Consider the following 472487-nt stretch of genomic DNA (forward strand, 5'->3'; position numbering starts at 1 on the left):
GAACACATTTCAAAGAAGCGAGCTCAGCCAGGAAGCTTTTTAAAAAATAATAAACGCAACCCCAATTTCTACCCGAATCCAGTTCTAAGCTTCTCTCGTCCCCCAGGGATGGAGCGACCTCCCTCATATACCACCAGGAAAACCTTCCCATCAGGGCACAGAGTGGGGCTTCCACGAGGTGGTTTTCTGCAGGGGCCCAGCCCCATTCCCTCCTCATAGGAAGCACTTTGCTGGCTGTGATGTGGACCGGGGACCGTTCCATCCTGGTGGATGAATCCACCTGGGAGTAGCCACTGGGTGTCTAGAAAGGAGACACCCTGACACAGAGCAGGCCCTGGACCCCTTCATGCACCCCTTTGAGAATCTGGTAGAAACTGGGGGTGTTCATCACTGGAAAGGGGGCCCCAGCGTGAGTCACGGCTTCAGGCCCCACAGCCAGGAAGCAGCAGGGAAAGCACAGGGGTGAGGCTGGGTCCCAGCCCTGGCAGGGCAGCCGTGACCAATCTGTGCTGCTCCGGGCTGTTGGCATGTGAGGCACTGGTGTCCCCTCTCCGGGTCCTCCCTCCCTGGGCGTCTGTGTGCCCTCTGACTGCCCGTGCCTGGCTCCTGCCCGGGCAGGGCCTGAGCTGCAGTTCCTGCTGGGGACAGGGCATCTGTGCTCACCGTGTGGCTGGGACTGCTCCCAGGAGGGCTGGCTGGTGGATTCTTGGGCTCCGGGGCTGGGCTGGGCAGAGCTGCTCTGGGTCCTGGTCCAGGAGGCATGGGCCCTGGGCTCTCCCTGCTTTATATGGCCCGCAGTGTGCTTGCTGCTGTGCTGACTGCCTGCTGCGGATTCCTGACCCTGGGATTCCATTGGGGACGCCGGTGGTGAAGGGGGCAGTGCTGACTGCATTGATTAAAAAAAAACCTAACACAGGATGTGGTCTGATGAGAGGGCAGGCGGGCTGCCCTTTGGAGGAGAGCAGACAGCATCATTAACTGCAAATTGCGGGCACAGACCCTTGAGTCCCTTGGTGGGGGTTCCAAGCCCACCCTTCATCACCCTAAGGGTCCTGTCTTTGTTGGGTCGGCCCCTCACTCTCCGGAGAGGACATGGGGTGGGTGGACGTCTACCCCCAACACACCTGCCCAGCTAGCAGGATGGCTCCCATGGGCAGGAAAGTCACAGAAACCCATGAGGCCCGTGTTTCAGAGGCACAGGACTGTGCGACTAAGCCAGGTGCACCTCCCCGGCAGGTGGAGCCCTCGGCGGCATGTTCTCCAGGAACCAACCAAGGGGGCACCGCAGATGCCCCGGACAGCAGTGGAGCATTTGCCTGTGGCCCCCAGCCCCTCCTGCCCCATGCCCTGGGCAGCCCCGACTGTCGCTGAGGGTCACCTCTGGGAGGCCAGCGGGAGGACCCAGCCTCTGCTCCTTGCCTGGCAGAGATTCTCCCTCCACTGAAAGCAGGCAGGTGGGTGATGAGGCGGCCCCACCCCACCACTGTCGGAAACAGCACACAGGACCTCCCCCAGTCCAGGGGCCCTCACCCAGCTGACCTACCCCTGCATCTGGGGTGCTGGGGGGTCAGAAGTCATGGGAATAGAGAGCCTGTGGACACTTCCCCAGTGACCTGAGGAAGGCGTTGGAATCTCAACCCCCACTTCAGGGCTGAGCGCCCAGGTTCGAGCGGAGAGTCTGTGGATTGAAGCTGGTGACTGAGCTGTGCTGGCCAGAACCGGCTTCCATCCCCCAGGCCGGGGCTGCCTCCGATGGCCTGAGGTGCCCCTATCCTCTGTGTGTGTGTGTGTTCGTGCACCCACATATGTGCACACGTGTGTATGTGTATGTGTGTGCTCGTGAGACGGGGTGTGGTGTCCTTCTGTCTCCCTGGTTAGTGCTGGTTGATTCAGACAGCAAGTGCCGGTTATCCATGGGGTGCCTCCCAGGGTGGGTCCCTACCATGCTGTGAGTCTGAACCGGATGCCTGCCCTCTGGGTGCCTCAGTGCCCTGTGGTGTAAAATGAGGTTCAGGTTCCCAAGCTGTGCTTTGCAGAATTCCTCAGGAATGGCCATGGAAGTTGGGGAGGGTAACGTGGGGTCTAACCCCGCAGGCATCCCTCTGTCCCACAGGCACCCCTCTCCCCTACAGGCCACCCCTCTGTCCTACAGGCACCCCTCTGTCCCAAAGGCCACCGCTCTCCCCCACACAGGTACCCCTCTGCCCCACAGGTACCCCTCTACCCTGCAGACACCCCTCTTCCCCTCAGGCACCCCTGTACCCCACACGCACCACTCTACCTCGCACGCGCCCCTCTGCCCCTCAGGCCAAGCCCCACTTTCCTGTGTGTGACATGTTGGGCTCCCAGAAAAGGTTCTGCTTTGAAACCACCAGGGCCCAGAGTCCTCTTTCAGGACTGAGGTCTGTGGCTCTGAGTGGTGGCCACAGAACGTCCTGCATGTGAGGGGCGGGTCTGGGGTGGGAGCAATGCTGGGGGTGAGGATGAGGGTCCCCACATGGCCCACATGTTCCCCAGCCTCAGGTCCCCGCCTGCCCCCATCAGACCGGGGTGCCTGGAGCCCAGTCAGGTGTTGGATTTGGCACCAAACCTGCCGACTCCAGGGGCTTGCCTGGTCCCCTCCACCCCTGGAACTCCCGGACTGAAAAAGTGCTTTCAGATGCCCTTCCTGGGCCCCTGGAAGCATCTGGGTTCCCTCACCTCTTGTGCAGCTGGGGGATGACAACTGTGCCACTGTTTCTGCCACCACAGCCCAGGTGGGCAGGTTTGGGGCTGCCTGGGAGCACAGGGTGGCCGGGGCTAGAGCAGTCCAAGAGTGGCAGTACCCATCAGGGCGGCTTCCAGTGCTGGAGGCTTTTCATGCTGTCGGGTAATGCAGGGAGGCGAGGTGCCAGGGTGGTGGGGCTGGTGCTGCAGGAAGCCACTCTGGGAGTGGAGTCAGTGGGCCACCCCCAAAGCCTGTGGGGTTCCCTGGGAAACTGTCCAGACAGATCCAGGCCAGGTCCCTGCACGGCCAAGCTGACCAGCAGCGCCTGCCCAGGATTCTCAAAAGTGAGGAGGCTGGGACTGGGGTGACAGTGCCTGGTTGTGCTAAGCTCAGGCCCTGGCTCAGCTCACCGACCCCTCCCTTCCAGCCCCCTTTAGCCACATGTCACTCCCAAACTGGGTTCCACACCAGACTCAGCCACAGCCAACCTCCACCTCACTGAGCTTCCGATTCCCCGCCTGGCTGGGGATGACCGCAGTGCCTGTGTGGTGGGGTGGGGTTATCGGGGTGGCATGGTGCCCTCTCAGGCGGTGTCCACTGCTGCTGGGGAGGGCACAGGGTGGTGGCCCCCAACTAAGCCCGGGTTCCCGGGGCTGTTGGCAACTGCCACTCCATTTCTGCCGGCTGAACCCCTCCTGCCCTGGGGAGCCGCTTCCCACGCTGCTGGGCACCATTTCTTGCGTAAATGCATGGATCCTTGTCTGAGGACCTCTGTGACTGAGTCCTTGAACCTTTCCAGGAGCTGCCTCAGGCTGGTCTGGTGGTTGCGGGAAAGGAGTTGAGTTGGGCACACCTGCACCTGGGGTTCGTGTGGCCTGTGGGAGGCAGGTGGCCATGATCTGTGACTTCTGAGGCCTGGCTCAGGAGTCCCATCCCCAGAGTCTCCACCTCTGCCCCTCCCACCTCTGCCCCTCCCACCTCTGTCCCCCCACCTCTGCCCCTCCCTACTCTGCCTCCTCCTCTGTCCCCACCTCTGCCCCACCTCTGCCCCTCCCACCTCTGCCCCTCCCTCCTCTGCCCCCACCTCTACCCCCCACTCTGCCCTCCCACCTCTGCCCCCCTACCTCTGCCCTCCCTCCTCTGGCACCCCACCTCTGCCCCCTCAAGCTGTCAGAGCAGCGGGCACTATGCTGGCTGAGTGAGAGTCCGTGGTGGAGGGAAGAGAGGGATTCGTGTTCTGTGAACCCCAACTTGGAAACCTCTGGCTGCACAGGGGGGTGTGAGATTCCCCGGCTGCCTGCCCCCGACAGGTGTCGGACGGAGGCCGAGCACAGGGCATCACCACTGCTGCTCTTTCTACTGGCCCCATGCAGTACCTCCAACACAGGCACTCAATAAATATTGGATTTTATTAAATAAACTCCGGGGATTGTTTTATCCGTAAGCCTCAAATTGGTTTTATGAATAAATAGCCACTGGGGACTGTTCGTTCTTAATAAAGTGTCTCAGTTCCTTGGAACTCTAGGCCCAGCCACAGGAGGGACCCACGGGATAGTTTATCACCCCGGGGACGCGGGAGGGATGCACCGATGGACCAGGCCCCAGGCTCATCCTCCAGAGCCCAGGCCCCAGGAGGACCAACCCCACTGGGCACAGCTTGTGCAGGAGGCAGGCCCTGCGTCCGCCTGACCAGGCCCAGGCTGTCTTTGCAAAGCCCAGAACTGGCCCAGTCAGAGGGTCTTGAGCAGCCCCGGTGAGTCCAAAGCTATCTGGGAAATGCCTTTTGGCTGCTCTAATAAAAATGGTGGCTGGGTGCGGTGGCTCATGCCTGCAATCCCAGCAGTTTGGGAGGCCGAGGCGGGAGGGTGGCTTGAACCCAGGAGTTCAAAACCAGCCTGGGCAACATAGCAAGAGCCCGTCTCTACAAAAAGTAGAAAAAAAATTGCTGGGTGTGGTAGTGCGCACCTGTAGTCTCACCTATTCAGGAGGCTGAGGTGGGAGGACCGCTTGAGCCCAGGAGTTTGCCGTGATTGTGCCACTGCTCTCCAGCCTGGGTGACAGAACAAGATCGTCTCTAAAAATAATGATGGGGGGAGTTCAGGGGAGACAGAGCAAGAGGCAGTCCTGGAACACGTGGGTATCTGATCCACTCAAGCTCTGACATGAGGCGTGGAGTTGGGCTGGAGGCAGAGACCGGAGCTGGGTCACCACGAGACTTTATTAAAGACAGAACGCACAGACACCAAGCACCCACAGCCTCTCCTAGCAACGCTCCCGTACCAGGCTTCTTCCACCAGTCACTGTGCTGGCCCTCTGAGCTCCCTCTGCAGCCCTGTCCAGCGCTGTGTGGCCCGAGACACACACCTGCCAGCGCATAGGGGGCCAACGTGGCCAGCCTTGGGCCAGAGCTCCCCCATATTCCCCACAAATCACACCGAGGCCTGACCTCAGCCCTCTGGGTTTGCCAAGTCCTGCCGGCTGCTTGGGCCACACAGTTTGGGGACACCCTTTTCTCTGAAAGCAGATGAAGAAATGGAGGCCCTGGGGAAGCCCGGTCTGCTGAGGTCAAAGCTTAGTGTCCTGTCTCCTTGTTGCGGGTTCTGTGTGTCCTCTGCTGGGTCCTCCTGCTGGTGCATTGCCCCTGAAGTCACAGGACAGGGGTCTGCCACTGGCCACGGGCCTTCTTCATGTCCCCTGTCCCCCCATCTCACACAAATGGTACCTCCCCCTCTTCCTTCCCCTCCCTGGACTCAGCGTCCTCATGGTTTGAGATGGTTCAACAATCCTCCAGATCTCTGCCTGGTCAGACCCGCCCCTGGGTGACAGGGCCTCCAGAGTCCCTGGCTCCCATCTTCCAGGGCTCTGGCCCCAGCCAAGCCAGCCAGAGGCCTGTGTGGATGAGGATAGGTGGCAGGAAGGGTAAGGGGGACCAGGGCGCTGGTGGTACAGCTTTTCTGCCAAAGACAAACATTATAAAACCGATTTACATGCAGTTGCAGGGGAAAGCCGTTTGAGAACGGCTCGTAGCTCTGTTCCTATCTCCGGCTGAATGTGCTGAGGCCACCAGCATGGAAACCAAGGGTCCTTCCATCCTCTGGACCCTGGTGCTCAGGCAGTCAGCTGGATGGCCTTTGGTGTAACTCTGAGATGTGTGCAAAGTTTAGAGGAATGGAGGAAGGCCATTGCTGATCCACAGAACTTGCCTGTGCACGTGGAGAGGCAACGGCGCAGGTGCACCGCCTCCAAGTCCCAGTGTGGCAATGCAGAGACCCCTCCCACTCAGCTTACTCCCCTCAAATGAAGAAGCAGGAGGCGGCTCAGTCAGGCGGCATTGTGGGATGGAGGGCCACAAGCACCCGCCCTCAAATTGGGCCCCAAGGGACAGGGTTTGGGGCCCATGGGTCCCAGGCAACCCTGTGCACACGCCAGCCCTTGGCCTGGTCAGTCAGCCCACAGGTCTCCAGCTGTCCCTCGCCCAGGGCTCTCCTAGCATCCCCGTCCTCCAGTCTCAGATGACAGCCATTTGCACTGGTATCAGACTGCAGGCTCTGCAGGGCTAGGGTGAGAGGCTGTGGCCCAGAGCAGGTGCGCAGGGACCGTTTTTCCCCAGTGCCAGTCTTTGAAGGTGCCCCTGGGGAGGGTGGGGCCAGTGCACTGGCTTGGGCCCTCCCCACCATGTCAAGCTCTGTGCCCATTCAGCTGGTGCTTGGTGGGGCCGTGTGCCCTCTCCTGGTCTGGGATGGGGGCTGGTGCTCTAGGGCAGTAACAGGGCTCTAGAAGGGACAGGCATCTCCAGTGCAGCCGGCCGCTGAGGACAGATGCTGCCTGGACCTGGACCACAGGCTCCCAAAGGCCCCCTCCACTTGCCCCCAGCCCCTTGCCAGGCTCCAGCCATGATGCATCTGTTCCGTAGCCAAGCCCTGGGACGAGGGCCCTGGTGCCTCCTGCTGTACCCACACATCTGTGAGTCCATTAACTTCACACTCACCAGGAGTTTGTTTGATGACACATCAGAAAGCGCTTGGCACTTTCTAAGCAGCCGCTGGCATGAGGAGGCTGGTAGCTCCCGCCTGGGGCCTGTCGGTGGGGGCTCCTGGGATGAGAACTTGAGTTCCACCCGGCCTCTGCAATGTGACAGGGTGCCCTGGGAACCCAGGTGGTCTGGGTGGGCTCCCTTGGCTTCTAGAGGGTGGGAAGAGGAGCTGAGGGGGGATTGCCCTTTGAATCTCATGTGGTCATTTTACCCACATCTTGCCCCTCGTGGCCCTGCACCTGGGCTGCTCCATCCACCAGCCCAGCCACACTGGGCTGCCACCGCCTGATTCTTGGCTGTATCTGCATCCAGCTGAGGACTGAGAGGGCAGGGACCAGGTCCTGTCCAGCAGGCAGGGCAGTCCAGAGCCACGGCAGAGGGAAGCGCTGCAGACATCTGTGCATGTGGGTGACCTGGTGGCGCTGGAACAGACGCCAGGTCTCACGGCCTCTCCCACCGCCCCCCTAGTGGTGCCGAGTCAAATTGATTGTTTTTTAAGCACAAACTTTCGTGGGAGGGGAAGGGAGAACGGAACCCCACACTACCCAGGCACCTGCCATCAGGTGTCCTTTGGAGGAAGCCACCTCCCCTCCTGCCTGAGGAGGGGCTGCTGGGCAGCTCCCCCAGGCTGACTCCAGCCCTCTCAGAGGCCCCACATCGGGGTGCCTTGGAAAAACCGCCCTGCACCTGGGCCTGACGCAATAATGCACGCGGGTCCAGGGCTGCTGAGCAGAAAGCCGAGGACCCGGCTCCAGCCCTGCCCTTGCAGCTGCTGGTCCTGAGAGCCTGCGGGTCTCACCTCTGCGTGTGTGCACACAAGGAGCGGGGATGACGGCGTGCTGGGTGTTGGGAAGATTCAACAAGAAAGTGTCCAGGTGGTGCCTCGTCTGGTGCCCCAGTCCCCTCGACCCCATTTGCCCAGTGATGTGGTCCCTGCCCCTTGACCACTCGCTGGGCCTGGCCTGGGTCCAGATGGCCACAGTCACTGGCAGGAGTTGGCCTCCTCATGGAGATAGTGGCTTCAGGGAGGGGGTCGCGCCCCCATGGCCCTCCCAGGAGGCCTCAGGACCCTGGAGTCCCTGGGAAATTGGTGGTGGGGGTGGTACAAGCCTCATCCCCGCCCTGCCTAGGCCTCAGCCCAGAAAACCAAGAGCTTCCCATTAGCACAGCCCAGCCCCACGGTGCAGGGCCCCACCCACCTTCCAGAGGCAGGAGAAATGGGATGGGTGGGTGGGAGATAGGTTGGGCCTCATTTGAGACAGAGAGCAGGTGGGTACAGCAGGTAAGGGGACTGGAGACCCCAGGCCTGCCGGGGCACAGGGTGGGTGGCCTCCAGGGAACTGGTCTCAGCCTTAGAGCGTGGGTCCCCAAAGGCAGCAGCTCCCCTTCCTGGCCTCAGGGTAGGATGGGGCCACCCAGCCCACAGCCAGGCCGAGGCCCTGGGGGAAGAGGTGGGTTATCTGGGCACTAGGGAAATGGGGGTGAGGGTTGGCACTGGAAGGGCTGGAGGACACTGGCCTCAGACCTGACCTCAGAGCGACCTGACGTTCCACACAATCCACTAAGAGGGCTCCGGAGGTGCTGTCTGCCCCCTGCTCTCTGTCCCCATAATGCCAGGTGTTTGGGTGGGCAGAGCAGAGGGTTGCCTGGGGCAAACTTCACCATCCTGGCCAGGGGACGGCAAACAGCACGGGAGCCACAGTGGGGGCGGGCAGGAGTTGGGGTCAAGTTTGCCAGCCCCCATCAACAGAGGCAAGAGATCAGTTAGCTGCCAAATGGAGCGGGTGGGGACGGTGAGAAGGTGATGTGTGACTTCACCAGCCCCGGGGGCTTCGTGTCAGGGATGGCCCAGCCCCTCCCTGCTGGAGTGGGTCTGCCAGGCACAGGTGGGTGGAGAACATTCACGAAGGAGTGAGGTGGGGTCAGCGATGGGGCGATGGGGCGATGGGGACCAGCAGGGCCAAGGACAAGGTGCACCGGTCTAGCGGTCCTCCCGGACCGGCCGGATCTTCATCTCGGAGAACTTGAGTGAGTACTGCCAGCCGGTCCAGGAGGACCACTCCACGCCGTCGGCATAGGAGGTGTGGGCACCACGCAGGTACTGCCCGTTGAGGTTGGACGTGTGGCAGTTGCGGTACCACCAGGCGCCTCGGTAGAAGGCAGCGCAATTGTTCTCTGAGTGGTCGCTGTCACGGTCCTTGGTGGTGAACCTCATGCCGCTGTGCTTCAGGAGGGAGTCGCCTGTGCAGGGGTGCACACAGGTGTGGGCACGGGGGGCACGGGTACGCCCACTGGTGTTGCATGTGTGAGCAGACACCAAGACACTGCACGCGAACCTGGACGTGAGTGCATACACGTACGCACGTGCTCTCACACATACACACTGGTGTGCACGCGTGCACGCACACCTGCCCCTCCACACCCACCCCTCCACACCCGGTGTGTCCATGCAGGTCACACGCACACAGTCCCTCCTCGGGCGTGCCTGGGGCTGCCCCTGGGTCTAGGCGGTCTCTATCCCTCCCCCGGCTTTTCCACATTCCCTCTCCTGCCTCCTCCTCCTCGGCCTGAGAGGGGACACCCAGCCCAGGGGGTCCAGCCACCACACTTTAGAGACCCAGCAGGCCCGAACCCCGGGTCTCCTGATTCCCGGCTCTGAGCTCAGTCTCTTCATCTGCAAAATGGGAAAACAGTCCAGGCTCTGTTGGTTTTGCCTTGCAGGGGTGAGGACCAAGTAGGACTTGGAGGTGGAGGCCAGTAGCCTCGACCCTGACCCCAGAGGGCCGAAGGGCATAATTAACATTATTATGAAAAAACGAACGGTAGCTTCACAGCAGCTCATTTTGTATGACGCAACGGAATCAGCCGATGAAGACAGGGATTGAGGAATCCTTGGTAAGGAAGAAAATTTTCCCTTTTCTGTCTTGTTCACTCTTTCAATTTGAAAAATTTATTACTTAAAAAAAAATTTTAGATTGGTTTCAGGCCTCTGATTGTGATGTGGGGTTGGTCGTTTATCAATATTTGTTATTTTTCTTTTTTTTTTTTTTTTTTTGAGACGGAGTCTGGCTCATGTCTTTCCTGAGCTGAGTGCAGTGGCCGATCTCAGCTCACTGCAGCTCCTCGGGCCTCCGGCTTACACTATTCCCTGCTCAGCCTCCGGAGTAGCTGGGACTGCATGCCACACCGGGCCTGGCTAGATTTTTTTTTTGTATTTTTTAGTAGAGACGGGGTTTCACCGTGTTCGCCAGGATGGTCTCGATCTCCTGACCTCGTGATCCACCCGTCTCGGCCTCCCAAAGTGCTGGGATTACAGGCTTGAGCCACCGCGCCCGGCCAATATTTGTTATTTTTCAAAAACCTGATTACTTTCAAAGGGGGCAAATCCATGAGCCTTGATCATTTTGGAGGGCAGGACCTCCTCTATCCTCCATCCTCCCAGGCCACGCCCTTCCCCATCCCTGCCGCAGCTGGAGCCTCACCTGCAGTGCCGGAATAGTCAGCCACGGTGAGCGGGTACCCGTCTTCCTCAGGGTCCACGGAGAACAAGCCCACGCCAAAGCTCCCGTAGCGGGCATAGGCCGTGCCATTGTCAAAGTCCTCCAGGTCCACGTGCAGCTCGTAGGCAGTCTGTGTGGTCAGGGCGTGGATCCTCTTGAGGCCTGAAGTTGGGGAGAAAATGGTGGGAGAAGCTGAGGGGCGTAGGAAGCGAATCCCCAGGGAGAAATGATAAATGATAGCTGAGCTCATGCAGTTGAGGACAGAAAGGGACAGCCACCAAGTGCGTGCAGTCTGCCCTGGGCTACTTCCTTCTTCCTGTCGGCCTGTGTTGGGCCAGTCACTGAGGACCGACAGATTTCATGTTTGGTTTTCTCTGTTCCCTGTAAGTGGAGCTGTGATGCTTTTCAAACGTTGGGACTCTGAGCTGGCGGGAGGACTGCAGGAGGCGGGAGGAGGTGGGGGTGACAGCACCCTTACCCAGACTCCAGCCAGAGCCAGACAGGATCTGGTGTTCACATTTTCTAAACCAGGCCTCTGGGCCTTTGCACATGCTGTTCCCTCTGCCAGGGATGCTTGTCCCTACTCCTCCTCACTTGGTTACCTTCTGTTCATTTCTGGAAGGCTGCCTGACCTCCCGTCAGCGTTGAGGACCTCCTCTGCCCCTGTGGGTGCTTATCTTTCAGGGTTCCGGCTGCCTACCTTGTCAGTTTCCCCGCCAGTGCGGAAGCGCCATGAGAGTGGCATGTCCAACCTGACCACTGCTGACCACAGTGCCTGGGCTGGGGCCCGGCACAATGGTGCTCACCCAGCACTGACTTAATGAATGGGAGGCAGGAGGCAGCACCCTCATCCCTCTAGGCCGGCTCTGTGCCCCCATTCCACTCTCTCCCTCCTGCTGTCCCCGCCCCACCTCAGCTCTGCCCTGCCCATGCCCGGGGTCTCATGCCAGGCCTCCCTCACCATAAACACATGTGCTCAGACACCCAAGGTGCTTCACTGCCGGTGTGATTACTTTGGATTAAGAGGGCATTTAATGAAATGATTTACAAGTGGGTAGCAGCGAGTGGTATTCCGTCCGCTTCTCCCTCCTGCCTGCCTCTCCCCGTCTCCACACCTCCCGGGGTCAGTGTGTGCCGGCTGGAGGTTGCACGGATCCTCCCTGATCCCGCCCGGACAAGAAGGCTTTGGTCCCAGTCACCAGGTCCAGGAACCAGGAGCAGCTGCTGTGGGAGGAGTCACAGCAAAGCTGACCGCCCAACCCACCTTCCTCCCCAAGGACCTGCCAGAGCACGGGCTTCGAGAGCCTGGGGTCTCACCCGGTGTCCCCCCTCCCTGACTCTCCTGCTGCTGAGTCTCAGGGCGCCGCTCTCCCTCTCTGGGCCCCGGCTCAGCTAGCACAGGGCTGACGTGAGGGGCCAGGAGAGCATCATCCACGAAAGGGCAGGTGGGAGGTAATCATGACAACAGACGCCACCTGGACGGGACTCACGAGGGCCCAGCACCGTTCTCAGCCCTTCGTGCAGATGAGTGAATCCAGTGGAATTAGAGTGAGTCCGATTTAATTACAGAATCCCTGGGCAGCTTTTCTGGCAGGGCTGGCCCACTGCACACATTATCCAGGTGCTGACTGCTGCTTCCCAAGGCCCCGGGGAAGGAGTGCGTATGACTCCCTATTTTACAGGGGAGGAAAATGAGGCCCAGGGAGGTTAAGGAGCTGGCCCAGGTCACACAGCTGGTGAGTGGCACTGCTGGGATTCGAACCCAGGCAGAAGGGCCCCGACTCCCTGCTGCTATTCAGACCTTACCCAGAACAAATCAGACGATGCAGGAATAGGGAGAGAGGGAGACCGCCCCTGCCGGGGATGCTGGAAGATTCCTTTTCCCACCACGAAATGGCCACTGGGGCCCAAAGGCCTCCATCAGCCACTCCTCTGGATTGAGTGACGCTTCATGAGCGGTGTCCTGGGGGCTGCTGTGCAGGACGCCCGAGGGAGGGGTATGTGGGGACCTGGGGCCTGGGCTCCTCTCCGTCCTTCCTCCAGTCCACGCCACCTCCTCCCTCCCTCGCCTCCCTGCCTGCCTGCCTCCCTGCCTCCTGCCCTCCCTCCCTCCCTGCCTCCCTGCCTCCTGCCCTCCCTGCCTCCCTGCCTCCTGCCCCTGCCTCCCCTGCCTCCTGCCCCCTGCCTCCTCCTCCCTCCTTCTTCCACCCCTCCCTCCTTCACTTCCCTCCCTCCTTCACTTGCCTCCCTCCCTCCCTGCCTCCCTCCCTCCCCGCCTCAGCCTTTGCTTCTCTCCAGCTCTCCCCTCAGCCTCCCCCTCTTCCAACCCCAGCCACAGTGCTGCTGTTCTTCCCAGACTCCCTGGGCCCCTGATCCAACTCCTTCACCAGCTCCCAGCCTCCAAATCTCAGAGTACACGGCCAAACGACAGAAACCAGTAAGACCCTAAACCTCACATGGCCACCCCAGTGGATTCCGGCTGGACTAAAGCTCTTAACCTAAAACAACACTAGAAAAACAAAAGACAAGGCGGGCACAGTGGCTCACGCCTGTAATTCCAGCACTTTGGGAGGCCGAGATGGGCAGATCACGAGGTCAGGAGTTTGAGACCAGCCTGGCCAATATAGTGAAACCCTGTCTTTACTAAAAATACAAAAATTAGCCGGGCATGGAGGTGGGCGCCTGTAATCCCAGCTACTCGGGAGGCTGAGGCAGGAGAATAGCTTAAACCTGGGAGGTGAAGGTTGCAGTGAGCCGAGATCATGCCACTGCACTCCAGCCTGAACTATAGAGCAAGACTCCGTCTCAAAAAAAAAAAAGGAGAAGAAAAACAGAAGAAAAAATAGAGGAGACTTAAAATAAAACTAGGAAGAGAAGGAAAGGACAGCAGGGGCTAAAACCCAGAAAAGATACGAAGAAAAGGGTGGCAGAACTGAGTGCATAAACATCTTAAATTCCTAGGAAATAAGTAATAACATGACCCCAAAAAAGAAAAAGAAAAAGCTGAAAGACAAATGGCCAGAAGTTAATACCTATCATGTGTATTGGACAAATGATCGATAACCTTAATATATAAAGAGCTCCCATGACTCAATAGGAAAAGACAAAGCACTCAATGAGAGGGGATGGGGAGGGTGGTGCGGCAGAGGAGGGACCGGCGCTGTTGACATTCCTGTCAGGGCTCGTCTGCAGGATGCTGGAATCAGGACCTGCTTAAATGCTTCCTCCCGCACCATCTGCGGCTGCTGATAGATTTCAATTAAGATACCATGAGCACGGGCATCACCACTGCTCTGGGGGTGGGTGGGTGGTGGCGAGGGCATGGCTCAGCCCTGCCGCCTTGTCCTTTTCTTTACCCCCAGCTTGGGGAGCCTGAGGCAGGGTCTCCCCATCTCCCCTCCTTCCATCCACCAGGTTCAGGGGATGAGGCGAGCTTGGTTGGGCACCAGTGTGTGGACCCTGCTGGGGCTCCCCCCACCCCAACCCACGCATGCTTGTGACAAGAGACCTCCCCTTCCTGGGCCTCAATTTCCTCATCTCTAAAAGGAGGGGACGACAGCAGGGCCCCCAACTAGGTAGGTGTGAGGTTCTGGGGACGATGCATGGGAAGCGTGTAGCTGGGCGCTCAGTGGGTCGGGGCTCAGCACGGGGTGTGGGCATGAAGTCCACGCGGGGTGTGAGCTTCCCTGTTGCCGGCACCCCCTAGGGACCAGGGCACGGCAGGTCAGAGAGGGCCCTGCCCTCGTGGGCCCGGGTGAGGAGGGGGCATCGGTGGCAGATCTTGCCCAGGGGCCTCCATGCACACAGAGGGGTGGCCCCGCCTCGCCACCCCAACCCTGCCTTTGGGGCCATCACCCCAAAGGTGTCACTGAACGTCCTTACAGGCCTGGAGCCCCCCTGACCCCAGCTGGTGCCCAGACCTGCGCTCTCAGCCCCTCAGGTGGTGCTTCCCGCCAGCCATGCCAGCCCACACCCTTCTCACCCTCTCCTTCCTGCCCAAGCCTCCCCCCACCAGCTCTGACCCCGCACAGGGGAGTTTCTCAGACGTCCACACCCTTCTCACCCTCTCCCTTCCCCGCCAGCTCTGCCCCGCACTGGGGAACTCCCCGGATGTCCTCACCCTTCTCACCCTCTCCCTCCCACCCAAGGTTGTGGAACCTCCACAGCTTGTGGAACTCCCTGGATGTCCGCACGCACCCTGGGGGGCTTAAGTGCAGGAGGACACTGTGGGGCATTCGAGGCCGCCCAGATGACACTCAGGGCACGCGTCCCCCAGCACCTGTGAGTTTCAGGTATATTCAACACCTGCAAGGGAGTGACAGCTCCCGGGGGGCACAGGGTTTCCTTCTGGAGTGAAGAAAACATTCTGGACCCAGTGATGATGGATGTAATATTCGGAATATACTAAAAGCCATGGGGTCATACGCTTCCACACGGGGAATTTTGTTGTATGTAAATTATATCTCAAGAACAACCAGAAAAACCCACCTCACGTCAAGCCACAGTCACCTCCCAAATATATAGGTAGACCTGAAAGTTGTGATTCTTTTACGATATTGTTAAGATAAATATTTTCTTTAGGTAAATGAGGTTTTGTTTAGAATATTTTGTTTAGATAGTGAAATGTTAAGGACTTTCAAAAATTTTAAAATACTGAGTGAATTTTTTTTTTCTTTTTTTTTTTTTTTTTGAGACGGAGTCTCACTCTGTCGCCCAGGCTGGAGTGCAGTGGCGTGATCTCGGCTCACTGCAAGCTCCGCCTCCGGGTTCATGCCATTCTCCTGCCTCAGCCTCCCGAGTAGCTGGGACTACAGGCGCCCGCCACCTCGCCCGGCTAGTTTTTTGTATTTTTAGTGGAGACGGGGTTTCACCGGGTTAGCCAGGATGGTCTTGATCTCCTGACCTCGTGATCCGCCCACCTCGGCCTCCCAAAATGCTGGGATTACAGGTGTGAGCCACCGCGCCCGGCAATACTGAGTGAATTGAAAGGTAAATAATAATATTGACAGAACCTTCTGAGCCCCTACTTTGTGCCAGGCAGGGACTGTGTCCCAGTGGCGGGAAGGCGTGCGGTTGCCTGCAAGCGCAAACAGGAGCCCTGGCTGGGAGCACCACTGGCTGCTCCTGGGAGTTCCATGCCTGGTGTCCCTGGCACCCGTGGGCAGGGCGGTGCCGGGTCCTCCTCTGTCCTCCCGCTGCCTGGGATGCTGCTGCCCACCTGCCCAAGCTTGCTTGATTCGGGACGGCGAGCAGGTCCCAGGGCGAACGCGGCAGGAACCAGCCTCCAAGGGCGTGTGGGACCCTCAGCCTTTATGAGCACTCGGAGCCCACCCACGCCAATCACTTCCGTTGGCAATGTCTGGCCTGGTTCCTTCTGAATGCCTGTCACCTTCACGCACGACACCTGTGAGCTGGCTCAGGTGTGCCGGGAAACCCAGTCCAAACCCATTCAGGAGCGGCTGGGACCCAACTGTGTCCGGAAGGCATGGGGAGGAGGCCCACCTGGGCCGGGAGGCGGGCGGGGTGCTCACCTAGCCAGTGCTCCCCGGTGAGCCTGCCAAAGCCATCTCGGTACGCGTCCCAGCCCCGGAAGAAGTTCACGGAGCCGTCCTCCCGGCGCTGAAACACCTGCAAAGGGAAGATGGGGATGGGGCGCTGGCACCGACCATCCTAGGACTCACAGCTGGGCCCACCCCGCCCAGAGACTCCTCTCACCCTGCTCCCAATCTGCCCTCTCGGGAGGGCAGAGGCCTGGCTGCCCACTTACCCCCAACAGCCCCCGGCCTGGGGCCTGGAAAATAGCAGGGGCTCCAGAGCCTCGTGGTGGCTCGAGGTGGGACTGACCAAATGCCCACAGGCCCCCAAAATGGCTCCTCAGGGAGGCCGAGATGGGCAGATCACGAGGTCAGGAGTTCGAGACCAGCCTGGCCAATATGATGAAACCCAGTTTCTACTAAAAATACAAACATTAGCCAGGCGTGGTGGCGCATGCCTGTAATCCCAGCTGCTCAGGAGGCTACTCCAGGCTGGGCATTGTGGCTCACACCTGGAATCCCACACTTTGGGAGACTGAGGCAGGAGCATTGCTTGAGCCCAGGAGTTCGAGACAACATAGTGAGACCCCGTCTCTACACAAAATTTTAAAAAAATTAGCCAGGTGTGGTGGTGGGCGCCTGTAATCCTAGCTACTTGAGAGGCTGAGGCAGGAGGATCCCTTGAGCCCGGGAGGTTGAGGCTGCAGTGAACTGTGATCATGCCACTGTACTCCAGCCTGGGCTCTCTCAAAAAAAAAAAAGAAAAAAAAAGGTAGGGGGGAGTGGCAGGCCAGGCACGGTGACTCACATCTGCAATCCCAGCACTTTGGGAGGCCAAGGCGGGTGGATCATCTAAGGTCAGGAGTTCGAGACCAGCCTGTTTAACATGGTGAAACCCTGTCTCTACCAAAAATACAAAAATTAGCCAGGCTTGGTGGCACGCGCCTGTAATCCCAGCTACTCAGGAGGCTGAGGCAGGAGAATTGCTTGAGCTCAGGGGGCAGAGGTGACAATGAGCTGAGATCATGCCACTGCACTCCAGCCTGGGTGACAGAGCAAAACTCTGTCTCAAAAAAAAAAAAAAAAAAAGAATCTCGGTGGGGTGGAGGAAAGTCAGCTTTGGGGCCCACCTCCAGCACTTTGCTCTGGGCCTCAGCTTCCCCAATGGTCAAATAAAGTGGGGAGGGGGCAGGGTCCTAATATCTTTTTCCAGGTCAAAACAAAACTGAACAGTGTTTGTTTGTTTGTTTTTTCTGAGGCGGAGTCTCGTTCTGTCGCCCAGGCTGGAGTGCAGTGGCGCGATCTCGGCTCACTGCAAGCTCCGCCTCCCGGGTTCACGCCATTCTCCTGCCTCAGCCTCTTGAGTAGCTGGGACTACAGGCGCCCGCCACCTCGCCCGACTAGTTTTTTTGTATTTTTAGTAGAGACGGGGTTTCACCGTGTTAGCCAGGATGGTCTGGATCTCCTGACCTCGTGATCCACCTGCCTCGGCCTCCCAAAGTGCTGGGATTACAGGCGTGAGCCACCGTGCCCAGCCTATCCTCCAGTTTTTGAGAACCAAGAGCACCCCCCACACACCCCAGGCTTGGCCTCCAGAGCCCCATCCCTCAATAAGCTCCCCTCCCCCAAAACAAGCCTGGGCGGGGGTCGGGGGGCTGGGAAACCGGAGTCCAAGTGGCTGCTCAGGGGAGGACAAGGAGCCCACAGCTGGCGGGGTGTGACTTGGGTACCAACGAGTGCCCAGGCTGCCTCTGTTCTTCATTTTAATAACATTCTTGATTTGGGAGTCAGGAATCCCATCGGTTAAATTGCTTTGAAATAATACCACGCTGGTCCCGGCCAGAGCTGCCTGGAGTATTTACAGGATCCGCTGACAATCCATCCCGGCTGGCCTCCCCAGCCCTCCCAGCCCTCTTTCTGTTTAACAAGCCTTTTCCTGCTTATTCTCCAAGGCAGCTACCGCGGCCCGGCCGGCCTCCATCTGTGTCAGTCTGATGTGTTAGAGATCTGGCTGCGGCACCGGCGAGCTGCCAGTTTCATTACTAAGCAGCCTGATTTCAGTTGCTCGGAACTGCCTGGGTGCCCAGTCTGACCCGAGGCGTCTGCTGTGTGAGCGTTTGCTGATGCTCTGAGCCCTCAGGGACGTGTCCGTCACGGTGTTTGGGCAGCTCTGACGTCAGGGAGCTGGAGGGAGATGACACCTCCTTTTTTGTGCTTTGCTGCCTCAAACCTGGCCCAGCTCTGAAATCTGAAAGTCCTCAGGAGTGACCGGCTCGGGGCGGAAGGAAATTCGATCAGGCTCGGGGAGATCTGAGGAGCAGTGGAGAGCCGTATTGATGGCTGCATATTGGGACCCTGAGCACGCACCTTTTCAAAGGCCTAATCCTGGCAGAAGCTCAGGCTCTCCCCCGAGAAGGCAACGGGCAGCGGGAGCCTGTTTCTGAAGGAGGAGGGGAGCTAGAGGGACCAGCAGGCCCGAAGCCCCCTGGGATGCCTGGCTGGCATTGGCCGTTGGCTGGGCCTCTGCCCTAGGGATTGGGGACCTGGGCATACTCAGTGCTCAGTTCCATAAAGGCAGGGGTTGTGTATCTGGGTTCCAGGGCCCCAGCTTTGCCTTAGAGTGCCCCAGCACCCACCTCTGTAAAGCAGAGATCATAGCCACATCTTCCTCCCAGGCTACGACCATCCACCGAGAATAAGCTCAGGCCTGGCACATAGCAGGTGTTCAGCAAGTGCCAGCTGGATGGAGAGCAACAGCACCAAGGCCCAGGCCTGGGCGAGGGCTCCTGATTCCACTGCGCCTCTCCCGGCCTCCAGCCTCCACTCTCCCCCAGCCCTCCCGAGGGGTCTGTCCCAGCCTCTCATTCACACAGATGTTCTACTGAGCATCTCCTGCCAGGCACCAGCTGCAGAAGCCAAGTCAGTGGGTACAAGGTCACGGTTCTGCCCCTCAGGGACCTTAGGGCAAAGGAACACAGGAGATACCGTGCTCGGGGGACCCCAACCCGGTGAGAGGCAGGACAGACATGGAGGATGGGGAGACAGCAGGTCTGGCCAGCAGGGTGGCCCTGGAGGAGGGGCAGGGTCCTGGGCCCTGTGTCTGCCTGCTGGGCGGGGCAGGAAATGCAGGGAAGTAGGCCACAGTAGGGGTGGTGGGGAGACCCCAGCAGCCTGTGGGCATGCCCAACCAGGGGCGGGTGGGCTGATGTACAGGTGCCCGGCTGTGCCTCTTCTAACAGGTTCAGAGGGACCATCCAGAATGACAGCAAGAAGCCCCGGTAGCCCAGACGACAGCCTCCGAGAGGATCCCCCAGGCTCTGCCTCCACCACTCACTCCCACCCGGGGATGCCTGGAACCAGTGCTGCCACGTACGGAACTCGCCAGACCCCAGCCCTGCCCTGACTTTTCAGCATGCGGCGGGAGGGGCTGTTCCCGCCCCTGTGTCCTGGCTGACGGGATGATGGGCAGTCGAGACTCAGCGTGGGGACTGCATGCTCTCTGCATGCCCATGTCCCTCCCCAAGCCCAGGCGCCCCACCCTTACAGGGCCGAAGCTCGGACACCGGCCAGAGGCCAGGCAGCTGTGAGCAGCAGAAAGCAGGATCCGACTACATCTTGTGCCTTTAATCCCATGACTGTCTGGACCTACCCTCGCTGCCGGCGCCCGACACTGTGTCCACACTCACGCATGGTGGCGGGTCCACTGACCAGGGTGGCTGCAGCCTTGAGTGTGCCCCCCTATCCAGGCCTCTGGTGCCAAGAGCTGGTCCCTGCACCCACAGTCCTCGGCCCCCTCTTTCCCACTGCCCTCCCAGTCTGGGTGCCAATTACAGTGACCCCACCATCCCCCCGGGGCTCCTCCTTGGTGCCAATCAATTGGGGTGAGCACACCTGGCCCCCTGCCTTTGCCTCTGCCCAAGAAAGGACACTAAAATCACACATGGCTGGCACTCTTGTCCATGTAGCCCAAATCAACACTCACTTAGAAACGGCAGCAATTGGCCGGGAGCGGTGGCTCACACCTGTAATCCCAGCACTTTGGGAGGCCGAGGCTGGCAGATCACCTGAGGCCAGGAGTTCGAGACCAGCCTGGTCAACATGGTAAAACCCCGTCTCTATTGAAAATACAAAAATTAGCAAGGCATGGTGGTGGGCGCCTGTAATCCCAGCTACTTAGAAGGCTGAGGTGGGAGAATTGCTTGAACCCGGGAGGCAGAGGTTGCAGTGAGCCGAGATCCTGCCACTGCACTCTAACCTGGGTGATGAGAGAGAGACTCTGTCTCAAAAAAGTAAAAAAAATTAACTGCAGCAACTGTCGGCCAACGTGGGCACTTTGCCGTGTGCAGTGACGGACTGCGGACTCCCTCTTGAGGCACCAAGACATATCCGTGGTCTGGCCTTGGAGAAGTGACCTGAAGACTGACTATGTCCCAGGGAGATGCAGCCGACGTCACCACACTGGCACACGCATTCAGACTCCAGACTTAGCTTAATGCAGAAGGGCATGCACTGATATTTTCTTTTTTCTTTTCTTTTTTTCCTTTTTTTTTTGACACAGAGTCTCACTCTGTCGCCCAGGCTGGGGTGCAGTGGCACGATCTCGGCTCACTGCAACCACTGCCTCCCAGGTTCAAGCAATTCTCCGCCTCAGCCTCCCGAGCAGCTGGGATTACAGGCGCCTGCCACCACGCCTGGCTAATTTTTTTGTATTTTTAGTACAGACGGGGTTTCACCATCTTGGCCAGGATGGTCTGGAACTCCTGACCTCGTGATCCACCTCCCTCAGCCTCCCAAAGTGCTGGGATTATAGGTGTAAGCCACCACGCCTGGCCTTAGTGCACTGATATTTTCTATCGTGTAGTACTCCACTCTATTTGACTGGAAAAATAATGTTGATCAAACCGATTCAGTTGATTTTGCCAGTGGCCCACGGAGTACTGCCGCGGTTTGGGAACCGCTGACAACCTTTGCCGTGGGCTGTCCTGATTTCTTGGTTCAAATTCCGAGTGACCACCTGTGCCGGGCCCTGTGCTAGGATCTCAGGCTTGGAAACCTGCCCCCACCTCGAGCCAATGACAGCCCAACGTGGCCTGAGTAGTGCAAGTGCCAAGCACAGCCCAGATCACCAGGTGGGTTCTCCAGGCTTCCCCCGTGTGGGGGAATGTTTAGTCTGACTCTGAGCCCACGGTGAACTGCAGCTGTGACTTCGTATTTCTGGCAAACAGCTTCAGCGACGCTGGACCTTGGCGACACCAGACGCCTGCATGTGGCCAAGCACAGAGGGCTTTAATTACAGAACGAGGACCAGCGGGATGGGAGGACAGAGGGAGGAAGTGAGGAAAGGATCCAGGCGTCCACTTCCCCTTCTTTCTGCCCCACCCACCAAACATGAATCCCCACTCGGCAAAAAGGGATGGGGAGTCTGGGCACGGTGGCCCACGCCTGTAATCCCAGCACTTTGGGAGGCTGAGGCGGGCAGATCACTTGAGGTCAGGAGTTCGAGACCAGTCTGGCTAACATGGCGAAACCCCAACTCTACTGAAAATACAAAAATTAGCTGGGTGTGGTGGCGGGGTAAGACTGTCATCCCAGCTACTCGGGAGGCTGAGGCAGGAGAATCGCTTGAACCCGGGAGGCGGACGTTGCAGTGAGCCGAGATCGCACCACTGCACTCCAGCCTGGGCGACAGAGTGAGACCCTGTCTTGAAACAAAACAAAACAAAATGGAGGCGGGGAGCAAAAGGCAGGGAAACAAAAATTACTGATTCGTTTTCAGGCCAAAATATGAATTGGTCCAGCTCCGGGGGCATCTTTCTTGTGTCCTGGCTGGAAAACGATTGAGTAGAAACACTCACTGTGGCCGCGGCCTCTTGGGCAGATGCCACGAGTGGGAAGACAGACAGACAGTGTTTTCTTGGTGCGGATTCTCAGAAGCCCGCCGCCCAGCGCATCTTGGAAGTGCCACTTAGAGGGGCTCTGCCAAGGGAGAGCTGGGCCCACATGGTCCTGCAGATGGTGTTGGGCGGGTTCAAAGGAAGGAGTGACAGCTCTGGACGCAGAGGAAGGAAGACAGCAGCAGCCACCGACGGCCCTGTGTTGTCAGACGGGGCCCGGGGACCGAAGGAGGCAGAGAGGCCTCTGGGCTGCTGCAGCCTCACACTCCACAGGTTGCATCCCGCCCAGGGCTGCCTCTGCAAACAGACCCTGACCAACCAGCTACTGCTCTGCCACCATGCCCAGAACATGCAGCTGGCGTCCTGAGCACTGAGCTGGGCTCTGTGGTCACCCCAGCACCCAGCCAGTGCCTTAGAGGATGAGCACGGCCTGGCCCTCCTGCCACAGCCCTGGAGGGAGGGCTGGTGCCCCCATTAAGCAGATGAGAAGACTGAGGCTTGGAGGAGTGGGCAACCTGGGTGTGCAGGACTGAGATGGCCAGAGGAGTGGGGATGACAGTGAACGCTCACTCCCAGGGAGCTCCCTGGGCTGGCACCCAGGAGACCTGAGTCCTACCCAGACTCCAGCCAACAGGATACGTGGCTTCTCCCCTGCAGAGTAAGGGCTCCTGCACAGCACCCCATGTGTGCTTGGGCTCACAGGGATGACCTTGGCCCTCAAAGCTCACAGCCCCATGAGAGACAGACGCACAAGCCAGCAGCCACAGGGCGAGCAGCTCCCACCCTGGTACGTTCCTCCAAACCCCAGGCCTCAGTTTCCTCATCTGTAAAGCTGGGATTATAAACGCCTCAACCCACAAAGTTTTGATGAGAATTAAATGTGCTGGTGCACAGCATTCAACAGAGCTTGCTGGGAACCCTGAGAAGGAGTGAGTCCCTCTCCTGGGGCAGTTGGAGGTAGTTATCTGGGAGGGCTCCCTGGAGGAGGAGATGCCTGGCTGAACAGCACATTAAGCAGGGCCTTGCCAGCTGGTCAGAGGAGCTGAAACCCAAGGAATGGGGGATGGGTGGGCCCAAACCCTATGAGATTGGGAGAGAGGGTCTCCGATGCCTTAGAACGGCCCCCTGGAAGCAGCAACTGCAGCTTTTCCTAGACCGTGATGAAACTGCTGCAGAAACCAGTTACAGACAGGACTGCGTTGGTTGTGGAGCTGTGGCCTCCACCAGCCTCCCCAGCTTTCTGATCAGGTGATTCTCGGAGGGGTGCAGAGGGGTCCTGGCAGAGGAGGATTCATGTTTTTAAAGCACAAAGAACTTGGATGTGTGCACTACGGCAGCCCTTCACAGGCAGCCCTGGGGCGGCTCTGCTGCATTCCCAGAGTCTGGCTTTTCCTTCACTCCTTTCTGGACACCTCTGGGCAGTGCCCGCAGGGAGGCCTCTGGGCTCAGTCCGGAACAAGGCAGAGCTGAGTTCAAATCCTGGCTCTGCCTCTCACAGGCCACATGACCTCGGACAGGTCGCGGAACCTTTCCAAGCCTGTTTCTCTCTGCCGAAGCCCCCGCAGGGCCAGTGGGGAAGACGCAACAAAGTCAATGCCTAAATGGATGGCACACAGTAGGTCTAACCGACATCACCACCCTCCCTTCAGAGCCAGCTGCTGAGCCCAGAAGGAAATCGGACCCACTCCTTGTTTTTGACTGAAAATGGTACCCCCGGGCTTGGCGCCCTGCCGTCATTCCCAGGCTTGGCAGTCGGTGCCTGCCGGCTCTTGGCACAGCACTGCCAAGCTGCTGTTTCTTGGGTGCTGAGCCACATCGGACGCGGGGCTGGGCCCTGCACGTGCATTGTCCTATTTCTGTTAAAAGTTTGAAAAATCCAAACTGCTCCTAACAGAGGCATGCTTTCTCTGCACGATGAACCAAGGAAACGCGAAGGTGTTGTCACCAATCACCAGTCACCTCGCCATTATGAGGTGTGTGTGCTCTGAGGACCCATTCCCCAGGGCAGGGCGTGGGCCAGGCAGCAGTGTGGGGACACTGTGGCCCATCAATGTCACAGCAGATCCCCTGCCCCCACTGCCTCTGGGACAAGGAGAGCTGGCCACAGCTGCAGCCCAAGTAGGAAGGAGCTAACATCTCATCTACTGGACCCCGAGGTCCTGCTGCTCAGCCTCCCCGGCACAGGGGTCCAGGCTGGCACCTGGGGAGGCCCCGGGAGCTTTTCATCCCTCCCCGAGCCTGAGCCTGCTGCTGGGCTCCTTTGATGTTCTCCATGTGAGGGCAGGATTTTCCTCCCTGCCTGGAGAGCTCAGGTGGGGGGAAGTGGGGGCTCCGTTCCAGGGGAACCAATTACAGGCAGATGTGTACTGGCTGACCTCGCACACAGGAAGCACCTGGCAGAGTACAGGGCCGCACAGAATAGGGTTTGGGCCACTTGACATTGTGGTGTTGGGAGACTGGATCGGAGCAGGCGGGTATAGGGTCCCATCGTGGCCACTCCAAGTCCCTGCTGAAGGACATGTTGATCTGGACCCAGTGTGTGTGACCCGGCCAGTGACTATGCAATGATGAGGGCTTGGCAATCAGGCCTAGGGGGCAGCGCTGCCCCCGGCAGATTGCGGTGGGGACAAGACTGTGCAGCAGGACAGGGAGCCTGGGTGGGGGCGGGGAGTCCAGGCGCCGAGACCCTCCTTCCGCCCACCCGCAGCAGGTTCTGGGCACAGCCACCCCGTTCCCCAGGCCCTGCAAGGCAGGCAAGGGGGTCACCCCACTGGACAGATGGGCAAGGGCCCTCCAAGAAGGGATGTGACCCTCGCATCTCACACAGCCAGGGGCGCTGGGGGTGGGGGGTGTGGGCTGGCAATGGCTGGCTTCATCCCACTCGGCACCTTCTGAATAAGAAAAACCGGTCTTTCTTTTTACAACTCTGCCTCCCCTTGATTATAAGATGCTACAAGGCAGAGCCAGATCCTGTGTTCACAGGGAACCTCCGGGGCTCAGCGCTGACTCCCTCCCAGCCCCTCTCCCCGCCCACTCCTCACAGGTGGGTGAGCAGCCTGTGAAGGGTTCTGACTTCGCCCACATCTGCAGAGCAGCTCTACACTGTACCCATTTTACAGATGAGAAAAGCAAGACTTACAGAGATAAGACTATGCAGCCAAAGGGTGCCAACAGCCATCATCTGGCAAGCATTTAGAGAGTGCCGAGGGTGTGCGGGTGTGGTGCCCACCCTAAGCTAACGTGGCCACAGGAGGGTGTGGTCCCTGCCCCTGGGACTCCTGTCACGGAAGGGCCGGACCTGTGATGGGAGTGATGATGGGGTCTGAGGATCACCTGCATGACCCAGCCCCTGCCGCCTCCCCTGCCTTGTCGTGGACCCAAACCTCCTTAAACCAGACAGGCCAGTAGCACTGAACTACCATGGCCCCCAGACAAGCCACGCCGTCTCCCTGCCTCTCACTCCTCCCATCCCCCAGACTGGAATAGGGGTCTCTCCTCTGAACCCCGGGGCTCCCCATTCCTGGCACAAGTCGGCTTCCTCGTCCTTCTGTCCGCCAGGCCGGGAGCCTGCTGACCTGTCTAGTCACTGCTGACCTCCCTGGCCCTGGCTTGCTTTGGGCGGTCAGTGTTTGAACACAAGAATAAGTGTGTGCCACTGCGGGAGGCCTGGAGGCTGCTGGGTGACCTTGGGCACATCCCTGGCCTTCTCTGAGGCTGCCCTGCCTGCCTCCAGGGATTGAAGGGCGCTGGCATGATGCTGGGGGAGGGGGCAGGAGTGTATGAACTGTAAAGTGGCCCTGGGGACAGGGCTGCTGAGTTCCACCCTCGACACGCAGGTCTCTCCAGGAAGCAGGCTCTGGTGAGCGTGTCCAGCCCCAGGGTCTCGGGACACAGCTCCAGGTGCCCTGTCCTCCAGGAAGGATCAGGTGGCGTTGGCGCTCAAGGCCTGGCAGTTTGGACAGGGAGTCTAATGAGGATGGATGGTATCCGGGGCTGGAGAGGCGGCAGCCAGCTCCTTCCCAAACAAAAATTGAGTTTCTGAGAGATTCCGTGTGGCAGGGGGGTGATCCTGACAGATGTCGAGAGGTTCCTGGGAAAAGATTGCTTCTGATGGAGGCCCAAATGGATATTAACGCTCACTGGCCACGCAAGCACTTCTCAGATGAGAACGGCCTCTCTCCCAGAGACCCCGGAACCAGGTGTCTGAGCGCCAGGGCTGGGGGGGAGTTCCCCATCGACTCCCCTCTCATCGCCCCTGAAGCTGAGGCCGTCGGAATGACCCGCCTCCCAGCCCAAATCCTGATTGACTTCCCGGGAGACTGGCTTCACGTCCACCGGAGTGGAGGACGCATGGCCCGCTCCGGCATCCTGACCTTTCATTAAGCCTGTCCTGACCCTGAACTCTGATTTCTGGGTTCGGCTGGTGCCTTCTCACTGTTCCGCCCGCCAAGGGGTTCCCTGAAGCAAATGCCATAACTCAGACGTTCTCAGCGTTAGGAAAACAAAAGAGCTTTTATCCCCCAGAGCAGCTCCAGTCCATTTAAAAGCTCTCCTCTGGAGCTTGCAGACAGGTTTAGAGATGTGTCTGTCTTTGGGGTCTTGGGGGGATTCTCGTCTGTTCTCACGCTGGCTCCTAATACAGCAGGCTCTTCCCGGCTGGTGGACTCGCCCCTCCACCGCCCGCCTGTGCGGGCCTCCCCGCATCCTGCCTCTGCTGAGGACGGCTGACCCCTTTCAACACTGACCCAGGCTGCCTATACCCTGCCTCCCCGCAAAACTCCCCGCCAAGAGGCTTCCCTCTCTCCTGTTTCTCGGTCACTTGTTTTGTCTGATGTTAAGTCCCTTCCCTGGATGTTTGCGGGCCTAGACATCAATACACCAAAAATAGTCAACACCAAGATCCCAGGCGAGATGTGTCCTGCACTCAGCGGCAATAGCCCTGGGGCAGTGGGGTTCTCACCGGGCCACCCCCTGGCCTGGTCTGGGGTCTCTGTTCCTGGCTGAGCAGCCCTGACTGGCATCTCTGGCCTCCCAGTCTCTCTCCAGCACACTCCTTCTCAGCCGAGCCCCCCACTTTCTTGTGCTTGCAGTTAAGAACTCTAAGGATACAGGCAGGCATCCCCATTTCACAGCCGAGGAAATGGGGGCTCAGAGAACCGAGGTAAGTTGCCCCAGGTCACACAGCAGGACTCAGAGCCATGCCTGGGGCGATCTGTGGATGACGGAGCCAGAGCACGGAACCTCTGGGCTCCCCGCCTCTCTGACATCTGCTGTCAGGGCCCCATCAGAGACCTGAGGACTGAACGCTCATAGCACCTCCTCCCTGTCCCTCTCGCCACTGCCCAAGGATGCACATCGCCAAGTCACCCCTCGTGAAGCACAGCCTCCAGCCCGTCTTCCTCTCTTCCACACCCCCAGTAGCTCCCGAGTGTGTCCCAACCCTGCAGCCTGGGGCCGGACCACTCCAGCCTCATCTCCTCATGCACCACGAATCTCCCGGGCCCTGCTCCCCAGATGTGCCGTGGGAGCTGCATTAGGTTGCCCCCTCCTCCTGGAATACCTTCTCCTTCATGCCCGCACTCAGGAATCCTCCCCGCTGTAATGGCTCATGAGAAATGCCCCCTTCTCCACGAAGCTTTACCTTCATCTCTACTATAGTGATTTCTTCCACCCCCAGTTCCCCCCGGCCTGTAAATTCCTCGGGAGGACTGGGACAGGGGCTTCCCCATCTCTCTGCTTCCCCAGAACCCAGTATACAGTAGGCGCTCAAAAATATCTGTCCAACTGAAATGAAATGTGAAGCGGACAAGCCTTTAAGAGCCAGTCCTCCTAGTCCCGCTTTCCACTGTCACTAGGTGTCCCAACCACAGCCAACTGGGGAAGGCCGGGCAGCATTCAGGGTGGCACGCAGACCTCCAGGGACAGCAGTGCAGGTTGTTCACTGCTCGAGAGCACCCAGTCAGTGGGCAGGGCTCACGTCTGTTCTCCTCCAAGCCCGGCATCCCAGTATGCACACAGGAAGAACTATGCGTCGTTTCAATGTGCACACAATCACTCAGCGGCCAGTGCTGGCCCTGCTAACGCCCAACCCCAAGCCTGAGCCTCAGGAGGGGGTCAGAAGTCCACCAGTGGGAGAAGGGGGCCGTGAGCTCAGCTCCCGCCACCAGGGGTCTCCAGCTCTAGGATGGGGTCAGCAAACCACCACCCACAGGACACTTCCTGCCGGCTGCCTGCTTGTATACAGCAAGGAAGCTAAGAAGGGTCTGAATTTTTAAGATGGCTTTAATTTATTTTTATTTTTTAGCTTTTTTTGAGATGGAGTCTTGCCCTGTCGCCCAAGGCTGGAGTGCAATGGCTCAGTCTCAGCTCACCGCAACCTCCGCAACCTCCGCCTCCCGGGTTCAAACGATTCTCCTGCCTTAGCCTCCTGAGTAGTGGGTTTACAGGCATGAGCCACCACACCTGGCTAATTTTTGTATTTTTAGTAGAGACAGGGTTTCACCATATTGGCCAGGCTGGTCTCAAACTCCTGACCTCCGATGATCCACCCACCTCAGCCTCCCAAAGTGCTGGGATTACAGGCGTGAGCCACAAAGCGCTGCCTTAACATGGTTTTTTAAAAATCAAAAGAAAAAAGTTTAAATATCCACTGAATAACATGTAAGGAAGAATATGAAAATTTTATAACATTTACATTTCAGTGTCTACAAGCATCACTGGAACGAAGCCACGCCTGCGCCTTTTGGTTTGCTCTGTGGCTGTTTTCCCTACCAAGGACAGAGGGAAGTCGTTTTACTACGGAGATCAGAGCTCCCCGCCGTCCTCTGTAGGACTGTGTGGACAGCAGGCCTCCGAGCCTCCCTATCTGGCCCTTTGCAGACAAAGCTTGCCAACCCAGTTCTGGAAGGGGCTTCCCAGAGGCCCCGCTGGAGCTGCCCTGGGGTCTTCAAACCAGGGCGTCTGCCCCATTCTCCCAGCACCTCGTGTGGTCCCGCCCCTGCCCTGTGACTGGCAGTTGGGACATCTCGCTCCTGTTTCCCACCCAAGCAGGAACCAGGAGGCGCAGGAATCAGACAGCGCCTGTCAGCCTGTAGCCGCGGGGGGTCTCTGCTCCTAGCAGCCACACTCCTCCTTTCTCTTCTGCACATGCGCCGTGTATTGGGTAGTTCAAAAAGTCAGGCGCCTGCACACAACAGCCCTGGAACCCACGTTAGCAACAGGTAGGAACCTCCTAGGCCCAAACCCCAACTTGCCTAGAAACCCCCACTGGAAGAGCCACGGCTGAGGATCTCAGGGAGCCCAAGGTGGCTCCTGCCTGATGTTCATTCCAGAGTGGGTCCCCCAGGGTCAGCTCACGGAGTCCCCCGTTCCCCTCTTCTGTAGGGGTGGGGTCAGGCCAGGCCAAAGGGCACCGGGACGGGGCCAGTCCACAGGTCCACGGTGGAGGGCTGGGTGGGAGGCTGCTCAGAACGCCCAGGTTCACGTACACAGCCTCGCGGTCCCCGGTGCCTGTCCTGCCGCCCGCCCGGCCTGGGACACTCACCGTCCAGCCGCCGCCGTCCGTGCGCATGTCACAGTACACCTGGAAGCCAGCCGGGTAGTGCGTGGGAAAGACAGAGTAGACGCCATCGTCCTGCTGTCCGCTTAGGAGGACGTCCAGACAGTCCCGGGGCCGGGAGCCTGAGGCAGGCAAGGCCGTCAGGGTGGCTGCGGCCCCCAGCGCGTTCCTGCCCAGCCCCCTCGCCCACACTGTGTGTCCGTCGATAACGCATGTGGGGGTCCCATGGGGTTGAGAGAGCACCGGCCTTGGAGTCCGACCTTGGCTCTGCCACTCCCTGCTGAGGCCGGGTGAGAGGATCACCCTCTCTGGGCCTTACTTTCCTCATCTGGAGAATGGACCAAGAGGGCTTAAGCACAGGCCACATGGAAGCAGGGTCGGGCCCTGGAAGTCTCATGGCTGGGAACCCTCACCCCAGCTTCCCCACTCCCTACAGCTGGGACCCAAGTCACCGGAGAAAGGCAGCCCCTTCCCCACTCACCAGTGGCACAGCCCCGGGGCCGGGCTCCCCGGGCAGGCGCTCTCTGAAGGTCGGCCTTGGCGCGGGGCTGGCCCAGCCCCCGGTCCCTCTGTAGGGCATCCAGGACGTCGCCGACGGAGTTCACCAGGTGGGCCATGTGGCCCTGGCTCTCAGAGAGAAGCTGCGGACACAGGGGGTGAGCCGAGGGGGCAGGGTCTCTGTTGGGGGTTGGGTGGAGCACACAGCAGGTCACTGGCCAGAGTGGGCCCTCTCCTGAGGCAGAGGTGGGCTCCTGGCTCAATGGTAGCCCCCGCCCTGCCCTGCCCCTGGGTCCCTGTCCAAGGTGGTCTGAGGGGCCAGCGGGTTATGATGGAGCCTGTGCTCTGGGGCCTCGAGGGCTGGGAGGGCCGGGGAGCAGGCAGGAGGCGAAGGAAGCTCCAGCAGGCACCTGCCACCCCTGCTGCCCCAGGCTGTCTTCTTCAGCCATCTCTGCGTGCTCAGCTCAGGGAAGAGTAAACTGGAGGAGGCCATGCCGTGCGGGGAGACAGCGCCCAGCGTTGGGCAAATCCAGCTTCAGCCCAGCGCGTCCACTTGCCAGTTATAGGACTGGAGGTGAGTGTCCTCACCACGCCTCCTCTCCCCTGGCCTGGCCGAACTGTTATGGGGACCAGTGACAACACGTGGGAGGTGCCCAGCACAGCGGCAAGGACCGGCCGGGTACTCAGCACACCAAGTTCCCACAGCACCTTCCAGGCTACCAGACATCCCCACCCCTGCCTCTTCCGATCCCGAGCAAGGCTGCTGAGGCAGGAGTGATGGATCTGGACTTGACAGAGGAGTGATGGATCTGGACCCCCTGAGGCTGGGGGGGCCACAGGGCTTCTGGACCAACAGGTCTTCCCCATCCCACCCCCACTCCCCATGCAAACACCGCTCTGAGTTTCTGTGGCTCTCTCATGTCCATGAGCTCACTGGGTCCCCCACCATGCCGCAAAGAGAGAGGACTTAAGGTTGTCATCTCTTGTGACAAATGGAGAAACTGAGGCCCCGAAAGAGAGATCCCTGAGAGTGAAGGATGGCACTGGGGGCAGGGACCAGGACTCAGGCCACTTCCCCAGGGCGGGCTGGCAGGAAAGGGGCCCGGGGCTGTGTTCTCGTGTAGGAGACCAGGGTCAGGATGGGGACGGGGTGGTGGTTTGGACCCAGGTTCTGGTGTTGACTGTCTTGTGTTTTCACTCCAATCCCTCCCCCATTCACTAGCTGCGTGACCCGGGAACAGTGTCTGAATCTCTCCATGTCTCCACTGCCTTGTAACCCAGGATGATGAGCCCTGTTTCTCTGAGTGGGGGGATTCAGGAGAGCCTGGGCTGGGGAGCTCAGCCGTTGTTCTCCATCCTTCACTCCCGCCCCCCCCTCCATCACAGCCCTGGGGTTGGATTTGGCAAGCGCGGTGCTGTCCCCCAGCACCTCCGCCTGTGTTGGCTGCCTGAAGGGTCTGAGGTCTGTTGCCCCCACCCTGGGCTGCAGGAGGCTGCAGGACCACGTGGAGGGTGAGGGGGTGGCGAGCAAGCTACAGCTGGCCAGCCAGCGAGCGTGGAGTCGGCCAGATCTTTACACACCGAACCTGTCACTTGTCAGATAATAGCCCATTCGCGGAAGGAAAATAGAAATATACAGTGCCGGCAGTTTACAAAATATGATTCTCGGCTCATCCAGAGGCAGGGGCCCTGCAAAGCTTTTAGTTTCCTTGTCAGTTTCCCCTCGGCTGAGCAGGTGATTCAGTGAGGGATGAGGTGGGGGGAGAGAGGAGCAGAGATGAGCAGGCAGAGCGTTTGGGTGTCACAGCAGCGTCCTGTAGACGAGCTCATGCCCCACAGAGGGACAGAGGGAGCACCCCCAAACCAGGGCGGGAGGGAAGACGGCAGGTGGGGGCTGCCCTGCGATGTGTGTGCGGCAAAGATCACTTGGTTAAATCACACCGGTGCTGCCCATTTATCTGAGTCAACACAGCCACAACACACTCAGAAAACTCAGGCACGGCCTCCTCCCTCTTGCTAACGGGCAGGGAAGACCTCCGTTTAAACCAGCAGATGATTAAAGTTGAAAATGTACATATAAACATGCCCCGAATTAATGGCGAAGTGAGTCTCGCCGAGCTGCACAGGCACATCAGGGGAAGGCTGGGCAGCGCTTAGAGGTAGTGGCATCAAAGCTGCTGTCTCCAGCACTGCTTAGCTGTGTGAGCGAGTTTGCACAGGCACCTGCCACTCAGAGCCTCAGTCTGCCTCTCCATAAGATGGGATAACAAGGCCGGGCGCGGTGACTCAGGTCTGTAATCCTACCACTTTGGGAGGCCAAGTCGGGTGGATCACCTAAGGTGAGGAGTTTGAGACCAGCCTGGCCAACGTGATGAAACTCTGTCTCTACTAAAAATACAAAAAAAATTAGCTGGGTGTGGTGGTGCGTGCCTATAGTCCCAGCTACTCAGGAGGCAGAGGCAGGAGAATTGCTTGAACCCGGGAGACAGAGGTTGCAGTGAGCCGAGATCGAACCACTGCACTCCAGCTGGGTGACAGAGCGATACAACCATGTCTCAAAAAAATAAATAAATGAATTAAAATAAAATAAAATGGGATAACAAATGTACCAACCTCCTGGGGTTATTGGGCTGCAAAGTGCCATCAACACAGAGCCCAGCACGTGGTGTAGACCTATCATTCCTATCAGAAAAGGGATTTTCGGCCCAACACAGTAATATCAGCACGTGGGGAGGCCAAAGTGGGTGGATTGCTTGAGGCCAGGAGTTTGAGACCAGCCTGAGCACCACAGCAAGACCTCTCTACAAAAACATTTTTTTAAAATCAAAAAAAATTAGCTAGACATGGTGGTGCACACTGGTAGTGCCTGCTACTTAGAAGGCTGAGGTGGGAGGATTGCTTGAGCCCAGGAGGTGGAGATTGTAATAAGCCGTGATCGCGCCACTGCTCTCTGGCATGGGTGACAGAGTAAGACCGCCTCAGAGAAAAAAAAAAAAAAAAGAAAAGAAAAGAAAAAAAGAAAAAATAAAAGGGAGTTTTCAATAGTAGCATGGTGGTTCCCTATAGGTTTAAATTTCAGCTCACAAACAATTTCTACTATAGTAATAAGGAGATGTTGATGGTACAGACGGTGACAGAGCCAACAAAGCCCTGTAGCCAGGCCCTCCAATATCCCCTCAGCATAGACTGTGTTATGCACCTTTCATGGGTCAGAAGAACCAGCCCAGAGAGGGGCTGCAACCTGCCCAGCATCCCACAGCTGGCACAGATGGGGTCTAGACTGGATCTAAGCTCTGTGGACTCAGACCCTCTGGGCAGAACGGCTCAGCTCAGCCATGACCAGCAGGCCTCAGGGACTACACATGAGAATCACCCCCGTCCAGGGGGCTGCAGGGGGTTGGGGATGAGGCCCAGGAACTTGCCTTTTCCTTTTTTTGAGACAGAGTCTCGCTCGGTTGCCCAGGCTGGAGTGCAGCGGCGTGACCTTGACTCACTGCAACCTCTGCCTTCCGGGTTTGAGCGATTTTCCTGCCTCAGCCTCCTGAGTAGCTGGGATTACAGGCGCCCGCCCGGCTAATTTTTGTATTTTTAGTCGAGACGGGGTTTCATCATGTTGGCCAGGCTGGTTTTGAACTCCTGACTCCAAGTGATCTGCCCGCCTCAGCTTCCCAAAGTGCTGGGATTATGGCATGAGTCACTGCACCCGGCCAGGAAGTTGCCTTGTAACAAACACCTCTGGCGATTCCAACCCAAGGTGCCTGCGGGCACAGCTTCGAGAAACTCACGTCTGATCAACTGAGGGTCTGGGAAGCTTGGAAGGGAGGAGTTAAGAGCACGGCTCGCTGCCTCTGAATGAAACATAAAGACACACTGTCTCTTGAATCATCCAGTCTGTGGGGAATGAGTCAAATCAAACATTTTTGGGGGAGTAAATATGTCAGGTGAGCCGGCGCTCCTGGGCCCAGAAAGGCTGTTAGTCTTGCGGGAACACTCTGTACCTCTGTGCAGGCTATTGGGAGGGCAGGACTCTGGGGTCCCTCCTTCTAAATTCCCCACCCCAGCTCTAAGGGCACGCCTTCATGAACTGGGCCTGAGCTGACCAGGGGCTGAGCGATTTGGAGTGAGGTAGGGGTCCCAGGTCAGCCAGAAAGTCAGGAGGTACTCCTAGCCCCCAGCCCTGCTGATGAGGCCTGGGGAAGTTGCAGCCGGGGGCGGGCGGCAGCCGGAAGGCAGTCTAAACATCCCTCTACCCCGGGAAGGGGAAGCCACCTTCCCATCAGTCACCCAGACAGGGTGGGATGAGGACTGTAATTTCTCCAGCTGCAGCCTTCAGAGACAGGGAAGGGGCCCATTGCTCATGAGCGCTGAGTGACCAAATGCCTGGTTCTCCCAGTGGCTGCTGGGAGGTGGGGCGGAAGGGGCTGGGGCGCCCAAGGGGGCAGGGGCTTGGCTCCTAGCCTCCAGGGATCTGAGTCACCGGGAGGATGTGGCACAGGGCCAGGGGCTGGGCAGGGCTCCAAGGGGGCTGGATTCCAGGTCTGACCCGGCCACGGCACCCAGGAAAAAAATCACCACCCCTTTCTGGGCCACCATTTTCTGTCCTGGAAAAGGGTGGAGGCAGAAGAGATGATCCCACGTCCCTCATCCTATGAAGGAGGAACTTCTTGTGGGTGGTGCTTCCAGTGTGGTCTCAGAGCCGAAGTCGGAAAGTCTTCACCCAGATCTGCCTGGAGCTGGCTGGAGCCTGGCTTGGCTGGGGGCAGGGGTGGGGAGGGTGGAGGTGGTTTGGGACAGGCTAGGGGTCTGGCTGGGTTGCCTGGACTGGTATCTCTGTCCCTGGGAAGCTGCGGGCATTGCATGGTAGTGAACTGGGAGGATCGTGGAGAAATGGGGTGCAGCTCTCTCTGATGAGGTGGCACTGACCAGTCACGTGATCTTTAGCAAGTCACATCCCCTCTCTAAGCCTCGATTTGCTGCTGATGGGGGCGCGATGCCCTGCCTCGCCTGCCTCTTGGAGCACTGGGGAAGCCCTCGAGCCCTGGATTTGACTGAGTGCCAAACGCCGTGGGGTGCTGTACAATTACCCAGGGTCACCGGGAAAGAAACTGGGTTTGAATCCTGGCTTCCAGTAGCTGTGCAGCCCTGGATGAGTGACTGCACCTCCCTGAGTTTCATGGGCTTGTCTGTAGATGGGAACAGCAGTAGCCCCTTGTCTGGGGCACTTGGGGATTAAGTGAGGCTGTGGACATCAGGCGCCTGGCACGTTGGCAGCACCAACCCCTTGCCTCTAGCAAGACCCCAAGACGCAGACCCCAGCCCTACCTGGATGAGGCGGCCCTGCTCACTCTGCAGGGCGCTGAGGCCCTGGCCCAGCGTGCCATGCCCCTTCCGCAGCCCCATGCACTCCGTCTGCAGCTCTGAGGCTCGGGTCAGCAGCCGCGGCAGCTGGTCGGCCAGCGTGTCCAGCAGCTCCTGCTCCTGGTCGCCCACCAGCCGTGGCTGGGCCTGGTGCTCGGTCAGCGCCTCCAGCACCGAGGCCTGGGCGCTCTCCAGGCGTGCGAAGCTGTCGGCGAGGTCAGGGCAGCGTGGGTCGATGAGGATGCTGAGGCGGGAGCTGTCTGCCCTCTCCACAGTGACCAGGGCGCTGTTGGCACCGGCAGCCCCAGTGCTGACGACAGGTGGGGGCGCCGTGCCTGGCGTGTGGGTGTGGTTCAGGAACAGCACGGCACCGGTGACAGCCACAGCCAGCAGCACAGCCAGGGCCAGCAGCATGGTGCACAGCATGTAACCACAGCTAGGCCGCTGCAGGCCCGCCCAGGACACACAAACATAGACAGACAAACAAACAGGAGAGAGAAGGGGCCAGCATTAGAGGCATACCTGGGGTCAGAGAAGCCCCTTCTTGGGGGCTGGGCGAGGGTGTGGCACAGAGAGACTGAGATGAGACAGGCACTGAGAGACAGTCCAAGGGGAGACAGAGAGACAGGGACACGCACAGATGCAGTGAGAGGGACACAGCGAGCGCCTCAGGGAGAAAGTGGAGAGAGACAGGGCCCCAGAGGGGAGGTGGAGACGTAGGGAGAGACAGGGAGATGCAGGGAGACACAAGGAGGCACAGGGAGACGCAGGGAGATGCAGGGAGACACAGGGAGATGCAGGGAGACACAGGGAGACACAGGGAGATGCAGGGAGATGGAGATGGAGAGGATGGGAAATAGAAACCGAGGCAGAAAGACACACAGACACAAGCAGAATGCCAAGCCTTCCTTCTCGCCGCCCCTGCCGCCTGCCCCCCACCCCCCATGCCCTGCATGGTGACAGCCCAAGGACCCATGGTCACCTGTGTGTGCGGCCGTGTGGCCCCCGTGGAGCCCATACCACCCAGTAAGGGCTGGAGGTGGAGATCCCACCTCTGCAGCCAGACGGGTCAGGGCTCAGGCCTCCAAGCTGCATTTCCCACAGTGTGACCTTGGGCGAGGGGCCTCACCTCTCTGAGCCTCAGTTTCCTCGCCTGTAAAATAGAGCGATACAGAGACACCCACCTCTCTATACACGGGTCAGAGACAGATGTGATGCAACAGCAGCGATGCTAGAGATGGTCTCGTGCTGTCTCTGGAACGAGTGCCCTGGGGTAGTGGGCACCCATCACGGAAGGTCCCTTCCAACAGCGGCAGCCACATCCCGTGTTCTGTCTCACTGTCCTCCAGTCCCCAGGGCACATGGGGGCTCCCAGGCACCTCCTCCCCGTACCCCACCCCGTCCTCTCTCCTTCCTCTACCTCTTTACAGAGCAGGCCCCTGGCAGGGCAAATGCCAACCTGCTGGGCCAGGTAGCCCTAAGGCTACCCTGGAGAAGAGGCCTGCTGCCTTCCAAGGAGGAGGGGCGCTGAGGCAACAAGTGGCTGTCACTCCAGAACAAGCCATATCTCAAAACCGGGGACGGGGCCGGGCGCGGTGGCTCACGCCTGTAAGGCCAACACTTGGGAGGCCGAGGCGGGCAGGTCACGAGGTCAGGAGATCGAGACCGTCCTGGCCAACAAGGTGAAACCCCGTCTCTACTAAAAATACAAAAATTAGCTGGGCGTGGTGGCACATGCCTGTAGTCCCAGCTACTCAGGAGGCTGAGGCACGAGAATCCCTTGAACCTGAGAGGTGGAGGTTACAGTGAGCTGAGATCGTGCCACTGAACTCCAGCCTGGAGACAGAGCTAGACTCCGTCTCAAAAACAAACAAACAAACAAACAAAATGGGAACGAAGGGCAGGCGCGATTAAAAAAAAAAAAAAAAATTGTGTTGGCCAGAAGCCAGGGCCGAGGAACAGCTTGTGGTGAACGGAGGTGCCAGAGTGTAGCTGCATACGCTCTCGGAGGCCCAGATTCACTGGGCAGACTTGCTCACAGCCCCTGAGCATTACACACAAGGGAAAATTGAGGCCCAGAGAGGGCAAGGGGCTCTCCCAGAGTCACACAGCAAACAAAAGCAGAACTGGGTTTAGGCCCCAAGCCTCCTGCCTTCCTCCCCAGGCCAGGCCCCTCCTATGATTGAATTTCCTCAACTCTCAGACACATTTTCCCCACATTTTCAACTTTCTGAATTTGAGACTTGTCTTTAAATGACTTCGTATATTAAAGCGCTTGGAGCCGTGCCTGGCACGTTGTGCTCGCGCAATAAATATTAGTGGCTTTTATTATCCCATGATCAATGTGCACACAGCATCTGGAGGACGTTTTTTTTCCACCCAAAGTGTTATTTCTGTGTGTCGTCAATGCTGGGATGCACCTTCTCTTTTTTTTCACGTTTTAGCATCTCCAACATGGGGGGACGTCTTACAATTGTAATGGACAGTTTGCTTGCTTTCTTAGTGATACACTGTACAGAGATAGATGCCTCTTACATCATTGTATCTTACTACCTAGAAGATGAGGCAGAGGAAATAATCATTTTTGTAAATTCAAATTCTACAAGGACCTGCCAAATGACCTACTTGGCACCCAAAGAGGACAGGGTGGAGGGGACATGCGCCTGGACATGCAGATCCCCAGCAAAGAGATCTGCTTTGTTTTCAGGATGTGGAAGAGAGTTCCTTGGCCTGTCGCTGTTGTCATGCGGCTGCCAGGACTCAGTGCTCCACGCCTGCCCGGGCCCCTTGGGAGCTACGTCCATTCCAGGCTCCACGCATCAAGACAATTTACTCCAGCCAGACCTGAATGCACAGTTTTCCTGCACCAGCTCTGCACAAACTGCTCCCTTGGCTAGCCAGGAGCATCTGCTTCCCCTCCTCCTCTTCCACTGGCCTAATATATTCTCTTCTTTCAGGGCTCAGCTAGCTGTCACTTCCTCCAGGAAGCCTTCCTTGACTGTTTCCCCTCCACTCCCCCCAGCTTGGAGGGGCTCTTCCTCTGTGCTCCCCCCGTGAGGGTGCTTACAAGACAGATTGTTGTGGCCTTCAACTTCATTCACTCAATCATTCATTCAATCATCTATTCCACATTCACTAGATCTCCCCATGACCAGGCTCTGGGCCAATCCTGAGGAGGTATCAGGGCACCAGTCAGCTCCAGCTCCTGCTCTTGGGGAGTTCCTGTTCTATGGACTTGGATTACTGGGATTCTTTTTTTGGAGACGGAGTCTTGCTCTGTCACTCGGGCTGGAGGGCAGTGGCGCGATATCAGCTCACTGCAAGCTCCACCTCCTGGGTTCATGCCATTCTCCTGCCTCAGCCTCCCGAGTAGCTGGGAATACAGGTGCCTGCCACCGCGCCCGGCTAATTTTTTGCATTTTTAGTAGAGACGGGGTTTCACCGTGTTAGCCAGGATGGTCTCGATCTCCTGACCTCGTGATCCACCAACCTCGGCCTCCCAAAGTGCTGGGATTACAGGCTTGAGCCACCGCGCCTGGCGGGATTCTTTTTTTAAGAGACAAGGACTCACTCTGTCACCCAGGTTGCAGTGCAAGGGCACAATCCTAGCTCACTGCAGCCTCAAATTCCTTGGCTCAAGCAACCTTCCCGTCTCAGCCTCTTGAGTAGCTGGGACTATGCACCATCATGCCTGGCTAATTTTTTTTTTTTTTTTTTTTAATTTTTGTAGCGATAGGGACTCCTTACTTTGCCCAGGCTGGCCTCAAACACCTGGGCTCAAGCAATCCTCACACCTTGGCCTCCCAAAGTGCTGAGATTACAGGCGCGAGCTACCATGCCTGGTGCATAGACCGTGATTCTTGACTTTGTCTAACTCTTTCGGGGTGTCTTGTGAAAGCTGTGGACACAGCTTCTGAGGATTCAGGGACTAGTGAATCCCAAGTTCAGGAAACTTGGGAGCCCCTCCACAGGTAGGGACCTGCTCAACACCTGGCACAGAGCAGCCCCGATGGCCGCTGCTGAATGGACAGGCAGATGGACAGGAGGGAGCTGGCATGGGGAAGGGGTGAAGGCATTCCTGAGATCTACTTGACTTGGCAGGGCTGCCTCTGACCCTGTGCCCATCTCTGATAGCCTGGCACAGAATGGGCAAGCCTCAGGCCATCCCCAGCCCCCAGCAGGTCAGCAGCTTACAGACAGGTGGGCGCTGCACCATCACTGCCATTCCTTGGGCGTGGACCATGTTCCCATCACTGAATTCTCCAAGTAACCCCATGCAGTTGAGGCTATGGTTGAATTGACGACGCAGATTGGAAAACTGAGGCTCAGAGAACAAGACCCTCATCCAAAGTCACGTGGGGGAGGTGCACTGGAGCCACCACCCGGACGCAGGACTGGGGCACTCCGGAACTGCCTCTGTGCCAGGGCCGCTAACTGGGCTGTTCTATGATTTCCTTCCTCTGCCTAAAGTATGGCTGGGTTTGATAGACAAAGCTCTGTGTCAGCAGCTAAGTCCCTGTCATGCACGCTTCTGGAGTCCGTTGGGAGACACCTTGCCCCGAGCAGCTCAGGGCCGCATCACCAGACTGTGTAGCATTAAGGTCCGCTGGCTGGCGAGGCTGGGGCTGGCATGGCAGAGAGGTCAGCCGTCTCCCCTCTGCGACTCCCACACCCCTGCCCTATCTTGCACCCTCCTCCCACTCAAGCCCCTCCCTGGTGGGAAGGCAGAGGGCACCAAAATGGGGAGGGGCTCGAGGAAGCAGCAGGGGGTCCCCTGGAGGCAGGGAACAGCACAGCTTGGAGATGAAACAGGGCACTCAGCAGAGGAGAATTAGTCTTCAGAGATCACCTTAAAGATGAAGTACTGTTCGCTTTTATGGGCTGCCGTTTACGTGCCTTGCGAAGAAATCTGCCCGAGATAATAAGGGGGGGGGTTCTGGGCGCTGAGCAGCCCAACTGGTGTGCCTGAGGCTGGAACTGATTCATCCGTCCTGGCATGGCCAAGTGGGGTGCACTCCCTGGGGGCCGCGGAATGGGGAGAGCCCCCAGCTCCCAAGACAGGGCATCCCGGGCAGGTGGGCAGGAGAGAGACCAGGTCCTAAGCCGGGAGCCCCGGGTTCAAAGCCCACTTCTGCCACTGACCACTTGCATGAGCTTCCAGCTGGAGGGACTCAGCTTGGTTCCTCGAGTGACCCCCAGTGCCCACCCAGGGTTTATGGTTGCCTAAGAAGCCTTGGCCAAAAGGAGGATAAGGCTCGTGCCAGGAGGGCGGCAGGCAGCCCCCAGGGGTGCCTCAGTTATAGGGTGACCTCTGTCCAGGCTACCTTCTCTGAGGCCCCAGCCTTGGGGGTTCTGAGGAAGCGGGGTGGGGGGGAGCTGAGGAGGAAGGGATTTGATGCCAAGGCGCTCTGCTAAGCTGGCACACCTCCTTTCCTCCTCACCTCCTAAGGGAGCTGGCTGGCAGGAGTCCCCGGGGGAGACTGGGACCACACTCCACAGATGAAAGTAAGAAGAACGTCTCCCTCCAGGGGAGACCAGGCCAGGTTAGACCCAGGTAAGCGCCCCTCCTGCCACCCACCCCCATCTCCTAAGAGCACCCAGCCCAAGGCAGGCAGCTGTTGTGCATGACAAAAACACATCCTGGGTCTTTGCACTGGGAGATGGAAAGTTGGAGGTGGCGGGGTCCTGTACGCTCTGGATCCAGTAGAGGCTTGCACAGAGCCTGAGCGGGGGGGGGGTTATGGGCTCCATGGGTTGACAGGACTGGGCCTTGCCTCAGGCCAGAGCCTTGGGGAAATTCCTCCTGTCCCCCAGGAGCCCACGCCGCTCCCGGCTGGCATATGGCTGGGCACACGGCTCCCAGTAAGGGCTGAACTCTGAGCCCCTGGCCCTGGCAGAGGGAGGGTCCCGGAGACACCCCTGGGGTGAAGGGCTGGTGGTTCTGCTCACCATTCTGGGGTCCCAAAGACTTAGGAAGGGGGTCTGCAGGCTTGTTCTGTGAGATCTGAGCGGGAACCACCATCCCGCTGGTGGCCTTTCAGAAGAACCCTGCCAGGGCCATCTGGAGCCTCAGGCCACAGGGAGGGGCACAGGAGGGGCTGAAGGTGTCCAAGGGGATAAGAGCGCCCCACAGAGCTCCCAGCCTCTGCCCCTCCTGGAGGATCCAAGCCCTCCAGCTGTCTCACTCCCTGGGAGCATTTGCTCTGAACCATGGATAGGGGTTCTCCAGATGTTTCCTATAAGGGTCTTGCCTGCCATCCCCCCAACATACAGCTCTGGCCTCCCAGAGGGCCCACCGGGGCCTCAAGCCCACTGAGGCCCAAACCAGCGTCTCTCTACCCCAAACCTGAGCCCTCCTATTTCTCACTCAGGGATGGCACCAACCCCACCTGCTGCCCCCACAAAGCTGGCACCTCCCCAGGCCTCCCTCCCTCACTTAACGTCTGGTCAGTCACCTGCTCCCATCCATTCTGCCTCCTCAGCCACACCACACCCCAGCTAAACAGTGAGCTCAGCAGGAGGGGCTCGGGAAACCCCAAGCCTAGCACAGTGACCTCAACCCAAACCCCAAGGGACAAGAAGAGGCATAGATCTTCTTTCTAGCACCCATGATGGTTTGTAATCGCCTCTGACCTGTGAGCTTGTGCCCCCCAAGAGACTCTAAGCTGCCTGAGGCACAGACCGTATCCACCAGACTATACCTCCTAGCATGAGGTGGGGCCTCCCTCAATAGTCACTGAGTAAATTTAATGCAGTAGGGATTTAGGTTAGATATCAGGAAGAACTTCCCCAAGAGATTTTCTTTCTTTCTTTCTGAAATGTTCTTAGAAATTTTGAAAGCGTCAAGAGATCTTGCCTGGGGTGGGTTGGAAGTTGACCTCCCTGTAGGGTGGCTTGGGAAAAACAAGCCCCTCTGACCAGCAGAGATGGTTGCAGGGTGACTTCCTGCCCCGCGCTCCAAGACCAGAAGAATCATTGCTATTTCTAGAGCCTTTCATCTGACAAACTCCAAACTCCTGGCAAATATCGTTTCACTCTGCCCCAAGGGTGTGAGAGGCTCTTCATTCTGCAGGGAGAGGGAGGGCGCGCTAACAAAGTCCAATCTGCAGGGAGAGGGAGGGCGCGCTAACAAAGTCCAATCTGCAGGGAGAGGGAGGATGCGCTAACAAAGTCCGAGCTGGCAACTCATCCAAGGTCGCCCGGCAAAGAGGAGCTGAGGCTGGATAGGGCTGGGATAGAGGGGGCCCACAGCGTCCCCAGAAATGGCTACATTTGGACAATGATCCTTCAGGACTTCTGGACCTGGGCTATACCCACTCACAGCAGGTGCTTTTGGTGCCCTGAGAACCACACAGCCTGGACACTGGAGCCCCAACTTGGGCTGAGTGGGCTGAACCAAGAAAGGGCGGCCAGCCTCTCTTCCCTCCATCCTCCCACAGAGGCCCTTGTCTGCTGTCCAAGAAGACCCAGGTTCGAGTCCCCGCTCCAGCTCTTAGTCTCAGTTTCCTCAGTCTCATCATCCCTGCCACCAAGCTCCTAGGGTGCCGGTGACTAAGAAACGAGAGGTGTGGCCTGTGACCTACTGGTGCTTGGAGTGCAGCATCGGCATTATGCTCCCAGAGGAAAATCCCCCGTTAAAGAATCTCGGCCAGGTCCCTCTGGTAGGAGCCAGATGTTCAGACGGCGTTTCCTGGTGGGCAGAGAGGAGACCGGGACAGAGCCAGCCTGTGGAGGGGACAGGCTGCTGCGAGAGGCATCCTCCTCATGAGCATACAGTGCTTTACAGTTTGCAAAACACACCAGTATTTCACGTGGCCCCCATAACAGCCCTTGTGAAATGAGGAGGAAGTGAAGATTGCTGTTCCCACTTTACAGATGGTGAAGCCCAGGCCCAGAGAGGGGGAGTAACTTACCCAGAGCCACACAGCATGTCAGCGGGTGAGATGAACCTGGCCGCAAAGGAGGAGAGAAGGCTGGCCCAAGGGGGGGCAGGCCCAAGGGAACCAGGGCAGCCAGCGCTCTCTCTTTCTTCTGACAGTGGCCACAGGAAGGGCCTTGCCTCTTGTCTGAAGCTTCAAACAAGCCCAGAGCCGGCACAGGGAACAGGCTGTCTACATGCTGGGTCACCAAAGGGGTGGGGAGGGGAGGCGGGGGTGCTTGCTATTGGCCCAGGCTCCAGGAGCCACAGCCTTCAAGCTGCCTCCAGTGCCAAGGGGCAGACAGCTGGGCTGTGTGGCCTGGTGGCAGCTGAAAGCTGTGTCCTCAGGGAGCAGCAGAGGAAGGCAGGGCCCGGTCCAGAGGCCTTGAAGCCACATTTCAAACACATTCCCCAGAAGGCACCTCCCCTTGAGACAGACCAGTGCCTGCTGGCTGTCTCCTGAGGCTCTTCCTGGCCGAAGCTTCGTGCAGTTCGATTCAGCAATCCTCCTCAATGCCTGACCTGAGCTGCCCGGAAGGAATGGAGCCTGGGCCCGGGCAGAGAACCAGAGATGGGCTCCAGAGGAGGGTGTGTGCAAAGGGATCTCCTGATGCAGGAGGGGCCCAGGACAAGGCAGCTGAGTGGCACAAGCTACAACACTACTAGAACTTAGAGATACAGCCACAGGGCATCAGGGAAGGCTTCCTGGAGGAGGTAGCAGCATTTGAGTTAGGTTTTGAGTATATGTAGGGTGTCGCTGAGTGAAGGGGTGTGTGTGTGTGTGTGTGTGTGTGTGTGTGTGTGTGTGTAAGCCTGGGGAAGCAAACAAGATGACACAGAAAAGATCTGGAAATGGGGCAGCGTGGTGTGGGGCCCAGGGTTGGCAAATAACAAACAGTCACTGCCTGTAAGGGACCAATGGGAAGGCACAGTGCGCCAGGCTGGAAATGGCCTTGGAGGACAGGTCTAGAAGTTAAGACAGTTCTTGCTAAGGGGGAGAAGTCAGATCTCAGCAGAAGGGAACTTGTTATTTGGGGGGATGGTTAGGTGTAGACCTGACCTTTAGAGACGCCCGACTGCCCATGAGAAGCAGTGGGATAGGTGTGTAGTTAGACCAGGGTTTGAATCTCCACTCTCTTGCCAACGTGCCGTGTGACTTGGGCATGTTCCCAACCTCTCTGATCCCTGGTCTGTGATGTGGGGACGCACTGGCCCCCAGCCTGCTTGGAGAAGTGAGGTAATGCCGATGAACGGGAAGGGGCTTTGCAAACCGTAGAGGGCTGGGCCCTTGTGCCACAGCAGTGTCACACCAGGAAGAATGAGCAGGTTGCAGTTCCTGAGGGGAAGGGACCACCAAGGGCTGCCCGTGCCACCCCCTCCTGCAGCTGCAAGCACGAACTGTTCCTTCCCCAATGACATCTGTCTGGGAGAAATTTAAAATTTAAAATGGGCAGCCCTACTCTTTCCTCTCCTTGGTGAGCGAGCTGCCTCCTCATTTCGCCTGCCTGCCCCAGTCCCTTGGCAGCCCAGCCCCGGGCAGCCCTGGGGCTCCCCTCCGCCTCGGCTTCCGGACTCCAGCCTCCTTGCTGGCCAGCCCGGGTGCTCTGCCCTCACCCGCTTCCACCGCACAGCCCAGGGCACCCTCCAAGCCCCACCTCCACTGCCCCTGAAGAGGCAGCAGGAAGGGAGGAATGAACCAGCCCTGGAGCACACAGACAAGGGTTCAAATCCCAGCAGAGCTTCGTGGCCTCAGGCAGGAGCCAACCGTCTGGGAGCCCTGCTTTCCTTGTCTTAAAGTCAGAAAATCAAAACACCCAGCGTTCCTGCAGGAGATGAATCTTTATTGATCCCCTACTGTATGCAGGGCCCTGGCTAAAGAGGGAAGGATGCAGAGGAGATTCAGGGGGTCAGGTTCGGGACCAGGTGCCTGACACTGGGTGGCGCCCAGAGTGGAGATTTTGTGGGTGGCTAAGATGCCCATTGGAGAGGCGAGGAAACGGAGACTCAGCAAGGGGACTGATTTGTCTGTGGACACACAGCGAACTGTAAGTCCCCGACTCCCTCTGCACCCCCGTGCACCAGGGGGTCGCTGGGGGTGCGGGGACAGAGGGTACCCGGCCCGAAGCGCGCGTGGTTCCTGCAGGGGTGCTGCCCCCATTGAACCTCGAGTTCAAGCCTCGGCTAGGGGAGGAGGAGAGGAGGGTCCCCATCCCGACCCGTGCCTCCGGAGCCTCGAAGGGGTGTGCTCCAAACTCCAGCCCCCGCACTGGGTGCCCGCCCCGCCGGCCTGAGCAGCCACCGCCTGGCCAGCCGCCCAGGCCCAGTGTCCCAGCGCCCGCGCGTACCTGCGGCTTGTCGCGCGGCCGGTCCTCAAGTTGGGCAGCGCCGCCCATGGTCTTCCACCGGTCGTTGACCATCTTCCGGCAGGACTGGCGGGGGCGCCGGGCGCGACGCGCCGCTGCGGAGCGCAAAGGCAGCGGGGTGGGCGCGGGCGCGGGCGCGGGCGCGGGGCGCACTCTGTCCACCGGGTCCCCGCCTCTGTGCCCCGCGCCGGGGCGGCCCGGGAGCGGGCAGGCGTGTGCGGATGAGCGCGCCGCTGTGTGCGGGCGGGAGCGGGAGCGGGAGCGGGAGCGCGAGAGCCGCCAGCCCAACGCCCGCTGCTCGCGCTACGCGCCGTCCCCGCTCACGGCTCCCGCGCCTCCCTGGCGCGCTCCTCTCCCTCCTCCCTCGTCCCTCCTCCCTCCTTCTCAATCTCCGCGTCTTTTCTGGTCTCGGACTCTCTTTGCTTTATATTGCTCCCCTTGGCCTCCCCCGACACACTCACACACACGCGCGCGCTCACACCCGCGGACTTGGATAGTGAACTCCGCCTCCGAAAAGGCCAAGAGAAAGGAGGCCGAACTGGCCCCCAGACACCGCGGCCGGCCGAAGGGCAGCAAACAGCCGCGGGCGGCCCTGCTCCTGCTGGCTCCCAGAGGGGCCTGACAGCCCCCCGGCGGCGTCTCTGCTCAAACTTCCTCCCGGGCCGGACTCGCACAACTCACCGTGCGCGGGGCGGGCCCCAAGGGCGCCCCTGCAGGCCGGTTCGGCGTCTCGGGGGAGTGGCGCGGCGCTCCTCCTGGCTCCCTCCTGGCTCAAGGAGCAGAGCTCGCCCCAAGACCCTGGCTGCACCTGGGGCAGGTTCGGTGGAGGTGCGCCCCTGCGGGCCCCCGAGGTCTCGGTCCTGGTTCTGGGGCAAGTGCACCCAGCTGTGGGGTCTCCAGCCCCCGGGGAACTCCCTGCTCCCGACCCCGACGCGTGAGCCTGGTCCTGGGGGCGTCCCAGTCTGCTTCCGCAGACGCGTGCCCTCGCGCCGGCGGTCGGAGAGCCCACCCGACGCCCCCTGGCCCGCGCGGCCCGTGGGCGAAATGGGGGTCCCCGCCACTGCTACAGTCGACTGCTCTGTGGTCGCGAGTACCAGCCGCTCCGCGCTTGGCCCGCGCGCCCGGCGGATCCCGCGCTCCCCGGCGCGCCCCGCGCGGTCCCAGCCACTGCCTCCTCCTCCGCCGGGAGGGGATTTGTGCCGGGAGGGGGCTTCTTAGTTGCCCCTTCCCACCAGCAGCACTTTTAAAAGCATTTAATCCGCCCGGAGCGGCTTTCGGAGGTAATTGACAAAGTCCTTAATCTGCGCGGCGAAGGAGCTGCTATTGTGGCTTCCGACCGGGAGGCGCCCACACTGCCCGACGCCGCGCTCCCCTCCCGCGGAGCCCGCCGGCCGCCCCTCCTCCGCCCCTTTCTGCGGCCCCATATTTTTCTGCTCCCCCAGCTCCAGACAGACACCCCCGTTCCCCGCCCCCGCTTCTCCCCAAAGCTGTTTTCCGGCTCCCGGGGCGCCTTGGCCGCCGCGCTGTTCCCTGGCACCGTCTCCGTCTCTCCCCCACTGGCTGCCAGTCTGTCGCCCCATCTTCGTCCCTCTCCCGATCCCTCTACGCGTCCGGCACCGGCAGGGCAGACTGGCTGCGGGTGGGGGCCGCGTCCAGCCTGGGCTGGGGCACTCCCTGGGCCCCGTGCCATCCGAGGAGACTGTCACCCGCCAGGCGCTGGATTCACAAGCCACCAGCTGTTTGTCCCCAGCCACCTTTTCCTTCCAGGACGACCGCTGGCCTCACCTGCGGCCGGATCCCGGCTTCCCGGACTGAGGCGGCCCGGGAGTTGGAGAGGATCCCACAGCAATGGCTGGGAGTCAGGAGACCCAGGTTCCAATTCTGGCCTCTGGCTCTTTCTCGCCCCTGGGCCTTTCCTATGAATTAAGAGGGTCAGCAGGTGACCTAGAGGGCCCTCAGACTTGGGAAGAAGGTTGTGGTAGAGGGCACAGGGCCCTGGCTGTGTGGCTGAGGGCAAGCAACATACCTCTCCTAGCCTCAGTTTCCCCTTGTAAGCCAAAGGGTTAACTGCACACGCTTCGGAAGGGCTCTGCCACAGTGCATCACAGCACCTGAGCAGAGCAAGGCTCAGGTGTTCCTGCTGTGACCTTGGGCAGATTCCACGTCATCCCCAAGCCTCGGTTTCCTCGTAAACGAGGACTTGCCTATCGGTGGGGAGTGGCGAGGTTTGCAGACACCTGTGCAGTTACAGGCACAAAGCAGGCAGGTGGCAGAAACGCCAGGCTCTGACTCCACAGTCTGGGGAGAGGATGTAAACTTCAGACGCATTTGTGCACAGATAAAAGATCACCCTGGGGGTGGAGCGGGGGTGGGGGGGGGCTGAACTGAGAACCCAAGGGAGGGGTGCTAAGAGCCAACGGAGGAGGTCTTGGGGGTGTGCTCCGAGCAGTCAGGGAAGCGTCCTGGGATGGAGGGGTGTGAGCCCACCCCCAAGGCCCATGAAGGCAGCATCCAGACGTCTGGGTACTGAGGGAAAGGCGTTTCCAATGGCGGGGCCACAGAAGGGAAGGCAGAGCTCGGGGAGTGCCCCGGGGGTACCTGGGCAGGTGCAAACCGGAGGACGGGAGGACGCTCCGGAGGATCTCCTTCCAGGCCTGCAGAAGCGCTGTTGGACAGGTGAGCGGGGCCACCTAGCGGCTCCTCCTGGGAGTGTTGGAGGAGGTTGGAGGTTGAATCATCTCACCTGCTCAGCCACAAGTTCCTCAACTTTCCAGCCTGCGGATGTGCCTTACATGTGTGTCTTTGGGAGCGGGTCTCACTCTGTCACCCCCTCTGTGCTGACACCTCTGCTTAACACCCCAGGAGAAGGGTCAGCCGTGATGCAGGACTGTCATGAGCCTGCAGGCATCTGCTCAGCGCTTTACGGGCTGCACTCAGCGGACATACTTAGGGCATCGTTCTGGGAGAAGGGAGGGCCACCCCCATTCCCTGGAGCCTCCGAATTGGTGGAGAGGAATAAAATGGAAGTGGATCCCAGAAGCCTGTGCTGAGCCACAGCCAAGATCTGTGCGACAGAAAGGGCAGCCGACCCCACAGAGCAGACAGGCCCTCTACCCTCAAATTTCCCTTTGACAAGGCTGATGGCCACAGAGCCCTGGGGGCGAGCTTGGCTGTGCTCAGCAGATGGGACAGGACAGAATCAGGGCTTTCCAGCCGGCCCAAGACTGAGCATTCCTTGTCAGGGACGAGCCAGCACCTCAGGGTGCTGGAACCCAGGACCGGGAGGCTGCATGGGGTTAGACTTGAGGTTGTCTGGTACACTTGTTCACTCTCTGCGCATCCCCTCACCTTCCTCTCTCTGCCTCACCAATTCTGCCTGTTCCTACGTTGCCTTTCCAAGGTCACCTGGATATGATGGCCCCACCAATGGGCAACTCCTATCTAGGACTGAACTAGGTATATCAATCATAGGTGGCAGATGGTCAGAGACAGCTGTCCTTGGTCAGGTACCAACCAATCAGACCTTGGTCAGGTTCAATATGGGGGCATGGCTGTTGGGGGCCTAATGCAGGACCCCTCCCTTAGCAGGGAGTGGGTGCAGGGCAGGCAGTATGGCGACATGGGAGGGGTGGAAACAAGAGGCCAAGGGGAGACAAGGAACAGCAGCCAGGGAAATAGGGGGACAACATTCAGGGTGCCAGCCGTGACCAACAGCCCCCTGTTGGCAGCACCCTTACGCTCAGCCCTGTGCTGGGCACCTTATATCCTCCCAACTGCCCTAAGTGGGCACTATTGTCCCCATTTTGTGGATGAGGAAACTGATTCAGAAAGGTAAATTACATGACCTGGGTAATTGTGTAATTAACAAGATGATACCATCAATATGGGGCCAGGCATAGTGGCTCACACCTGTAATTCCAGCACTTTGGGAGAGCAAGGCCAGTAGATCACCTGAGATCAGGAGTTCGAGACCAGCTTGGCCAACAGGGTGATACCCCATCTCTACTAAAAATACAAAATTAGCCAGGCATGGTGGCACACTCCTGTAATCCCAGCTACTCTAGAGACTGAGGCAGGAGAATCGCTTAGAACCTGTGAGGCGGAGGCTGCAGGGAGCCGAGATTGTGCCACTGCACTCCAGCCTTGGTGACAGAGCAAGACTGTTTCAAAAAAAAAAAAAAATCAATATGGAATTACCATTTGCCAAACATTTTCCATGTGCTGGATACATCAATACCATTAGCAATACCATCTTATTTCAAGCAATCCCCACCCAAGACCTCTAAGTGTTATTAATAGCCTCATTTTCTAGATGAGGCAATAGAAGCTCAGAGAGGTTAAGTAACTCGATCAAGACCACTCAGCCATTAGTGGGGCAGATTTTTTTTTTTTTTTTTTTTGAGACAGAGTCTCTATCGGTTGCCAGGTTGGAGTGCAGTGGTGAGATCTCGGCTTGTTGGCTCACTGCAACCTCCTGGGTTCAAGCGATTCTCCTGCCTCAGCCTCCCTAGTAGCTAGGACTACATGTGCCCACCACTACACCCAGCTAATTTTTGTGTTTTTAGTAGAGACAGGGTTTCACCATGTTTGCCAGGATGATCTCGATCTCTTGACCTCCTGATTTGCCCACCTCGGCATCCCAAAGTGCTGGGATTACAGGCGTTAGCCACTGCGGCTGGCTGGTGGGGCAGAATTTGAACTGTAGTCTGTGCACTTCCAGAGACCATCTCTCTTTCTTCAATACGTCGGTGCCTCTTGGTCTGCCAGAGCTGGGCCTGAGTTACCCGGTGAGCGCGCTGAGCCAGCATTCAGCAGGGCTTAGCGGACGTGGGCAGAATAGCCAATGTGCTTGTCTCTCTGGGCCTGGGGGACTGACTGGCCAGAAGGTCGGGACCTCTGGTCCCCATCCACTCAGCCTCTGCCCTGCACTGCCAAGGGCACTCAGCTCTCACCATAAAGCTGTTTCAACTTAACTCTGACAGTCATATTTATCATTAAAAATAAATGTATCTTGGCTTCCTATGGCGTGGAAATCTACTGTGTGGTGATTCAATGGGCTTGTCACCCCTCACAGTTAGGCACGGGGAGCTGAACGACTGGATGGTCTCCAACGCCAGCTCCTCATTTTCTACGGCTGGAGCCAGAAATGTACAGTGGGCTGACATTTAATTTAGAATCCAACATACCTTGACATAAACCCATAATACAAAGGCGGAGGTGGGGGTGGGGGCTGCCAAGCCTGGTGGGGGGTGGGGGGAGTCCAAGTGACAGGCCGAATTTCTTTCTTTCTATTTTGCTTTGTCAACATTGAGTGGTGATGACAGACTAGAGGCCGTGATCAAAGGCGAGAATTAGCACGGAGAGAATGTGAGTGTGAGTGTGTGTGTGTGAATGTGTGTGTGTGAGTGTGTGTGTTTGTGCGTGTGAGTGTATGAGTGTGTGTGAATGTGTGCGTGCGTGAATGTGTGTGCGTGTTTGTGTGTGTGAATGTGTGTGCATGTTTGTGTGAATAGGTGTGTGTGGTTGTGTGTGTGTGAATGTGTGTGCATGTTTGTGTGCATGCGTGTGTGTGAATGTGTGTGCGTGTTTGTGTGTGTGAGTGTGTTTGTGTATGAGTGTGTGTGACCACGTGTGCATGTTTGTGTGTGTGTGAATGTGTGTGCGTGTGAGTGTGTTTGTGTGAGTGTGTGTGCATGTGTGTTTGTTTGTGAGTGTGTGTGTGAATGTGTATGTGTGAGTGTGTGTGAGTGTGTTTGTGTGTGTGAGTGTGTGTGTGCAGCCTTTGTGTCAATTCGTGGGTGCATGGGTGGTGGGTCTGTGCCCTGAGCCCACTGGAATGCTGTGTGTGGCATCTTGTGTCTGAGGCTGGACTGTCAAGGCTGAGGCTAGAACCCAGGAACAGGACAATGTGGTCACTCCAGGTGAGGACAGCACCTGCCAGTTCTGTCTTTGTGTCCCTAGCCCTTCCCACAGGTCTTCTAACACAGTCAGTGCTCAATAAATGCAGAGCAGAAAGGGGAAACGTGATTTGAAAAGCTGGATGCAGAGTTCCTCTTAGGGAAAAAACTGGCTTTATTTTTTTTCTTTTTTTCAGCAGAACGTCCTGATGGACTATTTCGGTGTGAAAAGCAGAGGCTCGAGGCTGACCTGGGAGGAGAAGCTGCAGGAAACCCAGCAAGAAATGCCCAGGTTGGGGGGTGGAGGGGAGACAGCACGAGGTAGGGGCAGAACCCCCAGGCAGTTGGGGTTCCCGGGAGGGCCCACAGTGCTGGGAACCACAGCACTGACGCCATACACACCAGGGGATGTTTGCTCTTGCATGGAAAGTGATTTTCAGTGTCATGCTGCAGAATCCCATTCATTTTCCTCCAATCCTTGGTATAAAGTCCACCCTGCTCAATAGTCTTGTGTTGGTGATGGTTTGGGGAAATGAAAAGAGTGGGCCCTGCCTCACACCAAAGTCCAGGAAGGGAAGAGGGAGCTGTCCAGCACAGGTGGGGAGGGGAGAAGAGGGGTCCTATCGGGACCCAGAATTCAGACCGAGCAGGAAATCCAACCAGGGGTTGAGGAGGGAGTACCTGAGCTTGTATCACTTCAATCTGCATTTTAGAGACACATTCTAACCTCACAGATGCAGAATTTGGGGACCCCTGGGCAGCTAACACTTGGGATGCAAATGTTTCTTGTTGAATGAGAGGAACTGGGTGTGGTAAATGAAATTCTTGCATGGAAGTCTGAATACAACCGGTGGCTGCATCCCGACCAAACAACAAGAGGCCAAACTTTCAAAAATGCTGTGTCTTCTTCTCATCCTTCTGTTAGATTCTGTCTACCAGAATTCCACCATCTGAAGTCCCTGGGGTGCAAATCCTGTTAGTTGTTAATTCCTCCAGCTCTCATGTATGATGGCTTGTTGTGTCACGTGTTTTGCAATTTTGCATTGCGAGTTCCATCTTTGTCAGAGCTTTATCCGTGGGAATCAGTGTGTCTAGGCCGGGAGTCCGTCTCTCCCTGGCACCGGAAGACACTCCAAACCTCGGACTGCTTGAAGTTTAGTTCCTGTCTTGCATGTAGAATAAATTCAGATCCAAAATATTCATGAGGACAGGCCGGTGCTTATTAATTTATGGGGGAAATTTTTTCCTTATCATCTTCCTAGTTTCCTTGTCATCTTCCTTTTTCCCCTGCAGAGAGAATTTTCCTACTCTGCCAGTTCATTCAGGGTGTGGCCCTGGCTTTAGTTTGGGTCTGGCTCCCTGCCTCCTTGGGGCCCAAGGCCTGTGTCCTGGGCCATGACACCCAAGGCCATGGTGCCCATAACTGGTGATGCCTTTGGTCTCCATGGCTTCAGCCCCAGCTGCTCTGGGTTTCCTGCTGCTCCTATTTGGCTGTGCCTTGAAAAGGATCCAAGTTATTGTATCCAAGTTTTTGTTTGGGTGTCTGGTCTGCATATTGTTGGAAGCAAAAGTCTCTTCTTCTCGAACGCCTATTTTTATTTTCTTTCTTAAATTTTAAAGTCAAATTTACATCTATTAAGATGGACTCATCTTAAGGGTACCATTGGGGGAGTTTTGACCACCATGCCAATCAAGACACAAAACATGGCCAGGCGTGGTGACTCACACCTGGATTCCCAGTGCTTTGGGAAGCCCAGGCGAGAGGATGGCTTGAGCTCAGGAGTTTGAGACCAGCCTGGGCAACATGGTAAGAATCCATCTCTACAAGAAACAGAAAAAATTAGCTGGGAGTGGTGACGTGTGCCTGTGATTCCAGCTACTGGGAAGACTGGTCCCTTGAGCCCAGGAGCTTGAGGCTGCCGCAAGCCATGATCGTGCCACTGCCCTGCCCTCCAGCCTGGATGACAGAGCAAGACCCTGCTTAAAAAAAAAAAAAAAAGATGGCCGGGTGTGGTGGCTTATGCCTATAATCCCAGCACTTTGGGAGGCCGAGGCGGGTGGATCACGAGGTCGGGACTTCAAGACCAGCCTGACCAATATGGTGAAACCCCGTCTCTACTAAAATACAAACATTAACCGGGCGCGGTGGCAGGTGCCTGTAATCCCAGCTACTCAGGAGGCTGAGGCAGGAGAATCGCTTGAACCTGGGCAGCAGAGGTTGCAGTAAGCCGAGATTGTGCCCTTGCACTCCAGCCTGGTTGACAGAGTGAGACTCTGTCTCAAAACAAACAAAAAAGACAGAGAACATTTCTGTCACCCTAGAAAGTTTCCATGCCCCTTTCCAGTAGCTTCCCCTGCAACCACCGTTCTGATTTCTGTCAGCTTATTTTTGCCTTTTCTGACTTTATGTAAATGGAGACCTGCAGGGCATACTCTTTTGGGTCTGGCTTCCTTCACTCCACTTCCCAGGTGAGCTGTGGGTGCATCCATGTTGTGCGTACATTGGCAGCTCACTCCTTTTTATTACCGTGTATTTCATCATACGGTTCTGCCACAATCTGCTTAACCATTTTCCTGTTGGTGGGCATTTGACCTGCTTCCAGTTGGAGCTGTTGAGAACAGTGTTGCTGTGGACATTTGTGCACTTGTCCCTGGTACACATTCTTTGGTCATATACCCAGGAGTGGAATTGCTGGGTCATAGGGTGGGACTGTGTTTAACTTTATCAGACACTACAAAATTGCTTTACGATGTGGCTGTCCTGTTTGATACCCCCACTAGGAACACTTGGGGTTCCAGGTCCCCGGTTTTCTTCCAGCGTCCCTTTGAGTGTCACAGTGAGAGATGGTGGCTGTGGTGTGTGTGCCAGGTGCCCTTGTCACTCACTTGCTCAATTCATTCCTTCAGTCAGTCATTCCACAAACATCCACCCAGCACCTCCTCTGCAGCCTCACCCACTCTGCCTTGTCCTAATTCAGTTTGGGATCTTGGGATGGGGGGACCGCCTGTCCCTGGGTGCAGCTCTGCCCTGGTAGGTATCCCCGTTTGGCACCACTTCTGCCAGAGGGTGTGTCTTAAAGCCGTGGTGGGGAGGGAAGGGCAGATCAGTTGTCATCTGTGCCTCCGAGGATGTTGGCATCTGAGTCAAACCTCAGAAATCTGCCAGTGGTACGGAAGGGCTGCCAATCTCAGTTCTGTTTCCCAGTCACCCCTCCCACCTGCATCGCTGCAAGTACCCAGCACCCTCTAACATCAGCAACCAAACAGCCGTGCCCTTATAAAAAAAAACGGACAAATTGCTTTCCGACATGGCTGTACTGCTTGACACTCCTACTAGCAGAATTATACATTCAAACCCCCAAATCTTCAACTGGCCCGTGGTTATCAATTTGCAGGAGAAATCGTCCCCTGGCATCTTCCTTTCCCCCAGGTAGAGTTTCTCCCCGTCTGCCCATTCCCTGGGGGCATGGCCCTGGGTTTAAGTTGGCTTCCCAGAGCCCAAGGCTTTGTGGTTGGGGTTCCGGGTGCTGCACTTCTCATACTCTGGGCCCCACTTTGACGCCCCTGCCTGGAGAAGGAGGTGAAGCTGCGTAGAGAGAACCTTGGTTAGAGCCCCACCTGTATTGCTCCTTGATGGGGAGCTCCCTGCCTGAGCCTCGGGGGGATTCACAGGGCCTGGTGTTCCTGAGCGGTGCCCCCAACGGAACCCAGGTTTCCTTGCAGGCCTACCCAAAAGCTCCCCCGACCACCCGTGTGCCCTGGGAGACTCTCGTTCTCTCGCCTCTACCCCTACCTCCCACATCCCATCCACCAGCAGGTTCTTTCAACAAATATTTATTGAGTACTACCATGTATAGTTTAATTCTAACGAACAAATAAGACACATTCAATGGTGATAAGAAAACAAAACCGCTGGAAGATTGCAGGTGGGGAGAAAGGGGCAAGCCATGAGCTGACGGACAATTTTGCACGCTCATTCTAGCTGCTGTGTCGAGGATGGACTCTGAGGGGCTCTGGGGTGGTGGGGACCAGTAAGGAGGTCATATAGAATGGCTGGGGAGGAGGCTGTGAGGAGGTGGTTTTTGAAGGACCACATGGGAGGTGCTGAGGGAGTGGCAGGTGTAAAGGCCTCAGGCAGGAACGAGGCTGGTGTGTGTTAAGATGTGAAAAGAAGCCTTGTGTTTAGAGCAGTGACAGGTGGGAGGAGAAATGAGACTGAAGAGAGAATGAGCGATGGAAGGTACACACCGGTGATGAGTTTGGATAGCACGCGGTTGCAATAGAAAACCACTGAAGGGTCAGGCATGGTGGCTTACACCTGTAATCCCAGCACTGTGGGAGGCCGACGCAGGTGGATCACCTGAGGTCAGGAGCTCGAGACAAGCCTGACCAATATGGTGAAACCCGTCTCTACTAAAAATACAAAAATTAGCCAAGTTTAGTGGGCACCTGTAATTCCAGCTACCTGGGAGGCTGAGACAGCAGAATTGCTTGAACCAGGGAGGTGGAGGTTGCAGTGAGCCAAGATGGCACCATTGCACTCCAGCCTGGGCAATGGAGTGAGACTCTATCTTAAAAAAAAAAAAAAGAAAAAGAGAGAAACATTGGAAGATTGCAGGTGGGGAGAAAGGGGCGTGCCATGAGCTGACAGACAATTCTGCACGCTCATTCTAGCTGCTGTGTCGAGGATGGGCTCTGAGGGGCTCTGGGGTGGTGGGGACCAGTGAGGAGGTCAGGCCAGCTGTCCTGGCAGGAGATGAAGGTAATTCAGACTGGGGCATTGGCAGTAGAGTCAGTGAGACATGGACAGACGTGGACGTGGGACAAGTTTTGGAGATGGCACCAGGAGGCCTGACTGATGGAGTAGATAAGGAGTAAGGTAGCGGGACGGAGCCGAAAGCCAGGGCCCATGACACAGGTGGATGGTGGGGCCACTCACTGAGATGGGGAGACCTGGAGGAGAAACGGGCTGTGATCAGGAGTTTTATTCTGGCTGTGTTACGTTTCAGCTGCCTATTAGACCTCCAGGAAGAGCATGGAGTGGGCGTCAAATATACAAGTCCAGAGTCCAGAGAGATCCAGGCTGGAGTCATCAACTCTCAGAGGCTTGAGGTGGGTGATGGCTCTGGAGAGTCATTGACTCTAGAAGGGGTTGCAGGTGGGTGATGGGCTGCAGGTGGGTGATGGGTTCTGGGGAGTCATTGACTCTAGAAGAGGCTGCAGGTGGACGATGGGTTCTAGGGAGTCATTGACTCTAAAAGGGGCTGCAGGTGGGTGATGGGTTCTAGGGAGTCATTGACTATAGAAGAGGCTGCAGGTGGACGATGGGTTCTGGGGAGTCATTGACTCTAAAAGGGGCTGCAGTTGGGCGATGGGTTCTAGCGAGTCATTGACTCTAGAAGGGGCTGCAGGTGAGTGATGGCTCTTGGGGTGATGGAACCCTTGCTCCTAAGTCCTCCCTCACTGTTAGAGAATTACATGTCCACACCCTTTGCCTGCTGCATCCACTGTGTCTCCTACCCCGTCAACCTTGGACTTGGCTGTATGACTTACCTTGGCCTTAAGAGGCACACTCTGTAGTTCCCTCATGGCCATGAGAACATTTCTTGGTCCCAGAAGGCTGACAGACATGTGGCACAGGCCTGAACCTGGCAGATCTATGAGCCAGGAAAATAAATGCTGTTTCTGTAAGCCACTGAATATTGGGAGTGGTTGTTACACAGAATAGCACAGACAAAACTGACTGATACACAAGCAGAGGCAAGGTCCTGTCTTCCCTCCCAGGGCAGTGACAGGAGGAAATAAGATCGTGCACCCCAGGGCTTGGCCAGCACACAGCAGCTGTTCAGCAAAGATTCATTTGTTTTACTACCATGCAGTTCACTGTGGGCCTAAAGCAGAGACACTCCTTATGTGTTTTCTTCATGGTAGCTCCTGCCACATGCCATCTGTATTTCTTTTAAATTTCACATTTGTATTCCAATTATAAAAATCACCTATTATCACTGTACCCAGAGATAAGCCTGGTTACTATTTTGGGGTGCTTCCTTCTAGTCTCTGTTTTCTTTTCTTCTTCTTCTTTCTTCTTTTTGAGACAGGGTCTCACTCTGTTGCCCAGGCTGTAGAGCAGTGGCACCATCATGGCTCATGGCAGCCTCTACCTCCTGTGCTCAAGTGATCCTCTGATTCTCCTGCCTCAGCCTCCTAAGTAGCTAGGACTACAGGTGCACACCACCATGTAGCTAGGACTACAGGTGCACACCAGCTAATTTATTTCATTTTTTGTAGAGACTGGGTTTTGCTATGTTGCCCAGGCTGGTCTGGGCAACTCCTGGGCTCCAGATATCCTTGCACCTTGGCCTCCCAAAGTGCTGGGATTATAGGTGTGAGCCACTTCGCCCAGCTTCTCTTTTCTTTTTTCTTTTTCTTTCTTTTTTTTTTTTTTGAGACGGAGTCTTGCTCTGTTGCCCAGGCTGGACTGCAGTGGCACAATCTTGGCTCACTGCAAGCTCCGTCTCCCGGGTTCATGCCATTCTCCTGCCTCAGCCTCCCATGTAGCTGGGACTACAGGCGCCCACCACCGCACCCGACTAATTTTTTGTATTTTTAGTAGAGATGGGGTTTCACCGTGTTAGCCAGGATGGTCTCGATCTCCTGACCTCGTGATCCGCCCGTCTCGGCCTCCCAAAGTGCTGGGATTACAGGCGTGAGCCACCGCGCCCGGCCTTCAGCTTCTCTTTTCTTAGTAATTGCCAGAGACTTGTAAATATTGGGCCAGCAGGACCAGCAACTTCTTGAGAATCTATTTGTCTGTACTGATGTGCAACGTGGACGGAGAGAAGGATCTTCATGATGTTTCTGTGGCAGGCACTTGGGGTTGGGATGGGAAAACAATAGCAGTGTTTATTCAACATTCACCATGTACCAATGCAGCTCGCACCATTAGATCTCCATCCACTTGCCACTCAGTGCTCAATCTTCCAGAACATGCCAAGACCTGCCATTGCACCTTCCCCCCACGAGTACAGCCTTCAGCCGATGGCAGATGGAAGTTGGAAGAGTCAGAGGATAAATACCCTAGCTCCCTCGCCCTTTGGAAGGGCATGTTCTACATGTTTCCCAGAGTTCCCCTGGGCTCTCCAGCCCCAGTGCCCCGTGCTTCATCTAACACACAGCACACACAGTTACGGATGCCTTCCTCTCCCCATCTCCCTCTCCACTCGCCTTCTAGCACTTCCTGGGTCACCTCCAAAGAAGCCACTGCTATTTACATCTCTGCTTTGGCAAAAGCCACCATAAGGCAACCGAGTGCTATGTATGTTGGCTTGATGTGTCCCTCCCATTTCCTCTCACAACCATTCAGCAAATCCTCCTTTAACCTCTGTTCTTGCAGCACCTACTGCTGCTATGTGACAATGACCGAGGCAGGGGTGAGTGTGCCCCACTGACCCTGTCTTGCCCAGACTAAGGTTATACGATAGATCCCACGTGATTGTGAAACTTTCCCTCACATTCTTCAAAATCCGAAAACTCAAGCCAGGTGTAGTGACTTACACCTGTAATCCCAACACTTTGGGAGGCTGAGGCAGGAGGATTGCTTGAGCCCAAGAGTTCAAGACCAGCCTGGGCAACATAATGAGATCCCATCTCTACAAAAAAATTTAAAAGTAAGCCAGGCATGCTGATGCATGCCTGTAGTCTCAGCTACTTGGGAGGCTGAGGTAGGAGGATCCCTTGAGTCTAGGAATTCAAGGTGGTTGTAAGCTATGATTGCACCCCAAAACAAAACAAAACAAATTCAAAACTTCAAGCTGGGCAAGGTGGCTCACACCTGTAATCTCAACACTTTGGGAAACCAAGGTAGGATCATTGCTTGAGCCCAGGTGCTTGAGACCAACCTGGACAACATAACAAGACCCCGTCTCTACAAAAAGTTTTTAAAAAAATAGCCAGGTGTAGTTGTGCGTGCCTGTGGCCCCAGCTACTCAGGAGGCTGAGGTGGGAGGATTGCCTGAGCCCAGAAGGTCAAGGCTGCAGTAAGCCATGATCACACCACTGCACTCCAACTTGGATGACAGAGTGAGAACCTGTCTTAAACAATAAAAATTAAAACATCATAAAGAAATAAATAAAACTCCCAAACTCACCTTTAAACATAAGCCTGTTTGACAGTGATATTAGCTAATATGTAGGATGTTCTTTGTACCAGCAGCTGAGCTGGGTGTGCAACAGGTGCCAACTCATCCAATCCTGACAGTGACTCTTTATCCCTGTACACAGGTGAGGAAACTGAGCACAGAGTGGCCACACGGTTGAAGACTTAAAGATCTATACCCAGGTCATCTAACTCCAGAGTGGGTGGGAGAGGTGCATTGGTGTTTGTAAACCTCCCTTATTTCTGAACACTTATTTCTACTTTCTAGTTGTCGTAAACAGTGCATAGCGAACAGCCTTGCCCTCAATTGCAGTTTGCCTTGCTAATTACTTCCTTAGGGTGGATTCCCAGGAAGAGAATTACAGGGTCAAAGAGCAGGACTGTCTTTAAGACTCTCCATCCCCGGTGCCCAGCTCTGGCCTTGCTTTCCAATCTCCCATCTTCTTTCCCACACTGTCTTAACTCAATAGGAAGCGTACAGCCTTGGCCTCCCTCCGCCCTGCCCACATCTGCCTGTCTCTGCACCTGAGGACGTGGGGGTGACCTCCATCCCAGAACCCTGTGTCCTGTTCGGTGTCCCAGCAGGGAGAGTCTTCATGTGCAGGTGCCCCTGGCACACTGTAGGGGCTTGGTTGTGATTGAAGGAATGAATCAATGAATGAATGAGATCCCTGGCCTGCTTGGTTCCACTTTCCATTGCAAAGCAACAACCTGTGATGCAGCCTCCTCACTCCGGAGTCCAGAGGGCAGCCCTGAAGCTGAGAGGGGGGCTCCCCACTGCAGGCTTCAGAAGCGGGGAAGGGACGCAGACCCCAACCGCTCAGTCTGTACCCAAAGCCCATTTGATCCTGATGAAAGCTTCTCTTGCTGAAACAAGTGTGCCAGCCAGGACACCTTTGCTTAAGCCAGGCTCCCTGCCTGGAAGCCTCCCAGCTTGGATTTTCTAGACTGAACAGGAAGGAGAACAAAAATACTGTGTTGGATATCCATTGCTACAGAACAAATTACCCCAAAATGGAGCAGCTCAAAACATGCAAGGCTCAGGAATTCAGGAGCAGCTTAGTGGTTGGGTCCTATTCAGGATCCCTCAATAAGTTGCATTCATTATGTCGGCTGGGGCTGCATCATCTGATGGTTTGACTGGGGCTGGAGGATCTACTTCCAAGATGACACTGTCACATGGCTCTTTGGCTGGTGGCCTCGATTTCCTGCCCCGTAGACTTCACCATAGGGTGGCTTGAGTGTCCTCACAACATGGCAACTTTGGTTTTTTTTTTGTTTTTTGTTTGTTTGTTTGTTTGTTTTTTGAGATGGAGTCTTCCTCTGTCACCCAGGCTGGAGTGCAGTGGCGCAATCTCGGCTCACTGCAAGCTCTGCCTCCTGGGTTCACACCATTCTCCTGCTTCAGTCTCACATGTAGCTGGGACTACAGGTAGGTGCCCATCACCACGCCCGGCTAACTTTTTGTATTTTTAGTAGAGACTGGGTTTCACCGCGTTAGCCAGGATGGTCTTGATCTCCTGACCTCATGATCCGCCCACCTCAACCTCCCAAAGTGCTGGGATTACAGGTGTGAGCCACTGCACCCGGCCGGCAACTTGGTTTTAAGGACACTCAGCTTCACAGATTGCCAACCAGAGCAGGCAATCCGAGAGAGAGAGCAAGATGGAAGCCACAATCTTCATAACCTACTCTCGAAAGTCACACTCCATTATTTCCACCACATTCTGTTGATTAGAAGTGAGTCTCTACATACCATCCACACTCAAGAGCAGGGGAACTAGGCTTATCCTAAGAGAAGAGTGGGTAGTTTTTTGTTTGTTTGTTTGTTTGAAACTGAGTCTCACTCTGTCATCCAGGTTGGAGTGCAGTGGCACTATCTCAGCTCACTAAAGCCTCCAACCCCTGGATTGAAGCGATTCTCCTGCCTCAGCCTCCTGAGTAGCTGGGATTACAGGTGTGCACCACCACGCCCATCTAATGTTTGTATTTTTAGTAGAGACAGGTTTCGCCACATTGGCCAGGCTGGTCTCAAACTCCTGACTTCAACTGATCTGCCTGCCTTGGCCTCCCAAAGTGCTGGAATTACAGGTGTGAGCCACTGCACCCAGCCAGAATGGCTAGTTTTTAAAACCATCACAATTGCCTGCCAGGGGTACAAAGAGGACTCAGGGGGATGGGTCTGACAAGTGCTGAGCCCAGTGCTGGGCACCTGCAGGCACTCAGTAAGTGGTGGACACTGTTGTTTATGATTATCCAGCACCTAGAACCCAGTCTACCCCAAATAGCACCATCAACATATCTTCCTGAATCCTGCCTACCTCATTTCAGCCTTTGCTCTCAGGCAGCCAGGGGGTCCCCATTTTCAACAAGAAAAAGCCCAAACCATTTTTCTTGGCAGTCAACCCCACTCCATCCAAACCAATCCCTCCTTTCTTTGCTGAATGTTTCCCCTGTGCCACTCACTTCCTTCTCATCACCACACCCTTAGCCAGGCTATCACCCACCAAGAATCCTGCCCCATTTTGGGCCTCTGCCTTCATTTGAAGCCCCTCAGCCCCTGTGCCTCAGTATTTTCCTTCATCTCTAGATTCTTGCAGCACTACAGCCATTTACACAGCCATCACATTCCAGGCCTCTTCTGTCACTCACTGGTTCACCTCTGTCATCTTGTCTCCTGCCCAAGACTGCATCTCCTCTTGTCCCTTCTCAGATAGGCCTGTGCTTGAGCAGAGGGCTGAATGAGAAAGAAACCCAGCCTGTCCTCAAGAAGCTGACAATATGTCCCTTAAAGACTGGGCTCAGTACCTCTGGGAGTCCCAATGTAGAGGAGAGCTCTCAGTGAGTGTGCAGAAAATCTTGTCAGAAGTTACTGTCCCTGGGCAGGGCTAATACCACCAGTATCACCATTATCATCATCATCACCACTATCATCATCACCACCATCACCATCATTACCACCATCATCACCATCATCAGCACCACCACTATTACCATCATTTTCCCTACCATCCTCATCACCACCATCATCATCATCACCATCACCATCATCACCATCGTTATCCCCACTATCCTCATCACCATCATCACTACCATCATCACCATCACCATCATCACTGTCACCACCACTATCATCATCATCACCATCATTATCCCCACCTTCCTCATCACCATCATCACTACCATCATCACCATCACCATCATCACCATTACCACCATTATCACCACCATCATCAACACCACCATCATCAACACCACCATCATCAGTACTACCACCACCATCAGTGGCACTACTTTTGGGGGCAAAAGCAGCTTCTGAAACCATACCCCAAAGCAGGCTCCACTCCCTTGCAATCAGGAAGGGCCGTTGGAGGTCCTGGCCTTCACCTGTGAGAACTGCCTTACGCATGCTGATTTCCACCCCCATGGTATCAGAGGACCCCTTGCCCTGACACTACAATCCTTGTCCCCTTGTGTAGCCACCCCAGGTTCCAGCGCCAACTGTCCTGTCTACCGGAACATAACACCATGAGGTCCCCAGCTCCTGACTCTCCCCTAGGGGCTTGCCATGCCCCGCTGGCCTGAGCTTTGGGATGTCAGAAGCCCCCGTGGAGTCCACTGCTAAGACAAGCCCACCCTGCCAGCCTTCCCACCTCTCATAGCTGACCCTGCTGGGTTCTATGTTACCAACTCCCCTACCCCAGCACCACTCTGTGCTCTGCAGTGAGCATAGCTGACTGTCACTCCCCTCAAGGGTGCCCAGGCAGTAGCAAGGTGTGAGGACTGTGGGGGCATAAGAGTTGTCTCAGGGTTGTGCAGAGGAAGCCAGGGCCCCCCTAAATACCTCCAGCTCATCGCACCAGTTCCATTATGCCTGGAGTCCCGTGTCTGAGCCCTCAGCTCAGAGCAGACAACCATGCTAATCCTGTCCCGGGCTGGTGGCCACCCCCACTGAGGAGGGGGAGCGAGCTGCCCAGAAAGCTGGTGTGGAGTGCCCGTTAGCTGTGGATGGCATCGTGGTGCCACCGGGAGATTATCCACACACAGCTAGTCCCCAGCGGCTGACCCCAGTGCCCCAAAAGAGGGCAGCTAGCTATTAAGGAGATTCATGGGCAGGGGTGAGGCGAGGAGGAAGGCTAATCAAGCTGTCCTGATTGTAATTGTCCGAAGGTGCTGGCCTCTCTCGTAAACATGCCGACTGCAGGTCCCGCTTCTGCGTCTCAGCAGGACTTCTCCCTGCTGGGACCGTGCTGGGTAATGTTCTTTCAACATAACTCTATTTAAATTCACATTTCCATCATCCCCCAGAGGAACCGAGAGAGAGCTGAGCTGCGTGGTATAAGCCGGGAAAGGATTAGATGGGGTGGGTGGTATTTTTTTTTCCTTTTATTTTCCCTTAGTGATGGAGATGGGGTTGTGGGGGGTGGGCCATTCTAGAATCCTGCAGTATTGGAACTGGAAGAGCTGTTACAAACCATCCAGCTCAACCCTCTGGATGTCCAGATGGGAAACTGAGGCCCCAGGGGCCCTCGGGATGCCTGGCAGAGCCCCCTTCCCGGATTCCTTCCCCCAAGGAGACCCTGGGGCGGATGTCAAGGAAAGGCCTGGAGGTTGGGGGGACCCTATGGGGTCTTGGAGGCCTGGAAACCGGACTGTGTTCCTGCGTTAGTTGGCAGGTAGCACAACCTTCCTCCAAGTCAAAGTGCCGGGCCAGCTGAGGCCCCCCAGAGCCTCAGCCCCCTCCCTGCTGCTCTGCCAAGCCCCTGCCATGAGTCTGAGTCACGTTTCTCCAGAGCCACATGTTCTCTGTAGGAAGCCCCTGGGGGCTGGCAAAGGCCCTGGCTTCTCAGGAGAGGAGGGGGCAGGTGAGCGGGTCAGTGGGATTGCATGGCCAAAAGTGTGGCTTCCGGCCCTCCGGAGCCTGGGTGGAGGGTGGGGTGAGGGGCTGCAGCATAGACTGCAGCTGAGACCCAGGGAAGCAGGGCCCCTGTCGCCAGGGGCTGGGCCCGGAGGGTGGGGAAGCCTAGGGCAGCAGACGGGAGGCAGCAGACGCGAGGAAGCAGCTGCTCTGGGTATGGAACTCCTAGCCTTTTGAGTGCCAGAAATGTTCAAATAAGCATCTGGTTTTGTTTTTTGAAATTTCTCGCATTATCAGCCGTTTGGGTGCTGTGGAGGGGGCTGAAGCCTGGCCTAGATTTTCCACCCCCACCAGCAGGCCTTGCCACCATGGTGACAGTGGGGTGGGAGTGGGGTCACCTCTTCTTCTGAGCAGCCAGGCAAAGCCCTATGGGGCCAGGTCCCGGTGGAACAGCCACGGCTCAGCCCCTTGCCGGCATGAGCTCAGGAAGCTGCATCCCCACCGCGGGCTGTCACCTAGATTGGTAGGAGGGGGGTTTTTTGTGGTCTCCAACTGGACCCTAACTGGATCCAACTGGATCTCCAACTGGAGCCTCTCCTCTAGGATGAGGGGCATTCCATCCTGGGCAGGGGTAGCCTCTTCCATGGATGCGAAGGCTCTGGGCTGTCACACCATGTCCAGCATGAGTCTTTCCTGCACTCCATGTACCCAAATTTTCTCATGTGCAGGTCCTGTAGTGAGCCCTGATCATGGTTCAGAGAGGTTGAGATATTCACCTAAGCTTGCACAGCCTGGAGATGTCCTTAGTACTATCTCATGGTGCCCACTGGGTCCAGTCTGCTGCTCTGATGGCCCCATGGAGGTGAGTGGACAGTACCTGGGCTGAGCGTCAGGTGTCCTGGGTTCTTAGCCAGTCACCCCCTCAACCGCTCTCTGTGACCTCCATCAAGTCACATCCCCTCTCCAGCCTTAGTTTCCCTGTCTCCTAAGAAGGCCTATCCCTCAGAGCCCTTGCAGAGGTCAAAGAAGACAATGACTTGAAGTTATTTTGCAGAGGGCTTAGTGAGGAGTCACAGACTCAGATGCTGACAGGGCAGGCGGGTGCAAGGCAGCCCAGGGGAATGGGAAGGACAGAGGCAGGAGGCACTGAGTTTCTTTGGCTGGCCTGCCACTTTGTGTCCCTGCAGAAAGGGCCAGATACAAGAGGTTAGAACAGTGCAGTGTAGGCAGGCAGACGTGAGTTCTTGTCCCAGCCTTGCCACTTACTCACTGACCTTGGGCAAGTGACTTGAACTCTCTGAATCTTGGTTTCTTCATCTGCAAATGGTCAAATCTCCTTAGGTGGTCACAAAAGTGCAATGAGATTAGGCACATCAACTCCACAATACAGGTATGGCACCTGCAGTGGCTCAATAAATGTTGGCTGCTGTTGTTATTATAATCACCACTATCATCACCACCACTACCACAAGCACCAGCACCAGCACCACCACCACCACCACCACCACCATCACATCCACACTCATCACCATCACCATCACCACCTCAAACACCACCATCACCACCTCCAACACCACCATCACCATCACCACATCCACCACCATCACCATCACCATCTCCACCACCATCACATTCACCATCACCATCACCACATCCACCACCATCATCACTATCACCACCTCCACCACCACCATAACCACCATCACCACCACCACCATCACCAGCACCAGCACCTCCAACACCATCACCACCACCACCTCCACCACATCAACATTACAATATCCACCACCATCACCACCTCCACCACCACCACCTCCACCACCATCACTATCATGACCTCCACCACCACCACATCACCACCTCCACCTCCACCACCTCCACCACCATCAACATCACAACATCTACCACCATCACCATCACCACCCACCACAACCACCACCACCACCACCACCACCTCCACCATCACCACCCACCATCACCCACCATCCCACCACCACCACCACCTCCACCACACCACCACCCCACCACCACCCACCTCCACCACCATCACCACCTCCACCACCATCACCACCCCACCACCACCATCACCACCTCCACCACCATCACCACCACCACCACCATCACCACCTCCACCACCATCACCACCACCATCACCACCTCCACCACCATCACCACCACTACCACAAGCACCAGCACCAGCACCACCACCACCACCACCACCACCATCACATTCACCATCACCATCACCATCACCACCTCAAACACCACCATCACCACCTCCAACACCACCACCACCATCACCACAACCACCACCACCACCACCCCCCTACCATCATCACCACTATCCCACCACTACTGTCACCACCACCATCACCGCCATCACCATCACCTCCACCACCTCCATCACCGTCACCACCTCAACCATCATCACCATCACCATCACTACCCTCACTACCACCATCACCACCATCACCACCCATCACCATCATCACCATTATACCATCACTACCACCATCACTATCACCACCACTCCCACTCACATCAGCACTGTGACTACCATCTCAGCAGCACCAGCATGACCACCATCACCTTCACTAGCACACTTCCCACTACTTTTACCCAAAGGCCTTCCTTCCCCCTCTTGCACCCTGACCCCATTCTCCCCTAGACCCTCAGGGGCTTCTCAGGGCCTGGGCTGAATCTGAGTGGGGCCTTGAGCCATACAAGGAGTGAAAACTCCCCAGCTGCACACAGGGCCCAGCGTCCATCAGTTTCTTGATGACCAGGTTCCAAAGCCATCTGGCTCGGGCGCACCTTTTGCGGCCTGCTCACAAAACACATGCCTATTTTAGGCCCAGATTTGCCTCTGGCATCCCCTACCTGCCACTCTGCCAGCCCCCTGCACCCTGGAATCCCCATAAATTATTGATGTCAGAAGTGCGAGGCTCACAAGGAGCTGGACGGAATAAACTGGTCAGCTCCAGCCCCAAAGGTGCCCATGGGGTCTCAGGCAGACAGGGGCCACGTGGGAGGATCCAAGGGAAAGGGGGTGGGACTGGGCACTGTTGGATAGGGTTTGGCCAGGAACTCAGGAATCCTGCCCTAGAGCCTGGACACCCCAACCTTTGAGGTCCCAGAGGGAGATTGGTTCTAGGGATGATGACAGCGAATGGAAAGTGAAGTAGAATTTGACTCTGTCCAACTCTGGAATTTTTCATGTAGAGTTTCATCTAACCTGGAACAACTCAGGTCTACACTGCCCAGACCAAGATGGCCTGTGAGGGAGCTCGTCCGACTCCCTAGGTGCCCACCAGGAAAGTGAAGTCAGTTCTCACCAGAGGCCCCAAGAGAACCAGGGCCATGCAGTGTTGGCTTTGCCCTCCTGCCTGGGGCCAGTATCTGGACAGCCCACCCAGGTTTTGATGGGAGGAAAGGGGGGGCTCTCAAACCTGGAAAAGGAAGAGTGGGAGAGCTGTGCTCATCTCCTCCAGCAGGTCCATGCACAGTGATCGCCCTTCATCGAGGCGGCCCCATCCAGGACCTGGGATCGGTTCACACCCTCTGAGCAGCTTCCTCCGCGCCCCTGATGAGGACAGTGGAGGTGAGGGTCTTTCAACTCCTCCCTGCAGAAGCCAGCAACTGGGACCTTGCCCAGGAACTTTCTTTCAGCTCACATGACTGCTGGGAAGGACTCACGCCGAGCTGAGGAGCAGGTGAGGCCAGGATGGGCTCTGCCACCCACACGTATGGTGCCTGTCACTTGCCCATCCCGCTAGATACTGAATGGAAATCTCCTACCCCTAGAATCGTTAAACCACCGAGGTTCAGCACCAGAGAATCTCGAATCGTGAAATCACAAGCCTCCCAAGATGTTTGGGAGAATGTTTTTGTCAAAAAAGAGAGAGATAACAAATGGCAAAGGAATTAGAAAATGTTTCCCAAATGTGAGGATGGCTGATTCCTTTGTGCCGCCTTGGAGGATGGGTGCGGGGTGCCTGGTAGGGGTGGGAACTGAAGGGGGTTGGAGAGGCATCACAAAGCTGCCAGGACACCTGCTTCTTCTTGAGCAAGAACCCAGAGACGTGACTAGCTACTCCAGATGTCACCAACCCCCTCCACCTTCTCATGCTAACTTCCATCCTCGCTGCTAGGTCCCCACAAGCCTGGGGCTTGGCTGGGACCAAGAAGAACACCCTTAGTCCCCACCCCCAGCCCAGCTACACTTTCCCCATCTGTCAAATGAGGTGTCTGGATTCGACTGTGATTAGAATACTCTGTTCAAATGTGATTTCATACAGAACCACCCCCGTCCCGAGGGTTGGGAGGTGGTTATTGAAGGGCCCAGGGCACCCTGCTGGCCTCCCATTCCTCCTCTGCCCCCGCTGCCTTCAGCCCCCACACAGTCGCTCCACAGAACCTGAGACTGCAGAGCACGTCTTCAAATCCCTGGCCTGGATGGATGCTCGGTGGATTAACATTCCAAACTTCTGCACGTGGGAGAGGTCTCCATCCTCACACAACGGATTGACACTGACCTGTCCCAACTGTGCCCAGGCTCCCAGCCAGCCTCGCCGGCGACTCTGACTGGGCCCAGGACAGCTGAGCCAGGGTCCCCAGACATCAAGGCAGGGTGGAGGGGATGCAACTAGAGTAAGGGGGTGTGTCTCTTGAAGGAAGGGGCTCTTCCGAGAGTGGACCTTGGGACACATGGGGCTCCATAGTGCTGCTTTGGGGTCCAGGGACCAGGACCTGACCCAATACAGGTCCTCAATCAAGGGCAACTGGACAACTGGCACCACGTGGGGGTGGCCAATCTCATGTGTCCCTGCTTGAACCTAGGATGCTGGGTGGTGCAGGGAGTCCTGAGGCAGAAGGGGGACTGCATTGGGCACTGGGAGTGTCAGTGGGCTTGTATCTGGGTTGGGACAGGGGTGAGTGGGAGGGATTTGGTCTCCTTTCAGAGAGAACCAGGAACCCACTGACAGGTTTTTAATGGGAGCCTCCCATGTGATCAGATGGCACTTGGAAGTTCACTCTGATCCTTAAGGGAGATGGATCGAGGGGTCGGCTGGGGCTGCACAGAGGCCAGGAGAGGTGATGTGGCTTGGAACAGGGTCAGGAGAAGGATGACAAAGTCAGCAGGGCCTGAGGGCCTAGAAACATGTTTAGGAGAGGCAGGCTTCAAGGAGAGCCCCTCAGGGAGTCTCTGGTCTGGGCCTTTTGACAATGGGATGCTATTCACCTCAGCAGGGAAGCTTGGGTGAGGACCAGGCATTTGGGGTAGATCTGAAGCTCCATATTGGACGTATTGAGCTGTGGGGGAGCCCTTGAAACACCCTGTGGGGGAAGTCAAGGAGGAAGTGAGACACCCAGAAGTGAGATACAGTACGGCTGGGGCTACAGGCAAAGGCTGTGCTGCAGGGACAGGTTGTGCTGCAGGGACAGGTTGTGATGCAGGTACAAGCTACAGGGACAGGCTGTCCTGTATAGGGACAAGTTGTGCAGCAGGGACAGGCTACAGGGACAGGCTATGCTGCAGTAGAGGCTATAGGTACAGGTTAAAGTGAACAAGAAAGTAGGGGTCAGGCTGAAGGGACAGGCCAGGCTGGAAGGAAGGAACAGGTTAGGAATAGCAGGAAATAAGGGGTCAGGAAGGAAGTGGTCAGATCAGGATATAGGGACAGGCTATGCTGTAGGGACAGGTTGTGCTGTAGGGACAGGTTGTGCTGTAAGAACAGGTTGTGCTGTAGAGTCAGGTTGTGCCGTAGGAACAGGTTGTGCTGTAGGAACAGGTTGTGCTATAGGAACAGGCTGTGCTGTAGGGTCAGATTGTGATATAGGGACAGGCTATGCCGTAGGGACAGGTTGTGCTGTAGGGACAGAAGAAGCAAGGAACAGGCTGTGCTGTAGGGTCAGATTGTGATATAGGGACAGGCTGTGCTGTAGGGACTGGTTGTGCTGTAGGGACTGGTTGTGCTGTAGGGACTGGTTGTGCTGTAGGAACTGGTTGTGTTGTAGAAAAAGGTTGTGCTGTAGGATCAGGTTGTGCTATAGGGAAAGCCTAAAGGGATGCGCTGTGCATAGTCTCTACATAACAGGTAACTGAGGATGAACGGGTTGGTGCTGAGACCAGGACGAGGCATGGGGCTGAGTCTTGGGGACCTGTCACTTGAGAATTCCAGGTCACCGCCATCCTTTGCCAGGCCAAGATGAAGCGTGAGAGGAAAAGCTTCCTCTGCTTTGTGGCCTGTGAAGACATCAATAAGGGCTGGTGGGCTCCTTGTGAGAAACCCTTGGAGACCCCAGAAATATCAGGGGTGAGCTGAGAGTAGGCTGTGGCCCTAAGGTCATGTCAGTGTGGGTGGGGGAGCAGTGAAACAATGGCCGCGTGGTTCCTGTGACTGTGTCAGAGCTCACAGCCAGCAGGCCTGGACCTCTGGACTCAGGCGTGTCCACGGCAGCCCTTCCAAGATACCCTGATTCAAAGAATGCAGGATCTCTGAGTCTCAGACAGTTATTTTGAAGTCAATGACAGGGACCCATCTTATCCCATCTCTGTACACCCCCACACCTGGGATATCCCCAGCTGACCTGCCACTCCAGCTGTGGTTCCTGACATAGGTTGGGGAACAGACAGACTGAGGGAGGAGGGGGCGGGCCTCCCACTCTGTCCCACGGAGGCTTCCTGGAATAGGGCCGGCAGCCTGAGTCGTATCCCTGCAACTCACGTGGCCCTTCAGACATTCTCATAATATTAATAATGTAAGGGCAGCTCCCTCGGAGACCACAGGCCCGCACTTGGCTCTGGCAAGAGCTTGGAATGCCAAGTTTTCCTAGGGATGCCACCAGACAGGTGAGGGAGCACCGGCTGCGGTGGGCAGGGCGGCTTTCGCGGCAGTCTGGGATGTCTTTAAGGATGCTTTGTTAAACCCCATTAAATATGCATCAGCCCCCATTAAACTTTAATGTCCCACTTTTAGGTGTCACATTTTTCCCCTCCTCCTGGGATGGGAGCCACAGAGAGTTGACGTCTGGCACTTGGGGACCTAGGCAGGGGCAGGACTGTGAGCAGCCTGGCAGTGTGCCCCCGGCCAGCACCCAGGCCTAGGGCGAGGCCCGTGGAAGATTGTGCCCCTGCGGTGTTCGGTGTCTCGTGCCCCAAACCTCACCACTCCCAGCCCCCAGGCTGGAGGGCTCTGCCATGAGAGTCGGAAAACTGTCAAGAGCCAGACAGTAAATGTTTTAGACTCTGCATGTGCGTCTTTGATTTCTTTTTACAACCCTTTAAAAATGCGAACGCCATTCTTAGCTCACTCTATTAAAGAAAAGACAAACGATTCAATGGTACTTGTGAAGACAGGGTTAGGAAAACTTTATTCAGAATCATCAAGGACCATGGCCAGGGAGTCTAAGGCTTGGGGGATTGGGCTCAACTCCAAACACAGCCTGGACAAGGGGAGATTAATAGCCGAGGAGCAGGATGGGGGGGTCAGCGAGTAAAAAATCCCCAAGAGGAAACATTAGGGGAAAGGGGGATTCTGCAGAAACCAACCCAACAGGATTCTTGCTGACAGGCCAGGGGGATCAGTTCGCCTGGGGGATGGTGGAGGATGAGGAACCTGATCAGATATCCAGTTTAGGGGTTTTGACTACACTGACTTCGCAGGGTTCTTGGCTAAAACCAGATTTTACAAGGAAGTGCACAGATGGGCCCAGGCCGGGCACGGTGGCTCACACCTGTAATCCCAACACTTTGGGAAGTTGAGGCAGGTGGATCACCTGAGGTCAGGAATTCATAGACCAGCCTGGCCAACATGGTGAAACCCCATCTCTACTGAAAATACAAAAAATAACTGGGCATGGTGGTGAGCGCCTGTAGCCCCAGCTACTCAGGAGGCTGAGGCAGGAGAATCGCTTGAGTCTAGGAGGCGGAGGTTGCAGTGAGCCGAGATTGCATCACTGCACTCCAGCCTAGGCAACAGAGCAAGACTCCATAACACTTTCAGAGTTACCATTTGATCCAGCAATTCCGCTCCCAGGTATATGCCCAAGAGAATGAAACCTGACATCCACACATGGTCCAGTATACACACATCTCATTTTATTGTGTGATTTTTACAAGTCGAAGGTTTGTGGCAACTCTGTGTCAAGCGTGTCTGTCGGTGCCATTTTCCCAACAGCCTGTGCTCACTTCATGTCTCTACGTTGCGTTCTGGTAATTCGTGCAATATTTCAAACACTTTAAAGTTTTTATTTATTGTTTTTTATTTTATTTTGTTAGAGACCATCTTGTTTTCTCACCAGTGATGGAGTGCAGTCACGCAGTCATAGCTCACTGTAGCCTCAAGTTCCTGGGCTCATGGGATCCTCCCTCTTCAACCCTTTCAGCAGCTAGGAAGACAGGTACGCACCACCATGACCTGTTCATTTTCTTATCTTTACTTTTGTAGAGATGGGGGGTGTGTGGGCCCACTATGTTTCCCAGGCTGGTCTTGAACTCCTGGCCTCAAGAGATCTTCCTGCCTCAGGCTTCCAAAGTGCTGGGGTTACAGGTGTCACCTGGCCCATCAGACTTTTTCATTCTTATTATATCTGCTATGGCGACCTGTGATCAGTGGTCTTTGATGTTACTACTGTAACATCAGTAGTAATAATTACAGTAAACAATTGTGTAGCGGCGGCACTAACTGCACCCGTATATGTCAGCAAATTTAAATGATAAATGCTGTTTGTGTGGGTCCCACTCCACCAACCAGCCCTCCTGATCTTTCTCTCTCTCCTCGGGCCTCCCTATTCCTTAAGATACAATAATATTGAAATTAGCCTGATTAATAACCCTATAATGGCCTCTAAGAGTTCAAGTGACGGCCAGGCACAGTGGCTCATGCCTGTAATCCCAGCACTTTGGGAGGCTGAGGCGGGCAGATCACCTGAGGTCGGGAGTTCAAGACCAGCCTGACCAACATGGAAGAAACCCCATCTCTACTAAAAAATACAAAATTAGCCAGGCGTGGTGGTGCATCCCTGTAATCCCAGCCACTTGGGAGGCCAAGGCAGGAGAATCTCTTGAACCTGGGAGACAGAGGTTGCAGTGAGCTGAGATCGCGCCACTGCACTCCAGCCTGGGCCACAAGAGCAAAACTCCATCTCGGAAAAAAAAAAAAAAAAAAAGAATTCAAGTGAAAGGAAAGGTCCCAGGTCTCTTTCTTTAAATCTAAAGCTAGGCTTGATTAAGCTGAATGAGGAAGGCATGTCAAAAGTCAAGACAGGCCTGAAGCAAGGCCTCTTGGGCCACACAGCCCAGTTGTGAATGCAAAGGAAAAATTCTTGAAGGAAATCGAAAGTGCTACTCCAGGGAACACACAAATCAAAAGAAAAGCGAAACAGCCTTATTGCTGATATGGAGAAAGTTTTAGTGGTCCGGACAGCAGATCAAATCAGCCATAACATCTTAAGTCAAAACCTAATCTAAAGCAAGACCCTAACGCTCTTCAATTCTGTGAAGGCTGAGACAGGTGAGGAAGCTGCAGGAGAAAAGTTGGAAGCTAGTAGAGGTTGGGTGATGAGGTTTAAGGAAAGAAGCTCTCTTCATAACACAAAAATGCAAGGAGAAGCTGCAGCAAATTGTTTAGAAAGATCTCGCTAAGATCATTGATGAAGGTGGCTGCACTAAACGCTAGGTTTTCAATGTAGGTGAAACGGCCCTCTGTTGGAAGATGTCATCTAGGACTTTCATAGCTAGACAGAAGTCAATGCCTGGCAAAGCTTCAAAGGACAGGCTGACTCTCGTTAGGTGATAATGTAGCTGGTGACTGTAAGTTGAAGACAATGCTCATTGATCATTGCAAAAATCCTGGTGCTCTTAAGACTTATGCCAAGTCAACTTGGTCTGTGCTCTATAAATAGAAACCAAAGGCCAGGCGTGGTGGCTCATGCCTGTAACCCCAGCATTTTGGGAGGCTGAAATGGGTGGATTACGAGGTCAGGAGATAGAGACCATCCTGGCTAACATGGTGAAACCCCTACTCTAGTAAAAATTAAAAAAAAAAAAAAAAAAAATTATCCAGGCATGGTGGTGGGCACCTGTAGTTCTAGCTACTCGGGAGGCTGAGGCAGGAGAATGGCGTGAAACCCAGGAGGTGGAGCTTGCAGTGAGCTGAGATCTGGCCACTGCACTCCAGCCTGGGCAACAGAGCAAGACTCCATCTCAAAAAAAAAAATAAAAAAATAGAAAACGAAGCCTGAATGACAGCAAATCTGTGTATAGCATGGTTTACTGGACATTCTAAGCCCACCATTGAGACCCAACACTCAGAAAAGAATATTCCTTTTTAAAATCTTACTGCTCATTGACCCTGGACCTGGTCACCCCAGAGCTCTGATGGAGAGGTACAAGGAGGTTGATGTTGTTTCCATGCCTGCTAACCCAACATCCATTCTGCAGCCCATGGATCAAAGGGTAATTTCTACTTTCAAGTCATCTTATTTAAGAATATATTTCATAAGGCTACAGCTGCCATAGACAGTGATTCCTCTGATGGATCTGGTCAGAGTAAATTGAAAACCTGGGAATATTCACCACTGTAGACACCATTAAGAACCTTCGTGATTCATGGGAGGAGGCCAAAATATCAACATTCACAGGAGTATGTAAGAAGTTGATTCCAACTCTCACGGATGACTTCGCGAAGTTCAAGACTTCGGTGGAGCAGCTGGGCGTGGTGGCTCGCACCTGTAATCCCAGCACTTTGGGAGGCTGAGGCAGGCACATCACTTGAGGCCAGGAGCTCAAGACCAGTCTGGCCAACATGGTGAAACTCCATCTCTACTCAAAATACAAAAAATTAGCCAGGGGTGGCGGCACACGCCTGTAATCCCAGCTACTTGGGAGGCTGAGGCACAAGAATTGCTTGAACCTTCGGAGGCAGAGGTTGCAGTGAGCCAAGATGGCGCCACTGCCCTCCAGGCTGAGCAACAGAGAGAGACTATCTCAAAAAAAAAAAAAAAAAAAGGAAAAAAAAAACAAAACAAACAAAAAACCTCGGCCGGGCACGGTGGCTCAAGCCTGTAATCCCAGCACTTTGGGAGGCCGAGGCGGGCGGATCACCTGAGGGCGGGAGTTTGAGACCAGCCTGACTAACATGAAAAAAAAGCATCTCTACTAAAAATACAAAATTAGCCGGGCGTGGTGACGCATGCCTGTAATCCCAGCTACTTGGGAGGCTGAGGCAGGAGAATCGCTTGAACCCGAGAGGTGGGGGTTGCGGTGACCTGAGATGGTGCCATTGCACTCTAGCCTGGGCAACAAGAGCAAAACTCTGTCTCGAACAAACAAACAAACAAACAAACAAACAAAAAACCCCAAAGACTTCAGTGGAGGAAGTCACTGCACATGTAGCAGAAATAGCAAGAGAACTAGAATTAGATGTGGCGTCTGAAGATAGGGCTGAATTGCTTCAATCTCATGATCAAACTTGAACGTGAGGAGTTGCTTTTTATAGATGAGCAAAGACAGTTGTTTTTTGAGATGGAATCTAGGCCTGGTGAAGATGCTGTGAGCATTGTTGAAATGACAACAAAGGATTTAGAATACTTCATAAATTTAATTGATAAAGCAGCAGTGGGGTTTAGAAGGATTGACTCCAATTTTGAAAGACGTTCTACTGTGGATAAAATGCTATCAAAACAGCATCAGGCCGGGCGCGGTGGCTCACGCCTGTAATCCCAGCACTTTGGGAGGCCAAGGCAGGTGGATCACGAGGTCAGGAGATCGAGACCATCCTGGCTAACATGGTGAAACCCTGTCTTTACTAAAAATACAAAAAAAAAATTAGCCGAGCATGGTGGCGGGCGCCTGTAGTCCCAGCTACCTGGGAGGCTGAGGCAGGAGAATGGCATAAACCCGGGGGGCAGAGCTTGTAGTGAGCCAAGATGGCGCCACTGCACTCCAGCCTGGGCGACAGAGCAAGACTCCGTCTCAAAAAAAAAAAAAAAAACCAGCATCAGATGCTACAGAGAAGTCTTTGGTGAAAGTAAGACTCAATCGATGTGGCAAACTTCACTGTTGTCTGATTTCAAGACATTTTCACAGCCACTCCAGCTTTTCAGTAGCCACCACCCTGGTCAGTCAGCAGTCACCGACATCAGGGCCAGACTTCCTGCCAGAAAACGGATGGCGACTTGGTGAAAGTTCAGATGATCGTTAGCACTTTTTAGCAATAAAATATTTTTAATTAGGGTATGTACATTTTTTTTTTTTTTTTTGAGACAGAGTCTCGCTCTGTCGCCCAGGCTGGAGTGCAGTGGCCGGATCTCTGCTCACTGCAACCTCCGTCTCCCAGGTTCAAGTGATTTTCCTGTCTCGGCCTCCTGAGTAGCTGAGACTACAGGCACCCGCCACCACGCCCAGCTAATTTTTTTTTTGTATTTTTAGTAAAGACAGGGTTTCACCGTGTTAGCCAGGATGGTCTCGATCTCCTGACCTCGTGATCCGCCCACCTTGGCCTCCCAAAGTGCTGGGATTACAGGCTTGAGCCACTGCGCCTGGCCGGTATATACATTTTTTAGACATGATGCTATTACATGCTTAGTAGATTACAGTGTCATGTAAGCTTGACTTTTGTTTTGTTTTGTTTTTAGAGAGTCTTGCTCTGTCACCCAGGCTGGAGTGTCATGGCGCAATCTCGGCTCACTGCAACCTCCATCTCCTGGGTTCAAGTGATTCTCCTCCGTCAGCCTCCCGAGTAGCTGGGATTACAGGTATGCACCACCATGCCCAGCTAATTTTTGTATTTTTAGTAGAGACGGGGTTTCACCACGTTGGCCAGGCTGATCTCTAACTCCTGACCTCGTGATCCGCCCATCTCAGCCTCCCACTGTGCTGGAATTATAGGTGTGAGACACTGCGCCCCGCCAAGCTTAACTTCTATATACACTAGAAACCAAAAAACTTGTGTAACTCCCTTTATTGTGATATTTGCTTCATTGCAGTGGTCTGTAATGAAACCTGTAATATATGCAAGCTATGCCTGTACACAAATGATAATAGCCGCATTGTTCTCAATCACCAAAACATAGGAACAGCCCAGATGTCCATCAGTGGATGAACGAATAAAGAACATGTGGGTCTATCCATGCAATGGAATATTATTCAGCAATAAAAAGGAATGAAGTACTGGCACCTACTACAACATGGAGGAACCTCAAAGTCATGTTTGATGAAAGAAGCCAGACACAGGCCAGGTGCGATGGCTCATGCCTGTAATCCTGGCACTTTAGGAGGCCGAGGTGGGCAGATCAAGAGGTCAGAAGTTCAAGACCAGCCTGGCCAACATAGTGAAACCCAGTCTGTACTAAAAATACAAAAAATTAACCAGGCATGGTGGCTAATGGTGGTGGCAGGTGCCTGTAATTCCAGCTACTCTAGAGGCTGAAGCAGGAGAATCGCTTGAACCTGGGAGGTAGAGGTTGCAGTGAGCCGAGATCCGGCCACTGCACTCCAGCCTGGGCGACAGAGCGAGACTCCGTCTCAAAAAAAAAAAAAAGGTAACTTATACATTGTATATATTTTGTCATAATAATAGTCAAATACTTTAGATATAAAATACTACATATAATATAAAATATTAATTTATAAAATAGGCCGGGCGCGGTGGCTCAAGCCTGTAATCCCAGCACGTTGGGAGGCCAAGATGGGCGGATCACGAGGTCAGGAGATCGAGACCATCCTGGCTAACACGTTGAAACCCCGTCTCTACTAAAAAATACAAAAAACTAGCTGGGCGTGGTGGCGGGCGCCTGTGGTCCCAGCTACTCGGGAGGCTGAGGCAGGAGAATGGCGTGAACCCGGGAGGCAGAGCTTGCAGTGAGCTGAGATCCGGCCATCGCACTCCAGCCTGGGTGACAGAGCCAGACTCCGTCTCACAAAAAAAAAAAAAAAAAAAAAAAAAAATTATAAAATAAAATAAAAAGGCACTGCACCCAGGCTCCTGGAGTCAGGATCTGTCGTGAGACGCTGAGGATTCTGGGTTCTGACCTCTTCCCTGGTGCTTCTTATGTGCAGCCAGCATGGGACACGGTCAAACTGAGCGGCGGCCCCCGAGAGAGCCTAGGTGAGGAAGGGTCAGTTCTAAAGACGGAGCTCCTGGGGTCTGAGCTGGGACAGGGAGGGGGCGCTTTATTTTAAAACCTTCTCTTCTATCTAGCCTTTAAAAGGCTCTTCCAGCCGGGTGCAGTGGCTCACGCCTATAATCCCAGCACTTGGGGAGGCCAAGGCAGGCGGATCACTGGAGGTCAGGAGTTCAAGACCAGCCTGGCCAACACGGTGAAACCCCGTCTCTACTAAAAATACAAAAATTAGCTGGGCGTGGTGGTACGTGCCTGTAATCCCAGCTACTCGGGAGGCTGAGGCAGGAGCATCTGCACTCCAGCCTGGGAAACAGAGCGAGACTGAGGCAATGAGCGCAGATTGTGCCACCGCACTCTAGCCTGGGTGACAGAGCAAGACTCCCTCTCAAAAAAATAAAATAGGCTGTGCACGGTGGCTCACGCCTATAATCCCAGCACGTTGGGAGGCCGAGGTGGGCGGATCACGGGTCAGGAGATCGAGACCATCCTGGCTAACACGGTGAAACCCCGTCTCTACTAAAAATACAGAAAGTTAGCCGAGTGTGGTGGTGGGCACCTGTAATCCCAGCTACTCGGGAGGCTGAGGCAGGAGAATGGCCTGATCCCGTCTCAAAAAAAAGAGGCTCTTCTTCTTGGAGGGGAGGGGAGGATGGAAAAGGATCTTGCACGTGCCTGGCCACAGTGAGCACCTAGTAACTGCTGCCTGGTGATGGCGGGAAGAATGACCAGCCGGGTTACGGTCCAGGCAGGATCCGATCTGCCTGGGCATGGCGGGGTGGGGTGGGGCACCCCGAGCCTCCGGGCCCAGCCCTGGCCACTCGAGTTGAGGCGCCTCAGCTCAGGAAGCTCACGCGTTGCAGAGGCTGTGCGTGGTTTTTGAGCTTGGAGAAAGAGGCCTGAGGCCCGGCAGTCTGTGGGTGGGAGAACTCAGGACAGGCCTATGAAGAACCGTGGAGGGAACAAGAGACACCTACATTTTAACATTGTGTTTATTTTGTTTCTTTTTTTTTTTTTTTTATGTTTTAGAGACAGGCTGTCGCTCTGTCACCCAGGCTGGAGTGCAGTGGCTCACTGTAGCCTCCGCCTCCCAGGCTCAAGCAATTCTCCGACCTCAACCTCCTGAGTAGCTGGGACTACAGGCATGCACTGCCACGCTAGCTAATTTTTTTTTTTTGTAGAGATGGGGTTTCGCCATGTTGCCCAGACTTGTCTTGAACTCCTGGCCTCAAGTGATCCACCCGCCTCGGCCTCCCAAAGCGTGATCCCCTCATGCTGGGATTACAGGCATGAACCACTGTGCCCGGCTAAAATTTTGTCTATTAATAATCTACTGTAGCCAGACACTGTACTGAAGACAAAGAGAATTTGTACTGGAGACAAAGAGAATCAGAGTCCTGCCCTACACAGAAACAGAGACACACACAGAGACAGAGACACACACAGAGACAGAGACACACAGGGAGACAGAGACACACACAGAGACACACACCACAGGGAGAAAGAGAGCCCGGGCCCTGCCTCCCGACTACAGAAACAGAGACGTGCAGAGACACACACTGAGACAGAGAGAGGTGGTCATACATGTTCCAAAAGGAAGGGCAAGGAGAGAGAGAGGAAGGAAGGAAGGGAGGAAGGGCAGGAAAGGGGAAAAGAAAGGAAGGAGGGAGGGAGGAAGAAAGGAGGAGGGGAGGGAGGGAGGAGGAGGAGAGAGGAAGCAGGAAGGGAAGGAGGAGGGAGGAAGGAATGAAGAAGGGAAGAAGGGAGGAGGGAGGGAGGGAAAGCCTTTCTGCCGCTGGTGGCAGGCATTTTCCATTCTTAACAAAGCACCCGCCTGCTTTCGACTTTAAGAGGCATAGACTTGAGTGATAGAAATGTGTGTTCAAAGCCGTAAAAGCTAAAAAGGCCTGCACTCAAACCCCGTCTCTGTGAGGGGCCAGTATAGGAGCCCAGCCTGTGTTCTCATCTGGAAGTGGGAATTCTCGAAGCTTAACTCACTGACGGTTATTGGGTCACAGGATGGACCTGGTGCACGAGAAGTTTCCGGAAAGGACAGCTGCAGCCTGTGTGCCCCTCATCCTCCTAAGGGGCGAGAGGACCAAGGCCGGGACCCCAGTGAGCTAGGGGAGGGGCCAGTGCCACAGCAGCTTCTCCGGCTTCCCAAGGAGGCTCAGACCCTCAGGCCCTCCCAGGCCCCTCCGCCGCTGCCCCACTGGTTCACAACGAGAGACGTCCCCTCCTCCGCTGGTTCACGGACTTTCTCATTGTCTGGGAGGCCCCAGTGTCTCCACCTCTCTCCGTCTCAGTGTGTGTCTCTGCACATCTCTATTTCTGTAGTCGGGAGGCAGGGCCGGGGCTCTCTTTCTCCTCGTGGTGTGTGTCTCTCTGTGTGTCTCTGTCTCTGTGTGTGTCTCTGTTTCTGTGTAGGGCAGGGCTCTGATTCTCTTTGTCTCCATGGTGTGTGTCTCTACATATGTCTCTGGGGTCTGTGTCTGTCCGTGTGTCTCTGTCTCTGTGGTCTGTGTCTTTCCATGTGTCTCTGTCTCTGTGGTCTGTGTCTTTCCATGTGTCTCTGTTGTGAAACTCTGTATTTATCTGTCTCTGTGTCTACTTCTGTTTCTCTCCTTCCGTCTTTCTCTGTATGTCTCCCTATGCCTCTCTGCCCCCTCTGTCTCTGTGCTGTCTCTCTGTCTCTCTGTCTCTGTGCTGTGTCTCTGCCCCCTCTGTGTCTGTGCTGTGTCTCTGTGACTTTTTCTCTGTCTCTGCTGTGTCTCTGCCCCCCATCTCTGTTCTGTGTCTCTGCCCCCTCTATCTCTGTGCTGTGTCTCTGTGTCTCTGTCCCTCTGTCTCTGTGTCTCTGTCCCTCTGTCTCTCTGCTGTGTCTCTGTGTCTCTGTCCCTCTGTCTCTGTGTCTCTGTCCGTCTCTCTGCTGTGTCTCTGTGTCTCTGTCCCTGTATCTCTCTGCTGTGTCTCTGTCCCTCTGTCTCTCTGCTGTGTCTCTGTGTCTCTGTCCCTGTATCTCTCTGCTGTGTCTCTGTGTCTCTGTCAGTCTCTGCTGTTATCTCTGTATTGCTCCAGGTCTCTGATCTCTCCCTCTCTCCCTCCCTTCAGTGGAATCGATCTCCGGGCTTATTAAGCCCCATTCTTTCTCAGAACATTTGCCTTTGAAATCTCAGCAGATGGGCTGGGGCCTTGGCTGACACCTCAGGCTGCCCTGGCCACGCAGCCCACCGAGGGCCCAACCAGAGGGGGCTGCCCAGTTATGCCCACTTCCCGTTTGTGAGATGCCAGCCCTGCCTTCTCTGAGGTCTCTGCTGGCCTGTGGGACAGCGACCAGCAGTAAGCGGGTCCTGCCTTTGCAGTAGGAGGAGGCGGTGTGGGGGAACGGTCGCCGAGGGTCACTGAGCCCACCCTTGGCAGCCAGGACCCTGCGTGCTCTTTACCCAGGCCTGAACTCGCTTGTGGCTGTGCTGTGTGGAAGGGATGAACCTGGTTCTGTGGGCACCAGGAGGTTAACTAACGCAGTCGGGCACCAGGGCTGTGGAGGCAAACACAGGGCGACGGGGGGTGCCTTCCTCTGCAGGTGCAGCCGTCTACCTATAGGTGAGCTCTGCTCCCTGCCACCCGCAGCCCGGCCCCAGACTCCCAAATACCCTCTGCTGTTTAAATGACCCTCCAGCAGGCCTGGGAGGCTGGGGCGTAACGGTAGCCATCATTGTCTGTTTGGGTGGCCCCTGAGCTACTCCAAGTGTCCAGCTCCACCTTCTAGAGCCGAGGACAGGTGGTGGGCTCACCAGGGCTGGGTGTGGACCCTGCCACCTCCCGGGTGGGACAGGAGGCCCAGAGCAGAATGCCTCCCTCCCTTGATCCACGTCCACCTCCACCTGCAAGCAAAGCCCAGACTCCGTCCTGGTGGCTGCCGGTTCCCACCCCACCAGCCGGTGCCACACTCCGCTGCCCCCCTGGGTACCAGCCACCCTGGCCTTCTTCAGCTCACTGAACACAAACGCCCTGCCTCTGTGTTTCCTCCCGGACTTTGCACAAGCTGCTTCCTCTGTCTGGAACACCCCGCTCTGGCCTGTGTCGCAGTTCACCCCGGCTCATCCTCAGGGCCAGTCTTCCCTGACTGCTGGTCACCTGCCGCACCTGTCACAGGTGCCTCTCAGTACACGGCCTGTACCTCCCATCACAGCTCACGGCACAATACTGTCCACTTGCTGGTCTGCCCCTGTGGGCAGTGGTGGCTGGAGTTGCATCTGCATGCTGCCTGCTAGTGTTCCCCCTCCCCTGCCTCTGACTGGCCCTGAGTGGACACCCGTTGATGAAGGGGTGAAAATGCCCCCAAAGCTCATCATAGGGGGTTCCGGGGGATCCGCCGAGGGAGCTGCAGGTCTTTTCTGAGCCATGCAGTCATCTACGGCATCACGGTTGATCTCATGGTCATCCCTGCCCAGCTCGGTTCCCGGAGGAGGCAGTAAGTGGGGCCACAGAGGACAGACCTGACTCCCAGTGTCTCTAGGAGCCTCTCCCAGCCAGGTGGGAGGCACACAGAACTCCCCAGGGGCCGGGGGAATGAGACCAATGTGACACCCATCCAGGCCATGGACCCTGCAGTTCCGGCTGCTCCCCACACCCTCCCAATCACTCTCATTCCTCTCCAACCTCAGGGACTTCCGCTCATCCGTAGCTAATGACGGAAAGAGGGCCACAGGCTTAGAAACACAGCGAGGAGTTCAATAGAAAAATGAGCACCAGGCCAGGCGCGGTGGCTCGTGCCTGTAATCCCAGCACTTTGGGAGACCGAGGCGGATGGATCACCTGAGGCCAGAAGTTCAAGACCAGACTGGCCAACATGGTGAAACCTCGTCTCTACTAAAAATACAAAAATTAGCCAGGCGTGGTGGTGGGCGCCTGTAATCCCAGCTACTCGGGAGGCTGAGGCAGGAGAATCGCTTGAACCCGGGAGGTTGCAGTGAGCCGAGATTGCGCCACTGCACTCCAGCCTGGGTGACAGAGCGAGACTCCGCCTCAAAAAAAAAAAAAGGACAATAACAAGATCATGTCTTTTGCAGCAACATCGATGGAGCTTGTGGCCATTATCCTAAGCAAACCAAGTGCAGGGACAGAAAACTAAATACTGTGTATTCTCGCTTGTAAGTGTGAGCTAAGCAACAAGAATACATGGACATAAGGAGGGAATAACACACACTGGGCCTACTCGAGGGTGGGGATTGGGAGGAGGGAAAGGATTACAAAATGCCTGTTGCGTACTATGCTTATTACCAGGGTGACCAAACTATCTGTACACCAAGTCCCCGTGACTCGCAGTTTATCCATATAACAAACCTGCACGTGTACTCTTGAACCTAAAATAAAAGTTTAAAAAAAAAAGCTAACTATTTATGTATTTATTTATTTTGAGACGGACTCTCACTCTGTCCCCCAGGCTGCAGTGCACTGGCACGATCTCGGCTCACTGCAACCTCCACCTCCCGGGTTCAAGTGAGTCTCCTGCCTCAGCCTCCTGAGTAACTGGGACTACAGGTGTGTGCCACCACACCTGGCTAATTTTTGTATTTTTAGTAGAGACGGGGTTTTGCCATGTTGGCCAGGCTGATCTCAAACTCCTGACCTCAGGGGATCTTCCTGCCTTGGCCTCTCTAAGTGCTGGCATTACAGGTGTGAGCCACTGCGCCTGGCCTAATTTAATTTTATAGTGACCAATGGCCCGTGACACAGCCCTTAGGAAATCCTGAGAACATGTGCCCTCTAACTCATTTTTTAACACCTTGAATCTCTGGGTCAGCAGTCCCTGCCTGGGGCGTGCAGGTCCAGAGGGCAGAGCTGGGAGGCCAAGGTCATGACTGAAGACTCTGGACATGGACTCTGAATCCTTATGGCAGCTCTTGGAGGTGGGCATCATTTTATGCCCCCATTCTACAGAGGAGAAAACAGAGGCTTCCACCAAGATGTCCAGTGATTCTCCAAGGTCACACAGCTAGCAGGAGGGACTGGAACGGGGTCTCTCTGGCTCCAAAGCTCACGGTCTTTCTTTTTTTTTTTTTGAGACGGAGTCTGGCTCTGTCACCCAGGCTGGAGTGCAGTGGCGCGATTTCGGCTCACTGCAAGCTCTGCTTCTCGGGTTCACGCCATTCTCCTGCCTCAGCCTCCTGAGTAGCTGGGACTACAGGCACCCGCCACCGTGCCCGGCTAATTTTTTGTATTTTTAGTAGAGACGGGGTTTCACTGTGGTCTCGATCTCCTGACCTCGTGATCCGCCCGCCTCGGCCTCCCAAAGTGCTGGGATTACAGGCGTGAGCCACCGCGCCCGGCCGCTCACGGTCTTTCTGATGGGTGACACCGCACCAGCGTGGGGCCCAAGCTCCAGGACTTGAAACCTGACTCTTGGAAAGGAATGAGTGACTCTGGGTATGAACCTCAGAGAGCACAGACCCTAAGCACAGGGGTCTCAGTCGCAGCCAGGCCTGTGAGCGGGACGGACAGTGAATTCACACACGGTGCCGCCCTCTGAAGGACAGTGGCTTATCCATGAGAGATCGTCGCCTGGGTGCAGTCCTCAGAGGGGTGGCTGGGTCTGTGTCCTGGACAGAGGAATTCAAATACATTTTCCCTGACTCATGGCCACTCATGGTGTCAAGCAATGCAAAGCCTTCATTTACTGACTCATTCGTTCTGTGAATACAGTTGTCCCTGGATATCGATGTGGGATTGGTTCCAGGATCCCTGCAGATACCAAAATCCACAGATACTCTAGCCTCTTCTGCAAAACAGTGTAGCATTTGCATATAACCTACACACATCCTCCCGTGTACTTTAAATCATCTCTAGATTACTTATAATATCTAATGCAATGTAAGTGCTATGTAAATAGTTGTTACATTGTATTGTTTAGGGAATAATGACAAGAAAAAAAGTCTGTACCTATTCAGTACAGGTGCAAACATTCTTTTTTTAAAATATTTTCAATCCAAGGTTAGTTGAATCCACAGATGCAGAATCCATGGATGTGAGGGGCCGACTGTATTCACTGAAGACCTCCTTTGGGCCAGGCGCTGGGCGAGACCCCTGGGATACAAAGTAATAAGGCAAATCCCCTGGCATGAGGCTGCTGTCCTAGTGGGAGAGATCGGCCTTGAACAAGGAAGTACAGCAAACTTAACACACCAGGGCTGGGGCTGGTCAGGGGCTGCAGCATCTGGGGCGGGTGTGAGGGAAGGCGGGTTTCACATGCACACAGACACGCATGTGCGTGCACATACACACACAGAGTTTGTGGCTGGAGCCTCGCTGCAGTAGCCTCTTAGGTGTCTGAGATGAGGCCTGAAGCGGGGCAGGTAGGAATGAACCAGGCTAACATTGCAGGGAAGAGTATTCCAGGCAGCAGAAACAGCCTCACAAGGCCTGCAACAGGATGAGCGTGGTGTCTGAGGGACTGAAAGAGCCAGTGTGGCCGGAGCATCTGGCCCAAAATGAAGAGTGATGTGAGTGAGGTGGAGAGGCCGGCAGCAGCCAGAGCAGGCGGGCCTGGCGAGCCATGCCAGGGCTCTTCCACCAGGGTGCTTCAGAGCCAGCAACAGGCGTTGGACAGGAGACGACGTGAGCCGATGCACATTTGGGAAAGACGGCCCGGCTCCTGGATGGACAGTGGATTTGCAGGGAGTAGCGGAGGGAGGAGGAGTCCTGGGACAGACCAGGGCAGCCACCCCAAGGCCAGGAGGTGTGAGGCTGAGCACACGGGAGACAGCAGAGAGCTCTGGGAGAGGCCTGGGTGTCGCCTGAGGGGACATGTTGATAGATTGACCTTTTGAAAAAGCCAGCCGGCCCCAGGGGTGGAAGGAAGCTGGTGCAAGGAGGTGGTGAAGGGGCTGGGTCCGACTCTGGTAGCCTGAGCAAGGTGAAGAGACTGGCTCTGCGTCCCGGCTGCCCCATTTCTAAGCAGCATGACCTTAGAAAGGTCGCTTTGTGCATCTGGCCCTGACTGTGTGCTTATCTGTTACACGCTCAATTGGCATAAGAGGCTGGGTAACAACCCCAGAATCTCAGGGTCTGGAAAGTGCCACAGTATGTTCCTTGCTCACATAGTACACCCCTCCCCCACGGGCTCTGGAAGGCTGACAGGAGCCGGGCCACGTGGAGGGTGAGCCAGAGGTTCCCACACTTTTTTTGTTTTTTCTTTGAGACAGAGTCTCACTCTATCACCCAGGCTGGAGTGCAGTGGTGCCATCTCGGCTCAATACAACCTCTGCCTCCCAGGTTAAAGCAATTCTCCTGCCTCAGCCTCCCGAGTAGCTGGGACTACAGGCAGGTGCTACCACGCCTGGCTAATTTTTCATATTTTTAGTAGAGATCGGGTTTCACCGTGTTAGCCAGGAGGGTCTGTATCTCCTGATCTTGTGATCTGCCCACCTCAGCCTCCCAAAGTGCTGGGATTACAGGCATGAGCCACTGCGCCCAGCCAATTGGTTCCCACACTTGAACACAGCCCACATCCCTCCCTGTCTGGATTCCTTGGCTGGAGGGAGCCACAGGGCCACGCCTTACTCCAAGGGGGCCAGGCAGTGAGAGCCTCCGGACACGGGTTCAGTAACGTCCACTTCACAGGGTGCTGTGCAGAGTGCGGTCAGTGAGGTGCTGCAGGAAGGGTTAACTGTGCAGAGTTGATGCTCAGTACAGGGCAGAAAGGATGATCCCAGGAGGGCATTGCTGGACCCGCCTCCCCTTCCTGGGCATCTCCCCAAAGGTAAGTGTGATCCCCAAACCTCCGTCACCTGCCAGACCCATGGGCCAATAAGAATTAGTCACAGAGGCCGGGCGCAGTGGCTCACGCCTGTAATCTCAGCACTTTGGGAGGCTGAGGTGGGTGGGTCATGAGGTCAGGAGATCGAGACTGTCCTGGCTAACAAGATGAAACCCCATCTCTACTAAAAATACAAAAAAATTAGCCAGGTGTTGTGGCCGGCGCCTGTAGTTCCAGCTACTCAGGAGGCTGAGGCAGGAGAATGATGTGAACCCTGGAGGTGGAGCTTGCAGTGAGGCCCAGATCACACCACTGCACTCCAGCCTGGGCAACAAAGCGAGACTCCGTCTCAAAAAAAAAAAAAAAAAAAAGAATCAGTCACAGAATGGTTTTGTTTTATTTTATTTTATTATTTATTTTGTTTTGTTTTGTTTTTTGAGACGGAGTCTCACTCTGTCCCCCAGGCTGGAGTGCAGTGGCGCGATCTCCACTCACTGCAACCTCCGTCTCCCGGGTTCAAGCGATCCTCATGCCTCAGCCTCCCGAGAAGCTGGGATTACAGGCGTGCGCCACCATGCCCAGCTAATTTTTGTATTTTTAGTAGAGATGAGGTTTCACCATATTGGCCGGGCTGGTCTTGAACTCCTGACCTCAAGTGATCCGCCCGCTTCAGCCTCCAAAATTGCTGGGATTACAGGCTTGAGCCACTGTGCCTGGCCAGAATTGTTTTATTTAAATCAACTCACTTTTTGTTTGTTTGTTTGTTGTGTCACTGAAAAAGAAGGGCCCCAGTTCAGGAGTGTCTAACTGTTCCTCTGCACGCAGAGTTTGCACAGCCAAGTGTGTATATATCTAAGGCTGCCCCCAAGTTACTCCAGCCCAGAGTCCCACTGCTTAAATAATACATGAGACACGCTGCCTATATTTTCCATGGCGAGGCCGTGGATTAGAGCATGATACGATGCATGGTATAATAAAAGCAGACGATCTATGCTGGTGTCCTTTCAGCACCTAGAACACGGCTCTTTACTTCCAAGCAGAGAGCAGGGATCAGAGAGGAAGGGCAGGCTATGAGTGAGGACAGACAGTTGGCTCTGGTGGGGCAGCCTGGGGCAGTGGAAAACGTCCCAAGTGGGCAGAGCTAGGTTTGAACCCTGGCCCTGCCACTTGCGAGGTGTGTGACTTGCAAGTCAACTACGGGGAGGACCTTTGGTGTCCCCACCAGGTCCCCCTTGAGTCCCCTCTGCGAGCACTGCCTCCGTTCCACCAGCGTCGCAAGGCATTGCTTTGCAGCCATTGACTGGTGCCGGGTGCAAAAGCCCAGCTCCTGGCCTTGGGATGGGGCAAAGCTGAGGGTACACTCTATGCTCCAGTGCACCTCGTGGGAGCAGGCTGAGCCCAGCCCTCTCTTAAACCCACCCCGTTGCTGTCTCCCTCTTCCCTTTCCTGCCTCCCTCACTCCTTACCAGCTTCTCCTTCGAGCTCTTCCTTCATAAAATCACTTGCCCTGAAATCCTAGACTAGGGTCTCCTCCTGGAAATACCCCTCTAAATAGCAAGGGACTTCGCCTCTGTGCGCCTCACTTATTTCATCTGTGAAATGGATATAACATTCCCTCCAGCATGCAGTTGGCACAAAGGGCCTTAGCATAGGGCTGTGCACATAGCAACTGCCTAAGAAATGAATCTCTTCTGATTCATATGCAACACACAGGAACCTTGTCATGGTGCTGCTGAGGAATGAAGCATTGACCCTGGGCGGTCGGGGGTGCCTGGGGAGCCCTGCACAGTGGTAAGGAGGAAGCAGTTTCAGAAAACATATGTAGCCCCCCCCCACCAGTTCCGTCCACCTGCTCCTCATCAGAGACAGTCTCATCCTTAGCTCTTGGTCTGCAGCACAGCACCCTCGACGGTCAAGCTGGGTTGGCGCTTTGGGGGATAGTCAGTTACGAGACCAGGTTTGGCCTCTCACATCGTCACTTCTTTGAGACGTGATCTAGGTATGTGGGGCCTGGGTTAGAGCAAGTGGATGTTTGACTGCAAAGTCATGTCTGTTATGGGGGGGTGGGTGTGCAGATAGGGGGTCTCTTCACAGAGAAGGTAGAGCTGATAGGCTGGTCAGAGCAAAGAATGTTGAGCGGAGGCAACCTGGACCCTCCTGCCCACCCTGGGCCACCCACCTCTCCGGCCACATCCTTAAAAGAGAAGCAACTTGAATGAATAATGGATCAATGGCGGACGTGCTCTTGCCTGAGAGCGGGCAGGGCGAGCTTCTCTTCTGTATCCTTTCGAGTCCAAGGGAGATAATTTTGCAATTCTGTGAACCACTTAAAAAAATAAAAGGAAAGAGAGAAAAAAAGAGGCAGCTGCTCTGCCCTCCCGGCCACTGCCCACAGTTCTTTGGGTGAAGGTCTTGGTTAAGCTGTGGCTAGGCCTCCCCACCCCAGGCACGGTCCATCCATTTGGATGGGGGCATCTGCTAGAGCTAAGGGCTTTGCAGCAGCACCTCATGTAACCAGTCCAGGAGGTTGCAATTATCTTCCCATTACTGATGAGGGAAAGGAAGTGACCGCCCGGCAAGCAGAAGAGATTCACCGCCTTCCCTGGCTGAGCTCTAACCATCAAGCCATCAGGCCCACCTCGCAGGAGCCTCTCCTGCTTCCTCTCAGGGCCACAGATCCACTGGGTCCTTGCAGGAGCTGTCCCTGGCCTGGGATGGGGTTTGCAACCTTAGGACTTTCCCCATGGGGTACAGGTGTGGGGAAGGCCCCTTCCCCTGCTGCACCCCAGGGGCCTGGCTTCCCCAGCACCCCCTATCTCGCTCAGCCACATCTCAAACCTGGGATTGAGGTTTCCTGCAGAAAAGAATCCTCAAAGCTGCCTTTGGTCCTTATTAAGTCAGCAACCCCCCCATGGAAGGAGGGTGCTGGGCAAGTTCCCTGCTCCTCTCCCGCCCTCTCCTCGCCGCACCTTTCATCACAGGGAAGAATCCCAGGAGGGCCAGCGTCAGCTCAGCCTGAGTTACCAAGACAACGGCCTCTGCCCACTTGCCATGCGGCTTCCCCACCTCCCTGCGGCCCCCGCCCTCCACTCAGGGCCAGCGAGGCCCAGGCAGGTGCCTCCACCACAGGGCTGTCAGCCTGGGTTGCAGGCTGTGGCTTTCATCTGTGAGACTCTGCCTTTGAAGCGGATTGCATTCTCTCAGGTTCCGGGTGGTGAGATAATTCAGGGGGGAGTGACGAGGAGACGGAATTAAATCCTCTCCACTGTGAAACAAGTTCCGTCCCACTGCCTCCTCCTGCCGCCTGGTCCGATCAAGCCCATCGTGGGGGGCCAGGGCCCTGGGGAAGGACAGCACGGGGGCCAAGACCAGGAGGTTGAGGAATGAGACCAGCCGGGTACAAAGCCCAACTCCACTGTTCTTTTTTTTTTTTTTTTTTTTTTTTTTGACGGAGTCTTGCTCTGTCGCCCAGGCTGGAGTGCGGTGGCCGGATCTCAGCTCACTGCAAGCTCCGCCTCCCGGGTTTACGCCATTCTCCTGCCTCAGCCTCCCAAGTAGCTGGGACTACAGGCGCCCGCCACCTCGCCCGGCTAGTTTTTTATATTTTTTAGTAGAGACGGGGTTTCACTATGTTAGCGAAGATGGTCTTGATCTCCTGATCTCGTGAACCGCCCGTCTCGGCCTCCCAAAGTGCTGGGATTACAGGCTTGAGCCACCGTGCCAGACCCAACTCCACTGTTCTTAAGCTGTGTGATTTTGGGCAGGTTACTGGATCTCTTGGAGCCCTGGTACTGAATGAATGCTGATTACTATCTCATGGGGTTGTTGCGATGGTGAAATCAGAGTGTGTGTGGGGCCAGGCATGGTGGCTCACGCCTGTAATCCCAGCACTTTGGGAGGCCAAGGTGGGTGGATCACCTGAGGTCAGGAGCTGGAGACCAACCTGGCCGATACGTTGAAACACCATCCCTACTAAAAATATAAAATATTAGCCAGGTGTGGTGGCAGGTGCCTGTAATCCCAGCTACTCGTGAGAGTGAGGCAGGAGAATCGCCTGAACCCGGGAGGCAGAGGTTGCAGTGAGTCGAGGTCGCGTCACTGCACTCCAGCCTGGGCAACAAGAGCAAGACTTCATCTCAAAAAAAAAAAAAAAAAAAAAAAGAGCGTGTGGACAGCCTGGAGGCTGGCACCTAGGAAACACTCAGTAAATGAACTGCCTGCCCTGGCCCCAGCCTCCTTTGGGTGGAGCCCAGGAGAACACCACCGCAGAGAAGGGGACTGACATTTATGTGGAGCTCCCTGGGCACCAGGCCCCGCTCAGTGCTCACACCTGCGCTGCCCAGGAGGGCGCGTGAAGGCCGTCTCCATGGCTGGTTCATTTCATGGGTGATGCTAGAGGGAGGAGCAACTTGCCCACATTGCTGAGTAGGTAAGGCCAGGCGGCCGCCTCCTCTCCCAGGCCTGTGTGATCCTGAAGCCCAGGCTGTTCCGCATAGCCGGCCTTCTTGGAGACTGCGCTCGGTTTCTGCGGCAGCTGGATGAAGAGCCTGCAGTTGGCAAAAACAGGAAGACGGGGGCATCCCTGTGGCCCCTCAGCCCTCGGAGCAGCTCCTGCTTCCCAGGGCCACCCTCTGCTCTGAGCCTCTTCCTGGGCAGTAGTTGTGTTTTCCTACCCCCTGTCCTTGGGGTGACCTCAGAACTGTCACAAAAGCCCTGGGAGAGACGCAGAATCCAATCACCTGTCATTAGGTGTCCACTATAGCGTCTGCCCTAATGGAGAGGAGGAATATGAAAAGAGATCACAGCAGAATGAGGCAGTAAACCGATTAGCTGAATCCAATCAAATTCGGAAGTCCCCGGGTGGGGGGGGCTTCAGACTGGCGTGAGCAGACAGAGAATGAGGGGCTGAGGACACATCTGGCTGGCCAGGAGCCCTGTGGTGCTCCATGTCCCATTAGGCAGTGGGTAGGAGTGTAGGCAAGTCAGGCCACGCTGGCCGAAGACATTCTACCAGCTGAGAAGGCAGCCCCCAAATCACCAGGTGTGGCAAAGTCCCTTCCACACACAGTAGCTAGCATCTTTTAGCCCCAAAAGGTTTAGAATTAAGTATAGATGTGTTTAAGAGAATCAAAACAATAATAATAGTATTTTTGTCTCAAAAGTTTTCCTGACTTTACAGGCTGAACGCGGTGGCTCACACCTGTAATCCCAACACTTTGGGAGGCCGAGGCAGGCGAATCACTTGAGGCCGGGAGTTCGAGACTAGCCTGGCCAACACGGTGAAACCTTGTCTCTACTAAAAATACGAAAATTAGCTGGGCCTGGTGGCACGCACCTATAATCCCAGCTACTGGGGAGGCTGAGGCAGGAGAATTGTTTCAATCCCAGAGGCAGAGGTTGCAGAGAGCCAAGATGGCACCACTGCACTCTAGCCTGGGTGACACAGCGAGACTCTGTCTCAAAAAAAAAGAAAAAAAAAAAAAAGTTCAGGTGTGGTGACTTACGCCTGTAATCCCAGCACTTTAGGAGGCCGAGGCAGGTGGATCATGAGGTCAGGAGATCGAGACCATCCTGGCTAACAAGGTGAAACCCCGTCTCTACTAAAAATTAGCCAGGCATGGTGGCGGGCACCTGTAGTCCCAGCTACTTGGGAGGCTGAGGCAGGAGAATGGCATGAACCCGAGAGGCAGAGCTGGCAGTGAGCCAAGATCGCACCACTGCACTCCAAACTGGGCAACAGAGCGAGACTCCATCTCAAAAAAAAAAAAACAAAGAAAGAAAAAGTCCTCCTAACTTTACAAATGCTGAAACCACCCACCACTCACGCTGCGTGGTTCCAGCATTTGTAAAGTTAGGAAAACTTTTGCCGATTAAACGACGAGGTCAGCCTCGTGATTCTGACTTAAAATGTGAAACTGAGAGCGTGGCTTAGACTTGAGACTTGAAGCTGCGCTCTGAGAAAGTTTGGAAATAGTGCTGGAATCCACCACATCTGTAATTCAGTGTGTTAGACGCACAAAAGATGTGCTTCAATCTGTAGCGAGGCTGGTTTCTCAGTCGGGCCATGGAAGTACTCAAAAAGGAAACTGAATCGATTAAGTTTATTTATGCAGTTCAAAATGTTTCAAGGAGCTCGATGAATTGGTTTTGTAAATGGGACCAAGCAGTAACGAAATGGTCCTTAGAAGGGATTGTTCTGATGTGCTGGATTTTAAATAGAATAGTAACATGTGTAAAGTGAACTTAAAAGCTTAAGAAAGAAGAACATTTTTGAATGCGTAACATTCATGAAGCAAATGTTAATGTTTAAAATCAAAGTCATTGTCTGAGGAATCTTTTCTGTGCACAAGAGCCACCCCAGAGAACAGCAAACCACTGACAAAGATACGTCCCTGTCCCCATTCAAAACTTGTTCCTCCTGTGTTCCGCACCTGCTGTATCCCTTCCCAAGAGGTGAGCTTTCAAGGTGACAGGCTCGGCTGCTGTCACAGCCACAGGTTTACGGTTCGCGGGCTAACGTCTGGTTTCAACAGGACACACTTGCGTCTCTAATGAAGTGGCTGCTCAAAAGCCTTTAGTTAACCCTCCCATTCAAGGGAGGAAGGATTGATTGAGCCCTGACAATATCCAGGAGGAGGTATTTAAGGCACCAACGAAGATAACAGGAGCTAACAGTGCTACGGTGTTCATCATTTGCCAGGACCAGTGATGAAGCTTCATAGATATTAACTCATATAATTGCTGTAACAACCCATTTCACCAATGAGAAAACTGAGATGCAAGCTGATGAGTGGGGGCCCCAAAGACTTGGCCCCAGAGACTCTGGCTGCAGAGCCTAAGCTCTTCCTCAGGCTCCTGTCCTTCAGGATCTTGCTGCATCCTCCCACCACCCCTGTTAATTAGACAATGTTGCCCTATTCTGCACATCAGTTAACTGAGGCTCAGGGAATCTGGAACCTCACCCAAGGTCACACAGTCGCATGGGACAGAGATCCAGCAGCTTCTGGCCCTTCCAACGTCTGTGCAGCTCAAATCCAATGGGGGATGGACTTCATTATTGTTGAGACAGGGTCTCACTCTATCGCCCGGGCTGGAGTGCAGTGATGTGATTACGGCTGACTGCAACCTTGATCCCCTGGGCTCAGTGGATCCTCCCGCCTCAGTCTCTTGAGTAGCTGGAACTACAGGCATGCACCACCATGCCCAGCTAATTTTTATTGTATTTTTTTGTAGAGACAGGGGTTTGCCATGTTGCCCAGGCTGGTCTTGAATTCCTGAGCTCAAACAATCTGCCCGTCTTGGCCTCCCAAAGTGTTGGGATTATAAGCATGAGGCATCTTGCCTGGCCGGGCCATGGCCTTTCAACAGATAGTACTGAATGGTTTTTAATTATAGTCATGCCAGTGTTTTGCAGGCCAAGGGCAGGAGCTTGGAGTATGCAGCGAGAAGACCTGGCCTGGTCTAGGGACAGGAGGGGCACACCTGACAGATCTCAGCTGTGGCCAGGTGCGAGTGCACCTGGTGAGGAGGGGCCAAGGGCAGAGCCTGCTCACTGAGGAACAGCCTCTGTGAAAGCCGAGGCAGGAGGGCACTGGAGGGGTGCCCAGCGGGTGCCGGGGAGAGAGGTGGGGTGGGGCAGGCTGCAGAGAGGACAGGAGCCAGATGGGACACTTTGAAGGTGCATCCTATTTATTTATTTTGAGATGGGGTCTTGCTCTGTCACCCAGGCTAGAACACTGTGGTGTGATTCTCCTGCCTCAGCCTTCTGAGTAGCTGGGACTTGTAGGCATGTGCCACCACACTCGGCTATTTAAAAAAGTATTTTGTAGAGACAGGGTCCCACTAGGTTGCCCAGGCTGGTCTCAAACTCCTGGGCTCCTGCCTCAGTGTCCCAAAGTGCTGGATTACAGGCGTGACCCACCGCACCCGGCTCCATCCTAACTTTGGACATTCTCCTAAGAACAGCTGGAGGTGATGGCAGGGTTTTGAGCATGAAAGGAATGAGGTTAGCCACATGTTTTTAAGCCATCTGTCCCAGGAGGGCAGCAGGATGAGGCAGGGGAGTGAGCAGCCACGGGCGCCCAGACGAGCAGCTGGAGTCAGGACTGACCTGGTGGCACAGAGCCCAGCAAGGAGTGCTCATGGAGAGTTGTTTAGAAGACAGTGCGGATAGGGCTTGGCCGCGGTGGGGTGGGGAGGGACTGGGAAAGAAGAGATCCCTCGGGGCCAAGCTGGGTCATGGGTGTGGTGTGTGGCTGCCTCTCCGCATAGACCCCTGGCCTGCCACACCAGGGCCCAGACCCAAGGGCCTTTCCCTGGCCCAGGATGAGGCACGGTGGGCTGTGCTGTCGGACTGAGAAGTGTCACTGCAGGGGCCGCAGCATACTGGCCTCTGTGGAACCCCCCCCAGCCTGGCCCGAGGTGCCCTCGCAGCGACCTGAACCGCTTAACTCCTCCCAGAGGAGTCCGGGTAATTCGGTCTCTGTGTTTACTCCTGCAGTGAACGCCTCTGAATCTTTCATCTTGACTGCTGACTGTATCAAAATTCCCGTGGTAATTGGATCAGGTGCAGTATTTTCCATGAGGATATTAAATCAGGCCTTCTGCCCGCGTCCAGAACGATCCGTTTCAGAATATAAAGACGCAGGAGATGGCATTACCCAAGGTATTTTTCCTCCTTTAAACTTTCCCCCCCATCTTAATCATGGCAGCTCTTTATTTGTTACCAAATAAATTGGGTCGTCCTCCCCTCCCCCAGTTTGTAGCTAAAGGAAAGATTCTTGTGCGCGGAAGCGGGAGACTATGGGGATGTGAGCGAGGCAGCCAGGTGGGGCATCTGGGGCTGGATGGCAGCGCCCAGAGTCATCCAGGAGGGTTCCACCTCCAGGGGACCGGTGGGTCTAGGCAGGGTCCTCAACAGGGGGGAAGAGATCAGCCAGACACTGCCCTCATTCTCCCGATCAGACCCAGGAACGGCCACTTGGGGAGGGGGTTTGGGCACCCAGCCTTGGTGGGAGCCCCTCGTCAGCCAGCCTTGCCCCACAGCCGGCCTCAAGATGGGACATTTTAACTGTCCTTAAAACACCACAGGAGAGAAGCTCATGGACATGGCAAGACTCTGGGTGGGGAGGGAGTTGGAAAGAAGCTCAGAGACATTTAGTTGTTTAAAAAAGATGGGCGAGGGAGAATCTTAAGGTCAGTTGGGAGGCTGATGAGGCCATGGCCGAATGGCTCTGTCATTTGGAAGGGTGGGGTGGCAGTTGCACAACCATGTGAAAGAACCAAATGCCACCAAATTGTTCACTTTCAGACGGGTAATTTTGTTATGTGCATTTCATTTCCATTTTTAAAAAGCAGCTCTTGTCAAAATGCTGTGTTACCCACCAACGACTTACTTCCATCGTTCAGCCAATATTGATCGATATTGATCGAGCCTGAGTTCTGTGCCAGGCACGGGCCTAGGTCCCCAGGATGTAACGGTGAACATAGCAAAGATCCCTGCTCTCGGGGAGCTGACATCAGAGAGGAGGAGGGGGAGACAGGCAATGATAAGTGGGGTGAAAAGTGCTGGGCAGAAAAAAGAAGTAGGGAAGGAGGTGGGTAGTGAGAAGGCAACATGGAGCAGAGCCCAGGGGAGAGGAACAGAGGCAGGAAGGGGAGGGATGGCATGGAGGCGAGTATAGGGGAGCAGAGAAGGAGGGGGAGAGCCTTGGAGGGTCTTGAGCAGCAGGGAGGGCAAGAGGGTCTCTCTGGTTGCTGGGGCAGGATGGATTTCAGGGGGCAGAGACTATCACAGGGACTCCACTGGGCAGCCAGTGCAGTTATGGAGGTGGAAACGCAAATTAAAACCACAAAGAGACCCCAGTACACAGCTGCCAAAGTGGCTAAAATTAAAGACAGATAACACTAAGTGTTGATGTCCACACAGAGCAACTGGAATGCTCCCATGTTGCTGTGGGCTATAAAACGTCCTGGCCACATTGAAGAAGAAGAACATGGCAGTTTCTCATAAAGTTAAACATACATCTTCCCTATGACCCAACAATCCCACTCCTGGACCCATACCCGAGAGAAGTGAGTGCTTATATTCACAAAATGACTCACACCAAAACATTCATAGCAGCTTTGTTCATAATAGCCCCAAATTAGAAACGACCCAAATGTCTACCCACAGAGGGATGGATGCACAAACTATGGTCAGTTCACAGAATGAAATACTATACAGCAGTGGAAAAGAACCAACCCCTGACACTTGTAATGACGTGGATGGATCTCACCTACTTTAATGATGAACACACAAGAGAATAAGACACAAAAGAGTCCCTATTATAGGATTCCATTGGTCTGAAGTTCTAGAAGTTGCTGACTGTGCTCTGGTGATGGAAGACAGAGGTGATCTTGATGGCAGTGGGCAGAAGGATAAGGGAATTTCTGGGAGTGACGAATGTTCTTTGCGTTGATCTGTGGTCTCATGTGTGCATACATGTGTAAAAATTCATTGAGCTACATAGTTGTAATGCATGCATTTCACTGAATGTAAATTACACATACCCCCACTCCGCCAACACACACACACAAAGTGGCAATGGAGAGAGGATGGTGGCTCCAACCAGGTTGTAGTATGGTTGGCGGGCAGGAGGGAAACAGAGGGCCTGGAGAAACTGTGTTCCCTCCCTGGGCTCACTACATCCAGGCCTGGGCCACCTGGAATGCCGGCCACCTCCTGCCCTTCCTGTGGTCCCTCCCTTTGCGTGGGGCAGCCGGGGTGGGCAGATGTCCCTTCATGGGGACAGGTGGCCTGGGGAAGTGGTTATTGACTTCAGGGACCTGGCTTGTTTGTCTAGCGGGGGAGGGGCTGGCGGCGAGCATCACAGGACCAGATTCCTGATTATAACTTCATAACGGGCACTGGTGATTCGGGAGGTGCTGATATTTATGGAATAAATACAGTGCGATTTATGGCCGTATCTCCCTCTGATGTCCCATCTGATATGCAATTCAATTTCTTTTATTGTTTTTGGGCTTTTGCCATGGAGGAGAATGCATAAATAAATAAATATGTGGGCAAACGGCAGCCGGCAGGCCAGGCCGGGGCTGCCAGCCCGCCGTCTCCAGTCCCATATTAGGCCCATCGATCACACGTTATGAAGCTGGAGCCTGTCCCCCGGCTGGGATGAGCAGCAGACGTGCCGGTCACTCCGTGTTATTTAGGGACCTCCGTTGGCGGGCTGCCCTGCCTGCCCTCTGTGTGCCACTGGGCCATGGTATCCCTACTCAGGACCCAAGCTGGTGCAGCTCTGCCACTCGCTTGCAGGAATCCCGGAGGATTCTGCTCAGGGCCCAGGAGGGCATGTCCCAGCCCTTCTGTGGGCTGAGAGCACTGAGGACTCCCCCCTGCCTGCCTCTGCCATGGGAACTCCACGCCTCACAGGGCGAGGCTGCCTGGCTCTCCCATAGGCGCCTTCCTGCTTCCATGCCCGCCGGCCATGCCAGAAGTTCCGTTTTGGAGTCAAATCACATCTTCAAAAACCAAGCACCAGCATCTCTGAGCCCTGGGACCCTCGGTAAGTCCCCCCATCCCTGCACCTCGCTTCTTCATTTGAGCACAGGATAGCAGCCTCTGTCCCCGGGCTGCCTGGAGGACGGCCGGAGGCCCTGCATGCGTGGGCACTGGCCAGGCACCCACTGCACGGAGTGGGATGGGAACAGCGCTTGCCGTGCCAGGTGCTGGAGATGCGCGAACTGGCAGACAGCATCCCGGTCCTTCGCGGGGCCCCGCCCTCAGAGTCACAGAGCGGCTCAGTGGCTGAGCCTGAGGTCATCAGTGATCCCCAGGACTGTCCCCTGCTGGGGACCAGACCCCAGCCTGTGGGAGAACTCAGCTGGAGAGCCCACAGCCTCTCCTTGGTCCCCATCTCAGGTGGGCCCCTGGGCTCCGAGATTCAAGTGGGCTGCCGAGTCCTTGGGCCATGCTCTTGGGCCAGCCGCTAGTCTGGAGCCCCCCACTTCCTGCCGAGTCCCTCCCTGTGGTCTGGGGCCAGCCGCTAGCCTGGAGCCCCCCACTTCCAGATGCTCCCATCCTGTGTCTCCCCGATCCCAGAGCATCCTGGGCCATGCTGGGACCTATCTACAACAAGCTCACAGCTCCGCTCCTGCACAGCTCCAGGGACCACCACAGGCCTCGCTCCACCACCAGTCCCAGCCGCCTTCCTCCTCTGACTGTGCTGAGGGCTCCTGCGCCAGGCCTGTCCCTCTCAGGGCCCCATAGGTCCTGCCTCACACACACAGATACATCCCACAGACACACACCACGTGCACGCACACATACGCACCCATACCACACGCACACACACGCCACCAACCTGCACACATGTACACACACACAAAGACACACCAACACACAGATACCCTTCCCACATCCTCCCCTCACAGATCCCAATGGAAACCCGATAGCTCCCAGCACATCCTTAAGACACGTGTGTGCATGAAAATCAATTTGCAAAGAATATCCCCATTGCAGAGACGGGGGTGGGGACTGACAATAAACTATGGAGAAGGCAGATCTCTGTGGAGGCCTGAAGGGGAAGACAAGGGGGTGCAGCGGGGAGGGTGCTCCGAGCAGAGGGAGCAATGTGTGCATGAAAGCTCTGCAGCCCTCACAGAGCTCCCCAGGCAGGGGGAGTCCTAGCTTGACACTGAGGCTGTGGACTGTCCTAAATGGGGTTTGTCCTGGAAACTGGGAGAAGTGGGGAAGGACAGGGCCAGGAGGCTGCTAAGAGAGTCGGAGAACTGGGTTTCAATCCTTCCTGACCCTCTCAGGATCAGCGACGTTGGGCAAAGCCCTCTGCTTCCGTAAGCCTCAGTGTTCTCATCTGCAGCCTGGGGGCAATGCCCCTCCCTAATAAGATCATCTTGGGGATGAATCTGGATGGATTGTACGGCAGGTGGTGGGGACGGAGCCTGGCCCAATGGTGGTGAGCAGGAGGAGTCACCTCTCTGAGTCTGACACAGCGGGGGGTGCCCCCTAACCCCACCTGCTCCGAGTGGCCCCCATTATCACCCCGTCCCGCAGAGGGCAGGGGGTGACACTGAATCCATCTTCTTGTCCTCCAGGGGCCTCCAGCAGGCCGTGTCTCCTGAGCAGGCATAGACTTGGCAGCCTTACAGTTTTATTTTCTGAGCCCCCTCGCCTGGCCTTCGCGTCGGCCCCAGCAGGCGGCATAAATTTCCCGCGGCCTATGCAGGGCCCCATTTGCGCATCGCCAGGAATGCTAATCGGCTCCTGGCGGTCCCAGGCGGAGAATCCCGCCTTTCCCTGACATTTGTAAAGTTCACGTTTTCAAAATAAAGCCACGTGAAGGGCGAGGCACCCGTAGATCACTTCCCCGTCACCGGCCTGCCGGCTCCTTCCCTGCCCTTGGCCTTCACTCTCCTGCTTAAAAGCCATCAGTCCTGGGAGAACAGCCCCCACCGAGCTTCGCTGGCCAGTTCCTTTCTCCCAGCCTTCTGCCTATTTCTGCCCTCCCTCCCTCCTGTCACACACTCACTCATTCACTTATTCTTTCATTTTGCACGATTTATTGAGCACGTAGTGCACACCCTTCCTGAGTGTGTGTCAAGGACACAGCAGGAAGCCCCAGGATTCTTGTCCCCAGGAGCTGACAGTCAAGTGGGAAAGGGACATGAGACACTCGCTTAATGACAAGTGTGAGAAGCGCCACAAAGTGGGAGGCAGGGGAGGTGTCACAGGGTTGGGGCACCAGGGACTGCTTCCCTGAGGAAGTGGCATCACCCCAGGCCTAAAGGAGGAGCAGGAGTCAGCCCCCACCCCACCCTGGCGAGAAGAGGCAGAAGGGCATTTCAGGACCCACGGGTGCAAAGTCCTGGGATGGAGGGGCCAGGAATGCCTGAGGGTCTGGAGGAGGCTGGTGAGTTCTGGAGTCTTAGGAGCTTCGGCTCAAGAGATCTCCTTTACCCAAGGGGAATAGGGGCCCTGCAGGGTCGTGCCAGGCCCCTGGTGCAGACTGAGGTCCTGCTCAGGTGAGGCTCAGTGTACGTGGCGCTCAGATGGCCAGGCCCTAGGGCAGCCAGAGCTATGCGTGTGCCTCCCGTCCCTGGATGGGTTCTGCTGACTTTTAATCGGGTTATAACTGGGTTCTGGTGACTTATAACTGGGTTCGGGTGACTTATAATTGCTGTTTCCTTGTCCTCAGCAGAAAGAGCTCAGAAACGAAATTACTGTTTAAGGACAGCCTCCCTGCAGTGAGAACTGCTGGCAAAGACCAGTGTCTTCTTCCTAAAGTCGCATAGCGGCAAGCAAGGCCGAGCTCACGGTCTGGAGGGGAGACAGGCCACAAACCGACAAGCAAAAACATGCCGAGCAGGTGCAGTAAGGGCTAGGGGGGGAAACCCACAGAGTGGCAGGGGGGCGCTGGGGAAGGTCAGCAGGAGGGTCTGGGACGGCCTCTCTGTAAAGGGACATTGGGACAGATTGGGATGCAGAAGAAAGGATGGGAAGAGCGTTCCAGGCATGAGGAGTAGCAAGTACAAAGGTCCCCGAGATGGGAACGGGCTCTGTGTGATCAGGACGGAGGCCCGTGTGGCTGCAGCCAGCCCAGTGGGCGAGGGGAGAGAGTGGCAGGTGTGGTCAGTGAAACTGGAACTGGGTAGGGGGCAATCAAGCAGTGCCTCCTGTAGGGACAGCAGGGCCCGCACAGCTGGGGCAGAGGCCGCTGGAGAACCCAGGAAGGAAAGGCTCTCATTTTAAGCAGTACTCATTCATCACTGACTCCCGCTTCATTGATTCACCATCATTCATTCACTCTCACTCATTCATTCCTTTTCTGTCCGTTCTTCCATCCACTTCCCATTCATTCATCCCCGTTGCCTTTTGTGAGCATCCACTCTGCCGCCTGCCCGGGGGGGAGTCAGACCCACTCCCGCCTGCCCTCAAAGGGCTCCTCATCTGTGGTGGGGTCAGAGACACAAGAAAGCCCACTGTAGGGGCCTGAGGTGTTTAATCCACCCCTGGGGTGGGTTCCTGGATGCCTGGCTGGGCCCATCTGTGGGTGACACGTGGCACCGCGAGCTGTGGGCCCGTATCTGGGCAGTGGGCAGGGGGTGCTGTGTCAGTGTGGACCTGGCTGCCGGCATTTTATCAGGAAGTACCAGGCCCAACGGGAGCTGCTGGGAACCCTGGGTCCCCAGAGGAAGTAGCAGTGGGGGCCAGCTGGGGCCAGAGGCTGGGGCTGGAGCCTCTCACCGGTGGGGCGGACAGCCTGGACCCCTGGGAGCGGCCTGGGAAAGGGAAGCCACTCTAGGCAGGCCTCAGAGGACATCCTTTGCTTCCCTTTATCATACAGATGGGAACGCTGAGGCCCAGAGAGGGGAAGGGACCCGCCCAAAGACACACAGCATGGGAGGGGCCGAGCCAGGAGAAGAGTCTGACCTCCTGGGTTCCTCTGGGCACACACCTTCAGCACTGGCAACGGGCTTCCCCGTCTCCCCCAGGCCTGCTCCCGGACCAGGGACCCTGTCCCAGCACAGCACGCCCACCCAGGGCCCACCCAGAGACCCAGAGCCAGCCTCAGCTTTGCTCACCCCTCCCCCAGCCCAACTGGTGATTCTCTGTCCCCAGTGCCTTTCGGCACAGACACCCCCATGCCCAGGGGACACAGTTTGCTTCCCAGGTCCTGCAGACCCCAGCTCCTCCCTGCTCCTGTTTAGGCTACCACCTCGTTCTCCTCAGGTCCCCGCAGCAGCCGCCAAACCATTTCTGCTTCCATACCACCCCCAGCGGGCCAATCTCCCTGCACATCCCAAGAGAAAATCCCCCCACGGCTCCCCGTGGTCCCCCGGTGAAATCTGGGCTCTCCAGCAGGATGTCCCAGGCCCTTCTTGGTTCCCCTCTTCCACCCTCCCCACTCCTCAAATGCCCATCCTCCCACCCCCACCCCCGGCTTTTGAGCCTTTCACATGCTGCTGTCTGCCTGGGATGCTCTTCCCCAACCCCTTTTCCTGGATACTCCACTCTCCCCAGGTCTCAGCTGAGACCCCACCTCCTCCAGGAAGCCCTCCCTGATCTCTCCAGACTGGGTGAGGCACCAGCTCTCCATTCTCACTGCCTGGTGCTTACAGCCTTGTGTTGTTATTAACAGCTTCTTCTCTGGATCCCTAAAGTGCAGGGACAGTTTCATCATTATTCATCACTCTGTCCCCTGTGCCCAGCCCAGGGCCCAGAGTGTGGGCTGAGTAAACATCTGTCCAGTAGATAAATGAATGAATGAATGAATGAATGAATGGACAGACAGCCACATTTATCTCCTTTGTAGCCCAGCCTGTGGCCCCTGCACCACCCAGAAGGGGACATCCTTTATTCTTCTGAACCCCCTGAACTTGAAGGGCTGCCCAGGGCTGACTCATGCAGGCCCAGACCCACCTCAGGCTGAACACAGCAGGGAGGTTGAGACCGTTGCTAGACTGAGTAGTGACATGCCCTGAGGCCAGCCATGTCCCTTGGCCTGTCTAAATCTGTTAACTCTCTAGGAGGAGATGCTCCGTGAGGGTGACAGCTGAGGGGCCCGCTGTCAGCTCCCATCAGCTCCCTCTCCATCCTGCCTCCCATCTCATCTGGCAGGTCTCCACTGAGCTGTCACCTCCTCCAAGAAGCCTCCCTGATTGCTCACCCCCTCATGGAGTTCATCCCAGCCCTGTGTCTATTTCCTTTGCGGCTCTTACCATGATCAGTCACTATCTAATTCATCAGGTTGCTTCCTGGGTCACTGTCTGTCTTCCCGGTTCTCTGGGGAGCACCATGAGATGACAATCTATCCCCTGTACCTCAGCAACCATCCCAGGGAGGGCATGGAACAAATGTCTCCTAAAGGAAGGAAGGAAGGAATGGATGGATGAAGGAGTGAATGGAGAGCAAAGTGGAAAGGCACACAGGCTCCAGGGCCAGGCACACTGGGGTGTGTACGCGGCTCTCTGTTGCTGACGAGCAGAGTGGTCCTGGGCAAGGAGCTGTCTTGCTGGGCCTCAGTTTCCCCGTCTGCAATATACGGAGAATAACAGTAACTACTTGTGCAGGTAGTGCACTCAGCCCAGGTCTGGCTCCCAGGAGGCCTCCCAGGGTGTGACCTTGTCCTTGCTCAGAGGGGCAGGGCCGTGCCCATGGGGATATTGCAATACAGACAGATGGGCACGGGCCTGGCAGTGGGATCCTGGGGGCTGATGTCGCCAGTTGCTAACTTCTCTCTTCCATAGTTGTCCACAAGCCCTTGGCAGACCTCCCAGTTTTTAATTCCTGCCCTTGAAGCCTGGCTGCAGAGCGAGTGATGTCTCCCCACTGAACAGAAGGGAAGACCGAGACCCAGGCATGCGGACAGAGGGCACAGGCTTAACAGAGCTTCGGAGCCAGACCGGGCATCCTGGGAACCATCTAGACCAACGCTCTTGCTGTCCACACTGGGAACTGAGGCACCCTAGAAAGGCAGAGCCCCACCCAAGATACCACAGTGAGTCTGAGCTCCAAAGCTGCGGGGTGGGGGCAGGGAGAGCTGCCTTTCCCCCGTGCGCTGTGCCCCCAACGCTGGGCTCCAACGAGGCTGCAGAGCTGTCAAGAGAGATCAGCAGGGCCCTGGCCGATCTCCCCAGATTTAATTAACAGGCCTTTCATCTCTGTCCTGAAGGAATCAGCTCTCTTCTGTCTTCTTAATTAACGTTCATTAAGCAAATCAGAACAACAGGGTTTTTCTCCCTTCTTTCTTCTCCCGGAAGGTTTTAACCCTTAGTAGGTGGGCTTCAGGGAGGGGAACCTGCTACCTTTGCTGGTAGCCCAAGCAGAATGCCAGGCCTCTGCAGGAGCCCCCTAGGTCCCCAACGCAGGCACATTCCTCATCAGACACATACACACACACACTAGACACACATGCGTATTGGATACACACACACTCACATATCAGACACATGGGACACACACACACGTGCACGCACACGCATCAGCTCCTCCTACCACACCACCATCAGCCTGGTGACCTGGTCTCCACTCCCATCTTCCAAAAGGAAACAGGCCTGGGCGTCTGCTGCCCAGGAGCCTTCACTGCTTCCCTGCTATGGCTAGGACAATGGGCAGACCCTCACCAAGCCCTGCCGGCTTCATGTCTGTCCCCCTCCCAGGCCCCCTCGTCCGCCTTGTTCCTCTCACTCGCTTCCCACCTCCCCACGGGGCACTTGCAGTTCCTTCCTCAGTTGTGCCCTCCCCACGTCTCCTCCGGAGACCCTCTCCAATGCCACTCCTCTCCTTCCCGAATCAGCTCTCTCTGCCGGTGCTAAGGACAGCTCCCTGAACCCCTGAAGGAAATATTCAGGGGTCCCTGCTCCCGGAGCAATCCCAGACAGAGGCACACCCACCAGTGGGTCAAGGCCAGTGTGACCCAGGTCCCACTTACCGACCCTAGGAACTGGTACCAGCAGGGGACCTCACATGACATGGTAGGAGGTACTTAGGTGGCACCAGGGCTCCACTGCAGGGAGGGATGCAGGGGCTGCCACCAGGTGTCAGGGAGAGGGGCTGGAAGTTGAGGATCTGGGGAGGGGCCCCAAAGCTCCAGGCTGCAGGGAAACTGAGGCCATGTGACCTGTGGCTTCTGTGGGTTTCTGGTCATGTGTGTAAAGAGGGGGCCCCTGGCTTCAGGGGACAGATGTCTTGCCAGGGTGGGGGGCCCAACCAGAAGGTGCCACTCAGAATCTTCCCCTGATGGAGAGCTGGCAGCCCTCACCCAAAGACTGGCTTCCTCAGTTCTGGCTCCTTCCCAGCCCCTTCCGGCAGTGCAGGTGTTTATTGTCCCCTTGTTGCCCAGATTTGGGGGGTTATTCTGAGACTTTTTTGTGGGTGCCCAAGGGAGTATACTTCGCTTCCTGAATTCCATGGACCCCAGTCCCTCCCCGAACCCTATCCTAGGAGGAGCCGACCACAGGGATAGGAGAGACCTGGTCACATCCTGCCTCGAATGTGTCCCCAACAAACTGCTTCTCTTCCCTGGGCCTCAGTTTCCCCTTTTGTACAGCCTGTGCCCTGGATCCAACCATCTTTATAGGCTCAGATCTTATCGGATCCCAAGCCACAGGGAAGCGGGGACCTTTAGCCACCCCGCCCACAGTGCCATCCCTTCTACTCTCGCTGTCTGAACACAGCAGTCAGTCTGAGAGGCCGATGCCCACCCGCCGCCCCATGGAGGCTGAGGGGTCTCAGCATGGGGGCCCGGGGAGCGTGCTCATGCCACTCACCCAGAAAGCGGCCTTGGGAAGGAGCTTTGTCCGATGGAGCTCCGTGCCCCCCATGGCGCTGGTCAGCTCCCCTGCCCTGTGCAGCAACGGCCCGGAGTGTCCTGGGCCACCAGGGGCCGGAGAGGGGCCCGTCCCCGTATTGTGGCCAACATCGCCACCTGGTGGTTGGTTCCGGGTGAACTTGAGCAGCTGGACGGTGAGAGCTGGGAGGAGAAGCTGGGAATGCAGGAGGCACGGGTGGGGGGGGTGGGGGCGTGCTGGGAGACCTCCGCAAATGAGGTCACCAGCCCAGGCAGGACGGTCCCCTCAAGGGCTGCTGCTAGGGCTGGGCGAGGTCGGTGAACGCCCAGTTGATGCCTCTTGAAGGAGCCCTCATCTCTAGCCCAACCCCTAAAGGATCAGTCTTTACTGGCCACGGGGGTCTCATTCATTCCAGAAATGCTCCTGAACACTGCTCAGTGCAGGCCACGGGGACACCAGGCAGGGATATATGTGGTCCTTGCCCCCCAGGGGCTCACAACCTCCAGCCCCCGCAGACCCTCACAGGACAAGCTGCCACTGCCAAGAGGCCCACATCCTCTGGCCTCTGTGCGCTGCTCCAGCCTCACCCCACAGGACCAGCTCCCTACTCAACACTGCAAACACACGCTGCCGACCTCACCTACTTGTGCACGCCTCTGGACCTTTGTGTGTGCTGCTGCCTGGGATGCCCTTTCCTCTACTTATCCTTTACAGCTCAGCCTAAATGCTGCCTTTTCCGGGAAGCGTCCTCCAACTCCAGGCAGAACCAGCCACCCCACCCTCCTTGCACCCATTCCAGGCACTGTTTTGTTGCATGTGTCAGCTTGTGCGTCCAGATATATGCATATCACACCTCTGCCTCATTGATGGTGAGCCCAGGAGGGCGGGGGTTCAACAGTGGGCAACAGTACATTTGCTGAGGGACAAATGACCACAACTCAGTCTTCAACAGGTTCAAACGAGACTTGGAATGTCATTTGGCTATTCCCTTCTTTTCTTTTCTTTTTTTTTTTTTTTTTTTTTGAGACGGAGTCTTGCTCTGTCGCCCGGGCTGGAGTGCAGTGGCTGGATCTCAGCTCACTGCAAGCTCCGCCTCCCGGGTTTACGCCATTCTCCTGCCTCAGCCTCCCAAGTAGCTGGGACTACAGGCGCCCACCACCTCGCCCGGCTAGTTTTTTTTTTTGTACTTTTTAGTAGAGACGGGGTTTCACCGCGTTAGCCAGGATGGTCTCAATCTCCTGACCTCGTGATCCGCCCGTCTCGGCCTCCCAAAGTGCTGGGATTACAGGCTTGAGCCACCGTGCCCGGCCCCCTTCTTTTCTTTAATTAGAAAAGAAAGACTGACTGACTGATTTTTCTCTTTCTTTGCTTTCTTTCTTCCTTCCTTCCCTCCTCTCTCCCTCCCTCCTTCCTTTCTTCTTCTTTTCTTTTATTTCCTTCCTTCCTTCCTTTTTTCTTTTCTTCTCTTTTTCTTCCTTTTTTTGAGACAGGATCTCACTCTGTTGCCCAGACTGGAGTGCAGTGGCACAATCACAGCTCGCTGGAGCCTCCACCTTCCAGGCTCAAGTGATCCTCCCACCTCAGCCTCCTGAGTAGCTAGGCCTACAGGTGTGCACCACCATGCCTGGCTAATTTTTGTATTTTTTGTAGAGATAGGGTTCCGCTATGTTGCCCAGGCTGATCTTGAACTCCTGGGCTCAAGCAATCCACCAGCCTCGGCTTCCCAGTGTCGAGATTACAAGTGTGAGCCACCACTCCTGCCCATCAGGCTATTTTTTAATGAACTATTTTCCTCTCTGACCAGACCATGGGCTCATAGAGAGCCGGATCTTGTGGGAATTATAGCAATAACAATTTATGGAGCACTCACTCCATGTTGAGCTCTGAGCCAAGCACTCACCAAGTGCTTGTGTATTTCCAGCAGAAAGGATTGAACACAGGTCACTAAGTGCTCAGGAGATGGTTGGGAGGACTAGAGGGACTGACACCTGGGACACTGCAGAACTGACCCACCAGGGAAGCTGCCACCAACCACCTCTGAGGCTACCACCGCTGTTGGCTCTGAGAACCCACAGCTGTGCCTGCAATCCAGGGGCTGGGAATAAGAGTCAGGAAGCCACTGCTCCTGCTACCGCCACCACACAGAGACCTCTCAGCACACGCAGGGCTGGAGAATGGGAAGCAGGTCAGGCTGAAAACCTCCCTTCTCTGGGACCTCACTTGCACCAGAAAACTCTACTAGAAGGGCGGAAGTTGGCCTCTGCCCACTTCCACCTTCTAATTCTCAAGTAAAGACACCCTGCTGGGCCGGGCGCGGTGGCTCAAACCTGTAATCCCAGCACTTTGGGAGGCCAAGACGGGCGGATCACGAGGTCAGGGAGACGGAGACCATCCTGGCTAATGGTGAAACCCCAGTCTCTACTAAAAAATATAAAACTAGCCGCAGGTGGCGGTGCTTCATCCAGTTGGAGGGCTGAGGCAGGAGAATGGCACAACAGAGGTGAAAGCAGTGAGCTGAGATCCAGCCACTGCGCTCCAGCCTGGGCGACAGAGCTTGAGACCTCGGCTCAAAAAAAAAAAAAAAAAAGACACCCTACTAGGGCAGCACCTATTCTCTCTCTCTCTCTTTTTTTTTTTTAATGAGACAGAGTTTTGCTCTTGTTGCCCAGGTTGGAGTGCAGTGGCTCGATCTCAGCTTACCGCGACCTCTGCTTCCCGGGTTCATGTGATTCTCCTGCCTCAGCCTCCCGAGTAGCTGGAATTACAGGCATGCACCATCATGCCTGGCTAATTGTGTATTTTTAGTACAGATGGGGTTTCTCCATGTTGGTCAGGCTGGTCTCAAACTCCCGACCTCAGGTGATCCGCCTGCCTCAGCCTCCCAAAGTGCTGGGATTGCAGGCATGAGCCACTGCGCCTGGCCTGGCAGGACCTATTCTACATGTGGGACCCTAGTGGCAAAAGCAGCTGGGAAGAGTAGCTCTTAAGGTGGCAACCTGGGCATATCAGGGAAGCATCCAAGAAGGAGGGGGGACCAAGGCTTCATTACCCTCCACAGCCACACAGGTGGTGGAGATAGAATCTGAGTCCAGGTCTGTCCCTGAACACCGTGTGGCCAATGGCTTCTGTGTCACACAGATTGAATTGAGAAGATGACCAGTTAATTCGTCCAAGCAGAGTCCTTGATTGAGAATTGGGGTGGCAGGGGCGGGGTCTGCTTTGCCGTGGAGCCTGGCAGGAAGGATGCTGGCTTCCTTGTCCCCATCACCTCCCCCTACATCATGGTCCTGAGCTCTGGAGGGTCCAGAACAAAGCTGGCCCCGTCCCACAGGTCCATCTACATGTTCCTGCCGCCAATCTTGCTACATGGGATGCTAAACCACTTGCCACTGTCCACGAGTTCCTGTGCATCTTTCCCAGGTGTACAAACACTGCCCATTGGAACCACTGTTCCCAGGGTCACCCTAGAGGTGGCTGGAAGGGCAGTGGCAGTCCATTTTGGTCCCACAACTGCACATTGAGCTGACTTACCTGGGAGCCAGGCTGGGATTTTTTCTTCCTCCACCAGCTGGTCGTAGGGAACACCTTCCTCCCAGGCTATAGGTATGAGCCAAGAAGGAAGCATCAGAGATGGGGGCAACACGGGGGTCTGTGCCACCAGTTCCTGAACTCCCTCACACTAGGGACGACCCGTCCCTGACCCTGGACCTACTGTTTCCATTTCATGAAGGCCGGATGTTGGATCTGCATCCTTGACTTCATGGGTCTAACTGCATCCAGTTCCTGATAGCAGTACCCACCATGTGGTCTGTTGATTTCCTTTGATCATCACTCAGCCTCTATAAGAGCCCGGTCGCAGACCAGGATCTGCCTTTTGAGTGGCGTAGAGCTCTCTGCGGGGCTGGCATGCCTTGCTCCAGAACCCTGGGGCTCACGATAGTTATGGTTCTTTCCCAGCACAGATTCCACCAGCACCACCGGGCCCGCTGGCACACATGCCTAAGAGGCAGGGCTGTTTGTGTATGGCCTGGAGCTGCTGCCCAGCCCTTTCCTACTCTGGGCACATGTGCAGCAAGTAGCCTCAACTGTTCCCTGATAAGTGGGTCCGAGAAGTGTTCCTACATGCAGAATATGCTGCTTCTAGGACCTAAAGAGGCCCACCAAGCATTGTGCATCTCGGTGATGGAGACAGTGTGACTTTTACTTTGGAGGGTGCGATGGTTCATTTTATGTGTTCACCTGACAGGCCACGGCACCCAGATATTTGGCCAAACATGATGCACGATGTTTCTGTGGAGGTATTTGTTAGATCAGATTAATGTCTAAATCAGAACACTTGGAGAGAAGCAGAGGCATAAAGTGGGTGGGCCTCCTCTAATCAGTTGAAGACTTAGTAGAAAAAGACTGAGCTCCCTGAGGAAAAGGGACTTCCGCCAGCAGACGGCACAGGAACTTCAGCTCTTTCCCGGACCTCCAGCCTGCTGGCCTATCCTGCAGATTTGGGACTTGTTGACTTCTACAATCATGTGAGCCAATTCCTTAAAATAAATTTCTCTCAATGTATTGATTTCTTTTTACTTATTTATTTTTTTGAGACAGAGAGTCTGGCTCTGTCACCCAGGCTGGAGTGCAGTGCCACAATATAGGCTCAATACAACCTCCGCCTCCTAGCTTCAAGCGATTCTCCTGCCTCAGCCTCCCTAGTAGCTGGGATTACAGGTGCGTTCCACCACGCCTGACTAATTTTTGTATGTTTAGTACAGACAGGGTTTCACCATGTTGGCCAGGCTGGTCTCGAACTCCTGACCTCAAGTGATCTGCCTGCTTCGGCCTCCCAAAGTGCTGGGATTACAGGCGTGAGCCACCATGCCTGGCCCTCTCTCAATTCGTTTTAAGTTATTTATTAATCCCTCTCTCACATATATGTATGTGTGTGTACATATTCTCTCTCTCTCTCTCCACATATATATATGCAGCCGTGCATCATTTGATGACAGGGATACATTCGGAGAAATGTGTCAGCAGGTGATTCTGCCATTGTGTGAACATCAGAGAACATACTTACACAAACCTAGCCTACTGCATACCTAGGCTACATGGTGTAGTCTATTGTTACTAGGCTACAAACCTCTACAGAATGTCACTATACTGAATACTGCAGGCAATTTTAGCACAATGGTAAGTATTTGTGCCTCTAAATATAGAAAAGGTACAGTAAAAATATGTGGGCTGGGCATGGTAGCTCACACCTATAATCCCAGCACTTTGGGAGGCCCAAGTGATTGGATCACTTGAGGTCAGGAGTTTGAGACCAGCCTGGCCAACACAGTGAAACCCTGTCTCTACCAAAAATACAAAATTTAGCTGGGAGTGATGGCGCCTTTAGTCCCAGCTACTCGGGAGGCTAAGGTGGGAGAATCACTTGAACCTGGGAGGCAGAGGTTGCAGTGAGCCGAGATCGTGCCACTGCACTCCAACCTGGGCAACAGAGCGAGACTCTATCTAAAAAAAAATGTATATGCTATAAAAGATTAAAAATGGTATACCCATATAGGACACTTACCATAAATGGAGATTGAAGGACTGGAAATTGCTCTGGGGAGTCAGTGAGTGAGTGGTGAATCAATGTGAAGGCCTAGGATGTTACTGTACACTACTGTAGACTTTATGAACACTGTACACTTAGGCTATATTAAATTTATTTAAAAATATAAAGTATTCATGCTACAATGTTATGATGGCTATGACATCACTGGACAATAGGAAATTTTCAGCTCCATTATAATCTTATGTGGTCCATCATTGAACAAAACATCATTATGTAGCATATGACTATATATATAAAGTTAGCACTATTAGCCAATCCCTGAAAACTTTTTTGGGGGATAATCCTGCTGCATCCTTAGCAGGCCCAGAACTTCCCCAGTCAGGCCATGCTGAACTTTTCCCTAGTTGCTGGACCTCTGGCCAAGAGGGGAGGTGGGCAAGGACCATCTTATAGGAGATGGCAAGGATGACCTTACAGGCATCTGCCTCATTTGAGGCTCCTGCAAACTCTTCAAGCAGTGGTGGGGTGGTGGGCACTATCTTCTAGAAAAGGGGAGTGGATCCCTTCTTCAGGCCCAGAGTGTTAAGGGAATCTGGAGATTCAAGGTTCTCAGTGAATCTGTCCAGATACCCACCCTAAGTCTCAAGGCCCCACTCCTTCCCTATCTGGACCCTGCCTGTGATTTAGGATGCTTTCCAGGGATGGGAAATCCTCTGGAGTTCAGCGCAACTTACAATCAGATCCTGGGCCTGGTTTTCAGCTGTGTCTACCCCGTGTGGTTGGTTTGTTTGTTTTTTGAGATGGAGTCTCACTCTGTCACCCAGGCGGGAGTACAGTGGCACAATCTTGGCTCAGGGCAGCCTCTGCCTCCCGGGTTCAAGTGATTCTTGTGCCTCAGCCTCTGGAGTAGCTGGAACTATAGGTGCATACTACCACACCTGGCTATTTATTGTGTTTTTAGTAGAGACAGGAATACATATGTTGGCCAGGCTGGTCTTGAACTCCTGATCTCAAGTGATCCACCTGCCTGCCTGGGCATCCCGAAGTGCTGAGATTACAGGCATGAGCCACCACGCTCAGCCAGGTCTTTTTTTCTTTTTTAATTGTTGACAACAAGGGCCTCTGGCTTTCTAAATTTGTTTTGGATTGGTCCAAGATCACCCTGACCTGGTCGTTTTCCCTCCTGAAGGCATCAGTGACGTTCAGCAAGGGCCACCCAATCCCACAGTCTCTATAATCACTATTCCCTAGTCTCAAGCACCAGAGATTGGATGAACCATTGTCTCCTTCCACCTGTACCTTGGTCAAGTTCGCTGTAGGTGAAAGTCTTATTGCTTGCACTGTTACTGCATGCTGGGAGCTACCAATACTCCACCTAGCTCTAGTGATACCAGCCGGTGTTAATAAAAGCAAAGTAGAGGTCCCTCTTCAAAGAGACTTTCCTTCCCATCTAATTAAGAATAAATGGTTGGCCTACGTGGCTCCGGCTTCCTGTAATCCCAGCACTTTGGGAGGCCGAGCGGGTGGATCACGAGGGCCGAGATCTAGACTATCCTGGCTGGGAAACCTCGGCTCTACTAAAAATACAAAAACTAGCCGGGCGCAGGAAATGCCTGTAGTCTCAGCTACTCAGAGGCTGAGGCGGGAGAACATGCGGAACCTGGGAGGCGGAGCTTGCAGTGAACTGAGATCACGCCACGCACTCCAGCCTGGGAGTACAGACCCGGCTCCCAAAAAAAAAGAATAAATGGTAAACTCTTAGGTGCCAAAATTTATTCAAAGACTCCGGTGCTAACATTCTAACATCTGCTAGGCCGCATTAAAAATCCCACCTGGCCGGGCGCGGGTGGCTCACGCTCTCTGTAATCCCAGCACTTTGGGAGGTCGAGGGCGGATCACGAGGTCACAGGAAAGAGACCATCTCGGACTAAAGACGTGAAACCCCCGGGCTCTACTAAAAATACAACAATTAGCTGGGCGCAGGCTAATGCCTGTAGTCCCAGCTACTCGGGAGGCTGAGGAGAGCCTGGTCGGAACCTGGGAGGCGGAGCTTGCAGTGAGTGGGAGATCCCGTCACAGACTCCACCCTGGGAGACAGATGAGACTCCGCCTCAAAAAAAAAAAAAAAAAAGTTCTAAGTTGCTAGCCAATCAGGACAAATACAGAATGTGAAGAACCGTTCCAGCCAATGGAAACTGGACTCAGCAGTCAAGTAGACGTGTCAGGTTATAAATGACCCTGTCTCCTATGTTCAGTGTACTCTAGTGGCAAAACTGCTGGCTAGCGTACCCTTTCTGCAGAACGTAAAAATAGCCTTGCTGAAGAAGTTACAGTTATGTTCAGGTGCTATTTCTCTACAGCACCGAGGAACAAGCATTTCTAACATTATCATGGACACATTATGACTTTCCTGGACATTGGGCAGTTTTGCCTTAGCGGGCTCCTTTATTTATTAAAAAATATTAAAAATTCTATTTTACCGAGAGGAGAAGGTTATAGAGTTATTGTTTAAGGGGACAGAGTTTCAATTTTGCACGATAAAAAGTTTTGGAGGCCGTGTGCAGTGGCTCACGTCTGTAATCTCAGCACTTTGGGAGCCTGAGGCAGTCGGATAACTTGAGGTCAGGAGTTCGAGACCAGCCTGGCCAACATAGTGAAACCCCGTTTCTAAAATACAAAAATTAGTTGAGCATGGTGGCGGGTGCCTGTAATTCCAGCTACTAGGGAGGCTGAGGCAGGAGAATTGCTTGAACCTGGGAGGCGGAGGTTGCAGTGAGCCAAGATGGCACCACTGCACTGTAGCCTAGGTGATAGAGCAAGACTCCATCTCAGGAAAAAAAAAAAAGGTCTGGAGATGGATGGTGGTGATGGTTGCACAACAAGGCGAATGTACTTAATATTATTTAACTGTAACTTAAAACTGGTTAAGATAGTACATTTTATTAATATGTTATATGTATTTTACCACAATTATAATTTTTTTTTTTGAGACAGGGCCTCCCTCTGTCACCCAGGCTGGAGTGCAGTGGTGTGATCTCGGCTCACTGCAACCTTCGCCCCCTGGGCTCAAGCAATCCTCCCACCTCAGCCTCCCAAGTAGCTGGGACCACAGGCGTCTGCCACCATGCCCGGGTAATTTTTTGTATTTTTAGTAGAGACGAGGTCTCACCATGTTGCCCAGCCTGGCCTCAAACTCCTGAGCTCCAGCGATCCACCCGCCTTAACCTCCCAATGTGCTGGGATTATAGATGTGAGCCACTATGCCTGGCACTAACATTTTTAAAAATTATATTTAACAACTGTATTGATCTAAAGATGGGTATAGTTAATGTCATATGTTAAAACATGTTCTTCAGCCTAAAAGTTCATTTTTTTTCTTCTGACTTTAAAGAAATTAGAACAACTTTTGAGGGTTCCTAGAATTCCTGTGGGCCGCCACATTTCCTGTGCCTGATAGATGAATTAGCTTTGGATGGGCGCACAGCCCAGCTCAGGGTAGCTGGGTGGACCACCAAGAGTCTGCTGCAATCATGTTCTTGACCATAAGAGAAAGCTTTAATGAAGAAGCTTCCATAACACCATCAAAAAACAATCTGGTATTATGTTAAATTGATGTTTTAACTCGGGGAGAATTTGTATATGTAAACAGTTGGAAATCCGTGAATATAGATGCTGGTCTCTTCAGGTTTTCTGTCTCAGTAGCGTTTTATAATTTGGTTCATTTATGTCTTGCACATTTCATACTACATTTATTATTAGGTATTCTACCATTTTCTACATTATTGCTGGCATCAGCTTTTTTTTTTTTTTTTTTTTAACAGGGTCTTGCTCTATTGCATAGGCTGGAGTGCATTTGCATGACCTCGGCTCACTGCAACCTCTGCCTCGGATTCAAGCGATTCTTGTGTCTCAGCCTTCCAAATAGCTGCGATTACAGGTGTGCCACCATGCCTGGCTAATTTTTGTTTTTTTAGTACAGACAGGGTTTCACCATGTTGCCCAGGCTGGTCTCGAACTCCTGACCTCAGGTGATCCGCCTGCCTCAGCCTCCCAAAGTGCTGGGATTACAGGCGTGAGTCACCACGCCCAGCCAGAAAATGCCTATTGCTGGCATTAGTTTTCGTACTCTATCCTGTAGTCAGCCATCTTACGGAGTTCTTATTAATTTTAATAGTCTTAGTAGAATCTTTTAGATTTTCTAGATGTATGTTCAGGTAAATAGAAGATATAAATATTTATATCTTTTAAGTTTTTGGCTTATTGCATTAGCTAGAACTTCCAAAATGACCTTAGGTACCAGTGGTGATATCATATACTAACTCTACTTAGATATGAGTTATGGTTCTGAAATCTCTAACTTATTACATGGGTCTATTCTGTAGCCCTTTCCAGAGCCATATTGTTTTAATCATGTGTAAATAACTGGTGGTGAACCAGCCCATTACAGTTCATCTTGCTTCCAAAAATTTTCTTTCTTTCTTTTTTTTTTTTTTGAGATGGAGTTTCTCTTGTTGCCTAGGCTGGAGTGCCTCTGCTCCCCAGGTTCAAACAATTCTCCCGCCTCAGCCTCCTGAGTAGCTGGGATTACAGGCACGCACCACCACGCCCAGCTAATTTTTGTATTTTTAGTAGAGACGGGGTTTCACCATGTTGGCCAGGCTGGTCTCAAACTCCTGACCTCAGGTGATCTACCTCCCTCGGCTTCCCAACGTGCTGCGATTACAGGCGTGAGCCACCACCTGGGCCAGGAAATTTATTTTTATTTTTTTATTTTCCTTAGAGTTTGTCTGGGAATGGCTGCCCTTTTTTTTCGAGACAGGGTCTGGCTCTGTTGTCCAGGCTGGAGTGCAATGGCACTAGTACAGCCCACTGCAGCCTGACCTCCCGGGCTCAAGGGATCCTTCCACCTCAGCTTCCCAGGTAGCTGGGACTACAGGCTTGTGCCATGACGCCGGGCTAATTTTTGTATTTTTTTGTAGAGATGGGGTCTCACTGTTTTGCCCAGGTTGGTCTCGAACTGCTGGCCTCAAGTTATCCTCCCGCCTCCACCTCCCAAAGTGCTAGGATTACAGGCGTGAGCCACCGCGCACGGCCTGGCTGCTAAATTTTATCGAATGACTTCTCTCCTTCGATTTACTAATGTTAATAAATGGAGAGTAAAGGGGGCATTTATGGGGTTGGGGGCAGAAGACAAGGAAGGCCTCTCCGAGGTGACATTTGTGATAAGACCAGGTACCCTTGTCACAAATATCAGGTTAGAATCTCTTTGCTGTGAAAGCAGAGCGCAGCCGGCAGCAGGAGTGCTTTTCAGGGTTAAGGGCAACAGGAGCCGCGCGGAGCCATCTCACAACCCTGTCCAGAGCGCACTTCATTGCTAGGAGGAGAAGCGCAAACGTTAGCGATCAGGTAGAGATCCTCGTGTCCCCTTTTATCTCAGGACTTCCAAGGCACTGGTGAGCAGTCTCTACTTAATGAGCAGCCATTGAAGCCTCCCAATGGCGATAATGAGCCTGCATCTGTACCTACCCCACTCCACAGACGAGGAAACTGAGGCTCAAAGAAGCCCGGGTCGCCCCTGGGGCGGACTCCCGAGCCGCGCACTGCCGAGCACGTCCAGCAGGTGGGGGTGGGCGCCCGGGGACGGCGCGGTCCCGGGTATTTTTAGTGGGGTGGGGCCGCCGCCGCCCGCCCCTCCCTCCAGCCTCCCCGCCCCGCCGGGGAAGGCGGGTCCTGGCGGCCAGCGCGCGGTCCGCGCCCACCCGAGCCGCGCCCACCCGAGGCGAGAGGGGCCGGCAGAGCGCGCGGCGTCGGTGCCCTTGACCATGGCGGCGGCTGCGCTCCTGCTAGGGCTGGCGCTGCTGGCACCTCGGGCGGCCGGCGCGGGCATGGGCGCGTGCTACGACGGCGCGGGGCGCCCGCAGCGCTGCCTGCCCGTGTTCGAGAACGCGGCGTTCGGCCGGCTCGCCCAGGCCTCGCACACGTGCGGCAGCCCACCTGAGGATTTCTGCCCCCACGTGGGCGCCGCGGGCGCGGGGGCGCAGTGCCAGCGCTGCGACGCAGCCGACCCCCAGCGCCACCACAATGCCTCCTACCTCACCGACTTCCACAGCCAGGACGAGAGCACCTGGTGGCAGAGCCCGTCCATGGCCTTCGGCGTGCAGTACCCCACCTCGGTCAACATCACCCTCCGTCTGGGTAAGTGCGGGCTGGGGGCACCGCCACCGCACCCCCTGTCCCCACTCCACTGGGGGTCTGAGGCCAAGGCCTGAGCTGCTGTGCGCCCAGGTTGGGCTGCAGGACCCAGATATGGTGTTGGATTATGGGCGGCTCAGAAATAGGAATTAGGCTGGGTGAGGTGGCTCAGTCCTGAAATCCCAGCACTTTGGGAGGCCGAGTTGGGAGGGTCGCTTGAGCCCAGGAGTTCAAGATCAGCCTGGGCAACGTAGTGAGATCCCATCTTTACAAAAAATAAAGAAAAATAGGCCGGGCGCGATGGCTCACATCTGTAATCCCAGCACTTTGGGAGGCCGAGATGGGTGGATAACCTGAGGTCAGGAGTTCCAGACCAGCCTGGCCAACATGGTGAAAACTCTACTAAAGTCTCTACTAAAAATAGAAAAATTGGCCGGGCGTGGTGGTACTTGCCTGTAGTTCCAGCTACTCAGGAGGCTGGGGCAGGAGAATTGCTTGAACCCGGAAGGCGGAGGTTGCAGTGAGCCGAGATCACACCACCTTAGTCCAGCCTGGGCCACAGAGCTAGACGATGTCCAAAAAAAAAAAAAAAAAAAAAAAATAGCTGGGCGTGATGGTGCACAGCTATGGTCCCAGCTACTCAGGAGGCTGAGGCAGGAGGATCACTTAAGACTGGGAGGTTGAGGCTGCAGTGAGCTATGACAGTGCCACTGCACTACAGCCTGGGCTACAGAGTGAGACCCTATCTCTTAATAAAAAGAAAGAATGAACAAAAGAAGAAAAAAACCAGGACCTGTACCCCTAGATAGCCAGAAGGCTAGACTGAGGGGTGCCCCGTGGGGCGGGAGGGGCAGGGAGTCCCTTGCAGAGCTGTGGTTCTAGGTTGTGATTATAATCCCCTGTAATGGTTTTCCATCCTAGGCCGGAACTGTTGGGGAGGTGACACACCAAGGACTGAGTTGGTCACCCTCTAGGGCAGGGGCTCTTGATCTTGGGGCTTCCGGTCAACTTCAGTTACTCAATGGACCCCTGAAGCTGCCTGCAGTCATTGGGTGGGTTCTGGAAGATAGAAGTTGTGTCATTCATCCCTGCACAGGCAAAGTTTAACCCTCTGGGCAAGGAGGACTAAGTCTCTTCGTGCTGCTGGGTAGCTGCGCCCGGTGGCGTGGCCTCTCCACCCTGCTCATGACTTGCCGAGGTGCAGGAGCCCTTAGATCTCCAGGAATCACAATCTGGAGTCTGAACCCAGCCCTGGTTCTCAGCCCCTGCCCCCACTGCAGGGAGCTGGAATGCTCTCTCCTCCCTCCAAGTTCAGCCCAGTTCCCATGTCCTCTGTGGCCGGGTATGCGCTCAGTGTCTTTCCTGTTGCAGCCTCCACTGCCCTTTCAGGAGGGGCTGGTATCACTAGTTAGACTCCCTTATCTTCCAGGTCAGTCTCCCAAAGCTTTGAAAACTCAAATTATTTTTGTAACTCATTTTGGCTGCTAAACCTGACCTGAGGCTGTTTATAAGCTATGTTTATCCTGGTGAGAATGAATATTCATTCGCTTTGCTACTGAAATCTCATCTGAGTACAGCCGGCAGCCCCAGACCCCACTGCGGGTATTAGCACGATATATGGTATAAGGCCTGCATCATCTTTCTAAAAGCTGAAAAATTCTCAATTCCCAAACACATCTGGAGCCTAGGAGTTTGGATTAGGGATGATGGGACTGTCTCCCATGTTTCAGATGAGAAAATTGAGGTTCAGAGAGGTTGTTGTGCACAAAGGCACACAGCTGCTAAGTGACCATCTGAGCGTGGACATCTGAGGACATCAGAGGTCAGAGCATAAACTCCTTGATGTGAGTTCTGCCACCATCAACTGAGTCAGCTCCACCTCAGCCTGGTGACAGTGTCCTGGGGAGGGCTGGGAAGTGACAGTGGAGTGGGGGGGGACCGTGAGCCCCCTTTGCAGAGCACACAGGTACTAGCTGCCACCCCAGAAGCTCCCTTCTTGGAGTGCATCACCTTCTCTCGGCCTGTCTGGATCCCTAGGTGGGGCTTCTGGACGGGACAAGGGGGAGGGGACAGGAAGCCAGTGGGGAGGGGGGAGTCTGGGGAAGCTGTCTGAATGGAGCTGGCAGGACCCCAAGGCCACAGGGGAAGGAATCTGGAACAGGGTGGGGAGTTGCGGGGGAGACACAGCGCTGCATGGCAAAGGGTATCACATGTGTCCTGGGAACCCAGGGGCCAAGGAAAGGGCTCAGCCCAGGCACAAACAAGGTGGGAGGAAGTTGGGAGAAATGGCCAAGGTTTTGGATTTGGGGCAGTTCCTGTTTACTGAGCCTGGTGTGCCAGGCCCTGGGCTGAGCCATGTGCCGTCATTGAACTCTGCCTAGAACTTTAGAAGCAGGGTGGTTCTGATCCTTCTGAAAGCAAGGAACCTGAGAGCTTCCACACTGTGAATGAAGAGAGCGAAGACACACACACACTCTCACACACACACAGTCACACACACACGCTCACACACACTCACACACACATTCACACACACTCACACACACACAGTCACACACGCTCATACACACTCACACACATTCACACACACACTCACTCATACACTCACACACACACACACTCTCTCTCCCTGCTGTGTCTTACCCCGGTGAGCATTCTTTCTGTTTTGTTACCAAAAAACCAGGCATATAGGAGAGAGTCCACAAGTATGAGTGACAGGGTCACCACCTCTGTCCTGTTTTCTGGGGCCAGCTCAGCATTCTCTTTTGCCTGCTCTGGGAGGCAGAATAGGGTAGAAATCACGAAAGGGGGCTTTGGACTTAGGCCCAGCAGAGCCACTCACTGGGCAAGCAGCATCCCCTCTCTCAGCCTCAGTTTCCTCACCTGTACCTTGCGGATAAGAGTCACCACCTCCTGAGCAGCTGTTCGGGTTCATGAGCCCGGGTCGGAGCTGTGGCAGTCCTTGTGTGTGACCAGCGGGGCTGCTGAGACGGCTCAGGGCTGAGGCTCCCCTGCGGGTGGGCTCCCCTGCAGGGATTGAGAAATGCTCATCCCGGCCACCCTGCCTCCTCAAAGACGTCCTGACCCTGGGCTCTGTTTACGCACAAGGGGCGCCGGGGGCTCAGTGCAGCCCCAGATTTGGCCTCTTTTTGGTTTTCTGTGACTTAGGTTTGCTCCAGGCTAAGCCATGGCTTGCATAATAGCGGGGGAAGGAGAGGCTTGGGATTGTCAGTGTCCCCTGTGGAGGCCGTCTGACAACCTCTCCTCCTGGTCTTTAGGCCACCTCTGCTGGCTCTGTCCCCCACTGCTCCCTCTCCTTGAAGGCTCATGGGAGGGGAGAGTGGGCGGCCAGCTCTGGCCCGGGGTCTCCTAGAGGGAATGGGGTGAGGGGCAGGGAAGGAGATGGAGGTCGCTGTGTTCCCAGCCCCCCGTGGCTCTCGGACATCTGTTCCCGATCCTCCCGTCATCTCTGAGCTGAGCCTTCGTGTCTGGGATGAAAGGCAGCAGTGGGGTCTGGCAGCCCCAGCCTGCCACCAAGGCCCAGGGAGGCCACTGGGCTGGGGCCTGGGAGTCAGTGGGGGTGTGAGGGGAGTGGACAGTGACAGGGGTACAGACTGTTCCTGGGCTCTCACCATGTGCCAAGGACTCGCCCAGGCAGCATTCCACACCGGCGTGCTTTGTTCTTTTTTTTTTTTTTTTTTTTTTGAGACGGAGTCTCGCTCTGTCGCCCAGGCTGGAGTGCAGTGGCCGGATCTCAGCTCACTGCAAGCTCCGCCTCCCGGGTTCACGCCATTCTCCGACCTCAGCCTCCCGAGTAGCTGGGACTACAGGCGCCCGCCACCTCGCCCGGCTAGTTTTTTGTATTTCTTAATAGAGACAGGGTTTCACCGTGTTAGCCAGGATGGTCTCGATCTCCTGACCTCGTGATCCGCCCGTCTCGGCCTCCCAAAGTGCTGGGATTACAGGCTTGAGCCACCGCGCCCGGCCGCTTTGTTCTTTTACAGACAGCAAAACTGAGGCGCTGAGGGTGAGATCACACACCCTTAGGATCACACAAGTCAACAAATGGTGGCCCCTGGGACCGTCCCCCTAACTGCTGCACTTGGGAATGAAGAGGGTCCGGGCTAGGCTGGTCCACATGCTTCAAGCCTCGGTCCTGGGAGGAGCAGTGCGGGCTATGGCTTTCAGTGGGCCGGGGGAGTCTCCTGCCCGCTTGCACTTAGATCGCTGAGAATCTCCTGGAATCACAGAAAGACCTGAGTCCCCAAGCAGATGAGTTCTCCCCTCCCGCCCCTGCAGGTTCTAGATGCCCCTGCGTGGAGCTGATTTCTTCTTGCTTTCATTTAGCTGTTTGCTTGGTGGTCACCCAGCCTTGGCTCCCTGGCCACAGGATGCAGCTGTGAACAGGGCTATGTGCGGCCCCTGTCCTGGGGGGCTCGGGGACCGCCAGAAGGCAGCCTGTAGTGAGCAATGCTGCGAACGAGGATGTACGCTCTGAGAACAGGCACTGGGGCGCATGAGCCTCATCAATAGGGTCAGGCAGGGTCTCACTGAGACCTGAAGGATGGTAGGAGCTGACAAAAGAGGAAAGGATGTTCCAGACCGAGGGAGCAGCACCAAGAGGCAGAGGCAGCTCTGTGTGTTCTGTGACAGGCCGGGCCTGGATGGCCTGAGTGCAGACACCAAGAAGACGCTGCGGTCTGGCCAGCCACAGCGAGGAGCTGGGCCTCGGGGGACTGGACATTAGGGACACCCTGCGGCCCCTGAGGGGCCCTGGAGCCAGCTGGGTCTCCTGAGCTTTGGCTCCGTTCTTTCTTCCTGTCAAGTGGGTGGCTGCGTTTGCCTTGGCCTGGGCCAGTGCTGGGGGCCGAGTCCTCCCTCCTGCTCCCTGGGGGTTCTGGCTGGAACGCTGAGCCCCGAGCAGGGCAGGGGGTCAAGGAAGCGGCTGCTTAGCCTCCATCCACCCACAGAACTGCCCCCCAGACCCCTGGGCCCAGCTGGCCTTGGCCCCCTCCGTCTCTCTGGGCCTCCCAGGACTAATGCAGGAGATGCAGGGGTAGGAAGTCACAAAGCCCAGGATGGGTGTAGGCAGCCTCCCATGGCCTCCGCGTCATGCCTGTCCACTTCCCACACTGCCCTCCAGCAAGGCCTTGGCCGGGCCGAGGCACTGTCTCTCCTCCAGCGCTTTACATGTGCTGTGGCTTCTGCCCAGCACACTTCTCCTCCCACCTTCAGCCTAACTCACGTCTTGTTCATCCACAAAACCATTGCATGTCTGCCGATCCCTGTGCTGAGCCCTGGGGATGCCTGTCTGCCCCACTCAGCTTAGCGGTGCCTCCTCTGGAAAGCCCCTCGCCCCTCCAAGTTTGGGCAGAGGGCCTGCCCGTGCATCCTTGCAGCCCCTAATCCTCCTTCCACCAGAGTCTGGATTACACTGCGTGAGGGCTTGGTTTGTTTATGTCCATCCCTATCTCTGAGCTGCCAGAGGGAATGCCTGTTTTCACACCTGTACCCTAGCGCCCAGCCTGCATTTGCCTACTGCGCAGGGTGCTGGGTAAAGGTTGGTCAGGCGAATGAATGGAAGAGCAGCTCAAATTTCACTGAGGCTGGGTGAGACTCACACCTGTAATCCCAGCACTTTGGGAGGCAGAGACGGGAAGATCCCTTGAACCAGAAGTTCAGGGTCAGCCTGGGCAACAAAGTGAGACCCTGTCTTTACAAAACTAAAAATAGAAATGAAAAAATTAGCCGGGCATGGGGGCAAGTGCCTGTAGTCCCAGCTGCTTGGAAGGCTGAGGTGGGAGGATCACTGGAGCCTACGAGTTTGAGGCTGCAGTGAGCTGTGATCACACCACTTCACTCCAGCCTGGGCAACAGAGCGAGACCCTGTCTCAGAAAAAAGAAAAATGTAGTTGAACAAATGCTTCATGCCTGAGACTGTTCCAAGTGCTTCCAAGGCATTTGCTCATGTAGCCCTGTTATTGTTATGCCTATTTTGCAAATGGGGAAACTGAGGCACTACATTGCAGTCACTTGCCCAGTGAACCTGAGGGAGTTCAGGTATTTTGCCCAAGGCCACAGAGGCAGGAATTGGTGGGGCTGGGCTGTGAACCCCAGGGTTGCAAGATGGCACTGTGTTTCCTTGCTGAGAGCGAGGGAGTGAGGAATTCATGGAGGAAGGACCCCCCAGCCTTGCAGGTGCCTCCCATACTCCTAAGCCACGGCGTTCATGGCAGTGCTGCCATCCTCCCGGCCCAGCCCTGCCCTGCCCTGCCCTGCCCTCCCTTGCCCAGGCTCCGGCTGCTTGGTCTACCTCCCTTCCCTGCGGCCCCTTGTCCCAGGCAAGCCCTCCCAGCAGCTGTGCCCTTGCCCACCTCATGCCCTGGCTTTGCTTATTTAAATCATCGTCGACATCCACCTGAGCCCTTGACTGGGTAATTTGAGCAGCCTCCTCAACACCGACCACTCTGGATGTCATGCAAGCGCTCCCATGAGCAAAGGCTATGCAAGGGCACCTGTGTGCATAGAGGCATTTTCTTTTCTTTTTTATTTGTTTGAGACAGAGTCTTGCTCCACTGCTCAGGCTGGAGTGCAATGGTGCAATCTCGGCTCATTGCAACCTCCACCTCCCAGGTTCAAGCAATTCTCCGGCCTCAGCCTCCTGAGTAGCTGGGATTACAGGTTCCCGCCACCACACCTGGCTAATTTTTTTGTATTTTTAGTGGTGATGGGGTTTCATCATGTTGGCCAGACTGGTCTCGAACTCCTGACCTCAGGTGATCTGCCCGCCTCAGCCTCCCAAAGTGCTGGGATTACAGGCATGAGCCATGGCGTCTGGCCCATAACAGCATTTCCACAGTAGCCAAAGCCGAGGCAGCCTAAGTGTCCACCAAGGGGTGAATGATGAGCAAGAGCAAATGTGGTCCATCCATCCAGTAGAATATTACTCAGCCCTGAAGAGGAAGGAGATTCTCACACAGCCACAGTACAGATGAACCTTGAGGACAGTATGCTAAGGGAAAGAAGCCAGTCAAAATAGAACAAATACCGCAGGGTTCCACTGATATGAGAGGCACCCTGGGATAGTCAGATCCACAGAGACAGAAGGTAGAATGCTGGTTGCCAGGGGCTGGGGGAGGGGCAGTGGAGAGTGTTTCATGGGGACAGCGTTTCAATTTGGGAAGATGAAAGCGTTCTGGAGATGGATGGTGGTGAAGGTTGCACAACAATGTGAGCTGTGCAAATGGTTAAGATGGTAAGTGTCATGTTGTGCGTATTTCACCACAATAAAAGAAGGTTTGGAGAGAAGTACATGTTGGCCCTGTGGGAAGGCAGCTTGGTGACATGGATGAAGACCCACAAGAATATTCCTGGTCTTTGGCAAAGGAATCCTACTTCTGGGAATTAAAATAAGGGAAGGGTCCTAATGCATGAAAACGTTCATCGAGGCGTTCTTTATAGTAGGGAAAAATTGGAACCATAAGGGAATAGTTAAGTAAATTGTAGGACATAAATTCACATGGTGATTGGAGCCATTCAGTGCAACAGCTGACAAAGGGTTTGTAATACACAGGGAGCGCTTAAGTCAAAATGTTGAATGGAGAAAAAGACACAAGTTGGTACATGTGGAATCATCAGATTTATATTTTAAAATCCCTAAAGAGTAGGCAAAAAAGAAAGACATCAAACTGGTAAAAGCGTGTTTGTCCTCAGGACTTGCAGCGACTTTTCTTCCATTTTTCGTGTTTCTACATTTTCCCAATATTCTCTCATGAAGCTTGTTCTAATTTAAAAACTGGAGAGAACACATTGCTACAGTTTTTTTTTTTTTTTTTTAAAGCACCCGCATCGCTATGTTTTGTTTTAAGATGTTTTTCAAAGTTCTGGTGCAGCACAGCTTGGCATCGTAAGTCCCAACCCCTTAAAAGAAAGCGTGCAGAGCAAACAGAGTCCGGATCTGGGGGCGGCCTGGTGTCTGTGTCCGTTTGGAGCAGAGGTTTCGCGTCTTGGAACCAGGTGGGCGACTGGCCCAGATGTGCATTCGCTAAAGGATGCTGTGCGCGGGCTGCTATGGGTCGCCGGTGCAGACTCCTTGGTAAACATCTAGCAGCCAGACACGTCTCGGGAGGGGACCTTGGAGCCACTTAAAAGGTAGCTGGCAGCTAGAAGCGTGATCGGAAAAAGGCAGTCACTGGGACTTCATGCAAAGGAGCAGCCTCACGCCATAGGAAACATCCCGGCTTTTCCGTCCTTGCCAAACCAGGAGGTGAGAGAAGACACAGCAATATCACAGAGACACAGACGGGACTTTTTGTTACGAGAGTTAATTAGAGGCTGGGCATGGTGGCTCACGCCTGTAATCCCAGCACTTTGGGAGGCTGAGGCTGGTGGATCACTTGAGGTCAGGAGTTCGACACCAGCCTAGCCAACATGGTGAAACCCCGTCTCTACTAAAAAAAAAAAAAAAAGAAAAAAAATTAACCAAGCATTGTGGTGGGCGCCTATAATCCCAGCTGCTTGGGAGGCTGAGGCAGCAGAATCGCTTGAACCAGAGGCAGAGGTTGCAGTGAGTCGAGATCAGACCACTGCACTGCAGCCTGGGTGATAGTAAGACTCTATTTCAAAAAAAAAAAAAAAGACTGGGTGTGGTGGTTCAACCTGTAATCCCAGCACTTTGGGAGGCTGAGGTGGGCGGATCACCTGAGGTCAAGAGTTCAAGACCAGCCTGGTCAACATGGCAAAACCCCGTCTCTACTAAAAATACAAAAATTAGTCAGGCATGGTGGTGTGCGCCTGTAATCCCAGCTACCCAGGAGGCTGAGGCAGGAGAACCGCTGGAACCTGGGATGCAGAGGCTGCAGTGAGCTGAGATCGCACCGTTGCACTCCAGCCTGGGCAACAAAGCAAGACTCCATCTCAAAAACTAACTAACTAACTAACTAAATAAATAAATAAAAGCAGCTTAATCCCTCCTTTGTGATGAAAAGGTTTCTTCCAAAGGCAACCAAAAGGCTGGGAAAGGAGTGGCCCCAAGATTTTTTTTTTTTTTTTCCTGGAGTCGGAGTCTCACTCTGTAGCCCAAGCTGGAGTGAAGTGGCACGATCTCGGCTCACTGCAACCTCTGCCTCCTACGTTCAAGCGATTCTCGTGCTTCAGCCTCCCGTGTAGCTGGTACTACAGGTGCGTGCCACCATGCCCGGCTAATTTTTTGTATTTTAGTAGAAACGAGGTTTCACCACGTTGCCCAGGGTGGTCTCGAACTCCGGAGCTCAGGTGATCCGCCCGCCTCGGTCTCCCAAAGTGCCGGGATTACAGATGTGAGTCACCATGCCCGGCCCCCAAGATCTTTTAAACAGCGACAAGAATTAAAACCTGCAGCCCTGGCTGGGCGCGGTGGCTCACGCCTGTAATCCCAGCACTTTGGGAGGCCGAGGCAGGTGGATCACGAGGTCAGGAGTTCAACACCAGCCTGGCCAAGATGGTGAAACTCCGTCTCTACTAAAAATACAAAAAGTAGCCGGGCGTGGTGGCACGTGCCTGTAATCCCTGCTACTCAGGAGGCTGAGGCAGAGAATTGCTTGACCCCGGGAGGCGGAGGTTGCAGTGAGCTGAGATCATGCCATTGCACTCCAGCCTGGGCAACAGAGCGAGACTCCATCTCAAAAAAGAAAAAAAAAAAAAAAAACCTGCAGCCCTAGCCCAGCCCCTCACAAGCTCCAGGGGCTAATGAGGCTTCTGAGTGATTGAGACAGCTGTGTTCCTATCAGGAAAGCCAAGCCAAGGTGTCATCCTCAACTGTTAGCTGGTGGTGACACTGCTCTGGAGCACTTGGCTTCCGTCACCTCCAGGCCGCCCGATACGCTATTCTCTGTGCCTAGAATTCTGTTCCTTCTGCTCTCCTCACCTGTCTGGCTCCCATGCACCCCTGCTTATCCCACCAGCTTACTAGACCACATGCCCCAAACTCACCACCTCCTCCCTCTCCATGCTCCTGCCAGCCTGAACTACAGGCTTCACCATGAGGTGGCCACAGCTCTGCCAACATCCTGCCTGGTGAGGAATGCACCTTCTCCTCACCATCCCTGGCTAGTGGCTGCTCATCTTTGAAACCATAGGTTCAAGTGCCTTGTTGGTGCTCCCACAGCCTCCCTGGGCTACTTTGGCCTGTTCTATAAAGACCTGTCTGTCTCGGCTGGGCACGGCGGCTCACGCCTCTGATCCCAGCACTTTGGGAGGCTGAGGCAGGCAGATCACTTGAGGTCAGGAGTTCGAGACCAGCCTGGCCAACATGATGAAATCCCATCGCTACAAAAATACAAAAATTAGCCAGGCTTGGTGGTGCATGCTTGTAATCGCCGTACTCAGGAGGCTGAGGCAGGAGAATGGCTTGAACTCAGGGGACGGAGGTTGCAGTGAGCCAAGATTGTGCCACTGTACTCCAGCCTAGACAACAGAGTGAGACTCTGTCTCAAAACAAACAACAATAACAAAAACAAGACCTGCCTCTCTCTCCCCACCTGTCACCTCCCCTTGGGGCAGGTGCCATGAATCCTTATTGCTGAGCATGGCACCTGGCACACAAGAGGTGCCCAATAAATGCTTGCCAGATGAATGAGTAGATTCGAGGCAGGATTTGTACCTTCAAGGAGGAGTTTATAATCCAGTGAGAGAGTGGAGACAGCAGGTAGTCCTGACAGTATGGGACACTGTCCCAAGTGTGCCTGGGAGTCATGATCCCTGGATGAGTCTGTGTTTAAAACAATAGCCAGCATTTAGTAGGCACCTGCTGTGTGCCAGGTGCTTTGCCAAGTGCTTTACACGCACTGTATGGCTGAGATCCCCAAACACTTCATTTACTAATGAGGAGTCAGGCTCAGGGAGGAGAAGGACTTCCTCAGTGTCCTGCCCAAAGTCACTGCTCAAAACCAGGGCGCCCTCCTACTCAGGATTCCATGGGACCCCAGAGGGAAGGGACTGCCTAGGAAGGGGGTGAAGGGGGTTCTGGTGCCCATGGAGACATGGAGGTCCCACCCGCCCCCGTCCCAGTCTTCACCTGCTGGCTGAGCCAGCAGCTGGGCACAGCAGAGTATCCCCCACCAGCCGCCCCGCACCGCCCAAGCCAAACAGCAGGAGCGCCAAGTTGCATCCTCTCCAGCCAGCTGGAACATAAAGCCCATCAAGAATGACACCAGGACAGTCATAAAAATCAAGCCGGCCCACATCCGGCACTGACCAAGCAGAATGAGCTCAGTATGAAGAGGCTTATTTTGGGAAAATGGAAACAAAACAAAGCCCTTTAATTAGAGCCATCTGGGGAATAGTGGCCTGGGGAGTGGGGCGGGAAGGGCTAGGGTGGAAAGTTGAGCTGGGAATGCATGGGTGAGGCTGCCCTGCCCACCTCAAGCATTAGAACCAGGCGGGTGAGCTGCTCCCAGCCTACAGGAGAGTCACACACACAGCAGGGTCCCTGAGCCCCATCTGGCCACCCACTGTTCCTGTTCTTCCTCTCCCAGGCGAACTCTTGGCAATTCAGGGTGTGGTGACTCCCTGTGAGGAGCTGGGGACTCCCCATGGCCATGACACCAGATACCACAAGACCCTGGCTGAACCAGGGCTAGGCTCCATCACAGCCCTCCCATCTTGGCACTAAGTCTAAGCCCCAAATATGAATCAAGATTGCCAAGTCTGAAAAAACAAAAAGATTGCCAAGTGCTCTTCTAACCTGGGGAGACCAAACAATTTTCCTTGGATTGGTTGTTGCCTAGGGCTTTGTGTTAAGAAGGATTCCGAGGTACAGTCTGAGCCGAAACATGACTGAGACATGACTACACGTTTGCAAAGAGAGGTGGCAGGGCATTCCAGACCATTGCAATAAGTCAGGGAATAGACGAGGGGCTGAGAGAATGACAGAGAGGAGGGCAAACACAAGGAATATTCCAGTGAATGAGCTAGTGATCTGGAGAATACTGAGGTCACTCGCTGAGGATGGAGGTGATTCACCAGCTTCTTGTTTTGGTGCATAGAGAGACTAGGGGAGGAAGGAGGATGCCTTTATTTTTTTTCCCCCAAATACATATAACACAAACGTGGAGTCTGGCTTTTGATTCTTTTGGGTATATCCCCAGAAGTGGGAGTACTGGATCCTATGGCAAAAAAAAAAAAAAAAAAAAAAAAACCTATTCTTTTTTTTTTTTTTTTTTTTTTTGAGACAGAGTCTCGCTCTGTCGCCCAGGCTGGAGTGCAGTGGCCGCATCTCAGCTCACTGCAAGCTCCGCCTCCCAGGTTTACGCCATTCTCCTGCCTCAGCCTCCCGAGTAGCTGGGACTAAGGCGCCCGCCACCTCGCCCAGCTAGTTTTTTGTATTTTTTAGTAGAGACGGGGTTTCACCGTGTTAGCCAGGATGGTCTCGATCTCCTGACCTCGTGATCCGCCCGTCTCGGCCTCCCAAAGTGCTGGGATTACAGGCTTGAGCCACCGCGCCCGGCCCATTGTAGGTTCTTGTTTGGAGTGACACAGGCTCTTCACTGCTTACAAGGCTATTCTTGAGTTGCAAAAATTCTCTCTCCATGCTTTTTCCTGTATTCCTCTATTCGATCTCGGCTGCCACAGAAAGCAGAAAGCAGTCAGAGAGAAAGCACAGGGACGCTCTTTTTGCATCTGTAGTGGAAACCTTAGCAGACAGTAACTGCTCTGGGGCTGTCAAATAGATGCATTGTTTTTAGTTTTTTCAGGAACCACCAGTTTTCCATAGCGGCTGCACCATTTCACATTCCCACCCACAGTGCACAAGGGTTCCAATGTCTCCATATCCTTGCCAACACTTGTTATTTTCTGGTTTTTTTTTTTTTTTTTATAATAGCCACCCTAATGGATGTGAGGTCCAATTATACATATATATATACATATATATAACTGTATAGGGAAAAACTCCTCAAAATGTGTTTTTCCTCTGCTCTCAGACCACAAGCATCGTCAACCCAGAAGACTTCTGTGACCAAATGCGTGGGGTTTTCCCCCACGCAACAAGCAGCGGTACCAGCTGGGTGTCCTCTAATTCAGTTCCAACACAATCTAGTCAGAGATAACATCAGATCCCACAGGTTGAGAGCTCAGTCCCCAAGGCTGTCTTCCGCCACACACACCGGTCGCAAGTCAAGGCCTCAGAAACTTCTGACAGACTAGCTTCAAGTTCCCATGACCCCTTCTTTGGGTTCCATCGGTTTGCTGGAGCAGCTCGCAGAACTCAGGGTAACAGATGGACCGGTTTATTTTAAAGACTATTGCAAAGGACGCAGATGGAGAGATGAGCAGGGTGAGGAACGGTGAAGGGGCGGGAGCTTCCATGCCCTCCCTGGGTGTCACCCTCCAGAAACCTCCCAGTGTTCAGCCATCCAGAAGCTCCCTGAATCCTGTCCTCGGCTTTTTATGGACGCTTCATGCATCAGCATTGCTTCCCCTGCGTATAGGGTGGGACCCTCTCTTGGAGGGTCTTAAGACCCACAGTCAGAAAGGTAGGGGAGCTAGGCAGAGGCCTGCCCCTGAGGCTCAACACACCCAACATTCAAACAAAAGACCATAAGGAGGGCTGTGGGAATCATAAGCCAGGAGCTGTGGATGAAAACACACACACACACACACACACACACATACATATATTTTTTTTGTATAGAGACAGGGTCTCACTATGTTGCCCAGGCTGGTTTCAAACCCCTGGGCTCAAGTGATCCTCCCCGCCCTCGGCCTCCTAAAGTGCTAGGATTACAGGCGTGAGCCACCACACCCAGCCCAACAACTGATATCTATCATAACACCACAGTTAACATATATCGTATATATAACAGCTTTAGGAGCTATAATTCCCATACCATATAATATACCCATCTAAACTATGCAATCCAGTGGTGTTTAATATATACACAGAGTTGTGCAGCCCTCACCGCAATCACCTTTAGAATATCTTTATTTATTTACTTATTTTGAGACAGGGTCTCACTCTGTTGCGCAGGCTGGAGTGCAGTGGCACGATCACGGCTCACTGCAGCCTCTACCTCCTGAGCACAAGCCATCCTCCCACCTCAGCCTCTCAAGTAGCTGGGATATGCAAGCCACCACACCCAGCTAATTTTTAAATTTGTTCTTATTTATTTATTTTTTGTAGGCCGGGTGTGGTGGCTCACGCCTGTAATCCCAGCACTTTGGGAGGCTGAGGCGGGCGGATCACAAGGTCAGGAGATCGAGACCATCCTGGCTAACATGGTGAAACCCCGTCTCTACTAAAAATACAAAAAATTAGCCAGACGAGGTGGCGGGCACCTGTAGTCCCAGCTACTTGGGAGGCTGAGGCAGGAGAATGGCGTGAACCTGGGAGGCGGAGCTTGCAGTAAGCCGAGACGGCGCCACTGCACTCCAGCCTGGGCGACAGAGCGAGACTTCCATCGCAAAAATAAATAAATAAATAGAGACAGGATCTTGCTATGTTACCCAGGCTGGTCTTAAACTCCTGGGCTCAAGTGATCCTCCAGCCCCAGCCTCCCAAAGTGCTGGGATGACAGGTGTGAGCCACTAAGCCCGGCTTGGAACACCTTTATTACCCTGTACCTATTAGCAGTCACTTTCTGTTTCCCCCCATCCCCATCCTGAACCCCTATCCTGTGACAACCACCTGTCTTCTTCCTATCTCTGTAGATTTGCCTATTCTGGACATTTATGTGGAATCCCATAAGATGTGGTCTTTGGTGATTAGCTTCTGCTACTTAGTGTAACGTTCTCGTGGTTCCTTCTTGTGGTTGCTTGTGTCAGCACTTCATTTCTTCTTGTAGCCCCATCATATTCCATCATATGATATACCACGTTTTATTGATTCATTCATCAGTTGGTGGGTATTGGAGTTGTTCCCACTCTTTGACTGTTACAAAGAAAGCTGCTGTGAACATCCATATGTACGTTTTGTGTGGATGTATGTTATGTGTTTTCATTTCTCTTGAGTATATGCTGAGGAGTGGAATTGCTGGGTCCTTTGATAACCCCGTGTCTAACATTTTGAGGAACTACTGGGCTGTTTTCCAAAGTGGCTGCCCCATTTTACATTCCCGTCAGTGGCGTATGAGGGTTCCAATGCCCCCACTTCCTCACCAACACTTGTTATTATCTCTGTCGACGCTAGCCAGCCTAGTGGGTGTGAAAGGGATCTCATTATGGTTTTGACTTGCATTTCCCCGCTGGCCAATGATGTGGAGCATTTTTTTCTTGTGTTTCTGGGCCATTCATATATCCACTTTGGAGAAATGTCTATTCAAAACCTTTGCCGTTTTTGTTGTTTTCTTTTTTGAGATAGAGTCTCACTGGGTTGCCCAGGTTAGAGTGCCAGGTTCTCACTTGGTTGCCCAGGTTGGAGTGCAGTGGTGTGATCATGGCTCACTGCAGCCTCAACCGCTTGGGTTCAATCAGTCCTCCCACCTCAGCCTCCCAAATAGCCTGGAGGCACAGGCCACCACGCTCGACTCATTTTTTATATTTTTTGTAGAAGTGGGGTTTCACCATGTTACCCTGGCTGGTTGCGAACTCCTGGGCTCAAGCAATCTACTTCCCCTTTGCCCGTTTTTAATTGGGTTGTCTTTTTGAGTGGTAAGTATTCTTTACATATTCTGGGTAAGTCCCTTATCAGATATATGATTTGCAACTATTTTCTCCCACTGTGTGGGTTGCCTTTTCATTTTCTCAGTGGTATTCTTTGAAGGACAGAAGTTTTGGTTTTGATTAAGTCCAGCTTATGTATTTTTTCTTTTGTTACCTATGCTTTTGGTGTCATTTCTAAGAAGGCTCTTCTAGCGCAAAGTCCCAAATATTTACTCCTGTTTTCTTCTAAGAAGGAAGTTTTAGCCTTTTTTGTTTGTTTGTTTTGAGACAGAGTCTCGCTCTGTCGCCCAGGCTGGAGTGCAGTGGTCAGATCTCAGCTCACTGCAAGCTCCGCCTCCCGGGTTTATGCCATTCTCCTGCCTCAGCCTCCTGAGTAGCTGGGACTACAGGCGCCTGCCACCACGCCTGGCTGGTTTTTTAGTAGAGACGGGGTTTCACTGTGTTAGCCAGGATGGTCTCGATCTCCTGACCTCGTGATCTGCCCATCTCGGCCTCCCAAAGTGCTGGGATTACAGGCTTGAGCCACCGTGCCCGGCCTTTTTTTTTTTTTTTTAAAGACAGAGTCTTGCTCTGTTGCCCAGGCTGGAGTGCAATGGCGCGATCTCAGCTCACTGCAACCTCCACCTCCTGGGTTCAAGCAATTCTCCTGCCTCAGCCTCTGAAGTAGCTGGGATTACAGGCGTCCGCCACCATGCCTGGCTAATTCTTGTATTTTTAGTAGAGATGGGGTTTCACCACGTTGGTCAGGCTGGTCTCGAACTCCTGACCTCAGGTGATCCACCCGCCTCGGCCTCCCAAAGTGCTGGGATCACAGACATGAGCCACCGCACCCAGCCTTTTAGCTCTTACCTAGAGTGAAGATGTTTTGGCAGAGGACTAGGGTGGCTTGTCCTTGACACCTAAGGAAGATGGTGATGGCAGTGGGCAGCCTCCTGGGGGTCTCTGGGACCAGGGATGGAAGGATCAGAGAATAGAAAGCCGGCCATGGGGAGGGGACTGGGTGAGTTCTGTGCTGCTCTGGGGAGTGAGAGGCTACTGCCAATGATAGAGATGCAGGAGGGACTCCCTGCATGGGCCATTCTTCCCTTCATTCATTCATTCCTGCACCAGTACTCAGTGAATGCCTGCCAGGTGTCAGGCACCTTGCTAGGTGCTGGGGTGGCAGAGATTACCAAAGAGACACCTGGTGCTGACGATGAGGAGCTCTGTCCAGGGTGGGGAGCCACCGCTGAGCAGGTAACTCTGCAGGAGGCTAGATGTAGGGTCACATTGTAGGAGGTCCCCTCCCCTGTCTTGGGGGGATGTCAGAGGTGTGGATTAGGGCTTAAGGTTGAGTTGGGCTTCTGCGAGGAGGGGGTACCTGGATGGAGTCCTTAACGTAGGAGGGTAGGGGGAGATGGTGGCATTTCAGGCAGTGGGGAAATTGCCTTTTAAATTCAGACTGTACTTCCTTCTCATTATTGAAATCATACCCACTCTCAGCGTAGACGCCAGATACTTCCCAGCTCGAACTGTGGAAGGCGGCAGTTCTCCCGCGCCCGCACCCCAGCCTCCCTCTCCGCCTGACTGTCTGAGCCGTTTCTGTTCCCTGATGCATCCTTATCTCCCAGCCCTGTGCCTGCACTGCTGCGTCGGGGTTTTTCTCTCTTTAGGCATTGCCCGTTGACATCCCATGAGGGAAGAGGAGGAATTGGGAACCCCCTTCCCTCTACCACAGCCACCCTTCCTACCCCAGGGTAGCTGAGTCATTGTGATGCAGTCAGATCCGCTGTTGAGGACGCTTCCAGGGTGGAACGCAGGGCAGGCAGGGGCCTAAAGCCTGCAGATCCCCCAACTGGATGTCGGGGGCATGTGGGGGAGTGGGGCTAAAGCCCAGGGAAGGGAGAGGCCGCTGGAAGCTGGGGGTTCAGGGAGCAAGCAGAGGGGCTCAGGAGGAGGCCAAGGCAGGCAAGGGAGAGGAGAGCAGGTGGAGGCCCCAGGACAGGGGACTTTCGAGGTGACGAGCATAATCAGAGGCCCAGGAAAGGAGGCGTGATCAGGGGCCCCTGGCTGTGGCCACGGGGGGCTGTGAGTGAGGTGACTTTGCAAGTACAGTGTCTTCTGTGGAGTGGCCCAGAGAAGCTGGATTGTAGTAGGTTGGAGGTTGAGTTGGGAGATGAGGCCGTGGGGCAGTGGATTTACACCTGTCTTGGGAAATTTGGAAGATAGAAACTTGGAGCAATAAGAGGTCCAGGGAGGATTTCGTGAGGATTAGGAGATCTGTAGTCATTGCAAGGGAATGAGGCCGAAGGCACAGTGCGAGGATCGGCTTTGGTGGGGTACAGTAAAAGAAATAACTTTCTAACAGTAGAGCGGGCTTTCTTAGAATGTGGCAATATCCCATTGCTGGAGATATTTGAGCAAAAAGAGATGGCTGCCTATCAGGGGTGTTGCAACGGAGATTCCTGTGCAAGGTGGCAAGTTGACCCGGAAGAGGAAAAGCAAATACTTGGGAAGCATGCGGGCATTGTCCTTCCCAGTGCCCCAACAGGCATCACGAATGGAGGGGGGCATGCCCTGTCCCGAGCTCTAGACAGCTTCCAACGATCCATCCACGCTAGTGCATGCAGTACAGCCATCTGCCCTCCCTGGACCAGGATTCCATTCCTCCCACCCCTTCCATAAAACGAGCCCTGTCTTCCTGGCTGCAGGGAAGGCTTACGAGATCACGTATGTGAGGCTGAAGTTCCACACCAGTCGCCCTGAGAGCTTCGCCATCTACAAGCGCAGTCGCGCGGACGGCCCGTGGGAGCCCTACCAGTTCTACAGCGCCTCCTGTCAGAAGACTTACGGCCGGCCCGAGGGCCAGTACCTGCGCCCTGGCGAGGATGAGCGCGTGGCCTTCTGCACCTCCGAGTTCAGCGACATCTCCCCGCTGAGTGGGGGCAATGTGGCCTTCTCCACCCTGGAGGGCCGGCCCAGCGCCTACAACTTCGAGGAGAGCCCTGGGCTGCAGGTCAGAGAGGAGTGGGGCTTGGGGCGTCAGGACGGGGTTGGGATTGGGTCATGGCAATAGGAGGGTCTGATGTGCCAGGACACACAGGGTGGGGGACCTGCAAAACCCCATGTTTATTTTGTTGTTTTTTTTTTTCTGAGTCTTGCTCTGTCGCCCAGGCTGGGGTGCAGTGGCGCAATCTCTGTTCACTGAAACCTCCGCCTCCTGGGTTCAAGCTATTCTGCCTCAGCTTCTCAAGTAACTGAGATTACAGGTGCCTGCCACGACGCCTGGCTGATTCTTTTTTGTATTTTTAGTAGAGACGGGGGTTTCGCCATGTTGGCCAGGCTGGTCTTGAACTCCTGACATTAAGTGATCCACCCGCTTCGGCCTCCCAAAGTGTTGGGATTACAGGCGTGAGCCACTGTGCCCGGCTGACCAGCAGCACTTTCTGTGATGATGGAAAGCACCTCTAGCTGCACTGTCCCATGTGGTGTCGCCAGCCACCATGAGATGTGGCCAGCGCAGCTGAGGAACTGGATTTTATATTTTATTTAATTTTAATACATTTTAACTTAGATAGCCACATGTGACCCGTGGCTGCCACATTGGAGAGACCGCTGCGGGGTGGCGGGAAGGCACACACTGTGACCAGTGTGGTGCTTGGCATGTAGGGTGTACCCACCCATGCTCTGGAGATATGCGTGCATGACAGCTCCCCGTCCTTGTCCTCATGGTAGAGAGGACGGCAGGCCTGTGGCCATGTCGGTCCGTTCAGGGCCCTCCAGTTCAGCCCACATAGGTCCACCCAGGTGTGTGAACCTGCCGGTATCGGCACCCATCTGTGTCCACGTTACTGTGTGTCCATAGCTGTTCATCTACACATAAGTGTGTTGGGCGGCTCTCCAGTCCACCGGTCCCCAACCCCTGACTGCAGACTGGTACTGGTCCGAGGCCTGTTAGGAACTGAGTCACAGCAGGAGGTGAGCGGCGGGCAGGTGAGCATTCCAGCCTGAGCTCCGCCTCCTGTCAGATCAGCTGCCTGTGGCATCGGATTCTCCCAGGAGCAACTGGGTTGCATGTCCTCATGAGAATCTAATGCCTGATGGTCTGAGATGGAACAGTTTCATCCCAAACCACCGCCTACCCCGTTGGTGGAAAAAATTGTCTTCCACGAAACCTGTTCCTGGTGCCAAAAAGGTTGGAGACTGCTGCTCTAGTCCATTTCCCCGGGTTCGGACCCAAGACGTGTCTGAACCCGGGGAACCTGCCCTCTCCTCCCCTCCAGACTTTCAGAGCATCTCCTTTGCCCATCTGGGATAACAAGGGAACCGGGGTTAGGATCCTGCTTCCAGAGGGGACACTGAGACCCAAAAAGAAGTTGCATCCTGCCAGCAATGTGCAGCACGAGAACACGTGGAGCCGGCTGTGTCGGGGTCCCCAGGACCACCCTTGGGTTTAGTGATTCACTATAAGGACTCACGGAACTCAGAAAAGCTGTGAGGCTCAGAGCTGCAATTTTTTGCAATGAAAGGCTACCGGCTAACATCAACCAGGGGAGAGGCGCACGGCCAGGTGACAGGGGGGACTAGGCTCTGAGCGTCCAGCTATCCTCCCAATGCAGTGGAGTCACACGCACAGCACATATTTCCCCAGAGCCACATATGGCCGTGTGCACAGAGTACTGCCAACCTTGAAGGCCAGAGTTTTATTTTTAATTTTTTTTTTTTTTTTTTGAGACAGAGTCTTGCTCTATTGCCCAGGCTGGAGTGCAGTGGCTGGATCTCAGCTCACTGCAAGCTCTGCCTCCTGGGTTCACTCCATTCTCCTGCCTCAGCCTCCTGAGTAGCTGGGACTATAGGCGCCCGCCACCACGCCCGGCTAGTTTTTGTATTTTTTTTTTTCAGTAGAGACGGGGTTTCACCGTGTTAGCCAGGATGGTCTCCATCTCCTGACCTCGTGATCTGCCCGTCTTGGCCTCCCAAAGTGCTGGGATTACAGGCTTCAGCCACCGTGCCTGGCCAATTTTTTTTTTTCTTAGACAGAGACCTCGTCTCACTATGCTGCCCAGGGTGGTCTCGAACTCCTGGGCTCAAGCGATCCTCCCACCTCAGCCGCCCAAAGTGCTAGGCTTAAAGGTGTGAGCCACCACACCTGGCCTGAAGTCCAGTGTTTTTACTGGAGGTTGGCAGTGTAGACACAGCTGACCGCCTGTGTGGCTGACCTGTCTCCAGCCCCTCCAGAGGTGACGCCGATTCTGTGTGGCCTAAGGTCCCTACCGCAAATCAATTTATCGGCATAGACTGTGTAGTGTGGCCAAGGGAAGTCACTCTTACCAGGTGGGACATCCAAGGATATGGAGGTGACTCCCTTGGGTCCAGGGCAAAGGGCTAGGCCCCTCTTCAGGCAAGCCAAATCCTTTATCACACAGAACCACATCTGCAGACCTCCAGGCCCTGCTTATCCCACTAAAAATGTACACATGTCACCATGATTTTGTTTACAAATTACAATTTCTTCTCCATGGGCTCCAAAGCTCTGTGGGTTAGAAAACATCAGCTGAGATCAGATGAAGACAGGCAGGGAGGGCCGGCCCCTGCTCCCACCTGCGTCTGTGCAGCCACCACCCCGGGGACATCCTTGGCCGTTGGAGGTTTTCTGTCTCGTTGCCTCGTGTGTTCTGGACACTGTCCCTGATGGAGAGATGATCTTTTGAGAAATGCCTCCCCTGCTGCTTCTGGATAGAAACCAAGAGCAGAGGCCGGGCGCGGTGGCTCAAGCCTGTAATCCCAGCACTTTGGGAGGCCGAGACGGGCGGATCACGAGGTCAGGAGATCAAGACCATCCTGGCTAACACGGTGAAACTCCGTCTCTACTAAAAAATACAAAAAACTAGCCGGGCGAGGTGGCGGGCGCCTGTAGTCCCAGCTACTTGGGAGGCTGAGGCAGGAGAATGGTGTAAACCTGGGAGGCGGAGCTTGCAGTGAGCTGAGATCCGGCCACTGCACTCCAGCCTGGGCGACAGATTGAGACTCCATCTCAAAAAAAAAAAAAAAAAAAGAGCAGAGCAGGACAAACAGAGGCAAGTCTACCTTGCTGTTTCCTCCTGATGCTCCCCTGGACACATTTAGGGGGCAGGTGCTTTCTCAGAGGACACAGAGCTTGGAAGGATGTGGCTGCTGGATCCTGGGCCCTTCTGACCCCCATGGAGCGGCCTAGGACTTTGGAGGAGAAGGCTGACCTGGCTGTTGCAGAGTAAGACCGCCAGAGTTGAGTGGCCGCCTGAGCACCCCTTGGACATACAGCCCAAGTTGTCCACCTCCTGCTTCTCCTTAATACCACGGCCTGGGTCCTGGGATCCATCCAGAATCAACTCCAGCACCCACTCGTAGCTTAAGCTGGAGTTCCAGTGCCTGGGTTCAGTGGGGCTTGCCCTAAAATGACTTTTTATTTTTTGAGACAGTTTCACTCTGTTGCCCAGGCTAGAGTGCAGTGGCATGATCTTGGCTCCCTGCAACCTGTGCTTCCCAGGTTCAAGCAATTTCTCTTACCTCAGCCTCCCAAGTAGCTGGGACTGCAGGTGTGCGCCACCACACTGGCTAATTTTTGTATTTTTAGTAGAGACGCGGTTTTGCCGTGTTGCCCCAGCTGGTCTTGAACTCCTGGTCTCAAGGGGTCTGCCCGCCTCGGCTTCCCAAAGTGCTGAGATTACAAGTATGTGTCATCGTGCCGGGCCCTAAAATGACCTTTAAGGCACCAAGACATGCCCCCTGCAATTAAGGCTAAGGCTTCTCTCTCCCAGTGTCCATCCTATGTCCCAGAGATTTTGACCCCACTCCTTTACTGCCATTGTCCTTGCGGACTGATGGATTGGATCACAGGCCAGGAAGCAGAGGCAGGAGACCTTGGGCAGGTCATTGCTGTCTCTGGGCCCCACTGGCATGATAAGGGCATTGGGGTAGACACAGCTGGGGCAGACCAGCCTAGTGGTTAAAGCTGGGACCCTGGGATCAGGTAGACCAGAATCCCGGCTCTGCCATGCATGGGCCGTGCAACTTGGAACAGAACAGTTACCCTCTCTGAGCCTCAGTCTCCTCATCTCTAAATGGGGTTAATAACAATACCTACTCCAGGGTTACTGTGAGGCCCGAGCGCTAACCACACAATATGCATCAGTAGCCGCCGCACCTCCTAGCTCTGACATCCAGTTGGTTCGAGTTCTCCAGGTGGCGCTTTTTTCTGGAGAAGGAAGCGTCGCGGTGCCTTCAGCTCTGGACTGCCCGACTTCCCCACCCCAGGCCTTAGCTCCTTGTCCAGCAGCATCAGAACTTGGGCACTTGTTAGAAATGCAAGCTCCCCGGCTCCACCACTGACCTCTGAATCAGAAGCTGCACTTTAACCAGATCCCTGAATGCACGCTGACCTTTGGGAAGTGCATCTTGGGGTGATCTGGGCCTGCGAACTCAAACACAAGCTTAGCTTGGTGCAGAGGCTGCCACTTTAGTGTTTGGGTGCTAGACCCCTCTTCCCGGCCGAGGCATCCTCCGGCAGAGTCCCCGGGTGCCTGGCACTGGCAGTAGCTCCGGTTGCCGAGCTCTGGGGGCGCAGGAGGGGCTGCAGGCCTGAGTCACGCTGGGGCAAAAAGACGACCTGCCAGGAGCTCATTTTCTGTACTGATGGGCCTGATTGCTAAAGCAGGGGCTCCTGGGCGGAATCAAAACGCTGATTAATATTCAGCTGGAGCCGCTGCTGATGGTAACAGCAGGCAAATGAAAATGTCAGTCTTCACGTGGGTTTTCCCCGACTCTGTTTCCTCCACGCTCTTCCATGGGGAAGCTGCTCATTCAGGAATCAGCAGGTACTTCTCGAGCACCTGCTAGGTCCAGGCAGAGCCCAGGGCTGGGGAAGCAGCGAGAACAAGGGGCCACAAGTCCCTGCTCTCGTGGAAGAGATGTCAGCTGGGGCAGGTGACCTGTCCACAAGAGCCTGACCCTCAGCATGTGAGAAGCCAAGAAACCCAGGGCCTGCTGCACGCCAGGCCCCACTGAGCAGGGGAGAAGGTTGCGGGGGCACACCGTCCCCCAGCTGTATCCCTGGAATGGGGTGCAGGAGCCCCTGGGAAAAGCCAGGTGACCTGCACAGCGGGGTCTTCAGTGGGCTGCTTCGACCCCTGTCCCCGCCAAACCTCAGCTGCTTCCTGAGCATGGGCCCGACCTCACAGCCAGCGCTGACACTGGCTACCCTCCTCCGGACACCTTTGTAGGGGAAGTGCTATTTTTGTTCCATTTCACAGATGGGAAAATGAAGGCTCTAAGACATTGAAGTTACACCAGTCGGTGGCCTAGCACCCAGGTTGGGGTGACCCCCAAAGCACAGCCTCCTTATTTCTGCAGCATTCTCAGAACTGGCCTGAGCTTGACCTGTCCCTGTGTCCCAGGAGCCCCTGGGGCAGCCAGCTGGACCTGCAAGCAGAGTGATGGGGGTAAATACTAAATACTTGGGAACCTGCTGATGGCGCCCTCTCCCCTCTGCCCCAGGAGTGGGTCACCAGCACCGAACTCCTCATCTCTCTAGACCGGCTCAACACATTTGGGGATGACATCTTCAAGGACCCCAAGGTGCTCCAGTCCTACTACTATGCCGTGTCCGACTTCTCTGTGGGCGGCAGGTAGGCGGGAGAAGGGAGGCAGGGTTCCAGGACCCAGACCCGAGAGCAGAAGGCGGCTGCTGTGTGGGGGCACAGAAGTCAGGTGTGCCCCAGGGGAGAGGGAGGGAGCACCTACCGTTCAAGGTCTTGGGGGCCCCCACCCAGCCCACCTCCTGCCGGGTCCCCTGCATCAGCTGATTTGCCATGTGCCAGACACACTGGGTCTTGGTGCCCATTGTCCCCTCAGCCTGGAGGTTCCTCCCTCCCTCCCTTCTTTCCTCCCTCCCTCCCTCCCTCTCTTCCTCCCTCCCTCCCTCTCTTCCTCCCTCCCTTCTTCCCTCCCTTCCTTCCTTCTCTCACTCTCTTTCTTTCTGAAGGAGTTTTGCTCTTGTTGCCCAGGCTGGAGGGCAGTAGCGCAGTCTCAGCTCACTGCAATCTCCACCTCCCAGGTTCAAGCAATTCTCCTGCCTCAGCCTCCGGAGTAGCTGGGATTACAGGCATGCACCACCACGCCCAGCTAATTTTATAGTTTTAGTAGAGACTGGGTTTCTCCATGATGGTCAGGCTGGTCTTGAATTCCCATCCTCAGGTGATCTGCCTGCCTCGGCCTCCCAAAGGGCTGGGATTACAGGCATGAGCCACAGCCCCCTTCCCCTTTCTAGTATGGGAATGTTACTGGCTCCTCTCTGGCCCCTGGTCCTGGTCCTGGTCCTGGTCCTACACACCCTTAGCACCCGTCAGTGTCCTGGGCAGTTTGTCTCTACTCCAACATCTGTCCCCTCCAGGAAGCAGGGGCTGCCCAGGAGGAAGAGGCCCATCTCTCACCTCAAGTCCCAGGGCCTGTCTTGCACATGGCCACCTGGCAGTGGGTGCCCAGGGAGGGCTGTGGGACAAGGGAGGCACAAACGTCTTCTGTGTCAATGTTTCTCAGGTTTCTTTGAAAGGAGAGAGGAAAACAGGTGCCTTCCTGCCCCAGTCACATGGGGACGGCAGACACTGATCAGATTGCTCCCCAGTGAACACATCAGCCCGCGCCAGGATGACAAGGAAGGGGAGGAAAGGGAGAGCATGTGCCTGGGCTCAGGGAGGACAGGAGCTGGCGCTGCAGACGGGACCCAGGAGTGGGAAGGCTGGGGTTGAGGACCAGGGGACGGCCAGTGTGGCGGGGTGGAGGGTAGACAGGCAGACGTGGAGAGGTTGGCAGAGTGTCGAGGCCTGGGCGGGTTTAGCCTCACCCGGCAGTCAAGAGGAAGCTGTGGAAGGATTTGGTCAGGGTAGTAACAGTCAGATTTTTAAAACACCCCCAAACCCCTGACAGCCAAGTAAGGCGGATAAGAGGAGAGAGGAACTCGAATGTCAGGAATCAGGGTGGGAGGTGGCAGCTTGGACCAGAGGGCTGGGGTGGGGGGAGCATGGGTCTGAACGCGATTGAGGACGGAAACACAGCTCCGTGTGTGAACCATGGGCTGTGGGAGTGGGGAGCAGGGATGACACCAGACTCTGGGCCTCCACGGTTCAGAGGCACTTGGGTGGCATTAGAGAGATGGAGAAGGGGGCAGCATGAGGCTCAAATGCCTGCTTTGGGTGTGTGAGCTCCAGGGAAGGCCAGGGCTCGTCACTGAGAGCCCCTACGGCCATGAGGATCCCCCTGCTCCAACCTGCCCCCTTATGTGAGTCAGCGGGAGGAGCTCCCCAGGGAAGGCGGCCGTGAGCTCCAGTGCCTGCTGTCAGGGGACTTTGGGCCAGAGGACATCCAGGTTCCAGCTGCCAGAGCCAGACCACCCTCAGACCGCAGCTGACTGGGGCAGGATGCTCACGGCAGGGGACAGGTGGCCCCAACAACCTGTGTTCACAGTGGAGCCCGTGGGGTCTCAGTCTCCTTTCCTGGGTCAGAGGGTGGGTTGCAGCATCCCCTCCAAGGCAGGGGCAGTCCCTTGTCACTTCCCTGGTGACCACTGTCCCAGGATTGCCTGGCGCCTGCTTCACCCCAAGAAACCCTGGGGTGCTGCCTGCCTAACCTGGACCCTGAGTGGAAGCCGTGCCGCGTGCCCTACCACACACTGTGTCCCCTACCACACACTGTGTCCCCATATCAGCTAAAGCACCTGGAGTCCCAACAGCAGTTGGCGATTGGTCAACACCTGCTGAGGGTAGAGCATGGAATGTGGCTTAGGGGAGCCACCGAGTGACCACAGAGGAGTGTCTGGGAGCTCGGGGTCCACGTAGAGTCGGCGAGGACGGGCTTCAGGTCCAGCTCAGCCACTTAGCATCTGTCAGTTCCAAGGCCTGAGCCTGATGCCTCCTGTGTGAAATGGGGACACTAATGTCCCTCCCACCTCCGGTGAGGCTCCAGGGAGAAGCTATTGCCTTGGCCAGGGGCAGAAGCCATGGCCTCTGAACAGCTCGGGACAGGGACAGCGGTCGGGACAGGGACAATCACTCACAGAGTCTGTCTCTGCAAAGCATGCCGCGGGCTCCCAGGGCACCCCTGTTCCTGCCTGATTCCACCCATCTCTTGACCCTGTGTGTGGAATGGGGACACGGGCCGGGGCTGCTCTCAAAGATGCTGTATTCGCCCATTCTTGACTGCTGTAAACACCTGAGATGGCTATTTATTTATTTATTTATTTATTTTTGAGATAGAGTTTCACTCTTGTTGCCCAGGCTGGAGTGCAATGGCACGATCTCGGCTCACTGCAACCTCTGCCTCCCGGGTTCAAGCGATTCTCCTGCCTCAGCCTCCAGAGTAGCTGGGGTTATAGGCATGCGCTGCCACACCTGGCTAATTTTGTATTTTTAGCAGAGACTGGGTTTCTCCATGTTGGTCAGGCTGGTCTGGAACTCCTGACCTCAGGTGATTCGCCCGCCTTGCCCTCCCAAAGTGCTGGGATTACAGGTATGAGCCACCACGGGCGGCTGACGGTAATTTATTAAAAGAGATTTAATTGGCTCACAGTTCCACAGGCTGTACAGGAAACATGGTGCTGGCATCTGCTTGGCTTCTGGAGAGGCCTCAGGAAACTTACAACTTAAAATCATGGTGGAAGGTGAAGAAGGAGCAGGCCCATCACATGGCCAGAGCAGGAGCAAGAGAGGGAGCAGGGGACAGGGTGGGGCGGAGGGGCGGGAGCCACACACTGCTAAACAACCAGATCTCAGGAGAACTCACTCACTTTACAATGCTGAGCGGGGAGGGTGCTGAACCATTCAGGAGAATTCCAACCTCATGATCCGATCACCTCCCACCCAGGCCCCACCTCCAACACTGGGGATTATAGTTTGACATGAGATTTGGTGGGGACACAGATCCAAACCATATCAGACATAGACTTACAGGGGATTTGGAGGGACTCGGGGGCTGTCCCTGTTTGGGGTACCCTCTTTCCTGCCCTTTGGGACACCGTTAAGGGATAGCTGCTGGAGGCGGTCCCCTCAGCTCCCCACACCTGTGCTGCTCTGACTGCTGGCCCACTCTCCACTCGGGAGACTAAGGTGACTTCTTCCTGGGTCCCTCTCAGCCCCCAGGTGGGGCTCCTGCCAGGTGGAAGCTTTCTGTGGCGGGCACTTGCTAGCTGGTGGCTTTGGGCAGCTTCTCCGTGCCTCACTTTGCCCATCCATTATATGGGGGCGGTAACAGGCTGGTGAAGATGGAATGGGTTTGTTCCAGAGCTCACCAACACAGTCAGTTCTCTGTTACTGCTGCCCCCAGGGCACGTAGTAGGTGTTCAGTGAGGGCCAAGATTGAGGGTGGAGTCTGGCTCACACCTGCAAACAGGGGCTACCTGGTGACTAACCCCTTATTTGCCCTGCTGGCACCTGCGGGTCCCCTTCCTCCTCCCTGTCTTTTCCCAGGTGCAAGTGCAACGGGCATGCCAGCGAGTGTGGCCCCGACGCGGCGGGCCAGTTGGCCTGCCGGTGCCAGCACAACACCGCCGGCACGGACTGTGAGCGCTGCCTGCCCTTCTTCCAGGACCGTCCGTGGGCCCGGGGCACCGCTGAGGCCACCCACGAGTGTCTGCGTGAGTGTCACGGGGCATCAGGGACCTGAGGCTGGTGTTGCAGGTGGGGAAACGAACTCCCCCGAAACCTCACAGTGGTGGCTCCTCCTGGGTACGCCTGGGGGGCAGCTCGGGGTCTCTCTGCTGCTGCAGAGATGAGGACGAGCGGAAGGGGAGCCTGGGGAGGGGGTGTGTTTAAGCCTCGGTCTGTCCTCCACTAAGTAGCTCAATCTTGGCCCTCACTGAACACCTACTATGTGCCCTGGGGGCAGCAGTAACAGAGAACTGACTGTGCTGGTGAGCTCTGGAACAAACCCATGCACAGGCGCCTGTGGTGGGAGGGCCGGAAGGTCCCTGACTTACTTCTTTGTGTTAACCGCTCCCACCCCAGCTGTTAATCAGAACCAGGCTACCCCACAAGCAAGGGGGTGCTGACGGCCCACCCAGACTCTTCCACGGGCCCCCAGGCAGCCCTTTGGTGTCCCAGCCCCCATGCGATGTGGCTTTGACCACCTAACCTCAGAGAAGTGCTGGAGAGAGGATGATGCCATCATGTCTTCTCCAGGGACACAGGCCAAGAGCAGGGACCCCCTGACTTCCCTTCTGGCTACGGCGCCGGCTGCAAGACCCACCCTGTGCCCAGACAGCCTGGTCTCCTCCAGGCTTTCCATGCACAGCCACTGTTGCTGGGTGCTGGATCCCAGCTGGTGCTGGTGCTGCTGGCAGGAGACACATCTTCATTCACAGGCCCGCCAGGCTCGCTGGGTGGGCAGCTTGGCCTCTGGGCCCCACTGTCCTCTTGGGCCTGGGCCACTGGTGACCATAACCGGGGCTGGGCCGGGGGGGTGGGGGGCTTGTTCTGAGGGTGGGGCGCTGTCTGCAGGAGCTGCCCTTGCTGGCCTACCTCCACCAGGGAGTCCTGGGGCCAAGGAAGCTGTGCTGGCTGGCTTCCACCGTCCCAGCCTGCTGCTGTCTCCGCGGTGGGGACACAGAGGCCAGACTGCTTCTACCATGTCCTCAGCCGTGTGGTCACATCTGTGTCTCTCAGTCAGCAGCCTGGGAGCCAGGGTTTCATGCTTGACCCTTCATCCCCACCCTCACCCGCAGCTGAGACAGCCCCGAGCCCTGAATTCTGGCCCATCCGCATCGCTCCAGTCTGTCTAACTTCTGTCCATTGCAGCCGATGCCTTGGGCCTGGGACTGCCTCCTCTCCCTGCACACCTAAAGTTTCCTCTTCCCTGCTCTTCATGCCCCCAACCCTCCCCTGCCTGCAGCTAAGGCTCTTTTCTTTCTTTCTTTCTTTTTTCTGAGACGGAGTCTTGCTCTGTCGCCCAGGCTGGACTGCAGTGGCCAGATCTCAGCTCACTGGAAGCTCCGCCTCCCGGGTTTACGCCATTCTCCTGCCTCAGCCTCCCGAGTAGCTGGGACTACAGGCGCCCACCACCTTGCCCGGCTAGTTTTTTGTATTTTTTAGTAGAGACGGGGTTTCACCATGTTAGCCAGGATGGTCTCGATCTCCTGACTTTGTGATCCGCCCATCTCGGCCTCCCAAAGTGCTGGGATTACAGGCTTGAGCCACCACGCCCAGCCATGGCTCTTTTCTTGAAACAAGGCCTCACTCTGTCACCCAGGCTGGAGTGCAGTGGCACAGTCATAGCTCACTGCAGCCTCGAATTCCTGGGTGTGTGTTCCTCCCACCTCAGCCTACAGAGTAGCTGAGACTACAGGCACATATCACCATGCCAAGCAATGTTTTGTAGAGATAGGCTCTCACTGTTGCCCAGGCTGGTCTTTAAACTCCTGGGCTCAAGCAGTCCTCCTACCTTACCTCCCAAAGTGCTGGGATCACAGGCGTGAGCCATGGCACTGGGCCAGGGCTTTCTAAAGGACAAATTTAATAACATCCATCCCCTGCTTAAACCTTCCCATGGCTCCCCCTTTGCTCCCAGCTAACGTCCACTGACCACGGCAGCCCAGCTTCCCTGGAGCAAGCTCTGCTAGCCTCTGACTTCACAACTGCCTCTGCACTGCAGGCCCCCACTGCACAACGTCCCCACTTCCCTGCCATCACACGACATGCTGCCTGCAGCCAGCCTCATGGCACACCCGCACCAGACCATGCTTCTATCTCTGGACGTGGGGTATCCCCTGGGCTTTTGCCCCGTGTCTGTGATGCCCTTCCCGCTTCCTCTTCCTCTGCCTGGCCTATTCCTCACTGCTCAGCCTTCAGATTCAGCGCGGCTGTGACTTCTTTTTTTGTTTTTTTTGAGACGGAGTCTCGCTCTGTCGCCCAGGCTGGAGTGCAGTGGTGCGATCTTGGCTCACTGCAAGCTCCGCCTCCCGGGTTCATGCCATTCTCCTGCCTCAGCCTCCCGAGTAGCTGGGACTACAGGCGCCCGCCACCACGCCCGGCTAATTTTGTGTTTTTTTGGATTTTTAGTAGAGACGGGGTTTCACCGTGTTAGCCAGGATGGTCTCAATCTCCTGACCTCATGATCTGCCCACCTCTGCCTCCCAAAGTGCTGGGATTATAGGCGTGAGCCACCGTGCCTGGCCACGGCTGTGACTTCTTCTGGGAAGCCTTGTCCCACCACCCCAGCACAGCCGCAGGGGCCCCTTCTTTCGGCTCCCAAAGCCCCTCGCCTCTCCTGTCCCAGCCCTGCACCTGCAGGGGGTTTGCTTGCTTGCTTGCCGTCTGGCCTGTGGGCAGCATGAGGGCGGCAGGTGTACGTGGCTCCGCACCTTTCATGGATGCACCCCTGAGCTCACTCTGGGAGCCGAGACAGAGCCAGTCCCGCACACAGACTTTTAAACATGATTTAATGGGGAAATGAAAGGTGACTTGTGCTTTCTGTACCCCTGAGTGACCTCACACAATAGTGAGATTCACACTGTTGTTATGGCTTGGAGGACCTACAGGAGATTTTGGAGTGAGCCATGCTGCCACTCCAGAAGGCAGCCAGCCTCTGATCAGTGCCCGTCTATCTGGGTGTCTATCCTGATTGCCTGGGAGGGTCCTCTTTCTGCCCGTTGTTTCGGTGTATTTACTAACGGTGTCCCCTTTGCTCTTAAGAGTGTCCTGTTTTGGAAAATAAGCAGTGTCTAACCTTGATCAAGCTGGGCCTGAACTCCATTCTGGACCATGCTCTTGCCCTTCTCTTTGCACTGCCTGCTCATGTAGCACAGGGAGGCTGACTGGCACAGATGCCCCCTCCTACCACATCACGGGGGACTCACACACCTTTCCCCGCTCCTGCCCACAGCCTGCAACTGCAGTGGCCGCTCCGAGGAATGCACATTCGATCGGGAGCTCTTCCGCAGCACAGGCCACGGCGGGCGCTGTCACCACTGCCGTGACCACACAGCTGGGCCACACTGTGAGCGCTGTCAGGAGAATTTCTATCACTGGGATCCGCGGATGCCATGCCAGCCCTGTGACTGCCATTCGGCAGGTGAGTGGGCTCCACATCCCCAGCCTCCAATCCCCGCCCCTCCTGGCCTTCACTGCCCTGTGCCCTTCCTCTCCCAGGCTCTCTGCACCTCCAGTGCGATGACACAGGCACCTGCGCCTGCAAGCCCACTGTGACTGGCTGGAAGTGTGATCGCTGTCTGCCCGGGTTCCACTCGCTCAGCGAGGGAGGCTGCAGGTGAGAGCAAGGGACGGCCTAGTATGGACACATTGCACGGAATGACAAGAAGCAGGAGGGACAGGTTGTCAGTAGTGCCTCCCCTCCCCATCCCTTCCTGTCTGCAGCTACCTCACCTTAATCCCGGTGAGGACTGGGGAGGCCAAGAGACAAAAACAGACCATAATGAGACCAGGCTGAGCCCTGTGGCAGCTCAGCGGATCTTGCGGGTGGAGGGCAGGCTTCCTGCAGGAGGCGCTGCATAATTGCAGGGAGAGGGGAAGGACAGGTGTTTGAGGCGGGGCGGGGGGCATGGGAGACCTCCGGAGGAGCTGTGGATCGGTGGGAAGCAGGAGTGGGTGAGGAGGAGGCTGAGTGGAGGCTGCAGCAGGAACGCCTGGGCAGCCTGCATAGGGATTTGACTGTGGAGAAGGAGAGCAGGGCAGATTCCAGAGCCCAGTGCAAGGAGTTGCTGACAGGACATGGCGACCAGGGGGTCGAAGAGGAAGAAGGGGTGAAGACTGACCCTCGGGGTTCTCTGGGCCTCTGGATAGCAGGGCGTGCAGTGTGGGGAGTGGGGTGGGAGAGGCTGAGCGTCATCTGGGTACACTGAGTCTGGTACCCAGTGGGACAGCTGAGGGCAAAGAGGGGCAGGGGCTCCTGGAGTCTGGACCTTACCCCAACACATTTGCCATCACTTGATTGAGAAAGTATACAGTGATCAAAAAACAAACAAAACAAAAAAGCTATGATAAATTTAGAAGCACTTTTTTTTTTGAGACAGATTCTTGCTTTGTCGACCAGGCTGGAATGCAACAGTGCCATCTTGGCTCACCGCAACCTCTGCCTCCCCGGTTCGAGCAATTCTCTGCCTCAGCCTTCTGAGTAGCTGGGATTACAAGCGTGCACCACCATGCCCAGTATCTCTATTTTTTTATTTTTTTAAGGTGGAGCTTGCTCTGTCACCCAGGCTGGAGTGCAGTGGCGTGATCTCTACTCACTGCAACCTCCGCCTCCCAGACTCAAGTGATCCTTCTGTCTCAGCCTCCTGAGTAGCTGAGACTACAAATGTGCACCACCACACCCGGCTAAGTTTTGTATTTTTTGCTAGAGATGGGGTTTCGCCATGTTGCCCAGGCTGGTCTTGAGCTCCTGGGCTCAGGTAATCCACCCCCCTTGGCCTCCCAAAGTGCTGATGATAGACGTGAGCCACCGCACCCGGCCCAGAAGCACTTTTAAGTGAACTTGCTTTGGTTAATAACAGGCATCCTTGCATATTTGAAAGGCAGTAGAAACACGTTGGGGATATCTAGGAGATCTCCGATTCCTCGTAAAATATTTGGTGGTTCTGGGCATAAAATGACCATGAGATGGGGCCTGGCTGTTTCCCTGGGGTCTTTCTGACCTCTGGACCTTTGCACATGCCACACCTCCTACCCCTGCCCCCTCTCCCCAGCCTGTGGCTCACAGCCTCCTGCTGATTCTTCAGGTCTCAACTGAGGGGCCCCTCTCTCTGGACGCCTTCCCTCCCACCTGCCCCTCGCCTGCACCCCCAGGCTGAGTCAGAGGCCCTGCAGTGCGGGCATAGCCTCTCTTACATCTCCTATAACACATATCGTGGTACAGGGTCTGTGTGATCTGTCTGTCTACACTGGACTGTGGGATTCACTAGGGAGGAACCATGTCTTGTTAGATGAGTGGATGGATGGAGGGAGGGATGGAAAGATGCATGGATGGGTGAATGAATGGGTGGATAGGTGGCTGCTGGACAGAAAGATGGAAGGATGAATAAGTGGATGGAGGAGTGAGGGGATAGATAGAAAGATTCATGGAGGCCGGGCACAGTGGCTCACTCCTGTAATCCTGGCACTTTGGGAGGCTGAGGCAGGTGGATCACCTGAGGTCACAAGTTCAAGACCAGTCTAGCCAACATCGTGAAACCCTGTCTGTACTAAAAATACAAAAATTAGCTGGGCATGGTGGTGCATGACTGTAATTCTAGCTACTCGGGAGGCTGAGACAGGAGAATCACTTGAACCCAGGAGGCAGAGGTTGCAGTGAGCTGAGATCGTGACACTGCACTCTAGCCTGAGTGGCAAAGTATAACTCTGTCTCAAAAAAAAAAAAAAAAAAAAAAGAAAGAAAGAAAAGAAAAGAAGAGAAAAGAAAAGAGATTGGTTCATGGATGACGAGTGAGTGTGTGGATGAAGTTGGAAGGGTCCTGGATGGTGTGTGCTCGTGGGCAGATGGACCAGTGTACCAGTGATGGATGGGTCACTTCCTTGGCAAGATGGGAACAGTAAAGCCAGGTAAGGCTCCTGCATCAGCCTCACTCCTGATGTTGGGAGCAGGGAATGCTCCCTTCCCAGGATGAGCTGTTCCCACTCTGAAGTTGCTCATTGCCCGTTTTCCCCTTGTCCTGTCTCTTTGGCAGACCCTGCACCTGCAATCCCGCTGGCAGCCTGGACACCTGTGACCCCCGCAGTGGGCGCTGCCCCTGCAAAGAGAATGTGGAAGGCAACCTATGTGACAGGTGTGTGAGCTAATCCAGCAGTAAGCTTGCTGGAAGTGACCTGGGGGCTCACTGATGAGGTACCAAAGCTGTGGAATGCGGGGAGGAGCAAGGGGCACAGTCTTCATGGACTTGGGTGACGTTGTCACCCTGTGCCCTTCCTGGAGCACCATGTATCTGTCATACAGGAAGTTACTCAAAAGCTTTATGGCACTGTTTATGCTTTGATCCAACACCACTGATTATTCATAAGCTGAGAAAATACATGTCTTAGCTTAGAATCCTGAAAAGAAAGAGCTGGAAGAATAGGAGAGACCATCTAATCCAGGGATAGCAAATACATGGTGCTCGTACTACCACGTGCTGTGGCAGACATCACTAATGGAGCACTATCACAGCCCTCCCCTTTCACACTCACTGCAGACATAGCTAATGGAGCACTATCACAACCCGCCCTTTTCACACCCACAGCAAAACATTACTCATGGAGTATTATCAACCCTCCCCTTTCACATCCATGACTGACACCACTAATGGAGCACTATCACAATCCTTTCACACCCACAGCAGACATCACTAATGGAGCCCTGTCACAGCCCTCCCTTTTCACACTCATGGTAGACATTACTTATGCAGCACTGTCAATACACCCCTTTCACACCCACAGCAGACATCACTAATGTTATACCCATGGTAAAGATCACTAAAGGAGCACTACCACAGTCTTCCCCTTTCTTACCCACAGCAGATATCACTAATGGAGCACTATCAAAACCCTCCCTTTTCACACTCATGGCAGACATCACTCATGGAGCATTGTCAACGTACCCCTTTCACACCCACAGCAGACATCACTAATGGTATAACCATGACAAACATCACTAAGGGAGAACTATCACAACCTCCCCCTTTCATACCCACAGCAGGCATCACTAATGGAGCATTATCAACCCTTGCCTTTCACAGCCACGGCAGACATCACTAATGGAGCCCTATCAACCTTTCCCTTTCATAGCCATTGCAGACATCACTAATGGAGCACTACTACAACCCTTCTTTTTCACTACCACAGCAGACATCACTCATCACACACAGACATCACACATCCCTTTCACACCCACAGCAGACACCACTAATGGCATACCCACGGCAGACATCGCTAAGGGAGCACAGTCACAACCCTCCCCTTTCATACCCACAGCAGACATCACTAATGGAGCACTATCAACCCTCCCCTTTCACCACGGCAGACATCACTAATGGCATACCCACAGCAGACATCACTAAGGGAACACTATCACAACCCTCCCCTTTCACACCCACAACAGACATCACTAATGGGGCACAACAGTCTTGGCCATGAGCCCTACTACAACCTCAGGATCCTTCTTAACACCCTGCTTCAGGAAGCCCCTACCCATTGAGCTGGATTTTGAGCCTGTCTGCCATCTTTGCAGTCTGATCATGGTACAAATGGGGCTTCTGAAGCTCTGCAAGTCAAAGGGGCTCTCCCAATGCCACGAAGTTCATAAACTTCCTCTTTCAAGTGTTCAAGAGGCCTTCGAGCTCCAGCAGTGCAGCCAGCAGACAAACATGGGTTTAGCTCCTTGGGTACACACTATCTCTCTTCTTCCTGGCTTTGTGTCTGACATTCCCCAGAGCTGCTTGGAGAAGTGGCTGATTCTGGGACTGGGGCTGGAAAAAGACAAGATAAGTCCAAGGCGTCTTATAGTGCCAGGAAGCAAGGAAGCTAAAAACAGAGACAGACACAAACAAAACAACCCAAACCAGAATGCAGGCCCATGTCAAAAGGACACAGGAGCCGACATGAAAGAGCTCTCAGGGCTGAAACAATTTGAGCAACAAAATAAACAACGATAGTATTGGATTATAACCCAGAGAATAAAGTCAAATCCACAAATCCATCCTGATGTAAATAGACGATTGAATACATAAATAGATGGGGATGAAGGGACAAACTTTCCTTGCAGAAGAATTCCAAGTGATGAATGTCGAAATGAAGGAACTAGAGAACCACTGTTCAAACCTCACAGCGGTAATTGCTACAGGCAAGAGCTGCTGATGAATGCTGACATTGGTGGGCAGAACTTTAAGGAAAGGGGGGATATTTGCATAGCCTCAAAATGTCTTAATTACTGGGGTAGCTTGAACATCTGTCCATGGGTTCTTTGATACTCTTCCCTCCGGGAAGTCTAGCTTAATCCCCCTCTTTTTGAGACTGGGCTGCATTTAGTGACTTGCTGCTTTTTTTTGTTTTTGTTTTTTTTGAGATGGAGTTTCGTTCTTTCGCCCAGGCTGGAGTGAAGTGGTGTGATCTCGGCTCACCGCAACCTCTGTCTCCTGGGTTCAAGTGATTCTCCTGCCTCAGTCTCCCGAGTAGCTGGGATTATAGGCGCCCACCACCATGCCTGGCTAATTTTTGTGTTTTTAGTAGAGATGGCGTTTCACCATGTTGGCCAGGCTGGTCTCGAACTCCTGACCTCAGGTGATCCACCCGCCTCAGCCTCCCAAAGTACGTGAGCCAGCTGGGCACAGTGCCTCATGCCTGTAATCCCAGCACTTTGGGAGGCCGAGGTGGGTGGGTCACAAGGTCAGGAGTTCAAGACCAGCCTGGCCAACATAGTGAAACCCTGTCTCTACTAAAAATACAAAAATTAGCCGGGCGTGGTGACGTACACCTGTAGTCCCAGGTACTCAGGAGTCTGAGACAGGAGAATCACTTGAACCCGGGAGACAAAGGTTGCTGGAATCACGCCACTGCACTCTAGCTTGAGCAACAGAGCGAGACTTTGTCTCAAAAAATATAAAAATAGGCCGGGCGCGGTGGCTCAGGCCTGTAATCCCAGCACTTTGGGAGGCCGAGACGGGCGGATCACGAGGTCAGGAGATCGAGACCATCCTGGCTAACACGGGGAAACCCCGTCTCTACTGAAAAATACAAAAAACTAGCCGGGCGTGGTGGCGGGCGCCTGTAGTCACAGCTACTCAGGAGGCTGAGGCAGGAGAATGGCATAAACCCGGGAGGCAGAGCTTGCAGTGAGCTGAGATCCGGCCACTGCACTCCAGCCTGGGCGGCAGAGCGAGACTCTGTCTCAAAAAAAAAAAAAAAAAAAAAAATATATATATATATATATATAAATTAAAAATAAAATAAAAATAATAAATAATTTTTTTTAAAGTGCGTGAGCCACCGCGCCCGGCCTATTCACTGACTTGCTTCTAATGATTGGACCATGGTGATTGCACAGTGGAGAAGACTGGCAGAGAGCACCCTCAGCAGGTGATAAAAGTCAGCATCGCTTGGATGTCATGTGGGTTTCCTGTGCTCCCACGTGATGTGACAAGAAGGGCACTTCACCTCTGTGTATTTCTTTCCCAAGCCTATAACCCTGGTCTAATCATGAGAAACATCAGGTATTCTAAAAATACCTGATCAGTGCTTTTCAAAGAGTGTCAAGATAGTGGCGGATATGGAAAGACCGAGAAGCGGTGATAGGTTGGAGGAGAACAAGGAACTAAATGCAACACCATGTCCCAGATGGGATCCTGCAGCAGAAACCAGACATTAGAGGAAAAAGTGGAGAAATCCTCATAAAGTCGCTGGGTGTGGTGGCTCAAGCCTGTAATCCCAGCGCTTTGGGAGACTGAGGAGGGCGGATCGCCTGAAGTCAGTTCGAGACCAGCCTGGCCAATAGGGTGAAACCCCGTTTCTACTAAAAATACAAAAATTAGCCGGGCATGGTGGCAGGCGCCTGCAATCCCAGCTACCCGGGAGGCTGAGGCAGGAGAATCTCTTGAACCTGGGAGGCTGAGGCTGTGGTGAGCCAAGATCGCACCATTGCACTCCAGCCTGGGCCACAGAACAAGACTCTGTCTCAAAAAAAAAAAAGAAAAAAAATCCAAATAAAGTCTGGAGTTTAGTTAACTTAGTTTTGACAAATGTATTGTGGTAATGTCAGATGTCAGCATCAGGGGAGGCTGCCTGAAGCAGGTATGGGAACAATCTGTAATGTTCTTGCTATTCTTCTAGAATTCTGAAAAAAAATTGTTTTTAAGTTTCTGCAGTGATTCTAGACTCTCATTGGTCCAGGTGGGATACCCTGGCCCCGCCCCTTCCCGTCTGATTCACGTGACCCTGGTGAGCATGTCCTGCCTCCATTGCAGATGTCGCCCCGGGACTTTTAACCTGCAGCCCCACAATCCGGTCGGCTGCAGCAGCTGTTTCTGCTATGGCCACTCCAAGGTGTGTGCGGCCACTGCCCAGTTCCAAGTGCATCACATCCTCACCGATTTCCACCAGGGTAAGAGGTGCCCCCTGCAGACGTCTCCCAAGGGTCTGCTCCCAGCCTAGCGGCAGGTGGTCCTGCCCTGGGGAGATCTTGCACTGGTGGATCTCCCATTGAGGAGAGGAGCCACAGGCCTGCACAGCCTAGGTGGGATCGGGGGTGAGATGATGGCTTCCCAATGCCCACCTGCGACCCCCAGCTCCCTCCCCAGTCTCTGACTCTTCTCTTTATACTCGGTGGGGTTGAGGCCCGGCTACGTGACGCTTTTTGGATCCTGTAGGGGAATTTCCACTCACCCCGTTGAGACTGGCCTCCCTTGGTATATCTAAACACTGGGTATATCTAAACACTGCGGATTCAGGCTCAGTCTCCTGGCCTCCACTTATTGAGCACCTGCTGTATGCCAGGCACTGCGCTGAGCACCTCACATGCAAGGATTCTCATTCCCCTTTTAATGATGAAGTAACTGAGACCCACAAAAGGTAGGCACTTGCCTGAGGCCACGTAACAGTTGTGAGCACTGGGTTTATCAGCTCCTGAGTTTTGCTCCTTTTTTTTTTTTTTGGACGCAGGGTCTTGCTCTGTCACCAAGGCTGAAGTGCAGTGGTGCCATCACGCACAGCTCACTGCAGCCACCACCTCCCTGGGCTCCCGTGATCCTCCCACTTCAGCCTCCTGAGTAGCTGGGACCACATGTGTGCACCACCATGCCCGGCTCATTTTTGTATTTTTTTGTACAGACGGAGTCTTACCATGTTGCCCAGGCTGGTCGAGAACTCCTGAGCTCAGGTGATCCGCCCACTTCGGCTTCCCAAAGTGGGATTATGAGTGTTGGCGCCCAGCTGTGTTTTGCCCTTAACTACTATGGCAGCCGCTACCATGGTCCCTGACTCCACGTGGTACAGCCGCATCTTTAAAGAGGAAAGCAGCAGAGCTCGGAGCTCTGCATTAAACCAGAGGCTGCGTGGGCCCCAGCTATGTCCCACAGAGCGCCCCGCACCTTCTGCCTGTCCCCAGAAAAGAGCGAGGCATTAGCTGGAAAAGAACCTCAGGGCCGACGCTGGGGCGCCCCAGACATGAGGACCGCGCGCCCTCTGCTGGACGCCGTGCAGAAAGGACGGAGAGATGCGCGGACCGGGTCAGCGTGTCTGGGTCCTGGGTCCGGGGGTCTAGGGTGTTAGCGTTGGGCAGGACTCATTTTCTAGACCCTGTGAATGGTGTCATGATCTGTTTTCACCTTGGGCCAGGCACTGGGTGTGGCTGGCCCTTCAGGGGTATCCTCTCATTTTGTCTCACAGTTGCCCTTGGGCAGCAGTTCTCAAACTTTTTGGTCTCTGGATTCCTTCTTTTTTTTTTTTTTTTTTTTTTTTTGTACAGATGGAGTCTCACCGTGTTGCCCAGGCTGGAGTGCAATGGCGCGATCTCAGCTCACTGCAACCTCCGCCTCCCAGGTTCAAGTGATTTTCCTGTCTCAGCCTTCTGAGTAGCTGGGACTGCAGGCGCCCACCACCATGCCCAGCTTATTTTTGTATTTTTAGTACAGATCTGGGGTTTCACCATGTTGGTCAGACTGGTCTTGAACTCTTGACCTCAAGTGATCCACCCTCCTCAGCCTTCCAGAGTGCTGGGATTACAGGTGTGAGCCACCGCACCCGGCCTCTGGATCCCTTTATGCTCGTGAAAATTATTGAGGACCCCAAAGTGCTTTTGTTTAATGTGGGTGGTTTACATGGATATTTGCTGTCTTAGAAATGAAAACTGTGGCCGGACACAGTGGCTCATGCCTGTGATCCCGGCACTCTGGGAGGCCGAGGGGGGTGGAACACCTGAGGTCAAGAGTTTGAGACTAGCCTGGCCAACATGACAAAACCTCATCTCTGCTAAAAATACAAAAATTAGCCAGACATGGTAGCCAGCTCCTGTAATCCCAGCTACTCAGGAGCCTGAGGCAGGAGAATTGCTTGAACCTGGGAGGTGGAGGTTGCAGTGAGCCGAGATCATGCCACTGTACTCCAGCCTGAGTGATAGGGTAAGACTCTGTCTCAAAAAAAAAAAAAGAAAGAAAGAAAGAAAGAAAAGAAAAAAAGAAAACTGAGTGGTTTTTAAATTTTTATTATTTATTTATTTATTTATTTATTTATTTTTTTTTAGCAGAGACGGGGTATCGCCATGCTGGCCAGGATGGTCTCGATCTCTTGACCTCGTGATCCACCTGCCTCAGCTTCCAAGAGAGCTAGGATTATAGGTGTGAGCCACCATGCCTGGCTGATTTTTTTTTTTTTTTTTTTTTTTTTGAGTCAGAGTCTTGCTCTGTCACCCAGGCTGGAGTACAGTAGCATAATCTCAGCTCACTGCAACCTCTGCCTCCGAGGTTCAAGTGATTCTCCTCCCTCAGCCTCCTGAGTAGCTCGGATTACAGGCACCTGCTTCCATGCCTGACTAATTTTTGTATTTTTAGCAGAGACAGGGTTTTGCCATGTTGGCCAGGCTGGTCTCGAACTTCTGACCTCAGGTGATCTGCTCACCTTGGCCTCTCAGAGTGCTGGGATTACAGGCATGAGCCACCGCGCCCCGCCTCCTAGTTTCTTCTAAAAGCCTGTCTGCAAACTTCTCTTCATGTTGACATCTTCCTTTCTCTGACCTCTTTCCCCACTCTGTTCCTTCCTTCTTACCCCTTGGCTGCCTCAGATGTTTGGCCTCTGCCTCACTGCCCCCTGTCCCCTGGAGAGGCAGCCCCTTAAGGTCACTCACTGTGTGCTGGGCTGTGCTCTGTGTTAACTGCTGTGGCCAGAGGGAGGAGGCACTGAACTGGCACTGGGGACCAGAAGGCCTGGGCTCCCCTCCTGGCTGGACCCCTTCCTAACCAGGTGGCCTCCCTGCCTGCAATGGTGTTAATAACACGGGTCACTAGAAGGACAGGGTTCATGAGGTCACAGGTGAGAAAGTTCTCTGAGAGCCTGAAGATGAGGTCAAGTCTGGTACTATTAGAGATGCCCCTGATGTCCCAGGACACCCATGTGGGGGTCTTCAGGCTGTCTTCATTTTGAGCTCAAAACCTCACTGAAAGGGCAGGACAGGCTTCCAGGCCTGACCATGCCCCAAGCAGAGCCGGGTCCCTGAGCTTTCTAGCTTCTCCTGAGGCTCCCTCCCACCCCAAGGCTCCAGCTGGGGCTGGCACGTGGAGACCACCCTCCAGGGCCTCATACTGATTGGGGGATGTCTGTGTTTGCTGTCTAGGAGCCGAAGGCTGGTGGGCCAGAAGTGTGGGGGGCCCCGAGCACCCCCCACAATGGAGCCCAAATGGGGTCCTCCTGAGCCCAGAAGATGAGGAGGAGCTCACAGCACCAGGTACCTCCAGCACCAGTTGGGGCTGACTGCCCTGTGTCGGTTCCTCCTGCTGCTAAACAACTCACCACACATCAGAGGCTGAAAACAATGCCAGTTTATTCTCTTAGAGTCCTGGAGAAGTCAGAAATAGGTCTCTCGGTGCTAACATCAAGGTGTCAGCGGGACTGAGTTCCTTCTGGAGGCCCATGGGAAAGTCCCTTCCTTGCCTTTCCCAGCCTCTGGAAGCTGCCTGCATTCCTGGGCTCATGGCCCCTTCCTCCATCTGCAAAGCAGCCAAGTTTGTCTCATGCCCCATCACTGGCTCCAACTCCCCTGCCTCCCTTTTGCGTATTTACCATTAGTCTCTAATGATTGATGGGGCGCAGCTGGATAACCCAAGATGCTCTTCCTACCTCAGGTCAGCTGAGTAACAACCTTAATGTCCCCTGCCACAGAACACACCATATAAACGGATTCCAGGGATTAGGGTGTAGATGTCTTTGGGAGGCTGTTATTCTGCCATCAGACCACAGTATCTGATGAAACCCCCATTTTTCTGGTCATAGCTTTGTCACAGAGGGTTTCTTCAGTGCCACAGAGCCATAGCCACTGTCATGGCCCAGAAAATCTCTGTGTTTCTCATCAGCCCCTCACCCACCAGGCCACCGCACCCCAAGCCCAGAGCCATGGCATTCTTGCAAAAGGAAGGAGGTTCTTGATCATTCTGACCTCTCCACCCCACAGTGAGGGGACCTGTGGTCTCCTGGTGACTGTCTCAGTCCCAGAACCCAGAGCCTAGAGCCCGTCTTTAGCCCCACTGTGGCTGATTCAGGGCCTGCCAGCGCCCTGGACCAGCTCTGCCCTTTCCCTCCCTCTCCCAGAGAGGCTGAGGAGATGAGTCACAGATGGCTGAGGAGCCGTGCGCCCCGCAGCCAGGAAGTCAGAGGCCTCGGGCCCTTTGTGGGGCAGGTGCTGCAAGCTCAGAGTCCCATGAGCAAAAAACACACTCTGTTCCGTGGCCACTCTGCTGGCATATGGAAGAAGAGGGGCTTATTCCCGCAGGAAGTGCTTGCTGGGTATTGGGGACACTGCAGGGGTGAGATGGATGGATGGCCTGGCCTCGTGGTGCTCTCAGGCTGGCCCGCTCCCGGGGCACCCTGAGCAGCTGGAGGTGAGGGCATGGCAGGGGAGCCAGGCTTCTGCCCGTTGCTCACGGAGGGGACACAGAAACAAGCGTCTGGGCTGGCTGTTGACAGCATCAGAGGGAATGAACCCACAGACCCTCTGGCCAGCATGTCCGCTTTCTGTAGTCTGCCTATGAGCACTTGGGGGCAAAGACCAGGAGCTGAGTGAAGATAAGTATGTAGGCCGGGCGCAATGGCTCACACCTGTAATCCCAGCACTTTGGGAGGCCGAGGTAGGTGGATCTCCTGAGGTTGGGAGTTCAAGACCAGCCTGAAATGGTGGCTGGTGAAACCTCGTCTCTACTAAAAATACAAAAAAGTTAGCCAGACATGGTGGTGCATGCCTGTAATCCCAGCTACTACTCGGGAGACTGGGATGAGAATTGCTTGAACCCGGGAGATGGAGGTTGCAGTGAGACAAGGCAACAACAGCACCCCTACCCGGGGGCCAGAGAGAGAGACTGTGTCTCTGTCTCAAAAAAAAAAAAAAAAAGGAGTATTTAGTGGTGTAAGCTTGGGGCAGTCCCAGGAGGGACTGGGTAGCCTGTTGGTGGACTGTGATGCAACCTTTACAAAGACTGCCGGTGGTGGAACAGTATGTGGAACCATCTCACGTGTAGAACATGAGTAGCAAAAGACGGGAGAGGAGCATTGCGCTGGCGCTGGTGACTGATTCTGGAGGCCGAATCGGGGTGCAGCCGGAGCATGTGGCCACCATCTCCTGGGGCTCCCTGCTTCAGGCTGCTTCTGCACAGGTGAGCAATTCCCCCAGCCAGGAAACGCTCCGGGGCAGAGGGACACAGGGACTTTCAGTGTATCAGGAGCTGCCCACCGAAGCTGTGGCGGGGCATACTACAGAATTTGAGGGGTGCACTGCAGAATGAAAACTGCCCCCCAATTCCCAAATAGGGGGAGGTACCATTAAAGGTACTAAAATATAAACACTTGTTTCTCCCTGCAGTTTTGCCCTGTATTTGTCATGGTGTTTTTTGGTTTGCTATTTGATGCCATTCTAGGTAAAGGAAAATTTTAAGTTATTAGCATGAAACATATTAAGTTATTAGCATGAATTTTACCATTCCTTTTTTTTTTTGAGACAGAGTCTCGCTCTGTTGCCAAGGCTGGAGTGCAATGGTGCGATCTCGGCTTACAGCAACCTCTGCCTTCTGGGTTCAAGCGATTCCCTGCCTCAGCCTCCCGAGTAGCTGGGATTACAGGTGCCCGCCACCACAGCTGGCTAATTTTTTGTATTTTTAGTAGAGATGGGGTTTCACTATCTTGGCCAGGCTGGTCTTGGACTCCTGACCTTGTGATCCACCCGCCTTGGCCTCCAAAAGTGCTGGGATTACAAGCGTGAGCCACCACGCCCGCCTGCGTATTTTGTTCTTACGAGGACAGTGGAAATACCGCACACGACAAGCCCAGCCACTTTGATTTCACTCTTTGACACATGCATGTTCCACTAACACGGCACACATCCGTGGCTTTCTCACGGGTAAGGGAAAGACTGCTGGGAAAGGAGGGTGGTCCGTGCTCTTTCCTCATGGGTCACGATCTTCCGAAGCAATGATTGGTTGATACAGGGAAATGACGTGAGTCAGAAGGTACCGCCCAGGGCTTCTCCGTGGTTTGTGTTTCTCAGAACGCCAGTGCCTTCCTTCCAAGTTTGGAGCAAGTTCTGATTGGAAGGGAAGGTGTGGCCTGGGGCCCAGCACGCCTCTGCTCACTCAGCCAGCTCGCTTACCTTAAATGTCACCTGGAGTCCCGCCAAACTCCGGCTGCTGGGTGTTCCCTAGGAATTCCGTGCTCGTGGGCATCGTGAATGCTGCTCGCGAGCAGGTGGCAGCCTCTGTGGTCACACGTGTGTGTGTATCCCCTCCGTTCCTGCTTGGACTCCGTGTTGCGTTGGACACCACTTCTAAAACCCTAGTTCAAAGATAAAATTATTAAGAATGTGAAGATGGTCACAGCAGAGCATGAAGCCAAGCGTGGGGGCGTGTGTGACTGCACAGGTCACACGCCTGTGAAGCCGGGGACGGGCTGTGGAGGTGTGAGCGGGTCCCCTGCAGGGTCTGCCGTGCGGGGAGCTTTGGATTTTCTACCCACTGCACTTTTATCTTGTTTGAACGTTTAGTTGCCACTAAAATCAATATAGACTTTTAAAATCATGCTAACCATATGAAGACTGTCAAAGCCGCCTTCTTTTGTCTTCAGAGAAATTCCTGGGAGATCAGCGGTTCAGCTATGGGCAGCCCCTCATCCTGACCTTCCAGGTGCCCCCCAGAGGCTCCCCACTCCCTGTGCAGCTGAGGCTGGAAGGGGCGGGCTTGGCCCTGTCCCTGAGGCACTCTAGCCTGTCTGGTTCCCAGGATGCCGGGCATCCCAGGGAGGTAGAGCTCAGCTTCCAGTAAGTATCCTCTTCTGTCCTGAGAGATGGGGAGGTGGGAGGGGTGGTCTCTGAGGTCCGGGCACATTTCAGATGCCCCTGTGGTCTGGGGGGCTGCACCCCATCCCCAGCCGTGGCACCCCCACCCTATGTCGGGATCTCACTTTGACCGCTTCTCTCGCCAGCCTGCAGGAGACCTCTGAGGATGTGGCCCCTCCACTGCCCCCCTTCCACTTCCAGCGGCTCCTCGCCAACCTGACCAGCCTCCGCCTCCATGTCAGTCCCGGCCCCAGCCCTGCTGGTCAGTAAAGACAACCACATGCCCAAGACCCGAGTGCTTGCCAGTTCTCAGAACTGGGCTGGGCTCCTGGGGCCACGGTCTTGTTGGGACCTGGTGGCCAGTGGTTATTGTCCTGCCAAGAAGAAATCTGAGTCAAAAGTCAGGACCATTGCCGGAGGTCATATAACCTGTGAAGGCAGTGGGGATGGTGGCTGAGGTCAGCCGCAGGGACTGGACAGGAGAAAGGCCTAAAGGATGGGCCTCAGAGGCAGGTGTGTGGCCAGCAAGCCACCCAGACCCATTGGGTGTGGGCACTCCACCTTCGCTGAATCCACCAAGCCCCAGTCCCTGCCGGACAGAGCCCACAGCCGGCAGTCCAGGAGTCCCCTGGGAGAATGACTCCCATGCTGGTCATTCTACCTAAGCCACCCTAGGAGGGTCTGATCTTCCCAAAGGGGGCCAAGCCATCACACATCATTGATGGGGATCTGTCACCACCTCCCACCCTGGTCACAGTGATTGACAGCCTTAGCCTCTGATGTGTTCCTCATTATAACCTACCCACACACGCTATTTTAAAAATCAATATAGGACGGGAGCAGAAGTTCACGCCTGTAATCCCAGCACTTTGGGAGGCCAAGGCGGGTGGATCATGAGGTCAGGAGTTCGAGACCAGCCTGGCCAAAATGGTGAAACCCCATCTCTACTAAAAATACAAAAATTAAGTGGGCATGGTGGCATGCACCTGCAATTCCAGCTACTTGGGAGGCAGAGGCAGGAGAATCGCTTAAACCTGGGAGGCGGAGGTTGTAGTTAGCCAAGATTGCACCACTGCACTCCAGACCGGGCGACAGAGCCAGACTCCATCTCAAAGCAACAACAACAACAACAAGAAAAAAACAGCCTGGTGTGGTGGTCTGTACCTGTAGTCCCAGCTACTCAGGAGGCTGAGACTGGAGGATGGCTTGAGCCCAGGAGGTTGAGACTATAGTGATTTGTGCCACTGCACTCCAGCCTGGGTGACAGAGCGAGACCTTGTCTCTAAAAAAACAAAACAAAAAACAAAAACCCTACTGTCTGTGTGTAAAATGAAGCTGAGCTCTAGGCTCAGATGTTTACAAAGGGGTTTTTCTACCCTTCCAGCACCAAGCAGGACATTTGATAGTCACGTGGGGAGTTTCTGGGAATGTCAATTTCCGGGAACTTTAGGCCTCTTCATCCACATGACAACCAACATGTCCTCAGATTTGTTTCCGGGGGAGGGAGATTTTGCTCTTTTTGAGAACCTCTGGCTCAAATGGTCAGTTTTCCCCGGGCCTCTTTTGAGTCCAAGGGTGCTGGAATGCACTGGAGAAGGAGGCGACGTAGTGACCCTCCCTCGCACCTGCAATCCCCAAACTTCCTCTTTCCATGGGTAATGTTTTGGGAGGTCTCTCTCTAAATCTTTCTATGTGTATGTGCTTAACATCTGTATTGTTTTTTTTTTTTTTTGAGACAGAGTCTCGCTCTGTCGCCCAGGCTGGAGTGCAGTGGCGCGATCTCGGCTCACTGCAGGCTCCGCCTCCCGGGTTCACGCCATTCTCCTACCTCAGCCCCCCGAGTAGCTGGGACTATAGGCGCCTACCACCACGCCCGGCTAATTTTTTGTATTTTTAGTAGAGACGGGGTTTCACTGTGTTAGCCAGGATGGTCTCGATGTCCTGACATCGTGATCCGTCCACCTCGGCCTCCCAAAGTGCTGGGATTTACAGGTGTGAGCCACCGCACCCGGCCTTTTTTTTTTTACCATAGAAATGTGATTACACGGTCAGGCACGGTGGCTCATGCCTGTAATCCCAGCTCTTTGGGAGGCCGAGGCAGGCGGATCGCTTGAGCTCAGGAGTTTGAGACCAGCCTGGGCAACGTGGGGAAACCCTGTCTCTACTAAAAATACCAAAATTAGCCGGGAGTGGTGGTGCATACCTATAATCCCAGCTACTCGGGAGGGAGAATCACTTGAGCCTGGGAGGCGGAGTTTGCAGTTAGCCAAGATCATGCCACTGCACTCCAGCCTGGGTGGCAGAGCCAGACCCTGTCTCAAAAAAAGAAAGAAAAAGAAAGAGAGAGAGAGGAAGGGAGGGAGGGAGGGAAAAGAAAAGAAAAGAAAGAAAAGTAATCACACAGTACAATATCCTGGGACTTGCTTTTTGTCAGCTAACAGTGTGTCCTGGAGGTTGTTCCTTGTCATTACACATAGAAAACCTGGTTTTCTGGGTCTGGTGTGTAAGATTCTGCGGTGTGGGTGCTCTGTGAGGTTTTAGCCATCCCCCTATTGACAGGCACTTGAGTGGTCTCCAGTTTTCCCGATTACAGCCGTGTCACAGGGAATAGGGACCAGCCTCATAGAAAAGTCTTGGTATTCCAGTATAAGTGTTGCTTTAGGACAGAGTGCTGGAAATGGAGATATTAGGTCAAAGAGGGAGCATTTTCCATTTTGATCCACGCTGCCGAATTTTCCTTCAGAAGGGCTGCTCTGATGAGGAGTGTCGGCCACCCCCGGTCTCCCTGTTCTGTGTCTACAGATGGTTGTTTTCATATTTTGCCCAGAGTTTATAGTTGTTTTCTGTGGGAAGGCTGATCTGCCAGGATCCCCTACTCCTCTGTTACTGGAAGCAAAACCTCCTGATTAGTATTCATACATCCACACTCATTTTTTTTCAAATATCAGATTTCTTTATTTTTAAAACGTACCCATTATAGTTTAAATAAATGCAAAATGTTCACTTTCCTTGCAGGTAAGAAATGTCACTGACATTTCTGTGTCAATTAGCTTCTTTTACATCAAAATCCTGTTCTCGTCATTAGTCTCAAAATCTCCTATAACACTTAGAACTTTAGGCTGGGCGTGGTGGCTCGTGCCTGTAATTCCAGCACTTTGGGAGGCTGAGACAGGAGGAGTCCTTGAGGCCAGGAGTTCAAAACCAGCCCGGGCAACAGGGCGAAACTGTTTTTCTACAAAAAATTTAAAAATTATCTGGGTGTGATGGCACACACCTTTGATCTCAGCTACTTGGGAGGCTGAGGCAGGAGGATCATTTGAGGCCAGGAGTTCAACACTGCAGTGAGCTATGGTTGTACCACTGCTCTCCAGCCTGAGTGACAGAGCAAGATTCTGTCTCTCTTAAAAACAAACAAAACAGGCCAGGCGCGGTGTCTCAAGCCTGTAATCCCAGCACTTTGGGAGGCCGAGGCGGGTGGATCACGAGGTCAGGAGATCGAGACTATCCTGGCTAACATGATGAAACCCCGTCTCTACTAAAAAATACAAAAAGCTAGCTGGGCGAGGTGGCGGGCGCCTGTAGTCCCAGCTACTCGGGAGGCTGAGGCAGGAGAGTGGCATAAACCCGGGCGGCAGAGCTTGCAGTGAGCTGAGATCCGGCCACTGCACTCCAGCCTGGACGACAGAGCGAGACTCCATCTCAAAACAAACAAACAAACAAAACAACAAGAAAAATCTTAAAGCTTTAGAAATAGACCTTACACTTTGCCTAAATGTAGCATTCAGTTATGAGCAGGCCAGGTGAATTTCCTACACCCCATCCTCCACTAAAATTCATCTATAAAATGTTACCAGTCTGAGAGGTGTGAATGGTATCATCGTTGTTTAAATCTATATATCTTTAATAACCTGTGGAGTGGATATCTTTCCATAAAATTCTCAGCCGTATCTATTTCTTCTTGAAAACTGCCGATTCATCTCCCTTACCCTTGAATTGACTATTTAAAAAAAAAAAAATCAACCAGCGCAGTGGCGCATACCTGCAATACCAGCACTTTAGGAGGCCCAAGGCAGGAGGATTACTTGAGGCTAGGAGTTCAAGACATGGGCAACATGGATAAACCCCATCTCTACAAAAATTTTAAAAACTTAGCTGGGCTTAGTGGCTTACCTGTAGTCTCAGCTCCTTGGGAGGGTGACATGGTAGGATCACTGGAGCTTGGGAAGTCAAGGCTGCAGAGCTATGATTGTACCACTGCACTCCAGCCTGAGTGACAGAGTGAGAATCTGTCTCAAATTAAAAAAAAAAAAAATCATTGATTGCTAGGCTGCCTTTATATACGTGGGCCTGGTTCATATGTGAACAGGAGGGTTTTGGGGGGAAGCATGTGCGGGGAGCTTGTGCCTCCTTTCCTCCTCTCTCCCTTCTCACCCTGCAGGCCAGGTGTTCCTGACTGAGGTCCGGCTCACATCCGCCCGGCCAGGGCTTTCCCCGCCAGCCTCCTGGGTGGAGACTTGTTCATGTCCCAGTGGCTACATGGGCCAGTTCTGTGAATCCTGTGCTCCGGGATACAAGAGGGAGACACCACAGGGGGGTCCGTATGCCAGCTGTGTCCCCTGCACCTGTAACCAGCATGGCACCTGTGACCCCAACACAGGTGAGTGTCCCGGCACCCCGTCTGAAGGCACCTCGGTTATACCCAAAACAGCGAGATGAGTACTGACCTGAACAGGGCCAGCCTGGCACAGGCATTGAGGTGTTGGCCAAGCTGAGGGGCAGTGTGAGCACTGAGCTTTCCCGTGCTGCTTACTGCCTGGGCGCCTCATATTTTAATAAAAGTTACTACTGGAATTTGGCCAGGCGCGGAGCTCAAGCCTGTAATCCCAGCACTTTGGGAGGCTGAGACGGGCGGATCACGAGGTCAGGAGATCGAGACCATCCTGGCTAACACGGTGAAACCCCTTCTCTACTAAAAAATACAAAAAACTAGCCGGGCGAGGTGGCGGGCGCCTGTAGTCCCAGCTACTCGGGAGGCTGAGGCAGGAGAATGGCGTAAACCCAGGAGGCGGAGCTTGCAGTGAGCTGAGATCGCGCCACTGCACTCCAGCCTGGGCGACAGAGCGAGACTCCGTCTCAAAAAAAAAAAAAAGTTACTACTGGAATTTATCGAAGCCTCAGACTCTGTGCCAAGGACTTTTTATGCATCAGGTGAGAGCCGGAAGCCAGCTGCTGTGTAGGCCGTCTGTCCGTGCCACCTTCTCCCGGGGCTGATCCTTTTCCCAGGAAGGACCAGAGAAAGACCTCAGGGGTTCTTACATGCAGAAGGTGCTGTGAGGAAGGGCAGAGGCACCAGCATGGCGGGTGACAGCAGGAGGGTTCTCATGAGGGTCACACAGGTGACAGCAGCTCATAGGCGCCAACCCAGAACCACAGACCTGCCACCCTCACCCCTTAGTGGCCTTGAGAAAGTCACTTCCCTCCCTGAGCCTGCTTCCTCTTCTGTAAGGTGGGGATATTGACAGTATATACACAGTCTCTGTATCTGCACAAAGCCACATGGAGGTCAGGAGACACTGAGGCTCTGAAAACACAGGCCTGGGTTGCATCAGAGCTCAGCCATAGCTAACCGGGACTGCCTTAGGGAAGCGCAGATAATTAAAGTCTCTACTTTTCAGGACACTTGGGAAATAATAAAATAGTGTCACCAGGTTCCTATATGTGCTATTCACCTTCTCTACACTACATCATTGACTCCTGCAGACATTCCTGTGGGAGCCAGGACCCTTCCTGTCCCGTCTCACAGGGGAGGGCACCACGGGCAGATACATGGCCAGCAGGTGGCAGAGCTGTGCCACTCTCCAGCCTGGACTCCCAGGGCCTGGTCACTACTGGCTACTCATTCCCACTTCTTTTTGTTTTATTTTTTGTTTTATATTTTATTTTATTTTTTGTGGGGAGTGACAGACTCTCGCTCTATTGCCTATGCTGGAGTGCAGTGGCACAATCTCGGCTCACTGCAGCCTCCTGCTGGGTTCAAGAGATCCTCCCACCTCAGCCTTCTGTGTAGCTGGGATTATAGACACCTGTCACCATGCTCGGCTCATTTTTATATTTTCAGTAGAGGTGGCGTTTTACCATGTTGAGGCTGGTCTCAAACCCCTGACCTCAAGTGATCCTCCTGCTTCAGCCTCCCAAAGTGCTGGGATTACAGGTGTGAGCCACCATGCCTTGCCCACTGATCCCCACTTCTTTTTTTTTTTTTTTGAGACGGAGTCTGGCTCTGTCACCCAGGCTGGAGTGCAGTGGCTAGATCTCAGCTCAGTGCAAGCTCCGCCTCCCGGGTTTACGCCATTCTCCTGCCTCAGCCTCCCGAGTAGCTGGGACTACAGGCGCCCGCCACCTCGCCTGGCTAGTTGGTTTTTTTTTTTGTATTTTTTAGTAGAGACGGGGTTTCACCGTGTTAGCCAGGATGGTCTCGATCTCCTGACCTCGTGATCCGCCCGTCTCAGCCTCCCAAAGTGCTGGGATTACAGGCTTGAGCCACCGCGCCTGGCCTGATCCCCACTTCTATAGGAGCAGACCTGGCCTTGCTCGAGGTCACATGGCCAGGAGGCACCTGAGAAAGCTGGACCCAGGCCTCTCTCTACTCCCACACTGAGGGCCTCATGCCTAGACGCCTGCTACCTCCCCAGAGCAGGTGGGGGCTCTCTGAGAAGAAGGCTACTGGGCATTTTTTTCCTGAAAAGACAGTAGCAAGGCGTGGTGGCTTACGCCTGTAATGCCAGCACTTTGGGAGGCCAAGGTGGGTAGATCACCTGAGGTCAGGAGTTCGAGACCAGCCTGGCCAACATGGTGAAACCCCATCTCTACTAAAAATACAAAAATTAGCCAGGTGTGGTCAGGTGCCTGTAATCCCAGCTACTCAGGAAGCTGAGGCATGAGAATTGCTTCAACCCGGGAGGTGGAGGCTGTAGTGAGCCAGGATCACGCCACTACACTCTGGCCTGGGCGACAGAGCAAGACTCCATCCCAAAAAAGAAAAAAAGTCAGCCGACGTAGCCAGGGAGGGCAACCACAGCCACACGCCACATGCCACACACCACATACAGGGCACTCTCTCTTCTGTGTCTGTGGCAGGCATCAATAATCAAGCCCAGATGAGGCCACGTAATCCCTCCCTGCTGCAGTGCTTCCCACAGCCCCTCTGGAGGAAGCAGAGTCCTCCATAGCTGGGATCAGTTTGTCATCCCCACAGAGCCTCTGGCCCGCTCAGCTTGGGCAAGTCCTCATCTGTGAAATGGGCAGTGTAACCCTGCTCCCTAGGCTGGGAGGAAGAATGAGCCTACGGGTGCTGGGCCTAGGCTGGGACAGTTCCTTTTGGATGCCAGGCCTGCTGTGCACGAGCGGCCTGGTCCTCACTCCTCCTCCCAGGTCACCTTGCCTCGGCTGCTGGGGTGCTGCCTGGGGACCTCCTGGAAGTGGTGGTCTTGGTTAACCCCGTCTCAGCCAGGCTTCTCACTCAGTCCCTGGCAGTGGGCCTCCCTTCTCAGGCACCCCAGGCTCTGAGCAGATGCCAGGTGTGGTCAGCCTGGGGAAGAAGAGTTTGCAGAATCCACCATCATCAGGAGCCAGAGGGCAGAAATGGGTTCCCTCCTCTGAGACTAGGTATCCCCTGTGTATCCCAAACCACATAAAGGGGAGCCTCTTTGCAAAGTCATGTGAAGCAGAATTCTGGGTCTATGTCTCCCTTGGAAAAGTTGCTCTTCCTTTTGGTCCCTTGGAATCAAGAGGACAACCATGTAGTGAATGGTAGCTGTGTCACCTATTGGTTCAGAGAGAGATTTCGGAATACAAAATAATAACAGTGCTGGCCGGGCGCAGTGGCTCATGCCTGTAATCCCAGCACTTTGGAAGGCCGAGGTAGGCAGATCACTTGAGGTCAGGAGTTTCAGACCAGCCTGGCCAACATGGCGAAGCCCCATTTCTACTAAAAATACAAAAATTAGCCAGGTATGGTGGCGCACACCTGTAATCCCAGCTATTTGGGAGGATGAGGCAGGAATATCACTTGAACCTGGCAAATGGAGGTTGCAGTGAGCCAAGATTCTCGCCATTGCATTCCAGCCTGGGTGACAGAGTGAGACTGTCTCGATTAGTAATAATAATAACAGCAGCACCGATGATTATGTGTGCCAGAGAGTCTGCAAGGCACTTTGAATGCGTGATCCTGTTGGACCCTGACAAGAACCCTTTGAAGTCAGTGCTGTGGTTGTTCCCATTTTGCAGATGAGGAGACTGAGGTATGGGGGCATTAGACAACTTGCCCAGCTTTGCACAGGCAGTGAGTAGTGGACATCAACCGGGTGGTCCAGCTCCAGGCCTGGACCCTCAATCCCCAGGCCCTGCTGCCTCCGCCTGGGAAAGGTTCCCACCCCACTTCTGCCCGGGATGTGCTCCCTGACCTCTCCCGCGCGGATGCCCACCATCTCTGGGCATTCTGGGTTCAGATAGTGGTAAACAGGTGCTTGTCTTGCCCCTCAGGGATCTGCGTCTGCAGCCACCATACTGAGGGCCCATCCTGTGAACGCTGCTTGCCGGGTTTCTATGGCAACCCCTTCGCGGGCCAAGCCGATGACTGCCAGCCCTGTCCCTGCCCTGGCCAGTCGGCCTGCACGACCATCCCAGAGAGCGGGGAGGTGGCATGCACCCACTGCCCCCCGGGCCAGAGAGGTGAGTGACTCCTGCCCTGGAGCCCTGCCCCACGGAGGGCCAAGTCCTAGCGCTGTGACTCTGCCCTGGGCTCCAGTGTTAGGGCCCCGGGTTTAGGGTGTGGCCAGTGAGGGAGAGCCCAGCTTATAGGCAGCAGGCATGACCTCTGGGGACACGGAATCCCTTAGCCCCATAACCAGAGCCCCAGGCTGCTGCATATTGCCAGCAGAACTTGGGCCATTTAGAATTTGGGCCATTTAAAAATACTCATATCTGGGCCGGGCGTGGTGGCTCAAGCCTGTAATCCCAGCACTTTGGGAGGCCGAGATGGGCGGATCACAAGGTCAGGAGATCAAGACCATCCTGACTAACACGGTAAAACCCCGTCTCTACTAAAAAATACAAAAAACTAGCTGGGCGAGGTGGCGGGCGCCTGTGGTCCCAGCTACTTGGGAGGCTGAGGCAGGAGAATGGCGTAAACCCGGGAGACGGAGCTTGCAGTGAGCTGAGATCCGGCCACTGCACTCCAGCCTGGGCGACAGAGCGAGACCCCGTCTCAAAAAAAAAAAAAAAAAAAAAAAAATTCATATCTGGTCCCTGGCCCCTTAGAGTCCGGGTTAGTGATAGTTGAACAAGTTCGCTGGGTGATTCTGTTACACAGCTAAGGTGGAAAACCTTGATTAAACTTCTAGCCTTTAAAAAATGTCATCAGGTGATGTGCGAAGCAGAACCACCCACGCCCACCCTTGTTCTCAGACTCCTTGCATTCTTTCCTCCTCTGGACTCAGACATCCTCGACTCTGATTTTTTTTTAAAAGCAGCTTTATTGAGATACTATTCATATACCTGACAGTTCACCCATTTAAAGCGTATAATTCGGCTGGGTGTGGTGGCTTATGCCTGTAATCTCAGCACTTTGGGAAGCCAAGGTGGGCAGATCGCTTTACTCCAGAGTTCAAGACCAGCCTGGGCAACATACCGAGACTCGCATCTCTAAAAAAAAAAAAATACAAAAATTAGCTGGGTGTGGTGGCATATGCACCTGTGGTCCCAGATACTCTGGAGGCAGAGGTGGGAGGATGGTTTGAGCCTGGGAGGTGGAGGCTTCAATGTGCCCAGATTTCACCACTGTACTCCAGCCTGGGCGACAGAGCCAGACTCTGTATCAAAAAAAAAAAAATTTAAATAAAGTACAGGCCGGGTGCAGTGGCTCATGCCTGTAATCCCAGCACTTTGGGAGGCTGAGGTGGGCGGATCACGAGGTCAGAAATTTGAGACCATCCTGGCTAACATGGTGAAACCCTGTCTCTACTAAAAATACAAAAAATTAGCCAGGCGTGGTGGCACGCACTTGTAGTCTCAGCTACTCGGGAGGCTGAGGCAGGAGAATCACTTGAATCCAGGAGGTAGAGCTTGCAGTGAGCCGAGATTGCGCCACTGCACTCCAGCCTGGGCAACGAGAGTGAAATTCCATCTCAAAAAATAAAGTAAATTCGCTGACTTTTGGCATATTACAATATTAATTTTTATTGTGATAAAATATATATAACATGAAATTTGCCATTTTAACCATTTGTAAGTGTGTAACTCAGCATCAGGAAGTACATTTGCAATGCTGTGCAGCTGTCACTCATCCATCTCTAGAACTTTTTCATCATCCCAGACAGAAACCGCACTGATCAAATGTATTGTAAAGGCCAGGCGCCATGGCTCACACCTGTAATCCCAGCACTTTGAGAGGCCAAGGCGGGTGGATCACCTGAGGTCAGGAGTTCAAGACTAACCTGGCCAACATGACAAAACCCCATCTCTACTAAAAATACAAAAATTGGCTGGGAGTGGTGGCAGGCACCTGTAATCCCAGCAACTTAGGAGGCTGAGACAGGAGAATCGCTTGAAACCAGGAGGTGAAGTTTGCAGTGAGCCAAGAGTGTGCCACTGCACTCCAGCCTGGGCAACAGAGCAAGACTCCATCTCAAAATAATTTAAAAAAAAAAAAAAAATTGTTGAATAGCCTCTCCTCCCTCCAGCCCCTGATAACAGCTGTTCTCTTCTCTGTCTCTATGAATTTGACTGCTCCCAGTATTCCATTTAAATGGAACCATATAGTGTTTGTTTTCTTGGGTCTGGCTTGTTTCACGCAGTGTAATGTTTTTAAGATTCCTAGACATCTGATTTTGCTTTTGGTACTTGTGGCTGCATTAAATTGATTTGTCAAATGCCGTGTGCTTTCACTGGGACCGTTCTGAAAGCAGTTCTCTGGCAGCCAACAGCCAACAGGGCAGGGTGGATGGCCACAGAGCCAGGAGCTCAGGAACCAAGGGACGGAGATTGCACCGCAGGACCCTGCACCCCACTGGCCACCATGCTGTCCCTCCATTCTCATTATCTTCCTTACATTTTCTAGCTCCCGACTGTGGCTTCCCTGGCTTGCAGACATGCGCGAGGCCAGTGAGAATGGACAGTTAGAGAAGCTCAGGCGGACCCAGGCTGAGACCTACCTGAGGGAGGATTTCAGGGGAGCAGGCAGTGCTGTGTGCAGAGGGGACCACCCTTGGGAGGGAGGGTCACCTGGAGTGGACCTTAGACCTGGGACCTTCTGCCACTACCCTTCTTACCCACGCCAGTGTCCCCTAGGTCCTGGGAGGGCCTGGCACACCGAGAGCTCACCTGGGGACGTCTGAGTCAGGATTGACCGAGGTCAAGTCCTGATTCTCACTTGTCCCGGGATGACTCCTGCCTGCCATCCTGGCCCCTTGCAGCCCTTCCCAGGACCTCCAGAGCTGCCTCCTGCCCTGTGAGCTGTCCCCACCTGGTTCCAGGTGAATGGCCACTTAACCATGGGGCTCATTCTTCATCATCAATTTCAATCTCCCCCTTTCCTGTCTTATTTTATCTCTATTTTAGAATCCACAAGGCGGGTGCTAGCCTCGACCTTGACCTCTGTTCCAGTTTGTCTTTTCCTTTCCGTTCCGTTCCATTCCATTCCCCCTTTCCCTTTTCAGGGTTGCCCTTAGCACTATTAAGTTATTTTCTTTGGAAACGGAGTCTGGCTCTGTCCTCCAGGCTGGAGTGCAGCGGCGCAATCTCAGCTCACTGCAACCTCCGCCTCCCAAGTTCAAGCGATTCTCCTGCCTCAACTGCCTGTAGCTGAGATTCTCCTGCCTGTAGCTGGGATTACAGGCACTCGCCACCACGCCTGGCTAATGTTTGTATTTTTAGTAGAGATGGGATTTTGCCGTGTTGACCACGCTGGTTTCGAACTCCTGGCCTCAAGTGGTCCACTCACCTCAGCCTCCCAAAGTGCTGTGATTATAGGAGTGAACCACCATGCCCGGCCAGTACCATTAACTTCATTTCAACTGGCCAATGACTTTTGAGGACACAAGGAGCTCACAACTATTCTTCACAATGGCAGCAGCTATTTTTTAATTATAAAATTAGTACGTACTCTTGACTGACTTAGTAACTTCAGAAAAAATAAATGAAAAAATAGAAATAAATGTACATACTCATTGTAATGTTGGAGCAGTGTAAAAATGTCAAGAGGAACGTGAAAAAAACATGTAAGTGGCCAGGCACGGTGGCTCACACCTGTAATCCCAGCACTTTGGGAGGCCACGGCAGGTGGATCACCTGGTATCAGGAGTTCAAGACCAGCCTGGCCAACATGGCAAAACCCCGTCTCTACTAAAAATACAAAAATTAGCTGGGTATGGTGGTGCGTGCCTGTAATCCCAGCTACTTGGGAGGCTGAGACAGAAGAATCACTTGAACCCTGGAGATGGAGGTTGCAGTGAGCCGAGATCATGCCATTGCACTCCAGCCTGAACGACAGAGCAAGATTCCATCTCAAAAAAAAAGAAAAAATAATAATGTGCGCAAGGCAGCATTCCTGTCACGTCCAGGGGACCGTGGCTATTACTTGGGCCTGACATTGGTTTCGTGTAGAGATAGGCAGAGAGATGGACATGTTTATAAAGAGTGGCCGATACCACATGAAGCACTTGGAACAAGTATGTTCTTTCATGCTCCATCTGTGTCCAGAGTGGATCCCTAGAACCACCCTCCAAAAGCCCCCTCACATAGCATCTCTTCTGTGGCTCACAGTGACCTGGGGGCTGGAAGATGAGCCAGAAAGTCCAAGTCAAACCCAGAAAGCAGGGCAGGATCTGCAATGCACAGTCTAGAGGAAGTTCAGGAAACATGAGAAGCAGAAAAGGTAAAGGGGCCAGGGACTGCACAGGAAAATCCACCCAGCTAAGAGGGGGATGAGGAAGAGGACCAGGAGAAGCAGGTGACTGACGTTGGATGGTGACAATAAAGAAGGTGAGGAAGAGGGTGATCAAGACAATGGTAATGAAGAAAATGAGGATAATGATCAGAATGATGACAATGAGGTGATGATAAAGATAAGGTGACGATGACAGTTGTGCCAGTGCAGTGGGAATGTGGACCTCAATTCTGTGGGCAACTGTGACCCCCCTGTCTGGCCACTGCCTGCGCTGGCTCACAACACCACAGGCGACCATGAGTGATGATGAGGGTAATGGTCAAGAAGGTGATGATGGTGAAGATAATGGTCAAGATGACAATGGTGATGAAGGTGATGATGAGGAGGATAATGGTCAAGATCATGAAGATGAAGGTGATGGTCAACAAGAGGATGAAGCAGGTGATGAGGATGAGGATAATGGTCAAGATGATGAGGAAGATGATGATCAAGATGATGATGAAGGCCAGGTGTGGTGGCTCACGCCTGTAATCCCAGCACTTTGGGAGGCTGAGGTGGACAGATCACCTGAGGTCAGGAGTTTGAGACCAGCCTGGCCAACATGGCAAAACCCCATCTCTACTAATAATACAAAAAAATTAGCCAGGCATGGTGGCACATGCCTGTAGTCTCAGCTACTTGGGAGGCTGAGGCAGGAGAATTGCTTGAATCCCAGAGGTGGAGGTTGCAGTGAGCCAAGATTGTGCTTCTGCACTCCAGCCTGGGTGACAGAACGAGAATCCGTCTCAAAAAATAATAAAAATAGCCAAGCGTGGTGGCTCACGCCTGTAATCCCAGCACTTTGGGAGGCTGAGGCGGGCGGATCACAAGGTCAGGAGCTCGAGACCATCCTGGCTAACACGGTGAAACCCTGTCTCTACTAAAAATACAAAAAATTAGCCGGGCGAGGTGGCGGGCGCCTGTAGTCCCAGCTACTTGGGAGGCTGAGGCAGGAGAATGGTGAACCCAGGAGGCAGAGCTTGCAGTGAGCTGAGATTGTGCCACTGCACTCCAGCCTGGGAGACAGAGCAAGACTCCATCTCAAACAACAACAACAACAACAATTAGCCAGGCATGGTGGTGTGCACCTGTAATCCCAGCTACTACGGAGGCTGAGGCAGGAGAATCACTTGAACCCAGGAGGCAGAGGTTGCAGTGAGCCGAGGTCGCACCACTGCACTCCAGCCTGGTGACAGAGTGAGACTCCATCTTGATAATAATAATAATAAAAGATGATGATGAGGAAGGTCATGATGATGGTTGAGGTACTGATGGGGATAGTGGTGATGGTGAAGATGATGGCGACGATGATGATGAGGGTGTGAGGACAGATATGTGATGACAGCCACTGCTGCTGAGTGCTTACTACATGTCAGGCCGGATGTTAAGCGCTTTTCACAAATTATGTCACAGTCCTGTGGGGAGCCGCCATTGTTGTCCCCACTTTAGAAAAGAGGAACCTGAATTCCTAGAGGTGCAGTGGCTTACCCAGGACCACATAGCTGTGGGCAGCCACTGGGAGCTGGTCCCAGGTCCTCCTGCCCAAGCCTGTGCTTTGCCCCGGGGAGGCTGGAGGGACGCTTGCTCTGCTTCACACCCACCCTCATCCCTGGTGGGCCCAGCTGACTGCGTTCCTCACACGTGCTCCCTCTACACACAGGGCGGCGCTGTGAGGTCTGTGATGATGGCTTTTTTGGGGACCCGCTGGGGCTCTCGGGGCCCCCCCAGCCCTGCTACCAGTGCCAGTGCAGCGGGAATGTGGACCCCAATGCCGTGGGCAACTGTGACCCCCTGTCTGGCCACTGCCTGCGCTGCCTGCACAACACCGCGGGTGACCACTGTGAGCACTGTCGTGAAGGTTTCTACGGAAGCGCCCTGGTCCCTCGGCCCGCAGACAAATGCAAGCGTGAGTACCCACCTCCAGTCCCCGGGGTGGCGCACAGTGGGCCCCTTCTCCTCTGCCCTGGCTCAGGACCCAGAAGGGGTGGCTGAGGAACCCACCGGAACCAGCTGGCCCCTCTGCAAGGCCATCCAGCCTCAGACAGGTCACTCCCCTTCCCTGTCTCCGTGTCCAGAAAGCACAGGGGTTTGCCCCTCTCCAGGGTCTCTTTCAGCCAGGAGATCTTATAAACTCTGATTCCAAAGCCCGGATAGTCTGCGGCTTACCTCCCGCTCTGCAGTTAGCACATATGGCTGACCCGGTGATCGCCCTGCGCCGGGTCTCCAAGGCCATGCTTCCCCGCATCGCCTCAGTTAACATTTAGCCCCCGGGAGGTTCCCAGAGCCCTGCAGGGTGGAAGCTCAGCCTTCGCCCCACACTGATGTGCTTGGAGCCCTTTCCTACGCCGCAGCTGCTGGCTCCTGCTCACTCTCTTTTTTTTTTTGAGACGGAGTCTCGCTCTGTCACCCAAGCTGGAGTGCAGTGGCGCGATCCTGGCTCACTGAAAGCTCCGCCTCCTGGGTTCACGCCATTCTCCTGCCTCAGCCTCCCGAGTAGCTGGGACTACAGGCGCCCACCAACGCGCCCAGCTCATTTTTTGTATTTTTAGTAGAGACGGGGTTTCACCATGGTCTTGATCTCCTGACCTTGTGATCCGCCAGCCTCGGACTCCCAAAGTGCTGGGATTACAGGCGTGAGCCACCGTGCCCGGCCTGCTCACTCTCTTTTTATGGAACCCCTGCAGGAAACACAGCTCTGGCCCAGAATGAGATGATCCCCTGGCGGTGGCCAGGAGAGCAGGGTCACGGGACCCAGAGCCTTAGGTGCAGGGCTGTGCCTGTGACCCTCACCCAAGTCTCTGGCCCTCTGCAGCCTGCCAGGGCTCAGGGCAGGCTCAGAAGGACTGTCTGCCGCCATGACCGTCCTGAGCTGTCCCTCTAAGGTTATAGTCAATGGGCTGAGGCTGGAGCTCGGCCCTGGAGCCTTTTTCCAGCAGGGGCGTTGGAATCTGGGCTGAACATGCAGTATCATCTCTGGAGGCTCCCCCATCTCCTCTGCCTCTGTTGGACCCCCAAAGGTAGAACAGACACTGCATTGTTGCCAACACCCCTTCCTGCTCCTGCCCCCAGCCTGCAGCTGCCACCCACAGGGCTCGGTCAGTGAGCAGATGCCCTGCGACCCAGTGACAGGCCAGTGCTCCTGCCTGCCTCACGTGACTGGACGGGACTGTAGCCGCTGCTACCCTGGCTTCTTCGACCTCCAGCCTGGGAGGGGCTGCCGGAGGTAAGTAGGGTGAGACTGCTGGAGCCCTGGGGACCTCGCCAGGATGGAAGAGGGCACCAGGCAGCCCCCAGGGAGGGGCCTGGTTCAGAAGGTGTTGTCCTAGGCCCACTGCCAGGCACGTTGTGCCCTTTGCCAAAGAGGGGCAAAGGGATGGACTCTTGGCATCGGACTCATGGTCCTGCCAGCCTAGGATGCAGGCCAAGAGCAGCCCTAAGGGATGTCCAGGTGGGCAGGCGGCCGGTTTGGTCTCTGATTCCCTTCTCAGTGACACTGTCACTGTGTGGCCTTTTGGCCACAGTAGCACCTTAGACAAGCGTCCTTAGGGAACAGTGGAGGACTCCAGGGAAACACCAAGTGGGACAAACAGGTTTCTTCCTTGCAGGACTTCTCAGAGCCCTTGCTATGCTGATTGCATCGTGACTTTCCAACAGAGGCGTATAGTCTCCCCGAGACATGTTTGTCCCCATAGCCTTATTTTATCTTTTCTCCCCGAGCATCCAGGGAGACTCGTGCTTTCCAGAGCACAGCTGGGGAAGCTGTGCCACGCACCAAGAGGAGATGGGGTCTTGTCAGCAGAGGGCTGTGATCTGAGGCCCCAGCCAGCTGCAGCTGGCAGAGGCTGGGCCAGAAGTGGCCCTGAGCTTGCCTCAGACCCAGTTCCTTCCCTTATCACAGCTGCAAGTGTCACCCGCTGGGCTCCCAGGAGGACCAGTGCCATCCCAAGACTGGACAGTGCACCTGCCGCCCAGGTGTCACAGGCCAGGCCTGTGACAGATGCCAGCTGGGTTTCTTTGGCTTCTCCATCAAGGGCTGCCGGGGTAAGGAGGCTGGGTCCTTCCCGGGCTGCCTGAAGGATGGGGCCTGAGGTCTCTGGGCAGAGATGACGGATGGGGAAGATGGGTGCAGCAGGAAAGGATGGTCAGATACGGGACAGGGTCCTGAGAGCAGCCAGAAGCATGGAGGGAGTTGCTTTTGTGGCGGTGACCAGGAGAGCAGCATCACATGAACCCAGAGCGGTGGGTGCAGGGCTGTGCTTGTGACTCTCGCCCAAGTGTCTGGCCCTCTGCAGCCTGCCAGCATCCTCATGCCGGCCAGAAATGTAGTCCCAGATGCCGCTATTAAGTGCCTGTGTGCCTGGGGCCATCATGTCACTCTCTGGGCCTCAGTTTCCTCACCTGTAGAGTTGGGCTGCATTGGCAGTTGCTAAACCTGGTTGGTCCTCAGATCCCCAGGGAACATTGGAATAAGCCAGGCTCTGTGCCACCTTCAATCTTCTGAATCAGAATCTCCAGGGAAGGGCCCAGGAATCTGGTTTTGATGCTGCCCAGGGTGTTCTGGGAACACCCAGAACCGAGCACCCACTGCCCCTGGCCCCTCTAGCCTGCAGGTGCTCCCCACTGGGCGCTGCCTCAGCCCAGTGCCACGAGAACGGCACCTGCATATGCAGGCCTGGCTTCGAGGGCTACAAATGTGACCGCTGCCACGACAACTTCTTCCTCACGGCAGATGGCACACACTGCCAGGAATGCCCGTCCTGCTATGCCCTGGTGAAGGAGGAGGTGAGTCTGCCCAAACCCACTCAACTTTCCATTCATTCTGTATCCCTAGCAAGTGCCAGCTCTATGCCGGGCACCAGGAACTGCCTGCTTACCCCCAGAGCTCAGGCCTTGCAAGCCCATCACCCACCTTCTCCCTATGCCCACCCAGCTTCGGGCCTGTTCCAGCCTGGCTCAACCCTCACCTCGGCCCTTCCCCTGCTCTGGGTGGATGGGGGAAAGGTGACTCTTGTCACCTGCCTTTCCCGACCATGCCGGGCTGGGGTCTCACCTTCTCAGGGTCAGTGGGGATGAGACCACAGATGACCCCTTGGTAAAGAGGGTTAACAGGAGGTGATTCTGAGTGGGGAGGTGGGTGGTGCTGGAGTCAGGAGTTCAAGCTCTAGGGTTAACCCATTGGGGTTCCCCTCCCCCGACTCCGTTCATTATCATGTGTCTGGGCAGGCAACAGCCTTGGTAAGCCTCAGTCTCTCTCCTACTCCAGACTGGAGATAGTTAGGCCTGCAATCCTTTTCTAGAAACCAGTGGGGCCAGCTTTCAGAATGTGTGGCATTGTAGAAAGATAAGATGGCATGCACTGAAGGCCGGGTGCTGTGGCTCACTCCTGTAATCCCAGCACTTTGGGAGGCTGAGGCGGGCGGATCATGAGGTCAGGAGTTTGAGACCAGCCTGGACAACATGGTAAAACCCCGTCTCTACTAAAAATACAAAAATTCGCCAGGTGGGGGTGGTGCGCACCTATAATCCCAGCTACTCGGGAAGCTGAGGCAGGAGAATTGCTTGAACCTGGGAGGCGGAGGTTGCAGTGAGCCAAGATCACGACTGCACTCCAGCCTGGGTGACAGAGCTAGACTCTGTCTCAAAAAAGAAAAAAAAAAGGCCGGGCGCGGTGGCTCAAGCCTGTAATCCCAGCACTTTGGGAGGCCGAGACGGGCGGATCACGAGGTCAGGAGATCGAGACCATCCTGGCTAACACGGTGAAACCCCGTCTCTACTAAAAAATACAAAAAACTAGCCAGGCGAGGTGGCGGGCACCTGCAGTCCAGCTACTCGGGAGGCTGAGGCAGGAGAATGGTGTGAACCCGGGAGGCGGAGTTTGCAGTGAGCCCAGATCACGCCACTCACTCCAGCCTAGGCGACAGAGCGAGACTCCGTCTCAAAAAAAAAAAAAAAAAGACATGCCACACTGAATATCACGTAATCCCCCACTGTGAATGGGCAGCCCCCAGAGTCAAGCCCGGTGATATTTAGGCAGGAAAACAGATGACTATTTCCGCCAAGTGGGTAAATGAAGACCACAAGTAGCCTTTTTCAGAACAGGTTTATTTCAGTTCAGGTTTCGCTCTCGAGTGAGGAATGGAACACCTTGTGGCTTTTCAGAACATTTTGGACTTGGGAATGGCGGACAGGGCCTGGGACCTGTGCCGGCCACTTAGAGCGGTGACAGGGGGAATCAGACCGGGGCGTGGCAGGCATTCGTGCTGAGACTGGCTCCAAGGAAGTGCTCTGTAAATGCAATTATTGTTTGATGAAAAGACGGGGCTAGGGGACGTTCATAGCACATTCAGCCAGTGTCCATAGCGTGCTTTCTCCGTGTGGCGTCCTGGGAACACAGCGAACAGGACAGACAGAAATCCTTATGAGGCATCCCTTCCCATCCCTTCCTCTCTCCCTTCGAGGTAGGACAGCAGTATGGTCAGCGGTGTCAACAGGTGCCGTGGGGATGGGAGGGGAAGGGACAGCTACCATGGGGTGGGCACGGTTGGCTCTCAGGGGTGCGGCATACCCTTAGTGTTGAGGCCCAGGGGAGGATTTGGAGAAGGGAACCCACAGGGAGAGTGGCAGGGTAGAAGCCGGGGGGAGTGTCTGGGCAGGACCTGCATGCCAGCAGCCTCATACACCTTTTCTTCCTGTCGTCTCCAGGCAGCCAAGCTGAAGGCCAAACTGACTTTGATGGAGGGGTGGCTGCAAGGGTCCAACTGTGGCAGTCCCTGGGGACCACTAGACATTCTGCTGGGAGAGGCCCCAAGGGGGGACATCTACCAGGGCCACCACCTGCTTCCAGGTACAGCGGGAGCGCAGAGTGGGAGGGTGGGAGGCAAGGGGAGGCCCCCAGTGCCTGCTGTCTGGTCTTGTCGGGGACCCTCACAACACAACCCTGTTGCCATGGGCCTCTCCTTCAATGTCCCTAGCCCACCTGTAATTTTATGAATATCAATCCTTGTCCCCATGCCCCTGCCCTAACCAGACTCTAAGTTCAGTGAGGATGGGGCTGGGCTCATTCATTTATTCACTCCCTTCACAAGGGGTCACAAGGCGCTGCTCCAGAGGCTCGACTGGGAACATCTTGCTGTCTTGATTCTGGGCCGTTTTGCTCACTGCCGTAGCTCAGCACAGTGCATAGAAATATTAATTTCATAGAAAATATTAATAAATGAGTAAATAAGAAAAAAGAAGGAGGGCCGGGTGTGGTGGCTCATTCCTGTAATCCTAGTACTTTGGGAGGCCAAGACAGGAGGATTGCCTGAGCCCAGGAGTTTGAGATCAGTCTGGGCAACATAACAAGACCTTGTTTCTACGAATGGAAGCAGGGAAGGAGGGAAGCAGGGAAGGAGGGAGGGAGAGAAGGAGGGAAGCAGGGAAGGACGGAGGGAGGGAGGGAAGGAGGGAAGGAAAAAAAAAAAAAGAAGGGACCTGTCACTGAAGCCAGGAGGAATTTGGCCTTGGGACCTGGAAAGGCGCGGAAATGGATTGGATTACTTTGTGAAGTTTTATGTGTATAAGCGCCGCACTCCTTTAGCAGCCAGACAGAGGCGAGCTGAGAACCTGTTAGCAGGACTCACTGTGGAAATAGGGGCTATCAGATACCATGTCTTAAAATGCCCACGTGAGCCACATGGTGAATTAGAGCTGATTTGAGGGGTCCAGAACTGCTTGTGTGGCCCCAGAAGGTCTGGGTCTCTCCTGGTCCCTGTGTGTGACTGACTGACTGTGGGTGGGACCTTGGGTCATGTTTGCCTTCTCTGGGCCTCAGCCTGCATCTGGAAAATGGGGAGACTCTGCCTTTGGGACTACCTGTTGGTACTTGGGGCTGCTGATGCCTGGGGAATGGAGGGCACAGAAGGGGACCCCTGGGGGTGGGGGCTTTTGTGTGACGTCTCCACCACTCTGTGACCCCCGGGCTGTGGGCTTCCCATAGGGGTTCGGGAAGCCTTCCTGGAGCAGATGATGGGCCTCGAGGGTGCTGTGAAGGCCTCTCGGGAGCAGCTGCAGAGGCTGAGCAAGGGTGCCCACTGTGCCCAGGCCGGAGCCCAGAAGACCTGCACCCAGCTGGCAGACCTGGAGGCAGTGCTGGAGTCCTCGGAAGAGGAGATTCTGCACGCAGCTGCCATTCTCGCGTCTCTGGTATCCCAGGGGACCCCCCTACCCAAACACACCAAGCCTGGGCATTGGTCCCTGCCCCAGCCTTCCCATTGACCTAGTAACCTTGGGTATGACTCCCTACTTTGGGAGGCTCAATTTCATCTGCAAAATGGGGATCACACAGTACCTCCTCTGCGGATTCAGCGAGAGGACATTTGCAAAGGGCGAGGCATGTTCCGAGTAGACTGAATGCACAGTAAGTGGTGGGCAGCATCCTTATTGGTGTTTCTGCATCCTCGGACTCCGCTCACTGGATGCCGATGTCGTGGCCAGCTTTGTGCATTTATAGAATGACTGGTGCTATCCAGTTCTGCCTCACAATTGGGCCAGATGTGGCCCTTGCCCTTTGGGGACGGGAAGTCAGTTTCCTCCTCTCTTCCTCTTCTTTCTACAGGAGATTCCCCAGGATGGTCCCGGCCAACCCACCAAATGGAGCCACCTGGCCACAGAGGCCCGTGCCCTCGCCAGGAGGTGAGTCCCAAGACATGGTGAGGTTGTGCCTGGCCCTTCTCCTGGGGGTTCCTGAGTCAGAGTCAGCCCCACAGGTGCCCCCACCCAGAAGTTGGGATCAGATATTACAAGAGCTGTCTGGTGGGGGCAGTGTCACCAGTATGTGGAGGGGCAGGCAAGGTGAGTCCAGAGATGTTGGGGGCAAAGCTTGGTTGACTGAAGGCGTCGGAGAGCATCTGCCTGCTTTCTCTTTGTGAGAGTTGTATAATATACAAGTTATTATACTGGGGGTATAGTTCACACTATACAGAGGCCTTTACCCACGGCACTCCAGCCTGGGCAATAGAGTGAGACTCTGTCTCACTGTGTAATTCAGTGGTTTCCCTATATTCTCAGGGTTGCAAAGCCATCACCACAGCCAATTGTAGGATTTTCATCATCCCAAAAACACCCCTGGACCCATCTGCCATCAGCCCCCGTTTCTCCTTACCCCCCCAGGCCCTGGAACCACTGCTCTGCTTTTTGTCTCTATAGATTTGCCTATTCTGGGCGTCTCATAGAAGTGGAATCACACAGTGTGTCACCTTTTACCACTAGCTTCTTAGCCCAGTGTTTTCAAGGCTCATCCACATCGAGGCCTGGATGGGTGCTTTGCTCCTCTTACAGCTGAATAATATCCCGTTGTATGGAAATGCCACATGTTGTTTATCCATCTTCCATTCACAGACATTGGGTTGTTTCATCCACTGCCTTTAAGAAGCAACTTAAGGCCGGGCATGGTGGCTCCCGCCTGTAATCCCAGCACTTTGGGAGGCCAAGGCAGGTGGATCACGAGGTCAGGAGATCAAGACCATCCTGGCTAACACGGTGAAACCCTGTCTTTACTAAAAATATAAAAAAGTTAGCCAGGCCTGGTGGCAGGCGCCAGCAGTCCCAGCTACTCAGGAGGCTGAGGCAGGAGAATGGTGTGAACCCGGGAGGTGGAGCTTGCAGTGAGCTGAGATCCGGCCACTGCGCTCCAGCCTGGGCAACAGTGCGAGACTCCGTCTCAAAAAAAAAAAAAAGGAAGCAGGTTAAGGCCAGGCACAGTGGCTCACACCTGTAATCCCAGCACTTTGGGAGGCTGAGGCAGGTGGATCACTTGAGGTCAGGAGTTCCATACGAGCCTGGCCAACATGGTAAAACCCCATCTCCACTAAAAGTCCATAAATTAGCCAGGCATGGTGGTGGGTGCCTGTAATTTCAGCTACTTGGGAGGCTGAGGCAGGAGAATTGCTTGAACCTGGGAGGTAGAGGTTGCAGTAAGCTGAGATCACACCACTGCACTCCAACCTGGGCAACAGAGTGAGACTCCATCTCAAAAAAAGAAAAGAAAAGAAAAGCAGCTTAAGATCCTAAAAACACAGGATCTGTGACAATTTTCTCCTTTAGCTACACTCCAGGGACCTTAGACTCATTTTACAGATGGGAAAACATTCAGAGAAGTTAAGGAGCTTCCTAAGGACACACAGTTTGGAAGCAATAAAGCCAGGATTCAAACCCAAGCTGTTGTGACCACTCTCTTCTATGCTGTCTATATCGGGGTGACTGTACAATTTATTGTCCAAACTGAGATGCTTTCATGTGTGATAAAATGTCCTATTGGCCAGGCACAGTGGCTAACACCTGTATTCCCAGCACTTTGGGAGGCCGACACATGAGGATCGCTTGAGGCAAGGAGTTACAGACCAACTTAGACAAGATGGTGAAACCCCCATGGCTACAAAATAATTTAAAAAATTAGCTGGGCATGGTGGCATACACCTGTAGTCCCAGCTACTTGGAAGACTGAGGCGAGAGGAACCCTTGAGCCTAGGAGGTTGAGGTTGCAGTGAGCTGTGATGGCACCACTGCACTCCAACCTGGGCAACAGTGTAAGACTCCATCTCTTAAAAAGAAAAAAATAGGGCCGGGCGCGGTGGCTCAAGCCTGTAATCCCAGCACTTTGGGAGGCCGAGGCAGGTGGATCGCCTGAGGACAGGAGGTCCAGACCAGCCTGGCCAACATGGTGAGACCCCGTCTCTACCAAAATACAAAAATTAGCTGGTGCACACTTGTAATCCCAGCTACTCGAGAGGCTGAGGTAGGAGAATCGCTTGAGCCCGGGAAGGGAGGTTGCAGTGAGCTGAGATCACATGACTGCACTCTAGCCGGGGCAATAGAGTGAGACTCTGTCTCAGAAAAAAAAAAAAAAATCCTATTAATCCTTATGCCGAGACAACAGACACAAACTCCATGTCTCTATGTAACAGGAACAGGGCATGGAGTACCTTTCCTGTCCTTGAAACGTGTAACACAGAAAGATGGAAAAAAAAGTACCTGTCTTTGTGGCTGTCTTCTGTTTGGGGCAGCAGGAGGCCTGTGTAGTAGGGGGCGTAGTTCTGGTCTTGGGCCCCTTCCCTGCGAGCCCTTGGTGATGCTCAGGTGGGTGTCCTCACACAGCCACAGAGACACCGCCACCAAGATTGCAGCCACTGCTCAGAGGGCCCTGCTCGCCTCCAACACCAGCTACGCGCTTCTCTGGAGTCTGCTGGAGGGAAGGATGGCCCTGGAGACCCAGCGGGACCTGGAGGACAGGTGAGGCCTCCCCAGGTGTGGGTAGAAACTTTAGGGTTGGCCTCCTGGAGCCGACAGGGCCTAGCCAGAGGCTGCTGTTTCCAGGGCTAGCTCCCTTGAGTCCCGACATTCTTTGTCGTTGGTGTCTTGGGTCTGCGTCCTGCTGGGAATGGGGCCACAGGGTCTTGGGCCACTCGGTGGTGAGTCGCAGTAACCCACTTTTGCCTGGGAGGGGGAGTGCAACTCAGTCTCTTCAAGAGAAGGGACGAGAACTGAAACCCAGAGCAACAGATACCTCGCTCTCCCTCTGCAGCATTCCCTGAGCGCCCCCTGGCCCCTGCGCCCCAGCCCAGGGTAGCTCCTCTGCGCTCCTCTGCGGCACCGGCTTCTTTCTCTGCCTCTGCAGACAGCCGGCTCTGCTTCTCTGCTTTGGTGACCCCTTCTGTCCTTCTCAGTTTAAAGGTCCATGGAGACTCCCCAACATCTTGCTGAGCCCCTTGACACTCCTAAACGAGAATGGGATTGGCTCCGTTTAGATCAGATGTCTTGGCCGGGCGCGGTGGCTCAAGCCTGTAATCCCAGCACTTTGGGAGGCCGAGACGGGCGGATCACGAGGTCAGGAGATCGAGACCATCCTGGCTAACACGGTGAAACCCTGTCTCTACTAAAAATACAAGAAAATTAGCCGGGCGAGGTGGCGGGCGCCTGTAGTCCCAGCTACTCAGGAGGCTGAGGCAGGAGAATGGCGTGAACCCGGGGGGGCGGAGCTTGCAGTGAGCCGAGATCGCGCCACTGCACTCCAGCCTGGGGCACAGAGCAAGACTCCGTCTCAAAAAAAAAAAAAAAAAAAAGATCAGATGTCTTGCCCTGAGCCAGTCGGCATGGCTGGGGGAGGTCACATGACCCACTCCGGGGCAGGGCACTGGCTCTTTAAGGAGGTGTAAAGGATGGAAGGGAAGCCAGAGGTCTCCACCCCAGCAGTGCCCTTGTCAGGGAGGAATGGGTGGGATAGGGTGTGGACAGCTGGTCAGGACAGAAAATCCATCCTAGCTGATTGGTTATAGACCACAGGCTCATCAGGGCAAAAGGGCCCACAGAGATTCTGTAGCCCAGGGCTCTCCATTTCATCCGTGGTGAGGATGTGCCCAAGGTCTCCGGAAAGGGCATGGCTGAGCCAGGACCAGGGCCGGGGCCACTGTGCTCCCCACTTCACGGGGCATTTTCCTCTTCGCCATTCACCCAGAAGAGCCAAACATTTGCAAACATGTGATTCTTGAGTGGAAACCAAGCAGAGCCCTTTCAGCAAAGTGTGGCTGAAGTGAATGATGCGGAAACAAGAATGTGGCCCTTTCACAGCCCGTCTGGCTCATTTGAAAGCTGCAGAGAAGCGGCCACTTTCCGAGGCAGCTGTACCGTCCCCACAGAGGGTTATTCTGCCTGGGAAGTTGGCAGAGGCCTTTGCAAACCAATGGCTCCAGCCTGGGACCCAGACAGGGATGGGGAGGGCTAGTTCTGCACCCAGCTCCATGGCCTCTGTTTCCTCCCAGGTACCAGGAGGTCCAGGCGGCCCAGAAAGCACTGGGGACGGCTATGGCAGAGGTGCTGCCTGAAGCGGAAAGCGTGTTGGCCGCGGTGCAGCAAGTTGGCGCAGATACAGCCCCGTACCTGGCTTTGCTGGCTTCCCCGGGAGCTCTGGTCAGCTCAGTTGTCTCAGAGCTCTGTGTGGGGTCGGGAGGATCTATTATAGAAGCTGGAGGCTGGGCACGGTGGCTCACGCCTGTAATCCCAGCACTTTGGGAGGCCGAGGCGGATGGATCACAAGGTCAGGAGATCGAGACTATCCTGGCTAACATGGTGAAACCCCGTCTCTACTAAAAATACAAAAAACTAGCCGGGCGCGGTAGCGGGCGCCTGTAGTCCCAGCTACTTGGGAGGCTGAGGCGGGAGAATGGCGTGAACCCGGGGGGCGGAGCTTGCAGTGAGCCGAGATCGCGCCACTGCACTCCAGCCTGGGAGACACAGTGAGACTCCGTCTCAAAAAAAAATAAAAAAATTGGCCGGGCGCGGTGGCTCAAGCCTGTAATCCCAGCACTTTGGGAGGCCGAGACGGGTGGATCACGAGGTCAGGAGATCGAGACCATCCTGCTAACACGGTGAAACCCCGTCTCTACTAAAAAAAATACAAAAAACTAGCCAGGCGAGGTGGCGGGCGCTTGTAGTCCCAGCTACTCGGGAGGCTGAGGCAGGAGAATGCCGTAAACCCAGGAGGCAGAGCTTGCAGTGAGCTGAGATCCGGCCACTGCACTCCAGCCTGGGCGGCAGAGCGTCTCCGTCTCAAAAAACAAATACAAAAATTAGCTAGGTGTGGTGGTATGTGCCTGTAACCCCAGCTACTAGAGAGGCTGAGGCAGAAGAATGGCTTAAACCTGGGAGGCAGAGGCTTCAGTGAGCCAGGATTGCAGCACTGCACTCCAGCCTTGGTGACAGAGAGAGACTCCAGCTCAAAAAAGAGGAAAAAACCAACCAAACAAACAAACCTATTATAGCATCTGGAGAAACCAGTGGGGCCCGGGCAGAGGCCGGTGACGTGGCTTATTTTTAACTATATCACAGCTAAGTCAAATGATATAACCTATCTATGGGGCTTGGCAGAGTCAGAACCCAACCATTCTCTGTTGATGATAATGTCAAGGCTGGGGCCTCTTCCTCCTTACAATGACATTAGCAATGTCATCAGATGGACACAGGATGCAATTCCAGCTCTGCCACTCCAGCTCTGTGACCTCGGCCAAGGACTTCCCTTCCCTAAGCCTCAGTCTGTCACATGGAACTCACCCATTAGGTTATTTCAAGGCTCCTCCCATGGGAGCTGGACAGAGATTGGGGAGCAATGCACGAGGTAGCTGGCCGGCCCCTCTGTGCCCATCACCTTATACTCATCACCTCTGTGTGAGTCAGGTCCATTGTGTCGATTCAGTAACCCTGAAATCCCAAAACTCCGAAACTGAACATGAAAGAATTCAGCTTATACAAATGCATTTGGGACAAATGCTAACCCAGATCGATGCCCAAGGCTGCCTGTTTGAGGTCTTTGCTCCTCCCACTGCATTGGAGAGGGATGCACAGCTGTTAGTGTGTTCGAGCCCAGGTTCTGCTTCCAACACCACGGAGGGTGTTCGATCGTATGTAGTACCTGCACAGTTCTCCTCTAAAGTCTGGGAAATTCTGCATTCTGAAGCCATCCAGTCCCCAGGTCTCAGTTCAGGACTGTGGAGCTGAGGAAGCGTTCCCACTTTGCAGTAAGCAGTGTGGGTCGGGGAGGTTGGCTGGGTTGCTCAAGGCCACACAGCTAGAAATTGGTAGGGCTGTCATCCGAGCCCCAAGTGAGGGGTTCCCCAGCCTGGCTCCTCTTGCCCTGGCCCCTCTGCCTCCTGGGGTCCACACAAAGCCCCACCCCTGCTATTCCTGCCTCTGGGCTTCCGAGCTCCCTGGGGCATCAGCTAGCTCATCAGGTTTTCAGGAGGCTTGGGATTCTGGGCTGGCAGCCAGGGGCAGACCCGATGCCTCAGTCCAGCAGGGCACCTCCCCTAAGTAGAGAATCCGCCACTTGCCCTTCCTGCCAGGCCCTGCCTGAGCCCACCGTCTCCCTGCAGCCTCAGAAGTCCTGGGCTGAAGACCTGAGCCTGAAGGCGAAGATCCTGGAGAAGACAGTTGCGTCACAACAGCACATGGCCACCAAGGCTGCCCGAACCCTCCATGCTGCTGCCCAGGCAGCGCTACGGCAAACAGAGCCCCTCACACAGGTCAGCTCTTGTGCTTCAAAGCGGGGGACCTGGGAGAGGTTGGGGTTACCCTGAAGGTGATCTGGGGTCAGGGTTGCGGGAGGGAGAAGGGCAGAGACAGAAGTAGCTCTGTCCTGCCGGGCGCAGTGGCTCACGCCTGTAATCCCAGCACTTTGGGACGCCGAGGTGGGTGGATCACAAGGTCAGGAGATCGAGAGCAACCTGGCTAACATGGTGAAACCCCGTCTCTACTAAAAATACAAAAAATTAGCCAGGCGTGGTGGCACACACCTATAGTCCCAGCTATTTGGAAGGCTGAGGCAGGAGAATTGCTGAACCCAGGAGGCGGAGGTTGCAGTGAGCTGAGATTGCACCACTGTACTCCAGTCTGGCAACAGAGTGAGACTCTGTCTTAAAAAAAAAAAAAAAAGATATCTCTGTCCATCCCTGCGGGACCTCCTGCAAAACTCCACACGCAGCCTGAGGCAGGGGAGGGGACCCTGATACCCTGAGAAGAAACGATGGACAGACCGACAGAGGACAGCACCAGCAGCATGCGGGCCACACCCACCATCCTGGGATGGTTCTCGCTCATGCCTCCATTCATTAGTTCATTCTCTAGTTCATTCATGGCTCATTTTAAAGCTGCAGAGAAGTGGCCACTTTCCAAGGCAGCTGTACCGATATTTTTGTTTGTTTTTAATTTTGTTTTTGAAATAGAGTCTTGCTCTATTGCCCGGGCTGGAGTGCAGTGGTGCAATCTCAGTTCACTTCAACCTCCATTTCCCGGGTTCAAGTGATTCTCCTGCGTCAGCCTCCAGAATAACTGGGACTACAGGTGCGTGCCACCGTGTCTAGTTAAATTTTTTTGTATTTTTAGTAGAAATGGGGTTTCACCATGTTGGCCAGGCTGGTCTTGAACTCCTGGCCTCAAGTGATCCACCTGCCTCGGCCTCCCAACGTGCTAGGATTATAGATATGAGCCACCACACCCAGCCCCATTCCTTTTTTTTTTTAAATTAATTATTTTATTTATTTATTTATTTATTTATTTATTTTGAGACAGACTCTTACTCTGTCGCCCAGGCTGGAGTGCAGTGGTGCGATCTTGGCTCACTGCAGCCTCTGCCTCCCAGGTTCATGCAATTCTCCTGCCTCAGCCTCCAGAATAGTTGGGATTACAGACCCGCACCACCACGTCCAGCTAATGTTTGTATTTTTGGTGGAGATGCGGTTTCACCATGTTGTCTAGGCTGAACTCCTGATCTCAGGTGATCCCCCCGCCTCAGCCTCCCAAAGTGCTGTGATTACAGGCGTGAGCCATCGCGCCCGGCTTCCATTCCTTTTAAAGACAGGATAAGGGGGCTGTCTGTGAGGCGTGAGAATGTATCTGAAGAGCAGAGCCCAGTGTCTGGCACTTACCTGGGGAGCTTGGCTTTGCCCTGGGGTAGCACCTGCTGATCTGGTCCACTGCCCTCGTCCAGGGTGAGGGTGCCAGGAAGTGAGGTGACTTCCCCAGGAGTCAGGGCCAGGCCCCAGCGTGTACTGATGCCTCACCCCACCACAGCACTCATACCTTTGTCCTCCTCCCCGCCCCATGAGCAATCAGAATAGGCCTGAGGTAGTACTAGGCGGCTCCTCAAACTCTACTAGTTATTTATTCTTTTTTTTTTTGAGACTAAGTCTCGCTCTGTTGCCCAGGCTGGAGTGCAGTGGCGCGATCTCGGCTCACTGCAAGCTCCACCTCCCGGGTTCACGCCATTCTCCTGCCTCAGCCTCCCGAGTAGCTGGGACTACAGGCGCCTGCCACCGCGCCCGGCTAATTTTTTGTATTTTTAGTAGAGACAGGGTTTCACCGTGGTCTCGATCTCCTGACCTTGTGATTCGCCCGCCTTGGCCTCCCAAAGTGCTGGGATTACAGGGGTGAGCCACCGCGCCCGGCCTACTATTTATTCTTATTACAGTGACATTCACATGGCATACAAACACCCATTTTAGATTAAATGGCTTTTAGCACATTCACAAAGTTGTGCCACCTCTACCTCAGTCTAGTTTCAGAACATTTTCACCACCCCTAACCCCATGCGCACTCAGCAGTCACTCCTCATTTCCACTCCCGAGGCCCTGGCAGCCTCCGCTCTGTTCTCTGTCTCTGTAGATTTCCTTCGTCCAGCACTTTCGCAGAAACGGAATCATGTAATACGTACCGATGGTGTCAGGCTTCCTCCTATTAGCATCATCTTTTCAGGGTTCACCTGCCTTGCAGCCTGGATCTATACTTCCTCCCTTTTTAAGGCTTGGTCATATTCCAGTGTGTGGATGAAGCATATTTTGTTTACCCACTCATCCATCAAAGCCAAATTCTTTCAGTGGATCTAGTCCTGTTGAATGGCAGTGGGGAAGAAACTGATTTTCTGTAAGTCAAGGTGTGTCATAAACAGATTTGTGATTTTCACATCCACTTGCTGAGATAGAGCAGTCTTGTCCTCTCCTCTGCTCTCTTCTCCTCTCCTCTCCTCTCTTCTCCTCTTCTCTTCCCTCCTCTCCTCTTCTCTTTTTTTTTGAGATGGAGTCTTTATGCCACCCAGGCTGCAGTGTAGTGGCTTGATCTCGGTTCGCTATAACCTCTGCCCACAGATTCAAGCCATCCTCCTGCCTCAGCCTCCCTGAGTAGCTGGCATTTCGGGCATGCACCACCACACCTAGCTAATTTTTCTTTTTTAATTTTTAGTAGAGACAGGGTTTCACCATGTTGGCCAGACTGGTCTCGAACTCCTGACCTCAAGTGATCTGCCCACCTCAGCCTCCCCAAGTGCTGGGATTATGGGCAAGAGCCCCTGTGCATGGCCAATAGAACATGTTTGGAAGAGATGTTCAGGTGTTCTTCTCATTCTTTTTTTTTTTTTTTTTTTTTTTTGAGACGGAGTCTCGCTCTGTCACCCAGGATGGAGTGCAGTGGAACAGTGGCGCGATCTCGGTTCACTGCAAGCTCCACCTCCTGGGTTCACGCCTTTCTCCTGCCTCAGCCTCCCAAGTAGCTGGGATTACAGGCGCCGGCCACCACGCCCGGCTAATTTTTTGTATTTTTAGTAGAGACAAGGTTTCACCGTGTTTGCCAGGATGGTCTCGATCTCCTGACCTCATGATCTGCCCGCCTTGGCCTCCCAAAGTGCTGGGATTACAGGCATGAGCCACTGCGCCTGGCTATTCTCATTCCTTTAATCCTAGTGTTTCAGTTTTCCTTTGGGATTTTTGTGGACAGGTATCTCTTGGGAGATATTCAGGGTTCAACTTTTATATAATAGCACAGATCAGGTGCTCCTGGTGGACAGCGTGGCCCAGAGTCAGGGATTTGGTGATGACTTGGGCACCCATATATGTGGGTTTGGTGCCCACTGAGCTGCCCCCAGGCCCTGTACCTGTGGAGCCAGCTGCCCAGCCTCTCCTCGTCTCTCTCCAGCTACACCAGGAGGCCAGAACCGCCCTGACCCAGGCTTCCTCGTCTGTCCAGGCTGCCACAGTGACCGTCATGGGAGCCAGGACTCTGCTGGCTGACCTGGAAGGTACGTGAGTCCAGCTGACCACTAGGCTCTGTGATGCACAAACGCCCCTGACAGCCACTCAGCTCTCGCCTCAGCCAGGGCAGGCTTGCAGGGGACAGGAGTCTGGTCTTGTGGGTTTAATGAAGCCAAGTGGACTTTCCCTCCACCTCTCAGGATCCTGCCCCATCTCATACATCACTCACCTTGGACTTGCCCATGTGGCTATCCTATACACCCCAGGTCATCAGACCACACGCAGAGCCCCTCCAGACCAAGTGAGAGGAGACTCTGACATCATTGGCTGTCCACCCAGGTCAAGTCCACTCTGGCCCGGGCTCCAGTTAGTTATCTGGTACAAATATGGCTGTCCGGGTCCAATGTTGGGTTGGGGCTATGGGAAGGGGATGGAGTTTCTCTTTAGAAGGGGCTATGGGTTGATGCCATTCCGGGCCTTTTTTTGAACTTTAGGAAAATAGGGCCAAGCGCCCCCATTTTGCAGATGGGTAGGCTGAGGAAAGGAATTGCTATTCATCCCTGGGTCAGAGCTGAGCTGGGAATAGAAGCCAGCAAGTATTACAATTCTACAAGTACCCACCTGTGCAATGGGCTTCTGTGATATCCAATTTGCTCCAGAGAGAAGCCCCCTCACCCTTTATTTGTGGCTCCTTATCCAACAGGCTGGATAAGGAACATACTCTGAACCCCAGATGTCTCTTGGGGTCTGAGGCCAGAAGTCAGGCTTCTGCTGTTGTCTTGGTTCTGTGGCCTCCCTCCCCAACCCTGCCCATTGCCGAGAAGAGATGGAGCTCTAGCTGTGGACCCAGCCCCTCGGGGGCAGAGGATGGGCTGTCAGTGGTCCTGTTCCCCAGCTTCCTGGCAGCTTGAAGTCCTAGTCACCCATCGTTTGGGGACTTCCTGTGGGAAAGGCATGGCCGTGTATGCTTAAGTATCTAGAGTCATATTTAGAAAAAGGTACATTCAATGACTTATAAGGATGGAATGTTAGGATCTTAGAACATTAGAATGATAAGAGGTCTTACGGTCATCTGGTGCAAATCTCATACCTGGAAGTAGACTCATCCACCCTCAGCTTGCCTGTCTCCTACAATGGGGATCTCACTACCTTACAAGGTTTTACCTTCTCATTGTCGGGGTTCTGAGAATGAGAACGTTCTTTGTAGTGGATGGAAATTTCCTTGCACTGCTCCCGTAATCCACAAGAGGGCTCACCTCAAACCTCTAACCCCAGGCTCTTTTTCCCATTCTGATCCCATTTTAGAGACACCCCCTCTTACACCAGCTGGGCTGTGCTCCGCTGGTGTTCAGGATAAAAGGAAAATTCACGAAGTCAACTGTGGAGCAGTTTTCCCCAGGGTGTGGCCAGGGGTCTCCTAGCCTATGATACGCTCTGCCAAGAGAGGGCTTGTGTTCAAATAAATTTAGGAACTGTCTCTGGCTGCAGCATCCTCTTGAGGTCTTACAGAGAACACTTGAGAATATTAAAGGCTCTGAGAAGGCCTGTAATAAAGAAACCTGCTTCACTTTCAACTTAATTGACACTTCCCCCTAACGTTTGTTAACACCGTGGAGAATTAGGGTTCCACAGAATACATGTTGAGAAACATCAATTTTGTGTAAAAAGGAGCAAAGCAGAGCTAATTTCTGGGCAGAACAATTCTATAATACTATGCCCCCAAACATTAGAAAGCTTCATTCATTTTAAAATTGACTTTGTCCACTGTAATCCGTAATTTATTATTATTTTTTTTTCCTGAGATAGTCTCTGTCACCCAGGCTGAAGTGCAGTGGCACAATCTCGCCTCAATGCAACCTCTGCCTCCTGGGTTCGAGCGATTTTCCTGCCTCAGCCTCCCTAGTAGCTGGGATTACAGGTGCCCACCACCATACCCGGCTATTTTTTTTTTTTTTTGTTTTTTTTTTTTTTTTTTTTTTTTTTTGAGACGGAGTCTCGCTCTGTCGCCCAGGCTAGAGTGCGGTGGCGCGATCTCCACTCACTGCAAGCTCCGCCTCCCGGGTTCACGCCATTCTCCTGCCTCAGCCTCCCGTGTGGCTGGGACTACAGGCGCCCGCCACCGCGCCCGGCTAATTTTTGTATTTTTAGTAGAGACGGAGGTTTCACCGTGTTAGTCAGGATGGTCTCGATCTCCTGACCTCATGATCTGCCCATCTCGGCCTCCCAAAGTGCTGGGATTACAGGCGTGAGCCACCGCGCCCGGCCTTTTCTGGTATATTTAGTAGAGACGGGGTTTCACCAGTTTGGCCAGGCTGATTTTGAACTCCTGACCTCTGGTGATCCACCCACCTCAGCCTCCCAAAGTGTTAGGATTACAGGTGTGAGCCACGGCGCCCGGCCTGTAATCACTTCTTTTGATGATAAACTTCCTTTAGAATTTTTTTTTGAGTTGGGGTCTCACTCTGTCACCCAGGCTGGAGTGCAGTGGTGCAATCATAGCTCACTGTAGCCTCCAACTCCTGGCCTCAAGTGATCCTTCCATCTCAGTCTCATGAGTAGCTAGGTCTATAGGTGTGTGCCACCATGCCCAGCTAAGCTTTTGTCGTCTTGTAGAGATGAGGTCTCACTATGTTTCCTAGGCTGGTTTCGAACTCCTGGACTGATCCTCCTGCTTCAGCCTCCAGAGTAGCTGGGATTACAGGTGTGAGCCACCACATCTGACTAAATTTCCCCTTAGAATGTTATCTGAAAGGAAAGGAAATAGTCTCTTTGTTTACCAAGAAGGAAACTGCTTCTTACTGAATAATAAAATCTATGGGAATTCTAACATTTCTACCAGGTGTGGTGGCTCACACCTGTAATCCCAGCACTTTGGGAAGCCAAGGTGGGTGGATCACTTGAAGCCAGGAATTTGCAATCAGCCTGGCCAACAAGGTGAAACTCCATCTCTACTAAAAAAAAAAAAAAAAAAGATTAGCCGGGTATGGTGTTGTGCGCTTGTAATCTCAGCTACTTAGGAGGCTAAGGCAGGAAAATCACTTAAACCCGTGAGGCAGAGGTTGCAGTGAGCTGAGATCTCTCCACTGCACTCCAGCCTGGGCGGAGACCTTATCTCAAAAAAAAAAAAAACCAGTTGTAACATTTCCCTTTTTGTCTTGATTGCTTGAGAGCTCAGTGATCAATCGAACATTTGGTTTCTGCAATGTCATTATCCAGATTTTCTGGTACTTCTCCCTCCTTCTCTGTCCTTCCTCATCCTTCCAGTTACATCAGACTCTTGGTTTTCCATGGTAAGGAACCATTTGTTGATTTACCCATCACTATACACTGCCTCAAAGTATTGTTTAGATATAGGCGGTACATGAAAATGCCGAGCTGAGCAGACTGAGCCGTGGACTGTGCTAGCCCCCATCCCTGGCCCCAGCATGGACCACCATGTAATTCCTTGACTTTAATAGACATCCTAATAGAATGAATACCCATCTCAAAATTCCCCGAGCAGTATGTCTGTGTCTTGCTTGCTTTTGTTTCCTCCTGGATAAGCCTGAGAAGGTGATACGCAGGTTGCACGCACCTCAAACCTCCACTCGTCGTCCAGGGGTCTGTGGCCAGCCAGGCAGCTCTGCCAGCGGCTGCCTGGGAGGCGCTGGAGGTGTGAGCCCAGTTCCCCTGACCCAGCCTCAGCCGGGTTTGCAGGAATGAAGCTGCAGTTTCCTCGGCCCAAGGACCAGGCGGCACTGCAGAGGAAGGCAGACTCCGTCAGGGACAGACTCCTTGCAGACATGAGAAAGAAGACCACGCAGGCGGAGAGGATGCTAGGAAACGCGGCCCCTCTTTCCTCCAGTGCCAAGAAGAAAGGCAGAGAAGCAGAGGTGTTGGCCAAGGACAGTGCCAAGGTCAGGGCGGTGGCTGTGACAACAGTGGCCTCCTGCCTCCTGGGGGACCGCCCTTCCGTGGGCCCCTTCCCGACATCCGTGCTGACGACTCCACACTCACTCACTGCTCAGTGGGCCCAGGCATTTAGCTCAGGGACTTCACGGGGGTGAGCCTGTGGTTCCTCACAAAATAGGTGTCATTGCTGTCCCCACTGTACAGGTGAGAATGCTGAGGTACAGCCAGCCTGATGAACTTAACCAGGACTTACACCTGGGTCTGCTGGCTTTCCTGCCTAAACTTCTAGGTTTTTCTTTTCTTTTTTGTTATTTTGAAGTTTGCATTTATTTATTTTACCTGCCTTTTTGTTTTCAATTTTTTTCTTAATTTTTTGAGACAGAGTCTTACTCTGTGGCTCAGGCTGGAGTGCACTGGTGCCATCTCAGCTCACTGCAACCTCTGCCTCCTGGGTTCAAGTGATTCTTCTGCCTCAGATCCCAGAGTGGCTGGGATTATAGGCGTGTTCCACCACACCTGGCTAATTTTTGTATTTTTAGTAGAGCGGGGTTTCACCATGTTGGCCAGGCTGGTCTCCAACTTCCGATCTCAGGTGATCCACCTGCCTTGGCCTCCCAAAGTGCTGGGATTACAGGCATGAGCCACTGCACCCAGCTTAAGTTTTGTGTGTGTGTGTGTGTGTGTGTGTGTTTTGTAGAGACTGTCGCCCAGGCTGGAGTACAGTAGCACAGTCACAGCTCACTGCAGCTTCAAACCCTCGGGCTTAAGTGACCTTCCTGCCTCAGCCTCCTGAGTAACTGGGACTACAGGTCTGTGCCACTGTGCCTGGCTAATTTTTTTTTTTTTGTAGAGCTGTGGAGTCTCGGTCGGGTGTGGTGGCTCACTCCTGTAATCCCAGCACTTTGGGAGGCCAAGGCAGGCAGGTCACTTGAGGTCAGGAGTTCGAGATTAGCCTGGCCAACATGGTAAAACCCTGTCTCTACTAAAAATACAAAAAAAATTAGCCGGGCATGGTGTCGCGCACCTGTAGTCCCAACCACTCCGGAGGCTGAGACACAAGAATTACTTGAACCTGGGATGTGGAGGTTGCAGTGAGCCGGATTGCACCACTGTACTCCAGCCTGGGCGACAGAGTAAGACTCTGCCTCAAACAAAGAAAAAAAAAAAAAGAAAGGAAGAGAAAGACTGGGGTCTCACTATGTTGCCCAGGCTGGTCTTGAACCTCTGGCCTCAAGCAAGCCTCCTGCCTCAGCCTCCCAAAGTGCTGGGACCATAGGCATGAGCCACCGCACCCAGCCCTGGCTGATTTTAACTAGGCTTTTTAAAAATTGGTGCCAAATTCTAATCATTGCATATCTCCCCAGCTCTGTTGCTGGTTCTGTTGCTCACACACCAAGGAAACTGTCTTTATGGTGCCTAGGAAAAGTGCTGAATTTGCTGTAGGGGCTCCCTGGCTTGATCTCTTGTCATGCCACTTGGGCTCTGGCCAGCCCCTCCTCCCCTCTGTGCCTCTGTTTCCTCATCTGTAAAATAGTGAGGATTTCTCCTCCTGAGAGAAATGTGTGGTAGCCAGCAGTCTGCACGGTGCCCAGCACTTAGCCTGCGTTCAGTACGTATTTGTTGCATGCATGAATGAATGAATGATCTGCCTGGTACAGACTACTTGACATTATTGCCATAAGAGCTATTTACCTCCAAAAGGACGTACTGCACTCACCTCTTCTCCCTGCCACTGCCACCCATCCCATAGCTTGCCAAGGCCTTGCTGAGGGAGGGGAACCAGGTGCACCGCCGTGCCAGCCGGCTCACCAGCCAGACGCAAGCCACGCTCCAACAGGCGTCCCGGCAGGTGCTGGATTCTGAAGCACGCCGACAGGAGCTGGAGGAAGCTGAGCAGGTACGTGTGCCAGGGCCCCCACACTATTGCCTCCTGCCCCTGGCAGCCAGGGTGGGGGTGCCATTCAAGCTGTTTCTTCCTCCTCCCCCTGGAAGGTGGGTGCTGGGCTGAGCGAGATGGAGCAGCAGATCCGGGAATCACGCATCTCCCTGGAGAAGGACATCGAGGCCTTGTCAGAGCTGCTTGCCAGGCTGGGTAAGGAGGCCCCAAGGCTGGGCCCTGAACCCCTGGGTCCGTGGGGCACCTCTAGGATCGGATCTTCCTGTGAGCTCCAGTCCTGGGGAAGATTTCCTCCTTGTCCTCATCACCATGCTTCCCGCATCCCCATCTTTTCGATCAATCACAAGCATTTATAACCACGCCCAACCCCCTGTGCCATGTAAGACAGGGTTGGCATCTAGAAGTGAGTTCACTTTGAGTAACTCTTTGTGCCTCCAGAGGCCTCTATCGTTGAGTGTGGGGCAGGGGGGCACACAGAAAACTCACCGTTGGCAAGAAAACATATAGGCACTGGATGAGCAGGTCAGCCCTCAGGAGCTGAGGGTTCAGGAGAAGAAGAAAGACTGTCATGGCCGAAAATGTGGCATCAGGTGCTGGTTTAGGATCAGACCAAGATTCAACTCTGGCTCTGTCCCTTCTTTGGCCCTTAGACCTTGGGCAAGTCACTCCACCTCTCTGAGCCTCGGATCGCCCATCTGGAAAATGGGAGTAACAATGGGGTGGTTTAGAAAGCGCTTACCACAGTGCGTGGTGTATGTTGAGAGTGAGTAAATAGCGGCTCGTAGGAAGGAGGTCAGATTCAAGACGGGCCTTAGCAAGGAGGCATTTTGGATGAAGGGAACAGCACCTCCCAAGGCACGACAGTCCCAGAGGCCCAGTGTTGTGGGGAGGCTCAGGAGACAGCATACAGGGCAGTTGGACTGAAAAGAAGAGCATGTATTTTTTTCAAATTGTAAAAGACACATAATATTTTCCATCTTAACCATTTTGAAGTGTACAGTTCAGCAGCGTTAAGTATATTCATTGCTGTGCGATCATCACCACTACCCATCTCCAGGACACTTTCATCATCTCCAACTGAAGCTCTGTCTTCCTGAAACACTAACCCCCCATTTCCCTCCCCCAGCCCCTGGCAGCCATCATTCTAGTTTCTGTCTCTATGAATTTGACTACTCTGGGCCAGGCGCAGTAGCTCATGCCTGTAATCCCAGCACTTTGAGAGGCTGAGGCGGGCGGATCATTTGAGGGCAGGAGTTTGAGACCAGCTGGACCAACATGGTGAAACCCTGTCTCTTCTAAAGATATAAAAAAAAAAAATAGTCAGGCATGGTGGCACATGCCTGTAATCTCAGCTACTCGGGAGGCTGAGGCAGGAGAATCACTTGAACCTGGGAGGCAGAGGTTGCCGTGAGCCCAGATCGCAACACTGCACTCCAGCCTGGGCGACAGAGTGAGACTCTTGTCTCAAGAAAAGAATTTGACTACTCTGGAAATATGAAACCTCATATAACTGGAATCATGCCGTATTTGTGCTTTTAAAATTTTTTTGGAGACAGGATCTTGCTCTGTTACCCAGGCTGGAGTGCAGTGGTGCAATCGTGGCTCACTGCAGCTTCAAACTCCTGGGCTCAAGCAATTCTTCCACTTCAGGCTTCCAAGTAGCTGGGATCACAGGCAGGCACCACCACACCCAGCTAATTTTTTTTTGTTTTATGAGACAAAAGTATATGCTCCTTATGTTGCCCAGGCTGGTCTCAAACTCCTGGGCTCAAGTGATCCTCCTGCCTAGGCCTCCCAAAGTGCTAGGATCACAAGCGTGAGCCACCGTGCCCAGCCTTATTTGCCCTCTTTTGACTGGCTTATTTCACTTAGCAGAAAGTCATCAAGAGTCACCCATGTGGCAGCATGCATTTTCAATGATCATTCGTAATAAGAGGAGAGAGAATTGCTACGCTCTGCACGTTGTCTGGACACCAGGCCCACACTAAGCTATTCACACATGTGATCTTACAGAATTCTTATACTCGCTTTTTTAGGCAAGGACAGTTACTCTTTTGCCATTTTGCAGATGAGGAAACTGAGTGTGGAGAGTTTCTTTTTATTTTTCATTTACTTTTGTTTTTTGTAGAGACGGCATCTCGTTATGTTAACCAAGCCGATGTTGAACTTCTGGCCTCAAGGGATGCTCCCACTTCAGGTTCCCAAAGTGCTAGGATTACAGGAGAGAGCCACCACACCCCGCCTAGCACACAGTTTAGATAATGTGCCCAGGGTGCCACAGCCATGGCTCACCTGCGGGTCCAAGTGACTCAGAGTGCGTGCAGGTAGCCCCCCGTCGACACCTAAGGCCCTGTCATGGAGCAGACACTCTCTTCAACCTTTCCTGCATTGTCAGTGTCGTTCATTCACTTGTCACACTCTGTGTCGGCCTTGTGCTTAGCCTGGGGATGCGGACTGAACAGCACATGCCTGGTCCCTGCTCCAGGAGCCCTAGGCAGCCTGGGCAGGTAGAGTGGGGGCTGTAACCCATTTCTGAATCTCTTCGAAGACCAGGCTGTTTGGATTTTGCTGTGGGCCGTGGGGCCTCTTGAGGTCCTCCCAGGTCAGCAGGGCCTTGGCTCCCCTCTACCTTCTCTTGCACCCTGGCTTGGTGCTCGCAGCTGCTTACCCAGGAGATCCAGGGCCTTGGGGAGTCCTGGGGCCCAGTGGAATCCTGCGGGGTTAGAAGCAGCCACTTGGGGCTGGACGCGGTGGCTCACGTCTGCAGTCCCAGCACTTTGGGAGGCCAAGGTGGGTGGATCACAGGAGGTTAGGAGTTTAAGACCAGCCTGACCAACATGGTGAAACCATGTCTCTACTAAAAATGGAAAAATCAGGCCAGGCGCAGTGGCTCACACTTGTAATCCCAGCACTTTGGGAGGCTGAGGTGGGCAGATCACCTGAGGTCAGGAGTTTGAGACTAGCCTGGCCAACATGGTGAAACGCTGTCTCTACTAAAAATACAAAAAATTAGCCGGGCGTGGTGGCAGATGCCTGTAATCCCAGAGACTTGGGAGGCTGAGGCAGGAGAATCGCTTGAACCTGAGGCTACAGTAAGCCGAGATCGTGCCACTGCACTCCAGCCTGGACAACAGAGCAAGACTCCATCTCAGTAAATAAATACATGCATACATGCATACATACATATATACAAAAATTAGCTGGGCATGGTGGTGTGGGCCTGTAATCCCAGCTACTTGGGAGGCTGAGGCAGGAGAATCACTTGAATCCAGGAGGTGGAGGTTGCAGTGAGCTGACATTGTGCCACTGCACTCCAGCCTGGGTGACAGAGTGAGACTCCATCTCAAAAAAAAAAAAAAAAAAAAAAAAAAGAAGCCACTTTGGACTTACCTCCCCATTGCCATCACTCTCCCACCTGGCTGAGATCCATCTTTCTGTTAAACATTACACTTAGTGACACGGTGACAAGGGCTAGATGGGAGAAATGCAGCCTGCAGATTCTATTCCGTCACCATTGCTAGCAGTTCTAATGTGAGCACCTGGCCCCAGGGTTAGGGTTGGGGTTAGGGTTAGGGTTAGGGTCGATGCTTGGGGAGACACAGAGAAGTCCTTAACCCCAGGAAGCAGTGTGAAGACATGCAGGGGCCAGAACCAGGACCCCACTGCTGCCTTCCAGGCCGGCAGTCCCTGATCCAGCTGCCTCACTGCCTCGCTCTGAAGCCAGAGACCCTGTGGTTTACCCCAGTGACTGCCCACATCCAGGCCCACAGGCAGCATCTGTAAATGTGTGTGTCAGTGAATTGAACCAGCATGTTCGAGCCGGCAAAAATCACAGGGGCCTCTCTCCCACACTGTTGTGTAAATGAGTAAACTAAGACGCAGAGGGGACTCACCTGAGGCCTTCTTTTTTGACAATAATAATAAATCCATCAACAAAAATGACATTTGTCAAGTGCCACCCAGGAGGATGTTCCCGAGTCTGCCCAGGGGCCCGTTGGGATGCATGGTTCCTCACCCACCTCCCAGACCTTCTGGTCCCCGTCTCCCTGGTGGATGGTGGGCTGTTGGAATCCTGGGAGGCCTGGGCTGGGGAGAGGCTCAGGGCTGGGGGTTGCCCTGGGGCCTGCAGGACTGCCGGCTCACAATGAAGCTGTTTGTGCCCCACCACAGGGTCGCTGGACACCCATCAAGCCCCAGCCCAGGCCCTGAACGAGACTCAGTGGGCACTAGAACGCCTGAGGCTGCAGCTGGACTCCCCGGGGGCCTTGCAGAGGAAACTCAGGCTGCTGGAGCAGGAATCCGAGCAGCAGGAGCTGCAGATCCAGGGCTTCGAGAGTGACCTCGCCGAGATCCGCGCTGACAAACAGAACCTGGAGGCCATTCTGCACAGCCTGCCCGAGAACTGTGCCAGCTGGCAGTGAGGGCTGCCCAGATCCCCGGCACACACTCCCCCACCTGCTGTTTACATGATCCGGGGTGTGCACACTACCCCACAGGTGTGCCCACACAGGCGTGCCCCGGAGTCGGCTGCTGTGAACTCGCCCCCACGTGAATAGTCACACTCCCTGCCGATTCTGTCTGTGGCTTCTTCCCTGCCAGCAGGACTGAATGTGCGTACCCAGTTCACCTGGGTATCAGTGCACACTCACCCCTGCACATGCATAAACAGGCACACCCCAGTGTCAATAACATACACACGTGAGGGTGCTGCATGTCTGTGTGATGACCCACATGTGTTCAGGTCCATCCAGTCTACAGCTTACGGTCCACACACATTACAGTCCACAGCTGTTGTGAGAGCCACCTGTGTGCCAGGCACTCTCTGGATATTGGGCAAGTTGTTACATGAGATGCCCTGGGGTGCTACATCCACTCACTCCAGACAGCAGGGGGGTCTCAGCAGATCTGCAGAGATCAAGGGGGTCAGCAACAGCCGGAGCCTCTAGTGCCAGAGCTGGCTGCCCTCTGTTTCACGGCAGCTCCCCGACCTGTGTTGCTGCATGCACGCCCCACAGCCCGACACAGCCAGAGGACCAACAGGCCAAGAAATGCAAGATCCTGGGAGGGTTCTCAGCAGTGGAATCTGAGACCCTGAGGCCACGGCCAGGCCTGCTAGTCCGGCTAGAGCAAGGTCCACTCCTGGCAAGAGTGTTACTGGCTTCACTGGATGCTTCCCTCTCAGGGTCCTGGGACTGCACCAGACGCCCTGAGGGAATGGCCCGCCCTGGCCTGTACCCACTTCAGCGTGTGATCTATCCAAAGAGCCAGGCCCAAGAGCGCCTAGGTCAGGGGGCTCAGGCTACCAGGAGCACGCCTTTGTGCCCCCAGCAACCCAGTTGACCTTTAATTGACGCTTTCCAAACCAGCCCTGCAGCACCACTTGCCATGCGGGAGGCCACAAGGGTGTGCGAGCCTGGCTGCCATTCTAGTCTGTCCTGCCTGGGAATCGCCCTGTGGCCAGGCCCGCATGCCGGCCTCTGCCCAGGACTCCTCAGCATTTCCTCTTGGCATCCTTCCCTCCCCCAGGCCCTCTTCCACCAGATGGCAAGGCCTTGGCATTGGGAAGACAGGCACCTCTGCGGGCTCAGCCCCCTCCCATGGCTCCCCTGACAGGGGCAGGGGTAGGGCAGCAGCACAGACCAATTCTGTTTAACGTGGAAATAAAGGACCGTTTTACTGGGCAGGGTGGTGTGCCTCTCACCCTCCCCCACTGGTGGGCAGCCAGGGCCCTGGCTGTGGGTGTGCACTTGACACACCTAGGAGGTGGCCAGCGTGTGGACCAGACGTTGGTAGGAAGGTGGCAAAAGCCGAGCTCGTGGCTGGGCCAGTACCTCCCATTAGAGGGTTTTTCTGGGGTTGTGTGATCACAGGTACCTACCACGCAAAGCCTAGGAGCTGGGGCGTTGGAGGGGTGGGGTGCAGAGAGGCCCTCAGCTGACCTCTGGTTCAGGCTGGAGACGAACTCACAGCCAAGTGTCCGAGGATGGTGAGGATCAGGGAAGGGCGCCATCCAGGAGTGGGAGGGTGTGGGTTGGGACTTGAAGAGTGGGGAGGCAGAGGAGGAAGCAATCCAGGCAAGAGGGTGGACAACAGTCCCGGGCCTGCAGGGTGGGGGCTCGGCCAGCTTGCATCACTCCAGGAACCCAGGTTGAATGGGGTGGGATGTTGGAGCTGCTCAGTCAGGGCTCTTGGCTGCAAGCCCCAAACCCCTCCTGAGGTGATTTCAGCAGAAAAGCGGTGTTGGGAGGGTCGCTTGGAACCCTGGGGTAAAAATGGCTGCTAGGTGTTGGAGATAGCCTAGGGAGGGGAGCCTGAGGCTTCCAGGATAGGCTGGCTTCCCTCTTTCCCCCTCCCACCTCTCTTCTTGGTCTCTGTCTCTGTCTCTGCTCTCCTCTCCTGTATCTACTTTGTTCTTTTCTCTTAATTTTTTTTTTCTTGAGACGGAGTCTCGCTGTGTCACCCAGGCTGGAGTGCAATGGCATGATCTTGGCCCACTGCATCCTCCACCTCCCAGGTTCAAGCAGTTCTCCTGCGTCAGCCTCCTGAGTAGCTGGGACTACAGACGCTTGCCACTATGCCCAGCTAATTTTTGTATTTTTAGTAGAGACAGGGTTTCACTATGTTGGTCAGGCTGGTCTCAAACTCCTGGCCTCAGATGATCCACCTGCATTGACCTCCCAAAGTTCTGGGATTTCAGGCGTGAGCCCCCGTGCCCGGCCCATTGTTTTCTCTTTGCAGAGTGGCTTTCTTTGCTTTTCTTGTGCCCGATAGGAGAGGATACCCACTCCCACCGCCATCCCCCATAATGGCCCCAGGTGTACATGTCATCAGGTCCAGTGCTTGCAAGAGACAAGCTGGTGACTGTGTCCTGATTCCAGCTTCTCTGCTTAGGTGAAGTCCTCCCCATCCCCTGTCCAGGATAATGAGGATCTCTCTGGATCCAAGGCCATATAATGGATGACCAGTGCCACCCGCCAACCTAATGGGAGATGGAGTTCAGAGAAGAGGTGTGCTCCTCCACAGAAAACTGTAAAATCCAGGCTACAGTGGGGGATTGACATGATTAAGCTGAGCTAGGAGTGACTTGGTCCCTAGATATCTGGGCAGAGGTGGAGAGGCCGAAGATGGGGGAGCTGCTGCTGCACAGTGAGTTTGGTGATTGGCGTCCGGTGTAAGTGATGTCGAGAAGATGGGGTTCTTCCAAGACCTCTGGGATAGGGTCTGATGTCTCCCTCCCGCCTCCCTCCAGTGTCTCAGCCGATGGCACACAGTCGTCCTGTTGCCTGCTCTTGGCATTCAGCCTTTATCCATTCAAGCAGTGGGATCCAGCAAAGCTTAGTCCCAGCATCCCTGATGGGTGGAGAACTCGGGCCTGACGTGTTGTGACTCACACAGTCTAATCATGCCTGGTGCATGTGCTGATCCATTCTCTGGCCTCAGAGGTGGGGCCACTGCCGGGTGGAATGCGGCAGCTGTTGAACATCTGGCTAGCAATGCAGTCCAGCAGCTGAGTTGGAGAAGGTGGGGTGGCCCCTGCCCTGTAGGATGGCTGACTGGGGCCAACCAGCCCGACTGGCCGGGGCAATAGGCTGCTGGAGCCTGGAGAGGGAAGTGCATTATGAGAGCTCTGTCCTAAGTCCGCTCCCATCCACCTAGGGTGATAACAGTAAGCTTTTACCCTCTGCTTAACCCATCCAGCAAGTCATCAAAGTTACAAAACTCCCTGCTTAGTGCGTTCTGGGTTACTTCATTGTGAAGATCAGGGGACTGAAGCTCAGCCAGGTCAAGTGCCTCGCCCAAGGTCATGCAGCTTGGCCAAATCCAAACCCTTGGTGAATGGACAGAGGAGCGTCACCTAGGAGAGGTGGGCGCTGGTCTTGCTGGGGAGGAGGGGCCTGCCCCTGGACTGCTGCCCTGACCTCAGCCCCATCCCATTCTGCCTAGCCCCTCAGGGCACTTCCCTCCCCAGGGACAGCCACAGAAAAAAAGATAATCTCGGCTGGGCGTGGTGGCTCACGCCTGTAATCCCAGCATTTTGGGAGGCCGAGGCAGGTGGATCACCTTAGGTCAGGAGTTCGAGACCAGCCTGGCCAACATGGTGAAAACCCATCTCTACTAAAAATACAAACATTAGTGGGGCGTGGTGGTGTGTGCCTGTAGTCCCAGCTACTTGGGAGGCTGAGGCAGGAGAATCACTTGAACCTGGAGGCGGAGCTTGCAGTGAGCCGACATCAAGCCATTGCACTCCAGCCTGGGCGACAGAGCGAGACTCCGTCTCAAAAAAAAAAAAAAAAATCTCAGGGTCCCAACCCTAGGAATCAGATGCAGGCACGCTCAGTGTGCACGGTGGGGCCATTCCGAGTGCTGTCTGCCCCGGACAGCGCCTGTCTATGCCTGTGGCCCACCACCATTATGAGGAGTGCTCCCTTGACTATGAGGAGTGCTCCCTTGACTCTGGCTGTCCTGATTTGGACACTAGACTTCACAGTCACTCTGGCCACAGGTTCCCCATCCTGCCCCCTGATCTCCGCTTTTCCTGGAGTCATGGGTTCTCCTGCTGGTGGCCTTGCGCCCCAGCTCCAGCTTCCTGACTTTTCTGGAAATGGGAATGCCAAGTCCTATTTCATGCAGTTTTGAGAATGAAATGACTGATGTACGGTGCAGAGTGCCTGTGAGTGTCCAAGAAATCGGTTTTATTAAGACACGAGTTCATTCCAATTAATTTGACTGGCCACTGTTGTCACAGCAGCCGCACCGTCCCAAAGGCAGCAGAGTCATGTTTGAGCGCCGACTTCCCGACGGCACTTGGTCCTCACAACCACCCCATGGAGTTCATGCTGAGATCTTCGCATTTCATTTCTGTGGCAGGGACTTGCTGAGGTCCGGGGAGAGGAGAGAGGAGGGGTGCGGCCGCCCCGCGCTGTGCACTTTCCGCGTCCTCCAGCAGAGGGGTCGGCCGGCGGGCTCCGCGTCCCGCATAATAGCCGCTTTGATGCCCGCGGAGCGGGAGGCGGGAGGGGAGGGGTGAGGCGGGAGGGGAGGGGTGAGGCGGGAGGGGAGGGGAGAGGCGGGGGGGGGGGGGGGGGGGGGGGGGGGGGGGGGAGGGGCCGGCAGCGGAGGGAGGGGTGTGTCGGCCGCCCGAGCCGTCCCTCCGCCCCTCGGTCCCGCGGCCACACGCAGCCAGCCGGAGTTCGGACCAGGCGCCTGTGCCTCCTCCTCGTCCCTCGCTGCGTCCGCGAAGCCTGGAGCCGGCGGGAGCCCCGCGCTCGCCATGTCGGGCGCGCTCAGCAACAGGTTCCAAGGTAGGCGCCGCCGTCCCCGGGCCGCCACCTGTGCGCGCCGGGCGGACCGCGGGGTCCACCGCGCGCGGGAAGCGGGCGGGGACGGGGGCGCGTGGCCCGGAGAGGACCCTGCTTCCAAGGCGGCCTCTTTGTCTCCTCCAGGAGGGAAGGCGTTCGGCTTGCTCAAAGCCCGGCAGGAGAGGAGGCTGGCCGAGATCAACCGGGTAAGCCCCGCGCCCAGAGTAGCACGCGAGTCCCGAGCCGCGCGCTGCGCGGGTGCCGCCTCCGTCCGCGAGGCCATGCCGTCCTCCAGATCCACCCTCTTCCTCTTCTTCCCCCGGGCTTGCCTCAGGTGCCTCCCTCCGCCCCCAGCCCCTTCGCCTCCAACTCCAGGTAGATCCGCCTCCGCCTCCCGCCTCCGGTCCCGGCGTCTCAGGTTGCAAGTTGTTACTCTTGCAACTGGGGACTGGGGAGGTGGGGCCGGGTCAGGAGCTCGGATGCCAGCCGGCTCGTGGCTCCCCGCAAGCCCGCTTGGGAGCAGCCCAAGGATTTGGCGCGAGAAGCGCCCCAGGCCAGTGATCTCTCTAGCTCAGAACACAGGCTCTGGGTCATTTGCTGGTCTGTCGCCCAGGCTGGAGTGTAGTGGCTCAATCTCAGCTCATTGCAGCCTCCACCTTTGGGATTCAAACGGTTCTCTCTCCTCATCCTCCCGAGTAGCTCGGACTACAGGCATGTGCCCCCACGCCTGGCCTTAGCTATTGTTGTTATAAGGGATTCAAAAGTACAAATGGAAGACTCTGATGGGCCTAGAGATCCTGGCAGTTCCCCGTGGTCTCCCGCCTCGCGGCTCCTCCAAACACACCACTCCTCTTCACTCCAACTTTCAGGAAAGGTTGCCTTAAGGGACTCCATGCTTTTCTTGCTGGTCCTGGTGGATTTCTCGGAAGAAATCCTGCCTACTGTTGCCACGCACCCAGCTCCATAAATTTGCGTAGATTCTAGAAGACAAGAAACGATATCAGGACCTGTCTAGGTTGGCCAAAGCTCAAAGGCAGCACAGCCAGTGGCTTTAAAGTTCTGCAAGACCTGGGCTGGGATCTGGCCTCCACAGTGTGCCAGCTCTGTGGTCCTCAGCAGAGGGCCTCTCATCTCCAAGCAGGGCATTGTGCGGGCTCAGAGAGGGAAGGCATATGGCCTGCGTGGCCCAGCACCCAGCATTCAGGAAGCACTCACAGAACTGGCATTATTTCCTGAGGTGGACGTCTCCCAGTTTCCTTCTTTTTTTTTTTTTTTTTTTGAGACGGAGTCTTGCTCTGTCACCCAGGCTGGAGTGCAGTGGCCGGATCTCAGCTCACTGCAAGCTCCGCCTCCCGGGTTTACGCCATTCTCCTGCCTCAGCCTCCCGAGTAGCTGGGACTACAGGCGCCTGCCACCTCGCCTGGCTAAGTTTTTGTATTTTTACTAGAGATGGGGTTTCACTGTGTTAGCCAGGATGGTCTCGATCTCCTGACCTCGTGATCCACCAGCCTCGGCCTCCCAAAGTGCTGGGATTACAGGCTTGAGCCACCGCGCCCGGCCCCCCAGTTTCCTTCTTAACTGGTGGCAGAGGCATGCCTGCTGAAACAAGGCTCAGCATTCCCCCCGCGGGCTCCTCTGGTCCCCTGGACACCCAGGGTCTAAGCCCAGCTGAGAGTCTGGAAGTGGGCAGCTGGTGAGGTGAGCAGAGCCCGCGAAGGCTGTGGGAGGTGGGTCCGAGCCTGGGGCCCGGTTATGGTATTGCCTCTTGCCAGCAGTGTGCAGCCTTGATTCCCCCTTGGTTTTCTTAGACTGCTTGGATGTAGGCAGCCTGTCTGTTTTCCATCCACTGGCTACAGGACTCCCATTCAGTCCCCAGCTACTGGTCTCTGGGGACCTCAGGGTCCCCCTCCAGGTAAGCTCCGGCCTCCTTACCGCCACCCTCACCCTGCTTCCTGGGGGCATCTTGAGCACAGCTGGAAGGTTGCCTGGACATCTGACTGGGGTGCTTAGGGGTCTAGGGTCCCTGCTGGGCTCCTTCCCAGTTCACTGTGTGCCAGCCCAGCCTGGGGCTTGGCTGCTCTAGCCCTCTGGACAGAAGCCTGAGACCCTGACCTCATATAGCCCCCTGGGTCACCCGGCCAGGCGGGTTCTGAGCTGGCTGGATCCACCCACAGCCGGTGGGATCCGGAGCCACAGACAGCTGGAGATGGGGGTGAGGTGACCGTGGTTGGACAAGTCAGAATTGCTGAGAGGGCAGGGCCAACCTCGCCCTTGGGGAGGCGGGTAAAGGGTGGGGGGCGGCTCCAGGGTTGTTTTGGGAAGCCGGCAGGCTTGGCTTAGAAAGAGGAGGGACTGGCCGGGCGCGGTGGCTCAAGCCTGTAATCTCAGCACTTTCGGGGAGGCCGGTGACGGGCTGGATCACGAGGTCAGGAGATCGGCGACCATCCTGGCTAACACGGTGAAACTCTCGCCTCTACTAAAAATACAAAATTAGCCGGGCGAGGTGGCGGCCTGTAGTCCCAGCTACTCGGGAGGCTGAGGCAGGAGAATGGCGGGAACCCGGGAGGCGGAGCTTGCAGTGAGCTGAGATACGGCCACTGCACTCCAGCCCGGGCGACAGAGCGAGACTCCGTCTCAAAAAAAAAAAAAAAAGAAAGAGGAGGGACTTACAGTTACCAGGGGCTGATGTGGGCAGCACTGGGACCAGGGAAAGTGAGCAGGAAGGAGCTGTGGTCTAACCATCTCAGGACAGTGCCCAGAGAGGGCAAGCCGCTGACCCAGGGCCACACAGAAGCCAGTGACAAAGCTTACAGCCCAGCGTCCTTCCCCTGCCAAGATGCTGTACTGAGACCCAGCACGTGAGCCCAGCCGCTGTTGGGCTGCTGAGGCCCAGGAACCGGGGCCCTGTAGGAAGGAGGTGCCAGGATCACACGGGAAGCTTGAGCCGCTTCGCCACAGCGGAGCAGGGTGGCCCCACCAGTTTAGTCATGAGGTACCTGCAAGCACTGATCTGTGACTCTGGGCAAGCCACTTCACCTCTCTGAGCCTCCTTCTCCACAAAGATAATGGTTGTGATTTTTTTTTTCAGTGAGGCAATCTATGTAAAGCACCCAGGAGAGCTGGCTGCGGACCTGATAGTTATCAGGACAGTTTCTTGGTCTGTGGCCTCAAGGTGCAGGGAGTGGAAGATACGCTGCCGTGGCTCATGCTGGTCGTCCAGCCCAGCAGAACCTCATCTTCCCCAGCCTGAAATGGGAGCGGGGATCTCTGCTCTCTCTGGAGTCCCTGCAATCATTAGCCAATGGAAGTGGATGGAAGCTCTTTGCATACTGTACGGGAGTCGCTCCGTGTGAGAGTCTGAATTGGTTCACCCATGGCCATGGCTGCAGGGAAGAGACCCCGAGCTAGGTGGATTTTAGGCAGAATTGTGCTGGCAGCTCGGACTGCCTTCCTTGGGGGTGCAGCTTCACTGCCCCACTGGAGTGTGGATTCTGAGGGCCTGGGCTAAGCCCAGGATTCACTGCCAAAGAGTCCCTACTTCTGTGCCAGGCAGCTTGGACACCGCCATGGCTGCTGCCTGGGGCACAGCCCAGCTTGGCTGGCAGATCTAGGGGCTTCTCTGGGCCAATACCTAGTTCCCTTTGGGGCCTTTCTCCTCCCTTGGTGTAGGCCAGCTTCCAGAGGGGCAGGGTAGCTCGGCCTTAGCCTTTTTTTTCTTTTTTTCAGGTTCTCACTCTGTCACCCAGGCTGGAGTGCAGTGGCATGATCTCGGTTCACTGCAACTTCCGCCTCCGAGGTTCAAGTGATTCTCCTGCCTCAGCTTTCCGAGTAGCTGGGACTACAGGCACTTGCCGCCACACCCAGCTTATTTTTGTATTTTTAGTAGAGACAGGGTTTCACCATGTTGGTCAGACTGGTCTCGAACTCCTGACCTCAGGTGATTCGCCTGCCTCGGCCTCCCAAAGTGCTGGGATTACAGGCGTGAGTCACCACGCCCTGCCCAACTTTAGCTTTCTGTTGTTGTTAACAGAGACAGGGTCTCATTCTGTTGCCCAGGCTGGGGTGCGGTGGCCCAATCTCGGCTCATTGTAACCTCCATCTCTCCCCAGCTCAAGCAATCCTCCCATCTCATCCTCCCAAGTAGCTGGGACTATAGGCATGTGCCCCATACCCTGCCTTAGCTATTGTTATCATAAGGGATTCAAGAGTGAAAATAGAAGACTCTAATGGGCCTAGAGATCCTGGTAGAGGAAGCCATATGAAAATACGCCTCTTTTTGGTTTCATTTTCTTTTTTGCTGTTGTTTTCGGAACACTTGGTACGTGCCCGTCTTGTACCAGGTGCACTGGGGGCATTATCTTGCGAATGCCCACTCTAACCCAGGGAGTACTGTGGTTCCCATTTTCGAGAAAATGAGACTCTGAGAGTCTGGGTAAATTGCGTGGGTTTAAACAGCCTCGACTTGAACCCAGCCTATTTTCTCAATTGCTTAGCTTGGCTGGGCCTCCTGCTGGGTGCCCGCCCCCAGCTCCATGTGCTATGTGTTTGTGTGTGCATGCACGTGTGTACATAGCAGCACTACCGGAGTGGGCAGAACTGGCCAGCACCTCCTACTCCCCCTACATAGCTGGCATTCCCCAAGCCTTGATGGCATGGTTGGTGACCCCAGGCCAGCCAGGCATGGCCTTATATGGCAACGGGAGAGATTTTCTCCAGCTTCCCACAGGGACAGAGAGAAGCAGTGGGGCTGGGGGGGCTGCCCCTCAGGGTGGCTGTGCCCTGGGACTTAGCAGGAGGCGCTCAGGGGACAGCGAGTGCTGCCATATGAGCTGACTAGTAAGCGAGGTGATTTTTGTTTGTTTGTTTGTTTGTTTTTTTGAGATGGAGTCTCCCTCTGTCATCCAGGCTGGAGTGCAGTGGCGTGATCTCGGCTCACTGCAACCTCTACTTCCCGAATTTAAGCGATTCTCCTGCCTCAGCCTCCCAAGTAGCTGGAACTATAGGCGCGCACCACCATGCCCGGCTAATTTTTGTATTTTTAGTAGAGACGGGGTTTCACCATATTGGTCAGGCTGGTCTCAAACTCCTGACCTTGTGATCCGCCCTCCTCCGCCTCCCAAAGTGCTGGGATTACAGGCGTGAGCCACCGCACCTGGCCAATAGGCGAGATCTTCAACACAGTAATGAGCTGTGGCTGTGCTCCGTGCCCACAGATTGACATTCATCATCTTGCTGACCCCGCAACAGGGCACCCCTGCACATAGATGCACAGTGAGAATCTGCAGACAGCCCCATGGGATGAGGATTATCATGACGCCTATGTTTTGTTTTGTTTGTTTGTTTGTTTGTTTGGGGACAGGGTCTCACTGGGTTGCCCAGGCTGAAGTGCAGTGGTATGATCTCAGCTTACTGCAGTCTTGACCTCCTGTGCTTAGGTGATCCTTGCACCTCAGCCTCCTGAGTAGCTGGGACTACAGGCATGCACCAACATGCCAAGCTAATTTTGTGTGTGTGTGTGCGTGTGTGTGTGTGTGGAGACAAGGTTTCACCATGTTGCCCAGGCTGGTCTTGAACTCCTGAGCTTAAGCAATCTGCCCACCTTGGCCTCCCAGAGTGCTGAGATGACAGGCATGCATCACTGTGTCCAGCCATGACTCCCATTCTGGAGATGAGGAAACAGACGCTCAGCTGGATGAAGTCACCTGCAAGGTCACCCAGCCAGGAAGTGGCAGATCTGGGATTCAAACCCAGTCACCCTGGCCCCTGTCATCAGGTGGCTGCAGCCTAGCTATGGACACAGGCCTCTCTTGCTTATGTCAATAAGGATCTCTGGCTACTGTCCCAATGGTCTAGCACTCCTGGGTTGAATGAAAGGCACTCAGCATTCCCTGTCACGTTTAGATACCTGATGGTTTTTTGTTTCGTTTTGTTTTTCGTTTTGAGTCGGAGCCTCACTCTGTCGCCCAGGCTGGAGTGCAGTGGCATGATCTCGGCTCACTGCAACCTCGGCCACCCGAGTTCAAGCGATTCTCCTGCCTCAGCCTCCCAAGTAGCTGGGATTACAGGTGCCCACCACCGCTCCCAGCTAGTTTTTGTATTTTTAGTAGAGACAGGGTTTCACCTTGTTGGCCAGGCTGGTCTCGAACTCCTGACCTCAAGTGATCCACCCACCTTGGCCTCCCAAAGTGCTGGGATTGCAGGCATGAGCCACTGCGCCTGGCCCCTGATGGTTTTTTCAGAAGCCATATGTCATCGGCATTGGGAAGGCAGCTGGGCAGGGCAGGCTGGGTATCTCTGCCCGGGGGTGTATATATCCCCTGCCCCTCCCCCAGCAGTGGGGGTTCTCTGAGACCTGACCTAGGCAAGTACACAGGTGTGTCTTTTTTCCTGTATACCCAGCAGTGCCACTCTGTCCCTGCCCAGGTGAATGTGCCCAGCTGGCATTGCTGGGCACACATGTCTCTTGCTCTTCCTTAATATATTATAAGGGAGATGGTGATAAGTGGCCACGTGAGCCTCTGAGGATTCAGTGTCCCCTGCAGGTCCAACCAGTTATGACCTTGGTGTGGCCGTGTCACAGGAAGCTGGAGATGGAATTTCTGCAGGGTGTGCTTTATTGTGTAGCTGCTTGGGTGTTTTTCTTTAGCTGCCCCATCTGTTGGCAAGGATGCGGCATCTGAATGAGGCCCAGGGCTGCAGTGGGGAATGTGAACCTGCTGTCCTTGTGGGTGCACATTACAGGCTCCTGCTACTTGCCAGGTGCCAGCACCACTTGTGGCCTGGCCCTGGCCCTTTAAGAGCCTGTGGGCTGCGTCAGAGGCCCCACGCCCCGGCATGGTGCTTCCTGTCCTTGGAGTTTTTGTCCAAGGCCTGAGACACCAGCCCCTTGGATGGCCTCCAAGATGGTGATATCCGCCCACCCCAAAATTCTGCTGCGGCTGATACAGAAAGACAAACCTGGAGGGCCAGGAGCAAGGGTTCGCCAGAAGGTGCTAGAGGTACCAGCCCAGAAAGAGAGTTAAGTCAGCGAGGAGCAGGCAGGCGGGAGGGCTTCTGAGGCCAGGCACAGCAGGGGCTGCCAGCTTCAGATGGGTTTGGAAACCACGCCTCCTGGGCATAGCACTTGGGGGCCTCGCTAGGGGCAGGGATGGGCTTGGGGGACTCTGGCGAGCATCAGAGGCTGTAGGTGACCAGGAAAGGCGGCAGTGAACAGGTGCCATTGGGGACTGAGATGGGAGGATTCAGGCAGGTGGATGGCCCATCACTGCCAGGTCAGCCGGGCGCTGAGGACATAGCAAAACTTGGCCTTGAGGAATGGCCAGTGGGCCAAGGCTTGCTGGGAGGACTTCAGGGGATGACGAAGGCTCACAGAATGGTCGGTGGGTGGTGTTTTCCCTGCCCTACCCCCCTCACACACCTGCCTCTCGATGTGGCTTGAGTTTGGATGATCCTAAGACATAATAATAATTTTGAACACTCAGCAAGTGCACTAGGAGCTAGGCTCCTTCTGTGCAATTAGCTCATTTAATCCTTACCGCAGGCCAGGCGCGAAGGCAGGAGGATAGCTTGAGTCTGTGAGGTCGAGGCTGCAGTGACCCTGCAGATCGTGCCGCTGCACTTTAGGCTTGGAAACGGAGCAAGACCCTGACTCAAACAAACAAACAAAATTCCTTACAGCAACTCAGCGAGGAGGTTCTACGTATCATTATGATCCCATTTGATAGATAAACCCACTTTATAGATGAAGAGACTGAGGCCTAGAGTGGCAAAGCAAGTTGCCCTGCCCAGAGCCACAGAGCTAGTAAGTGCTAGAGCTGGAATTGCAACCCTGGCAAGCTGTCCACTGTGTCCACTGAGCACACCCTGTGCTCAGAGAGATGATGTGATGCTTTCAACTGTCATGACCTCCGGCAGGGCCTGTCCCTTCCGGCACCTCGGTTTCCCCAGCTATTGAACAAGGAAGGCAAGCTGAATGCTGTGAGGAGTCCCTTCTGGTCCTGTGGCTGGGTGGATATTTTAACAGCTCTGCCACCTCCCAGGCCCCACCCTTTGGACGCTCTGGTCCCCGGGGACTGAGAAGTGGGCTCAGCTGCCTGTGTGTCAATCCCAGCTCCTGCCTGCTTGCATTTCCTGGCCCTTTGCTAGGGACTGATAAGGCCACTGTGGCCTCCAGGCCTGTCCCTCTGCATGTCAATAGCCACTTTCAGGGCCCAGAGGCCCCCTGCGCCTCTCACACCGGCTCTCCCACCCCAGCACTTTCTGCAGCCGGGAAAACTTGTCTTTGGGGACAGTGGGTTAGATTGTGTGAGGATGATAGGGGATAGAATAAACCGCCTACTCCCCCGCCCCCATCTCCCTGGAGGGCTATAGAGTGGTTCCCTGGCCTCCGGAATAACCTCCTAGGGTAGCGGAAGAGGAAAGGTAACTCCCAGTATTGACTTTCTTTGCCCAGAAACCTGCAGCCAGGTTACCTTCTTGTTTGGGGTAGGCATAGACCTTGAATTGCTAAAACTTGGCAATCCTGAGCAAGTTGAGCAACCTCTCTGAGCCTCAGTTGTCCCATCTGTCAAATGGGGATACCTGGAGAGAGGAGAGAGAAATCATAACCGGCCTACTCCCCGGGGAGGGGGTCTCCTTCCTAATCTGTTAAATAGTCTATGAGGGTCTATGGCGGTTATAAGCTAATTGTACGGGCATAAGTGTTAGAAAAAAATAACAAATAGCGAACATTTATTTAGTATTTGCTGGCCGGGTGCTGTGGCTCATGCCTGTAATCCCAGCACTTTGGGATGCTGAGGTGGGCGGACTGCTTGGGCCCAGGAGGTGGAGGTTGCAGTGAGCTGTGATTGTGCCACTGCACTCCAGCCTGGGCAACAGAGCAAGACTCTGTCTCGAAAAAAAAAAAAAATTCACGCAGCCATGAAGTGGATTCAACTCAGGCATTCTGGCTCCGGTTTGCCCTTTTTTTTTTTTTTATTTTGCTTTTCTTCCAAACACCTAGGGTGGCTTCTATCTGTCTCCTCTGCCTATGGACCCAGGGTCAGGGCAGCCAGGGGTCCTGGAAAGACAGGGTATCTGTGCATTGGGCAGGGACTGGGGGAGGATGCCTGCAGGGAGGGAGCTGTGGGTGGTACATGAGCAGGAACCAAGAATCCAAAGCTCAGAGGTGGAGCGGGCATGGCAGCCTGGCTGGTGGAGTCCTGTTCCTGCCACTGCCCGCCGGGCTCCCCCACCCCCTGCCCAGGCATTGTCAGCACAGCTGCCCTAATCCCAGGGCCAGTGAGGGCTGCCCACGCATGAGCAGCTCAGCTGCTTCTCCCACCCTGGTCACTTGTGGCCCAAGCATTTGTCATTTTCTGTTTTTGTTTTGTTTTGTTTTTTGAGACGAAGTCTCACTGTGTGGCCCAGGCTGTAGTGCAGTGGCGTGATCTCAGCTCACTGCAACCTGCACCTTCCGGGTTCAAACAATTCTCCTGCCTCAGCCTCCCGAGTACAGCTGGGATTACAGGTGTGGTTTTTAGTAGAGACGGGGCTTCTCCATGTTGGCTAGGCTGGTCTCGAACTCCTGACCTCGGATGATCTGCCCGCCTGTGCCTCCCAAAGTGCTGGGATTACAGGTGTGAACCACCATGCCATGCTGCGTTTGTCATTTCTGGCTCTAAGGAAAAATAGGAGTCCAAACCCAAAGCCCCTCCAGTCTGTCACACATGGGCACACACTTTTGCAAAGCTGCCTGATTGTTGCAGGGGTAAGGATGGAGAAAGTAACTCTGGACTGAATGGCAGGCCTTTCCATTCATTCAATAGATGTTTTTTGGTGTTGTTGTTTTTGTTTGTTTTGTTTTAGAGGCAGAGTCTGGCTGGAGTGCAGCAGTGCAATCAAAGCTCATTGCAGCCTTCATCTCCTGGGTTCAAGTGATCCTCCAGCCTCAGCCTCCCAAGTAACTGGGACTACAGGCATGCGCCACCATGCCCAGCTAATTTTTTATTTTTTGTAGAGATGGGATCTCCCTATGTTGCCCAGGCTGACTTCGAACTTCTGGCCTCAAGTGATCCTCCCTCCTCAGGCTCCTCAACAGATGTTTATTGAGTGTCCACTTATATGCTGGGCACTTTGACGCTAAACCTGTGGCTGGGGCCCTGCCTCCTCCCAGCTGCCTCCTGATACCCACTTCCTCCTCAGTACTGTGCAGGGAGGGAGCCCCAACTACAGAGGATTTCATTCCCAGCACAGCCACTTGCTGGCTCTGCTGTTTTGGGCAAGTTAGTTAATTTGAGTTTCAACTCCTTCACTCATCCTGCACAGGTTTATTGAGCATCTGCTATGCGGAACCTACATTCTAGCAGGGGAGGCAGAGAGGGTGTAGTAACCTCAGTGAGCAGTGGCAGTGAAAATCATGTTTGGAGGTGGCCCATCCCATGGAGCAGGATAAGGTGGACTGGAAGTTGGGGCAGCTACAGTGGGCAGGGAGCAGTATAAAACAGGGCGGACAGGGCTGGACATGGTGGCTTACGCCTATAATCCCAGCACTTTGGGAGGCCGAGGCAGGCAGATCGCTTGAGCCCAGAAGTTTAAGACCAGCCTGGGCAACAGAGGGAGACCCCATCTCTACAAAAAATACAAAAATTAGCCAGGTGTGGTGGCGTACACCTGTAGTCCCAGCTACTCTGGAGGGCTGAGGTGGGAGGATCGTTTGAGCCCAGGCAAATCGAGGCTGCAGTGAACCGTGATCATGCTAACAAAAAAGAATGAATAGGGTTGGCCGCATTGAGAAGGTGACATTGAGGCTGGGTGTGGTGGCTCACACCTGTGACCCCAGGACTTTGGGAGGCTGAGGCAGTCGGATCACCTGAGGTCAGGAATTTGAGACTGGTCTGCCCAATATGGTGAAACCACATCTCTATTAATTAAACAAAATTCACCGCCGGGCTGGTGGCTCAAGCCTGTAATCCCAGCACTTTGGGAGGCCGAGACGGGCGGATCACGAGGTCACTGTGAGATCAAGACCATCCTGGCTAATGGTGGTGGCGGCTGTAGTCCCAGCTACTCTGAGGCTGAGGCAGAGAATGGGCGGAACCCCGAGAGCGGAGCTGCAGTGAGCCGAGATCCTGCCACTGCACTCCAGTCTGGGAGATGAGCCAGACTCCCTGCCCCAAAAATTACCTGACGTGGCCGGGCACACGCACTCAGGAGGCTAAGGCAGGAGAATTGCTTGACTCGGGAGGCTGGAAGGTGGCGGAGCCGAGATCGCTACCACTGCACTCCAGCCTGGCTGCATAGAGTGAGACTCCATCTCAAAACAAAAACAAAAACAAAAAAAGCAGAAGGTGACATTGAGCAAAAGCTTGAAGGAGGTGAGGGAGAGAACCACGCAGATCTGTGGGCTCCAGGAAGGAGGCACAGCTAGTGCACGGTGCAGCCCAGGGTAGCCTTCCCATTCATGCTGTGTACGTGGCCTTGCTCTTCATCCCTGCCTGGTTGGTCTGTGTCTGACTGTGTGCGGTTTGTCTCTAAGGCCAGGGACCGTGTCCTTGACTTGAACCCATCCACCTACAGAGGGGCCCAAGTAAAACTGGATCTCCAGGCTGGGGCAGGATTTCTGGTCAACCAGAGCCCAGGAACTGGGACAGCCCCTCCAAATCTCTCCCCAGCGGTTCCCAGATGTTGGTGGTCTTGTGCCTGGCCAGGAAGTTTCTCTAGTTCTTGGTAAAGGGAAGGGAAGGCACGGTCACTGTGGTGAGTTGGACCTAGGCTAAATGGATTCCATTTAAACATTCAGAGATGGAGAACTTCCTACTTTTATGAAATGTTCTTTTCTGAACTCACGGCAACAGTCAATGGTCATTGTGTAAAAAGTCTTTACTTGGCAAAATAGAAACTTGGCACTCCTATATTAGTGCGCCCCTCCTTTAAAAATATTTCTTGTCTGCGTGACCCCAAAGCCTGGGAATCACTGATCTCATATGTCCCTCCACTGGACAGATATGGGATCTGGGACCCTGGGAGGTGCCTGGTGTGCTCACGGTCACAGACAAAAGTTAATTGTCCTCCTTTTGGGCAGAGGATGGGGTGAGGGAGCAGTGCCGAAGAGCTGTGAGAGGGAGCCAAGAGGAAAGGAAGTCCTCGACAGAGCCAGCTAGGAGGAGGGCGGCCTCAAGAAGGATCCAGCATCAGCTAAGTGGAGGCAGGGCTGCAGCCAGTGCATGGCAGTGAGACCTGGAGTGAGGTTGTGGCCAAGCCAGCAAGACCCCATAGGCCCTGGGACTGCCCTCTGCCCAGGTGCAGGAGGACACAGGTCCTGGAGTCAGGTAGACCCAGGTTCGAAACCAGCCTTCCCTAGCTGTCCATGAACCTTTTTTTTTTTTTTTTTTTTGAGACGGAGTCTCACTCAGTCGCCCAGGCTGGAGTGCAGCGGCACGATCTCGGCTCACTGCAAGCTCCGCCTCCCGGGTTCACGCCATTCTCCTACCTCAGCCTCCCAAGTAGCTGGGACTATAGGCGCCTGCCACCGTGCCCGGCTAATTTTTTCTTGCATTTTTTTTTTAGTAGAGACAGGGTTTCACTGTGTTAGCCAGGATGGTCTCGATCTCCTGACCTCGTGATCCGCCCGCCTCGGCCTCCCAAAGTGCTGGGATTATAGGCTTGAGCCACTGCGCCCGGCTCTTTTTTTTTTTTCTTTTGAGATGGAGTCTGGCCCAGGCTGGAGTGCAGTGGCACAATCTTGGCTCTCTGCAACCTACACTTCCCAGGTTCAAGTGATTCTCTTGCCTCAGCCTCCCAAGTAGCTGGGATTACAGGCGTGCACCACCATGCCCAGCTAATTTTTGTACTTTTAGTAGAGATAGGGTTTCACCGTGTTGGCCGGGCTGGTCTCAAACTCCTGACCTCAAGTGATTCGCCCACCTCGGCCTCCCAAAGTGTTGGGATTACAGGTGTGAGTCACCGTGCGTGGCCTGTCTGTGGACTTTAGACATGGTATTTAATCTCTCTAGTCCTGATGTTTTAACTGTAAAATGGGAATAATAGTGGCTGTGAGGATTTAGGGAGATAGTGTCTGCCACAGCCAATGTTTTACCAAAAGCTAGAGAACAGCCAGTCCCCTCTCCCAACCCAGTGAGGGAAGCCCTGTTTTCAGGTATGTTTCTCTTGTGGTCAAGGGGTGCCGAGTTAATGTGGGGAAATTTGAGCCATAGAAGAGGCCATGTGCTGCTTCATACTCATAATCTTATCTGTTGCTCATTGAGAGCTGACCTGTGAGCCCCGTGCCCAAGGAGTGGGTACTATTGGGCCTATTTCATAGCTCGTAAAAAGGGAGACTGAGATCCAAACCCAGATTGCTTTATAGTCAGTTCTTGTCATCCTCTATTCTCCTTGAAGCCTCTTAGGGGTTTGCAACAGTAGACTAGAAAGGTGGTGAGTTCTCTGTCCTAAGAGATATGTAAGAACAGACTTGGCCATCACGTAGTAGGAAATAGATCACGTGATTAATGTGGGTGACATTGCACATCATTTTAAACACCAGCTTTCTGTAATTTCAGGTTAGGGACCTTATCATATTCACCATGGTCTCCTCTGCTTGATGCCTAGCACAGTGCAGTATGCACTGTGTCCCCCAAGAATGTTGAATGAGTGAATGAATGGATGGAGGAGCAATGTCCATGTCCGGTCAGCTCAGTGATGAAGAAGGGAATGTCCATTGGCCAGGCGCGGTGGCTCACGCCCGTAATCCCCGCACTTTGGGAGGCCGAGGCCGGCAGATCACTTGAGTCCAGGAGTTTGGGACAAGGCTGGGCAACATAGTGAAACTCTGTCTCTGCAAAAAAATACAAAATAAGCCAGGCGTAGTGGCAGGCATCTGTAGTCCCAGCTACTCAGGAGGCTGAGGTGGGAGGATCACTTGAGCTCGGGAGGCGGAGGTTGCAGTGAGCTGAGATCTTATCACTGCATTCCAGCCTGGATGACAGAGCAAGACCCTGTTTCAAAATAATAATCATAATAGCTCCCTCTTGGGACTCCTAGGAGCTGTGAAGAGATCACATAGGTAAGGGCTTCACCCTGGAGGCCAGTGTTAGTGTCCAGTCTTCCCTACCCCGCCCATCTGGTTCTGAAAGGACTCATTTGAGTCTCTCCAAGCATCTGAAGGGAAGGCAGGCCAGAGATCAAAACCCCCATTTTACAGGCAAGGAAACAGGTGAGAGGTAAGTGTACAGTCATTTTCCCGTTAGAGCAGAGATGATGAATAAACACACTCACTGGATTTCTTTTTTCTTTTTTTTTTTTAGACGGAGTCTCCCTCTGTCACCCAAGCTAGAGTACAGCGGTGTGATCTCAGCTCGCTGCAACCTCCACCTCCCAGGTTTAAGCTATTCTCCTGCCTCAGCCTCCCAAGTAGCTGGGATTACAGGCACCCACCACCACGCCCAGCTAATTTTTGTATTTTTGTAGAGACGGGGTTTCACTATGTTGGCCAGGCTGGTCTCAAGCTCCTGACCTCAGGTGATTGGCACACCTTGGCCTCCAAAAATGCTGGGATTACAGGCATGAACCACCTGGCCTGGCCTCACTGGATTTCTATACAAACTCAAGAAGCAGTCAGGATCATGATTCTCATTTGGTAGATAAGGCAATAGAAGTGCAGGGAGGGCCGGGCGCGGTTGTTCACGCCTGTAATCCCAGCATTTTGGGAGTCTGAGGCGGGTGGATCAGCTGAGGTCAGGAGTTCGAGACCAGCCTGGCCAACACGGTGAAACCCCGTCTCTACTAAAAATACTGGACATGGTGGCGGGCGCCTGTCGTCCCAGCTACTGGGGAGGCTGAGGCAGGAGAATCGCTTGAGCCCAGGAGGTGGAGGTGGCAGTGAGCCAAGATCGCGCCATTGCACTCCAGCCTGGGGGCAAGAGCAAGACTTCTTCTTAAAAAAAAAAAAAAGTGCAGGGAGGAATGAATGAGCTCAGGATCACATTCCTAAGAAGTTAATGAGGGAACCAGGGGCTTGTCTTTGGAGCTCACAGCTTCACAGATCTGAATCTGGGGTGTCCTTGGGAGAGGGGCACGGGTCCCAGCATTGGTAATGTAGCTGCTGTCTGGAGGGCTTAGTCGCCCAGAGCGAACCCTGTGGGGCCTCCCCAGGCTGCTGGGCAAACTTCCTGTCCACAGGGCGGATGGTGCAGATCTGCCTCCAAGGGACGACAGGAAGCCGGGGTGAACATGGGACAAACTGGGCCTGGTTGCACCTGGCTACCCGACAGGAGGGAAGGCACCTGGACAGTAGGCCCACATGTGGGTGACTTCTGTCCCCCACCCCTTGTTCAGCACTGTCCTCTCACCTCTGTAGGAGTTTCTCTGTGACCAGAAGTACAGTGATGAAGAGAACCTTCCAGAAAAGCTCACAGCCTTCAAAGGTAAGCTGGGGCTGGCTGCCCTGCATTCGTTCCTGGGGAAGGTGGGCTGGCCCCTTGCCCTTGCACACAGGACCCCTTAGCCCCACAGGACTAGCCTATGGCCCTGTTTCATCCAGAATGCCCTTCTTCCTGGCAGGCTTGGAGACAGGGACCCCCTGAGAGGTGGGGGGAGGCCCCTCCACCTGCCTCCCTGCCCGTGTGGGCCCCGTCACCCCTTGCCTGCAGCCCGGTCTTGGCCCTGCCCCTCCCTGCCCACGGGGCTCAGGCTGGTTCCCGTCCGCCGCTGCCCAGGCCGCATCACTCCCGGGCCCCGCACACAATCAGCTCTTTGTGAGCGAGCCTTGCCTCTCCCCCTCCCCAGCAGAGTGTCTCAGGAGCCCCTGTGGAGAATGGACGTTTGTGTCGCAGCAGTGGGGCAGGGGGGCAGCGTTTCTGCCCATTGAAACCCGGCAGCACGGGATGAAAAGAAAGCAGGGCCTGGGAGCCGGTGCGGGGAGAGGGGCGGCATAAAGGTCCCTCTGTTTGGGGCCCTGGCGGTTGGTTTCCAGCCAGCACCTCGAAAGGAGAGGAGCTGGGCACATAGGGGGCGGCGCAGACCCACCTTCCCGGCCAGGGGAGGCACTTAGGCGCAGGAGCCCCGGGCTGTCATGGAAAATATCCTGGAGGTTGCATTCCCCTCCAAAGTGTTTGCAGTGCGAGCATCCTCCCGGCTCCGGGGCAAAGAACTTGGCCAAGTGCTCCTCAAATCGCTTCCAGTTGTCCTTAGGCTGGGCGTCTAGGGCTCATCATATTAATAACAGCTGGCATTTGTTGGACGTCGGCCTGTGTGAAGCACTTCTCATGCGGCGTGGCGAGCCCCCCGACATCACCCCAATCAACTTGGAGGGAGATGGTTCGCTTGTTAATGTACAGATGGAGAAACTTGGGCTCAGAGGGCGGGGTTGTTGGCATGGGAACACACAGCTCGCCCAGGGCAGAGTTGAGACTTGAACTCATGTCGGTCTGGCTCTAAAGCCCCTGCCCTTAACCACTATGCCATGATGCTTTTTACATTAAGAAGAGAAAAGGGAAATAGTAAAAGACACTCCTGACCCCACCTCGTCCCAGCCACCTGTAGCAGAGCTGTGAAAAGAGAGCAGTCTACTCCCTTCTCTGCATACCAGCGTGGCCACCCCCAGGGGTGGCTCTGGGAGGAGGGAGGGATCTCAGGGCTCTGGCGTCCTTTCTATTTGTCTTCACTGGGATGTTGGGCCAGACAGGAAGTTACATCATTCACTCATTTGCTCTCCAAATGAGCACCTGTACATGTGCCAGGACCGTTCCAGGCTGGGGGCACCATGGTGAACGTACAAGGCAGCCCGCACCCTGGGAGCCTGTGTTCTAGCCAGGGGGCGGCATGAGAGAGGTGGTGGGAGGCTAAACAGAGAGCTGGGAAATACAAGGTGGGCAGATTCTGGTAGGTGCTTTGGTGAGAAATGAGCGAGGGAGGACAGGAGTGCTAAGAGGTGGGGAGGGGGTGCAATTTAGAAAGGGTGGGGAGGCCGGGCACGCTGGCTCACACCTGTAATCCCAGCACTTTGGGAGGCTGAGACGGGTGGATCACCTGAGGTCAGGGGTCCAAGACCAGCCTGGCCAACACGGCGAAACCCTATCTCTATTAAAAATACAAAACTTAACTGTGTGTGGTGGCGGGTGCCTGTAATCCCAGCTACTCGGGAGGCTGAAGCAGGAGGATTGCTTGAACCTGGGAGGTGGAGGTTGCAGTGAGCTGAGATTGAGCCCCGGCACGCCCGCGTGGGGGAAAGGGAGAAAGACCAAAACAAAAAAAAAAAAAAAAAAAAAAAAAGGCATAATGGTTAAGAACAGGGGCTTTAGAGCCAGACTAACATGGGTTCAAGTCCCAACTCTGCTCTAGGTGAGCTGTGTAGCTGTGTATCCCCCTGAGATCACGCCACTGCACTTCAGCTTGGGTGAGGAAGTGAGACGGAGCAAGACTCCTTCTCAAAAATAAATAAATTAAAAAATAAAGAAAGAAGAAAAAGAGGCCGGGCATGGTGGCTCAAGCCTGTAATCCCAGCACTTTGGGAGGCCAAGACGGGTGGATCACGAGGTCAAGAGATCGAGACCATCCTGGCACATGGTGAAACCCCTGCCTCTACTAAAAAAAAAATACAAAAACTAGCCGGGCGAGGTAGCGGCTCTGCAGTCCCAGCCTACCGGGAGGCTGAGGCAGGAGAATGGCGTGAACCCGAGGGCGGAGCTTGCAGAGCTTTGAGATCCGCCACTGCACTCCAGCCTGGGTTTACAGAGGAGCCAGACTCCGCCTCAAAAAAAAAAAAAAAAAAAAAAAAGAAAAGAAAAGAAAGGTGGGAGCCTGGAAGCCAAGGAGGAAGGGCGGTAAGAATACTTGGGAGAACATTGCAGGCAGAGGGGCAGCGGGCTGGAGCAGGCAGGGAGTGGGTGGGGGCAGCACAGCCTGCAGAAGGGCCTCTGCTTTCTCTGCTGGCTGACTGTGGGGCAGGATGGACCATGAAGGCCCCACTCTGCCAGGGCAGAGGCGACCTGCAGAGGCCCCACGCTCGTTTGGCGCACTGCCCCTGTCAGAACATACCAAGCCCACTGCTCCGAGCATCCTCCCTCACTGCCGGAAGTTTTCCTGGACTCCTTGATCAGGGAAGCATAACTCAGTCTGTGCATGAGGTTTGGGGTGACGGTCTGTGTACCCCAGGTCTGTGTAGCCACTTTGTGGGCTAGGGCAGGCCTTTCTCCTGGTTTCAGAAGCACAGGACCCCTGAATCACTGGTTCCCGCACCTGGTTGCCCATCAGAACTGCCTGGGACACTGAAAAGCACACCCATGCCTGCCCCCACCCTGTCCTTCCCCACCCATGAGCCAGAATCCCGGCAGAGAATCAGATCTAGTCACTTTGCTACTAACTCAGATGCAGCTGGTCCACGCTGCTGGGGACCTGGGAGGAAGTAGCTGCCCTCCTGGCAAGAGGGTCAGAGTGGCTCCCAGCCATCTTTCCCTTGTGGCACCTCTAGGAGAGTGGTCCAGGCAGGATGAGCTCTTTCTCCAGAGGCCATGGCTCAGCAGATGGGGAACTCAGGTCAAGACCCTTGGTAGGGTGCGGGAGGTGGTTTGGACTCCTGAGGATACCGTCATTTGCCCACAAGGGAGCTACTGGGTCCCCGCAGGGAGACGCTGCTTCCAAACTAATGCTAGTTTTTGCTCTGTGATTTCCAGAGAAGTACATGGAGTTTGACCTGAACAATGAAGGCGAGATTGGTGAGTGAGGCCTTGAGTGTGTTTAGGGAGGAGGGCGTTAGGTGGGTAGAGGGCTTGAGGGACCCTCTATGCGGGTAAGAGGCACGGGGCAGTCTGGAAGTCTGGTGAATATGCTGCAGCTGAGCCAGCCCCAGCCCCTTGCCTTCTGCCCTGTTGCCGCCGCCCTCAGACTCCTCCAGACCCTTTCATCCCCTACTTCTTCCCTCCCCACTCACACCTCAGCCTCCCACCCCAGGTGCTATGGGGACTCAGAACAGAGGGTGCCACACCTGCCCAGGCCTGGAGACACTCAGGGTGGACAGGCCCTGGGCCTCCTGGCTGGCCTTTCAGTGGCCCCAAAGTCTGTCCTTCCATTGTATGTCGTTCAGCAGTTGGCAAGGGGCTTTTATATACGTTGATTCTCTCCTTATTGCATCCTGCTGTGCAGGTACTGGCACTTACGTTCTGGTAGGAGACCATACCTGGACCTTACCAGCAAAGAAGTGGTTAAGGCTGGTTTAATTATCCCCATTTTACAGATGAGGAAAGCAAGACTCAGGTGAAATGGGCTGGACACGGTGGCTCACACCTGTAATCCCAACACTTTGGGAGGCCGAGGCATGGGGATCGCCTGAGGTCAGGAGTTTGAGACCAGCCTGGCCAATGTGATGAAACCCCATCTCTAAAAATACAAAAATAATCTGGGCGTGGTGGCGGGTGCCTGTAATCCCAGCTACTCTGGAGGCTGAGGCAGGAGAATTGCTTGAACCCAGGAGGTGGAGGTTGCAATGAGCCAAGATCGTGCCACTGCCCTCCAGCCTGGGTGACAGAGTGAGACTCCATCTCAAAAAAAAAAAAAGAAAGGTAAAATGACTTGCTTGCATGGGACACTGGCAGTGAACCAGGGCCCAGCCTTTGGTTTCTGAACAGTTTCGCCCTTTTCCATTTCACCCTGCACCTCGGATTGATGCTGCCACCGGCATTTCTATTCCTCTTCATCTGTCCTCTCTCTTTCCTTCTCCCTGTGGAATATTTTGATCATTTTCTTTTCTTTAGAAAGAAAATTTGGCCGGGCATGGCGACTCGTGCCTGTAATCCCAGCACTTTGGGAGGCTGAGGCGGGCGGATCACCTGAGATCAGGGGTTTGAGACCAGCCTGGACAACATGGTGAAACCCCATCTCTACTAAAAATACAAAAATTAACTGGGCGTGGTGGTAGACACTTGTAGTCCCAGCTACTGGGGAGGCTGAGACAGGAGAATCACTTCAACCTAGGAGGTGGAGGTTGCAGTGAGCCAAGATTGCACCATTGCACTCCAGCCTAGGGGACAAGAGCAAGACTTCATCTCAAAAAAAAAAAAAAAAAAAAGGTTTTGGCTTATCAAATAAGCACATTTTCATCATAAAAAAAAATTGGGAAAACACAGCAAAGCACAAAGACAAAAATACATCACCCACAACCCCACCTTCCAGAAGTAGCTGCTACAGACATTTCCGTTTCTAGCTTTCCACTCTTTATTCTAATCAAAAGCTGTTTTATACCATTTTTGAACCTCCTCAAAAATAATAACTTTCTATTGGTCAGCCTGGCCAGAAAAAATAAGTAAAATAAAACAATGGTGAGTGTTTTGATTTATTATTGATTTTTCTTTTTCTTTTCTTTTTTTTTTTTTGAGACAGTCTCATTCTGTTGCCCAGGCTGGAGTGCAGTGGCGCGCTCACTGCAACCTCTGCCTCCCAGGTTCAAGTGATTCTCCTGCCTCAACCTCCCAAGTAGCTGAGATTACAGGCACGTGCCACCACGCCTGGCTAATTTTTGTATTTTTAGTAGAGACGGGGTTTCACCATGCTGGCCAAGCTGGTCTCAAACTCCTGGCCTCAAGTGATCTGCCTGCCTTGGCCTCCCAAAGTGCTGGGATTACAGGCGTGAGCCACGGCACCAGCTGATTTTTCTTTTGAAATATAGTTAATGGCTGCATTGTAGGAATGGATTCTAATTTGTTTAGCCGATGCCTTTGTGTGGACCATTTGGATGCCTTCCAATTTTAACTATTATTGATAATCTTGTAAAGAACCTCTTTGTACATGAGTGCATGTTCACCTCCCTGGTTATTTCTGTAGAGGAAATCTCAGGAAGGGGACACTGGGTCAAAGGCTTTTGAAGCATCTTGCCGAACTGCCCGAGAAAGGTCCTGCCAACTTCAGAGTCTGACGGTGCATGTGCAGCCCCTTTTCCCCTTTCCTGGAGAAGGCTGCCCGGATCTCTCTGAATGCCTGGACATCCTGGCACCTTTGGGCCTGGCCCCAGTCCCGCCCGCCCTGCCAGGAGGAGCATTGGCTGCACCACGGCCCACGGCCCCAGCCACAGCCCTCTCTTGCCATCCTTTGCTGACCCATTGTTCACTGAAGAACAATCCAAAGGAAATTGCCTCAGATTTTGGTGGGAGCTGGGCGGTCAGAGACAGCACCGCCTTGGACTGGAGTGACATTCTGGGGCCTCCCTTGTTTTTCTTGAATTTTGTTCTTTTGTTGGTTTTCTTGCTCTGTGGGATATTTTTGGCGTCCTCTCCCTTCCAGCTGGGGCGGAGCCCTAGGACAGCAGGACAGGAGTGGCATGTGGGGAGAAGCCACTTGCCACTCAGCACCCAGCAGAGTGACTTTCAATGCCTGACTCCCTGACCCTGCCACACTGGGCATAACTCCCCAGGCAGCAGGAGAGTGGGCACCCGGCCCGCCCTAACTGCAGGAAATAGCAGAGCCTACAGTCACGGTGTGAAGAAAGTGCTCTGGGCCAGTGCTTCCCTCACGGCTATCCCTGAATGATGCCATCCACCTGTTCCACCATTGGTGGGAGCAGGGGTTCAGAGAGGTTAAGTAGTGTGCCCCAGATCCCAGAGACAGGAATAGCAGAGCTCGATTCCAGTGTAAGCCCGTCTGACTCTGGAGGCCCAGGTCGCTAACCACTAGTCTATACTGCCTCCGAAGAGAGCAGGGAGGGTGTGATGGGCTCTTCCTCCCTAAGGAGGAGTGCAGACGCCAAGCTTCTAGGCATGGGGTACCTGGTGGAGCTTTCCCAGCTTCCCCGCTAAGCCCCAGAGGCCCATCTCCACTTAACAGATATGCTTTTCTTCTGGCAGACCTGATGTCTTTAAAGAGGATGATGGAGAAGCTTGGTGTCCCCAAGACCCACCTGGAGATGAAGAAGATGATCTCGGAGGTGACAGGAGGGGTCAGTGACACCATCTCCTACCGAGACTTTGTGAACATGATGCTGGGGAAACGGTCGGCTGTCCTCAAGCTGTGAGTACCTCATCCTTCCCCGGGACCTCTGAAGGTAAAATCATTCTGTGCAGAGAGCCCCATGGCTTTGGGCACCCCAGCCATTCCCCAGCTAGTAGGTGACTCATTATGTGACCTGCTGGACCAAGGTACTTACTTTCCCTGATCCTTATTTCCTTATCTGTCAATTTTTTTTTTTTTTTTTTTTTTTTGAGATGGAGTCTCACTCTATCGCCCAGGTTGGAGTGCAGTGGTGTGATCTTGGCTCACTGCAACCTCTGCCTCCTGGGTTGAAGCTATTCCTCTGCCTCAGCCTCCCTAGTAGCTGAGATTACAGGCGTGCACCACTATTCTTGGCTAATTTTTGTATTTTTAGTAGAGACAGGGTTTTGCCATGTTGGCCAGGCTGGTCTCGAACCCCTGACCTCAGGTGATCTGCTGGCCTCAGCCTCCCAAAATGTTAGGATTATAGGTGTGAGCCACCACGGCCGGCCCAGATGGTCATATTAATATGAACCCTGCAGGGGAAATTAGGTTGTAGCAGAGTCAGGCAGAATCAGCACTCAGTAAGTGGCAACTGTGATGATGATGATGATGGTGGTGGTGGTGATGGTGATAATGGTGATAAATCTGTCGAAACTTTCCGAGTCTCAGCTTCCTCTTTTTTTTTTTTTTTTTAGATCTCACTCTGTCACCCAGGCTGGAGTACAGTGACATGATCTCAGCTCACTGCAACCTCCGCCTCCTGGGCTCAAGCGATTCTTCCACCTCAGCCTCCTGAGTGTCTGGGATTACAGGTGTGCTCCACCACACCCAACTAATTTTTGTATTTTTAGTAGAAATGGGGTTTCACCATGTTGGCCAGGTTGGTCTCAAACTCCTGACTTCAAGTGATCAGCCCCGCCTCGGTCTCCCAAAGTGCCAGGATTACAGGCGTGAGCCAGCACACCTGGCAGTTTCCCCATTGGTAAAGCACCTCCACTACCCCCACAGGGTTGTTGTAAGCATAAAATAGAGTCAAAAATTGTCCCCAAAGGGAGGTAGGGTTTGCATCTTGATGCTATTACTTGCTACCAAAATGACCCTGGGCAAGTTACCTTAGGTCTACAAGTCTCAGTTTCTTTGTCTATAAAATAGGGTGATAATCATGTGTTCTGTGATGTCCCGAGGGCTAATGAAATGACACTTATGAAGAGTCCAGCCTAGTGTGTGGCTGATAGCAAACACCTACTACATGGTAGCACACTGAGGGTGTGGCCCCAACAAAGAGCGTTATCCTGCACAGTCTCATCGTCATTTGTCACAGCTGAAAATAACACTCCGCCATGCGTGGTTTCTCACGCCTTTGATCCCAACACTTTGGGAGGCTGAGGCAGGTGGATCACGTGAGGTCAGGAGTTCGAGACCAGCCTGGTCAACATGGTGAAACCCCGTCTCTACTGAAAATACAAAAATTAGCTGGGTGTGGTGGCTCATGCCTGTAATCCCAGCTACTCGGGAGGCTGAGGCAGGAGAATCTCTTGAACCTAGGAGGCGGAGGTTGCAGTGAGCAGAGATCACACCATTGCACTCCAGCCTGGGCGACAAGAGCGAAACTCAGTCTCAAAAACAAAAAAAAGAAAACAGAAAATAACACTCACTTGGCTTTTATGAAATAAGATTCACCTTTTTAAAAGTACGAATGTAAAATATACCTGTCTCGTTTTACAAAGGAGCTTGTTGAGGCCCAAGGAGACTAAGTAGCTGGCCCATGAGCCCACGGTCCAATCTGGCCAGATCTTCTAGCACCCCCACTTCCAGGGAGAAACGCCGAGGATCAGAGAGGTTAAGTGTCTTGCTTGAACCACCCAGCTGGGAAATAGCAGGGCTGGCATTTGAATCCAGGCGGTTGCCCTGGAGGGTATTCTCTGAGCCCCTACCTTCTACTCCCCAGACACCACTCTCAGAGCAGTGGGCAGGTTTTGGAAGATCTTTGCGCAGTGGCATGGCCCAGCCTGGCTCAGCCTCCTCCAGGCAGTGTGGTTAAGGGAAGGGCATGGCCTAGAAGTCAGAAGCCTGGAGTCGCACCCAGCCTCCGTCCTGGACCGCCTGTGTGGTTCTGAGGAGTCACATCACCACTTTGCGCCTCCATTTTCTCCTCTGTAAAATGGGACTAGCAGCCCCTTCCTTGGAGCTGCTGTCTTGGGCTTCTGCAAGGATCCCACCGGAGAACAGATTGAAATTCTGTCGAGGACTCTGCTGACATGAGGCTGGGATGATCTTTCCCTGGATGAGGGAAGGATCCTAATCTTGTTTTTCTTTCTTTTTTTATTTTCTCCATCTCCAAACCAGCGTCATGATGTTTGAAGGAAAAGCCAACGAGAGCAGCCCCAAGCCAGTTGGCCCCCCTCCAGAGAGAGACATCGCTAGTCTGCCCTGAGGACCCCGCCTGGACTCCCCAGCCTTCCCGCCCCACTCCTCCCTCCCCATCTTGCTGCCCTTCTTGACACACTGTGATCTCTCTCTCTCTCATTTGTTTGGTCATTGACGGTTTGTGTGTGTTTTCATCGATGTCTTTGTAAAGCACAAATTATCTGCCTTAAAGGGGCTCTGGGTCAGGAAATCCTGAGCCTTGGGTCCCCTCCCTCTCTTCTTCCCTCCTTCCCCACTCCCTGTGCAGAAGGGCTGACGTCAAACCAAAAACTAGAGGTGGCAGGGAAGCTTCTAGCCTGTGTTCCCCACTCTTGGAACCGGCACTCTCCATCCTTCTAGAAAGTCTCCAAGCCAAGTTCAGGCTCACTGACCTGGATCTGATGAGGACCCCAGGCCACTCTGAGAAGATCTTGGAGTAGGGACAAGGCTGCAGGGCCTCTTTCGGGTTTCCTTGGACAGTGCCTTGGTTCCAGGGCTCTGGGGTCACCCAGGACACAGCCACTCATGGCCCAGCTGCCCCAGCTGATCCCCACTCATTCCATACCTCTTCTCATCCTTAATGATGTGACAGAAGGTGGGAAGGAAAGGAGCTTGGCAATGTGAGCCCTTCAAGAAGGTACCAGAAGGAACCCTCTGGTCTTGCTCTCTGGCCACACCCTCGCAGGTGGCTGAGAGGCAGCGTGCAGCCCTACTGTCCCTTACTGGGGCAGCAAAGGGCTTCGGAGGTAGAAGTGAGGCCAGGGGTTTTGGGGGGAAAGGTCAGCTCAGTGCCGTTCCACCTTTTAGGGAGGATACTGAGGGGACCAGGATGGGAGAATGAGGAGTAAAATGCTCACGGCAAAGTCAGTAGCACTGGTAAGCCAAGACTGAGCAATACAAGGTTGCTTTTCTGACCCCAATCTGCTTGAAACCTGACTCTACTTCCCTCATTTGTCTTCCTACCCTACTCCCATCATTCATTCATTTACTCACTCATTCACCAGATATTTATTGACCTCCTATTATAAGCTTTACGTCCTCCCATGTTGTCCTGACATGTGCAGTATCCACCGTCTAATTCATCTCTCCCCAGACCTCTCAGAACCTTGAGCTTGGGAACTGGACTGGGGTCATTGGTGTCCTTTCTTATGGACTCACAGGATTTTAGAGACCTGATGCACCCTGGAGGGTAGCTGGGCCAGTCTTCTCACTTCACAGGTGAGGAGACTGGTGCCCCACAGGGTTAAGTGCCTTGCCCAAGGTCAAGCTTATCTCCAGAGGGCGGTGCCCTGGACTGGGGCCCAGATGTTCAGGGACCCTGCCTACACCTCGTCTCCAGTGTGGGCTGCCTAGTTAGTTATGAGAACAGGAAAGGGCTGGGAAGGGGCAACCTCCTAGGTCAGCACTTGGAGAGGGTTTCACTTGCTCTGAAGACCCTGGTCCAGGATTCGCCCTCCCCCGTGCCTCCAAGTCAGCATCAGGCTTTGGGCAAAGACCAGGCCTCTGAATCTGCCTCTTGTAATTCATGCAGGAAGGTGTCAAAGTCAGCCCCATCTTGGCTGATCAGGGAGTTCAGCCTTAACCCCACCTGTGTTCTGAAGTCTCTTACCCTACCTGCTCAGGACTTAGACACAGTTATTCACTGAACATATTTATTAAGCACTTGCTGTAGGCCAACAGTTAAGAATCCAATAATGAAATGGACAGATTCATGGAACTTAGAGTCCAATAGGAAAGTGAGACACAGACAATGACAATGAGATAAATGTTAGGGAGGGGGAGGTATGGGGTGACTTCCCTGCAGTCTCGGGGGGCCTAGCTGGGCCCAGTACTGGGTGAGAGTCTTGGCAGAGTCTTTGCAACACCTTAAGTGGACAGGACTGGGAGCTCTTGATGGTTGGAACCAACGTGGGTTCCCTGCAGCTCCTTAGTCACCTCTGGCAGCAGATTGAGGGAGGAAAGCAGGTAAGGCATGAGGAAATGGCCAGGTTGGGTTAACCCACTGGTTTCAACCAGTTCAGGAATGAGGTTATTTGGCCACGACTGGCTGATCTTGAGCTCAAGGATCTGCTTCAAATGCACACAGGCCTAGTTGAAGTTTAAACCCCAGCAAAACATTCCTCCCTGTAAATGGAAAATCCTACTGCTACCCCCTCCCCTCCCGTTTTTTTTTCCCCCCAAGATCATTAGATTAGCAACTGCCTGTCCTCACCGCCTCTCTTCTCTGGGACAGGCTGGGACCTTTGAGGAAGATAAAGCCTTCCTTGACTACCCATCATATTCAGTGTCCCTGTTCCTCACTCAGAGAGGAAGGCAGAACCAATCAGGCTTATTTCAGTAAGTTCTACAATTCCACAAGACTGCAGGAAGTCTCCTTAAGGGAGAAGAGCAAGCAGGTTTGGCCCCAGCTTCTGGAAATGGCGGAAGAGAGGGTTTTCTCATTGAATGGGGGTGGGGGCTCGTGTGTCCTGGGAAACCCTATCAGTCCCTTCATTTCTTGGAACTCAACTCCTGGGAGGAGAGGCTCTCAAGAGGGGTCCCTGGAAGGAGGGCGGGGGCGGTCTGCACGTATTTCAGGTTGTGGCTCTTGGTTCTAGGACTCTTACTTCTCTGGCTAAGGGTTCAGCTTCTTGGAACTTCAACTATCTTCCTTCTGAAAGACCAAATCTAATGTAACCAGTAACGTGAGGACTGCCAAGTATGGCTTTGTCCCTATGACTCAGAGGAGAGTTTGTCGGGCAAATTCAGGTGGATGAAGTATGTGTGTGCGTGTGCATGGGAGTGTGCGTGGGATATCATCTCTACAGATTGCAAATAAACCAGACAAACTTACCAACGTCTTGATCGGTGTATTTTGGGGATGGTTCTGGGCTCAGCAAATTGTGCACAAGCTAATACAGTAAGAGATTAAATGAGCGCATCCTGTGCATTTGGTCTGAGACAGCTGAAGTTCATTTATCCTCCCTCCCTCCCTGCAAGAGACAGGTTCTATTATGTCATCCTTGTTTCCCAACCGAAAAGCAGGCTTGGATAAGCAACGTGCTGAAAGCCAAACAGTAAACGGCACGATCTGACCCCACTGGAGCCAACCCATGAGGTCCAAGTTAAGAACCTCTGTCCTAGAGCATTTATAATTCACTACAGAAATTTATTGTACGAAGGACTGTAATATCATCAGTCAGCCTTATCCAGACAATCTCAGTTCTCATCCTGTCACTACCACTTTCTGACTGAGGGCCACCGGAGAAATTTCTCAACTTCCCCTGTGCTTCCCTTACCTCAACAATTATTATTATGTATGTGTATGTGTATATATACATATATATCCTTTTTTTTTTTTTTTTTTCCCTGAGACAGTCTCACTCTGTCACCCAGGCTGGAGTGCAATGGCGCAATCTTAGCTCACTGCAACCTCCACCTCTCAGGTTCATGCCATTCTGCCTCAGCCTCCTATGTAGCTGGGACCACAGGTGTCCGCCACCACGCCCGGCTAATTGTATTTTTAGCAGAGGTGGGGTTTCACCATGTTGGCCAGGCTGGTCTCGAGCTCCTGACAGGTGTTCCACCCACCTCGGCCTCCCAAAGTGCTGCGTGCAGGCATGAGCCACCGTGCCCAGCGCATTTTTATTTTTATTTTATTTTTGAGACGGAGTCTCGCTCTGTCGCCCGGGCTGGAGTGCAGTGGCCGGATCTCAGCTCACTGCAAGCTCCGCCTCCCGGGTTTACGCCATTCTCCTGCCTCAGCCTCCCAAGTAACTGGGACTACAGGCGCCCGCCATCTCGCCCGGCTAGTTTTTTGTATTTTTTAGTAGAGACGGGGTTTCACCGTGTTCGCCAGGATGGTCTCGATCTGACCTCGTGATCCACCCGTCTCGGCCTCCCAAAGTGCTGGGATTACAGGCTTGAGCCACCGCGCCCGGCCGCATTTTTATTTTTTGAGGCAGGGTGTGGCTCTGTTACCCAGGCTGGAGTGCAGTGGTACAATCACAGCTTACGGCAGCCTTGACCTCCTGGGCTCAAGCAATCCTCCCACCTCAGCCTCCTGAGTGTACTGAGACTACATGCGCATGCCATCACTGCTGGCTAATTTTTGTGGTTTTGTTTTGTTTTTTTTAGAGACGGGGTCTCGACATGTTGCCCAGGCTGGTCTCAAACTCCTGGGTTCCAGCAATACTCCTGTCTCGGCCTCCCAAGTGCTGGGATTATAGGCGTGAGCCACCGGCGCCTGGCCTACCTCATCAATTAAATAATAACCCCTAGGATGACTAGAAGTCTTCAAGATTACATGAGATCCCACATCTGAAGGTTTTTGCAAAGGACGTGGCACAAACTCGTACAACTAGAGGTGCATATGGCTCTTGCTCTGGAAATGATCACCTTGATAGGAGCAAACAAAGCTGGTCTTCGGTGCCCTTTAATCTCCCCTTCCAGCCTTCCACCTTCCACACTGGCGACCCCCCGACCCCGTTTTTCTGAACCTCCCTTCCTCCGCTTGCATAGCCCAAAGACTCTCTCTAAAGTAGCCCACCGAAAACATCTGTCAAGTTCCTAACTTATCTGAATCGGAAGCTACTAATAGCCAACCTACATCTAAGAGGAACTGTAAGTTGTCAGAGGAAAAAGAACCATAGTTCGCTTAGGCATGGGCCACCCAAGAAGAGAGATTGACACTAAGCGAACCCGCGCTGGCTGCGAAGGCGGGAGCGGCACCAGGACGATCCAGGGCGCAGGCGCCGGGGCCCCACGGCCACGCCCCTATTCAGCACGAGTTGGCCAATGGGGAGCGGCGGCCGGGAGAACGCGCGGCTTCTTTAGGTTCCGCGGCCTCCCCGGCCAAGCTTGACGTCACCAACGCGCGCCGGAAATGCGAGATCAACTGCGCGCCGCTGGCGCTGAGGGAAGGAAGTTTGCAGTCCAGCGGCCTAGGTTCTGTGGGCAAGGCCGTGAGAGGCAGCGTTGGCTGCTTCGACACACCGAGGGCGGCGCGATGGGAGACGAGATGGATGCCATGATTCCCGAGCGGGAGATGAAGGTCAGAGACTAACTGGGGCCTCCCTCCCTTCTTTAGTCCTGGCGTTGCCTTGGAGCCCAGCTGAAAGGCGAAGCGCGGTGCCGGCTGTCCCGCCTCCTGCTTGAACAGACTACCGCGTTCACCGCTCTCAGCAGCGCGTCTGCCGCGCAGCTGGCGTGATAGCCCCACCGAATGCAGGTTCCCAGTCCCATCCCGGTCTCGTGCACGTCTCTTGAGTTACCCTAGCTAGTTTCATGTGGCGGTCACAATAGTGGCAATAACTGCTGTTTATGGAGCGTTGACTGTGTGCCAGTCGCTGTGTAGTCATCGCAGCAGCCCTACGAAGTGGTTATTAACGTAGAGGAGTAAGTCGAGGCTCGGAAAGTGATTTCCCTAAAGTCATATTTGACAGCGGGGCTGAAAGCCAGCATCATTTAAGACCTTTGCTCTCCCGGTACTTCTGTAAGGCGGTACGGGCTTGCCTAACGTAGAGTCAGGGGAGGTCATCCATCCTGCAGAACCTTTAGTTGACTGGACTAGGAAGACTGTTTTGATATCGGTGTATCAGCCTCAAGCCAGGAACCTAAAGGGAGGGAGGGCTAAGTGTTTCCAGTGATGGCAACGTGGGAGTCCCCCAGGGATAACTTCAGGATGGTGTGCTTAATAGTTCTTATATGTGTTCTGACAGAATGAGGGTGCAGCAAACGGCCTACATCTGTTTTAAATAGTGAAAGGAAGTAAGATGCAGGAAGATTTTAGTCATCTGTGTGAACAGTAAATCACTAACATGCATGTGGGGCATAGTAATACATACCATGTTTAGAATAGTGATTTTTTTTTTTTTTTTTTTAAAGACATAGTCTCGCTCTGTCACCCAAGCTGGAGTGCAGGGGCATGATCTCGGCTCGCTGCAACCTCCACCTCCCCGGCTCAAGCGATTCGCCTGCCTCAGCCTCCCGAGTAACTGGGATTACAGGCACCTGCCACCATGCCTGACTAATTTTTTATATTCTTTGGTAGAGATGGGGTTTCACCATGTTGGCCAGGCTGGTCTCAAACTCCTGACCTCAAGTGATCTGCCCTCCTCTGGCTCCCAAAGTGCTGGGATTACAGGTGTGAGCCACCGTGTCGGCCTAGAATAGTGATTATTTTTTGAGAATCACCACCTGTGGTGAGCCACCTAATGGGATTGTGTCATATTCCTCAGATATGCTGGGGTAGAAGAAAAAAAGGGTTTATTAATAGAATCACAGACTTAGAAGATGGTAATCTCAGACTGCCTTTGGCAGCACATATAAAATTGGGATCATGCAGAGAAGACTAGCATGGCCCCTTTACATGGATGACACACAAATTCGTGAAGTGTTCCATGTCAGAAAACATTGAGGGCCGAGCGGAGTGGCTCACGCCTGTGAGCCTGCACTTTGGGAGGCTGAGGCGGATGGATGACTTGAGGTCTGGAGTTCGAGACCAGCCTGGCCAACATAATGAAACCCTGTCTCTACTAAAAATACAAAAATTAGCCAGGCATGGTGGTGGGCGTCTGTAGTCCCAGCTACTTGGGAGGCTGAGGCAGGAGAATTGCTTGAACCTGGAAGGCAGAGGTTACAGTGAAGCAAGATCGCCCACTGCACTCCAGCCTGGGCGACAAAGCGAGACTCCGTCTCAAAAAAGAAAAAAAGACAACTGAGACAGACCGTGTTCTCAGTAATATATATTTTTGTTGTACTGAAATTGGGTCTACTGAATATAACTTGTTTTAATTTCTTTATTTATTGAATTGATCTTGTTTTGATTCTTCACAACAGGATTTTCAGTTTAGGGCGCTAAAGAAGGTGAGAATCTTTGACTCCCCTGAGGAATTGCCCAAGGAACGCTCGAGTCTGCTTGCTGTGTCCAACAAATATGGTCTGGTCTTTGCTGGTGGGGCCAGTGGCTTGCAGATTTTTCCTACTAAAAATCTTCTTATTCAAAATAAACCCGGAGATGATCCCAATAAAATAGGTAAGTTCCCTGGTTTATGTTGCAAAGTAGAAAGAGGAGTGTGGTGGCATGCTCTTGTGTTTCCTTCCCAAGAAGTCATTCTAATACTAAAATGAACACTGCTGTCAGTTTGAAGGTTGACTTCCAAGAAGATTAATGGAAGCCTTTCTAGGTTTTCTCCTTGGTCCTTCGTACTTTTCCTTACATGAGTTGTTCTTCTCAGCTCAAGAGGGAAGAACTTAACCATTATGCCATGCTTTTATTCTTGCCCAGTTGAACTTGGGCTCTGGCTCTCTGGGTGAAGGGTTTTATTGGCATGGGTTTTCAGTTGGCACAACAGTACGATCCAAACTATTGGCAATGTGTACTATTTAGAGCATTGTTGCAAAAATATTTTCTTTTTTTTTTTTTTTTTTTTTTGAGACGGAGTCTTGCTCTGTCGCCCAGGCTGGAGTGCAGTGGCGCGATCTCGGCTCACTGCAAGCTCCACCTCCTGGGTTCACGCCATTCTCCCGCCTCAGCCTCCGAGTAGCTGGGACTACAGGCGCCCGCCACCACGCCCGGCTGGTTTTTTGTATTTTTAGTAGAGACGGGGTTTCACCATGTTAGCCAGGATGGTCTCGATCTCCTGACCTCGTGATCCACCCGCCTCGGCCTCCCAAAGTGCTGGGATTACAGGCTTGAGCCACCGCGCCCGGCCGCAAAAATATTTTCAACAAGGGCAACAGCCACAGTTAGTTTCCCCAGATAGTATGAGGAAGAATTCCTGGGATACTTAATGCATGATTATATCTCTTAAGAAAGTAAAGATTTATCTGTATAACTAGGTATTGGGGTGTATGTGTGTTTATGTAGATGCAAAAATTTTTTCACGTTGAACTAGATAGAGGTTGTGGCTTTATGCTTAGAACATACTGTTTTCTGCTTTATATTTTTTTGTTTTTATAGTTGATAAAGTCCAAGGCTTATTAGTTCCTATGAAATTCCCAATCCATCACCTGGCCTTGAGCTGTGATAACCTCACACTCTCTGTGTGCATGATGTCCAGTGAATATGGTTCCATTATTGCTTTTTTTGATGTTCGCACCTTCTCAAATGAGGTAAGCTACTGTTACACTGTGATGTCAACATGAGACCCCTAAGCAGATTTCCTTGTGTTGAACTATAACTCGGAAGCTTCATAGGTTAACCCTTGAAGTCTCTCTCTAGATTAAAATATGGGTTAAAAAAAAAAAATCCTTCATTATAGAATCATAGATCATTGAGACAGAAGGGACTTCAAGAAATTCTTTCATAACGCCATCTGCCCTAAGTTGTTATCAGGAGGCTTAGGTGACTTGCCCAAAGTCATAGATTAATAGACAATGTCAAAAGTTCCTACATTTTGGGTCTTTCGCCTCATAATGCAATGTTCTTCCATTTCAAGCAGTTTAAGAATGATAATAATAATAGCGAGTGTTTATACTGACTGTGTGTCAGACTCTGTGCTAAGTACTTTATGTGCCTTGTCCCTCGTTCATGCCTACCACAGCCTTCTGTAGTAGGTACTGTCATTTTCATTTTATAGGTAGAGAAACAGGCTCAGAGTTTAACTGTCCAAGGTCCCAGCACTATTAAGAAGCAGAGCCAAGATTTTAATCTAGTGTCTGCTATTTATTGGTTATTTTGCAATTGTGCATTCCCCTGCTGAGAGTCCCCCTAAGCATGTTAGAATAATTGATTGCCATTTTCAAAGTTGTGTTGAAATTGTCTATAGCAAATAGATTAATGTATAAAGCCAAATCTTTTTTTATGGTTATGGAGAAAAATAAACTGATTTGAGATAACTTGTATGTTCAGTAATTTCCATTGAATATTAAATGTTTGTGCATGTACTAATTTGTTAACTTATTTCACTTTTGCGTATTTGTTTTAAAAGGCTAAACAGCAAAAACGTCCATTTGCCTATCATAAGCTTTTGAAAGATGCAGGAGGCATGGTGATTGATATGAAGTGGAACCCCACGGTCCCCTCCATGGTGGCAGTTTGTCTGGCTGATGGCAGTATTGCTGTCCTGCAAGTCACGGAAACAGTGAAAGTATGTGCAACTCTTCCTTCCACTGTAGCCGTAACCTCTGGTGAGTAATAAAGGCTTTCACACTGTAACATACAATCGTGGTCATCTACTTAAGAATTGATTTCTAGAAGTAAAAGTGGATAGCTAGTTTTGTTTTGTTTTTTAACATGGTGAGGGAGGTTAAGGATGGAAGAGTTCTTTTTTTTTTTTTTTTGAGACAGTCTCACTCTGTCACCCAGGCTAGAGTACATTGGTATCATCTCAGCTCACTACAACCTCTACCTCCTGGGTTCAAGCAATTCTCGTGCCTCGGCCATCCAAATAGCTGAGATTATAGGCATGCACACCTTGTCCAGCTAATTTTTGTATTTTTTGTAGAGACAAGGTTTCTACATGTTGAAACTCCTGACCTCAAGTGATCTGCCCTCCCCCACCCACATATACTAGGATTACAGGTGTGGGTCACTGTGCCCGGCTGAGAGTATTCTTTATACCCATAGTTAATGTCCTTGAAGCTAAGCAGCATACATAATTTAACCTGAATGTACTTGGGTGTTCTGGAGAAATATTTTGGTACAGCTGATTTAGAAGTGTTTTTTGAGAATAATTGTTTCTAGATCTGTAATGGTGGTACTCTGAAAGTCACTTGTACCTTCATGGGGAAAAGCATTTGAAATATTAAATGGGAGCAGGAGAATGATTTGTTTTTTTTTTTTTTTTTTTGAGACGGAGTCGTGCTCTGTCACCCAGGCTGGAGTGCAGTGGCGCGATCTCAGCTCACTGCAACCTCCGCCTTCTGGGTTCAAGCAATTCTCTTGCCTCAGACTCCAGAGTAGCTAGGATTACAGGCGCGTGCCACCGTGCCCAGCTACTTTTTGTATGTTTTAGTAGAGACAGGGTTTCACCATGTTGGCCAGGCGGGTCTCAAACTTCTGACCTCAAGTGATCTGTCTACCTTAACCTCCCAAAGTGTTGGGATTACAGGCGTGAGCCACTGCGCCCTGCCAGTGATTTCTTGGTATTTGGAAACCTTCTCTATTCTGCTTGTCTTATCTAAAGACTACAGAGTTTTCTGTATTTTGCAGCTTTCTGGACAGTAATCTATTGAAAAAGCATTTTTAGCTTTCAATTCAGTAAGCCCAGTGATAAATCAATTGGCTTATGTCGTTAAAATGATTTTACATTTTTCCACTTTGCCGGATAGGGATGATCCTACAATCTTCCATGGACTGACAGAGGAATGAGAATTGATAATTAGCTGTGTGTGATAGATCTCATTGGTTTGCTGCATTTTCTTGTTTTTATTTGGTAATATTGTCTTTGCTCAGTGTGCTGGAGCCCCAAAGGAAAGCAGCTGGCAGTGGGAAAACAGAATGGAACTGTGGTCCAGTATCTTCCTGTAAGTTCTTATCTTGAACTTCAGAATTTTTCTTAAGTTGCTCGCTTTTTTGGGGAGTAGTTTGGGAATATCTTTCTTGTTTTTCCTATTAAAAAGTAATTTATACTCATTGTAACAAATCCATCAGTGAGTGAAGAGTGGAGCTCTTCCCTTCCTTCCCATAGTCCTCCTTCCAGAGGCACCCACTGTGTTGTGTTGAGTAGGTAGCCTTCCAGACTTTTCTGGATGTTATACAAATAGTCTATGTGTAGCTGCATTTTTGTTTTGTTTTGTTTTTTATGTAAAATGCGATAATACGCTATGCACTGTTCCCCAACTCTTTCAGTCCATTCCATAAAAACAGAGCTGAAGGGAAAAGAGTTAGTGAAAAAGCTATGTTGATAATGCAGAATCACTCTGGGTTAAAGCACAGTATTTGTCTTTTCACTGAGTCTGTCTTTAAGGGTCTGTTTCTCTAACTATGGGCACTAAAGAAAATGGGTACTCTTGTTGTTGCATGGGCACTCTGTCATCCTCCCTGTGAATTTCTTGAGATAATGTTCACAAATATCCTTCAATATCAATTGAGTTGCAAGGAACCCACATGTATCTATTGAGCCTGGGTACGAAGGAGGGATTTACAGGTGGTGCTAAGGCCTTTGTTGTGCCTTCTTCCTCGAGACTGTTCTCTGGCGAGGAGGGGAGCAGAGTGCTGAATGTAGGTGGTGTGGGTTTAAGGTTATGTTTCTTATTTGTTATTACCGAAAGTTACATGAAATTTGGTACATAATCTTTTAGGGCACTAACCTGTAAAAAGATAATGCAATTTATTTAATTTTCTTGCTTTGCTGTTTGCCTTTTTTTTTTTTTTGAGAGATGGTCTTGCTCTGTTGCCCAGGCTGGGGTGCAATGGTGTGATAACGTAATGGCTCACTGCAGCCTCAGCCTCGTGGACTCAGGTGATCCTTCCGCCTCAGCCTCCTAGGTAGCTGGGACTACAGGCGCTTGCCACCATGCACAGCTAATTTTTGTATTTTTTATAGAGACAGGGTTTTGCCATGTTGCCCAGGTTAGTCTCAAACTCCTGGGCTCAAGCAGTGTGCCCACCTTGGCCTTCCAAAGTGCCGAGATTACAGACATGAGCCACCTCGCCCAGCCTTATTCCACTATTGATGATTATCTGCATCAGTGCTAGTGGTGTTGCTGCTGTGAATGGTGTTGCATTGACTGCTCTCATTACCTATATCTGAACATGTTCATGCGTTTTTTTTTTTTTTTTTTGAGACTGAGTTTTGCTCTTGTCGCCCAGGCTGGAGTGCAGTGGCGTGATCTCAGCTCACTGCAACCTACGCCTCCTGGGTTCAAGCAGTTCTCCTGCCTCAGCCTCCCAAGTAGCTGGGATTGCAGGTGCCCGCCACAATGCCTGGCTATGTATTTTTAGTAGAGACAAGGTTTCGCCATGTTGGCCAGGCTATTCTCGAACTTCTGACCTCAGGTGATCCACCTGCCTCAGCCTCCCAAATTGTTGGGATTACAGGCGTGAGTCACCACACCCGGCCACGTTCATACATTTCTGTAGGACAAAGTCCTGGAAGTAGATAGCACTGTTCTGTGTCGTCAGTCTCGCCTGGCCAAGGAGATGGAACAGGTGGCATCTAAGGAATAGATTAGATTTGATAGTTTGATTGGTTTACGGATTGTTTCATTTGATACTTTATTTTGCCCTCCAAATCTCTTTCAGACTTTGCAGGAAAAAAAAGTCATTCCTTGTCCTCCGTTTTATGAGTCAGATCATCCTGTCCGAGGTAATAACTGCTTTTCTTATTGGGCTGACCTCTAATGACATGTTATGTATATTACAGAAATTCAAAATCATGTAATGTACCTGCTCAGTGAGGTGTTGGTGTTTGCTTTATGAATAATGTCACTATTTCTTTTTTTTTTTTTTTTTTTTTTGAGACGGAGTCTCACTGTGTCTCCCAGGCTGGAGTGCAGTGGCGCGATCTCAGCTCACTGCAAGCTCCGCCCCCCGGGTTCACGCCATTCTCCCGCCTCAGCCTCCCAAGTAGCTGGGACTACAGGCACCCGCTACCACGCCCGGCTAGTTTTTTGTATTTTTAGTAGAGACGGGGTTTCACCATGTTAGCCAGGATAGTCTCGATCTCCTGACCTTGTGATCCACCCGCCTCGGCCTCCCAAAGTGCTGGGATTACAGGCTTGAGCCACCGCGCCCGGCCGTAATGTCACTATTTCAAAGAGCTAGTTAAGTCAGTGTAAATTATGGCCCTCTGGGTGACATCTGTGTTTCATGGTAAATGACATGAAATGGATCCCAACTTTTTATTACAATTCTTCATAATTTGCCCTGATTATAATCCAGCAGAAAAATTACCATTTGGGGATGAGTTTGGGCTTCTTGGATCTTTGTACCTGTGAGTTATATTTAGTCAATGAAATTTGGGCCTTTGATTTTTTTTTTTTTTTTTAATCCATAGTGTGTATTATAGCATGCAGTGGCTATTCCAAACATAAGTTGCTTTTGGTTGTATCTGGTTGCTGTCATTTTTATGACCTACTGATTAAGATGTGTCTTTCAGTTCTGGATGTGCTGTGGATCGGTACATACGTCTTCACAATAGTGTATGCTGCTGCAGATGGGACCCTGGAAACGTCTCCGGATGTGGTGATGGCTCTCCTGCCGGTATGCATGTGAAAGAAATTTCATTGTTTGAGAATTAGAGAAGTCTTCTAATAAAGCTGGAGGCTTTGATTTCAAGGTTTTTTTGTGTTTGTGGGGTGTTTTTTTTTTTTTTGTAAGTTGAAAATGTAATTTTAATAGTTAATTCTTCATCTTACATAGGAGCACAATAAAATACACCACAATCTGAAGAAACTCTTTTTTTTTTTTTTTTTTTTTTTTTTGAGACAAGATCTCACTCTGTCACCCAGACTGGAGTGCAGTGATGCAATCTCACAGCACTGAAGCCTGGACCTCCTGGACTCAAGTGATCCTCCCACCTTAGCCTTCTGAGTAGCTGGTACTACAGGTGCACACCACTATGCCTGGCTAATTTTTGTATTATTATTTTTTTTTTTGGTGGAGATGGGGTTTTGCCATGTTGCCCAGACTGGTCTTGAACTCCTGAGCTCAAGTGATCTGCCCACCTAGGCCTCCCAAAGTGCTGGGATTACAGGTGTGCATCACTGCACCTGGCCTGATTTCAGGTTCTTTTACTTACTGGCAGTGATTATGCAACTTCAGGTATAAGGTTTCCATGCTGTACCATGGGCCTGGGGTCCAAAGTTAGAGTGTCCACAGCGTGTTCTATTGTTTTGGTATGAAGTTAAAAAAAAAAAAGATTTTGCTTAAGTTATAAACTATGGGTCTTGGTTAACTCGATAAAGAAATTTTAGAAGAGCAAGACAGTATCTTGATTTTTAAAATTACTTTGTTTGCTCTCAAATTTTTAATGCCAACAATGTGCTAGGCACTGCTTTAAAGCTGAGTATATAGCAGTGATCAAGGTGATGGCCTTGCTTTTATGGTTTTAAATTTGTTGTTGTTGATAATTTTTACTTATTTTTTAGAGACAGAGTCTCAGTCTCTTGCCCAGGCTGGAGTGTAGTGGTGTGATCACAGCTCACTACAGCCTCAAATTCTTGGGCTTAAGCCATCCTCCTGCCTCAGCCTCCCAAGTAGCTGGGACCACAGGCATGCACCAACACACCCAGCTGTTTTTAAATTTTTCGTAGAGGTGGGGTCTTGCTTTGTTGCCCACACTGGTCTCAAACTCCTGGCTTTAAGCAGTTCTCCCACCTCGATCTCTCAAAGCACTAGGATTATAGGTCTGAGCCACTACACCTGGCTGGGCTTACATTCTAATGGGATAGTCAATACTAAGTGTGAGATCAAGGACTGGTAAGAGTGATGGAGAAAATAAAGCTGTGTTAGGGATAGATGATGACTGGTATGTGTTTGAGATTGGGTGTCAAGGGAGGCCAATTTGATATTTGAAAAAGATGCCTTGTTTTTAACTCTTGGGTTTCTAATAAGGTTGAATTTTTAAAATGTTTATCTAGATGCCTTCTTTTAAGATTAGTTAGAGGTTTTTTCTATTCTCGGGGATAGTATTAACACTAGCATTTATTAACTGCTAGTTATGTTTCATGTACTGGGCTGGAAGTTTTATATGTATCATTTCATTTTACACTTACCGTAGCCTCTGAAGTAGGCTTAGGAGATCTAGTATACACATGAAAACACTAAGTATCAGGAAGGTTGAAAAATCTGCCTCTCTCATGGACAGAAAGTGGCAGAACAGAGTTTAAATGCAGTTCGCTTGATGGCCAATGTTTGTACTCCTTGTACTAAGTGCTGCCTTTATACCATGTCCCTATATCTGGACTTAGACTTTGAGTGAATATTCTCATACAACTTTAAATGATTTGTCATTTGAGATTCTTTTACTGTAGGATCTGAGAAAAATTGCACCTAATTTTTTTCTTGCTTTGTTCATTGTAGAAAAAAGAAGAAAAGCACCCAGAGATATTTGTGAACTTTATGGAGCCCTGTTACGGCAGCTGCACGGAGAGGCAGCATCATTACTACCTCAGTTACATTGAGGAATGGTGAGCAGAGAGTCTGGACAGGGCATTCCTGCTCTCACTGGAAGATCACACCTGAGTCGCCTTGTCCCATGTTGAAATCTTTTCTGATTGATTGATGGATGGATGGATTGGCAGGGTCTCACTCCATTACCCAGGCTGGAGTACAGTGGCACGATTGTAGCTCACAGAAGCCTGGAACTCCCAGGCTCAAGTGATCCTTCCACCTCAGCCTCCTAGATGGGACTACAGGCACATGCCACCACACCTGGCTTAGTTTTAAAGTTTTTGTTTGTTTGTTTGTGTTTTGGTAGAGATGGGATCTTGTTACGTTGCTCAGGCTGGCTTCCTAAAGTACTGAGATTACAGGTGTGAACTGTAGCACCCAGCCTGAAATCTTTTCTATTATAGAGGAAAATGGAGGCTGAGATACCTTGAACGTATTTTCAGCTTATTCTTGATAATGTCTATTATTTCTTTTTCCCCAATCTTGAGTTATTTGTATTAAATACATACTAATTTCGAAAATCTAATTTTCTCAATAACCCCTAGTGATGACTTATGAAAATACTGATACTCAAGGAATATATTAAAAGTTTCCTTCTGAGAGCAGAGTTGCCCACTGGAATGGAGATTACTCAAAGCAAAGCTTCCATCCCTCTAGCTACATTATTCTGCCTTCGGGTGGCATATTGATTGTGAACTCTGACTTGATTCTGTTGTGTCTTTCCTTTGTCTTCGTGTAGGTAGGCAGTGAGCTGATTCTACAGGGCTTTCTCACAGAAACTAAAAAGTTCAGCTTTATATCTAGAATCTTCCCACCTTTGTTAAACCAGATAGAAAACCTTACTCTCTCCTCGATATGTGGAGGCAGCCCTCACAGATGTTACCTGCAGACTCAAGTTAGAGAACTATTGCTGTATTTGAATGTAATGGTCTCTGGTTTTGTTCTTTAAGGGATTTAGTGCTGGCAGCATCTGCGGCTTCAACAGAAGTTAGTATCCTTGCTCGACAAAGTGATCAGGTAAATCTTTTTTGTCACTTTTGTGGTACTTTCTTTTTTGCGTGTGGTTAGGATGTACATTGTCTCACATCTGTTTTATCAAGTTTCTGCATGACAGCAAAGCTTCAGTGACAGAGTGCCTTGGCCAAATGGCTTGGCTATTGCATGGAGAAACACGGGTATCAGACTTAGTACTTCCTTCACTTCTGTTCTTTTAGGATCCATCCCTCGTCTGTGGAAACATGCTATGCAGTTAACCTCCAACTGGAGTATGCCCGATGCATAGGAGGCTTTTTCTGCCTTGTCCTGTTTTGTCATCTTTGTTTTCTTCCTGTTACTTGAACCTACTCCTTCTATACAATTTAACAATAATCCATCCTCAATTATGAAAGAAAAACATGCAGATGACACTAAATTGTGATTCACCAGAAATACTTTCTGTTTGACTTTGAAAAACTGTCAGAAAGAGCAAAGCACCTTTGCATATAAGAACCTTCTTTCACGTTGTCTTTCTTGCAGGGACACGGTGGGCCCAGGTAGTGGTGGTGCGCTATCCACTTGTAGATTATGCAGAATGACTGACTACAGAGAGGGCACAACAAAAGAAGGGGAATCTTCTTTTTAAAACTGCCTTGAGCTTAAAAATCTTTAGTGCACCCTTGTAAATAAGAAACAAGTGCTTCTCCTCCCCATATGACTTTGTGTTCCACCCATGCATAGGTACTTTGTGCCTCTTCAACTATTGGCATTTATCTGTCACTTTCTGGGTGGCCGGGTGGCCCATTAGGAGGGGCATGGTTCTCATTGTCTAGGGGTGGCTGCCTTTGGATGAGGCCAGAGTTCAGCCATCTGATTTGCTGCTCTAGAACTATCTTAGATTGACTTCAGTAATAATTTCCTGTTAGCAGAAGTATTTCATGTGTTCACACATTAAAAATACAGTTTTATTTTTACTTTCTATCAAAATAATTTATGTTCATGTTTTTTAAAAGTAAATAGTAGAGAAGGGCTTATAAAAAAAGAATCACCCCTGCCCTACCTGTTTGCTTTCTAGAGGGGACCGTTTTTAATTTGTAAACATTTTCTTATAATGCTGCCACCTTATCCCTAAAGAAAAATCTGCTTTATGACTAGTAATTGGTTATTAGTTTTAGACCTTACTGACTGTATGGCAAATGATGATCTAGCTCACATATGGCCCCCAGTCCCCTCCTTCCTCTCAAGAGTTACAGCATTGTTTTAATTTCTTATCTAGGTGAACCTTTGTAACTTTAATTGGTGTTTTTTACCTTCCTTTCTGGTGGTATCTTTATTTATTTATTTATTTATTTATTTATTTATATTTTTTGAGGCCAAGTCTCACTTTGTCACCCTGTGCAGTGGTGCCACTGCAACCTCCGCCTCCCTGGTTCAAGTGATTCTCATGCCTCAGCCTCCTAAGTTGCTGGGACTGCAGGCCTGCGTCAACACGCCTGGCTAATTTTTGTATTTTTTAGTAGAGATGGAGTTTTGCTTTTTTGGCCAGGCTGGTCTCAAGCTCCTGACCTCAAGTGATCCGCCTGTCTTGGCCTCCCAAAGTGCTAGGATTACAGGCGTGAGCCACGGCACCCGGCCTGGTGGTAACTCTTGATCTTCCACTTCGTGAGAGGAATGTCTTAGCACTCCCACCCTTTCCCTTAGTATCCTTCCAGTTGTTACCTGTGTCTTCTCTTTTGTAAAACTGCATTCTGCCCTACAATGATTAAGTCGTCTTTATCTTAACTGTAGATTGTTTTTAAAAGTTGAGATTGTTTTGTTTAATATGAATGTGTCTGTTACCTGCTCCATAGCTAAGTCACATAGTGGGATTTCATTCTCTTTCCTGAACTGCTTGCTTGCTTTCCCTTTCTTTCTTTCTTTCTTGCTTTCACTCTCTCTCTCTCCTTTCTCCTTCTTTCCTTCCTTTTCCTTTCTCTCTTTCTCTCCTCCCCTCTCCTCTCCTCTCTTTTCCTTTTTTTTGCTCCCCTCCCCTCCCCTCCCCTCCCCTCTCTCCTCTCTTCTCTTCTCTTTTTTTCTCTTTTCTCACTCTGTAACCCAGGCTGGAGTTCAGTGGTGTGATCTCGGCCCGCCGCAACCTCTGCTTCCCGGGTTCAAGTGATTCTGCTGCCTCAGCCTCCCAAGTAGCTAGGACCACAGTTGCACACCACCACGCCCAGCTAATTTTGTATTTTTAGTAGGGACAGGGTTTCACCATGTTGGCCAGGCTGGTTTCAAACTCCTGACCCCAGATAATCCACCTGCCTCAGCCTCCCAAAGTGCTGGGATTACAGGTTGAGCCACTGCATCCAGCCTGTTTTTCTTTGTTAGTCATTAAGCACTCTTCCCCTGTGATTCATGCTTCCCAGTCTGGTCAACACTGAAAGTTAGGCAAACTGTTAGTGATTTTAAAAACCAAGAATCATTTGTTGGAAGGGACAGAGCCTATCCAAGCAAACTTAAGCAAAAAGGGAGTTTACTAGAAAGTCTTTTCTCAAGGACTGCAGGGACAGGAAAGCTGACCATTCTGAGGAGCTGGTACCAAGAACTGGGAAGAGAAGAACTATGATTATCTCTGTCTCTATAGACGATTGGGCACAGGGCATCTGAGCACGGGCCAGCCTTACATGCATCTCTGTGAAAGACTCCAGTAGAGATGAGCTGGAGTTCCTGGTCCCAATCCAAAATGTCTAGGAGCAGGTGTTGACGGGCTGACTGCAGCTGTTGGATTTGTCCCTCACGGTCAGCAGTCTACCTAGTTGTCGTGGAACGCACCTCAGAAAGTGTTCATGATAGTGATTATTCACAAGGCAGGGGCTTGGTACACCAGGAACAGATAGAGAGGGGGTCGATTTGGAAAATTAACTTCCCGTTTGCTGGGGGTACTTCTGGCTTTTAGACCATCTTCCCAGATTTCAGAGCCTCCTAGTCAACACATACATCTAAACCAAGTGAGGCATCTCTGTTCTCTCCTATTTGAACAGTGCTAGAAGGACCCAATGCAAAGCTCTAACCACCGTGGCATTTTCTTCTTTTTTTTTTTTTTTAGATTAATTGGGAATCTTGGCTACTGGAGGATTCTAGTCGAGCCGAGTTGCCCGTGACAGACAAGAGTGATGACTCCTTGCCCATGGGAGTTGCCGTAGACTATACGAACCAAGTGGAAATCACCATCAGTAAGTGTAGCCTGGTAATTAGTGCAGAAATAGTCTTCTTTCTAGTTAGGGTTAATATTGAAACACCAGTTACATGTTACTGACAGTCTGCTCTGCTGGGCACTTGTAGCTTCTGGCAGCACATTTCTACCTGAAGAGTGATATAGGCTGTATTGTGACAACATTGAACTGATTTGAATGGATATTCATTGATGAGACCAAGGCCAGACACTGTGTATACGTGTGGGTATATGTTTGCACACTTGCACATGTCTGGGTGTACTTAGAATCTGGTTGAAATATAGAGCAAGCCAGGATTTTATGGCTTGGTTTCTTTGTCCAGTCCAACTCCGTGGTGACCTCCCAAAGAAGCAATACCTGAAGCTGGTACTGCACACCAGTACTTGGTTTGAAGGCAAGGATTAGAAAATAGAGATCTCAGGCCCATGATTTCCAAATAGGGCCTGGATATGTGTTTTGAATAGATCTTCCCTACAGTAGCTTGGCTATGCTGTAGTCATTGAAATGTAAAAGTGCCACAAAAGAAACAGTCTTTGCCATCTGGTACTTAAGTTTAGAGAGGTGTCCTCATCAGGCACCATTAAGTTGCTTGTTCTTTCCCTGATTAGGCAGGAGTATTTGTTCTGATTAGCTCATTTGCTCTGATTCTCTTGAAACCTTAATTGATAAAATACATACTTGTCATTCAATTGTGAATGAGGATTAAGTAGTTTGACTCATCTTTCTGTGTCCTGTCCATTCCGAAGAGTCTAGTCTCATTTTCCTAATAACCCAAGTACTTCCTAGATACTCTTGTCTTGGTCAGGGGAATGCCAAGCCTACCTCCTGAACACTGAGACACTCGTAAAAACTGAGGGACCTTTGGGAGAGTCAGAGCTACCAGGGGACTGATGGAGCTTCTAGGCAGGGTCCAGCAGGATGGTGGTGGTCCGATAGCGGCAGGAGCTCTCTTTAGCTGGGGCATGGAAGGCTGTTCAGGTCTAAAATCAGAACAAACTAACTTGAGCTGCTATTCAGATGAGCCCCGTAAACCCTCTTCATGTTGAGGGCAGTCTTTGCCTTCCGGCCTCAGGCCCTTAAATTGACTTGGTTCTTTTATTGCTTTTGTTTTCTTTTTTAACAGATGATGAAAAGACTCTTCCTCCTACTCCAGTTCTCATGTTACTTTCAACAGATGGTGTGCTTTGTCCATTTTATATGATTAATCAAAATCCTGGAGTTAAGTCTCTCATCAAAACACCAGAGCGACTTTCATTAGAAGGAGAGCGACAGCCCAAGTCACCAGGTATGTGCCTCTGCCTGCTTTATCAGTAAGGGATTCCATGGGACTTGCACAAGAGTATTTCCAAGAACCAACATGGTGTGAAGACACATAGTGATTATCTTTACCAGGCTCGTCTGTCTTAGGAAGGCACACGCTAATCTTTTTTTTGAACATGCATGCACATATTTGCCTTTCCCTACCCTCAAGCTTTATTCCGCAGCCATTACTTTACTTCGGAGATGAAGGAAGGTCAACCAGATGGTTTGCATCCAGTCGTTTACCAACAGTATTCTAAGACCCTGTGTTATGTGATATGCATCCAGAAGACATTGTGCTTAGTCATGGGGATTGGTTAAAGAAATGATTGTATAGTCTTACAGTGAAATGCCATGTAACAATTATAAATGTTACATTTATTGACTGGGAAGGAGTGAGTGGAATACATCACAAAGAAAAACACAAAACCCTATATTCTGTGTTCCTTTTTGTATGAGAAAAAAACATACATAGAAAAAAAAACTTGGAGATGAATTTAAAATCTAAATGGTGGTTGTTTCTGGGTGAAGGGAACATGGATATTTTTGTTGTTTATATTTTCTTGAGGTTTTTTTCTCCTTTTGGAAACACTGCTTAAGTAATAGATGTTTATTGGAGGAAAATGAGAGCATACAAAACCATAATCACTTAAAGCCCATCAGTCATCAAGCAATGGCCACAGTCAACACTTTGGTACCTATCCTCCATGAAAATGAGTGCACACATATAAATACTAGTCTGTATTTTAAAAATGTTTACAGTGACATTTGTATCACTTGTGAAAAGAAACTTTTTTTTTTTTTGTGGAGACAGGGTCTTACTCTGTTGCCTAGGTTGCAGTGCAGTGGCATGATGACAGCTCACTGTAGCCTTACTCTCCCAGGCTCAGGCAGTCCCACCTAAGCCTCCCAAGCAGCTGGAACTACAAGCATACGCCACCATATGCAGCTGTTTTTTAAATGGTTTATAGAGATAGGATCTTACTATGTTGCCCAGGCTGGTCTCAAACACCTGGACTCAAGTGTTCCTCCTGCCTCAGCCTCCCAAAGTGCTGGGATTATAGACATGATACACTGTGCCTGACCAGAAAATATAAAACTTTTAAAAAGATCATTGTTTCATATATTCAAATTTGACTAATATTTCTCCTTTTGAATTCTGTGAGTATATAACTAATACTTTTTTTCTTCTATTGTGACCAGTTTCCTATCTAAGCAAAAATGTATGACCAGTTGGTTTGGATAAGGTTAACAATACTTAGGGGTATATTCTCTCACTGCATCCCAGTCCACAGTGAGTTGTATATCCCAAATAGAGCCACTCAGATACTTGGGCCCTAACACTGGCAGCACTACCCCAAGTGATACACCAGATGGCTTGCAGAGTGTTGTATCAGGGTAGTCCGTTATTCGTAGTGTGTAGTCTTTGTGTTGGGTTTTTTTTCCTCTTTATTCAGCCATGAATAAGGGTACCATGAACTACCTAAACCCAGCTGCCTGGTGTGTCTGTAATAAGCAGAGCAGACTGTGAGATTAGGAGCCTGTGGGACGAGGTTTGTTTCTGAGCGTTTGCTACTAGCACATTCAACACTGGAGCACAATCAGAGGCCAGTTTTACTGTTAGCCTTTCCTAGAGAAACTCCCCTCTTCCTTCACCGTTTGTCCAGAGGTAGTAGTTGTGTTCAGATGAGTGTAATAGAGCCCCTGCAGGGAGAGTGTCTGTCCTGTCAGCTAAGTGTAGCTAACACCTACTTCATGGGTTCAGAAGACATTAATGATTCCACCTGTTTCTACACTGCAGTTCCAAGAATGTGGTATTGATCAGAAGTAGTAGTAGCATGATGGTTTTCCAATAATCAGTTCGTTTTCAGTGGAAAAAATGCTAATGATTTCTTTAGGGTCTGGTATATATTTTTCATGTCAGTTTGCCTAATATGCATGGAAGTGTTTAACATCTATGTGTGTCTTTACAGAAGTTAGTTGTTGCTGGTTCCATATCTGTTGTATAAAGAAGTATTAACAGAATAGGTTTGCTTGCATTATTATACTTTCCTCAAAGTGACAGTTTACTTGGATTTTTGTTTTCAGAAAGTAGTATTTTCATACTTGTATCCTAAGTATTATTACATTGCTTTAGACATAGTGTCTTCCATGAAGATAAATTGCCATCTTAGCTAATTTGGAACAGCCAAGCTCTATTAACTATTAATATAAATAGAAAATATTGACACAAAGTATTCCTTTGTTATTTATTTAGTTGGTTATTTAATTTAAAGATTAATATTTTTACCTTATGGAAAGTTTGGAAAATAGAAAAAAATTTATTCATTTTTGAGACAGGGGTCTCACTCTGTTGCACAGGCTGGAGTGTAGTGGCAGGATCTTGGCTCACTGCAGCCTCTGCCTCCCAAGTCCAAGTGATCCTCCCACCTCAGCCTCCCAAATAGCTGGGACTATAGGCACAAGCTATCACACCTGGCTGATTTTTTTTGTATTTTTTGTAGCAACAGGGTCTCACTTTGTTCCCCAGGCTGGGCTCAAACTCCTGGACTCAAAGGGTCCTCCTGCTTTGCCTTCCCAAAGCTCTGGGATTACAGGCATGAGCCATTGCACCCAGCCTTCCACTGACTTTTTTTTTTCCCCCCTAACCATTTGGATTGCATTAAATATCTTTTTCATTTTTTGCATTATTTTTGTAAGCTTTATTCTTAGAAGAGGAATTACTGGGTCTGTTTTTTATGGTTTTTTATACAATGCCAAAATGTTTTCTTTAAAAAACTTACTAGTCACCTACCAGTGATAAAAAGTTTCAGGCTTGTTTTACCCATCCAAACGTAAGGGGTTATACGTATTTAAATTCTTATAATTTAGAGGACAAATTAGAAATGTACCTTGTTTATATTTCTTTGATGAGAGAGATTAAATGTGTTTATGTGAATTAGATTCCCTGTTTATTAGTCCTGAAATTTTAAACTCTCAATTTGTATGAGCTTTTTAAAAAATAGAAAACATCTTATTTGTCATTTGCTATGGATCTTTTTAGTTCGTTACCATTTAGTTATGATACTTAAGTAGCTATTTTTTACACAAATCTTAACCTTCTCCCTTTGTGATTTTTTATTTATTTATTTATTTATTTATTTATTTTGGTCACTTCTAAATTTATCAAGGTGTTAGATTCTGAGACCTAACATCTGTCAATTTGTCTCCTTTGTTTTGAGATACATGTATTTGTGTGACTTTCTATGTGTATTTATCTGGAATTAGTTTTAGTGAAATAAGGTGGAAGTCTGAATTAAAACTTTTTCCCAGTTGTTAATGAAATGTTGCAGTGACTAAATTGTTTTGTGTGCCATAGTAGCACTGAGAAGTCCATGAAGTCCAATTATTCTAATGTCTTTTCTTAGTTTTCCTTCAGTTTCATTTATCTCATGCCACCTGAAAACTCCAATATTAACTGTGTTCCCATCTGTTCTTTTTGCTTCTTCAACTAGTAACATTCCTGACTTCATTCTACCACAAATTCTTTTCCACTTTCTTTCTATTATGTCAACCTCACTGTTATGGTGTTAACATTTTCCTTCCTTTTTTGTCACTGCAGGAAGTACTCCCACTACCCCGACCTCCTCTCAAGCCCCACAGAAACTGGATGCTTCTGCAGCTGCAGCCCCTGCCTCTCTGCCACCTTCGTCACCTGCCGCTCCCATTGCCACTTTTTCTTTGCTTCCTGCTGGTGGAGCCCCCACTGTGTTCTCCTTTGGTTCTTCATCCTTGAAGTCATCGGCTACCGTCACTGGGGAGCCATCTTCATATTCCAGTGGTTCTGACAGCTCCAAAGCAGCCCCGAGCCCTGGCCCATCAACCTTCTCTTTTGTTCCCCCTTCTAAAGCCTCCCTAGCCCTCACCCCTGCAGCGTCTCCCACAGGTCCATCAGCTGCCTCATTCTCCTTTGGATCATCTGGTTTTAAGCCTACCCTGGAAAGTACACCAGTGCCAAGTGTGTCTGCTCCAAATATAGCAATGAAGCCCTCCTTCCCACCCTCAACCTCTGCTGTCAAAGTCAACCTGAGTGAAAAGTAAGTCACTTCTAAAGTTTGATTCTTCTGTGGGTTGAGTAGAAATATTAGATGTTATTTGCTACAAGTAGAGTCGCTGTGAGAGGAGTTACTGAGTAGAATTTTTTACCCAGAGTAATACTTGCAAATGACAGAAATTCAGCCAACATAAAAAGCTGACATTTCATCAGTGGATAGAGTTCAGAAGTGTCTCTTAGCTAACATTTTATTTGTTTATTTTTTTGACTACTAGGGATTTATATTCAGATATTTGTTTTGCTTTTTTACATTATAAATGTAGACAATATTATTTTAAAAAAAGAAGCAATCCAGAATATGTATCCTGGAAGGGAAATGAATCCCTTGTTGTCTTTTTTTTCCTCCCGTGTCTACCCTTAACTCACTCTGAACTGCTGTCTACAGAACCACAAAGTCATCTTGTGACACTGTAAATCGTTAGGTAATTCTGCTTGACAGTCCCTATGAAGTCCCGTGGCTGCTCACTGCTAATTCTTAGGTTGGTATCCAGTTTCCTCCAGATCTGGGTCCTGCAGCTCACTCATTTCTTATTTATTTACTATTTTATCTGCTTGTTCTTTTCTCCCCACTAGAATGTAAGCTTTCTGAGGGAAGCAGTCCCTTATATCTTGTAACCCCTCCCAAGATAACCATGAGTTCCTAAGATAACCACCAAATATAAGTACTACCAGCTTTTTCCCTGCTTGCCTGTCCTATCTGTTGTTGCTGTGGTGGTGGTGCTGCCGCCACAGTTACTGTTAGTACTGAACTGGCACACATCCACTTCATGCCAAGGGTTACATAGTGTTCCATTTTACTGGCTGCACCACAGTTTATCTGACCAGTCTTCTAATGCTGGATGTTTAGATTGTCTACAGACTGGCCGGGCGCGGTGGCTCAAGCCTGTAATCCCAGCACTTTGGGAGGCCGAGGTGGGTGGATCACGAGGTCAGGAGATCGAGACTATCCTGGCTAACATGGTGAAACCCCGTCTCTACTAAAAATACAAAATTTTTAACTAGCCGGGCGTGGTGGCGGGCGCCTGTAGTCCCAGCTACTCAGGAGGCTGAGGCGGGAGAATGGCGTGAACCCGGGAGGCAGAGCTTGCAGTGAGCCGAGATCACGCCACTGCACTCTAGCCTGGGAGCACAGCGAGACTCCGTCTCAAAAAAAAAAAAAAAAAGATTGTCTACAGACTTTTGCTCTTTAGGTGGAGCCGACTTTACATTTCTTTTAGGCCATAAGTATTCCATAGACAGCGACCTGCATTCCTCTTCCTTTTTCACTCCCCAGAGGTGGTGCTCACTCTCAAAAGGAGTTCTCAGTAATTTCCTTGGTAAGAGAAAGTACTAACTCTCCTAAGCATAATTGTGTCCCACCTCATGTTTAAAACTCAGCTGGAGGCCGGGCGCAGTGGCTCACGCCTGTAATCCCAGCACTTTGGGAGGCCGAGGCGGGAGGATCACGAGGTCAGAAGATCGAGACCATCCTGGCTAACACGGTGAAACCCCGTCTCTACTAAAAATACAATTAGGTCGGGCAGCTGGCTAGGTTCAGCTACTGGAGGTTGCAGGAGATTACGCGGAACTTTAGGAGGCGGAGGTCGGGCAGTGAGCCGAGATTACGCCTGCACTCCAGTCTGCGACAGAGCGAGACTGCCCCCTCCCAAAACAAAACAAAACAAACAAACAAACAAAAAACTCAGCTGAAACAATAGCATTTCATATCATGATCAGCTTGGTATTTCATATTGTGATAAACTTAGCTTCATCTCTCGCCAAGTACCTGACATTTCCAACACTAATTCACCAAATGCACAATAAGAGTAGGCTCTCACAGCCTTCACCTCATAAGAAGCTAGCTAACATTTATGTTTCCGAAGGGAAAATGTGCATGTTATCTTGTGTTGCTTTTGAGATCGATCTCACTTTGTCACCTAGGCTGAGTGCAGTGTCGGATCTCAGCTCACTGCAGCCTCACCCGGGTTCACGCCATTCTCCAAGGCCTCAGCCTCCCAGTAGCTAATTACAGGCCTGCCACCGGCCTCGTTGTATTTTTAGTAGAGACGGGTTTCACTGTTAGCTAGGATGATCTGACCTCCTGACCTCAGATCCGCCTGCCTCGGCCTCCCCAGTGCTGGGATTACAGGCTTGAGCCACCGCGCCCGGCCTATCTTTGTAAGTTAACATAAAAGATAATAAGTTATCTTTTTATGACATTGCTCATGCTAGTGTAAAAGAATCTTCTAGCAGGCTCTTCTGAGACCTTGGGGCTGCCATTTTTCAGGTTTACTGTTGCGGCTACCTCTGCTCCTGTTAGTAGCTCTCAGAGCGCACCCTCGATGCCGCCATTCTCTTCTGCCTCCAAGCCAGCTGCTTCTGGACCACTCAGCCATCCCACGCCTCTCTCAGCATCACCTAATTCCGTGCCATTGAAGTCCTCAGTCTTGCCCTCACCATCAGGTATGATTTTAAGCAGACAACTTTAGACTTCAGCCCTGCCTTCTCAGATTAACAGTTTTAAGTGTTAAGAGTCCTACTAACGTAGTTGGACAAGGTTATTTTTTCTTGCTTCCTGTATCATGCATTAATGATTAATGTGCTGTGATTTTCATACTCTGAATTGGGAGATTTGCTCTGGCTTAATGCTGCCACGCTTCTCTCTGACACTTCTTATGGAGCTAAGTGTACTTAATGATTCAAAGAACATGTCTTGCTCTTGGGTATTTATTTTCATGTGGAGTCTGCCCTCCATGAAGAGCAGTTACAGAACAGTTCTTTAAGAAACACAGGCAAAAGAATTGTTTGGTGGGGTGCGGTGGCTCACGCCTGTAATACCAGCACTTTGGGAGGCCGAGGCAGGTGAATCACCAGAGGTTAGGAGTTCATGACCAGCCTGGCCAACATGGCAAAGCCCCATCTCTACTAAAAATACAAAAATGAGCCAGATGTGGTGGCGGGTGCCTGTAATCCCAGCTACTCGGGAGGCTGAGGCAGGAGAATCACTTGAAACTAGGAGGTGGAGATTGCAGTGTGCTGAGATCGTGCCACCGCATTCCAGCTTGGGCTACAGAGCGAGACTCTGTCGTGAAAAAAAAAAAGAAACACAGAAGAGAGAGTACCTGCAGTGACTGTATTTGTATTTTCACAGTCAGTCATACTGCTGTAAGCAGGAAGGTTTTTTTTTGTTTGCTTTTGTTTTTTTTGAGACACTCTCACTCTCTCACCCAGGCACATCACTGCAGCCTCTACCTCCTGGGCTCAAGTGATCTTCCCACCTCAGCCTCCCGAGTAACTCAGGCATGTACCACCACTGTCGGCTAATATTTAAAATTTTTTATAGAGACAAGGTCTTGCCATCTTGCTCAGGCTGGTCTCAAACTCCTGGGTTCAAGCAATCCTCCTGCCTTAGTCTCCCAAAAGGCTAGGATTACAGGTTTGAGCCACCATACCTGGCTCCTAAAATTTTAATTTTTTTTTTCATTGTCTTAGAACAAAGGCTAGCGCAGCTGGTGGTCATCACTCTTTAAAGTAAATCATGAAAGTGGGCCCAGGGGCAATGTGTAACTTAATTTCTTAGATTTGGAGAAAGGACATTTGTGATAGGAGAAATAAAGGTAATAAATGCTATATATTTTAACTGACTTCTTTTTCAAGCAGGACGATCTGCTCAGGGCAGTCCAAGCCCTGTGCCCTCAATGGTACAGAAATCACCCAGGATAACCCCTCCAGCAGCAAAGCCAGGCTCTCCCCAGGTGTGTTTAAATTCAGTTTGCGATGTTTGTGTTTATTAATTTACTGCCCCAAGCATACATATGAATAAAATAAATTTTCATGTTTTAGAATTCAGACCTTGGACATAGTAATTGGGACTATGTGATAGTAAATACCGAAGTGCCAGGTTTGAATACTTGTATACTCATAAAAGCCATTTAGCTATTTTAATTTTTTATTCGTGTGTAATACACATAGAAAAAAGTACACATGATACTTGTACAGCTCAGTGAATTGTCACCAACTGAACATACCTTGGTAACGAGCATCCAGATTAAGAAACAGAATTTTACAAGAACCTGGCTGGGCATGGTGGCTCATGACTGTAATCCCAGCACTTTGGGAGGCCACGGCGGGCAGATCACCTGAGGCCAGGGGTTCGAGACCAGCCTGGTCAACATGGTGAAACCCCGTTTCTACTAAAAATGCAAAAATTAGCTGGGCGTGGTGGCACGCACTTGTAGTCCCAGCTCCTGGGGAGGCTGAGGCGTAAGAATCACTTGAACCCAGGAGGCGGAGGTCAGAACCCCAGCGTTCTTTTTCACCTATCCCCTTCTAATCACTACTCTTGCCAGAGTAGCTGGTTTCCTGATTTCCAATAGCATGGATGAGGTTAGCCTGCCTGTACCTCCTATCACGTGGAATTGTACAGTATGTATTCTTATATCTGGCTGCTTTGTTCAACATTATGTTTGTGAGATTTATCCATGTCATTGTTGTATGGAATTTATTGTGTGATTATATTACAAGTATTTGTTCCACTCTGATGGGCACTTGAGTAGTTTCCAGGTTTAAGCCATTGTATGTAGTACTGCTATGACCGTTCCAGTTGATGTCTTCAGTGAACACATGTACAGGTTTCTCTTGGGTGTATCCCTATGAGTGAGATTGCTGGATCATAGACTCTGCATGTATTCCTCATTAGTAGATTCCCACCAAGAGTGTATGAGACTTCTGGCTGCTCCGCCTACTTGCCACTCTTGGTATTTTTCATCTTTTCTTGTATTGTTTTGTGGTTTTAATTTGTATTTCTCTAATGATTAGCAAAATTGAGCTTTTTGAAATATAATTATTGGCCATTTGAATATTTTCTTTTATGTTGTGTCCGTTCATGTCTTTATTCTATTTTTCTGTTGGATTGCCGGCTTTTTCCTTCTGATTTTTAAGAGTTAGTTCCTTGAATATACACACATACAATGCAAATATGTTCTCACTGTGAATTGTCTATTCATTGTCTTTTTGGTCTCTTCGATGAATACACGTTCTTCATTTTAATACAGTTGAGTATATCAGTTTGTTTTTTTTTTTAATTTTATTTTTGAGATGGAGTCTGGCTCTGTCGCCCAGGCTGGAGTGCAGTGGCGCCATCTCGGCTCACTGCAAGCTCCGCCTCCCAGGTTCACGCCATTCTCCTGCCTCAGCCTCCCGAGCAGCTGGGACTACAGGCGCCCGCCACCTCGCCCGGCTAATATTTTTTGTATTTTTAGTAGAGACGGGGCTTCATGGTGTTAGCCAGGATGATCTCCATCTCCTGACCTCGTGATCCACCTGCCTCGGCCTCCCAAAGTGCTGGGATTACAGGCGTGAGCCTCCATGCCCGGCGAGTATATCAGTTTTTTCTTCTTTTATGATTAATGTTTTTCCTGTTTTGTTTTAGAAATCATTTTCTATTTCAAGGTCAAAAAGATGTTTTTCTAAAAGCTTTGTTATTTTATCTTTCGTATTTAGATTTGTAGTCCGTCATCTCAGTTTATTTTTATGGTGTAATGTAAAGAGAATTGTATGTCTGTTTCCCACGTGATTACTTGAGTGCCCTGAGAACGAGAGTTATGTCTTTTCCTTTCTGTGTCCCCCTAACCAACCCTTCTCCTACCCTAACACACACCTGTACTGGGTACATAGTAAGTGCCCAGGTCACAGTTCACGCTTGTGGCACGATGGATGACACACAGTGTTTGTCAGATAAATGTTTGCTGTTAATGAATGCTGATGCAGTCTAAGACCTCTTTAGTGTTAATCGTTGTTAAGTATCAAATAGTCTAAAGGGCATTTCAAATTATAGCATCTTTAAAGCAGAACTCTTGATTTCTGTCTCCTCTAGAGGCTAGTCCTTTTCCAATGAATAAGTAGCACTAACAAACCAGATGTTTGCACAAGTCTCAAGCCCCAAAGCATCCTAGATCCCTGTCTTCAACGGTACCTGTCCCCAGTCCAGGCTGGCAGGAGGTCTTGTCAGCTCCACCCTCTGCTGTGTCACATGTCATAAGGCCACAACTCTGTCCCCCTGCTAGCATCCTGTGTCAAGCTGTTGCCACCTCTCACCTTGTTAACCTCTTGAGTACTCTCTCTGCTATCCCTGCTCTAGATAGCAGCAAGAGAGATCTTTTAACTCATAAAGGAGATTTAAACTCTCCTAAAACACCAGTAGTAGCTTTCCAGCACCTTTAGAATAGAACCCAAACTCCTTGTTGTGACCTTACATGACCTACCCTGGCCTGCCTTCCTGACCCCACCCCTGCCCTCTCCAGCGTCTGCCCTGACTTCACAGAGCCCATGTTTACTTTTTTTCTTTGCCAAGGTTTCTCCTGCCTTGAGAACTCTGCACTTCCCTTTCTTGCTGCTTGGCAGGTGCTTCCTGTAGATCCCATAGCTTGCTTTCTGCTTGCAGCCTCAGTTCAGAGGGCAGCCCGCAGTGAGGGCTTTCTTGGCCATCTCATCTGAAGTAGTGCCCTCTTTTATTCTCTTTATGTTTTCCTGTTTGTTCTCCAACTGAAATTATCAGATGTGTTTATATTTTATTATTTAGCATATCCTAGTAGGAGGTAAGTTCCATGAGAGTTGGGCCCTCATCTACTTGTTCACCTCTCCCTGCACTGTCTAGAACTTGCCTTACACAAAGTAGAGATCCTATAAATAAGGGTTCGTTAGAATGAGTGAAGAAACAATGCTGTGTTACAGGAGCACCACTCCCTATAATAGGCACTGATATAATTGCGTATAGAAGCTATGGCTTGGGCCGGGCGCGGTGGCTCACGCCTGTAATCCCAGCACTTTGGGAGGCCGAGGCTGGTGGATCACGAGGTCAGGAGATCGAGACCATCCTGGCCAACACAGTGAAACCCCGTCTCTACTAAAAAAAAAAAAAAAAAATACAAAAAGTTAGCCGGGCATGGTGGCGGGCACCTGTAGTCCCAGCTACTCGGGAGGCTGAGGCAGAAGGATGGTGTGAACCCAGGAGGCGGAGCTTGCAGTGAGCCGAGATTGCACCACTGCACTCCAGCCTGGACGACAGAGCCAGACTCCGCCAAAAAAACAAAAAGCAGCTATGGCTTGTATAGGATCAATTTTTAAACCTTTTGCCTTCCATTTCAGGCAAAGTCACTTCAGCCTGCTGTTGCAGAAAAGCAGGGACATCAGTGGAAAGATTCAGATCCTGTGATGGCTGGAATTGGGGAGGAGGTAAATTTGCTTCCTGAGGATGTTTTTCTGGAAGTAGCTGACAGACTTGAATGGGTCAGAGTGCCAACCCCTATATGACTAGTTCATTCTAGCACTGAAGCATGACCCATCCCAGCAGTCTGAGCAGTTAGTAAGCACAGTAGCAGTGACATTACTGTTTGTCCTTCAGACTGAGTAGTTCCTCACTTGTGTCTTCTACAGATTGCACACTTTCAGAAGGAGTTGGAAGAGTTAAAAGCCCGAACTTCCAAAGCCTGTTTCCAAGTGGGCACTTCTGAGGAAATGAAGATGCTGCGAACAGAATCAGATGACTTGCATACCTTTCTTTTGGAGATTAAAGAGACCACAGAGGTTTGTGTTTATGGATACTTTTCCTGAGTTGAATTGCATTTTAACAATTTTTTTTTCTCCTAATACTCCATGGGTGTATTTACTTTATTTCTTCAAGGACCACCAATGTTGTTGTTTTTTTAACGTGACTGAGTAGCTTGCCTAGAATCCCTGAGTTCAGATCCTACCTTCACACTTAATAAATTATGTGACTTTGGGCAAGTTAACCTAGTTACTCTGTTTTTTGGTTTTCTCATCCATAAGGTGGAGTGAGTTTCTACCCCTTTGACACATGCTATGCACTCCATAAAGTTTATTATAGTTGTTAATTTAATTTAGGTATATTTGAAATTTTACTATCTTAAAGTGTTAGATTTTTTAAAAAGGATATTTTAGGACATATGCAGTATGAAAATATTAAATGTTTGGTGTTAATAATGTTAATTATTGTTACTGTTATTACTACTTACTGTGTGCCAGGAACTGTGCCAAACACATCACTTGTATTATCTCACTGAATCCCTCACAACTTTGCTGTGTCATCCATACTGTTACTCTCTCTATTTTGCAAGTCAGGAAACTGAGGCTTAGGTAAATTTGTCAAAAGTCACCCACTTAGCAAGTAGTGGTGCCAGGATTCTGCTTCAGACTGTCTGATTCTAGAGTTCGGGTCTTAAATAGCATGTTTGGAAAGAGGAAAGTTCTTTAGAGTGTTAGCAGTAATTATCTTCACATAGTAGTATTAGAGCCCATGCTTTTTGTATTTTCTGCATTTTCAGTCTTTAGAATGTATTTTTTTTTAATGGAGATGAAAAATAAATGTAAAAAAAGAACATTAGTGTCTTTCTAAACAGTTAAATTCTTTTTTTACACAAGTTAAGTATATTCATATGTTTGTTGTGTTCAGTGTTTGAGAAACACCACCTTCCTTGATCCAAACAGAAAGGTTTGGACTTAACAACTTTTTGTATCAACACATTATTGTACTTTTTCTAGTCGCTTCATGGAGATATAAGTAGCCTGAAAACAACTTTACTTGAGGGCTTTGCTGGTGTTGAGGAAGCCAGAGAACAAAATGAAAGAAATCGTGACTCTGGTTATCTGCATTTGCTTTATAAAAGACCACTGGATCCCAAGAGTGAAGCTCAGCTTCAGGTAGGAGATCTATGTAAATCTATTTAAAAGATTTAAAAACAAACTCATGTAACAATTGCTACCTCTTTTTGCATATAGATTTAGATGATGGCTCATTTTGAAGTTGTTGATTTTCTGCTTATAATTTACCATACTTCCCGTAAACTTCCTTAACTGTGGCGAAAAACAAAACAAAACAAAACAGTGCACTTCGTGTAATTATGTAATTTTTTTCATTTAAAAAGATTTTAAAAATTTTTTTTTTTTCTTGAAGCGGGGTCTTCTCACTGTTGCCCAGCTAGTGTGCAATGGCATGATCACAGCTCCCTGCAGCCTTGACCTCCTGGGCTTACGTGATCCTCTTGCCTCAGTCTCCTGAGTAGCCAGGACCACAGGCATGTGCCACCACACTTGGCTAATTTTGAATATTTTATTTGGAGAGACAAGGTGTTACTATGCTACCCAGCCCAGGCTGGTCTTGGAACTCCTGGGTTCAAGCAGTCCTCCTGCCTTGGCCTCCCAAAGTGCTGGAATTACAGGTGTGACTGGCCAAAATTCTTTATTAAACCTTAAGCTTAATATAGAGTACTCTGTTGAAACGTATATTTATACGTTGAATTATAAATAGTAGTTATTAAAGTGGCAACTATTTCTTGAGTGCCATTTAATCTGCTAAGTGTTTCTTATGCATTATTTCTAGCCTTCAAAGCCAGCTGCTCTGCAAGGTAAGAGTTACTGGTCCCTGTAGCCCCATTATACAGCTAACTGGAAATTAAATTTCATAGGCTAAGTAGGTTGTCCAAGGTCATGTTGGCTAGGAAAAAGGGAACCAGAATTGAAACCTCCATTTTCCTGAGCTCTTTTCTGTATGCCACACTTTAGCTTTTCTTTTGAATTCTTTTTTTTTTTTGAGACGGAGTCTCGCACTGTTGCCCAGGCTAAAGTGCAGTGGCACCATCACAGCTCACTGCAGCCTCAGCCTCCTGGGCTCAAGTGATCCTCCCACCTCAGCCTCCCACGTAGTTGGGACTACAGATGTGTGCCACCACTCCCAGCTGATTTTTAAATTTTTTGTAGAAATTGGGTCTCACTACATTATCCAGGCTGGTCTCGAACTCCTGAGCTCAAGTCATCCTCCTGCCTTTGTAATCTTAAAGTTTTGGGGTTACAGGTGTGAGCCACCATTCTTAATTATTCTTAATCTCTGCTTTCGCTAATTGGATTTTGCTTTCCATCTTTTAGTTTGCACCGAATCATTGTGTCACTGGCCTTAGTGTGGGGTTTCTCTTCTGCTATCTCACATTTGTCTGGAATTCCAGCGGGAAGGGTTCACCGGCATTTCTGGTCTTCCTCATGACATCTGTGGGGTTTGCGGGTGTGATGAATTGTTCTTGCCTCAGATAATTTGAGGCCGCAAGCTTTATTGTTCCCCAGTGTTTCTGTCCCACACCTGGTCAACTTACTGAAAATTAAAAAAAAAAAGAAAGGTTCCTTCTTCAACAAAGATTGCAGAGCCCTTACTGTGATCTGCAGCCCTCTGGTATTCCTGATGCATCCTCCTTCTACCTATTACCTCTCAGCGAGAGAGTGCTGCCTGCCTACTGCTTATCAAATTACAGGCATCCTCCCTGCGTCCTAGCTACATATTCTTCCTACGTGCCTTTCCACCTGTTTCTCTATTAACAAACTAAGAGGAAAGCATACAGCTTTAGGGGGACGCTTATTCAGAAGGGAATAATTTTCTTTTTTCATGGTGCTAAGTAGGTAATACTAGTCAGCATGTATTGAGTGTTTACTGTGGGCAATGCACAGATGATGAAACCAAGATAACTGAAACTGCCCAGGTTTTACCACTAATAAACCTTGAAACCTTGAACCTGGGCAGTCTGACTCAAGAGCCTCTGCTCGTACTCAAGAGTCTGGTTTACAGTTCATGCAGGTTTACAATTCTTGCAGTTGGGTAAGTGACAGAAAGATGAACGTGTAAATGTAGTGTGGGATATGTTGCTATGGGACCACGGGCGAGGGAGTAGCTGAGCCAGAGAAAAGAAGTATTTGTGTTAGGCTTTAAAAGAATAATTGTTTTTGGCTGGTGGACACAATTGGGAAGGCATTCCAAAGAAACAGCAGCAGTTAACACAGAGGTGTGGTTGTATCTGAAGAGATCAAAGGAAAGAGCCTTCTGTAGTCATCAAGTATTGAGTTGAAAGTTACATTTGCTACTAAGGTTATTTCTACTTCTCTTGAATCAGCTCAGCTCTTTTTAAATTACATTTTCTCTTTTTCAGATGGGACATAGACCCTTATCCACAATTATGGTGTTTTTTTTTAATTTTTAAAAATTTCAATAATTTTTGGGGAACAAGTGGTGTTTGGTTACATGGATAAGTTCTTTAGTGGTGATTTCTGAGATTTTGATCTCCCATCACCCAAGCAGTGTACACTGTACCCAATGTGTAGTCTTTTAACCCTTACTGCCCACCTTCCCCCCAAGTCTCCAGAGTCCATTGTATCATTCTGTTTATTTATTTATTTAGAGACAGTCTCATTCTGTCACCCAGGCTGGAGTGCAGTGATGTGATCTTGGCTCACTGCATCCTCTTTCACTGTTTTGGCCAGGCTGGTCTTGAACTCCTGACTTCAAGTGATCTGCCCGTCTTGGTCTCCTGGAATGCTAGGATTATAGGTGTGAGCCACTGCACCCGTTCCATTGTATCATTCTTATCCCTTTGCATCCTTATAGTTTAGCTCCTGCTTATGAATGAGAACAAATGGTGTTTGGTTTTCAATTCCTGAGTTACTTCACTTAGAATAATGGTCTCCAGCTCCTCCCAGATTGCTGCAAATGCCATTATTTCATTCCTTTTTATGACTGAGTAGTAGTGTATATATGTGTGTCACATTTTCTTTATCCACTTGTTGATTGATGGGCATTTGGATTGGTTCTATATTTTTGCAATTGCGAATTGTGCTGCTGTAAACGTGCGTGTGCAAGTGTCTTTTTCATGTAATGACTTCTTTTTCTCTTGGTAGATACACAGTAGTCGGATTGCTGGATCAAATGGTAGATACTTTTAGTTCTTTAAGGAATCTCCATACTGTTTTCTGTAGTGGTTGTACTAGTTTACATTCCCACCAGCAGTGTAAAAGTATTCCCTTTTTACCACATCCACGCCAACATCTATTATTTTTTGATTTTTTAATGATGGCCATTCTTGCAGAAGTAAGATGGTATTGCATTGTGGTTTTGATTTGCTTTTCCCTGATAATTAGTGATGTTGAGCGTCTTTTCATATGTTTGTCAGCCATTTGTGTATCTTTTAAGAATTGTTGGCCGGGCGCGGTGGCTCAAGCCTGTAATCCCAGCACTTTGGGAGGCCGAGATGGGCGGATCACGAGGTCAGGAGATCGAGACCATCCTGGCTAACACAGTGAAACCTCGTCTCTACTAAAAATACAAAAACTTAGCCGGGCGAGGTCGCAGGCGCCTGTAGTCCCAGCTACTCGGGAGGCTGAGGCAGGAGAATGGCGTGAACCCGGGAGGCGGAGCTTGCAGTGAGCTGAGATCCGGCCACTGCACTCCAGCCTGGGTGACAGAGCGAGACTCCGTCTCAAAAAAAAAAAAAAAAAAAAAGAATTGTTCATGTCCATAGCCCACTTTTTGATGGAATTGTTTGTTTTGTTCTTGCTGATACATTTGAGTTCCTTATAGATTCTGGATATTAGTCCATTGTCAGATGCATAGTTTGTGAAAATTTTCTCCCAATCTGTGAGTTGTCTGTTTACTCTGCTGATTATTTCTTTTGCTGTGTAGAAGCTTAATTAAGTCCCATCTATTTACCTTTTTGTTGCATTCGCTTTTGGATTCTTGTTCATGAACTCCTTGCCTAAGTCAACCTCTATAAGAGTTTTTCTGATGTTATCTTCTAGAATTTTTATGGTTTCAAGTCTTAGATTTAAGTCTTTGATCCATCTTGAGTTGATTTTTGTATAGGGTGAGAGATGAGGATCCAGTTTCATTCTTTTACGTGTGGCTTGCCAATTACCCCAGCACTATTTGTTAAATAGGGTGTCCTTCCCCCACTGTATGTTTTTTGTTTGCTTTGTTGAAGATCAGTTGGCTCTAAGAATTTGGCTTTATTTCTGGGTTCTCTATTCTTTTCCGTTGGTCTGTCTGCCTATTTTTGTACCAGTACCATGGTGTTTTGGTGACCATAGCCTTGTAGTATAGTTTGAAGTCAGACAATATGGTAACTCCAGATTTGTTCTTTTTGCTTATTCTTGCTTTAACTGTGTGGGCTCTTTTTAGTTTTATATGAATTTTAGGATTTTTTTTTTCTAGTTCTGTGAAGAATGATGATGGTATTTTGATGAGAATCGCCTTGAATTTGTAAATTGTTTTTGGCAATATGGTCATTTTCACAATATTGATTCTACCCATCCATGAGCGTAGGATGTATTTCTATTTGTTTGTGTTGTTTCCATTTGTTTGTGTCGTCTATTATTTCTTTCAGCAATGTTTTGTAGTTTTCCTTGTAGAGGTCTTTCACCTCCTTGGTTAGGTGTATTCCTAAGTTTGGGGTTTTGTTTTTGTTTTTGATTTTTGGTTTTTATTTTTTGCAGCTGTTGTAAAAGGGGTTGTTGTTTATTTGATTCTCAGCTTGGTTGCTCTTGTTGTGTAGCAGTGCTACTGATTTGTGTACATTGATTTTGTATCCTGAAAGTTTACTGAATTCATTTATCAGATCTAGGACCTTTTTGGATGAGTCTTTAGGGTTTTTTAGGTACACGATCATAACATTGGCAAACAGCAACAGTTTGACTTTTTCTTTACCAATTTGGATACCCTTTATTTTTTCTCTTGTCTGATTTCTCTGGCTACACAAATAATTTTGAAAATACATTTAAACATAATAAGATCTCTCTATAGATGTAAACTGCTTTTCCTAGTGTATAGCACATTATCTCCATTTGTAGACATACTTAATTGAATGCCTCAGTTTTATTTATTTTATTTTTTTTAAGAGACAGAGTTTTGCTATGTAGCCCAGGAGTGCAATGGCTATTCGCAGGCATGATTATGGTACACAAAAGCCTTGAATTCCTGGACCCGGGATCCTCCTAATTCAACCTCCTGAGTAGCTGGGACTATAGGTGTACCTCACCATGTCTAGCTCTGTTTTGCTTTTGTTTTTGTTTTTTATTTTAGACAGGGTCTTTCTCTGTTGCTTGGGCCAGAGTGTGTGGTGTGGTGGCTTGATCCTAGCTCACTGCAGTCTCAAACTCGGGCTCAAGTGAGCCTCCTGCTTCAACCTCCTGCGAGTTGTGGACTGTGGCATGCCACCATGCCTGGCTAATTTTTTTTTTTTTTTTTTTGAGTCAGCCCTCTCAGCTCTAGGGCTGGAGTGCAGTGGCATCACTGTGCTTCACTGCAGCTCTTGCTTCCGGTTCACCATTCTCTGCCCTGCCTCCCAAGTAGCTTGTAATTACAGGCACCCCGCCACCATGTCCGGGCTGGAGTGAGGTTTTAGTAGAGATCGGGTTTCACTGTGTTAGCCAGATCAGGATCTCGATCTGACCTCGGGAGCCATCACCAGCCTCCAAAGTGCTGGGATTATAGGCGAAGCCACCGCACTGATTCTGCCTGGCTAGTGAGTTCTGCCTGGTCAGCCCAGGCTGGGAGTGCAGTGGCCGAACTCAGCTCACTCTCAAGCTCCGGCCCCGGGAGCCACCATTCTCCTGCTCCTCAGCCTCCCAGGCTGCTGGGACTACAGGCACCACCACACCCAAGTAGTTTTTGTATTTTTTAGTAGAGACGGGGTTTCACCGGTTAGCTAGATGGTCTCCATCTCCTGACTGATCCGCCTGCCTCGGCCTCCAGATTACAGGCTTGACATCACACCGCCTGCCTGGAAGTAATTTAATTTTTGTAGAGATGGGGCCTTGCTCTGTTGCCCAGGCAGGTCTTGAACTCCTGGGCCCTAGCACTCCTCCTGGTTTGGCCTCCCAAAGTGCTGAGATTACAAGTGTGAGCCACTGTGTCTGGCCTTCTGTTTTTTTGAAACAGTCTCACTCTGTTGCCCAGGCTGGAGTGCAGTGGTACAATCTCAGCTCACTGCAACCTGTCCCTCCTGGGTTCATGCAGTTCTCCTGCCTCAGCCTCTTGAGTAGCTGGGATTACAGGCATGCACCACCACGCCCAGCTAATTTTTGCTTTTTTCTGTTTTGTTTTGGAGACAAGGTCTCACTCTGTCGCCCAGGTTGGAGTGCAGTGGCGTGATCTCAGCTCACTGCAACCTCCACCTTCCAGGTTCAAGTGATTCTCCTGTCTCAACCTCTGGAGTAGCTGGGATTACAGGTGCGCACCACCACACCTGGGTAATTTTTGTATTTTTGGTAGAGATGGGGTTTCACCGTGTTGACCAGGCTAGTTTCGAACTCCTGGCCTCAAGTGTTCCACCTGCCTTGGCCTCCCAAAGTACTGGGATTACAGGCATGAGCCACTGCACCCAGCTCTAATTTTTGTATTTTTAGTAGAGACAGGGTTTCACCATGTTGGCCAGGCTGGTCTCAAGCTCGTGACCTCGAATGATCCACCCATTGTGGCCTCCCAGAGTGCTGGGATTACACACGTAAGCCACCATGCCTGGCCTGTTTTTTTGTTTAGAGACAGAATCTTGCTCTGTTACCCAGGCTGGAGTGCAGTGGCACGATCTCAGCTCACTGCAGCCTCTGCTTCCTGTGTTCAAGTGGTTCTTGTGCCTCAGCCTCCTAAGTACTTCGGATTATAGGCATGCATCACCGTGCCCAGCTAATTTTTGTATTTTTAGTCAAAGCAGGGTTTCACCATGTTGGCCAGGCTGGTCTGGAACTCCTGACCTCAGGTGATCCGCCCACCTCAGCTTCCCAAAGTGCTGGGATTACAGGTGTGAGCCACAGCACCCAGCCACCTGGCCTGTTTTTAATTTTTGAGAATCAAGTTGCATAGCCATGAAGGTTAACAGTCCCCCAAAATTTAAATAAAATTATTGCAGGCCTATAATAAGTTAAATAGCTAAAATTTTTAAATAATGGCAGATTCAGTTTTTAGTGCTAATACTGTTCTTTGCTTTTGTGAACAAATGAGTATTTCTCAACTGGGAAGATGACTTACAGGTTCTGTGCTATGAATAGATAGGCTTAGAATTATTTTCAGCACTGTTTGTCTCCATTAGTTAATTTTATGGGTGGGGGAGCAAAATCTAAATGGATGCACTGTCTGAGTACCAGAATGGAATGGAAAATTCCCAGACCATGGAACTGAGAAGTGAGAATTAAGAACATTTGTTCCCCGGGGGCCTAGGCAGACACACCCATTCTGTTTCCCTTTTCATTGTACCAGGTCTCTGCCACCTCTGCCTCCTGGGTTCAAGCGATTCTCTTGCCTCAGCCTCCTGAGTAGCTGGGATTATAGGCACCTGCCACCCTGCCTGGCTAATTTTCGTCTTATTAGTAGAGACGGGGTTTCACCATGTTGGCCAGGCTGGTCTCGAACTCCTGACCTCAAGTGATCCTCCCGCCTCGGCCTCCCAAAGTGGGGAGCCACCACGCCCAACTGATTTTGTTTTTCATTTTAATTATAAAGTTTTTTTATGTAACTTTTTTTGTTTTTATGCATTATTAGAGACAGATTCTCGCTTTGCTGCCCAGGCTGATCTTTAACTCCTGGCTTCAAGCAGTCCTCCTGCCTTGGCCTCCCAGAGTGTTGGGATTGTAGGCCTGAGCCACTGCACCTGGCCTCATTTTAATTATATAATTTTAATAATCGTATTAAAACCTATTCTGATTTCCTTGTTCATTATGGTTCTTAATATAGAAGTATTTTAGAATTATTTTGACTGTTTTGATACATTTTCCCCCAAACTCTCAGAAAAACAAGTCATTTGCCTTTTAATTTTTTTCTTATAGGAAATTCGGCGCCTTCATCAGTATGTGAAATTTGCTGTCCAAGATGTGAATGATGTTCTAGACTTGGAGTGGGATCGGCATCTGGAACAAAAGAAAAAACAAAGGTAAGTGAGATCTATCATCTGCAATGTGTTGGAATAGATATTGCTATTGCCGTTTTAAAAAGGTGATTTAGGAACCTATGAAAATCCCCAGCCGGGTACAGTGGCTCATGCCTGTAATTCTAGCACTTTGGGAGGCCAAGGCAGGTGGATCACCTGAGGTTAGGAGTTTGAGACCAGCCTGACCAACTTGGAGAAACCCTGTCTCTACTAAAAATACAAAATTAGCCATGCATGGTGGCACATGCCTGTAATCCCAGCTACTCGGGAGGCTGAGGCAGGAGAATTGCTTGAACCCAGGAGGTAGAGGTTGCAGTGAGCTGAGATTGTGTGCCACTGCACTCCAGCCTGGGCAATAAGAGCAAAGCTGTGTCAAGAAAAAAAAAAGAAAGGAAAAAGAAAATCCCTACAAAATGTTCATTCTTTTTAACAGTCATTCTACTTGAAATATTTTTCTACAGAAACAAATGATACAATGATTTACATAAAACAGTTTATATTGCAATATAATTTATGATAGTGAAAAATTGTATTCAACCTAATTATCTGAAGGTACAGGAGTAGCTAAATAAATATGGTCGCTTTTTTTCTTAACTACAGAATACCCTGTAACCATTGACTAGCGTGTTCTCCAATAAATTATTTAATATATTGAATATGTATTCTATGTTCTACAAAATGTATAGAATATATAACTTGTGCTATAATTATTAGATGTAATATAAAAATTTAATAAGTAAAAAGACAAAAGCATATTGGCTAATAACAATGTGGAGGTACAAAAGTATATAGATGTATCAAAATATTCATAGTTATATCTGCAAAACAGGATTAAGGAGAATTTTCCTTAATACTCTTCTGTATATTTCAAATTTTCTTTTTGAGAAAACATTTGTAATTAGTGTGGATAATTAAAAGGATGAGAGGAATGATAGCAAAGTAATGGGAAAACCTTTTAGCATAGTTTTTTATCCCTAGATATTTGGTTTTAAGCCACATATTTTCCACAAGGAATAGAATGCTGTGCACCGTGAGAGTGTGAAGTGCCCATTAGAAATTTGAAAAACAAATCAGCCCTGAAATGTTATATTTCTGAAACACCTACACTTGATTAATAGATTAGCTAGCCCTGTATGAAAACAAACCAAGAAATGGTCTATTTGATGTACTTTTCAGTGGGACAACCTGGGTGTGATATCAGGAACAGGACTATAATACACTTATAATTTAGTAAGCAGAATTCAATAAATTACATTGTGTTATTTGGAGAAAGGCTAAAAATCCCAACTGGAGAACCCTCAGCTTGCAGCATTTATAGGTATAGGGAGATAGAAGTGAGAAGCTCTCCTTCCCCACTACCTATGTGGAGGATTCCTGTGGCCTGTGGACTGGAGCACTTGTCTCCATGGGCAGTGGGGTCCCATTAGAGAGCCAGCGCACACGCCTGGTTCTGATTCATGTTCAGCCGTATGGTTTGCTTTCCCACAAGGGAAACAATGGTGTAACCTGACAGTGGGTACATTCTGCTCTGCTCAATGGTTCTATTTCTCTTTGATAATTAACAAGTTAGCCTTGTAAGAAAGTGCATGATGCTTAAAGAGAAGCCAGGCTTTTTTTTCCCTTTATACCAATTCTGTGGATTTACTACTTATGCTTTTCTGAGTTCTCTTTCTGCAGAGTTCAAATTCTTAAATCTGTATAATTTTCTATTTTGATAGCACTTCTCTGTTTTAGGGCCATCCCTGAATATTACCTTGTATGTACCCTATTGAAATGCCTTTTTAATTTAATTTAATTTTATTTTTTGAGACCAAGTCTTGCTCTGTCACCCACACTGGAGTGCAGTGGCGTGATCTCAGCTCATTGCAACCTCTGCCTCCGGGGTTCAAGCAATTCTTCTGCCTCAGCCTCCTTGAGTAGCTGGGATTACAGGCGTGCACCACCACACCCGGCTAATTTTTGTATTTTTAATAGAGATGGGGTTTCACCTTGTTGGTTAGGCTGGTCTCCAACTCCTGACCTCGTGATCTGCCCACCTCGTCCTCCGAAGGTGCTGTGATTACAGGTGTGAACCACCGCGCCTGGCCTGAAATGCCTTTTAAAAATTGTATGTTGAACTACCTTGTTACCAGAGGCAGTCATTCAGTCAGCCCTGAACTCAAAGAGATAATGGGAAAAGAGGAAATAAATCCAGAGGTTTCTGTTTAGCAAGCATTTTTCATTCCGTGATTTGTGTTAAGAGGCAAAATATACATAGAGTCACTTGTTGTTTAACGTGTTCTGAGAAGTTCATTGTTAGGCCATTTTGTCATTGTATGATCATCATAGAATGTACTTACGCTGTGTGTACTTATTACCTAGATGACATAGCTTATTACATACCTAGGCTCTTATGGTGTATAGCCTGTTGCTCCTAGACTACAGTACCATACAGCAAGCTTGTCCAACCCTTGGCCTGCAGGCTTCATGTGGCCCAGGACAGCTTTGGATGCAGCTCAACACAAATTCGTAAACTTTCTTAAAACATTATGAGATTTTTTTTTGTTTTTTTTTTTAAGCTTATCAGCTAGCATTAGTATATTTTATGTGTGGCCCAAGACAATTCTTCCTCCAGTGTGGCCCAGGGAAGCAAAAGATTAGACACCCCTGCTGTATAGCATGGTTTTGTACAATTGTGCTATAGACAATTGTAACACAAATCACTAGGCGATAGGAATTCAGCTCTACTGTAATCTTATTGGATCATTGTTGTATATGCTGTCCATCATTGACCAAAACGTCATTATGTGGCACATGACGGTATTGACATACCATAGCAAAGAAAATTTGGTTTGTAACTGATGTGGGATTATTCCTTTTGTTTTTATTTATATGGTTTTTCCTATTCCCTCTGCAAATTAAAGCAGTCAGAAAAAAATTTCAGAGCAACTTAAAGATTTCTACTGAAAAGCAGAAGCAAATAGACCTGTCCCCCTCTGCAGTCAGACCTACTTCCCAGAGGCAGCTACTGTTGTCCCTGTTTTGTTTTAGTTCTTTTGGGCAGGTTACCTCCCTGATACTAAACCTGATGCTCTCCCACTGTTTTTTGACGAGTCTGAAGAATTAACTGACTCCCATAGACTTCCAGTGAACTTGTTTTTTATTTTTGTTTTTAATTGGATATAATTTACATTCAGAAAAACAGGTAAATTCTAAGTAGAAAGCTGACCCTGTTCCTGACTCGCACCTCACTCCTGCCCTTTTCTTCCTAGGGCCTCTCTCAGGTGTCACCTAATTTATGCTATCCTTTGCTACAGGCCTGGCATGCCTGTTTCTAGCTGTTTTCTCCACATACCATTTTATTTTCATTAGGCTTTCATCTCCTTTTTATTTTCTAATTTCTTGATGGTTCTTGTCCAGTGCTGGTTTTCCATTTTATCGTTTTTACTGTTACCATTGTAGTCTTGTTTGTTTTTTACTGGGAGATTCCTTTACTTGAACCATTCATGTTTAATTATTTTCTCATTGTTGTCAACAGGCACCTGCTTGTGCCAGAGCGAGAGACACTGTTTAACACCCTAGCCAATAACCGGGAAATCATCAACCAACAGAGGAAGAGGCTGAATCACCTGGTGGATAGTCTTCAGCAGCTCCGCCTTTACAACCAGACTTCCCCATGGAGCCTGCCCTCGGCTGTTCCTTCCCAGAGCAGCATTCACAGGTGTAGAGAGGACTTGCACTCAATAAATATGGGTGAATGAATGCATGAACAAACATTTAGGGAGTAATGTGGGGTAGTCTTAGAGTGGTTCAGATGTGGGTTTGCAGGTGACTCTGTTGTCTCTCACCTTTGTGATCCTGGTCAGGGTCCCACCCTCTCTGATCCTTTGTTTCTTTGCTTAAAAAAATGGGGATGACAAACCTGGTTCATGGGATTGTTTAAATTAAGTCTGTACAGTATTACACTGATGAAATGGGTGCTGAATGTATCAGAGCAAGTGATATACCATAGTAATAGTGTCATGGTTGATTGAAAGTCAACTGATAGGATTAAGTTGACTAACTTGTTTCTGAAGCCCGGATTTGTCATTCTGCTTGAATGTGGGGACTTTCAGACCCTGGCAGATGGACAGTTTACCTTGAGTTTACCAAAATGGTTTTGTTGTTGTTGTTTTGAGACCGAGTCTCGTTCTGTTGCCCAGGCTGGAGTGCAGTGTCGCCATCTCGGCTCACTGTAAGCTCTGCCTCCTGGGTTCTCGCCATTCTCCTGCCTCAGCCTCCCAAGTAGCTGAAACTACAGGCGCCTGCCACCACACCCAGCTAATTTTTTTGTATTTTTAGTAGAGATGGGGTTTCACAGTGTTAGCCAGGATGGTCTCGATCTCCTGACCTCATGATCCGCCTCCCAAAGTGCTGGGATTACAGGCGTGAGCCACCATGCCCAACCAAGTTTACCAAAATGGTTTTGTGTTTATGCTTTTAGGCCAAATGTGTAGATTTTAATTACTTTTTCTACTGAGGCACCATCATGTTGTGTTTGGGGTGGAGATGGTATATAATGTGGTTGTAATCTCACTTCTTTTAGATTAATTCCATCAGTTGGTCAGATGGCATGTTTATATATAGGGGATATTCTTATGTCTTGCATTTATATTTAGGAGGATAGTGTACACCCGACAGCCTCAGATCTTTCTGCTCCTAGTTGGTCTGTATGTAACACTATCCTGTTTCAGTTTTGACAGTGACCTTGAAAGCCTGCGCAATGCTTTGTTAAAAACCACCATAGAATCTCACACCAAATCCTTGCCCAAAGTACCAGGTAATTGTATCCTTCCCAGTGTTTTAACTCCCTTTGTTCTCTTCCAGCTACTGATATCTTAAAAACTGAGTTTTAATCATTTATGGGTTTATGGATTTCTTGCAGCTAAATTGTCCCCCATGAAACAGGCACAACTGAGAAACTTCTTGGCCAAGAGGAAGACCCCACCAGTGAGATCTACTGCTCCAGGTAAAGAGAACTGGTAACTGGGTCTGTACGTACTGATAGGGTGCAGTGGGGTGTGTGTGTATATATGTGTGTGAGAGAGAGAGACAGCGAGCTAGGGTGCTGTGTGTGTGTGTGTAAATGTGTGTGTGTTGGTTCTTAATAGGGGATAGAGAAGATGTCCCCAGAATCTGTTGTTAATCTGAATATTGGAATAAAAAGCAGCTTATATATACTTGATGAAGTAGCAAGGTAGTTGTTTTGGCTTTTACACTGTTTTCTGCAGTCCTCAAGTTATATGGCACTGATTCATAAGGGTTTGAGGTAGCCTGAGCTGGATTCTAGCCTCTGCTTTAGCCAGAGAAGGTTTACTTTTCTGATTTCAGGTTTTGAGTAAGTTTGCATTTGGGAAAAAGGCTTTTTAAAAAACAAATAAATAATAGAAAATAAATAATAGAAAAAAAAAAAGACAGAGTCTCCCCATATTGCTCAGGCTGTTTTCAGACTCCTAAGTTCAAGTTATCCTCCTACCTCAGCCTCCCAGAGTGCTGGGATTACAGGTGTGAGCCACTGTGCCTTGCCGAAAAAGGATTCTTTTATGAAAAAAGAAGAAAAAAGTATGATTAAGCAATGGTGGTTAAAAATACTTGCTGTAGGCTGGGCATGGTAGGCTCATAATCCCAGCATTTTGGGAGGCCGAGGCGGGCAGATCACGGGGTCAGGAGATCGAGACCATCCTGGCTAACACGGTGAAACTCCGTCTCTACTAAAAATACCAAAAAATTAGCCGGGCGTGGTGGCGGGCCCCTGTAGTCCCAGCTACTTGGGAGGCTGAGGCAGGAGAATAGCGTGAACCCGGGAGGCGGAGCTTGCAGTGAGCCGAGATGGCGTCTGGGCTACAGAGCCAGACTCCATCTCAAAAAAAAAAAAAAAAAAATTTGCTGTAAAGAAAAGCCATATAACTGATGAAGTAAGATTTTTTTCCCATTACATTATCTAGATAATAACTTGAATTTAAAGAAAAATTTGTGACAAACAACTTTAGGCATAACTGCTTTGTTTTAGTACCTATATCCAAATTTTTCTTTGAGATTCTGTTTTCAGTTAAAATTTTTTAATGCCAATAACAAATGCTTTTGGTAATCAGAATAACTGAAAGAAATTTAATCTTATTGATTTTTTTTTTGGACTCACAGACAAGTGAATTTTTAAATAATTTTTTTTAATCTAAAGAATACATTCTCTTGGTAGGTAATTGGGAAAAATATGGAAAGTATAAAGGAGAATAAAAGATATTAGCTGAGTGTGGTGAGATGCACCTGTAATCTTAGCTCTTTGGGTGGCTGAGGCAGGAGGATTGCTTGAGCCTGCGGCTGCAGTGAGCTATGGTCATGCCACTGCACTCCAGCCTGAGCAACAGAATCTTTAAAAACAATTAAAAAGTTAAAAAATCACTCTCTCAACCAAGATATGGCCTCACTTAGTTATTTTGGTTTAGTTCCAAACTTTTTTCTTTGCATATGTAAATCTGATTTATTTTAAAATGAAATTGAGATTATAACAGTTTTGTGTCTTGATTTTTTTCTGATTTAATATTCATTAGCCCTTATATTTAAAAAAAAATAAATAAATAAGTGCTGGTGAAGATATGGAAAAAGTGGAACCTTTGTGCACTATTGGTGGGAATGTGAAATGGTAAAGCCACTGTAGAAAACAGTTTGGTGGTTCCTCAAAAAATTAAAAATGTAATTACTGGATGATCCAGCCATTTCACTTCTGAGTATATACCCCAAATAATTGAAAACAAGGTTTCAAAGAGATACTTTTGTATCCATGCTCATGACAACATTATTGATAATTGCCAAGAGGTGGAAACAATGTGTCTGTTAATGAATGAACAGATAAACAAAATGTCTGTCTATACAAAGCAATATTATTCAGCCTTTAAAAAGGAGTTTGTTTTGTTTTGTTTTGTTTTTTTGAGACGGAGTCTCACTATGTCGCCCAGGCTGGAGGGCAGTGGCCAGATCTCAGCTCACTGCAAGCTCCGCCTCCTGGGTTTACGCCATTCTCCTGCCTCAGCCTCTCGAGTAGCTGGGACTACAGGCGCCCACCACCTCGCCCGGCTAGTTTTTTGTATTTTTTTAGTAGAGACGGGGTTTCACCGTGTTAGCCAGGATGGTCTCAATCTCCTGACCTCGTGATCCGCCCTTCTCGGCCTCCCAAAGTGCTGGGATTACAGGCTTGAGCCACCATAAAAAGGAGTTTTTGACACATGCTACAATATAAGTGAACCTTGAGGACATTGTGCTAAGTGTAATAAGCCACAAATAGACAAATACTATGTGCTTCCACTTATATGAAGTATCTAGAGATATCAAATTCATACAGATGGAAACGAGAATAGGGGTTGCCCTGACTGAGATGGGGATCATAGGGAGTTATTGTTTAATGGGTGTAGAGTTTCGGTTTTGCACAGTGAAAATACTTCTGGAGGTGGATAGTAGTGATGATTACACAACAATGTGAATGTACTTAATACCTATGAACTGTGCACTTTAAAACACTTAAGATGGTAAATTTTATGTTATATTTTACCAAATTTTTAAGCTTGGAAAAAAATTTAAAGTTAAAATCGTAAGCTTTTCCTCTGCCTTCTGTGTTTAAATGTTCTTTGAACACATGCGTTATAAAGACATTACAATGTTTCCTTGTATTAGAAGGCCATAATGCCTTTTGCTAATCTTGTTGCCAAAATTTTACTCAGAACATCTTTATTCACAAATCTTTAACCCACATCAGATTATATATTTAGATAAGAGTCCTTAGAAGTGAGATTTATGGAATTTACTTATTCATTCATTCAATGAATATGATTGCCTAGTTTGTTCCAGTCAGTGGTAAGAAAGAGAAACATGGTCTCTGCCCACATGAAGCTTTTCATTTAAGAGGAGGAATTCAGACATTAAGCAGATAACCGCACATGATACTCATTTAATATTAGTGTGCATGCTGGGAAGAATAACTCAGCATGTAAACACTTTTAATTTTTTAAATTGTGAAAAACAACACACATAAAGTGCGCAAAACTAAAACGTATATCCCTATAGCCTCTACTCAGGTCAAGAAACAGAATATTGCCATTTTTTAGAAGCCCTCTTGCATACCCCGGTTTTCCTTCCTCGCCTAAGGCACCATTATATGGGCTTATGTGAGAGTTTCGCCTTTGCCTTTTTTTTTTTTTTGACATTTTTTGTTATTTTAAATTTATTATTTTGAAAAAATTCAAACTTCCAATTGCGAGTACAGTAAGCACCCGCTTACCCCCACTCATATGTTTGCTAATGTTTGTCACAATTATTGCTGAACTATCTGAGAATAAGTTAAAGACAACGCCCCTTACTCCTAAATATTTCAACATGTGTCCTCCAAGAACAAAGGTGCTCTCTTACATGTCATAATACAGTTCGCAGGTTCAGGAAATTTAACGTATACAGTTATCTCATATATAGTTGAGACTCAAATTTTGCCAGCTGTCCCGCTCCCTACACGTTGATTGGATCTAGGATCCAATACAGGATTCTGCATTGCATAAGTTGTCATTCTCTGTAGTCTCCTTTTCTTTGTTTTCCTTCAGCGCTCTACTATGTAAGCATACCTCCCAAAACACTATAATTTGGTTTTGTCTGTGTTTTGGTTTTGCATACCACATAAATCCATTCACTTAGTCTCTAAATGGGCTTCTCTTGTTCCACATCAGGCTTGTAAGATCCATCCGTGTTGTTGCCTCTAGCTATTATTTTAGTTGCTCTATATGTGGTTCTATTGTATGAGTGTGCTGCATTTGTTTAGTCATTCTCCTGTTGGACTTGTGCTGCTTTCAGTTTATAGCTATTACAGAAAAGGTGGTTCTGGATATTCCTGTGTGTGTCTCTCGGAGCACATATGTACCCTTCATTTGGTTACATAGCTAGGAGTGGCATTGTTGGCTCATAGTCTGTCCATATGCTCAGCTTTCATAGATTCTGCCAAGCAGTTTTACCAAGTGGTTGTACTTTATCATCAGTAGATGAGTGTTACAGTTGTTCCACATCTTTGCCAAGCTTGATATTGTCAGTCTTTTTTCTTTTAACTATTCTGGTAGAACTCTTGTAAAATGTTTTAACCGTTCAGATACCTTTGTTCGTGGAGTACCGAATTAAATCTTTTCTTCATTCATTTATTATTAAATACTCTTTATTATTGATTTGTAAATGTTCTTATAAATTCTGGAGACCAGTCTTCCTTGGTTTTATGAGTTGTAGATACTCACTTTGCCTTTTTGCCCTCTTATGTCTTGGTGAACAGAAGTTCTTTTTTGTTTTTTTGTTTTTAGAAACAGAGTCTTGCTCTGTTGCCCAGGCTGGAGTACAGTGGTGCAGTCATAGCTCACTGCAGCCCCAACCTCCCTGGCTGAAGCAATCCTCCTGCCTCAGCCTCCTGAGTAGCTGGGACTATAGGCACAGGCCAGGCCACCATGCCCAGCTAGTTTTTAATTTTTTTGTAGAGACATTATCTCGCTATATTGCTCAGGCTGATCTTGAACATCTGGCCTTACATGATCTTCCTGCCTCAGCTTCCCAAAGCGCTGGGACTACAGGTGTGAGCAGTTGTGCCCAGCCTGTCGATCAGAAGTTCTTAATTGTGAAATAGTGACATTTATCAGCCTTTTCTTTCGTAGTTAGTAGTTTTTGTGTTCTGTTTAAGAAATCTTCTATCTCTAGGTAATGAAAGTAGGTATGTACCTTTATTATCTTCCGGAAACATTAAAGTTTGCCTTTCACAATTGGATCTGCAGGCAGATCACGAGCTCAGGAGATCGAGACCATCTGGGTCAACATGGTGAAACCCCATCTCTACTAAAAATACAAAAAAATTAGCTGGGCATGGTGGCACGCAGCTGTAGTCCCAGCTACTTAGGAGGCTGAGGCAGGAGAATCTCTTGAACACGGAAGGTGGAGGTTGCAGTGAGCCAAGATCGCACCACTGCACTCCAGCCTGGCGACAGAGTGAGACTGTCACAAAAAAAAATCCCAAAGTGCTCAGATTACAGGTGTGAGCCACCACACCCGGCCTCTGCTTACATTTAAATTAAATAAAATTGCAAGGCAAGGTGGTGCATGCCTGTAACCCCAGCTGCTTGAGGAGGCTGAGGCAGGAGGATCACTTGAGCCCAGGAGTTCGAGACCAGCCTGGGAAAGGCGCAGTGAGACCCTGTCTCAAATAAATATATAAATTTTTTAAATAAAAGTAACATTTAAAATTTAGTTTTGCAATCCTAGTAGCCACATTTCAGGTGCTCAGTAGGCACATGTGACTAATGGCTACTGTAATGGCAAACACATATAAAGAACATTTCATCATTGCAGAAAGTTCTACAATTCAGAGTAGGGGTTGGTAGATTTTTCCATAAGGGGCCAGCTGGAGAATAGTTGAGGTTTGCAGGCGCTGTGGTTTCCACTACACCTACCTAACTCTGCTGTTGTAATGGGAAAGCAGCCACAGACCATGTGATGAGAGGGGCGTGTCTGTGTTTCAGCAAAACTTTGTATTTCTACAAAGAGACAGCTGGCCTATGGTTGTAGTTTTCTGACCCCTGCTCTAGAATGTTTTGGCATTCTTGGTGTTTTACATTTTCATATTAACATTAAAATTGTCTTGTTAAATTCTACCTCCCTGTACCTAGAGTAGTCAAAACCATGGAGACAGAACTAGAAACTGCCAGAAGCTGGAGGAGGGAGAATGGGGAGTTACTGTTTCATGGGGATGAAGTTTCAGTTTGGGAAGATGAAAACATTCTGGAGATAGATGGTAGTCACAGTTACACAACATTAGGAATGTATTTATACCATGGAACTGTACACTTTAAAACGGTGACTGTGGTGTCATTTTATATTTTACCACAATAAAAAAAAAAAAAAAAAAAAAAAGAGGGGAGGCAGGAGAATCGCTTGAACCCGGGAGGCAGAGGTCGCAGTGAGCCGAGATCACGCCATTGCACTCCAGCTTGGGCAACAAGAGCAAAACTCCGTCTCAAAAAAGAAAAAAAGTTTCGGGGGAGGAATTTTACCTTCCTCAGCCTTCAAAGGAAAGTTGAGATTTTGACTGGAATTTTATTGAGTCTGTAGATCTACCTGAGAATTGGCATATGTGCAGTAGTGAACTCTTAGTTCCTGAACTGGGTACATATTTGTGTATTTGGGTGTTCTTTAATTTCTCTTAATGTTTTCTGCATGGGAGATGTGCACATCTTTTGTTAGATTGCTAAAATTTGATGCTCTTATAATGGTAGATTTTTTTCCCCTTAAATTTTATTATATTGGATGTAGTATAGAGAAATACAGTTGATTTATGTATATTTACTTACACCCAACAACCTGGCAGAACTCATTTATTCTAACATGTCTGTAGCTGTTTCTTGGCTTTGTAACTATGGAAACAATGATATCCTCCATGGATACTAATGGTGATGTTTCTGCCTTTCCAGTCCTATTATTATTATTATTGTTTTACCTTGCTTCACTGGCTGGAACCTCCAGTGCAGCATAAAAGTGTCGTGTAGCTATCCTTGATCTCAAAAGGAGCACTTTCTATAGTTCATCTTAAGATGTGAGGTTTGCTGCATCTACTGAGATGATCATATGATTTCTATCCTTTTGTCTCCCCACCCTCCCTGCCCCCAGTCATGTAGCTTTCTGTCTTTCCTTACCCGAACTAGAGTGTAAACAGAATAAGATTCTTTAAATTTCAGTGGGACCCTCTTTCTGATGCAGGCAGTTAGCTGCATCCTTGATCACAGCAGAGAGCAGCACCCATTAATGGTGGAGGCAGCAACGTCGGCATAGTGAGCAGTCCATGCTCCACGCTTCTGTGAGCGAGCATGCCCGTTGCATCCTTCAGTTGATGGGCTCCCTCCACCAAAGGCAGGAAATTGCCTCAGAAAGGTGAGGGAAGGAACTAAGAGTACCCCATGTTACATAGGACCTTGGAGGTTACATAGTTAATCCAGTGTCTCTCTGTCTAGTTCTTGAAGGTGATGTGATTATTTGAGTCATCTTTTATTGTTACTATCGGGAACTACAATAGGATTTTAGAGAAATTACGGAGAGCAATTAGGCCCAAGAGAACATGGGTTTGTATTAGTTTCCTATGGATGCCATAACAAATTATCACAAACTTAGTGGCTTAAAACGGTACCTAGTTGTTATCTCACAGGAAGATTTTCTGTGATGATGGAAATGTTCTGTATCTTTGCTGTCCAGCAGGGTAGCTACTAGCCACATGTGGCTATAGAGTACATGAAATGTGGCTAGTGCAATTGAGAAACTGATTTTTCATTAATTTGCTTTTAATTACTTTAAATTTAAATAACCATATATGGCTACTGGCTACCAAATTGGATAAGACAGCCGTAGCACATAGCATTGGTTTTTAGTGGCGTTTGCTATGTTATACTTACATTATGACAATAAAATCTTGCAGAGCCATGTGCACATAGGACACAAAAGTCAATAAATATTTGCAGAGCCATTTTAAATAACTTGGAGAGGGAAGAAAAAGGGCTAGATTATTTTGTTTGGTTTTTGTTTTTTCCAATATATAGGAAGTATTTACTTGCATTCTGAAATTTATGATAGAAAGTAACATGACATAAAGCCTTACTCTTCATAGTCTAAACAGAAGGCCAGGATTCAGTTCAGTTCAATTCTGTTTTCTCTTTTGGGTTTTTGTTGTTGTTGTTGTTTGAGAAGGGGTCTCACTCTGTCACCCAGCCTGCAGTGCAGTGGCACAATCTGGGCTCACTACAACCTTTGCTCCCAGGTTCAAGCGATTCTCCTACCTCAGCCTCCTGAGTAGCTGGGAGTACAGGTGTGCGCCACCACGCCCTGCTGATTTTTGTATTTTTTAGTAGAGATGGGGTTTCACCATAATTGCCAGGCTGGTCTCGAACTCCTGACCTGGTAATCTGCCCACCTTGGCCTCCCGAAGTGCTGGGATTACAGGCGTGAGCCACTATGCCCAGCCATTTTTTTTCTTTCTTTCTTTTTTTTTTTTTTTTTTGAGACAGGGTTTCACTCTGTTGCCCTATTTTTTGTAGAGACAGGGTCTCACTATGTTGCTTAAGCTGGTCTTGAACTCCTGGCTTCAAGCAGTCCTCCTGCCTCAGTCTCCCAAAGTGCTGCGATTATAGGCCTGAGCCACTGCACCAAATCTCTTGTATATTTTTTTGAAACCTAATTGTCTAAATCAGAAGAATCATTAGATTTATCTGGAAATGTTCCAGACACTCAGGACTGAGGACATTCTGTCTATTCCCTTTTGCATTGGACCTGTTCTTAGAAGCTTATCATTGGAAGGTGACAGTAATGGTGTGATTGTTCACCCCGCCATGGAAACTTGCCTGTTACATTTCTAGTATATTATTATTATACTAGTGAGGGCTCTAGGTCTTCTACTTTGACACCAGCATTAATTCTGTCTCTTATGTTTTCACATTCTTTTATTTAACAGCCCCAAGATGTTCTCGTTCACACAGCTCAGTTTCTCAAATTCCCATCTGAGCAAAAACCCAAAACCATTTTTGTTCACATTTGGCAATACCTGCTCCCACTTAAAATAAGTAATAATTAAATCATTTTACAAGTTGAAGTTTTGTTTTATCAACATTGAAAATTACTTAGCTTTTGGGCTTGCTTTGAGTTGTCTAAATTGTGTTTTGTTTGGGGCTTTTGTAGCCAGCCTGTCTCGATCAGCCTTTCTGTCTCAGAGATATTATGAAGACTTGGATGAAGTCAGCTCAACATCATCTGTCTCCCAGTCTCTGGAGAGTGAAGATGCACGGACATCCTGTAAAGATGAGGAGGCAGTGGTTCAGGCCCCCCGGCATGCCCCCGTGGTTCGCACTCCTTCCATCCAGCCCAGTCTCTTGCCTCATGCAGCACCTTTTGCTAAATCTCACCTGGTTCATGGTTCTTCATCTGGTGTGATGGGAACTTCAGGTAAGTAAACAGTGGGAAAGCAAACTGGTTTTTCCCTGTGATGTTTCTAACTAATGAAGGAATTATAACTGGGTTTTATACTGTCACACCAAAATGGTGGTTGGCTCCAGCCCACCTTTTTTTTTTTTTTTTGAGATATGAGTCTCGCTCTGTTGCCCAGGCTGGAGTGAAATGCTGGAGTGCAATGGCACAATCTCGGCTCACTGCAGCCTCCACCTCTCGGTTCAAACGATTCTCCTGCCTCACCCCTCTAAGTACATAGGATTACAGGCATGCGCCACCACGCCTGGCTAATTTTTGTATTTTTAGTGGAGTCGGGGTTTCACCATGTTGTGTTGGCTAGGCTGTTCTCAAATTCCTGACCTCAGGTGATCCACCTGCCTTGGCCTCCCAAAGTGCTAGGATTACAGGCATGAGCCACTGCACCTGGCTGCTCAACTCACTTCTGCTAATATTCTAGAAATTAGAAGACTAATTGAAAAGATGTGTGTTCCCCTTGAAAGCAGTTGCTAGGCCATTGTGAGGAAGGAGATGGCTCTCCAAGGTTATACACTGTAACAGCTTTTCTGCTGAGCCAGCTTGTTTTTTAAAATGGTCTTTTTCAGAAGTAAGTAAAAGGGGGCTGTTTGCTTCAGTTATAAAGCAACATCCTCTCTCGTGTCTTTCAAATCCGGGCTTATTTCAGCCTGAGTTGTGGCATATTCTGCCTCAGAACTCACCAGCTCCAATGCTTGTGGTCAGTATTGGCTCATTGTACTGACTGGTGGTGTGCCCCCACACTTTCAGTGCAGTGTCAGGGCTTTGCATCAAAGTGACTTCCAGCAGAGAAAAATACCGGTGTTAGGTACTAGAATGAAGAGAATTTGTGAGAGGGGATCAGGGAATCGGTCTATGTTGGTATAAAAGTTATATCTCGATCAGTATCAGGAAATGATAATGTAAAGTATCTTAGTAGAGGTGGGTAGGCAAATTGCACGCGGTAACTGAAAGATACAGATGCCAGCCTGTTAATTTACTGGTTCTTTTCTTTGTTAACGCTAATTTTAGCATTTTCCCTGCAGTCCAACGTAAAGAATTTACCAATTTAACCTTTTGTATGTTCCTGTTCTCTCACCCACTCACACTTAATTTTTCTTTTCCTCTTAGTGGCTACATCTGCTAGCAAAATTATTCCTCAAGGGGCCGATAGCACAATGCTTGCCACGAAAACCGTGAAACATGGTGCACCTAGTCCTTCCCACCCCATCTCAGCCCCGCAGGCAGCTGCCGCAGCAGCACTCAGACGGCAGATGGCCAGTCAGGCACCAGGTAAAAGCTGTAGCCCCATACCTGTATAGAGGCTGATTATGACCTGTCTGAGTCACAGACCAGGACAGCAGGTGGCAAGAAACAGTGGGCTCTCTTTGATGCTCTTCAGAAGAGAAGATTGACGTGACAGCCCACTCGCCTTTGTGGAGAGAGTTCTAAGAAGGCAGAGACTAGGTCTGAAAGTCTGCTTTTAAGGGGAGGGATTAGAACTGCCACATTTAGTTAAGGTGGAAATCAGTGGGGTTTGTTTTTTTTTTTAAACGAAGTTTCTAATCTTACTTTTGAATAATGTCTGCTTAGAGCCCTAAAATTATAACCTTTGAAATTTGATAATCTAATAACATTAGCATCATGTCTTAGTATCTTACAGATTGCAACTAGATTGAATGCAAAATAGCCATTCAAATACCTATTTTGACTGGGCATAGTGACTCATGCCTGTAATCCCAGCACTTTGGGAGGCTGAGGTGGGAGGATCACTTGAGGCCAGGAGTTTGAGACCACCCTAGGCAACATAGTGAGACCTCATCTCTAAAACGAAACAAACACAAACAAAAAGAATGACCATTTCGGGTTTGAGTAATCTAAAGTTCAGAGAGGTGAAGGTTATCCCACCAGTAAGTAGCAGAACCCAGACTCTAACCCTCTGCTCTTTCTCAGTTCAGCATTTTTTCTTCTCCAACTATATCTTGCATGAAGCTTTTTTTTTCTTTTTAGATGGGGTCTAACTATGTTGCCGAGGCTGGAGGGCCTTGGTGTGATCACGGGTCACTGCAGCCTCTGTGATCTCCCGAACCCAGGTCACCTTCCCACCTCAGCCTCCTGGATAGCTAGGACTAGAGGCATGCACCACTACACCAGGCAGATATTTGAAAAATTTTTGTAGAGACGGGATTTCGCCATGTTACCCAAGCTGGTCTCAAACTCCTGGGCTCAAGTGATCCACCCGCCTCTATCTCCCAAAGTGCTGGGATTATAGGCATGAGCCACTGCACCTGACCAAAGCTTTTTTTTTTTTTAACATTATAAAATTTAACTTTTACAGATGGAAGCTCTAATAAGCCAGTTAGCACTTAACATTTCATCAATGACTTGTCATTATCCCAAACGTTCTACATTAGGATTTTTCAGTCTGCGTAGTTGGTCTCAAGGACTTCAGTTATCACTAGTTATCAGTTTTATAAGCTAGTAGTTCTCAACTAGAGGCTGCCCCCACTTCCCTCTCCTCCTCCCCTGAAACAGTTGGCAGTGTTGCTGGCATTTAGTGGGTAGAGGCCAGGAATGCTGCAAAAAAAAAAAAAAAAAAAATCTTTAAAATGCGTAAGACACCCCCACGACAAAGGGTTATCTAGCCCCAAAATGTCAGTAGTGCCAGGGTCAAGAAACAGATGTAAGCCAAATATTTTTGTTTTAGCTGAGTAGAATTGTTTTTAGATGTATCACTGCTTGGAACACTTATCAATTTATAGTTCTTTTTAAAAGACTAGAAAGACATAATGGTTTGATTTAGGAAAAAAGAACTAACGTTAAACAGTGATAAGTCAAAAATTGTAAAGAAAAATTTAAATATTAAAACCTTTGTTAAGACATCTAACATATATATTGAAGAACAAAACAAAGATAACTTTTAAGGTACCTTTGAGCTTTCTAAAAATAGAATTCTTTGATCTCTTTAAATATTACTTGGACCAAGCAGAATCTTGCCGTTGTGCTGAACAGAGCTGAAATCAAGCTGATCCAGTCAATGATTTGTAAAAAGTTAAAATCTGCTAGGATTTAGGATTGTTCCACTCAGCAGGAGGTGGTGTGATCTGCATTATCATGTTGGATGCAAACATTTCTAAGGTATAGGCACCTTTGAATATGAAATATGAAAGATGTGCAGTCGTAGGCAAGATGTTGCATGAAGCTTTTTTTTTCTTTTGAGATAGGGTCTAACTATGTTGCCTAGGCTGGAGGGCAGTGGTGCGATCACGGCTCACTGCAGCCCCCCATGATCTCCCGAACCCAGGTCACCTTCCCACCTCAGCCTCCTGGATAGCTAGGACTACAGGCATGCACCACTACACCAGGTCACTTCTCTGAAAGAGGGAATAGAAGAGAATAAACCACAGGTCTATCATTCTGCTTGTGATACCGCTTTCACCTTGGCCAGTGAGGCAGTTAGAAATGATCCACAAGCTTTGCTCAGGCTTTCTTAATTGCTAATTATAGAATGTCATTAAGTCTTTTGGATACAATTTAAAATTATAAGACAAAGTAAAATCTGATAAGATAAGTAGGTGTCAAATATACGCCTCTTAGCCTCTTCCCCCATTATTGTCCAAGCTCCATTTTCCACATTTTATCCATTATGCCTGTCTGTCTCGCTAGGCCATGAGTTTCTTTAGAGAAGAAACTACAGATACATTTTGTATTCTCAGCCCCTAACACAGAGGCTGGCACATAATAAGCCCATGTTAAAGAAAGACAGAGTGAGGCCGGGCGCGGTGGCTCAAGCCTGTAATCCCAGCACTTTGGGAGGCCGAGGCGGGTGGATCACGAGGTCAGGAGATCGAGACCATCCTGGCTAACACGGTGAAACCCCGTCTCTACTAAAAAATACAAAAAACTAGCCGGGCGAGGTGGCAGGCGCCTGTAGTCCCAGCTACTCGGGAGGCTGAGGCAGGAGAATGGCGTGAACCCGGGAGGCGGAGCTTGCAGTGAGCTGAGATCTGGCCACTGCACTCCAGCCTGGGTGACAGAGCGACACTCTGTCTCAAAAAAAAAAAAAAAAAAAGAAAGAAAGAAAGACAGAGTGAATGAGTGGCAGAAATCCTGAGTCCAGATGCTGTTAATCCTCTAGCTCAAGCTGCGCTTTTCCAGGACAAGCCAGCAGTGTGGCAGGTGTCTCAGCTCTGTTGTAGAAAAGCTGGCCAAAGAATTCTTTTCCCCTACTCTAGGACATTTGATTCGGTTGCAGGCAGCCTTGTTCCATCACCTGTGTTAGTGGAGTAGGCCAGGTGTTCCTTTGAACACAGTGCTGCAGAACTATCTAAAGTAGATTTCCTTCACATGATAAGGCTGTACTCTGCTTGGGCTCATGTCTTGGTTTTTCATTTATATATGACTGGAACTTTTTATCCTTTACTGGAATTAATATGGTGTTCTCTCTTCTCTGTTTAAATAGCTGTAAGCACTTTGACTGAATCAACGTTGAAGAATGTCCCTCAAGTGGTAAATGTGCAGGAATTGAAGAATAACCCTGCAACCCCTTCTACAGCCATGGGGTATGTTCTGACTGCAGTGTGTTTCAGCCCCTGGCTGCTTCTGTAGTAGCGGTGGACTGCCTGCAGGGAGCAGCAGTGCCACTGTCACAGTCTGGTTTTCCTGCACCGCCTTAGGTTATAAGGGGGGTGACGGCTAAGCCTGCCTACACAATGCGTTTTCAGGAGATTGTCCTTTTTAACTGGCCAGTGACAGTTGCCTCACAAACACTTAAAGTTTGTCTTGATACTGTATGCTCAGTTTCTGTTTGCCACGTGTAAGTCTCTGTGTGGTATACATTAGGTGTGCAGGTTTTTTGTATTTTGTTTTTTTTAATGCCCTCGGGGTTCCAGAGTTGATGCTTTGGGTCTGATGCAGACTTGATTCTGGAAACTGTAATCTCAAGGGTGATACTCTCCTCCCTCACTTCCCTTCTCTGGGCATTTCTGTTCTTCCCATTTCTTTTGCTTTTGTATAAAAAAGTAGTCTTTTAAAAGACAGCAGCTCTGTTTGGAGACTTTAGCTTCTTTATCATGCCATGTTTGAGGGCTAGATTGTTGCTGGTGGAGCTCACTTGTGTTTTTGGTGGTGGTGGCGGGGTTTTTTTTGTTTTTATTTTTTCTTTTTCTGACAGGGTCTCACTCTGTCACACAGACTGGAGTGCAGTACGATCATGGCTCGCTATAGCCTTAACCTCCTGGGCCCAAGCCGTGCTCCCATATCTGCCTCCCAAGTAGCTGCTGGGACTACAGGCACATGCCACCACATCCAGCTAATTTATTTTTTGTAGAGATGGAGTTTTTGCCATGTCACCCCAGGCTGGTCTCAAACTTCTGGGCTCAAGTGATCTTCTCACCTCATCCTCGCAAAGTGCTGTGATTACAGGCAGGAGCCACTGTGCTCAGCCTAGCTCACTGTGCCCAGCCTAGCTCACTTGTCTTTAGTCCTCATCTGTGTTCGGAATTCAGGGTGCTGATTGCCTCCTGCTGCCCTGGGCAGGTTCACAGAACATGCCTGTGCCCTGCTTTGCCCTGCATATTTTGTAACTGTGATCCCTTTAGACCAACCACCATCCCCTGTGGCAAAGGGAAGAGTTGAGGGACATTTCCTCCCTTGGAACATGGGGATCTTGACTAGTATCAGATTTCAGCGAGTTAGTGTCTGGTACCCACAATTAGTCTAGCAGCAAGAAGGGCAGCCACAGACCCTGTGGTTCTCCACAGCGTGCCCACCCTCTGCCATCCCACAGAGCAGATCTGTCCACGGCTCTGTTTTCCCTCTCTCAAGTGGCCCTGTCTCACTGGTCCGCTGGCCTCTTTTTTCCATGCTGTTCTGTTTATCAACACTGCTTGTTTGAGGCATTTTTCGTTATCTCAGGGCCATACTAACAGCTGAAAAACAAGCCTTCTCTATTACTATTTTGTAGTGACCTCGGAGCCTTGGTATGCTGTTTAGACCAAAATGGTATTTGTGGTTGTTGCAAACTTTTCAAGGGAAAGAACTATGCGTTAGAGTTTGGGAATTGTAGCCAGATTCCCAGCATAGGGAAGGCAAGGAAAAGCCACTGAAAGGCAGAATGTTACGTAAGATGGGAAAATTCAGCATATGGTACAGGAAGTATTGTCTGGTATTTCCGAGATATATTAGGTGCTAACCATGTATGAGAAGCACCTTTTGGAGATTCCACTTCTCCTTTTCTCAAGCTTCATTTCCCTAAATGGTTCATATGGGCTGATCTTTGATGAAGGCTTTGTTCAAGGAGTAATTTTGAGTCTACTCTTTCTGACAAGAAAAAATCTCAGACGACTTAAGAAATCTTGAAGAAACTTTGTTCCATTCTCCACAGAATTGAACTCTGGTATAATTATTTCATGTGTGTGCCCAGCATGGTGCCTGAAGTGTAGAAGCATTCCTTTTCAATAATCATTTATTCAATAATAGGTATACTCTACTCAAACATAAATTGAAAAGTGAAAATTGGTATTTACTGCCACCCCTCCCCAGGAAAGATTGAGACAATATGTTCATTGTAAAATGACTTGCTTTCAGATTCTTTTATGTTTTATTTTTAAAATTATTTTCAACCAGCTCTCATGGAACAGATTCTTTTAAACAGTTTCCTAAGTGTATTTTAAGTATTTAATTTTGCAGTTAGCTTTTTCTCAATGATATCTTACAGAAAATTTATCGTAGGCTGAGCTTACATATTTCTGCCATTGGTGTATTTTATGTTCACTGGCCTTATCCATTCAGTTTGTTGTAAGAGTGTTTATCTGGCGCCAACCCACAACTATTCAGATTCCTTTGCAGTGCTCCATCGCTTGGTTCAGCAGATTCTTACACAGCATCTGCTGTGAGCATGATACTGCCCTGGCTACTAGAAATAGGGAAGTTGAGTAAGACATAGCAACCAAGAAGACAGCCAGGAAACTGCCAGTTACACACACACTTATTTTGTGTGCATTCATTCATTTATTCATTCTTTCAACAAATACTTAATGAGCATTTGTTGTATGCCACACACTATTCTTAGGTGCTGGAGATAAACTACCTGTTTTGTTGTTAACAAAATAGACCAAAAAAACTAACAGACTGATGATTGAAGAGACAAACAATAATCAAAATAAATAAGTAAAATATATAATATATTGGATGGTGATATGGTGTGAGGCAGAAAATTAAAGCAGGGAAAAGGGTTAGAGACTATTGTCTGAACATGGGTTATAATTTTAAATAGGGTGGCCAGGGAAGACCTCCTCGGGAAGGTGACCTTTGAATGAAGAGAGCAAGTCCAGACAGCAGGTCTCATTAATATCTCGGAAGAAAGCTCCAAGCACAGGGCCTGTAGCAGGAGCGTGTCTACAAGTTGAAGAGGGAGCCAGGAGGGACCTCTGGTGACGAGAGTAGAGGAAGCAAGAGGAAGAATGCTGGGGGAGGAGGTCAGGGAAGACTGTTGGTGGACAGTGTCTGTTTGAGTCCCTGCTTTCAGTTCTATTGGGTATATATGTAGGAGTGGAATCGCTGGATCACATAGCTCAAACTGGTTTGCAGAGGTGCCGCACCATTTTTCATTCCCAACAGTAATGTTTGGGGGTTGGAGTTTCTCCACATCCTCACCAACACTCATTATTGACTATCTTTTTTATTATAGCCATCCTAGCGGTGTAAAATGGTATCTCACACTATCGGTGTGAGACAGCATTTCCCTAATGGCATCTTTTCATGTGCTTATTGGCCACTTGTATCTTCTTTGGAGAAATATCTATTTAGCTCCTTTGCCCCTTTTTAAAATTAGGTTGTCTTTTTATTTTTGAGCTATAAGTTTCTCTATATAATCTGTATTCAAGTCTCTCATCAGGCATATGATTTGCAAATATTTTCTCCCATTCTTTGAGTTGTTTTTCACTTTCTTGATGTGTCCTTTGACACAAAAATTTAGTACAGTTTATTTTTTCTCTTGTTTCTTGTGCTTTAGGTGTCACATGTAAGAAACTGTTGCCTAATCCAAGGTCATAAAGATTTACACCGATGTTTTCTTTGAAGAGTTGTGTGGTTTTAGCTCTTATATCTAGGTATCTGATCCATTTGGAGTTAATTTTTGTAAATGGTGTGAAGTAGAGATCCAACTTCATTGTTTTGAATGTGGATATCCAGTTGTCCCAGCACTACAACGTATCTTTTCCATCCTTTTATTTCAATTTATTTTGTCTTTATATTTAAAATGGATTTCTTGTAGCACAACAATGTGAATGTACTTAATACCACTGAACTACATGTACAGTTAAAAATGGTTACTTTTAAGATGGCAAATTTTGTTAAGTGTATTTTACCACAAGAAACAAAAATAATTTTAAAAAATAAAATGGATTTCTTATAGACTAGGGGTCCCCAGCCCTGGGCTGCAGACCAATACCGGTCTGTGGCCTCTTAGGAACCGGGCCACGCAGCAGAAGGTGAGCGGCAGGCGAGCGAGCATTGCCACCTGAGCTCCACCTCCTGTCAGATCAGCGGCAGCTTTGGATTCTCATAGGAACATGAGCCCTATTGTGAATTGCACATGCAAAGGATCTAGATTGCATGCTCCTTATGATAATCTAACAATAAAATATAAAATTATAGCCTGATGATCTGAGGTGAAACAGTTTCATCCTGAAACCATCCCCCTCTGCTGTCCATCTGTGGAAAAACTTGTCTTTCACAAAACTGGTCCCTGGTGCCAAAAAGGTTGGGGACCATGGCTGTAGACAGTATATAGTGGCCCTAGCTTGCTTTTTTAAATCTTGACCATCTATGACTTTTAGTTGGAGTGATTAGATCATTTACCTTAAGTGTAATTATTGACATGTTTGGGTTTAAATCTGTTATATAGCTATTTGTTTCTATTTATCCCATCTGTTTATTGTTCAGTTTTTGTTTTTCTGGCTTCTTTTGGGTTAAATATCTTTATGACTCTATTTTAACTTTTTTGTTGACTTATTGGCTATAACTTGGTGTTATTTAAGGTGCTTATATTAGGGTTTATAGTATACATCCTCAACTTATCACAGACTGTCTTCAAGTGATGTTACATTACTAAAGAATAGTGTAAGAATCTGACAGCAGTATTCTATTTTCTCCCTTCACCACCTTTATGCTATTGTACATTTTACTTCCACTTGTACTATAAACCTCATGATACATTGTTATAAACAGTTGACTATCTTTCCTCCCCACTGCCCCTCAGACGGATTCTTGTTCTGTCGCCAAGGCTGGAGTGCAGTGGTGCGATCTCAGCTCACTGCAACCTCTGCCTCCCGGGTTCAAGTGATTTTCCTGCCTCAGCTGGGATTACAGGCGCCCACCATCACACCCAGCTAATTTTTGTATTTTTGGTAGAGACAGGGTTTCGCCATGTTGGCCAGGCTGGTCTCGGAACTCCTGACCTCAGGTGATCCGCCTGCCTCGGCCTCCCAAAGTGCTGGGATTACAGGCGTGAGGCACCGCAGCCGGCCGACTGTCTTTTAAATACATTTAAATAAGAAGAATAATGTTTTCGTGTTTATACATATAGTTATCATTTCCAGGTTCTTCATTCCTATGTCTGGTCCCAGCTTGCCATCTGGAATAATTTTTCTTCTGCTCAAAGGACTTCCTTTAATGTTTCTTGAGGTTCACATCTGAATTCTTTTAGCTTTTGTATGTCTGCAAAAGTCTTTATTTCACCTTTGTTTTTGAAAGATATTTTCACAGGGTAAAGAATTCTAGATTGATAGTTTTTTTTCTTTCACCGATTTAAAGATGTCCCTCTACTTTAAAAATAACTCTAGTAATGACCAGAAACTTGAAAGGAACTTTAATCTTTTTGTTTTTCTTATTACAAATATTTGTTATAGATATAAAAAAGATAGTTAAAAAGAACAAAATTAAAATCACCTTTATTCCCACCACAAATATATGATTGTTATTTACACATTTTTTCGTCTTTATTTTATTAAAATGTTTCTTGTTAGAGAAAAATTTGGATGCATGCTGCTTTATAAATTTGTAACCTTTTCAGCTTAATCATGAAATCTAATTATTTACATTTCCCATGTCATTAAAAATTCTTCTTACACTATTCCTTTTTTTTTTTTTTTTTTTTTTGAGACGGGAGTCTCGCTCTGTCACCCAGGCTGGAGTGCAGTGACGCGATCTCAGCTCACTTCAACCTCCGCCTCTCGGGTTCAAGCGATTCTCCTGCCTCAGCCTCCTGAGTAGCTGGGATTACAGGTATGCACCACACACCTGGCTAATTTTTGTATTTTTAGTAGAGATGGGGTTTAACCATGTTGGCCTGGCTGGTTTCGAATTCCTGACCTCAGATGATCCACCCACCTCCGCCTCCCAAAGTGCTGGGATTACAGGTGTGAGACACAGCACCCGGCCTCTTTTTTTTTTTTTTTTTTTTGAGATGGAGTCTCGCTCTGTCACTCAGGCTGGAGTGCAGTGGCACAATCTTGGCTCACTGCAACCTCTGCCTCCTGGGTTCAAGCAGTTCTCATGCCTCAGCCTCCCAAGTAGCTGGGACTACAGGTGCCTGCTGCCACACCTGGCTAATTTTTCTGTATTTTTAGTAGAGACGGAGTTTCACCTTTTTGGCCAGTCTGGTCTCGAACTCCTGACCTCAAGTGATCCACCCACCTCGGCCACCCAAAGTGCTGGGATTGCAGGCATGAGCCATTGCGCCTGGCCTGTTTTTTCGTATTTAATGTGGGTTTTTTCAAAGCTGTAATGTAGTTGCGTCTTACATTATTTAAGTTACTTAGCATCTAAACATTCATGCAGGAAATACAATTTGCTTTAACAAACTTTTGGATACTATTTTAAAGAATGTGTCTATGAAGACATTAAATTTACCAATGGAGAAAATAGTTGGCAGTTATATTTCCATCGACAGATGTCAAAAACTCCCAAGAATTGAATATGGAGTGTTTGTTTTCAGTATCTTCTATTATTTTCATTCTTTTTTCCTGTTGATTTCTTTGTTTCTTCAGTTACTCTTGATAAGTTCCACTCTCTCATACATGAGTATATATGAAAAGATACATGTAATAGTGATTAAGATTTACCAAAATAAAATATAATCAGGTCTCTCGTTTTTTTATGCTTTTTAAAATCCTGAAATACGTTACACGGAGTTGAGGCTTTTCACAACAATGGGATGAGTATTTACCTTGTTGAAGTTCATTAAAGTTGAAGGGACCAATAGCAAAGGTCCTAGGTGACATTTTAATGCTTCACAACCCAACTTTATTATTGTGTGTAGAGTACAAATCCATAGAACATGTGTGCATTTGTCTGCCTGTGTTGGCATGTAGTGCTGGTAATGTGTGGCCGAAATCAGAAAAAAATGACTTTTCTGTGTTTTATTTTTCTCCAAGAACCCAAGTTTCCAAACTCTTAGTGACCTGTGCCTCTGTCCCTCATTTCTGAAGCAGGAGCTTTAGTGTTGCGGGAAATGTCAATGTCGTTTGTAGACCTCCTCAGTAAAGAGATGTCTCTTTGGGGCTCTGTTACGGCACCATTTTCTTCTTATAGTCCTTTGATTTTGCTTTTCATGTGTAGAACAAAGAATATCAAGATGAATTTCTGGTATTTTTCAGCTCCATATTGCTAAAAAGTAGAATAAAGTCATCTAAAATATGGGTACTTCTGAATTTGGCTTTTCTATCCCTTGATCATTTCTGGCTATTGATTTCCATTGCTTTGGTTCATGATCATGCACAAACGGTTGAACATATTTGTTTGAGAGTATACTGTTTGTTTCTGTTTGCTGTCTTGGATCTTGATAGAGATTTCTTGGATCTGATTTGTTAGTTGGTTTACTGGCTGATTGCACTGAACAGCATTTCTCTGCAGGGGTGTCACATGGTGTGTAGGTATTGTGAATCCTAATTTTGTGTATTTGGGGATTTAGGATACCCAGGAGATACATAGCATTATCACAAGTAAATAGAACAATAATTACACTCAGTCTTATTTGTGCATAATTTACTATCATGTCACAACTGAATTTTGGCTATAAAAAAATTTCTAAAATTTGGATAAATTGCTGCTTTTATTTTTATTTCTGATTTGTTTGTCTTTGAGAAAGCATACAAGAGTTTCCTTTCCCTTGTGATCCTTGTGAGCTCCAGCCTCTTCTCTAGGCAAGTCTCCTGTGTCTGCCCAGGTATTGCTCAGGGCCCAGCAGTCTCACTCACACATTCTTTTCCTCTGGTATAGATTCGGCAGAGGTGAGGGGGGAACGCTGTACCTATATTGCCTGGTTGGTAAACTATCTCAGGGGAACAGGGATGTGTTTCTCCAGAGAGATGCATATTTATGGCTGCTCCTGGCTTCAGCAGAAGCATGAAACGGGTTTTGTTTCATTGAAAATAAGTTCGTTTTTTCCTTCTCTCTAAATCAAAGTCTGTTTAGGAAGGTTCCCGTGTTTTTCCAGTGGAGAATCTCAGTGTGCTTGTAAGGTTTTTTAAGTTTGATAATTTTCTTCTGTAAGGCACTGACCTTTTATCTTCTAAGTTAATTTTTTTTTTTTTTTTTTTTTGAGACGGAGTCTCGCTCTGTCGCCCAGGCTGGAGCGCAGTGGCCGGATCTCAGCTCACTGCAAGCTCCGCCTCCTGGGTTCACGCCATTCTCCTGCCTCAGCCTCCCGAGTAGCTGGGACTACAGGCGCCCGCCACCTCGCCCGGCTAGTTTTTTGTATTTTTTTAGTAGAGACGGGGTTTCACCATGTTAGCCAGGATGGTCTCGATCTCCTGACCTCGTGATCCACCCGTCTCGGCCTCCCAAAGTGCTGGGATTACAGGCTTGAGCCACCGCGCCCGGCCCTAAGTTAATTTTTTGATGAAAAATATGAATCCTCCCTAAATCTAGGGGAGTTCTGAAAAATAACCAAGTCCTGCAACTACTGCTATATATACCAGTCAGAGTAGCGCTGGGCTGACAACAGATAAAGTGATTGAAAAAATTACCCCTAGGCCGGGCGCTGCGGCCTCAAGCCTGTAATCCTAGTACTGGGGAGGCCGGTGAGATATACGGATCACGAATATCAGGAGATCGAGACCATCCTGGCTAACACGGGTGAAACCCTCACACTCTACTAAAAATACAAAAAAACGAAGCGCAGGTGGCACCTGGGGAAACCCAGCCACTGGGAGGCTGAGGCAGGAGAATAAGCAAAATTGGAGGCGTGAGTTTTGCAAGTGAGCCGTGAGATCCGGCCACTGCACTCCAGTCTAAGGACAGAGTGAGATCTGGCCTCAAAAAAAAAAAAAAAAAAAAAAAAGAAAAAATTACCCCTAGGAGCTAAGAACTTTTGTGTATGTTTGCACTAACAGGTAGTTTTCCCTTATGTGAACACTAGTTATTGAAATAACAGTTCCTCACATACAGTATTCACCTACTTCAGAGTTAACAAAAGGTGATGAGAGCTCTTTCTGTGAATAGGGGTATACTTTTCATGCTGTAGCAAAGACACAGGTTGGGAATGTAACAGTGGTACATTTGAATCCCTTGAATGCTGACCTGGTGAGCCCTGGGGATAGCTGCTGTGAGAAGCTAAGATCTCTTTAGATAGCACCTTTGGGGTAGCAGCGAATTGGATGCATAGGTAGCAGTGAGAATGCTTCCCATAGAGCCGGCTTGGGTTAGAGAATCAGGAATTCCTCATGTGGTCTACAGTACGGGGAAGGGCCAGGGAGGAGGAGGGCTTATACTCTGGATAACAAAAAGATCTAGTTCTGAATGGTTACTAATTTTTTTCTTAGAATTGCAGAAAGGAAATAAGTTTTAAGGCCACTGTTTTGCCTTTCATGCTAAAAACCCAAAGTTCATTTTTAAAATTTATTCTTCAAAAAAATGTCAAATCAGTTGGATTGGGGTCCCACACAGCTGTATCCTACCCAAAACTGGTATCGTATATTGGACAGAAGGTTGGCTTGAGAATGAATGTGATTTTTACCTAGTCATGCCTTTCTCTGAGTATATGCTTTGTGTGTTTTTCAGTTCTTCAGTGCCCTACTCCACAGCCAAAACACCTCACCCAGTGTTGACCCCAGTGGCCGCTAACCAAGCCAAGCAGGTAACTTACTGATTTTTACCTTTTTTTTTTTTTTTTTGAGACAGAGTCTCGCTCTGTCGCCCAGGCTGGAGTGCGGTGGTGTGATCTTGGCTCACCACAACCTCTGCCTCCCTGGCTTAAGTGATTCTAGTGGCTCAGCCTTCTGAGTAGCTGGGATTACAGGCACCCACCACCACGCCCAGCCAATTTTTGTATTTTTGGTAGAGAGGGGTATCACCACGTTGGCCAGGCTAGTCTCTAACTCCTGACTTCAGGTTGATCCATCTGCCTCGGCCTCCCAAAGTGCTGGGATTACAGGTGTGAGCCACCGTACTCAGCCTGAGTTTTACTTTTAACATTCATGCTGCGTCTGCCTTTGTAAGTGAAGACCGTACTGTTTTTAAGTCTTGACTTTGTTTAAATGAACTATAAGTCTAATAAAGGCCCATAATCCTTTCCCTACAATTTATGCCAGTCTTAACCTGGCTGTTAATCAGAATAGGTCAGTCAGAACCTGATATTGTCTTCATAGGCCATTTAACATTCTGTACCTAGTAGTTTGGGGTCATAATTCTAATACCATACATTTTTATATGAGGTATTTTGCTTTGCAGTTTACTTTCACATTATCTCAGTTAATCCATACAACAACCATGTACAGTGGGAGGATAGGTGTTTAGATATATCTCACTGGTGACACAGCCTAGGATTGAGTGACTAATGCAAACTCTCATGATTAGTAAATGGTGGAACCAGAGCTGGGTCCCAAGACTTCTGACTTCCTCCTGTCCATTGCTTGTTTCATTACTCACTTTATAGTACCAGTGTCTGGGGTGTAGGTTATCTGGTTTTCTCCTGCAATCCCTGTTTGTCAGAGTTTACATATTTTTAGTGATATTATGTCTAGCTTGTCTAGCTTGAAGCTTTTGCCTGATAAACATTGTCCCTTAGAAAAATCGGTGATATTGCAAACAGTTAAACAATCCAGAAAAAAGTGATAGGGGATGGTTAGAAGGTCAGTCAGGCTAGTGCTGAAACTCTTCCTAGGAAATTGTGGTTTCTCTGCTACTCTTACGTCTGTCTCTGATTATGAGTAGTTTGTGTTAGGGATCAGAATTTGAGACTGGGTATCAGAGCCTGCCTATTGTAAGTTCTCAAACTTGCCTCTGTTCCTTAGTTTACCATAACTTAAAATGGCATTTAAGCATTTAGCATTTGATCTTTCTTCTGGAGGTATTTGTGTTCACCATGGAAAACACATGATAAGGCATAAATCATGATGAGTGAAGGAACATTGACTGGAGATGGATAAGTCAAACAGTTTTGCTTTTAACCTTATTGTACATGCTTTGAGAGCTAGAACAATTTTATTCATTTACTCCTTCGTTAATTTGTCTACCTAATATTCAAGTGCTTTTGATGTGCTAAGCACTGTGCTAGGCACTGGGAAGATAGCCGTGAACTAGGCCAGTGTGACTGCCTTCTTGGAGCTTGCAGAGTATTTCTGTTTTCATCCTTTATTTATTTATTTATTTATTTATTTATTTAGAGATGGAGGCTCGCTCTGTCACCCAGGCTGGAGTGCAGTGGTATGATCTCGGCTCACTGCAAGCTCCGCCTCCCGGGTTCATGCCATTCTCCTGCCTCAGCCTCCTGAGTAGCTGGGACTACAGGCGCCTGCCACCACGCCTGGCTAATTTTTTGTATTTTTAGTAGAGACGGCGTTTCACCATGTTAGCCAGGATGGTCTCGATCTCCTGACCTTGTGATCTGCCTGCCTTGGCTTCCTAAAGTGCTGGGATTACAGGCATGAGCCACCACACCTAGCCTGTTTTCATCCTTTAATATGATCTTACACATGGTTAACTTAAATTGAGACCTTTTTTTTTGTTTCCTTTCTTTTTCTTTTTGGTAATTTAACTAAAAGTGTGCTTGCTTATTTTAAGTTACATTTTTATGTTTACATTTTGCATATTTCTTTGTTACAAAGGATGGTTAGTGGTTTAACATGAACATTTTGCTTGTATTCTGTTATAGGGGTCTCTAATAAATTCCCTTAAGCCATCTGGGCCTACACCAGTATCCGGTCAGTTACCATCTGGTGACAAAGCTTCAGGTCAGTTTACATTTTTGTTTTCTTGAAAATAAAGGTGAAAGAAGCACTTCACAATAGGGGTTATTGTTCTAGATCACTGAAACAGTTGCCATAGGAAACAGGAGTCACATTTGATGAGATTGGGAGCATTTAGGGTAGTATGACTATAGACAAGAGATCATATTTGAAAGACTTCATTCAGCTAATGAAGAATTTCTAGAAAATTAGTATGCCCTTCAGTGGCTATGTAGACTTCTGAAATTTTGAGGTTAGTTTGAAAGATGATAGAGCAATAGGAGAAAAACCTCCCTTTAAATTCTTTTCCTAAAATGGAGCAATAGTATTATATTTTTCTTCCTTGCTGGATGATCACAGTTGAGAGCGGAATGGATCAAAATGCTAAACGCTATTTCTTCCACTCAAAGGAATTAAAAATTCTGTTGGTCCACAGTGCCAATTCAAAAACCTGTAAGGTAGAGAAAGTAAAACAGATTTGTAAGATCTCAGTGTATATAATGAGTCCCTATTATGAGATTTTATGGCTTCACATAACTTCTCCTACACTCACTCAAACATAATTATTCTTAATTTGGTTTTCACAGTAACCATGAGTGTTTTGACCAGACACTTTGTCCAAGTGTCATTGCCCAAACCAACTTGATGCAGAATGTGGGTCTTCCTCAGTGTCCCCTTTTGTTGGCTCCTTTATTATAGGCTACTTAATTTGGTATGTATTACTTCCTGCTGCAAGGGTCTTGTGCTGTCTGCAGTACTGAATTTTTACAACACTCTGGATGGATTCTGGCGTTTGTTTCAGTCATGCTCTTAAGTGGGCCTTCAAGCAAATTCTGTTAGAAATTGAACTTCAGGCCGGGCGTGGTGGCTCACACCTGTAATCCCAGCACTTTGGGAGGCCGAGACGGGTGGATCACGAGGTCAGGAGATCGAGACCATCCTGGCTAACACGGTGAAACTCCGTCTCTACTAAAAAATACAAAAACTTGGCCGGGCGCGTTGGCTCAAGCCTGTAATCCCAGCACTTTGGGAGGCCGAGACGGGCGGATCACGAGGTCAGGAGATCGAGACCATCCCGGCTAACACGGTGAAACCCCCTCCTCTCTACTAAAAAAAATACAAAAAACTAGCCGGGCGAGGTGGCGGGCACCTGTAGTCCCAGCTACTCGGGAGGCTGAGGCAGGAGAATGGCGTAAACCCGGGAGGCGGAGCTTGCAGTGAGCTGAGATCCGGCCACTGCACTCCAGCCTGGGCGACAGAGTGAGACTCCGTCTCAAAAAAAGAAAAAAAAAAGGAAATTGAGCTTCATACATTAGCAGTCTGCCTCTCATAATCTCAGTCATGCAATCATTCTGACTTTCTCTGTAATCCCAAACTTTGTGATTGGATACTGGGTTTACCTTTAGTAGCTATTCCTTGCAGAAGAAAGCCATTATTGCATAAGCCAGAGTTGTATTCTAGAATTCGGATTGATATGGAACCACAGTTAGTATCATGTACGCCTCACATGAGAAGGAGGTATCTAGCACTTCTCGACTGGGGCCTAAAGCTTTATGTTAAAAGGAAAATTTTATAGTGGAATTGTCAAAGACTTGAATATTTTACAAAAAAGTTTTGAAAGATCATATACTCTTTTTTCAACTGCTTCATTGGAGAGGTTTTTGTCACTCTTGGAGTTAGAATCCAAGAAACCTAAGGAACTTTGCTTTATGCATGTCTAGGCAAGTAGTGTGACTTGCAAGAAATTTCGGAGATTCACCATTCAATGCTGATCATGAAGTCCTCTCTGTCATTATGAGGTGTTCACTTCTGTTTTCACTTGCCAGGTAATCAAGGTTTAGAAAAGAACTTTTTTCTTTTGGTAGGAAAACTTCCCTGAAAGGTGCTATTTAAGAGTTTGCAATAAGTTTCTTTTTGAAAAAGATCATTTCTAAAACCTCTAGAGAACAGTTCTCTTACTAATTAATAATGGAAATGCCTTCATTGTTTTTCTGGTTGTAAAACTATTACATGTCCAGAAAAAGTCTATGGTGTAGAGATATATAATGTAGAGTGTGAAAGCTGCCATATAGATTCTGTATTCCAGAGATCATGATTTCATGTATATCTCTTGAGGTTACTTCATTGTTTTTTAAAGAAAAATATCCTATGTACTACATATCCTATATATATTGATTTTGTAACTTATTTCCCCTTCTCTGCCCCCTCTTACAATAAATGTCTTTGTCTCTCCAGGTATGATACAGATCCACCTTACTCATTTTAAGAGCTGTCCACAACCTCACTGTGTAGTTATACCCTATTAAATTTAACTAGTACTCTGATGATTTAGATTGTGATTTTTCATCCCATACACTTTACATCATATACCAGTAGTTTTAAAAATATTTGTACTACTATCTACCCTGTGTTTGTTTATTTTAGAAGGATTTTTTTTTCTTGTTGTTTGGTTTAGTTTCATTTGATTTGGGCTTTTTAAATACAGTTTTCCTCTCCCCTTTCCCCCTTTTAAAGTGGAGCAAGGCTGGGCGTGGTAGCTCATGCCTGTAATCCTAGCACTTTGGGAGGCCAAGACGGGCGGATCACCTGAGGTCAGGAATTTGAGACCAGCCTGGCCAACATGATGAAACCCTGTCTCTACTAAAAAAAAAAAAAAAAAGTACAAAAATTAGCTGGGCATGGTGGTGCATGCCTATAGTTCCAGCTGCTTGGGAGGCTGAGGCAGGAGAATCGCTTGAACCTGGGAGGCGGAGATTGCAGTGAGCCAAGATTGCGCCACTGCACTCCAGGCTGGGAAACAGAGCGAGACTCTGTCTCTAAATAAATAAATAAATAAAGTAGAGCAGCAGGGAAAAGACTGAAGTTTGTCCCCAAACTCTAAGTAAGTAGTTAGAGTGAAATTGAACATGGGTAGAATGATGGATTGCACTTTTAACCTTCTTGCATGTCTCTATATTATAGCAATCATGTCTTACATCTATAATTTTAAAAAAAGAGCACGATTATTTGCTAAATACCAACAAAATCTATGGAAAATGCAGAAATGTATATAGAAGTAAACAGCCTTAAAGTCACTACTCACAAATATTTAGCTTATGAACCTATTTCTCTTTTGGACTTTTGTCCTTCAGCATAGATTAATTTCAAATAATTATAAAGCTACATTATATATAGTTTTATTTACTTTTGTGGGGAGGGGGGTTAGCCTCACATTATAAGCATTTTCTCCTACCATTGAAATATATAAGAATGTACTTTTAAAATTATACATTTAAACTGTACTGGAATTATCTTGATATATTTTCTGTAAATGAGAGGATGGCACGCCTTAGACTGGAATTAATATTGACAGAGCCACAGAGCAATTTCAGAGACCTCGAGCACAAGTGAGGCAATGTGCTCACTCCCCATGGCCACTGACGTGTCACAGAAGGCACATGCAGTGCGAAGCAGCACCACACAGGCTGAGCTACAGGGAATTATACCCTGGAACAGTGCTTCTGTCTTTTTGTAATATTCTTTTTTTTTTTTTTTTCCTCCATAATTTCAGGGACAGCCAAGATAGAAACAACTGTGACTTCGACTCCATCCGCTTCTGGGCAGTTCAGCAAGCCTTTCTCATTTTCTTCATCAGGGTCAGTAATGAACTTAAGTTTTATGGCAGATTACTAACAATTAGCTTCCCCAAATCTTACAATTGTAGATATATTTATATACTTATTAAATGTGTATGAACCCAGAGTTCTTACCACGGCAGTAATACATCTGATGGTAGTGGCAGTAGCTTAATGTTCTCATGTAAATCAGTTTTCCCTTTGCAATTCAAGTTAATACATATTTGTTACATATTTGTGTATCTGTTTTGTTTTTTAGCCTAAGCCTCATTTTCTTTGGGTAGTGAGTCTGCTAAATTCTGTAGTTCATTTAGTTTGTCACACTGAGGTGTTTCCATTCTGACACCATTTTGGGGACTAGATGTGACATTCAAATTGGCTTTGCTGGACAAACATGATGGCTCATGCCTATAATCCTAGTGCTTTGGGAGGCCAAGGTGGGGGAATTGCTTGAGGCCAGAAATTGGAGACTGACCTGGGCAAAATGCGAGACCTCATCTCTACAAAAAAATTGAAAAATTAACCAGGTGCGGTGGTTCACTCCTATAGTCCCAGCCACTTGGGAGGCTGAGGTGGGAGGATCCCTCGAGCCCAGGAGTTCGAGGTTACAACAGAGTGAAACCCCATCTTCAAAAAAAAAACAAAAAAAAAGCACGGTGACTCACGCCTATAATCCCAGCACTTTGGGAGGCAGAGGCAGGAGGATCACAATTTCAGCAGATGGAGACCATCCTGGCTAACACGGTGAAACCCTGTCTCTACTAAAAATACAAAAAATTAGCTGGGCTATAGTCCCAGCTACTGGGAAGGCTGAGGCAGAAGAATGGTGAACCCGGGTGGCAGAGCTTGCAGTGAGCCGAGATCGCACCACTGCACTCCAGCCTGGGTGACAGAGTGAGACTCCGTCTCAAAAAAAAAAAAAAAAAAAATATATATATATATATATATATATACACACACACACACACTGAACTTCTTAGAGAATGTAATGAAAGACAATAGATAATAGGCATTTGAAATTTGAGATTTTATATAGATGTGGAGGAATCTGTTTCCATTTCTAATTTTAAAAAAACAACGATGGCTATACTTGTAAAGTTGAATTGTTTTTAAAAAATGAAAGAATCTTCTAAACCTCATTTCAAGATGAGCCTTTGTTAAGGTGCCTGTTCTCTGTGCTACGAGCACTCATGTTGAAACCTGTGTGAGCTGCTGAAGCATTCTCTTCCCTGCAGTGATGGGGTTAGACTCTGTGGAACTGAGATCAAAATGTGTCAAAAGGATTTTTTGCCATTGAAGTATTGTGCATTCAGTTCCATTAGAAAAGCCTCTTAAGTTCTTCAGTTTATGCTTTTGTAACTGGGATCATGTTAACCAGTCTCTTTTTCCTGATTTTAATATATTGGGTGTCCTTCAGCCTAAGGAGAAAAGAGGGTATTAGAATATTATTTGAGGGGGAAAGTAACATGTATATTTTTTTCTTTATTATAAATCATTATGTTTTATATTTCCCAAAGGTAATTTGAAGCAAATTTTAAAGAGAAGGTCAATGCCAAGAATTATTACATCCTTTACAGATGGCTAATAATCAGTATTTACTTCCATGAAATGATATTCTTCTTTCTTTTTTTTTTTTCTTTTTTTCTTTTTTTGATTTTGAGGCAGTCTCACTCCATCACCCTGGTTGGAGCACAGTGGTGAGATCTTGGCTCACTGTAGTCTTCACCTCCCGGGTTCAAGTGATTCTCTTGCCCCACCCTCCCAAGTAGCTGGGATTACAGGTGTGTACCACCACGCCCAGCTAATTTTTGTGTTTTAATAGAGATGGGGTTTTTTCATGTTGGCCAGACTGGTCTTGAACTCCTGGCCTCAAGTGATCCACCCGCCTCAGCCTCCCAAAGTGGTGGGATTGTAGGCGTGAGCCACTGCGCCTGGCCCTCTTCCCATTTTTAAAATAACCCAGAAAAGGTAGGGTCATTGAATCAAGGGCTTGACACTGTTAGATAAAATTTCTTCACAAAGAAATGTTGTGTTTTGTTTTATTTTTAATATGATGGGCAAAAGTGTCTAAGTTAATACATTATTTAGTATATTTGATGTGCTTGGTCTCTTACATTTTAAAGCTAGTTTAAAATCTGCCATTTGAAGTGTGTGTGTGTGTGTGTGTGTGTGTGTGTGACAGAGCAAGATTCTGTCACCCCCCCCCAAAAAAAAAAAAGTACAGTGGCACAATCGTGGCTAACTACAACCTCCGCCTCCAGGATTGATTAGCCCCCCTGATAACTGGGACTACTGGGACCACAGCTGGCTGATTTTTTTTTTTTTAATTTTTGGGTTTTAGTTTTTGGGGGTTTTTGTTGTTTTTGTTTGGTTTTGGGGTTTTTTTTGTTTTTTTTTTTGAGAAACAGGGTTTCACTATGTTGCCCAGGCTGGTCTCAAACTCCTGGGCTCAAAGGATTCACCTGCCTCAGCCTCTCAAAATGCTGGGATTACAGATGTGAGCCACCATGCCTGGCCTGAGATTTTATCACAGTGAATAATCTGTTCTGATTCACACTGGCGTGGGATGTTCTTCCTTAGCTATGGTGTCTTCACTTACAGTGTAAAGAAAACGTACAGAAGGAGAGAGGAGATGGTGAAAGGAGTCAGAAAGTTTTTGAACCAGATTTTCCTAGCCCTAAAACTCAGTTCTGTCAGAATGACTGAGATAGGGCTTCTGTTTCATTGTATCCATTGTTTTCCCTAGCAGTGTGGGACTCTCTGACATGCTTGTTGGTTTTGGAGGGGTTCTGAGAGGCTCTTCCTAGTCTAAGTGCTTTTGTCTCGCCAGACCTTCCTTCTGTCCTCTCACTTAACAGACCATCTGCTCCGGCCACTATTCCCACATGCACATTTGTCATGTTTCTCTACTGCTGCAGCTTTGCTCATCTTGCAAGAAGTCCCCACACAAACTTCTGCTACAGAAAGCCCAGCCATCCCTCAAGGGGCTCTCAACTGCTATCCATATCGTATCTCACCCACAAACTGCTTCTCTCTGCTTAGAGATCGTAGAGTCGCCTTACTGCTTCTAAGATAGGTGCTTTGACTCTGTTGTCGTTTATCTTCTAGATTGTAAATTCCTGAGGGCGGTTTGTATGAATGAATGATAAAATGGAATATTAAGAGGGTAATATTGTGCCTTGGTTTGTTCCTTTTTAATTTCTCTTTTTCTACTTGTTAGGACTGGCTTTAATTTTGGGATAATCACACCAACACCGTCTTCTAATTTCAGTGCTGCACAAGGTACAGACTGTGTGTTCAGTAGCATTACTCATGTGTTTTCTCTAAACAAGTACAGGTTATTTTTGCCCAGATGTTAGTATTTGACTTGTTCTTGAGTCTTACAGTATCTGCAATAAGTTCAGTGTTGATAATGTGCATTAGAAATATGCTTAATTCAAGAAACTGATGTGAACGATTTCTATTTTTATAATTAAGGACAAGGAAAGGATTTGCTTCTGGAAAATCAGGGCTGTGCTTTAACATTTAAATGCTAAATATGTGAAATAAAATTTCTCCATTTTTTTATCTGTAATTTAAAATTTCATCAATTTATAGGGTGATTCTGTAGGGCAAGATAGACATAGTAATAGATAGACTGTAGAAATGAAAGACCAAACTCATTTTTTTCCTTGATAACATACTAGCAAATGCACTGATCCCATGCATGTTGTTAAAAATCCATCAATAGGCTGGGCACGGTGGCTCACGCCTGTAACCCCAACGTCTGGGGAGACCGAGGCGAGCGGATCACCTGAGGTCAGGAGTTCAAGACCAGCCTGACCAACATGGAGAAACCCCATCTCTACTAAAAATACATTAGCTGGCCATGGTGGCGCATACCTATAATCCCAGCTACTCAGGAGGCTGAGACAGGAGAATCACTTGAGAGAGGCGAGGTTGCAGTGAGCCAAGATTGTGCCATTACACTCCAGTCTGGGCAACAAGAGTGAAACTCTGTCCCAAAAAAAAAAAAAATCCATCAGTAGCATGTTTTTAATATTTAAAAGAATTTGAAGACCTGTAAAGAAACCAGATCTATTTGTTAAGTGCCTTTCAGTTATCCATTTATAATTAAGTCTTTTATTTTATTTATGTATTTTGAGATGGAGTTTCACTTTTGTCATCCAGGCTGGAGTGTAATGCCGTGATCACAGTTCACTGCCACCTCCACCTCCCAGGTTCCAGCTATTCTCCTGCCTCAGCCTCCCGAGTAGCTGGGATTACAGGTGCCCGCCACCACACCCGGCTAATTTTTGTATTTTTAGTAGAGACAGGGTTTCACCATGTTGATCAGGCTGGTCTCGAACTCCTGACCTTGTGATCCACCTGCCTTGACCTCCCAAAGTGCTGGGATTACAGGTGTGAGCCACCACACCCAGCGTCGTTACTCTTTTATTTATTAACCACTGTTGTTTGACCAGGCCTTATGGGTGCTTTACCCATATTTCATGCAATCTTTGTAACAGCTCTCTGAGGGTAGGTACTGTAATGATCTGGATTTTCCAAATGGGGGAATTGAGGCTCAGAGAGGTAAAGCAACCTTTCCAGATTCACACAACCAGCAAGTGGCAGAGTGCGTAGCTCCAGAGCCATGTCCTTGACCACCAGACTGTACTGCCTCTGTCAAATAGCTGACTTAGTAGAGCACTAATAAGTAGCCATTAATTGTACATAAAAATTATTTTCTATCTGACACTTTATTTACCTGTAAAAATGAAGGAAGAACTTCCATTTCAAATCAAGTCCTGGTCTATCAGGAGGTCCACAGGCTAGTGCTGTGCCGAGGATGTTATTAAGGAAAGCACACAGCTAGGGTAAATTAAGGGAAGAGGCCTTTTCATTTCTCTTTGGGATAATATGTTAATTTCACATATTCTAGATATTTTGTATTTGTTGTGATTTAATGGTCATAAAAAGATATTTTTTCCTTTTCACCAGAGGTGAAAAGGCAACTCAGAGCTGATGTTTGTGTGGAGAAGCATACATTCCACCTCCTTAGAGAAAGCTGCTGTGAGAACAAGGCACCCTGACTCTGTACAGGGAAGAGAGAAACTTTGGCTTAGAAATACAATCAATGGAAATGTAATGGGTCATCTTTGCTAAATCCAACCCATTTTCTTATTTCTTTTTCTTGCTAGGGGCAACACCCTCCACTAAAGAGTCAAGCCAGCCGGACGCATTCTCATTTGGTGGGGGCAGCAAACCTTCTTATGAGGCCATTCCTGAAAGCTCACCTCCCTCAGGAATCACATCCGCATCAAACACCACCCCAGGAGAACCTGCCGCATCTAGCAGCAGACCTGTGGCACCTTCTGGAACTGCTCTTTCCACCACCTCTAGTAAGCTGGAAACCCCACCGTCCAAGTTGGGAGAGCTTCTGTTTCCAAGTTCTTTGGCTGGAGAGACTCTGGGAAGTTTTTCAGGACTGCGGGTTGGCCAAGCAGATGATTCTACAAAGCCAACCAATAAGGCTTCATCCACAAGCCTAACTAGTACCCAGCCAACCAAGACGTCAGGCGTGCCCTCAGGGTTTAATTTTACTGCCCCCTCAGTGTTAGGGAAGCACACGGAACCCCCTGTGACCTCCTCTGCAACCACCACCACAGTAGCACCACCAGCAGCCACCAGCACTTCCTCAACTGGCGTTTTTGGCAGTCTGCCAGTCACCAGTGCAGGATCCTCTGGGGTCATCAGTTTTGGTGGGACATCTCTAAGTGGTGGCAAGACTAGTTTTTCATTTGGAAGCCAACAGACCAATAGCACAGTGCCCCAATCTGCCCCACCGCCAACTACAGCTGCCACTCCCCTTCCAACATCATTCCCCACATTGTCATTCGGTAGCCTTCTGAGTTCAGCAACTACTCCCTCCGTGCCTATGTCCTCTGGCAGAAGCACAGAAGAGGCCACTTCATCAGCTTTGCCTGAGAAGCCAGGCGACAGTGAGGTCTCAGCATCAGCAACCTCACTTCTAGAGGAACAACAGTCAGCCCAGCTTCCCCAGGCTCCTCTGCAAACTCCTGACTCTGTTAAAAAAGAACCTGTTCTTGCCCAGCCTGCCGTCAGCAACTCTGGCACTGCAGCATCTAGTACTGGTCTTGTAGCACTCTCTGCAGAGGCTACCCCAGCCACCACCGGGGTCCCTGATGTCAGGACGGAGGCAGTACCACCTGCTTCCTCCTTTTCTGTGCCTGGGCAGACTGCTGTCACAGCAGCTGCTATCTCAAGTGCAGGCCCTGTGGCCGTCGAAACATCAAGCGCCCCCACAGCCCCCAGCACCACATCCATTGTTGCTCCCAGCCCATCTGCAGAGGCAGCAGCATTTGGTACCGTCACTTCTGGCTCATCAGTCTTTGCTCAGCCCCCTGCTGCCAGTTCTAGCTCAGCTTTCAGCCAGCTCACCAACAACACAGCCACTGCCCCCTCTGCCACACCCGTGTTTGGGCAGGTGGCAGCCAGCACTGCACCAAGCCTGTTTGGGCAGCAGACTGGTAGCACAGCCAGCACAGCAGCTGCCACACCACAGGTCAGCAGCTCAGGGTTTAGCAGCCCAGCTTTTGGCACCACAGCCCCAGGGGTCTTTGGACAGACAGCCTTTGGGCAGGCCTCAGTCTTTGGGCAGTCAGCGAGCAGTGCTGCAAGTGGTTTTTCCTTCAGTCAGCCTGGGTTCACTTCCGTGCCTGCCTTCGGTCAGCCTGCTTCCTCCACCCCCACATCCACCAGTGGAAGTGTCTTTGGTGCCGCCTCAAGTACCAGTAGCTCCAGTTCCTTCTCATTTGGACAGTCTTCTGCCAACACAGGAGGGGGGCTGTTTGGCCAAAGCAACCCTCCTGCTTTTGGGCAGAGTCCTGGCTTTGGACAGGGAGGCTCTGTATTTGGTGGTACCTCAGCTGCCACCACAACAGCGGCATCCTCTGGGTTCAGCTTTTGTCAAGCTTCAGGTAAGAATTTGTGGAAGCTTTTTACTTTGTTTCCCTCTCTGCTGTTTGAAACATTAGCAACAGACCCCTATTACTTTTGTAATTAAAAGAAAGGGGAGACTTGAAACGCAAAAATAATCTGTAGGTTAAAGAAGACAGTTTGGAGCACATGTGGTCTCAGGAACTTGTTTGGCCTAATTGGCTGGATCCATTACAGCTTAATGCAGCTCCAGTTTTGCTTCTTAGCAAATTGTCCACTCTGCAAGCCACCAGAGTGCCAGTTTCATGGGGGAAAAAACAAGCATCTTTAGTTGAGGTCCTGGCAAGTAATTTAATGACCAATAAATAGGAAATTTCAAATTTGGAAGGCACTTTAGAGATCATTATACCCAAAGCTGTCAAGCCTCAAGGAGACTGCTCTGATGTCAGATAGGATAGTGCCGGTGGAACCAGCAGGAGAGTCCAAGTGTCATCATAGTCCACCACCTTGCCAGTGTTTTCTGTCCCCTCCGACACCATCTTTCTTGCTGTAATCGCAGTCACTGACATTTGATTTGGGTTTTTTTCTATTTTCAATGTTGTGACTTTTTGTAAAAACTACAGTTTATTGTTTTTGACAGTGAAACCTAGTTCTTCACTATTGCATTTTCCATTTTAGCAGCTGCTTTTACTTCTAAAAGTTATCAATAAGCAAGGCAATTTGAAAATCTGTCCTGAGATTTGCTTTCTGATAGTTATCTTGTGAAAGGTAATTCTTCAGCAGTAGACTCTAGGAGAAAAGCAAGGATCAATGATTTCATTGTGGGCAAGATTACTAGTAACTGCTAATTCATTATTCGATGATAACTTGAAAATGGCTCATAATTTATTAGAAAGGAAACATTTTCCTTTCTTCAACAAATGTTTGTTACACTCCTCCTAAATTCAGCTATAAGGACATGGTGTTGAAAAGACAGACACAGTTTTGAGACCCACCCAATGCCCTGTGAAGAGGCCAGAGGGCCGCTGAATGATGGGAAATGTGCTGACTTCGTCCAGAAAATGGGCAAGGAGAAGGCCCTGTGAGTCTTAAAAGAGAGAAGGACGTGTAACACAGTCTGTATCACTACTGCTCCATTTGCTCTGCAGTCAGAACTTGAGAAGACCTCATGCACAGGCATGGTCATACTATTTCAACAAATTCAGAACCCAAGGAGGAATCTTCTTTCATTTAGTATCTGTGTGGAAAGGTATCTGAGCTGTCTACTTCAGCCCTAGTTGAGGAATTGAGTCTTGTCCAAGCTCACCTACCCGATCAGTGACAGAAATAAGAATAGAGGCCGGGCATGGTGGCTCACGCCTGTAATCCCAGTACTTTGGGAGGCCGAGGCAGGGGGATCACTTGAGGTCAGGAGTTTGAGACCAGCCTGACCAACATGGAGAAGCCCCTTCTCTACTAAAAATACAAAATTAGCTGGGCAAGGGGGCAAGCCCCTGTCGCCAAAAAAAAAAAAAAAAAAGAAATGAGAATAAAACTCCTGCCTTCTCACTCCTTGTCTGGAGCTCTTTTGTTGAATAGTTCTGCCTCATCTTCCCAGGCCCTGTTCAGCTCAGCACTTCAACCATGTTATGCCATCTGGAAGAAAGATAAGCTACCCTGAAAGAATGTGGTATTTGAGATTCAGAAGAAACCGAGGAGTAGAAATATTCATAATATTAAGTCAGTCATTAGAAAGAATTTCTGGTCACTGAAAGTCTGAGCATAAGCTTTCCTTAGCCCCCATCCACTTGGAGTTTGGTAGGAGAGGATTCATTCATTCCCCAGGGCTTTAGAACTTGCACTACTTTAAAATGTTAGCAATGAAAAAAGGGTCTTTAAAGTATTTGCTCAGAATTTTCTCCAGACTAGATGGGGAAACATTTTATTCATAAGTTAATTTATTATGGGCTATCTTAGCACACCTGAATGTCATTTAAAAAGAAACAAACTTAGGCTGGGTGTGGTGGCTCACACCTGTAATCCCAGCACTTTGGGAGGCCAAGGCTACGGGTAGATCATGAGGTCAAGCGATCAAGACCATCCTGGCCAACATGGAGAAACCCTGTCTCTACTAAAAATACAAAAATTAGCTGGGCATGGTGGCGCACACCTGTAGTCCCAGCTACTCAGGAGGCTGAGGCAGAAGAATCACTTGAACCCGGGACGCAGAGGTTGCAGCGAGCCAAGATCGCACCATTGCACTCCGGCCTGGCGACAGAGTGAGACTGTGCCTCAAAAAAAAAAAAAAAACTTTAATGTTTTAAAAGACTCATCCAATCCAAATTGAATTTTTGTTTTCTTTGTATTTTACAGGTTTTGGGTCTAGTAATACTGGTTCTGTGTTTGGTCAAGCAGCCAGTACTGGTGGAACAGTCTTTGGCCAGGTAAAATATGCATTTGTCTTCATTCATGTCAACATGTATCAAACCCATTCAGCTTTCTTCACTGTTATATAATCAGTTCATGTTGTATATCTAAATCCAGCAAATAGCCATGTGTGGTTCTTAAGCTGTACTCCCTTCAACTGCCTTGGAGATGCAGGAGCCTCAGCCTCTGATTAAAGAGGATCACTAGAATTTTGATCCTCCTTCCACAGTCTTCTGGGAAAGTATTTTGAAAGCACATTGCCTGATTCCTTTTTTCTTTAGATACAGGATCTTGCTCTGTTGCCCAGGCTGTAGTACAGTGGCACAGTCACAGCTCACTCTAGCCATAAACTCCTGGGCTCAAGCAATCCTCCTGCCTCAGCATCCCCAGTAGCTAGGATTATATGCATGCGCCATAACACCCAACTAATTTTTTATTTTTGTAGAGATACAGTCTCACTATGTTGGCCAGGCTGGTCTCAAACTCCTGGCCTCAAGCGATCCTCGTGCAAGGGGATTACAGGCGTGAACTGACACGCCTGGCCACATTGCATGATTTCTATCAGTCCCCTGCATGTTAGGCCAAGGGTTGACAAACTACAGTCTGAGGGCTAAATATACCGTTTGGCTTTTTTGGGGTTCATTGTTTAACTTCTTTAAGAATGGTGTGTGTGTGTGTGTGTGTGTGTGTGTATATATATATATATATATATATATTTATTTTTATATTTTTTTGTTTTTTTTTTTTTTTTTTTGGAGGCAGGGTCTAACTCTGTTGCCCAGGCTGGAGGACAATGGTGCAGTCTTGGCTGACTGCAGCCTCCACCTCCCAGGCTCAAGTCATCCTCCCACCTCAGTCTCCCAAGTAGCTGGGACTACAGGCTTGTGCCACCACACCCAGCTATTTTTTTTTTTTTTTCTTTTTGTATTTTTGGTTGAGACAGGGTTTTCCCATGTTGCCCAGGCTGGTCTGGTCTCTTAACTCCTGAGCTCAGGGTGATCTACCCGCCTTGGCCTCCCAAAGTGCTGGGATTACAGGCGTGAGCCACTGTCCCTGGCCAGTTTTTATATTTTTAAGTGGTTGTTTAAAAAGAAAAAAGAGGAAGAAAGTTTGGCAACCTATACGTCCCCTTTGCTAAGCTCTATGTAGCCCGGAGACTCCTTTTGGTGAACTGAGCTGTTTGATGTTATGTAGCTAGCAGTTATCTATGTGCCAGGCATAATTTTAAGTCTTTTATACAAATTAATTCATGTAAGCGTCACAGCACCTCCATAAGATAGGCGAGATTGTTATCGCCATTTAAGAGATGAGGACACTGAAGGCCCAGAGAGGTTAAATTAACTGTTACATCAGACACCAGCTACATTGAGATGATTTAGATCATAGTAACCTCCTAAGGAGCCCTTATGAAGAAAGATACTACCCTGATTTATCAGAAAGGATTGTGACTTTCTGAAGGTAGAATTTGTATTAGTCAAGGAGTTAATAAAGTGGTAGGCATAATATGCATCTTCAGAAAGAAATTTTCTTTATCATCTCTGTTTTCCTTTGAAGATAGGCTCTGCCCTAGTCCGTGATCTTTCTTAAGAGAGAAGTAGAACTTCTGATTTCCAGTTTCTGGTAGTAGAGGACTAAGTCATTCAGGGGAACCACGTTCCCTACTGAAAACTGCTAAAAAATGCTAGATAAAACATAAAAACCCCATTTTTAAAAGCACCAATAAACAAGGTATTTTACCAAGCCAAAAGGAAAATGGGAACCTAGAGAAGTAAAGTGGAGCCCACAAGTCAGTTGTGCCCTGACAGCATTTACTAACCTGAGAAAATGTGAATTTTCTATTTAATAACCCCTAAGGTGAAGGGACAAAAATCACCAACTAAGATATGCACAAAGTGGGGAGTCTAAAAGAGACCCTCCCACAATCAGCTGGGACTCCATGTTGACAGGTCTCAGCCCGTGACTAGACTGATATGGTTCCAGGGTGATGCTGCCTCCAGGTGTCTGGCACAGGCAGCGCAGGCCCACCCTGAAGGAGAGGAACTTTACCTAGCCTTCGAATTACTCTTACAAGTAATTTCTGTCCCTAAATGAGACGCACAAGGAAACCAGGAACTATGAGCAAGAGCCAGAATAAGCATCAGAAATTACCTTTGCACAGACTACCTAAACTATCAAGCAGCTGGGGCTTACAGAGTTTAGAAGAAATCAAAGACAAACTTGAAAACACCAGTAAGGAACAGAAAATCATAAGAAGTGTCATAGCAGATTTGAAGAAGAACGAAATAGAATTTCTAGGAAAATATAATGATTAAACTCACGTTTAAACTCAGTGGCTCTATTTGGAGCAGATTAGACCTTCTGAAAGGAGTAGTGGCGCACTAGAACAGAATGTGGTAGTCAACGTTTCCAGCTTTGAGGGCTATGGATAGCCTCTGTCAGAAGCGCTCAATGCTGCCATTGTAGTGCAAAAGCAGCCATAGACAATATGTAAACGAATGAGCTTGATTGTGTTCAGTAAAGCTTTGTTTACAAAAACAGGCAGTGAGCTGGATTTGGCCCCTGAGCTGTAGTTTGCTGACCCAAGGGCTGAATTTGGCCCCCGAGCTGTAGTTTGCTCACCTAAGTAGAAGGTAGGTTAAGCTGAGTTATCTGGAATGCATCACAGAAAGCAAAATGAAAGACACAAAAGAGAAAAAATCCTGTGGGAAAAAATGCAACGTACATTTAATCAGAATCCCAGAAGGAGAAGAGAGAAAGAAACTTCTGAAACTATTTGATAATAGTAACCCACAGATTCAGAAGCCCAACAAGTGCCAAACGAGAATGCATAAAAGGAAACTGATTCTGAGACCTGTCCTAGTGATACTGCAGAACACCAAAGATAAAATATTAACAGCAACTGGAGAAAAAAGACAGATTATCTTTCTAGGGAGCCATAGGCAGACTGACAGCAGACTTTTCAGCAATGACCATGAAAGCCAGAACTGGCCACCTAGCATTTCTAAATCCAGCAAAAAATATCTAAAGAATGAAGAGAAATCAAGACTTTTTTTCAGATAAGCCAGTACTGAAAGAATTTACATCTAGCAGACCTGACTCCAGCCTGGGCGACAGAGCGAGACTCCATCTCAGAAAACAAAAGAAATTCTAAGAGATATTATTTGGAAAGAAGGAAAATTTGACCTCACTAAAATTGTGGCCTTCTTAATTTTAGGGTAAAACAAGCCATTAAATAGGAAAATTGTAGCCTATGTAACCAACAGTGTAATTATATTCAGAATATGTAAAGATTTCCTATAGTTCAAAAAGAAAGACAACTATACCCAAATTAAATTAAAAGGCTGACAGTACCAAGTATTGGTGAGGAAGAAGAGCAACTGGGAACTCATACATTGCTAGTGAGAGTGTAAATTCATATTAACCACTTTGGAAAACCATTTGGCAGTATCAAAACTAGATACAAAATCCCTCTTGGCCCAGCAAATCTACCCTGAATATGTAACCAACAGAAATGAGTGCCTTTGTTCACCAAAAGATATGGGTAAGAATGTTCACAGCAGAATATTCTTAATAGCTAAACACAGGAAACAGCCCAAATGCTTATGAGCTAAAGAATGGATAAATAAATTGTGGTATATTTATACAGCCAAATGCCACAGAGAAATGAAATAAAATGTACTGCTCCTATAACTGGCCTAGATTTGTTTTTTTGGGTTTTTTTTTTGGTTTTTTTTTGAGACAGAGTCTTATTCTATTGCCTAGGCTGGAGTGCGGTGGCATGGTCTTGGCTCACTGCAACCTCTGCCTGCCAGATTCAAGCAATTCTCTTGCCTCAGCCTCCTGAGTAGCTGAGATTACAGGCACCCACCACCACGCCCAGCTAATTTTTTTATTTTTAGTAGAGACGGGGTTTCGCCATGTTGACCAGGCTGACCTTGAACTCCTGACCTCAGGTGGTCTGCCCACCTGGACTTCCCGAAGTGCTAGGATTACAGGCGTGAGCCACCATGCCCAGCCTAAATTTGTTCTTTAAAGAAAGTTGTGCACATATGTATCAGTATACAAGTGTATTCATAGCAACAGTGTTACAATAGCTTACGACTAGAAGCAGCCCAAATGTTTATCAACATTCATATGGGTAAGTAAATTTATATTATTCCACAATAGAATTTTTTTTTCTTTTTTTTATTTTTTTGAGACAGGGTTTTACTCCTGTCATCAAGGCTGGAGTGCAATGATGTGATCTCTCTACTCACTGCAACCCTCGCCTCCCAGGCTCAAGTGGTTCTCCTGCCTTAGCTACCCAAGTACCTGAGACTACAGGTGTACACACTGTGCCTGGCTAATTTTTTCTATTTTTTTGTAGAGACGGGGTTTCACATGTTGCCAAGGCTGCTCTTGAACTCCTGGACTTAAGCAGTCTGCCTGCCTCAGCCTCCCAAAGTGCTGAGATTACAGACATGAGACACTATATCCAGCCCTCTTTTCTTTTTTTTTTTTTTGAGACAGGATCTCGCTCTGTCACCCAGGGTGGAGTGCAGTGGCACAGTCACAGGTAATTGCAGCCTTGATCTCCTGAGCTCAGGCAGTCTTCCTATTTCAGTCTCCAGAATAACTAGGTCCACAGATGCACCACCATGCCCAACTAATTTTTTCAATTTGTTGTAGAGAAGGGGTCTCACCATGTTACCTAGGCTGGTCTGGAACTCCTGGCCCAAGTGATCCTCCCACCTGGACCTCCCAAAGTGCTGATGAGATAACAGGCATAAGACACCATACCTGGTCTCATAGTAGAATATTATCCAGCTAGGAAAATGAGCAGATTTCAGCTACATGTATAACTGACAAGCACAATGTTGAACCAAAGAAACAGAAAACATCACTGTGATAAACTCCATATTGTTACTTCCCCTTCCACTCCATATTCTTCCTCCACAGAAATTATGTTTGCAATTGGAAGGGCCAAAGATTGAAATCAAGGTTTTTTTCTATGATGGCAGGGGCCTTATTGTTTCTATTTATTGCTGCATCTCCAATGCTTAAGACTGTGTCTGGCACATGATAGGCATTGTGGAAATGAATGAACTTTCAGGTAGCAGAAGTATCCTCAGAAAACTCTAAAGATGCTAGACAGATTCTGGCTAGGATGTAAAAGGATATAGAAAACCTTCACTGCCATAATAACACCAAGAAAAAATCAGATAATATAGAAATCACACTTACTCTGGCAGTATTGGAATTATTTACTACTGTATAACAAATTGCCTCAAAACCTAGTAGCCTACAACAGCTACTTATTTATTATAGTCTTGGATTCTGTGGGTCATAACTTCGGATGTACTTAGTGGGGATGGCTTGTCTTCACAGTATCTGTGGTCTCAGCTGGAAGAAGGGAAGACTTGAGACGGGAGTCATCTGAAGGCTCACTCTGTCAGTGGTTGGCTTGGCTGTTGGCTCAGACCTTAACTAGAGCTGTTAGCTGAACACCTACATTTGGCCTGTGTAGCCTGGGCTCCCTCACAACATGGTGGCTAGGTTCCAAGGACGAACATTCCAAGAAAGCGGAAGAGCCATGCTGAAGCTGTATAACCTTTTATGACCTATCCTCAGAAGTCACAGAACATCACTTAGGTTGCATCCTCTTCATCAGGGCACTCACAAATTCCCATCCAGGTTCAAGAGGAGATATAGAGGCCACCTCTTGCTCTAGAAGAGCATATGGGACTAGAAGTAATGCCGTGATCATCTTTGGAAAATCTGTCATAATTGGACTATTGAAGAGTGGCAGAAAGCCTTGTTGAACTGATTTCCAGAGAGTGGAGCCCATCATAGGTGTGAGCACTGTGGCACAGCTGCTGCTAGGGGCAGATGCCAGGTCTGGGTTTGAGCAGGTAGTAGAGAGGCCTTGCCAAAGACTGAGAAAATGTACTGGCTGGAGAAGGAGCTGTTGGCAGTGATGGGGGCAAGCAAAATAAATGACCGGTAATTACATGAAAAGGTGATCAAATAGCATTAAACTAATGAGGGAAATGAAAATCAAAACCACAATTAGTTAAGATACCACTTCACATCCACTAGGATGGCTATCATTTAAAAAGTGAAAAATAAAAATAACCAGTGTTAGCAAGAATATGGAGAAATTAGAACCCTCATACATTGCTGGTGAGAATGCAGAATTGTGCAGCTACTATAGTTTGGTGGTTTCTCAAAAAGCTAAATGTAGTACTTCTAGCATATGACCCAGCAGTTCTACACTGGGGTAGAATGCCCAAAGCAATTGAAAAAAGGAGACTTGAACAAATACTTGCACATCAGTGTTCATTGCAGCATTATTCACAGTAGCCAAAAGGTAGAAACAACCCAAGTGTCAAACAGCAGATGAACGGATAAACAAAATGTGGTATATACAGTCAGTGGAGTATTGTTCAGCCATAAAAAGAAGTGAAGTTCTTGTCCGGGTGTGGTGGCTCACGCCTGTAATCCCAGCACTTTGGGAGGCTGAGGCAGGTGGATCATGAGGTCAAGAGATGGAGACCATCCTGGCCAACATGGTGAAACCCTGTCTCTACCAAAAACAAAAATTAGTGGGCATGGTGACGTGCGCTGGTAGTACCAGCTACTCAGGAGGCTGAGGCAGGACAATCGCTTGAACCCAGGAGGCGGAGGTTGCAATGAGCCGAGATCATGCCACTGCACTCCGGCCTGGGCAACAGAGAGACTCCGTCTCAAGCAAACGAACGAATGAATGAATGAATGAATGAAGTTCTCGTTCATGCTACTTATAGATAAACTTTGAAAACCATATTCCTAGGCTGGGTGCAGTGGTGCACACCTGTGATCCTATCACTTTGGGAGGCCGGGGTGGTCAGATAGCTTGAGCTCAGGAGTGTTGAGACTAACATGGCAAAACTCTCATCTCTACAAAATAAAAGACCCACAAGTTAGCTAGACGTGGCAGTGCATGCCTGTAGTCCCAACTACTAAGGAGGCTGAGGTGGGAGGATCACTTGAGCCTGGGAGGTCAAGGCTGCTGCAGTGAGCTGTGTTTGCATCACTGCACTCCAGCCTGGGTGACAAAGTGAGAACCCTGTCACAGTCAGTCAAATTTATTTATTTATTTAGCGATGGAATCTTGTTCTGTCACCCAGGCTGGAGTGCAGTAGCGCAGTCTCAGCTCACTGCAACCTCCGCCTCCCGGGTTCAATCGGTTCTCCCACCTCAGCCTCTTAAGTAGTAGCTGTGACTACAGGTGGTCACTGTCACACCTGGCTAATGTTTGTATTTTTAGTAGAGTTGGAGTTTCACCATGTTGAGCAGGCTGGTCCCAAACTCCTGACCTCAGGTGATCCACCCACCTCGGCCTCCCAAAGTACTGGGATTACAGGCAGGAGCCACCACACCTGGCTTCAGTCAATCAGATTAAAAGCTCAGATTGGGATCTGAAAGACTTATAAGTGCAACAATAATTTATTCGGCATACATATCCTCCAGCTCTCCCCCGCCAATCCTCCCCAACTTTTGCAAAGAAAAAGGAACTAAAGGCAGCACTAAAAAGTAGAAAGAACTAACAGGGTCTTACATTCTCTTGTTTTCTGTAACTATTGTTTGAAAGGTGATACTTCCTCCTGGCTCCCACCTCAGGTACTTGTAGACCAATAACCTAAAACCTAAGCGGAGACAATGTTGGGCTAACCAGAGGTGAGCTCAGTCTTCTTAAATCTGGGACTCAGGCCAGGCGCGGTGGCTCACGCCTGTAATCCCAGCACTTTGGGAGGCCGAGGCGGGCAGATCACAAGGTCAGGAGATCAAGACCATGGTGAAACCCCGTCTCTAATAAAAAATACAAAAATAAAAATAGCAGGGTGAGGTGGTGGGTGCCTGTAGTCCCAGCTACTCAGGAGGCTGAGGCAGGAGAATGGCGTGAACCCGGGAGGCGGAGCTTGCAGTGAGATGAGATCCGGCCACTGCACTCCAGCCTGGGCAACAGAGCGAGACTCTGTCTCAAAAAAAAAAAAAGAAAAGAAAAACAGGGCTGGGCGCGGTGGCTCAAGCCTGTAATCCCAGCACTTTGGGAGGCTGAGACGGGCAGATCACGAGGTCAGGAGATCAAGACCATCCTGGCTAACCCGGCGAAACCCCGTCTCTACTAAAAAACACAAAAAACTAGCCAGGCGAGGTGGCGGGCGCCTGTAGTCCCAGCTACTCAGGAGGCTGAGGCAGGAGAATGGCGTAAACCCGGGAGGCGGAGCTTACAGTGAGCTGAGATCCGGCCACTGCACTCCAGCCTGGGCAACAGAGTGAGACTCTGTCTCAAAAAAAAAAAAAAGAAAAACAGAAGTCTTTATCTGTGTTTGAAGTTTAAATCTAGTATGTGAAATTAAAAAAAATTAGGCTTAACAGCAGAGTGAATACTACAAAAGAACGGTGAACTCGAAGACATATCAATAGAAATTATCTAAAAGGAAGGTCAGAGAGATGGAAAAAAAAATGGATAGAGCATTTCTGCTATCTATGCAACAATATCAGGCAGTCCGACATTTGTGTAATCAGAATCCTGGAAGGGTAAGAGACAGAATGGGTAGGATAAATTCACAAAAGAAGTGCAAAACTTATGCAATGAATACTATAAAACATTGTTGAAATTAATGACAACCTAAATAAATGAAAATACATGCCATATTCATGGATCAGAAGACTCAACATTTTGTTAAGATGGAATACTTAGCTAGTAAATTGTAGAACCAGTGCTGAAACCAAAGTCTGTTCAGATTAATTTAATCATTCATATAGGATTTCATGGTGGGTAGGACAGGTGAAAGTGGCTGTGTTCATGGAGCTTCCATTAGATGGAGGGAGTCATCCTTTAATAAAACAGTATAATTTCAGATAGTGTTAAGTACTATGAAGAAATAAAGCATGATGTGATAATAATTGGGGAAGATGGTTTAGGTTAGATGGTCAGGAAATGCCTCTCTGAAAAAGTCTCATAAATGTCTCTTTTTCTTTTTACATTTTGTTTTCTTGAATTAGGACCAAATAAAGGCCACACATTGAGATTGCTTGCTATGTCTCTTAAGTCTCTTTATCTGTAGGTTCCCCTTTCACGTCTCCCTTTTGAATTTTTCCTGGTAGTTCAGTTGTTGAACAAAGCTGGTCACTTGTCCTGTGGCGTTTCCCATGATCTGGTTGCTGACTGCACAGCTTCCAAGTGAGCGCCATCTGTTGCGGGAAGTGGACCCCGAACAGAGGGACCTGCTGAAGCCGTGACAGAAGAACATAAATTGTGAAGATTTCATGGACATTTATTAGTTCCCCAAATTAATACTTTTGTAATTTCTTACGCCTGTCTTTACTACAATCTCTGAACATAAATCGTGAAAATTTCATGGACATTTATCACTTCCCCAATCAATACTCTTGTGATTTCCTTTTTTTTTTTTTTTTTTTTTTTGAGGCGGAGTCTTCACTCTGTCGCCCAGGCTGGAGTGCAGTGGCACCATCTTGGCTCACTGCAAGCTCCGCCTCTCGGGTTCGCGCCATTCTCCTGCCTCAGCCTCCCGAGTAGCTGGGACTACAGGCGCCCGCCACCGCGCCCGGCTAATTTTTTGTATTTTAGTAGAGACGGGGTTTCACCGTGTTAGCCAGGATGGTCTCGATCTCCTGACCTCGTGATCCGCCCGCCTCGGCCTCCCAAAGTGCAGGGATTACAGGCGTGAGCCACCGCGCCCGGCCCAATACTCTTGTGATTTCCTATGCCTGTCTTTAATCTCTTAATCCTGTCATCTTCATAAGCTGAGGATGTATGTTGCCCCAGGACCCTGTGATGATTGCGTTATCTGCGCAAATTATTTGTAGAGCATCTGTATTTGAACAATATAAAATCTGGACATCCAAAAGGAACAGGATGGCTGCGATTTTCAGGGAACAAGGGAGATAACCACTGACCTGAGGGGCTGGACAGAACAGAGTCATGTTTCTCTTCTTACAAAAGCAAATAGGAGAAATATCACTGAATTCTTTTTCTCAGCAAGGAACAGCCCTGAGAAGGAGAATGCATTCCTAGGGGGAGGTCTCCAAAATGGCCACTCTAGGAGTGTCTGTCTTATACAGTTGTAGACAAGGGATGAAATAAGCCCTGGTCTCCTGTAGTGCCCCCAGGCTTATTAGGATTAGGAAATTCCCGCCTAGTAAATTTTAGACCTGTTATCTGCTCTCAAACCCTGTCTCCTGATAAGATGTTATCAATGATAATGCATGCCCAGTGGGACATGAAACTTCATCAGCAATTCTGATTTCATCCTGGTCCTGTGATCTCGCTCTGCTGCCATTTGCCTTGTGATATTTTATTGCCCTTGAAGCGTGACCCTATTCGTACACCCCTCCCCTTTTGAAATCCATAAGAAAAACTTGCTGGTTTTGCGGCTCAGGGGGCATCACGGAACCTGCTGACATGTGATGTCTCCCCCGGACACCCAGCTTTAAAATTTCTCTCTTTAGTAGTCTTTCCCTTTATTTCTCAGACCAGCCGACACTTAGGGAAAATAGAAAAGAACCTACATTGAAATATTGGGGGCTGATTCCCCGATAACCATCCTCGACCCTCTGTTACTTCCTCTGCAGTGGTGGTTGGGTCTAGAGACTTGAGGAGAGTCAAGTTGATTTTTTTTGGTAATATTGTTAAGTCTAGATCTTAAACACTTACTCCTTACTCCTTACACTATATTAAGGCATTATTGTTAAAATTTTCAGATATAATGGTCGTGTGGTGATGGTTTGTTTTATAGATTTATACAGGAAAATTAGTGGATGAAATGATATGTCTGAGATTTGCTCCACTGTAATAAAGGATAAGAAGTACTTGGGGGTAAAGACAAAATCTGACAGGCCATGAGTTGAGCATTATTGAATCTGGCTGATGGGTGTCTGGAGGGTTCATTATACTCTTCTGTCTGCTTTTTGTACAGTTTTTAGATTGTCCATAATTTTATGTTTTAAAGCCTATTATTTATCTCAAAATGAATGAAATTCTCCCTCACCCATTTATGAGGATGCAATAACTATCAATTCATGTTGACTTCAATAAAGTATATTAGTGATCGACTTCATTTTTATGGGAAGCTATTATTTATCAAATCACTTTTTTTTTTTTTTTTTGACGGAGTTTCGCTCTTGTTGACCAGACTGGAGTGCAGTGGCGCGATACTGCCTCACTGCAACCTCTGCCTCCCAGGTTCAAGCGATTCTCCTGCCTCAGCCTCCCAGGTAGCTGGGATTACAGGAATGCACCACCACGCCCAGCTAATTTTGTATTTTTAGTAGAGACAGGGTTTCTCCATGTTGGCCAGTCTAGTCTCGAACTCCCGACCTCAGGTGATCCGTCTGCCTTGGCCTCCCAAAGTGCTGGGATTATAGGTGTGAACCACTGCCCCCAACCTATCAAATCACATTTTAAAAATTAAGCTGAACCATTTGAGGTTTCTGAGCTTTGTCAGGCAAGATGCTCATATACTGGCAGTTTTCTGTGTTTCAGCCTGATGCATGGTTGTCAGCTAAGCAGTCAGATACCTTCCACGTGCATGCATTCATTTTTAGGTTTTCTACCTTTCCGTGGCAGTTTACTAGTTATCAGAGCCATTTTTTGTTAGGACTGGATTGGATTCCTAGTTTTTAAATGGTTGTAGTGAATTGGTACTGTTTTGTTGTCGTCGTTGTTGTTGTTGTTAAGAAATTTAAAGGGGAAAAAAAAGAGACTAGGAAGTACATTAAGTATGTTGCCCTAAGACAGAAATTAGCTTGTTGTATTTGAGGCACAGAAGATATGTGTGACTGTCCTGAGTGAGGGGGAGGGTGATAAAAGATGATGTCAGAGCGGTGGACGGGGGACAGATCATGTAGGGCCTTCTGGAATTGGTAGACAGGAGCGAAATGATGTGACTGCATTGCAAGTAGTGCTCCAGCTGCTATGTAGACATAGACTGTAGTGGGAGCAAAAGACCAGCTAAGTTGTTGCATAGTCTGGGCAAAAGCTTGGGGTTAGGTGGTTCAGACCAGAGTAGAAAGGAGGGGATACCCTGGGGGGTAGGGGGTGTTTCAGAAGTGGCCCCTGGAGGTTCAACGAGTAGAGATTAAATGATTACTTAGAAAATACTTAGAAATGTGTCTAGCACATACAGAGTGCTTGAGTTTTGGTTCATTTTGGTTAAAACACTGAACAACCATTTTTTGAGCATGTAAGTCTGTTTCAGGCTCTGTTCTAAAGTATGTTACATTTCTTGGCTCATGTAATTCACTCGCCACCATGTTGAGGTGGGTAGTTTATTACCCCCATTTTACAGGAGGGAATCGATAACACCGCTCTGCTCTTGCAAGTTTCTGTGCACAGTGGCCCCTTTCTAAAGTCCATCTTATTCTGCATTCTCAGCCACAGAGAGATGACACTTAACTAATGTGAATGGCCCCTCAGATGTAACCCAGTTGTTCTTTAAGAACCAGCTTCCAGAGAAGTTAAGTGTCTGGGACCTGACATTGCCTCGAGTCAGCATTTGCCCCTGCACTAGCAGCATCTTCTGAGCGTGAGATTTGCGAACTTGGGCCGAATTCAGCTTTGGTCATCATTTCAACAATGAAGCTAATTTAAGCTTACTTCTGCAGCACTGGGAAAGTCATTATGAAATAAAAGCACACAAATTGAGAGAAAGACAGTGAAAATCACTTACCATCCATTACTGATGAGTTCAGCCAAACACTGGAGGAATCAGAATAAGTGGTGTTCATAATAGCTTGTAAATGTTTTCAAACTTTTTATTTGGTGGATCTCCTGTGGGTTTGGTTTTCCTGACCCTGGTATTGTGTCAAACAGACAGTGTGGGCAGCGTGGCAGATAAACATTAAAAGTTCCCACCTACCCTAAGTCATGTTTTCAGAGAACCGTGAACATGGAATAGCTTGAGAATTTCTCATAGGTAGGAAGTCCCTGTCCAGAGTCTAGCTTCTTTTGTGGTTGTTAGAGCATTTGTACCAGAACTAATCAGAGTTCTCTTGCTTTTTCCATTTGTACCAGCTGTGAGTACCTCCTGCCCACGGATGCAGCCTGCCATTTCACGATGACCTCTCATCCTATCTTGCTTCCTGACCCTTTTGTTTTTTAGCAATCATCCTCTTCCAGTGGTAGCGTGTTTGGGTCTGGAAACACTGGAAGAGGGGGAGGTTTCTTCAGTGGCCTTGGAGGAAAACCCAGTCAGGATGCAGCCAACAAAAACCCGTTCAGCTCGGCCAGTGGGGGCTTTGGATCCACAGGTACTGCAAGTAAGTTGAGAAGACTTTTCCCAGTCCCTTGGTACCCTGATGCCATTTTCATTCTTAGGGAGTTATCAAAGCTTCAGTGACAAATACAAAAAGAAAAAAAAAATATCTAGAAGGCCCATTTAAAATATCTTCCCCAAAGCAGTGTGATCTGTTTTGGTTTTTTATTTTTGGTTTTTTAATGAGATGTGCTATATAATCATGAAAAGACATCAGATCTGCAGGGAGAGGATCTGTGTATTGAGCTGCTCCCCTCTTCTCTCCCAAGGCCCAATTGTTCTGTTTCTTAGTATTGGAGTGACTTGAAGTGAAGGCAAGCAGACAAGCATAAATGAGCGGCAGCAGAGCAAGCCGAGGATGCTGGGAGGAGAGCGTGTAGACTTTCATTTGGGTAGTACTCTCCGAATTTTCCTTAAAATTCAGCTCCTGTGGGGAGATGTCATCCAAAAGTTGAAGCCTTTACTGTTTCTCACCTCTTACATTTTTGTTTTATTTTCATCTGAAGCTGTATCTGCTGGTACTTTCTTGAGCTAATTTCTTTTTTTTTTTTTTTTTTTTTTTTTTGAGACGGAGTTTCACTCTTGTTGCCCAGGCTGGAGTGCAATGGTGCAATCTCGGCTCACTACAACCTCCGCCTCCCGGGTTCAAACGATTCTCCTGCCTTAGCCTCCCAAGTAGCTGGGATTACAGGCATGCGCCACCATGCCCAGCTGATATTTTTGGTAGAGACAGGGTTTAGCCATGTTGACCAATCTGGTCTCAAACTCCTCTACCCGCCTCGGCCTCCCAAAGTGCTGGGATTATAGGATGAGCCACCATGCCCAGCCTTCTTTATCATCGTCACGGGATGGAGTCCTGGCTCTGTCTCCCAGGGCTGGAGTACAGTGGCAGGATCTCAGCTCACTGCAAGCCTCCGCCTCCCGGGTTTCGCCCATTCTCTGCCTCAGCCTCCCCAAGTAGCTGGGACACCAGAGCACCCACTGCAGCCTTGACTAGGTTTTTGTATTTTTTAGTAGAGGCGGGGTTTCACCATGTTAGCCAGGGACAGTGCAGTCTAAACTGTATGATCCACCCGCCTCGGCCTCCCGAGTGCTGGGATTACAGGCTTGAGCCACAGCGCCCGGCCTTTTTGGAGACAGGGTTCACTCTGTCACCAGGAAGCTGGAGTGCAGTGCTAGGCGCGATCTCGGCTCACTGCAAGCTCCGCTCCAGATTCCATGAACCTCCCTGCCTCCACCTCCCGAATAGCTGGGATTACAGAGCCTGCCATCACTCCTGGCTAATTTTTGTATTTTTTATAGTAGAGGCCGGGGGTTTCACAGTGTTAGCCAGGAGGTCTTGATCTCCTGACCTTGTGAATCTGCCTGCCTTGGCCTCCCAGTGCTGGGATTACAGAGGTGAGCCACCGTGTCGAACCTTTTTTTTTTTTTTTTTTTTGAGACAGAGTCACAAACCAGCCGCCCAGGCCCCTAGTGCAGTGCAGTGGCTGGATGCAAAGCTCCTGCAAGCTCCGCCCTCCCAAGTTCACGCCATTCTCCTGCCTCAGCCTCCCGAGTAGCTGGGACTACGGCTTCGCCACCATGCCCAGCTAATTTTTGTTTTAGTAAGAAGGGGTTTCACCATGTTAACCAGGAGGGTCTCGATCTCCTGACCTTGTGATCCACCCATCTCGGCCTCCCAAAGTGCTGGGATTACAGGCTTGAGCCACCGCACCTGGCCTTTTTTTTTTTTTTTTTGAGACAGAGTGTTGCTCTGTCGCCCAGGCTGGAGTGCAGTGGCACAATCTCGGCTCACTGCAACCTCCCGGGTTCAAGCAATTCTCCCAGCGCAGCCTCCCGAGTAGCTGGGATTACAGGCGCCTGCCACCAAGCCTGGCTAGTGTTTGTATTTTTAGTAGAGATGGGATTTTACCGTGTTGGCCAGGCTGGTCTTGAATCCTGACCTCAAGTGATCTGCCCACCTCAGCCTCCCAAAGTGCTGGGATTACAGGTGTGAGCCACCGCGCTTGGCCTTAAAAATTCTTTGTTGAGCTGTGTATTCATGGTTGGAAATGAAAGAAATCTGTTTGTGTAGATCTATTATCCTGCTGCTCAGACAGAGGCTGAGATTAGAAGTTGGGAGCCTGTCCTGTTTGTCTCAGCTTCTCTCATTTAATATGCTCTACATGAAGTTTCTCTCATCTGTTGTGCTATGTGAGATCTCCATGAATCATGAGCTAGTGTTCTGCAGTCATGACGGATGTTTCCTTAATATTAAGACCTGTGCAGTTAGCAAAACTTTCTATCCTGATTTGCCCTTCTAAATTCCTAAATCAAAAACTAGTCATTTTTTTTAGTTCAGCCTGGGCAACACAGCAAGACCCCATCTCAAAAACCAAACAAACAAAAACCTAGTTATTTTGTTGTCACTGTCCACTCCACTAATACATAAGGAAAGATTACTTGTCAAGAGACACATACCTTTTAATTCGTGAAATTATATAATCAGAAGTTTTTGTTCTTTAGGTTTCAGTTGGCCAGGAGGGATTTAGAATCCTGAATCTTAGAAATCAAGTCTAGTAGTTTTCAAAAACCGTTTTTGCCAATGAACTCTTAAGTAGCATCCTGACAAGGAAAACACAAGTAGGTTCATGCTGAAGCAGGGGTCAAGAACTCCAAGACACACAGCTGGCTGGCACCACACGACTGCGAGGCTCCATAGCACATACTTTGAAAACATCGTCCTTTTATGGCTCTTCATTTTCCATTGAGGAAACAAGCCCAGAATGCTGAGGTCACAGAGTGAGAAAGTCACAGATGTAGAGCTCAGCTAGACTGTATGTCACATGCCAAACACAGAATCTGGCACAGAATAGACACTTACTAACATGCTCCACTGCAGTTAGAAATTTGGGTTTATCCCAGAGCTAAGGTATCATATGTGAGGTTGTGTTACTGGCCAATTTTGTTGAAAGTTAAATGTGTCATATCCCTGTAAACATTCATTTACTCATCTCTAATGCCATGGCTCTTGACTGTCAAGGAGTTGCCTTTTGTCAGTGGCTGGCTGTAGCTGGTTTGCACAGACACAGGAGAGCCAGCCATGCACATCTTCCCAATTGCTCGTTTGGTGACATCGTGTGGGGTAGCCTGAAAGTAGCCATTGTAGAGTATTGATATCATGGAAATCAGAAAACCCTACAAACCAGGGCTCCCCAGCCTGTCAAACATTACTGACTAATTCTTTTAATTCTGGTTTAAAGTAAACACATAACTATTCTTGATACCGGATAACCCGTTAGTCTTCATCTTCTAAATGTTGGCTGTTAACTATAAACCAACAATTTACATGTGTGCCTAAGGGAAGTTTAAGTGATTTTGAAGGAGTCGAGGAAACACTTAACATTATATTATTTTTAAAAACTAAGTATATGATTTTATTTCAACAGTTTTTGGGGGTACTAAGTGTATGATTCGATAATGAAAGGGACAGGAATTTTTTTTAACCCTGAGAGCCACCAAGTACAGGATAAGAGGAAGGAACAGTGGAGAAGGAAGAGCTGGGAGTCGTCTGGGGAAAGTCTACTCAGGATACTTTCTGCAGAATCATCAGTGACAGCCTCTTTCTCCTTAGGTGGCTCTGCATCATTTGATGCTTTGAGCACCACTTCTTTCCTGGACTGTATGAACTGATTCTCCTGGTTCCTTCTGCCTTTCAAACAATTCTTCCTCTGCTCCTCTTCTTTTCTCTACATTCTCTCCTTCCCCCCTACCAACCCCCTCACTCCCCGCTGCATTTTGCTATGGGGCATTCCCCATGGTCCTCTGGTTCATCACAATCTTCTTCTCCCTTCCCCCTGGCTCTTCCATTGTGGTCTAAAACTCCATGCCAAACTGAGTCTTAAGACTGCATTTATTTTGCCCCTTTTCCTACTCAAAACCCTTGGACAGCTTCCCACTGACTATAGGATAAAGTCCAAACAAACTTGAAACTGGAATTCAGGGCCCTCCTTGAGCTGGCCCCAAAGTACCTTTCTGACTATACTCAGTTCCCCAGCACGTTCCTTCTGGTTTGGCCAGTTTGTCTGCTTGCTGTCCACACAAGCATCCCTCCCTCACTTCCTCCAGGTTCACATGGCACCCTGCACCCACCTTCTGAGCCTGTCCTTTTAAGGATGAATGCGAGGCTGTTTCTGTGTGCAGTGCACCTTTGCCTGAGGGTCATTCAGGCCCATCATGATTGCTCCCTCTCTGGAAATCCTGTGGCCCTTGGATTTCATCACTACACAAACCATCAAGCAGAAATAAACCAGCCTTTATTAATCACCTACTGTGTGCCAGAAGCTCAATGCATGTGAGCTAACCACTTCTTACAACAGTGCTTTTAGATGTGGCTGTCCCCATTTCACTGATAGGAAAATCAGGTCCAAGAGGAGATATAGACTGCAGAAGCTGCACAGCTGTTCAGTGGCATAGCCAGGATTTAGTCCAGATGCTTTTCCCGAGCTTTGATGGGCCATGTTTACATAACGTCTCCCAGGTATGCCTTTTTTGGCAACACTTATGCATGGAAAAGACCCCATTATAGAGAGTTATTTGAGCAGTTCTCTTTGTGACATTTATGCCCTGGGCTGCTTAGCCCTGAACCTGCCCACTTGACCCCTGAGAAGTCATGAGAACTATAACAATGACCAGGAGAGACAAGCTGAGAACACCAGTGCTTGGAGTTGGCATGTTCTGTATCCAGAAGCTCAAAGCTTGCAAGAAGGGCTTCTCTCTGTCATTCCCATAGACTCTACTAAAGAAAACCTGTGAACCCATGGGGTCATCTAAAAGTCACCACCACCGCAGATTGTTACCCATAAGGACCTGTTGCCTCCTTGAGTATTGTCCTGAGGACACTGTGTAGGGCCATTCCCAGCACATTCTTTCTGTTTAGGGTCCTGAAAGACATATTTGTTTCATCAGGAGATGAAGAAGCCATTTGATGATGATCATGTGGGTTCACGGGTCCCTCTACAACTGTTCTTGAAGAAAATATCTTGGAAAGTATCCTGGGCAAGAGCTTCTTGAGAGACCCCTTCAGAGTGTGCATTGAATTCTTGTTCAGTGACTTTAGACCTGCGGGATGATACGGGGCCTGGTCTGGTACTCTTTGTGTCAAATTTAATTACTATCCAGTTTATATTAAGTATAATTTAATTCAGATTGGATCAGGCACGCATGTTGGATTATGCTAGTGTTTTTGCCAAATAAAAGACCAAAGAGGATCCATGTTTGGCCAGCAGGGCAGAAGCCCAGAGCAGATGACAGTCTTACCTGTACTTGGCACCCCTAAAGTGTCAGTCACAGATGGCTATGCAAAGACAAACTTGTTTTTTTTACTGGATAGTTTATTTACAAGTCAAAAAGAATCTTCTATAGTGAAATATTGTTCTGTTCGCCAAGATATTCTCTTTGGTAATATGAGAATATGGTAACGTATTTTCAAAAGCTAGAGATTGTGTTATTTTGGAACCATTAGGAGAAAACCAAGAAACACATGTTGACATTAGAAACAGAGTCGCAGTCATTGTTTTATGCTACTATGTTTCAGAGCAGTTTAAATCAATGGTAAAATGTCTCAACATGCAGAGCTCCTTGAGAGACTAAATGAGAGTGATTACAGCTTTAATGGTGTCATTCTTGGGATCTTTTAAAAATGAAAAAGATTTCATTATCTCCTGCTGACCTGCTCAGTGTCTTACTAGCTGAAGTGTGATTGAGATGTGGAAGGAGGAGGTTGAAGGAACAGAGAAGGGCAGCAGCCTTTTCTGAGGGTCCACAACATACCACACTAGTGCCCTGTGTGCATCATGTTATCTTCCCAGCATCCCATGCAGAGTCAGGATTGCTGTCCTGTTATATGTGTGGGGAAACTGGGACTTAGTTAAGTCCTTGCCCAGGGTCACACAGCTATTAGGTAATCTCACCTGGGTCTGACTGCAAACTTCACTGCTTGTTCCACTATGATATGCCATAAAGATTTTAAAGTCAAAGAGTTTTAAATAGAGAAAAAGATTAAAAAGCCCAAAGACTTCTAAATGATCTCTGACTTCCCACCACTATCTCAGTAAAATCATTTCACCTCTCATTTCATATGGTTGCACCAAATTTCTCCAAGAGGAGATTCAACCCCAGTCTTGCCTTTGAATTTGTTTGCTATTTGAATTTTGCATTGCTAGCACTAACAAAGTACAAAATTGCAGCCCTCTGTTCTTGAAATACCAAGTAAACGGAATGGCTGAGAAGCCTGTTTTTCATCTCCAGTGTCAAATGTACTGCCATTGAAGGAATCAAACTTAACTTTGGGCTAGCTCAATAAGGGGAAGGTCAAACTGCTCAGGAGGCCGTTTTGTGGGACTCCATCAAGGGATAAATTATCCTGTGGTACTGAGTTATGAGGGTGATACAAAGGGATTTCTTAACCACCCAGCTGCCAATGTCTGACATACCCGACCATGTGGGTCCTTAGCCAGGCTCTCCAATTGTCAGCAGTGTTTTTCTAGGGCAGTGACCATAATGTGATGGGCCAAGTCATATTGTATTACTGGTGCCTGGAAATTTGAGGTGACTGGGTCCCAAAGTGAGGCCACTCACCTCCTGGATTGTGGATTAAGAGCATTGCATCTGGACGTATTAACCGTGTTGGCTCTCCTGTTAGGGTCGGTTTGTAACAGCACAAGTTGAGAGACCTGAGGAGTGACAGGTTAATGGGGGTGGGGGGGCCACCCCTTCCAACAGCTCAACTTTGAAAATGATGTTAAGTGCTCCCCCTCTTCCAGTCCTCTCCTTTCACCTTCCCTGTGAACACCTGACTGGCTTAGGGAGAGACTGGTCCTTTATTACCCACCCAGTGATTACCCAGAGCATACGCTGTGCCTCCCATTTATGCCTTGTGTCTTTGGGCATCCACTCCACTTCAGGATAGCTTCTGCCTGCCTTGTGGGCATATATTTAATAAAACACCCATCCAGACGTGGTAGGAAACGTGAGTTATTCCTTGCCTTCCCACCAACACCCCTCCCCCCACAAAAAAAAGTTTGAAAACTCTGACATATCCTATGCTGTATTTGAGTGACAGCTTCTGTGTATCTAGACTTTGGCTATTTATTGTCTGTCAGGTTTGCATTTCTTGTAACAGGTGAAAAAAAATTCTCAGCCATCTTGGTTTTTAGTAGTTTCCTTTTTTCCTTTAATTCTTGGAGTGAATTCAGTGCATAGTTGAGAGAGGGGGAATGACCCCCTAGATAAGTATCTAAAAGGTCAAAGGCTTCATTAAACCTCTTAGAGGAAATCTGACTGGAAGTCTTGCTAGCCTCTTTCACATTCTTCAGACCATCCCTATATCCTCTTGGATCAAAGATAGGAGCACCATGATTTTTCTCATTTCACTGCCATTCTCTGAGCAGCTCGGGCAGCCATAAGCATGCTGAACTTGACTATAAAAGCAGTAAGTAAGTGCTAGAAGCCATTATGCCTGGTTTGGATTTGTTCTAACTTTAATTTTCCTAGTTTGACAAAATTTGAAGTTGGTCTTGGTGTGAAGAAACCAATCAAAGCAAACCCTTTCTTCAGAAGAAAGCAGCCTGTGGGGCTGAGCCATGGCCTCCATTGCTGGGCCATCCTGACACCTGCGGGAGCACGCCGTGAGCAAAGGAGCCTCTTCAGTGGGGCCTCTCACTGCTCCTTTGTTTTGTGCCTGTAGAATCATGCCAGAAAATTCTGAGCCTGGGTGCCAGAATGACTAAAAACTTCCCAGCAAGGTGCGTGAAAATCAGAGAAAGTGCCTGTCGCTCTGTCGCTCCGCTCCCTTGGGTTCTAGGCAGCTTGTCATTCCCATCTTCCCAAACACCCAGCTGATATTTTTTTCTTTGTTCTGAGAAGCAGGTAAAGACATTTCTCTCCCTCTGACCTCCCTCACATCTTCATCTCTTTGTCTCTTCAGATACCTCTAACCTGTTTGGAAACAGTGGGGCCAAGACATTTGGTGGATTTGCCAGCTCGTCGTTTGGAGAGCAGAAACCCACTGGCACTTTCAGCTCTGGAGGAGGAAGTGTGGCATCCCAAGGCTTTGGGTTTTCCTCTCCAAACAAAACAGGTACTCCTATGTCTATTTGTTATGGTTATCTTTTTATGCATATTGGTTTATGCGTAGATATCTGGAAGGAGACATCTCTAGGGTGGTTATCTCAAGAGAATAGGATTGGAGTAAAGAAGTTAACTGTTTCCTCCTCTTCATATTTACTGAGCATCTGCTGCATTCCTAACATGATTCCAGGTCTTCAAAAACATGTTTAAAAGCATAGAATGCAAGTAATGCAACCTTTTTTTTTTTTTTTTGTGAGATGGAGTCTAAATCTGTTACCAGGCTGGAGTTCAATGGTGCGATCTCGGCTCACAGCAACCTCCGACTCCCTGGTTCAAGCAATTCTTCTGCCTCAGCCTCCCTAGTAGCTGGGATTATAGGCATGTGCCACCATACCCAGCTAATTTTTGTACTTTTAGTAGAGACGAGGTTTCACCATGTTGGCCAGGCTGGTCTCCATCTCTTGACCTCATGATCTGCCCACCTCGGCCTCCCAAAGTGCTGGGATTACAGACGTGAGCCACCGCGCCCAGCTGTAATGCAACTCTTTAGAGAACACAGAGTCTTCTTGGGAAGAAAACATTGTAAATATTTTACAGCTGCAGAACAACCAAAGTAAAGGAACACATAAGGAAATGATAACTAAAGTATCAACAGGAAAGCATCCTGAGTCATGGATTTGTTGGGGTGCCCATTATTTGTGAGGGTCAAAGCAGATTATCTGTTTAATTTCTCATCTGTATATTACTATCCCCTCTTTCGCAAACCGGTTTTTTTGTTGTTGTTTTTTTGAGATGGAGTCTGGCTCTGTCACCCAGGCTGGAGTGCAGTGGCGCAATCTCGGCTCACTGCAACCTCTGCCTCCCAGCTTCACGCCATTCTCCTGCCTCAGCCTCCCGAGTAGCTGGGACTATAGGCGCCCGCCACCACGCCTGGCTAATTTTTTGTATTTTTAATAGAGATGGCATTTCACCATGTGAAATGGTGATGGTCCCGATCTCCTGACCTTGTGATCTCCCCACCTCGGCCTCCCAAAGTGCTGGGATTACAGGCGTGAGCCACCACTCCTGGCCCCCAGATCCCTTTATTTTTAGTTGAAGTATATGTGTATCCACAATCCAAATAGCATAAGTACACAGCTGAATTAATTTTCATAGTTGACACCCATGTAAACAAGGAAAAGGAACATTACTAGCACTACTTTTTTTTTTTTTTTTTTTTTTTTTTTTTTTTTGGGGTGGTGGTTTTTTCCCCCGGCTGGGGTGTTGGGGGTGGGATCTCAGCTCACTGCAAACTCTGCCTCCCAGGTTCCAGCCATTCCTCCCTGCCTCAGCCTCCCGAGTAGCTGGGACTGGCCCATACTCGCCCGGCTAGTTTTTTGTATTTTTAGTAGAGGCGAGGTTTTCACTGTGTTAGCCAGGATGGTCTGGGATCTCTGACCTGCGTGATCAGCCGGTCGGCTAAAGTGCTGGGATTACAGGCGTGAGCAACCGCGCCCGGCCTAGCACTACTTTTTATCCCAGCATTACTATTAAAGTATACATTTATATAAACTATGTGCCTTTTTATAATCATGTATGATGTATTTATAAGTAAACATTTTTAAAGAACAATATATGTTTAGATCTGAAAACGCACTTCATTTCTGTCGTCTGCCTCTCCATTCTGTTTCTGCCTCTGAGATCTGCGGGGAGTCTGCACTCCTGTTCTTGTTGATGGAAAGTTGTGTGAAAAGAATTGTTTTTAAGACAGGGGGGTCCAGGGTAGGCTGTTTGAGCAAGCAGCTTTTGAAAGCAAACTCCCCGTGGGTAAGTGGGCAGGACACTTGGCCCTCGTATGTATAGGATGCTCTGAAATATGCTAATTCCAGAGGAAGGATCCAACCTCAGGACTAGATGCATCGGTGGCTCTGACTTGGGAGTAAGGCTGCCCCAAATTAATACATGGAGTCTCATGTGTAGAGCCTGAAGTGCTGTGGTTTCCAAATCTACTGTGTACCTTACCTCAGACTGTGACTCAGGTAGCTTAGTCCTTGGTTGCTAGTTGTTAATACTGCTCCTAGAAATTAAAACAATATTCTGGAATGGGCTTCGCAGCTTTCTTTTTGCCACACACACAGTGCATTATTTAAAAATGAAAGGGCCACAAGGCTTTTATCCCAGTTAGAAAGGCACATCGTGAACATTTCAACTGGGGAATATTAGTTCATCGATCATCAAAACTTTGTATGTTTTTAGAAGACTGATAATGTTTTCTTTGACTCTTATGGTTTTCCTATATATGGTTCTTTATCCTGGGATTATGTCCCCATTGAATTGGAAATCTGACCTTTGAAATTGCGCCTGTAATCCCAGCAGTTTGGGAGGCTGAGGTGGGAGGATCACTTGAGCCCAGAAGTTCAAGACCAACCTGGGCAGCGTAGTGAGACCTTTATCTCTAAAAGAAAAAAGGAATATCACACCTAATTCAGATACTGGGTACAGTGGCTCACACCTGTAATCCCAGCACTTTGGGAGGCCAAGGAGGACAGATCACTTGAGTCCAGGAGTTTGAAACCAGCCTAGGTAACATGGCAAAAACCCGTCTCTACAAAAAAAAAAATGCAAAAATAAGCCAGACACAGTGGTGCATGCCTGTAGTCCCAGCTCCTCAGGAGACTGAGGTGGGAGGATCAATTGATCCTGGGAGGCAGAGATTGCAGTGAGCCAAAATTATGCCACTGCACTTCATCCTGGGCAACAGAGCAAGACTGTCTCAAAAAAAGAAAGAAAATCTGACCCTTTTATTTGTCCAGTCTTAGAGAAAATATATGCCTCAACTTTTCCTAGTATTTATTTATTTGCCCCATGAAACTGTAATACTTAGATTGAGGACTCAAATAGAGAAAAATTATCTTTCAGGTACATAAGATGAATGAACTAGTAACCATAAACATCAAAGCGAAGGCAGGGGAAAGACCACGCCCCCTCATGTTTCAGGGACTTCATCTCTCTGCAGCCGAACTCGTATTGGTTCTGGGAGAGCTTTTTCTGTCGAAAGAGGGGACTGAAAGTCCGGAGTAGAAGGAAGGGCTGCTGTGAATGGAGGAACTGCCTTCCTGCGCAGGCATCGGGGCAGTCACTTTTTGCTGTAAGAGAGATTTTAAGTTGATGATTTGGATGGGTCTTTGAAAAATTCCAAAGTGTCTATCCTCCCTTCTGTAAAATTGCATTAGAAAATAATTCTGAGACGGGCGGATCACGAGGTCAGGAGATTGAGACCATCCTGGCTAACACGGTGAAACCCTGTCTCTACTAAAAAATATAAAATACTAGCTGGGCGAGGTGGCGGGCACCTGTAATCCCAGCTACTCGGGAGGCTGAGGCAAGAGAATGGCGTAAACCCAGGAGGCAGAGCTTGCAGTGAGCTGAGATCCGGCCACTGCACCCCAGCCTGGGCGACAGAGTGAGACTCCGTCTCAAAAAAAAAAAATCCTGCTGGAGGTCATCCAGGGAGAGGACAGGAGGAAGGTGGGATGGAGTGAAGATGGCCTTGCTGCCCTGCCCACCATGGTCAGTGGTCTACACCCTGCTTTCTCGCTCAAGTGTTAGATTTGGAGGGAGGCAGGCAGGGGATGAATGATGGGAAGATGAGAGGTGGACGTTTGAGTCGCACAGACCTTGTTCCAGTCCCAGCTCTAGCACCCACCAGCTGGCTAAAGTTTGGACAAGTGGCATATTCTCTAAGTCTCAGTTTCCTCCCCTGTGATGTAAGGATCCCAGGTTTATTGGGAGGATTTAAGAGAACTGCTGTGAAGCCCCTGGCATAGAGTGGGCCCTCAATAAATCAGAAAGTTTATCATCATTGATTATTAGAAAATTTATATTTCTTCTGGAGAAGAAATTTATGAAATACGGCAACTGATAAAATCGAACCCCTTCTGCCATCAGGAGGGAGTTACCTGTTTAAGCCAGAGTGACTGTTTTCTTCCTGTGTAATTTGGCTGGGACCCAGGTGTGTTGTTTGGGGGCTTTTTCTCTCTGTGTATACTTAACCGCCACCCCTCCCCTGTCCAGTTTATTTTCTGTATCGTCATGACTTCCTATTTTTCACTCACCTTCCACCAAGAAGTCTAAGCAATATTGAAAAGAAGGCACTGGATAAAGCCCTGCATGTCTAGGAAGAAAGTGTAACTAGATCTATGATCAGTCTTAAATAATTCAACTGTAAGGGTTTTTTAGCACTTTTTTTTTCCAGTCTGTTATATTTATAACCCAACAGTCTCCATTATCATGGCTTGGAATTTCACTCAAGGTTTTAAAATGCGGAATGTTAACCCAAACATGAGCCTTAGCAAAAAAGTATCTTCTCAGTTTTGCAGCCTACCACTATTAATGGCAAATAGGCACATGAGTGAATCACAAAGTAACAGTTAACTGAGGAATTCAGCTGACAACTTTTCATACCCAGGATTTGATCTTTCCTGATTCAGACAGCAGAATCTTGTGTTGTGATTACATAAAGAATAAGAAGTCTAGATTTCATCCCTCTAACAACAGATTCACTTTCTGAAAGGGGAGAAAAGGCTTGTCGCTAAGCCACCATTACTCCCGCCAGCATGCAGTTCATGGGCCAAAACTCACTTTAAGAAGTACTACCCTTTAGAGACTGCTCCCAGTTAGAGCACATTTCTTATGCCATTCTGTTCCGTTCATTCCAGAAGACACTCACTGAGTGTCTGTTCTAATACTTTAGAATGATTTCAGCAGTATCTTGGAAGTTTGGGAACCCACATCAGGAATAGCTCAGGGGAGGATGTTTTGTCTTCCCGCCTGACAGGCATCACCATCAATCAGAGTAGGGTGCCCCATGTGTGACCTCACCCTTGTCTGTGTGGCCACCTGTGTGGTGCTGCCCTCTGGCAGCCTGAGCTCACTGGGCAGCAATGTTGGCAACTTGCAGAAGGCATCTGAACTCTAGGGCTGTCCTCACTGTTGACTTACTATTTTATTAGATTTATACAGCAGCCTACCTCCAAAGAAGAAATTTGGTGTATTTTTTAATTGAGAAGTAATTCCAAACTGCAGGAGAAAAGCATTTAAAAAAAAAAAAAAAAAAAAAAAAACCTTCTCCACTGAGCGAGAGAAAGAGAGACTCCGACGAGAGATGTAGGAGCCATGAGACTGTAAATAAATAAAAAGCACCTGGCTGGGCGCCATGTGCACGTCTGTCTCTGCTATGACCCAATTCAGGAATTCTCCCTGAGAGGGGATTTTGAGCCTCTGATTTTATAATTTGGGTTTCTGTGAAGCTAGATGTCTTGCCTGCGTACTGATAAGTAATATAGTCTGTCATCTTTTTGACAGCTGGGTAGGGATTGGAGTTTTCGAGAATGGTTTTTCACTCCAAACAGCTCAGAGGACCTGCAAGGGTGGGAGGTGCACCGAGTGGGCTCTCTGAGGTCTGCTCACACGGCTTCACACTGACTTCACAGGGTTTGCAGGAGCTCTCCTGAGGGGACCCCAGAGCCCTCTGATGGAAATGGAGGGGGGTGGTTTGCTTTGAGGGCTTTTGTTTTGTTGTTTTCATTACTATTTTCTTGATAGAAGGGCCGGTGGGTGTTGCTCTTTAGTTCTTGCATTTGAATTGCTGATATCCTCTTTTCCCTTTTTTTCTTCCTATTTTGATTTGGTTTCTCATTGCTTAATGTCTTCTCTTCCTATCTCCTCCTCTCTTTCTCCCTATTTCTGTTTGTTTGCCTCTGTTTTGCTCAGGTGGCTTCGGTGCTGCTCCAGTGTTTGGCAGCCCTCCTACTTTTGGGGGATCCCCTGGGTTTGGAGGGGTGCCAGCATTCGGTTCAGCCCCAGCCTTTACAAGCCCTCTGGGCTCGACGGGAGGCAAAGTGTTCGGAGAGGGCACTGCGGCTGCCAGCGCAGGAGGATTCGGGTAAGCCCCCTGGGGAGGGCCCTTGGGAACCCACATGCCAGCCAAAAAGCACTAGGGGCCTGTACTCGTGCTCTGAAAAGAAATTTGACCATGAGCTGAAGGCCCCTCCCTTGAAACTGGTGAACAACTCCCTCGAGGATTCCTGTTCCTCTCCAGGGTAAGACTCATTTCTTTTAAGCCAGGCTTTGTTGAATTCATGGGTGGACCTCAGCTGTGTTGCTGTTCCCTCGTATGAGAAATGCTGGTCATCAGAGCCCCTGTTCTCCTGCTGGGGCTAAAGGAAGGCACCAGCCCTGCCTTAACTACTGCTTTGTAGCCAAGGGGTACTCCCTTGTGGAGCTTCTGTTAGGAAGTCCTCAATGAATGGTTTCCACCAGATTCTTTCATCTTGGGATTATTCTGTGTTAGACCCATTGTCCTTGAACAAACAACTCTCTGTGTCCCCTGCTCCCCTGCAGCCCCCACAGTGAGTATTCAGTTCCACAGGTCCCCCGCCATGGGAAGATCCTGGATGATCAGGAATTTCGAAGCTGCTTTCATTGCCTCATGTGCGTCTGCACTGGAAAAGGCCATGTTAGGGAGTTGCTTTTAAGGGCAGAATTTCAGTCTGGTTGCCAAAACCCCAAGGGAAAAAAAATCTTCACCCCACCACAACATCCCAATTTAAAAATTGTACATGGGGTGACTACCAAGTCTGTCATTCAAAGGAGGTGTTGATGCCTGAAAGTTCTAAAATGCCTCTCACCACAGTACTGGGCTCAACATGAGCTGAAGACTTGGGGGAGGGGAGATGATTTTGTCTGGGGGAATTGTAGAGATACTTGGGATCTGAGTCTTGGCAAGCTAACAGCATCTTTATCCTGAAAATAAACTATAGTATGTTCTTACTCACACCCTTTCCCTCCATGCAAGATGCTGGAGCGCAGCAGCAAGAGTGAGGGTTGGCCTGCTGCTGCTCCTGTTTCACAGGGAGACTAATGCCTTAGGTTTGCCCTCAGGAAACCCCAAGAATTAAAGTTAGGGAAAGCTTGGAAAGGACAGTTAGAGACCCACTTAGGCTGGTATTCTCAGAGGTCTTAATGGATGCTGTTCTCTGCAGTGATGACCTAGCACATAGTACCACAGAGTTGGTGGAAGGTTTGGGTTGACTGGGTATCTTGAGAATTGATTTATTTATTTGAAACCAGCTGTTTTCTTTACTAGTAGAAAAGTATCATATTCTGCCTTGGGGCAGCTCTCACACAAATCCTGACTGGCTGGTTAGTCAGTCCTAAAAAGGGTTAATACCAGGTCAGTTATTAAATCCCCATAAAAGCCCATTACCTTCTTCCAGGTCCCTGGCCATGAGCCTGTCTCCTACCCTGAAGGGCAGGCCTCTGAGAAGGGCAGGCTGTTGCTGATGAGGCCCAAGGCAGGAGGAGGAAGGGAGCAGATGCTCCTGGGAGAAAGTCCAATGAGAGCAGATCCCTTGGCCACCTTTGTATGGAAAGAGCCTTGACCTCACCATGAACAGTGAATAGAATGGTGGGAAGGGGGAGTTTTAGATACTTTTTCTTGCTTTGGGGTTGACTCTTGCCCCAGGTGCTGCCCCTTCTCCCAGAAACCACTGATGTATTTCCCTCACCTGGTCACCTCCAGACCCCAGAAGCTCTCGCCAACCCAGCTGAATTCCTCTGCAAATGATTCAAGGGGCTCTGGTAGGCCACACAGTGCCACCTTCTGTGCTGGACCATATCTGGAGGGAGAACTGAGCGAGGGTGCACAGGGGATTGTCTCCAGGTGGGGCCAGCAGGGGAAAGAAAATGGTAGCCACTTTTACATTGTTTTGGATAGTAATTATTGATTCAGGAAACAAATACAAAATCCTGAATGAAACGACTTGGAAAACGTAAATAGAATCAAGATCCCAAGAGGAGCTGAAGATAAATAAATGGGAGCGGGATGTGGGGGAATGGTCGGTAAGTGAGAAATGCTAAAATGATAGAATAAAGCTTCAGGATTGTTGGAGGTAGAGCAGGAAATGTGTACTGCATAGTTCCCAAATGCCCTGGTGTTCTGATAGGGGATGGAAACCAAAACACTGGCCAGGTTGGATTTCATACTGTAGTCCTGCCGTTTTTCTTCCCAGAGCAGAGATAAAAGTTGGCCCTGGACGATAGCTCGTTCTCTCTAAAAGGCTGCTAGTTAGGCCCAGCCTGTCACCCTGGATCATGTGTGTCGTGTATATTGAGATTTACGGCAGGGGGCTGAGGCTTGCAGATGGCCGAGTGGTGAGAGGCCCCACTGACCTCGGTCTGTTTCTCACTGGAGCGCAGGTTTGGGAGCAGCAGCAACACCACATCCTTCGGCACACTCGCAAGTCAGAATGCCCCCACTTTCGGATCACTGTCCCAACAGACTTCTGGTTTTGGGACCCAGAGTAGCGGATTCTCTGGTTTTGGATCAGGCACAGGAGGTAAGCTGCCACAAGTTCTCCCTGCTCAAGCACAGTGGGTCCCTCTTGCCTTCTTCCCCCAAACAAATGAGTATGTTTTACCTGACCAGTCTGTTTAGTATTTTAAAAGCTGACCAGGCACGTGGCTCATGCCTGTAATCCCAGCACTTTGGCAAGGCGGGAGGATCACTTGAGCCCAGGAGTTTGAGACTAGCGTGGGCAACATGGCAAGACCCCATTCTCTACAGAAAATTTTAAAATTGGCCAGACATGGTGGCACACACCTGTGGTCCCAGCTACTCAGGAGGCTGAAGCAGGAGGATCACTGGAGCCCGAGAGGTCGAGACTGCAGTGAGCTGTGATTGCACCACTGCACTCCAGCCTGGGTGACAGAATGAGACCCTGTCTCAAAATAAATAAATACGTAACATACTGAAAGTGGTTGAAAAAAAAAATTTTTTTTTTTCGCTCACTGTAAACTCCGCCACCCAGGTTCATGCCATTCTCCTGCCTCAGCCTTCTGAGTAGTTGGGACTACAGGCGCCCACCGCCACACCTGGCTAATGTTTTGTATTTTTAGTAGAGACGAAGTTTCATTGGGTTAGCCAGGGTGGTCTCCATCTCCTGGCCTCATGATCCACCCGCCTCAGCCTCCCAAAGTGCTGGGATTACAGGCGTGAGCCACCACGCCCAGCCGAAAAATATATATATTTTTTAGGTTTTGGTTAGGCTTAGAACATTGTGTCATTTCTTACCAAAGAAATTACTGTCTTTATTTCCTCTCAGGATTTGAGAAGCCCAACATAATAATGGTCTTACTAGGCCTTGGTTTAAAAATCTAAGCCAACAGACTCAAAAAAAAAAAAAAAAAGAAAGAAAACACGTAGAAACTTCACAAAACATCTTGCATTTGTTTAACACTCTGCGTCTTCAGATGGCAGAATATGTGTCTTCCGTTTTGTTCTTGCAATAAACTGATGAGGCACAGAATTTAGGTGTCATTACAATCGTACCAATGAAGAAACAAACTCCAAGGAACTAAGTGATTTGCCTAGAGTCAGTCAGCAGCAGAACCAGGCCTAGAATCCAGCCATCTTGCTTCTCTGGCCCTCAAAAAGAAGAGGAAGCAAATGGATGGAAAAACAACCACAGCACAAAAAAAAAAAAGTTTTCCTAATGAAATGAATCTGTGTGATCCAGCGCAGTTGAGAGAGAGGCCAAACCAGAGACCCTCTGCCTACAGCTGGGGCCGGGGAGGGAGGAAGAACCTAAAATACCAAGAAGATAACTCATAAAAAGTAAAGGATTTCTTCTGCCTTCTGGGGGATCTGAGCAGCTCCAGAGGACAAACTCAGAATAAAGGGGCTTCTGCATGTACCTTTCCTGCCTTCCTGTAGGTGGGGGAGGCACGGAGGGCTTCCCATGAATGAGAAGCACAGGAGGGCAGGCACTTAGCATGGGGACCACCTTCGTCTTTCGAGTGGACGCGTGCTTTAACTTCTCTCTTCTGCTTTTCAGGCTTCAGCTTTGGATCAAATAACTCGTAAGTATCCCCCTTTTTGAGTCTGACCTTAATTAAAAGCATTAAATAAGGTTGGAAGTGTGTGGATCTTGCTGGATTTGTGCATTTTCTTTTCATTTTTTCCTGTTTTTAGAGTTTGTCCTGGAAGTGTGGGGGTTCAGCAGCAGGGTTTGGGTTTTGTGGACTTGCTCTTCTCTGTAGCAATGTGACAGAAGGTGCCAGGCCTCGCCTTCTTAAGAGACATGGTTCAGAGAGAAAGAGAGCAGCCTGCCAGTGAGCCGGGCCTGAGGGCAGCGCTGAGAAGATGCTGCTCGTGACTGCCCTTGGGGGTTTCTCGGAAGCCGTGTGCTAACCCCTGGGCTCTGGGCCATCACCAGGTCTCATGTGCTGATCCATCCTCTTTGCTTCTGTGTAGAATTTCATGGTGTTAAAATTCAGTCTCAGCCAGGTGGGTGGCTCATGCCTATAATCCCAGCACTTTGGGAGGCTGAGGTGGGAGGATTGCTTGAGCCCAGGAGTCAAGACCAGCCTGGGCAACATAGTGAGACCCCATCTCTACTAAAAATTTTTAAAATTAGCTCTGCATGCTGGCTCATGCCTGTGGTCCCAGCTACTCCAGAAGCTGAGGTGGGAGGATCACTTGAGCCTGGGAGGTCGAGGCTGCAGTGAGCCAAGATGGTACTGCTACACTCCATCCTGGGTGACAGCCAGTCCCTGTCTCAAAAGGAAAAAAAAACAAAACAAAACTGGACAGACACAGTGGCTCACACCTGTCATCCTAGCACTTTGGCAGGCCAAGGTGGGCAGATCACTTGAGGTCAGGAGTTTGAGACCAGCCTGGCCAACATGGTGAAACCCTATCTCTACTAAAAATATATATACATATATAGATACACACAAATTAGCCAGGCATGGTGGTGCATGCCTGTAATCCCAGCTACTTGGGAGGCTAAGGCAGAAGAAGTGCTTGAGCCCGAGAGGCGGAGGTTGCAGTGAGCTGAGATCACGCCACTTCACTCCAGCCTGGGCAACAGAGTGAGACTCTATCAAAAAAATAATAATAAAAAATCGGAGTCCTGACCTTTGCACACAGGCAGAGCAGCAGAGCCTGTGACTGCTCTGTGACAGAGCAGCTGACTCCACCACTCTCCTGTGCTTCCTTGCAGGTCTGTGCAGGGTTTTGGTGGCTGGCGAAGCTGAGGGGGAGTCATCAGGCCCTTTGGTCCCTGGGACCAACTGCATCCTCAGCTGCTTCACCGAGAAATGCTGGAGCAGGCTGCTCAGACCGACGCTGCCATCAGAACACATACACCCAGAAAGAAACAACAGAAATCGAAACTCACGAGACGCGTGATTACTTGTTTTATATTTCGCGTTGGGTTTTCCCTGCCACTATTAAACTGTCTGTTTCTGTACAGAATGTATGTGCATTTTTTCAGATCACAGCCAAGGAGATAGCCCCGTTTCTGTGGCTCTGAGAAGCCAGCAGAGCCTCCATCAGCCAGCACTGTGTCTTCAAGGATGGCATCCAAAGTCACCAGCGTCGGGTGTTGGTAAATAGCATCGAATGTGCCATGGTCTCACTTGGACCTAGCGCCCTCCACATAGGGAAGAGGTTGAAGGCTGGTGGGTTGTCTTTTTGAGGCCAAAACTTGGTTATCTCCTCTCCATGTTCTTTTTGCCGTTGTATATCAGGACCATCCAAGGACACACTCTGAGATTGAGAAGAGGCACAGGAAGCCACTCATGCCAGCAGCAGTTGAGTTTCAGAAGCAGGCATAGCGCTCTTCAGTATAATAATAGCCAGCGTGAGGCAGGATAGTGCTGCCCCTTAGCCGGCCTTGTCCGCTCATCTCCATGTGGCTCTTGGGTGCTATGTGTCCTACTCCAGAGAGGAGGGACCAGTTGCTTGAGAAGACAGCCTTTATATTCTGTATGTGGCAGTGACATTGGTAACCACACCTACCCAGTGTCTGCTAACCACAGTGCAGATAGCCCTTGGGTAGACCCAGGAAGTGGGAAGACACTGCTATTGCCGGACAACACTAGCAGAACGGTAGTGGATTTGACAGCAGTGTTTGCTAGCACGGCCCAGAGTTCATCACTGCAGTTCTGTTATAGTGCTTCTTTATCTTTAATGCAGTATCTTTGAGGCCTGTAACATCCTAGATGGTTGCCATCAAACAAGGACCATCTCGCATTGAAAACAGATGTAAGACTTTCTCTTTCAGACCCAGAATCTGACAGCGCTTTGGCTTGGGTCATGAGCAGGGGCGAGTTGGGAAGGGATTTTTTTTTTTTTTTTTTTGAGTTTTACATATTGGCAGGTTGTTTTTTTTTCATGTTTTAATAAAAGTTTGACATGACATTAATTCATGTTGCGGAGAGTGTGACCTCCTTGGTTCTGATGGCTTAAGGGGGGACAGTAGACCATGGTGAGGTCCCCACTGTGTCACCACCTGGTCTGATGGTCCCCATCTTGCCTATGCCCCAGCATCACCTGCAGAGTTGTTTGTCAAGTACACATTCCCAGCCTCCATCCTGGGGACTCTGGCTCCAGAGGACTCAGATAGAGGCTAGATACCCACCTGGCTTTGTTTTTGGTGATTTCTTAAGCTCGCAAGAGGAGGAATCTCTGGGCCGGGCGCGGTGGCTCAAGCCTGTAATCCCAGCACTTTGGGAGGCCGAGACGGGCGGATCACGAGGTCAGGAGATCGAGACCATCCTGGCTAACACGGTGAAACCCCGTCTCTATTAAGAAATACAAAAAACTAGCCGGGCGAGGCGGCGGGCGCCTGTAGTCCCAGCTACTCGGGAGGCTGAGGCAGGAGAATGGCGTGAACCCGGGAGGCGGAGCTTGCAGTGAGCTGAGATCCGGCCACTGCACTTCAGCCTGGGCGACAGAGCAAGACTCCGTCTCAAAAAAAAAAAAAAAAAAGAGGAGGAATCTCATTGTATAGCACTGTTGGGTTTCAGAAATCCCTCCCTCAACCAGATGCCAGCAGAGCCAAGAGCTGAAATTAGATCCGTGGTGTCTCTGGATGTCTGTCACCCTGCACTCTGTGCAGTTAGGAGAGGGAGGGGCTGTCTGTACGGTCCGTTATCTAGGGGCCCTGCCTCTCCCAAAGAGCTGGGGTCTCCAAAAATTTAATGTGTGCCCTTTTTGGTCCTTGTAGAATTGAAGAGCCTGACACCTTCTCCACCCTGTGTTCACAGGAGGCCCTCTCAGCCATGAAGTGGGGGGACAGTCCCCAGTGACATTCACAGCCAGTCACAAGGCATGTTTCTCCCACGTGGGCTCGTGCTAGTTTGTATACAGAGGCCATCTGAAGACAAAGGGACTCAAGCTCTGACAGGAGAGGCTCATGGCGGAGGGCTTAGCTTTAAAGGGAGAGGTGCTGCAGGCTCCATTCTGCCCTTGGCTGTCATCCTGCTGACTGGCACCCAGGCCGAGCCAGTCTTCTCCTACCCTTCTGCTTCCCCCTGGACACTCCTTTTTATAAATAGAAATGGTTCGGCCTAAACCCTTGACCTCAAATTCTCTGCGTTGATCCTCCATTGAGGTGGCATGTGACATCTCTCCATAAGGCACTATCAGCTGTGCTCAGGCAGATAACACCCCCACTCCCTGTCAGGCAGCAGCCCCGGAAGAATGTCCTACAGGCCTGTGAGCCCCTACAAGTTTCTTTTTTGGGTTCGATTACAGTGGTAGATGGCAGGGGTCAGCTCAGCCTGCATCCCCTGACGCCCGAGCTGTCGGGATGTCCGGCTGGAATGCACGGTCGCTCCCGCCTGCCCGGGGAGGAGATGGCGGGGCTTGAGCCGCCTCCAAATCAGGGCAGGCAAAGAGTCTGGATGATGACAAGAAGGGGCCCCAAGGATGCCCACGCAGCCCTTCTGGGGCATGTGCTGCAGTGGCAGGCACAGGCAGCTTCATTTATGTTTCTGTTCCGCTTAACTCTGGAAAGGGGGAAGGCAGACTGCGCTAGGTCGTGTTTTGCTTGGCTTTTCCGGACACACATATCCCACTGGTAATGGGTGCTTCAGATGGCAACACAGGGATAGAGGCCAAATTAAGCTCCTCAGGGATGGGTAGAAAGAACCCCAGTTACACAATGACACAATCCCAGCCTCTCGTTGGGGCAAAAGTGTGAGTCCTGTGGCAAGATGACGTGGCTGAGCCAGTGGTCCCCTCCACATGGCCCTGCCTACCTGTGAGTGTCCTGGTGCCTGCTTTCAGCTTTGAGTTCTCTGTGGCAGCCTCCGGAGAGGCTCCTAGGTCAGGTGTCTGGCATTACAGAGGGAGTGGACTGTGCAGGCTGCCCTCACTCTAACCCCCACCTGCTCTGTAACCAGATCGAGGCGCTTGGCGTCTATGTCTTGAGAGTTTTTCCCCTCAGTTGTAAAGTAGAATTCGAATACCTGTCTGGCAGGGCGGTGGTTCGGACTAAATGAGGTGGACCTGGCACAAACCTGCTTCCCAGTCTTGGTGATGCTGTTGTGCTCACCCACAGGCTCTGGCCTGACATCTGGGTGAAATGGTCCCAAGTTGGTTCCCACTTCGACTTCATCTGGTTTGTGGGGTAGGGACATCTCCTGCCTGGCCTTCAGCCCCCTTATCAAGCACAGGACCCCGCTGCTGGGGAGTGGTGCGGCTCTAGTGCAGCGCGCAGGCTTTCGTTGGAGATTCTTCATCAGGGCTGGGCTAGGCCCTTGAATCTATTTTTCCTAAAACAGTGATTTCCTAAAGCGAGTGACTCTTGTACAGATGGTCCGCGAACCCCATGGGCCTTCTGCTTTAATCTAAGGACAGTAGCCATAAATACCCACCCAGGGGGCATCTGAAACACAGAACCCAGCTCCCACGAACATGTTTATTTTGCAGTTAATCCAGGCTAAGGGATTTTATCTGAAATTGTTGATAAGAAACACAAGTGCAAATTTAAACTGCTCTCTGGCACCTGCTCAAAAAAGAAAAACTCTGAAAGTACAAGTGGGCCAAGTCACCTCCTTGCCAGTCAAACACTTTGAACGCTCCTCTGTGAGTCCCCCTAACAGGAGGAAAGACCTTCCTTGCCCTCGTCCCGCCTGGCAGCAGCTCACCCCACTTAGCTTCTGGACTGCCACTTAGTTGTTTATTCTATTTAATTGTTTTTAGACAGAGTCTTGCTCTGTGACCAGGGTGGAGTGCAGTGGTGCAATCTCGGCTCACTGCAACCTCCGCCTCCCAGGTTCAAGTGATTCTTCTGCCTCAGCCTCCCGAGTAGCTGGGACTACAGGCGCCCGCCACCACGCCCAGCTAATTTTTGTATTTTTAGTAGAGACGGGGTTTTACCATGTTAGCCAGGATGGTCCTGAACTCCTGGGCTCAAGCCATCCGCCTTCCTTGGCTCCCAAAGTGCTGGGATTACAGGCGTGAACCAGCGCGCCTGGCCGCATTTGTAATTTCTCTTAGAAGACCTGTCCAGAGGCTGGGCGCGGTGGCTCAAGCCTGTAATACCAGCACTTTGGGAGGCCGAGACGGGCGGATCACGAGGTCAAGAGATCGAGACCATCCTGGCTAACACGGTGAAACCCCGTCTCTACTAAAAATACAAGAAAATTAGCCAGGCGAGGTGGCGGGCGCCTGTAGTCCCAGCTACTCGGGAGGCTGAGGCAGGAGAATGGCGTGAACCTGGGGGGGCGGAGCTTGCAGTGAGCTGAGATCCTACCACTGCACTCCAGCCTGGGCGACAGAGCAAGACTCCGTCTCAAAAAAAAAAAAAAAAAGAAGAAGAAGACCTGTCCAGTACTTCTTGGCATTTGATTTTTAGCCAACAAAACTGACCCAGTTTCATGCCAGAGATGGGGCTTCTTGTCCATACTTCCTCTGAGGAAGGCCGTGGAGCACCCTGGCTGGAAGGCAGGGACAGTGGATCTCCCATCAGGCTGCCAGCCGGTCGGATTCCTGTGTGTGCATCCCCATTGCTCTGCCTCAACATCACTCTCTACTTTTCTCCTGGGGAAAGAAGGAGGAGCAATTGGATGGAGGGTGTATCAACCCCCAAACTTCTGCCGTTGTCAAAATGTCTCCCATGGGAAGTTAGTATTCTAAAAAAAAAAAAAAAAAGGTGAGGGCTCTGTGGCCAAATAAGTTTAGAAAGAGTGGATGGGACAAAATTTAACATCTTTTTATTATTAAAAAAAAATACCTTTTTGAACCTTTAATATGCAAATGTGTTTTGTAAATCAGTAAGAGGAAACAGTCCATTTCCCAAATACGTTTGTCTCGGAACCTTTCTCCTTGGAGTCGGGGTGGTTGGCACTCGGGCTGGGAGCCGCTGCCTCATTGATGTTGCTGGACGGAAGCACAGCTCACTTCCTGCTGGTCGTTTCTAACACACATTCCTTTTTTAAAATTGCTTTGTAATAGTAACAATTCACTGGATGTTTACAGCATGCCCGGCACTGACTATGCTAAGCACTTCACTGACATTTTCACATTCCACCCTGTGAGCCACATACTATAACCCACAGCTTTCAGAGGAGAAAACGAGGCTGAGCCAGGAAGCGGTTTGCCCAAGTCTCACAAGAGAATGAGGGGCGGAACCGGCACTGGGGCCCAGGCAGTGCCTCCCTCCCACTCCTGCCAGGCCCTGGCTGGCTACCATTGGATCTCCTGATTCTTCTCCAAGATACCTGTTCATTTCCAAAGAAATCCTGCCTGCTGGTGCCAGCAACATTGCTGAACCCCTTACCGACCAACAGACCACCCTGTGAAAACAAGCCGGCCTTGACATCGGTCACAGCAAATACTCCGACACCACGAAGTCACCTGTCCCCTCTGCTTCCTCTCGCCTGTCTGTATCTGTGATCGTGATCTGTCTAAAACGGCAGCCCAGGGGGGGCTGGACAGAGGCCGGGCCTGTCTAGCTTATGTTGGTGTGAACCACGCACAGATGGGGGTTTGCGAGTCCTGACGAGGACGCCAGGGTGGGAGCAGCTGGCTCCACACCCTTCAGCTGTGTCATCTGCCCTTCCTCTGCTGTCTCCTCCAGGGTCTGGCTTTGAGGCTTGCCAGAGTCCCACCAGAGGTCGGGCCACAGGCCCACTGAGGTGGCAGTTGTTGCATTGTTATAAATAGAAGCCCATCCATACCACAGCCCCGGCCGGCCGGAGATTCTCTGCATTGTTTTCAGGCCTAGATTGCCAGCTGCAGAGGCCACAGGCAGGGGTGGGGGGAGCGAGTGGGCTGTGGATGGAAGGCGGGAGCCCCAGCACATGAGACAAGAGCTGAGCCCGGCCCTGGCTGGAGGTGACCTCACCTTGCTGGTATCTTGGCCCATGAGGGTGCAGAAGCAGCTTTGCTTTGTGGCCCATCGGATGTTGGCTTTCTCGACCTCGCCTAGTGCCTTTCCATCTGGAAGGCTAGAAGGGGACTTGGCTGCCGTGCAGCCCTCACCGTGCCCGCAAGCCCTCCTGTCTGGCCCTTCTCCATCTCCTGCCCCTCTCCGCATCTCATCTCCCCGCGGTTCTCCAGGCCCCTCTGCACTTTCTCTGCTCCTCAAATGGCCCATTCTCCTCCTCGCCACGGGACCGCTCCATCCTCTGTCCCTTCCTGCTCATCCTGCAGGTCTCCGTTTAAGCGCCACCTCCCTCCCGCAGAGCCTTCCTGGTGGGCTGACCTGCTCACAGGCACCGGCTGCCTTTGTGTGCTCCTGCCCTGCTGTGCTGCTGTTTTGAGGCCTCCATCGCAATTGTAATTGCTCGTGTAGTCCGTGGTTTCATTCATTTATCTAGTCCGTCCCAGCAACGGGCAGCTCCGTGAGGGCAGTGCCAGGACAGAGCAAGAGTCAGGAACTGTTGATAAATGACTCACAGCACGACTTCCTAGAAAGAAGCCAAGACTTGTTCAAAAGCCAGACCCCCGCAGGAGATGACAAGGGGTAGCGAGTATTCAGACAGCCCAAGGGCACAGGGCCAGCTAATGGCACCAGAGCCGCACAGCAAGACCAGGGCTCCCCTACCCTGCCCAGGGATCCTCTGGGTCTCATCCCAGGAACACACTAGGGCAGGGCAGCCAGGTGAGGGGTGAAGAGTGCAGACTGGGTGCAGGAGGCCCTCCTCTGAGACTCACCAGCTGGAGCAGGTCATCCCATCTGCCCCCAGTGAAAATGGGGCAGGTGCCGTGTGCCTCATGGGGCAGGGCTTGCACGGGGCTCAGGGCAGAGCCTGGCACAGTCACTGGGGTGCTCACGGTGGCTTCCCTGCCTTCACAGGGAGAGACACAGGCCCCAGCAGACAGACCCCAGTGCTCCCCGAAGTCTTCCGTGATCCCACAGCTGACCGGCAGCACTCACTTCAGGAATGGGGCTCAGGGACCCGCAAAGGTCCAGCCTGGGTGACAGAGTGAGACTGCCAAAAAAAAAAAATCAAGACAGTAGACATCAGACAAGGAAGGACAGTGATCCCCAAGATTCAAGAAACTAATGAACGAGCCGTATAATTGCCCCAGTTACCGCCTGGAGAAAGTGTCCAGATCACAGGGCATGGAAGGAGAGCCCAAGAGGAGCCCGGCAGTCTCCCGGAGTTTACAAAGCAGATGATTGGGGAGGAGAGGGCCTCACACAGACAGAACTCTGGACCCTTGCGGAGGGTCCTCTCGAGTATTCAACTGAGTACTGCTCAGTTTGATACATGTGAGGAAATCCTGAGTCTAGAGAAGGAAAACAACATGAAAGGATTAGAGGCAAACTCTTCAGAACTCTAGGGCGAAGAATAGTGCCTCTTCCTGCCAGCCGAAGTGGAAAGCCTCATAAATCACTTCGCACTGGATTCAGTGCTCAGAAACGGTTTGCCTCGGTGCTGGGAGAATATGAGTGCTACCCAGAATGCCGCTTGGATCTCACAATGCTTAAAAGCAAGACCCAAACAAATCAAACTATTTCCAAGTAAGAATCCACAACAAAGCCCAAGGAGCACATAGGAATACAAAAGCACCCTGTAGTGGGCGGCTGTCAAAGGTAGCAAAAGGGCGGGCCCTGGTGCGCAGTGGCTGAGGCCATCTCCTGGGCTGCCTGGCCATCACAGCCAAACAGGTACTGCTGGACCAAGAGGTGGTGGCCCTGGGTGGCAAGGGCATCAATGTTTCTAGCAATTTCTACAGAAACAAGTGAAAGTGCCTATCCTTCCCCTGCAAGTGGATGAATGCCAACCTTTCTGGCAGCCCCTACCACTTCCAGGCCCCCAGCCACATCTTTAGGCAGACAGTGTGGGGCGTGCTGTCCTTAAGACTAAGCGAGGCCTGCCGGGCATGGTGGCTCATGCCTGTAATCCCAGAACTTTTAAACTGAGGCGGGTGAATCACCTGAGTTCAGGTGTTTAAGACCAGCCTTGGCCAAGATGGTGAAACCTCATCTCTACTAAAAATACAAAAATTAGCCAGGTGTGGTAGTGGGCACCTGTAATCCCAGCTACTCAGGAGGCGAGGCAGGAGAATTGCTTAAACCCAGGAGGAGGAGGTTGCAGTGAGCCAAGATCTCACCACTCCACTCCAGCCTGGGCGACAGAGCAAGATGCTGTCTCAAAAAAAAAAAAAAAAAAAAGACTGGCCAGGCACAGTGGCTCACACCTGTAATCCTAGCATTTTGGGAGGCCAAGGCAGGCAGATTACAAGATCAGGAGTTCGAGACCAGCCTGGCCAACATGGTGAAACCCCGTCTCTACTAAGAATACAAAAATTAGCCAGGCGTGGTGGCAGGTGCCTGTAATCCCACATACTCGGGAGGCTGAGGCAGGAGAATCACTTGAATCAAGGAGGCAGAGGTTGCAGTGTGCCGAGATCATGCCACTGTACTCCAGCCTGGGCAATAAGAGCTAAACTCCGTCTCAAAAGAATTTTTAAATTTAAATTTAAAAAGACTAAGTGCGGCCAGGCTGCCCTAGACCACCTCCAAGTGTCTGACGGGATCCCACCACCCTATGACAAGAAAAAGCGGGGCCGGGCACGGTGGCTCACGCCTGTAATCCTAGCACTTTGGGAGGCTGAGGCAGGCGGATCACAAGATTGGGAGATTGAGACCATCCTGACTAACACGGTGAAACCCCATCTCTACCAAAAATACAAAAAGAAATTAGCTGGGCGTGGTGGTGAGCACCTGTAGTCCCAGCTACTCGGGAGGCTGAAGTGGGAGAATGACGTGAACCTGGGAGGCGGAGCTTGCAGTGAGCTGAGATCACGCCACTGCACTCCAGCCTGGGCGACAGAGTGAGACTCCATCTCAGAAAAAAAAAAAAAAAGAAAAAGAAAAAGCGGAGGGTGGTTCCCGCTGCCGTTAAGGCTGTGTTTCAAGCCTCTAAGAAGGTCTGGGCCGGGCGCGGTGGCTCAAGCCTGTAATCCCAGCACTTTGGGAGGCCGAGATGGGCGGATCACGAGGTCAGGAGATCGAGACCATCCTGGCTGACACGGTGAAACCCCATCTCTACTAAGAAATACAAAAAATAGCCGGGCGAGGTGGCAGCGCCTGTAGTCCCAGCTACTCGGGAGGCTGAGGCCGGAGAATGGCATGAACCCGGGAGGCGGAGCTTGCAGTGAGCTGAGATCCGGCCACTGCACTCCAGCCTGGGCAACAGTGCGAGACTCCATCTCAAAAAAAAAAAAAAAAAAAAAGAAGGTCTGCACACCTGGAGCGCCTGGCTCACAAGGTTGCCTGGAAGTACCAGGTGGTGACAGCCACCCTGGAGAAGAGGAAGGTCAAAATCCACTACCAGAAGAAGAAACAGCTCATGAGCCTACAGAAACAGACTAAGGACAGGCACGGTGGCTCATGCCTGTATTCCCAGCACTTTGGGAGATTGAGATGGGCGGATCACTTAAGGTCAGGAGTTTAAGACCAGTCTGACCAACATGGTGAAACCCCGCCTCTACTAAAAATACAAAAATTACCTAGGTGTTGTAGCAAGCACCTATAGTCCCAACTACTAGGGAGGCTAAGGCAGGAGAATCGCTTAAACCCAGAAGGTGTGAGGTTGCAGTGAGCCAAGATCATACCACTGCACTCCAGCCTGGGCCACAGAACGAGGCTGCATCTAAAAAAAAACCAAAAACAAAACAAAAAAGTCCTGCTTGGGCGGGGTGCAAGAGCTCACCGCTGTAATCCTCACACTTTGGGAGGCTGAGGCAGGAGGATCATTTGATTCCAGGAGTTCAAGACCAGCCTGGGCAACCTAGGGAAATCCTGTCTTTACAAAAAAAAAAAAAAAAAAGAAAATCAAAAAATTAGCTGGGCATAGTAGCATGTGCCTGTAGTCCCAGGAGTCAGGAGACTGAGGTAGGAGGATTACTTGAGCCCAGGAGGTTGAGGCTGCAGTGAGCTGTGATGGCACCACTGTACTCCAGCCTGGACACCAGATGGAAACCTTGTCTCAAAAAATAACAATAATAAATATAAACTTCCCACTTAGTCATATACTATATCTGCAGCTGCTAGAATGTGAGAAAGTGGCCAGGCACAGTGGCTCACGCCTGTAATCCCAGCACTTTGGGAGGCCAAGGCAGGCAGATCACTTGAGGTCAGGAGTTCAAGACCAGCCTGGCTAACATGGTGAAACCCTGTTTCTACTAAAAATACAAAAAATTAGCTGGGTGTGCAAAGAAGCAAAGAAATATAATCTATAATTGGAAAACTCAAACAATTGAGATGGGCCCAGAAATGATGCAGATTAAAAAATTAGCAGTCAGAAACGTTAAAACCATGATCACAACTGTACTCTGTATTTCCAAGAAGCTAGAGGAAAGATTAAACATATTGGACAGAGGCATAGAAGAGATACAACAGATCCCAACTTGTAGAGATGAAAATGATGGTATCTGAGAAACACCTGGGAGGGATTAATAGGCTATTATGCATGACAGAGGAAAAGATGAGTGAACTTGACTTGAAGGCATAGTGATAGAAACTCCCCAAAATGAACCACCACGGAGAGAAGACTGAACACATTTGGAACAGAACATCAGTAAATGGTGGGACAACTTTGAGTGGCCTAACATACGTGTAATTGGAGTCCCTGAAAAAAGATGGAGAGAAAAATACAAAAAGATCAGAAATGGTAACTACATGAGTAAATGTAAAGATTGGGGTATAGGGGTTTTCTAAATCTCTTTAAACAATAACTGTTTAAAGCAAAAATAATAACAATGTACTGTGGGTTTTATGATATTTGTGGGAAAATGTAGTATGACAACAGCTGGGCATGGTGGCTCATGCCTGTAATCCCAGCACTTTGGGAGGCCAAGGCGGGTGGATCGTCTGGGAGTTTGAGACCAGCCTGGCCAACATGGTAAAACCTCATCTCTACTAAAACTACAAAAATTAGCCAGGCATGGTGGCAGGTGCCTGTATCTAGCTACTCTCAGGAGGCTGAGGAGGTTGCAGTGTGCCAAGATCGCCCCATTGCACTCCAGACTGGGTGACAGAGTGAAACTCCATCCCCACCCCAAAAAAAAAGGATATAAAAAACCCTAAAGCAAGCACTAAAATAACACAACAAAGAGTTATAGCTAATAAGCCAACAAAAGGTACATAATAAAATCACAAAAACTCATCCAAATGAAAGCAGAAAATGAGGGGGATAAAAAGGAAGAAAGAGCAGATAGGAGAAAGAGAAAACAGTGAGATGATTGATTTAAAGTCAATCATATCGGCCGGGCACGGTGGCTCAAGCCTGTAATCCCAGCACTTTGGGAGGCCGAGACGGGTGGATCACGAGGTCAGGAGATCGAGACCATCCTGGCTAACACGGTGAAACCCCATCTCTACTAAAAATACAAAAAACTAGCCAGGCGAGGTGGCGGGCGCCTGTAGTCCCAGCTACTCAGGAGGCTGAGGCAGGAGAATGGCGTAAACCCGGGAGGCGGAGCTTGCAGTGAGCTGAGATCCGGCCACTGCACTCCAGCCTGGGTGACAGAGTGAGACTCCGCCTCCAAAAAAAAATAAAAATAAATAAAGTCAATCATATTAATAATCACATAAAATAGAAATGGTCAAAAAAAGCAAGACTCGGCTATATGCTGCCTACAAGAAACTAATTTCAAGTATGACAAAATAGATTAAAAATAAAACAATGGGAAAAGAGTTATGCTAATACCAACTATTTTTGAAAGCTGGAGTAGCTGTATTTATATCAGATAAAGTAGATTTCAGAGCAAAGAACATTGTCAGGGATAAACACGGTCATTTCATAATGTATCAATTCAGGAAGAGAACAGGAGTCCTAAGTGTTTCTGTACCTAATAACAGAGTTTTAAACTACATGAAGCGAAGCCATTAGAATTACAAGGAGAAATAGATATATCCAGAGGTCTCAACAGCCCTGTCTCAATCTTTTTATTATTTATTTTTTTTTTTTGAGACAGGGTCTCACTCTGTCACCCAGGCTGGAGTGCAGTCGTGCACTCTCAGCTCACCATAACGTCCGCCTCCCGGGCTCAAGCAATCCTCCCACCTCAGCCTCCCAAGTAGCTGGGACTACAGGAGCACACCACCATGCCTGGCTAATTTTTGCATTTTTTGTAGAGAAGGGTGTTTGCCACGTGGCCCAGGCTGGTCTCAAACTCCTAGACTCAAGCAGCCCTCCCACCTCGGCCTCCTAAAGTGCTGGGATTACAGGCAGGAGTCATTGAACCCCACCCTGTCTCAAAAATTGATAACCCAAATAGACAGAAAATAAGTCAGAATATAGAAGACTTGAACAACGCTATCAACACACTTTGAACCTAACTAACATTGGTAGAACACTCCACCCAGCATCAGTAGAATATGTGTTCTTTTCAAGTGCACACAAATAGGAAGGCCATATTCTAAACCATAAAACAAGTCTCAATGACTTTAAAAGGATTCAACTTACACAAAATATGTTCTCTGACCACAATGGAATTAAATCAGAAATCAATAACAGAAAGACAACCAGAAAAATCTCCAACTATTTGGAGGCTAAATAACACATTATTTAAAAAAAGGAACTTAGAAAATATTTTAACAATGAAAAATGAAAACATGACATCACAATTTGAGGTGCTAAAGTAGTACTTGCAGGGCAATTCATAGCACTAAATGCCTATATTAAAATAAGAAAAAGTGCCGGGTGCAGTGGCTCATGCCTATAATTCCAGCACGTTGGAAGGCCGAGGTAAGTGGATCACCTGAGGTCAGGAGTTCAAGGCCAGCCTGGCCAACATGGTGAAACCCCATCTCCACTAAAAATACAAAAATTAGCCAGGCATGGTGGCAGGCACCTGTAATCCCAACTACTTGGGAGGCTGAGGCAGGAGAATCGCTTGAACCTGGGAGGCAGAGGTTGCAGTGTGCCGAGATTGTGCCATTGCACTCCAGCCTGGGTGACAAGAGTGAGACTCCATCTAAAACAAAACAAAACAAAAAAACAAAAAATTAGCTGGGCATGGTGGTGCATACCTCTAGTCCCAGCCACTAGGGAGGCTGAGGCACGAGATTCGCTGAACCCAGGAGGCGAACATTGCAGCGAGCTGAGATTGCGCCACTGCACTCCAGCCTGGGTGACAGAGTGAGACTCTGTCTCAAAGATGAAAAATAAAATAATAAAATAAAGAAAAAAGCTATCTTAGGAACTACAGAAAGAAAAATAATAAATAACAAGAAAGGAAATCATAAAGATCAGAGCAGAAATCAATGATGTAAACAAAACAAGACAAAAATAGGAAAAAAATAATAAAATCAAAGGGTGTTTCTTTGAAAAAATTAATTAAACTCTAGCCAGACTGATCAGGAAAAAAGAGATAAGATACAGATTACCAATGTCAAGGAAGGAGATGGACAATGTCACTACAGATTCCTTGGATATTAAAAAGAACATCAGGGAAATATATATGTTTCTATTAAAATCAACTTCAATGAAATAGACAAATGACTCGAAAACAACAATTATCCAAGTTCACTCAGCAAGAAATAACCAGTGTATCCCTCTACCTATTAAAGAAATTGAATTTATTGTCAAAAACTTTCTCATAAGGAAAACTCTTGGCCCAGATGGCTTCTCTGGTGAATTCTACCAAACCTAGAATTCTTCCTTAAGGAAGAAATAATATTAATTATATGCAAACTCTTCCAGAAAATTCAAGAGAAGAGAGTACTTCCCAATTCATTCTATGACCACTAGCATTACCGTGACACTAAAACCTAACATATAAGAAAAGAAAACTACAAACAAATATCCATCAAGATTGATGGGAAAACTCTTATTTTATTTTATTTAAAGAAGTTTTTTGTTCCTACAAGATGCCAAACAGAAAAATTCTTTTTTTTTTTTTTTTTTTTTTTTTTTTTGAGATGGAGTCTCGCTCTGTAGCCCAGGCTGGAGTGCAGTGGCGCGATCTCAGCTCACTGCAAGCTCCGCCTCCCAGGTTCACACCATTCTCCGGCCTCAGCCTCCCGAGTAGCTGGGACTACAGGCGCCCGCCACCTCGCCCAGCTAGTTTTTTGTATTTCTTAGTAGAGACGGGGTTTCACCGTGTTAGCCAGGATGGTCTTGATCTCCTGACCTCGTGATCCACCCGTCTCAGCCTCCCAAAGTGCTGGGATTACAGGCTTGAGCCACCGCGCCCGGCCAAACAGAAAAAATTCTTAACAAGCTTTGAGCAATCAAATCCAATAATTTATAAAATCGATAACACTTAATGACCAAGTGAGGTTTATTCCAGAAATTCAAGGTTGATTCAACATTTGAAAGTCAATCCATGCAATTCACCATATTAACAGAGTAAAAATTTTTTTGGCCGGGCGCAGTGGCTCAAGCCTGTAATCCCAGCACTTTGGGAGGCCGAGATGGGCAGATCACGAGGTCAGGAGATCGAGACCATCCTGGCTAGCACAGTGAAACCCCGTCTCTACTAAAAAATACAAAAAATTAGCCGGGCGAGGTGGCGGGCGCCTGTAGTCCCAGCTACTCGGGAGGCTGAGCAGGAGAACGGTGGGAACCCGGGAGGCGGAGCTTGCAGTGAGCTGAGATCCGGCCACTGCACTCCAGCCCGGGCGACAGAGCGAGACCCCGTCTCAAAAAAAAAAAAAAAAAAATTTTTTTAAATGATTATCTCAATAAATACAGGAAAAGCATTTGATAAAACCCAATGTCCATTCTTGATAAAAAACTCTCAGCAAACTAGATATTGAAGGGAACTTCCTCCACTCTATAAAAGGCATCTAAGATAAATCTACTGTTAACATCGTACTTAATGGTGAAGATAGAGTGCTTTCACCCCAAGACAGGGAACAAGGCAAGAATATCCATTCTCACCACTTCTATTCACATTGCACGTGAGGTTCTAGCCAATGCGCTTAGGCAAGGAAAAGAAACGAAAGGCATGTAGATTAGAAAGAAGATGTAAAACAGGCTTTACATGCAGATAACATAATCATCTATTTAGAAAATCCTGTGAAATCTAGGGAAAAAGTTATTTTCAAGACAGTTTCAGTCTGTCCCCCAGGCTAGAGTGCAATGACGTGATCTCGGCTGACTGCAACCTCCACTTCCTGGGATCAAGCAATTCTTGGGCCTCAGCCTGCAGAGTGGCTGGGATTACAGGCATGCGTCACCACACCCAGCTAATTTTTGTATTTTTAGTAGAGATGGGGTTTTGCCATGTTGGCCAGGCTGTTCTGGAACTACTGACCTCAAGTGATTGCGATTCGTCTGCCTCTCCCTCCCAAAGTATGGGAATTTCAGGCGTAAGCCACTAAACTCGGCCGGAAAAAGCTATTAAAACTAGTAAGTAACTTAAGAAGGCTTCACAATACAAGCTCAATAAACAGAAAACAATTGTCCTTCCGAATACTAACAATAAAAAATCAGAAATTGGAATTCAAAATTCCAATATCATTTACAATAGCAACAAAAATACGATTTGCCTAAGTATAAATCTAACAAAAGATGTGCGGCCAGGCGCGGTGGCTCACTCCTGTAATCCCAGCACTTGGGGAGGCCAAAGTGGGCGGATCACAAGGTCAGGAGATCGAGACCATCCTGGCTAACACGGTGAAACCCCATCTCTACTAAAAATACAAAAAAAACTAGCCGGGCGTGGTGGCCGGCGCCTGTAGTCCCAGCTACTCGGGAGGCTGAGGCAGGAGAATGGCCTGAACCCGGGAGCGGAGGTTGCAGTGAGCCGAGATCGCGCCACTGCACTCCAGCCTGGGCGACAGAGCGAGACTCCATCTCAAAAAAAAAAACCAAAAACAGATGTGCAAGACCGTAGACTGTACACCAAAAACTACAAAACATCGCTGATTGAAATGAAAGAACACCTAAATAAACGGGGGACACACAGTCTTGAATCAGAGCATTCAATATTGTTAAGTTGCCACTTGTCTCCAAATTGACCTATAGATTCAATGTAGTCCCAATCAAAATCAAAATCCCGACAGACTTTTGTTTTGTTTTGTTTTGGTAGCTGATTCTAAAATTCATATGGAGCTGCAAAGGAGCTATAAATATTTCGGCCGGGCGCGGTGGCTCAAGCCTGTAATCCCAGCACTTTGGGAGGCCGAGACGGGCAGATCACGAGGTCAGGAGATTGAGACCATCCTGGCTAACATGGTGAAACCCCGTCTCTACTAAAAAATACAAAAAACTAGCCGGGCGCAGTGGCGGGCGCCTGTGGTCCCAGCTACTCGGGAGGCTGAGGCAGGAGAATGGCCTGAACCCGGGAGGCGGAGCTTGCAGTGAGCTGAGATCCGGCCACTGCACTCCAGCCTGGGTGACAGAGCGAGGCTCCCTCTCAAAAAAAAAAAAAGAAAAAAAAAAGAAAAAAAAAAAGGAGCTATAAATATTTCATAAAATTTTGGAAAAGAAGAACAAAGTTTGAGGACTTACACTTCTTTTCTTTAAGACATTATAAAATTCGGCCAGGTGCAGTGGCTCACGCCTGTAATCCCAGCACTTTGGGAAGATGGAGGGGGAGCCAATCACTTGAGGTCAGGAGTTCAAGACCAGCCTGGTCAACATGGTGAAACCCTGTCTCTGCTAAAAATACAAAAATTGGCTAGGCGTGATGGTGCACGCCTGTAGTCCCAGCTACTCAGGAGGCTGAAACAGGAGAATCACTTGAACCCGGGAAGCGAAGGTTGCAGTAAGCCGAGTTCGTGCCATTGCACTCCAGCCTGGGAGACGGATGGAGATTCCATCTCAAAATAAATAAATAAATAAATAAATAAATAAATAATATATATATGTATTTTATTAAAATAGTACATGTACTTCCAAAATATATACAACTATTATTTTAAAAGACATATTATAAAGCTACATTATTCAAGACCATGTGGTCCTGGTGTCAAGATTTAAAGAAACATAGGTTAATTGTACAGAATAGAACATCCAGAAATACATCCGCACGTATCTGGTCACTTGATTTTCGACAAAGGTGGAAGGTGACACAGCGAGAAAGGATAGGCTTTGCAACAAAAGCTGCCGGGACGATAAAGTCTCCAAGTGCCAAAAAGAGAACTTTGACTCCTGCCCTGCACGTACAAAACTGACTCAAAATGGACCATAGACATCAATGTAAAATCTAAAACTATTAAAGAAAACACAGGAGAAAAATCTTTGTAATCTTGGATTAAACAAACATTTCTTAGACCAAAAGCATAATCCATAAAAGAAAGTATTAATAGCTGGGTGCAGTGGCTCTTACCTATAATCCCAGCACTTTGGGAGGCCAAGGTGGGAGGACTGAACTTAGGTGTTTGAGACCAGCCTGGCCAATGTGGTGAAACTCCATCTCTACTAAAAATACAAAAATTAGGCTGGGCACGGCGGCTCACACCTGTAATCCCAGTGCTTTGGGAGGCCAAGGCAGGCAGATCATGAGGTCAGGAGTTCAAGACCAGCCTGGCCAACACGGTGAAACCCCGTCTCTACTAAAACTACAAAAAGTTAGCCAGGCGTGGTGGCAGGTGCCTGTAATCTAAGCTACTCTGGAGGCTGAGGCAGGAGAATCGCTTAAACCTGGGAGGCGGAGGTTGCAGTGAGTAGAGACCACACCACTGCACTCTGGCCTGAGCAACAGAGCGAGACTTTGTCTCAAAAAAAAAAAAAATTTGCAGGCTTGGTAGCTTGTGCTTGTAGTCCCAGCTACTCCAGAGGCTGAGGCAGGAGAATGGCTTAAGCTCGGAAAGTTGAGGCTACAGTGAATTACAATCATACCACTGCACTCCAGCCAGGACAACACAGCAAGACCCTGTCTCTTAAAAATAAAAATTAAAAAATTATTCACTTTACATAATATATGTCAATTATACCTAAACAAAGCTGTTTTTTTTTTTTTTAAGAGTTTGAGCAACATCACGTCCCCTACTCCTACTCTTAAGACTTAGGCTAGGCACAGTGGCTCACTCCTGTAATCCCTGCACTTTGTGAGGCCGAGGAGGGTGGATCCCCTGAGGTCAGGAGTTCGAGACCAGCCTGGCCAACATGGTGAAACCCTGTCTCTACTAAAAGTACAAAAATTAGCCAGGCGTGGTGGCGTGTGCCTGTAATCCCAGCTACTCAGGAGACTGAGTTAGGAGAATTGCTTGAACCAGGGAGGCAGAGGTTGCAGTGAGCTGAGATGCGCCACTGAACTCCAGTGTACTCCAGCCCGGGCGACAGAGTGAGACTCCCTCTCAAAAAAAAAAAAAAAAGGGCAAACTTTTTTTTTTTAGTTGGAGTCTCGCTCTGTCGCCCGGGCTGGAGTACAGTGGCACATTCTTGGCTCACTGCAAGCTCCGCCTCCCAGATTCACGCCATTCTCCTGCCTCAGCCTCCTGAGTAGCTGAGATTACAGGAGCCTGCCACCACCCTGGCTAATTTTTGTATTTTTAGTACAGATGGGGTTTCACCATGTTGGCCAGACTGGTCTTGAACTCCTGACTTCAGGTGATCCACCCGCCTTGGCCTTTCAAAGTGCTGGGATTACAGGCGTGAGCCACCGCACCCGGCCGCACCTATGCTTTTGATGATGGGTCCAATGGCAGTGATTGTGGTTAACACCAATCAAGCCTTAGGCACTGGCTGCTCACCTTGGTCAGGCTGCAACCAGGAAGGAGGCAGCCCACCCTCCAAGGCACACGTGATCCACATGAGCAGCTCGGCCAGGGGCCTTTCTTCCACCCACCTCCTCCATCTGCCTCATTTACACCAAGCGGGCACTGAACAGATGCCGTCCACGGCGCTGCACAGCCCCAAAGTATGTCCAGCAAGATGGCTTGTGGGGTGGGGGACCTCACCCGTTGTATTATTTTGTCCCCTCAGAGTCTCAGCTAAAATTGGGGCAGCAAATAAAAGCTTTTTTGGGGGAAGGAGCGGGGATTGGGTCTCACTGTGTGACCCAGGCTGGAGTGCAGTGGTGCAGTCACAGCTCACTGCAGCCTTGAACTCCTAGGCTCAAGCAATCCTCCTGACTCAGCCTCCAGAGGAGCTGGGATTACAGGCGTGCCCCACCACGCTGGGCTAATTTTTTCTATTTTTTGTAGAGATGGGGGTCTTACTATGTAGCCCAGGCTGGTCTCCACTCCTGGGCTCAAGTAATCCTCCTGCCTTGGCCTCCCAAAGTGGTGGGATTACAGGCATGAGCCACGGTGCCCAGTCAAGAAAACCATTTTATCATCCCATTACGAGCTCAATAACAGCTAACATCTGTTATTGACCTATTGGCAGTTCTGTGCCGAGGGCCTTGCCTGATGACCCCACGGAACTCTCCTCCCTGTGACGAGAGCGTAACCCTGTCTTGTAGATGAGGAAACTGAGGCTCAGCGGTGCCACCAAATCACTCGGATTTACTAAGCGCTTACTCTGGGCTGGGCACTTGTCCAGATGCTCGGGACCATCGGCTTCACGTGCCTCTCCAGTCTTGTGAGGTGAGGAACCGCGTCCATCCCCAGTCCGTGTCCCAGGAAACCGAGACCTGAGAGGAAGGGGACTTGCTCAAGGTCACAGCCATAGAGGGACCCCCCACCCAGGAGGGCTCACATGACTGTCTCCGGCCTCCAGCCCCAACTGCAAGGGGAAGCACCATCCTGGGGAGACCAGAGACCCAGGACCCCCTCACAGGCGAGGGGCTGGCACGTGGCCTCTGGCGGAACTTCTGGCCTTCACCGTCTCCGCCAGGTCACTCGTCAATGGCCGGCTGCCTTCTGGAAAGCTGCTGTTGTCAGACAGTGACCCTGGGTGGAGTGAGGCATCCATGGGGGCTCACTCCCAGAGATGGAGGCTGGAGCCCTGAGCAGAGACGCCAGCTGTGCTCGGGTCCTCTGTGGCCCCCAGGGCTGCAGAACAGGGCAGGCCAATTCCCTTGTCACTCCTAAAAGAACATTTGAAGCCCGCAGCAGGCCGGTGTGGGCCCCCCAGTTCCTCCGCTACTCTGGACTCCTCAGCTACTCCTTCCCCAGAGGCTGTCGGACCTGCCTTCCGGCCTCCAGCACATGGAGGTGATGGAGCACAGTTAGGAGGCGCTTCTGTGAACCAGGAGGCGGCCCTCACCACGCAGAAGCTGTGGGTGCCTTCCTCTCGGACTTCCAGCCTCCAGAACTGTGAGGGATTGGCTTCTGTGGTTGATGAGGCATCCGGTCTATGGTTACTTTATTCTAGAGCCAAACTGAGCTAAGGCGATTGTCCGTTATCTGTGAATATACTAAAACCGTAGAACCGTACACTTTCTATTTGCGTTTATTTTGTGAGACAGGGACTCACTGTCGCCCAGCTGGAGTGCGGTGGCACAATCATGGCTCACTACTATGAGCATGTGCCACTGCGCCCGGATAATTTTTTGTTGTTGTTGTTTGCTTTTTGAGACGGAGTCTCACTCTGTCGCCCAGGCTGGAGTGCAGTGGCACAATGTCGGCTCACTGCAACCTCTGCCTCCAGAGTTCAAGCAATTCTCTGACTCAGCCTCCCGAGTAGCTGGGATTACAGGCGCCAGCCATCACGCTCGGCTAATTTTTGTATTTTTATTAGAGACAGGGTTTCTCATCTTGGCCAGGCTGGTCTTGAACTCCTGACCTTGTGATCCACCTGCCTCAGCCTCCCAGAGTGCTGGAGTTACTACAGGGATGAGCCACTGAGTCTGGCCTATGCCTGGCTAATTTTTAAGTGTTTTTGTAGAGATGGGGTCTCACTATGTTGCCCAGGCTGGTCTCAAACTCCTGAGCCCAAGATCCTCCCAATTCAGCCTCCCAAAGTGCTGGGATTACAGGCAGGAGCCACTGCACTGGCCAGAACCTACACTTTTTTTTTTTTTTTTTTTTTTTTTTAGATGGAGTCTTTGTCGCCCAGGCTGGAGTGCAGTGGTGCAATCTCACGGCAACCTCCGCCTCCCGGGTTCAAGTGATTCTCCTGCCTCAGCCTCTTGAGTAGCTGGGATTACAGGCATGCGCCACCATGCCCAGCTAATTTTTGTATTTTTTTCAGTAGAGACAGGGTTTCACCATGTTGGCCAGGCTGGTCTTGAACTCCTGACCTCAGGTGATCTGCCCACCTTGGCCTTCCAAAGTGCTGGGATTACAGGTAGGAGCCACCACATCCAGCCAGAACTGTATCCTTTAAATGGGTGAGTTGTGTGGTGTGTGAATTGTATCCCAGTAAAGCTAGGGTAAAGCATTTAAATACATTTGTGTGACTGTCTGACCACCACTCAGTCTGCATTTGTCATGGATGCTGAGAATCCCACATCACTAAGCCAGGCCCCTGTGGTCTAGATATTGCAGAAGAACTGAGCCGTATTTAGAGAGAAGAGTCCCTGGTCTCTGAGCTAAGCCCTGGTGCTCAGTGGGATTATTCTGGGGGCCCCATTTGCATGTTTAACACGGAGCACAACTGCTACACCCTTGCTGGGCCCCGGACCGTGGAGGACAGGATAAGTGTGCATGTCTCTGGCCTGACGATTAGGAAACTCAGGCATGTGAGGTTGAGCGACAAGCCCGATCTCACTCAGCGAGACAAGTGGCAGCCAGGAATAGTGCAGGGCTCCCAGCTGCATCTGGCCCGCCGTAAACACCCAGCCGCGCCACCCTTCTTCTGTCTGATTAAAAAGGGAACATGAAATTAAGAACCAGGGCTCAGGCTGATGCAGGAAATAATCCTGTCTCTGCATTCCAAGTCGAGCCGTCTGGGCCGGAAGGGAGCTGGGCTGACCTTCGCCAATTCCCATGTTGATTTCGGGTTCACCTCCCTGGACACAGGCACAGAGATGGAGTTCATTCGCTCCAATGTGTTGGCTTGCATTTAACAGTTGCCATCGGTTGGGTGCGGTGGCTCACGCCTGTAATCCCAGCACTTTGGAAGGCCGAGGCAGGCAGATCACCTGAGGTCAGGAGTTCAAGACCAGCCTGGCCAACATGGTGAAACCTCATCGGTACTAAAAATACAAAAATCAGCTGGGCGTGGTAGGGGGGGGCACCTGTAATCCCAGCTTCTCAGGAGGCTGAGACAGAATTGCTTGAACCTGGGAGGCGGAGGTTGCAGTGAACCGACCTTGTACCATTCCACTCCAGCCTGGGCGACAAGAGCAAAACTCCGTCTCAAAAAAAAAAACAACAAAAAAGTTTCCATCATCCAAGATCAACAGGGCTGCTAAGGACTTGGACTCAGCATCATGCTGGGGAACCTTAGCAACAGGACGGCTGAGGGCAGTCTGGTAGAACTGGGGTACCAGAAGGCTGGGGTGTCACAGAAGGATCAGAGACAAAGAATGGGGTCAAAAGCCGGGTGTTTGAAACCAGCCTAGCTCTGCAGCTTCCCAGAAAAGTGGCCTTTGGCAAGCCCCTTGGTCCCTTCTGTGGGGCAGTGTCCTCACTGATTGAAAGGGAAGAGCGGCCGGGCGCGGTGGCTCAAGGCTGTAATCCCAGCACTTTGGGAGGCCGAGACGGGTGGATCACGAGGTCAGGAGATCGAGACCATCCTGGCGAACACGGTGAAACCCCGTCTCTATTAAAAAATACAAAAAACTAGCCGGGCGAGGTGGCGGGCGCCTGTGGTCCCAGCTACTCGGGAGGCTGAGGCAGGAGAATGGCGTAAACCCGGGAGGCGGAGCTTGCAGTGAGCCGAGATCGCGCCACTGCACTCCAGCCTGGGCGACAGAGCGAGACTCCGTCTCAAAAAAAAAAAAAAAAAAGAAAGGGAAGAGCATACTTGAAGGATTAGCAGTGACAGGAAGGGGCCTGGACAGCACCCACCGGAGTGGCTGGTTGTGCCCTGTGATCTTGATGGGCAATTTATGGACTGTCACACAGTAAAATATTTGCTTTCATCCTATGCCCAGACCCCAACCAGGTGGGAAGCCGTTTCCGTGGCAGCGCCCAAGCAGGATAGAGGATGACCTAGAGAACCACCAAGCCAGAGGCGACAGAAGATCACCTGGGCTGTTAGAAACCTCCGAGGCCCTGCAAGCACCACAGGCCCTCATACTTTTTATTTATTTATTTATTTTTTAGACGGAGTCGCACTGCGTCACCCAGGCTCTGGAGTGCAGTGGTGCGGTCTCAGCTCACTGCAACCTCTGCCTTCTGGGTTCAAGCGATTCTCCTGCCTCAGCCTCCTGGGTAGCTGGGATTACAGGCACACGCCACCATGCTTGGCTAATTTTTGCATTTTTAGTAGAGACGGGGGTTTCACCATGTTGGTCAGGCTGGTCTCGAACTCTTGACCTCGTGATCCACCCGCCTTGGCCTCCCAAAGTGCTGGGATTACAGGTGTGAGCCACGGCGCCTGGCCAGGCCATCACCTTTTTTGCAGTTCCTGATGAGACCGTCTTCTTTAGGGCCCCAAGAGGGGCTTTCCTGGTTGGCCTCATGGCCCAGCCTACAGCAAGTCTCTGTCCCATTTCAAACAGCCCCAGAGCAGAAGGGGCTCTCCTGAGAAGTGACTTCGAAGGTGGGAGGTGGAGGTGTATGGGGTCGCTGTGCAGCTGCTTCTCCCAGACCCTGGATGTCTCAGGCAGGTGAGCCTCGCCTGGCCCAGACAGCTGGCTCTCTTAGGCCCGGATCCTGGAGAGGAACCCGTGACAGCTGGGCAGAGTCTACCGTCTGCCTCTTCTCCCAGTCTGGACTTCTAAATTTCACCTGCTGTCAGCTGGAGAGGCTAGAGGGCTTCCACTGTGTGACTAAATGCCACTTGGAATCCACTTTACTCACAACCCCCGTCCTTGTACATTTCCCTCTCGAAACTGTTACTCACAGATTCAGCTGCGTCTCCTGTCTCACTGCGCCTCTGCATGAAGGTTTTGTTCTCCTGAGCCCCTGAGCTTCTGAAACCCTGCTGTCAGGTTAGGCCTGCACCCCATTCTCTGTACACACACACACACACACACCCCCTATGGTCTCTCATGGGCAGAGCTCAGGAGCCGACTCCACACCGAGAAGCCAAACCATGACAGTGAACTGCGCCACCCGGAAGCCATCTGCATGGACCGCGGCCAGCAATGCCTGTTATGCAATTTCCTGCTTTGCTGTCTCAGCCCCAGGAGGCAGGATGTGAGCGCCGTTGGTTTGCTGCAACGTGGAAAACCCACAGAAGACCCGAATTCTGATGCCCAGAGCGCATGGGGCCTCCCTGTCCCCATGGGGGTGCAGCGAAGCCACTGCCCACCCTGCATGATGAGCCTGTGCAGTGGGTGCAGCAGCCGGCCCCTCCTCAAAGGGAAAGAGATGGGCTCATTGTGGGCCAGAAAAAACTGACTGTCCCGAGACTTCCGGGGTGGGGAGGGGGGTGCACTTCCTGCCCGGGGCACCCAGGATTGGGGAGCAGAGGACTGGGACCTTCTCAGTAACAGTCACCAATGTTACTGGACACTGCACATGGCCCCACAGTCTCAGGCTCAAGACTGAGAGTGCGCCATGGCGAGAGGTGCTCTGTGGCCAGGGTTCGAATCCTGGCTCCGCCTTGCCCTAGCTGCGTGGTCTCAGGCAGCTCCTTGGCGTCCACTCTCCCCGTTCCTTCGTCTGTGAAATGGGGGTGGCAGTAACACCTCCCTTGTGGGGTTGTCATGAGGATTCAATGAGTTCGCACCCAGAAAGAGAGAACAGGGAGTTTCCACTGCATCCGCCAGTGGGCAGCTCCTCTGAAAATCTCCAGTTTCTTTTTCCTTTTTTTTTGAGACAGGGTCTCGCTCTGTCACCCAGGCTGGAGCACAGTGGCGCAATCTCAGCTCACTGCAGCCTCCACCTCCCTGGTTCCAGTGGTTCTCCTGCCTCAGCCTCCCAAGTAGCTGGGACTACAGGTGCCCGCCACCACACCGGGCTGATTTTTGTATTTTTAGTAGAGACGGGTTTTTGTCATGTTGGCCAGGCTGGTCTCAAACTCCTGACCTCAAGTGATCCACCCACCTTGGCTTCCCAGAGCACTGAGATTACAGGTGTGAGCTACCACACCTGGCCAAATCTCCATTTTCCATACAAAGTAAGTAGGGCTCAGAGGGGCTGAGTGTCATGCTGAAGCTCACATAAATGGCCTTGAGCCTGTAGTCTGCCTTCAGGGCCCACGGCCACTCCAGGACCTCCAGGGCCCCCACCCACGCTTACACAAGAAAGCGCCACTTATAAGATGGTATCCATTCAAGGCTGGGGCCTCACAGGACCCCTCGTCAGTTGCTGGCCGAGGGCAGGGCACGGAGCCCCTGTCCAGACACACTGTCCTGCCTGTCCACAGGAAGACACCTTTGCAGGCCCAAGTTAAGGGTCAACCTAAACATTAATTGCCCTTGACATAGGGCTACTGCCTTTCTGGGTGGCATGGCCTCCATCCTCACAAAAGAGAACCTGTTCGCCAAAAAGCCAAGCTGCCCCTAATTCCTAGCTCTACCTCCAAGCCCACCACCCTCCAGGCAGGGCACTGGCAGGGGCACTTGTGGGTGCAAGGCTGAGACCGCAGGGCTGCTCTCGCCGGAGCTGGTGCTGTGAACAGCAGCAGCTGGAAGGAGCAGGCCTCAAAGGCTAGCTCCCTCCTCCCATTTCCCAGGTCCTGAGCACCAGGAGCCCAGCCTCAGCCCATCCTCCTGCCCCGCAAACATGTTCACCCCCGTAGCCAGCACCGCTGAGCCACCCACCCCAAAGTGAATCGCCACTTCAGAAACATCCAGAACCTAGCCAAGCCTACTTTAAAATTACATTTTATTTCTCTTTATGAATATTTGTTTTTTGTTTTTTATTAAAAAAAAAAAAAAAGGTTCATTTTACATCTTCTTCAAGAGTCTTGTGCCTCCTGGTAAGTGCATTGGTTTGTTTCACAGTACTCTCCACGACCAAGGGCGGTTCTTATTGCTGGAAGGAGTGAGTGCATGTCCACGCCAGGGCGGGGCTGGGGGACGTAAGAGGAATTGGGGCCCCGGCAGGAAGCCTGGGGCCTGTGCTCCAACATGAGCAAGGAGGCTGAGGGAGCAGACTGGGGCTTAGCTGAGTGTCTGTGGACAGACCTGCAGCCTCTCCAGGGTCTTCCCAGCCCTTCTTCAATGAGGAAGGAAGGGTGGAAAGAAGGGGCACAGGTGAAGGTGGGTCAGGGGGCAAGGTGGGCTGGGCATGCAGTGGGAGGGGTGCTGGCTCTTGCCTCGAGTGTTTGCTCACACTCAAGAAATGCAGATTTGGGGGTCCTTCACCCCCCAGCAGCTCAGGAAGCCCCTTTCCATTCCACTCTCCAGTCCCACTTCTGCGAAGAACCCGGCGGCCTGAGACCCGCTTCCTGAACCCCCAGGGTCCTGTCCCTGCTTTAGTGCAACGAAGACCTGAGTGGAGAAGTCTCCAGTGAATGAAGGCCGAGTCCCAGCCCCGTCCCCACCCGTCCTCAGACGTGCAGCTGGGACCCGCTGTTCCCCCAAGGCTACTGCCTTTCCGGGTGGCACGGCCTCCATCCTCACAAGAGAGAACCTGCAGTTTCTGTGGGGAGGTCCTGGCCCCCACCAGGGGCCCCCTGAGCACCGTGCCAGCCGGCAGCTCCAGCCCAGTGTGTCCCAGGACAGCCTCCTGGCACGAGCTGGGCCTGGAGACAGACGGCAGAGGCTGAACGGTCATTAAGCACCCCTTGAATAAACGCAACAGCCCGTGGACAAAGGAGCGGGGCAGGGACCTCGGTGCCCACACCGTCCCACGCTGTCACGGAGACTCCTACAAGTGGCTCATCTGTAGCAGAAATCGATTATTTTTCTAAATGGACGGTTTTCTGTGCTTGATTATTATTAGGCTGAGTGTGGGCCCCAGGCGGGTAGCTGTGTGTTTGGCAAGCTGGAAGGAACATGGCTTCAGTGGGATGTCCCCTAATAGCCCCTGCAAGTGGCCGCAAGGCAGACACTGCCCAGAACCCTTGCACAATGGGTCAGGACTAAGTAAGCCCTGGGGCTCCGATAACCTGGGACTGAGGGAGGGCAGGTCCCAGGGATGGGCTTCCAGACGTCTGTCCTCACCTGTCACTCTCCACTGTGCCAGCCCAGCCTCCAGAGTGGCTCTGACCCCTCTCTACCATGAGCCCACCCAGGCCTCCCAGCCCTTGGCCTGGATTCACTTCTTTGAGGACAGGAAGCAGGGGCTCGGCCAACTGCCTCCCAAGACTTCCCTAGAGCTCAGGTGACTTCTACCGCCATCAGTGTGGCACCCAGAGCCTGACTGCACCATCCCGCTGTCCCGAAGGCCTGGGAGGGGCGCCCCTGAGAATGAGCCCTGTCTTGGCCCTTTTACAGTACACCAGGGGCCGGCCAGCCACAGGGGCCGGGGCCCACCTGATTCAAGTCTTAAAATGCCCTGCAAGAAGGGATGTGAATGCCTTCCTTACCTTCGAGACTAACACTGAGGCTGTGTGTCGGCGGTCCGGGCGGCTGGCCCCCAGGCATTTGGGACCAGTGTGGATGGAGAAGGAAACCACCACACACCTGGAGGAAGGGCCAGGGACTCCACTGGGGGTGGGTCCTGAGGACTAAGAGGGTGAAAATTCCCTGGGCTCACAGCAGCCTCCCTCTCTCCTCCTAGAGCCGCCCAAGGGAAGTTAAGGCTGCTGGGAAGAGAGGGGAGAAGAGGCCAGGCCGCTGGCAGAGCCACCCCCTGGCCAGAGCTCACAGCCCCTCTCCGCCAGTGCTGGGATGAGACCTGGGGGTGGAGGGAGAGAAGGGGCTGTTCAGGCGGAATCTGCCTGTGGTTTTGTTTCTGCCAAAAAGAAACAGTGAGCAGCTGGTTTCAGGTCTAAACGCCCATCCTCACCCTTCTCCCAAGACAATCGGGAAGAAGGGCTCAAGAGACCCTCACAGGTGACCCCACCCCTCCCTCCACCTCTGGCAGAAGAGGAAAAGTCCGGTAGAAAAGAGATCCTGCTTTCTTTCTCCAACTGGTTTTCTTCCTTTAAATTCAGCTTAAGGCAAAAGTTTGGCAAAGCAAGTCTACATAAGGCCGCATGACAGAGGGCAGGGGGACCCGGGGGGGAAGGCCGGCCAGCGCCACAAATCGGCAGCAGTGCGGATCTGTCTCTTTGATCGGGGGCCGGAGCTTCCCTCCTAATCGGCTCCTCCTCCTCCTGCCCCTGAACCCCCATAAGAGGAGTTTTTTTAAAAAACGGAAAAAGCAGTGTTTCAGGGAATCTGTTACGGGTGAGTGACTGAAGCTGTGAGCAAAAGGAGAGGCAAGGAGACCAGAGGTGACCCTGAGGGCGCACGTGGGGTCTGTCTGTCCCGCTTAGGTCTCCCCCCTCCCTGAAAGGAAGCAGGTGCCGAGTGCCGGGGAGGCCTTCCCGGGGGGCCTCAGCACAGTGAGATCCGCCCGCTGGAGAGGGTAGAATGGTCATATCTTGCTGAATGACTGAAGAGTGAGTCTGAGTTTTGTTTTCAGCGGTATTATTATTTGCGAGTCTAACCTAGCGGGTGGCCCTGGCTGTCACCGGTGCTTGGGCGGGATCACCACCAGCGGCTGCCCGTACTTGGGCCGCCACATGAGGACCTGGGCGTCGTTGGCATTGGGCTTGACCAGGGCGCTGGGCGGGATGGGTTCGTTCTTGCTTAGGATTTTGGGCTGGTCCTGGGCGATGGGCTCCCGCAGCCGGGCGCGCTGGCCCAGAGGCCGGTTGGGGTTCACCTCGATGCTGAGCTGCATGCGCCAGTGAAGCGTCTGCAGGATGATCATGTCGTTGGTGGAGGTGTTGGTGGCCACCAGCCAGGTGGTGAAGCTCTGGTCCCGGTAGATGTTGGTGAGCTTGGCCACGTTGCTCTCGCTGACGGGCACGGCCCACGTGACGCTGGGGTAAAAGTTGTCGTTCATGCTGATGATGAACTTGGAGTCTCTCTTGGTGGGGCCCACGATGGTGCAGGTCTCCGTGGTGTTGCCGTACCAGGGGTAGTTCACCCCATCAGAGTCGCTGATGGCTTGGATCTTGCCCTCCTGGAGGTCGGGGAGCTCCCAGCTGGACCTGAGGACAAGGAAGGCCGGTTCACTCACTCGGTCACTCAAGGAGGGCTTTCTGTGTCTCCCTGGTAGGCCAGGGGCTGTCCCGGGCCCTGAGGATGGAACGGACCCAGCAGACCACCCGGTCCCCTTTGACATTCTGGGGGCAGGGGGTCAGACAACAGCTGGGAGTATCACTGTCATCACTACCGCTGTTATAATCATAACCCTCGGACAGAAAAAGGTGGCCGGCCTGGCCCAAGTTGCTCTTGGGACATACAGGATCCCACACTCCCATGTGGCCGTGGATACAGTAGCACCTGGGAGCCCACCCCAGGCTGTAGGGGACCCCTTAATTTAACATTACAGGCTCACAGACAATCTTCTCCATGCAACCCCACGCTGCAGATACAGAAAGCAAAGGGGTGGGCTGGGGGTGGACAGTGACGCTACCTTTCCCAAAAGACATTTGGCCAAGTGGTGGAGCCTGGGACCCGGGCGCCCGTTTCCACCAAGGCACCTGTAACAGGGAAGCTCAGGACAGCCTGCGCCCACTGTGCCTTCTGCTCACCTATGTGCACAGCGGGTACTCCCAGGAACAAGTTACTGCTAAAAATACACTCCTGGCCAGGCATGGTGGCTCACGCCTGTAATCCCAGCACTTTGGGAGGCTGAGGCAGGCGGATCACTTAAGGTTAGGAGTTCAAGACCAGCCTGGCCAACATGGTGAACCCTCCTCTCTGCTAAAAATACAAAAATTCACTTTGGGAAGCCAAGGCGGGCGGATCATGAGGTCAGAAGTTTGAGAACAGCCTGGCCAAAATGGTGAAACCCCGTCTCTACTAAAAAAAAATACAAAAAATTAATCAGGCATGGTGGCACATGTCTGTAGTCCCAACTATTCAGGAGGCTGAGGCAGGAGAATCACCTGAACCCAGGAGGCAGAGGTTGCAGTGAGCCGAGATCATGCCATGCACTCCAGCCTGGGCAACAGAGTGAGAGTCTGTCTCAAAAAAATAATAATAGCCGGGCGCGGTGGCTCAAGCCTGTAATCCCAGCACTTTGGGAGGCCGAGATGGGCGGATCACGAGGTCAGGAGATCGAGACCATCCTGGCTAACACGGTGAAACCCCGTCTCTACTAAGAAATACAAAAAATAGCCGGGCGAGGTGGCAGCGCCTGTAGTCCCAGCTACTCGGGAGGCTGAGGCCGGAGAATGGCGTGAACCCGGGAGGCGGAGCTTGGAGTGAGCTGAGATCCGGCCACTGCACTCCAGCCTGGGCGACAGCGCGAGACTCCGTCTCAAAAAAAAAGAAAAAAAAAAAATAATAATAATAATAATAATTAGTGGGTCATGGTGGCAGACGCCTGTAATCCTGTAATCAGGAGGCTGAGGTAGGAGAATTGCTTGAACCTGAGACGCTGGGTTTGCAGTGAGCTGAGATTGTGCCACTGCACTCCAGCCTGGGTGACACAGTGAGACTGTCTCAAAAAAAAGCATTCCCAACTCGACACAGTGGTTCATACCTGTAACCCCAGCACCTTGGGAGGCCGAGGCTGGCCAACACAGCGAGACTCTACCTTTAAAAAAAAAAAAAAAAAAAAAAAAAAAAAGCATTCCTGTTCCTAGAATTAATCACAATAGCCAAAAGGTAGAATCGATCCAAGTGTCCAACGACAGATACATGGATAAACAAAATGTGCTATATACATACAATGGAATGTTCTTCAGCCTTCAGAAGGACGGACGTTCCAACACAGGCTACAACACAGATCAACCTTGAGGACATTACGTTGAGTGAAATAAGCCAGCCAAAAAAAGACACATACTGTGGGATTCCACTTATGTGAAGTCCCTAGTGTTGTCAAATTCATAGAGACAGAAAGTAGAATGGAGGTTGCCAGGGGCTGGGAGAAAGAGGAACGGAAAGCTGACGTTTCTTGGGGACGAAGTTTCAGTTTTGCAAGATGAAAAGAGTTCTGGGCTGGGCGCTGTGGCTCACACCTGTAATCCCAGCACTTTGGGAGGCCAAGGCGGGCAGATCACCTGAGGTCAGGAGTTCAAGACCAGCCTGGACAACATGGTGAAACCCCGTCTCTACTAAAAGCACAAAAATTAGCCGGGCGTGGTGGTGGGTGCCTGTAATCCCAGCTAGTCAGGAGGCTGAGGCAGGAGAATCGCTTGAACCTGGGAGGCGGAGGTTGCAGTGAGCCGAGATCATGCCACTGCACTCCAGCCTGGGGGACAGAGCCAGACCCTGTCTTTAAAAAATAATTAAAATAAAATAAAATGGTAAATTTTATAAAATGTTACATAGACTTTACTATAATTTTAAAAATGCATTCCCCTACTTACACATCATATAATGTTAGCAGTTAGCAAACTTGGGGCCGCTATAGGAGGAATGATTAGGAACATGATTTTGCCAATTTTCCTGTTCATCTCATTGAAGAGCTCACTCATTAGAGTAACACCTGCTTAATGGGCATCTCCTGCCCAGCCCCTGAGCACCCCAGACTCAGGGAACCTGGAGGAAGCTCAGACAACCTCACTGTCTGGAAGTACCCAGTAATTCCAAAGATCTGGGGGGGCCCACAGCCGCAGGCAGGATGACAACGGGTGAGCCTGCTTATTCACTCCCCTGCACGGATGAAGAAGCGAGTCAGAGCCTCTTTGCCCACTGGGGGCCGGGTCTCCTATTTCAGAAGGAAACGTCCACTCTGTCCTCACCCAGTGCTTACACTTGTTTGGAACAGATTCCCGTTTTTTTCGTTTTTCGGGGCAGAAAGCAAACTTGCATAAGGAACCCTGCTTTGGCCTTGCCCCCTTTCATTTGCAAAGAGCTGAAGGCCTGGTTTGGAGGAGTGAGGCTGAGCAGCAGAACAGCCCTCCTCTTCCTGACCCCAGCCTTGGGGTTTCCTTTCCTTTCTGCAGTCCTGAAACTCCCAGGCCCTGGCTCAGACACAGGCAGGTGAGGAGCCTCCCGGACTGGCAGACAGCACTGCGTCATGCGGGGCATGGCTCAGAGCCAGGGCCAGGGCCAAATCGCCACCAGGCTGCAGGGATCCCCCTACCTGGGGGTGCTGGGAGTGCGGGGGATGCGTAGCTCAGGGGCACCTGCGGCAGCCCAGGGTCTACTGTTAGCCCCAGCTGCTCGCACTGTGGTCCAGTCACAGACGCGCGGATCCTCCACCGTCTCATCAGCAGCCCACCGACAATCCGCCGACATCTGCCTGCCAGGTTTTTGTGATGATGAAATGTATTGATACTCACTGCCTGGTCCAACCAACAGCAGTCAGTGGATGCTTCTGGAGACACTTTGAGGGTGGCATGAGCAGTTAAGAGGTGTGCCTCTCCCAGACCAGGTAGCCCTGGTTTGACCTCAAGCCTTTTCTGACCTTTCATTATTATTATTATTTTTTTTTTTGAGACGGAGTCTCATTCTCTCAGGCTGGAGTGCAGTGGTGAGATCTCTGCTCACTGGAGCCTCGGCCTCCCAGGTTCAAGTGATTCTTCTGCCTCAGCCTCTTGAGTAGGTAGGACCACAGGCACCCACCACCATGCTCAGCTAATTTTATATTTTTAGTGGAGACGGGGTTTCACCATGTTGGCCAGGCTGGTCTCAAGCTCCTGACCTCAGGTGATCCGCCTGCCTTGGCCTCCCGAAGTGTCCGGGATTACAGGCGTGAGCCGCCGCCCCAGCCGAATTATTTTTATATGAACTTGTTTCTCTTCTCTATAAAATTGCTATTCAGTTTTTTAATGCTTTTTGCCCACCATTCTTTTGATGACAGATTTTATTGGTATTTTTCTACTTACTGGGGATTTAAACATTCTAATTCTATTCTTTTAGCAGTTGTCCTTGAAATTTTCCCATTATTTTTGACTTAAAAGTCTAAAGTTAAGCAATATCTTAACCACCTTTCTCCTTTTTTTTGAGACAGTTTCACTCTTGCTGCCCGGGCTGGAGTGCAGTGGCATGATCTCAGCTCACTGCAACCTCTGCCTCCCGGGTTCAAGCAATTCTCCTGCCTCAGCTTCCCAAGTAGCTGAGATTACAGGCATGTGCCACTATGCCCGACTAATTATTTAGTAGAGATGGGGTTTCACCATGTAAGGTTGGTCTCGAGCTCCCGACATCAGGTAACCCACCCACCTCAGCCTCCCACAGTGCTGTGATTACAGGCGTGAGCCACCATGCCCGGCCTAATTTTTATATATTTTTTAGCAGAGATGGAGTTTCACCATGTTGGCCAGGCTGGTCTCAAACCCCTGACCTCAGGTGATTGCCCACCTTGGCCTCCCAAAGTGCTTGGATTACAGGCGTGAGCCACCACGCCCGGCTGTAAACAACCTGAGATTTTCAATGCGGTTAACAGCAGAGCCTTGAACCATGCTCGCGGCCTTTCTGAGTGCAGGCCCTGGGTAGCTGTCCAGTCTAGGAGCCCAGCAGGCCGTTCACCTCCATGGCTGTGGGCAGGGGCAGGCAGGGCCACCTGTCACAATCCCATCCTCCTAGTGACCCCAAAGGACAAGCAGGCAAGTCCAGGCTGGAACCCAGGATTCAGAATGCTTCCTGGGCTGAAGTGGCTTCCTCAGCCTCCCGCAGTATCCCTGTCTTGAGTCCCATCGTCACCCACCCAACAAACATCTGCAGGGCACCTGCTTGGCACCACATGCCAAGGTACCACACGCCATGAAGCCCTGAAAGGGGTGGACAGAGCTACTGGCCTGGCCAGCAATGGGGGAGGCCTGTGTCTCCGGGACACAGCGCCATCCCGGACTCTCCCTCGCCCCTCCAGGCTGTGCCCCTTCTCCTCCTCTGCCTCCACCCTGGCCTTACCCTTCCCTGGTCTCCCAGCCTCCTGCAATCTGTTCCCCTCCCAGAAGCAGCCCGAGCGATCTTCTAAAAACACAAATCCGATGGCATGGCTCCAACCCTGTTAAACCGGCCATGACTCCCCATGCCCTTAAAACCGACACAATTGAAGCCTAGAGCCCTGTGTGCGTGCACACATGCACATGTCCACACACGTGCGTGTACACACACGTCCTCCCTGGGCTCCAGGACCCCAGCCATTCTCAGCTGCTGCAGTGGGCCATGCTCCTCCCTCTCAGGGCCTTCTACCGGGAGAAGCGTCATCCTCGTCCTCATCTTCATCCTCCTCTTCCTCCACCGCCTTTTCCTCCTCCTCCTCTCCCCTCTTACTCCTCCTGTCCTCGCTCATAGCTGCTCATTACTCAGCTCTGCAGCCACCGTCCCAAAGAAGCCTGCCTGGACGCTCCACATGGGCCAGGTGCCTCCCGGTATTCAACGCCACTGGATCTCATCCCACTGCCCTGTGGCCTGTTCATGACGGTGATTAAATACTGATGCACTCATTTGCTACCAGTCTCTTTCCCAGACAGACCACGAGGCCGTGCGGGCAGGGCCAGGCCTGCCTCACCCATCACCACATATCTGGGATGTATCACAGCACCTGGCCCAGCTTCAGGCACCATCAATGTCTGTGGCCAGGATCAATGGCTGTCAGTACACGCTGGGTCTCCCCCAAAGCCCACAGGGCATCTCTGTGAGGAGTCCTGGGCCCCCAAAGTTGCTCTGAGCTTCTGCTTATCCTGCAGGGTTGCAGCTGCAAGAGCCTCTTGCTGGACGGTCTCCTTAGCAAGTTCTAACAGCAGGTACCACTCCCTGAGCACACGGGCTGCACCGAGCACCACACCTCCCTGGGGCTGGGGCTGTGGGGTGCATTTCACGGAGGAGACTTAGGGCAGTTAGAGGCCGGGTCTGAGGTCACACAGCTGGGAAGTCACTGGGCCAAGGTCCCCAATCTGACCCAGCTCTTACCCCACCAGCCTCTAATGGAACCTAAGTGATCCTCCCACCTCAGCCTCCCAAGCTGCTGAGATGAGCCACCATGCCCGACCTAATCAGCTTTTAAAAGAACCAACTATGGGAGTCTGAGGCTGGAGGGTGGGGTATTGCTTGAACCCACGACGTCAAGACCAGCCAGGGCAACAAAGCAAGAGACTCTCGTCTATACAAAAAACTTAAAAATTAGCCAGGCATGGTGGTGCGTCCCTATACTCCCAGCTACTCGGGAAGCTAAGGTGGGAGGATCGCGCGAGCCCAGGAGGTCAAGGCTGCAGTGAACTAGGATTGCCCCACAGCACTCCAGCCTGGACAACAGAGTGAGACCCTGTCTCTAAAAGAAAAAAAAGTCAACGAAATTTAGAAACACCTTTGAAATAGCAGGTTGGATATGCTGTATATACAGATATATGTTCTAATAGGCATTAAATATGTTGCATTAAAACAAAATTTAGCCTTAACCTTAAATGATTGACTCAAAGATTATTCCACCTCCTACAAGCGGCTCACATTGGGCACCTGAAGAAACACCTTTACAGATAAAGACTTGAGGCTCCAGGGCAAGGGCCTGCCCATGCCACATAGTCTCCTGCTCAGCCCTGGTTTCAGCCCCTCACACGGGCCCAGCAGGAAGTTAGGAATTATTTTACCTACCCCACAACGGTATGGATTTTATGATCTGATAAAATTTGCAGAAAGTACTCATTCTGTAAAAACGTTGCAATTTTTCAGAAATGATTGCCCAAGAACCCCCATTCCATACTGGACAGGCATCCTGGCTTCCTGACTTCCCCCCGTGCTGCTGCCCCCTTGGGCTGTCCCCACCACCACCAGATCACCAGGCCATGCTCTCCCAGTCTCCCCAACACCTGTTCACCAGGTGAGGGAAGGGCTGGAGGTCTCGCCTCCCACAGGGCCTGCCCGCGGGGATTCCCCCACCACAACAAACCCCATTCCTCCTGGGACCCAGACACCTTCTCCCTGCCAACCCCACCCCTCTTAACCCAGGCACAGCAGTGGATCACTGGGATTTAACACGAGAAGGAAAGACCAACAGAGCCTGTTTAATTTTAGTTATAGGCCGGGCGCGGTGGCTCAAGCCTGTAATCCCAGCACTTTGGGAGGCCAAGACGGGCAGATCACGAGGTCAGGAGATCGAGACCATCCTGGCTAACACGGTGAAACCCCGTCTCTACTAAAAAATACAAAAAACTAGCCAGGTGAGGTGGCAGGCGCCTGTAGTCCCAGCTACTCGGGAGGCTGAGGCAGGAGAATGGTGTAAACCCGTGAGGCGGAGCTTGCAGTGAGCTGAGATCCGGCCACTGCACTCCTGCCCGGGCCACAGAGTGAGACTCTGTCTCAAAAAAAAAAAAAAAAAAAGCAGCATATCAAGTGAAAACTGAAACCTACCTCCCCATGCGCCCCTCCCCGTGTGCCCCTGTTGTACTCCGGTAAACATCCTTTGGGACCTTGCTCTCTGCATACACACAGGATATACTCCCAACTTCAGTATTTTCTTTTTAACAAAAATGGGTTGCTACCCTACATATTGTTTGATAACTTTAAACAAAAATGTAACAATGTACCATTTCCCCACGTGGGAGTATCCATAGCTCTACCTTGTCTTCAGGGCCTGTAGCCCTGCCTCAGAGTCTGCACTGCAGACAGACCATAATTTCACTCCCTCTTGAGGGACCCTTGAGTTGTTCCTGGTTTTTTGCTATTAGGAGCCGTGCAGGAGTTAACATCCTTACTTGTGCATTTTTTCCTTTTTTTAAGACAGTCTCGCTCTGTTGCCCAGGCTGGAGTGCAGTGGCATGATCTCGGCTCACTGTAACCTCCACCTCCTGGGTTCAAGCAATTCTCAGCCTTCTGAGCAGCTCGGATTACAGGCGTGCACCACCACACCCCACTAAGTTTTGTATTTTTAGTAGAGACAGGGTTTCGCCATGTTGGTCAGGCTGGTCTCGAACTCCTGACCTCAGATGATTCGCCTGCCTCAGCCTCCCAAAATGCTGGGATTATAGGCGTGAGCCACCGCGCCCGGCCCATGTACATCTTTATGTGCTGCTTCCCCGTTCACATGATCATTAACTCACTTGTTCAGTAGATTATTTTTTTGGACGCCTCCAATATGCAGGCCCTGAGCTAGGGGCACAAAGTTTCTGTAAGGGACTCTAAAAGTACAGGCTGGGCACCATGGCTCACGCCTGTAATCCCAGGACTTTGGGAGGCTGAGGCAGGTGGATCACTTGAGGTCAGGAATTCGAGACTAGCCTGGTCAGCATGGTGAAACCCCGTCTCTACTAAAAATATATTAAAAAGAAAAAAAACCCAGGTGTGGTGGCAGGCACCTGTAATCCCAGCTACTCGGGAGGCAGAGACAAGAGAATCGCTTGAACCCGGGAGGCGGAGCTTGCAGTGAGCTGAGATCCGGCCACTGCACTCCAGCCTGGGCGACAGAGCAAGACTCCGTCTCAAAAAAACAAAAAAAAAATGTACAACCACCGAGCTGAAGGGCTTGCACATGTGGACGGTAACAGACACAGCCAGGCTCACCTCTCAGCATCCTCGCCTGCCTCAAATGTCCTCCCACAAACAACAGGTGAAGACGCTCCCCTCCCCCGAACACTGGGCACCACTGATCTTTTTCATTGCACCCAACTCTGATCAGCAAAACAAAGGATGTCAGTATGTAACTTGTCATTTCCCTGATTACTACGGCTGATGAGTGGCGCCTCGCACGTCTCCAATGTTTGTTTCCAGTGCTTGGACGGTGGATGAGGGCTGCAGCGATCCCTTGGCCGGGGCTGGTCCTGGGGGAGCTCTCTCTCGGCTGGGTCATCCCCCCTACTTCCTCCCACCCCAAAGCCTTGAAACAAGGACTTCCCTCTCCCACCCACCCCGCCCTCGCCTCCGCCAGGGCCCAGCAGATGGGGGAGGCCGCCTTCCGGTTACACAGAGGAAGCCTCCTCCTCAATTGTTCTTTGCACAACTGACGCTCAGGCCCCGGCTTCAGGAAGAGGCCACGTGGTCAACAGGGACATTCCTCCATGGCCTGTCCCCAGATCTGCTGGCGCTGAGCAAGACTGCTCGGGCAACCAGCTTCAGGTCTTAGACGCTGTGACCACATCATAAAACGAGGCCTTCCTGAGTTCCTGGGGAGGACACTGGGAGATGGCAGGTGGGAAGGTGCCCGAGGTAGCCATTCTCAGGGTCATCCTAGCAAGGCTGGGTGGCACCCAGCAGTCCCTCCACCCCTGCCCTGTCCTTTCCCACTAGACTTTTTTTTTTTTTTTTTTTTTTTTTTTGAGATGGGGTCTCACTCTGTAGCCCCGGCTGCAGGGCAGTGGCGCGATCACAGCTCACTTGCAGCCCTGACCTCCCCAGGCTGAGGTGATCCTCCCACCTCAGCCTCTCAAGTAGCTGGGACTAGAGGCATGTGTCAATCGTATTCACACTTTTTGTATTTTTGTAGGCACAGGGAATACTAAAAGCGTCCCGGCTGGCTACTGGCCTTTTTTTTTTTTTTTTTTTTTTTTTCTGAGATGGAGTCTCACTCTGCCCAGGCTGGAGTGCAGTGGTGTGATCTCGGCTACTGCAAGCTCCGCCTCTCAGGTTCGTGCCGTTCTCCTGCCTCAGCCTCCCGAGTAGTTGGGACTACAGGTGCCCGCCACCACGCCCGGCTAATTTTTTGTATTTTTAGTAGAGACGGGGTTTCACCATGTTAGCCAGGATGGTCTCGATGTCCTGACCTCGTGATCCACCAGCCTCGGCCTCCCAAAGTGCTGGGATTACAGGTGTGAGCCACCGCGCCCGGCCCCACTGGCCTTTCGTAACACAGTGACAGCATTCATGCTATAGACAGGTATCTGAAACCCAGGAGAAGGGATAATGTAACAACAGCAACAAGACAGCCATCTTTCCGCTGACTTTGACAGGCACCGCATAATGAGTAAGACATTGTCAGTATCATGATTCATAGCTGTGGTATGGACGGCTACCATATATTGAGCCTGGTATATGTGAGGTGCTGGGTTAAGCTCTTATCATCACAACCCTATGAGGGAGAACTCATATTCCCATTTCATAGACAGGAACAGTGAGGCTTGGAAAGGTTAAGAGGCTGGCCCAAGGGTTGGGAGCTGGGGTTCACACCTTGCTACACATGGGCATGGAGCAGTGTCCCCATCAACCCAAAGAAACCCTTTCCATCTGAGCTGCTCCCCCTCCTCCCCACCCAGTCTGCCCTTTGGCAGACTCCAGAGCCATAAACTGCCCCTGGCCTTGGCCTTGGCCATGGGTGTGGCTGTGGGCCAGGTTCCCAGGGGGCTCCAGAGAAGGGCAAACCAGGGACAACGTGGAACTTCTCCCACACAGGCGAGAAATTGTGACTTGTCACTTAGAAGACTCTGTGCCAGCTGACAGGTGGCAGTTGAGGAATTGCGGGGGCCGGGCTGTGGAGGCAGGTGTCTCCAACAATTTGGAGAGGGGGGGGTTGGCTTTTAAAGCGATGTGGGTTGGACCCAAAGCCATATAGAATCCTCTCATGCTGGCACAGAGAAACTCACTCTTTTCCAGCTCTGTCTGTAAAAGTCAGGGTATTATTGAGATGGTGTGTGTTTTTTTTGTTGTTGTTTTGTTTTGTGTTTTTTAATTGTTCCATTTCAAATGTTTCAAACCCAGAATGTCATTCTAAAAAGTGATCCTCCTGGTTTAGGGATTAATTTTAAGCAGGGATAACGTTTGGGGGTATGACGGATTTCGGTTAAGTATCTGGAATTAACATTTTGGATACAAGTCCATTTGTAAAGAATGAAAGCCCTAACCTAGCTCTCGTTACGTGGCTGTCCCTTCCCCGGGCCACTAAAGCACAGGGCCTGGGTTTCATTTTAAGGATGTGAATTGTCTGGGTCAAGTCCAGCGGTCCTCCACTAGGTGTGATTTCATAGCCCCTCCTGGGGACATCGGGCCCTCCCTGGGGACATTACTGACTGTCACAGCTTGCGGGGATGTGCTCCTGGCATGCAGTGGGTAGAGGCCAGGGATGCTGCTCAGCCCCCTACCCATGCACAGGACACCCCCCACCAGCACAAAGAATTACCTGATCCTGGGCCAGGCAGAGCAGAGGGGCAATTCTGGGCCAGTTGGGGTTCCTGGTCACCCCAACCACTGTTCCCTTTCCTTCATGCCACAAGGCTTAAAAACTTGGAAAATGGAAGGCCTGGGGCAGGGGAGACAGGAAGGGGGTTTTAAATCCCACCTAAGGCTCACGCCTGTAATCCCAGCCCTTTGGGAGCTGAGGCAGGCAGATCATCCGAGGTCAGGAGTTCGAGACCATCCTGGCCAACATGGGGAAACCCCGTCTCTACAAAAAATATAAAAATTAGCTGGGCATGATAGTGTGTGCTTGTAATCCCAGCTACTCTGGAAGCTGGAGCAAGAGAATCACTTGAACCCGGGAGGCAGAGGTTGCAGTGAGCCAAGATTGGCACCACTGCATTCCAACCTGGGGGACAAGAATAAGACTGTCTCAAAAAGTAAATAAATAAATAAAAATTAAAATAAAAAAAAAATAACTAAATCCCACCTAAATGCTTCTATTTCCATTCAGCAAGGAGCTAAAGTAAGGCCACATCCTGGCCTTCTCCATGAGCCCTTCAAGGGACTCTCTTCTTTGGCCACTCAGCCCATTAGGCTGATTCTGTTGATTACTAATAAGTACTCGGCAGCCTCCTCCTCTACGTCTCAGCTACAGGACAGCCACCCATACTGGCCTCTCGCTGAATCCTCACAGCAGCCTACGAGAAGTTCTCACCCTCATGGACAGACACGGAATGGAAGTCCGGGGGCTGCCTGGCCAAGGCCTTAGGAGCCAGGACACGTGGACCCTTCTGCCCAACTGCTCCAAGCCACCCCTCCCAGGGAGCCTCCGACTGCATCCTGTCCCTGGGGCTGGTCCCTGTGTATCCCAACTGGGATGACACAGCCAGTGCACCCAGGGAGAATGAGCTGGGTGGGACACAGAGGCTCCCTGCAGCGAAAGAGGAGTCCCGAGAACGAGAGGGAGCAAAGAGAAACGTCAGGGGCAGAGGGAGAGCAAGGAAAATGGTCTGGAGCCACTTTAAAACGCAAGCTGTTCATGCCTTACACTGCTTTAAAAAGTTTTACACTCAGGAAGTGGGCCCTACGTGACAAAGACTCAGCCTGGGGAGAAGATTCACTACACAGTGTGGCTGACATCTGTCCTAATTCTGCAGTTTTAGCCGCTCACGTCTGATAGAATAACAGTAACAGTGACAACACCGCTAAGGACGATCCCCATCCCATTACTGCCTGCAGTGAGGATTCACCACGAGCTTGGTGCAGGGCTGACTGCATGGCAAATTTGGTTGGCTTGAGTGATTCTCACAAGAAGCCATGGGGAAGGGGTTATCACCAGCCCCATTTTGCAGATGTGTAAACTGAGGCTCAGAGCAGTAAAGGGACTTGCCGAGGGTCACATCCTGGGAAGTGGCAGAGCCTGGCCTCCCGCCCACATCTGCCTAAGAAGGCATGAGGCTCTTCCAACCAGGAAGTGAGGACTAGCACAGGGAGGGCAAACCTGCCTCAGTTCCCAGTCTCAGGCCTGGCTCCAGCCACATCACCCTCACCTACTCAGGGTCACCAGATGGAGAACAAGTCTTAGTCAAGACATCGGAAGCCCGGGTGCACAGAAGGGGAAGCTGAGGCTTGGAGTCTGTACCTTGGGTCAGGCCTGTGGCCTCCCCACCACACGTTGCACCAACCTCATTAGAATACAGTCCCGACGAGTGCTCAAGTCTTTCCAAGTTCAGAAGACGACACTCGCTTCCCAACCCCTTCTAGGGAATCAACTAGGCTTAGCCCAAAACCGCGAGGAAGACTTTTGTTTCTACAACTGTCCCGGATGCCTTCAAAGCCCAAGGAGGTTTATGGGCTTAAGGGTTCTTAGAAAAGGTCCTCACTGCATAACTAAGAATCATGTTTCCCTGCTTAGAATAGAAAGGCAGCCCCTGGCCTGAACTGGATTACTAGCTGCTCTTGAGACGCAAAAGGCTTGGCACAGATACCAGGCTGGTGGAGACGGCCGGTGAGAGCCTCTGCATGTGCTCCCCATGCACCTCTTTGGGATGGTCACAGTCACACGCTGGATTTAAGGGTTACTGTGATCCTCATGTTTCCTTTAGAACTTTGGAGTCATTAAGTAGAGAAGCCACCAGACTTGGTGTCCCGCCATCCTCCACCCCTCTCATTTACAGGTGGCCCACGGGGTTCTTAAATCTGTGATAAGTTCCAACTCCTGGGGAAATTCTCTTTTCCCCACTTGCAAAACAGGGAAGTGAAGCTGCACAGGGTAGACACTGAGAGGGGCTCTGGGAGTGTCCGCGGCCAGTCAGGGGGCCGCATGGGTGGGCTACCCACCAGGGCCTGCCTAGCCCTCCTCATGCTCAGAAACAGCTATTTTCACCACCACTGTCTTAGGGTGAACCTTCAGGTGAAGTCACTCTCCCACCTCTGCCTAAATGCAGCTCTTTCCACCCTGGGGACGGCCTTCTCTGGGGTCAGGAAGCAGGCCAGGAAAGGAGCCCCAGGGCCCCAGGGTCCTCACCGGGACCCCCAATACCCTAGGCACACTCTGGAGACGGGGCTTCGGGGCTGCAGGAGAGGCTCCTCTTTGCTGTTGCTGTTAGGGCCTCCCGGGGGGAACACTGGACTTGCCTGCGTAAAGTGGCCTTCTGCCTTGGAGACAGAAGGCGCTACACTGTGAAGAAATCGGGCTTCTAAAACTAACTGTGCTCTCAAACACAGTGCCGTTTGGAATAGCGAAGCACTCCCCCAGGTCCTCGCACGCACTCGCACTCCTATAAGCCAGAGAGATAATTGAGGCCCAATCGCAAAGCCCTGAACACACCGGTCTGGGAGTTGCAGAGTGCCTGAGTGTCTGCCATGGGCCCCCACAGGGCCAGAGGCCTGGAGGGCAGCCCTCCAGCCTCTCTGGTGACCCCTGATGGCACTAACACTCCTCAGGCGGACGGGACGCTTGCTCTGCCAGGAAACACTGGGAGTAATGTTCCTCTGCTTTCTCGGCATCTTGCAAGGAAGGAGACAGGAACCCCGGGGAAACAGTGGCAGGGTAGGGTGCAGAACTGTGACTCCAATCTAGATCCACAGGGAAACTCTTCAGGGAGACACCGGGCCAAGGAGGCCACCTGCATACCTGCCTAAAGCTTCTCTCTGGCCTGGGTCCTGTCTCCATGGTATCTCCACCTTCCCCACTATGGGCCGCCCCTCACCAGGCCTCCAAGCTCGGCCATCCCTAGCAGTTCCCAGAGCTGGCTCTCCGCCATACTCACATGCCCTGCTCGCCGTACTGGTTGTAGAACTCCATGTGGCTGCACGCCTGGATCCAGCCAACTATCCAAGTCTCCTTCTTGGGGATGGGAGGCATGACCACCTGGGCCGAGGCCCGGAAGTGGGGTGTCCGGTAGCGGAGCACCACGCTGGAGGACTCATCGATGCTGGTGGGGACGGGGTCGATGGAGGCTTTCACATCAATCACCGTGATCCCTTCCCGGAAGACTCTGGCTTTACCTCCGATGCTCTGAATACAGCCCATGGCACACAGGAGCGCTCTGATCTCCAGGGAAGGCCAGCAGTCACAGAGAAAACCAGGCATTGAAAGGACGGAGGCTGCAGGACCCAGGGCAGACGGCGCTGCTCTCCAATCTCAACTCTCAAGACCGATATCCATAGGATAGAAAAGTCACTGAGTAGAGGGGGGGTCGCATATATCACTACCTCGGCCTGTTTATAAATAAGGATTCTGCTGCATTTCACGAGCCCTGGGCTCGCTCTTCTCCTCGCAGTGGACAAAAATCACCGATATTCTTTGGGTTAAAAAAAGAAAAGTTTGTAGTTTAATGAATAATTATGTCGTTCTGACATCCGGCCCTTCTGTGCCTCATACGCGGGGACGGCAGCTCGCAGACTCTCCCTCAAGTCTTCGGAGGAAGCAGGCGAGCGCCGGCAGACTCATAAATAAGGAAGGCTCCGTCCCCGTGCGGTCGCACCACCCTCGCTGCAGAAGCCTGACTTCCTGCCCTCCGGCCTTCCGCACGCGCTCCCTCCGGGCCCCGCACCCGCACCCGCCCGGCGCAGCCGAATCAATTGCAGAGCAGTTTCTGTCCACCGGCCGAGGTCCCGGCGCCCTCGGGGCAAGCGCCGACCCGCGGCTTCCAGGAGGCGAGCTCAGGGCTCGGGCCGCTCGCCGGTGTCGGGGGAGCGCGGCGCGGGTCCCCGTCGGCGCCCACTCGCGGGCGCCGGCCGGACGTCCCCACGCGGGCACGCCGCGTCCCCTCGCCGCTGTCGCTGCCGGCCGCCGTGCAGGGTCCCGGGGCTGCGCTCCAGCCGCCGCCGCCTGCTTCGCCACGGCCGCCGAGGACCTGGTGGGAGGTGGAAGGGACAGCGCGTCAAGGCCCGCCTCAAAGTTGAGCCGAACTTTGCTGCGGGGGGCTCGCGGGGGCGGCGATGCGTGTGCGCTGGGCGCGGGCTGCGGAGCTGACGGCGCAGCTCTGGGCGGTCTCCCCGGAGGCGGCGGCCCCCGCCCCCTGCGCCCGCCCCGTCAGTGGCGACCGCACGACCGCGCGCACCAGCGAATAATAGCCGCCCGTGACATCTCCGCTGATACCGTCCCTGCCGGGGGCGGGGTGGGGGGCGAGCGGCTGTCGCTGCAGGGGGCGACGAGCACTTGCCCTGCGCTGTCCCCACCACCGCGCCGCCAGCGCCAGGTGCCCCTTCCCCACCCCGTCCCTCCGGCCCCTTGGGCACAGCGCCACCCACCAGGGCCGTCGGATCCGGCGGGCACCCCTTTCCCTGCTGGGGTCCCCCGGCCCTCGGAGAGCGTAGTGCCCCCGCCCCGCCGCGTCAAGCGCCTCTGTCGCCCCTCTCCAGCCGCGAGCAGCCCCGGGTCCCGCGCGTCGGGCGCGCTCGCCGCTGCCGGGGAACTTTGGCGCGCACGCCCCCACCCGGGCGGCGCCGCCGACTCACCTGCCCCGGGGGCCGCTCTGCTGGCCGGGTCGCCGCCCTCCGAACGCCCCTGACCCAGCCGCGGGCACGTTCTTGGGGCGCCCCCACCCCCTTCCCCGGGCACTGTCCCTTGGCTCTACTGGAATCTGGGGCCGGCGTGGGTGCCCCCGGCCCCCACCCTCCTCCCGGCTCGGGGCTTCGGGGGGCGGCCGGGGGCGGAGGGCTGAGGCTCGGGGCTCTCTCGCCCCCACCCCGCGCGCCTCCTTTATTTTATGATCATTGTGAGCGCGCTGTCGCCGCTCAGCCCCGCCGCCGCGCCGCAGCCGCCTGGCGCGCCCCGCGCTGCCTCGATCTGCTGCAGCATCGGAAAGGCAACCGGGTCAAACTTTGCAGAAACTCGGCCCCTGCGCCGGCCCGGCCCCCGCGTCCGCTCGCCGCCGCCGGCCAAGCGCAGCCGGCGCACGCAGGGACCGCCGCCCGCTCGCCGGCCCCGCGGGGATGCAGGTCCGCAGGCGGCGGCGGCGGCGGCGGCGGCGGGCGGGCGCCGCCTCCTCCTCCCCGCCCGCCCGGCTCTCCACCCTCGCTCCCCGCACACAGCCCGCCCTCCCTCTGGTAATCCCTCGCTCCCCCTCGCTCCCTCTCTCTGCAGCTGCTCGGGGAGCTGAGCCTCTCCTTGAACAAACGACATTTCCTTTTTGGCCAGCCCCGGGAATTCTGGGTAGTGTAGTTCCGCTGCTGTCTCGGGGCCAGGTGGGCTGCTCCCCGTGCCCTTTGAACTCTACGGACCAGAGGCTTTCTGGTGCTCTGAGCACACGCAGAAGGGCTGCCCTGCCCTGGAGTTCCTGATTGCAGGGAGACAGTGGCTTGGTGGAGACAGCGCGGGGGCTTTGTAGGCTCCAAGGCTGGGAAGGTCGGGGGGAGGAGAGAGAAGTTTGGGGAGAGGTGGGTCCCCTCGAGCAGGTCTGCTGGCTGCCTGTTGGACCCCAGCTGTGTGATGAGTGCTGTACCAGAGCATCGTTTCAGCCACATCGGCCTCCCTGTGGAGGGAGACTGTGATGATGTGCACTTCACAGAGCAGGCACCCAGAGCTGAGAGGCTGGGGGATTTGCCCAAGGTCCTTCCCGGCGTCTCCCCGCAGGTGTCCCAGCTGAGACTCGGAGCCCGGTGGTCCCAGTGCAGGGGCTCAAAAGGAGCGTGAGGCTATACAGCCATGGGAGAGCTATGAACCCCACCCCTACCTTGCAGCCAGCCCTAGGGAAAGCCCAAGCAATTTGTGATATAAGGACATCTGGCAGCTACATTAAAGCCACGCTCTTCATCCCCACCCCATCCCCATGACTCTGACTTCCACAGGAGCCCACAGCCGGCACAGGGCAGGTGCTTCCAGCCAGCCCCAGAGCCAGAGCACGCTGAGTGCATAAGGGCAGGGCTGGAAGGGCCGAGGGGCCGGCCACTCTTGGGTCTCTCCTTTGAAGGGTGAACAGCCCTCACAGCAGCACCGACCCAGCCATGGAGCAGGAAGTGGCTGGCTAGGGTGGCCTCCGCCTCTCACCCAGCCACACCCTCACCCCAGCACTGCTGTGGCCCATGTCCCCTGCTAGTGAGGAGGTGGTCCCTTTCCCGTTCAGCTAGTAGGTGACTTATTCCTAGTCCCACTGACTCGGACCAAGGCAGGGGAGCCAAGCCAATGCCACAGAGGCGGCCCCTTGGCCTGTTGGACACAGTAGAACTCCAGACAGCACACAGATTACATCAGGGCCCCACATAAATGTCCATTTCCAGGGAGAAGTCTTCCCTGGCCTCTTCACCATGTGAAGTGGCCTCTGCCTTCCATGAACTAATGGCCCCCACAAAACATTCTGTCCCTCTGGCACTCACAGGGCCTTCTACAACTCTTGTGCACTACTCAGTTTGTATGTAGGGAAGATATTTGCTTTTGACGTGTCTGTTTCATTTCCCGACTCCCATCCCCCTGACAGCCTGGCCAGGGTGCTCTGAGAGGGTAGGAAGGCTGTCCTGGAAATGAGGTGACAGGTTCAAGGGCTCCATGAACAGGGGCAGAGCTGCACGTCCCTCTCGTGGAAAGGACAGGGGCCAGAGCCCTGAACCACCTCGTGAGCAGTGAAGCTGCTGGAGGTGATTTCCCAGGAGTGGGCTCCCCTCAAGGCCAGCTGGGAGTGACAGTGTCCCCCTCCGTCTTGGGCTCTGCCTGGGTTTGTGAAGCACCCACTGTGTGTCAGGCATTACATTGAGCAGGCACTGTCTCTTCTATCCTTGACTTTGACCCTGAGCGGTGGGCTCCACAGACAGAGAAAACCAGGGATCAGAGGATAGTGACTTCTCAGAGGCTGGATGTCAGCTCAGATCTGACCAGCTCCAAAGCCCACATTCACCTTCTTCACCAAGCACACCCCACTTGCTAGCCGGGGCCAGCGCCTCAGAACTAGGATGGGACTGACCACTAGGAAGTCCTACCAGCAGAGGTGTGTGGACGCCCACATGGTGAGGGCTTGCAAAGTAGAAGACCCCTTTCCCTTAACCTGCTCCCCCTTGACATCGCCCCTGCACAGGATGTCATCTCAGTCTGCAGGAGAAGAGACCAGTCAGCATCGGTCCACGGGCCTGTTTGCAGGCTTTGAGTGTGGGGGCAGCTCTGCCAGGCAGGGGTTGTGAATGGGCTGGGCTCCTGCGTGCACTCCCTGCCCTGGCTTCTGAAGCGCCCACCAGGGTTCCGGCGGCTTCCCCTGCTCGCGGCCCCTCCGACCCTGCCACTTCCCTACACAGCCCTTCCGCCTGCTCGTCATTTTCCGGAGCTCCGTGGGTGTTGGGCACAGACCCACGGCAGCCTCAGCATATGTGGAAGGCTCATGACGCATCCACGCGCGTGTGAAGTGCCGGCGTCTGCAGAGCAGAGGAAGGGGACATCTGTTTGAGTCATTGCCCAACAGTACAGGGCACTCCCATTGCTCCCAGGCCCCTTTCCCCTCCCCCAGGCCTCAGGCTCCCTGGACTCTGAAAAATGAGAAAGAGGAGGGGTGGGGAGACACAGCCCCACCCCCCACCCGGAATGGTGAACAGTGGGATGGCAACTTGGGAGCTCAAAGTGTTGTCAGTGGGAGGACAAGGTCCTCAATTCCTGGTACATTGGCCCAGAGAAGTCATGAAAACCTAAAGCCACACAGCAAGTCAGAAGTAGAAACAACGCGGACCCCGCCCAGCTGCAGGGCCCTGGGAGGTCTTCAGAAAGAGCCCGCTGCAGTGTCTCCTTTCAGGCATCACCGTGAGCTGGGGCTTTGCATACAGCGTCTTCATGGCTTTCCACAATGATCCCAGAGCTGATCCAGAGAAACCCAGTGATCAGGGGTTGACCCGACCCTGCCATCATCCCATTCTACAGATGAGGACACTGAAGCCTGGTGAAGAGGGAGGGGTGGATGGAACCAGGCAGCCTGGCTGTAAGACCCAGAGGCTAGATGACTCGGATATAGTGGGTGCTCTCACCAGCGTTCCCTGCAATATGGGGACCCTGTTTTCAGTGGCCACCAGAGACAGTGTCAAGGCTCTTTCTCTCTCATGGACCACTCTGCACTCAGGGTTACGGCGGGTCCTCTGAGGGCTCACCACCTTCAAGGATGGGGTCGTCAGAGGCCAAAAAGGCAGCTCATGGGAGGCAAGAGTTTCTGTTCTGCAGATGGAAATGTTCGGTGCTGGAATTCTGTTGCCCTGGGAGACAGCGTTCTCTCCCCAACTGTTGGAGATCAGACCGAAAGCCAATGACGAAGCTTGGAATGTCCACCGGGGAGGTGGGTGGGGCCAAAGAGCCAGACAGGTGTCTGGAGGTGGGGGACATTGAGAGGCTCGGTGGCAGATGGAGGCACAGGGCATGTCTGCAGCCCTGACCTGCCTCACTAGGACAGGGGGCAGACTGGGTCTGGCCAGGGGAGTAGGGACAAGATCTCAGAGACAGCTGGTCCAGCAGCCTCCCCTTCAGGTGGGGAACAAAGGCCCAGTGAAGCCCTCCAGGGAGGCCTCCTTCACTAGAACTCAAGTCTTCTGGCCCGGCACTCAGTGAGAGCGTCACTCCACTGAGGGCCATGGTGCCACATGGGGATGACAGGGCACACAGCAAGGGCTTAAAACCACCGCCTGTGCTGGCTGCAAATCTGGAGGCTGGGGCCTTCCCAGCCGAAGCTCAGAACCACATGGCTTCTAGGCCAAGTGAGGCTTGGGGCTTCTCAGCCCACCTGCCCACTGTTCGAATTCATTCCTTCCCCAGTGTGGACCGGACACGTCCGCCGGGCCAGGCACTGGGAAGATATAGCGGAGGGGTCACAGCCAGGCCCAGACAACAGCACTGGCATCCCCGTGCCAGAGATGTCGGGGATAATGCCAGGAGCCACGAATGAGGGTATTAATTATCATCAATAATAAATAGGTACACATTGATACTCAAAATGGTTATGAGTCAGCATCAATGGCTATAAATCAGGAGGTATGTCAGTTGTTTCCACGTGTGTGTGTCTGCTGCTGAGCTGGAGGAAGGGTGCGTGCACCAGGGCTGTGGGGTGTGAGGCTGTGGGGTGTGTGTGCAGTGGGTTAGGGTGTGTGGGGGAATGTGCATCTGTGTGTGATGGTGTGAGTGTGCATCTCTGTGTGTGAGGCTACATTTGACAGTTGTGTATGATTGTGTGGGTGTCTATGAGTGTGTCCATCATGTAAGTGTATGTGCCTGCATGCCATGTGAGTGCATGTCCATGTGTGTTTGGGGTGTGTAATGGTGTGAATGAGCATATGTGGTGTGCGTGTTGATGGGCAAGTGTGTGCAAGTTGTGTATAACCGTGTGTGTATTGTGTGAGGGGATGAAAGTTGGGGGGTGTAAGGATCTGTTTGTGTGTGTTCTGGTTGTGTGTGTGGGTCCATGCGTGTCTGTGGGTGAGGCCGTGTGTCTGTGTGTCTGTGTGGGTGTGGGTGTGAATTGGTGTGAGTGTGGTGAGCACGTCTGTGTGTGTGCATGTGTGAGTGTGCAAGTGTGCCTGCACATGCGAGTGTGTTGGGTGTGAGTGTGGGGCTGAGTCCGAGGCACTGAGGCTGAATCGAGATCGGGAAGGGGCGGGTAGGGACTGTCCCTCGCTGCCCACCGAGAGTCCCAGGTAGGGCTCCTGACCTCGCACTCCGCCCCCTAAAGCCCCCCAGCACCCTCCACTCCCCCTCTGGCCCAGCTTCCTCATCCTCCTGGAAGTTTCTGGGAGCCCCCAGCCAATGCCCTGAGCGCCTAACGTCTTCCCCCGCGGGGCGCGCGTCTGAACGCAGTCTCCCAGCCCAGGCCGCGGAGCTGGAGCGCGCTCAGCACCGCCCCGCCCACCCCGACACCGCCCCTCTGCGCCCCCTCACCACCAGTCCCACCCAGCAGCCTCCGTCCGAGAGGTCAGAAGCCCACGTGCAGGAGATGCGAGTGGGGGGCCGTGGGTTACCCCGGCCAGGCATGGGGTGCGCCTCCCCCCAACAAGCCCCGCGGTCCCCCGCCCCCCGCCGCCCGGGAAGGACGGAGGGGGCGGCCTGGGATCGGGTGCGGGACTGGGAGTTCTCCAAGGTGCTAAAATAAACCCAGCGAAGGATCAGGTTTCCCGACCAAAATAACCCAGGAGCGGCCTTAGAAATGCGAACTGGGAAAGCGATCCGGGCGGGAGGCGGGGGTGAAAAATGCTTTCTGCGGGGCTCCCTCACTCTCCTGGCAGTGCACCCCGCGGCGGACCCTCCCTCCTCTCCCCTGCAGCTGCCAGGCCGCCGGCCCCACCCAGAGTGGAGCTTTTCACCCACTGCCTCCCATTCCTTTCTGCCGTCAGTCCCCCAGTAGTGTCCCACTGGCAATCGTCTTTGATGACCAGGTGTGTAGCAGGTTCAAGCCCGGCTTGGAAGTTGCTTCTACTATGAGCCAGGCACTGCCTGAGCACCTGGGTCCCACCAGTGAACAAATAGAGGACAGTCCCTGCCCCGGGGGAATAGCCTTTTCCTAGCAGGACACAAAACCCCAAACACTCACAAAATAAAGAGGTGAGGCTATGCTGCGTCCAAAAGGGATATGGGCTTTAAAAAAGAAAAGAAAAGAAAATTAAAAGGCTGGGTGTGGTGGCTCACACCTGTAACCCCAGCACTTTGGGAGGCCAAAGCGAGCAGATTGCCTGGGCTCAGGAGTTTGAGACCAGGCTGGGCAACATGGCGAAACTCCGTCTCTACTGACAATACAAAAAATTAGCCAGGCGTAGTGGTACACACCTGTAGTTTCAGCTACTCGGGAGGCTGAGGCAGGAGAATCGCTTGAACTCGGGAGGCGGAGGTTACAGTGAGCTGAGATCGCTCCACTAAACTCTAGCCTGGGCGACAGAACGAGACCCTGTCTCAATAAAAACAAAAAGAAAAAAAAAAAAAACAGAGAGCAGAAGAGGGAAGAAGGCAAGGGGGGTGGGGGTGAGATTTGAGTTGGGGCTCCCTGCTGGCTCATGCAGTGGCCTGGCTCCATCTCTTCAACTCTGAGCCTTGGTTTTCCCCTTTGTGTGAAGGGCGTGAAAAGCCTGTCTGTGAAGTTTCTTTGCTGGTTACACTGGGTGATGTAGGGCGTGCACTTTACTCCAAGCCTGGCACAGGCATAGCAAGGGTCAGGTATAAACCAGGGATAAACATGCATGTTCGTATTTATGGTAACTCTTTTAAACTCTTAAAGACAGAAAACAAGTGTCTGCAACGTCCAAACTGCTCTAAGTACCAAAAGCTGCCAGAAAATTCCTGCTGTCAAGTAAGAGAGAGGTAGTATTGTCAGATGGTTAGGGATTTAGGTTGAGCTTTGGGTCTGAATCCTTGTACTAGCTGTGGGCCCTGGTAAATCACTTCGCTCCCAGCCCACCTTTCAGCAATCAATATTTGGAACAAGGCCCAGGTAGAGCAATGCTCCTGGGAGGTCTACTGGTCTAAGGGGACAGGGCCACCAAGGTCATCTTTACTCTTCTCATTGGTCCTTCCATGGGGCCTGGCACACTGTGGCATCAAGAAATGTTGGTGAAGGCTGGGTGCAGTGGCTGACGTCTGTAATCCCAGTACTCTGGGAGGCCGAAGTGGGCGGATTGTTTGAGCTCATGAGTGCAAGACCAGCCTGCGCAACATGGTGAAACTCCATTTCTACAAAAAAATAGAAAAATTAACCGGGCGTGGTGGTATGCATCTATAGTTGCAGCTACTTGGGAGGCTGAGGTGGGAGGATCACTTAAGCCTGGGAGGTGGAGGTTGCAGTGAGCCAAGATCATGCCACTGCCCTCCAGCCTGGGCAACAGAGCAAGACCCTGTCTCAAAAAGAAAAAAAAAGTGTTGATGAGTGAATGAGTGAAACTGAATGAGTAAGTGAATGAGTGACAGATGAGGCCCAGCAGGCAGGGAACAGAGAAGCCGTGGGACACGTGGCTAGGAGGATAGCTCGAAGGCTCAGAGTCAGAGGGACTGGCCTGCTTAAGTCCTAGCTCTGGCCCTGGTCAGTTGTGTGGCCTCACAAGTGATGTCACCACCTTGGGCCTGCACTTGTTCCTCTAACATGGGAAGAGGGTGGTTGGACTTGCCTTGTCAACCGGGAGTGTCTGTGGCCCCATCCTGCCTCCCCATGTCTGGACGCTACAGTGTTTGGGTTAGCCTACTAGATCCCATGGGATCCCTCCCAGCATGGTCCCAGTCACCCCACCTTGACTATTTGTTTCTTTTTTTTTTTTTTTTCTTTTCTTTCTTTTTTGAGTTGGAGTTTTGCTCTTGTCACCGAGACTGGAGTGCAATGACATGATCTTGGCTCACTGCAACCTTTGTCTCCCAGGTTCAAGCCATTCTCCTGCCTCAGCCTCCTGAGTAGCTGGGATTACAGGTGTGGGCCACCAAGCCCTGCTAATTTTTATATTTTTAGTAGAGATGGGGTTTCACCACATTGGACAGGCTGGTCTCGAACTCCTGATCCACCTGCCTCGGCCTCCCAAAGTGCCAGGATTACAGGCATGAGCCACCGGGCCCGGCTTTTTTTTTTTTTTTTTTTTTTTTTGAGACAGAGTTTTGCTCTTGTCTCCCAGGCTGGAGTACATTGGCATCATCTCGGCTCACTGCAGCCTCCACCTCCCGGGTCCAAGCGATTCTCACGCCTCAGCCTCCCAAGGAGCTGGGATTACAGGCGTGAGCCACTGCGCCCGGCCTTGACTACTTGTTTCTATCCTGCTTTAGGGCACAGGGATATATGTAGAAGGACGGCCACCCTAAAGTAGTTTTTGCATAGTTACACAATGGAAACAATGAAAAGTCCAATAACAGGGGATTGGTTACATAAATTCTGGCCCATTCATGTGACAAAATGCCAGGTAGCCTTTGAAAAATAATAGGGTGTCATGGAAACATGGCCAGATTTATATTGTTAAGTGAAAAGGGCAGGGTGCTTTTCTGAAGAAGGTATAATGTCATCACATGTTTAAAATGCATATTTTGATGCCAGGCGCAGCGGCTTGCATCTGTAATCCCAGCATTTTAGGATCGTGGCAGTAGACCACTTGAAGTCAGGAGTCCAAGACCAGCCTGGCCAACATGGTTGAAACCCCATCTCTACCCAAAAATACAAAAATTAGCTGGGCGTGGTGGCACACACCTGTAGTCCCAGCTGCTCGGGAGGCTGAGGCATGAGAATCACTTGAACCCAGGAGACAGAGATTGCAGTGAGCCAAGATCATGCCACTACATTTCAGCCTGGGCAGCAGAGTGAGACCCTGTCTCAAAAAATAATAATAATAATTTAAAAATGTATATTTTTGTGTACGTTGCATATATGTGATATATAGAGATATAGCTTATTTAGTATATATTGTTTTCTAATTATTAAAGTAATGCTTGGTTGATGCAAAATATTTTAGTAACTGGAAATCAGACAAGTGAGATTCCCTTTATATCCTGATCACCCTCATGTTAACACTGGGTGGTAGGATGAAACCTATATCAACCGCGTGTGCTGAATCTATTGCAGTAAGTATGTAACACTTTTATATATATAGTAAGAAAAAATAAGGTTATTGGTAAAATTGTACTGTTTTATAAATGGGCTAATTATTTTGTGGATGTGTGTCCTGTATCCCCAACTAGACTGCGAGATCAATGAGAGGACGAGATCAATAAAAGCACTGAATGAATGAGTGAATGAATGGATGAATTAATTCTCAGTCTCTTGGGAAGTGGGATTGTGCGGCTCATGGTGGGTGCTTATACAGGTTTGTAGGGGGCAGGCACAGTGGCTCATGCCTGTAATCCCAACACTTTGGGAGGAGGAGGCAGGAGGATCACTTGAGCCCAGGAGTTCGAGACCAGCTTGGGCAATATAGGGAGACCTCATCTCTTAAAAAAAAAAGTAAAAATAAAGGCTTGTGGGTTGACAACCAGGAGTGTCTGTGGTCCCATCCTGCCTCCCGGTGTCTGGGTGCTACAGTAGGTGGTTCAGGTTAGCCCACCAAGCTTGCTTACTCACTCTTGATTCTCAGCTACCTGAGAGTGTGTACAGAGTCACCCCACCATACAAAGGAGAGGAGCGGGTCTCAGGGTCCTGGAGGAAGTCACCAAAATCATCACGGACAGAAAGAGCCCTTCACATAATCTTCTTGCCAGTCCTCAAAGGGGAAAATGGGCTTGGAATGGTGAAAGGACTTGCCTGGAGGTGGCTGAGCCAGGGTTTGAACCTGGGGCCATCCTACCCCAGACTTTACGTCCTAACTACCGCTGGGCAGAAGCCAAATCAGATCCCATGGCCCCGCCAGTGCGAGGCCCAATGTGGCTCTCAGAACCTGCCAGCAGCTCCGGCCAGACGAAATGCTGACACAACCTCTGGCTATTAATAACCCCTGTCTGAGCCGGGCTCCTGTGCCCCTCCTGAGGCCACCCAGGGAGAGTGGGGTGAGTGCTTGGTGGAGAGATGAGCAGATCAGGTCCCTGTGGTCCAGGAATCTGAGTCCAGCGGCCCTCGTGCCACGTCCCATAGGGACCACTTAGGAGCCAGACCCCTTCTCTTTTCAGCTTCCTGGCTGGAGGCCTTCACCCCCTCAGCCTCAGCTTCCCCGTCTGTAAATGGGGATATCACAGCTGCATCACAGGACTGTCATTAGACGTTGTCGGTAAGCTGAACACATAGGGAGCTCAGCACACAGAGAACTTGTACACGCTCAATATCCGTGCCTGGCGTACACACTTCCACGTGCGCCTGTTTCCAGCTGTCTGGAGTCCGGGATGAAGCAGCGCGTATCATCATTGCTGCACCCAAGATGGCAGGATGTCCTGCGGCCATGACATCCCTCTATAGCCGCACAGTCCAGGTGGAGCACGCTGGAAAGGAAGAGGGGGGAATGAGGCAGGTCTAGCCTGCTCTAGCCCAGCTGGACCCAGCCAGGGCGTCTGCAGGGAACCCCAGACTGAGGGCTCCTGGCCTCTGGCCTCTTCCCTGCCAGGGATGGGGAGGAGGCCAGACCACAGGGTTGGGCCCTTCTGAAGAGGGCACTCAAAAGGAAGAGAGGGCTGTGCCTCGTTTGTCAAATGAAATCAATTCCTAACCCACAGGGCTGAAATCGATTCCTAAGCCACTCTGCGGCAGGGACCCAGCTCAGCATTTCACAAACACGGTCTCACCCAGACTCACGAGAGCCCTAGGAGGTGAACACTGTCATTCTCATGCGACAGGTGGAAACACCAAGGCCCAGGGAGGCCAAGTGACTTGCTCAAGGTCTCCCAGCTGGTTGATGGCGGGGCAGAGTCCCATCTGTCTGACTCAGAGCCTGGGTGCCTGTCCCCCGTGGCCAGGGAATCCCCACTCCTTCCCACGGCAGCTTCCTGTTCTTGGGAGGCTCTAGGTGGGCCTGAGGCATCATGGGCGGGCTCCATGGTTGGAAGAGAAGTTGCAGCCTCCTGCCTTCATCTGGGCTGAGCAGACAGGCGCTGGCACCCAGAATCAGGAGACAGAGGAGCTCGCTTCTGACTCTTCTGGTCAGCTGAAACTGGCAGCTTCCCCCATCGAGCCCAGGCCCAGTCAGCCCTAAAAGGGCTGTGGAGACTTTGGATTCCCACAGGTGGCCCAGGTGGGAGCAGAGATCCCTACCTCACATCCCGAATCCTCAATTGTGCCCTCTGGGTCTGCGTTCTGGGTTTGCAGCCTCTCGACCCTTGGGCCCCATGCAGCCACACGGGCCTCCTGGGGCCTCCTGCAAGGCGGGCTCTCCCTGAATGGGGCTCCCCCCTTTTTCTTCCTTCCTGGGGGGAGCCGTCCATGACTCCCAGACCAGACCCAGAGCTCCCAGAGCCCCGCTTCTAGGATCCTGCCACACATTTGCACACTGGTGACCACTTACACGTGTCCTTCTTTCCATCCCCACTGAACTGTGAGCTTTTTGCAGTGTGCCCAGCACTGACACAGCGCCAGGCGCTCGGTAACTATTTACAGGTTGCCTGAAGCTGCTGTCACACTCCTGCCCTTTACAAAGTCCCAGGTAGTGCAAGCAACCTCCAAGAGGCGATCCGTTACCAGCTGACTCATTACCCCTCCCTCTGATGGAAATCAGAGCTCACGGATTGTCATTTGATTGGACTGTGATGCGCTGAAGCTGAATTCAAGACTGATTTAAAAAAAGACCTGCCAGCTTAATGAATGCTGTCACAGAGGGAGGAGCTGGACCTGACCCCAGGGACCCAGGATGATGCTGTCAATGACGTCGTTCACTCTATCTGGTGCCCAAAGAGGCCTCGGCCCGAGCAACACCGTCCAGTTTACAGAACCAGGTCCAAGCTGCCAGGCCGCTGGGGCAGGCAGGCCTGGCTTGCAGGGGTCTGGACGGCTCAGAGGGAAGCTGGTAAAAACAAGGTAAGCCCAGGTCCCACCTCTGCCCTGTCAGAGGCCAAGGCCACTGCAGAGTCGAGAGCAGCCGGAGGACTACATTTCCCAGAGTGCCCCAAGCCCAGGGATGAGCCATTGGCCGATTTAAATAGCCCAGGCCCGAGGCAGCCAGGCCGCAGCTGTGGACTCCTCACCTCCCGGAGGCTCCGCTGGTGCAGGCCCGGCATTGGAGGGCTCGGTTGGCTGCCCGGCTGGCACTGACGTCCCCTTGGAGCCGGGTGGCAGCGGAGATAAACAACCATGTGCAATTCTCCACCCTATATTTAACAGCTGCGGCGGAGAAGGCAGGGAGGCAGCCACGGTGGCGGCTCTGGGGGCAGCTCTTGTCTTCGGGGAGAAGGCCCTTGGAGCCGGGCTGGCGTCGGCCTTTTCGGGGTGAGCGAGGTCACCATGCCAGCTTCCCAGAGCCGGGCCCGCGCCAGGGACCGCAACAACGTCCTCAACCGGGCTGAGTTCCTGTCCCTGAACCAGCCCCCCAAGGGGGGCCCGGAGCCCCGCAGCTCCGGCAGAAAGGCCTCCGGCCCCTCGGCACAGCCCCCACCTGCTGGTGACGGGGCCCGAGAGCGACGCCAGTCACAGCAGCTGCCAGAGGAGGACTGCATGCAGCTGAACCCCTCCTTCAAGGGCATCGCCTTCAACTCCCTGCTGGCCATCGATATCTGTATGTCCAAGCGGCTGGGGGTGTGTGCCGGCCGGGCGGCGTCCTGGGCCAGTGCTCGCTCCATGGTCAAGCTCATCGGCATCACGGGCCATGGCATCCCCTGGATCGGAGGCACCATTCTCTGCCTGGTGAAGAGCAGCACACTGGCCGGACAGGAGGTGCTCATGAATCTGCTCCTGGGTGAGTGTGCCTGCCACCCGCCACTCGCTGTCAGGCCCCTCGGGAGGGAGACCGGCCTGCCCAGCCCCACCCTGGCCAGGACCTGCACAGCCCTCAGAAACCGGCTGGGATGGTCTAATGAGGTTAGGCAGGAAGGGTGCCCCAGAAACGGGCAGGCTCCAGTGTGGGGAGCGAGAGCCAGGGATGCACAGACGCGGCTCCCCAGCCACGTGCCAAATGAAGGCAGAGGCCAGTGCGGCCCTGTGAGGAGGGCCTGCTGGGCAGAAGGCACCGCTGCCCAGAGGCGGCTTGAGGGGAGGCTGGGCCAGAGGCGGTGGCCTCAAGGGAGATGGTCAGGGCTCTGGTGGGCATCCTGGAATGGGGTGTCACTGTTTGACTCCTGCCCCATGGCTGGGGTCCTCGCTCCTTGATAGCTCCCAGCTAGGCAGTGCCCGTGAGCTGCCCATGAGCACCTCCCGCCTCGGTTCGGGAACCCGGCAAGCTGCCCAGGCTTCTCCCGCAGGGTCTGGGGATCCAGGGGGTCCAGCTGGTACTGCCACCCACTCACAGCCCCCTGGAGTTCTTCCCTGCTCCTTCCCAGGGGGAGTCACTGGAGAAGGGGTCGGGGGACCAGTTGTTGGTTTGTTTCCAAAGTCTTTGCCACCAGCGTCTTGCAGATTAGCACTGCCCTGTGCCAGGTGCCACATGGGACCCATGTGGGGGCAAGCCATTCCCTCCACCCAGAGGTGACACCCAGCCCCTGTCCAGGCCACCCTTCGGGCACCGCCAGGTCCCCAAGGTGCCCCGGGAACCTCTACTTCCATCCTCCATGCCAGGCCCACATCGATTTCCTTGTCTTTCCCAGTGTGGCCATCATTTGGGGGACATGTGAGGTGGAGGTCTCGGGAGAGGTAAATGTTAACAAGTGGTCTCGGTTCCAAAAGGGCGTTGGGTTGGACCACAGAGAACACGGGTTCCAGAGGAAGTCACAATAAAAACGTATCTCCTCACTCTAGTCTCAGTCTGGAGGCTCCATGCCCTGTGGGTGGGACTCAGGGAGGCAGAAACCATCGGATACTTCATGCAGGAGATGGCTGGGTCTGCCACCTTCGAGGTATTCTTGTTCCTTTTGTTTTTTTAGACTGAGTCTCACGCTGTTGCCCAGGCTGTAAGGCTGAAGTGCAGTGGCGTGATCTCAGCTCACTACAACCTTCAGCTCACTACAACCTCCGCCTCCCAGGTTTAAGCAATTCTCCTACCTCAGCCTCCCAAGTAGATGGGATTACAGGTGCCCACCACCACACCCAGCTAATTGTTGTATTTTTAGTAGAGATGGGGTTTCACCATGTTGACCAGGGGGATTTCACCATGTTGGCCAGGCTGGTCTCAAACTCCTGACCTCAGGTGATCCACCCGCCTTGGCCTCCCAAAGTCCTGGGATTACAGGCATGAGCCACCGCGCCTGACCAGTTTTCTTGTTCTTATTACTAAATTGTTTACATTATAATAACTTATGATTTACTCCTGAATAAACAGTCTCACGAGCTTGGTGCCATTATCGTGCCCATTTTACGTATTAGGAAACTGAGGTTCCTATAAATAAAGCAACCTGGCGCAGCCTCGGGGCTTGAGATTTGCACTGGCTCCGGCTGACACACAGACCAGGTGCTGTGCCACGGGCATGGGAGGGAGGGACAGAGCAAAGTGGCCGAGGCACTAGGCCAGGCGCTTCCAGGGGCAGACCCTGCTCTCATTATCAACAGTTTCACACGGGGCCACGTGGCTTAAGAAGACTGTTGGGAGTTAGAGAGGTAGGTTGCCTGCTGTCAGAGATGGGGTGGGAAGGCATACGCCCGAGTCTGTCTCTCAACCCTGCTCCCTTGACCCCATCTCCTCCTTGCCATCTTCCTTCCCCATTTGACGAGGGAGGTGATGAAGTTGTCATTGGTTGAGTGCTTACCACATTCCAGGGCTTTGCATAAACCATATCATTACTTCGGCTTTTCACCGTAACCCATGGAGCTTGGTGCTGTTATTATTTCCTGTTTAAAGAGGGGGAAACTGAGGCATGGAGTGACGATGGTTCCAAGATCGGGCAGCTAGTCAGTGATGGAGCCAGGAGCAGAACTGGGAGCAACTCTAGCTTTGCTTTGCATTTTCAGAGGAGAGGGAGCGGGAACCAGCTCAGACTGTGTGAAGTTTCCAGCGGGGGGAGGATCAGAGAAGAAAGGAGGTGCATCTCAACTTACCCACAGTCAGTGGATTCTCTAGTAAGGGGGTGAGCTCCCCCAGGTAGGAGGTATGCAAGCAAGCTGCCTCTCATCACCAAGTAAAATAGCTCTGCTTTGATTTGGTTTTTTTACAGGAATGTTTGCTTTTAAGAACATTTCCCCTGCCCCCAAACATTGAAAAATTTGCAACTTACTTGTTAAGATAAGGCTTCAGGCTCATTCCAGCAGCCAGCTGCTATGGGCACAAAGGTGTATGCCCCACAGGATAAAGAGGAAGATTTGAGATGCCTTCCTCCTTGAACAGAAGTGATAGACATTTTTAAGAACTTTAAAAACATCATTTAGTGAGCTTTGTTATGTACCAAAGACAATGGCATGAACGGCCTGTATTTTATTTAATTAATTAATTTATTTATTTTATTTATTTTTATTTATTTATTTATTTTTTTTTTTGGAGACAGAGTCTCGCTTAGTAGCCCAGGCTGGAGTGCAGTGGCACGATCTCGGCTCACTGCAAGCTCCGCCTCCCGGGTCCACGCCATTCTCCTGCCTCAGCCTCCCGAGTAGCTGGGACTACAGGCGCCCGCCGCCTCGCCCGGCTAATTTTTTGCATTTTTAGTAGAGACGGGGTTTCATCGTGTTAGCCAGGATCGTCTCGATCTCCTGACCTCGTGATCCGCCCGCCTCGGCCTCCCAAAGTGCTGGGATTACAGGGGTGAGCCACCGCGCCCGGCCATTTATTTATTTTTTTCGAGACGGAGTCTTGCTCTGTCGCCCAGGCTGGAGTGCGGTGGCGCATTCTCGGCTCACTGCCAGCTCCGCCTCCCGGGTTTACGCCATTCTCCTGCCTCAGCCTCCCGAGTAGCTGGGACCACAGGCGCCGCCACAACGCCCGGCTAGTTTTTTGTATTTTTTTAGTAGAGACAGGGTTTCACCGTAAAAGCCAGGATGGTCTCGATCTCCTGACCTCGTGATCCGCCCGTCTCGGCCTCCCAAAGTGCTGGGATTACAGGCTTGAGCCACCACACCCGGCCGGCCTGTATTTTATGATGTAAAAAAGCTGTTGATGACCTTTCAAGGTAAACATTAATGTGCCCATTTTACAGATGAGTAAACTGAGGCTCAGAAAGCTCAAGCAACTTGCCCACCACACAGCTATAAGTGGTAGGTTCAGGAAGTAAATCCAAGGCCCTGTGACTGCAAACCGCCCCCCTCCTTGCTGCTCACCATGGGGCTGTAGATCGGTCATATCACACATGTTCACTGCACTCCTGGAGCGTGTGTGCTTTGAGGAGGGGAATGGTCTGGGAGGAGGATGACTGACTTCTATCCAGGTATTGAGATCATGGGGACATAGGGCCTGGCACAAGGCGGGCACTCAGCACAGGCCCAGAGCAGGCCAGATGGGTCTGGGGACCCCAAGGTCCTTCCGTGGGGATGCCAGCTCAGCCCTCGGCTTGGTGGGAGTAAACAGCAGCAAACGGCCAAGGCACGCTCTAATCCCGCTGCTCTGGTCTGACCTGCCAGGAGGGACGGTCCCAAGGTCCCCTGTCCCAGGAAAGCAGACCACCCACTGAGTGCGGGCTGCGGGTTCCATCTGTCCTTTTGTCTTTGGAGGGCACCCTTCAACCCTGGAGCACAGGCTCTGGGGTCAGACTGGCTTTTGTCCAGGTCTCTGCTCTGACCCTTACTTGCTGTATGCATCTGCTCAAGTCAGTTCCTGTCTCTGAGTCTCAGTTTCCCTATCGGGGGACTGAGGGGACTGTGGCAGGGATCTGAAGGGAGCTGGTAAAACATTTGGCATGGTGGGTGCCATGCCACACATGTCCCACCGATGGCTGACATCACTGCAGTACTGAAGGGGGAGGGAGCCCTGCCTAACCCTGCCCATGCTCTGGCCCCATGGCACTGAGCCAACTCCTGGGGCAGTCTCTGGGCTGGGAGCAAGACCTCCGAGCTTGTGGTTGGGATCTGGGTTCCACTTGGCTCTGAAGAGGGAGACTTGGGAGCTTGGGAAATGGGAGCTGCAGCTACAAGGCCTAGGGAGGGTCCTGCTGGGCCCGGGGAAGTTCTCCGCACGCTCCTGCATGGTAGTCAGTCCCATGCCCTCCCTGCTTGCCCCTCCCCTAGTGCACACTGTCAAGACTCCAGAAAGCTCAGAGCCAGAAGGGGTCTTAGCAGCAGGCAAAAGCTTGGACTCCAGAGGCAGCAGGAGCTGGGTGCAAATCCCAGCCCTGCTGTGGGAACTCAGGCAAGTGACGTTGCCTCTCTGAGCCTCAGTTTCTTCATCTGTCAAATGGGTTGTTGGGAAATCTCCCTGATGAATCTCACGTAAAGTGCTTGGCACTTACTGATGTTGGTTAACGCTTAAGTAGCAATGATTATCATCATCATTATCACCGTCATCATTGGTCAGAAGTCCAGGACCAGCCTCCTGCCAGGTACCTTCCAAGCTCTAGATGCCTTGAGACCACCCTGTCCCCTTCCTTCTCCCTCCCGCGCAGCACCCAGCTTGATGATCCGAAGGGAGCCAGGTGACAGGTGACAGGTGACCAGGCCCATCCTGGTTCACTAAACCCATCCTTGTTTCCTCTTGGGCCTGTCCTGCGGTGGGAAATGCCTATGGTCTTGTTCCCTGATCTGTGTCCTTTATGAAAGTATCTTTTTGTTTGTTTTTGAGACAGGGTCTCTCTCTCTGTTGCCCAGGCTGGAGTGCAGTGGCAAGATCTTGGCTCACTGCAACCTCTGCCTCCTGGGTTCAAGCCATTCTCCAACATGGTTTCGCCATGTTGGCCAGGCTGGTCTTGAACTCCTGACCTCAGGTGATCCACCCACCTCGGCCTCCCAAAGTGCTGGGATTACAGGCGTGAGGTGATCCACCCACCTTGGCCTCACAAAGTGCTGAGATTACAGGCTTGAGCCACTACGCTGGCCTATAAAAGTATGTTTTTCTTCTTTTTTTTTTTTTCTTTGAGACAGAGTCTCGCTCTGTCCCCAGGCTGGAGTACAGTGGTGCGATCTCGGCTCACTGGCATGAACCCGGGAGGCAGAGCTTGCAGTGAGCCTAGATCGTGCCACTGCACTGCAGCCTGAGTGACAGAGTGAGACTCTGTCTCAAAAAAAAGTATCTTTACTGAGATTTTCCTGAATATGAAAACTACTTTTTTTTTTTCTTTTTGAGACGAAGTCTCGCTCTGTCACCCAGGCTGGAGTGCAGTGCTGTGATCTCGGCTCACGGCAACCTCTTCCTCCCTGGTTCAAGTGATTCTCCTGCCTCAGCCTCCCGAGTAGCTGGGATTACAGGTGTCCACCACAACACCTGGCTAATTTTTGTATTTCTAGTAGACATGGGGTTTCACCATGTTGGCCAGGCTGGTCTTGAACTACTGACCTCATGATCCGCCTGCATCTGCTTCCCAAAGTACTGGGATTACAGGAGTGATCCACCACTCCTGGCTATGAAAACTACATTTTTATGTCTTTTTTTTTTTTATTGTGATAAGCTATCCATCACATAAAATTGATCATTATAATCATTTTAAGTACACAGTTCAGTGGCACTGAGTCCATTCACACTGTTCTGCAGCCATCACCACCATCCATCTCCGAACTCTTTCCATCTTTCATTTTAAAAAACAGAAGCTCTGTCCCCATTAAGCACTGACTCCCCACTCCCCCTCCCCCAGCCCCTGGCAACCTCCATTCTACACTGCATCTCTGTGGATTCGACTGTTCTAGGGACCTCACGTAAGTGGAATCGTACCGTATTTGTCTTTTGTGACTGGCTGATTTCATTTAGCATGATATCCTCGAGGTCCATCCATGCTGTAGCGGGCACCAGCATTTGCTTCCTGTCTAAGGCTGAATAGTGCTCAGTTACAGGATGGACCACACCTCGTGTATCCATTCGTCCACCCATGGACGCTTCCGTTGCTTCCACCTTTTAGCTGCTCTGAGTAACACTGCCGTGCGCACAGATGTATATGCATCTTCTTGAACCCCTGCGTTCAGTTCTTTTGGTTGTATACTCAGAAGCGGGCCTCTGGATCACAGGGTAATTTTATGTCGACTTGTGTGAGGACCTGTCCTACTGTTGCCCATAGCGGCTGCGTGATTTTACATTCCCCCAAGGGCTCCGAGATGTCCACACCTTCGCCAACACTCATTATCTGGTTTTTCAATCAGAGCCTTCCTAATGGGTGTGAAGTGGTATCTTTTGTGGTTTTGGGTGTTTTGTTGTTGTTGTTGTTGTTTTTTTTTGAGACGGAGTCTCGCTCTGTCGCCCAGGCTGGAGCGCAGTGGCCAGCTCTCAGCTCACTGCAAGCTCCGCCTCCCGGGTCCACGCCATTCTCCTGCCTCAGCCTCCCGAGTAGCTGGGACTACAGGCACCCGCCACCTCACCCGGCTAGTTTTTTTGTATTTTTTTTAGTAGAGACGGGGTTTCACCGTGTTAGCCAGGATGATCTCGATCTCCTGACCTCGTGATCCGCCCATCTCGGCCTCCCAACGTGCTGGGATTACAGGCTTGAGCCACCACGCCCGGCCGGTTTTGGGTATTTTTTGTTTGTTTTTGTTTTTTGTTTTATTTTGGGGGTTTTTGTCTGTTTGTTTTTTGAGACAGAGTCTCACTCTGTCACCAGGCTGGAGTGCAGTGGTGCGATCTCAGTTCACCGCTACCTCCGCCTCCCAGGTTCAAGCGATTCTCCTGCTTCTGCCTCCCAAGTAGCTGGGACTACTGGTGCCTGCCACCATGCCTGTCTAATTTTTCGTAGAGATGAGCTTTCACTATGTTGGCCAGGCTGGTCTCAAACTCTTGACCTCAAGTGATCCTCCTGCCTTGGCCTCCCAAAGTGCTGGGATTACAGGCATGAGCCACTGCACCCGGCCCTTTTTGTGGTCTTGCTTTGCATTTCCCTAACCATCAGTGATGTTGGGCGCCTTTTCATTGTACATTCTTTTTTTTTTTTGAGATGGAGTCTTACTCTGTTGCCCAGGCTGGAGTGCAGTGTCACCATCTCGGCTCACTGCAACCTCTGCCTCCTGAGTTCAAGCGATTCTCCTGCCTCAGCCTCCTGTGTAGCTGGAATTACAGGTGTGCACCACCATGCCCAGCTAATTTTTTGTATTTTTAGTAGAGATGAGGTTTCACCATTGTTGGTCAGGCTGGTCTCAAACTCCTGACCTCAGATGAGCCGCCCACCTTGGCCTCCCAAAGTGCTGGGATTACAGGCATGAGCCACGGTGCCCGGCCTACACATTCTTATAGTAAGAAAAAAATGCAATCATTACAAGGCTAGATCAAGAAGAAAGTGAGCCTCTCCCTGAAATCCTGTCCCAGGAAGAGCCTCTGCCGCAGCTTGGGTCAGGTGTCCCTGGATTTTTCCCCGTGCATATGCTAACGCGTAATATGTTTCTCAGGTTGTGTTTTGCCTGGTTTGGGCTCACTCTCACAGCTGTGGCCCTCCCGCCTGGAATCCTGGTCTGGACCCACCATGTCCCTCGCGCCAAGCATTAGGGGTTCAGATGCTCCAGATAATCTGTTCTGGCAGCTCCCCCATCCCCTGCCGTCTGGCTGTTGCTCTCAGGGACAATCAAGGTGACAGCCTCTGCACGAGGCTTGTCTAGCCTGTTCCTAACTGAGGGATATCTAAGCTGATCCCAAATCTTCACTTAGATACCCTTCTGTGGGAGACCGCACACACTACCTCCTCAGAAGTAGAGGGGTCCCCTCCCCAGCCTCCTTTCTCAGCATCTCAGTGGGGCTCAGTACAACAGTCCCTCAGGGGGGCCTTTGGCCACCCTCAGGCCAGGTCAACCCTTAATACACTGCCCTGGCAGCCGTCCACACAGCGGGTGCAAGAGAAATGCAATGGTTTGTGGTGCCAGTAGGCAGGGTCTGGCTCAGCATTGCCCACCAGCACAGCTAGCGTTTTTCCTAAGACAGAGTCTCGCTCTGTCACCCAGGCTGGAGTGCAGTGGCACAACCTCAGCTCACTGCAACCTCTGCCTCCCAGGTTCAAGTGATTCTCCCGCCTCAGCCTCCTGAGTAGCTGGAATTACAGGCGCCCACCAACACTCCTGGCTAATTTTTGTATTTTTAGTAGAGACGGGGTTTCAGCATGTTGGCCAGGCTGGTCTCGAACTCCTGAGCTCAAGCTATCATCCCGCCACCGCCTCCCAAAGTGCTGGGATTACAGGTGTGAGCCACAGCGCCTGGCCTGTAAAAATAACTTTTTAAAAATGTGCACAAATAATACGTGCTTGTGGCAAGAAAGATTTTAAAGTGCAGAATTACAAAAAGACGGTAAAAATCACCCCTAAACCTCCTACCCAGCAAGAAGCATTGTTAGCATTTAGAGCAGTGCCTTCTAGATTTTTCTGTCTGCATATAAGCACATTTGTTTACATACATATCTTATTTTATGAAGATGGCATCCTACTGGAAATCCTATTTTATAAGCGGCCTTTTCCACTTAACATACCCCACGGCTCTCTGATATAGCGGGCCTATAAATACACATGGGCCTTATCATCTGCCGCGGCCACAGCGTGCTCTGGTGTCTAGATTAGGCCACGGTTTGTCCCGTCTGTCTCTTGAAGGGCGCTGGGTTGTTTCACGTTTTCGGTGTTATAAACAATGCTGCAGTGAACATCCCGGGCCATGAATCATGGCCCACATCCCTAACGATTTCCCAAGGAGATACTCCTGCAAAGGGAAGAGCTGAGTCCAAGGGAGACACGTGGAGGAGACTTCTGATTCCGAAGCCAAATGCCCTTCAGGAAGTTCAGAAGGATTTACACACCCCTTGGGCAGCATATGGCTGGCGCCCAGCCTTCCAGAAGCCAGAATGGGGGATGAGAAGCAGGATCGACTTCCCAGCCCAGGAGCACTGGGACCCCTCCTCCCAACCCAGCCAGAGAGAGACGTCTGCCCACAAACCCAGCCTTTCACAGCCTGCAGGGCATCCCGGAAGCCCCGTCTTTGCCCCTTGCTTTAGAACAGCTGAGCCCACAGCCTCCACCTCCCACCCCTACCCCACTAGCCCCAACTCCCCAGAGACCCTGCCCTGCTCTAAGCTGGTCCCACAGAATGCGTCCTCAGGGGGAAAGCAGCCCAACGCCACAAAGGGCCACACTAGGTCACCCCAGCTGCCGCTCTTCCCCCTGTGCACATAGCTGCCGGCAGACAAGTGACGTTCTGATTTTCAGAGGCCTCAGGAGGAGATGATTCCAAATCTTCCAGCATGGCAGCAGTTCTTTTCCAAGAAAACCCTGGCTCCTGCCCGGCTTCTGGGAGCCTCCGGCTCTCTGGTTCCCTGGCCACCACCAGCCCCGAGGGACCTGGGCTAGGGGAGAAGGGTGGGCCTTGAGGTGGGTTCTTGTTGCCCTCTGAGGGCCAGGAAGCCTCTAGGACAGCAGGGCCTCGGGGACAGCTGTGCTTCCTGCACGGGAGCGTCAGACATTCAGGCCCCAACCCTGTGAAAAGAGCTGAGAGTGGAGCTGGTTGGAATGGAAGAGTGTGAGGGGTGGTGGGGCCAAGCCCTGGTGTCCTCTGACGGGCTCCCGGGGGTGCATTTACCCAGTGGCTGCTGCACACAAGCATCAGAGCACGCCCCTTGTCATCCCAGTGTATCCATGGCAGGGAGCTCTGAGGGATAGACACAGCGAGGTTATGCTGTCCACAAGTGGCCTACCTTGAAGCTGGTCTCGTTCTGGAGCCTGAGTGCGCAGCCACCACCCTGGGTGATCCCAGTGAGTGGAGGCCAGTGGAGGCTAAGGGGCCTCCCTGAGACGTTTCACATAGCAGGTCCCGGGCAGTGCAGCTCCCACCAGTTCCCCAGCTCTTGCCCCTGAGCCTCCTGCTGGGCGGACCTTTCCCCCTACAGGGGTCTCCTTGCCCTCCTTGAGTCAAGAAGGGAATGTAGGTCGGTCAACTGGACAGGGCCATGTGGGCAAAATCAGCCTTGAGTGATGGCGCCATTTGCTTCTATTTCTGGGCACCAGATGATGCGCTGACAGTGTCAGAATCGCAGTCACACGGAGGCCTGGCCGCGCGGGAGGAGGGAGAGAGGCCCTGCAGGGGCAGCAGGAGAGGGCAGAGTGGGGTGGGAGGCCCAGGGGAGGCCACGGCTCTGTTGGAGAGTCGCCCTGTGGTCTGAGGGTGGCAGGCCACTGCCTCGTCCATTCACAACCCTCCTGGCCAGATGGCTGCAGCATGGTGAGGGCGAAAAGCCACACACCCCATCACACCTGTGATAGAGTAACACTCTGTGTCACTATGTGCTTACTGCCCACCATCCTGCTTGGCCATAGGGGACCCTGCCAGCCTAGTTCACAGTGCCAGGCCTGACACACACCTGAAATGCCCAAGAACCGGTGGTGCCCAAAAGCAGGTGGAAAAATGAGTGAACCAGGCACAGGCTGGGTGGGTCAACCCGCTGGACAGCCAGGCTGGCCCCTATTGTCCCCGCAGGGCCCAGGGCAGAAAAGGGGCAGAGCCTCCCTCTCATTATGGCCTGAAGAGAGGGAACCAGCCCAAAATAGCCACAGCCTCCCAAAGGCCCAGCTGTGGGGCGTCTTAGTCCATTTTATGCTGCTGTAACAGAACACCACGTACTGATTTATAAAGAATAGAAGTGTATTTGGCTCATGGTTCTGGAGGCTGGGAAGTCCAAGGTTGAGGGGCCACATCTGGTGAGGGCCTCCTTGCTCCCTGTGTCTTCTGCATCTCCTGCAAGGGAGTGCATGCCTGGGAGGGCAGGAGGTGACCACACTCACCCTTTCGTCAGGAACCACCCCCGATGCCTGCATTCATCCATTCATGAGGGGAGAGCCCCCATGGCCTATCGCTATTTTATTTTATTTTATTTTATTATTTTTTGAGACAGAGTTTCACTCTTGTTGCCCAGGCTGGAGTATAATGACGCTATCTCAGCTCACCACAACCTCCGCCTCCTGGGTTCAAGCAATTCTCTTGCCTCAGCCTCCTGAGTAGCTGGAATTACCGGCATGTGCTACCACGCCCGGCTAATTTTGTACTTCTAGTAGAGACAGGGTTTCACCATGTTGGCCAGGCTGGTGGTCTCAAACTCCTGACCTCAGGTGATCCACACGCCTTGGCCTCCCAAAGTGCTAGGACTACAGGCGTGAGCCACCGCAGCCGGCCTGATCACCTCTCAAAACTGTTGCATTGGGGATTCAGTTTCCAACACACGAACTTCATGGAACTCGTTCAAGCCATAGATGGAGTTTCCAGATCATGAGACGTGGGCACCCACAGAGGCCTCCCTGGCAGCCAGGGGAGCTCCAGATGACCCCCACAACACCTTCAGCCCACGTCTGTTTCATACACCGAGTCTGTATGCTTTCATTGGTAAAAACAATATTTTGCTGCTAGAAATTTGAAAGGAGCCAGGGACAGTTGCTCACACCTGTAATCTCAGCACTTTTGGAGGCTGAGGCAGGAGGATCACTGGAGCTCAGGAGTTCAAGACCAGCTTGGGCAACAAACTGAGGCACTGTCTCTACAAAAAATAATCAAAAAATTAGCCAGTTGTGGCCTGTGCCTGTGGTCCGCTACGCGCGGGAAGCTGAGGCAGGAGGATCATTGGGCCAAAAGTTCAGAGCAGTGAACCATGTTTGCACCATGGCTCCAGCCTGGGCAGCAGAGGAGACACTGTCTCAAAAAAAGGCCGGGCCGCGGTGGCTCAAGCCTGTAATCCCAGCACTTTGGGAGGCGAACGGCCGGATCACGAGGTCAGGAGGTGAGATCATCCCCACCAGCGGCAGTGTGAAACCACGTCTCACAAAAATACAAAAACTAGCCGAGGCGAGGTGGCGAAGCGCCTGTAGTCCAGCTACTTTCGGGAGAACTGAGCAGAAATGGCAGTAATTGGGAAGCGGAGCTTACAGTGAGCTGAGGATCCCGGCCACTACGCTCCAGCCTGGTGACAGAAGCGAGACTCCGTCTCCAAAAAGGAAAGGTTTAAGGTCTAGTAGTTTTTGGCCTATGGATCCTGACAGCCTATGCAGAGAGCTGGGGCATGTGGGGTGGTTGAGGCAGCCAGCTCTCCTTGCCTTTGGCCACCCTATCGGAGTGAGGTACTGGGCCCAGTGTACCCCCCAGGTGACATAGTAAAGCCACCCTTTCCTCCTCCCTTTTTCCTTGACCACAGCAGCTGTCCATGGGGGCCTCTGTGCTCAAAAGGCAGATTTTATTTTATTTTACTTTATTTTATTGTATTATTTTATTTTATTTTATTTTATTTAGAGACAGAGTCCCACTCTGTCACCCAGGTTGGAGTGCAGTGGTGCCATCTCAGCTCACTGCAACCTCCATCTCCCAGATTCAAGCGATTGTCCTGCCTCAGCCTCCCGAGTAGCTGGGACTACAGGTGCCTGCCATCACGTCCGGCTAGTTTTTCTATTTTTAGTAGAGACAGAGTTTCTCCATGTTGGCCAGTCTGGTCTTGATCGCTTGACCTCATGATCTACCCGTAGCCTTGGCCTCCCAAAGTGCTGGGATTACAGGTGTGAGCCACTGTGCTGGCCTCGAAAGGCAGATTTTGAACCCATCAGCTGCCGAGCCCTGGTTTTCAACCTAAAGGCCTGGTTGCCAGTAGGACACATGGCCCATGTCTTCCAGTGGTTGGTGCCATATTTCAGCCTGCCATGGAGCCCAGTCCCGGTCTATATTAACCACCTCCTACCCCAGATTCTGGCAGCTCTTTGGGCACCCAGACCCTGGCTGGCCACCAGTCACCAGCCGCCACCACCAGGGAGGCCCTGGCCTTGCCTGGCCTGGCCTCTCTTACTTGCCTTGAGGTGGTGGAAGTCTTGGAACCTGGGCCAGACAATTTTGACCTGGTGGGACCTTAGGAGAAAAAGCCTTCGCCGATGCTCATGCATGGTGCCCCAGCCTCCAGGACCAGAGCCTCTCACGGCTTCCCAGGCCAAGCGGGACCAGGACTTGTGGGCAGTGTAATGGCAGCAGCATGCTGTCAATCACCACACTTCCCCTAGTTCATTGGCTTATTTCCTCCTGGGACCACCCTTGCTATGGGTGAGTAGACCAAGGCTCTGAGAGGGGAAGGAACTTGTTCTTTTTTTTTTTTTTTTTGAGACAGAGTCTCGCCCTGTCGCCCAGGCTGGAGTGCAGTGGCGCAATCTTGGCTCACTGCAACCTCTGCCTCCTGGGTTCAAGTGATTCTCCTGCCTCAGCCTCCCAAGTAGCTGGGACTACAGGCACCCGCCACCATGCCCAGCTAAATTTTTTGTATTTTTAGTGGAGATGGGGTTTCACCGTGTTGGCCAGCCTGGTCTTGAACTCCTGACCTCAGGCAATCCGTCCACCTCGGCTTCCCCAAGTGCTGGGATTACAGGCGTCAGCCACTGCACCCGGCCAGAATTTGTTCTTAATTAGCAGGGTCAACCCCCAGGCCAGAAGCACCAGGACCCCTCCTCACAGCCCCAGTCAGCAAGACTTGAACCCCACCTGTGACTCCAGAACCTTCAGATTTAACCCCCTCCCCATGAACTGCCTCCTGTCCCCAGGTGGAGAGGGCCTGTCGCCAGCCCATTTTTGGGGAAGCAGCGGGGCTTGCAGATGAGAAGGGCTCCCTGGGCTGGAGAGGACCAGCTGGCCCCCCTGAGCTGGCTTCCTCAGCTGCTCCACGGGGCGGCGGCATGCCAAGGTCAGCACAGCCACCTCCATCCAGCTCCCACCTGCCCTGGGGACCTGACAGTCCCCAGTCCCTCTCTCCTGCTGGAACTGTGACCTCCCACAGGCTTCAGATGGCACCAAACCCCGGCATGGCCAGCACACGAGCTGGCCAGCCACACGCCTCCTGGGAAGACCTAGCCCATGGGGACAGCTGCTGTGAAATTGGCAGGCAAGGGTAGAGCAAGGTTTTCTCCAGGCTTTCAGGCCCCACCCTCCTCGGGCCAGGCAGCTCCTCTGTGCACCTGTTCAGCCCCCTCCTGTGCTGGCCAGGCACTTCCAGGGTGCGAGGCTCCCAGCCAGCCCTGTGGCTAATGAGAGGGGCCAGGAGAGGCCACAGTGCAAACCCCAAACAGAGAGACCAGACTACAAGCAGCAACCCTGAAGTGGGTAGGAAAAGGGGAAGCCCTGAAGTTCTAGTCCTCCGGGGAGGACTGTGTGATATGGAACAGTCTAACTGCCTGGCACGGACGGTTAGGTGCGCCACAGTGCCTCACCCCTGCAGCATGGGGATCGGGGGTATGTGATGGGGCAAGACTTTCAAAAGCAGGCAGCAGAACAACATATGTAAACCATGTTACAAGCTTTATTAAATCTGTGCTCCAAAGGCCAGGTGCGGTGGCTCACGCCTGTAATCTCAGCACTTTGGGAGGCTGAGGTGGGCGAATCACCTGAGGTTGGGAGTTCGAGACCAGCCTGACCAACATGGAGAAACTCTGTCTCTACTAAAAATAGAAAAACTAGCCGGGCGTGGTGGCACACACTTGTAATCCCAGCTACTCGGGAGGCTGAGGCAGGAGAATCACTTGAACCCGCGAGGCAGAGGTTGCAGTGAGCTGAGATCACGCCATTGCACTCCAGCCTGGGCAACAAGAGTGAAACTCAGTCTTAAAACAAACAAACAAACAAACAAACAAAACTATGCTCTATAGATGGATGGAAGGGTCTGGAACAATGGCTACCACTGAGGGGCAGGATTACAGGTGATTTCAACTTTAACTTTTGTTTTCTGTGTTGTAAATGTTCTGCAGTGAACAGCATCTTCTGCGTCTTTTTGTTTTAGATGTTTGTTTCCATTTTTGCCAAGAGCTGACCATTCTGATAAACACTGAAAAGTTTTCTAGGGAAGCTCCCTGCATCCAGCTGCACTGAACTGTCGCCGAGTCATGACCCCCACCTTTATCCAGCCCTCCTGGTGGGCCAGGCGCTTGGGGGGACCAACTCAATCGTTTGCTGGGACCTCCCTGCTTTAGCACCATATGTCTTGTGTCCTAGGAAACCCCTCTGTCCCGGCGAAACCTGTCACCCTGTAGTCAGCTTGCAGGCACAGTGCCGGGCCCCCTCTGGGAGGTGGGTGTCCATGAGCTTCGTCTCACAGGTGAGGAAAGTTAGGTGGTTTCCCTGAGGTCACGCAGCTGGGAGGCTCCGGGGCTGGAACTCACAGCCGGGTCTCTGGCTGTGACACCTGTGAGCTTTGCCACCACGCTACACTGCGGGTGTTGGCTTCACTGTCCCTGAAGCAGGGCTTGCAGGGGCTGTGACCTCACTGGGGTCGCCAAGGTCACCTGAGGTGGGGAAGCACAGGGGGCAGGGGCACAGGCTCCCTGCTGACTCTGCATCTGCCCTGGGAGTGCTCTCTGGCCTGCTGATGCCACCCCCAACCCCAGGTCAGAGGGTGTGACCTCCAAGGATCTTTCCTTTTTTTTTTTTTTTTGAGACGGAGTCTTGCTCTGTCACCCAGGCTGGAGTGCAGTGGTCGGATCTCAGCTCACTGCAAGCTCCGCCTCCCAGGTTTACGCCATTCTCTTGCCTCGGCCTCCCGAGTAGCTGGGACTACAGGCGTCCGCCACCTCGCCCGGCTAGTTTTTTGTATTTTCTAGTAGAGACGGGGTTTCACCGTGTTAGCCAGGATGGTCTCGATCTCCTGACCTTGTGATCCACCCGTCTCGGCCTCCCAAAGTGCTGGGATTACAGGCTTGAGCCACCGCACCTGGCCACCAAGGCCTTTCTAATGGTGGGGAGGGTTGACCCAGAACCCCCACATTGGTTGTATGGGTGCCACTCAGATCAGCTGGGTGAAACTGGAGTTCTGGCATGGTGCCTTCCTCTCATGGCACAGAAAGGCAGAGCAACCTCCCAAGGCCACACAGCAGGGTGGTGGCAGAGGCATGATGGAGATCCAGGTCTCCCCTGTGTTTTCAAAATAGGGAAAGAAAGGCCAGGCTCAGTGGCTCACGCCTGTAATCCCAGCACTTTTTGGGAGGCAGAGGTGGGCAGATCCCTTGAGGTCAGGAGTTCGAGACCAGCCTGGCCAACACGACGAAACCCCATCTCTATTAAAAATACAAAAATTAGCCAGCTGTGATGGCAGGTACCTGTTGTCCCCGGCTACTCGGGAGGCTGAGGCAGGAGAATCGCTTGAACCCAGGAGGTGGAGGTTGCAGTGAGCCAAGATCACGCTGCAGTACTCCAGCCTGGGTGATAGAGTGAGACTCTGCCTCAAAAAAATAAAGAAAAAGAAAAGGAAGAAAAGAGCCCACCTTGCTGATTATAAGCCTCAGGCCAGTAACTCAACTAAGTTTGGAGACGTGGCTCTGTTTCTAGCCCCGGGGGGAAAAAACCTCTGAACAAACAGGCACGGGCCCTGCCTCCATGAAGTGATAACTTCATGCCACAGACGGCGAACCCTCACCTCCCAACAGATGCCTCAGTGACTGCGGGGAGGGGGGAAAGCCATGAAACAGGCCAGATGCTGAGACTGAACCCTTCAGGGCCTGAGCTGTCTGGAAGGCAGGGGCAGGTCCCTGAGGTGGTGGGTTGGGAAAGAGTGGGACATTCCAGAAAGCAAGAGCATCAGGTCTGAGTGCCCTGAGCTCCAAAGGTTCATGTTGTCCTCTGTAAAGTGGGGATGGCACAGTGCAGGTGCTGGGGAAAACAGTGGGGTTCCTCAAAGAGTCACACACAGAGTTACTGTCATTGCCAACCAGCGACTCCACTCCTAGGGATCTACCGAAAGAACTGAAAACAGGCAGTCGGCGAACACTTGCACACACCTGCATAGCGGCGTGAGTCACAGCAGCCAAAAGGCGCAAACAACTCGATAGCCATCAACAGATGAATGGATAAACAAATTGTGTCCGGGCACAGTGGCTCACACCTGGAATCCCAGCACTTTGGGAGGCTGAGGTAGGAAGATAGCTTGAAGCCAGGAATTTGAGACCATCTTGGGCAGCAAAGTGGGATGCCCATCTGTAAAAAAAAAAAAAAAATTTTAAATTAGCTGGGCATGGTGGCACAGTTGTAGTCCTGGTGACTCAGGAGGCTGAGACGGGAGGAGCTCTTGAGGCCAGGAATTGAAAGTTACAGTGAGTTATGATTGCACCACTACACTCCAGCCTGGGCAACAGAAAGAGGCTCGCTCGCTCTCTCTTTTTTTTTTTTTTGAGACGGAGTCTCGCTCTGTCGCCCAGGCTGGAGTGCAGTGGCGCGATCTCGGCTCACCGCAACGTCCGCCTCCCAGATTCACGCCATTCTCCTGCCTCAGCCTCCCGAGTAGCTGGGACTACAGGCTCCCGCCACACGCCCGGCTAATTTTTTGTATTTTTAGTAGAGACGGGGTTTCTCACCGTGTTAGCCAGGATGGTCTCCATCTCCTGACCTCGTGATCCACCCAACTTGGCCTCCCAAAGTGTCTCTCTCTTTTTTCTAAGACAGGGTCTCACTCAGTCACCTTAGCCTCCCAGGTAGCTGGGATGAGAGGCGTGCACCACCACACTCAGCTAATTTTTGTATTTTTTTTTTGGTAGAGATGGGGTTTTGCCATGTTGCCCGTGCTGGTCTCAAACTCCTGGGCTTAAGCAATCCTCCCACCTCAGCCTCCTGAGTAGCTGGAACTACAGGTGTGCGCCATCACACATGTCTAATTTTTGTATTTTTTGTACAGACAGGGTTTTGCCGTGTTGCCCAAGCTAGTCTCAGACTCCTGAGCTCGAGTGATAGGTTCACCTCAGCCTCCCAAAGTGCTGGGATTACAAGTGTGAGCCACCGTGCCCAGCCAGAGACATCCATCTTAAAAAAAAAAATAAGAGGCCGGGCACGGTGGCTCACGCCTGTAATCCCAGCACTTTGGGAGGCCAAGGCAGGTGGATCACCTGAGGTCACGAGTTCAAGAGCAGCCTGGCCAACACGGCAAAACCCTGTCCCTACAAAAAACACAAAAATTAGCCAGGCAAGGCAGCGCCCACCTGTAATCCCAGCTACTCAGGAGGCTGATGCACGAAAATCGCGTGAACCGGGAGGTAGAGGTTGCAGTGAGCTGAGTTCACGCCACTGCACTCTAGCCTGGGCAACAGAACGAGACTCCATCTCAAAAAAGAAAGAAAGAAAGAAAGAAGGAAAGAAGGAAGGAAGGAAAAAAGAAAGAGGAGAGGAACAAATACTGGTCCATTCATAAATGGAATATTATTTGGCCATGAAAAGGAATGAAGTGCTGACACATGCTGCCACATGGGTGGACGCTGGAAACGTTACGCTAAGGAAAGGAAGGCAGACACAAAAGGTCACATACTGTCTAATTCCATTTACATGAAGTGTCTAGAGGAGGCAAATCCACCGAGACAGAAAGCAGATTGGTGGTTTCCAGGGGCTGGAGAGAAGGGGATGGGGAGTGGCTGCTTTGTGGGTACAGGGCGTTCTTTTAGGATGATGAAATGTCTTGAAATTAGAGAGAGGAGGTGGCTGCCGACACTGGGATGTGTTAAATGCCACTGAACCGTGTACTCTAAAATGGTTCGCGGTACGTGATGTAAATTCTGCTTCAACTTTTGAAAAATGGGAATGGGGCTGGACACAGTGGGTCACGCCTGTAATGGGTGAACATTTTGGGAGGCTGAGGCGGGCGGGTTGCCTGAGGCCAGGAGTTGGAGACCAGCCTGGCCGACATGGAGAAACCCCATCTCTACCAAAAATACAAAAACTTAGCCAAGCATGGTAGTGTGCGCCTGTAATCCCAGCTACTCGGGAGGCTGCAGTATGAGAATTGCTTGAACCCAGGAGGTGGAGGTTGCAGTGAGCCAAGATCGGGTCACTGTAGTCCAGCCTGGGCAATAGAGCAAGACCCTGTATCAAAAAAAAAGAAAAAGAGGCCAGGCGCATTGGCTCATACCTGTAATCCCAGCACATTGGGAGGCCAAGGAGGGTGGATCACCTGAGGTCCGGGGTTTGAGACTAGTCTGTCCAACATGGCAAAACCCCATCTCTACTGAAAGTACAAAAATTAGCTGGATGTGGTGGCGGGTGCCTGTAATCCCAGCTACTCAGGAGGCCGAGGCAGGAGAATCGTTTGAATCTGGGAGGCGGAGGTTCCAGTGAGCCCAGATCACGCCTCTGCACTCCAGCCTGGGTGAAAAAACAAGAACCATCCAAAAAAAAAAAAAAAAAAAAAAAGAAAAGAAAAAAGGAAAAAACCAAAGAAATAAAAGGCATATTACATCAGGGCATGAGAAAAACAAGGTGAGGGGAGAGAGCGTGGCGGGGGCTTTTATAAACAGCGTGGTCAGGGAAAGCTTCTCTGCTAAAGGGAGTAGCTACGGGAAGGCAGGGCGGGCCAGGCAGAGGAGACAGCAAGGGCAATGGCCTGAGGCGAGACCGTGCCTGGAGGTCAGCGTGGCTGAGTGACTGGAATGAGGGGCAGGGAGGGGAGATGAGGTGGGGGAATGTGGCGGGCTGGGGCCTGGGCTTGGCTGGTGGCCCTGATGGCCCGGTGGCCTCTGTCTCCCCCCAATAGCCCTGCTCCTGGACGTCGTGACAGTGGCTGGCGTGCAGAAGCTCATCAAGCGGCGTGGCCCATACGAGACAAGCCCCAGCCTTCTGGACTACCTCACCATGGACGTCTACGCCTTCCCGGCCGGGCACGCCAGCCGCGCCGCCATGGTGTCCAAGTTCTTCCTCAGCCACCTGGTGCTGGCGGTGCCCCTGCGTGTGCTGCTGGTGCTCTGGGCCCTCTGCGTGGGCCTGTCCCGCGTGATGATTGGCCGCCACCACGTCACGGACGTCCTCTCCGGCTTCGTCATCGGCTACCTCCAGTTCCGCCTGGTGGAGCTGGTCTGGATGCCCTCCAGCACCTGCCAGATGCTCATCTCCGCCTGGTGAAGCGCCCGCCGACCCATGCAAGGCTCTGGGGGCAGGGCTGGCCCTAGAGAAGGGGTAGGGGGTGGCAAGGTGGCAGGCACAGGTTGAACAGAGCCACCAGGAGTTGGAGCGGCCACCCCCACCCCGTCTTCCCCTCCTGGTTGGAGGCCAGCAAACCCAGGCCGCCCCTCCCAGTGACAAGCGTGTTTGGCAGTGCCAGGCCTCTTGCCCCTTTGCTTGGACTCCAAGTCTCCTCTCTAGGCGGCCCGGACCCACCCGTGGGGACAGCCCTATTTAGCTTCTGCTCTGGGTACAGCAAAAACCAGGATGGTGGGAGGGGCCGAGTCTCATCTTTTCATCGTCATGACTGTTGAGTTCTTGGCTGTGCTCATCATGCCACAGCACGACGCCTGCCAGAGTGCCCCCAACCTACTGCCTGATGCAGGTGCCATTGCCATGAACAGTCATCGACAGCTTAGGGCAGCACTTTCCAACGGGTGCCCCGTGGGACACCAGCCTGCGAGATGCTTTGTGGGGAAAAGGGTTTTGTGGTTCAATAACTTTGGGAAGTGCTGCACCCTCTGTCCCCAAGTTGGACATTCACAAAGGCCGTTATTGCCGTCAAGGCTCTGACGAGTCCTGCAGAAAAGCTTCTTGCTAAACATTCTTTAACCCATGTTTTCTAAACTTATTTGACCACAGAACCCTTTTCTTGGGGAACAGCTATTAACACCCAAGGAACCACTGGTTCCTCAATTGCATTTTGGGAGCTGCTGTCAGAGAGCTAAGGGGCCTGGGGTGTGAGCTGACTCTCCGCTGGGGAGGCCAGTTGCACCACCACAGCCCAAGGGAAGCGCTGGCCACCGCCCGTGGGCATCGATGAGGCTTTGGCCCCCAGGGGCCGGACTCCGTGTGACCTAATAGGTCGTTTCCAAGTCACCTGTTATGGATGTGCATTTCATGTGACAATACAGATGACATGTAAATGGCCCTCTCCGGTGTGGCTTTTTCCTTGTGCAATTCAATTGCTCCGGAAGCAATCGCCTTATTCACATGGAATGGGCGGAAGGGTGGGGTAATTCTTCGGCCCTAGACAGTGCCATGATGCCAGGGATCGGGGGCTGGGCACAGCTGGCCTCCTTCTGGACTTTGCCAGGTTGGCCAGTCCCTTCACCCTGGGGTGGCCGCCTGGTGCTCCCTCAGTCCCCAGGTCCTGTGCTGGCTGCTACCTGGGGCCTGGGCAGGGACTGTTTGAGCAGCCCTCACTGTGATACTGATGGATCAGAGACCCTCTCTCACTTCAGCCTCAGGCCTTCCCAAAGCCCCCCGCCCTGACACCTGGCTAACCTGATCCTCGTCCCCCAGGAAGTGGGCAAGTGACCAGTCGAACACAGCCAAGCCTACGAGAGCTGCCACGAGGGATGTGCAGGGCAGTGAGGGTTCAGAGAAAAGACCCTGGAGCCCAGCCCTGGGGCGTCAGTGCATGGGTCCCGGAAAGGGAAATCTGAGCCCAGATGGAGGGAATGGGTGGAGGGAGCCAGGAAAGAGGGGAAGAATGTTCTAGGCAGAGGGAGGAAAGGGGTGAGGGCCAGGAGGCAAGAGCCCTCGGGTCCTATCACAGGTCGGCAGGAGGCCTGGGGACACCCTGAGCTCCCCTAACCTCACTTTGAGTGTGAGCACTCGTCTGCGGCTCTCAGCAGCCCTCTGATGTGAGGTGATCAACATGCCTTTTCCATAGATGGGAAAATTGAGGCCCTGAGACTTGCCCAAGGTTGCCCAGCCAGGAGGCAGCACAGTAGGGTGGCAGCCAGTCTGCCTGGCGGTGGCCGGCCAGCCTCAGTGTTCCTTGGCTCTCAGCCGCATCCCCCCACTCTCTGCCTCTGTTCCCACAAGGCCTTCTCCCTGTGTTGTGTCTGTCTTCCTGTCACTGTCTGTGGTCCCCTTCCTATAAGAATAACAGTCATACTGGCTTATGGTCCATCCTACTCTAGTATAACTTCATCTTAACCCACATCTTTTTTTTTTTTTTTTTTTTTGGGATGGAGTTTCGCTCTTGTTGCCCAGGCTGGAGTGCAGTGACATGATCTTAGTTCACTGCAACCTCCACCTCCTGGGTTCAAGGGATTCTCCTGCCTCAGCCTCCCAAGTAGCTGGGATTACAGGCATGCGCCACCGTGCCCAGCTAATTTTTTTGTATTTTTAGTAGAGATGGGGTTTCATCATGTTGGCCAGGCTGGTCTCACTCTCCTGACCTCAGGTGATCCTCTCACCTCAGCCTCCTAAAGTGCTGGGATTAGAGGAGTGAGCCACTGTGCCCAGCCCCACATCTTAGTCACACCTACAAAGACCCTATTTCCAAAGAAGATCACAGCCATAGACACTGGGAATTAGAGCTTCAGCATCTCTTTCTGGGAGGACCAATTCAGTACGTAACCCACAGGACACTTTTGGGGAAACACACATCTTCCCCTCGTAGCTGGCCTCACCGGGACAGGGCAGGGATACAGCTGCACTGCCATCCGAGGGTAGGGCTGCCACAAAGGGGCCGGCCTGTCAATGACAACAGGCAGTTAGGTGTCCCAGGTCCAGCCTGCAGGTCTACAGGCCCTGCCCCCATGCTGCAGAGATTCCACATCCTTGACAGTGGTGGTCTGTTCAGGGCCAATGCCCCTGCAGACATGATCCAAGACCCTGCCCGCCCTCGCAAGGCCCTGCTTTTCTGTCTGAAGCCTCCTGCACGTCCAGGCCTACTGAGGGGTGCAGGGAATCTGCACCTGGTCTTTGCTCTGAGGGGAGCTCAGGAGCACTGGGTCCAGCCGGGTCACCACAAAGCAAACCTCCAGTATCTAATCTTGGCCAGGTGTAGTGGCTCACACCTGTAATCACAGCACTTTGGAAAGCCAAGGTGGGCAGATCACTTGAGGTCAGGAGTTCGAGACCAGCCTGGCCAACATGATGAAGCCCCGTCTCTATTAAAATTACAAATAATTAGCCAGGCATGGTGGTGCACGCCTGTAGTCCCCGCTACTCGGGAGGCTGAGGCAGGAGAATCACTTGAACCCAAGAGGCAGAGGTTGCAGTGAGCTGAGATTGCACCACCGCACTCCAGCTTGGGTGACAGAGCGAGACTCTGTGTCAGGAAAAACAAAGAAATAAACAACAACAAAAAACCCCCAGCATCCACTCCTGAACCCTGGCGGGTTAAAGTAGCTTCTGCCCATTCCCACGGTGCTCATGGTGGTGCCTTTCCAAGGTGCTGAGCAGAAGGGTAAGGGTGTCTTCTTTCTCCCTTTGCCCCCGCTCTCTGGAATCTGTCATCCACCGCAGATCCAGCCCCAGGTGTGGGCTGGGGACAGCTTCTGCCGTCCAGAGCCCGTATCCCCAGCAGGGACATAGATCCCCAGGGTTTCTGGCTCTGCAGGAGGTGGCTGGGTGGTCTCTGGAGTCCTTAGGATCAGGAGGGGTTTCTGAAGGGTGGAGGGCTCTGGGCAAGCCCTCTAAAGCTTGCAGGGGCCAGTGGAGCCCCAAGAGCGCCTGGCACACCGTGAAGGGGAGAGCCTCCTGGAAGGCAGTCAGCGTGCTGCCTGGGAACCATATCCTGTGTGATGGCAGCGGCAGCCGGTGCTGGCTCAGGACAATGAGCGGTGCTGATGTCCCGTCCCAGAGCGTTGGTGTCGTTGTCTGTCACACGGGGATGACAGGGGCCCCGGGGGGTTGATGTGTGACTCGGGGTGCCCTCCACCTGCGAACCTGACACATCACCGGTCATGCTCAGTGTTGGTCGCAGGGCTCCTGGTGGTGTTGTCCCTGGAGGCAAGGAAGGAACTGGGACACGCTGTGCTGACATGGCCGTTAGCACAAGGCAGACCTGGGCTCTGACTCTTCCAAGACTTTCCCTGGACTTCATCACTCTCAGACACCGACATGTCTCCAAAACCATCACTCTGCAGCCCCTTTCCATGAAGACCCAAGGGCTCTGGGAAGAGCTGCCACCCTCAGGTCCCGGATGACCCCTCTGGGGGCACCTGCAAGAGCAGAGCCTGAGAGAACAGGGAGGAGGCCGTGACTTCTTCAGGACTTGCCACCCTGCCTTGTTGCTGGACAGAGCCTGGGTGGGGAGATCGACGCGGCTGTGCATTGGTTGACAGCTTCCAGTTCCCACCATGGAACAAGAGAGATGGTGTGTACCTGCTCTGGCATGGGGAATGCACTTTGCTGAGTAAAGCCAATAACTGCTCCTTTTTTTTTTTTTTTTTTTAAGAGTTGAGGTCTCTTGGCCAGGCACAGGGGCTCACGCCTGTAATCCCAACACTTTGGGAGTCCAAGGTGGGCGGATTACCTAAGGTCAGGAGTTCGAGACCAGCCTGGCCAACATGGAGAAACCCCATCTCTACTAAAAATACAAAAATTAGCCAGGCATGGTGGCGCATGCCTGTAGTCCCAGCTACTCGGGAGGCTGAGGCACAAGAATTGCTTGAACCAGGAGGCGGAGGTTGAAGTGAGCTGAGATTGAACCACTGCACTCCAGCCTGGGTGACAGAGCAAGATGCTACCTGAGAAAAAAAAAAAAAAGAAGAAGAAGAGTTGGGGTCTCACTCTGCAGACTGCAGTCCAGGGGCATGATCACATTTCACTGCAGTCTCAAACTCCTGGGCTCAAACGATCCTCCCGCCTCAGCCTCCCACGTAGCTACAGGTGTGCACCACCACACCGGCTAATATTTTTCTTTTTTTCTTTTTTTACTTTTTTTTAAATGGAGCTAGAGTCTTACTCTGTCACCCAGGCTGGAGTGCAGTGGTGCAATAGCTCACTGCAACCTCTGCCACCCAGGTTCAATAGATTCTCATACCTCAGTCTCCCAAGTAGATGCGACTACAAGCATGCACCATGACGCCCGGCTAATTTTTTTTGTATTTTTAGTAGAGATAAGGTTTTGCCATGTTGACCAGGCTGGTCTGGAATTCCTGACTTCAGGTAATCTGCCTGCCTCGGTCTCCCAAAGTGTTGGGATTACAGGCGTGAGCCATCACACCCAGCCTATTTTTATTTTTGTAGGGATGGGGTCTCACTATGTTGCCCAGGCTGGTCTCCTAGCCTCAAGCAGTCTTCCTGCCTTGGCCTCCCATAGTGCTAGGACTGCAGACGTGAGCCACCGCGCCTGGTGATTGACATGCCCATTTCATTTTTTATGGTGAATTATAAATGATTTTTTTTTTTTTTTTTTGAGATGGAGTCTTGCTCTGTCGCCCAGGCTGGAGTGCAGTGGCCGGATCTCAGCTCACTGCAAGCTCCACCTCCCGGGTTGACGCCATTCTCCTGCCTCAGCCTCCCGAGTAGCTGGGACTACAGGCGCCCGCCACCATGCCCGGCTAGTTTTTTGTATTTTTTTAGTAGAGACGGGGTTTCACCGGGTTAGCCAGGATGGTCTTGATCTCCTGACCTCGTGATCCGCCCATCTCGGCCTCCCAAAGTGCTGGGATTACAGGCTTGAGCCACCGCGCCCGGCCTATAAATGATTTTTGAATGGTAGCCACTTCTGCATACCGGAGGCACACCCTGACACACCCTGGGGCATTTCCCTTCTAAATATGGCTGGGTTGGATTGGACAAAGAATGTGTTCTGGATTCTGGCATCAATGCCCATGAGGGATGCTGGTGTCTGTTTCTCGATTTGGTTACCAGAGGCATGCTGGCCTCTTCTACCCTTCTGAGAGAATCTGTGTAGAATTGGTATCATCTCCTTCTCCAGCCCCCAGATCCCAGATCTCTGCTCTCCCTCTCGTTCCTAGCCTCTTGGAAAGCACCCTCTTCTTAGAGTTGACATTCCGTTCTCAGCCATGATTTGAGGGGAGGAGTGAAGAGCGGGGCTCACACCTCCCCCGGGCCTGGCTTGTGTTACGTCTTCCATATGCGTCATTGTGATGACCTTATCCCTATTTTACAGATGAGGAAACTGAGGCTCAGAGAGGGAAACCCATCTCCGTAAGGTTGCCCAGCTCGGATGTGGTGGAGCCGGGATCAAAAACCGGGCCTGAGTGGCCCCAGCGCAGAGAAGCCCTCCGGAAGACAGAAACGCAGGGTGCCCGGCAGCCTCGGAATGAGGCTGAGCTGCTGAAGTGACAGGCGCAGGGAGGCGGGGTGGGGGTGACTTGTTTTTCTATTTTTTAAACAGAACCAAATCCCACCACGCCAGGCGGCTGCCTGTGCTGTCTCCGGCGGTCTTTGGCCAGACTCCGTGGGCCTCAGCCTGGACTGCAAGTTGGGTGTGGCAGGAACAGCGCCTGCTCCGTCCTTATGTGACCCCAAGAGGTCTCTACAAAGGTAACACCTCCTCCACCCCTGCTTGTTCCCACCCACACCCTCTCCTGCCATCAGACAGACCCAGCCCTGTGGATTTCGGCCTTCTCTGCACCAGCTGGGATCCCTGGAGCCTGGTGCTAACCCTGATTTTGCCCCACGCCCTCCGGCCACCCCAGTTTCTTCCTTCCCACCCCACCCACCCAGTGTCACCGCCTTACCACCTCAGCTGTCATGGCCAATGTAAACACTTCCCAGAATACAGAATGGGAGCCCGGAGACGGCCTGCGGGAATCATGACTATGGAAAATGGAAAGGGTGGTTTTCAATGTGTCATTTCGCCCCCAAGCAGGAGCCGTGAAGGTCTAAGGAGCAGGAGGGTGGCAAATCTCGGGAAATGCGTGGCTTGTCTTCAGTTCTGATCTGGTCAAGGAGTCTGGGTCTGGAGGACACCTGCAGCATAGCATGTTGGGCAGGGTCTGTGCAGGTAGGGGGGGTCTCTTTTTTTTTTTTTTTTTTCCTTTTTTGAGACAGTGTCTCACTCTGTCGCCCAGTCTGGAGTGCAGTGGCCCAGTCTCAACTCACTGGAATCTCTACTTCCCGGGTTCAAGCCATTCTCCTACCTCAGCTTCCCAAGTAACTGAGACTACAGACAGTGTCACCATGCCCAGCTAATTTGTTTTTTTCTTAGAGATGGAGTCTCGCTCTGTCGCCCAGGCTAGGGTGCAGTGGTGCGATCTCAGCTCACTGCAAGCTCCGCCTCCCGTGTTCACGCCATTCTCCTGCCTCAGCCTCCTGAGTAGCTGGGACTACGCGCGCCCGCTACCACGCACGGCTAATTTTTTTGCATTTTTAGTGGAGGCAGGGTTTCACCATGTTAGCCAGGATGGTCTCGATCTCCTGACCTCGTGATCCGCCCACCTCAGCCTCCCAAAGTGCTGGGATTACAGGTGTTAGCCACCACGCCCAGCCTAACTTTTTGTATTTTTAGTAGAGATGGGGTTTCACCATGTTGGTCAGGCTGGTCTCGAACTCCTGACCTCATGTGATCGCTTGCCTCCGCCTCCCAAAGTGCTGAGATTACAGGCATAAACCACTGCGCCTACCCCCCAATTTTTTGTTTTTTGGGTTTTTTGTTTGTTTGTTTGTTTGTTTGTTGAGACAGAGTCTCGTTCTGTCACCCAGGCTAGAGTGCAATGGTGCTTGGCTTGGCTCACTGCAACATCTTGGCTCACTACAACCTCCGCCTGCCAGGTTCAAGGGATTCTCCTGCCATAGCCTCCCGAGTAGCTGGGACTCCCTGTATGTGCCATCACGCCCAGCTAATTTTTGTATTTTTAATAGAGACCAGGTTGCACCACGTGGGCCAGGCTGGTCTTGAACTCCTGACCTCAAGTAATCTGCCTGTCTCGTCCTCCCAAAGTGCTGGGATTACAGGCGTGAGCCCCACTCCTGGCCGGGGCTCTCTTTTTAAGCAGAAAGGCCGGCTCGTGGAGTAGTGGAGAGAAGCAAGGGAGAGCCTTGAGCACACAGCCCTGAACACACAGCCCCCTTGAGGTGGCAGGCAGGGTCCTCCTCCAGCTGTGGGCCACAGAGCTTCACTCTCTGCATGTCCAGCCACATGTCTCTCTGAGCCTCAGCTCTGTGCTTTGGGAGGGTCACTGGCTGGAAACCCAGGGTAGGCTGAGGGGGCCAGGCTGGAGCTGGGCTGGGCTGGCTAGTGTGAGGGAAGGAGCACATACACGGGAGTCGGGCAGACCTGGGTTTAGATTCTGGCCCTGACAGATTGCTGACCCTTCTGAGCCTCAGCTTCTCCGCCTGTGAAATGGGGCTAATACTTGGCTTGCACAGTTGTGAGGGTCGGAGACAGGGCAATGGGACCACCCAGCCTGGTGCAGAGGGTTGCTGGAGAATGAGCTGCTTAGGCCACTGCCCCCTGGAAAGGACCCTGAGTGTTCCCTGGGCATTTAGGGACGCTCTGGGGCTTGGACAGGTGGGCGACAGGAGGGACCTGGAGAACCTCCAGGCAGGCAGCTCACCCATGTCATGATGGCACCTGTCCGCTGGCCACAGTTTGCCTGGGTACCTGGGTGTTTGGGGGGCAGGGACAGGGTGGAGGTGTGGGGAGGAATCTCCATTCCTACCCCCGTGAGCCTGGCTTTTCTGGAAAGCTCTCATAAGAGCATCCAAGGCGTAAGCACCTCTCGGGGTGGCGAGGGTGTCGCGCTGCCTCCTTCTACAGACGCAAATGCCACCTAATCACACAGCTCCCTCTGCAAACCCGCTCCCATCTCCATAGCAACCACAGGGCTTCGGCGCTCCTGGGCTCCTGGTCACTGTGGTTCAACTCCTAAGAGAGGGAGGGACCCCGGGTTTGTCCCCATCCAGCCCCAGGAAAGAGACGTTGGCTCGAGGAACCCATCTCAAGGTCAAAGAGGGCGGGGTGAGGGCAGGGCGGGGACAGGCAGGCTGCAAACAGCTCTGCTCTCTGCCACTTTGGTCAGGAGGATTCTGGGAAGGAGGAGGGAGGGACAGAGATGCAGCTCTGGGTGGGAGGGCCACAGGGCTTAGCGCCCACTCATCCTGTGTGAGGCTCCCACCCACCCCATCCGAAAAGGCTCAGGGAGGCATGGGGGCAAAGACTGGCACTGGGCGGTTTCCTCATCTGTAAGATGCGTTGATGCTCTGCACCGGCCTGTGGAGAGGGGGCCGCTGTGGTCTATGCCCCCCACAGTCTGTACATTGAAATCCCAACCAAGGCCGGGCGCGGTGGCTCAAGCCTGTAATCCCAGCACTTTGGGAGGCGAGACGGGCGGATCACGAGGTCAGGAGATCGAGACCATCCTGGCTAACACGGTGAAACCCTGTCTCTACTAAAAAATACAAAAAAACTAGCCGGGCGAGGTGGCGGGCGCCTGTAGTCCCAGCTACTCCGGAGGCTGAGGCAGGAGAATGGCGTAAACCCGGGAGGCGGAGCTTGCAGTGAGCTGAGATCCGGTCACTGCACTCCAGCCTGGGTGACAGAGCGAGACTCCGTCTCAAAAAGAAAAAAAGAAATCCCAACCAAAACACGAGGGTATGAGGAGGTGGGGCTTTTGGGGTGATTAGGTCGTGAGGGTGGAGCCCACACGATGGGATTAGTGCCCTTACGAAAAAGGCTCCAGAGGCCGGACGCTGTGGCTCACGCTGGTATTGGGAGGCTGAGGTGGGCGGATCACTTGAGGTCAGGAGTTCGAGACCAGCCTGGCCAACATGGCAAAACCCTGTCTCTACTAAAAATACAAAAATCAGCTGGGCAGGGTGGGGCATGCCTGTAATCCCAACTACTCAGGAGGCTGAGGCAGGAGAGTCGCTTGAAGCCAGGAGACGGAGGTTGCAGTGAGCTGAGATAGCGTCATTGCACTCCAGCCTGGGTGACATAGCAAGGCTCTGTCTAAAAAAACAGAGGCTCCAGAGAGACCCCTTCCCCTTCCCCCAGGTGAGGACGCAATGAGAAGACCCCCTGTGTGAACCTGAGAGTGGACCCTCACCAGACGCCAAATCTGTGGGCATCTTAATCCTGGACTTTCCAGCCTCCAGAACTGTGAGAAGTCAATTTCTTTTCTTTTTTTTTTGAGACAGAGTCTCACTCTGTCGCCCAGGCTGGAGTCTATTGGCGCGATCTCAGTTCACCGCAACCTCCACCTCTCAGGTTCAAGCGATTCTCCTGCCTCAGCTTCCCTAGTAGCTGGGATTACAGGCGCCTGCCACCACGCCTGGCTAATTTTTGTATATTTATTAGAAACAGGGTGTCACCATGCTGGCCAGGATGGTCTCGAACTCCTGACCTCAGATGATCCGCCCACCTTGGCCTCCCAAAGTGCTGGGATTACAGGCAAAAGCTACCGTGCCCAGCCTAATTTTTAAAAATTTTTTGTAGAGATAAGGTCTAGCTCTGTTGCCCATGCTGGTCTTCAACTCCTGGGCTCAAGCAATTCTCCCGCCTTGGCCTCCCAAAGTGCTAAGATTATAAGTGTGAGCCACCTCGCCTGGCCCAATCCAATTTTTTTTTTTTTTTTTTTGAGATGGAATCTTACTGTATCGCGCAGGCTGGAGTGCAGTGGTGCAATCTCGGCTCACTGCAATCTCTGCCTCCCAGGTTCAAGTGATTCTCCTGTAGCACCTGCCATCATGCCCAGCTAAGTTTTTGTATTTTTAGTAGAGATGGGGTTTCACCATGTTGGCCAGGCTGGTCTCGAACTCCTGACCTCAAGTGATCCTCCTGCCTTGGCCGCCCAAAGTGCTGGAATTACAGACATGAGCCACTGCACCTGGCCACCAATCCAAATTCTTATGCATGTGCACACACACGCATTCTGAATAGGGAACTTCTGCATGCTGTTTGCTGATCTGCTCTTCCACATACTAAGATGTTATAGACCTCTCTCCCTGTAGTTTTCATCCTCACCTATAGTATTCTCTTGCACTGAGCCCTGATCACCTTCTTAACCAGTATCGGATGGGTGGATGGCCCCCAAATCCACATGGCTGGAAACGCAGGTTGTGAAGCTCTGTGACCCACACCATGAGGTGGGGCCCTGCCTGCCTTCTCGAGGGGGCTGTGTGCCCAGGACTCTCTCTTGCTTTTCTGTTAGGCTTCTCAACGCTTTTCATGGCCCCCAAACGCCATGGCTCACACCTATAATCCTAGCACTTTAGGGGGCCAAGGTGGGAGGATCACTTGAGCCCAGGAGTTTGAAAACATAGTGAGACCTCATCTCTACTAAAAAGCCAAAACACGCCAGGTGCAGTGGCTCACACCTGTAATCACAACACTCTGGGAGGCCGAGGGGGGCGGATCACCTGAGGTCAGGAGTTCAAAACCAGCCTGGCCAACATAGTGAAACCCTATCTCTACAAAAATACAAAAAAAAAAAAAATTAGCCAGGCATGATGACGGGTGCCTGTAATCCCAGCTACTCAGGAGGCTGAGGCAGAAGAATCACTGGAACCTGAGAGGCGGAGGTTGCAGTGAGCTGAGATGGCGTCACTGCATTCCAGCCTGGGCAACAGAGCGAGACTCTGTCTAAAATAAAATAAAATAAAATAAATAAAATAAAATAAGCTGGGCATGGTGGGTGAGCCTGTAGTCCCAGTTACTCAGGAGGCTGGAGTGGGAGGATACCTTGAAACCAAGAGGTCAAGGCTGCAAAAAACAGTTCTTCACAGCTATAAACCACACCACAATAGAAATATGGTCCATCTTTGTGCGTATCTGTGATTATTTCCTTAGGATACATTCCTGGGCGGGCGTGGTGGCTCATGCCTGTAAGCCTAACACTTTAGGAGGCCAAGGCAGGCAGATTGCCTGAGCTAAGGAGTTTGAGACCAGCCTGGCCAACATGGCAAAACCTCATCTCTACTAAAAATACAAAAAATAGCTGGGTGTGGTGGTGTGTTCATGTAATCCCAGCTACTCGGGAGGCTGATGTAGGAGAATTGCTTGAATAACCCCGGAGGTGGAGGTTGCAGTGATATAAGATTGTGCCATGCACTCCAGCCTAGGCAACAGGAAAAAAAAAAAAAAAAATCTGTCCCCCCCGCCAAAAAAAAAAGAAGAAGAAGAAAGGAGATTAAGACAAGACAGATACAGAAGGAAGGCAACAGGAAGATTTGAGTAGAAGGCGGCCATGCACAAGCCAAGAAGAGGGGCCTCCTGGGAAAGTCACCCTGCTGATACCGCAATCTCGAACTTCCAGCCTCAGAACTTCCAGCAGGTAAATGTCTTGTTTAAGGCCCCCGGTCTGTGGTCCTTTGTTATGGCAGCCCTGGAAGCACAGGTTGACTGGCTGTCACCTGTGCCCACAGGAATAGCAAGGCTGGGAGGCGGTGGCAAGATTGAACACACTCCAGCCAAACCTGGGGACAGATCTACAGTGCAGAGCACTGCTCCGGGGCATGACCTACACTATGCCACTGGTCTGGCCACTCTGCTTCTGGGCCCTGTAGGAAGAGCACTGTGCGAGGAGTCCACCCTGGAGGAGACGCGTCAGCACGGACCCCATCATGGCTTCCTGAGGCCCTGCCCAAGGGAAGCAGCTTCCCAGGCCAAGGCAATTCTCACCAGGACAAAGCTCCCGACTCCCCAGCCCTTCCCTGCCTGGGGAAAATCCAGGAGGGTCAGGGAAGGGGATGGCAGGAGCTAGAAAAATCCTCCGACTCCCACGTCCGCCGCCATCTGTCTCTAGGAAGAAACAGAACATCTGGCACTGGCTTTGGCCCATGCCGTTTATGTAAGCCACATGTGACCCCATGTGGCCCAGGCAGCCCCTCGCAGGTTGGTGCCCTGGCCTCGCCCCACCTGACTTTTCCTCACGTGTGAAATAAGCGTGATAATCACGGGGCAGTCGGCGGGGGGTGAGATGATGCTCCGAGAGCCCTGCTGCTTCCCGGAGGAGCCTGAGCCCACACTCACTCACACACACAGTCTCAGCCGCTGGCTTTGTTCTCCTCATATGTAACATTATGTACGTGAGATCTCTAAGCGTCCCTCCAGCTTCGATAGTCCTTCAGTAGTCCCTCCATACTTATCCACAGGTATTTCCATATCTAAACTTCATGCATGCACACATGCAGATGCAAACATGAAAACACACGTGTCCGTATTTGCACACAGTTACATTTATACATGCACCTAGATATAAAATGCACCTTTCACCATGGGCCAAAAGCCAGGGCCAGATGTCCTGTTTCTTCCTGGAGACAGATGGCCGTGGGTCTGGGAGTTCCTGGGTTTTTCTAGCTCCTGCCATCCCCTTCCCTGACCCTCCTGGTACACATACAGAAAAACCTGTCCACACACTGTGTTCTGGTACATACACATCCATGTGTATATGTACACGCTTAGCTTTACCTACATTCACGCACAAATACTTTTGTTTTTATTCTGAGACAGGTTCTTGCTCTGTTGCCCAGGCTGGAGTGCAGTGGTGCAGATCTTGGCTCACTGCAACCTCCACCTCCCGGGTTCAAGCGATTCTCATGCCTCAGCCTCCCAAGTAGCTGGGATTACAGGCGTGCACCACCACACTCAGCTAATTTTTGTATTTTTAGTAGAGATGGGGTTTCACCATGTTGGCCAGGCTGGTCTTGAACTCCTGACCTCAGGTGATCTGCCTGCCTCGGCCTCCCAAAGTGCTGGGATTACAGGCGTGAGCCACTGCGCCTGGCCGTGCACAGATGCTTATACATATGTGTGGTTTTTTTTTTTTTCTTTTTTTTTTTTTTTTTTTTTTTTTTTTTTGAGACGGAGTCTCTGCCTGTCGCTTCCCAGGTTGGAGTGCAGTGGCCGGATCTCAGCTCACTGCAGCCCGGGCCTCCCAGGTTCACGCCATTCTTCCTTGCCTCAGCCTCCCTGAGAAGGCTGGGACTACAGGCCCCCACCTTCACCTCAGCCTCGCTAGTTTTTGTATTTTTTAGTGTGAGACGGGTTTCACTGTGTTAGCCAGGGATGGTCTCATCTCCTGACCTCGTGATCCTACCGCCTCGGCCTCCTCCCCAAAGTGCTGGGATTACAGGCGTGAGCCAATCACTACCGTTTTTTTTTGAGACAGAGTCTGCTCTTTAGTTGTTCAGGCTGGAGTGCAGTGGCGCTGATCTCGGCTACAGCAAGCTCCTGCCTCCTGGGTTGACGCTTATTCTCCTGCTCTCAGCCTCCTGAGTGGCCACCACAGGTCTCACTACCACACCTGGCTGTTAATTTTTTTTTTTTTTTGTATTTTTAGTAGAGACGGGTTTCACTGTGTTAACCAGGATGGTCTCCATCTCCTAACCTCGTGATCCACCCACCTCGGCCTCCCAAAGTGCTGGGATTACAGGCGTGAGCCACTGCGCCTGGCCATATGTGTGTTCTTGCACTGCTGTACACACTCTCATGCCTGCATGTTCTCTTGAATGCACAAATTTACATGTATTCTGCCAGATTTAGCAAATCAATATGCAGGATGCATTATTTGGGACATATGTATACTAAAATACTATTTCATTTATCCGAAATTCAGTTTCACGGAGTGTCCTATATTTTATCCAACAATCTAACATGGATGTATAACATGCTCACACATGAAAACTCACGAAGCCATCAGGGTCCCTGGGGCCCAGCCCAGGACGTGCCGTTTTGCCAGAAGAATGTCCAAGCCCTTCTTTTTGTCTGATAATTAAATCCACAGATGCTCTCCTGGCCGCAGTGCAGCTCCGGGTCCCCATTTGCCGCATTTAATAACCTGGCCCTTGGAGAGGAGGGGCCAGCTTCCAACAGGAGAGCCTTGGGTTTACTGGGATCCGAAGAAAGTTTCTGTTAACTGGGCGTGGTGGCTCACACCTGTAATCCGAGCACTTTGGGAGGCCGAAGCAGGCAGATCACCTGAGGTCAGGAGTTTGAGACCAGCCTGACGAACATGGTGAAACCCTACCGCTACTAAAAATACATAAATTAACCGGCGTGGTGGCTAATGCCTGTAATCCCAGCTATTCAGGAGGCTGAGGCAAGAGAATCGCTTGAACCCGGGAAGCCGAGATTGCAGTGAGCCAAGATCTCTCCTTTGCACTCCAGCCTGGGCAACAGGAGCAAAACTCCATCTCAAAAAAAAAAAAAAGTTTTTCTCGCCAGCAGCCCAGCTGTGAAATCTGGCAGCAGTGGGAGCTCTGGGAACCCTGGGGCCCCACCCGTAGAGCCGAGGCCTGGGGCCTGGCCTCAAGGAGGGGTGTCCAGCTCGGGTGAGGGATGCAATCGCAGCCTCCAAGGGCCGGCTTGGCCTCTGCTCCATCTGGAGCTGCTTCTGCTGGTGGGAGACAGGTCAGGACAGGACAAGGATCCCGTGAAAGCTGCTTCCTCCCCTCAAATCTTTCAGCGGGAACGGCAAGGAACGAGGTCCTCAGGGGACCTTGGCTTGGCGACAGGGAGTCACAGAAGACAGGACACAGCCGCGCCCCGGCCATGAGACCTGCACCCTCCTGTCCCCTCCACTCCCGCACCTCCCCTTAGGAAAGAAGAATTCTGATGCTGAGCCCTGGGCCGGCAGATGCGTGATGAGTCTCTTTAGGGCCTCACAGGGAACAGGGTGAATTTCTTTAAGCAATCATCTGTTTCCCTGATTAGTATGTGTTTTGGTTACACAAGAATGCTTTTTTATTATTTAAAAAACTAGAGGCCGGGTGCGGTAGCTCACGCCTGTAATCCCAGCACTTTGGGAGGCCGAGGTGGGCAGATCACGAAGTCAGGAGATCGAGACCATCCTGGCTAACACAGTGAAATCCCGTCTCTACTAAAAAATACAAAACATTAGCCGGGCCTGGTGGCGGGTGCCTCCTCCCAGCTACTCGGAAGGCTGAGGCAGGAGAATGGCATGAACCCGGGAGGCTGAGCTTGCAGTGAGCCAAGATTGCACCATTGTACTCCAGCCTGGGTGACAGAGCTGAGACTCCGTCTCAAAAAAAAAAAAAAAATTAGAATATACAAGGAAACCAAAAGCAAAGATATTTTAGTTATTCCTTTCCGATGTTTTTCTACACCTTTGTAAAAATGTAGACATATTTTTTTTTTTTTTTTTTTTGAGACGGAGTCTTGCTCTGTTGCCCAGGCTGGAGTGCAGTGGCGCGATCTCGGCTCACTGCAAGCTCCGCCTCCCGGGTTCACGCCATTCTCCTGCCTCAGCCTCCCGAGTAGCTGGGACTACAGGCGCCCGCCGCTGCGCCCGGCTAATTTTTTCTATTTTTAGTAGAGACGGGGTTTCACCGTGGTCTCGATCTCCTGACCTTGTGATCCACCCGCCTCGGCCTCCCAAAGTGCTGGGATTACAGGCGTGAGCCACCGCGCCCGGCCAAATGTAGACATATTTTGAAGGAAAAAAAAGCAACTATATTCTCTAGTTTTGTGACCTGCTTCTTTTTCACTTACTAACATACTGTGAACATGTTTCTGCATCAAAAAGTAAACACCAGCTGGGTGCAGTGGCTCACACCTGTAATCCCAGCACTTTGGGAGGCCCAGGCAGGCAGATCACTTGAGGTCAGGAGTTCGACACCAGCCTGGCCAACGTGGCAAAACCCCATCTGTACCAAAAAATACAAAAAATTAGCTGGGCGTGGTGATGCGCGCCTGTAATCCCAGCTATTCGGGAGGCTGAGGTGGGAGAATCACTTGAACCCAGGAGGCAGAGGTTGCAGTGAGCAGAGATAGAGCCACTGAACTCCAGCCTAGGTGACAGAGTAAGACCCTGTCTCAAAAAAAAGCAAAACAAAACAAAACAAAAAATTGAACATCGGGCATGGTGGTTAACACCTGTAATCCCAGCACTTTGGGAGGTCGAGGCAGGCAGATAGCTTGAGCCTAGGAGTTCAAGACTAGCCTGGCCAATGTGGCGAAACCCTGTCTCTACTAAAAATAGAAAAATTATCTGGGTGTTGTGGTGTGTTCCTATAATCCTAGCTATTCAGGAGGCTGAGGTGGGAGGATCGCTTGAACCTGGGAGGCGGAGGTTGCAGTGAGCCAAGATCATGCCACTCACTGCATTCCAGCCTGGGTGACAAAGTGAGACCCTGTCTCAAAAAACAAAACACCTATATCTTGACTTGTCACAGCCTCACAGTGGTCCCTGGTATGGAAGAGCCATTGCTTGTTGGTTTTTTTTTTTATGTTGCTCCTCATTTTGTTTTGTTTAAATTGAGGTAAAACTCACATAAAAATATTAGGTTGGTGCAGCCGGGCACAGTGGCTGACGCCTGTAATCCCAGCACTTTGGGAGGCTGAGGCATGTGGATCACCTGAGGTCAGAGGTTTAAGACCAGTTTGGTTAACATGGTGAAACCCCATCTCAACTAAAAAGACAAATCTGGGTGTGGTGGTGGGCACCTGTAGCCCCAGCTACTTGGAAGGCTGAGGCAGGAGAATCGCTTGAGCCCGGGAGGCGGAGGTTGCAGTGAGCCAAGATCATGCCACTGCACTCCAGCCTGGGCAACAAGAGCAAAACTCCATCTCAAAGGGAAAAAAAAAAAAAAAAAACCAAGGTTAGGTTGGTGCAAAAGTAATTGCAGTTTTTGCCATTACTTTCAATGGCTAAAACTGCAAACACTTTTGCACTAACATGATACACTGAACTTTTTAAAAAAATTTTATTTATTTATTTGAGACAGAGTCTCGCTCTATTGCCCAGGCCAGAGTGCAATGGTGCAATTTCGGCTCACTGCAACCTCTGCCTCCCAAGTTCAAGGGATTCTCCTTCCTCAGCCTCCTGAGTAGCTGGGATTACAGGTGTGCACCATCAAGACCTGCTAATTTTGTATTTTTAGTAGAGACGGGGCTTCACCATGTTGGCCAGGCTGGTCTCCAACTCCTGACCTCAGGTGACCTGCCTGCCTTGCCCTCCCAAAGTGCTGGGATTACAGGCATGAGCCACCACACCTGGCCCAATGAACTATTTGAGAGTGTATGATTCAGTGGTATTTAGTACATTCACAATGCTGTGCAACTACCACCTCTACTTAGGTCCAGAATATTTTCATTGCCTCAAAAGGAAACCCCAACCTGCCTTCCATCAGGAGAAAAGCACTAATCTGGAAACCACTAATCTGCTTTCTTTTTTTTTTTTTTTGAGACGGAGTCTCGCTGTGTCGCCCAGGCTGGAGTGCAGTGGCCAGATCTCAGCTCACTGCAAGCTCCGCCTCCCGGGTTTACGCCATTCTCCTGCCTCAGCCTCCCCAGCAGCTGGGACTACAGGCGCCCACCACCACGCCCGGCTAGTTTTTTGTATTTTTTTTAGTAGAGACGGGGTTTTGCCATGTTAGCCAGGATGGTCTCGATCTCCTGACCTCGTGATCCGCCCGTCTCGGCCTCCCAAAGTGCTGGGATTACAGCCTTGAGCCACCGCGCCCGGACCACTAATCTGCTTTCTGTCTCTATGGATTTGCCTCTTCTAGATACTTCATGTAAATGGAATCAGACAATATGTGGCCTTTTGTGTCTGGCTTCTTTCCTTTCGTGTAATGTTTCAAGATTCATCCATGGGAGCACACGGATCCATGAGTGCTTCATTCCTTTTTATGGCTCGATAATATTCCACTGTATTGATAATGCTCTATTTTGTTTATCCAGTCATCTGTTGATGGGCATGAGTGTGGTTTGCACCTTTTGGCTATTGTGAACACAGTTGCCGTGAACATTGAGGTACGAGCATATGTTGAGTGCCTGTTTTGGGTTCTCTTGGTATATACCTGGGAGCGGAATTTCTGGTTCCTATGGTAACTCTATGTGTCACATTTTGAGGAACCTTGAACTGTTTTCCATAGCAGCTGCGCCATTTTTTATTCCCATCAACAAAGTACAATGGCTCCAGTTTCTCCACATCCTTGCCAACTCTCCTTGCTAATTTTTTTTTTTTTTTTTTTTTTTTTTTTTTGACACAGAGTTTCACTCTTGCCACCCAGGCTGGAGTACAATGGCATGATCTCGGCTCACTGCAACCTCTGCCTCCCTGGTTCAAGCAATTCTCCTGCCTCAGCCTCCCGAGTATCTGGGATTACAGGCACCTGCCACCACGCCTGGCTAATTTTTGTATTTTTAGTAGAGACGGGGGTTTCACTATGTTGGCCAGGCTGGTCTCAAACTCCTGACCTCCAGTGATCTGCCTGCCTCAGGCTCACAAAGTGCCGGAACTACAGGCGTGACCCACCACACCCAGCCAGAGACAGGGCCTTCAAAGAGTTGATGATGTTAAAACAAGGCTGTCGGGGTGGGCCCTGATCCAATCTGACTGGTGTCCTTCTAAGTAGAGGAAACTTGGACGCACAAAGAGACAGCAGGGATGCACAAGCACAGAGGAAAGAGCTTGTGAGGACACGACGAGCAGGCAGCCATCTGCAAGCCACAGAGAGAGGCCTCAGGAGAAACCAAACCTGTTGAACTTTGATCTTGGACTTCCAACCACCAGAGCTGTGAGAACAGAAAATTTCTGTTGTATGAGCCACGCGGTCTGTGGGATTGTATTATGACAACCCTGGGAAACGAAACAGTCCTCTCAGCTTGTTCACCATCTGATGTGTTTCCCGCATATGCCCAGCCCCACAGTCCGCCCTTCCTTTGTCAGGGATCTGAGGTGTGCAGAGCCCCACACCTGTGCCGGTCAGCAGCTGCCATGTAGACAGTGGGACCCTGATGCTGTACAGAAGGTCCCTGGAAGCAGGTGGCCCCTCTCAGGATGTGTAGAACACAGCAAAGGCTTTAATTATTTCTTTTTAAATACAGAAGCCCGGGTCCCACCTGCAGAGGTTTGGGTGTAATTGGTGTGGGGTGTGCGCTTCTCGCGGGGATTGGTTGCCAAGCTTCCCAGGTGATCTGAGTAGAGCCAAAGTTAAGAATTGATCCTGGACCAGGTGAGCCAGCTCACACCTATGATCCCAGCACTTTAGGGGGCCAAAGCAGGAGGGTCCCTTGAGTCCAGGAGTGCAAGACCAGCCTGGGAAATATGAGTCTCATAGCGAGATCATGCAGCTACCGCGAGCCATGATGGTGCCAACGCACGCCAGCCTGAGCAACATGGTGAGACCCCATTTCCACTAAAAATCAAAAAAATTGTTCGGCATGGTGGCACGCACCTATAGTCCCAGCTACTCAGGAGGCCGAGGTAGGAGGATCGCTTGAACCCAGGAAGTTGAGGCTGCAGTGAGCCATGAATGCACCACTGCACTCCAGCCTGGGTGACAGAGCAAGACTCTATCTCAAAAAAACAAAAAAAAAAAAACAAGAATCAACCCAAACCTCCAGGCCCCTCAGCTGGAAAGGCCAAGGGAATCCATCGGGGTACAGCCCAAGGCTCTGAGTCCAGGAAAGGATGGGGTAGTTTGTAGGGCACAGGTCCTTCTGCCTCTGGCCTGGTTCCTGCCTAGCTTTGCCAAGAGGGGTCAGTTCAGGTCTCTCACGGGAGGGATCAGCAGCCCCTCACTCTTCAATGATCACATTCAAAATCTACGTGGGGAGTTGTGTTGAGATCTCAAAGGGGAGAAGGAGGAAGCCTCCGTGCACTCCAGGGGAAACAGGAGACCCTCGACCTTGTTCCATCTCCCCTTCCTTCCCACCCCAGACCCGAGCAGCTGCAGCATTCCACTCCACGCCCGGCAGGCACGGGGTCTGGTTAGGATTCCGTTTCTTGGGAGAGACGGACCATGGGACTGCATCCTGGTTTTCAGGGGCTCGGGGCACCTAACTCTACCACCCCCGCTGTGGGGGCCGAGGCAAGGCTCGCCCGCAGACACGGGCTTGTGTGTGTTCTGTTCCTGGAAGACACGCACCGCCACCGAGTCGCTGGGCTTTCAACTCAGCTGTGTTTCCTCCTGCAGATGAACCCAAACGCAGGCTTTGGATTCAGCCGAGCCAGCTGGGGCACCGGCCTCCCACTGGCATCTGTGTGACTTTGGGCAATTCTCTTGACCTGTCTGAGCTTCGGTTTTCAGTCTCTCTGAAATGGGAGGAACCAACGAGGCCAGCGTCTCAATTTCTGGACTCAACCCTTGGACATCTTAAGTGGGTGAGTCCTTTCCTTTCTGGCTGCAGTGAGTTGGAGCTGGGCTTCTGTTACTTGCAACCAGCAGAGCTGAGTGCAGGCGGGATGCTCTCTGAAAACGGTTGTGGAAATGAAGCTTGTGAGCTTTAACCAGGGTGGGACTCAGAGGGCTCCTGCGGTATCAGGCTGTTCCCCACTCCACACCCAGGAAAGGGCAAAGTCCAGTGACCCCTTGCATTCTGGCTTCAAGTCCCTGGACATAGCACAATAAGAATAGCTTCCATTGACGGAGCCCACTAGGCCATTGTTGACGCTTCCCCGAACTCTCCAAGTGGGCTGTTGCCATCTCTACCCGCTAAGCAGACTCGGGAGGTGGCTGAGCTGCAATTCTTGCTAAGAGACCGCAGAGGTCCAGAAATGGATTAATCATCATCTTTGGGTCATCATGGTTCTCATTATTGAGCCATGCTGCTTTACGTGTTTGCTTTTAAGATTTTTTTGTGTTTTTTTTTTTTTTTTTAAGAAATGAGGTCTCCCTCTGTTACCCTGCTGGAGTACAGTGACACGATCCTAGTTCACTGCAATCTCAGACTCCTGGGCTCAAGCAATCCCCTGACCTCAGCCTCCCGAGGAGCTGGGACTACAGGTGTATACCACCACACTCAGCTAATTATTTTAAGTTTTGTAGAGACGGGGGTCTCACCATGTTGCCCAGGCTGGTCTTGAACTCCTGGGCTCAAGCGATCCTCCTGCCTCAGCCTCCCAAAGTGCTGCCAGCCTACTATTTTTAACAAAATAATGGATACCCATGAAATCACCAGAAAAATCTAGTAGAATGCTGACAATACCTGTCTGTTTTCAGGTGTTTCTCCCCAACTCCTAAAATTTGTGTAAATTTTGCTTAAAAAATAATAATAAGCCGGGCATGGTGGCTCACACGTGTAATCCCAGCCCTTTGGGAAGCCAAGGTGGGTGGATCACCCTGAGGTCAGGAGTTCGAGACCAGCCTGGCCAACATGGTGAAACCCCATCTCTACTAAAAATACAAAGATTAGCCAGGCGTGGTGGTGTGTGCTGATAATCCCAGCTACTCGGGTGGCTGAGGCAGGAGAATCGCTTGAACCCAGGTGGCGGAGGTTGCAGTGGGCCGAGATCTTGCCACTGCACTCCAGTCTGGGTAACAGAGCGAGATTCTGTCTCAGAATAATCATCATCATCATCATAGGCCAGGCACCATGGCTTACACCTGTCATCCCAGCACTTTGGGAGGCCAAGGGAGGAGAACTGCTTGAGCCCAGGAGTTCGAGACCAGCCTGGACAACATAGTGAGACCTTGTCTCTAAAACAGATAAAATAATAGTATTTATATATTACATATATATGTAATAATTATATATTACTTATAAATATGTCCACACTATGTATTTATAGATTTGATTGCTTTTGTACTCTATGAAAATGACATTTAATGTTTTGATAACAGGAGTCATCCTTGTGGTTGCGTGTGGCTGTAGTTTATTCAGCTTTCACCGCTACATAACATTCAAGTGTGTGAATAAACCACAGTTGATTTTTCCATTCTCTCTTCAGTGGGCATCGGGTTGTATTCAGCTTTTTACTGTCATAATTAGTGCTACTACCAACACTCTTGTACAGGATCATGTAGTTCGAGGCTACCTGAAAATGAACTTGCTGGGCCAAAGGCTATGTGAATAATCAACATTACAAGATATTGCCAAGCCAAGGCCGGGTGGAGTGGCTCACGCCTGTAGTCTCAGCACTTTGGGATACTGATGCAGGAGGAGCACTGGAGCCCAGGAGTTCAAAACTAGCTTGGGCAACACGGTGACACCCTGTCTCTAAAGAAAAGAAAATAATAAAAATTTTAAAATTAAAACAACTTTTCAAAAGATATTGCCAAACCATAGTCCAAAACTATTGGCCAATTGATAATCATACCAGAAATCTGTGAGTGATCTGGTTAATCTATGTGCTTTCCAGCTCTTAGTATTGGCCAAGTTGTTCATTTTTGCAATAAAATGGGTGTGAATGGTATTATGGTATCCCCACTTTTTTTTTTTTTTTTTTTTTTTTTGAGATGGAATTTCACTCTTGCTGCCCAGGCTGCAGTGCAATGACGTGATGTTGGCTCACTGCAACCTCCACCTCCCGGGTTCAAGCAATTCTCCTGCCTCAGCCTCCCAAGCATCTGGGATTGTGGGTGCCTACCACCATGCCCTGCTAATTTTTGTATTTTTAGTAGAGATGGGGTTTCACCACGTTGGTCAGGCTGGTCTCGAACTCCTGACCTCAGGTGATCCGCCTGTCTCAGCCTCCCAAATGCTGGGATTACAGGGGTGAGCCACCGCACCTGGCCTCTCATTTGATCTTGATGTGCATTTCTCTGATTAACGAGGTTGAGTATCTCTTCATGTTCATTGACCATTTATGAAATGCCTGTTCATGTCTCTTGCCCACCTTTTTTTTGTCCTTTTCTTATTGATTTCAAGGTGTTCTTTATATATTATATGTTATTTGTCAATTATATGTATTGAAAATATCTTCTCCAGCTTAGCAGCTTGTCATTTTACTTTCTTGTTTCGTTTTGGTTTTTGAAACAGGATCTCGCTCTGTTGCCCAGGCTGCAGCCATGACCATGACTCACTGCAGCCTTGACCTCCCAGGCACAAGTGATCCTCCCACCTCAGCCTCTCTACTAGCTGGGACTGTAGGTCTGTGCACCATGCCCAGCTAATTTTTATATTTTTTGTAGAGATGGGGTTTCACCATGTTGCCCAGGCTAATCTTGAACTCAAGCGATCCACCTGCCTCAGCCTCCCCAAATGCTGGGTTACAGGCGTGAGCCACTGCACCCAGGCCATTTTACTTTCTTCATTTTGTCTTTTGATTAAAACAAAATCTTAATTTTAATATAATAAAATGTGTGATTATTTTATTTCATGGTTAGTGCTTTTTTCTTTTTGGTCTTGTGTAACAAATCCTTTCTTACCCAAGGTCAGAAAGATACTCATAGATATTTTCTATAATTTTTAACATTTTGCTTTTGACATTTGAGTCGTTAATCCATCAGGAGTTGACTTTTGTGTATTTTGTGAAATAAAAATCCAGTTTCCTTTTGGAAATGAAGAAAATTAGTATGGAAAATATAGATAGGCTGGGCATGGTGGCTCATGTTGTAATCCCAGCCCTTTGTGAGGCCAAGGCAGGCAGATCAGCTGAATTAAACCTTTTTTCTTTATAAATTACCTAGTCTCAGGCAGTTCTTCATAGCAGTGTGAAAATGGGCTAATACATCTATATACACATAACCACCTTATATTCCTTACGGATCTACCATGCCACCTCTGTTATACGTCAAAGTCATACATGTGAGGGTCTGTTTGTTTTCTTTGTTGTTGTTGTTGTTGTTGTTGTTGTTTCTGAGACGGAGTCTCACTCTGTCGCCCAGCTGGAGTGCAGTGGTGTGATCTCAGCTCATGGCAACCTCCACCTCCCAGGTTCAAGTGATTCTCCTGCCTCAGCCTCCCGAGTAGCTAGGATTACAGGCACCTGCCACCATGCCTGGCTAATTTTTGTATTTTTAGTAGAGACGGGGTTTCACCACATTGGCCAGGCTTGTCTGGAACTCCTGCCCTCAAGTGATCCATCTACGTTGGCCTCCCAAAGTGCTGGGACTACAGGCTTGAGCCACTGCGCCCGGCCATGTGAAGATCTGTTTCTGGACTCTCTGTTCTATTCTATTCATTATTTATTGTTGCTCAAGTGTCGTGCTGTTTTAATTCCATAGCTTTAAAAGTCCTAATATCAGATGGGACAGATCCTCTTTGGTCGTCGTCTTCTGGAGTATCTTGGTCCTTTGGTCTGTCGTATAACTTTTAGAATCGCTGATCAAATTCTACAAAATTCTTATTGGGGATTTGATTGGAACTGCATTGAGTCTCTAGATCAGTTTATGAAGAACTGACATCTCTGTAATACCAGGCTTTCCTGTCCTTAAGAATGGGTTATCTCAGCCGGGCGTGGTGGCTCATGCCTATAATCCCAGCACTGTGGGAGGCCAAGGTGGGTGGATCACGGGGTCAGGAGTTCAAGACCAGCCTGGCCAAGATGGTGAAACCCCGTCTCTACTAAAAATACAAAAAAATTAGCCAGGCATGGCGGCAGGCACCTGTAATCCCAGCTACTCAGGGGGTTGAGGCAGAGAATTGATTGAACCCAGGAGGCGGAGGTATAATTGCCTGCCTAATTCTTGCCTACATTTCATTATACTTATTCTTAAGTACTTATTATAATTTTCGTACTCTTGTGAACATTATCCTTTTTTCCCAAGGACATTTTCCAGTTGTTTCTTCCCAGTATATATAGAAATGCAATTAGTTTTTGTATATTTTTCTTATATCTAGGTATCTTGCTAAACTCTCCCTTTGGGGTTCCATATAGCTGGTGGTATCTGAAAATAATGTGTTTTATTTTCTCTTTCCCAATCCTTATGTTTCTAATTTATTTTTTCTAGTCTTAATGTTAGAGTGGAAGCTCCAATACTCTCTGTTGAACAGAAGTAATAATAGCAAACAGAACATTCTTGTTTCCAGTCTCAGAGGGAATGCTGCTAATGTTTGTCCTCCCATTTCTGACTTGCCAAGAGGCTTAATCACAAATTTATGTTGAACTTCTAAAAATACTTCCTCAGCATCTATTAAAATGATCCTGTAGTTTTTCCTCCTTTCATCAGTTAATACGATAAGCATCACTGATAGACTTTCCTTTTTTTTTTTTTTTTTTTTTGAGACGGAGTCTCGCTCTGTCGCCCAGGCTGTAGTGCAGTTGCACCATCACAGCTCACTGCAGCCTCAAACTCCTTGACTCAAATGTTCCCCCCACCTCAGCCTCCCAAGTAGCTAGGGTTACAGGAGCACGCCACCCCTCCAGGCTTTTTTTTTTTTTCAGTTTTTTAGAGACAGGGGTTTCACTGTGTTGCCTGGGCTGGTCTCAAACTCCTGGCCTCAAGCAATCCTCCCACCTCAGCATCCCAAAGTGCTGGGATTACTTGGTGTGAACCTCCATGCCTGGCCCCACCCTTTCTATTATTGATAATGGTTTTAAAGTATAAGACAACTTTGCCTAATATCAAAACATATATATTTATATATATATATATGAACAGATAGACTAGGTGTGGGATTACACACAGATAGACTAGGTGTGGGATTTATATATATATATGAACAGATAGACTAGGTGTGGGATTACACACCTGTAATCCCAGCACTTTGAGAGGTTGAAATGGGCAGATCACTTAAGCTCAAAAGTTGGAGACCAGCCTGGGCAACATGGCAACACGATGTCTCTGAAAATTATTTTTAACCTTTTTGGATCCTTAAATTTTTGGTGAGCTCTCTTTTTGTGTGTGTGCAGATCTCTTTTAAGCTTCATCAATCTGGATTTTTTTCTCACCCAGTCTCAGAATCTCTTTATTTATTGATCTGCAGACAGGGTCTCAGTCTGCCACCCAGGCTGGAGTGCAATGGTGCAATCACAGCTCACTGCAGCCTCCACCTCCCACTTCAGTCCCGTAAGTGGCTGGGACGACAGGCATGCACCAGCATGCCTGGCTAATTTGGGGGCTTTTTGTTTGTTTTGTTTTGTTTGAGATAGGGTCTACTTCTGTCACTCAGGCTGGAGTGCAGTAGCATGACACAGCTCACTGCAACTTCTGCCTCCTGGGCTCAAGCAATCCTCCCGTCTTGCCTCCCACATAGCTGAGACTATAGGCATGCGCCACCACACCCAGCTAATTTTTGCAATTTTTGTAGAGATGGTATTTTGCCATGTTGCCTAGGCTGGTCTCAAACTCGTGAGCTCAAGCAATTAACCTGCCTCAGCCTCCCAAAGTGCTGGGATTACAGGCGTGAGCCACAGTACCCAGCCAGTTTTTTGGTTTTTGTTTTGAGACAGGGTCTCGCTCTGTCACCCAGGCTGGAGTGCAGTGGCACAATCTCGGCTCACTGCAGCCTCGACTTCCCGGGCTCAGGTGATTCTCCCACCTCAGCCTCTTGAGTAGCCGGGATCACAGACACACGCCACCACACCCACCACGCCTATGGCGGTGTTGCTGTGGGAACCTGGCCTCTGACCTCCCGGTACGCTGATACCTGCCAGGCCAGACCAGTCTCCTCCTCTCGGGACCTTTGGTTGGCCACTGCCCTGGGCCCAGATCCCACCTCTGTGCCCAGCACCTGACCACTCACGCTTTCTTCTTCAGCCACTGTGGAGCGGCTCACATTTCTTGATTTATCTCTTGTCTGAATCGGGAAGGGAGCCATTTCCATGAACTCTCCTTTCCATAAGACCAACAATGCTTCAAAAACTGTGCTCATCTAGGGTCAGGTGTAGGGAGCAGGCGTGTCCCTTCTGGCTCCCACAGTCATAACTCAAAAGCTGAGGCCCCTCAAGCACTGAAATCTGAACCACTCATGTGCACCTGGAAGCCCATGCCCCTCTGCTGTTTCCCAGGCTTCTCATCGTTGGGTGACTCTGCCGTGACACCTCAGGGACTGGTGATGGGTCGGGATCTGCTTCCCCGCAAGCTGAGTGGCGTGGCTGGCTTTGTATCTAGAGTCCTCCTGGTCCCCCTCAAAAGCTTCCCTGCACCAGCCTTGCTGCCAGGCCCTCAGGAGCATAGGGTGCTGTGGCCTCTGCGTGCCTCACTGGACCGAGCCAGCACCACCTTCCCCGTCTGCTGCTTCTGGTTTACCAAGGGCTGGAAAGGCAAGGCCCCAGGCTGGAGGGTTTGTGCAAAGGGAAGTGGAGTCCACACAGGGCCTGGCAAACTCCTCTGTGATCAAGTGGACCTTGGAGAGCATGGACCTTGGACCACTGGCTTTGATGTTGCTTAGCACAGGCTGCTCTTTGCATCTTGATTTGGCCATGGGTGGTTCATGAATCCATTTGAAGGCATGAAAATGTGGTGCCTAAAAATGCACGTGTTGAAGTCAAACAGCATGGGATCCAGCCCTGTTCTTCTGCTTAGGCCGGTGTGACCCTAGACAAGCGATTACGTTCATCTAAGCCTCGGTTTCTTCAGCTGTACCATGGGAATAACAACTGTATCTTGTTCCCAGAGCGCTGATGAGGATTGAGTGTGCTTATCCGTGTAAAGAGACTGGCTACGCCTGCTGTTTGTTTATTTATTTATTTATTGAGATAGGGTCTCACTATGTCACCCAGGCTGGAGTGCAGTGACGCAATCTCAGCTCACTGCAACCTCCGCCTCCTGAGCTCAAGTGATCCTCCAACCTCAGCCTCCCAAGTAGCTGGGACCACAGACATGCGCCACCATGCCAGCTCATTTGTTGTATTTTTGGTAAAGATGGGTTTTTGACATGTTGCCCAGGCAGGTGGCAAACTCCTGAGCTCAAGCAATCCGCCCACCTCGGTCTCCCAAAGTGCTGGGATTACAGGCATGAGGCACCATGCCTGGCCACCTGCTGTTTAATTAGTGCTAACTGTGTGTGTGTGAGTGTGTGTGTGTGCGCGTATGTGGCCCACAGACAGTTTCAGCTGTGCCCAGCAGGGCCAGGCTCTACACGAAGCCCTTTACACACACTGCCACATGAAGAAGGAGCTTCCATTATCTATCATTAAGGATGAGAAAATTGAGACTCAGCAAGGCTTACTGACTTTTCCAGTATCCAACCCAGCTACCTGATTTGTGTCTCCAAACCCTCAGCCACCCGCTACCAAGCCTGACTCATCAAGTATCGCACGAGGGAAATGGATTTTCCACAAAATAAGAAAGCACAGGCTGTGCAGTGGCTCACACCTATAATCTCAGCACTTTGGGAGGCCGAGGAGGGTGGATCACGAGGTCAGGAGATCGAGACCATCCTAGCCAACATGATGAAACCCTGTCTCTACTAAAAATACAAAAATTACCCAGGCGTGTTGGTGTGCACCTGTAGTCTCAGCTACTCGGGAGGCTGAGGCAGGAGAATGGCTTAAACCCTGGAGGTGGAGGTTGCAGTGAGCCGAGACTACGCCACTGCACTCCAGCCTGGTGATGGAGTGAGACTCCGTCTCAAAAAAAAAAAAAAAGAAAAAAAAGAAAACCCAAGGCTTTAGGCCTGCATTCTGGTTCGTTTATTCCTTCACCAGCTGGAGCTCTCCCCTGTGGCAGGTGCTGGCTGAGCCTGGGGAGACCAGGCCACACGGGACGGTGCTTTGAGACCCTCCCCAGAAGAATCCTCTAGCCTCTGGCTAAACCCCCAGCCACTTTTACCAGTCACGTCCTGGCTTCTGGGAGCAAACATGAGCTCTCTTGGCTTCCTAAGAATCAGTTGTCCCTGTCCCCACCTACCCTCAACCCCAGCGCGGGAGGGGTGGGGTCCCCTCCTGAGAAGGGTCACATTCTAGGCCTGAGGGCGGCCAGGCCAGCCCAGTGGTGTTTTTTCAAGCTGCCTGAAGAAACAAGCGCAGCATCTGTCCTTCCTGCTGTGATAATCCTCTTCCTGCCCCTGCGCCCCCTCCTCACTTGGCCGGAAGCGTCAGGCCTTCTCTTCCCCTCCTTACAAGGGAGGCCTGGGCTGGAATGTGTCCCTTGATAACGGGGCTCGTGAGGGGCTTGGCATAGAATGGGCTGCCTGCTGTGGGCTCTCAGACACATGTGGGACTGACTGATAAGGGCCCTGCCAGCCTTCTGCGCTGAGGTCCCACTTGACAAGCTATGGGCAGGATTTGAAGAGGGGGTCAGTGTTCACAGAGTCCCCTGGAATCCATCAAATGTGCAGGGAGCAGACCGGGCGCAATAGCTCATGCCTGTAATCCCAGCACTTTGGGAGGCTGAGGTGGGTGGATCACCAGAGGTCAGGAGTTCAAGACCAGCCTTGCCAACATGGTGAAACCCCATCTCTACTAAAAATACGAAAAGTAGCCAGGTGTGGTGGTGCACGCCTGTAGTCCCAGCTACTCGGGAGGCTGAGGTGGGAGAATTGCTTGAACCCGGGAGGTGGAGGTTGCAGTGAGCTGAGATCATGCCACTGCACTCCAGCCTGGTGACAGAGCGAGACTCCGTCTCAAAAACAAAAAAAAATTGTTCAGCGAGCACAGCCTTGGGCGGACCCTGTGTGTGCGTGGGGGTGGGAGTAAGGGGAGGGAGACCCAGTCACTGTCCCCAGGGGCTCACGGAGTAAGGACCCCCGGGGTCAAGGACTTGAAAAGAGGAATTTGCTAGGTACAAAGTTTTGTTTTGTTTTGTTTTTGAGACAGGATCTCACTCTGTCACCCAGGCAGGAGTGCAGTGACACAATCATGGCTCACTGCAGCCTCTACTTCCTGGGCTCAAGCGATCCTCCTGCCTCAGCCTCCAGGGTAGCTGGAACTATAGGCATGCACCACCATGCCTGGCTAATTTATTAATTTTTTATAGAGACAGGGGGGTCTCACCTACCCAGGCTGGTCTCAAACTCCTGGGCTCAGGTGATCCTCCCACCTCAGCCTCCCAAAGTCCTGGGATTACAGGCGTGAGCCAGTGCGCCCGGCCTGAAGTTACTTCACTCACCCATTAATTGCTTTGACGAATCCTACAGATGTCACACTGAATGAGTCTAGAATGAAGGTGAAAGAATCAGGGTTCAGGTATCAGCCAGGCCCAGATTCGAGGCATGGCTCCATTCCTTAGTGGCAGGTGACCTGCCGTGTGAGACTCCATTTCCTCATTTGTAAAATGAGAAGAATCTGTCGGCCAGGCGTGGTGACTCACGCCTGTAATCCCAGCACTTTGGGAGGCCGAGGTGAGCAAATCACCTGAGGTCAGGAGTTCGAGACCAGCCTGGCCATCATGGTGAAACCCCATCTCTACTAAAACTACAGAAATTGGCCGGGCATGGTGGCAGGCGCCTGTAATCCCAGCTACTTGGGAGGCTGAGGCAGGAGAATCGCTTGAACCTGAAAGGCAGAGGTTGCAGTGGGCCCACTGAATTCCAGCCTGGGTGACAAGAGCAAAACTCTGTCTAAAAAATAAAAAATAAAAAGAGGAGAAACAAGTACCTACCTCAAAGGCACCTCATGAGGATTTGGGGAGATGGCATGCATATTGCACGCAAAATGGGCTTGGGGCCTGGGAAGCCCTCAGTAAATGTTTTGTTTTGTTTTTAGATGGTGTCTTTCTCTGTCACCCAAGCTGGAGTGCAATGGTGTGACCTCAGCTCACTGCAACTTCCGCCTGCTGTGTTCAAGTGATTCTCCTGCCTTAGCCTCCCAAGTAGCTGAGATTACAGGCCCCCACCAGCATGCCCAACTAATTTCTGTATTTTTAGTAGAAACGGGGTTTCACCATGTTAGCCAGGCTGGTCTTGAACTCCTGATCTCAAGTGATCCACCCACCTTGGCCTTCCAAAGTGCTGGGATTATAGGCACAAGCCACCGCGCCCAGGCTGTAAATGTTTGTTTTTGTTTTTTTTTTGAGACAGAGTCTCACTCTATCGCCCAGGCTGGAGTGCAGTGGTGCAGTCTCAGCTCACTGCAACCTCTGCCTCTCGGGTTCAAGTGATTCTCCTGCCTCAGCCTCCCAAGTAGCTGGGACTACACGCGCGTACCACCACGCCCGACTAATTTTTTGTATTTTTTTTTTTTTTTTTTTTTTGAGAGGGAGTCTCGCTTTGTCGCCCAGGCTGGAGTGCAGTGGCCGGATCCCAGCTCACTGCAAGCTCCGCCTCCCGGGTTCACGCCATTCTCCTGCCTCAGCCTCCCGAGTAGCTGGGACCACAGGCGCCCGCCACCACACCCGGCTAATTTTTTGTATTTTTTTAGTAGAGACGGGGTTTCACCGTGTTAGCCAGGATGGTCTCGATCTCCTGACCTTGTGATCCGCCCATCTCGGCCTCCCAAAGCGCTGGGATTACAGGCTTGAGCCACCGCGCCTGGCCAGTTTTTTGTATTTTTAATAGAGATGGGGTTTCACCGTGTTAGCCAGGATGATCTAGATCTCCTGACCTTGTGATCCACCCTCCTCGGCCTGCCAAAGTGCTGGGATTACAGGTGTGAGCCACCGCGCCCAGCCCTGTAAATGGTTTTTAAACCATGACACTGGCTCCCAGTGCTTTGGGAGGCCAACGAGGAAGGATCCCTTGAGCCCAGGAGTTCAAGACAAGACTGGGCAACAAAGCAAGACCCTGTCTCCAAAACAAAAACAAAAACAAAAAAAAACAACACAAAAACTATGACTGCTGGAATCCCGAGGGCCCGGAGATGAAGAAGTGCTCTCCCCTCCACCTGCCTCTGCAGGGCTATGTGTGGGTTGGGAGCAGCCGTGAGGGCAGTGTCTGGGGACACAGAGCAGCTTCCTGGAACCTGGGCTGGGAAGGAGGTGCAAGGGGCAGAGCCGGGAGCAGGGGAGCCTCTCTCCTGGGGCCCCGGGCTTTTGTGCACGTGCTTCATTCCGTCCTCTGCAGACCGGCCCCCTCTGCTGTCATAGCTGCCCCTCATGGATCCCTCACCCCAAGTCCAGTTTCTCTTCCGGATAGTCAGGGCCCACCCCATGTGACCAGCGTCTCCCGGACCCAATTCCAAATGGCCAGGAGAGCTGAAACCCAGACCTTGCTTGTGTCCAGCCCTGGCCGAGCCCACTCAGCTGCGGCTGCTGGCGGGGGCCTGTGGGTGCACGCAGTGAGCTCTGTAAGAGAGGGGCTGGGTTGGCCGGGCGCGGTGGCTCAAGCCTGTCATCCCAGCACTTTGGGAGGCCGAGGCGGGTGGATCACGAGGTCAGGAGATCGAGACCATCCTGGCTAACATGGTGAAACCCCGTCTCTACTAAAAATACAAAAAACTAGCCGGGCGTGGTGGCGGGCGCCTGTAGTCCCAGCTACTCGGAGGAGGCTGAGAGGCAGGAAGAATAAGTGAACCGGGGAGGTGGAGCTTATGGTGAGCGAGATCCCAGCCACCACTCAGCCTGAAGCTGACAAGGCTGAGAGGACTCCGTCTCAAAAAAAAAAGAGAGGGGGCTGGGCCCGAGAAAAACTGGGCGTGGGCCCATGTGTAGCAGGCCCACAAAAAGAAACCTGGGCAAGGCACAGTGGTTCATGCCTGTAATTGTAGGCCGAGGCAGGAGGATCACCTGAGGTCAGGAGTTTGAGAACAGCCTGGCCAAAATAAAGTAGAAAACCATCTCAGGGAGTAGGGGTTGTTGGGGTTGGGGTGGGGGCTGAGGCAGGAGAATTGCTTGAACTCAGGAGACGGAGGTAACAGTGAGCCAAGATCATGCCACTGCACTCCAGCCTCAGCAACAGAGTGAGATTCTGTCTCAAAAAAAAAAAAAAAAAAAAGCATTTTCTAGAAGGACAGCTCTTTCTTCTTCGCATACATCAAACCGTTTAGGAACACTGTCTAATTACAGCTGGGGCAGGACAGTTCTTGTCTCCATTTCACAGTGGGGGGAAGTGCTTTACCCCAGGCCACGTGGCAACTCAGGCCTGCAGGGCCCCAGCCAGGGGTGGGCAGTGCCGGTGGGAGGGAGAGGGTGCCTGGGGAGTTAAGAATATCCCGGCAGTGCTTAGCCTCTGGGTCTTGTGATGCCGAAACTCAAGAGCCCCCTGACTCAGCAGGATATTAATAAGCCTGGCCGGTTCCCAGGGGCCGGCTCTGCCAGGGGCTGGAACAGAAGGACTCCTAGTCCCGCAACCCGGATCCCACCTCCCCATGGCAACACAGCCCCACCCCTACGCCTTCTCCAGGAGCCCCCTAGCAGCCAATGTGGGGGAGCCCCCCAATCCATTGCTGAGCGTATTGGGCAAATCTCACTGAGCTGAAGGGACCTAGAAGGGATCCAGGAGGAAAGACAGAGCCAAGCAGCCTGGGAGAGGGGAGGGGTTTGAGCAGCCAACAGTGTGGGCTTTGGGGCTGAGTTGCCGCCCTGGCTCTCCCATTTCTAAGGTGCTCATTTGGGACAAATCTAACAACACTAAGCCTTGGTTTCTTTCCCCTTCCTTCCTTCCTTCCTTCCTTCCTTCCTTCCTTCCTTCATCCTTCCTTCCTTCCTTCCTTCGTCCGTCCTTCCTTCCTTCCTGCCTTCGTCCGTCCTTCCTTCCTTCCTTCCTTCCTCTTTTCTTTTCTCCTCCTTCCCTCCCTCCCTCAGTCTCTCTCTTCCCTTTTTTTTCTTTTCTTTTCTCTTCTCTTCTCTTCTTTTCTTTTCTTTTTGAAACAAGGTCTCACTCTGTCACCCAGGCTGGAACACAGTAGCATAATCACAGCTCACTGCAGCCTTGACCTCCCAGGCTCAAGCAATCCTCCCACATCAGCCTCCTGAGTAGCTGGGACTACTCAGGCCTGTGCCACCACACCCAGCTAATGTTTGTATTTGTTTTTGTAGACACGGGGGTCTCACTGTGTCGCCCAGGCTGGCCTCAACTCCTGCACTGAAGCCATCCTCTGGCCTTGGCCTCCCAAAGTGCTGGGACTACAGGCGTGAGCCACACGCTGCTCGGCCTGAGCCTTGGTTTTTTCTTTTCTTTTCTTTCTCTTTTTCTTTTTTGAGACAGAGTCTTGCTCTGTTGCCCAGGCTGGAGTGTAGTGGTTCGACCTCGGCTCACTGCAACGTCTGCCTCCCGGATTCAAGCGATTCTTATGCCTCAGCCTAAGACGGGATTTCTCTCTATTTTTAGTAGAGATGGGGTTTCACCATGTTGGCCAGGCGGGTCCTTGACTTCTTAATGTGTAAAGTGGGGATAGTAATGGTACTTCATTTCTGGTTTTGCTATGAGGACCCAATGAGGCAGTTGTCCCGAAGCGCAATTCTTGGGGGCCCTCGCTGTCCAGGCTGGTCTCAGTGGACCCGGCTGTCAGGGCCACTCTCGGCTGAGTTTCTGTCCTACAGCGCTCTCTCGTGGGAAAGGGTGGTCATTGCAGGGGCATCCAACCCAGGTGGCCAGGAAGCTTTCCTATTCCAAATTGGAGTCCAAAATGTGGCCTTTCTGATCAAGTTATATTCATGACCCTTACTACGTATGCACCAGCATGGTACGGTGAAGGAGGATAAAGAGAAAGGAGACCTACTCCCTTCCCTTTGGAAGCTCAAAGGACAGCACTGCCTGGTTTGGGCATCAATGCCTGGTTGACCAGCCTGGCCAACATGGTGAAATCTCGTCTCTACTAAAAACATAAAAATTAGCCAGGCCTAACACGGTGAAACCCCGTCTCTACTAAAAAATACAAAAAGAAAGAAAAAACTAGCCGGGCGAGGTGGTGGGCGCCTGTAGTCCCAGCTACTCGGGAGGCTGAGGCAGGAGAATGGCGTAAACCCGGGAGGCGGAGCTTGCAGTGAGCCGAGATCCGGCCACCGCACTCCAGCCTGGGCGACAGAGAGAAACTCCATCTCAAAAAAAAAAAAAATTAGCCAGTCATGGTGGTGCACGCCTGTAATCCCAGCTACTTGGGAAGCTGAGGCAGAAGAATCACTGGAACCTGAGAGACAGAGGTTTCAGTGAGCCGAGACCCCACCACTGCACTCCAGCTTGGGCAACAGAGCAGTCCAGTCTGGGTCCTGGTCCTGCCCTCTCCCTCTCCGACCTGCACAAGCCACACCCTCCCTGAGTTCCAGAGTCCTCCTCTGTAGACAGGATCACAAAACCTTCCGGTGGTAAGAGCTACGGAGAGGAGCTAGGAAGAGTCAGCAGGAGGCTTGTGTTTGAGATGCGGTGGCCAGGGAACCCACCTTTGAGGAAATACCCAAAGCAGTGAGGGAGAGATCTTTGCAGAGACCTGGAAGGCCAGCAAAGGCCTGTCCCAGTTCAAGGAAGAGCGAAAGGTCAGTGGGGCCAGCGCAGAGTGATGGGGGCAGGAGGAGATGAGGGGAGAGGGGCTGTGTGTCACGATCATTGCGGTAGGACGTATAATGAGGGGCCCTAGCCCAGGTGGCCAGGGAGGCCTCCCAGAGCAAGGGGTGTCCAAGCTTCGGCATGGCAGAGGGGCAGGAGAGTTCAGAAGACCTGATCCCAGTGTGGCTCCAACACTAACGCCCTCTGTGGTCCAAGATCAGCCCACAAATCCTGGGCTCAGTTTCCTCATCTGCAACCTGAGGGACCTGGCCTAGCTGCAGCCCCTCTTTCTATAATCTGACACCTGCCTCTGGGGCCAGCGCTCCAGCCTGACTGCGTCATGCACAGGGGCCCCCAGCTACCTCAGGGTAGGGGGCATTCGTGAAAGGCCCTCATGCCCTCCAGTCCAGCTTTTTGCATCCCCTGGGCCTCAGCTAGGTGTGTGAGTGGAGTAGGGACAGCATCAGATCTTTTGCCCTGGGGAAGGCCTTCAGCAAAGGCCCCAGGATCTGAGACCTTACTGTGCTCACTGCTACCAAGTTATCTTTGCTTATAGGCTGTTAAGGGGTGAACTGTGTTTCCCCCAAAAAATATGTTGATGTTTTAACCTCCAGTCCTTCAGAATGTGACCTCATGTGGTCTTTACTGAGATAACTGGGTTAAGATGAGTGGTTTGTATTTCTCCACATCCTTTCCAGTACCTATTGTTTCCTGACTTTTTTTTTTTTTTTTTTTTTGAGACGGAGTCTGGCTCCGTCGCCCAGGCTGGAGTGCAGTGGCCGGATCTCAGCTCACTGCAAGCTCCGTCTCCCGGGTTTACGCCATTCTCCTGGCTCAGCCTCCCGAGTAGCTTGGACTACAGGCGCCCACCACCTCGCCCGGCTAGTTTTTTTTGTATTTTTTTTTAGTAGAGACGGGTTTTCACCGTGTTAGCCAGGATGGTCTCAATCTCCTGACCTTGTGATCCGCCCATCTCGGCCTCCCAAAGTGCTGGGATTACAGGCTTGAGCCACCACGCCCGGCCTGTTTCCTGACTTTTTAATGATCACCATTCTAACTGGTGTGAGATGGTATCTCACTGTGATTTTGATTTGCATTTCTCTGATGGTCAGTGATGAGCATTTTTTCATGTGTCTGTTGGCTGCATAAATGTCTTCTTTTGAGAAGTGTCTATTCATATCCTTCACCCACTTTTTGATGTTTTTTTTTTCATTTTTTCTTGTAAATTTGTTTAAATTCTTTGTAGATTCTGGATATCAGCCCTTTGTCAGATGGGTAGATTAACCCACTGCAGTGGTTCACACCTGTAATCCCAATATTTTAGGAGGCTGAAGTGGGAGGAGCCCAGGAGTTAGAGATCAGCCTGAGCAACACAGGAAGACTCTGTCTCAATAACAACAAAAAATTAGCCGGGTGTGGTGGCACCACATGCCATAGTCCCAGACACTCCAAAGGCTGAGGCAGGAGGATCACTTGAGCCCAGGAGTTTGATGCTGCGGTGAGCTAGGATCACACCACTGCACTCCAGCCTGGGCGACAGACTAAGACCCCATCTCAAAAATATGAAATTAAAATCAAAAGGTGGGGGCAGGAATACTGGCTCATGCCTGTAGTCCCAGCACTTTGGGATGCCAAGGCAAGTGGATCACTTGAGGTCAGGAGTTCGAGACCAGCCTGGCCAACATGGTGAAATCTCATCTCTACTAAAAATATAAAAATTAGCCAGGAATGGTGGTGCACGCCTGTAATCCCAGCTACTTGGGAAGCTGAGGCAGAAGAATCACTTGAACCTGGGAGGCAGAGGTTGCAGTGAGCCGAGATCATGCCACTTCACTCCAGCTTGGGCAACAGAGCAAGACTCTGTCTCAAAATAAATAAATACATAAAATAAAATAGAAAGGAGAAATGGACACACACAGAAGACATGCGGAGGGAAAGAGGGAAAGCAATGTGAACACACAGAGAGAAAGCCAGGTGCAGTGGCTCTGTAATCCTAGCACTTTGGGAGGCTAAGGCGGGTGGATCACCTGAGCCCAGGGGTTCGAGACCAGCCTGGGCAACATGGTGAAACCCCATCTCTACTAAATACAAAAATTAGCCAGGCGTGGTGGTGCATGCCCGTAATCCCAGCTACTTGGGAGGCTGAGGCAGGAGAATTGCTTGAACCTGGGAAGCGGAGGTTACAGTGAGCTGTGATTGCACCACTGCACTCCAGCCTGGGTGACAGAGCTCTGTCTCAAAAGAAAGAGAGGAAGGGAGGAAGGGAGGGAGGGAGGAAGGAGGAAGGGAGGGAGGGAAGAAGGAAGGAAGGAAGGAAGGGAGGGAGGGAGGGAGGAAAGAAAAGAAAAGAAAGAAGACACAGGGAGAAGATAGGCTCTGTGAAGAGGGAGGACAGAAGTGACTCCGCCACACGCCAAGGAACACTGGAGGATGCTGGAGGCTGGAGAGAGACATGGGCAGGAGGATTCCCAGCGCCTTCAGATGCAGCATGGCCCTGTCCACGCCCTCACTTTGGACCTCAGGCCTCCAGAACTTTGAGGCAGAACATTTCTGTGTTATAAGCCGCCAGTTTGTGACATGTTGTTACCACAGCCCTGAGAAATTACGCCACAGTTCTTCCAGTGTGCCAAAGACAGGAGATTTAAAGCTAAATAAGTTCATGTGCCAGTGCTGCTTTCCTTTTTTAACACTTTATTTATTTAAAATTTTTTTTTTTGACGGTAGCGGTGGCTCAAACCTATATTCAACACTTTGGGAGGTGAGACGGATCCGGTCGGGAGATGGGGCCATCCGCAGCTGCTTGGTGAGCCGCAATGCTCTGCTAAAATGCAAAGGCCTGGCGAGTAGGGGGTGGTGAGCCTGTGGTCAGCTGCCGGGAGGCTGAGGCAGGAAGAGGCCGGCAGGGAGGCGGGCTGCGGTGAGCTGAGATCCGTGCTGCACTCCAGCCTGGTAGAGGCGAGATAAAGTCTCCAGCATTACCATTTAGCCCGGCGAAATCCTAAACTGGAAATGCAATGCGCTGCAATCTCCCTCCCTGCGCTCACCCTAAATTCCTCCATCTCCTCCATGCTGGGTTCCTAGCGCCAACCCTCGCCAACTATTATTGTTGGTAGAGACGAGGGATTTCACTGTGGGCCGTCGAGACAGATCTCGATCTCTGACTGCTCGATCGCCCGCCTCGGCCTCCAGAAATGCTGGGATTGCTTGCATGAGCCACGGCATCTCAACCCACTTTATTTTTATTTGTTTATTTTTAAGCCATGCTTTTTAAGTTATGGTGCAATATTGCACCAGCGTGCGGAGTTTACATTTTATAGGTACATGTGCCATGTTGGTTTGCACCCATTAACTCGTCATTTTACATTAGGTATCTCTAATGCTATCCCTCTAGCCAACTTGCATGACGGGCCCCGGTGTGTGATGTTTTACACTCCTGTGTCCGTGACCTCATTGTTTCCAGTTCCCTTATGAGTGGAGGCATATAGTGTTAATTTCTATCCTTACGATAGATTTTATACTCAGAATAATGGATTTCAACTTCATCATATCCCTGCAAAAGGACATGAACTCATCCCTTTTTGGCTGCATAGTATTCCGTAGGTATATATGGCCACATTTTCTTAATGCAGTCTATCATTTGATGGACATTTGGGTTGGTTCAAAGTCTTTTGCTATTGAATATTGCCTCAATAAACTATGCATTATTGCATGTGTCTTTATAGTAGCATGATTTTACAGTCAGCTGAGTATGCACCCGGTAATGGGATCACTTTCAAGGTCCAGAATATTATTTCTGGTTCTACAGATCTGGCGAGGGAATGGCCATTGTCTTCCACAATGGATTTGAACTAGTTACACTCCCACCAACAGCGTAAAAGTATTCCTATTCTCCACATCCCTTTCCAGTACCTGTCTTTCCTGACTTTAATAATCCATATTCACTAGTGTAAAGATAGTATCATTGTGGTTTTGATTTGCATTTCTCTGATGGTCAGTGATGAGCATTTTTCATGTGTCTGTTGGCTGCATAAATGTCTTCTTTTTGAAAGTGTCTATTCATATCCTTCACTTTTTGATAGGTTTTTCATTTTCTTGTAAATTTGTTTAAATTATTTATGGAATTCTGGATAATAGCCCTTTGTCAATTCTGGTAGATTGCAGAAATTTTCTCTCCCATTCTGTGGGTTACCTGTTCAGTCTGATGGTAGTTTCTTTGCTTGTGCAGAGCTCTTTGGTTTAATTAAGATCCCGTTTGTCTATTTTGGCTTTTGTTGCCAGTACTTTTGGTGTTTTAGTCATGAAGTCCTTGCCCATGCCTATGTCCTGAATGGTATTGCCTAGGTTTTCTTCTAGAGGTTTTATGGTTTTAGGCCTAACATTTAAGAAGTCTTCAATCCATCAGCAGATTAATTTTTGTATAAGATTGTAAGAGGGATCCAGTTTCAGCTTTCTACATATGGCTGTAGTCAGTTTTTCCCAGCACCCTTTATTAAAATGGGAAATCCTTTCCCCATTTCTTGTTTTTGTCAGGTTTTGTCAAGATCAGATGGTTTGTAGATGTGGTATTTATTTCTGAGGGCTCTGTTCTGTTCCATTTGAATTTATATCTGTTTTGAATTGCAGTACCATGCTGTTTTAGTTACTGTAGCCTTAATTATAGTTTGAAGTCAAGTGGTGATGCCTCCAGCTTTGTTCTTTTGGCAAGATTGTCTTGGCAATGCAGGCTCTTTTGGTTCCATATGAACTTTAAAGTAGTTTTTTCCAATTCTGTGAAATGGTGGTAGCTTGATGGGGATGGCGTGAATCTATAAATTACCTTGGGCAGTATGGCTGTTTTCATGATATTGATTATTCCCATCCATCGCAGAGCATAAAATATTCTTCCATTTATTTGTATCCCCTCTTTTATTTCGATTAAACGACATTGGTTTGTGCTCATGAGGGGCGCTATCCTGGTAAAATTTGGATTCCTGGGTATTTTATTCGCTTTTGGAAACCGATTTGTGAATGGGGTTCAATCATGAGATTTGAAGCCTCCGTTTGTCTGTTATTGGTGTATAAGAATGCTTGTGATTTTTTGCACATTGATTTGTATCCTGAGACTTTGCTGAGATTGCTTACCAGCTTAAGGAGATTTTAGGCTGAGACTTGATAGGATTTTCTAATACGCAATCATGTCATCTGCAAACAAGGGACAATTTGGCTTCACGTCTTTTCTAATTGAATACCCTTTATTTCTTTCTCCTACCCTGATTACCCTGTAGAACACAACACTATGAATAAGGTAGGTAGAGGCATCCTGGCAATGCCAATTTTCAAAGGGAATGCACTTCCAGTTTTACCCATTCAGTATGATATTGGCTGTGGATTTGTCATAAATATCTCTTATTATTTTGAGATACATCCCATCAGTACCTGGTTTATTGAGAGTTTTTAGCATGAAAGGCTGTTGAATTTTGTTGAAGGCCTTTCCTGCATCTATTGAGATAATCATGTGGTTTTTGTCTTTGGTTCTGTTTATGTGATGGATTACGTTTATTGATTTGTGTATGTTGAACCAGCCTTGCATCCCAGGGATGAAGCCAACTTGATCGTTCGTGGTGGATAAGCTTTTTGATGTGCTGCTGGATTTGGTTTGTTAGTATTTTACTGAGGATTTTCACATCAATGTTCATCAGGGATATTGATCTAAAATTCTCTTTTTTGTTGTTGTTGTGTCTCTGCCAGGCTTTGGTATCAGAATGATGCTGGCCTCGTAAAATGAGTCAGAGAGGATTACCTCTTTTTCTATTGATTGGAATAGTTTCAGAAGGAATGATACCAGCTCCTCTTTGTACCTCTGGTAAAATTCAGCCATGAATCTGTCTGGGTCTGGACTTTTTTCGGTTGGTAGGCTATTAACTATTGCCTCAATTTCAGAGCCTGTTATTGTTCTATTCAGGGATTCAACTTCTCCTGATTTAGTCTTGGGGGGTGTATGTGTCCAGGAATTTATCCATTTCTTCTAGATTTTCTAGTTTATTTGCATAGAGCTGTTTATAGTATTCTCTGATGGTAGTTTGTATTTCTGTGGGATCGGTGGTGATATCCCCTTTATTATTTTTTATTGTGTCCATTTGATTCTTCTCTCTTTTCTTCTTTATTAGTCTAGATAGCGGTCTATCAATTTTGTTGACCTTTTCAAAAAACCAGCTCCTGGATTCATTTATTTTTTGAAGGGTTTTTTGTGTCTCTATCTCCTTCAGTTCTGCTCTGATCTTAGTGATTTCTTGCCTTCTGCTAGCTTTTGAATTTGGTTGCTCTTGCTTCTCTAGTTCTTTTAATTGTGATGTTAGGGTGTCGATTTTAGATTTTTCCTGCTTTTTTTGTGGGCATTTAGTGCTATAAATTTCCCTCTACACACTGCTTTAAACGTGTCCCAGAGATTCTGGTACGTTGTGTCTTTGTTCTCATTGGTTTCAAAGAACATCTTTATTTCTGCCTTCATTTCGTTATTTACCCAGTAGTCTTTCAGAAGCAGGTTGTTCAGTTTCCATGTAGTTGTGCGGTTTTGAGTACGTTTCTTAATCCTGAGTTCTAATTTGTTGGCACTGTGGCCTGAGAGACAGTTTGATATGATTTCTGCTCTTTTACATTTGCTGAGGAGTGCTTTACTTCCAACTACGTGGTCAGTTTTGGAGTAAGTGCGACATGGTGCTGAGAAGAATGTCTATTCTGTTGATTTGGGGTGGAGAGTTCTGTAGATGTTTATTAGGTCCGCTTGGCACAGAGCTGAGTTCAAGTCCTGGATATCCTTGTTAACCTTCTGTCTTGTTGATCTATCTAATGTTGACAGTGGGATGTTAAAGTCTTCCATTATTATTGTGTGGGAATCTAAGTCTCTTTGTAGGTCTCTAAGGACTTGCTTTATGAATCTGGGTGTTCCTATATTGGGTGCATATATATTTAGGATAGTTAGCTCTTCTTGTTGAATTGATCCCTTTACCATTATGTAATGGCCTTCTTTGTCTCTTTTGATTTTTGTTGGTTTAAAGTCTGTTTTATCAGAGACTAGGATTGCAACCCCCTGCT

General features: G+C 51.3%; 6 protein-coding genes, 2 long non-coding RNA genes and 2 pseudogenes across 16 annotated transcripts; 6 read left to right on the forward strand and 4 right to left on the reverse strand.

Annotated features, from left to right (window-relative positions):
* Positions 1-4906: 4906 nt before the first annotated feature.
* FIBCD1 (fibrinogen C domain containing 1) lies at positions 4907-45536 on the reverse strand. Its single transcript, XM_003911180.5, has 7 exons — positions 45346-45536; positions 35047-35526; positions 29708-29867; positions 29212-29348; positions 15772-15868; positions 10223-10402; positions 4907-8981 (listed from the first exon to the last, which is right to left on the reverse strand). The coding sequence occupies exons 1-7, from the start codon at positions 45415-45417 to the stop codon at positions 8722-8724; spliced, it is 1386 nt and encodes a 461-aa protein (XP_003911229.1). The 5' UTR covers positions 45418-45536; the 3' UTR covers positions 4907-8721.
* Positions 45537-117741: 72205 nt separating this feature from the next.
* LAMC3 (laminin subunit gamma 3) lies at positions 117742-206835 on the forward strand. Its single transcript, XM_031654643.1, has 28 exons — positions 117742-118206; positions 136530-136834; positions 142351-142481; positions 146313-146479; positions 149722-149910; positions 149988-150105; positions 152519-152617; positions 156782-156918; positions 160141-160251; positions 163629-163821; positions 163986-164101; positions 168278-168496; positions 172381-172569; positions 178482-178727; positions 179891-180044; positions 180720-180862; positions 181425-181603; positions 183524-183665; positions 184800-185005; positions 185418-185494; positions 187955-188089; positions 189616-189763; positions 191722-191871; positions 195311-195413; positions 199063-199262; positions 201008-201154; positions 201250-201349; positions 205325-206835. Exons 1-28 carry the CDS (start codon positions 117834-117836, stop codon positions 205573-205575), a joined length of 4728 nt encoding a protein of 1575 aa, XP_031510503.1. The 5' UTR covers positions 117742-117833; the 3' UTR covers positions 205576-206835.
* On the reverse strand, positions 130778-130916 carry LOC116270157 (annotated as a pseudogene).
* Positions 206836-210277: 3442 nt separating the features above from the next.
* On the forward strand, positions 210278-237624 carry AIF1L (allograft inflammatory factor 1 like). Of its 2 annotated transcripts, XM_003911177.3 has the most exons (6): positions 210278-210456; positions 210598-210659; positions 225788-225854; positions 229101-229142; positions 232260-232422; positions 234733-237624. In XM_003911177.3, exons 1-6 carry the CDS (start codon positions 210426-210428, stop codon positions 234818-234820), a joined length of 453 nt encoding a protein of 150 aa, XP_003911226.1. In that variant the 5' UTR covers positions 210278-210425; the 3' UTR covers positions 234821-237624. The 2 variants fall into 2 exon arrangements, with proteins under 2 accessions (XP_003911226.1, XP_009186261.1); XM_009187997.4 differs by lacking the exons at positions 210278-210456; positions 210598-210659 and adding an exon at positions 217183-217451.
* A 2016-nt stretch (positions 237625-239640) lies between these two features.
* On the forward strand, positions 239641-352048 carry NUP214 (nucleoporin 214). Of its 7 annotated transcripts, none has more exons than XM_031654644.1 (36): positions 239641-239824; positions 241612-241807; positions 242735-242886; positions 243705-243903; positions 245171-245241; positions 246962-247025; positions 247818-247921; positions 249743-249849; positions 250783-250849; positions 253893-254019; positions 255143-255304; positions 258920-259394; positions 261678-261853; positions 263048-263145; positions 266537-266623; positions 266825-266974; positions 267950-268108; positions 276035-276138; positions 279653-279835; positions 280848-280933; positions 281039-281122; positions 289873-290136; positions 291283-291444; positions 294614-294713; positions 304216-304291; positions 306308-306386; positions 309931-310015; positions 313215-313276; positions 315175-316974; positions 319286-319356; positions 332488-332644; positions 340607-340759; positions 346501-346672; positions 348988-349127; positions 350625-350649; positions 351795-352048. In XM_031654644.1, exons 1-36 carry the CDS (start codon positions 239657-239659, stop codon positions 351826-351828), a joined length of 6399 nt encoding a protein of 2132 aa, XP_031510504.1. In that variant the 5' UTR covers positions 239641-239656; the 3' UTR covers positions 351829-352048. The 7 variants fall into 7 exon arrangements, with proteins under 7 accessions (XP_031510504.1, XP_031510506.1, XP_031510508.1 ...); XM_031654646.1 differs by having other exon boundaries at positions 332488-332635; XM_031654648.1 differs by having other exon boundaries at positions 259244-259394.
* Positions 241080-241180, forward strand: LOC116270224 (annotated as a pseudogene).
* A 4296-nt stretch (positions 352049-356344) lies between the features above and the next one.
* LOC103878087 lies at positions 356345-376775 on the reverse strand. 2 transcript variants are annotated; one of them, XR_002517422.2, is made up of 6 exons: positions 375844-376775; positions 371466-371578; positions 359127-359323; positions 358745-359022; positions 356820-358497; positions 356345-356718 (listed from the first exon to the last, which is right to left on the reverse strand). It is a non-coding gene; the product is annotated as an uncharacterized LOC103878087 (long non-coding RNA). The 2 variants fall into 2 exon arrangements; XR_638072.4 differs by lacking the exon at positions 359127-359323 and having other exon boundaries at positions 375844-376765.
* Positions 376776-377757: 982 nt separating this feature from the next.
* On the reverse strand, positions 377758-395919 carry FAM78A (family with sequence similarity 78 member A). Its single transcript, XM_003911176.4, has 2 exons — positions 395263-395919; positions 377758-381039 (listed from the first exon to the last, which is right to left on the reverse strand). Exons 1-2 carry the CDS (start codon positions 395583-395585, stop codon positions 380511-380513), a joined length of 852 nt encoding a protein of 283 aa, XP_003911225.1. The 5' UTR covers positions 395586-395919; the 3' UTR covers positions 377758-380510.
* Positions 395920-408503: 12584 nt separating this feature from the next.
* PLPP7 (phospholipid phosphatase 7 (inactive)) lies at positions 408504-430754 on the forward strand. The gene is made up of 3 exons (XM_009187992.4): positions 408504-408831; positions 409135-409705; positions 429420-430754. The coding sequence occupies exons 1-3, from the start codon at positions 408619-408621 to the stop codon at positions 429782-429784; spliced, it is 1149 nt and encodes a 382-aa protein (XP_009186256.2). The 5' UTR covers positions 408504-408618; the 3' UTR covers positions 429785-430754.
* Positions 430755-432845: 2091 nt separating this feature from the next.
* Positions 432846-439697, forward strand: LOC108582308. Its single transcript, XR_002517421.2, has 3 exons — positions 432846-433943; positions 435708-436547; positions 439539-439697. It is a non-coding gene; the product is annotated as an uncharacterized LOC108582308 (long non-coding RNA).
* The last annotated feature ends 32790 nt before the right edge of the window (positions 439698-472487 follow it).

The sequence above is a fragment of the Papio anubis genome, chromosome 13, assembly GCF_008728515.1.
Source record: "Papio anubis isolate 15944 chromosome 13, Panubis1.0, whole genome shotgun sequence".
NCBI lineage: Eukaryota > Metazoa > Chordata > Mammalia > Primates > Cercopithecidae > Papio > Papio anubis.

Coding starts and splice junctions, on each gene's coding strand:
- NUP214 (XM_031654644.1), top strand. CDS start 239,657: ATGCGAGATCAACTGCGCGCCGCTGGCGCTGAGGGAAGGAAGTTTGCA. Junction 279,836..280,847: donor TCCCAGAGCAGCATTCACAG/GTGTAGAGAGGA, acceptor ATCCTGTTTCAG/TTTTGACAGTGACCTTGAAA. Junction 294,714..304,215: donor ACCCCTTCTACAGCCATGGG/GTATGTTCTGAC, acceptor TGTGTTTTTCAG/TTCTTCAGTGCCCTACTCCA.
- FAM78A (XM_003911176.4), bottom strand. CDS start 395,585: ATGCCTGGTTTTCTCTGTGACTGCTGGCCTTCCCTGGAGATCAGAGCG. Junction 381,040..395,262: donor CAGTACGGCGAGCAGGGCAT/GTGAGTATGGCG, acceptor CCTTGTCCTCAG/GTCCAGCTGGGAGCTCCCCG.
- LAMC3 (XM_031654643.1), top strand. CDS start 117,834: ATGGCGGCGGCTGCGCTCCTGCTAGGGCTGGCGCTGCTGGCACCTCGG. Junction 152,618..156,781: donor GAAGGCAACCTATGTGACAG/GTGTGTGAGCTA, acceptor CCTCCATTGCAG/ATGTCGCCCCGGGACTTTTA. Junction 180,045..180,719: donor CCTGGGAGGGGCTGCCGGAG/GTAAGTAGGGTG, acceptor CCCTTATCACAG/CTGCAAGTGTCACCCGCTGG.
- AIF1L (XM_009187997.4), top strand. CDS start 217,344: ATGGCCTCCAAGATGGTGATATCCGCCCACCCCAAAATTCTGCTGCGG. Junction 225,855..229,100: donor AAAGCTCACAGCCTTCAAAG/GTAAGCTGGGGC, acceptor TGTGATTTCCAG/AGAAGTACATGGAGTTTGAC. Junction 229,143..232,259: donor GAACAATGAAGGCGAGATTG/GTGAGTGAGGCC, acceptor TTCTTCTGGCAG/ACCTGATGTCTTTAAAGAGG.
- FIBCD1 (XM_003911180.5), bottom strand. CDS start 45,417: ATGGTCAACGACCGGTGGAAGACCATGGGCGGCGCTGCCCAACTTGAG. Junction 29,349..29,707: donor GCCCCGGGGCTGTGCCACTG/GTGAGTGGGGAA, acceptor TGCCTGCCTCAG/GCTCCCGGCCCCGGGACTGT. Junction 15,869..29,211: donor CGGACGGCGGCGGCTGGACG/GTGAGTGTCCCA, acceptor TTCCCTTTGCAG/GTGTTTCAGCGCCGGGAGGA.
- PLPP7 (XM_009187992.4), top strand. CDS start 408,619: ATGCTGTCACAGAGGGAGGAGCTGGACCTGACCCCAGGGACCCAGGAT. Junction 408,832..409,134: donor GGGAAGCTGGTAAAAACAAG/GTAAGCCCAGGT, acceptor TATATTTAACAG/CTGCGGCGGAGAAGGCAGGG. Junction 409,706..429,419: donor GCTCATGAATCTGCTCCTGG/GTGAGTGTGCCT, acceptor TCCCCCCAATAG/CCCTGCTCCTGGACGTCGTG.